This window comes from Ammospiza caudacuta, chromosome 11, assembly GCF_027887145.1.
Source record: "Ammospiza caudacuta isolate bAmmCau1 chromosome 11, bAmmCau1.pri, whole genome shotgun sequence".
Classification (NCBI taxonomy): domain Eukaryota; kingdom Metazoa; phylum Chordata; class Aves; order Passeriformes; family Passerellidae; genus Ammospiza; species Ammospiza caudacuta.
In genome coordinates this window covers 1,074,344-1,651,059 of record NC_080603.1, presented here as the reverse complement: position 1 = coordinate 1,651,059, position 576,716 = coordinate 1,074,344, and the positions used below count along the sequence as shown (strand labels likewise).

General features: G+C 49.9%; 1 protein-coding gene and 9 pseudogenes across 1 annotated transcript; 4 read left to right on the top strand and 6 right to left on the bottom strand.

The window, feature by feature from the left end:
* Positions 1-34,522: 34,522 nt before the first annotated feature.
* Positions 34,523-41,816, bottom strand: LOC131562637 (zinc finger protein 70-like; annotated as a pseudogene).
* Positions 41,817-50,213: 8,397 nt separating this feature from the next.
* LOC131562636 (zinc finger protein 883-like) lies at positions 50,214-196,806 on the bottom strand (annotated as a pseudogene).
* LOC131562620 (serine/threonine-protein kinase PAK 3-like) lies at positions 177,124-183,917 on the top strand (annotated as a pseudogene).
* Positions 196,807-221,164: 24,358 nt separating the features above from the next.
* Positions 221,165-223,037, top strand: LOC131562635 (cytochrome P450 4F4-like). The gene is made up of 7 exons (XM_058812464.1): positions 221,165-221,335; positions 221,542-221,608; positions 221,683-221,812; positions 221,881-222,014; positions 222,096-222,160; positions 222,245-222,332; positions 222,976-223,037. The coding sequence occupies exons 1-7, from the start codon at positions 221,165-221,167 to the stop codon at positions 223,035-223,037; spliced, it is 717 nt and encodes a 238-aa protein (XP_058668447.1).
* A 741-nt stretch (positions 223,038-223,778) lies between these two features.
* On the bottom strand, positions 223,779-501,365 carry LOC131562396 (zinc finger protein 721-like; annotated as a pseudogene).
* On the bottom strand, positions 230,163-252,398 carry LOC131562399 (synaptonemal complex protein 1-like; annotated as a pseudogene).
* LOC131562619 (serine/threonine-protein kinase PAK 3-like) lies at positions 332,937-339,724 on the top strand (annotated as a pseudogene).
* On the bottom strand, positions 393,726-415,907 carry LOC131562398 (synaptonemal complex protein 1-like; annotated as a pseudogene).
* LOC131562617 (serine/threonine-protein kinase PAK 3-like) lies at positions 481,304-488,504 on the top strand (annotated as a pseudogene).
* A 6,597-nt stretch (positions 501,366-507,962) lies between the features above and the next one.
* On the bottom strand, positions 507,963-529,267 carry LOC131562634 (synaptonemal complex protein 1-like; annotated as a pseudogene).
* Positions 529,268-576,716: the final 47,449 nt, after the last annotated feature.

Genomic DNA, 576,716 nt, shown 5'->3' with positions numbered 1-576,716 from the left:
GGGGCTGGAGCCCTTGGCTGTGAGCAGAGGCTGAGGGAGCTGGGCTTGTGTGAAGAGTTTAGTTCAAGCATGGCTTAAAAAAAAAGGCCATGAAGCCATACAGTTGAGAGAACAGTAAAAGGTAGTTGCAAAGCAGTTCCAAAAGCAGTTCCCAGGCTTGATTTCTATAAACAATTAGGCTCTCTCATGCATCACTTTATAAACAATAAGGTTCTCAGACAGTCTTCCCATAACAGGCAAAACACCCTCTCTGGGAAAAGATGGCACCCTGGGAACAGATATGGAAGTTTTGGGAACCTTTCATATCACAGTGGGAACACTGGTTCTGTTTTTAATAAACAATTGTAGGTATTGTAAAACAAAAGGAGTGGTTAGAGTTTTCTCTGTTAGCCTATCGTGAACCTGGATTTTGGAATATGCATGAAGTTAATTAGCACTATTATTTAAAGTGACTGATCGATCAATAAATCGGAGTTCGATGCATTAAAGGATGGTCGTCTCCCCTTCACTTGAATAGGCTTGTCCAGCCCAGAGCAGGGAAGACTGAGGGGCTCCTCATCCCAGCCTAGCAGTGCCAGCGAGTAGGGGATGGAGAACACAGAGCCAGGCTCTTCACAGGGGGCTGAAGGGAGACAAGAGCCAATGGGTGGAAGGGGAAAGAGGGGAGATCGGCCAGGGCAGGAGGAGATGAAATGAGTCAGGCTGGTTTCAGCATTTCCTCAACAGCAACAGCAGCCTGACCCCCTTCTCCATCTGCCACTGACAGCTTAAAAACTTGGGAATTACTCAGGCTGCTTTACCCCCATTCCAGGATGGGCATCGTGATACAAGAACTTCACTGTGTTTATATCTATCACAGAACCGTATTTTTCTAAAAATAATTTTAGTGTGGAAATCATTGTGGATGGTGGACCTGTCAGACACTGCTGGGACATTGCACATGGCTCAGGGAAGAACGTGGTTGTTATTGAATTGTGTCCTGTTCAACTGTGGTCTTTTGGCCATGAAGAGAAACTTCCAGTGCCTCTGAGTCCCACCAGTTCCTGACCCCCAAAGGACACAAACTTGGTGAGTTCTGGCTCCCACTCCAGTGGTGGCACCTGTACCTCCCTCCATCCCCAGAGCAGAGCTCCCTTGTCCCAGAAAGTCCCTAGCAATGCAGGGATGTAGGAAACAGGACAGGCTGTGGGGATGAGGGGCAGGACACAGCCAGGGATTTGGGGTGGTTGTGAGCCCAGGTCAGGACGTGGCCCTTGGCCTTGGTGAACCTCATCCCATTGTCCTGGGCCCATGGCTCCAGCCTGTCCAGATCCCTCTGCAGAGCTTCCTGCCCTCCAGCACAGCCACACTGCCACCCAGCTTGGGCTCACCTGGGAACTGACTGAGGGTGCCCTCGATGCCCTCGTCCAGATCAGCAATAAAGAGATTTCACTGACCTGGCCCCAATCCTGAGCCCTGGGGACACCCCTGGATGTGACTCCATTCATCAGCTTCTCTGAGTGCCAGGGGTTGGATGGGGGAAATGGTGGGGAGGGGGTAGGGACAAAGTGTGATTGATTGTCAGCCATGAAGGGGCTTGATTTTCATATCTGTTCAGACTGCATGCGGAGGGGCTGGGGATCAATATCAACTGGGGATTACGGATACTATTTTAAAAAGGCGAAAAGAAAACTAAAAAGGAAAAAACAATTCTCCTTTCATTGTTTTCAGTATCGTAGATTCACTTTGAATACACTTCTGGAGTCTCTCTAATTAGACACAGAATTCAAGACTTGAATTATTCCCATGGGCTTCTCTTGTTTGGATGTTTTGAACAAATGTTTATGAGCCTTTGTCATTTAATTCCTGAATTGAAGAGATCAAGAAAGAAGAGGCCTCTGTAAATGTAAAATTCATCAGCAACCTCCAAGTTGCTGAGGATCCATCCTCATGAGAGCAGGAATGAATAGCAACGGGCACAGCTTTGTGGCTGCCCCAGCTTTGGGATGAGCTCTGGGCCTGGAGCTGGAGCAGCCTTTGAGGGCCCCAAGGCCGGGGCTCTTGTGCTGCCCTGGGCAGATGGGATGGCAGCAGGGACTGCAAAGCTCTCAGCATCTCCTGCAGAGGAGAGCAGGGCACCCAGGGAGCCTCCTTTCCCTTGGCCAGGCACGTTCCCCCATGCTGGGGCTGAGTCCTGTGGCAGCTGCAGCTGCTGCTGTGCCCTTGCCAGGGGCTGAGGCTGTGGGCCAGTGCCCAGAGCAGCCCAGCCTGAGCAGAGCTGTGGGGCCAGAGCCAGCTGGGCTGGGCTGGGGAGAGGCCCTTGGTGCTGCCCAGAGCTCAGGGCAGCTGGCAGAGCTTGCAGGGAGCTGGGCTGGGCTCAGAGAGCCTGGCCCAGAAACCATCAGTGTCCATCTCAGCCTGGCTGAGCGTGCAGGGGCCAAGAAGAGCAGTCCAGGGTCTGCAAGTTCTCTGGGTGGGAGCTGAGCTTGTGAGCCCCTGATCCCTGCCAAGTGCTGGGGCTGCACCTCCAGCTCCAGAGGAGATGGGACTGATGGGAGCAAACACAAATCATTCCTGCTGCATTCTTTCTTGTGTTTGCTTGTACAGGTGACTGGATCCATATGTAGATGAGGTGATTTGTGTCAGATAACACTGGTAGAGGGAGAAGAATAATATTATGTATCTGAAAATAATATTTCATGCATAATACACAATGAGAAATAAAAGACACATATGATCAGAAGAGTATCTAAATTTTTCAGTGGATGAAAGACTCATTGATGTTCCAGTGGTCAAACCTGTTCAAATACTTTCCTCAGGGTTTCCTTGAGATGAGTGGTGACCAGCAGAGGCCAAGGCCAGCCATAGCTCTCTGTCCTGGCAGCTTTTGTCTGAGAGAACCCTTGCATATAGGGAATGTTTCAGGGTGAGTATCAATTTTGAGAATGGGCACCTGGAAAGAGCGATGTCTCTTTCCATAGGAAGGAAAGCACTGGGCTCCAGTTCTCCAGGGGCTGATGAGAGGCAGCCCTCAGCATTCCAAGATCAGCTGGACCTGTCAGGTGGCCTCTGGGAGGCCAAACCAGCCAGACCTGTTCCATGTTCCCTTGGTTCCATGAGGCCCTGCAGGGTCACAGTGGCCCTTTGGTTCCATGGGGCCCCACACTGTCACAATGGTCTCTATGATTCCATGGGGCCTTGCAATTCCACATTGCTTTCCATAGATCCACGGTGCCCTGCAGAATCACAACGACCCTTTGGTTCAACGAGGCCCTGAAATGTAGCAATGGCCTCTTGGTTCCACAAAGCCCTGCTGCTTCACACTGGGCCCTTGGGACCATGCGGCCCAACAGAGCCACATTGATGGCCTTGGTGCCACAAGGCTCCACAGTGCCACAATGATCCCTTCATTTCATGAGGCCCCAAAGTGTCACCATCGTCTCCCTGGTTCCATGGGGCCCTACAGTGTCACCATAGTCTCCACAGGAAGGAAACCATGGAGCCCCAGTTTTTCCAGGGATGATGAACTGCAGTCACCAGAGGCCAAGGCTAGTCCTGTTCTTTCTGGCAGCTTTGTCTGGAAGCAACCCTTGGATATTCGAAATTTTGAACGTTGAATCCCAATTTCAACCATTTCTTCCTGGAGGGGAAGGCCAGTTCTTTCCCACAGAAAGGAAAGCATGGAGCCCCTGTTTGGAATGCAGGTGAGACCTGGCTGTCAGGAGGCCAAGGCCATCTGTAATGGCAGCTTTTGTGAAGGAGCAATCATTGGATATACGACTTTTGCAGGTGGAATCTCAATTTCAGCCCATGGGCACTTGGAGAAGGATAGTTAATTTCCACAGAAAGGAAAACACAGAGCCCTTGTGTTTGGAATGCAGGTGAGAGCCGGCCCTCAGGAGGCCACAAGGGCTGCCAGAATCGTTGGTAATGGCAGCTTTTCTCTGGCAGCAATCCCTGGATATTGGGAATTTTGGAGCAGGAATTACATTTTGGCCATGGATGCTTGAATGAGAAGGGCAGTTCTTTTCCATTTGAAGGAAAGCTCAGAGCCCCAGGGTTTCAGGGGTACATGAGAAGAGACCCTCAACATGCCAAGGGCAGTTGGACCAGTCAGGCCAAGCACACCAGACCTGTTCCCTGCTCCCTTGGATTCATGAGGCCTTACTGTATCACAGTGGTGGTGTCATATGGGATCCTTGATTCCATGAGGCCCAGATGTGTCACACTGGCCTCTTGTTTCCAAGGCTTCAATGTGGCCTTGCACTGTCACAGGGGTCTCCTTGGGGCTGCAGTATCACAATGGACCTTTGGTTCCATGATGCCCAGAGTGTCACAATGGTATCCTTGGTTCCACAGTGTGAGAATTGACTCTTCATCCCATGGAAATCCACAGTGTTCACTGCAGTCCCCTTGATTCCACCAGGCCCTCCCATACTCCAATGGCCCCATGGTTCCAGTGGGTCCCAAAGTGTCAGGACAGTCTCCATTGTTCCATGAGGCCCCACAATGTCACTGTGCTCCCCTTGGTTCCACAGGGCCTCACAGTGGATCAATGGAATCTTGGTTCCATGAGGTTCTTCAGTCCCAATGGTCTCCTTGGATCTGCAGTGTCACAGTGGCCCCTTGGCTCCACGTGGCCACGCTGTGTCACAATGGCTCATGGTTCCATGAGGCCACACAGTTTACCATGGGACCCTTGGTTCCATCAGGCCTTGTTGTGTCACAATGGACTTCTGGTTCCATGAGCTCTCACACTGCCAGCAGCAGTCTCCTTGGTTCTGCAGTGTCACCATGGACCCTTTGTTCCATGAGGTTCCGCAGTAGAATAGAACATGGTCACCTTGGTTCCGTGAGGTTCTGCATTGTCACAATGGCCCCTTGGTTCCAAGAGGTTTCTCAGGGTCACAATGGTCTCCTAGGATCTGCACTATCACAATGGACTGTCGGGAGTTTAGTTCAAGCATGGCTTAAAGAAAAAGGTCATGAAGCCATGCAATTGAGAGAAAAGTAAAAGGTAGTTGCAAAGCAGTTCCAAAGCAGTTCCCAGCCTGATTTCTATAAACAATTAGTCTCTCTCAGGCATCATTGTATAAACAATAAGGTTCTCAGGCAGTCTTCCCATAACAAGTGAAACACCCTCTCTGGGAAAAGATGGCCCCCTGGGAACAGATATGGAAGTTTTGGGAACCGTTCATATCACAGTGGGAACACTGGTTTTATTTTGTGTAAACAATCAACGGTATTGTAAAACAAAAGGAGTGGTTAGAGTTTTCTCTGTTAGCCTATGATATACCTGGATTTTGGAATATGCATGAAGTTCATTAACACTATTATTTAAACTGGCTGATCGATCAATAAAAGGAGTTCGATGCATTCTAGGATGGTCGTTCTCCCCTCACTTCAACAAATGGTGACACCCGGATGTGATAGCGGACACCACAACGATCGCGAACACCATGGGGATTGCGAACACCACAAGAAGTGAGGACTGGTTCGGGCTCCGAAGCAGCCGGAGCGGCAGATAAGCGCGAAACCAAAGCGGAGAAAAAAAAGCCGCCGATACGCGCCGTGCCCTGGCGCCCATATAGATGAGACCAGCCGACACGTGTGGCCGACACCTGGAAAAGAGCTGCTAAGGGAAAGTGCGCACTTAAAAGAGGTATGGAAAGGCAAGCCGCATATGAACTTTTTATTACATTTTTGCAAAAAAGGCAAATTAAGGGAATAGACTTACGGAAGGAATTGCAAGGTCTTTTGGCTTATGGTCTGGAACAGGGAATCTTTGTGAATCCCCACACAGTTTACGAGTTAACGGAATTGCGTGAATTCGCTGATTTATTGTCAGAGGCTGCTTTAGAGAGTGGTAAAACTGCCAAGAAGCTAAGCAGGCCATGGCGAGTGATATGTGGTGCACTATTTTACTATCTCTCTGAGTGCAAGACAGCGGCCGCAGCTCGTGGTGCTTCCGAGTCTGTGCTACTCCGAACTCAGCACGGGCGCTCCGCCATGGTGAGCAGCTGCGGCGAGCGACCGCCTGAAATACTGCGCTGTAGCAGCAGGAGCGGAGGCAGCAGCGGGGAGAGCAGAGCCGCCGCGTGGGAGTGGAGGCACGCCGCCCCGGGAGAGAGCGAAGCCGCTGCGGGGGGAGAGCGAAGCCGCCGCGGGGGGAGCCGCCACGGGTGCAGCGGTGCCTGCAGCAGAGTCAGCCTGCCGGCGAGTAAAGAGCCCAGCGCAGTGGGGTGGTTTTCGCCCGCTCCGACACACGCACCGCGGGACTGGAGTGCTTTTTACAGCGGGAGCGTTTCTCCCTCCCCCCACAGCTGGAAAAAGCTTCAGTTTAAGACCTAACAGCCTAATGGATGTAACTTTTGTCAACAAAAGGAAAAGATCCCTGTTGTAAAAGATCCCAGTGATGGTAAACAAGCGAAGCTAAAGGCACTTTTGTTCTTCCTGGCAGAGACTGTGAAACAGGAATCAGCGTACTGTATGCATGGGTCAAATTTCGGCCGATTTGGCTTGGCATTGGTTATGCTGTCTTGAAATCACCTGTATTGGCAGAGACTTTAACATCTGGGGCCCAGATGGCTCAGTCAGTGGAACATCAGACTCTAGAATTATATTTTGAAAAGTTTAAAAATGTTAAGATATGTTAGACTGATTGTATGAGTGAGATGTTGTGAGTGTGCTTTTTGATATAGAAATGCTATAGCAAACACGTGAACAAAGTTATTTTAGCTTAATATTTTAGAATCAGGCCTGTAAGTAAGTTATAGTAAATGCTATATTTTATGTCTATAGTAAGTTTTATCTGTTATTAAGTAGTTTAAGTTAAATTAAATGCTAAATACTATTAAGGTTAAGTTTTTTAAGTTTACTTTCTGTTAAGTTCGAGGTCTGTTAAGGTTAAATCATATTAGGTTTAAGATAAGTTAGATTCTGTTAAGTTTGATCTTACATTATTTACAAATAAGTCTGTTATTTAAAATCAGTTAAGTTTTGTTATAGTTAAGTTTTGTTAGAATTAAGAGATTTTACATGCAAGTTCTGTTGATTTAAATTTTTTTTAAGTTTAAGTAAAGATAAGTTTAAGTAATGTTAAGTTCTATTAAGTTTAAATATTTTAAGTTTAAGTATTTTAAGTATAAGTGCTATTAAGTTTAAGTGATGTTAGATAGATTTATGCTTTTACGATAGGTGTTTATTTTATGATTTGTGTTCAAAGTGTTGTTGTGAACATCAGAGAAACCTTGCTAGCTGAAAATACTATTTAGTTATTAGAATTGCCTATTCTTATGTTGCAAAGAGTGTAGCACAGCTAGCCCATAGAATTTTGAAGCCAGTTAAGTTCTGTTAATTTACAAATAAGTCTGCTAAGTTAAATATTTAAGTGCTTTAAGTGTATACTACTTTCTCACCACCCCAAATCAACAAAGGACTGAGAATTACCCAGCTGATGCCATTTCAGCCAAATGACTAAAGGATTACAGACTGTAAAACTGATTTTGAACTTTTCTGAGAAACCCAAGGAAAAGGTGGATGTGAAAATCTCAAGGACAGAAAGGATTGTTTTCAGACTTGCCATTCACCTCCTCTCCAGGTTCACATGAATGAAAACAGCTAACAGCTTTCTTTTCTTAGTCCAATTACCACCTACCGTGCAATGCCTGATAAGGCCGGACATTGTGGCTCAGCTGGGGGTGCTTTTAACCCTTTGGGATAAAAGCTGTTGCCGGACGACCAGGGAACTGATTGACATTATTGAATCATTATCATCTTTCCATATAAAAGGACCGGCAAAAGAGAGCTGCCTTGAATGTCACAGCCCACATTGTGCTGCTTGGGTTGCACTGTGTTGCGGGGGTTGTGACAGGACCTTTTGGGTGGATCAGTTGTCACTTTTTCATTTATGGTGTAACATCTGTAATTATAGACATACCTGGGAACATAATTGGGAGTGGGCACTACGGAATGAGACAGGGCTAAACACTGCCTCAGCTTTAGATCTTTATGAATCACATGAGCAGAAAATCTTGGCTTATTATCGGTGGGAGGTACAGTGTATTTTGAAAAGGGTTAAAGCTCAAATTGCATCATAGATAGCCTCTGTAAGGTGTAGAAAACTGGTGCCTTTAACACAACATTCTGTTGTAGGGCCTATAAAAGGAGATCCCAATCAAGCATTAGATAACTGCATTAGAAGGTTGCAAAGGTGTGGTCTTCAAGTACCCGAACAGTAAGGTTAAAAACTGATAAGAAAAAGAAGGTCAAAGAAAAAACAGAAAAATGAGGTTTACTTTTGTTATATTGCTAGGTGTAGTAGCAGCTGAAGAATTAAGGGTAATACAGTTTAATCAACCTAGAGATAATGTATGAATAACACTTGCTAGACAGATTAATCAGTCATTGCTTTGTCTCAGCATTGCCAGTATGGTCTCCTCAAGAATTCTGCAGTCTTATTAATAATCGTGCCTTATGTATGCACAGTATGGTAAATATTAAATTGTCTGCACAAAACGGGTATACTGCCAGTCAGAGTGACGGCTACCGCCAATGTCTGCTAATTCAATCACTTAATACTCCTTTGCATTCTCCACCTGAGGAGTTGGAGCTTTTCGGAAGTGCAAATGCTAGCATGACCAGCACTTCCAACGGTGGATGGTTCAGCTTTGATTATTCTAATCCCTTAAAGATGAATCAGCATAAACAAACATGGGCTACTCTGGATTCATCTCTAAAGCCAGACATAGTGTCTAAACAACTCTACAACCACTGTAAAGGCTCTAGCATCATGAAACCTAAGAAATTACCTACAGGAATATTTCTAATTTGTGGAGATAGAGCCTGGAATGGCATACCTGCCCAACCTCAGGGTGGACCTTGTTATTTAGGCAAGTTATCACTATTCCACCCTAATATATCTGTGTTAATGCAATTAAGTCATAAGATAAACAGGCAAAAGCGTAGCTTACATAATTTAGACTGTAGTCAAATAGGAGATCCATGGTTCTGGAGTAAATTTAAACAAGTGACGGTTTCAGCTTTTCTACCATGAGGTGCTGCAAGCAAAGCATTGACTCTAGCAAAACAAATAGGGTGTTGGGCTAAGGGTGAATTGAATAAGACATCACAGATATTAGATATGTTAACTGCAGATGTACAGAGTGTTAATCACGCTGTTCTGCAAAATAGAGCTGCCATAGATTTCTTACTACTAGCACAAGGCCATGGGTGTGAAGAGTTTGAAGGGATGTGTTGCATGAACTTATCTGATCATTCTGTATCTATTCATGCTAAGTTAAAAGAGCTACGATTAGGGCTTAACAGCCTTAAAGAAGAAGAAGGATTGGGAATTGATGAGTGGCTTAAAAGCCTAGGATTGGGACCATGGCTAAGAAACCTTGTAAAATATGCTATAGGGATATTAGGTGTACTCTTATTGCTTTTACTTATCTTACCTTGTTTCTGTAGCTGTATCCAAAAGATGGTTAGTAGGATGATAGAGAAAATGTGGCAAACTAACCTCCTTTCTCAAAAAGAAAAAGACGGGGGAAATGTCGGGAGTTTAGTTCAAGCATGGCTTAAAGAAAAAGGCCATGAAGCCATGCAATTGAGAGAAAAGTAAAAGGTAGTTGCAAAGCAGTTCCAAAGCAGTTCCCAGCCTGATTTCTATAAACAATTAGTCTCTCTCAGGCATCATTGTATAAACAATAAGGTTCTCAGGCAGTCTTCCCATAACAAGTGAAACACCCTCTCTGGGAAAAGATGGCCCCCTGGGAACAGATATGGAAGTTTTGGGAACCATTCATATCACAGTGGGAACACTGGTTTTATTTTGTGTAAACAATCAACGGTATTGTAAAACAAAAGGAGTGGTTAGAGTTTTCTCTGTTAGCCTATCATATACCTGATTTTGGAATATGCATGAAGTTCATTAACACTATTATTTAAACTGGCTGATCGATCAATAAAAGGAGTTCGATGCATTCTAGGATGGTCGTTCTCCCCTCACTTCAACAATGGACCATTGGTTCAATGAGGCCCCAATGTGCCAAAATGGATTTTGGTTCCATGGGGTTCTGCTGGGTCACCATGGACCCTTTGTTCCATGAGTTTGCACAGTGTCAAAGCTGCCTTCTTGGTTCTGTGAGACCCCGCTGTCACCAAATCTCTGAAATATCAGAATAAGGCTCCTTAACACTCATTTGCTATTTCAGAGGGGATCATTTATTCAGGCCTGAGGCCCAACATGGCATAACTCCTAATCCTTTGTGGACATGGAATTCTACCAGTGTGTTACTTATATACAGTCCCTAAATGTGAATTACAATTTACCCACTTCCATAAAACCCACCCCAAGTTCCCAGATTCACTCCTTGTTTTCTCTATCCCTGCACCCTTGAGCCAGATGTCTTCTTTTCCTCTTCCAACCATCCTTGCTGGGAAAGCAGCCCCTGAATGCCTTGTTCCTGTGCTGGAAGTTCACAGGCAGGGTACAAATGGAATGCACCCTTTTGGTATCAGCCCCAGGCTTTGTGTGGGCAGGCAGAGGCAGGCAGGAGGCAGAGCTGTCAGCAAAGGAAGGGCCCAGCCAGGTGGGGCAGCCGAGGGATGCCAACAGCCTGCAGGGACAGAGGCGCAGGGCAGGGACACTGTGGGACAGCCTGGGCTGCACAGGGCACAGGGATGGGCAGCAGCTGCAAGACAGCCCTGCCAGAGCCAACTTGGGCAGCACTTTGGCCATGGCTGCTGGGCCTGGGCCTGAGGCAGGAGCAGGAGACAAGTGACCCTTGCAGGCCTGGGGCCTCATGGCCTCCTTGTCCCTGCTCAGCAGCCTTACAGGGGCTGCCCCATGCTCCTGCCCTTGGCATTGCACATCCCCACATGCCAGTGCCCATCCCGGGAAGAGCCCTGAGCAAGGAGGGAGGGACAGGATCTGCCTGGCCAGGGGCTGGGGCTCAGGCCTTGGCCCTTTGCATTCCTCAAACACATCCATGTTTGCTCAGCACCAGAGACACCTTTGTTTGTCTCCAGCTGTCATCACTGCCTCCAGTGTTCTGCTCTACCTGGAACCTGGAGACACTTTGTGAGTTCTGTTCCTCAGTGGGACCCAAAACAACTTCAAGAACATTCATATTTTCAATTTAACTTTCAGTTGTTGAGGTTTCTTGGACACTCTCTCAGGGACTGAGTCTCATGTATCAACACCAAAGCCTTGAGAGGGTCATTTAAGTTTTCTAAGTCCTGTTATGGAGAAAGATTTCAAACACCGTGTAAAAAAATATGCATTCCTATTTTTAAGTATGTATTTTATTTTATTTCTCTTTAGAGCAGAGGTGATTGCAGCATTCTGTGATTGATATTGACCCAGGGTCTCTCCTCAGCAGCTCTGGCCTGCTCACAGAAGCTGTGCCTTGAGCTCTGACCTGGTGTGGACAGCCTTGCTCCACATGGCCCAGCCCCGTCCTCTCTGTCCTCACTGCCCTGGGCCCTGCTGTGCTTGCAGAGCTGGCTGCACTCAGCCTAAGAGGGGTTTTCACTTTTTGGGGATTTTTTGAAGCAGTCTCAATCTGCTGAGTTTCCCCAGTGCAAACAGACACACTGCTCAGGTGTGTGCCAGCCCCAGGTGGCACCAAAGCCACTGCAGAGCTGCCCTGGGCCAGCTGTGAGGGTGGATCATCAGGCCAAGCTGCACTGGGCACTGCAAGGGGCTGTGGCCATGGGCACTGCACTGACCCCACTGCTGGGTTTGGCTGCCACGGCCACTGTGAGAAATGAAACTGTCCTTGGAAACACGGGGGAGGACTGGGACATACTGGGGAACACTGGGAACGCTGTGGGAGACACTGGGACATACTGGGAGTTAAACTGGGGAAGACTGGGATGACCTGGGAACACGAGGACTGCTGAGGGGGAATCTGGGTGGACTAGGATGGACACTAGGGGTTCACTGGGAAATACTGGGAGTGATACTGTGGCAAACTGGGGACATGGGGGACATTGTGGCGAAGACTAGGGACACCGGGGCATCCTCTGGATAAAATTGGGGTGAACTGGAAGGGACTGGGAATAAACTCACGTGTATTGGGAGGGACTGGGCTGTACTCGGAGGGATTGGAGGGGCACTGGGTTTGAACTGGGCTGTACTGAGGATGAACTGGTTTGTACTGGGAGGGACGGGAGGAGGGTGAATGGGCTGGTCCCGCCTCCACTGCATGTCATTTGCAGAGGCTCCCGCCAGTCACTGCCTGCAGCCAATCAGCGCCAGGAATCCGGAACTGAGGGCGGTGCCTAAGGTTGGCGCCATCTTTCCTGTTTGTCTAAATCTCCCGTCATGCCCCACGGCTGGATACAGCCCCCGTTAGAGCCGGGACTACAATGCCTGTCATGCCCCACGCTCAACAGAACCCTGGGATCCGCCCCAGTCTGTCCCATAAATGCCCCCCAGACCCCCCAGGATCCCTCAGTGCCGCCTCAGCGCCCATTCTGGACCCCACAAAGCATCCCAGAGTGCTCCTGAGTGCTCCCAACCCCACAGATGCCCGGTACGGCCACTTCTGGGAATTCATCTCCTCTCATCTCCCGCGGCCCCAGAGCCCCTCAGAACACAGTCCTGTGCCTGAAACTCCTGCCGTGCCCCGTGCCCTAAACAGCTCGGTTAGAGCTCCCCGAGCTCCCCCCAAGGGCTCCCGAACCTTTTACGTTCCCCCGGAGGGCCTCAAGACACGGCTCGGATGCAAAAGTATCCTCCAGGAGCCTTCCCGGGCCCATAAACATTGTGTTTGATCCACTTCCAGGACTATGGCTTCCATCATGCTCCTTGGCGCATGTCCAGTGCTATTCCAGCCGGGACTTCGTCTCCCGTCATGCCCCACGCCTCCACCAAGAGCTATTGCAGCTGCACCTAGAACTCCCATGATGCTCCGCGGCCCTGTTAAACCGTATTATACTCTCGCCTACAACTCCCGTCATCCCCTGCGCCTGAGAGAGCCCCATTCGAGCCCCCCAAGGGCCCACCCGGACCCTGAAGGGGCCCAAATTCCCCTCCCTGACTTCCATGGCCCCCCTGGACCACCCAGTTGCTGCCCTGGACCCCGAACTGTCCCTCAGAATCCCTGAGTGCCCCTCCAATGCCCACCCAGCTCCCCCGAATGTCCCCCAGACCCTCAAGTTCTCTCTGAATTCCCTCCTCAGACCCAAAACTGCCCCAAATGTGTCCCAGAAATGTCTCCATGGGTCCCAAAGTGGCCCCTTTTACCCTATCTGTGATAATGTTAAAAATGATGACAAAAGGATTTAAAATAGGACTAATTAGCATAAAGGAGGAGAAATCAATAGCCACACTGGTCAATGAATTAATGAAGGGAACTGTGTTACTTAGAACCAAAGACCAATAAATTTTTTGCTTGCTAAAAATGCATAGATTTTAAAAAATAAATATTAAAATTTGGTAATACAAATATAGAATAACAGTATTATAAATAAATTATAACAAATAATTGCCATTTATTAATTCATTACTTTTTTTTACAGGAAAATGCATAAATTTTTTATGCTTTGGGATGTCATTCTGTAAGAGATGGTCCAAAGATCCCTCATCTGCCTCACAACCGCCGTCAAGGATGGAGATTGAAGCCCTCCGCAAGGACTGAGATGAGACCCTTAAAATTCTAACTCAGAGTGCTGGCCTGACTGGAGCGGGATGTCTGCCATAGGAAGCGGGAGGTTTCCCATAGGAACCAGTCTTGAAACAACTGGCCCCGCTCCCTGCTGGCACCGGTTTGTGCTGTTCAGAGCTGGACTGTCTGTACCTGTTCCAAATGGATTTATTCTCCACTGTGCCCTCAATGTGCCATCCTGCTCCCCTCCCGGCAGTAGATTATAAAAGAGCCCTGAGTTAACCAAAGTCTTTGAGACTCTCCCCAATGTGACCAGATGGATCTATTGGCCAGAACACGAGGATTTCATCTCTCTGTTGGTAGCTATTCCCCCCCACCCAACCCTCCTTTCTCTCTCTCTCTCTGTCTTTTATCTTCTTTCTAGTCCTTCTGTTGCATTTGCTGTGGGCACTCAATAAAAGGTGTATTTGTTTTGATTAATACTGAAAGTCCCTACTGCGTGTCTTTTAGGTTTTGGAAAATAATGATAAATAAAGTACACATAATTCATAGTATAAAAAATAGACACTTCCCTGGGGGCAAGGAGTGTGCCTATGGCTGACTTCTGGCAGGCCAGAGAAAAAATGTTATAGATAAGAAACAATAAACAACCTTGGAAACCAGAGCCAAAGAATTCAGACTCCTTCTTTGAAACACCGGGCTGCGATAAAAGGATTCTCAGGATCATCCCTGACCACAAGAAACCTGAGATTGGCCTTCTGGGCTGTCTGGGTCAACATCAGAGACTTCCAACATCTGGAAGTTTTCCTTTTGCCCATTAAGCCATGTTGCTGGGGTCTTGTCTTTTTCCTGAGTGCTGTCAAACGCTAACCTGGTATTACTCCCTCTAGGGACTGATTCTTTTATCCCTCTGGTCATCAGGGGCCTGTAATCTCTCATATTTCTTCTCCTCTCTTCTTGATTAGGGTCCCAGTCAGGCTCCACTGAAGGCATTTTTTGGTCACCTGGGGGCCCGGGCTGGTTTTCTCACTCCCAAATTTTCATTCCTGCAGTTCTTATTAATCGAGCCTCCTCTAGGGAAAATAGGATGTTAAAGATGGAGTTCAATTCTCCCCATGTATAAATATTAGGGCTAAAAATGGATCAGTTTGATTTGCTGTTCCTACTGAGTCTTCCACTAAATTTCACAATTCTATCTTAAAGCTTCTAACTTTGGACACCGTCAAGGGAGCGTTTACAAATCCAATCTCACTGGCCACCCTGCACATGGGAACTTCTTTGAGGGGGAGCAATTTTTCCGCTTCAGCGACTTTGAACCGGGTGTTACAACATCAGCTGTGGAGGCTGACTGGATAACTTCACTCTTGGGCATGAGATTCTGAGATGTGGTTTGGGTTCTCATTTGTGGTGGGGGAGGCAGAGCAGGAACTTCCTGGTGAATAAGGGGTGCATGAGATGATAGAGGTAAGGGGACGGTAGTGAAGGGTAAAGAGAGTAAGGAGAGGGTGGAGGGGAAGATGGTGAAGGTATAACTGGGTTAGGAGGTGGTAAAGGAATGACAGCTGGGAGAGGAGGAGGAATTGGGTCCACAGAAAGGGGAATTGGAGGAAGGATTTGAGGTACTGCAAGGGTAGGAGGAGGTAAGTGGTCAAGGCGGGCCTAGTTTTTGTCAGCCTTCCCAGCCTCTTCTTCTTTTACTTTACTAGCTTGCTTTCCCTCTTTTAATTTATAGGCTATTGTGTTTTCCTCCTCTGAGTCGTACTTTAGCCAACAGGTGACATTCTGTATCTGCTCCATGTCTGGGTCCTCTTGAGTACTCAAGTATTGATGTCATTGGGTACACAACGGTTTGTCTTGTGTACTGTACCATGGCCACTGCACCTGTAAATTTATCCTTGGCCATACCTTTGTGCAATAGTGGACCATCTTCATTTGATGTAATCTTTTTGTTATTTCCCAATTGTGCCAGTTGTTAGATAGTTTTCTTAAGGGAATATTGGGAGGGATGGTTTTAATTTTCTTCTTATTCTTTCTTGGGGAATTTACTTTCTTACTATAACACTTCCCCATACCTTCTCAATGGGCCTTCAAAGAAACTCTAATGTGCCTCTACCCAAACCAAGGAATACCAACAGACAATGCAATGATTAAACAACTCAGGCTTGTTTGGCTCTTTCAACTTATTTCTTATTTTCAGTATTTAAGTCAAACTTTAAGCATTCAAATAACTCCTAAACAACTTGCATTCACAATTCTTACACTCTTTCATTGTTTGATGCTGGCGCAATGCCAGTGCCTCCATGAAAACAGATTCTCCCTGGTGTCTGCTGTGAGATGTGACCAGGAATAGAACAAAACAGGCTCCCACTTAGAAATAATGAAGAGAAAAATTTATTAACCTACAACTATACGTAAAAAGAAACACACAGAAAGAATGAAAACCTTCTAAAAACATTTCTCCTCCCCCCACCAAATTTCCAATACATCCATCCATCAGATCACCAACTCTCAGTCTGTCACCACCTTTTAGATATCAATTCTCAGTTCATCAAGGAGTGAGGAGTCCCTCTTGTGCCATAGGCTTCCCCTGGAAACACAGTTGAGACCTCTCGTGTTTCCTGTCACACGTGGCACCGCCCAGAGATCATTGCCATCATGACATCTTCCTTCCATGTCCAGTGCTCTCACCACTGCGCATGGATCAGAGCTGCTTCTAGGATTTTCCTTTTAAGGGTACTTGGTCCAGTTTCAAAAAAAAGCAGTGTCTCACTTTCTGGATAACTGTCCCCCTCCAAATTTCACCCCCTGGGGCCAAAGGGTCTCAAGAACAGAGATCTTCTCCTCCCCTGAAGATCAAGGGCACCAACCACCCTCCTCGCCTGTCGTCTCTGTTCACACACTCCTTCAGATCACATCACTGCATTCACTTGGCTCTGAGCCATTGCCTCCCCACTAAATGCAGTCTCTGTGTCACAGGAAAAAATGGTTCTGTCCATAGCTATACAAGAAAAGTCCAGCCAAAGGACTTTGCAAAGGACCTCCTCCCACCTAAGATTCTTCTTCACTTCTCTTGTGGCCCATTTCCTCTTATCTCTCTTATCATCCAGCTCCAGGAGGATCAGCATTTGTAAGGTTTCCATCATCCAAGAAAAAGGGTTGAAAATCTCAGTCTCTGCCTGTCCAGAGGTCCCACGGCTGCCTTGCCAGGCACCTTCTCCCTGCACCCATCCTTCTCCTTCTTGCTGGCCATGCTATCAAATTCCAAGGTGGCACAGGCACAGACACCAGCTCTCTCTCTCTCTCTCTCTCTCTCTCTCTCTCTCTCTCTCTCTCCTGGTGGTGGTAGCTGCCCGATGACTCTCCATTGTTCCTCCACCCTTCCATCCTCGGGGCCTCTTCACCTCCCATCTCTGTCCAAGGCCCAGGCCTACCTCACATGACCGCATGGCTTCCCGTCCCCCACCCAGCTGGCAGCAGCTGGGCAGGGGAGAGTTCTGAACTCTTTCACCACCACAACCCAAGAGAAAGTTTTCCTGGGAGTTCTCTGCTTTTAACCCCTGTGTTCTCAGAGGTGTATCCATGTCCCCAGTGGCCCCACCAGTTGCCCATATTCAAATCTGAGCATCTATTGGTTTGACCACAGCATCCCAAAAATCTCACTTCCTCTCAAACCATGACAGGGTAATAGGAACCTATAGACTCTATCTTCTCCTTGTATGTTACTTTATGAAATTGTATAGTTATTGATGTTGTTCAAGTTGTATAGCTATTGATAAAATTGTGTAGCTGTTGATTCTTTTACTATCCTAATATAATGCCTTTAGCTTATTCTTGTGTGTTGCCTTATAAAGTTGTACAACTGTTGGTATTGTCAATAGTCTAGAAGTGGAGGTAAAAGGATTTTTGATGATAGATAATGTAAGTTTGGGGAATAAATCAAGGTCAGCACACGGGTCCATTCCAGAGTTAGTGGAATCTACACAAGGGATACTTGTACTTTGTTTGCTATTTCTTCAGCAAGGGCCCTGTAGAGGTATGGTAGACATGGCATTTATTTAAAAGAAAAAAAAAGGGGGAATTGTAGGTACACAGTTTGTGGTAATTGGGAATGGGGCTGTGGCTGAGCCTCATCCCTAAGGGGCTACAACCATGCAGGACAGGTGAACAGTGTTAAAGGAAATGAGACATGGAGTGCTGAGGTGTACTGACCAACCACAAAAGGGTACAGAGGGCACACAGGTGCAATGTGTGTAAGATGAAGGATATAAAAGGTTGTACTGAAGAACAATAAAGGGCTGATCCTTGATGCCTTTATTGGTGTCAACTGTACCCCCAACAGCAACAAGTGATGTCACACAGCCCCCCTGTGATGTCACAGCTCTTTCTCTAATGTCACAGCCAACTCTGCGATGTCATAGTCTGCTCTATGATGTCATAGTCTGCTCTGTGATGTCACAGGGGCAGTCTATGATGTCACAGCTGCTCGATGACCTCACATAACCCACTCTGTGATGTCATAACCGACACTGTGACCTCATGTGACCAGATGATAAATTGTCTACACCAGGTGAGCACACACAATGCTGATTCTCCAAAACCCCAGGCCTATGGAAACCACACAATGCCCATTGTGTGAGAAGGCGAACTGAAATTCTCCAGTCTCAGTGTCCTGCCAGCTCAGCAAGGCCCACTGGAACATTGGGGTCCCTGAGCACCAGGGACCACCACAGAGACCCCCAGGACAGGAGAACGCATGGGTAAAGGGGGGGGGAAATATGTTAATGATTTTGGGGAAATGATTATCATATGTGTGTTTAGTCCAGGACAATCAATGAATATGTGTGCAAAATACAGAATATAAACAGAAACTTCCCTGCATTCAGCATGCACAACTTTGGGAGGAGCTATCCCCCTGTGCATCTGGCCAAATAAAGAATGCTGCTTCTTAATGCCACATTGGTATTAATGATTTTCTATTTAACTAAATTTTTGGTAACACTCCCAATCCCAAGGAAAGCTCTGTCTCCTGCTGTTCACAAACAGAGAAGGGCTGGTGGGAGATGTGGTGGTCGGAGGCTGCCTGGAGCACAGTCACCATGAAATAATTGAGTTTTCAATATCCTATGAAAGAAGGAGGGGCATCAAAAAAAAATCTGCCCTGGAATCAGGAAGGGCAGACCTTGGCCTGTTCAGGATGCAGATTTGGAGAGTACTGAATCAGGTACTGAATTTTTAAGGGAAACAGCCCTTAAAGACAAAGGTGTCCAGGAAGAATGGACACACCTCAAGAAAGGAATCTTAAGGGGGAAGGAGCAGCCTGTCCCTCTGTGCCAAAGTTGAACCAGAGAGGAAAATTACTGTCCTGGCTGGTCATGAGGTTTTTTGTGGGAACTCAGAAAAAAATAGGTCAGGCAACTCAGGAAGTTTTAAGCATGTTGTTGGGTCAAGCAGAAAGAAAAGTAGAGAGATGAAAGCTCAATTAGAGCTCCACTTGGCCACTTCTGCAAAAAGTAATAGAGTTTTTATAAACAAACTAATAGAAAAAGGAGGAATAGGGAGAACCTCTACTCCATAGTGGATGCAGTGGGGAATAGAGTGACTAAAGATAAGGAAAAGGCTGAGCTGCTTAATACCTTGTATGTCTCAATTTTCAACAATAAGACAGGTTTTCCTCAAGACAAGTGTTCTCCTGAGCTAGTGGATGGGCACTCGGAGCAGAACAGCCCCCCTGTAATCCAGGAAGGAGCAGCTGGGGACCTGCTGAGCCACTCAGATGCTCAGAGGTGAGACATAAACTTTAAAGAATTTAGGGATTTTAGAGGAGCTGAGGTTTTAGTTAGAGATAAGCTTTATTCGAGTTAATCAAAATAAATTGGTAGGCCTTGATGAAATTAAGAGTTAGGAGTTACCTAATAATTGATTGCTTGTCAACACAATGTTTGGTTAGCTGGGTTTATAATGAAGAATATAGAAACTGATAAATAGCTTTTAGGAACATAACAAAATTGTAGCCTCCTCTGTTTTGAAACCAATTCAAGAGGGGAATGGGAGTTCTACCACGGGTTCATTTGTCATATTTGCATTTAAAAGGTGGAAAGGTCAGAACGGTGAAATCTTCATTTACTTCCTCATTTTGGGACCCCTCCCCATGAAAGGGACTACCAACTCATTCTGACAAACAAACTATGCATGCTTAATAGCTTTTGAACTAATTACCATACAAAGCGGGGAATGGGATGTACCAAAGTTATGAATATGCATTTGTATTTTGGGTATTCAATACTTATATAGATAAAAGGACTCTGTAATCACCTGTAAACTGTGGTGTGTATTTGGGAGCTATCCTGCATGCTTCCCAGTGTGGCAATAAACATACACTTTCTAACTTTAAACTCTTAGAGAGTCTTTTTCCATCAGTGTAGGATGTCGGTACTAGATCAATATCCAAATTTTTAATAAATCACAGGTGTCTCTGGGAGCAGATGGGATCCATCCCAGGGGGATGAGAGAGCTGTGGATGAGCTCCCCAAGTTGCTCTCCATCATTTACCCATCAGTGCTGGCTCAGCAGGGAGGTCCCGGAGGACTGGAGGTACCAATGTACCAACCCCAACAAGGGCTGGAAGGAGGAGCTAGGGAACTCCAGGCCTGTCAGCCTGACCTGGGTGCCCAGCAAAGTTATGGAACAGACCACCTTGAGTGCCATCCCAGGGCACCCACAGGATGGCCGAGGGATCAGAACCAGCCAGCGTGGATTTCAATATCTGCACTGATGATCTGCATGAGGGGATTGAGTCCAGCATCAGCAAATTTGCAGATCACACCAAGCTGGATGTGAGTGTGGATGTGCTGGAGGGTAGGAGGGCTCTGCAGAGGGCCCTGGACAGTCTGGATCCAGGGCCCAAATCCAACAAGGTGAGGCTGAACAAGACCAAGTATGGAGAGAGTCCCTGTAAGATCTATGTATTGGATAAGTGGGTCCTAGTTACACCAAACGAGCTGCAGCTGCGAAGTCCTTAGGTTGGCAGCAGCTATAGCTTGTGAAGGTAACTGGGATAAAAAGGGGTGGGTCGAGAGCCCAGGAGGAGCCCCTGAGAAGCTATGATGAACTGTGCTGTAGAGAGGAACTGCTTGGTAGAAAACCAGCTAGAAGGTATGAACTTTAGGAATATAGTTGCAACAGCATGGGACTTGAGAAATATGAAATACAATAGGGTTGCAAAACCAAGTGCTGAGTCCTCCACTTTGGCCACAACAACCCCTGCAGTGCTACAAGCTGGGGACAGAGTGGCTGGACAGTGTCCAGGCAGAAAGGGACCTGGGGGCACTGATGGACAACAGGCTGGACATGAGCCAGCAGGCTGAGATGGACACTGATGGTTTCTGGGCCAGGCTCTCTGAGCCCAGCCCAGCTCCCTGCAAGCTCTGCCAGCTGCCCTGAGCTCTGGGCAGCACCAAGGGCCTCTCCCCAGCCCAGCCAGCTCTGGCCCCACAGCTCAGGCCAGGCTGCTCTGGGCACTGGCCCACGGCCTCAGCCCCTGGCAAGGGCACAGCAGCAGCTGCCACAGGACTCAGCCCCAGCCATGGGGGAAGGTGCTTGGCCAAGGCCAAAGGAGGCTCCGTGGCTGCCCTGCTCCCCTCGGGCTGAGGTGCTGAGAGCTCTGCAGCCCCTGCTGCCATCCCATCTGCCCAGGGCAGCACAAGAGCCGTGGCCTTGGGGCCCTCAAGAGCTGCTCCTGCTCCAGGCCCAGGGCCCATGCCAAATCTGGGGCAGCCACAAAGCTGTGCCCATTTCTGTTCATTGCTGCTCTGATGGGGATGGATCCTCAGCCACTTGGAGGGTGCTGATGAATTTTCCTGCTCCAGAGGCCTCTTCTTTCTTGAGCTCTTCAGTTCAGGAATTCAGTGAGAAAAGCTCATAAACATTTGTTCAAAAATTTGTTGTCTTGTTCACCCGAACAAGAGAAGGCCCTGGGAATAACTGAAACTTTAATTCTTCTGTGGTTAATTAGACAGATTTCAGAAGTCTATTCAAAGTGAATATACCATATTGAAAACAATGCAGAGAGAACTGTTTTGTCCTGTTTTCTTTTTGTCTTTATAGATCGATATCAGCAATCCCCAGTTGATATTGATCCCCAGCCCCTCCTAATGAAGTTTGAGCAGATATGAAAATTAAGACACTTCATGGCTGAAGATCAATCACACTTTGTCCCCACCCTCTCCCCACCATTTCCCTCATCCAACCCCTGGCACTAAGAGCAGCTGAGGAATGGAGTCACATCCAGGGCTGTCCCCAGGACTCAGGAGTGCGGCCAGGTAAGTTCAATCTTTTTATTGCTGCTCTGGATGAGGCCATCGAGGGCACCCTCAGTCAGTTCCCAGGGGAGCCCAAGCTGGGTGGCAGTGTGGCTGTGCTGGAGGGCAGGAAGCTCTGCAGAGGGATCTGGACAGGCTGGAGCCATGGGCCCAGGACAATGGGATGAGGTTCACCAAGGCCAAGGACCGGATCCTGCCCTGGGCTCACAACCACCCCAAATCCCTGGCCCTGCCCTGCCCCTGATCCCCACAGCCTGTCCTGTTTCCTTCATCCCTGCATTGCCAGGGACTTTCTGGGGCAAGGGAGCTCTGCTCTGGGGATGGAGGGAGGTCCAAGTGCAGCCACTGGAGTGGGAGCCACAACTCATCAGGTTTGTGTCCTTTGAGGGACCAGGAACTGATGAGACTCAGAGGCACTGGAAGTTTCTCTTCATGGCCAAAAGACCACAGTTGAACAGGACACAATTAATTAACAATCACGCTCTTCCCTGAGCCATATGCAATGTCCCAGCAGTTTCTGATGAGTCCTCCATTCGCAAGTGATTTCCATACTAAAATTACTTTCAGACAAACCTGGTTCTGTGATAGATATAAACACAATTAAGTTCTTGTGTCAGGATGGTCATCCTGGAGTGCGGGCAAAACTGTTCCAACAATTCCTGATTTGCAAAGCTGTCAGTGGTGGATGGAGATGGGAGGTCAGGCTGCTTTTGGTGGGAGGAAATGCTGAAATCAGCCTGACTCATTTCATTTCCTCCTGTCCTGGCTGATCTCTCCTCTTTCCCCTTCCACCCATTGGCTTTTGTCTCCCACCAGGCCCCCTGGTGAAGAGCCTGGCTCTGTGTTTTCCATCAGCTCCTTGCTGGCACTGCCAGGCTGGGATGAGGAGCTCCTCAGCCTTCCCTGCTCTGGGCTGGACCAGCCCAGCTCCCTCAGCCTCTTCTCACAGCCCAAGGGCTCCAGTCCCACCTTGGAGGCCCTTGCCAGACCCTGCTCCAGCTGCCAGACATCTTTCCTGCCCTGGGCAACCCAAACCCGGCCACAGTGACCTGGATAATCCACATCCTTGATGTCCTGGTCACACAGCCCTGGCCCCTTGTCCCCATGTCAGGCTCTGGGGTGGATCCTGTGGAACATCCTTTGGTGGAGGCTGTGGCTCCAGGTGGGATCCCAGAGGACAAGGACCCCACTGAGCATGAACAGCATTGAACTTGTTGGGAGAAACTGTGAGGGGGAGCTGGGGCAGAGTGACCAACCCAGTGACCTGACACAGCCCTGCTGGGATGTCACACAGCCCCTCCGGGATGTCACAGCCTCCTCTGTGAGGTCATAGTCTGCTTTATGATGTTAGACCTCTGCCCTGTGATGTCAAATATATGGCCTATGGTGTCATAGCTTCTCCATGACCTTACATATCCCACTCTGTGATGTCATAGCCCACTCTATGACCTTGTGTTGCCAGATGATAAATTGTCTACACCAGGTGAACTCACGCCTGGAGTTTGTTCTCTAAAACCCCAGGCCTCCTGGAAGCAAGGGAATATTGGGACACTCTGGGACCCATGGAACCAAGGGGCCTCTGTGAAACTGCAGCACCAATAATAACATTGTGACACTGTGAAGCCACATGGAACCAAGGAGTCCATTGTCACATTTTGGGGCCCATGGAACCAAGGAGACCAGTGGGACAGTGCAGGGCCCAGTGTAACCAAAGGGCCATTGTGACATTGAGGGCACCCTTGGAACCAAGGATATCTTTGCAGATGTCACCAAGCTGGATGTGAGTTTTGATCTGAGGGAACATAGGAGTGGTCTGCACAGGGACCTTGATAGGCTGGATCCAGAGGATGAATCCAACAAGGTGAGGTTTAACAAATCCAAGTGCCAGGACCTGCAATTTGGCCTCAGTGCTACAGGCTGGGGACAGAGTGGCTGGACAGCAGCCAGGCAGAAAGGGACCTGCAGGGACTGGTGGACAGCAGGCTGGACATGAGCCAGCAGTGTGCCCAGGTGGCCAAGAAGGCCAATGGCTCCTGGCTGGATCCGGAGTGGTGTGGCCAGCAGGAGCAGAGCTGCTGTGCCAGCACTGTTCTGCCCCCAGCTCTGGACACAGACATTGCTGCTGCAGCTGCAGAGAAGGCAACAAAAGGGCATCTCTGCAGGAAAATTTGCTGGAAAATCCTTTAGTTCCTTTAAAGCCACCGAGAGTACAGCCCCTCCTTGACACAGTCTTTAGCCACAGGGAAGGTGGAGAGAAAAAAATAAGAGAAATGGCACAAACAATGGCATTTATTTCTAGATATGATTAAAAAAGCTTAACAAAGAAATGCAACCTCCAAAATGAAACCAACAAGAAGTATCAAAGATGATTTTTATTAAAAGTGACTTGCAGGAATTAGCCAGCAGTTTAATGTTCCTGAAAGCATCCAGTCATCAGTCTCCACACTGCAGCCTTGAGTTCCTGGTTCCTTCGGCTGTAGATGAGGGGGTTCGGGGCTGGAGGCACCACTGAGTACAGAACTGACAGGGCCAGATCCAGGGATGGGGAGGACATGGAGGAAGGCTTCTGGTAGGCAACTGCTACAGTGCTTACCAACACGGAAACAACAGCCAGGTGAGGGAGGCAGGTGGAAAAGGCTTTGTGCCATCCCTGCTCAGAGGGGATTCTCAGCACGACCCTGAAGATCTGAACATAGGGGAAAACAATGAACACAAAGAAGCCAAATATCAAACACATGCTAAGTGTAAGAAGCCCAAGTTCCCTGAGATAGGATTTAGAGCAGGAGAGCTTGAGGATCTGTGGGATTTTACAGAAGAACTGATTCAGGGCATTACCATTGCACAGGGGCAGTGAAAATGTATAGGCTGTGTGAAGCACTGAATAGAGGAAGGCACTGGCCCAGGCAGCTGCTGCCATGTGGGCACAAGCTCTGCTGCCCAGGAGGGTCCCATAGTGCAGGGGTTTGCAGACGGACATGTACCGGTCGTGGCTTATGATGGTCAGGAGGAAATACTCTGCTGAGATGAAGAACAGAAAGAAAAATAGCTGAGCAGCACATCCTGTGTAGGAGATGTTTCTGGTGTCCCAGAGGGAATTGCGCATGGCTTTGGGGACAGTGGTGCAGATGGAGCCCAGGTCACTGAAGGCCAGATTGAGCAGGAAGAAGAACATGGGCGTGTGCAGGTGGTGACCACAGGCTACGGTGCTGATGATGAGGCCGTTGCCCAGGAGGGCAGCCAGGGAGATGCTCAGAAAGAGGCAGAAGTGCAGGAGCTGCAGCTGCTGCGTGTCTGCCAATGCCAGCAGGAGGAAGTGCCTGATGGAGCTGCTGTTGGACATTTGCTGGGGCTGGGCATGGGGACCTGTTCATGGAGAAAGGACAGTGACAAGTCAGGAGAGGTTGCTTTGAGCCAAACCTGGGCCATTCCCTGCAGACTGTCCCACTGGGATTCACCCACCCTTGTTCATGTTCCGGGAAAACCTTCACCCAGGTCTCTTCCTGAGCTCCAGTTGTGCTGGCTGAGTGTGCTAGGAGCAGCCAGGCCTGTGCGTGAGGGCTCTCTTGAAGCCATCCCTGCCCCCCTGCCCTGGGTTTATGGCCATGTGGCAGAGGGACAAGGATGGATATTCAGGATTTGTCAGGGGAATCACTCTGAATGCAGAAAGGCTTGGTAGCATCTGCACTCTCATTTCTATATGTCATGGATGGCAGGAGTTTGTTTTAGGAATTGTTTTCCTACCCACACATCGTTCCTGGCTGAGGTCAGAAAACCCCAGCATTTCTGCTGCACTCAGAGTTTGCCACTGACAGATGTGAGAGGCAAAGATTCCCTGTGGCTGAGGGAAGATGAGGGGCTGGATGGGGTTGTTCCCAGCTGCCCTGGCTTTGCACCTTTGGCTGCAATCAGAGCACAGTCACACTCCCGGGTCACCCTGGGACAAACCAGACCCTGCCCAGAGCAGAGGGATCCCTGAATGTCTCACCCTCCCTAAAGGTCTCTGGGCAAGGTCTCAGCACCCCCTTGTGCCAAGGACACTCACGGCTCCCTTGGCAAACCCAGCAGCATTTCCTCAGCTGTGGCAGCTCTGCCCTTCCCCGTGGGACAGTCAGGGAACTCCCAGAGGCTCTGGCACAGATTTGCACCCAGGAGGGCAGCTCAGATCTTGGAAGGGCACAGCAAGGAGATCCCTGGCTGTGCACATGATGGGATCCAAGGGAGGGGGCTCAGCTCATTCCCCTTTCCCATGGACTGCTTTGCCCACAGCCCCACAGGTGCCAGGCAAGCTTGGACACCCCATTCCCATGGACACCCCTGCCTGGCAGGAATGCCAAGGACAGAGCCTGACTCAGCTGCTGCAAATGCCAGAGCCTCCCTGAGAGCAGCAGATAACAGTGACAATATCAGGGCAGGGCAGAACCAAGAGAAGATGTTGTGGTGCTGTGCCTGAGAGGGCAGGGCAGAGACAGCCGGGCACTCAGGACAGTGTTCCCATGCCCAGCTGTGCCCGGCACCTCCCACACACCAACAGTGCCCTCATCCTGCCCCAGCACTGCTCTCTTCAGCCCCCTGTCCTTCTCTGAGCATCTCCCTGGGCCTGGACATTCCCTCCTGAGAGGAGCCTTGTCCCTGCCAGCACTCACAGAGCCCATCCCAGCCTGTGTGCCCTGGCTGGGGCCCTACAGAAACCTGCCTGTGTGCAGGGCCCTGGCTGGGGCAGGCTCTGTGTGCAGCTGCCAAGGGCAGCTCAGGAGAGCCCTGCTGGGCCCTGCAGAGGTGATGCTGCTGCTGTCCAGGGCTGAGGAGTGGCTGAGGGCCCTTTGGGAGCCTCCCAGCAGAGAGACTGACCACCCAAAGTTACAGTTCTGGAGTCTCTGTAAATGTTCAAACACTCCTTTGGTGATCCTGTGTGTCCCTTTCAACTCAGAATGTTCTGTGATTCTGGGATTATAATTCCTGTTCTGCTTCTCTCATCCCCCTGTTGTCTATAATCCAAAGAGAAAAAAAACCCACTTGCAACAGTGTTAGAACAGTAAAGTAAAAACCAGACATTTATTGGAAGCTTCCAGGCATCCCAGTGGGGATGGGGCACACCCGGGCCCTGATTTACACAATTTATTAAGGTTGATTAATAAAGAAAATTTAACAGGAACATCTAATAGGAGATTCAGTTTCCCTAGTTACACACCCCTGGTACAAACTGTTGGATTAGGTCCAAAGGCTTCTTTGCCAAAAATATTTGTTGTGACTGCTCACATTCTGGTCAATTAAAAAAATGTTCCTATAGGTCCTCTTCCTGATAATAAGACTACACAGTATTTCAGGAATATATTTAGACAGTCTAAAATGTCTATTTTTCTAAAATCTAAGAGAAAGGTTAGGAAACACACTAGTGCTAATTAAGGATTATGGTTATATAAGTATATAATAGTGATTTAACAGAGTTGGTTAAGAGTTTACTAGAGTAAGGATTATAGTTTTATAACTATATAATAGTAATTTACAGAACTATGAATACATTCAAAATGTATAAAAAGCAAAAATCTTTTTGTCATCACCCCAAAATTCCCATCCTTCTCCAAAAAGAAAATTGAAACACTCTCAGGAAAGCTCCTGATCTTTACAGCAATCCCTGGCTTACCTTCTTTGGGAAGTGCTCTCTGGAGCTGTGCCCAGGCTGGTCTGGAGCTGGGAGCAGCCCTGCCCCACCCAGCCCCTCTCAGCAGCTGCCCCTGCCCTGCTCAGGGTGGCTCCTTCCCCCCAGAGCTTCTCCCCAGCACTGAGAGCAGCTCCCCGGGCCGGCTGAGAGCTGTCCCTGGCAGGCAGCAGAGTCCCTGGCCCAGCACAGCGCCCTGGGCTGCAGGACCCTGCTCTGCACGACAGCCCTGGGCACCCCTGGCTGCAGCCCCGGCTGCTCAGCCCTGCAGCAGAGCCTGGCAACAGGAGCTGCCCTGGGCTGTGCCTGGGCTGGGGCAGCAGGGAAAGCCAGCCCTGCCCTAGGGCCACAGCCCTGCCCTGGAGCAGCACTGAGAGTCCTCCTGAAAGGTCCTCAAAGCTGTGGGATGTGCCAGCTCCAGGAGATCCCTGCAGGAACTGCAGCTTCTCTTCCCACAGCCAGAGAATGACTGTTTCAAACCTGGGACGATTTCTGCTCTAGTGAACCCCGAGTGAGCTCTGATCTGTGCTCCCAGCCCAGGCTGAGTTTAACCCTTCTGTGCCTCTGTGCTGTGCCCGGGGTGGCTGCAGGCAGTGCCCCAGCCCTGCTGGGCTGTGCACAGGAGCTGCTCCTGTCCAGAGCTGTCTCTCTGCAGCGCTGCCCTTGCAAGAAGCTGCCTCTGGGCCAGGAGCCTCTGTGCAGGTTTTTCAAAGGACTTTGGGTTTTGCTTTTGCCTTGGAGTGTCTGAGAGGTTTCTGCAATCATGGCCTCCAATTATCTGCTGTAATTAGTCCCTGGAGAGGCTTTGTCAGTAACAACACTCAGTGGGGCTCATTAATACTTCAGGGTACTTCAGATTTTTTAAGGTACTTGGTGTTTCCCTTTTGATACAAACTCTGCGAGAGTTTTGTGTAATCATGGCCCCAATTTTCTTCTTTAATGAGTCCCTTGAGAGCTTTGTACTGACACCCAGTAGTGCTCATTAATACTTTGAGATATTCAAGGTTTTTAAGGTACTTTGGATTTTCCTTTCTGCACTGAGTCTCTTAGAGGATTTCATGCAATCCTGGCCTCCAATTCTCTCCTCCAAGGAGTCCATGAGGAGCCTGTGTTGGGGATGGACCTCAGAGGGACCCATTCATGCCTCAAGAAACTTTGGGATTTTTGTCCGTCTTTGACTCCTGGAAAGGTTTGTGCAATCTCCTCTCAGGCCCTGAGGTTCCAGGGCTCAGCTCCTAATGCACCCTGGGGCTCATAATTATCAAGCACTCCTGGCAAACCATGGTTTTGCTTTGATTTCCTCCATTGTAGTGCAGTTCACTAGGAAGTTCTTTTTCTATTGTTACAGAGAAATATTTCAAATAGCTTCTAATAAATCCACATTCCTGTTTTAAGGGTGTATGTTCTCTTTAGAGAAGAAATGATAGCAGCATTCTGTGACTGATAGACCCAGGGGCTTTCCTAAGGAGGTCTGGCCTGCTCTGAGAAGCTGTGTCTTGAGATCTGACCCAGTGTGGAGAGCCTTGCTCCACATTTCCAAACCCCATCCTGTCTCTCCTCACTCACCTGGGGTCAGCTTAGCTTGGAGAACTGGCTGCAGTCAGGCAAAGAGGGGGTTTTCTTTATTTATTTTAGTAATCTGAAACTCCTAAGCTCCCTGTTGAAAACAGACACCCTCCTCAAGTTTGTGCCAAGTCCAAGCTGCCACCAAGACCACTCCAGACCTGCCCTGGGCCAGCTGTGAGGATATGTGGAGGCCCAGAGCCCTGCCATCAGAGTCTCAATCTCCCAGACATGGAGGACTGGTTCCAGATAAGACGAATAGGCTTTCAGGTTAGGGTGAGACACTTTCTTCTCCCATAGATCTTTGCAGACATATGATTTATGTCACGTTATGTTACCCCATTAGCCCATTGGCCTAATTACCCTAGTTCAACTCCTAATGCCTACCTTTGTTTAGCCCTAGAATGCTCTTCTCTCTCTGTCCCGCCATTAGCCCTAGTTTGCTGTGTTCCTTCACCCTTGTTTCCCTATTGGTTGACCTGACCTCTGACCCCTCCATTTTCCCCCATATCCATTGTGCCCTGACCCTCAGCTCCACCCTCACTACCCCATATAAGGCCCTTTTCCCTCAGCCTACATTCTGTATTCGTCCCTGGACCCTGTTCAGCTGTGTACCCTGTTCGTGTACCAATAAACCCACTTTGCAGGAGATCATATGAAGACCCATCCTGCTTATTCTCTCGGCTTTCTAAGGTAGCAGTGAGCTTTGGGCTCATGAGTGCTGGATGCTCCAAGGGCCTCAGTAGTGCCACAATGCTACATCTGGCACCCAAACAGGGACCTGATTCATTGAGGTCCCTGTGAGTTTCTCCAGTGGTGATCCTGCCAGTCAGACATCACTGAAAGCTGTACCCCTGTGGGTCAGCCGCAACACTAAAATGAGACTCGAGTTTTATCAAATCTCACTGAAGAAGAAGTTCACAATCCCTTCAACATCTGTGGGACCAACTTCACTGACAGCCCCACAGGACCACTTTGGCTGAAGATTGTGCCTGTGAGACTGAGTGACTGAGTGGCAGAGAGCTCCCAGGGGTTTGGGCTTTTGATTTTCTGTTCCAGTGTGTGGGAATTCCCTCTTCCTTTGGGGGCAACTCTGGGAAATAATCAGTCCCAAGGTGAAAAGGATGTTTTTGTTAAGTTTTGGAGAGTTTTAAATTTAGAGGGGAGTTCATTTTCTGAGGGGAGTTTAAAAGGCATTGTTCATGGTTATTTGAGGAGCTTCCTGATATCTCTGTTGATTCTATCTATCAGTTACCATTTGTGGATGCTGTTGGGAAAAAGCTTTTTATTTTACAAACACAAGGGGTTTTAAAAGTTGGGAAATTTTATCTGTTGTTTCATTTAAGTTATAGGATCATTTTACAAGTTCATGGTTCCAACCCTTTGTCCTGGTTTATTCAATCCTCCCCCCATGTTCCCGAACCCACGTTCCCTGAGAACAGGACGGGAGATGGAGCCTGGCCTTTGGAACAGACAAGCCATCTGCTGTCTGCCATCTCCCCTCCTTTTCTGTCCTCTCCTCAGGGTGATAGTGGCCAGTCTACCCTGAGATATTCCCTCGCCCACATTCCTTCACCCTCTAGTCCTAATCCCCCTTCCTATAAATCACAAGATGGCAATACTCCTGTTAGAGAGACCACCATTTTAGATACTTTCCCGCCCTCATCCCTATTTCCTGCCTTTGCTCTGGGTGCTTCCCCTGTGATGGGTCCCACCTTGACGTCAAGTTCTGCCCCCATGTTGGGTCCCTCCCCTGTCATGGGAAAGCTCCTCCCCAATGCGGGCTACACCTCTCCACTTCCATGCCCCTTCTCCAGTCCAGCATCTTCCAGTTCCTGCATCACCAGAACTGGATGTGGGGCCAACCGGAAGGAAGCCATTTCGGCTACCAAAGGCTTTTAACACCGGGCATTGCCGATCAGCAGAAAGGCCCGCACCTCTGCCAGCAGACCTGCTTCCTCCACAGAGGAAGAGAGTGATAGCTTATCTGAGAGTGAGGATGAGCCGGAGGATTCTTGACAGAGGATGCGGAGAAAAGCTGCAAAGGAGGGGGACTGGGAGGTGTTATCCAAGATTCAGGTGGCACCTGTGCAGTATAAGCAGGGGCCAAAACCTAAATTGGAATCTATTCCCCACAGGGAAATGAAGGACTTAGTAAAGGCTGCAAAGGATTATGGGAGGGCTTCTCCCTGTTTTAACAATTTGCTGGATGTGCCATTTACTGCCCACACAATGGTGCTATAAAATTTAAAACAGTGCATGAAATTCATATTGTCACCTGACAAATTTATTTTGTGGAAAGGAGTTTGGATAAATAAAGTTAACGAGTTACCAAAAGGCTATGTTAAGGAAGAAGGGCAACAACACCTCACGATGGACCGCATTACCAGGGAAGGAGACTGTACTAGACTGCAATATCAGGCTGAAGTCTTCCCCCAGTCAATACTGTAAGATCTCAAACATGCTGCATGGTCTACCTCCCTCCAAACATCTGAGGCTTCTGCATCCCACACTGACTTCCCTGACTATTGCCAATGCCTGGACAGGAGCTATATCAAGTTTTTAAAGCACCTTATGAAAGCACTGGAAAAACAGGCAAACAATCAAAAGGTCTGGGACTATCTTATTAAAAAATTAGTTTTCTGTAATGCCAGTATTGACTTCAGAAAGGTTCTGCACACGCTCCCCCTTGACCCTCAGCTGACCATCGCTCAGATGATTGATGCTTGCACCCACCAAGCGGTCTCAGACTGTGACTCCAGCCTAGCCAAGGCCACAGGCCAGGGTGCAATGGAAGCGCTGGTTGCAGCAAACTTGCTTCCCCACAATACAGAATGTAATAAAGACAGTGGAAACTGTTACAATTGCAGGAAATCTGGACATGTAGCAAAAGACTGTAAATACAAGAATAACAACTGTTCTTGTTTCCCACCAAGCCCTCAGTCCTACAGCCTTTGTCCAAACTGTTCCTGAAGCCAACAGCACTACGAGCCCTCGGGAAACTCCGAGCAGAGCAGAAAATGACACTGATGATGAAGTTATTTCGTCCCACCCTTCCATCGGTGATAGATGTCCTAGGTTACAATATAAAGATGTATTTTATTTCCATCCTCAAGAGCGGTTGAAAGCAGGGGGAGCATTGTTTTATTCCTTATCTCCTGGTAATGGGCCCATCAATGACTTGCCACATGACACAGAGAGACGTTCCTTTGGGAGCCATTTCTGTTTCATGGACCCACCTTATGATTCATAGAATGATATCAGCCCATTGTGAGATGCTCTGCCCAGAGGGGAGGAGCTAAGCATCCCCACATGGATATTATCCAGGGTTTCAGATAGAACAAGCTGCCTTTTCACTGGATTTCCCAGAGGAACAACTGTCTTTTCCACTGGATCTTCAGAGGAAGGCTACACCCTACTACTTGATCACAACATAACCATTTTTATTCCAACATAACCAGATCTGCCACTCTAGGAGGACTGCAGCCACCATTCCAATTGGACTGCTACCAACACCCTGACCAACAGGGTGTCCGGTTGTATTCTGACGTTGTCAGTGGTTTCTCTTTTGTATTATTGCATGCATTTTGTTTTATTACTTTTTTCTTTTCCTAATAAATTGTATTTCTGACTTGGAGTCTCTCACCGGTTTTGCTTTCAAAACAGAACAAATGGAAAAGCCTGAATGGGTTTCCTGAAGAACAAACCCCACTCAGGAACCACCTGCTCCATCCAGGCTGCCTTGAATGGTGTCACCTTTCTACAAGAGACAGGGTGAGCAGAAATGATCTCTGGGAGCAGAATTCTCTGAGTCTCCCAGCTGAATTCTCTGTCCCTGTCCTTTCCCTGGATCTCTATTGCAGATAGAAGCTGCTGGTTCCATCCTCACCATTAAGATCTCTCTTGAATGCAAGCAGATGTTCCCAGGTGTATTAAGCAGGATTTTTCCATGTTTCTACAAAACTTTTGTGTTCCTCATGGAATGAAGGGACCATTTTGGCACTGAGGGGGTGACTTGGAAGCAAGGAGTCAAGTGTGACCCTGGGGTCCCATGGAACCAAGGGGCCATGGTGACCTAGCGGGGCTGCATGGAGCCAATGGTCCATGGTGACAATGCCCATCCAAGGAGTTAATTTTGATACTGTGGAAGCTCATGGAGGGAGGGAGGCCATTGTGACACTGAAGAACTTCATGAAACCAAATATCCATGGTGACACAGCAGGGCATCATGGGAACCAAGGAACTGCTGCTGTCAATAGGGAAACTCATGGACCCAGGGGCTGTTGTGGCACTGCAGAACCAACAGAGCTGCTGGACCTTGTCCCCTGGCCCTGCACAGCTCCTTGGGAGGCACGGCAGGAGCAGCACCCTGGGAGCCTCAGGAATGCCCCTCTGGCATCGATGGCACACACTTCCATGTGCTGGAATTCCAGTTTCCAGCCAGGAAAAGATGTTCCTGGCCTGGAAGGCAAAGCTCTTAAGAAGGGACTGAAAGCCAAGTGGAGCAAGATCTTACAGTGACATTTCACTGCCAGCCTTCCTAACTTCACTCATGGCTGCTGTAGCTCGTGGATTGGGAATGAAATCATGTCAGGGTCTTTGGTGGGAGCTGCCCTGGGTCAAGGGAGACCCTGAGAGAGAAACAGAGCAGGGAAAGAGAGGCAGGAGAGAAAGGAGGGCACAAACACAATCAGCTGAGAAGGTGGCACTCTGAAAAACAAACCAGAACTGATGGAAAATGAATGGGACAGAAATCAATAATTCTGAAAGTTTATTTACTATGAAATAAACACCCAGCCCCACACAATCCTGATTCCACTTGGAGAATTTGGATGCCCCTTCTGCCAATCTCCTTCCAACTCCATCTCACCCTGGAGGCTTTGGAATTAAATAGTCTTGATGTGGGACTGATTTTTTTTCGATGTTGGAACAAGCATATTTGAGGTGGGATTGATCCATTTGGGGTAAGATTGTGATATTTTCAGTGGGACTGAGTGGTTTTGAGGTGACAGATCAATCTATATTTGAGTTTTGGAGTGCAAAGACATGGAGAACACTTCCTAAAACCTCCCAAGAACCCACAAATCTTCCAGAATATGTCCCAAAACCATAAATTCCTGCTCAAGTATCTGTTACGTGATGGAACTTTAGACATCTCTGATCAATTTCCTTCATTTTAGTCCTATTACAGGTGTTTTTAAGTGATAACGACAAATGAAGAGGGAATTCGGGCCAAACCAAAAGGATAACCAGCCAGGTGTCCTCCCAGTACAGATCACTGAATGTGGGTCACCAGGGCTCTGCCCAACGTGGATCCTCCCATGGGGGATGGAGCTGGAGGGGTGCACGAATCTCTTCCAGCAGTTGGGGCACTCGCAGGGCTTCCCTTACCGGTGTGTCCGTTGGTGTTTTGTCAACTGAGACCTCATGGAGAAGCTCTTCCCACACTGCGGACACTCGTAGGGCCTCTCCCCAGTGTGGATGCGCCAGTGGGTAATGAGGTGACACTTGTGCTTGAAGCCCTTCCTGCAGTCAGGGGAGCGGAAGAGCCTCTCCTCGGTGTGAATCCACTGGTGCTTGAGGAGATTGGAGCTGGTCTGAAGCCTCTTCTGACACTCGGGACACCTGTCGGGCCTCTCCCCAGTGTGGATGCATTGGTGGATGATCACCTGCGACCTCTGACTGAAGGTCATCCCACATTCCCCACATCTGTATGGCCTTTCCCCAGTGTGGATTCCCTGGTGGTGGAGCAGGCTGGAGCTGCAGCTGAACCTCTTGCCACATTCCAGACACTCATAAAGGGCCTATCCCTGCTGTGGATCCGCTGGTGGGTGATGAGGTGGGAGATTTGCTTGAAGCCCAACCCACACTCAGGGCAGCGGAAGGGCCTCTCCTCTGTGTGAATCCGCTCATGCAGGAGGAGATGGGAGCTGGTCTGAAACCTCTTCTGGCACTCAGAACACTCGTAGGCCCATTCCCTGGAGTGGATCATCTGGTGCTGGATCAGGGTGCTGCTCTGCCTGAAGCTCTTCCCTCACTCCAAGCACTTGTAGGGCTTCTCCCCATCATGAAGCTTCTTATGGACCGCCAGCTCCGAGCTCTAGCAGAAGCTCTGCCCACCTTCCTGGCACAGGGTGGGTCTTTCCTCCTCAGAGCACCCTGGGCTGGGTTTGCAGCCCCTCTTCCTATGGGATCTCTGGAATTTTCCTCCCTGTTGGATTCCTGTGCCATGGAGTCACTCAAAACAGCCTCTTCTACGAGCTTCTGCCCTGGGGGTTTGTCCTCCCTGCTCTCCATCCTCAGCTCCTTCCCTGGGGGAGGAAGGACAAGGAGAGGATGGGATTTGACTCCTTGCCAGAGGGAAGGGAAGGAGATCCTTCCAGTGCATCCCCGGCAGGATGGGATTGGCAGCAGGGTTATCCTGCAGCTGGGGGACGTGCTGGGCTGGGAGATGGAGCAGGAGAGAGGGGGAAAGGGGCATTGACTTCATCCCCCCCTGCCTGGCTATCCCGGGGCATCTTCTTCCTCGCAGCCTCCTCCTCCGTCTGGTGAAGGTTTGGGGACGGGAAGTTCTGTTTTGGGGGGAAAAAAAGGGATGACCACATTGAGTTTTCTACTGGTTTGAAGACTATCCTGGGGGAGAGTCTAAGCCAGAATCACAATTTAATAAGAAAATTTAGTTCAAGGCAATGATACAGAAACACTGCCTTAAACTGACAGAATCAGGATATAACATGACACCCTGTTGGTCAGGGTGGTGGCAGCAGTCCTATTAAATGGTGACTGCAGTTCTGTTGGAGTGATGAATGTGATTCTGTCAGAGCAGTAATCCTGTAGAAGGGTCTGGTCTTCCTCTGGAGGTCCAGTGGTGGTTCTGGAGCTCTTGTCCTCTGGGAACCCAGTAGGCAAGCTGCTCCTGGTGTTGAAAACCTCAGCTTATATCCAAGTAGGAATGCTTGGATCCTCCCCCTGGGCAGAGCATCCCACAATGGGATGATGGAATTTTATCAGTCCTGCAGTGACACTCAATGGCCCATTCACAGAAGATATCTCCCCTGGAGGGCGTTATCAGGGGTTAGTCATGGAAGGGATAAAGAACACTGCCCCACCTGTTTATAGTAGTTAATGAAATGGTGATTGAAAACATGCATTTGGTTACATCTTACATTGCAACCTGAAACAGTGGGGTAATCCCTGCTCAGGGGGTGAACACCACCCCCCTTACCCAAACTGGCTCAGGTGTAAAACCCCCACTCTAGGAAGGGCACACACACAGGGGACAATGTCACACTTGCCCTGCCCCAGGGGAGGCCTCTGTCCCTGTCACTCCCTTCTCCAGCCGCATTTTCTCTTTCACAGATTGGGGGGCTTTGCCAAATATAAGAGTACTTTGTCTCTTTGTCTCTGTCTCCTTTGTGAACACCTACACAGAGCTTTACCTTCCTTTTCATAACCTGAATTTGGCCGAATTTCCACATTTCTTTTATCAGAATGTGCCAGCAGCTGAGCTGGAGCTGTGCAGGACTGACGAAACTTGGAATTACCACAGAATTGCTTTTTTTGTCAGTTTATTAAAGTTTGTGGTTTTTTTGCATTTCCATCAAAAGCATTTTGTTAGAAGAGCAAATTCAAGGCATTTTATGTAGGGTTAAGTTTGATTTCTGACCAGAAATTACTTTACTTTGTTCAGTGCCCAGAGGATGCTCAAGGGGTCTCTGTGCCTCTCTCCCTGGGTGATGCTTGGGAGAGTTGTCCCTGTCCCTGTCACCCCAGGCGATTCCCCAGGGGGTCTCCATCATTCTCACCCCAGGGAATGCCTGGGGGGTCTCCCTCCCTCTCACCCCTGTGCTGGGGGATGCTCGGGGCAGTCTCTGTCCCCTCACCCTGGTCAATGCTTGCGGAGATCTCCATCCCTCTGGCCTCAGGCAATGCCTGTGCAGGGCTGGGGACCAGGGGCTCTGTGTCCCTCTCACCGCTGAGGGTGCTTGGGGCTGGGGGGGCTCTCTGACCTTCTCACACCTGGAGAGGCCGGGGGTGTCTCTGTCCCTCTCAGCCCTGGTGTGACCCCACCCAAACATCATCGGGGTCAGAGGGACAGAGACATCCCCAAACCCTCAGAAGGGTTGAACCTGGGATTTGGTCTGGGGCTGAGGATTTAGGAAGGGGCTGGAATTGGGGCTGAGCTTGGAGTTGGGGCTGAGATTTGGATTAGAGGTGGGATTGGGGTTAAGGATAGACATGGGATTGGCTTTAGGGCTGGGGTTGGGATTGGGTCTGGGGCTAAAGAGCCTGGGACTGGGATGTGATTAAATACAGAACTGTGAGTGTGTCTAAACATGGAGTGAGATTGAGACCAGGATCAGAGTCAGGTTTGGGACTGAGCTCACCCAGAGCGGGACAGAGGGGATGTCGCTGCAGGATGTCCCTGGCATCATCCCAGCCCTTCTCAGGCACCTCCAGACACGGGGGGCAGGTGGGTGCCCCAAGATCCAGGTGCTCCCACACTGCCCCTCAATACCAGGCAAGCATTCCCTGAGGGCAGCCCTGACTGTTACCATTGGGGCTCTGGGATCAGCCCTCACATCTCTGTGGGAGCAGCTACAGATAGGATGGGAGATTTCCCCTCCCTCTCTTTCCTGTTGAAGGTGAAGCCCAGCTGCCCTTTCCTTCTGGTGCCTCCTCCGCTCCTCAGCTGAGGATGTCAAACTCTCCAGGAGCAGGAAAATCCCCATTCCCTGTTTGCTTGTGCCTGCAGCCTGGAACATTGACAGAGAACAAAGAACTTTCTGACAGCCCTGCTAAAGTACATGGGGAGGAGGTTTGTGAGAAAATGAAGAAATTGTAATTTGATAGGAAATAAAAGGTGCAAAATTATTACTTTCTGTCTCATTTTCAATCAGTTCTGGTTTGTTTTTCAGAGTGCCACCTTCTCAGCTGATTGTGTTTGTGCCCTCCTTTCTCTCCTGCCTCTCTTTCCCTGCTCTGTTTCTCTCTCAGGGTTTCCCTTGACCCAGGGCAGCTCCCACCAAAGACCCTGCCCTGATTTCATTCCCAATCCACGAGCTACAGCAGCCATGAGTGAAGTTAGGAAGGCTGGCAGTGAAATGTCACTGTAAGATTTTGCTCCACTTGGCTTTCAGTCCCTTCTTAAGAGCTTTGCCTTCCAGGCCAGGAACATCTTTTCCTGGCTGGGAACTGGAATTCCAGCACATGGGAGTGTGTGCCATCGATGCCAGAGGGGCATTCCTGAGGCTCCCAGGGTGCTGCTCCTGCCGTGCCTCCCAAGGAGCTGTGCAAGGCCAGGGGACAAGGTCCAGCAGCTCTGGGGCTCCCAGAGTACATATCAAAGGTGGCTTTGCCGGGCATTTTCCAGCACCTTCCCCGCTGGAAGCAGAGAGAGATAGGAAATGGGAGCGAGTCCCCAACAAAATCCAGGAAGGATTGGGCTGGGAAAGGACCCTGTTCATGGGTTAGGATTTCGCGAGGGAGAGACGCCTCTGTCCCAGGGAAGGAGCGAATGAGACCATGGGAACGCAACCTGCGCATCTGCTCGAACTTGGATTGAACTGAACAGGAAATGGGGAAGAGAGAAGGAGAGAAAGAAATCGGGAAGAGGTCTCAGAGAGAGAAAGAAAAAGGAAAGAGGTCTCAGACAACAGATAGAAATAGGAAAAGGCTCTGGGCCGGACTCCGCAGCTCCCAGGGACACCCGCAGGGCGCCGCGCCTGTCATAATTTCTGCCAATCAGAAGAGGCGCTAAACAATTTCCAGCCAACCAGAGCCTTTCTCGCTGATGACTCACCGGTTGCCAGGCGGGCCCGCAGAGCGGAATTTGGGGCTCGGGCCGGGGGGACGGATCCGCCCCGGGGGGGTCCCCGAGCCCCTGCCCAGCCCTGGGGCCGATCGGGGGCTCCCCCACCCAGCAGCCGGTGCTGCGGGGCCGCGGGGCAGAGCGGTGGGAAAGGGGGGTCCGGGCTGGGAGCGGCGGAAATGCGGGAGGAAGAGGAGGGAGAGGAGGAGCAGGAGCAGGAGGGGGAGAATCGCGGCGCTCGCAGCGCCCGCACGCCGAGCCTGCAGCACCCCCTGCCCCGGGAGCATCGCCCCCAGCCCCGAGCCGCAGGTGAGGGCGGAGGCCGAGCTCGCTCCGGCTCCAGCCAGGGGTCTCCGGGAGGGTTTTTTGGAGAGTGTTCGGAGCCGGCAGATCCCGGACTCGAGCCCCGGATATCTCCGGGCTCCCTAAGAGGAGATTTTTCGGGGGGAGAGGAGCCGCGATCGCCCCTCGGGAGGGTCCCGGGGGTCCACGTGGGGATAGCCCGGTACCGACGGGGCGGGACATTGGTTTTGGGGATCCCCGTGAGAGCCGGGGCTGTGGAACAGGGGACCCCTGGGGTGGGGAGAGGGGAAGGGGCGATACCGGAGCTGGGGGACCCTCGGCAGCCCAGAGATGAGGCGGGGACTGGACCCCCTAACTCTGACAGGGGCGTGTCCTGAGGTGACTTCATGATGCTCGTACCCCCAATGGTCTGTTTAGCCCAGAAATGAGTTCTGCACCTTGAAGGCTGGTTCTGAGCGCGAAGGGGAGGAGGAAGAAGCTGCAGTTTGTTTTCAGAAACTGCACTCACTCCTCCACATTCCGGCTCCTGGACTGTTGTGATGCCTTAAGGAGCTGGAACAGAGACCAGATGGAGCTAAGAGGAATAAAGTTGATTTTTATTGAAATGCCTTCAAAGGCCACACTCAGGCAGCACAGGAGCCACAGCTGTGGCTCTGCCTGGATGGCTCCAAGATGGGAGAAAAAGAGGGCTTGGTCATGAGATCTCACATTTTTATAAGTTTTAGTCCATTTGTATATAGAAGTTAACTGCTCAATTAATAGTTTCAAATTATGAAGTTACATCTTCCTTGCTTGCTTGCCTGCTATCTTCTTTCCATGTTGTTTATGCTTTGGGCCTGAAGTTTGATGAGATTGTCCTTGAGTCTCCAGGATTGTTTTGTCTTCACCACCCTGAGAAAAGATCCCAGTAACACTTAATATAAAGCTAAAAGCTGCACATCCAAACACAACAGAAAAATTTAAAACCTAAAGTATCGGTTGTCTGTGGACAGACAGACAGCAGGACAGAGCTCTCCTTTGCTTTTAGTTCGTTTTTAGCTCTCTGAGGCAGACAAGTTCCCTGGACTGATTTTTCTTTTTCTTTGGATCTGTTTAAACCTGCTCTGGACTGAACACCCAGAACACCACTGGCAGCTCCCACTGTGGCCCACCTGGCCGGGCCTGGGCCACGGCATTTCCAGTGCTGGAGGGACTGATAAGAGACTGATAAGAGACTGAGTGAGCTGAGTTACAGCCCACAGAGGAACTTTTTGAGTTTGTCATCTATTTTGGAGCGGCAAGAGGTTTTTTTTTCTTTAATATTGTTAATTTTTTGTGCTGGTGAATGCTTTGCCTGTTAAATAAACAGGTTTTTCTCCTTTTCTCCGAGAAAATATTTTCTTAATCTGGTTGGGAGAGAATTTGCCACTTGAATTTGCTTTCTAGAGGAAAGTCTTTTGGAGATTTTCTCCCAAATTTGCCCTAAACCAGGAGAGAGTGGTGGGAAGAGAGGGGAGCCCCAAGTAGCTGAACCAGAGGGAGGCTGGAGAGGGGAACCCCAAAACCCCCCAGCTTCCCTAAGCAGGACCCTGGAGAGGGGGGATGCCCACTGCCTCTCCAGACCCTGGAGAGGGGGGATCCTCAGCAGCCCTGAGACAGGGGACCACTAGAACTCCAGAGGGATAACACTGGAAATGGGACACTCCTGATGGCTTTTTTTTATTCACTCTGGATTTTTGGAGGTTTTTGTGGACACCAGATGACTTCTAGAGATAGACTTGGGCGGGAGGAATCCCCAACCCAAGGCATTCACACCTTGTTTTTCCCCATGCCAGGATTTCCCTTTCCCAAACCTTGGCTGGATGGAAGAGGAGAAGGCTGCAAGGAAGAGGAAGATGCCCCAGGACAGCCAGGCAGGTGAGAAGGAAGTCAGTGCCCCTTTCCCCCTCTCTCCTGCTCCATCTCCCAGCTCAGCACGGCCCCCAGCTGCAGGACAGCCCTGCTGCCAACACCGTCCTGCTGGGGATGCACTGGGGGGATCTCCTTCCCCTTCCCTCTGGCGTGGAGGCAAATCCCATCCTCTCCTTGTCCTTCCTCCCCCAGGGAAGGAGCTGAGGATGGAGAGCAGGGAGGACAAATGCCTGTGGCAGAACATGGTGGAAGAGGCCATTTTGGGTGGCTTCACAGTGCAGGAATCCAACAGGGAGGAAAATCCCCAGAGATTCCACAGGAAGAGGGGCTGCAAACCCAGCCCAGGGTGCTCTGAGGAGGAAAGACCCACCCTGAGCCAGGAAGGTGGACAGAGCTTCAGCCAGAACTCAGAGCTGATGGCCCATGAGCAGCTTTATGACGGCAAGAGGCCCTATGAGTGCTTGGAGTGTGGGAAGAGCTTCAGGAAGAGATTCAACCTGATCTGCCACCAGAGGATCCATACTGGGGAACGGCCCTATGCGTGCTCGGAATGTGGGATGAGCTTCAGCCACAGGTCTGACCTGGTTGTCCACCAGAGGTTCCACACTGGGGAGAGGCCCTACGAGTGTCCCCAGTGTCAGAAGAGGTTTCACACCAGCACCCACCTCCTCGTACATGAGCGTATTCACAAAGAGGAGAGGCCCTTCCGCTGCCCTGACTGCGGGATGGGATTCAGGCACAACTCCACCCTCGTCACCCACCGGCGCATCCACACCGGGGAGAGGCCCTACGAGTGTCCCCAGTGTGGGAAGAGCTTCTCAGACCGCTCGTTCTTTACCCGACACCAACGGAGACACCGGTAAGGGCAGCCCTGTGGGTGCCCCAAGTGCAGGAAGAGCTTCATGCGCTGCTCCAGCTTCATCCCCCATGGGAGGACCCGCTTTGGTCAGAGCCCTGGTGACCCACATTCCCGGTGATCTGCATTGGGAAGATGGCTGGGTATTCTTTTGTTTTGACCCTAATTTTCTTTGGATTCATCTTCATCCCTTTAAAACAGAGAAAATTGGGGTAAAAATCAATAAATTCATCAAAAGCATCTATAGCCTCACTTTTTACATGTACTTCAGAGGAATCTGGGATTCAAGGAAATTATTGGGGGAGTTTGGGGGTTTTGGGGGTGTTTGGTTTAGTTGTCTCCCTTTCTTGGCACTCAAAGAGACAATAGGGTTTTATCTGTCACCTCAATAGCACTGAAACTACTCACTTCCAACCCAAAATTCCTTGATTCCACAGCCCCTTGGTGGAATGGGGTTGGAAAGGGATTGGGCGAAGTGGGTTGCAAATCAGGAGGGGTGAGACGGGCATTGGGTGGGGCAGAATGGGTGGGATGGTGTTTGGGAGGTGGGAAATTGGGGAAGTACAGCTTGGGGGCAGGGGGGTCATGATGTCCAGAAGGGGTGGGATGGGTTGGGGTTGGGACTAGGGAGGTGGGCTGGGGTCTGGAATGAGACAGCCAAAGTTTGGGGATGATGAAGGGAGGGGGAGCCCATTACTGAGTGAGTTTTTTAATAATCCACATTCCTGAAGAGATTCTGGGGTGTCTTATGTTTCTGAGGCAGTTTTGGGGCACTCCCCAGCTCTTGGGAGTTTCCTGAGAGCAGCTCCATGGACCCCCATTGCCAGGGGTGGTTGCCTTGGGCACGGGCTCAGAGCTGTAGCCAGAGTCCGTTGCCTCGGTGTTGGAGAGCAGAGAAATGATGAACGGCCCCAGACATCTCCAGTGTGTGTTTGGGGGCAGGGAGAGTTCTGCATAGGTGGGGTGGTCACTGTCCCACCCCAGCCACTGCAGCCTCTGGCCCAGCCCCAAACTGGCTGCCAAGCCCCTAGCACCCCAAAAACTCCACCTGAGAGAGGGACCAGAGCAGGTCAGGATGTGACACGGGTGTGACACTGACACGTCCCATGGCCCTGGAGCTCACAGCAGCTGAGATCCAAGACTGACTGTGGAACTCTCTCTCCCTCTCTCTCTTCTCCTGACTTCCTCTTCTCAAAATCTGCATAACTTGAAGTTGGACAGGTTAGAGTGTGCTCAGTCAGTGCTTTGTCAAGTGATTTACTGTAATTCAATGCTTTTTCAGATTTTCCAAATACCTCATTCTCTGAAGTTTGCAACTAAAATTTGTTCTCCACCCTCCTGAGAAGTTTGTTGTTTTCTCCCCTTGGCCATGTGTCCTGCAGGCTTGTGCCCCCTGTGCGTGCTGCTCCTCTGCCCTGGCCGGCTGCACTCGCCCATCTCGCTGTGCCCCAGCATTTCTCACCCAGCCTTTCTGTGCCCTCCCTGGGCTCCCCGCACCCAGTGCTGCCAGCTCCTGGCACACAGAGCCAGGGCAGGAGCCCACCCTGCCAAGGGGCTCTGGAGCAGGGCGGAGGCTGCGATGGCTTCTGAGCTCAGCAGCTGCTCCTGGCATGGTTCCGTGGAGACCGAGGACAGCAACGCTCTGAGCATTGTCCCTGCTGAGGGTCACACACTGCCGGGGCACATTCCCTGCCTGCAGGATTGCTGAGCATTGTCCCTGCTGAGGGTCACACACTGCCGGGGCACATTCCCTGCCTGCAGGATTGCTGAGCATTGTCCCTGCTGAGGGTCACACACTGCCGGGGCACATTCCCTGCCTGCAGGATTGCTGAGCATTGTCCCTGCTGAGGGTCACACACTGCCGGGGCACATTCCCTGCCTGCAGGATTGCTGAGCATTGTCCCTGCTGAGGGTCACACACTGCCGGGGCACATTCCCTGCCTGCAGGATTGCTGAGCATTGTCCCTGCTGAAGGTCACACACTGCCAGGGCACATTCCCTGCCTGCAGGATTGCTGAGCATTGTCCCTGCTGAAGGTCACACACTGCCAGGGCACGTTTCCTGCCTGCAGAATTCGTGCCTGACCCAAGCACTGCACTGATGGCTCCAGCATTGCTTTCCAACGGAACCAGGGGAAGGCCAACTGTGTGCAGCTCATGGTATTTTAGAGTGTCTAAAACTCGCTACATCATTGATCTTAAAGGTGAGATGCATTTGGAACTCATGGCATGGAGAAGTAGTGCAAGATGGAAAAGGGGAGCTATTTCTATGATGGTTTCTTTCCATTTTCATTTCACTTTCACAAGCTGATTCAGTTTTACAGGAATGTTCTCTGTGACCCTGTCTGCTCTTTTCAAGAACCTTTCCTGGAGAATGAGGTCGAGCTCGTGTCACAAGATGTGGCACCACCTGCAGCTTCTCTTGGCTTTCCACACTGTGCGTGCAGCAGGACTCTTGCAGCAAAGCAAGACACATGTTTGGAGAACTTGACAACTTGACTTTTCTTTTGCTGGTGGACTCGGGAGTTGTGCCATTGGTGAGGTTTTCATTGTTACTGTTCCAAGCTGAGAAAACAGGAGGTGGTACCAGGAATTGTTAGGGAGTACAAGCCTGGCTAAATGCAGATGAAGAATCTCCAGAGCCTGCAGCCACAAGTGGAGAGTTGTGTGATGATCATTCCAACCTGTCATTGGACATCTTGAAAATTATCTGGAATGTGAAAATGCTCTGACAGAGGGAATTGGTTTCTGAATTCAGTGTGGATGATTCCACATCTGGTGCATAAATCAAGAGCACAATCAGTTCATTATCAGCACCAGAACAAGCTGGACCTCAGAGTAGCTGACTGAAAGAATCTGGAAAGGAGAAATGCAGGGAACGACCTGGTGAACCTTGCCTGGAAGAAGGATGATCTTTTTCTAATAATTACTAATCCATTCACTTGTATTTTGTCTTTCTTAGCAAGGCCATTTGCATCCCAGATTCCCCAGGAAGTGCAAAGTCTGACCTTGTGGAAGTGGCTGAAAGATGTCCTGTTCCTCTGCAGGGACACTCAGGCTGGAACAGGAGCCGGAGCCCTCTCTGGGGAAGCCTCCTCTGAGCTGGAATTTGTGCCGTGCTGGGAGAGGAGGAGGAGGGGGAGAAGGCTGGGCGCTGTGTGGCAGGAGCAGGAGGTTTGGGCCGCAGGACATTCCGTCTGTGCCGCTGCCCTGCAATGGGCGGCCGTGCCTGGGGCTCTGTGCCTGGGCCCGCGTGTGCTGAGCTGCCTGGGCGGGGCTCAGGTTCCCACTGGGACTGGGCAGAGCCTGGGCTCAAACTGGGGGCAGCAGCACTGCAAAACACCTCTGGACATCTGCGTTTCCTGCTGCTGGGAAGGAGCAATGAAGCGAGTTGAGAAGTTCTGGTTTCTGCTTCTCCTGGTGGATTTTTTAATTTAATTCCACACTGTGGAGGCAAAGTCTGTGAAGCCTCTGTTAGCTTACTCTATTTCAACAATGCCAGCAACAGAGCTCTGTTTGAGTGCTGCAAATGTGGCCTGTGAGGCTTTAATACTCCTCATCTTAGTGTTCAGGGGCTGGTGAGCATTCCAGTATCTGCTCATCTTTATGCCTGTGACAAAAACACTGACTTCACTGTCATGAAAGCACTGTGGGTAGCACCAACTGAAAGAGGCACTTACAGTTTTATGGATAAAATTCAGGTGGCAAGCAAAGAGGGCCAAGAGCAGCCATGATCTGTAATTCCCAAGAAAAGGCACCAGCAGCCTCCTGCTGTCACCTCAGGGTGAGTCAAACAGAGCTGGAAACAGTGCTGGAACCCAATCCTTTCTTCCTCTGAGGGCTGGCTCAGGGCAGCACAGGCGGGCCCTGAGCAGTCAGTGCTGTGTGTGGGTGCTAGTTGCTAGTGCTCCAGAATTGAGCTGGAAGAAGCCCTTGGGAGCAGAGGCAGGAGCAGGCGGCAAGGGCCCGGCGCTACTAATGCTCCTGGCCGGGAGCCCCGGCTGGGCCGGGCCGGCGCCCCCTGCGCTGCGGCTGCTGCTGCTGCCAGAGCCGGGCGGGACTCGGCGACAGGGAACGGACATGGGGGGAACAGCAAAGGCCTGGCGGCTGCAGGGATGGTGGCGCTGGCGCCAGCGCCAGCACAGAGCTTCAGCCCACAGTTAACCCCGAGGGAAACGCTGGGGAAAGGCTCCATTTCAGCCTTTCTGCACTCGTGGCTGTGAAGGGACTGAAATGAAAGGAGAACAATCAGGGCCCGACACCTTCTCCTTTGGGAGGAGCCCCCGGCCTGGGGCTGTGACGGGCCATGAGGGGCTGTGAGGGGCCATCAGTCATGAGGCTCCATTAAGGGCCTTGAGAGGCCATGAGGGGCCATGGGGAACTCTGAGAGGCCATAGGGGTCTGTGATGGGCTGTGGGACACCAGGCACCTCATGGAACCAAGGGGCCACTGTGGCCCAGCAAAGTCTTGTGGAACCAAAGGGACCATGGTGACACTATGGAGCCTCATGGTTCTACAGGCCCATTGTTACACAGCAGCCACAGCAGGGCTGCAGAACCAAGGAGATCATCGTGACCCTGTACAACTGTGGAAACCTGTGAACCTACCAGGGAAAAGGCAGCAGAAATTCCCTGGAGAGACACACCACAGGCTCTGGGCATTCCTCAAAGCTCAGGGTGAGAAAAAAGGCTTCCCTGATGGTGCTCTGCAGCACTATGATAATTTGTCCCAGTTCTGTTCTCCCTATTGGCCAATTGGCCTTTCCTACTCCTTTTACACTTATATGTTCATGTTCTGGCGAGTTCTCCCTTCCCTGTCTTCCCATTGGTGTGTAACATTGTCCATCTACCCTGGCATTTCCTATTGGTCCCTTCCCTGTGTACTGCCCCTCAGCCCTCAGAGCATTGGAGCCCTGGTGCTCTCTTCTGCGCCCTCTTTCCCTGTATTTATACTCTGGACCCTCCTTTGTCTTTGACTCCTGGACACTTTTGGTGTTGCTCTACAATGAAGCACATTGGAACTCCATGTCTGGACCCTCCTGTTTCTTCACTGCTGAGATGCTGCATATGTGTGTGTGTGTCTCTGTGTGTGGGGGTGTGTGTGTGGGTGTCTGTATCTACATGTCTGTGTGTGTATGTGTCTGTGTGTGTGTGTCTGTGGGTCTGTGTGTATGTGTGTCTGTGTGTATGTGTGTCTGTGTCTGTGTCTGTGTGTATGTGTGTCTGCAGTCTGTCTGAGCTGGTGCTCTCATGGCTCCTGCCCATTGGCACAAGGTTGTGTCCACCACCACCATGGACCACAACAATAACTCCTTTTCTTCATTTACTCTGTGGTGTAAATGAACTATTCTGTCTGATCATGATCAGAAAAAATCAGAGCTATATTTATATAAATTTATCTGGTATTCAATCTTTAATCCTGTAGGACAAATTGTGTAAAAGTTCAATTCCACCTGTCCAATCTTTTACACCTTTGACAAAGACTGGGGCTGGGATTGGATCCAGCTGCTCCCAGTCTCCTCTTTTAAACGGAATTTTAGAAGTCTAGGGGTCCTCCAGGGGAGGATCCATGGTGGCTGTTGGGTGTCATTTCTTCATCTCATGACTCAGCAGGAGTTTCTCCAATAAAGAAATAAAGCTTTTGCCTGAAGCTCCCACTGTGCGCCCATGACAGGAACCCCTGTGAGTGTCTGGGACATCCCAGCTCTTTGGCAGCCTGGGGACTCCTGGGATGTCACCATGGAGCCCCCATGAGTGCCTGTGACAGACCGGTGCCTTTGCAGCCCAAGGTCCGCTGGGATGTCACCATGGATGACTGTGACTGCCTCTGACCACACGGCTCTTTACCATCCCCAGAAAGCTCTTGGAGGTCTCCATGGAGCCCCTGTCTGTGCCTGTGACATTTCAGCTCTGGAACAGCCTGGAGACTCTTGGAAAGTCTCCATGGAACCCCTCTGAGGGTCTGTGACAAATCTATCCTTAGCAGGCAACCATCCCCAGCCCCCTGTTGCTATGGTCAGTTTCCATGGCAACCATCACCAGGCCCCTGTTGCTATGGTCAGTTTCCATGGCAACCATCACCAGCCCCCTGTTGCTATGGTCAGTCCCTCGGCAGCTCCATGGAGACTCCATGTCGGGGTGGTTGCCATGGACACCAGCTCAGGCCTGCAGCCAGAGCCCGTTGCCATGGCAACCATTGGCAGCCCCATCCCCAGGCTCATGGGATCCCAGAACCACAGAATTGGCTGAGCTGGGAGGGACCCATCAGGATCCTCCAGTCCAACTGCTGGCCCTGCACAGGACACCCCAACAATGCCAGCCTGGGCCTGGCAGTGCTGTCCAAACGCTGCTGGAGCTCAGAGAGCCCTGGAGCTGGGACCCTTCCCTGGGGAGCCTGGGCAGGGCCCCAGCAGCCTCTGGGCAAAAACCTTTTCCTGAAATCCAACCTGAGCCTGCCCCGACTCAGCTGCAGCCGCTCCCTCCACTCCTGTCCCTGGGCACCAGAGGGAAGAGGTTCCCACAGCCCCAGCCAGGGACCCACTCCCAAGGCTGTTGCCATGGCCACCAGGGCTGGGACCAGCTGGGATGCTCGGTTTCCACGGGCAGGGGTTCAGGAATGAGAGTCCCCAATTTCCTGCTCCCGCTAAAACCGTGCTGCCCTCGCTGCCCTCACGCCTCCCATGGAAAGCACAAAAGACAAAGATCCCAGGCTGGGATAAGAGCAATTTATTGGGAACAGCAACGAGATAAGGAACAAAAGGAATGGAAAAAATATTGACAACAGACAGGATAAATAAAACTATTTACAGGGAAAACTAAAACACAACTCACTGGGTCTCCCTCGCCACAATTTCCCCTTCCTGGAAAGGACAACCTTCTCTTCAGGGAGAGAGAGAGAGAGAGTCCCTTTCCTGTCCCTGGCAATGACCTGAGGTGGGAGTGAATGTAATGACATGGCCATGGCCAGACCCTCATGTTTTTCAATGCCACATCATGTCATTGGGAGGGGCACGACAAGGAACTGGTGTCTTCCCCACACAGATCACAAGGAAAATGGATAACCAGGGCTCTTCCCAATGTGGATCTTCCAATGATCGAAGAAGTTGGGGCAGAGCACAAAAATCCTCCTGCACTTGGGGCACTGGCAGGCCTTCCCTTACCGGTGCCTCCGTTGGTGACTTGTCAAGGCAGATCTCTGGGTGAAGTTCTTCCCACACTGGGGACACTCGTAGGGCCTCTCCCCAGTGTGGATGCACTGGTGGGTGATGAGTTTGGAGATGTGCTTGAAGCCTTTCTCGCATTCAGGGCAGCAGAAGGGCATCTCCCCAGTGTGAATCCGCTGGTGGTGGAGGAGATCGGAGCTGATCCGAAACCTCTTCTGACACTCAGGACACTTGTAGGGCCTCTCCCCAGTGTGGATGCGTTGGCGGGTGATGAGGTTGGGCTTGCGCTTGAAGCCCAACCTGCACTCAGGGCAGTGGAAGGGCAAGTCCTTGGTGTGCATCTGCTGGTGCTGGAGGAGATTGGAGCTTCTCCAAAACCTCTTCTGACACTGGGGACAAACTCGTAGGGCCTCTCCCCAGTGTGGATGTGTTGGTGCCTGGTGAGGGCGAAGCTGCCGCTGAAGCTGTCCTGGTTTAGGGCAAATTTGTTAAAGAATCTGCAAAGGAGGGTCCCTCCAGAAAGCAAACCCACACGGCACCTCCTCCCCAACTGGTTTGGGAAGAATTCCTCGGAGAGAAGTGGAAAGGACCTGTTTATTTGAAAGACACAGCACCCCCCAGCACACAAAATGAACAATACCAGATGACACCGCTCTGAGAAGGATGACAAAATCAGAAAGTCTCTTTCAGGGGTGGTTGCTCTGTTCTCAGTCCCTCTGGCACTGGTGCAGCTGCTGCAGCGAAACAGTGCAAACCGTCAGTGTTCCCAGGTCCCAGTCCAGAGCAGGTTCGAGATGGTCACAGAAACAGGAGAGGAGAAACAGTCCAGGAAGGAATGTGGACAGTTTAGCTAGAACTAGCTAATAAGCAGAGGCCAAAGCAGAGCAGAAGCGAGAGCAGAAAAGAGAGCAAGCAAAGCAGCAAGCCGAAAGCAAGAAGCGAAAACAGCCCTATGTACTGCCTGTCTCTGTGTCCCTGATAAGAGAAACCCAAACAAAACTTCCACTCTTCAGGCCCGGTCTTAAAGGCATAGAACATATGAATGGGGATACAAGCATCATAATGTCACCCCAGGACAGAAGCCTTTCCCACATTCTCCACGCTCGTAGGGCCATTCCCCATTGTGGATCATCTGGTGCTGGATCAGGGTGCTGCTCTGCCTGAAGCTCTTCCCACGCTCCAAGCACTTGTGGGGCTTCTCCTCATCATGAAGCTGCTCATGCACCACCAACTCCAAGCTCTGGATAAAGCCCTGTCCACCTTCCTGGCACAGGGTGGTTCTTTCCTCCTCTGATCACCCTGGGCTGGCTTTGGAGCCCATCCTCCTGTGGAATCTCTGGGGATTTTTATCCCCATTGGAATTCTGCACTGTGGAGTCACTCAAAAGGACCTCTTCCACGAGGTTCTGCCATGGAGATTTTTCCCCCATGGTCTCCATTCTCAGCTCCTTCTCTGGGGGAGGAAGAACAAAGAGAGGATGGGATTTTCCTCCATGCCAGAAGGAAGGGGAAGGAGATTCCCCCAGTGCATCCCCAGCAGGACGGCATTGGCAGCGGGGTTGTCCTGCAGCCGAGGGCCATGGTGGGCTGGGAGATGGAGCAGGAGAGTGGGGGAAAGGAGCAGTGACTTCCTCCCCACCTGCCTCGGTATCCCAGGGCTCCTTCCTGTTCCTCGCAGCCTCCACCTCCATCCAATCAAGGTCTGGGAATAGGAAATCCTGGTTTGGGAAGAAAACAAAGAGTGTGTACATTGTCTTTTGTTCCGGGGGCTGTGCTGGGCTGGGAGATGGAGCAGGAAAGAGGGGGAAAGGGGCACTGACTTCCTCCCCACCTGCCTGGGTATCCCAGGGCTCCTTCCTGTTCCTCGCAGTCTCCACCTCCATCCAATCAAGGTCTGGGAATCGGAAATCCTGGTTTGGGAAGAAGACAAGCGGTGAGTACATTGTCTTTTGTACTGGTTTGAAGGCAAACCTGGGAGAGAGTCTAAGTAAGAATTTCAATTTAATAAGAAAAAGAAGATCAAGGCAATGATACAGAAACACTGCCTTAAACCAAAAGAGTCAGGATATAACCTGCCACCCTGTTGGTCAGGGTGGTGGCAGCAGTCCCATTCAATGGTGGCTGCGGTCCTGTTGGAGTGATGAACGTGATTCTGTCGAAGCAGTGATCCTGTAGAAGGGTCTGGTCTTCCTCTGGAGGTCCAGTGGTGGTTCTGGAGCTCTTGTCCTCTGGGAACCCAGTAGGCAAGCTGCTCCTGGTGTTGAAAACCTCAGCTTATATCCGGGTAGGAATGCTTGGATCCTCCCCCTGGGCAGAGCATCCCACAATGGGATGATGGAATTTTATCAGTCCTGCAGTGACACTCAATGGCCCATTCACAGAAGATATCTCCCCTGGAGGGCGTTATCAGGGGTTAGTCATGGAAGGGATAAAGAACACTGCCCCACCTGTTTATAGTAGTTAATGAAATGGTGATTGAAAACATGCATTTGGTTACATCTTACATTGCAACCTGAAACAGTGGGGTAATCCCTGCTCAGGGGGTGAACACCACCCCCCTTACCCAAACTGGCTCAGGTATAACACCCCCACTCTAGGAAGGCAACACACACAGAGGACAATGTCACACTTGGCCTGCTCAAGGTTTTGTCTCTGTCCCTGTCACTCCCTTGCTGTCCCCCCTTTTCTCTTTCTTTCCATCTCTCTCTCTACCTCACATTTACTGTTCAATAAAATCCACCTTGGATTTGGTATAATTTGCACTTTACCTGGGGCAGAGGCATCTCTCCACAATTTTCTTAACCAGACTTTGACATTATTTTGGCACAGTGAGTTTAGGCACTGTTGTCTGACCCCAAGTTCCTTTGCCAACATCATGGTTCCCTCCTCTGAGGAGGTTGTGGTTCTTTCTGGAGGAATTCTTGGAAACTTGGACGCAGCTTCCTCTTAGCAGCTTATGGGAGAACTGATGAGGAAAATGGCTGTTGTGGGCCTGGAATGTAAAGAAAAATATTTTATTGTCCTTTCTTGAAAAGTCTGTTAAAATCACTGGAGGAAAGGGAGCAAATATTACCAGCGACACTGACAAGGTTAATTCACCCCATAGTGAGGAGCACTAGGCTGCTAAAAGTCTTACAAGGAGCCCAGCTCAAGTAGCTAAATTCCTGATTAACTCCTGAATTCCCAGGCTTGGGTTCTTTGCCAAATGTGAGAATCATTATTCTCTTTGTCCCTTTCACCTTTGTGATAGCTACAGAGAGCTTTCCCTTCCTTTTAAAAATCTGTATTGGGCCAAATTTCCTCTTTCTTTTATTGGAACCTGCCAGCAGCTGAGCTGGAGCTGTGCAGGAACCGATGGAACTTGGAATTGCCACAGAATTGCTTCAATTATTGGTTTATTAATATTTGGGATTTCTTTGTGTTTTCATCACATGTGACTTGTGGGAAATCAAATATTCATCAAAATATTTTATGCAAAGTTTGATTTCTACCAAGGTTATTTTGTCCAGTATCTAGGGGATACTCAAGAGGTCTCTGTGCCTCTTACCCTGTGGGATGCTTGGGAGGGGCTTGGGAGTGCTGTCCCTGTCCCTGTCACCCCAGGCCATTCCCCAGGGGATCTCCATCCCTCTGGCCTCAGGCAATGCCTGTGCAGGGCTGGGGACCAGGGGCTCTGTGTCCCTCTCACCACTGAGGGTGCTCGGGGCTGGGGGAGCTCTCCGACCTTTATTACTGCGACCTGATGAGGGTCTTCAGGGTGAGAGAGAGACGAGAATCTTGGTTCATGATCAGAAGGCTGGATTTATTGATATATGATATATAATACATTATTACTATGATAAAAGGAATAAAGAGAGAAGTTGCAGAGGCTTGCTAAGCTAAGAATAGAATCTCAAAACAAGAGAGTTCTCTGTCACTGTGTTCCAGAGAGCTTGCCCTGTGATTGGCCCTTAATTGTACACATGGAACATGAGGCAATCACTATGGCACTACGTGCACCCTATTGCATTCCACAGCAGCTGATAATCATTGTTTACATTCTCTTTCTGGGGCCTCAGCTTCCCAGAAGATGAACAAATCCCAAAGAAAGGATTTCTATGAAAAAGCGTCTGTGACATCTGACCTTTCCAAATTATATAAATTAAAAGAAAAAATGCTGATGTGGAATGAACAGGAAATTTCTTCACCTGTAAAATATACAATACTAACAAATCACTAAAACAATCCTATTATCTAAGAAAATGCAAAAAACAATGCAAAGAAAATTCAAGTCCAAACAGCTGAGTTTCAGGAACAGTCCATGAGCTGAAGTTGTTCCTCTTGGACATATCTAAGAGTCCTTTTTGGTCCTGAAACAGAGTTGCTGCAAAAGTCCCATCAATAGTTATCAAAAAACCATTGACAGTCATAACACAATTTCAAACAATTTCAAACAATTTCAAACAACTTGAACAATTTTGGAATGTCCTTTACTGGCCCTTCAATGCTTCAGTGCTTCAGAGCTGCTGCCAGCTATCTCAATCTTTTTTTTATTTTTTTTTTTTATCAAAAAGAATAGCAGCAGAGCAGAGCATTGCCAGAGAAAGAAAGGCCCTGGGGGCCCTGGCCCATGATGGACCAGGAACCCCAAAACTGGCCCACAAAAGGGGGCCAGGACCGGTAGGAGAAACCACAGCTCCCAGAAACATCAGGAGGCCAAGTGATGGCCCTGGCCCAAACCCACGAAGCAGGCTCTGCATTCCCACAGGCCTGCACCCTGCTGCCAGTACAATGGCAGCACGGGTGGTGAGACGCTTCCTTTCCCCAAAACCACTGAGGCATGCCAGCAGCAGGGAAATAGAAGCCTTCCCCAGAAATCCCATCTGGGGTCTGGAGATGTTTGTTTCCCACAACAGACTAGCTATGGTCTCCTCCATCTGTGCCCTCTTCCCCTGCAATGCAAATGTGGCAGGTGTATCTTCCATCCGCCCCATGGCATCATCCCCTCTGGGCTGGGGACCAAAGGCAGAGCTATCGGGACCCACCTGCCCCCCGCCACTAGGGCACAAGAGAGGCGGCAGAGATGGCAGCCTCCATGGGACAATCCCCGAAAAAACACCCCCCAACCCGCCGAGAATGCTGATCTTGAAAACAGGCAGACGCACTGCCCCCACAGTCAGCTGTCGCGCACCCCCCGCTCCACGGAAGGAGAGACCAGCCACCAGGGCCGCTGCTACAGAGGCAACCAGTCCGGGATGGTCCGAGCTCAAACAAACAGCCATTTCCAGGGCAGTCTCTGATGCTGACACGGAGGACAGAGTCTCCGACAGCGGCAGAACTGCTGGGGCAGCTGGTGCAAGCGGTGGGGGGGCCGGAACTGGGGAGGAGCCCTCCTCCGCTGAGCCAGAAGCCGCAGACGCGTTTTCGTCACCTAGAAACAGTGACTCAGGTGCAGGAAGCCCTGTTTCTGCATTCTCAGACGCAGGTGGGGAAGCCGGTGAAGCCGCGGGCCGGACCACCTGGAGAGGCGGAGACGGGATCGCCCGGAGTGGTAGCCGCGCTGGCGGGGCGGGTCTTGGAGGTGGCCGCGGGGCTGGCAGGGGTGGGGGGGCCTCGGGGACCAGTACCACCCCCATTTCTAAACGGGGCGGGGTCTGAGAGGCCGGCTGTAGCAGGGCCTGCCAGGGCTTCCAGGGGCGGCACCAATGGCGCTGGTTTGAGCGGCGCCACCCCCTCCCATTCCCCCCGGTGGGGGAGAAGGCAGGGAGAAGGACTGCTCCGGAGAAAGAGTAAAAAAAACTTCTTTGCGCGGCGAAGTTTCATCCCCCCATGCCGCGAAGCAGGGGGGGCTGGGAAGCAGAATCTCATCCCCCACCGGGTCTTCTCCCGCTGAATTTGGGGGGAACGGAGCAAGCCCATAGCAGTTAGAAATCCATGGAAAAACAGCTGCTCTCCATTTCAAAACTGGGAAGAGCTTTCTAAATGCTGGGTAGACAGGAGGGAAGTCGCATCCCTGACCCCAAACGAATCGGAAGATAGAGTCCATGCATTCCCACATGAAAACATCCAAGTCGTATAGGATATCAGTAAAGAACCCAAAAAGCTTTGCCCATCAAAAGAACTCATAGAGATCTGTTTTTGACAAGAAAAATCCATCTTCTCTACACCATTTTTGCCAGAGGGCAATAAGCTTCTCCTCTGAAGGAGAGAACTGAACCTCTTCCTCCAAGGCATGTGTCCCCCATACAAACAGCCACAAAGTTCTGAGGGCTGGTTCATCAGGAAGGGAAAAGCCAACAGTACATTTTGAAAGAGTCCAGCATGCTCTGGCTCCTCCATGGTTCTGCTGCTCTTTCCTAACATCTTTCCTGAAGGTTTTCCAGAAGAAGGTTCACTTGTGGTCAGCCTTGGCTGTGAACTCTGTCCAAATCAGGATCTTCAGTTCTTCAGCTCCTGGCTTGAATCCACTTCTGTGGTCACTTCAAAGCAACCATCACATGCTACACATACAGGATTTTACCCAGTGCAGCAATTTGCTCTTCTGGTCTTATCAATTTAATTTTTGCTCTGACACGAGGGGTCACCAAATATTACAGCGCCCTGATGAAGGTCTTCAGGGAGAGAGAGAGACGGAATCTTGGTTCATGATCAGAAGGCTGGATTTGTTGATATATGTGGTGGTTTGACCAGAAAGAAGTGGGAATTCTGGGATGTTGTGGTCAAACCAATGGGTGCTTGGATTTTGATATTGGCACCTGGGGTAGCCAGTGGGTTTTAGGACACACCTCCGAGAACACCCAGGGGTTAAAAGCAGAGCTTCGGCCTTGGGAGGCTCTCTTGGGACTTCGAGGGACGGAGGTCGGATCTCCCTCCCTCGTCAAGCCGCCGCTGCTGGGCGGGGGAGGGGCAGCCATACAGTAGGCCTGGGCCTGGACAGACATGGGAGTGAGGAGGCCCTGGAGGATGGAAGGGTGGAGGAAGAGTCCCAAGAGACATCAGACAGCCATTCCCCCCCCCCCCCCCCCCCTTCCCCCTTGGAGACAGAGAGAGAGAGAGAGAGAGAGAGAGTGCAGCCTGTGTCATTACCTTGAAATTCAGTAAATATGTGCTGGCAGCAGGCAGCCCGGCTGAGGAGATGGGGGGGGGTGCAGCCAGGAGTCCAGCCGCCTGGAGGAGTTTTTAACCCCTTTTGGACAATGAAAACCCTACAGAACATTAACCCTTCCTAGACGAGTGATAAGAGTGGAGGAGGACGAAGGAAATGAACGAGTGATGGAGGTCTGGACCAGAGAGAGAGAGTGAGAGATGTTGAAAGAATGGAGAAGATGGAGTGGCATTTTATGCTGGACTCTTTTGTGTAGCCATGGACAGAGCTATGTTTCTGTGAGATACAGAGACTGAGTCCAGGGGGAGAAATGTCCCAGTGCCAGAGAAGATTCAGTGTGGGTACCCCTCGGCCCCAGGGGGTATATAAAATATGGGGGGGATAGATGTCCCAAAGGTGAGAAGGTGAGATACTGTGCTTTTCTGGAACTGGACAAAGCATCCTTAAAAAAGACAACCCTGGAAGCAGCCCTGATCCCTGTTCGGTGGTGAGAGCACCGGAACAAGGACGGAAGAGGCCACCATGACACATGGAAGGACTCCCTCTCCTCTTGAGGAGTTGAAAGTTTGAGCAATCTAAAGGGTGGTGTTGGACCTAGAATTGGTGATTTTGGAGGATGTATTGTATTGGGAATTTAAGGGGGAGGATGGGGAGAGTGTTTTTTTGTGAGGTTTTCATTTTCCTCGTGTTTTTTTCTTTCTTTCTTTCTTTCTTTCTTTCTTTCTTTCTTTCTTTCTTTCTTTCTTTCTTTCTTTCTTTCTTTCTTTCTTCTTTTGTGTGTAGTTTAGTAATTTTTGTGTGCAGCTTAGTTAATAAAATTTTCTTTATGTTTAAGTTTGGAGCCTGCTTTGCTTATTCCTGGTCACATCTCACAGCAGACACCGGGGAGAAGCTGTACTCATGGGGCTCTGGCTTTGCCAGGCCCAAACCATAACAATATATGATACATAATACATTATAACTATACTAAAAGGAATAAGGAGAGAAGTTGCAGAGGCTTGCTAAGCTAAGAATAGAATAGAAAAGAATTAATAACAAAGTTCTGTGTCCAGCAGAAAGCAAGGACAAACTCTCCTGTGAGTGGTCAGCAAATCCAAACACTCACAGAAGCGCAATCACCGCTGCACCTGTTGCATTCCACACCAGCCGATAACAATTGTTTACATTCTTCTTCTGGGGCCTCAGCTTCCCAGAACATGAACAAATCCCAAAGAAAGGATTTCTATGAAAAAATGTCTGCGACAGAGACCACTATGGCATTTTGGGTTTTCATGGAACCATGGGGCCATGTGACACTGTGAGATCCCATGGAACCAAAGGTCCATTGTTACATTGCAAGGCCTCATGGAGCTGTGGAACCATGGAAAGACCATTAGGACTCTTCTCAGTCTCATGGAACCAAGGGGCTGATGTGACACTGAGGGGACTCATGGAATCATGGAGACCGTTGTGACACTACAAGGCCACATGGAATAAGCAAAGCATTGCGACGCTATGGGGCACCATGGAACCAAGAGGCCTTTGTGACACTGCAGGGCTTCATGGAACCAAAGCTCCAGGGTGATACAGAGGGGCCTCCTGTCATCAATGGTCCATTGTGACACTGTGGAGCCAAAGGAGAGCACTGTGACACCGCAAACCCCCATGGTGCAAAGGTCCATTGTGACATTGCAGGGCTCATGGAACTGAGGAGTCACATGACACTGTGGGGCCTGTGGAACCCCAGAGACCATTGTGACACTGCAAGGCCTCATGGAATCCTTGGGACCATCGTGACACTGAGGGACCTTCAGGAACCATGGGGCCATTGTGACACTGTGGGACCCCATTGAACCAAAACACCCTTGTGACACCTCAGGGACCCACAAAACCAAGGGAATACAAAGCAGGTCTGGCTGGCTTGGCCACCCATAGGCCACCTGACTGGTCCAACTGACCTTGGCATGTTGAGGGTCTCTTCTCATCTGCTGCTGAAACACTGGGGCTCTGTGCTTTCCTTCCAATGGAAAAGAACTGTCCTTCTCCTCCAGGCACCCATGACCAGAACTGGGATTTCACCACCAAATTTCCTTATATCCAGGGATTGTTCCCATAGCAATATTGCCAGAACAAGTCTGTCTGGCAGAGGTTTCACAAGGGTCACCTCTCATCTGGCCCCAAGACCCTAGAGAAGGCTGCGTGCTTCCCTTCCTATGGAAAGGAACTGTCCTTCTAGTCCAGGTGCACATGGCCAAATTTGGGTTCCACCTCCAACAGTGCCTATTGTGACAGACTGGGGGAGATTGTTGGCTTAAATCATTTCATGTGTGGGGGAGGAAGGGGCAGGTCCAGCCTTGCCCTTCCCTGGAACCCCAGCCTTGCCCTGCACTGGAACCCCTGCCCTGCCCTGCCCAGCAACCCAAATCCCGCCAGAGCCTCTATCCCAGCCCAGCAGTGTCTGCCAGTCCCTGGCACAGCACGGGCAATGCTCCACAGCCACCTCGTCAGCCTCCAGCCCAGCTCCTGAGGGACCAAATGAGCCCAAGCCCCACCTGGGGGAAGGGCCCAGGGAGACCAAGGGGTATTGAAGGCTGACCACAAGGCAAGCACACATCTTGACCCTACCTCTTCTTGGAATTTCCATCTGAACAACATTGGAATCCGGGTGTGGGTACTTCTCTGTATCTTATTTGTCTTTCTCTCTTTGTGTATCTACTTCTTCTATTTCTGTCTCCTTGCAAATTTTGATTAACTTAAAATTGAATGGGCTTACAGTTAGTGAAGTTGAATGGGCCAAGTTAATGCTTTGAGAAGTATTTGGTTTTGATTGACTGTCATATTTAACCATTTGCCAAAGTTTCTCTGATTTTCTAAAGTCCCCAGTAAAGGCTGTTTGGTTGTTTTGAGCTCCTGAGAATCTCTTGTAGGCATTTCTCCAGTACATCTAACTCAGAGTACACAAATAATTGTAATTCCTTTTAAATGTCTCATTGAGGGAAGTGTTTGGTGGGATGGGAGTCAGGGCTTGTGTGTCCTGCTTGGCCCAGCCCAGGCAGGGCTTTCCCAGCCACATTCCGCACTCCATTTCCCAGCTGGAGCCCCTGGTGCCTCTGAGTTGTGCTGCCCCAGCCACAGGGATGCTCTCCTTGTCTGCCCATTCCCCCACGGTCTCTGGGTAGGGATGGCCTCAGTGGGGGCTGCTGACATCGTCAGCAACTTGGAGGCTGCTGCTGAATTTTCCTGCTCCAGAGGCTTGTTCAGCCTTCAGCTCTTCAGTGCAGGAATTCAATGTCCCAGGGCTCATTAACATTCAGAACACCTGAACAAGCCAAGCCCCTGGGAATAATCTAAGTGTTCAGATCTTTTGTGGTTGATTAGTCAGATTTCAGAAGCCTATTCAATGTGAACACCCTGAGATTAAAAAGGCAGCAAGAAAATATTTTTTTAGGTCTTGTAATTTTTTTTCACTAGTAATTCATTGACATGTGCAATCTCCAATTGACATTGAATCCAAGTACCTCCTCATGCAGTTTGAATAGATATGAAAATCATGACCCCTCATGGCTGACAATCAATCAGACTCTGTCCCTGCCCCCATCCCACCATTTCCCACATCCAAGCCCTGGCACTCAGAGTAGCCTTGTGCAAATCTGAGCTCCTCCCAGCCCACACTGGACCTAGTCAACAGACCACAGTTGAACAGGTTACAATTTAATAACAATCACACAATTAAAATAACAATCACACAATTACAAACTCTTCCCTGAGCCATGTGCAACGTCCCAGCAGTGTCTGATGAGTCCATCATTCACAAGTGATTTCCATACTAAAATTTATTTCACACAAACATGGTTCTGTGATAGATATAAACACAAGGATTCTCGTCCTGGAGTGAGGACAGAACAGCTCGAACAATTCCTGATTTGCAAAGCTGTCAGTGGGGAATAGAGAAGGGAGGTCAGGCTGCTGTTGTTGTTGAGGAAATGCTGAAACCAGCCTGACTCATTTCATCTCCTCCTGTTCTGGCTGATCTCCCCTCTTTCCCCTTCCACCCACTGGCTTTTGTCTCCTACCCCAGAGGCCCCCCAGAGAAGAGCCTGGCTCTGTGTTCTCCATCCCCTCCTTGCTTGCACTGCCAGGCTGGGATGAGGAGCCCCTCAGCCTTCCCTGCTCCAGGCTGGACAAGCCCAGCTCCCTCAGCCTCTGCTCACAGCTCCGGACAAAATTGGTTCTTCTCCAAAATTCTCTACATGCAAGGGTTTGTCCTGGACAAAAGCTGCAAGGACAGACAGGCCTGGCTCAATTTGGCCTCTCATGGTCGCCTCCAATCTGCCCTGGAAACACTGGGGCTCTGTCCTTTCCTTCCTGAGGGAAAGAACTGGCCTTCTCATCCAGGTGCTCATGGGCTGAAATTGGGATTCTTCCCCCAAAATCCTGTATATCTGGGATACAGAATATTTATACCTGAGATACAAGATATTTCTTCTGTTGCTCCCAGATGAAAGCTGCCAGGACAGACAGATCTGGCTGGCCTTGGCCTCTAGTGGCTGCTGTTTATCAGCTCCTGGAAGACTGGGGCTCCATGCTTTCCTTCCTACTTTCCTTCCTGTGGAACTGATGACACTTCAGGGCCTCATGGATCCAAGGGACCATTGTGACACTGTGGGGCCTCATGGGACCAAGGACATTGTTGTGGCTCTGTGGGGCCACATGGTCCCAAAAGGCCAGTGTGAAGCAGCAGGGCTTTGTGGAGCCAAGAGGCCATTGCTGCATTTCAGGGCCTCGTGGTGCCAAAGGGCCATTGTGATCCTGCAGGGCCTCTTGGAAGCATGGGGCCATTGTGACACTGCAGAAGCAAGGAGGACATTGTGACACTGCAGAGTGCCATGAAAGCAAGGGAACATGGAACAGATCTGGCTAGCTTGGCCACCCAGGGCCCACTTGACAGGCCCAGCTGATCTTGGAATGTTGAGGGCTGCCTTTCATCAGCCCCTGGAGAACTGGTGCCCAGTGCTTTCCTTCCTATGGAAAAGAACCATTTGTCCTTCGAGGTGCCCACAGCCAGAATTGATACTCCCCTCGAAAATTCCCTGTATGCCAGGGTTCTCCCAGACAAAAGCTGCCGGACAGAGAGCTCTGGCTGGCCTTGGCCTCTGGTGGTCGCCTCTCATCTCAAGGAAGCCCTGAGGAAAGTATTTGAACAGGTTTGACTGCTGGGACATCAATGAGTCTCACGCTCTTAAAAACTCAGATGCTCTTCTGATTATGTGTCTTTTCTTTCTTATTGTGTATTATGTGTGAAGTATTATTTTCAGCTAAAAATATTATTCTTACCATTTTACCCGAGTTATCTGAAACAAAACAGCTCATCTACATATGGCTCCAGGTCACCTGTATAAGCAAACACAAGAAACAATCCAGCAGGAATTATTTGTCCCTGATCCCATCTATCACATCTCTGGAGCTGGAGGTGCAGCCCCAGCACTTGGCAGGGCTCAGGGGCTCACAAGCTCAGCTCCCACCCAGAGAACTTGCAGACTCTGGGCTGCTCTTCTTGGTCTCTGCATGCTCAGCCAGGCTGAGATGGACACTGATGGTCTCTGGGCCAGGCTCTCTGAGCCCAGCCCAGCTCCCTGCAAGCTCTGCCAGCTGCCCTGAGCTCTGGGCAGCACCAAGGGCCTCTCCCCAGCCCAGCCCAGCCGGCTCTGGCCCCACAGCTCTGCTCAGACCTGGCTGCTCTGGGCACTGCCCCACGGCCTCAGCCCCTGGCAAGGGCACAGCAGCAGCTGCAGCTGCCACAGGACTCAGCCCCAGCCATGGGAGAAGGTGCTTGGCCAAGGCCAAAGGAGGCTCCCTGGCTGCCCTGCTCCCCTCGGCCTGAGGTGCTGAGAGCTCTGCAGCCCCTGCTGCCATCCCATCTGCCCAGGGCAGCACAAGAGCCGCGGCCTTAGTGCCCTCAAGAGGTGCTCCTGCTCCAGGCCCAGGGCCCATGCCAAAGCTGGGGCAGCCACAAAGCTGTGCCCATTTCTGTTCATTGCTGCTCTGAAGGGGATGGATCCTCAGCCACCTGGAGGTTGCTGATAAATTTTACTACTCAAGAGGCCTCTTCTTTCTTGAGCTCTTCAGTTCAGGAATTCAGTGACAAACGCTCATAAATATTTGTACAAATCACCTGAAAGAGAAAAGCTCCTAGGAATAATTTGTTTTCAATTGTCCTATGGTTAGTTAGGAACATTTCAGAAGTATATTGAAAATCAATATATGGTATTAAAAACAATGCAGAAAGAATTCTTTTGTCCCGTTTTCTTTTCTTGTTTATACATAGATTACCAGACAATGTTCAATTGATATTGATCCCCAGCACCTTCTAATGCAGTCTGAATAGATATGAAAAACAAGACCCTTCATGGCTGACAATCAATTGCACTTTGTCTCCACTCCTCTCCACCATTTCCCTCATCCAACCCCTGGCACTCCTATGCATCAGGAATGGTGTGGCCAGCAGGAGCAGGGCAGTGATTCCTCCCCTGTTCTCAGCACTGGTTGGGCAGAACCTCAAGTGCTGTGTCCAGTACTGGGCCCCCAGTCCAGGAAGGACACGGAGGGGCTTGAGCATGTCCAGAGAAGGACAACAAGGCTGGGGAGGTGTCTGGAACACAAGTCCTGTGAAAGGTGGCTGAGGGAGCTGGGGATGTTTATCCTGGAGAAGAGGAGGCTCAGGGGAGACCTCATCACTCTATACAACTCCATGACAGGAGGGTGCAGCCAGATGGGCATCTGTCTCTTCTCCCAGGGAACAGTGAGAGAACAAGAGGACACAGCCTTCAGCTGAACCTGGGGACATTTAGGCTGGACATTAGGAAATATTCCTCACAGAAAGGTAAATTTGGCATTGGAATGGGCTGTCCAGAAAGATCCGTGAGTCACTGTCCCTGGAGGTGTTTAAGGAAAGAATGGATGTGGCACTCAGTGCCATGGTCTGGGTGACAAGGTGGTGTTGGGTCCCAGGTTGGACTTGATGCTCTCCAAGGTCTTTTGCAGCCTGGTTGATCCTCTGATGATTGTGACACTGCAGGGCCCTGGGGAAGCAAGGGGTCAGTGTGACACTGCGGGACCTGGTGGCACCAAGAGGACCATGGTGACACTGTGTACGACATGGCAGCACAGAGCCAAGGGGCCATTGTGACACTGTGGGGCTGTATGGAAGCAAGGAGTCCATTGTGAAAGTCTGGGTCCTGCTGGAACCACAGAGGTCACTGTGACTCTGCAGGGCCTTATGGAACCAGGGGGCCATTGTGACACTGCAGAACCAAGGAGACCCTTGGGAGAGCCTGGGGACAATGGAATCAAGGGACCATTTTTCCATGGCAAGGACTCTGGGAACTGACGGAACAATTGTGACACTCTGGTGCCCCATGGAACCAAGGGTCCCTGGTGACACTGCAGGATCTTGTGTCACCAGGACCCCATTGTGACACTGCAGCACCAAAGAATTCATTGGGGCACTCTAAGGCCTCCTGGAGCCAAGAGGCCACTGTGACCCTGCAGGGTCATGTGGAACCATGCAGAGCATTGTGACAGAGCAGGACCTGGTGTCATGATGGGGCCATTGTGACACTGCAGGTCCCCATGGAACCAAGGGACCAATGCTGCTCCTCAGGGACTCCTGGAATTAAGGAAACATGTTGGACACCATGGTGGCGGTTGGAACCAAGAGGCCATTGTGACACTGTGGAACCAAGGAGAGCATTGCTGCACTGCCCGACCTCATGGAACCAAAGATCCATTGTGACACTGCAGGGCCCAAGATTCAAGGGACTTTGTGATGTTGGGGTCCCATGGAATCAAAGAGACAATGTGAAACTGGAAGGCCTCATGAAATCATGGAGACCATTGGGATACTCGGAGGGTCATGGAACTGTGGTGACACAAAGTTGGCTGGGAGTGTTGATTTGCTGGAGGATAGGAGGGCTCTGCGCAGGGCCCTGGAAAGGCTGGATCTAGGTGTGGTTTAACAAGGATGTGTGATCCAACAAGGTGAGGTTTAACAAGTCCAAGTGCCGGGTCCTGCACTTTGGCCACAGCAACCCCTGCAGCACTACAGGCTGGGGACAGAGTGGCTGGACAGCAGCCAGGCAGAAAGGGACCTGCAGGGACTGATGGACAGCAGGCTGGACATGAGCCTGCAGTGTGCCCAGGTGGCCAAGAAGGCCAATGGCTCCTGGAGTGGATCAGGAATGGTGTGGCCAGCAGGAGCAGGGCAGAGATGGATTGTTTGCAGGGAGGGAACAGGGCTGGGCAACAGGAAGAAATTTGTAGTGGGAAGAGGAAAGAAAGCAAAGGTGAAGCATAGGAAATGCTCAGGGCAGTTGGGAAATGGCTGCCAGGCAGCCCTGGCTCTGAGCAACACCATCTGCAGTGGGACAGGAAATTCCAAGCTGATGGGAACAAACTTTCTGGCTGACTGCAGAGGCCAGGACAAAGCTGAGTGGTTTCCCTGGTGTCCCCCAGCCATTGCTGGCCCCAGGGGCTGATGGCATTTGTGCTCCCTCAGGTTCATGTCCCCACACCAACAGCATGAGGGTGCTCCTCCTGCTCTGTGCAATGCAAACAGGGGCGCCTGAGCCAGTGCTGCCGTGTCTGTGCCTGCAAGGATGGGGTACATGTGTGAGCTGGGGGAGAGGCCAAGGCTGCAGAGGGTGAATGTTGTTGGCAGCTGCCTGAGGACGCTCTGGGACGCTGCCCTGGGCTGTGCAGTGCACTGGGGATGGATCAGTCCCTGCTCTGCTGCTCCTTCCCGTCTCCCCCAGGGCCCTTGCAGAGCCCCAGCCCCATGCTGTTTGCCCCCAGCATGCCCACGGCCAGCCTGGGGCTGCTCACGGGGCTTTTCTGTGCTGAGCATTGGCCTGGCCGTGTTCTTGAGAGAGCCTGGGCAAGGAGCCTGGAGCCCCCAGGCCCTGTGCTGAGGCGTCAGCGCTGCCCCAGCAGTGCCCATGGCCTGTCCCTGCTGCAGCCCCGGCACTGCCACCCCCAGGGCTGTGCCCGGCCCCGAGAGCACTCAGGCCCTGCAGCAACACCAGGGCCACCAGGGCAGTGGGGCAGGGCCACGGCAGCAGCAGTGGCAACACCAAGTGCTGCTGCTGCTGGGCACAGCTGCCGGGCCAACACTGATCTGCCCCAAGCTCTGCACACAGATGTTGCTGCTGCAACTCCAGAGAAGGCATCTCTGCAGAAAACCCTGCTGGGAGATCCTTTAGTTCCTTTAAAGCCACTGAGAGCACAGCCCCTCATGGACACAGTCTATGGCCACAGGGAAGATGGAGAGAAATGAAATGAGAAATAGCACAAAAAATGACATGTATTTGTGGAAAACATTAAAAACTAAAGCAAGGAAGAAATACCCCACAAGCAAACAAACAGGAAGTATTAAAAATTACTTTATTACAGTGATTTGGAGAAACTGGCAAGCAGTTTAATATTCCTGAAACCATCCAGTCATCAGTCTCCACACTGCAGCCTTGAGCTCTGGTTCCTCGGGCTGTAAATGAGGGGGTTCAGGGCTGGAGGCACCACTGAGTACAGAACTGACAGGGCCAGATCCAGGGATAGGGAGGACATGGAGCGAGGCTTCAATTGAGCAAATATTCCTGTGGTGATGAGCATGGATAGCACAGGCAGGTGAGGGAGACAGGTGGAAAAGGCTTTGTGTCATCCCTGCTCAGAGGGGATCCTCAGCACAGCCCTGAATATCTGCACATAGGAGAAAACAATGAACACAAAACAGCCAGATACCAAACAGACACTAACAGCAAGAAGCCCCAGTTCCCTGAGGTAGGATTTAGAGCAGGAGAGCTTGAGGATCTGTGGGATTTCACAGAAGAACTGGCTCAGGGCATCAGGGCATTGCCATGGCACAGGGACAGGGAAAATGTATTGGTTGTGTGCATATGAGCATTGAGAAAGGCACTGGCCCAGGCAGCTGCTGCGATGTGGGCACAAGCTCTGCTGCCCAGGAGGGTCTCGTAGTGCAGGGGTTTGCAGATGGACATGTACCGGTCGTAGCACATGATGGTCAGGAGGGAAAGCTCTGCTGATAGGAAGAAGAAAACCAGAAATATCTGAGCAGCACATCCTGAGTAGGAAATGTTCCTGGTGTCCCAGAGGGAATTGCACATGGCTTTGGGGACAGTGGTGCAGATGGAGCCCAGGTCAGTGAGGGCCAGGTTGAGCAGGAAGAAGAACATGGGCGTGTGCAGGTGGTGGCCACAGGCTACGGCGCTGATGATGAGGCCGTTGCCCAGGAGGGCAGCCAGGGAGATGCCCAGCAAGAGGCAGAAGTGCGGGAGCTTCAGCTGCTGCGTGTCTGCCAATGCCAGCAGGAGGAAGTGCCTGATGGAGCTGCTGTTGGACATTTGCTGTGGCTGCACATTGGGACCTGTTCATAGATAAAGGACAGTGAAGAGTTAGGAGAACCTTCTTCCAGCAAAATGAAAGCTATTTCCCACAGACCTTTTTCTCCTGTAACCCTCTGACACCCTTTTGATTTTCGAGCAGATTTTCCTTCAGCTCCAAGTGGGGAGCCCTGGCTGGTGCTTTCTTAGTGGGATATGACGTTCAGGGCAACTAAAGACAGGCTTTTTTTAATTCAGCCTTGCTCTGCAGATGGGGGAGGAGGACAGGGACCTGTTCTTGTGTTCCACTTTGAAATCCTGTTAATACAGAAAGCCCTGTCAGCATCTGCACCCTCACTGCCCAAGAGCAGGTATGGTAAAGTCTGTTTAAATCCTCTAGAGTTTTTACAGCTCCTCTTTCCCCTCTCCTGCTGGCTTATTTTTGGATGTCAGACACTCTCAGTATTTCTGCTCCCCTCAGGGAGAACAGAGTGAGTTCTCTGAGACAAGGTGGTAAGTGGAGATTTAGGGGAGGAGGTCTTTCTCTCTGTCCTGTTCCAGGATTCCCTGGGCTTTCTCCATTCTCAGACAGAGGATGATAACTCTCCCATGTTTCCTTTAAAAACCATCCCAACACTACTGACAGCAGACAGATCTCCCACAGTCCACGAAATGTCCATCCCCTTCTCAAGGTGTCAGCCCCACATTAGTAGCCAAGGACACACAGGGCTCATTTCGCCAACCCAACTTCATTTTCCCATCCTAGAACTTCTGTGCCTCACCCTGGGGCTTTCAGATAACACAGAGATGCTCTTGGACAGGTTTGCACCCTGGATTGAAGCTCCCAGCTTGGACTGAAATCTCAGAGAGACTTTCAAGTGTTCTTATGATGGCATTGGATGAAGGGAGATGCAGCTCCTTCCCTGGCTGCACTGACCGCATTGCCCAGAGCTGGGCACTGGGGCCAGCGTCACCCTGAGCCAGCTGTGCCCCCTGCCAGAGCCCCCAGTGCCGGGCAGCTGCTCCCAGCCCTGTACTCTGCAGAGGGAACTGGGCCCGGGACTGCAGAGCTGCCCCACAGCTCTGCTGCAGCTCTGCCTGCACTGGAGGGGCTGCATGCCTTGGAGCCCCGGCCCTGAGGGCAGAGACTTGGCTGGGGCACAGGAGGGAGGGGGCTTGTTCAGAGGGAGGGGCTGCACTGGAGGGGATCCTGTGGACTTTTCTTATCTCTCCCTGACACAACATTTCTGTGTTTTATTTGCTCTTATTGCCTGATCTTCTCTCTGCTTCTGTTGCCCGATTGGTAAATGACACAAAACTCGGATAAGTTTTGTGGGTGCTTTATTAAGGGCCCGGGGAACTGGGGGACTCACGTCCCAAAGTCCGAGCCCCCAAATTCACGTATGGGTGCTTCCCTCTTATACATGCGATTCACAACAAAGTCTCTAAGGAACAGTCCTCCGTTCCCCTTGCCTGGTCACAAACCCCTTGTGATACATTCCTTGGTTCACAAACAAGGTCATTAATCCTCTGCTTATCTTATTCTAAGAGCATTGTATGCTGCCTCTAGACAGGTTAGCATTCTTACCTTCTTGCACTAGTTTAATTATTTATTAAATCTCTAAGACTACCTGCTAGGTAACACACAAAACCCAACACACTTTCAACGGCTACAAAACTACTTTTTAACAAACCAGTTCACACACAACTCACTATAATTAAATATTTTGCTAAATTTCATTTCTTTTCCAACATTTCCCCCCTTTTGAGCATCCTTCAGTCCTGCTGCAAGGATGCTCAATCAACAGTAACATCTTCATAACGAGGTGGGGAGTGTTCTTCATTCTGCCGCCCACGGGTCATCGCCTTCAGCAACTGGAGAGATCGCCTCTTTTCCTTTTCGATCACACCTAAGAGGCATCTGATGGGGGTCCGCTCCATGATTCCCGTAGCGGATCCGTGATCCACTTCTTGACGTACACCTGGTCCCCGGGCTGGATGTCGTGGACAGAATTCTCCAGCGTGAGCGGTCTATTCCACTGTAACGTATTTCTTAAAGAATTCAAGATCTTATTAAGTGACATAACATACTCTGCAATCGCCTGGTCCCCACTCACATGTACCTCCCCTTTTAATACAGTTGCATTATATGGTTTGCCATATAATATCTCATATGGACTTACGCCTACCTTTTCCCTTGGTTTAATTCGAATCCTGAGTAGGGCCAAAGGCAAAGCTTGGGGCCAGTGCAGTTTAGCTTCCTGGCAAATCTTTTTGATTTGTCCTTTCAAGGTTTGATTCATCCTTTCCACCTGCCCACTAGACTGAGGTCTCCAGGGGGTATGCAAATTCCAGGTTATATCTAACATTCGTGCTAATTCCTGCACTACCCCGGCTATAAAATGCGGACCCCTATCTGATGACAATCCTAAAGGTACTCCAAATCTTGGTATTATTTCTTTTAACAAGGTTTTTACCACCTCCTTAGCCTGATTAGTTCTACATGGAAAAGCTTCCGGCCACCCTGAGAATGTACATACATACACTAACAAGTATCTGTATCCCTGTGCCCTAGGCAATTCAGAAAAATCAACTTGCCAGTAATCTCCTGGTTGTGGCCCGACTTGCCACTTTCCCATTTGTATTTGTCTCCTAACTACTGGATTATTTTTCAAACATACTGGGCACATTGCATTAACTCTTTTTGCCATTGTTAACATCTGATTAGAGATTATCTCATTCTTCAAAAATTTTACCAATACTTCTGCCCCCCAATGACATTTATTATGTTCTGATTCCAAAATAAATTTCATTATGCGGGTAGGTACCACTATTTGTCCCATTGGTGTAACGTACCACCCAAGTTGATTCTTCTGTGCCCCTAGCAAGTTTATTAGTTTTCCATCTTCTATTGAATATTTGGGCTCCTGATTCAGGTATGGGGTAGCCGGATTTGTTCTTACCGGTACCAATGCCATTTGAGTCCATACTTCCCGTGCCACTTGCCGTGCTGTAACATCAGCAAATCGATTTCCTCTGTAAATGTCTCCTTCCGCAGTCTGATGTCCTCTAACATGCATTACTGCAACTGCTTTGGGACTGTGTACCGCATCCAGTAGCTGTAGCACTTCTTCCCGGTGCTTGATGTTGGTTCCCTGTGAATTCAAAAGCCCCCTTTCCTTCCATAACGCCCCATGTACATGAACCACACCAAAGGCATATTTAGAATCTGTCCAGATATTAACCCTTTTGTCCTTGCTCAAATACAGGGCTCTGGTGAGTCCAATCACCTCTGCCTTCTGGGCCGAAGTTCCAGGTAACAAAGCCTTTGCCTCTATTACCTGATCCAATGTTACCACTGCATACCCGGCATAGCGAGTCCCATTCTCGACAAAACTGGATCCATCAGTGTATAGTTCCCATTCAGGTTCTTCCAATGGTTCATCCTTTAGGTCGGGTCTGCTGGCATATACTTGTTCAATTACCTCTACGCAATCATGCACCAGTCCCCCAGCTTCCTGGTCACTGCGTAAAAACTCTACTGGATTAACATGATTAGTAGTCCTTATTTCAATATCATCCTGTTCTCTCAGGATGGCCTGGTATTGCAACATTCGACTGGATGATAGCCAGTGACCCCCCTTTTGCTCCAAAACGGCCATGACCATATGGGGAACAAACACTTTCATTTTTGCCCCCAAAGTCAATTTCCGGGCCTCTTGAATAAGAATTATTGTTGCCGCCACGGCTCGTAAACACGAGGGCCACCCGGAACTTACCGAATCCAGTTGTTTAGAAAAGTATCCCACTGGCCTCTTCCAGGATCCCACCTTCTGGGTGAGGACCCCCAATGCCAGTTTTTGCCTCTCATTCACGTACAACTGGAATTCCTTGGTCACATCAGGGAGTCCTAGGGCTGGGGCCTCCTTTAGTGCCTGCTTCAATTCCTGGAAGGCCTTCTTTTGCTGTGTCGTCCACTCCAACCGATGCTGCTTCAAGGCCTCATATAGTGGCTTGGCTAGGAGACCGAAATTCATGATCCACAGTCGACACCATCCCACCATTCCTAGAAAAGATCTCAATTCCTGATGGTTACGAGGCAAAGGAATAGCACATATTGCCTCTATTCGGTTTACTCCCAAATGTCTCTGCCCTTGTGTGATCTCACAACCGAGGTAAATAACGCTTTTTTTGACCAATTGAGCTTTTTCCTTAGAAACCCGATACCCTGCTTGGCCAAGCATGTTGAGTAATTTAATTGTTAATTCCATGCACATTTCCCTTTCCTTAGCAGGCAGAAAAATGTCGTCCACGTACTGCAGGACTACATACAAGGATGGGGATATTGTTACCTGGGTTATCTTCCATTCCTCCAGCTCCTTGGCCAGTTGGTTTCCAAAAATAGTAGGGGAGCATTTAAATCCCTGTGGGAGTCTCGTCCACATAAGCTGCTTCTTTCTCCCAAACTCAGGACTTTCCCACTCGAAGGCAAAATATTTCCTACTCTCTACTGCCAGTGGGATGCAGAAGAAGGCATCTTTAAGGTCAATCACTGAGAACCATTTAAACTCCTCTGATACAGATGTTAACAAAGTATAAGGATTAGCAACAACTGGATGTATGTCTTTCACTATTTCATTAATAGCCCTTAAGTCCTGTACCAAACAGTACTTACCATTAGGTTTCTTTACTGGAAAAATTGGAGTATTATACTCCGATTCACATTCCTGTAATATTCCTTGAGCCAAAAATTGTTTAATTAACGGGGCTACTCCCCTCCTTGCCTCAAGCTTCAAGGGGTATTGCTTTATCCTCACTGGTCAGGCCCTTCCTTTAGTTCCACCTTTACTGGCTGTGCAGCTTTAGATTTTCCGGGGACCCCTGACTCCCATACCCAGGGTACTACAGCCTGCTCAATTTCTTCTGGAATAGGAGAGGCATCCACTTCCTTGATCACAAAAATGCCTGCTATTTGTTCCTCAGGTATTTCCAATTTCACCCTTCCCCCTTCAAATATTATTTTCACATTAAGTCAGGACAACAGGTCTCTGCCAAGAAGGGGTGTGGGGCAGTTTGGCATATACAAAAATTGGTGATCTAATTCCTTCCCCCCAAACCTAAGATTTAGAGGTTGTAAAAATGGTTGTTCCTCTAGCTTCCCTGTTGCCCCCACCACCTGTACTGTTGTGTCACTCAAAGGTCCCAATCGTCTATTGAGTACAGAATAAGTAGCTCCAGTGTCTACAATAAATTCTTGATCCTTTCCATCTATTTCTAAAACTACCCTTAAATCCTTTTCTAGTCAGCTTTGATTCTGATAGTTTCCCAAAACTAGTGCTTGAGCGACTTCTGCTGGTCCTCCCGTGAATCCTCCCACAGGGGCATTTCCCATTGGGGCTGTCCTTAATCCCATGTTTCCCATGCCCATACCTCCTCTAACCGGGCATTCATTTTTCCAGTGTCCCAATTGTCGACAAAACGCACACTGGTTTGGATCCAACCTCCCCATGTTAGGTGCAAACCCAAATCCTCCCCGACCTCTTGGCAACCCCCTCTGTCCGTGATTAGCTCCTCCCCGACCTCGACCCCTAATGGGTCTTCCTCCTGCCCCTGCCTGTTGCATTACAGCCAGAATACTAGCTTGTTGTCTTTTTGCAGTTTCTTTTTCCCTGTTGTTGTATACCTTCCACGCTACCTCCAGCATTTTTTTTGAGTGGCTCTAACAACCATTTCCTTTTTCGTGGAATCCATTATAGTATCTAATAATACCTGTAAATCATTCCAGTCCGGATTCTGAGTCTTTATTACCATCTTAACCACCCTTGCCACACTTTCAGGATCCTCCCGATAACTCCCCGCTGATTGCTTCCATATTACCAGATCCCCGGGGGAGAAAGGCACCTTTATAAGTATCCTTTCTCCCTGTGGTCCCACAGCTTCCCTCAACGGTGCAATTAAATGTGGCCCCTTCTGCCCCTTCCGCCCCTTGCGAGTCCACCCTGCTAACGGAGTTCTTTTAACACTCTCATTCTTTTCACCATCACCACCATCACTATCACTCTCACTAGATCCCGTTTTTATAGCTATATCCGCAGGGGGAGCAGGGGGCACATTAGGAGCAACCGGAACCCTTGGAGGTGCTATACAATAAGACAAATCTTCCTCGATTGAAGGATACAAATTACGCTCCTTTCTTTCTTTACATCCCACACACCCCCTTTCATCATTCACTTCTAAAACCAAAATACCGCATTCCTTTTGCCATTCTTCTTTCCAATATAAAACGAAAAACAAATCCAAATATGGTATTTCATCCCATTTCTCATTCCTCCTTAAAAATTGCATCAAAGATTCCATTATCCCCAATTCCAGTGTACCATTCACCGGCCATCCCGCTTCCCCAATCTCATATTCAGGCCACCAATGATTACAATAATCTACCATTTTACTTTTATCCAATTCTTGATAATACCCTTCACTTTTCTACCGTTTCAATATACAACCTAATGGTGTATTTCTAGGTATTTTACCATTGGCTTGCACTAAGGTTTTAAAAGTTTTAAAAGACATCATATTACAACCTTTAATTCCACTATTAATCCCAATAAACCAATATACCTTAAACCAATATACCTTCTCGCCGTCCTTCCCTAAAACAAACAGGAGGCGAGTTCCGGTCCTGCGTTCTTAGACGTCTTATGGCCGGAGCCTAGGCTTTTTTTACCAACCACCAAATCCAAATCCAATTATCACCTTTTTCCAATATAAAGCACCTTCGGGCTTACCTTGGCAGTTGTCCGACAGGCGAGGGGTTTTGGTCACGACCGATTACTCCCCGAGAAGTGCTCGGTGCCAGCTTGGAGTGGATCGGGACGCGAACCGCCCCAGCAGCCCTTGGAGTCCTGCCGCGGTCGCCAGAAAACTGTTGCCCGATTGATAAATGACACAAAACTCGGATAAGTTTTGTGGGTGCTTTATTAAGGGCCCGGGGAACTGGGGGACTCACGTCCCAAAGTCCGAGCCCCCAAATTCACATATGGGTGCTTCCCTCTTATACATGCGATTCACAACAAAGTCTCTAAGGAACAGTCCTCCGTTCCTCTTGCCTGGTCACAGACCCCTTGTGATACATTCCTTGGTTCACAAACAAGGTCATTAATCCTCTGCTTATCTTATTCTAAGAGCATTGTATGCTGCCTCTAGACAGGTTAGCATTCTTACCTTCTTGCACTAGTTTAATTATTTATTAAATCTCTAAGACTACCTGCTAGGTAACACACAAAACCCAACACACTTTCAACGGCTACAAAACTACTTTTTAACAAACCAGTTCACACACAACTCACTATAATTAAATATTTTGCTAAATTTCATTTCTTTTCCAACACTTCCAGGAGATTTTCCTCCTGCAGGTGTTTCCCTGTTCCTGATCTCTCCCTGCCAGCACTCACAGACCCCAAATCTCTGTGTCCTCTCCTTGGCCTTACAGAACCCTGCCTGTTTGCAGGGCACTGGCTGGAGGGAGGTTCTGTTTGCAGCTTGGAGAAAGGACAGCTCAGACTGAACCTGAAGGGTCCAGCAAAGGGGATGCTGGTGCTGTTCATGGGCAGAGTGGCTGAAAGTACATTAGGGATCTCCTGTGAACACATGGATCACAAAAAGTAATAGTTTGGATGTCTCAGGAACTTGTCCAAATTCAAAACTAATAATTCATGCTATCTTTAATAATTAACCCTCCCTTCCTGTTAGTCTCCAATAGTGGGAAACTGAATACAAAGTCTTCAGACATATCCGCATTTTTGCAAAAAACCTTTCTTGGAAATATTCTATGACTTAGCAGAAGCCCTCAGCATGTCAGAGCTTCATGAGCATTTCACATCCCCTGCACCAGAAATACTCAGAGTTGTACTCACAGAGTCTGTAGGCATTGGGATGTTCCAGCTTGAGGAGATGACTCCAGGACCTGCAGCTGCATTGTCCTGCAGCCAGAGGTTCCTGTGCCAAGGGCTAGCAGTGATTTTGCCCCAGGCACTTCTCAGCACCTTCCCAGCCCTCACTGATTGAAGCTCTCTGTGCCTCTGTGCTGTGCCCGGGGTGGCTGCAGGCAGTGCCCCAGCCCTGCTGGGCTGGCAGGAGAAAAGCTGCCCATCAAGAGAAATGTGCTTTTGAATCTCTTCTTGGTTACCAGGAGCTGCCTCTTTGCCAGCAGCCCAGCCCAGCTCAGCAGCACAGACAAAGCACCAGGACTTCAATGAGCCTCTGGGGCTTTGTGCTCAGGCCCTGAACATCAGTCCCTAAGAGGGAGCTGAAGAAACCTCTCCAGAACTCCAATTCAGAACCTAACTCCAAACTTTCTTGGACTTTTAATGGGTTCCACTGAGGGACATGACTGAGAAAGTGTCCCCAGGCCCCAGGCCTAGCAGAGAACTGGAGGCAATGATGACAGGTGGGGACAAAGAGAAGCCAAATCTTGGTGCCCTGGGGCACAGCAGCATGGTCTGTGCCAGCAAGGGCTGTGAGGAGACACCTTGTCCTGAGGCACTGGGGCCTCCTGGCACAGCCCCAGCCAGGCTGGGCACTGTCAGCTCCTTGTTCTGCCCTCAGCATCCTCCCCTAGCCCACATCCCAGTGGCCTCAAGGATCTGCTGGAAGGAGTCCCTGGGGAGCCTTGCTCAGGAATGGCCCTGGAGGCTCCTTCATGCTCCCTGCAGGGACTGCAGGTTTTTCAAAGGACTTTGGGTTTTGCTTTTGCCTTGGAGTCTCTGAGAGGTTTGTGCAATCATGGCCTCCAATTATCTGCTTTAATTAGTCCCTGGAGAGGCTTTGTCAGTAACAAAACTCAGTGGGGCTCATTAATACTTCAGGGTACTTTAGTTATTTTAAGGTACTTGATCCTTCCGTTTTGATCCAGACTCTGTGAGAGTTTTGTGAAATCATGGCCCCAGTTATCTGCTTTAACGAGTCCCTTGAGAACTTGGTACTGACACTCAGTGGGGCTCATTAATACTTTGAGATACTGAAGGTTTTTAAGGTACTTTGGATTTTCTTTTCCACAATAAATATCTGTTAGTTTTTTTGTGCAATCCTGGCCTCCAATTCTCTCCTCCAAGGAGTCCATGAGGAGCCTGTGTTGGGGATGGACCTCAGTGGGACCCATTCATGCCTCGAGACCCTTTGGGGTTTTCTTCTGATTTTGACTCTTGGAAAGGTTTGTGCAATCTCCTCTCAGGCCCTGAGATCTAAGGGCTCAGCTACAAATGCACATGGGGCTCATTAGGATCAAGCAAGTCCTGACAAACCAGGGGTCTGCCTTGCTTTCCGTCTACTGTAGTGCAGTTCACTAGGAAGTTCTTTTTCTATTTTACTGGAGAAATATTTCAAAGAGCTTCTAATAAATGAACATTTCTGTTTTAAGTGTGCGTGGTTCTATTTAGAGAAGTGATAGCAGCATTTTGTGACTGATAGACCCACGGATTTCTGTGACTGATTGACCCAGGGGTTTTCCTAGAGGAGGTCTGGCCTGCTCTGAGAAGCTGTGCCTTGAGGTCTGACCCAGTGTGGAGAGCCTTGCTCCACATTTCCAAACCCCATCCTGTCTCTCCTCACTCACCTGGGGTCAGCTTAGCTTGAAGAACTGGCTACACTCAGGCAAAGAGGGGTTTTTCTTCTTTTCTTTAACAATCTAAAGCTCCTAAGCTCCCTGTTGAAAACAGACACCCTCCTCAAGTGTGTGCCAAGCCCAAGCTGCCACCAAGATCACTCAAGATCTGCCCTGGGTCAGCTGTGAGGATGTGTGGAGGCCCAGGGGCCTACCATCAGAGTCTCAAACCCCCAGACATGGAAGACTGGTTCCAGATAAAAGGAATAGGCTTTCAGGTTAGGGTGAGATGCTTTCTTCTCCCATAGATCTTTGCAGGCACATGCTGATTTATGTTATGTTACCCTGTTGGCCCATTGGCCTAATTAGCCTAGTTCAACTCCTATTGCCCATGTTTGTTTAACCCTAGAATGCTCTTCTCTCTCTGTCCCTTCATTGGCCCTAGTTTGCTGCATTCCTCCACCCTGGTTTCCCAGGTTGGTTGACCTGACCTCTGACCCCTCTTCTGCACCATTTTCCCCCATATCCATTGGACTCCAACCCTCAGCTCCACCCCCACTACCCCATATAAGGCTCTGTTCCTCAGCCTACACCCTGTCTTCATCCCTGGGCCCTGTTCAGCTGTGTACCCTGTTCGTGTACCAATAAACCCAGTTTGCAGGAGATCATATGAAGACTCATCCTGCCTATTCTGTCAGCTTTTTAAGGTAGCAGTGAGCATTGGGCTCATGAGTGCTGGATGCTCCAGGGGCCTCAGTAGAGTCATGATGCTACACATGGCACCCGAACAGGGACCAGATTCATTGAGGTCCCTGTGAGCATCTTCAGCGGTGATCCTGCCAGCCAGATGTCACTGGAAGCTGCTCCCCTTCTGGTCAGCCGCAACACTGAAGTGAGACTCGAGTTTTATAGAATCTCACTGAAGAAGAAGTTCACAATCCCTTCAACATCTATGGGACCAACTTCACTGACAGCCCCACAAGCCCCACGTTGGCTGAAGATTGTGCCTGTGAGACTGAGAGTGAGTGACTGAGTGGCAGAGAGCTCCCAGGGGTTTGGGCTTTTGATTTTCTGTTCCGGTGGATGGGCATTTCCTCTTCCATTGGTGGCAGCTATGGGAAATAATCAGTCCCAAGGTGAAAAGGATGTTTTTGTTAAGTTTTGGAGAGTTTTAAATTTAGAGGGGAGTTCATTTTCTGAGGGGAGTTTAAAAGGTATTGTTCATGGTTATTTGAGGAGCTTCCTGATATCTCTGTTGATTCTATCTATCAGTTACCATTTGTGGATGCTGTTGGGAAAAAGCTTTTTATTTTACAAACACAAGGGGTTTTAAAAGTTGGGAAATTTTATCTGTTGTTTCATTCAATTTATGGGACCGTGTAACGAGTTCATGGTTCCAACCCATGGTCCTGGGTTATTCAATCCTCCCCCCATGTTCCCGAACCCACGTTCCCTGAGAACAGGATGGGAGATGCAGCCCACCCTAGGGCACAGACAAGCCATCTGCCATCGGCCATCTCCCCTCCTTTTCCATCCTCTCCTCAGGGTGGTAGTTGCCATGCTGCCCTGAGATCTTCCCTCACCCACATTCCTTCATTCCCTGATCCTAATCCCCCTTCCTATAAATCACAAGATGGCAATGCTCCTGTTAGAGAGATGGCCATTTTAGATTCCCTCCCACCTTCATCCCTATTTCCTGCCTTTGCTCCAGGTACCTCCCCTGTGATGGGCCCCACCCTGATGTTGAGTTCCGACCCCGGAACTGGACATGGGGCCAACTGGAAGGAAGCCATTTTTGCTACCAAAGGCCTTCAACACTGGGTGTTGCCAGTCACCCAAAAGCCCTGCACCCCTCCCAGCAGACCTGCTTCCTCTACAGAGGAAGAGAGTGATAGCTTATCCGAGAGTGAGGATGAGCCCAAGGATACTTGGCAGAGGACGAGGAGAAAAGCCACAAAGGAGGAGGACTGGGAAGTGGTATCCAAGATTCAGGTGGCACCTGTGCAGTATAAAGAGGGGCCAAAACCTCAATGGGAATCTATTCCCCACAGGGGAATGAAGGATTTACTTAAGGACGCAAAGGATTATGGTATGGGTTCTCCCTGTTTTAACCATTTGCTGGACACGACATTTTCTGCCCACACGATGGTACCACACAATTTAAAACAGTGTATGAAAATTATATTGTCACCTGCTGAGTTTATTTTGTGGAAAGGACTTTGGATAAATAAACTTAATGAATTTCCAAAAGGTTATGTTAAGGAAGGGCAACAACACCTTGAAATGGACCGCATTACCAGGGAAGGAGACTATACTAGACTGCAGCATCAGGCTGAAGTCCTCCCTGGGTCAGTACTGGAAGATCTCAAAGGTGCTGCACGGTCCACTCTCCTCCAAACACCTGATGCTTATACACCTCACACTGACTTCAGTTATATTCACCAAGGCCTGGACAAGAGCTATATCAAGTTTATCAATTACCTTATGAAAGTGCTGGGAAAACAGATAGATGATCAAAAGGTCCAGGATTATTTTATTAGCAAATTAGTTTTCTGTAATACCAGAATTGACTGCAGAAAGCTTCTGCAGACGCTCCCCCTTACCCTGAGCCGACCATAGCTCAGATGGTTGATGCTTGCATTTGCCAAGCGGTCTCAGACCGTGACTCCAGCCTTGCCAAGGCCACCGGCCAGGGTGCAATGGAAGCACTGGCTGCAGAAAACGTACTTCTCCACAATACAGAATGTAATAAAGGCAGTGGAAACTTTTACAACTGAGAGAAATCTGGGCATGTAGCAAAAGACTGTAAATTCAAGTGTTATAACCATTCTCAATTTTCACCAAGCCCTTGGTCCGACAGTCATTGCCCAAACTGTTCCTGAAGCCAACAGCACTACCAGCCCTCAGGAAACTCCCAGCAGAGCATGGCACAACCCCATGTGAAGACATAAAATGTGAGATTGTTCCATCCCACTCTTCCACCAGTGATAGATGCCTTAGGTTAAAATAAAAAGATATATTCCATTCCCATCCTCAAGAGCTGTTGAAACCAGGAGGGGCATTGTTTCTTCCTGATCTCCTGTTAATGGGCCCATCAATGCCTTGCCACATGACACAGAGATAACTCTCTCTGGGAGCCATTTCTGGTTAATGGACCCACCCCATGACTCACAGAATGATATCAGCCCATTGTGAGATGCTCTGCCCAGAAGGGAGGTGCTAAACATCCCCATCTGGATATAATCTGGGGTTTGGGACAGAAACTGCCTTTCCACTGGATTACCCAGAGGAACAGCTGCCTTTTCCACTGGATTTTTAGAGGAAGATTACACCCTTCTACAGGATCACTTCTCCAACATAACCACATCTGCTACTCCAGGAGGACTACAGCCACCATTCCAACTGGACTGCTACCAACACTCTGACCAACAGGGTGTCTCAGCTGGTATTCTGACTTGGTCAGTGGTTTTTCTTTTGTATTATTGCATACATTTTGGGTTTTTATTTTTTTCTTTTCCAAATAAATTGTATTTCTGACTTAGAATCTCTCACTGGTTTTGCTTTCAAAACAGAACAAATGGAAAAGCCTGACTGGGTTTCCTGAAGAACAAACCCCACCCAGAACCCACCTGCTCAGTCCAGGCTGCCTGGAATGGTGTCACCTTCTCCAAGAGACAGTGAGAGCAAAAAAGGTCTCTGGAAGCAGAATTCTCTGAGTCTTGCAGCTGAATTCTCTCTCTCTGTCCTTTCCCTGGATCTTTCTGTTGCAGATGGAAGCTGCTGGTTCCTTCCTCACCGTTAATATCTCTCTTGAATGCAAACAGATGTTCCCAGGTGAGTTAAGCAGGATTTGCTCGATGTTTCTAAAAAACTTTTGTTTTCCTCATGGAATGAAGGGGCCATTTTGACACTGAGGGGGGGACGTGGAAGCAAGGAGTCAATTGTGACCCTGGGGTCCCATGGAACCAAGGGGCCATGGTGACACAGCAGGGCCACGTGGATCCAGTGGTCCATTGTGACACTGTGGATCCAAGGAGACCATGGAGACACCCCCAGAAACTCATGGAACCAAGGAGTCCATGGTGACCCAGTGGGGCTGCATGGACCCAATGGTTCAGAGTGACACTGCCCATCCAAGGAGTCCATTGTTGAACTCTGAAAACAGAACTGGAACTGACCGAAAATGAATGGGACAGAAAGAAATCATTTTGTAACTTGATTTCCTATCAAAACACATTTTCCTCCCTTTGTCACAAACCTCCTCCTGGTGTCATTCAGCAGGTCTGTCAGAAAGTTCTTCACTCTGAGTGGATGTTCCAGGCTGCAGCCACAAGCAAACAGGGAATGGGGATTTTCCTGCTCCTGGGGAGTTTGACATCCTCAGCTGATGAGAGGAAGAGGCACCAGAAGAAAAGGGCAGCTGAGCTTCATCATTCCACAGGGAAGAGGTGGGTGGAATATCTCTTGTCATGTCTGCAGCTGCTCCCACAGGGATGTGAGGGCTGATCCCAGAGCCCCAAGGGTCACAGTCAGGGCTGCCCTCAGGGAATGCTTTCCTGGTTTGGAGGGGCAGACTGGGAGCACCTGAATCTTGGAGCACCCAGCTGCCTCCCATGTTTGGAGGTGCCTGAGGAGGGCTGGGATGATGCCAGGGACATCCTTCAGTGACATCCCCCCTGTCCTGCTCTATGTGAGCTCAGTCTCAAACCTGACTCTGATCCTGGTCTCAATCTCACTCCATGTTTAGACACACTCACAGTTCTGTATTTAATCACATCCCAGTCCCAGACTCGTCTAGCCCCAGACCCAATCCCAACCTTAAGCCCTAAAGCCAATCCCATGTCTTGCCTTAACCCTGGTCCCAGCTCTAATCCAAATCTCAGCCCCAGCTCCAACCCCAGCCCCAATTCCAGCCCCTTCCTAAATCCTCAGCCCCAAACCAAATCCCAGGTTCAGCCCTTCTGGGGCTTTGGGGGTGTCTCTGTCCCTCTGATCCCGATGATATTTGGGTGGGGTCACACCAGGGCTGAGAGGGACAGAGACACCCCCGGCCTCCCCAGGTGTGAGAAGGTCGGAGAGCCCCCCCAGCCCTGAGCACCCTCAGCGGTGAGAGGGACACAGAGCCCCTGGTCCCCAGCTCTGCACAGGCATTCCCTGAGGCCAGAGGGATGGAGATCCCCCCAAGCATTGAACAGGGTAAGGGGACAGAGACTGCCCTAAGCACCCCCCAACACAGGGGTGAGAGGGAGGGAGACCCCCCAGGCATTCCCTGGGGTGAGAATGATGGAGACCCCCTGGGGAATCGCCTGGGGTGACAGGGACAGGGACAACTCTCCCAAGCATCACCCAGGGCGAGAGGCACAGAGACCCCTTGAGCATCCTCTGGGCACTGAACAAAGTAAAGTAATTTCTGGTCAGAAATCAAACTTAACCCTACATAAAATGCCTTGAATTTGCTCTTCCAACAAAATGCTTTTGATGGAAATGCAAAAAACCACAAACTTTAATAAACTGACAAAAAAAGCAATTCCAAGTTTCGTCAGTCCTGCACAGCTCCAGCTCAGCTGCTGGCACATTCTGATAAAAGAAATGTGGAAATTCGGCCAAATTCAGGTTATGAAAAGGAAGGTAAAGCTCTGTGTAGGTGTTCACAAAGGAGACAGAGACAAAGAGACAAAGTATTCTTATATTTGGCAAAGCCCCCCAATCTGTGAAAGAGAAAATGCGGCTGGAGAAGGGAGTGACAGGGACAGAGGCCTCCCCTGGGGCAGGGCAAGTGTGACATTGTCCCCTGTGTGTGTGCCCTTCCTAGAGTGGGGGTTTTACACCTGAGCCAGTTTGGGTAAGGGGGGTGGTGTTCACCCCCTGAGCAGGGATTACCCCACTGTTTCAGGTTGCAATGTAAGATGTAACCAAATGCATGTTTTCAATCACCATTTCATTAACTACTATAAACAGGTGGGGCAGTGTTCTTTATCCCTTCCATGACTAACCCCTGATAACGCCCTCCAGGGGAGATATCTTCTATGAATGGGCCATTGAGTGTCACTGCAGGACTGATAAAATTCCATCATCCCATTGTGGGATGCTCTGCCCAGGGGGAGGATCCAAGCATTCCTACTTGGATATAAGCTGAGGTTTTCAACACCAGGAGCAGCTTGCCTACTGGGTTCCCAGAGGACAAGAGCTCCAGAACCACCACTGGACCTCCAGAGGAAGACCAGACCCTTCTACAGGATTACTGCTCTGACAGAATCACATTCATCACTCCAACAGAACTGCAGTCACCATTTAATAGGACTGCTGCCACCACCCTGACCAACAGGCTGTTCCAGAGCTGGAATTCACCAGCAGAGACAGGAGCTCCATGGAGACCTCCCAGGGCTTTCTGGGGATGGTAAGGAGCCATGTGGCCAGAGGCAGTCCCAGCCTTTCCATGGTGACATCCCAGGGGACCTTGGGCTGCTCAGGGACCCAAGTGTTTCAAAGGCAGATGAGACATGTCCTCTGGGTGGCCAAGGCAGCCAGAGCTCTTTCTCCTGGCAGATTTCATCTGGGAACAATCTCTGTACATATGGAAATTTGGAGGAGGAATCCCAGTTTTTTCCGGGGCCTCTGGAGGAAAAGGACAGTTCTGACACAGGCACCCATGGAGCCTCCACGGTGACATCCCAGGAGTCCCCAGGCTGCCAAAGAGCCGGGATGTCACAGACACTCACAGGGGTTCCTGTCAGGGGCACAGTGGGAGCTTCAGGCAAAGTTTATTAGAGAAGCTCCTGTTGGGTCACAGGGTGCAGAAAGGAGCCCCAATAGCCCCCACAGATCCCCAAATGTCTCAGTTTAATCAGAGACTCAGATCAGAAGGCTAAGGGCTAAAAGCCATGCACTTATTCAGTCCTCTTCTTTCATGTTGTGGTTTGCTACAGGTGGACCTCATTGGTCATTTAATCCACATATTTCACATGATTGGCCAATTAATACAACCCCCTTCAGTAAACAACTTTATGGAAAAAAGCCAAATTATTTCAAACATTGTCGGGGCACCAGTTATTGATGTTTGTTTTATGTTGGGCCTTTCTGGGAGCTCCCTGGAGGGGGGAACCCTGCAGAAGCAGTTCTGTGCCAGGTAAAAGGAGATGCACAGGACTTTTTTGGTCTTCAGCTGCTTGTTTATTGTTATCTTTTCTAAAGTTTTACATTGCTGTGCACACCAGGCTCAGCATTCTGGCAGAGTACCACAAAATGCCTACAAAATTTATGGTTTCAAAAGTTGTCTCATCCAGTTAATTCTTAAAACGTACACTATTTCTACTTATCTACCAATAACTCATCCCTTGACAGTCTACATAACCTCTGCACTGTGCTTTCCTTGACCAATCACTCCGTGCCACCACCACTGCAGAACATGGAGTAGATGAAGAAGACAGGGACTGCATCCCAATTCCTCCATTTTGCTTCCTATCTACAACATACTAAAAATTCCAAAACCTAAATTTCTCACCCAAGTGACATGCTATACTACCCTCAAATCTATTTCACACTTTGGTAAATTCTAATCTGTCTCAAAGTCTTGAGAGTCCTCTCCATGGGCGAAGGTGAAAGGGAGTGTTCCTGTGAGGGCCAGGTGTTGCCTTCTGGATCAAGGCAGGAGACCTGGTTCTAAGGATCAGCACGACAACCCACTCTCTCCAGGGTCGTTCGGGCCAATGACACACGCAGACACCAATGTGGTGGACGGTCAAAAGGCGTTTATTACTTCTTCTCGTGGGGTCTTATAGTCTAAGAGGTCTCTACGTCAAAAGGGGGTTTGTCCTTCTTATCTATGGTTAGTAGGGAATGGAAAAGTACTGGGTAAGGAATGGAAAGTTACTGGCATTACTGTTAGTGGGGCCACATTCCTACTGTTAGTGGGGCCACATTCTTAGGGTAATCTCTTATCTTAGAGGAACAAAGGGTCCTGGCTTTCCGTGACATCGCGTGATCTTCCGCAGCACCTTTCCCTATCTACCACATCTCCTCCCCCTTTTTCACAAATGAATGAGGTAGTCATATACATAGGTACTAAAATGAGGTATAAGGTTGTAACTTGACAAGGGAAAGGGGTTTTGGGAAACCTGAGTAAGCTTTTGCCAGACAAGTTCAGAAAATCTTGTGACTGGCAGTGCTCCCTGGTTGAATTCACAGCAACTGTTGTCGGCCTACGAACAGGATGTTGGTCCGTTCCAGGCGGCTCTGAACGAACGGGACCAGCTTGTTCAGCAGGCATGGTCCGAAGGTAACTGTTAGAAACAGCATCGCCAATGGACCTATCAGGGCAGAAATCAGAGTGGTTAGCCAAGGTGATTGATTGAACCAGGACTCGTACCAGCCCTGTTGGGCTTCCCTGTCTTTCTGTCTCTGAGCCAGTCAGTTCCGGAGTTCTGCCATGGAGTCTCTCACTACTCTGGTGTGGTCTGCATAGAAACCCTTTCAAGGCGGCACACAGGCCCCCTTGCTGCATGAACAGGAGGTCCAGGCCTCGCCTGTTCTGCAAGACCACTTCTGAGAGTGAGGAGACCGACTTCTCTAGAAAGGAGATGGATTTCTTGATCCTTTGCAGGTCCTCATCAATGGTCTGTTGCAGCTGAGACAGTCCTTGGTGCTGGGTCGCTAGGGCTGAGACACCCGTGGCCGTTCCGGCTGCTCCCAGGCCGAGCAGCATTGCGATAGTTATACCTGTCATTATTTCTCTTTTGTGGATCCGGCTGGGTCCCTCAAGAAGATGGTACATTTCTTCGTATGAGTGGTACAGGACCCTAGGAGCAATCAGAACTTGGACACAGAAATCGTTAGAGTCATTGAATTTGGGAAGGAACACACAAGGACTCACTCTGGATCGCTGGCAAGCCCACATCCCAGATGCGGATGGGACTACCCACTTATTGTTTTTCCTGTTAGGCTTGACAATTTTGGTGCAGACATTGCCTTTCCGCCTATCTAGGGTTGCATTGCCAAAGCATCTGCCCTGGCCTGTGACTTGACTCAGGGTGATTCCTTTGCGAGGGATATCCCATCTGCACTGGCGAGGGGCGTCGGCTGAGGAATAACTGAAGGGAGTGTTTAGAGCAACTCCTTCGTAAAAGGGGGGTTTCACATCGTAACAAAGCCAGCAGGATTCGGTTAGGTTAGGGTCGGATTCGTTCAGGGATACAAAGGTAGCTTCTAACATACGAAGGATTGGGTCTGAGTCTGACTCGGTTAAGTGGCTCATCTGAAAGGTTTCCGCTTGACCAGTCGGGACATTGCTGACCCCTGTGGGTAAGGTTTTGGGGTAGGTTATGTTTCTCCCTTTCGGCACGCTTTTAATCGCTTTGTTGGGTCCGACCGCTCGGGGTGCCAACAGTTGGAGCCTGATAATTTGCACGTTCACCCTCTCTTTTGACCCTTGAAGGACCACTGTCCACGTTTTGCCTGTGGCCCAGCAAGGGTGTTCTGGCTGCAAGACCGTCATGTTGTAATCAGTGCATGCCCGAAATCTAGGGATTTTATGTTGGTTTCGATGGAAGTTTCCATGAGAGAAGAAGGGTGTTTTGCAGCCGATGGGTGCCCAGGTGAACTGTAAGAATTTGTCTGGTTCTTGTGGATCCCACCAAGGCCCCGACGGTCTGGCATCTGTAACTATGGTTTCGCAGCCCCAGTGCCCACAATATCCCCACCCGGGGTGATTGCAGTAGCTTTTTCCAGGGTTTGAAGCTGAGCACCAGTAGGATAGGTACGAGTGTGTGACGTGTGGGGAATAGGGGTTTACCCTTGGCTGTCCTGGAAACAAGTCGGTGATGCGGAGCACGAAGGATGGGGTGTTTGGTGTGGTGATTTCTCTGAGTACTTTGCCACTACTAAGGTGTTGCATGACCCACCTGAAGGGCTGATGGGGGTAGTGGTCTGGGCTGGCTTGCCCTCTGGCAACAAGCCCCAACAGCAAAATCACACAGAAACACCCTTTGTGCTTGGGTCTCACCCGTTCGGGTCTCTCGGGTTCTGCCTGACGGCTTGGTGGTCTGTCACTTTCGTCTGGAATGGGGATGTACGCGTCACGAGGACGTCCCACGAGCAGGTCCTGTAAACAAAGACTTGCAATTCTCGTCAGTCTGATTCTGCTCGCTATGAAAGTCCGGTTTAATCGACTTAAGTGGACACCACCTGATTTTGCGGTCCTTTTTGACAGCTGCATACCCTCGCCCCGTGAGCATCAGCCTCCAACCCCATTCCCACTCGCCTAACTCATTTCTAATTACCACCTGTGGGCCCTCTTCTAGCGTTCGAGTGGCCCAGTGTTTTTGGACGGGACTGTTTGTTTCATCTCCCCTAGGGAATTGATTCAGTGCCAGCAAAGCGGTTGCCAGCATATGTGCCTGATCTCCTGGGGGAATGGCATTGGCAAAGCCCTCTGCTTTTGCCAACACTTCTATCTTGGTTTTCAGAGTCTGGTTTGCTCTCTCAACTATGGCCTGTCTGGTACTGTTGTATGGGATGCCTTGCACTAACGTGATGCCCCATTTTGAGGCGAATTCCTGTACTTGTTTGGAGGTGAAATTGGAGCCATTGTCTGTTTTGATCTGCTTGGGGATACCAAGCCAAGCCATGGCTGTCAGCCAGTGCTGAACTGTGGCCTTGGAGTTTGTTTTGGGGTGCTGTGTGGCTATGATCGTTCCGCTATAAGTGTCCACTGTCACTGCAAGCCATGCTCGGGGCTTCAGCAGTTCGCACCAGGTGAAGTCCGACTGCCAGATTTCTGAGGGCTTGAGACCTCTCAGGTTGACCCCGTAGGTCCAAAGGGGTGACTTCTGGCAATAAGGGCAGGTGGCTACCTGTCGTGGGTTGACAGCCTTTATCCCAATATCGTGTGTTGTGTCTGGCAGCTGTGCCTTTTCTCTCTTCCCCCCCCACCATGGCCGTCTTGCCGCGGCGGGGCGGGGAAGAGAGGAGGGGGGGTTTGACCAGGCCTCTTTGGCTTTTTGCTTTTGCTGCTTGGCTTGGCTAGCCGCTTTGCTTGCTTGCTTTCTGCTTTTTGCGCTGTATTTTTTCTTTTCTTTTGTTCCCTCTTTCTTACCCTCCCCTGAAGATACTGGACTGGCTCCGGACCTGACCTGAGAGCTCCAGGACACCCGAAGCTTGCAAAGAAGAGTGGCGCCCTCTCAACACAGTCTGTTTTGGTTTTCTTTTCTTTTCTTTTCTTTTCTTTTCTTTTCTTTTCTTTTCTTTTCTTTTCTTTTCTTTTCTTTTCTTTTCTTTTCTTTTCTTGTATTGGGGAGTGTTCTTTTGTTACTTGTAAATAAATAGGTTTTGTTTTCCACTTTGCTCCTCCGAGAAATTCCTTCCCGAACCCGGTATTGGGGGAGGGGTGGTTGGAGGTTTGTTTTGTTTTGGGGGGCTCCCTTTTGGAGATTTCCCCTAATTTGTCCTAAACCAGGACAGTATATTTTTGGTGCGTTGGCTGGGAAATCGAGGCCAAAAAAAAAACCAGTGGAAAAAAAACCTATAACAATAATATTTTGGTTTTGGTTATTTTGTGGGCATATAGGTGATTCATAATGTCATTTGGAGTGGAAGTTTGCCGGTATTTCTGGTCTCTAGGGGTTTTTGAAGTTTTGCTACCCTTATGGTCCCTGGGGTTATTTCCTTACTCAAAAATAGCTCTGGTGTTGTCCCTAATAAGTAGCTTTTGTAAGCGGGGGGCACTAACCAGAATAGTCATTGTACTGGTCTTATGTGTGATGATGTGTCGGTCAGGAATGTATGGACTGTTGTTATGGCTGTGTACTCAGTTTGTTTGGGGAGAAGAAGGGGAAGGGGTTTTTCAGCCTGTGTCTTCCTTCTTCTCCTCCAAACTGTTGACATCTCTATTAGAAAATACTGAATTTCCCCTGAGTTTGAAAGAAACCATCTTTCTGGCATTTAATTTATTAAGCCTTTTCTATACTGTCTGGAGTGTGTATAAAATGAAAGCTGAAATTTCTAGAGGGGTTAGAAACACTCCTGACTCAGGAGTAAAACAAAGCAGGAAAAATCTTGACTGGAGTGGGAAATGGGAGGATATGGGCCAGACTTTAAAGGGATTTTCTGATCCTATAGACTGGGACTTTCCATCTGATCAAATTCAGAATCCAGTCGAGGTGGCAAAGTATTTGAGGGAGAAGTGCCATGGTAATACTAAGGAAGAAAGGATTACTGCAGTGAGCTGGGCCTTGGCATTTGTTTACCGTACTCTGCTAGATACTGTGGAGCAGCAGATAGCAGAAAGGGAACAGGGAGATAAGTTAGTTACTACCCCAGTGACCCAGGCTGCAGCTAACATCCCAGGCTCCAGGCTAGCAGCTGAATCAGACAGTAGGCCCCAAACCATGCCTGTTGCAGCTAATACAAGAGGTGGAAAGTGTAAAGGCAAGACTGATCAAAAGGTGGAGGATGATGATGATGATGATGCAGGAGAAGGACCCTCACCAAAATCAGAGGCCACATCAAGGGGCATAGAATCTGGAGCTAATATTGACTCCTTTTCTCTGAAGGACCTCAGAGGCCTAAGAAAGGATTACAGACGACAACCTGACGAATCTATAATTAGTTGGTTAGTCCGCCTTGGGGATGCTGCAGGGGAGGTTACGATTTTGGATGGTACCGAAGCGAGGCATTTGGGATCCCTGTCACATGATCCTGTCATCGATCAAGGTATGATGAGGGGGGCTAACCCTCACAGCGTCTGGGAACGGGTCCTAAGAAGCGTAGCAGAGTGATACCTGTGTACGGATGATCTCTATATGCAGCAGACACGGTGGAAGACCATAGAACAGGGGATCCAACGCCTGAGAGAGATGGCGGTGGCAGAGCTCATTTTCTCAGATGATACAACAACTAGGAATCCGGACCTGGTACCATGCACACCTGTAATGTGGAGGAAACTTGTGCGACTTGGGCCACCTGAATACGCTTCTGCCCTAGCAATAATGAAGCGGGATGATACATATGAGACTGTGCTCGATATGGCAAAGAAGCTTCGAGCGTATGCAGATGCTGTGCATGGCCCAATTCATGCCAGAATTGCAGCAGTGGAAACCTGACTGCAGAAACTAGAGGATAAAATTGAGGAGAATCATAAGAAACTCCGGGAAGAGATTAAGGAGGACCTTATTCAAATCTCAGCTGTACAAATTAGAGGTCCTGGTGTCCAGTGCTGGCGCTCCTTTGATGGGGAGAGAAGGTACACCCCACGGACTGAGTTATGGGCTTTCCTGCGTGAGTCTGGAGAAGACATGAGGAGATGGGATGGAAAACCCACCGCTGCTTTGGCACAACGGGTGCGTGATTTGAAGAAAAGAGAAAGTATCACCAAAAGGATAGCAGCTCCGGTCGCTCGTAGCCGAGATGTTAAGTATAATGATGACGATGACAAGGCATATGCCCAAGGAAAGAAGGACAATCTGGCTTAGAGGGGCCCTGCCTCCAGCCAGGAAGAGGCACGGGAGAACCGGGTTTTTTGGAAGGTGTGGATCAGGTGGCCTGGCACATCAGCGTCACAAGACTATGAAGCATTGGTTGACACTGGATCACAGTGTACTTTAATGCCATCGGAACACGTGGGGACAGAACCTGTTTCCATTGCTGGAGTGACGGGGGGATCACAACAGTTGACTTTGTTGGAAGCTGAGGTGAGCTTGACTGGGAAGGAGTGGCAGGAACATCCAATTGTGACTGGTCCAGAGGCTCCGTGAATTTTGGGCATAGACTTCCTCCGGAATGGCTATTAAAAAGATCCCAAGGGATTCAGGTGGGCTTTTGGAATAGCTGCAGTGGAGATAGAGGGTATTAAACAATTGAATACCTTGTCTGGACTATCAGAGAACCCATCTGCAGTAGGACTCTTGAAAGTAGAGGAGCAACGAGTGCCAATTGCCACCTCAACAGTGCACCGCAGGCAGTACCGGACGAATCGAGATGCCGTGATCCCCATCCACAAAATGATCCGAGAGCTGGAGAGCCAAGGGGTGGTCAGTAAAACCCACTCACCCTTTAACAGCCCTATCTGGCCCGTGCGAAAATCTGACGGAGAATGGAGATTGACTGTGGACTATCGTGCCTTGAATGAAGTGACTCCACCACTGAGTGCGGCTGTACCGGACATACTGGAACTGCAGTACGAGCTGGAGTCCAAGGCAGCAAAGTGGTACGTGACCATCAATATTGCTAACGCGTTTTTCTCCATCCCTCTGGCAGCAGAATGCAGGCCTCAGTTTGCTTTTACATGGAGGGGAGTGCAGTATACCTGGAACCGACTGCCCCAGGGTTGGAAACACAGTCCTACCATCTGTCATGGACTGATCCAGGCTGCACTAGAAGAGGGTGAGGCTCCAGAACATTTACAATATATTGATGATATCATTGTTTGGGGGAACACGGCAATAGAAGTGTTTGAGAAAGGAGAGAAGATAATTCATATTCTCTTGGAAGCTGGATTTGCCATTAAGAAGAGCAAAGTCAAGGGACCTGCCCGAGAAATTCAGTTCTTGGGGGTTAAGTGGCAAGATGGACGGCGTCAGATTCCTGCGGATGTTATTAACAAAATCACTGCTATGTCCCCACCAACTGATAAGAAGGAAACACAACCTTTCTTAGGTGCTATATGTTTCTGGAGGATGCACATCCCTGAGTATAGTCAGATTGTGAGACCCCTTTATCTGGTTACCCGCAAGAAGAACGACTTCCATTGGGGCCCTGAGCAGCAGCAAGCTTTTGTCCAAATCAAGCAGGAGATCGCTCATGCTGTAGCCCTTGGTCCAGTCAGGATGGGACCAGATGTGAAGAATGTGTTCTACTCTGCAGCCGGGAGCCATGGTCTGTCCTGGAGCCTTTGGCAGAAGGTACCTGGCGAGACCCGAGGCCGACCATTGGGATTTTGGAGTCGGAGCTACAGGGGGTCTGAAGATAACTATACCCCAACAGAAAAAGAAATCTTGGCCGCCTATGAAGGAGTCCAAGCCGCCTCGGAGGTGATTGGTACAGAGGCACAACTTCTTCTGGCACCCCGACTACCGGTGTTGGGATGGATGTTCAGAGGAAAGGCTCCCTCTACCCACCATGCCACCAATGCTACTTGGAGTAAGTGGATTGCCCTCATTACGCAGCGCGCTCGAATTGGGAAGTTAAATCGCCCTGGGATCCTGGAAATAATTACAAATTGGCCTGAAGGTGAAAGCTTTAGTGTCGCGGATGAGGAACAAGAGCCAGTGACCCGGGTTGAGGAAGCTCCGCCATACAATCAGTTGCCAGTAGAAGAAACACGTTGTGCTCTATTCACCGATGGTTCTTGTCGCGTCATAGGGATGAAACGGAGGTGGAAAGCAGCTGTGTGGAGTCCCACTTGCAGATGCTACTGAAGGAGAGGGTGAATCAAGTCAATTTGCTGAAATCAAAGCTATTCAACTGGCCCTAGGTATTGCAGAGAGAGAGAAGTGGCCAAGGCTCTATTTGTATACCGATTCTTGGATGGCAGCCAGCGCTCTATGGGGATGGCTGAAGAGATGGAAAGAGGCCAACTGGCAGCGCAGAGGAAAACCAATTTGGGCTGCGGAAGAGTGGAAAGATATCGCTACTCGGTTAGAGAAGTTACCTGTGAAGGTTTGCCATGTAGATGCCCATGTCCCCAGAAGTAGAGCCAATGAAGAGCAGCAAAACAACCAGCAAGTCCATCAGGCTGCAAAGATAGGGGAGTTGAAGATAGATCTCGACTGGTAGCATAAGGGAGAGTTATTCTTAGCACGATGGGCCCATGATGCCTCAGGCCACCAGGGTAGAGATGCCACCTATAAGTGGGCACAAGACCGAGGGGTGGATCTAACCATGGACAGTATCTCTCAGGTTATTCGTGACTGTGAGACGTGCGCTGCCATCAAGCAGGCCAAGTGGGTGAAGCCCCTCTGGTATGCGGGGTGGTGGTCCAATTACAAATACGGGGAGGCCTGGCAGATTGATTACATCACACTGCCTCAAACCTGCCAAGGCAAGCGCTATGTACTAACCATGGTAGAAGCCACCACGGGATGGTTGGAAACCTACCCTGTGTCTCATGCTACAGCCCGTAACACTACCATGGGCCTTGAAAAGCAGGTCCTTTGGAGGCACGGTACTCCCGAGAGAATTCAGTCGGATAATGGAACTCATTTTAAAAACAATCCTATTAATACTTGGGCTAGGGAACATGGCATGGAGTGGGTATACCATATCCCCTATCATGCACCAGCTGCAGGGAAAGTGGAAAGGTATAATGGATTGTTAAAAACCACCTTAAAAGCATTGGGTGGGGGGTCTTTAAAAAACTGGGAGCAGCATTTGGCAAAGGCTACCTGGTTAGTTAACACTCGAGGTTCCACCAACCGAGCGCGTCCTGCTCAGTCTGAGCTCCTTAATATAGTAGATGGGGATAAAGCCCCAGTGGCCCATGTCAGAGGTTTGTTGGGAAAGACTGTATGGGTCAACCCTGCCTCGAGTACAGACAAACCCATCCGTGGGATTGTCTTTGCTCAAGGACCAGGTGGATAATGCAGAAAGATGGAACAACACGGTGTGTACCTCAGGGAGACCTGATTGTGGGATGAGACTCATATATGAATGTCATTGTTTGTTGAATGTGAGACAGAAAGAAACTGTAAGTGTCAAAGGTCTGAGCAAGTAAGATGAGAGGGATGCGTAAGTGTCAAAGGTGTGAGTAAGTGAAATGAAAGTTTTTTATTGTATGTTCACGATATGGGATAAGGGGTGGAGTGTCGTGGGGTGACAGCCTTTATCCCAATACTGTGTGTTGTGTCTGGCAGCTGTGCCTTTTCTCTCTCTTCCCCCCCCCCACCCCCGGCCGTCTTGCTGCGGTGGGGTGGGGAAGAGAGGAGGGAGTGTGACCGGGCACTTTCGCTTTTGGCTTTTGGCTGCTTGGCTTGGCTAGCCACTTGCTTGCTTGCTTTCTGCTTTCTGAGATGGTTTTTTTCCTTTTCTTTTGTTCCCTCCTTCTTATCCTCCCCTGAAGATACTGGACTGTCTCCAGACCTGACCTGAGACGTCCAGGACCCCTGGAGTTTGCAAGAGAAGCTCCGCGCCCTCCACAATACAGCCTGGTTTCTTTTCTTTTCTTGTGTTGGGGAGTGTTCTTTTGTTACTTGTAAATAAATAGGTTTTGTTTTCCACTTTGCTCCTCTGAGAAATTCCTTCCCGAACCCGGTATTGGGGGAGGGGAGGTTGGAGATTTGTTTGGTTTTGGGGGGCTCCCTTTTGGAGATTTCCCCTAATTTGTCCTAAACCAGGACACCTGTATAAGCAAACACCAGAAAGAATCCAGCAGAAATTATTTTTGTCTCTGCCCCCATCTGTCACATCTCCTCTGGAGCTGGAGGTGCAGCCCCAGCACTCAGAGGGCTCAGAGATCACAAGCTCATCTCCCACAAAGAGAACTTGCAGACCCTGGGCTGCTCTTCTTGGCCCCCGCACGCTCAGCCAGGCTGAGACGGACACTGATGGTTCTTGGGCCGGGCTCTCTGAGCCCAGCCCAGCTCCCTGCAAGCTCTGCCAGCTGCCCTGAGCTCTGGGCAGCACCAAGGGCCTCTCCCCAGCCTAGCCCAGCAGGTTCTGGCCCCACAGCTCTGCTCAGGCCAGGCTGCTCTGGGCACTGCCCCACGGCCTCAGCCCCTGCCAAGGGCACAGCAGCAGCTGCAGCTGCCACAGGACTCAGCCACAGCCATGGGGGAAGGTGCTTGGCCAAGGCCAAAGGAGGCTCCCTGGCAGCCCTGCTCCTCTCGGGCTGAGGTGCTGAGAGCTCTGCAGCTCTGCCATCCCATCTGCCCAGGGCAGCACAAGAGCCGTGGCCTTGGGGCCCTCAAGAACTGCTCCTGCTCCAGGCCCAGGGCCTGTCGCAGACATTTCTCCACAGAAATCCTTTCTTTCGGATTTCTGTGTCTTCTGGAGGCCAGAGGCCTCAGAAGACAAGGTAAACAATTATTATCAGATGCTGTGGAATGTAACAGGAGTTTCCTGATTGGCTCATTTTCTATGTTTATAATTAAGGGCCAATCACAAAGTGTAAGCCAGGGGACTGAGTCCTTTTGTTGTGATTTCTTTCTATCTATTCTTAGCCTAGCCTAGCTGCTCTGCAAACCTCTCTCTATATTCTATTTAGTATAGTCATAATGTATTATATATAATATCTTAATAAATCAAGCCTTCTGATTCAAGAAACAAGATTCACCGTCTCTCTCTCACCAGCTGCGACCCACTCAGGCGCAGTAATATCTGGTGACCCGACGTGTCAGAGCAGTAATAAGGGCCCATGCCAAAGCTGGGGCAGCCACAAAGCTGTGCCCATTTCTGTTCATTGCTGCTCTGATGGGGATGGATCCTCAGCCACCTGGAGGTTGCTGATGAATTTTATTACTCCAGAGGCCTCTTCTTGATTGAGCTCTTCAGTTCAGGAATTCAGTGAAAAATACTCAGAAACATTTTTTAAAACACCTGAACATTTCATTTAAAGCCCCTGGGAATAATAAAAATTTTCAATTCTTCTGTGGTTAATTAGACAGACTTCAGAAGCTAATGCAAAGTGAATATATTGTATTGAAAACATTGCAAAGTGTACTGCTTTTTCCTGTTTTTTATTCGTGTTTATAAGTTGATATCACTAATGTCCAATTGATATTGACCCCCAACACCTTCTAATGCAATCTGAATAGATATGAAAAATCAAGACCCTTCATTGTAGAGAAATAGCTGCATGACAAGAACACAGCTAATCTAAGTTCTGCACCTGCAAGGTGAGAGCATAGCTGTGTTACTATAACAAGTGCTGTAGTTGAGAGACTAGAGACATGAGAAAAAGCAAATGTAACTCCTTTGGAATGAAGAAGCTGATATCCGTATGTAAGTGTCACAGATATCTTTTGTGAAAAATCCTTTCTTTGGGATTTTTCCTTTTGGGAAGCTGAGGCCCCAGAAAAAGAATGTAAACAATGGTTATCTGCTGCTGTGGAATGCAACAGGTTCACCTGTTGCAACCCATGTTGCAATTAAGGGCCAATCAAAGATCGAGCTCTCTCTGGGACAGAATCAGAGAGAGCTCCTTTATTTATTCATTCTTTTTCTATTCTTAGCTTAGTAAGCTTCTGAGACTTTTTCTCTCTATTTGTATTAGCATAGTAATAATGTAATATATAGCATAAAATAATAAATCAGCCTTCTGAACATGAGGTCAAGATTCTCGCCTCTCTCTTCACCCTGCAACCCTTGGAAGCCCAGTAACATATAAGCAATAGACTGCTAACTTACAGAATATGCATGAGCTTATTACTTGTTGTGTATAAAAGTTTGATGCTCTTTGCAATAAACGGAGCTTGCTGATTCTCCTATTGAGCGTCCCAAATTTTCCCTGCACCCGACAAATGGCTCATCCCCAACAAATGGCTCATTCTGCAACAAATGGCCGCCCGAACAGGAGATGACGTCCTATGGCTGATTTGAACCTGCGAGCCATGGTCCGGTGCAGTATTTTGGTGTCAGTCCCAACGCAGGCCAGGAGGCACAAAAGGCAGGATCCGTGCAACAGGCAATCCTATAGAGGAAACTTGAAGAAGGGTGTAAGGGTGGGCTTCAGTGCGCTGGTGACCTCATAGGAGAGTCCAGCTGACAGAACGCCACCGACGTCTTGCAAAGGGCTGCAGCGCGCTGAAAAATCAGGTTAGAAGGTAATGGGCAGACAAGCAGTGTATGAACATTTAAGTGCTTTTTAGAAAAGCGTGGACTATAGAATGTTGACTTGGGAAGAGAATTCCCGAGATTGCTGCATATAGACTTGCAAAAACGTGAGTTGTGGTGCTGGCGCTGCAACGCACAATAAATGCACAATAAATCAGCAGCCCTGCTGTGATGGTGGCAGCAGCAGCTGCTCGGGGCGCCTGCGGGGCTGTGCCACTCTGAACTCAGCATGGGCACTGCTCCATGGGGAGCAGCCACGGCAGGCAGCTCACCTGGGGCGGCAGCGGCGGCTCCGAGTGGCGGCGAGCAGCGGCGGCAGGGGAAGCCGAGCCCCGCTGCGGGGGGAGTGACCCGCACCACGGGGGATGCTGCACTGCAGCAGCGGTAGCGGTGGCAGCAGCAGGGGGAGTGGAGCCCTGCCGCAGGGGGAAGCGACCTGCCCCGCCACGGATGCTGCACTGGGTCAGGCTCACGCAGTCAGTCAGCCTACAGCGCATCTCGCGAAACAGGAAGCCCAGTGCGGGGGTGTTGCCCCGCTCCAATGCGGCCGGCAGTGCAGGACTGGACCACTTTCCCTGTGTGAGCGCTTCTCCCTCCGCCCTGCGGCCAGCAGGAGCCTTAGTTTCGACTTGGCAACCTAAATAGACTGTACCTTAACAGACTGCAAGCATAGCTCCGCGGCTCAGCCGGTGCCGCCATGGACAGTGTCTCCAGTGCACAAGGCTCAGTGCTGCCGGCCGGAGCTCGGCAGCAGGGACAATTCGAGAGTCCACGCGAGCCCAGCCTTTCCAGCACACGAAGCAGTTAAGAGACCATGTCGAGGTCCGCCCGAATAAACGGGTGACGGATGATTTTTTGGTGCAAAAAATAACCAACAAGGCACAGGGGCTTTGCAGTAACAAATCAACAAAATGCAATTTTATTGATAATAACCACAGCTGAATATGTGTTTGGTTAGGGAATCTAGGGAAGAAAAGGGTAAGACAAGGGAAGAGGGAGGAAAGAAGGGTCAGGTAGGGGCTATAGCGACCGAAAAGTGTGGTTGTCCTTCGGGGGTCCAGCCGTCGAAGCTCACTGGTGCACGTCTTGGGGAGATCTCAAAGGACGGTTGGATTGCACCCCAAAAATACACCGTTTTTTGTTGGGGGAAGGGTAGCTGAAATGAGGTTTCCATGGAGGGGAAGAGAATAGGAACAGGAGGAGGGGGATGTTATTCCATTGTTTTCATGGCTGAATGCTCGCAGGTACGTTTATTCTGGGCAGTTTTTCCCTCCCTCCCCAAGCTGGGGGGGGTTCAGTCCCAGTCTCTGGAAGGGGGTGCCAGGGGGGTGCCAGGATGGTTTCTTGTCTTGTCTTGGTTCCTTGATGAGGGGACTCACATCTCTGTTTGTCTGTCACGATAGTTGAAGGCAGGCGAGAGGGGTCTTCTCTTGGAAGGGGGGGAGCCACCCCAGAGCTCAGTCCAGCCAAGTCAGGAGGTCGGAAGAAAGTCCAGTTCCATTGTTCAGAAAAGGGCAGCATGCCCCTTCGAGTTCAGCATGGCATGTTCTGCAAATACCACCTGTGAACACACTGAATAAGCATGAGACTTTCTTTCCCAACTGGCTCAACAGTTTTTAACCTTTCGGTGGTCTTTTCTCATGACAATTGTGAGGCAAAAAATGAAGGATTTTCGGATGGACTTTTACAACCAGAAACTGCTGCTCCATCCCCATGGGCTGCAGGCCCCCATGGGCAGGGCGGGGGAGTGGGGGCTGTTCCCCTGCACAGCCTCCCCTTCACATCCCTGCCAGAGCCATGGGCAGCTGCCTGTGGCCACCGAGTGTGCTCAGGAACTGACCACTGCTGCTGGAGGCCTGGGTGCTGAGCCCCTGAATCATCTCTCACTCGGACATGCTCAAAAACAAAGGAGGAACAGGGCCTCAGTGGCCCGAAGAGCTGCCCACGGAACCAGGAGGACCTGGATGAGTGGGATTGCAGAAGCGGTGCAGGGAGAACATCCAGGCAGGCTGCCAGGGACTGAGGCTGGGGAAATGGGAAATCTGCAGTGGGAAGGAAACAACACAGCATCTGGTATTTTGAAACACCCCTAGAGTTTTCCTGTGCATTCTGACTATGAGTCACCAATGGTAGGCTGTGAAATTCCTAATACCTGTCTGGTCCTTGGGGCTGAGCTGTGGGATGAAACTCTGGGAGGAGACCTGGGAGAGATCCTAGAGCAGAGCCCAGAACAGCGGGAAGGGATCCATGGCAGCCTCACCCCACCTCTGCCCTTTCCCCACCAGGGGCCAAACAACATCCTGAAGCACATGGTGAGAGAACTGCTCAAAGGGAATTGTGGGTGCATTTCCCTCAGCCGTGTCCTGGGGCTCAGCAGCCGAGGGCTCTGGCTGCACATCTGGACATGCCGTGCCCGGAACAGCGGGAAGGGATCCATGGCAGCCTCGCTGCCCCACTGCCTCTAAGCCCTGCAGGGCAGTTTCCCAGCCTGGCCTGGCTGCAGCTTCTCCCCAGCCTCTGCAGGAAGGCATTGGGCATCAGCTGACACGCAGCCCAAACTCACCAAAGATCCCCTGCATTTTCTCGGTCCCCAGGCACATCCTGAGGTGTGGCTGTTGGAGGAGGGAGGGCAATAGCCAGCCCCAAAGGCCTGGGGGGATCAAGATTTTCCTGATCCTTATCCATGTTTTGGACAAGTATTGCCTCCTGAAGAAGCCACCTACTGAATGTGCAATGATTCCATCTGATCCAGCTGTGCCTCTTCATTTCTCAAGGGATGGACAGAGAGGCTCTATGGAAGGTGGCATTTCTGCAGGAAGGGAGGCGATGCCAGGCACAGTCACAGGAGTTAATTGCTGTGTCTCTGGGCCTGAGCCCTGTCAAGGCTTGAGCTGCCCTCTCTGCTGCTTGGCACTGTGGGCACAGCCCGGACAAGACGAGCACAACCCAGAGGAATTGTCCCGAGCAGGCTCAGGGCACTCGGGTACTGAGCTGTCCTGCTGGGCTCCCTCCGTGGGAGACATGTCCCGAAACCTGGGAGCAGCTGCACGGAGTGCCCATGGTGGGGAAAGGGCAGAGGGGGAGAGCAAGGCTCCAGTGCGTCCTGAGAGGGCCTGGCCATGTGCCCGTGGGCTGTGGGAACTGTTCCATGGGTAGGTGGGCAAGCAGGAGGGAGGGACGGAGGTTGGGAGAGACAGCAGTGGCACTGCAGATTTCCCCAAGCATTTAGTGAGGGTTTCCTGTGTGGGAGGGAGAGAGCCCCAGGGCCCTGGGCTGCTCCAGCTGCCCCTCCAGGCATGTTGCACAGGACCTGCAGAGAGCGTGGAGAGTGACCAGGAGGCACAGGCTCCCACAGCCTTACCCCACCCCCTTGCAGTGCACAATTCCCCAAGACAGAAGGGGATCCCAGCACACCATGGAAACGTTTCTGCAGCATCTGTGCTCCCTTCTCGACTGGCACGTGACTTGGAGTAGTTGGAAATGCTGGTGAATGGTACTTTGAAGACCTTGCCAGATGTTGAAGGCAAGTTCTCAATGTACCTTTCCTGCCAGAATAATCCGTGTCAGTGTGGCAAGATCTCATTTGTGCCATTCCCCTTAAATTTCACTGAAGGTTGATCAGTTCTGGAAATGTTGCCCTGCTCCCTTCTGGAGCCCTGAGTGATCCCACAGGATCGCTGTCAGTGGGAAGAAGGGGCATTTAGCTGTCCATCCTCCTCCCATGTGCAATGGCACTGTGTCCTTCTGTGTGCTCTGTGCAGCCACAGAGAAGAGCAGAGAGGGAAGGTGCTGGGCCCAGGGCTGAGCCTTTCTCAGTTCCTTTCCTGCCCCCAGGGAGCCTGAGCTGCTCCTGCTGCCACTGCCAAGCCCTGGCCCTGCCTGGGGCTGGGTTTGGAGCTGCTGGCAGCTCCAGGGAGTCCTTTCTGCCCCAACTGCCCTGCAAGGGGCTCCTTCAATCCCAGTGTGGGGCCACTGCAGGCACAAGGTCCCCCTGGCCCTGCTCCTGAGTGGAAGGCAGAGCCAAGGGAGTGCCTTGGAGGGCACCAATCACCCAGGTGCCCTCACTGCCACTCAGGCCTGAAGGAGAATCTTCAGCAGTGCCATTGGAGCTGTTGTGTCCTGCCTTTCTTTGCAGCTGAGCCTGTTGGTAAAGGTGATCTGGCTTCCCAGCCCACATTCAGGATTGAGCCTCTGGGAGATGGTGAGGGTAGGTCAAGGCCTTTCCCCTGGGAGAGCTGCCAGCTCAGAGCCCAAAGCTCAGCCAGGGGGGCATCGCTGCAGGTGCCAGAACAGAGCCATGCATGTGTGTGCCCTTGCCCTGCACGATCACCTCACAACTTCTGCTCAGCACTGGCAGCTGTTTGGAGGAGGGTGGGCCCTGGCCCAGCTGAAAAAGACCAGATGATTTGTTGATTACACCCAATTTTTCATAAGCATGACGTCCTGAACATGCCATTAAAGAAATGGAGAATTTTTCCATCTGTTAAGGTGTACTTTTTGTTTCTCAAGTGATGGGCCAAAAGGCAGGACAGAAGGAGGTGTTTCCCCAAAGAAGCAGAGGCCGATTGGCAGCCTCTGCTGCAGGAAGGAAGGCCAAGCCAAACACAGGCATGGGCACGGGCACAGGCTTAGAAGGTAATTGCTGTGCCGGGCTCAGCGGGGCTCAGCCCTTGGCAGGGCTGTATGGCTGCAGCTCTTCCACTAGGGCCTGCCCTTGCACGGCCTGGCAGCAGCCAAAGCTGGAGGCACCTCTGGAGCTCGTTCACAGCCCTGGGGAAGGGGGACTGGTGCACCAACGTCCCTCCCGCTGAAGCTGCTCCAGAGCTGGCCCTGAGTGCCCAGAGGCCCAAGGCACAGGAGCAGCCCCGAGCGGGAGCCCTGCCGCGAGCCCAGGGCCAGAGCCAGCCTTGGCTCCCGACTGGGCAGGGCCTGCACTGGGTCCTGACAGGCCCTGACTCTGCGCCCTGGGGCTGGGGGAGCTGTCACGGGGCAGGGAGGGCCAGGGCTGGCAGTGGCTGCTCAGGGATGGCTTTGGCCCGTGTCCCTCCAAGCAGTGACTGCCCAAGAAGCTGCACTGCCCCCGGGCTCTCCTCCCGGCCTGCTGGGCTTTGTTGGGTGGCACAGCCTGTGCCAAGGGGCGGCAAGGTGCCTGCAGGCCCCAGCTCTGGGGGAAATGGAGAACATCCTGCCCGCATCCACCATGCTGCCAGCTCAGCAGTGCAGCACACCACGGGCTGACGCTCCCCATTGCTCCCACAGGTGCAGCTGGAACCACAGCACATGTTCCTGATGCCCAGAAGGGCCTTGGAAGTGGTTTCTGTCAGGGAACAGGCTGCTGGCTAGGGTTACTGGCAGGCCTGCTTGTTTTGGAGCTTATCTTCATCCTATCCTCTGAATTTGGACTTACTTGAAGAGGAGACAGTGAGTGTTTAGTTCACCTTTCCCTCAAACAGCTTCTTTTGAAATTCTACTGTACATAGGAAACATTCCCAGTGAGGCTGCAGTGTAGGTGTGGCCAGTCCATGATTGTCCAAAGAATTCTTCTGAGGGTTCTGCTGCCGCCCAGAGCTTTCATTGGCCTCCTAATTGCTGGGCCTTGTCCCGGGGGGCCCACTGGGGCTGCAGCCAGTGCTGGCTCCCACTGATGCTGCCTAGCCCAGAGCAGCCCCAGGGGCACAGGGCAGAGGAAAGCACGGTGGGGAGGAGCAAGAGCAGGGACGAGATTGCCCTTGAAAGGCAGAGGCGCTCTGGGGCCCGCTCCTGGCCAGGGAGCCTGCCCAGAGCCGTGCCCTGCTGGCCGGGGCCTTGAGGGACAGCTGTGCAGCTGCACCAAGCTGTGCCAGCAGCTCCAGCCGTGCTGGGGAGCCTTGCCAGCTCTGGGCCCAGCTGTGCAGGAGGGTCCCTGTGTGCCACTGGCGGCTGGGGCCTCAGCCACCTCTTCTTTCCACAGTTCCACCTCTGGACAGGAGTTAAAAGGCGGCTGCACCTCACACCCGGAGGGCCTGGTCAGCCCTGTCAGGAGTTCTGAACAGAAGACGCCACAACAGCCATCAAGGAAACCTCTTAGGCCCCTGTAGATCCCACTGCCACCTTCTCTCCCCATGTGTATCCCCAAGCTGCCTTTATCTCATTTTTGATCTTCCTCTATCCCATCTCAACCCATTCCTGATTTTTTTAGAGACCCCAAGAGCAGCCCAGCACCATCCAGCCCCTCTGGAGTCCAACATGTCCCTTCCTCTGCTCCTGAGCCCCCTGGCCATGCCCTCTCAACAACACAGACATTGACCCACCTCTGCAGGAGTAGCTGATGGCCCCTTCTTCTATTGCCATGAAGAGATGGAGCTGACAGCCAATGTCCGGGTGGCAGTAGCAGCAAAGCCCAGCCGGCAGTAGCACTGGCTGAGCTCCATTGCCAGAAGCAGCTGTGGATGCCCACGGTGTGGGCAGGCAGGAGCCAGGCAGGGGCTGCTGTGGCCAGTGGCGGGGTCCCGAGGGCTGGGGGAGCCCAGGGGTCAGGCAGCAGCATGGGGCTCCTTAGAAAAAGCAACCCCATTTTCCTTGTTTTTCAGTATTAGAAATTAGAAATTTGTCAAAATATTTCAAAATAGTTTTTCTGTAGAGACACATCCCCAAATATTTCTTCCCAATTACTATAGTAGTAAAGATTTTTCTAAGTAGTTTTAGAATCCAGGAAAAGTGACCTCATTTTGTCTTCACTTTTCATCTTTAGAAATATTTAGAAATATCTTTTGTAGAGAGAAATCCCCAAATGTTTCATTCTTGTTTCCACCACACATCTGTATTTTTGATACTAGTTTTAGAGTTCTGGAAAATATTTTCCGCTTATACATCTGTCCTGGTTTAAGGCAAATTTGGTAAAGAACCTCCAAAGGAGGGCCCCTCCAGAAAGCAGACCCACACGGCCCCTCCCCCCAACCGGTTCGGGAAGAATTCCTCAGAGAGAAGTGGAAAGAACCTGTTTATTTAACAGGTGACAAAATCAGAAAGTCTCTTTCAGGGGTGGTTGCTCTGTTAGTCCCTCCGGTGCTGGGGCAGCTGCTGCAGGCCAAACGGTGCAACCCTCGGTGTTCCCAGGTCCCAGTCCAGAGCAGGTTAGAGATGGTCGAAGAAAAAAGGAGAGGAGAAGCAGTCCAGGAAGGAATTTGGACTGTTTAGCTAGAACTAGCTAATAAGCAGAAGCAAAAGCAAGCAGAAGCGACAGCAGAGAGAGAGCAAGCAAAGCAGAAAGCCAAAAGCAAAAAGCGAAAACAGCCCTATGTACTGCCTGTCTCTGTGTCCCTGATAAGAGAAACCCAAACAAAAATTTCACTCTTCAGAGACAGTCCTAAAGGCACAGAACATATGAATAGGGATACAAGCATCATAACGTCACCCCAGGACATTCCACCCTTTATCCCCATATCATCAACATGTTACCACACATCATGCATTATTTATAAAAAATTTCCATCTGTTCCCCCAAAATTTACAAGCAATACACATCATGCCCTCTTCACATCCCCACACTGGACCACTGAATCCAGGCCCTATATTACAGAGCTGCAGGATTCCCCCTTTCACTTTAGTCACTTAAAGCTCCATCTATCACTTGCTCAGACCTTCGAATCTTACACATTTTCTTCTCCATCTTCCACTTGCCCAGACCTTCAACACTTACACATTTCCTTCTATCTCATGTCTGTATGGTTTAATGTACAGACAATGGCAGTAACATCCAATGAACAGTGATATTGCATATCATTCTTACCCCACAATCAGATCTCCCTGAGGTACACATCGTGTCGTTCCATCTCTTTGCATTATCAACCACATGCAACCTGGTCCCTGAGCAAAGACAACCCCACGAATGGGTTTGTCTGTACTCAAGGCAGAATTGATCCACACAGTCTTCCCTAACAAACCTCTGATATCTACCACTGGGACTTTGTCTCCTTCTGTTATATTCAGGGACTCAGACTGGGAGGGACCTGCTCGGGTGGTGGAACCTCGGGTGTTAACTAACCAGGTGGCCTTTGCTAAATGCTGGTCCCAATTTTTGAAAAATCCCCCACCCAAAGCTTTCAACTGAGTTTTTAGTAGTCCATTGTACCTCTCCACTTTTCCTGCAGCTGGTGCATGGTAGGGGATATGGTACACCCACTCAATGCCATGTTCCCTAGCCCAGGTGTTGATAAGACTGTTCTTGAAATGAGTCCCATTGTCGGACTCGATCCTCTCAGGGGTGCCATGTCTCTACAGGACTTGCTTTTCAAGGCCCAGGATGGTGTTCCGGGCTGTAGCATGAGACACAGGGTAGGTTTCCAACCATCCAGTTGTGGCTTCCACCATGGTCAGCACGTAGCGCTTGCCCTGGCTTGTCTGGGGCAGTGTGATGGAGTCAATCTGCCAGGCCTCCCCATATTTGTACTTGGACCACCGCCCACCGTACCACAGGGGCTTCACTCGCTTGGCCTGCTTGATGGCAGCACACATCTCACAGTCATGGATAACCTGAGAAATACTGCCCATGGTTAAATCCACCCCTCGGTCTCGTGCCCACTTATAGGTGGCATCTCTGCCCTGGTGGCCTGAGGCATCATGGGCCCATCGAGCTAGGAATAATTCTCCCTTATGTCCCAATCTAGGTCTATTTTGGACATCCCTATCTTTGCAGCTTGGTCTACCTGCTCATTGTTTTGGTGCTCCTCATTGGCCCTACTCTTGGGTACATGGGCATCTACATGGCGGATTTTCACAGGTTGCCTCCCTACCCTGGTAGCAATGTCTTTCCACTCATCAGCAGCCCAAATTGGTTTCCCCCTACGTTGCCAGTTAGCTTTTTTCCACCTCTCCAGCCATCCCCACAGAGCATTGGCTACCATCCATGAATCAGTGCAGAGGCAGAGCTTTGGCCATTTCTCTCTTTCTGCCATGTCTAGGGCCAGTTGAATAGCTTTGAGTTCAGCAAGTTGGCTTGATCCACCTTCTCCTTAGGTAGCTTGTGCAACCTGTCATGTGGGGCTCCATATGGCTGCTTTCCACTTCCGGTTCATCCCTACGATGCGACAGGAGCCATCAGTGAAGAGAGCGTAGCGTGTTTCCTCTGCTGGCAGTTGGTTATAGGGAGGAGCCTCTTCAGCACGTGTCACTGGTTCTTGTTCCTCTTCATCTGTGACACCAAAATTCTCACCTTCGGGCCAATTTGTAATGACCTCCAAAATCCCAGGGTGATTCAGTTTACCTATAGAGGCGTGCTGAGTGGTAAGAGCAATCCACTTGCTCCATTTAGCACTGGTGGCATGGTGAGTGGAAGGAACCTTGCCTTTGAACATCCACCCCAGCACTGGTAGTTGGGGTGCCAGGAGGAGTTGTGCTTCAGTGCCTATTACCTCCGAGGCAGCCTGGACTCCTTCATAGGCAGCCAAGATTTTCTTCTCTGTTGGAGTATAATTGGCTTCAGACCCTCTGTAGCTTCGACTCCAAAATCCCCGTGGTCGACCCTGAATCTCCCCAGTCACCTTCTGCCAAAGGCTCCAGGACAAGCCATGGTTCCCAGCTGCAGAGTAGAGCATGTCCTTTACCTCTGGTCTTGTCCTGACTGGGCCAAGGGCTACTGCAGGACGGGACAGGACCAAGGCTTTTTTCTTTCACCAAGCCTGGACAAAGGCTTGTTGCTGCTCAGGGCCCCACTGGAAATTGTTCTTCTTGCAGGTGAACAGGTAAAGAGGGCTCACGATCTGACTGTACTCAGGAATATGCATCCTCCCAAAACCTATGGCGCCTAGGAAAGCTTATGTCTCTTTTTTATTGGTGGGTGGAGACATTGCTGTGATCTTGTTGATGACATCTGTAGGAATCTGATGCCGTCCATCTTGCCACTTCACTCCCAGGAATTGAATCTCACGAGCTGGTCCCTTTACTTTGCCCTTTTTAATGGCAAAACCAGCTCCCAGGAGGATCTAGATGATTTCCTTCCCTTTCTCAAACACTTCCGCAGCTGTGTTCCCACACACAATGATGTCATCAATATACTGCAGATGTTCTAGAGCCTCACCCTTTTCCAGTGCAGTCTGGATCAGTCCATGGCAGATGGTGGGGCTGTGCTTCCACGCCTGGGGCAGTCCGTTCCAGGTGTACTGCACTCCCCTCCATGTGAAGGCAAACTGAGGCCTGCATTCTGCTGCCAGAGGAATGGAGAAAAATGCATTGGCAATGTCTATAATCGAATACCACTTTGCTGCCTTGGACTCAAGCTCATACTGGAGTTCTAGTATATCGGTCAGGGCAGCACTCAGTGGTGGAGTCACTTCATTCAATGCACGGTAGTCCACAGTCAATCTTCATTCTCCTTCAGATTTTTGCACAGGCCAGATGGGGCTATTGAAGGGTGAGTGGGTCTTGCTGACCACCCCTTGGCTCTCCAGCTCTCGGATCATCATATGGATGGGAATCACAGCATCTCGAGTCATTCTATACTGTCGGCGATGCACTGTGGAAGTAGCAATTAGCACCTGTTGCTCTTCTCCCGTCAGCATCCTACTGCAGATGGATTCTCAGACAACCCAGGCAAGGTGTTCAATTGCTGGATGCCCTCTGTCGCTACAGCTGCTATCCCAAATGCCTGAGTCCTTTTGGGTCTTTGAAATACCCACTTCGAAGGTAGTCCATGCCCAAAATACATGGGGCCTCTGGGCCAGTCACAATAAGATGCTTCTTCCACTCATTTCCCGTTAGGCTCACGTCAGCTTCCACCAAAGTGAAATCCTGGGATCCCCCTGTCACACCAGAAATAGAAACAGACTCTGTCCCCACATGTCTTGATGGGATTAATGTGCATTGTGCACCAGTATCAACCAAAGCTTTGTACTCTTGTGGTTCCGATGTGCCAGCCCAACAAATCCACACAGACCAGAAAACACGATTTTCCCTGGCCTCTACCTGGCTAGAGGCAGGGCTCCTCTAAGCCTGGTTATCCTTCTTTCCCTGGGCGTATGTTTTGCATGTTCCTTCGAGGGGATCAGACATATCATCATCATCATACCTGGCCGTTCGGCTATGGGCAACTGGAGCTGCTTTCCTCCTGGTGGCTTCCTTCAGTTCACGCACCCGTCGTGACAGAACAGCAGTAGGTTTTCCATCCCACCTCCCCATGTTTTCTCCACAATCACACAGGTAGAACAACAGCTCAGCTCGTGGGGTGTACCTTCTCTCACCACCTGGGAAACGTCTGCCTTGGATACCAGAACCTCTGATCCATACTGCCGAGATTTGGAGAAGGTCTTCTTTAATCTCCTCTCTGAGCTTATTATGATTCTCCTCTATCTTATCCTCTAAGTTCTGCAGACGTGTTTCTACTGCTGCAATTCTGGCACGTGTTGGGCCGTGCACAGCATCTGCATATGCTTGGAGCTTCCTTGCCATGTCCAGCACAGTCTCATCCCTCTCATCCCTCTTCATGATGGCTAAGGCAGAAGCATATTCGTGTGGCCCAAGTCGTACAAGTTTCCACCACATCACAGGCGTGCATGGTACTAAGTCTCGGTTCCTAGTTGTCACATCATCTGAGAAGACAATCTCTGCCACTGCCATTTCTCTCAGGCGTTGGATCCCTTGCTCTATGGTCTTCCACTGAGTTTGTTGCATATAGAGATCATCTGCACACTGGTATCTTTGTGCAACACTGTCCAAGACCCGTGACCAGAGGCTGCGTGGATCAGCCCCCCTCATAATTTCTTGGTCGATGACAGGATCCTGTGACAGGGATCCCAAATGCCTGGCTTCAGTGCCATCCAGAATTGTAGCCTTGCCTGCAGCATCCCAGAGCCAAACTAACCAACTAATTATGGATTCATCAGGTCGTCGGGTGTAATCCTTCTGTAAGCCACGAAGGTCCTTCAGGGAAGAGGACTCAACATTTGCATCTGATCTTGCACCTGCTGCTTGGACTCCTGATTTTATGTCAGGAGGCACTGAGGTTCCTTCTCCTGTATCACCATCATCATCATCATCATCCACTAGACGATTAGTTTTTTCCATGCATTTCCCACTTCTAGTACTGGTAGCAACAGCCATGGGTTTAGATGCTGGCTTAGGCTCACTGTGTGGTTTGGCTGCTGGCTTTGAGCCTGGGCTGTTGGCTACAGCTTGAGTGACTGGGATAGCTGATTTATCTCCCTGCCCCCCTGCCTCTGTCTGCTGCCCTACACGATCTAACAGAGTGTGATAAGCATAGGCCAGGGCCCAGCTTATTGCAATTAGTGCTTTCTCCTTAGAATCATCATGGCACTTCTCTTTTAGGTATTTCCCCACTTCTGCTGCATTCTGAATTTGTTCCTGTGGAAAATCCCAGTCTACAGGATTAGAAAATTCCTTCAGGGCTTGGCCTATATTTTCCCATTTTCCACACCACTCAGGATTTTTCACACCTGCATCTGCTTCGGGGTCAGGGGTCTCACCAGCTCCTCTGGATATCTCAGCCCTCATTCTAGAGAAGCTGCAGACCATTAGAGGAAGCTTACCAATTTAAATACCAGAAAGATGGTCTCTTTAACATTCAGCGGAAACTGAACATTCTCAAAAAGTGACATAACAGATGCAAAGGAGAAGAAGGGAAGGAAAGGCTGGAAAGTCTTATTCTTGGCTCCTCCTCTAACAGACTGAGTGTAATTACCAATAAATTCCCAAAACGCACTACTGGAATTGGGATGCAGGGTAGGATGAAGAAACCATAAACCATACATATTGTAAACAGAGGCCAGTATCTTTGTAAATGCTTTATAAATCATTATCACCAAGGCCAGCACAACAACTATTCCAATTCGTACCCCTCCACCGTAAAAATTACATGTTATGGACAATAATCCTAGTGATCAGAAAGGTATTAAAACCTCAAAAAGGTCTATAGTCCAGAGCGCCACGAAGGCTTTCACCCCCAGAGACAGTACGTATTCAAGCAGCATGGCTACTAACTGCTTTAACAACAACAAACGCACAATTAATAGAGCTTTTTTCCACCTTTTCCAGCCGTGCGTTGAGCGCCAATAGATGTATTTGTCCAGGTTTAGAGCAAATTTGGGGAAGAATCCCCCAAAGGAGCTCCAGTGGGAAAAGCAGATCCAATCGGCCCCTCCCCCCAACTGGTCCGGCAGGAAAAAATACCTCCTTGGAGAAAGGTGGAAAATACTGTTTATTAAACAATAAAACTAAAACAATATCAAACAATGAGACCCCTTGCCACTCTAAAAGCGATGACAAACTGAGAAAACCCCGTCCTCGGGTTGCAGCTCAGTCTCTGATCAGTCCCTCCGGTGCTGGAATTGTCGCAGGCCAGGCCCGGCCCGGTGGGCCACAGCTGCAGCTGTTGGTGCTCCCCTGGGTGTTCAGTCCAGAGCAGTTTCAAGAGGTCCAAAGAAAAGGGGAAAAAAAAAGTCCAGGGAACTTCTTTGCCTCAGCTAGCTAACTAAAAAAGCAGAAGAGCTCCGTCCCACTGTCTGTCCACAGACAACAACAGTCCAGGAGGAGGAGTGTGGAGGAGTGGAGTACAGTGTCTGAAAACAAACCGCACGCTTCTTCTCTCCCCACCCTTCACTCTCTGGAACACTCTTAAAGGTGCAAAACTTATTATTCAACATAAACAGAATGAGACGATTGGGGATAAAAGCATCATATAGTCAACCCAGGACAGCAGGTACCCCTAAACAGCCTTGGGTTCCCCCTGGCATCACCTAATCCCCCCTTTGGACACCAGAAAACCTCCCTTGGGAACCCCCAAAAATCCACCGTGAACCCCCAAAACCACCAGTATACACAAAACCTCCCCAGGAACCCCTCACAACAGTTTATACCCAGTACTGAGTCCCCATCGTCATCACCCAAGGACTCTAAAACCCTCCTGGGACTTCCAAAATCCCTTGGGACTCCAAACATTCCCAGGATCTCTAACTCCCCCTCCCGGGCTCCAGTGTCTGGAATCAACAGGAGTGGTGTTGCCCTTTTAAGGGGACTTATCATGGGACCCGAACATAGTGGGGGCCCTTAAAGTGGCAATGGTAGAGAGAACCCCAAAAACCACCCTGGGAGGCAAAACATCCCCTGCAGGGGCTTGAAGTGGGGGCCCCATAAAAATGCCTCTTAAAATTGTCATGATCCCCCCTTGAAAGGGGCTTGTGTGGCTGCAGCCCCACAAACACCCTAAAATGGGAAGGAAAAAACACACTTGGAGTGGTGGGATCCCCCCAAAAAAATCTTATAAAAGAAAACCTCCATTGCAAAGCGGCCTGAAGACCCTCAAAGGGCCTTGAGGAGGGACAAGATCATCTCCTCTGCTGGGGCCTCTCCCAGCCAGGAACTCTCCCATTCGCTGCCCTCGGGGCAGCCCCTGAGTCTGTCCAAACACGGGAACTTCGCTGTGTTGAGCCCAGATCCAGAGTCCTGACTCCTGCACGGGGCACAGCAAATCCCTCACTCGCTGCTGTGCATTGTCCCTGCTGAGGCTCAGACACTGCCAGGGCACATTCCCCGCCTGCAGGATTCGTGCCTGACCCAAGCACTGCACTGATGGCTCCAGCATTGCTTTCCAACAAAACCAGGGCAAGGCAAACTGTGCGTAGCTCATGGTATTTTACAGTGTCTAAAACTCGCTAAGTCACCAATCTTAGAGGTGAGATGCATTTGGAACTCATGGCATGGAGAAGTAGTGCAACATGGAAATGGGGAGCATAGAAATAAATAGAGGAAAACATCTCGGATTGTTCCTTTCCATTTTCATTTCACCTCTGGAAAGCTGTTTAACTTCCCCAGGAATCTTCTCCCCAGTCCTGTCTGCCCTTTTCAAGAACCTTTCCTGGAGAACAAGGTGCAGTTTCTGTCACAAGATGTGCCCCCAACTGCAGCTTCTCTTGGCTTTCCACACCATGAGTACAGCACGACTTCTGCAGCAAAGCAAGACAAATGTTTGGATTCCTTGACAACTTGTCCTTTCTTTTCCTTGTGGGCTGGGCAATTGTGCCATTGCTGAGTTTTTCATTGTGCCTGTTCTAACCCAAGAGAACAGGAGGTTTTGTTGGGGACTTGCTGGGGAATGCAAGGCTGACGGAATGCAGAGAAAGAATCTCCAGGACGCTGTGGGAGCTCCGTGGGTTGGGCTCAGGTTCCCGCTGGGACTCTGCAGAGAGCTGGGCTCCAAGTGGGATCAGCAGCAGTGCAAAATACCTCCGGGCATCTCCATTTTCTGCTGCTCTGAGGAAGCAATGAAGGCAGTCAAGTTCTGGTTTTTCGTTCTCCTGGTGGATTTTTTCATTTGATTTGCCACTCCAGAGGCAATTTCTCTGATGGTCTCTGTAGGTTGATTCTATTTCAACAGCAGCAGCAGCAGGGCGGTGTTTGAGTGCTGCAAAAGTGGTCTGTGAGGCTTTCATTCCCCTCGACTTACTGCTCAAGGACTTGTGAACATTTTAATCTCTGCTAATCATGATGCCTGTGACAAAAACACTGAGTTCACCATCACAAAAGCACAGTGGGTAGCAGTGATTGAAAGAGGCAAGTGCTGTTGTACTGATAAAATTCAGGTGGCAAGCAGAAGAGGGCCAAGAGCAGCCGTGATCTCCAATTGCCAAGGCAAAGGCACCAGCAGCCTCCTGCTGTCAGCTCAGGGTGAGTAAAAGAGCGTTGAAAACAGCGCTGGAGCCCGATCCTTTCTTCTTCTGAGGGCTGGCTCAGGGCAGCACAGGCGGGCCCTGAGCAGTCAGGGCTGTGTGTGGGTGATGGCTGCTCTAATCCAGAGCTGAGCTGGAAAAAGCCCTTGGGAGCCGAGGCAGGAGCAGGCAGGAAGGGGCCGGCGCTGCTGCTGTTCCTGGCCGGGAGCCCCGGCTGGGCCAGGCCGGCGCCCCCTGCGCTGCGGCTGCTGCTGCTGCCAGAGCCGGGCGGGACTCGGGGACAGGGAACGGACACGGGGGGACAGCAAAGGCCTGGCGGCTGCAGGGATGATGGCGCTGGGGCCAGTGCCAGCACAGAGCTTCAGCCCACAGTTAACCCCGAGGGAAATGCTGGGGAAAGGCTCCATTTCAGCCTTTCTGCACTCGTGGCTGTGAAGGGACTGAAATGAAAGGAGAACAACCAGGCCCGACCCCTCCTCCTCTGGGAGGAGCCCCGCGTCTGGGGCTGTGAGGGGCCGTGAGGGGCCCTGAGGGGATGTGAGGGGCTGTGGGCGACTGTGAGGGGCCATGAGGGGCTGTGAGGGGCCCTTGCCCTCCTATGGAGAACTGTCATTCTTGTCCAGGAACCCATGGCTGAAACGGAATTCCACCCTAAAACTCCCCATATATCCAGGGGCTGCTTTCAGACAAAAGCTGCAACGACGGACAGGTATGGCTTGCCTTGGCCTCTGGGGACTGCTTCTCATGTGCCTTCAAAACCCTGGAGTTCTGTTGTTTCCTTCCTATAGAAAAGAACTGTCCCCATTGTCCAGGCCCTCTTGGTCTCAGGCACTTGAGCACTATACTGGGATGCAGTTTGACAAGAAAGTCTCATAGATATGTATGCTTGGCTGAAAGATTTTTGAATATAATGTCTGAAGAAGAATAGAAATTTAAGCAAGTTTTGATAGAAAAGAAAAGAATGGATGAGCCAGTCTTTTTGGATAGCTAAGAAGGCAAAGTGTATGTTAGTTAGAAGGGGTTTTTATGACTTAGAGCAAAGGATAAACCCACTTCAAACAAGAATATGTTTTTACCAAGCAGAAAGAGAGCACAGGCAAACAAGTCAGCAAATTTTGCAAGTAGAAAAAAGGTCTCAGAATTTTCCACTGCAAGAAAACTGGAAAACAATTTTTAGCTTAAACTGTAATGTACTAACTTTTAGTGATTGGAGAATAGTAACATGAATATGGTAATTATAGTAGTTATGGTTGGCTATAGGTAAAAGTTAAGGTATAGATTAGTTCTACTGTATTAAGATGCTCAGCAAGGAAAGGTATATAATGCATTTGTAACCTAAACTAAGGGTCCCCAGGCCTGCAGCTGGAGCTGACAGCTGCAGCACAGCTCTGTCACCCACGACCCTGGACTGCTGTATCACCTTGGAAACAATAAACTGCATTTTGAAGAGCCACCTGGAGTCCCACATCCCTCATTTCAGCTCTCACAAACTGGTGTTTCCCAGAACTGCCAGTGCCCAGATCCAGAAATTTCCTGGTGTTGGTGCAGCCCAAGTGCAGCAATTTGCAGGCAAAAAACCCCAAAATCTGGCAATTTTCCACTGCTGGCTCTGTTGCTGCCCAGACCTGGAGTTTCCCAGCACTGCCATTGCCCAGATGCAGAAATTTCCCAGTGCTGGCAAAGCCCAAGTGCAGCAATTTGCTGGCACGGAAATCCAAAACCTGGCAAATACCTGGGGCCGGCACCACCCAGATCTGGTGTTTTCCAGCATTGCCATTATCCAAACATGGCAATTTCCTGGTGCTGGCACAGCCCAATTCCAGCAATTTGCTGGCAAAGAAAGCCTAAATCAAGCAAATACCTGGATTTAAAAGGTATTTAAAGCAACCCAATCTCATGTTTGCTGACGACGCCAGTGCCCAGATCCGGAATTTTTCAGATGCCTGCACAGCATAATTCCAGCAATGTGCTGGCAGAGAAGGTTCGCATTTGGCAATTTCCGGGTGCCGGCACATTCCCCACCCAGATCTGGTGTGCACTGGCACTGCCAGTGCCCACATCTGGCAATTTCTCGGTGCCAGCAAAACCCAAAAGCAGCAATTTTCTGGCAAAGAAAGCCCAAACTTGGCAGCGCCCAGATCTGCTGCGTTTGGGTTGGTTTAAAAGAATGAGACCTCGGCTTAAGGCTGTGGGAAAACCCTCTTTAGGGTGAGCAGGAGCTCCCGCCCATAATCCTCTTGTTCAGTTATGCAGATTGTTACTAGAAAGTTCTGAGTTCTCTTTGCTACCATTGGTTACTTTTTGCTGCAAAATTGTAATATTCTTAATCGTTCCTTCCTCTTGGATCCTTCCCTCAGATCCCACCTTAACTCCTCCCCATAAATAAATGTATAAATATTCCTGCTAGACCCTGGACCCAGGCCTTTTTCTGCTTCGCTCTCTGTACTGTGCATGCCATCCTGTTTGTTGTGTTTGCCTTCAGTAAAGTTCTGTTTCCAGACAACGAGATGAAAGCAGTCTCTGTCTGTAAAGTGGCCAGAGCTGGTTCTCTGGGAAACCACTGGTCAACGGTCCAGACGAGGACCAGAAGCTTTCACTGGTGTTTGCTGGCACTGCCAGTGCCCTGATCTGGAAATTTCCCTGTTCCAGCACCACCCGTGTCCAGTAAATTGCTGGCACAGAAAGCTAAAACCTGTGGCAGCTTCCTGCTACTGGGTCTGGTACCACCCACATCTTGTGTTTGCTGCATCAGTACCCAGATTTGGAAATTTCCCGGTGCCAGCAGAGCCCAAATCTGGCATATTTCTATCCCTGGCAATGACACCATCCAGCTCTGGTGTTTGCTGGGACCGCCAATGCCCAGATTTGGAAATTTCCTAATGCCTTCACAGCCCAGGTCTAGTAATTTGGTTTTAGCTAGCTTAGGAAGAGAAGTTCCTCGGACTGTGGCTTCCTTTTTTCTTGGAACTGTTTAAACCTGCTCTGGACTGAAAACCAGACAAACACCGGCAGCTCACACCTGTGACCCACCAAGGTCTGGGACGCTGCATTCCAGCACCAAAGGGACTTAGAAGAGATCGAGTGAGCCAACTGCAACCCACAAAAAGGACTTTCTGAATTTGCCATCTCTTCAGCACTCTCCGAGGTTTTATTTAATATTATTCATTTTTCATGCTTGTGAATACTTCACTTGTTAAATAAACTGGGTTTTTTTCACTTTTCTCAAGGGAAGTCTTTTCCTGACTAGTAGGGGGAGAGGCCGCTTGAACTTGCTTTCTAGACAGACCCCTTTTGGAGATTTCCTCACAAAATTTGCCCTAAACCAGCACAAACTGTCATCATGAAAATTTCACCAGTGGCCTGATTTCCTGGTGGCATATCTTGCGACAGAAGCTTGACCTTGTTCTCCATGAGAGATTCTTGGGAAGAGCAGACAGGAGAAGATTCCTGGAAAACTGAAACAGCTTTCCAGAAGTGAAATGAAAATGAAAGAAACAATTCAAGATGTTTTCCTCTATTAATTTATATGCTCCCCTTTTCCATGTTGCACTACTTCTCCATCCCAGTAATTCCAGATGCACCTCACCTCGAAGACAGGTGACTTAGAGATTTTTAGCCACTCTAAAATACCATGAGCCAGACGCAGTTTTCCTTCCCCTGTTTTTACTGGAAAGCAACATGGAGATGAAAGTGCAGTGCTCGGGTCAGGTAGGAATCCTACCCCAAGGGAAGGTGGCCCGGCAGTGTCTGACCCTAAGCAAGAACAATGCACAGCAGCAAGCGAGGGGATCGCTGTGCCAGAGTGCAGGAGTCAGGGCTCTGCATCCGGGCTCACGGCTGAAAAGTTCCCGTGTTTGGGCAGACGGAGGGGCTGTCCCCGGGGCGCGCGGGGCTCGAACGTGGGGCTCGTGGGGCGAGCGGGGAACGGACACGGGGACGAACGGCCCCGGTGCTTCAGTTGCAGCGGCGGCAGCGGCGGCAGCAGCAGCAGCGGCAGCAGCAGCGGCGGCAGCAATAGCGGCAGCAGCAGCAAAGCAGATAGTTTCGAATAGTCTTTCTCTCTCTCTTTCTCTCTTTCTCTTTGTCTCTTTCCCGCTGTCGGGCACCCTTCTCTCGGGCTCCCTAGCCCGACGTCCCTCTCCTCTCCCCGCCTCCGTCTCCCCTGCAGGGCCGGGCCATGCCCCCGGCCCGCCCCCGGCCCCGGGCGGGGCTGCCCCGTGCCCGGCCCCGGCCGTCCCGCCGCGGTCTCGCCTCCGCCCGGCTCTGGCCGTACTGGCGGTGGCGCTGCCGGGCGGGAATCAGTGCCGGGGGCCGGGGCGGCATCGCCGCGCTTTGCCTTCGCCTGGCCCGAGCCCGGCCCCGGACCCGAGGCAGGGTCCAGTCCCGGCCCCGGCCCGTGCTCGTCCCGGGGCCCGCGGAGGACACGCGCGGCGCGGCCGCTCCCGCCGCCTCCGCCGCGGCTTCCCCGGCCCGAGCTCCGCCGCTCGGCAGCGCGGCCGCCGGCCCCGAGCCTCCCGTGCCGCGTTCCCGAGAACGAACGCCTGGGCATGGCCGGCCCGGGGCGGGTGAGAGGCGCTCGGGGGCCGTTGCTGGCCCCGAGCCGAGCACTGACCGCCGCGTCCCGCCCGCAGGGAAGGCGCAGGAGGCCCTGCAGGAGCTGGTCGGCGTGGAGGACGAGGAAGAAGGCCCTGGTGCTGCTCCAGCACAGGGGACCGAAGAGGTCGTGCCGTTCCAACCACCGCAGGAGGGTGAGTGGCTGAGCTGGGCTGTAGGGCTGGAGCCTGCAGCTAACTTGGCCCTATGCCATGCCATCCCATCCCATCCCATCCCCTGGAGAAATGCCCACGGACGGGATGGAAGAGGGGCCTGGCAGACACCCCACAGTGGCCATGCTTCATCCCCTGGAGCATCCCGGGGCTCTCCCTGCCTGGGCAGCGCAGGTCTGGGCCATGCTCTCCGGCCTCTCCCGCAGCCCCTCAGCTCTGGCTGCGCTTGCTCTTTGCCAGATGCAGCCCTGGAGCGCACACAAAAGCAGGAGCGCACCCGTGGCCGCTTCCGAAGAACAGCGCAGGTACCTGCAGCCACCCCCGCCTGGGCTGGGCCTGCTGTCCCTGCTCAGCCCGTGTGGAGCACTCCATGCAACATCCCCAGCTTCTTGCCCATCTGCTACAGATGGTGTGCAAATTCATGAAGAGGATTCGGGAGGAAGAGACCAGCGTCATGGGCACCGTGGTCAGAGCATACCCTCCCATCTTCAAAACCAACACCAGTGCTGCCCTGCTGGATATGCTTGTGGGGGAGGGTCCTTCCAGTCCAAAGCAAGTAAGCAGCTTGTGGCCTGGCGTCCATCCTCCCAGCAATTGCTTGGCCTCCCAAGCCACGCCTGCTGCTCACTGTAAGCCTTGAGGCCATGGCAGTGTGGTGGCAAGGGAAGCACTTTTCTGGGGCAGCTGGGCACATGACTCCCTCTGGCAGCTTTCCAAGTCTCCCCGGCCTTCTCCAGGTGCCCGCCATGGTCAGGTACATCCACCAGTGGCTCGTGGCAAATGAGTTTCCTGAGTACAACCTGCACAGGCCCCTTCTGGATCTCACAGAGGCACAGCCTGCAGATGTGGTGATGGCTCTCCTGCGTGTGGCCCCATCATGTGACAGGTACAGGGCCCACGGGCCCACAAGGCTCAGGGCTCAGCAGCCCATCACTCTGTACAGCCTGTCCCAGTGGTCTGACACACAGAGAATTCCAGGGCTCTCTGGCTCCTCCCTTTGCCAGTCCTCAGCATGCTGCCATAGTCCCTCCCTGTTCCTCAGGGGCCAGTCCCCACGGGGCTGGGCTGCCTGTGTGCTGAGGGCCAGTGGGCAGCGGCAGAGCTGGCAGCCAGCTCAGCTCCCCGCTGCGGCCCAGGCCACAGTGCTGTGTCGCAAACCCCCCTGAGACAGAGCTCTAACCCTACAGAGATGCTTTGACCATGTGGAAGAGCATCATGTGCTCATGCAGGACTGCAGAGACGGCCATGCTCGTACTCCTTGACGTGCTGGCCAACTGGCCAGAGCACAGCACATGCACCTCCGATGGGGACCACACGGCTGTCCTTGCCCTGGCTGTGAGTTTCTGCAACTGGCCTTTGCTCAGCCCAAGCTCACCTCTCCATCAGGTCTCCATCCTCCCTCCACCACGGTGTCTCACTGCCTCTCCCTGCTAGGCTGAAACCTGGCCCAGGGGCAGCTGCAGAGCCACCAGGCCCCGTGCTCCCCCTGCGTCTCCGCTGGCCTCTCCCTGTCACGCTTGGGCCCTGCCACATGGACACCTCGGCACTGAGCTCGGGCTGCTCTGTCCTTTGCAGGCAACTGTGGTGATGTGGAAGATCCTCCAGATGCCCTGCGTCCCACATGTGGTGACCGTGCATTTCCCCTGCCTCTTTGTGTATCTGCTCTTCCAAGTGCTCTTCAGCACCTTAGATATGCCAGAGGCGGCCAACACCTGCTGGAAGGGATGTCAGCAGCAACACGGCCTTGCCACCAGCCCCAGCAGGTGCTGCATGCAAGTCCTCCTGTCCCTGCCACGTGCCCAGGGCAGGAGCCAGTGCTCCCAGCATGACCTGGGCTTTTCTCTGCACACAGCTTTGCAGAGCAGACCCTGAAGGCCCTGCTCTGCCGACTGCACTATGAGGATGTGGTGGTGGCAATGGAAGACAAGCATGGCTGGGACATGCTGCTCTGTGCTGACACCCACCACTGTGCTGTGGGCATGCTGGCCAGGTGAGACCCCCTGCTCCCCAACTGCCCCTGGCATTTGTGCCCTGTGCCTGGGGTGCCCCACACAGTGGGGCCCGAGGTCTTGGGCCACAAGGCCTTGTCACCAAGGGACGGCCAAGGAGACTGCAAAAGGCTGGGAGAGGGGCGTGCCCAAGAGCAGCCACCTCCCAGAGGGCCTGGCTCCCCCTTGCTGGGTGCTGGGGAAAGGCCAGACCTCTGTGAGTCAGTCCTGGGAGAGCTTTAGCCCTGCTGCCTCAGGGTTTTGCTTGCGATTTCCTCCTATCAGAGAAATGCACCACACATCTGAAGCCTTGTGTTCCACAATTGCATTCCACCTGCTCGGGCTGCTCAGCAAAGACACACCATGCCGGGATTTGGCGGCCATGGCGTTCCTTGTGGAGGTGAGGCTGAAGGCCAGCGCTGCCTGGCTGAGCTGCCTCCCGGCTGTGTGCCCTCTCACGGCTGCAGCTGCCCAGGACGGTGCCCGTGCCCTGTGCTGCTGCCTGGGCCCGGCCCTGTGCGGCTCCCCCGTCACCGGCCTCGTGCCTTTCAGATCCTGGACTGCCTGGACTTGAGTGAATGCCGTGACAGCGTCCTGGAGGTCATGTCCAAGAAGCTGCAGAGCGAGTGCAGGGAGATGCGTCGCTTGGCCCTCAGAGGCCTCCTGGTGCTTGGCACCAGTGTCTCGGTGAGAAGAGGGCAGCAGCTGAAGCCATGATGCCAGCGTGGGAATGGGCAAGGCAGTCGCTTGGCCTTGCCTGGCCTTGGGGTGCTGAGGCAGCTGCTCCCAGCTGTCCTGCCTCCCGCTTCAGCTGCTCCAGTGCTTTGGCACAGGCCTTTGGCCTCTGGGCCCTGTGGCAGCAGGATGGCCTTTCACACACTCATTTTCCACGCAGGCCGCAATAAGAATGTGGAGCTTGCATGAAAGGCTCGTGGAGCTGCTGCAGGAAAATGACAGCAACATGCTTAGGATGACCGTGGTTCTCCTCAGCCGTTTGTTCCTGTGCAATGGTGCCCCGCTAGCCAGCCCCCTCGCCCTGCAGCTGGCTGAGGCGCTCCTGCCGCTCTTTGACAACGTAAGGCTCTGTGCCTCCAGCCATGGCCACCGGCTGCTGCCTGCAAACTTTGTGCCCTGTGCATTTTCAGGCCTGTGCCCAGATGGGTGTGAAGCAGCCGATGCTGAAGTCTCTTCTTTCTTTCATACAGGATGATAGCCAGGTGCAGGTGTGCTCCATGTTCATCTTCCGAGAGATGCTGTATTTTTGGCCAGAAGAGGAAAAAAAGGCCCTGAAGTCACACGTGCGCCAGAGCCTGCTCCCACTGTTCTTCCATTGCCATGACGAGAACCAGCTTGTGGCAGAGGTGAGGACACAGCGGCTGCTGCTGGCCCCCTGGCAGGGGGGCTTGGCTGCCTCCTGCTCTGGGACCTCATGAGCTGCAGCCTCCTCCTGGCCTTGGTGCAGGGACCTGTGCGGGTCCTGGGCTCTGGGCTCTGGTGCTATCTCCAGGTCTCTGCTGCTCTCCAGGACTCCCGGGAAACGCTGCATTCTTCAGCCACATTCCTGCACAGGAAGGATCTCCAACACATGCTGCAGCTGGATCAGACCTGGAGGTTCGGCGAGGCCCTGGTAAGGACGGCCTGCAAGCCCCAGCCTCAGGCTGGAGAAGCCCCCTGACCGCGCTGCTCAATGAGTGCGGCTGGCAGCTGCGTCCCTGCCCAGTGCTGCAGCGAGGGCCGTCAGCCTGAGCCCCACACGCCACTGCCTTCTCTGGGCCGTGTGGGCTCTGCTCCTGGCTCCCGTGGGCCCGAGCCGGGTGCCCATGGAGCCCCGGGGCTGCGGGGCGGGCCGGCACCGCGGCTCCCCGGGCAGCAGCCGGCCCTCTGCCCCCTGCCCTCGGGAGCCCTTGGCCAGCGGCTGCCGGCCGCGCCTCAGGGCTGTGCGGGCAGGGGAGGCCGGGGCTGGGCGCAGGCAGCACCCGGCCCAGGGGCTGAGCCCGCACCAACCCTTCCCTCCTGCCGCTCTCTGCAGCTGGCAGAGGACAGGAGCCGAGCGGCCGAGCACCTGCGCCGGGCCCTGCGCTACCTGCAGAGCCCACAGGAGCCCCTGCGAGAGGCGGCCGTCAGGTTCATGGGTGAGCCACGAGCCCAGGCTGCCCTTTCCCTCCCCGGCCAGCCTCAGCTCGGCCCCAGCCCTGCCTGCTGCTTGGGCCCGGCGCCGTGGAGCCCCGCCTGGCCTGGGCATTGCTGCTGCCGCCCTCTGGCAGCCGTGCCCTGGGGCGGCAGCGTGCGGCAAGGGCCGGGCTGAGCCCTGCCGGGCCAGCAGCCCGTGTGGCCACAGCGCCGGCAGCGCCGCTGGCAGGGAGCTGTGCCGCTGGGGCCGTGACAGGCTCTGTGTTCACAGGCATGGCCGGGCGGCACCTGAGGGGGCGGCAGCAAGAGCTGCAGCTGATCTGCACTGGTAAGTGAGGGTAGCGGGCTGCCAGCGGGGGCTGCCGGGGGGAGAGCTGCAAGCTTTGCCCCAGCTGCGGAGGTCTCTGCTCCCGTGAGATTTCAGGGCCGCGTGTGCCATTGGTGGCCAGCAGGTTCGGGCTGATCCCCTTGCTCCCTGCTCCCTCCTGGCTATGGCAAGAGCCGGCTGGGATGGCCCTGGCAGGGGGCTCTCCTTGGCTCCCCGCAGATCCGGCTCTGACCGTGCCTCTGTTCCTCTCTCTTGCAGCCCTGGAACACCTGACGGGGGACAGGAGCAGTGCCGTGTCGCAGCTGGCACTTGAAACACTGCATGACCTCCTGGCAATACAGCGTGGGCGATATTCCACCATCCAGAGGCTGCAGGATCAGCTGCGCAGGGCATGGAGGACTCGGCCTCGCCTGTCGGGGCTCGGGTGCCTGCTCTGCCGGACGACTTAGGAGGAGAGCTGATCTGGGAGGCTGTCTTTGCTGGGGCAACCTGTGCCAGGGGTAATTTTCCTTTTCTTTAAGATTTTTCTTTTCTTCATTTCCCAAATAGGGTCTGGGCTTTGGCCTAGCTGTGTCCCCTGCTGATTGTGAAGTGTGCCATCAGCTGAAGGGCTTTCTGGGCTAAAAATATCATCAAGTCACTTGGACTTGCTCTTTTTGGCCTCTAAAAGCTGGATCCAATTTTGGGGCAAATTTGGAGACCTCATCTAGGGTGGATGGAGCACCTAGGATTTTCCCAATTGCTGGGAATGGTTCTCCAGGTGCCTGGAGTATCCAGGGTCCTGGTAAGTTCCAGCCACGCACATGCCGTGGCAGTCAGAAGCAAAGGGACCCAGCCCTTTTTGTGCTGCCTATGTCACTGCACTGGGGTCATGGGATGGGAACACACAGCCCTTGTGCCGGAGCTGAGCTGCTCTGCCCAGCGCTGGTTGCCGCCATCCAAGCTGGTTTTGCTTGTCCTGGTTCCCTGACAGCTGGGACCCTGGGCAGAGCCCTGAGAGCCTGGTCTCCCCCCAGGGAAGGAGAAGGAGCCCCTGGAGAAGCTGTACCGGGTGGGGATGCTGCTGGTGCTGCTGCTGCTGCTGCTACTACTGCTGCTGGAGACAGCCAGGGTGACATAAAGGATGACAAGCTCTTCCTCAGCCTGGCCACGGGAGGCTGAAGGTGATTGACTTTGATTCTGGCACAAGCCAAACTTCACAGGGAGTTTGCAGATGAGTCCCCACCGGAGCAAATTCTGCCAGATTTGGGCATGGCCCAGCCTGGCTGGGAACCAAAGGCTCTCCCTTTGCTGGGGCAGATGCAACTCATTCTTCAGTCGTTGCCCAGCTGCTTTTGGCAGGGCTGGGAGGATGGGCTGGGGTGGGTACGAAATGGGAGTGGGCTCCTGGTTCTGCCAACAGCCCCCAGCACCCCCCATGCCCCGGGCTGGGCCTGGGGAAGCCAGCCCAACACAAACAAAGCCCCATGGTGGGAGCAGAGGTGGGGCTCCAGAACCCGTGCTGGGGCTGCTTTGCTGTGCAGGCAAGGAAGGGCTGAGCTGCTCCACTGCCCTGGTTTGCTTTGGAGTCACCGTGATTTTGGGGGGCAGTGCAGGGAGGAAGAGAGAAAGTGTGGGCTTCCCACAGCCATGGCTGGGTTTTTCCCTAGCATGTAGAAGTGGGGCCTTCCTCAAGGCCCTGACAGAGATAAGAGTTTTTACCATTTTTTCTTGTTTTCCCTTTTTGAATCTAATGTCTTTTCAATAATGTGTTGTTTGTTTTCCAGAGAAAGCGTTCGAGGTGGTCCAGTGCGGATGGGGAAGTGCTGGGGAGCAGCTGTGGCGTGGATGGGCTGTGCCCTTGAAGAAGGCTGAGGCCATGGTTTGGGAGCAGCTTTTCTTGCAGCCGTGGCTGGCGTGAGGTGGGTCCCTGTGTGCTTGGCAGGGTGGGATCAGAGCTTTTGGGAGCTGGCAGCGAGCACAGGAGCATCCTGCTCTGGGCAGCTGCTGAGGGCTGGATGTGCCCTGGCTGGCTGCAGGCTGGGCACATCTCCTGCCCTCCTGCTCTGTGCCAAAGGCAGCAGGGATGGGCAGCTCTGGGCACAGCTCTGGGCACAGCCAGCATGGCCTGGGCACCACAGGCCTTGGCACAAGGGCACAGGAGCCCTCAGCTGATGGGCACTTTCTGCTTTCTCTCCTTGCAGCCAGGCTCTGCGGGTGCTGAGGCTGCTCTGGGCTCTGCCAGGGCTCTGCTGGGCTCAGCCCTGGGCCCAGCTGGGCTGGCTCTGCCCTCACATTGCTCTGACAGCTCTGCATCAGACGAGCCCATTGCGAGCACAGCGCCTGAGCTTTCTGCTTTGGCAGGTGAGTGAGACTCTGATGCAGGCCCAGAGATTGCAGCTGGGGACACACATCCAATTTGCAAGGACCCAAACTCTCCACAGTCCCAGCTGAATTCCTGGATCTGCACAGGGTGTTTTGTCTGTCCCATTCTTGCTTCTTTATTGGCTGGAATTGTGCAATTGCACTTTGTTCCTCCTCTAGCAGTGCCACGAGTGGGCCAAAGCTGGCGAGCGGGCCGTGCTCCTGAGGCAGTGCAGTCTGGAGCTGGTGGATGGAGAACTGCCCTTCTGCACTTCCAAACCAGAGGAAAAAGCCGTAAGTGGGACTTTGTGTCTCTAAGAAATCCCTGACAGTTTCAAAGGGAATGTGTGGCTCATTCCCAGGCTGAGAAGGAAGGTCATCTTCTAAAGGATTTGGGCTTTGACAGAGTTTCCACTCCCAGTCCTGCGTGGAGCTGGAAGGGTACAAAGCAATTTCCTCTTGCTTCGACCACAATTTCAAATACCAGTGTTGGAAACAAAGCCCAAAATCTTTTAAGAGGCTTTTGAGGTCACAAAGATGGATCCATGCTATCAGCACATTTACAATGTAAATAACTGAGTTCTCTTTTTAAAAAGATCATTTACCTGTTAATGCAAAGAATGTAACTTGGCATTTATGTTTTTTTTTTTCATTAACTGTATGTTATGTTTTTTCACTAACACTTGGATTTTATGCTTATCTTTTACAATTTATCAATTTTTTTTTCCTTTTCCCCCTTTTTTCCTTTTAATAGAAAACATGTCCTACAAAAGGAATGTCCTTTGCTCCTGGTTCCCGTGTGGAGCAGCTCCCTTCCTGCTGGCTGAGCTGCTCAGGCAGAGCCCGGCAGCTCCTGGCCCTGCAGGGCTGAGGCTTTTCCCCGTTGCTGGGCACAGACTGATGGAGCAGCACTGCTGAACACGGGCACACAGAGGGACCAGCAGCAGCTGCCTTTGGCCACCTGAGGCTCCAAGACCCAAACTCTGAGCAGCCAGGGCTGGAAGAGACTGGCAGGATCCGGTCCCTGACTCTGGGCCAGGGCTGCACAAATGACCCCACAGCAGCAGCAGCAGCAGCAGCAGCAGCACATGGAGCTGACTTTGAGCACAGCCCCTGCCCCTCTTCCCTCCCGTGTGCAGCGGTGTCACAGCAGCCTGAGGCACCTGGGAGCCCCCAGTGGCAGCAGGGACTGGAGATGGCAGCCCTGGGCTCCTGGAGGCTGTGCAAGGAACGGAGCTGGGCACTCCCTGTCCATGGGGAGCTTCCAGATGGATAAGGCTGCTGTGCCCAGGCAGCTCCAAGGGCACAGAAAGGAGGCTCTGGAGCATTGGATCTGTGCCAGTGCCACAGTCCTGGGCAGCAGCCAGCGAGCCCTGGGGGAACAGAGGGCACAGCAAGAGAGACAGAACCAGGCAAGGGCAGAGACTGGAGAGAGACAGGCCTGGGAGTAGGAACAGCTGCTCCATTGCACTCTTGGAGAATGCTCTTGGCTGGTTCAAAGCAGTGAAAGGCGTGAAGGGCAGAGAGGAGGCCACAGCAAACAATGCTCCTGTTTGCACAGCCTCCCTTCTCCGTGTCCCAGAAGGAATTGCATGGACTGTGTTCTTCTCTCCGAGCCATCTTGTTCAGCATGAGCAGCTCAGCACCAGGAGCTGAAGGAGCTGAAGTCTCAGGCCACAGGAGCTGGGCAAGAGGGAACTTTTGGAGCAAAGTAATGCTGCTAAAATAGCCCCAGCTGAATGCAGTGGATATAATCGTGGAATCACAGAATCCTTTCTGTTGGAAAAGCCCTCTGAGCTCAGCCAGTGCAGCCGCTCACCCAGCAGTGTCAAGCCCAGCAGTAAACCACGTCCCTGGAGTGCCAAGGCCTGGACACCAGCCCTGAGTGAGGCCTGGACAGCAGGCCCTGAGCCAAAGGTGGCCTCTGGATGAACCTTCCAAGCAAAGGTTATCTTTGTATCTGCTCCCTAATGAAGTATGCATGGTCATCAGCCCTGTGATAGATGTAGCCACTCATTAGTGAAACATGTATTGACCTTTGTGTATTTAGAAGCGAGACAAGGCCATGAAATCTGACATCTGGCCTTGTTTGGGGCTGTGGGGTCAAAGTCACCTCCCTTGGTTCCTCCTTGAGCCCTGGCCAGGCTTTGGGAGGGACCCAAGAGGAGGATGGAAGCAGATGTTGCCACACTAGCAGTGCTGTCAGTTTGTTCATTCAGCACTGTCAGAGCTGGGCCCTCTCCCAGCGGGGTTGGAGCCTCACCTGGGGCTGGAGGCACCTGCAGGAATTCCCAGTGCCCAGGAGTGGCTCTGCAGCCCTTGGCTGTGACAGCTTCCCCAGCTGCTGTGTGGGTCTGGGGGATGGTAAAGGCTGAGGGTAAATGCTGCTGGATCTTTGTTAATCACTGCAGGCACTCTTTGTTGGGGATGGTTGGGTGCATTGCTGAGCTGCTCCTTTTGTGATTATTTGCTGCTCTGAACTGCAGGAAATGACACTGATTCCTTCAGTTGGAGTCTGTGTCTTTGGTGCTGACCCTGCCCACTGGCAAAACAAAACTGGCACAGTCTGGCCAGATCCCAACAAAATGTCACTTGTTCAATGTAAATGTGAGGAATCAATCCCATCAGAAATTCCCAGCTGGGAAGCCCTTCCCTGGAGTTCCTTGGCTCTGGAGAGGGCTGAGATCAGAGCCCCGTGTGAGCAGTGTGGCAGTCGGGTAAAAGAAGCTGCACCCCTGGATGGCTTCAAATGCATCCAAAAATTGCACATGGAAAAGGAAAAGACCTTGTGGGTTTGGGCAAACAAAGATGAATTTGTTAAGAGTACATTGGGAACAGCACCTTCAGAAGGAACAAATTTTCTGTTGCTTATGGAGCAACAGAAGAAGGTTTTAATGTTGAGCTCAGATGCACTTGTGCAAGTGAAATTTCAATATAATAAATAACTATATACATGTTTAAAGTATAATAAGACCTTCATACTTATGTTTATAGATTTATATATATGTCTATATATATTTCTATATCAATATGTACATACAAAATAATAATGTGAAATATTGCTGAAAATACTAATTTGGTATCCTTGGCTGCTCAGGGATGTAACACTAAATACCCTACAGAACAGGATTGGCCAGGACCCTAGTGTCAGTGGTCAACTTTGTGAGATTGTATACAATGAAAAAGGGAGAAAGGGAGGAAATTGGCTATTTTTACAGGATTTGCTGATACTGTGATGCAGAGTCCTTTGTCTGTTCCTGTGAAAAATACAGTGATTTTGCCTGCAGGGTTTTTCATGTACCAGACTATGCACAAGCTGCAGGATTGGTTAAAAGAGTGAAGGGGTTCTTAAAAAAGAGCATTTGGAAAGATGAGGAGATGGGAACCTTTGCCCATGGAGAACCCATCTCCCAGATGTGCTCCAAGCCCTTACAATGGCCCACTGGGGAAATGGAAACCCCCTGGCTGTGCACGGCTGCCCCCAATTTGCAAATCCAGCCATGGGCAGTGAGACTTGGGCTGCCTGGGAAATTGTTCTGGCTGTGATGGCCCCTGGCAGGGCCAGCCCAGAGGCTGCAGGGCTGGGCCTTCATGCATTGGAATTCATTAGGATAAATTCAAAGCCAATGAGAGCTATCAGTTCTGAAATAGGAATTCAGATTCCTCCAGGACACTTTGCTTTGGTAACTGCTCCCTTGGAGCTTGGCCTTGCAAAGTGTTCCTGTCATGGCAGGAGGAACTGATGCAGAATATCCAGGAGAAATTACAGTAATTCTGTTAAATAATAGTGAACAAGATTGGATTATTCAACCCCATGACAGGTAGCACAATTATTGATCTTGCAATTTTAAGAACAATTGTGAAAACAGGAGATCCACCTCCAGCCACCACTGTTTGTGGAGAGTGTGGGTCCCGAGGCCAAAAGGCCCTCCCGAGGCAGCTGAAGGAGCAGCTCCTAGGAAAGATAACTCTGAGTCCTGGAACCTGGACAGGAACAATGGGAATGTGTCCCTGCAGCCAAGGATTCTGTGTGAGAACAAGTAGATCTGACAGGAGATTGTTTTACACATCCTGCCAGACCAGATCTCCCTGTTTGCCCCAAGGGCCCCTTTGGAACATGCTCTGATCCACGGGGCTCCATGTGAAGGCTGCTGTGACACTGAGGGACTTGCACAGGAATTCCATCCAGGAGCCTGGGTGCCCCTCAGGGACTGGGACCCGGCCCCTTCCAGCCAGAGGGGAAAGGGCCCCCCCAAGCCTTGTTAGCCACAGACAGCATGGTAAAGCTGAACAGCAAAGGGCCTGGGGGCATTATTCTGGAATTAAAAAGGTGCCAGCTCCATGGACAACAGAATTCTTGTTCCTAACTCGAATGAGATTGAAAAAAAAGAATGAAGAACAGTGTCACTAAAGTACTACTGATGTCTGTAAGGTGTACCTTGATAGTCAGCCAGAATCTTTATCTGCCACAAATACCTCTGGTGTTTCACAAAGGGATTGGTCATCAAAATGTAATGATGGGTTATGATGGATTGCTGAGCTTCTTTTGTAATTCTTTGCTAATGATGATGTGCTTTGCTGAGCTTATCCTTTTGTAATTCTTGGCAGCTGTGCATGATATAAATGACAAAATTCCTTAAGTTGGTGTCTGTGTCTTTGGTTGTGACCCTGCCCACTGGTGAAACAGGGCCCCCTCTGCCTAAGTGTTCCCTAGGAAGGCAAAAGCCCTCACTCTAAAATTCCCCCCTTCCTCCTTGTTCCCCCCTTCATACCCTGAGCATGATGTGCTCTGGTCTGGGCTATGCTCGGGGTCAGTTGGGGTCCCCTGTCCTGGCTGTGTCCCCTGCCCAGCTCCCCCGCAGCCCCAGCCCCTCCCCAGCGTGGCTGGACGAGGGGCAGGACAGGCCTTGGCTGTGCTGCAGCTCAGCAAGAACAAAACCATCTCTGCGTGCTCAGCCCTGTGCTCAGCACCCGGCCCAGCAGTGTCTCAGTGCCAGGGGCTGTGCCCTCAGTGCCTGCCGGGGGTTTCCATGGCAACTGCCAGGCCAGGTGACCCAGGTGTCCCCCCAGTGCCGGTTGCCATGGAAACAGTGCCCAGCCCTGCCCCTTTCTGTCTGGCTGACCTGGCCTTTGGCCCTGGCAGTGCCGGTGGCTGCTGGTTCCTGGTGCCTGAGCGGCCAGCGCAGCACAGGGCAGGTGGCCATGGCACAGCCCCCAGCAAGGGATCCCCTCTGGCTCTGGGCACTGACACCAGCCCTGAGCAAGGGGCCACATCAGCTTTCCATGGCCACCAACCATCACAACAGGGCCAGGCATTGGTTGCCATGGCACCTAACCAAGGAATGGTCCCCCATGGCCGTTGCCATGGCACCTGGTGGCACCAAGGAGTGTCACTGTAATTGTACCTGGAGCAGTCCTGGCACCACATTGTCCTGAGGGATGCCGTGGCAGCTGAGGGCAGCAACAGCTGGTGCTCTGCAAGGGCCCTGGGGCAGACGGGAAGGAGCAGCAGAGCAGGGGCTGATCCATCCCCAGTGCGCTGCACAGCCCAGGCCAGCGTCCCAGAGCATCCTGATGGAGCTGCCAACAACATCCCCCCTCTGCAGCCCTGGCCTCTGCCCCAGCTCACACAGGTGCCCCATCCTTGCAGGCACAGACACGGCAGCACTGGCTCAGCAGCCCCTGTTTGCATTGCACACTGCAGGCTGGAGCACCCCCATGCTGTTGGTGTGGGGACATGAACCTGAGGAAGCACAAATGCCATCACCCCTGCGGCCAGCAAGGGCTGGGGGACACCAGGGAAACCACTCAGCTTTGTCCTGGCCTCTGCAGTCAGCCAGAAAGTTTGTTCCCATCAGCTGGGAGTTTCCTGCCCCACTGCAGACGGTGTTGCTCAGAGCCAGGGCTGCCTGGCAGCCACCCCCCACACTGCCCAGAGCATTTCCTTGGCTCCACCTTTGCTTTCTTTCCTCTTCCTGATACAAATGTCTTCCCATTGCCCACCCCTGTTCCCTCCTCTGCACACAGCCCATCCCTGTTTGCCCTTTCCTCTCTGGCCCCACTCCCCATTGCAGTTCCTGATTTGGCACCATGGGAACGTCCCTTGGGCAGCAGGATCATCCTACAAGTGTTGCAGGAATTGTCTGCAGGCTTCTGCAGTGCCTGGTGCTGCTCCCTTGCCAGAGGCACCCCAGGTCAGGGGGCACATCTGGGCTCCTGTGTCTGGCTCTGGGGCTCCCTGTTCTGGGCAGTGAGGAGGAGCTGCAGAGGCTCTGCAGGACTGACAGGATGGGCTTTGGGGCTGGCAGGAGAAGCTGAGGGACCTGGGCTGCTGGAGCTCCTGAAGAGGAGTCCCAGGGCTCCTCCTGCAACTGCTCCAAGGGTGTTCCAGAGAATCACAGAATCAGCAAGGTTGGAAAAGGCCTTGGAGATCATCAAGTCCAACCTGTGCCCTGACACTGCCTTGTCTCCTCAGCCTCCTCCAGGATAAGCAACCCCAGCTCCCTCAGCTGCTCCTCAAAACTCTTGTGCTCCCTCCCCAGCCTTGTTGCCCTTCTCTGGACACGCTCCAGCCCCTCCATGTCCTTCCTAAATTGGGGCCCCAGAACTGCAAACAGCATTCAGGGTGCTGCCCAAGCAGTGCTGAGCACAGGGGAAGAATCCCTGCCCTGCTCCTGCTGGCCACACCATTCCTGATCCAGGCCAGGAGCCATTGGCCTTCTTGCCCACCTGGGCACACTGCAGGCTCATGCCCAGCCTGCTGTCCATCAGTGCCTGCAGGTCCCTTTCTGCCTGGCTGCTGTCCAGCCACTCTGTCCCCAGCCTGTAGTGCTGCAGGGGTTGTTGTGAACAAAGTGCAGGACCTGGCACTTGGACTTGTTAAACCTCACCTTGTTGGATTTGGGCCCTGGATCCAGTCTGTCCAGGGCCCTGTGCAGAGCCCTCCTGCAGCAGATCCACACTCACACCCAGCTTGGTGTCGTCTGCAAATTTGGTGATTTTCTATTCTTTTTCACACATGTGATAATCATTTCTCCAAAATCATTGTCGTGGGTTGACAGCCTTTATCCCAATATCGTGTGTTGTGTCTGGCAGCTGTGCCTTTTCTCTCTTCCCCCCCCCACCCCGGCCGTCTTGCCGTGGCGGGGCGGGGAAGAGAGGGGGGAGTGTTTGACCAGGCCATTTTGCTTTTGGCTTTTGCTGCTTGGCTTGGCTAGCCGCTTTGCTTGCTTGCTTTCTGCTTTTTGCGCTGTTTTTTTTCTTTTCTCTTGCTCCCTCTTTCTTACCCTCCCCTGAAGATACTGGACCGGCTCCGGACCTGACCTGAGACATCCAGGACACCTGGAGCTTGCAACAGAAGCTTGACGCCCTCACAACACAGTCTGTTTTCTTTCTTTTCTTGTGTTGGGGAGTGTTCTTTTGTTACTTGTAAATAAATAGGTTTTGTTTTCCACTTTGCTCCTCCGAGAAATTCCTTCCCGAACCCGGTATTGGGGGAGGGGTGGTTGGAGGTTTGTTTTGTTTTGGGGGGCTCCCTTTTGGAGATTTCCCCTAATTTGTCCTAAACCAGGACAGTATATTTTTGGTGCGTTGGCCGGGAAACGAGGCCAAAAAAAAAAAAAAACAGTGAAAAAAAAAACCTATAACAATAATATTTTTGTTTTGGTTATTTTGTGGGCATATTGGTAATTCATAATGTCATTTGGAGGGGAAGTTTGCCGGTATTTCTGGTCTCTAGGGGTTTTTGAAGTTTTGCTACCCTTATGGTCCTTGGGGTTATTTCCTTACTCAAAAATAGCTCTGGTGTTGTCCCTAATAAGTAGCTTTTGTAAGCGGGGGGCACTAACCAGAATAGTCATTGTGCTGGTCTTATGTGGGATGATGTGTCGGACAGGAATGTATGGACTGTTGTTATGGCTGTGTACTCAGTATGTTTGGGGAGAGGAAGGGGAAGGGGTTTTTCAGCCTGTGTCTTCCTTCTTCTCCTCCAAACTGTTGACATCTCTATTAGAAAATACTGAATTTCCCCTGAGTTTGAAAGAAACCATCTTTCTGGCATTTAATTTATTAAGCCTTTTCTATACTGTCTGGAGTGTGTATAAAATGAAAGCTGAAATTTCTAGAGGGGTTAGAAACACTCCTGACTCAGGAGTAAAACAAAGCAGGAAAAATCTTGACTGGAGTGGGAAATGGGAGGATATGGGCCAGACTTTAAAGGGATTTTCTGATCCTATAGACTGGGACTTTCCATCTGATCAAATTCAGAATCCAGTCGAGGTGGCAAAGTATTTGAGGGAGAAGTGCCATGGTAACACTAAGGAAGAAAGGATTACTGCAGTGAGCTGGGCCTTGGCATTTGTTTACCGTACTCTGCTAGATACTGTGGAGCAGCAGATAGCAGAAAGGGAACAGGGAGATAAGTTAGTTACTATCCCAGTGACCCAGGCTGCAGCTAACATCCCAGGCTCCAGGCTAGCAACTGAATCAGACAGTAGGCCCCAAACCATGGCTGTTGCAGCTAATACAAGAGGTGGAAAGTATAAAGGCAAGACCGATCGAAAGGTGGAGGATGATGATGATGATGCGACCGATCAAAAGGTGGAGGATGATGATGATGATGCAGGAGAAGGACCCTCACCAAAATCAGAGGCCACATCAAGGGGCACAGAATCTGGAGCTAATATTGACTCCTTTTCTCTGAAGGACCTCAGAGGCCTAAGAAAGGATTACAGACGACAACCTGACAAATCTATAATTAGTTGGTTAGTCCGCCTTTGGGATGCTGCAGGGGAGGTTACGATTTTGGATGGTACCGAAGCGAGGCATTTGGGATCCCTGTCACATGATCCTGTCATCGATCAAGGTATGATGAGGGGGGCTAACCCTCACAGCCTCTGGGAACGGGTCCTAAGAAGCGTAGCAGAACGATACCTGTGTACGGATGATCTCTATATGCAGCAAACACGGTGGAAGACCATAGAACAGGGGATCCAACGCCTGAGAGAGATGGCGGTGGCAGAGCTCATTTTCTCAGATGATACAACAACTAGGAATCCGGACCTGGTACCATGCACACCTGTAATGTGGAGGAAACTTGTACGACTTGGGCCACCTGAATACGCTTCTGCCCTAGCAATAATGAAGCGGGATGATACATATGAGACTGTGCTCGATATGGCAAAGAAGCTTCGAGCGTATGCAGATGCTGTGCATGGCCCAACTCATGCCAGAATTGCAGCAGTGGAAACCCGACTGCAGAAACTAGAGGATAAAATTGAGGAGAATCATAAGAAACTCCGGGAAGAGATTAAGGAGGACCTTATTCAAATCTCAGCTGTACAAATTAGAGGTCCTGGTGTCCAACGCTGGCGCTCCTTTGATGGGGAGAGAAGGTACACACCACGGACTGAGTTATGGGCTTTCCTGCGTGAGTCTGGAGAAGACATGAGGAGATGGGATGGAAAACCCACCGCTGCTTTGGCACAACGGGTGCGTGATTTGAAGAAAAGAGAAAGTATCACCAAAAGGATAGCAGCTCCGGTCGCTCGTAGCCGAGATGTTAAGTATGATGATGACGATGACATGTCTGATCCCCTTGAAGGAACTTCTAAGGCATATGCCCAAGGAAAGAAGGACAATCTGGCTTAGAGGGGCCCTGCCTCCAGCCAGGAAGAGGCACGAGGAGAACTGGGTTTTTTGGAAGGTGTGGATCAGATGGCCTGGCGCATCAGAGTCACAAGACTATGAAGCATTGGTTGACACTGGATCACAGTGTACCTTAATGCCATCGGAACACGTGGGGACAGAACCTGTTTCCATTGCTGGAATGACGGGGGGATCACAACAGTTGACTTTGTTGGAAGCTGAGGTGAGCTTGACTGGGAAGGAATGGCAGGAACACCCGATTGTGACTGGTCCAGAGGCTCCGTGAATTTTGGGCATAGACTTCCTCCGGAATGGCTATTACAAAGATCCTAAGGGATTCAGGTGGGCTTTTGGAATAGCTGCAGTGGAGATAGAGGGTATTAAACAATTGAATACCTTGTCTGGACTATCAGAGAACCCATCTGCAGTAGGACTCTTGAAGGTAGAGGAGCAGCGAGTGCCAATTGCCACCTCAACAGTGCACCGCAGGCAGTACCGGACGAATCGAGATGCCGTGATCCCCATCCACAAAATGATCCGAGAGCTGGAGAGCCAAGGGGTGGTCAGTAAAACCCACTCACCCTTTAACAGCCCTATCTGGCCCGTGCGAAAATCTGACGGAGAATGGAGACTGACTGTGGACTATCGTGCCTTGAATGAAGTGACTCCACCACTGAGTGCGGCTGTACCGGACATACTGGAACTGCAGTACGAGCTGGAGTCCAAGGCAGCAAAGTGGTACGCGACCATCAATATTGCTAACGCGTTTTTCTCCATCCCTCTGGCAGCAGAATGCAGGCCTCAGTTTGCTTTTACATGGAGGGGAGTGCAGTATACCTGGAACCGACTGCCCCAGGGGTGGAAACACAGCCCCACCATCTGTCATGGACTGATCCAGGCTGCACTAGAAGAGGGTGAGGCTCCAGAACATCTGCAATATATTGATGATATCATTGTTTGGGGGAACACGGCAATAGAAGTGTTCGAGAAAGGAGAGAAGATAATTCATATTCTCTTGGAAGCTGGATTTGCCATTAAGAAGAGCAAAGTCAAGGGACCTGCCCGAGAAATTCAGTTCTTGGGGGTGAAGTGGCAAGATGGACGGTGTCAGATTCCTGCGGATGTTATTAACAAAATCACTGCCATGTCCCCACCAACTGATAAAAAGGAAACACAAGCTTTCTTAGGTGCTATATGTTTCCCGGAGGATGCACATCCCTGAGTATAGTCAGATTGTGAGACCCCTTTATCTGGTTACCTGCAAGAAGAACGACTTCCATTGGGGCCCTGAGCAGCAGCAAGCTTTTGTCCAAATCAAGCAGGAGATCGCTCATGCTGTAGCCCTTGGTCCAGTCAGGACGGGACCAGATGTGAAGAATGTGCTCTACTCTGCAGCCGGGAGCCATGGTCTGTCCTGGAGCCTTTGGCAGAAGGTACCTGGCGAGACCCGAGGCCGACCATTGGGATTTTGGAGTCGGAGCTACAGGGGGTCTGAAGATAACTATACCCCAACAGAAAAAGAAATCTTGGCCGCCTATGAAGGAGTCCAAGCCGCCTTGGACGGTGATTGGTACAGAGGCACAACTTCTTGTGGCACCCCGACTACCGGTGTTGGGATGGATGTTCAAAGGAAAGGTTCCCTCTACCCACCATGCCACCAATGCTACTTGGAGTAAGTGGATTGCCCTCATTACGCAGCGCGCTCGAATTGGGAAGTTAAATCGCCCTGGGATCCTGGAAATAATTACAAATTGGCCTGAAGGTGAAAGCTTTAGTGTCGCGGATGAGGAACAAGAGCCAGTGACCCGGGTTGAGGAAGCTCCGCCATACAATCAGTTGCCAGTAGAAGAAACATGTTATGCTCTATTCACCGATGGTTCTTGTCGCGTCATAGGGATGAAACGGAGGTGGAAAGCAGCTGTGTGGAGTCCCACTTGACAGATTGCAGAGGCTACTGAAGGAGAGGGTGAATCAAGTCAATTTGCTGAAATCAAAGCTATTCAACTGGCCCTAGGTATTGCAGAGAGAGAGAGAGGTGGCCAAGGCTCTATTTGTATACCGATTCTTGGATGGCAGCCAGCGCTCTATGGGGATGGCTGAAGAGATGGAAAGAGGCCAACTGGCAGCGCAGAGGAAAACCAATTTGGGCTGCGGAAGTGTGGAAAGATATCGCTACTCGGTTAGAGAAGTTACCTGTGAAGGTTCGCCATGTAGATGCCCATGTCCCCAGAAGTAGAGCTAATGAAGAGCAGCAAAACAACCAGCAAGTCCATCAGGCTGCAAAGATAGGGGAGTTGAAGATAGATCTCGACTGGGAGCATAAGGGAGAGTTATTCTTAGCACGATGGGCCCATGATGCCTCAGGCCACCAGGGTAGAGATGCCACCTATAAGTGGGCACGAGACCGAGGGGTGGATCTAACCATGGACAGTATCTCTCAGGTTATTCGTGACTGTGAGACGTGCGCTGCCATCAAGCAGGCCAAGCGGGTGAAGCCCCTCTGGTATGGGGGGTGGTAGTCTAAGTACAAATACGGGGAGGCCTGGCAGATTGATTACATCACACTGCCTCAAACCCGCCAAGGCAAGCGCTATGTACTAACCATGGTAGAAGCCACCACGGGATGGTTGGAAACCTACCCTGTGTCTCATGCTACAGCCCATAACACTACCATGGGCCTTGAAAAGCAGGTCCTTTGGAGGCACGGTACTCCCGAGAGAATTCAGTTGGATAATGGAACTCATTTTAAAAACAATCCTATTAATACTTGGGCTAGGGAACATGGCATGGAGTGGGTATACCATATCCCCTATCATGCACCAGCTGCAGGGAAAGTGGAAAGGTACAATGGATTGTTAAAAACCACCTTAAAAGCATTGGGTGGGGGGTCTTTAAAAAACTGGGAGCAGCATTTGGCAAAGGCTACCTGGTTAGTTAACACTCGAGGTTCCACCAACCGAGCGCGTCCTGCTCAGTCTGAGCTCCTTAATATAGTAGATGGGGATAAAGCCCCAGTGGCCCATGTCAGAGGTTTGTTGGGAAAGACTGTATGGATCAACCCTGCCTCGAGTACAGACAAACCCATCCGTGGGATTGTCTTTGCTCAAGGACCAGGTTATACATGGTGGATAATGCAGAAAGATGGAACAACACAGTGTGTACCTCAGGGAGACCTGATTGTGGGACGAGACTCATATATGAATGTCATTGTTTGTTGAATGTGAGACAGAAGGAAACTGTAAGTGTCAAAGGTCTGAGCAAGTAAGATGAGAGGAATGCGTAAGTGTCAAAGGTGTGAGTAAGTGAAATGAAAGTTTTTTATTGTATGTTCACGATATGGGATAAGGGGTGGAGTGTCGTGGGGTGACAGCCTTTATCCCAATATCGTGTGTTGTGTCTGGCAGCTGTGCCTTTTCTCTCTCTTCCCCCCCCCCACCCCCGGCCGTCTTGCTGTGGCGGGGTGGGGAAGAGAGGAGGGAGTGTGACCGGGCACTTTCGCTTTTGGCTTTTGGCTGCTTGGCTTGGCTAGCCGCTTGCTTGCTTGCTTTCTGCTTTCTGCGCTGGTTTTTTTCCTTTTCTTTTGTTCCCTCCTTCTTATCCTCCCCTGAAGATACTGGACTGGCTCCGGACCTGACCTGAGAGCTCCAGGACCCCTGGAGTTTGCAAGAGAAGCTCCGCGCCCTCCACAATACAGCCTGGTTTCTTTTCTTTTCTTGTGTTGGGGAGTGTTCTTTTGTTACTTGTAAATAAATAGGTTTTGTTTTCCACTTTGCTCCTCCGAGAAATTCCTTCCCGAACCCGGTATTGGGGGAGGGGTGGTTGGAGGTTTGTTTTGTTTTGGGGGGCTCCCTTTTGGAGATTTCCCCTAATTTGTCCTAAACCAGGACACCTGTATAAGCAAACATCAGAAATAATCCAGCAGAAATTATTTTTGTCTCTGCCCCCATCTGTCACATCTCCTCTGGAGCTGGAAGTGCAGCCCCAGCACTTAGAGGGCTCAGAGATCACAAGCTCATCTCCCACAAAGAGAACTTGCAGACCCTGGGCTGCTCTTCTTGGCCCCTGCACGCTCAGCCAGGCTGAGATGGACACTGATGGTTTCTGGGCCAGGCTCTCTGAGCCCAGCCCAGCTCCCTGCAAGCTCTGCCAGCTGCCCTGAGCTCTGGGCAGCACCAAGGGCCTCTCCCCAGCCTAGCCCAGCAGGCTCTGGCCCCACAGCTCTGCTCAGGCCAGGCTGCTCTGGGCACTGCCCCACGGCCTCAGCCCCTGCCAAGGGCACAGCAGCAGCTGCAGCTGCCACAGGACGCAGCCACAGCCATGGGGGAAGGTGCTTGGCCAAGGCCAAAGGAGGCTCCCTGGCTGCCCTGCTCCTCCCGGGCTGAGGTGCTGAGAGCTCTGCAGCTCTGCCATCCCATCTGCCCAGGGCAGCACAAGAGCCGTGGCCTTGGGGCCCTCAAGAACTGCTCCTGCTCCAGGCCCAGGGTCTGTCGCAGACATTTCTCCACAGAAATCCTTTCTTTCGGATTTCTGTGTCTTCTGGAGGCCAGAGGCCTCAGAAGACAAGGTAAACAATTATTATCAGATGCTGTGGAATGTAACAGGAGTTTCCTGATTGGCTCATTTTCTATGTTTATAATTAAGGGCCAATCACAAAGTGTAAGCCAGGGGACTGAGTCCTTTTGTTGTGATTTCTTTCTATCTATTCTTAGCCTAGCCTAGCTGCTCTGCAAACCTCTCTCTATATTCTATTTAGTATAGTCATAATGTATTATATATAATATCTTAATAAATCAAGTCTTCTAATTCAAGAAACAAGATTCACCGTCTCTCTCTCACCAGCTGCGACCCACTCAGGCGCAGTAATATCTGGTGACCCGACGTGTCAGAGCAGTAATAAGGGCCCATGCCAAAGCTGGGGCAGCCACAAAGCTATGCCCATTTCTGTTCATTGCTGCTCTGATGGGGATGGATCCTCAGCCACCTGGAGGTTGCTGATGAATTTTATTACTCCAGAGGCCTCTTCTTGATTGAGCTCTTCAGTTCAGGAATTCAGTGAAAAATACTCAGAAACATTTTTTAAAACACCTGAACATTTCATTTAAAGCCCCTGGGAATAATAAAAATTTTCAATTCTTCTGTGGTTAATTAGACAGACTTCAGAAGTTAATGCAAAGTGAATATATTGTATTGAAAACATTGCAAAGTGAACTGCTTTTTCCTGTTTTTTATTCGTGTTTATAAGTTGATATCACTAATGTCCAATTGATATTGACCCCCAACACCTTCTAATGCAATCTGAATAGATATGAAAAATCAAGACCCTTCATTGTAGAGAAATAGCTGCATGACAAGAACACAGCTAATCTAAGTTCTGCACCTGCAAGGTGAGAGCATAGCTGTGTTACTATAACAAGTGCTGTAGTTGAGAGACTAGAGACATGAGAAAAAGCAAATGTAACTCCTTTGGAATGAAGAAGCTGATATCCGTATATAAGTGTCACAGATATCTTTTGTGAAAAATCCTTTCTTTGGGATTTTTCCTTTTGGGAAGCTGAGGCCCCAGAAAAAGAATGTAAACAATGGTTATCTGCTGCTGTGGAATGCAACAGGTGCACCTGTGATTGGCCCATGTTGCAATTAAGGGCCAATCAAAGATCGAGCTCTCTCTGGGACAGAATCAGAGAGAGCTCCTTTATTTATTCATTCTTTTTCTATTCTTAGCTTAGTAAGCTTCTGAGACTTTTTCTCTCTATTTGTATTAGCATAGTAATAATGTAATATATAGCATAAAATAATAAATCAGCCTTCTGAACATGAGGTCAAGATTCTCGCCTCTCTCTTCACCCTGCAACCCTTGGAAGCCCAGTAACATATAAGCAATAGACTGCTAACTTACAGAATATGCATGAGCTTATTACTTGTTGTGTATAAAAGTTTGATGCTCTTTGCAATAAACGGAGCTTGCTGATTCTCCTATTGAGCGTCCCAAATTTTCCCTGCACCCGACAAATGGCTCATCCCCAACAAATGGCTCATTCTGCAACAAATGGCCGCCCGAACAGGAGATGACGTCCTATGGCTGATTTGAACCTGCGAGCCATGGTCTGGTGCAGTATTTTGGTGTCAGTCCCAACACAGGCCGGGAGGCACAAAAGGCAGGATCCGTGCAACAGGCGATCCTATAGAGGAAACTTGAAGAAGGGTGTAAGGGTGGGCTTCAGTGCCCTGGTGGCCTCATAGGAGAGTCCAGCTGACAACACCACCGACATCTTGCAAAGGGCTGCAGCGCGCTGAAAAATCAGGTTAGAAGGTAATGGGCAGACAAGCAGTGTATGAACATTTAAGTGCTTTTTAGAAAAGCGTGGACTATAGAATGTTGACTTGGGAAGAGAATTCCCGAGATTGCTGCATATAGACATGCAAAACCGTGCGTTGTGGTGCTGGCGCTGCAACGCACAATAAATGCACAATAAATCAGCGGCCCTGCTGTGATGGCGGCAGCAGCAGCTGCTCGGGGCGCCTGCGGGGCTGTGCCACTCTGAACTCAGCATGGGCACTGCTCCATGGGGAGCAGCCACGGCAGGCAGCTCACCTGGGGCGGCAGCGGCGGCTCCGAGTGGCTGCAAGCAGCGGCGGCAGGGGAAGCCGAGCCCCGCTGCGGGGGGAGTGACCCGCACCACCGGGGATGCTGCACTGCAGCAGCGGTAGCGGTGGCAGCAGCAGGGGGAGTGGAGCCCTGCCACAGGGGGAAGCGACCTGCCCCGCCACGGATGCTGCACTGGGTCAGGCTCACACAGTCAGTCAGCCTACAGCGCATCTCGCGAAACAGGAAGCCCAGTGCGGGGGTGTTGCCCCGCTCCAATGCGGCCGGCAGTGCAGGACTGGACCACTTTCCCTGTGTGAGCGCTTCTCCCTCCGCCCTGCGGCCAGCAGGAGCCTTAGTTTCGACTTGGCAACCTAAATAGACTGTACCTTAACAGACTGCAAGCATAGCTCCGCGGCTCAGCCGGTGCCGCCATGGACAGTGTCTCCAGTGCACAAGGCTCAGTGCTGCCGGCCGGAGCTCGGCAGCAGGGACAATTCGAGAGTCCACGCGAGCCCAGCCTTTCCAGCACACGAAGCAGTTAAGAGACCATGTCGAGGTCCGCCCGAATAAACGGGTGACGGATGATTTTTTGGTGCAAAAAATAACCAACAAGGCACAGGGGCTTTGCAGTAACAAATCAACAAAATGCAATTTTATTGATAATAACCACAGCTGAATATGTGTTTGGTTAGGGAATCTAGGGAAGAAAAGGGTAAGACAAGGGAAGAGGGAGGAAAGAAGGGTCAGGTAGGGGCTATAGAGACCGAAAAGTGTCGTTGTCCTTCGGGGGTCCAGCCGTCGAAGCTCACTGGTGCACGTCTCGGGGAGATCTCAAAGGATGGTCGGATTGCACCCCAAAAATACACCGTTTTTTGTTGGGGGAAGGGTGGCCGAAATGAGGTTTCCATGGAGGGGAAGAGAATAGGAACAGGAGGAGGGGGATGTTATTCCATTGTTTTCATGGCTGAATGCTCGCAGTACATTTATTCTGGGCAGTTTTTCCCTCCCTCCCCGAGCTGGGGGGGGGTTCAGTCCCAGTCTCTGGAAGGGGGTGCCAGGGGGGTGCCAGGGGGGTTTCTTGTCTTGTCTTGGTTCCTTGATGAGGGGACTCACATCTCTGTTTGTCTGTCACGATGGTTGAAGGCAGGCGAGAGGGGTCTTCTCTTGGAAGGGGGGGAGCCACCCCAGAGCTCAGTCCAGCCAAGTCAGGAGGTCGGAAGAAAGTCCAGTTCCATTGTTCAGAAAAGGGCAGCATGCCCCTTCGAGTTCAGCATGGCATGTTCTGAAAACACCACCTGTGAACACACTGAATAAGCATGAGACTTTCTTTCCCAACTGGCTCAACAGGTTTTAACCTTTCGGTGGTCTTTTCTCATGACAATTGTGAGGCAAAAAATGAAGGATTTTCGGATGGACTTTTACAACCAGAAACTGCTGCTCCATCCCCATGGGCTGCAGACCCCCATGGGCAGGGCGGGGGCGTGGGGGCTGCTCCCCTGCACGGCCTCCCCTTCACATCCCTGCCAGAGCCATGGCCAGCTGCCTGTGGCCACCGAGTGTGCTCAGGAACTGACCACTGCTGCTGGAGGTCTGGGTGCTGAGCCCCTGAATCATCTCTCACTCGGACATGCTCACAAACAAAGGAGGAACAGGGCCTCAGTGGCCCGAAGAGCTGCCCACGGAACCAGGAGGACCTGGACGAGTGGGATTGCAGAAGCGGCGCGGGGAGAACATCCAGGCAGGCTGCCAGGGACTGAGGCTGGGGAAATGGGAAATCTGCAGTGGGAAGGAAACAACACAGCATCTGGTATTTTGAAACACCCCTAGAGTTTTCCTGTGCATTCTGACTATGAGTCACCAATGGTAGGCTGTGAAATTCCTAATATCTGTCTGGCCCTTTGGGCTGAGCTGTGGGATGAAGCTCTGGGAGGAGACCTGGGAGAGATCCTAGAGTGAGCCAGGGTCCCCCATGTCAGAGCAGAGCCCGGAACAGCAGGAAGGGATCCATGGCAGCCTCACCCCACCTCTGCCCTTTCCCCACCAGGGGCCAAACAACATCCTGAAGCACATGGTGAGAGAACTGCTCAAAGGGAATTGTGGGTGCATTTCCCTCAGCCGTGTCCTGGGGCTCAGCAGCCGAGGGCTCTGGCTGCACATCTGGACACGCCGTGCCCGGAACAGCGGGAAGGGATCCATGGCAGCCTCGCTGCCCCACTGCCTCTATGCCCTGCAGGGCTGTTTCCCAGCCTGGCCTGGCTGCAGCTTCTCCCCAGCCTCTGCAGGAAGGCATTGGGCATCAGCTGACACGCAGCCCAAACTCACCAAAGATCCCCTGCCTTTTCTCGGTCCACAGGCACATCCTGAGGTGTGGCTGTTGGAGGAGGGAGGGCCATAGCCAGCCCCAAAGGCCTGGGGGCATCAAGATTTTCCTGATCCTTATCCATGTTTTGGACAAGTATTGCGTCCTGAAGAAGCCACCTACTGAATGTGCAACGATTCCATCTGATCCAGCTGTGCCTCTTCATTTCTCAAGGGATGGACAGAGAGGCTCTATGGAAGGTGGCATTTCTGCAGGAAGGGAGGCGATGCCAGGCACAGTCACAGGAGTTAATTGCTGTGCCTCTGGGCCTGAGCCCTGTCGAGGCTTGAGCTGCCCTCTCTGCTGCTTGGCACTGCGGGCACAGCCCGGACAAGACGGGCACAGCCCAGAGGAATTGTCCCGAGCAGGCTCAGGGCACTCGGGTACTGAGCTGTCCTGCTGGGCTCCCTCCGTGGGAGACACATCCCGAAACCTGGGAGCAGCTGCACGGAGTACCCATGGTGGGGAAAGGGCAGAGGGGGAGAGCAAGGCTCCAGTGCGTCCTGAGAGGGCCTGGCCATGTGCCCGTGGGCTGTGGGAGCTGTTCCATGGGTAGGTGGGCAAGCAGGAGGGAGGGACGGAGGTTGGGAGAGACAGCTGTGGCACTGCAGATTTCCCCAAGCATTTAGTGAGGGTTTCCTGTGTGGGAGGGAGAGAGCCCCAGGGCCCTGGGCTGCTCCAGCTGCCCCTCCAGGCATGTTGCACAGGACCTGCAAAGAGCGTGGAGAGTGGCCAGGAGGCACAGGCTCCCACAGCCTTACCCCACCCCCTTGCAGTGCCCAATTCCCCAAGACAGAAGGGGATCCCAGCACACCATGGAAATGGTTCTGCAGCATCTGTGCTCCCTTCTCGACTGGCACGTGACTTGGAGTAGTTGGAAATGCTGGTGAATGATACTTTGAAGACCTTGCTAGATGTTGAAGGCAAGTTCTCAATGTACCTTTCCTGCCAGAATAATCTGTGTCAGTGTGGCAAGATCTCATTTGTGCCATTCCCCTTAAATTTCACTGAAGGTTGATCAGTTCTGGAAATGTTGCCCTGCTCCCTTCTGGAGCCCTGAGGGATCCCACAGGATCGCTGTCAGTGGGAAGAAGGGGCATTTAGCTGTCCATCCTCCTCCCGTGTGCAATGGCACTGTGTCCTTCTGTGTGCTCTGTGCAGTCACAGAGAAGAGCAGAGAGGGAAGGGGCTGGGCCGAGGGCTGTGCCCCAGGGCTGAGCCTTTCTCAGCTCCTTTCCTGCCCCAGGGAGCCTGAGCTGCTCCTGCTGCCACTGCCAAGCCCTGGCCCTGCCTGGGGCTGGGTTTGGAGCTGCTGGCAGCTCCAGGGAGTCCTTTCTGCCCCGACTGCCCTGCAAGGGGCTCCTTCAATCCCAGTGTGGGGCCACTGCAGGCACGAGGTCCCCCTGGCCCTGCTCCTGAGTGGAAGGCAGAGCCAAGGGAGTGCCTTGGAGGGCACCAATCACCCAGGTGCCCTCACTGCCACTCGGGCCTGAAGGAGAATCTTCAGCAGTGCCATTGGAGCTGTTCTGTCCTGCCTTTCTTTGCAGCTGAGCCTGTTGGTAAAGGTGATCTGGCTTCCCAGCCCACATTCAGGATTGAGCCTCTGGGAGATGGTGAGGGTAGGTCAAGGCCTTTCCCCTGGGAGAGCTGCCAGCTCAGAGCCCAAAGCTCAGCCAGGGGGGCATCGCTGCAGGTGCCAGAACAGAGCCATGCATGTGTGTGCCCTCACCCTGCACGATCACCTCACAACTTCTGCTCAGCACTGGCAGCTGTTTGGAGGAGGGTGGGCCCTGGCCCAGCTGAAAAAGACCAGATGATTTGTTGATTACACCCGATTTTTCATAAGCATGACGTCCTGAACATGCCATTAAAGAAATGGAGAATTTTTCCATCTGTTAAGGTGTACTTTTGTTTCTCAAGTGATGGGCCAAAAGGCAGGACAGAAGGAGGTGTTTCCCCAAAGAAGCAGAGGCTGATTGGCAGCCTCTGCTGCAGGAAGGAAGGCCAAGCCAAACACAGGCATGGGCACAGGCTTAGAAGGTAATTGCTGTGCCGGGCTCAGCGGGGCTCAGCCCTTGGCAGGGCTGTGTGGCTGCAGCTCTTCCACTAGGGCCTGCCCTTGCGAGGCCCGGCAGCAGCCAAAGCTGGAGGCACCTCTGGAGCTCGTTCACAGCCCCAGGGAAAGGGGACTGGTGCACAAACGTCCCTCCCATTGCAGCTGCTCTGGAGCTGGCCCTGAGTGCCCAGAGGCCCAAGGCACAGGAGCAGTCCCGAGCGGGAGCCCTGCCGCGAGCCCAGGGCCGGAGCCAGCCTTGTCTCCCGACTGGGCAGGGGCTGCACTGGGTCCTGACAGGGCCTGACTCTGCGCCCTGGGGCTGGGGGAGCTGTCACGGGGCAGGGAGGGCCAGGGCTGGCAGTGGCTGCTCAGGGATGGCTTTGGCCCGTGTCCCTCCAAGCAGTGACTGCCCAAGAAGCTGCGCTGCCCCCGGGCTCTCCTCCCGGCCTGCTGGGCTTTGTTGGGTGGCACAGCCTGTGCCAAGGGGCGGCAAGGTGCCTGCAGGCCCCAGCTCTGGGGGAAATGGAGAACATCCTGCCCGCATCCACCATGCTGCCAGCTCAGCAGTGCAGCACACCACAGGCTGACGCTCCCCATTGCTCCCACAGGTGCAGCTGGAACCACAGCACGTGTTCCTGATGCCCAGAAGGGCCTTGGAAGGGGTTTCAGTCAGGGAACAGGCTGCTGGCTAGGGTTACTGGCAGGCCTGCTTGTTTTGGAGCTTATCTTCATCCTATCCTCTGCCTGAATTTGGACTTACTTGAAGAGGAGACAGTGAGTGTTTAGCTCACCTTTCCCTCAAACAGCTTCTTTTGAAATTCTACTGTACATAGGAAACATTCCCAGTGAGGCTGCAGTGTAGGTGTGGCCAGTCCATGATTGTCCAAAGAATTCTTCTGAGGGTTCTGCTTCTGCCCAGAGCTTTCATTGGCCTCCTAATTGCTGGGCCTTATGCCGGGGGGCCCGCTGGGGCTGCAGCCAGTGCTGGCTCCCACTGAGGCTGCCTGGCCAAGAGCAGCCCCAGGGGCACAGGGCAGAGGCAAAGCACGGTGGGGAGGAGCAAGAGCAGGGACGACATTGCCCTTGAAAGGCAGAGGCGCTCTGGGGCCCGCTCCTGGCCAGGGAGCCTGCCCAGAGCCGTGCCCTGCTGGCCGGGGCCTTGAGGGACAGCTGTGCAGCTGGGCCAAGCTGTGCCAGCAGCTCCAGCCGTGCTGGGGAGCCTTGCCAGCTCTGGGCCCAGCTGTGCAGGGGGCTCCCTGTGTGCCACTGGTGGCTGGGGCCTCAGCCACCTCTTTTTTCCACAGTTCCACCTCTGGACAGGAGTTGAAAGGCGGCTGCACCTCACACCCGGAGGGCCTGGTCAGCCCTGTCAGGAGTTCTGAACAGAAGACGCCAGAACAGCCGTCAAGGAAACCTCTTAGGCCCCTGTAGATCCCACTGCCACCTTCTCTCCCCATGTGTATCCCCAAGCTGCCTTTATCTCATCTTTGATCTTCCTCTGTCCCGTCCAAACCCATTCCCGATTTTGTTAGAGACCCCAAGAGCAGCCCAGCAACATCCAGCCCCTCTGGAGTCCAACATGTCCCTTCCTCTGCTCCTGAGCCCCCTGGCCATGCCCTCTCAACAACACAGACATTGACCCACCTCTGCAGGAGTAGCTGATGGCCCCTTCTTCTATTGCCATGAAGAGATGGAGCTGACAGCCAATGTCCGGGTGGCAGCAGCAGCAAAGCCCAGCCGGCAGCAGCACTGGCTGAGCTCCATGGCCAGGAGCAGCCATGGATGCCCACGGTGTGGGCAGGCAGGAGCCAGGCAGGGGCTGCTGTGACCAGTGGCAGGGTCCCGAGGGCTGGGGGAGCCCAGGGGTCAGGCAGCAGCATGGGGCTCCTTAGAAAAAGCAACCCCATTTTCCTTGTTTTTCAGTATTAGAAATTAGAAATTTGTCAAAATATTTCAAAATAGTTTTTCTGTAGAGACACATCCCCAAATATTTCTTCCCAATTACTATAGTAGTAAAGATTTTTCTAAGTAGTTTTAGAATCCAGGAAAAGTGACCTCATTTTGTCTTCACTTTTCATCTTTAGAAATATTTAGAAATATCTTTTGTAGAGAGAAATCCCCAAATGTTTCATTCTTGTTTCCACCACACATCTGTATTTTTGATACTAGTTTTAGAGTTCTGGAAAATATTTTCCCCTTATACATCTGTCCTGGTTTAAGGCAGATTTGGTAAAGAACCTCCAAAGGAGGGCCCCTCCAGAAAGCAGACCCACACGGCCCCTCCCCCCAACCGGTTCGGGAAGAATTCCTCAGAGAGAAGTGGAAAGAACCTGTTTATTTAACAGGTGACAAAATCAGAAAGTCTCTTTCAGGGGTGGTTGCTCTGTTAGTCCCTCCGGTGCTGGGGCAGCTGCTGCAGGCCAAACGGTGCAACCCTCGGTGTTCCCAGGTCCCAGTCCAGAGCAGGTTAGAGATGGTCGAAGAAAAAAGGAGAGGAGAAGCAGTCCAGGAAGGAATTTGGACTGTTTAGGTAGAACTAGCTAATAAGCAGAAGCAAAAGCAAGCAGAAGCGACAGCAGAGAGAGAGCAAGCAAAGCAGAAAGCCAAAAGCAAAAAGCGAAAACAGCCCTATGTACTGCCTGTCTCTGTGTCCCTGATAAGAGAAACCCAAACAAAACTTTCACTCTTCAGAGACAGTCCTAAAGGCACAGAACATATGAATAGGGATACAAGCATCATAACGTCACCCCAGGACATTCCACCCTTTATCCCCATATCATCAACATGTTACCACACATCATGCATTATTTATACAAAATTTCCATCTGTTCCCCCAAAATTTACAAGCAATACACATCATGCCCTCTTCACATCCCCACACTGGACCACTGAATCCAGGCCCTATATTACAGGGCTGCAGGATTCCCCCTTTCACTTTAGTCACTTAAAGCTCCATCTATCACTTGCTCAGACCTTCAACACTTACACATTTCCTTCTATCTCATGTCTGTATGGTTTAATGTACAGACAATGGCAGTAACATCCAATGAACAGTGATATTGCATATCATTCTTACCCCACAATCAGATCTCCCTGAGGTACACATTGTGTCATTCCATCTCTTTGCATTATCCACCACGTGCAACCTGGTCCCTGAGCAAAGACAACCCCACGAATGGGTTTGTCTATACTCGAGGCAGAATTGATCCGCACAGTCTTCCCTAACAAACCTCTGATATCTACCACTGGGACTTTGTCTCCTTCTGTTATATTCAGGGACTCAGACTGGGAGGGACCTGCTCGGGTGGTGGAACCTCGGATGTTAACTAACCAGGTGGCCTTTGCTAAATGCTGGTCCCAATTTTTGAAAAATCCCCCACCCAAAGCTTTCAACTGAGTTTTTAGTAGTCCATTGTACCTCTCCACTTTTCCTGCAGCTGGGGCATGGTAGGGGATATAGTACACCCACTCAATGCCATGTTCCCTAGCCCAGGTGTTGATAAGACTGTTCTTGAAATGAGTCCCATTGTCGGACTCGATCCTCTCAGGGGTGCCATGTCTCTACAGGACTTGCTTTTCAAGGCCCAGGATGGTGTTCCGGGCCATAGCATGAGACACAGGGTAGGTTTCCAACCATCCAGTTGTGGCTTCCACCATGGTCAGCACATAGCGCTTGCCCTGGCGTGTCTGGGGCAGTGTGATGGAGTCAATCTGACAGGCCTCCCCATACTTGTACTTGGACCACTGCCCACCGTACCACAGGGGCTTCACTCGCTTGGCCTGCTTGATGGCAGCACACGTCTCACAGTCATGGATAACCTGAGAAATACTGCCCATGGTTAAATCCACCCCTCGGTCCCGTGCCCACTTATAGGGGGCATCTCTGCCCTGGTGGCCTGAGGCATCATGGGCCCATCGAGCTAGGAATAATTCTCCCTTATGTCCCAATCTAGGTCTATTTTGGACACCCCTATCTTTGCAGCTTGGTCTACCTGCTCATTGTTCTGGTGCTCCTCATTGGCCCTACTCTTGGGTACATGGGCATCTACATGGCGGACTTTCACAGGTTGCCTTCCTACCCTGGTAGCAATGTCTTTCCACTCATCAGCAGCCCAAATTGGTTTCCCCCTACGTTGCCAGTTAGCTTTTTTCCACCTCTCCAGCCATCCCCACAGAGCATTGGCTATCATCCATGAATCAGTGCAGAGGCAGAGCTTTGGCCATTTCTCTCTTTCTGCCATGTCTAGGGCCAGTTGAATAGCTTTGAGTTCAGCAAGTTGGCTTGATCCACCTTCTCCTTAGGTAGCTTGTGCAACCTGTCATGTGGGGCTCCCATATGGCTGCTTTCCACTTCCGGTTCATCCCTACGATGCGACAGGAGCCATCAGTGAAGAGAGCGTAGCGTGTTTCCTCTGCTGGCAGTTGGTTATAGGGAGGAGCCTCTTCAGCACGTGTCACTGGTTCTTGTTCCTCTTCATCTGTGACACCAAAATTCTCACCTTCGGGCCAATTTGTAATGACCTCCAAAATCCCAGGGTGATTCAGTTTACCTATAGAGGCGTGCTGAGTGATAAGAGCAATCCACTTGCTCCATTTAGCACTGGTGGCATGGTGAGTGGAAGGAACCTTGCCTTTGAACATCCACCCCAGCACTGGTAGTTGGGGTGCCAGGAGGAGTTGTGCTTCAGTGCCTATTACCTCCGAGGCAGCCTGGACTCCTTCATAGGCAGCCAAGATTTTCTTCTCTGTTGGAGTATAATTGGCTTCAGACCCTCTGTAGCTTCGACTCCAAAATCCCCGTGGTCGACCCTGAATCTCCCCAGTCACCTTCTGCCAAAGGCTCCAGGACAAGCCATGGTTCCCGGCTGCAGAGTAGAGCATGTCCTTTACCTCTGGTCCTGTCCTGACTGGGCCAAGGGCTACTGCGGGACGGGACAGGACCAAGGCTTTTTTCTTTCACCAAGCCTGGACAAAGGCTTGTTGCTGCTCAGGGCCCCACTGGAAATTGTTCTTCTTGTAGGTGACCAGGTAAAGAGGGCTCACGATCTGACTGTACTCAGGAATATGCATCTTCCCAAAACCTATGGCGCCTAGGAAAGCTTATGTCTCTTTTTTATTGGTGGGTGGAGACATTGCTGTGATCTTGTTGATGACATCTGTAGGAATCTGATGCCGTCCATCTTGCCACTTCACTCCCAGGAATTGAATCTCACAAGCTGGTCCCTTTACTTTGCCCTTTTTAATGGCAAAACCAGCTCCCAGGAGGATCTAGATGATTTCCTTCCCTTTCTCAAACACTTCTGCAGCTGTGTTCCCACACACAATGATGTCATCAATATACTGCAGATGTTCTAGAGCCTCACCCTTTTTCAGTGCAGTCTGGATCAGTCCATAGCAGATGGTGGGGCTGTGCTTCCACTCCTGGGGCAGTCCGTTCCAGGTGTACTGCACTCCCCTCCATGTGAAGGCAAACTGAGGCCTGCATTCTGCTGCCAGAGGAATGGAGAAAAATGCATTGGCAATGTCTATAATCGAATACCACTTTGCTGCCTTGGACTCAAGCTCATACTGGAGTTCTAGTATATCGGTCAGGGCAGCACTCAGTGGTGGAGTCACTTCATTCAATGCACGGTAGTCCACAGTCAATCTCATTCTCCTTCAGATTTTCGCACAGGCCAGATGGGGCTATTGAAGGGTGAGTGGGTCTTGCTGACCACCCCTTGGCTCTCCAGCTCTCGGATCATCATATGGATGGGAATCACAGCATCTCGAGTCATTCTATACTGTCGGCGATGCACTGTGGAAGTAGCAATTAGCACCTGTTGCTCTTCTCCCGTCAGGCATCCTACTGCAGATGGACCCAGGCAAGGTGTTCAATTGCTGGATGCCCTCTGTCGCTACAGCTGCTATCCCAAATGCCTACCTGAGTCCTTTTGGGTCTTTGAAATACCCATTTCAAAGGTAGTCCATGCCCAAAATACATGGGGCCTCTGGGCCAGTCACAATAAGATGCTTCTTCCACTCATTTCCCGTTAGGCTCACGTCAGCTTCCACCAAAGTGAAATCCTGGGATCCCCCTGTCACACCAGAAATAGAAACAGACTCTGTCCCCACATGTCTTGATGGGATTAATGTGCATTGTGCACCAGTATCGACCAAAGCTTTGTACTCTTGTGGTTCCAATGTGCCAGCCCAACAAATCCACACAGACCAGAAAACACGATTTTCCCTGGCCTCTACCTGGCTAGAGGCAGGGCTCCTCTAAGCCTGGTTATCCTTCTTTCCCTGGGCGTATGTTTTGCATGTTCCTTCGAGGGGATCAGACATATCATCATCATCATACCTGGCCGTTCGGCTACGGGCAACTGGAGCTGCTTTCCTCCTGGTGGCTTCCTTCAGTTCACACACCCGTTGTGACAGAACAGCAGTAGGTTTTCCATCCCACCTCCCCATGTTTTCTCCACAATCACACAGGTAGAACAACAGCTCAGCTCGTGGGGTGTACCTTCTCTCACCACCTGGGAAACGTCTGCCTTGGATACCAGAACCTCTGATCCATACTGCCGAGATTTGGAGAAGGTCTTTTTTAATCTCCTCTCTGAGCTTATTATGATTCTCCTCTATCTTATCCTCTAAGTTCTGCAGACGTGTTTCTACTGCTGCAATTCTGGCACGTGTTGGGCCGTGCACAGCATCTGCATATGCTTGGAGCTTCCCTGCCGTGTCCAGCACAGTCTCATCCCTCTCATCCCTCTTCATGATGGCTAAAGCAGAAGCATATTCGTGTGGCCCAAGTCGTACAAGTTTCCACCACATCACAGGCGTGCATGGTACTAAGTCTCGGTTCCTAGTTGTCACATCATCTGAGAAAACAATCTCTGCCACTGCCATTTCTCTCAGGCGTTGGATCCCTTGCTCTATGGTCTTCCACTGAGTTTGTTGCATATAGAGATCATCTGCACACTGGTATCTTTGTGCAACACTGTCCAAGACCCGTGACCAGAGGCTGCGTGGATTAGCCCCCCTCATAATTTCTTGGTCGATGACAGGATCCTGTGACAGGGATCCCAAATGCCTGGCTTCAGTGCCATCCAGAATTGTAGCCTTGCCTGCAGCATCCCAGAGCCAAACTAACCAACTAATTATGGATTCATCAGGTCGTCGGGTGTAATCCTTCTGTAAGCCACGAAGGTCCTTCAGGGAAGAGGACTCAACATTTGCGTCTGATCTTGCACCTGCTGCTTGGACTCCTGATTTTATGTCAGGAGGCACTGAGGTTCCTTCTCCTGTATCACCATCATCATCATCATCCACTGGTCGATTAGTTTTTTCCATGCATTTCCCACTTCTAGTACTGGTAGCAACAGCCATGGGTTTAGATGCTGGCTTAGGCTCACTGTGTGGTTTGGCTGCTGGCTTTGAGCCTGGGCTGTTGGCTACAGCTTGAGTGACTGGGATAGCTGATTTATCTCCCTGCCCCCCTGCCTCTGTCTGCTGCCCTACACTATCTAACAGAGTGTGATAAGCATAGGCCAGGGCCCAGCTTATTGCAATTAGTGTTTTCTCCTTAGAATCATCATGGCACTTCTCTTTTAGGTATTTCCCCACTTCTGCTGCATTCTGAATTTGTTCCTGTGGAAAATCCCAGTCTACAGGATTAGAAAATTCCTTCAGGGCCTGGCCTATATTTTCCCATTTTCCACACCACTCAGGATTTTTCACACCTGCATCTGCTTCGGGGTCAGGGGTCTCACCAGCTCCTCTGGATACCTCAGCCCTCATTCTAGAGAAGCTGCAGACCATTAGAGGAAGCTTACCAATTTAAATACCAGAAAGATGGTCTCTTTAACATTCAGCGGAAACTGAACATTCTCAAAAAGTGACATAACAGATCCAAAGGAGAAGAAGGGAAGGAAAGGCTGGAAAGCCTTATTCTTGGCTCCTCCTCTAACAGACTGAGTGTAATTACTAATAAATTCCCAAAATGTACTAGTGGAATTGGGATGCAGGGCAGGATGAAGAAACCATAAACCATACCTATCATAAACAGAGGCCAGTATCTTTGTAAACGCTTTATAAATCATTATCACCAAGGCCAGCACAACAGCTATTCCAATTCGTACCCCTCCACCGTAAAAATTACGTTATGGACAATAATCCTAGTGACCAGAAAGGTATTGAAACCTCAAAAAGGTCTATAGTCCAGAGCGCCACGAAGGCTTTCACCCCCAGAGACAGTACGTATTCAAGCAGCATGGCTACTAACTGCTTTAACAACAACAAACGCACAATTAATAGAGCTTTTTTCCACCTTTTCCAGCCGTGCGTTGAGCGCCAATAGATGTATTTGTCCAGGTTTAGAGCAAATTTGGGGAAGAATCCCCCAAAGGAGCTCCAGTGGGAAAAGCAGATCCAATCGGCCCCTCCCCCCAACTGGTCCAGCAGGAAAAAATACCTCCTTGGAGAAAGGTGGAAAATACTGTTTATTAAACAATAAAACCAAAACAATATCAAACAATGAGACCCCTTGCCACTCTAAAAGAGATGACAAACTGAGAAAACCCCGTCCTCGGGTTGCAGCTCAGTCTCTGATCAGGCCCTCTGGTGCTGGAATTGTCGCAGGCCAGGCCCGGCCCGGTGGGCCACAGCTGCAGCTGTTGGTGCTCCCCTGGGTGTTCATTCCAGAGCAGTTTCAAGAGGTCCAAAGAAAAGGGGAAAAAAAAAGTCCAGGGAACTTCTTTGCCTCAGCTAGCTAACTAAAAAAGCAGAAGAGCTCCGTCCCACTTTCTGTCCACAGACAACAACAGTCCAGGAGGAAGAGTGTGGAGGAGTGGAGTACAGTGTCTGAAAACAAACTGCACGCTTCTTCTCTCCCCACCCTTCACTCTCTGGAACACTCTTAAAGGTGCAAAACTTATTATTCAACATAAACAGAATGAGACGATTGGGGATAAAAGCATCATATAGTCAACCCAGGACAGCAGGTACCCCAAAACAGCCTTGGGTTCCCCCTGGCATCACCTAATCCCCCCTTTGGACACCAGAAAACCTCCCTTGGGAACCCCCAAAAATCCACCATGACCCCCCAAAACCACCAGTATACACAAAACCTGCCCAGGAACCCCTCACAACAGTTTATACCCAGTACTGAGTCCCCATCGTCATCACCCAAGGACTCTAAAACCCTCCTGGGACTTCCAAAATCCCTTGGGACTCCAAACATTCCCAGGATCTCTAACTCCCCCTCCCGGGCTCCAGTGTCTGGAATCAACAGGAGTGGTGTTGCCCTTTTAAGGGGACTTATCATGGGACCCGACCATAGTGGGGGTCCTTAAAGTGGCAATGGTAGAGAGAACCCCAAAAACCACCCTGGGAGGCAAAACATCCCCTGCAGGGGCTTGAAGTGGGGGCCCCATAAAAATGCCTCTTAAAATTGTCATGATCCCCCCTTGAAAGGGGCTTGTGTGGCTGCAGCCCCACAAACACCCTAAAATGGGAAGGAAAAAACACACTTGGAGTGGTGGGATCCCCCCAAAAAAATCTTATAAAAGAAAACCTCCATTGCAAAGCGGCCTGAAGACCCTCAAAGGGCCTTGAGGAGGGACAAGATCATCTCCTCTGCTGGGGCCTCTCCCAGCCAGGAACTCTCCCATTCGCTGCCCTCGGGGCAGCCCCTGAGTCTGTCCAAACACGGGAACTTCGCTGTGTTGAGCCCAGATCCAGAGTCCTGACTCCTGCACGGGGCACAGCAAATCCCTCACTCGCTGCTGTGCATTGTCCCTGCTGAGGCTCAGACACTGCCAGGGCACATTCCCCGCCTGCAGGATTCGTGCCTGACCCAAGCACTGCACTGATGGCTCCAGCATTGCTTTCCAACAAAACCAGGGCAAGGCAAACTGTGCGTAGCTCATGGTATTTTACAGTGTCTAAAACTCGCTAAGTCACCAATCTTAGAGGTGAGATGCATTTGGAACTCATGGCATGGAGAAGTAGTGCAACATGGAAATGGGGAGCATAGAAATAAATAGAGGAAAACATCTCGGATTGTTCCTTTCCATTTTCATTTCACCTCTGGAAAGCTGTTTAACTTCCCCAGGAATCTTCTCCCCAGTCCTGTCTGCCCTTTTCAAGAACCTTTCCTGGAGAACAAGGTGCAGTTTCTGTCACAAGATGTGCCCCCAACTGCAGCTTCTCTTGGCTTTCCACACCATGAGTACAGCACGACTTCTGCAGCAAAGCAAGACAAATGTTTGGATTCCTTGACAACTTGTCCTTTCTTTTCCTTGTGGGCTGGGCAATTGTGCCATTGCTGAGTTTTTCATTGTGCCTGTTCTAACCCAAGAGAACAGGAGGTTTTGTTGGGGACTTGCTGGGGAATGCAAGGCTGATGGAATGCAGAGAAAGAATCTCCAGGACGCTGTGGGAGCTCCCTGGGCTGGGCTCAGGTTCCCGCTGGGACTCTGCAGAGAGCTGGGCTCCAAGTGGGATCAGCAGCAGTGCAAAATACCTCCGGGCATCTCCATTTTCTGCTGCTCTGAGGAAGCAATGAAGGCAGTCAATTTCTGGTTTTTCGTTCTCCTGGTGGATTTTTTCATTTGATTTGCCACTCCAGAGGCAATTTCTCTGATGGTCTCTGTAGGTTGATTCTATTTCAACAGCAGCAGCAGCAGGGCGGTGTTTGAGTGCTGCAAAAGTGGTCTGTGAGGCTTTCATTCCCCTCGACTTACTGCTCAAGGACTTGTGAACATTTTAATCTCTGCTAATCATGATGCCTGTGACAAAAACACTGAGTTCACCATCACAAAAGCACAGTGGGTAGCAGTGATTGAAAGAGGCAAGTGCTGTTGTACTGATAAAATTCAGGTGGCAAGCAGAAGAGGGCCAAGAGCAGCCGTGATCTCCAATTGCCAAGGCAAAGGCACCAGCAGCCTCCTGCTGTCAGCTCAGGGTGAGTAAAAGAGCGTTGAAAACAGCGCTGGAGCCCGATCCTTTCTTCCTCTGAGGGCTGGCTCAGGGCAGCATAGGCGGGCCCTGAGCAGTCAGGGCTGTGTGTGGGTGATGGCTGCTCTAATCCAGAGCTGAGCTGGAAAAAGCCCTTGGGAGCAGAGGCAGGAGCAGGCGGGAAGGGGCCGGCGCTGCTGCTGCTCCTGGCCGGGAGCCCCGGCTGGGCCGGGCCGGCGCCCCCTGCGCTGCGGCTGCTGCTGCTGCCAGAGCCGGGCGGGACTCGGGGACAGGGAACGGACACGGGGGGACAGCAAAGGCCTGGCGGCTGCAGGGATGGTTGCGCTGGGGCCAGCGCCAGCACAGAGCTTCAGCCCGCAGTTAACCCCGAGGGAAATGCTGGGGAAAGGCTCCATTTCAGCCTTTCTGCACTCGTGGCTGTGAAGGGACTGAAATGAAAGGAGAACAACCAGGCCCGACCCCTCCTCCTCTGGGAGGAGCCCCGCGTCTGGGGCTGTGAGGGGCTGTGAGGGGCCATGAGGGGCCCTGAGGGGCTGTGAGGGGCTGTGGGCGACTGTGAGGGGCCATGAGGGGCTGTGAGGGGCCCTTGCCCTCCTATGGAGAACTGTCATTCTTGTCCAGGAACCCATGGCTGAAACGGAATTCCACCCTAAAACTCCCCATATATCCAGGGGCTGCTTTCAGACAAAAGCTGCAACGACGGACAGGTATGGCTTGCCTTGGCCTCTGGGGACTGCTTCTCATGTGCCTTCAAAACCCTGGAGTTCTGTTGTTTCCTTCCTATAGAAAAGAACTGTCCCCATTGTCCAGGCCCTCTTGGTCTCAGGCACTTGAGCACTATACTGGGATGCAGTTTGACAAGAAAGTCTCATAGATATGTATGCTTGGCTGAAAGATTTTTGAATATAATGTCTGAAGAAGAATAGAAATTTAAGCAAGTTTTGATAGAAAAGAAAAGAATGGATGAGCCAGTCTTTTTGGATAGCTAAGAAGGCAAAGTGTATGTTAGTTAGAAGGGGTTTTTATGACTTAGAGCAAAGGATAAACCCACTTCAAACAAGAATATGTTTTTACCAAGCAGAAAGAGAGCACAGGCAAACAAGTCAGCAAATTTTGCAAGTAGAAAAAAGGTCTCAGAATTTTCCACTGCAAGAAAACTGGAAAACAATTTTTAGCTTAAACTGTAATGTACTAACTTTTAGTGATTGGAGAATAGTAACATGAATATGGTAATTATAGTAGTTATGGTTGGCTATAGGTAAAAGTTAAGGTATAGATTAGTTCTACTGTATTAAGATGCTCAGCAAGGAAAGGTATATAATGCATTTGTAACCTAAACTAAGGGTCCCCAGGCCTGCAGCTGGAGCTGACAGCTGCAGCACAGCTCTGTCACCCACAACCCTGGACTGCTGTATCACCTTGGAAACAATAAACTGCATTTTGAAGAGCCACCTGGAGTCCCACATCCCTCATTTCGGCTCTCACAAACTGGTGTTTCCCAGAACTGCCAGTGCCCAGATCCAGAAATTTCCTGGTGCTGGTGCAGCCCAAGTGCAGCAATTTGCAGGCAAAAAACCCCAAAATCTGGCAATTTTCCACTGCTGGCTCTGTTGCTGCCCAGACCTGGAGTTTCCCAGCACTGCCATTGCCCAGATGCAGAAATTTCCCAGTGCTGGCAAAGCCCAAGTGCAGCAATTTGCTGGCACGGAAATCCAAAACCTGGCAAATACCTGGGGCCGGCACCACCCAGATCTGGTGTTTTCCAGCATTGCCATTATCCAAACATGGCAATTTCCTGGTGCTGGCACAGCCCAATTCCAGCAATTTGCTGGCAAAGAAAGCCTAAATCAAGCAAATACCTGGATTTAAAAGGTATTTAAAGCAACCCAATCTCATGTTTGCTGACAACGCCAGTGCCCAGATCCGGAATTTTTCAGATGCCTGCACAGCATAATTCCAGCAATTTGCTGGCAGAGAAGGTTCGCATTTGGCAATTTCCGGGTGCCGGCACATTCCCCACCCAGATCTGGTGTGCACTGGCACTGCCAGTGCCCACATCTGGCAATTTCTCGGTGCCAGCAAAACCCAAAAGCAGCAATTTTCTGGCAAAGAAAGCCCAAACTTGGCAGCGCCCAGATCTGCTGCGTTTGGGTTGGTTTAAAAGAATGAGACCTCGGCTTAAGGCTGTGGGAAAACCCTCTTTAGGGTGAGCAGGAGCTCCCGCCCATAATCCTCTTGTTCAGTTATGCAGATTGTTACTAGAAAGTTCTGAGTTCTCTTTGCTACCATTGGTTACTTTTTGCTGCAAAATTGTAATATTCTTAATCGTTCCTTCCTCTTGGATCCTTCCCTCAGATCCCACCTTAACTCCTCCCCATAAATAAATGTATAAATATTCCTGCTAGACCCTGGACCCAGGCCTTTTTCTGCTTCGCTCTCTGTACTGTGCATGCCATCCTGTTTGTTGTGTTTGCCTTCAGTAAAGTTCTGTTTCCAGACAACCAGATGAAAGCAGTGTCTGTCTGTAAAGTGGCCAGAGCTGGTTCTCTGGGAAACCACTGGTCAACGGTCCAGACGAGGACCAGAAGCTTTCACTGGTGTTTGCTGGCACTGCCAGTGCCCTGATCTGGAAATTTCCCTGTTCCAGCACCACCCGTGTCCAGTAATTTGCTGGCACAGAAAGCTAAAACCTGTGGCAGCTTCCTGCTACTGGGTCTGGTACCACCCACATCTTGTGTTTGCTGCATCACTACCCAGATTTGGAAATTTCCCGGTGCCAGCAGAGCCCAAATCTGGCAGATTTCTATCCCTGGCAATGACACCATCCAGCTCTGGTGTTTGCTGGGACCGCCAATGCCCAGATTTGGAAATTTCCTAATGCCTTCACAGCCCAGGTCTAGTAATTTGGTTTTAGCTAGCTTAGGAAGAGAAGTTCCTCGGACTGTGGCTTCCTTTTTTCTTGGAACTGTTTAAACCTGCTCTGGACTGAAAACCAGACAAACACCGGCAGCTCACACCTCTGGCCCCCCGAGCTCTGGGACGCTGCATTCCAGCACCAAAGGGACTTAGAAGAGATCGAGTGAGCCAACTGCAACCCACAAAAAGGACTTTCTGAATTTGCCATCTCTTCAGCACTCTCCGAGGTTTTATTTAATATTATTCATTTTTCATGCTTGTGAATACTTCACTTGTTAAATAAACTGGGTTTTTTTCACTTTTCTCAAGGGAAGTCTTTTCCTGACTAGTAGGGGGAGAGGCCGCTTGAACTTGCTTTCTAGACAGACCCCTTTTGGAGATTTCCTCACAAAATTTGCCCTAAGCCAGCACAAACTGTCATCATGAAAATTTCACCAGTGGCCTGATTTCCTGGTGGCAAATCTTGCGACAGAAGCTTGACCTTGTTCTCCATGAGAGATTCTTGGGAAGAGCAGACAGGAGAAGATTCCTGGAAAACTGAAACAGCTTTCCAGAAGTGAAATGAAAATGAAAGAAACAATTCAAGATGTTTTCCTCTATTAATTTATATGCTCCCCTTTTCCATGTTGCACTACTTCTCCATCCCAGTAATTCCAGATGCACCTCACCTCGAAGACAGGTGACTTAGAGATTTTTAGCCACTCTAAAATACCATGAGCCAGACGCAGTTTTCCTTCCCCTGTTTTTACTGGAAAGCAACATGGAGATGAAAGTGCAGTGCTCGGGTCAGGTGGGAATCCTACCCCAAGGGAAGGTGGCCCGGCAGTGTCTGACCCTAAGCAAGGACAATGCACAGCAGCAAGCGAGGGGATCGCTATGCCAGTGTGCAGGAGTCAGGGCTCTGCATCCGGGCTCACGGCTGCAAAGTTCCCGTGTTTGGGCAGACGGAGGGGCTGTCCCCGGGGCGCGCGGGGCTCGAACGTGGGGCTCGTGGGGCGAGCAGGGAACGGACACGGGGACGAACGGCCCCGGTGCTTCAGTTGCAGCGGCGGCAGCGGCGGCAGCAGCAGCAGCGGCAGCAGCAGCGGCGGCAGCAATAGCGGCAGCAGCAGCAAAGCAGATAGTTTCGAATAGTCTTTCTCTCTCTCTTTCTCTCTTTCTCTTTGTCCCTTTCCCGCTGTCGGGCACCCGTCTCTCGGGGTCCCTAGCCCGACGTCCCTCTCCTCTCCCCGCCTCCCTCTCCCCTGCAGGGCCGGGCCATGCCCCCGGCCCGCCCCCGGCCCCGGGCGGGGCTGCCCCGTGCCCGGCCCCGGCCGTCCCGCCGCGGTCTCGCCTCCGCCCGGCTCTGGCCGTACTGGCGGTGGCGCTGCCGGGCGGGAATCAGCGCCGGGGGCCGGGGCGGCATCGCCGCGCTTTGCCTTCGCCTGGCCCGAGCCCGGCCCCGGACCCGAGGCAGGGTCCAGTCCCGGCCCCGGCCCGGGCTCCTCCCGGGGCCCGCGGAGCGCACACGCGGCGCGGCCGCTCCCACCGCCTCCGCCGCGGCTTCCCCGGCCCGAGCTCCGCCGCTCGGCAGCGCGGCCGCCGGCCCCGAGCCTCCCGTGCCGCGTTCCCGAGAACGAACGCCTGGGCATGGCCGGCCCGGGGCGGGTGAGAGGCGCTCGGGGGCCGTTGCTGGCCCCGAGCCGAGCACTGACCGCCGCGTCCCGCCCGCAGGGAAGGCGCAGGAGGCCCTGCAGGAGCTGGTCGGCGTGGAGGACGAGGAAGAAGGCCCTGGTGCTGCTCCAGCACAGGAGACCGAAGAGGTCGTGCCGTTCCAACCACCGCAGGAGGGTGAGTGGCTGAGCTGGGCTGTAGGGCTGGAGCCTGCAGCTAACTTGGCCCTATGCCATGCCATCCCATCCCATCCCATCCCCTGGAGAAATGCCCACGGACGGGATGGAAGAGGGGCCTGGCAGACACCCCACAGTGGCCATGCTTCATCCCCTGGAGCATCCCGGGGCTCTCCCTGCCTGGGCAGCGCAGGTCTGGGCCATGCTCTCCGGCCTCTCCCGCAGCCTCTCAGCTCTGGCTGCGCTTACTGTTTGCCAGATGCAGCCCTGGAGCGCACACAAAAGCAGGAGCGCACCCGTGGCCGCTTCCGAAGAACAGCGCAGGTACCTGCAGCCACCCCCACCTGGGCTGGGCCTGCTGTCCCTGCTCAGCCCGTGTGGAGCACTCCATGCAACATCCCCAGCTTCTTGCCCATCTGCTACAGATGGTGTGCAAATTCATGAAAAGGATTCGGGAGGAAGAGACCAGCGTCATGGGCACCGTGGTCAGAGCGTACCCTCCCATCTTCAAAACCAACACCAGTGCTGCCCTGCTGGATATGCTTGTGGAGGAGGGTCCTTCCAGTCCAAAGCAAGTAAGCAGCTTGTGGCCTGGCGTCCATCCTTCCAGCAATTGCTTGGCCTCCCAAGCCACGCCTGCTGCTCACTGTAAGCCTTGAGGCCATGGCAGTGTGGTGGCAAGGGAAGCACTTTTCTGGGGCAGCTGGGCACATGACTCCCTCTGGCAGCTTTCCAAGTCTCCCCGGCCTTCTCCAGGTGCCCGCCATGGTCAGGTACATCCACCAGTGGTTCGTGGCCAATGAGTTTCCTGAGTACAACCTGCACAGGCCCCTTCTGGATCTCACAGAGGCACAGCCCACAGATGTGGTGATGGCTCTCCTGCGTGTGGCCCCATCATGTGACAGGTACAGGGCCCACGTGCCCACAAGGCTCAGGGCTCAGCAGCCCATCACTCTGTACAGCCTGTCCCAGTGGTCTGACACACAGAGAATTCCAGGGGTCTCTGGCTCCTCCCTTTGCCAGTCCCCAGCATGCTGCCATACTCCCTCCCTGTTCCTCAGGGGCCAGTCCCCACGGGGCTGGGCTGCCTGTGTGCTGAGGGCCAGTGGGCAGCGGCAGAGCTGGCAGCCAGCTCAGCTCCCCGCTGCGGCCCAGGCCACAGTGCTGTGTCCCAAACCCCCCTGAGACAGAGCTCTAACCCTACAGAGCTGCTTTGACCATGTGGAAGAGCATCATGTGCTCATGCAGGACTGCAGAGACGGCCATGCTCGTACTCCTTGACGTTGTGGCCAACTGGCCAGAGCACAGCACATGCACCACCGATGGGGACCACACGGCTGTCCTTGCCCTGGCTGTGAGTTTCTGCAACTGGCCTTTGCTCAGCCCAAGCTCACCTCTCCATCAGGTCTCCATCCTCCCTCCACCACGGTGTCTCACTGCCTCTCCCTGCTAGGCTGAAACCTGGCCCAGGGGCAGCTTCAGAGCCACCAGGCCCCGTGCTCCCCCTGCATCTCCGCTGGCCTCTCCCTGCCACGCTTGGGCCCTGCCACATGGACACCTCGGCACTGAGCTCGGGCTGCTCTGTCCTTTGCAGGCAACTGTGGTGATGTGGAAGATCCTCCAGATGCCCTGCGTCCCACATGTGGTGACCGTGCATTTCCCCTGCCTCTTTGTGTATCTGCTCTTCCAAGTGCTCTTCAGCACCTTAGATATGCCAGAGGCGGCCAACACCTGCTGGAAGGGATGTCAGCAGCAACACGGCCTTGCCACCAGCCCCAGCAGGTGCTGCATGCAAGTCCTCCTGTCCCTGCCACATGCCCAGGGCAGGAGCCAGTGCTCCCGGCATGACCTGGGCTTTTCTCTGCACACAGCTTTGCAGAGCAGACCCTGAAGGCCCTGCTCTGCCGACTGCACTATGAGGATGTGGTGGTGGCAATGGAAGACAAGCATGGCTGGGACATGCTGCTCTGTGCTGACACCCACCACTGTGCTGTGGGCATGCTGGCCAGGTGAGACCCCCTGCTCCCCAACTGCCCCTGGCATTTGTGCCCTGTGCCTGGGGTGCCCCACACAGTGGGGCCCGAGGTCTTGGGCCACAAGGCCTTGTCACCAAGGGACGGCCAAGGAGACTGCAAAAGGCTGGGAGAGGGGCGTGCCCAAGAGCAGCCACCTCCCAGAGGGCCTGGCTCCCCCTTGCTGGGTGCTGGGGAAAGGCCAGACCTCTGTGAGTCAGTCCTGGGAGAGCTTTAGCCCTGCTGCCTCAGGGTTTTGCTTGCAATTTCCTCCTATCAGAGAAATGCACCACACATCTGAAGCCTTGTGTTCCACAATTGCATTCCACCTGCTTGGGCTGCTCAGCAAAGACACGCCATGCCGGGATTTGGCGGCCATGGCGTTCCTTGTGGAGGTGAGGCTGAAGGCCAGCGCTGCCTGGCTGAGCTGCCTCCCGGCTGTGTGCCCTCTCGCGGCCGCAGCTGCCCAGGACGGTGCCCGTGCCCTGTGCTGCTGCCTGGGCCCGGCCCTGTGCGGCTCCCCCGTCACTGGCCTCGTGCCTTTCAGATCCTGGACTGCCTGGACTTGAGTGAATGCCGTGACAGCGTCCTGGAGGTCATGTCCAAGAAGCTGCAGAGCGAGTGCAGGGAGATGCGTCGCTTGGCCCTCAGAGGCCTCCTGGTGCTTGGCACCAGTGTCTCGGTGAGAAGAGGGCAGCGGCTGAAGCCATGATGCCAGCGTGGGAATGGGCAAGGCAGTCGCTTGGCCTTGCCTGGCCTTGGGGTGCTGAGGCAGCTGCTCCCAGCTGTCCTGCCTCCCGCTTCAGCTGCTCCAGTGCTTTGGCACAGGCCTTTGGCCTCTGGGCCCTGTGGCAGCAGGATGGCCTTTCACACACGCATTTTCCACGCAGGCCGCAATAAGAATGTGGAGCTTGCATGAAAGGCTCGTGGAGCTGCTGCAGGAAAATGACAGCAACATGCTTAGGATGACCGTGGTTCTCCTCAGCCGTTTGTTCCTGTGCAATGGTGCCCCGCTAGCCAGCCCCCTCGCCCTGCAGCTGGCTGAGGCGCTCCTGCCGCTCTTTGACAACGTAAGGCTCTGTGCCTCCAGCCATGGCCACCGGCTGCTGCCTGCAAACTTTGTGCCCTGTGCATTTTCAGGCCTGTGCCCAGATGGGTGTGAAGCAGCCGATGCTGAAGTCTCTTCTTTCTTTCATACAGGATGATAGCCAGGTGCAGGTGTGCTCCATGTTCATCTTCCGAGAGATGCTGTATTTTTGGCCAGAAGAGGAAAAAAAGGCCCTGAAGTCACACGTGCGCCAGAGCCTGCTCCCACTGTTCTTCCATTGCCATGACGAGAACCAGCTTGTGGCAGAGGTGAGGACTCAGCGGCTGCTGCTGGCCCCCTGGCAGGGGGGCTTGGCTGCCTCCTGCTCTGGGACCTCATGAGCTGCAGCCTCCTCCTGGCCTTGGTGCAGGGACCTGTGCGGGTCCTGGGCTCTGGGCTCTGGTGCTATCTCCAGGTCTCTGCTGCTCTCCAGGACTCCCGGGAAACGCTGCATTCTTCAGCCACATTCCTGCACAGGAAGGATCTCCAACACATGCTGCAGCTGGATCAGACCTGGAGGTTCAGCGAGGCCCTGGTAAGGACGGCCTGCAAGCCCCAGCCTCAGGCTGGAGAAGCCCCCTGACCGCGCTGCTCAATGAGTGCGGCTGGCAGCTGCGTCCCTGCCCAGTGCTGCAGCCAGGGCCGTCAGCCTGAGCCCCACATGCCACTGCCTTCTCTGGGCCGTGTGGGCTCTGCTCCAGGCTCCCGTGGGCCCAAGCCGGGTGCCCATGGAGCCCCGGGGCTGTGGGGCGGGCCGGCACCACGGCTCCCCGGGCAGCAGCCGGCCCTCTGCCCCCTGCCCTCGGGAGCCCTTGGCCAGCGGCTGCTGGCCGCGCCTCAGGGCTGTGCGGGCAGGGGAGGCCGGGGCTGGGCGCAGGCAGCCCCCGGCCCAGGGGCTGAGCCCGCACCAACCCTTCCCTCCTGCCGCTCTCTGCAGCTGGCAGAGGACAGGAGCCGAGTGGCCGAGCACCTGCGCCGGGCCCTGCGCTACCTGCAGAGCCCACAGGAGCCCCTGCGAGAGGCGGCCGTCAGGTTCATGGGTGAGCCACGAGCCCAGGCTGCCCTTTTCCTCCCCGGCCAGCCTCAGCTCGGCCCCAGCCCTGCCTGCTGCTTGGGCCCGGCGCCGTGGAGCCCCGCCTGGCCTCGGCATTGCTGCTGCCGCCCTCTGGCAGCCGTGCCCTGGGCCGGCAGCATGCAGCAAGGGCCGGGCTGAGCCCTGCCGGGCCAGCAGCCCGTGTGGCCACAGCGCCGGCAGCGCCGCTGGCAGGGAGCTGTGCCGCTGGGGCCGTGACAGGCTCTGTGTTCACAGGCATGGCCGGGCGGCACCTGAGGGGGCGGCAGCAAGAGCTGCAGCTGATCTGCACTGGTAAGTGAGGGCAGCGGGCTGCCAGCGGGGGCTGCCGGGGGGAGAGCTGCAAGCTTTGCCCCGGCTGCGGAGGGCTCTGCTCCCGTGAGATTTCAGGGCCGCGTGTGCCATTGGTGGCCAGCAGGTTCGGGCTGATCCCCTTGCTCCCTGCTCCCTCCTGGCTATGGCAAGAGCCGGCTGGGATGGCCCTGGCAGGGGGCTCTCCTTGGCTCCTCGCAGATCCGGCTCTGACCGTGCCTCTGTTCCTCTCTCTTGCAGCCCTGGAACACCTGACGGGGGACAGGAGCAGTGCTGTGTCGCAGCTGGCACTTGAAACACTGCATGACCTCCTGGCAATACAGCGTGGGCGATATTCCACCATCCAGAGGCTGCAGGATCAGCTGCGCAGGGCATGGAGGACTCGGCCTCGCCTGTCAGGGCTCGGGTGCCTGCTCTGCCGGACGACTTAGGAGGAGAGCTGATCTGGGAGGCTGTCTTTGCTGGGGCAACCTGTGCCAGGGGTAATTTTCCTTTTCTTTAAGATTTTTCTTTTCTTCATTTCCCAAATAGGGTCTGGGCTTTGGCCTAGCTGTGTCCCCTGCTGATTGTGAAGTGTGCCATCAGCTGAAGGGCTTTCTGGGCTAAAAATATCATCAAGTCACTTGGACTTGCTCTTTTTGGCCTCTAAAAGCTGGATCCAATTTTGGGGCAAATTTGGAGACCTCATGTAGGGTGGATGGAGCACCTAGGATTTTCCCAATTGCTGGGAATGGTTCTCCAGGTGCCTGGAGTATCCAGGGTCCTGGTAAGTTCCAGCCACGCACATGCCGTGGCAGTCAGAAGCAAAGGGACCCAGCCCTTTTTGTGCTGCCTATGTCACTGCACCGGGGTCATGGGATGGGAACACACAGCCCTTGTGCCGGAGCTGAGCTGCTCTGCCCAGCACTGGTTGCCACCATCCAAGCTGGTTTTGCTTGTCCTGGTTCCCTGACAGCTGGGGCCCTGGGCAGAGCCTTGAGAGCCTGGTCTCCCCCCAGGGAAGGAGAAGGAGCCCCTGGAGAAGCTGTACCGGGTGGGGATGCTGCTGGTGCTGCTGCTGCTGCTGCTACTACTGCTGCTGGAGACAGCCAGGGTGACATAAAGGATGACAAGCTCTTCCTCAGCCTGGCCACGGGAGGCTGAAGGTGATTGACTTTGATTCTGGCACAAGCCAAACTTCACAGGGAATTTGCAAATGAGTCCCCACCGGAGGAAATTCTGCCAGATTTGGGCATGGCCCAGCCTGGCTGGGAACCAAAGGCTCTCCCTTTGCTGGGGCAGATGCAACTCATTCTTCAGTCGTTGCCCAGCTGCTTTTGGCAGGGCTGGGAGGATGGGCTGGGGTGGGTACGAAATGGGAGTGGGCTCCTGGCCCTGCCAACAGCCCCCAGCACCCCCCATGCCCCAGGGTGGGGTTGGGCTGGGGCAGCCAGCCCAACACAAACAAAGCCCCATGGTGGGAGCAGAGGTGGGGCTCCAGAACCCGTGCTGGGGCTGCTTTGCTGTGCAGGCAAGGAAGGGCTGAGCTGCTCCACTGCCCTGGTTTGCTTTGGAGTCACCGTGATTTTGGGGGGCAGTGCAGGGAGGAAGAGAGAAAGTGTGGGCTTCCCACAGCCATGGCTGGGTTTTTCCCTAGCATGTAGAAGTGGGGCCTTCCTCAAGGCCCTGACAGAGATAAGAGTTTTTACCGTTTTTCTTGTTTTCCCTTTTTGAATCTAATGTCTTTTCAAGAATGTGTTGTTTGTTTTTCCAGAGAAAGCGTTCGAGGTGGTCCAGTGCGGATGGGGAAGTGCTGGGGAGCAGCTGTGGCGTGGATGGGCCGTGCTCTTGGAGAAGGCTGAGGCCATGGTTTGGGAGCAGCTTTTCTTGCAGCCGTGGCTGGCGTGAGGTGGGTCCCTGTGTGCTTGGCAGGGTGGGATCAGAGCCTTTGGGAGCTGGCAGCGAGCACAGGAGCATCCTGCTCTGGGCAGCTGCTGAGGGCTGGATGTGCCGTGGCTGGCTGCAGGCTGGGCACATGTCCTGCCCTCCTGCTCTGCTGCCAAAGGCAGCAGGGATGGGCAGCTCTGGGCACAGCCAGCATGGCCTGGGCACCACAGGCCTTGGCACAAGGGCACAGGAGCCCTCAGCTGATGGGCACTTTCTGCTTTCTCTCCTTGCAGCCGGGCTCTGCGGGTGCTGAGGCTGCTCTGGGCTCTGCCAGGGCTCTGCTGGGCTCAGCCCTGGGCCCAGCTGGGCTGGCTCTGCCCTCACATTGCTCTGACAGCTCTGCATCAGACGAGCCCATTGCGAGCACAGCGCCTGAGCTTTCTGCTTTGGCAGGTGAGTGAGACTCTGCTGCAGGCCCAGAGATTGCAGCTGGGGACACACATCCAATTTGCAAGGACCCAAACTCTCCACAGTCCCGGCTGAATTCCTGGATCTGCACAGGGTGTTTTGTCTGTCCCATTCTTGCTTCTTGATTGGCTGGAATTGTGCAATTGCACTTTGTTCCTCCTCTAGCAGTGCCACGAGTGGGCCAAAGCTGGCGAGTGGGCCGTGCTCCTGAGGCAGTGCAGTCTGGAGCTGATGGATGGAGAACTGCCCTTCTGCACTTCCAAACCAGAGGAAAAAGCCGTAAGTGGGACTTTGTGTCTCTAAGAAATCCCTGACAGTTTCAAAGGGAATGTGTGGCTCATTCCCAGGCTGAGAAGGAAGGTCATCTTCTAAAGGATTTGGGCTTTGACAGAGTTTCCATTCCCAGTCCTGCGTGGAGCTGGAAGGGTACAAAGCAATTTCCTCTTGCTTCGACCACAATTTCAAATACCAGTGTTGGACACAAAGCCCAAAATCTTTTAAGAGGCTTTTGAGGTCACAAAGATGGATCCATGCTATCAGCACATTTACAATGTAAATAACTGAGTTCTCTTTTTAAAAAGATCATTTACCTGTTAATGCAAAGAATGTAACTTGGCATTTATGGTTTTTTTTTTTCATTAACTGTATGTTATGTTTTTTCACTAACACTTGGATTTTATGCTTATCTTTTACAATTTATCAATTTTTTTTTCCTTTTCCCCCTTTTTTCCTTTTAATAGAAAACATGTCCTACAAAAGGAATGTCCTTTGCTCCTGGTTCCCGTGTGGAGCAGCTCCCTTCCTGCTGGCTGAGCTGCTCAGGCAGAGCCCGGCAGCTCCTGGCCCTGCAGGGCTGAGGCTTTTCCCCGTTGCTGGGCACAGACTGATGGAGCAGCACTGCTGAACACGGGCACACAGAGGGAGCAGCAGCAGCTGCCTTTGGCCACCTGAGGCTCTAAGGCCCAAACTCTGAGCAGCCAGGGCTGGAAGAGACTGGCAGGATCTGATCCCTGACTCTGGGCCAGGGCTGCACAAATGACCCCACAGCAGCAGCAGCAGCAGCAGCAGATGGAGCTGACTTTGAGCACAGCCCCTGCCCCTCTTCCCTCCCATGTGCAGCGGTGTCACAGCAGCCTGAGGCACCTGGGAGCCCCCAGTGGCAGCAGGGACTGGAGATGGCAGCCCTGGGCTCCTGGAGGCTGTGCAAGGAACGGAGCTGGGCACTCCCTGTCCATGGGGAGCTTCCAGATGGAAAAGGCTGCTGTGCCCAGGCAGCTGCAAGGGCACAGAATGGAGGCTCTGGAGCACTGGATCTGTGCCAGTGCCACAGTCCTGGGCAGCAGCCAGCGAGCCCTGGGGGAACAGAGGGCACAGCAAGAGGGACAGAACCAGGCAAGGGCAGAGACTGGAGAGAGCCAGGCCTGGGAGTAGGAACAGCTGCTCCATTGCACTCTTGGAGAAAGCTCTTGGCTGGTTCAAAGCAGTGAAAGGCGTGAAGGGCAGAGAGGAGGCCACAGCAAACAATGCTCCTGTTTGCACAGCCTCCCCTCTCCGTGTCCCAGAAGGAATTGCATGGACTGTGTTCTTCTCTCCGAGCCGTCTTGTTCAGCATGAGCAGCTCAGCACCAGGAGCTGAAGGAGCTGAAGCCTCAGGCCACAGGAGCTGGGCAAGAGGGAACTTTTGGAGCAAAGTAATGCTGCTAAAATAGCCCCAGCTGAATGCAGTGGATATAATCATGGAATCACAGAATCCTTTCTGTTGGAAAAGCCCTCTGAGCTCACCCAGTGCAGCCGCTCACCCAGCAGTGCCAAGCCCAGCAGTAAACCACGTCCCTGGAGTGCCAAGGCCTGGACACCAGCCCTGAGTGAGGCCTGGACAGCAGGCCCTGAGCCAAAGGTGGCCTCTGGATGAACCTTCCAAGCAAAGGTTGTCTTTGTATCTGCTCCCTAATGAAGTATGCATGGTCATCAGCCCTGTGATAGATGTAGCCACTCATTAGTGAAACATGTATTGACCTTTGTGTATTTAGAAGCCAGACAAGGCCATGAAATCTGACATCTGGCCTTATTTGAGGCTGTATGGTCAAAGTCAGCTCCCTTGGTTCCTCCTTGAGCCCTGGCCAGGCTTTGGGAGGCACCCAAGAGGAGGATGAAAGCAGATGTTGCCACACTAGCAGTGCTGTCAGTTTGTTCATTCAGCACTGTCAGAGCTGGGCCCTCTCCCAGCGGGGTTGGAGCCTCACCTGGGGCTGGAGGCACCTGCAGGAATTCCCAGTGCCCAGGAGTGGCTCTGCAGCCCTTGGCTGTGACAGCTTCCCCAGCTGCTGTGTGGGTCTGGGGGATGGTAAAGGCTGAGGGTAAATGCTGCTGGATCTTTGTTAATCACTGCAGGCACTCTTTGGTGGGGATGGTTGGGTGCATTGCTGAGCTGCTCCTTTTGTGATTCTTTGCTGCTCTGAGCTGCAGGAAATGACTTTCCTTCAGTTGGTGTCTGTGTCTTTGGTGCTGACCCTGCCCACTGGCAAAACAAAACTGGCACAGTCTGGCCAGATGCCAACAAAATGTCACTTGTTCAGTGTAAATGTGAGGAATCAGTGCCATCAGAAATTGCCAGCTGAGAAGCCCTTCCCTGGAGTTCCCTGGCTCTGGAGTGGGCTGAGGTCAGAGCCCCATGTGAGCAGTGGGGCAGACGGGTAAAAGAAGCTGCACCCCTGGATGGCTTCAAATGCATCCAAAAATTGCAAATGGAAAAGGAAAAGACCTTGTGGGTTTGGGCAGACAAAGATGAATTTGTTAAGAGTACATTGGGAACAGCACCTTCAGAAGGAACAAATTTTCTGTTGCTTATGGAGCAACAGAAGAAGGTTTTAATGTTGAGCTCAGATGCACTTGTGCAAGTGAAATTTCAATACAATAAATAACTATATACATGTTTAAAGTATAATAAGACCTTCATACTTATGTTTCTAGATTTATATATATGTCTATATATATTTCTATATCAATATGTACATACAAAATAATAATAATAATGTGAAATATTGCTGAAAATACTAATTTGGTATCTTTTGCTGCTCAGGGATGTAACACTAAATACCCTACAGAACAGGATTGGCCAGGACCCTAGTGTCAGTGGTCAACTTTGTGAGATTGTATACAATGAAAAAGGAAGAAAGGGAGGAAATTGGCTATTTTTACAGGATTTGCTGATACTGTGATGCAGAGTCCTTTGTCTGTTCCTGTGAAAAATACAGTGATTTTGCCTGCAGGGTTTTTCATGTACCAGACTATGCACAAGCTGCAGGATTGGTTAAAAGGGTGAAGGGGTTCTTAAAAAAGAGCATTTGGAAAGATGAGGAGATGGGAACCTTTGCCCATGGAGAACCCATCTCCCAGATGTGCTCCATGCCCTTCACAATGGCCCATGGGGGAAATGGAAACCCCCTGGCTGTGCACGGCTGCCCCCAATTTGCAAATCCAGCCATGGGCAGTGAGACTTGGGCTGCCTGGGAAATTGTTCTGGCTGTGATGGCCCCTGGCAGGGCCAGCCCAGAGGCTGCAGGGCTGGGCCTTCATGCATTGGAATTCATTAGGATAAATGCAAAGCCAATGAGAGCTATCAGTTCTGAAATAGGAATTCAGATTCCTCCAGGACACTTTGCTTTGGTAACTGCTCCCTTGGAGCTTGGCCTTGCAAAGTGTTCCTGTCATGGCAAGAGGAACTGATGCAGAATATCCAGGAGAAATTACAGTAATTCTGTTAAATAATAGTGAACAAGATTGGATTATTCAACCCCATGACAGGTAGCACAATTATTGATCTTGCAATTTTAAGAACAATTGTGAAAACAGGAGATCCACCTCCAGCCACCACTGTTTGTGGAGAATGTGGGTCCCGAGGCCAAAAGGCCCTCCCGAGGCAGCTGAAGGAGCAGCTCCTAGGAAAGATAACTCTGAGTCCTGGAACCTGGACAGGAACAATGGGAATGTGTCCCTGCAGCCAAGGATTCTGTGTGAGAACAAGTAGATCTGCCAGGATATTGTTTTACACATCCTGCCAGACCAGATCTCCCTGTTTGCCCCAAGGGCCCCTTTGGAACATGCTCTGATCCACGGGGCTCCATGTGAAGGCTGCTGTGACACTGAGGGACTTGCACAGAAATTCCATCCAGGAGCCTGGGTGCCCCTCAGGGACTGGGACCTGGCCCCTTCCAGCCAGAGGGGAAAGGGCCCCCCCAAGCCTTGTTAGCCACAGACAGCATGGGAAAGCTGAACAGCAAAGGGCCTGGGGGCATTATTCTGGAATTAAAAAGGTGCCAGCTCCATGGACAACAGAGTTCTTGTTCCTAATTTGAATGAGATTGAGAAAAAAGAATGAAGAACAGTGTCACTAAAGTACTACTGATGTCTGTAAGGTGTACCTTGATAGTCAGCCAGAATCTTTATCTGCCACAAACACCTCTAGTGTTTCACAAAGGGATTGGTCATCAAAATGTAATGATGGGTTATGATGGATTGCTGAGCTTCTTTTGTAATTCTTTGCTAATGATGATGTGCTTTGCTGAGCTTATCCTTTTGTAATTCTTGGCAGCTGTGCATGATATAAATGACAGAATTCCTTAAGTTGGTGTCTGTGTCTTTGGTAGTGACCCTGCCCACTGGAGAAACAGGGCCCCCTCTTGCCTAAGTGTTCCCTGGGAAGGCAAAAGTCCTCCCTCCAAAATTCCCCCCTTCCTCCTTGTTCCCCCCTTCATACCCTGAGCATGATGTGCTCTGGTCTGGGCTATGCCCGGGCTCAGTTGGGGTCCCCTGTCCTGGCTGTGTCCCCTGCCCAGCTCCCCCGCAGCCCCAGCCCCTCCCCAGCGTGGCTGACGAGGGGCAGGACAGGCCTTGGCTGTGCTGCAGCTCAGCAAGAACAAAACCATCTCTGCGTGCTCAGCCCTGTGCTCAGCACCCGGCCCAGCAGTGTCTCAGTGCCAGGGGCTGTGCCCTCAGTCCCTGCCGGGGGTTTCCATGGCAACTGCCAGGCCAGGTGACCCAGGTGTCCCCCCAGTGCCGGTTGCCATGGAAACAGTGCCCAGCCCCGCCCCTTTCTGTCTGGCTGACCTGGCCTTTGGCCCTGGCAGTGCCGGTGGCTGCTGGTTCCTGGTGCCTGAGCGGCCAGCGCGGCACAGGGCAGGTGGCCATGGCACAGCCCCCAGCAAGGGATCCCCTCTGGCTCTGGGCACTGACACCAGCCCTGAGCAAGGGGCCACATCAGCTTTCCATGGCCACCAACCATCACAACAGCTCCGGGCATTGGTTGCCATGGCACCTAACCAAGGAATGGTCCCCCATGGCCGTTGCCATGGCACCTGGTGGCACCAAGGAGTGTCACTGTAATTGTACCTGGAGCAGTCCTGGCACCACATTGTCCTGAGGGATGCCGTGGCAGCTGAGGGCAGCAACAGCTGGTGCTCTGCAAGGGCCCTGGGGCAGACGGGAAGGAGCAGCAGAGCAGGGGCTGATCCATCCCCAGTGCGCTGCACAGCCCAGGGCAGCGTCCCAGAGCGTCCTGATGGAGCTGCCAACAACATCCCCCCTCTGCAGCCCTGGCCTCTGCCCCAGCTCACACAGGTGCCCCATCCTTGCAGGCACAGACACGGCAGCACTGGCTCAGCAGCCCCTGTTTGCATTGCACACTGCAGGCTGGAGCACCCCCATGCTGTTGGTGTGGGGACATGAACCTGAGGGAGCACAAATGCCATCAGCCCCTGGGGCCAGCAAGGGCTGGGGGACACCAGGGAAACCACTCAGCTTTGTCCTGGCCTCTGCAGTCAGCCAGAAAGTTTGTTCCCATCAGCTGGGAGTTTCCTGCCCCACTGCAGATGCTGTTGCTCAGAGCCAGGGCTGCCTGGCAGCCACCCCCAGACTGCCCAGAGCATTTCCTTGGCTTCACCTTTGCTTTCTTTCCTCTTCCTGATACAAATGTCTTCCCATTGCCCACCCCTGTTCCCTCCTCTGCACACAGCCCATCCCTGTTTTCCCTTCCCTCTCTGGCCCCACTCCCCATTGCAGTTCCTGCCTTGGCACCATGGGAACGTCCCTTGGGCAGCAGGATCATCCTACAAGTGCTGCAGGAATTGTCTGCAGGCTCCTGCAGTGCCTGGTGCTGCTCCCTTGCCAGAGGCACCCCAGGCGAGGGGGGCACATCTGGGCTGCTGTGTCTGGCTCTGGGGCTCCCTGTTCTGGGCAGTGAGGAGGAGCTGCAGAGGCTCTGCAGGACTGACAGGATGGGCTTTGGGGCTGGCAGGAGAAGCTGAGGGACCTGGGCTGCTGGAGCTCCTGAAGAGGAGGCCCAGGGCTCCTCCTGCAACTGCTCCAAGGGTGTTCCAGAGAATCACAGAATCAGCAATGTTGGAAAAGGCCTTGGAGATCATCAAGTCCAACCTGTGCCCTGACACTGCCTTGTCTCCTCAGCCTCCTCCAGGATAAGCAACCCCAGCTCCCTCAGCTGCTCCTCAAAACTCTTGTGCTCCCTCCCCAGCCTTGTTGCCCTTCTCTGGACACGCTCCAGCCCCTCCATGTCCTTCCTAAATTGGGGCCCCAGAACTGCAAACAGCATTCAGGGTGCTGCCCAAGCAGTGCTGAGCACAGGGGAAGAATCCCTGCCCTGCTCCTGCAGGCCACACCATTCCTGATCCAGGCCAGGAGCCATTGGCCTTCTTGCCTACCTGGGCACACTGCAGGCTTATGCCCAGCCTGCTGTCCATCAGTCCCTGCAGGTCCCTTTCTGCCTGGCTGCTCTCCAGCCACTCTGTCCCCAGCCTGTAGTGCTGCAGGGGTTGTTGTGAACAAAGTGCAGGACCCGGCACTTGGACTTGTTAAACCTCACCTTGTTGGATTTGGGCCCTGGATCCAGTCTGTCCAGGGCCCTGTGCAGAGCCCTCCTGCAGCAGATCCACACTCACACCCAGCTTGGTGTCATCTGCAAATTTGGTGATTTTCTATTCTTTTTCACACATGTGATAATCATTTCCCCAAAATCATTTACATATTTCCCCTCCCCTTTACCCATGTGTTCTTCTGTCCTGGGGGTCTCTCTGCTGGTCCCTGGTGGTTGTGGATCCCAATGTTCCTGTGGGCCTGGCTGAGCTGGCAGGACACTGAGGCTGGTGAACTTCCAGTTCCCCTTCTCACACAATGGGCATTGTGTGGTTTCCACAGGCCTGGGGTTGTGGAGAACCAGGTGTGAGCTCAGCTGGTTGAGACAATTTATCTGGTAACATGACGTCACAGAGTGGATTGTGACATCACAGAGTGGGGTATCTGAAGTCATTGAGCAGCTATGACATCATAGGCCATATCTGTGACATCAGAGATCCAGCTGTGACATCACAGGGCAGACTATGACATCACAGAGTTGGCTGTGACATCAGAGACCAGCTGTGTGACATTAGAGAATGGGCTGTGACATCACAGAGGGGCTGTGTGGCATCCCAGCAGGGCTGTGTCAGGTCACTGGGTTGGTCATTCTGCCCCAGCTCCCCCTCACAGTTTCTCCCAATAAGTCCAATGCTGTTCATGCCCAGCAGGGTCCCTGTCCCCCAGGATCCCCCCAGCCCACCTGGAGCCACAGCCTCCACCAAAGGATGTTCCACAGGATCCACCCCAGAGCCTGACAGGGGACAAGGGGCCAGGGCTGTGTGACCAGGACATCAAGGACGGGGATTATCCAGGTCACTGTGGCCGGGTTTGGGTTGCCCAGGGCAGGAAAGATGTCTGGCAGCTGGGGCAGGGTCTGGGAAGGGCCTCCAAGGTGGGACTGGAGCCCTTGGGCTGTGAGCAGAGGCTGAGGGAGCTGGGCTGGTCCAGCCTGGAGCAGGGAAGGCTGAGGGGCTCCTCACCCCAGCCTGGCAGTGCCAGCGAGGAGGGGATGGAGAACAGAGCCAGGCTATTCACAGGGGGCTGGGAGGAGAGAAAAGCCAGTGGGTGGAAGAGGAAAGAGGGGAGATCAGCCAGGACAGGAGGAGATGAAATGAGGCTGGTTTCAGCACCAGGGGTCTCAGTAAATGTATAAATGTCCAACCCTTAGCAACTGAGAGAGCTGGACATACTGAAACCTGAGTGTACTTGAAAATTTAGTCCCAGGTACAATCTGGCTTGTCAAAGGAATTTATGGACCAAGAATGAAAAAGCAATGGAAAAATAGGGTTCTGACAAATTTCTCAGTTCTTGCAACTTTACTTACTACTTAGAATAGCTCACATTGTGTTCTTGGACAGAATCCACTTGAAGTAATATATTCCTCTACTCCATTAGAAATGAGTGACAATGTGCCCCATCCCCAGAGCAGTAGTATGGGAAGGAGGGAACATAACTCTTAAGTTAAACCTTTAAACTTTAATAGAGTTGCTGATCATTTTGTAATTTAACTCTAATAATTGACCAGCAAGGAGTTCACTCAGGTGCAATAATGAACAAGGATGAGTAGTTTTATAATATTTTTTTCCTCCTCTCAGAAACCTCCAGTACATTCCCTCCCTTCCTCCTCATCTCTGAATTGCACATATATGGAAGAATTTTATTTTATTTTAAAACTGATGGGAGCTGTGTTTTAAGGTGTGACTTTTGACCATGATATCTCTGAATCAAACTCGAGATTCCCAAGGATGCTTGATTTTAATTCTGAGGGATGCATCCACAGCAGGGATCTACCGTGGAGTTGTTGGTCCTAGAAGCACATAGTACTTTGGAGAGGTGTTTCAGATGCCATTTTGTAATTTAACGGACCAGATTACTTTCTTTTCAAGAAAAACTAAGTTTCTTGTGGGCTCAGTCAACGAGATGGAGCCATTTCAAGAATAAGGCGGACATGACAGTACTGCACATGTATGTGGAAAATTCATTTTCCTAAATTATTAGTTTCCCTGTCCAGTCTTACAGGAAAATTAGACTGCTGGAAATCAATTCCTACAATTGAGCTGAAATCCTGCAAGGTAACATTTACTCTGAAGTATAAATTCAATAAAGTTACATATAAAGCATAAAATGAATATTGCCAGAGCATCTTTATAATGCTATTCTACATACTTTCTAATGCTGGGAGAAGTTCCTGTGGTCTGTTTTCAGTCCTACAATTATGAAATATGCTATAAAGCAGAGCACAACTGACTATTTCCATCTCATGGAAGAAAAGATACACAAAGTAGCAGAAACAGTTGCATTTTAGCTGCATTTCAAAAAGAGGTGCTTTAGTACTTTAAGCCAAAGTAGGGGAAATTAGAAGATCTGTGAGTTGATTAAAAAGCCATAAGGAAACTTTGCTCACAAAGCAGAGGTAAATTTGTAGAAGTTTGAGAAAAACCATTTGGGTAATCCCTGGTTTTGAAAGTGTTGGGTTAAAAAGTCAACCTGCAATACTGTGACTCAGAATGGGCAATCAAATCCAGGGATGTCTTCAAGTCACCACTACTTGTGAAAAATCTCCTTAAAATAAAAAGTAGCTGACATGTCCTGGGATGGTAAGGCAAACCTTCTTCCTACTCACATGTGCTCTTCAGATCTTCCGCATGGCGGAAATGCAATCCAATCCTATAAATCCAAAGTCTGATGGGCCCATTCTAAAGCTCCTCAAAGACACGGTCCTGTGGAATATCAGATGACATGTCTGTGCTCAGTCACCACAAAAGAAAGCTAAGCCAAGGCTCATGATTCCACGGGTGAACAGAGCTGATTTGCAGAGGAGTTGCATGCACTTCATTCCCCCTCCCACCCAGGATTTTGTTCTACTTTCAAGAGGCCTCCTGGGTCTGCCTCAAGATTTTGACAGAGAAGGGAGTGACGGCATCTCATTTGTACTGGGATGCAGCTATCCAGATTTCTGGAGGGAATCTTACAGGGAGCATGGAGCTTGGGCAAACATCTGTCCCACTGCAGCTTTGGACTGTTGCAAAGGGGCCTCCTTTGGGATCGACACCTGCAGGCCATTGCAGAGCAGCGAGCTGCAGGCTGCTGCCAGAGCTCTGACACAACGAAAGTGTGGCAGTCCAAGAATCAGCGCACGTCTCTTTGGGATGTTCTGAGACTTTCAGTAGCCAGAGAAATAGCAAGCAGGACCACAGGAGCTCTGCGTCAAGACCTAAGCCAGCCTGTCCCTGATGCAAAGGGAGGGCAGCCTCCAAAGCAAGTCAGAACAAAGGACAGCATGCACCCACGTGCTCAAGAAGAGACTACAGCCTAAAATACTCCTGGAAATTTATTATCTTTGCTTCTTTTTCCCCCTAAATGACATTGAAGAAGTGAGACTTTTCAGAACCAGCTTCGATGCCACCTAGAAGAAGCAGCCTTGCTTTCAGGCAAAGCTTTTGGGACCAAAGGGCATGTTTGCTTGGATTCCTTGGATGTCGCTTGGCTTGGCGCATTTTCTGAGTTCCCCTGGGATGCCTTGAGCACTGCCTTATGGACTGGGAGGACATTTTCTGCTGCTTTATGAGTGAGGAGAACTTGCCAGGCTTTTCTGTGGCATCAGCTGTACAGAAGGTTGGCTTGCTGGGCACAAGAAAGCCACAGAGCAGCTGCTATTGTGAGGTCAAGGCAGCGGTGCCACATCACAGTGCTGGCAGCACAGCGTTGTTCTGGTGCGTGCAAGGCCTGCTTGTCCAGAGCAGCTCTTCCGCTCGCTCCCTGCAGGAGGATCCTTGTGCTCAAGGAGTTCTCAGCAGATGGCCTGCACCCCGAGAGGAGTCTGGGCTTTCCCTTGGGTGGCATTCAGTGTGCAAACTCGCACAGCGCTGCCAAAATGATCAGGCAGGTCTGTGCTGTGGTTTGCATGGTCTTTTTTCTTGTCTATTCTGGCTACTACCTGACCCAGCTGACTCATAAGTAAAGGTTTCTCCTGGGGCTGGCATCACCCGCCTTTTGCTTCACTCTGCTCTTGATGCCGCACCAGTGACCCAGTTTATTTGGGAACAAAATGGCCATGAAGATGCCGCCACTTTGGTCAATGTCCTGCCAGCAGCATCAGCTAAAAAGGCGGCATCTGTATACTGGGTGGCAGGTGCAGAGTATTTGCCGTGCCACCTGCAGCGCCTGCCTTCCCTCCCCAAGAGAGTTCGCGGCAGCGGAGTCTGTCATTTCCTCCGCTTGCTGCCTCAAGCAAGGGAAGCTGCAAATTGCAGACTCTGCGGGGAGATCCTCAGAAGTACTTCTAGCAACTCTGTGGTTCTCTCCAGGAGCAAAGAAAAGCACCTTTCACTCCAAATTCTGCCCCTTAGAGGCCTTGGCTGCGTAACTTGACCCTTTGATGCTGTGCCAAGACTGTGATTCCCTTGGCCATGCAGCACAAAGTCCAATGCAGGGAGGGTTTGCTGCTGAGTCCAGCAGCTGTTCCTGGGCTGCTTCAGCAGGGAGCTGCCACAGGGAAGGGGCCCTTTGTGGAAGCTTTGCTGGGCTATCATCTTCAGCCAAGGGATGGCAATTAGGGCATGCCATTTAAAAGAATATCTATCTAAAATGCAGGAAAGAGAAGAGGAAAATGTTGCTTGAGCTGGTGGGCACAACAGAACCTCAGAGTGTTGAAGAGCAAGGGGCATTTCCACCACCGTGTTTCTATTTCTCTCTTGGCAAAAGAGGCCCAAATGTAGACAGAGCCTACTATAGCGCCCTTGTTGTTCTCTTGCTTGCTGTGGGAAAGAGCTGTTGCTCCTGCAGGCATGTTGGGAAAGGGAAATGCTCTGTGTTGGGACTGCCTTGTGCTGTGCGAGTGGCCAGCACAGGCACTTTTCTAAGGGCCTCTGGTTCCTTTTCCCTTGCTTGCTGCAGGTCACCTGACACGCGGATGGAGGCAAGCCTGTCCTTTGGTGAGTGGCAAAGGAAGCTGTGACGTTGCTGGCGTGTGAGAATTGTGCGGCAGTTGAGTGTGGAGTGCCAGTGTGGGAGGCTGAAAGAAAGGCCAACTGCCCGGTGGCATCAGCAGCAGCAAAGGGAGCACTGGCTGTTTGCTGATTTTCCAGTGAAGAGCCTTTCAAGAGATGAAAGGCAAATGGGACATCTCCAAGGCATCTTGCTGCTTCTAGGCAGCAGGGAAGCTCAAATGCACAGCAAGATGGAGTAGCACCTCATTCAGCCAACTTCCTCGGGTTTTCATGCCTCAGACTCCCACTTGGATCAAAGTCTATGATTTCCCCTTCTTCTGGGTCCTTTCCCAGCTCAATAGAAAGCAGCTCCTAAGGGATTGGCTTTTGCCCATCTCTCTCACTTCTGTCTGTCTGCAGGGCTCAACAGCAGGGTCAGAAGCTCCTCTGGCTGCCTCTGTCATTGAGGAAGAGGCTGAAGAGGAGCAAAGGAACATCAAGCCTCCAGCTGCTGTCCCTCCACAGCCTGAACGTGCAGAGCCAGTAAGTGGCAGCTGAACTTGCCACTGCCTTTGGTGCAGGGCCAGGCTTCCAGTTTTGGAGCAGCCCTTGTTGCTGGTGGCTGAATATGCTGGCGGCTGTGTGCCTACTGTGACGTAGTGCTGCTTCAGGCAAGCCAGGCAGCCCTGGCCAATGGGTTCTGAAGTTGGACATTTAAGCTGGCATGCTGAGAGGGCCCGAGAATGTCTCTTGGCATCAGACAGGAGGCAGCATTCAATGATTCTCAGTGTAGGAGTCAGCCCCTTGTGTCCATTGTCAGTGCAGGCTGCCTGTGGTCAGCAGACGGAGCGGCCCAAAGACGCAGTTGACAGCCTTGCAGGGGACCTGGGAGACACTGGCCCCTGGAAGGGACCTTCTGTGTCCATGGACTAATTAGCTTCAGGCTGTGCTTCACTTCCAGCCGCTCAGAGCAGAGTTTGAAGAGGAGAATCCTTGGCAGCCCTACATTGTAAAGGGCAGGTGGGTCTGGGCAGGGCTGGAAGGCGTCTCCGAAGGGCCGCTCCCCAAAGGCTGCCACGGAGAGGGGAAATCCGTGAAACACATCAGAGAAGGGAAATGCTGTGGGCTTCTGAGCAGACCATTGCATGCCAGTTCCGGGCTGATTTCATTGGCCAGGGAAAGACAGGGGGAGGAAAGCAATGAGGCTCTAGGGCCCTGCTCTGATCTCTTTCTGGATCTTGGCAGCCCCATCGCTACCTTGTTGCCAGTGTCTTGCAGAAAAGCTGCAAACATGGAGCATGCAGGTGGCCGTGAGAGGCTGGATCCAAGCAGCCTTTGGGCTTTTCCCAGAGTTGCCTTTGAGAAGGGGACATGGGAAACGCCCCAGCTGGAGAGGCCTGGCGGTGGCTAACAGTACATTGCCAAGGCCTTGTTTTGGCTGTGCGCTCCACGGGGCATGTGTGTCAGCCGCCCTTCTGACGGGCAATCCTTCCTTGTCCCAGCTCAGCACAGGCTCTGCAATTCAACCTGGTGCCGCTGGAGCAGCGTGGCCTGCAGCAGCCAGCTCGCCCCCGCTGCTGGCACTGACAGCAGCAGCGCAGCCCAGCAGCCCGAGATGAGGCAGGAGCAGAGCCTGAACAGGGAGGAGCGGGTGCATTTCTTGTCAGCCAGAGCAGTGTGTTGTGTGCGTGTCTGGGTGTAGGCTGTGCCAGAAGCTGCCCCTCGGTCTCAGAGGAATTTAGGCCTCTCTGCAGAACCTGTTGTGCTTTGAGGCAGTGCGGCAGCGCTCAGGGAGTTCCTGCTGCCTGTGAGGGTGGCTGGACCTGGCTTGGCTCTGCCTGGGCTGCCTTCTGTGCCAAAGACAAAAGCAGAGATTGTTTCTGCTTGAGCAGAAGGCTGGCACCTAGCAAGTGACTAGGCTCCAGGGAGCTCTCTGGCCCCAGCTGTTTTCGGGCTCCTGTTCTTACTCCTTCTCCGGCTCAGACACTTTGTGCCCCTGGCAGTGGACCTGCCAGTGATGGTGGGTGTACCTGCAGAGGCTGCAAAGGCCCTTGGTGACCTCTTAGGGCCCCCTTCTTAAGAGCTCCTCATTTGGGCTTATGGCATGGGATGCAGTGCTTGAAGGAAATCAAGGCCTTCTTGGAAAGGCCACCTGATGCAAGGTGGAGAAGATGGCCCTCCCACTTGCTGGTCTCAGCAGCTGGAAGCCAAGAGACCGCAAAGGGTCCAGAGCTGCCGGCAGCGGGGCTGCCTTTGGGAGGCTCTGGGCAGCGGCGTCTCTGTGTGCGAGTGAGCGCCCTGCACTGCTTTTGTCTTTCAGGGAGCATTGTGAGTGTGGGCCAGGCAACGAGCAAATACACGGCACTTGAAGAACTGGGATGAGGGTAAGCGTGGCGTCGGCTCCTTTTACAAAAGTGTGAGCCAGGTCTTTGGCTGGTGCAATATCAAGCGTGAAGTCAGGCAAGCTCCAATCATGGTCAGGCTCTGGCTTGACCTCCTGTTGCCTGCCTGGACTGCTCGGTCCAAGCAATCCGAAGGCCTCATCAAAGACAAGTTGATGCTGGCATTGTCTTGCTTTCAGCAATGAGGAGAAGGACGTGGGAAATCCCCTACCCCTGCAGCTTTCTGGCCTGAAAGAGCACCTTGCCATTCAAGAAATGTCAGATTCTCAAGGACAGTCTTCTGACTTTAATTTTTCTCACTTTTTTGACACACACATGCATACACACCCGCACAAGGAGGAGAGTTCCCCTTAGGTTTGGAAATGACCTGGCTGAGCCTTGGAGGTTTCCAGCAGCCCCTGGTCTTCATGCTGCATCTTAGTGTTCCCTTGGGCAGCCTGCCCCGCAAGGCAGAGGGCTCGCGGGCTGACGTGCTGTTGGCCGAAGAGACGCCGCAGCCAGGCATTTTCTAAGGAAGGCATGCAGGCAGCCTGGGGAGATCTGCTGCCTAGGCTTGATTCCAGTGCCAAGGGCTAAAGGGCTCTTTCGTCTGCTTTTGTCTTTCCAGGGGATTTGGAGCTGTTTATAGAGCCCTTGACACCAGCAGCGGACAACAGGTAAAGTGCCAACAGCCCCATGCCATGTTGCAGCTCTGGAGCACTTTCCCCACTGCTGTGAGCTCTCCCTGGAGGTTTGGCTGGCAGGTCCATGTCTGCAGCAGAGGCTGTTCCTCTAAAGTACAGTCTAGGCTCAGGGGGCAGAATGCATTTGGGATGGCCTTTGGTGCTTCTGCTAAGCTCTGCTGTCTAGTGACAAGGCACTTTGGCCCTGCCCACTGCCTCATTGCACCAGCACTCGCTCCGTGCTCCTTGTGATCTTGAGCAGGGTGCGTCTTCTCAAGGGAATGGTGGCCAAGGTCATTTCAGGTGGCAATCAAGATCATGTCACTTGAGGAGGGGATGTCCGAGGAGCTGGCTGCCAATGAAATCCTGGCCATGAGGGACAACAGGAGTCCCAATATCGTTGCCTACTTAGACAGATTGGCGTATTCTCATGTCAACGTAGCTTTAGCTAGTGCAAGCCCCAAGAGACTATGCCCTTTGGTCACCGGCAGAGAAGGGAGCTGGTGATGATTTCTCTGCTGGTCTCCAGAGCATGGGAGGAGGTGGAGCTGGTGTTCAATAACCTCTTGTGGCACACGTAGCTTGGAGAGCAGGCTCTGGGGTGACTGAGGCTGTGCCCATTGCTGTCTCTCCATGCTGTGGTTTTCTTCTTTCAGCTACCTGATGGATGCAGAGCTTTGGCTGGCCATGGAGTTCATGGATGGTGGCACCTTGTTTGATGTGCTCGGGGCAGTGTACCTGGAGGAAGGACAGATAGGCACTGTCTATCAGGAGGTGAGGGATCCCACTTGTGCTTCCCCGAGCCTGCCCAGGATGCCGCTTGCCAGCTGGAGGTTAAGGAGAGCCGAGATTTCTTGCTCTCACCTTTCCTTTGCTGCTACTGCTGATGTCACGACACACAGGAGAAGAAAGAGCATGGGAAGTGAACTGCCTGCCACTGTCCCCGCACTCCTCAGGCTCTGTTCTTGCACTCTTCCATCCTGTCTGTCCTGTGGCACTGGTGCTCGCTCACTCACTTGGTTTCACTTGCTTCCTCTTCTCAGCTTTGCCTGGCAATGTTTTCCTGGAGCCTGTCTGTCTGTCCTACATTCCTTGCCACTGGAAGGCAGCATGCAGGTGGCAGAATTTCAAGCTAAGGGAGAGGAGCTGGCGTTAGCTTCAAAGGATAGCATTGCAGCCCCGATGGCGATGGATTCTGGAACAGCTCTAAGGTGCTGCTTCCTCCTCTGCTGCCACTAGGCTTCCCCAAAAATTTTTGCCATGCTGCCTCCCAGCCAAAGGTGACGCGCTTCCTACCGAAGGCCGGTGGAACTTTTGGAAGCCCAGATGCCTTTGCTTGGAAATCGAGAAAAAACTTCCAAGAGTGTTGAAGCAGCAAGCTCTTCTTGGTGACAGCACCATGATGCTGCGCCCTCACTCACAGTTGCCTGAGAAAGCCGTCAATCCCATCGAGCTCTTTCCTTTCTGGTGGGATGAAATCAGATCGTGCACGTTAACTTTCCCTCCCTCCTTTTTCTCTCTCAGTGCCTGCAAGGACTGCATTTCCTTCATTCCCGCCAAGTCATCCACAGACACATCAAAAGCAACAACGTCCTTGTGGGCATGGATGGATCTGTCAAGTTGGATGGGTATCCCTGCTGGGCTGCAGCATTTCCAGCACATGCCATGTGCTTGCATTTTGGTGAGTGCCGCTTGGGCAGAAGCGCCGCTTGGCCAGTGCGTGAATGGTGAGGGTGTTTTGGAAGTGGCCAATGCCCTGTTTGCCTGGCTCCAGGCACGTGAAAGGAGAGCTGAGCTGCTTTTTCAGCTCGATTCAGCATGGCCTGGTCAGGCTTGGAGTGGGCAATGGTTTTGGCCGCTTTGCCAGTGGTAGCTGGCTTTGACAGACTTTGTTTTTGTCCTCAGGTGACTTTGGCCTCTGTGCTCAGCTCAGCCCTGAGCCCAACAAGCGCAGCTCCAGCGTCAGCACTCCCAGCTGGATGGCACCGGAGGTGGTGAGAGGAGAAGCCTATGGCCCCAAAGTGGACATCTGGTCCCTGAGGATCATGGGGCTGGAAATGGTGGAAGGGGAAGCTCCTTACGAGGGGGAAGCCCGTCTCAGGGTAAGGTGCAGCTTAGCAAGAGGGCTCTGTGTGGAGAGAGCTGATGTGGCTAGCAAAGGAGCAGGTGCAGTGTCCTCTTGCATCCTTTTGCTGTAGGTTTATGAACTGATAGAAAGGAACGGGCCCCCAAAACTGCAGAAGCCCAGGCACCACTCAGCTCTCCTGCATGACTTCCTCCGCTGCTGCCTGCAGGCAGACAAGGACAGGCGCTGCTCTGCCCAGGAACTCCTGCAGGTAAGAAAAAGCAAAGGGGCAAAAAGCCCTGTCAGCTGAGGACACCTGCATGAAGGGATGAGGAGGAGTGTGGGCCACGTGGCACAGACAGCTCCCAGGACAGGAAGGCGCAGGGAGACACGCTGCCCTCGGTGCTCTTTGTGTGTCTTCCTGGTAGCCAGGGAATCCTGCATGAGCCCGTGAGGGTGGGATCCTGGAAAGTAAGAGTTCCTTTCTTTGTTCTTTATCCTCTGGGCAACATCCCTTTGTGACCTCAGGCAATCCTGCCTCCAGCCTGGCTGCTCTGATCATTTCAGCCAAGCAAGTGCAGGAAGACTGGAGAGGAGACACCTGCGCCTGAGGAGGCCCTTATGCCCCGCCAGCCAAGAGGAGGGACTCAGCACTGGTGAGGCCTCACCTGGAGTATTGTGTCCAGTTCTGGGCCCCTCATTTTAGGAGGGACGTTGAGATGCTTGAGTGTGTCCAAAGGAGAGCAACGAGGCTGGTGAGGGGCTTGGAACACAAGCCGTATGAAGAACGACTGAGGGAGCTGGGGTTGTTCAGCCTGGAGAAAAGGAGACTCAGGGGTGACCTTATAACCCTCTTCAACTTCCTGAAGGGTGGCTGTGGTGAGCTGGGGGTCAGTCTCTTTCTCCGGGCAACAACAGACAGAACAAGAGGACACAGTCTCAAGCTGCGCCAAGGGAGATGCAAGCTAGAATTAAGGAGGAAGTATTTTACAGAAAGAGTGGTCAAATACTGGAATCATCTACCCAGGGAGGTGGTGGAGTCATCATCCCTCAAAGAGTTTAAAAAAAGACTGGATGTGGCACTTGGTGCCATGATCTAGTTAAGGTGTTAGAACATGGGTTGGACTCGTTGATCTTACAGGTCTCTTCCAGCCTAGAATTTCTGTAATTCTGTGATTCTGTGAAAAGGGGATGTGTCATCTTGAGGCAGAGCTTCAGCCATCCCCCGAGTATTAAGAGGAGCTGTGCCATAGATAGGAAATGTGACAGTTTTCATATTTGCTCAGTTTAGGTTGTTGTGATGTGTTTTTAAGTTCTCCAGTTTTCTCCCCTATTTTATGTATGCTCCCCCTTTGTTCTGTGTTAAATGGTTCCTCCCTACACAGTTTTCCCGCCACTGTGGACCTGACAGTTAAGTTACCAAGGATACCCCTTCCCCTCCACTGCCAATCTCTTATGTTATGTAATTTCCCCTCCCAGGCTTTGCCTTGTAAGTAAGTCTTCCCTCCTCCCTGGGCCCTGTCAATCACCCCCCACTCCTCCCAGGCTTCGAGAAACTTCTTCTCTCTGGGGGTTGTGGTTGGCTGGTGTCCCGGGGCCCCTCCTCTGCTTTACGTTTATTGGCTATATCCTCATGTCACTTATGTTGTGTACCTCCCTACCTATTCACGGATTGGTTTGCCGGGTTTCCCTCCCTTCTCCACCCCTTCCCTTTAAAACCTTGTTGCTTCCCCTGTTCGGTGCCATTTGCTGGGGGTTCTACCATCTGTTGGTTGCCCTCTGCTGTGGGATTCTCCAATAAACCAACGTGATACCCCTAGCAAGTGGTCGCCTCCTTAATCGTCCTCTCAAGCGCAAGTAGTCCGATTCCGAGATCCAGCCCAGCCCAAGGCCAAGACGCCAAGAGGGGCTGGCCTCCGATGCGTAGGGGCGTCGGCCATTCTCACCCCCTTCTGCTAGCCGGACATAGGGCTGCGAACGCCCTCGCACATAGGTGTTAGGTTAGATTAGGTTAGGTTAGCTGTGTGTTAGGTTCAGTTTAAAGCTCTGTTGTTTTTTCTTTCTCAAAAAGATGAAAGTTGAAAAAAATTAGGAAATATAGGGATCAAGTTTTAAGGATTATGGAACGTAGATAGCTTAGATAAAAGAGGATTGTTTAGCTTAGAATAGAGTGTTGTTAATTTAGGAAAGCTTTTAAGTAGAAATGAAGGAATTGTCATAATAAGAATTAAGCTGTGAGAGGAAAAGCTGGGCTGCAGCCCAACTGGAGCCTGCAGGTGCTCCAAGCTGTCAGCCTGAACAGGCCACCTGCAGGACGGAAGGATGAAGATGGAGAAGTAGCGAGGGGATACTTTGTTTCAGCCCAAATGCCAATAAAAGTCTAAAATATCCAGAGTGTTGTAAGACTCCCTTCCTTGCCAGGCTGTAGCTGAGTGGACAGTCCCTTTCAGAAGCCCAAAGAACACAGTGAGGTAAGCAGCTTTGCTTACCTGAAGTGTGGAGTGTCCCTGGGAAGCTGCAAGACTTGCAGATAATGAACGCCAGGAGATGAGCTCCCATTCAGGACAACACTAGGAGGCAGATGTGCAGTCCTTTCTGGGCCTCTTGTCTTGGAGATGTCAGGGCGATCAGCAGCAATCACCATTTGGTTCCCACCCTCCTCTCACTATGTCACCTATGGGATGGAATGGCATTGTCACAGCGGCATCTGGCCCTTCCTCCCTGCTTCTCTTTTCCCCCCTTTTCAGCTCAGAGCCCCAGGGACCATCTGGGCCAGCCTCATCCCCCACGGGTGTGTGCAACCACCAGGGAATCCTGCAGAGCCCCATTCCCACTCTGCTGCCTCCTTGGCTTTTTCCCACATCCGGGCCAGCCTGCTGTTGCCAGCTGTTGGGCACACACACACAGAGCATACCACACCTGTCAGGGAGCAATTTGATGGAGGAGCCCCTGCTAACCACGGCTCAACAGCCCGGCACATTTCCCACCCAGCTGTGGCTGCATTTGGACTCCATCTGCTGGGATACCCACTGTGAGGGACTGCTCAGGGCCTGGATGCTCCTTGAATGGTGTCCACGGGCCTGATTTCCACGCCTCCCCATTCCTCCTACCCCAAAGGGTGCCTCAGCCTTCTAAACACAATTGTTCTTACTCTAATGGCTTCCTGTGCTTTCCTTCATACTGTAAGCAGCAGTACACAGTTTTCATTGTCTTTATTCTAGAATTGATAAAAAGAAGTTGGAAGTGCTGCTAGATTTTTTCATTTAAAACTTGAAGCATCTGCAAAAAGTAGAGAAGCTTTCTGTGCAGCTTTTCAGTTAATTTGAAGTCTCCTTCGTCTTCACGCAGTTTCAGCATATCTGTTGATTTTCCTTTGCTGTCATCTTTTAAGCTTCATCACTTGTCTATTGATCTGTAAAAAAACCCTGTAAACCCAACACAAATTTACCATCCTTTGTATTTTTCCTCATCTGGAAAAGCTGAGACTACTGTGATCTTCTCCTGTGATCTAGACTTTGATTCCCATCTTGGCTCTGGCTAAGAGCAGAACAAATGGAATTTATTACCTGCTAGTAGATCTGCTAGCAAAGGTCACAGTTAGAGCTAAGCATGGTGCTTCTCTCCCTTTGTTAAATGCACATCTTTGTGTCTAGGCCTGGTAGTTTCCAGGAGCACCTGGAAGCTACTGCCAAGGACAAAAGTCTCACTCTTGCTGGTTTGGACACGGATTTTTTGGTAGGATTTTGATCTACATCTACAGTGACCTACAGGAACTGGATCTTTGACACAAAGTGCCTTTAGCAACATTTCAAAGCATAGTGGGCAATGAAGTCCAGATACTAATGAGTTGTGGTTTGTTTGAACCCTGTGTAACATATGGTACAATAGCCCAAAACATGTTATTTTTGAGTGTTTCAGGCATTTAAAATTTAGGCTTATTCTTGTCAACACTTTTCTTTCCTCCCTTCAGAAATCTGCATGCCCATGTACTAATTTCTTTCTCAGTTTGTCGATAAGTTACCTGTCAGACAGTACTCGTTTCTTGACCCAGAGATGGGGCAGCTGTCACCATTAGGCCGGATGTGACATACACTTGTGATCAGGGTCCAAGAAGAAAAAAGATTTTTTATTCTGCGTGTTCTCCAGCTTATACACGCTTAACCAAGCGTGATCTTCAGTCCACCACTGGCCTTGGCTCGCAGGTGGCCATCAAGAGAGTGTCCCGGGAGCGCATCTCGGAGTGGGCATGGCTGGTAAGTGAGCGGGGCCAGCGGGAGGAGCCGGCGGGCCGTGCCGGGCGGGGCTGAGGCGAGGCCCGGCAGGGCAGCAGCCGGAACGCTGCGAGGGCAGCGAGCGTGGAGTGAGCAGGGGCCACGCAGCGCCCCGAGCCCGGCCATGGCGAGCCGCGGCGGGGCCGGGCAGGGGCTGCCCGAGGCGCGGCGCAGCATCGGCCCCGCTGACGGCATCGTTGTCCCCCAGCAGCGCAAGGGCGCCCTTGTGCCCCTGGAGCCGGCGCTGCTGTGGAAGGTGTTGCGGCCTGGCTTCCGCGGTGTCGTGTGGCTCCTGGACTGGTTCGAGGTGCCCGAGGGCTTCGCGCTGCTCATGGAGCGTCCGCAGCGCTGTCAGCACCTCTGGTACTTCCTGCACGAGCGGCGGTTCCTGACGGAGTCCGTGGCGCGGGGGCTGCTCTGCCAGGTGCTGGAGGCCGTGTGGCGCTGCAGCAGCCGCGGCGTCCTGCGCCACCACATCAAGGCCGAGAATGTCCTCGTCGACCTGGCCACGGGTGAGGCGAAACTCCTCGACTTCGGCTGCGGCACGATCCTCTACACCCAGATGTCAGGTGAGCCCAAAGCCAGGGCCCAGCAGGGCAGCAAAGTTCCCCTTTGTCTGGCAGAGGGGGAAGAGGGAGGGAAGGAAGGAGGGAGGGAAGGAGGGGGAATCCTTCTTCAGCCAGCAGCAGCCAAGTTGCTTTTTGGCAGGGCAGAGGCTGGCTGTTGTGGAACGGGAGCTGGCTGGGAGGGAGGGAGCAGCATGGGCCTGATGAGCTGCGCCTGTGTCCCCCATAGGAGCATCAGAGTACAGCCCACCGGAGTGGATCCTCTTTGGTTGCTACCATGGCCAGCCAGCCACCATCTGGTCCCTGGGCATCCTGCTCTATGAGCTGGTCTGCGGGCACTTTCCTTTCCACACCAACGAGGACATTGTCCAGGGCCAGCTCTTCTTCCTGGATGTCTCAAGGTGGGGATGTGCCTTCAAGGCACGAGGGGAAGAACAGGGTTGTGAGAGGCAGCTGGCACATAAGCATCCTACTCTTGCAGCTGGTGAGGAGTGGATCTCCTGGGCTTAGCTGAAGGAGGTGGCACCTGTGCCTCTCTGCTGGTGTCATCCACAAGAGAGGATCAATAGGAAGCTTTTGGGTGCAGCTCTGAGCACTCCTGGTGGCCTGGGCATTGTGGAATGTGGGAGAGCATGGACAGGAGCCTTGTCCCGCTGAGCGGTGGTTTCTGGTTTCTCTCCACAGAGTGGCAGCACCTAATCAGGTGGTGTTTCTGCATGGACCCCCACAGACAGGCCATCACTGGAGGACCTTTTTGAGCATTCTTGGCTGCAGGAGCCCTGCCTGGCCCAGAAGACAGCAGAGATGCATCCCTGTGCACAGTAGGATCCAGGAGCCCAGCAAGTAGCACCGGCACGCGTCTCGTGGCACTGGAAGTAAACCCCGGAGCGTTTCCCTGCGGCCGCGGCGCGGAGGAGAGAGCGCAGCTGAGGAGATGCTTCCGCTGGTCCCCGCGAGCTGTGGAGGGAGCGGCTCCATGCTGCCCGTCCCATTGGAGAAGTGGTGGCAGTGCAGTGAAGGTGCCACGGACTGGGAGAGGGGAAACATCCCCCTGCAGCTCAATGGCATCGTGATGTCCCCACAAGCCAAGGCACAACTGGCATGTTCTTCTGGAGCACGACGTGAAGCTGGGAACACCATCCTGGAGCTGGGAACACCATCCTGGAGCTGGCCGCCGGCGGGGCAGAGCCCATTGGCTTCGGCTGCGGCCCCTGCCTGGAGGACACGCTCTGCGCCCCAATGTAATCAAGAGGAGTCCCCAGCCGGCGCAGGGACGGGGGGATGCTGGTGCTTCCAGGCACAGCAGGGCTCAGCCTGGCCATGTGCCGGAGGTTCCCCACTCGGCGGCGCTGGGGAATATTAATTTTCCTGCCGGCCGCCGAGCTGCTTTTTGGCGGGACAGGGGACGGATGTTGTGGAAGGAGAGCCAGCTCCTGGCCTTGTTGACAGCTTCTGCCAGCCAGCCTGGCACGGGCTGAGGCGGGGGCAGCCAGCCTGACAAAAGCATCCATCCATGTGGATGGGAGGCAGCAGAGGGGGACGGGTTCTGAAGCTGTGCCCCAGCTGGTCTGCTCTGCTGCCCCTTGAGGAAGGGCTGCGTTTATGGGCAGGAAAGGTGGGGATTTTCCCCACCCGTGGACAGGTTTAATTCTCACATGGAGTGGTCAGACCCTCCACAGGCCGTGAAATGGTGACAAGCTTTGTGCTTTGTTTCCAGGTCTTGTTTTGAATTGACTTTCGTGCTTTTGCTCTTTGTTTTTCCCAGGAGGATTACACCTGGTTCCCGGACCGGACGGGGGAGCGCCTGCAGCGTCCAGTGCCAGCGCTACCCCAGGGGCCACGGTCTGTGGGGACAGCCCCTTCCAGAAGGACAAGGACCTGGTGCGGGATCGGCTCCTCTCCTGGCAGCAACTCTCCAGAGGTGGGCACCCGGCTCCACAGCTCAGCTGGCAGAATGGCTCAGGGCAGGCGGCAGCGGGCACACGGGCATCCCGCTCTTGCAGCTGCTGAGGAGGTTGCTGTGCTGTGATTAAGCAGAGGAGGTGGAACGTGGCCTGAAACGCTGCCCTTCTCTAAAAACAGAGAATGGTTTGGGAGGTTTGGGCTCTGAGCACAGCCAGCAGCCTGGCCCAGGCACAGCCATGGCGGGACAGGGGCACAGGAGCCTGCTGCGACTGACCGTGGGTCTCTGGTTTCTCTCCGCAGGCTGCCAGCACCTCATGCCATGGGAATGGCCCCACTCAGCCTGCCAGGCTGGGAGGGCTGGAGGGCGGCCGGTGTTCATTTGCTGTCAAAAATAAATTGGGATTTTTTTGTCATTATTGGAGTGTTTCTTTCCTCCTTTTCCAAGTTTTTGGCCTCCTGTGATAAATGGATGTGATTTGTGCTAACAAAACTGTAATTATATAAATATTTTTGGAAAATAATTGGAAAGGTATATGTGATTAATGTTATGAAGCACATGGGTTTCTTTTAGATGATACATGTAGGAAACAGGATATGGGAGACTGGATGAACAAAAGTTAGGAAGACTCCCAAGTCAGAATTGACATCAAGACAAAGTTAAGACAACTCCCAGGACAGGATCGGCCGTGACATGAATAAAGTTGGGACAATTCCAGACAGGGAGTCTAGAATAGTGCTCTTATCTATAAAATAATAAGGCTTACTTGGAACACAGTGCTTACTTACATAACACAGGACTTGGGGCACGTGCACAACCTGCCAGGTTATTCAGAGGACAGCGAGGAAGACTGTTGGCCTTCCTCCAAGAAGAGAAGCAAAGAGCCAGAAGCCCCCTTAGCCACAGCGGAAGCATGCGCTGTGTGTGCTGTGGTGATGTAGATTTCAAGAACCGGAAATAGGAGGAGATTTACAGGAAAATATTGATGAATATGTATTAGCACACAGTATATAAGTTGTGTTGGGATCCTTTTGCCTTTTGCACATGAGGCAGGGTGGGAAGCCCTCCCCGTACCCCGATCGATGGGTTTTGCTTATGCTTCATCTGAACCACTGCCAAATTTCTTTTTGTAACTACTGGATGCTATTTGATCATATTATTTTATCTCAATTAAAACTGCTGCTAAATTGTAAGTTTGTGGTTTATTAGACATATGGGACCACATATATAAGATCAGGAATACGACTTAATAGTTTACAAAACCAAAATGAATATTATTCAGCTAAATTAACAAGGAATAGAAAAGCATTCGAGACTTAATTACAAAGGATAAAGTCACAGAAATTATGATACTTGATTAAATGAATATGTTTTTACTTAATGAGTTAATAGCTCAGTCTCCTCTGGCTTTTGATCTCCTCCCCAGAAGGGGTGCAGTTCTTTGATCTCCTCTCCATGGGGGGCACAGTCCTTAGGGTTTGGTCTAGGCTTTGGCATGGGGTGTTGTGTTTTGGATGATGATGACTGCCAAAAACCCCCATAAAATCTCCCCCGGAACCCCCATATTCACTCAAACCCCCTCAAACTTCCTCCCAACCACTTCAGGAAAAATTTTGGGTGGATTTTGGGGGGGGTTTGGGTACCTCATGCATGCCGAAGTGGGCGTAGGATTCAAACCCACTAAAAATTCCCCCCTAAAATTCCCCTAAAATCCCTCCAAAACTCCCCCAAACCCCCAGAGGATGGATTTGGAGGAAATTTTGGGTTAATTTTTGGTAATTTTGGGTCAATTCTGGGTGGATTTTGGGTGGTTTTGGTACCTCCCCGACACCAAATTTGGCATAGGATTCAAACCCAGACAAAATCTCCCTCAAATCTCCTCAAAACCCTCCAAATTCTCCCCCAAAATGTGGGGGTTCCCAGGAGGGGGCACCGCTGATCCAGGGCATCGAGGCGCTGCCTGCAATCATCCATAACCGCCCCCAACGAGCCTCCAGGGCTTTACCCTCCATGAGCTGCAGCAGACTTGTCAGGAAAGGTGACAAGAGCCCGTGAAATGGTCCTTGTTGCAGGCAGATTAGCCACTTCAAAACTCCCTCCCATGAAAAACAAAAAATCTTAAACTGTTCCTAAATGTGAAAAACACGTTCACTCTCCTGTGAAAATGTAAAAAGTTTAATAAAGGACAATGGGAGACCAGGACCATGGAGCAAAGGTTATCACAGCCGGGTGCATCTTGGCACTGGGGATCCCCCTGAAATACCTTTCCCCTTACATCAGCCTGTTGCATATTCATAGACCCTCATGCACAGCAAACTTTACCCCAAACTAGTTTACATGCTTCAAGAACAGTTTAGCATGGCTCTTCCTTGGATCTGCCTTTTTAGGGCATGCAGATTCCTTGGTTGTGGTTTTAGTCCATTCTTATCACCTCCAGTTTTTGGGCCTTGGTCCACTCTGCCTTCAGACAGGGAGTGCTGATAGTTGGCAGATCTGTACAGGTGTCCTCATCCTGCGTGCATTGGATGTTATCCCATTCAAGCAGGCAGTTTAACACAAGCAGCCATTTCACTAAGCTTAATTAATGACAGAAAACAAAACTATATCTTTACAACACAGTTACTTTAACATCACACATATAAAATCTATTTTAATATCTGTGAAAAGCCAATATTATAATACGTATCCATAAAAATAAACCTCTCGCTGAATGATGGTAGATGTCAGTCCCATGGCCCAGTCCCAGTACTGGGAATTTTGCTTCCCTTACTGGAAATTCCCCTCCTCATAAGCTTTCTAGTCCCATGTTTTTAAGGTCACTATCGTTATACACATATATTATAATATTGGCTTTTCAAAGATATTAAAATGTATTTTATATCTGTGTGTTAAAGTAACTGTTATTGTCTTGGTTTGAAAAGACAGGTGTCAGCTAAGGAAGGCAGGTTCCTCCCCTGGAATGGAAAATGTAAACCCCCTCCCTCTGAATTGTTGTAATTTTGAAATTAAGGGGCTCTCAAGCAAAGATATGGGAATAGGAATAACAGGTTTTATAAGGAAAAATTAAAAATACAAATGCTGTAGTACAAACAAACAAAACCACTGACAGAGTCAGAACAGTACCTGACACCTTGTGGGTCAGGGTATTGGCAGCAGTCCCAGTCAATGGTGGCTGCAGCCCTCCTGCAGTGCCAGGTGTGGTTCTGTTGGAGCAGGGAGCCTGGAGAAGGGTGGAGTTTTCCTCTGAAGGTCCGGGCTGCTGCAGATGGGCTGGGGAATCTTCCGTCCTCTGGGAATCCAGTGGAGAAGACAGCTGCTCCTCTGGCAATGCAGTGGGAAAAGGCTGATCCTCTGGGAATCCAGTGGGAAAAGGCTGATCCTCTGGGAATCCAGTGGGAAAAGGCTGCTGTGGTGTTCCAAACCTCAGATTCTATCCAGGTAGGAATGCTTGGCTCCTCCTCCTGGGCGGAGCATCACCTAATGGCAGGATGTCATTTTATCAGCCATGCAGGGACACTCAATGGCCCATTAACAGCAGATAATTAATAATTAATGGCCAGTCCATTATCAGAAGATATCTCCTGGAGGGAGGATTGGTTGTGGAAGAGATAAACTGCCCAATGAACAGAAGATAACTGCCCCACCTCTGACAGATGGCAAACAGAACACACACTTATCTTGCAATCGAGGACCTGTCCTCACTGGCTGCCCCCATTCTCCAGAGTTCATGGTATCCAGGGAGGCCACAGCTGCTGATGTCGGGAACAAACAAGTTGGGTCTTGGTTTGAGAAAGCTCCAGAATCCATTTCTGACCCCCGACAGACAGAGCAAAGGCAGAGCCATGGGGTTTTTATAGGGTATCCCAGGGCTGGAGTTGGGGTTTGGGTCAAGGGAGGAGTTCTTAGCAACACAAGAAAGGTGAAATCAAATTCCTGCCTCTTAGACACAGAGCCACTCCACACAGAATGTGTCCCCAAGTCCTAAATTCCCCCTCAAACTCTTGATTAATGGAGGGACTTTGGACATCTTTGATCAATTTCATTCATTTAACCCTGTTTGGCTGCTTTTAAGAGATGAAGATGAAGCAGAGGAAAATTCAGGCCAAACGTAAAGGAGAAGCAGCCAGGTGTGTTCCCAACATGGATCACAGGAATGTGAGTGACCAGGGCTGTGCCCAAAGTGCCTCCTGCAGTGGGGGATGGAGCTGGAGCAGCGCACGAAGCTCCTCCTGCACTCGGGGCACTCGCAGGGCTTCCCTTACCGGTGGCTCCGTTGGTGCTTGTTCAAGTGAGAGCGCTGTGAGAAGCTCTTCCCACACTCCTCACACTTGTAGGGCCTCTCCCCAGTGTGGATGCGCCGGTGGGTGATGAGGGTGCAGTTGTGCTTGAATCCCTTCCCGCAGTCGGGGCATTGGAAGGGCCTCTCCTCTCTGTGAATCCAATAGTGCTTGAGGAGATAGGTGCTGGTCTTAAACCTCTTCCTGCATTTATCACACTCGTAGGGCCTCTCCCCTGTGTGGATCTTTTGGTGGCGGATCAGCTGGGAATGCAGCCTGAAGCTCTTTCCACATTTCCCACACCTGTGCGACCGTTTTCCAGTGTGGATGTTCCGGTGCTGAATCAGGTTGGCGCTCTGTCTGAACCTCTTCCCACACTCCCCACACTCGTAGGGCCGTTCCCCAGTGTGGGTCCTCTGGTGCCTGATCAGGGTTGAGCTCCGACTGAAGCTCTTCCCACATTCCTCACACTCGTGGGGCCTCTCCCCACTATGGATTTGTCGGTGCATGACAAGATGGGAATTGTGCCTGAAGCCCTGCCCACAGTCAGGGCAGCGGAAGGGCCTCTCCTCTGTGTGCGTGCGCTGGTGCTGGAGGAGATCAGACCTGGACTTAAATCTCTTCCTGCACTGATCGCACTCGTAGGGCCGTTCCCCAGTGTGGGTCCTCTGATGCTGATTCAGCTCGGATCTCAAGCTAAACCTCTTCTCACACTCCTCACACTCATAGGGCCTTTCCCCAGTGTGGGTCCTCTGGTGCCTGATCAGGGTGGAGCTCCAGCTGAAGCTCTTCCCACATTCCTCACACTCGTAGGGCCTCTCCCCAGTGTGGACCACCTGGTGCCTCATCAGCTGGGATCTCAAGCTGAAGCTCTTCCCACATTCCTCACACTCATAGGGCCTCTCCCCGGTGTGGATTACCTGGTGCCGGATCACGCTGGAGCTCCGGCTGAAGCTCTTCCCACATTCCTCACACTTATGGGGCCTCTCCCCAGTATGGGTTTGTTGGTGCATGACAAGATGGGACTTGTGCCTGAATCCCTTCCCACAGTCGGGGCAGTGGAAGGGCATCTCCTCCATGTGCGTGCGCTGGTGCTGGAGGAGATGGGAGCTGGTCTTAAATCTTTTCCTGCATTGATCACAATCGTAGGGCCGTTCCCCAGTGTGGGTCCTCTGGTGCTTGATCAGGTTGGAGCTCATCCGGAACCTCTTCCCACACTGCACACGTTTCTGGGGCTTCTCCCCATCATGGAGCTGCTCATGGAGCACCAGCTCCGAGCTCTGGCTCCATCTCTGGCCGCCTTCGCGGCCCAGGTTGGCTCTTTCCCCCTCAGATCCCCACCAGCTGCGTTTGCAGCCCTTCCTCGTGCGGCATCTCCAGGGCTTTTCCTCCGTGTTGGATTCCTGCGCTGTGGAGCCGCTCAAAACGGCCTCTTCCACCAGGTTCTGCCGCGGGCATTTGTCCTCCCTGCTCTCCATGCTCAGCTCCTGCTCTGGGGGAGGAAGGACAAGGACAGGATGGGATTTGCCTCCATACCACAGGCAAGGGCAAGGAGATCCCGCCAGGGCTGAGCTGCAGCCGGGGCCATGCTGGGCTAGGAGATGGAGCAGCACAGAGGGGAAAAGGGCACTGACTTCCTCCTCACCTGCATCAGTGTCCTGGGGCATATTCCTCTGCCTTGCAGCCTCCCAAGGGTTGGGAATGGGAAATCCTGGTTTGGGGAAAACAAGGGATGAGCACATTGAGTTTGAAGGTCCCTCTGCCCAAGTCCATCTCTAGGAGTCACTGGCAATCTGGGTGGCATAAAAACCTCCCAAACACCAAGATTCAGCCCTGGAAAAGCCTCCCAGGAGTTTCCTGTGCCTGGTCCCTCCTCTTTGGTGTTTGGGGGTTCCCCCTGTCCCAGCTGCTGGGGTCACGCTTGGATTGGGGGCCCCCATTCTCCTCGGTGCCTGCCCTGCTCAGGCTGCTGGCAGTCCCAGCAATGCCAAAAGCTCCCCCCTCTTCGCTCTCCCCATTTCAGGATGCCGGGGCTGTTTGAGCTCCTGGGCTCCCTTCTCCCCTCATTCTCTGCTCTGGGCTGCAGCGGCTCCAAGGAGTCCCCCCTGCCCCTCTCCAGGCTCTTGAGGCTCCTGCCAATGGCGGCGTTCCCCCTCTCTGGGCTCCCCACTTTGGGCTCCTGGGGGACACAGGGCTCTGCTCCTCCAGGCTGCCTCTGCCGGCACCGCCACTGGCACCCCCCGATGTCCCCCCGAGGGGCCTTTTCTGCTCAGCCTTGGACTGCTTCATTCTCCAAACATCCCCCCAAAAACCCAACCCAGGGACCCCCCGGGATATCTGGGCTGAGCTCCCTCCCCCTCCCCACTCACCTGCTCGATGGTGAGGGGGGGGTGATGATCCCACAGGTGGGGGCTGCGAATTCAGGGGAGGAATGACCGCGTGGTTTTCTTCTTTCCTTGATTCTCCTTTGTCCCTCCTCTTCCTCCCTCTCCTCTTCCATCCCTCCTCCCCCCTAATCCCGCCACCCCCTCCATCCCTGCCCTTCCCTTCCTCCTCCTCCTCCTCCAGCAGCAGTCACACTCTCGGTGCCCTGTTCCCACAGCCCTCGAAGCACTCGGCAGGAGCGGGGATGGAGCTGGGACAGGTCGGGATGGGCAGCGCGGGGCTCTCGGCTGCTCCCAGCCGCTGCGGGCGGGGGGAACCCGGCCCAGGCCAAAGGAGAGGCAAACTGGGGGCTGCACATCCAAACTGGGCCTTGCTGGGGACCCTGCCTGGCCACTGCGAGCCCTTGGGGCTCCTCTCGGCACATCCGCCGCGGGGGAACGCACCAGGGCTGGGGGATCCCAGCAGTGGCAGCACTGGGACTGGTTTCTACTGGGAGTGACTGGGAATGACTGTGAGCATGCTGAGGGACACTGGGATATACCTGGAGTGTCTGTTAACCATACTCGGATGACTGGAACCACACTGGGAACAGGTGGGACCATGCTGGGGAGAACTGGGACACCATGCTGGGGGTACCTGGGAGCGAGTGGGAATGACTGGATGTACACTGGGGACAACTGGGCATGACTGGGACCATGCTGGCAGGGATTGGGATCATCTATGGAGTACCTGGCACTATACTGGAACAACTGGGATCACACTGGGAGGAACAGGGAGTGACTGGAACCTTGCTGGGGGCTACTGGGATCACAGTAGGAGGAGCTGGCCAATGCTGGGAGTGACTGGCATCATACTGGATCATACTGGCAGCCACTGGGACTGCACTGAGGGTGACTGGGAGTGGCTGTGAGCAACTGGCATCAGGCTGGAAGCAACTCAGGGCAGCTGGGAATGACTGGGAACATGCTGGGAGCAACTGGGATACACTGAAACCACAAAGGGGGTAAATGGCAGCAACTGGAGCCACACTGGATGATCATGGGAGCAGCTGTGCCCATGCTGGGATCCTACTGGGATCCTATGGGAAATGGCTGGGATCATACTGGGAGTGACTGGGAAGGTGCTGGTTCTGACTAGAACCATACTGGAAGTGACTGGGAGCAACTGGGCCCACACTGGGAGTGCCAGGGAGTCACTCTGAGCATGACTGCAATAACGCTGGGAGTATCTGGGACTGACTGGGGTCATACTGGGGGTGACTGGAACCATACTGGGAGTGACTGGGAGTGGCTGTGAGCAACTGGAATCATGCTGAAAGCAACTGGGGGGAACTGGGAGTGACTGGGAGCATGCTGGGGCTGACTGGGATATACTGGGGGAGACTGGGAATCACTGGGATCATACTGGAGGCTCCTGGGGTAATCCTGGCATTGACAGGGAGCAACTGGGATCATAATGGGGGCCACTGGCATCATACTGGGAGTGACTGGGATCATCCAAGAAGTGAGTGGAACCATACTGGGAGTGACTATTGCTCCTGCTGGGGTCATCCTGGGAGCCACTGGGATCACACTTTGGGCAACTGCCAGAAACTGGGATCATGCTGGAGGCAACTGGGAGGAACTGGAAAAGACTGGGATCATTCTGATCTAACTAGAACTGTACCAGGCCAACTGGGATATGCTGAGACTGTCTGTGACCATACTGGGGGGACTGGAAGCACACAGGGAACAGCTGGGACCATGCTGGGGGCAACTGGGAGTGAGTTGGACCTCGGTGAGAGGGACTGGGACTATTCTAGGGACAACTGGGACCATGCTGCGAGGAACTGGGAACAAGTGGAACTACTCTGGCAGCAACTGGGATCATACTGGTTTGACAGTGGGAGCAGTTGGATCCATGCTGGGTGAGACTGGGATCACACTGAGGATGACTGGAGTCATACAGGGATTAACTGGGAATGGCTGTGAGCAACTGGAATCATGCTGAAAGCAACTGAGGGGAACTGAGAGTGACTGGAAGCATGCTGGGGAGGACTGGGATATACTGGGAGAGACTGGGAATCACTGGGATTATATTGGAGGCTCCTGGGGTCATGCTGGCATTGACAGGGAGCAGCTGGGATCATACTGGGGGCCACTGGCATCCGACTGGGAGTGAGTGGAGTTACACTGCAAGTGACCGGGATCATACTGGGAGTAACTGGGATCATACTGGGACTGACTGGGATCATACTGGGAGTTACTGGGATCATACTGGGAGTAGCTACAATCGGACTGGGATTGCAGGGGGTGTGATTAGTCCCTGTCTGGGGGGTGCTGGGAGCTGCCAGGCGTATGCTGGGAGCCGAATGCGCAGCCACTGAGGAACTGGGAGCAACTGGGAATGGCAGGATGCAGCTGCAGCAGCGGCAGCTCCCCGGTGGCCCCGTGCCAGTGCCGCTCGTGGTGCCGGCTCTGGCTGTGCCGAGATCCCGCTGGAAGGGGATCCCAGCCAGGGACCCCATGGACACCAACTGGGGGAAGCCCGGGCCGGGCTCCGACAGCGCCACGGGCAGAGAACGCAGGGACAGGAGAACTGGGGGGACACCGAGATTTGGGGGCTGGGGGGCACGGGGGAACCAAAGGGAGAGCTGGGCAAGCAGGGAATGGGGTTTGGGGGTTCCAGGACTGAGAAAAGGGGAGGCTGCGGTGGGTAGAGGGGGCACGGGCTGGGCTAAGGGGGTTCCTGCATGCAGGAAAGGGAGCTCCAAGGATCCCCGGTGTCCCCATTCCCAGCAAAAGGTGGGAAAACCCGGGATGGCCGGGAATAAGGGTCCCAGGTGTCCTCGGTGTTAAGGAAAGGAGGGGCTGGGGGCTGGGAAAGGCAGGAACTGGGGTCCAGGGGGTCTCTGCGGGAAGGAAAAGGGGGCTCTAGGGGCTGGGAGAGGCGAGATGGCCGGGAAGGGGGTGCGGGGTGGATCCCATGCCCGGGAATGGGGGTGCGGGGGTTGTTGGTGCCGGATCAGGGGGTGCAGGGTGGATCCCCTGCCCAGGAATGGGGGTGCGGGGGTTGTTGGTGCCGGATCAGGGGGTGCAGGTTGGATCCCATGCCCGGGAATGGGGGTGCGGGGGTTGCTGGTGCTGGATCAGGGGGTGCAGGGTGGATCCCATGCCCGGGAATGGGGACTCGAGGGGATCCCGGTGCCCAGGAATGGGGGTTCAGGAACCCCCGGTGCTCCGGGATGGGCGATCAGAGCGTCCCGGTACTGGGGATCCCCCTCAGCTCTCGCCGCCCCCCGGGCCCCAGGAGCGCCCCCAGCGCTAGAGCTATCGTGCCGCTCCTCCTCACTCCCAGTGTGATCCCAGTATGGTCCCAGTAGAACTCAGTCACCCGCGAGCTGCTCTCAGGATGATCCCAGTACAGCCCAGTCACTCCCACTGCTGCCATCCCCCCACCCCTCGCCCCGTTCCGACCTGACCCGGCTCCATCCCCGCTCCTCACGCCGGCTGCGAGGGCTCCGGGACTGGACGAGGAGGAGGGAGGAAGAGGCGGAGCGGCAGCAGGAAGCGGCGGGAGCACAGGACGGCCGGAATCATGCGGCTCCAGCGCTGCCTGAACTCTGGAACCCAAGAGCATCGCCCCCCATCCCGCAGGTGCCCCCTCTCTGGGCTCCCCACTTTGGGCTCCTGGGGGACACAGGGCTCTGCTCCTCCAGGCTACCTCTGCTGGCAGCCGCCACCGGCACCCCTCGATGTCCCCCCGAGGGGCCTTTTCTGCTCAGCCTTGGACTGCTTCATTCTCCAAACATCCCCCCAAAAACCCAACCCAGGGACCCCCCGGGATATCTGGGCTGAGCTCCCTCCCCCCCCAATCGCCGCTCGCCTGCGCTTTGTGAGGGGCGATGATCCCACGGGTGGGGGCTGAGAATTCAAGGAAGGCACGACTGAGTGCTTCTTTCTCCTTTCCTCGATGCTCCTTTGTCCCTCCTCTTCCTCCCTCTCCTCTTCCATCCCCCTTCCCCCCTAACCCCGCCTCCTTCTCCCCCTCCAACCCTGCCCTTCCCTCCCTCCTCCTCCTCCCCCAGCAGCAGCCACACCTTCGGTGCCCCGTTCCCGCAGCCCTCGCAGCCCGTGGCAGGAGCGGGGACAGGTCGGGATGGGCAGCGCAGGGCTCTCGGCTGCTCCCAGCCGCTGCGGGCGGGGGGAGCCCGGCCCGGGCCAAAGGAGAGGCAAACTGGGCAAACTGGGGGCCTTGCTGGGGACCCTGCCTGGCCACTGCCAGCCCTTGGGGCTCCTCTCGGCACATCCGCCGGGGGGGAACGCACACAGGGCTGGGGGATCCCAGCAGAGGCAGCACTGCCAGGGACTGGGCTGGACTGGGATCGTACTGGGAGTGACTTGAGCTGTACTGAGTTTGTACTGACATCATACTAGGATCGTACTGGGATTGTACTGGGTTTGTGTTGATATTATACTGGGAACATACTGGGAGTGGCTGGGATTGTACTGTGTTTGTACTGACATCATACTCGGATCGTACTGCCATTGCAGGCCAGCGTGTGATCGCACTGATGGACACTGGGATCATACTGGGATCATACTGGGAGTGAGCAGGAGCCTGCGGGGAGCAATTGAGACCATGTTAGCGGCAAATGGGATACACTGGGAGTGACTGGGATTATACTGAGGATGACTGGGAGTAGCTGTGAGCAAGTGGGGACATGATAGGAGCAACTGGGAGGAAGTGGGAGTGACTGGGTGCATGCTGCAGGTGATTGGAAACTGCTGAACTTCAACTGGGATGATGCTGGAGGTGACTGGGATCATACTGGCAGTGAGTGCCACTACACTGAGGCTGACTGGGAGTGCTTGTAAACAAATGGGATCATACTGGAAAGAACTGGAAAGATGCTGGAGGGAACTGGGGTACACTGGGAGATACTGGGAGTGACGGGAAGGAAAGTGAGGGTGAAAGAGAGCAACTGGAACCATGTGGAGCACAACTGTTCATACTGGCAGGGACTGGGAGCACACTGGGATCATTTTTGGATCATACTGGGAGGGACTGGACTAATACTGGGAGTAACTGAAAGTGACTGGGAACACACCCTGCACATCATCCCCCATACTGGGCCTGACTGGGAGCATGCTGGCAGCAAATGGCATCATACTGGGACTGACTGGGTTGATCCAGGAAGCAACTGGAACCATGCTGGAGGCAGCTGGGACCTTACTGGGAGAGACTGGAAGCAATTGGGATTACACTGGGACCACACTGGGAGGGCTGGCATGTGACTGGGATCAAACTGGAGCTTACTGGGATCATATTGTGGCTGAAAGGGAGCAACTGGGATCACACTTTGGGCTACTGGGAGCAACTGAGAGAAACTGGGACGATGCTGCAAGCAAACTGGAGAAACTGGGAAGGACTGGATGCATGCTGGAGGCAACTGGGATATACTGGGCATGACTGGGGGATCATATTGGGAAACTAACACCTTACTGGGGCCACTGGCAGTGCCTGGAAATGACTACAGACATGCTGGGTACTACTGGGATATACTGGGAGTGTCTGTAACCATACTGGGGGGACTGGAACCACACTGGGAACAACTGGGACCATGCTGGGGGCAACTGGGAGTGAGTGGGACCATGCTGGGAGGGACTGGGACCGTATGGGGAGTAACTGGGACTAGAGCAGGGGCAACTGGGTTCAACTGGGACCATACTGGGAGTGTCTGTAACAACAGGGGAGTGATGGAAGCACATTGGGAACAGCTGCGTCCATGCTGGGAGCAACTGGGATCACACTGGGGGCACTGGCATCAGACTGGGAGTGACTGGGAGCAACTGGGATTAGACTGCAAGTGATTTGGGTCATACTGGGACTGGCTACACTCATACTGGGATTATACTGGGTGTGAATGGAACCTGACTGGGGGTTACTGGGAGCTACTGGGCCCGTGTTGGGAGGAAAATGTGACACACTGGGAGCAACTGGGATCGGCTGGAAGGTACTGGAACCGTGCTGAGAGGACTGAGACTACAACTGGGATCATACTGGGAGCAACTGGGACCACCCTTTGAGCAACAGATAGAAACTGGGATTGTGCTAGAGGAAACTGGGAGTGACTGGGGAAGACTGGGATCATTCTGAGGTAACTAAAACATACTGGGAGTGTCTCTAACCATACTGGGGGGACTGGAACCACACTGGGAACAGCTGGGATCACGCTGGGAGTAACTGGCACGATGCTGGGGGAAACTGAATCTACCCTGGAGGCAACTGGGCATGACTGGGACCCTGCTGGGAGGGACTGGGACTAATCTTGGAACAACTGGGATCATAATGGGAGGAACTGGGCACATCTGGAATTATGCTGGGAGCAGCTGGGATCACACTGGGATCACAGTGAGAGCAGCTGAATCCATACTGGGTTACACTGGGATCTCGTTGAGAGCGACTGGAATCATACTGGGATTGACTGGGAGTGGCTGGTTTTGTGGATTTTGGGGGGTTTGGATTTTGGGGGGCTTTATTGGCATTTTGAGGGGGAGTTTTTCTGGAAGTGTTTGGGGGTTTATTGAAATTTTTGTGGCTGTTTTTGAATTTTGGGGCTTTTACTGGGATTTTGTTAGGATTTTTTGGGATTCTCAGAAATTCTGGAGGGTTTATTGGGATTTTCAGGAGACTGTGGGCATTTTATTGGCATTGTGGGAGCATTCAGTGGGATTCACTGGGGATTTGGGGTTTTTTGGGACTTTTGGTGGGATTTTTTGGGTGTTGCCAGAATTTCTTTGGATCTTGGGGGGAGATTTTGTGGGACATTTTATGGTTTTGGGGACATTTTTGGGGGATTTGCAGAGTTTAATCAGGATTTTTGGGATGATTAGCATTTCAAGAGATTTTTGGGCTTTTATTGGGATTCTAGGGTGTTTTAATGGAATTTTGAGAGATTTAATTGGGATTCAGTGGTTTTTATTGGGACTTTTGGGGCTTTTAAGGAGATTTTGGTGCCTCTGAGCCTGTCCCCACACCCAGGGAATGCCCCAAAGCCCCCCTAGAATTCCACTAAAATGCCACAAAATCCCCAATAAGTATAAAAAAACCCTCAAAAACCCCAGAGAATCTCTAAAAATCCCAGTGGAACTCACTCAAATTAAAAAAAAATCCCAAAAATTTCAACAAATTCCCCCCCAAGAAAACCCCAAAACCCGAACAAAACACCCCAAATCAACAAAACCCCCCCAAAATCACGCAACCATCCCAAAACCCAATAATTCTCCTCCAAAAACCCCAATAATTCTCCCCAAACCCCCAACAAAATCCCCTAATGCCCTAAAAAGCCACTCTGAAATCCCCAAAACCCCTCTCAAAACCCCGAAATCCCCACAAATGCCCCCAGAACCCCCCAGGCTCAGTGGGGCCGTCCCGGATCAGGGGGCACCGGCCGGTGGAACAGCAGACACTTCAGGCGGCCCTCGGAGCTCTTTGGGGAGGGGGCACCATGGGAGACCCCCAAAAACCGGGGAGGGGGGGGGAACCCCTGCTGTGCCCCTGCCCCCTGAAACCCCCAGACCCCGGTTCAGGGTGGGCCTGGGACCCCTCGGGACCCCCAAATCTCCCCCGGGACCCCTCCAGGATCCCCAAACCCCCCAGAGTCCCCCAGGGTTGGCCCAGCATCGCCCTGGACACCAAAACCTCCCCAGGACTCTCAGACCCCCCCCATTTCCTCCGAAAATTCATCCCAGACCCACCTGAGACCCCCCCCCAAATCCATCAGACTGCCCCACATCCCCCACAGACCCCTCAATCCCCCCCAAACCCTATGAAATCCCTTCAGACTCCCCCGTATTTCTCCAGAGCCACCTCAGAATCCCCAAGATTCCCTCACAACCCCACCGTTCCTCTCACAATCCCCCAAAATCCCCTCAGACCCTCCCAATTCCCCTCAGATCTCCCTAAACCCACGTGAGAACCTTCCAGACCTTCTCAAGCTCCCCCAAAGCTCCCTAAGCCCCCTCAGACCCACCTCAGATCCCCTCATTCTCGCCAATCCCACCGCACACCCTCGTGTTTCCCGTCGATGCCCCCAAAAATCCCCAATTTCCCCTCAGACCTGCCCCAAACACCCCCAGTTTCCCCCCGGCTCACCTCCGCCGCGTGCGCGGGCTCCCCAAGGCAATAGCGGCGCGCCTCGCCGAGCCAACCAATGACTGCGCTGCACTTCGCAAACCAACAAATCACGGCGCGCCTCTCCATAACAACGCCCGCCTCCTCCGCGCTGCCTCAGCCAATCAGAGGCGAGCCGGGAGCGGCCCCCCCCCCCCATCTCCTGCCGGTCCCGGCCCCCCCGGTCTCGGGCGGGTGCCCTGGGGGCGCTGGGAGCGGCGGGAGCGCTCCGGGAGCTGCTGAGGCGGCCGGGACGGGAGCGGGAGGGGCCTGAGAGGGGGTCGGGGCAGGGTCTGGGGGGCTCTCAGGGGGTCCTGGGCCAACCCTGGGGGAGCTCTTGGGGGTTGGGGGTTCCTGGAGTGGTCTCGGGGGAGATTTGGGAGTCCCGAGGGGTCCCAGGCCCACCCTGAACCGGGGTCTGGGGGTTTCAGGGGGCAGGGGCACAGCAGGGGTTCCCCCCCCTCCGGTTTTTGGGGGTCTCCCATGGTGCCCCCTCCCCAAAAAGCTCCGAGGGCCCCCTGAAGTGTCTGCTGTTCCACCGGCCGGTGCCCCCTGATCCAGGACGGCCCCGCTGAGTCTGGGGAGTTTAGAGTATTTTGGGAGGCTCTTTTTGGGATTTGGGGTTTTGGTACATTGAGGGACTGTGAAAAATTCCAATCACTTGTTTTTAAAATTTTTATAAGTTTAATAGTAATAAAATGGTTCAAAAAATAGTAACACAATTAGAGTAATAACAATTTGGACAAATTGAATTAAGACAATATGAGACAAGAAAAACAAAGAGTTACGGATGTCCGGGTACCTTTTTCTGGGCATGAGGAACCCGAGAAAGGACCCCCGGTAACAAAGGATTAACCATTAAGAACAATAGCCCGTTGAATATTCATACACTTCATATGTGATGCATAAATTCCATTCAAACACAGGATTCTGTCTGGTCATTGTCAACTTCTTCCTTCTAATCGTAACAGCACCTCCAAGGCGGGAAGAAGTTCATTTCTTCTGATAAGAAGGCAATAAATTCAATAAATAAATTTCTCTGAAAGATTCAGGTGTCCTGTGACTGCTATCTCTCTGCAAGTCCTTTCTGTTAAACAAAGCATCTTACATAGCATAGTTTCTATTTTAACAATTTTTATAACCTAAAACTATATTTAACACAGTACTTAAGAGAATTAATACAGCATTAATTTCTAACACAACACATATAACATTCATTTTAATATTTGCGAAAAGCCAATCATAAAATACATGCATTTTTCACAATCCCCACACTTATTCTTTGTAAATAATTTGGCTTGAACAATATTTCTTATCTACTTGCATCTTCTGGACTATACTGGCCAAATAAAACAGGGGATTACACAAGGAAGAAACATAAAAACAGTTGTAACACAAAATGAAAAATCTTAATTTCTTGTAATACATTCCCCCACCAGTTAGATTTAACATTGTTTTCTAATTTTTGGACTGGTACCTGGGTTACTGTATGCATATATATTTTTTCTTCTTTGATTTCTTTTGCTTTTGCTAGAATGACTTTTCTGTGGTCATCAATTTTCAACAATCTGATATATTGAACTTTCCACAAACACCCCTTTCTTAGGCCAATTAATAGTCTAAAGCCAACTTATTCTGATATCCTACAGTTTTTGTTTGGCTTAGCTGGCTTAATATTAACTCTAATGCTTGGGCAGCCTTATTTGCTACCATTTCTGTAACTGCTTGGAGTCTTGTAATACGATTCAACACAAAATTTGGAGTCAATGCAGAGTTAGATTGCTGTGCTGGTTTTACCTTTTCGTTTATTATTTCTTTTTTTACCAAATCTTGAACTGTGTCTTCAAGATTAAATTTAAAACAAATCCATCTCTCTCCTTTTGGACATTCAATTCCAAATCTATTACCACTTTTTCCTAAGTTTCTTGTAATCCAATAATTTACTCCATTTTGCCTACAGGTTCTTAATTTGGATGGGTCATAACAGTGGCTGTTGACATAGGTGTGTGTAATAAAAGAGGAACTTTGGTTTCTTTCTATGTGATGCTTTCTGTAGCATTTTTGACACGATCTTGCTGGTATGCCGAAAGGGAAAAGGCAACAAATGAGTGCTGGAAACAGGAATAACAGAGGGCCAGTATGGCTTATACTCCCACCTCCCATGCCTGTGAGGCTGCATCCCACAGCAGGTGTATTTGATCTTCTCGGTGGCGAATACTGAGGCCAATCCGGTCTCGCCCTCTATTTCCTTTTCACTTTCTCTTAACTAATTTCTAGGCAAATTGTTTTCGACACTCTTTAACTGTGGTCTCCTACCTTTCCTCAGGTATCTCCCATTCAACAGGCACTAGAATTTCCCATCCACAAAACAAAGTTATTACTTTAACGCCTTTTTGCAAACAGAGCATAAATTTTGTGAATTACAATACTAATTACTCTGACAATTTAAGCATTTACTTATAACCCAGCTAGCATGTCCAGTATTGGAATGAATCAAATGAAGCTTACTAATGGAAATGGTAATTCCCCTTCTTCCCTGTACAATTCTCAGGCTAAGGTCAGAATACAAACACAGTCTTGATCCTTCTATCTGAAGTTTTCCTCCCCCAAAGAGATGTTTTGTTCAGGCAGTGCTTGAAACTAGTGATATAAGTGTTGTCTTATTTCTTAATTCAGTGTTATTCTTTGTACATTTCTCGGATAATTTGGGTTTTTCTAAACTATTACCACTCAGTCCCCATTGGAAAGTCAGTTCAGTATCACCCAGTTTAAATGTGATAGTCCATTCCTCAGGTTTCTTCACAAGTCCTTTGATTCTGCTGGCATGAATTCACCTTCTTTCTGTGATTCTGATTGTTGCTTCAGTAGTACCTTGAAAGGACTTCTTAATAGCATAGTAATAAAAGAAAGATAATACTGTGTTAACTTTTACGATTCGTGGGGTTTTTTCCCAAACTTTCTGGGTTTAGCTAAAGGCTTTCTCCATAGCAGCCTCTTCTTCTATCCAACTGTGCTAATAGCTGCAGAGGCAAATTCTTCTTTCTGTGAGTTACAGTTAGTTAAATAAGAAAAGCTAGACCAATTTTAACACGAGATGTATTACATCTATTGCTTTTTACTTTTGGGGCAGCATTTAATTGTTTTAGCTTTACAAACCTATTCTTCAGAAAAAAAAAAAAAACCAACAACTCTTTAACAGCAAGCAAAACACACAAAAGGAAAAAAAAAAAACCAAAAACCATCTTACTTAAGAAAAACAAACCGCTTTGTGAGGTTTGGAGAGTCAGCAATCTCTGCTTTGATTTTATCTTTTAGTGCTAGTCCCCCCTGCCCCTCTTTTCACAGCCCTGCTGTCAGTGCTGTTCTTGGCCCTTCCCCCGGTGCGGCCCCTTGGCTGCAGGGCCGGAGCCGGGGAGAGCAGCCCCGGGCATGGGGACCCTGGGGGCTGCCCTGGGTCTCTTTTGCCCTCTCTCTGTCTCTCTCTCTCTGTCTCTCTCTCTCTCTTTCCTTCTCTCTCTCTCCTTTTCTCTTTCCTTCTCTCTCTCGGCCCACTTCCCGGGCCGACGCTGCCATCCTGGGCTCGGCACCCCGACAGTGTGGGAGCCCCCCGGCAGCTCTGCCCCGGAGCCAGCCCGCTCCTGGCCGCAAACCTGTGTCCTCTGCTGCCAGCGCCGCCCGGGGCACCTCCATGGATCGGTCCCTGCCGCAGCCCCGAGACCCCGCCGCTCTAGGGAGCGCTCAGACACCTCCCAGCCCTGACAACCCCAAACTTGGCGTGCTCCTGGTGCTCAGGTGCTCCTGACATTCTTTCTCTTTCTCTAGGCAACTTATCCTCTTTTCCTTTCAAGCAGGGCCTGTTCTGCTAAGGCTTTTCCGGACCCCAGTGTGGCATTGAATAACCTCCCAACAACCATGTGTTAAGACATTTCTCTGCCTTTCATGCAAAAACCTTCATTCACACTTCTACTCTCTTCTAGCACCAAGATGTCATCACTTCACATTCTAACATCTCAGAGTTTCTCAACTACCTCTCTACTTCAACTTCTCTCTTTCTTCTCTCTCAATTGTAACCCTTATGGGGTCGATATTTAATCTTCCCCTATTTCTTTCTTCTGCCTAAACTTCTTTGTTGATTTTTTTTCCTTCATCCTCTTGGCCTAATTTCAAAACTCTACCTGTCATTTTCCTATTTTCTGATATAACTCTTATTCTTAATTGCACTTGTAAGACTCTTCCCAATAAATTGCTACCTGCCCCTGGGACCAATAACACATCTCCCATCTAAATTTTAGTTTCTTCCTTCAATTACCACATCTTTAATGACTAGAAATTTAAAACTTTCTCTTTTTGCCCCTGTTACTTTCACTATATGTTTGCTTACATTATAACCTTTTGGGACATTTAACAGGCAGGTTCTCTTTGCCCCTGTGTCTATTACAAATTCCAGTTCTCCCACTTTTAAAGTTATCACAGGCTCCAGATGGTACTTGTCTCCAAAAAAAATTAGAACCTATTACTTTATTTATTTTATGTGCCCATTTCTTTAAAGATTTTCAGATCTTCCGCTTGCTTAGGACCATTTTCCTTTTTCTCTCAAGTTTGTTTATCTATTTAGTTGGAGTTTCTTCTTTCCCCTTTAAAAGCTGCCCTTCAAAAACCTTTTGTTTTGGCATTTCGCCTTTGATATGCTGTCTCATTTATTCTCTTGGTTATGTAATTACGATAACAATTCATGTGTTTACTCCCCTCCTCATTATTTTAACCCCACTCAGGAGGTACAGTTGGCATTTTGTCTTCTCTGGGGGTCTCCACTATCTTTTTCTTAAGCTTTTATTTCAGTTGCTCTGATTGCTTTTCTTCCTGAGAAAAATATTATTTTCATTACCAACCGCATCTCTTCTCAAGTATAAATGTTTGGACCTAAAAGTTGGTCTAATTGTTCAGCTATGCCTATGGGATTCTCCAAATATCCCTTTTATTTATTTCTTAAAATTTCAGACCTCAGATGAAGTCAAAGGAGCATTTACAAACTCTGATCCGTCCCCTCCTATGAGAACCTCTCTTAATGGAAATAGACCAATCTCTTTATCTCATTCTTTTTGGATTTTTATCTTCTACAGCCTTTCTCATGTACTTTAGGAAGAATCAGGAGAGGGCTTTCTTCTAACTGAACTTTTAGTGTTTCGATAAAGTGATTCCTTTAGAGAGTTTCCCTGAGCAGCCGGAGCTGTGGTTACCAAGGGAATGGAGCTCAGGGCAGGACGGGGAGACTCGGCCCAGCTCAGGGTCTGGGGGCTCCCAAGGCGGGGTCTGCAGCCGGGATGGCCCGAGGGGATGGGCCCAGCTCAGGGTCTGGGTGATCCAAAGGCGGGGTCTGCAGCCGGGATGGCCCGAGGGGATCGGCACAGCTCAGGGTCTGGGTGATCCAAAGGCGGGGTCTGTGGTTGGGATGGCCCGAGGGGATCGGCACAGCTCAGGGTCTGGGGGCTCCAAAGGCGGGGTCTGTGGTTGGGATCGCCCGAGGGGATCGGCCCAGTTCAGGGTCTGGGGGCTCCAAAGGCGGGATCTGTGGTTGGGATCGCCCGAGGGGATCGGCACAGCTCAGGGTCTGGGGGCTCCAAAGGCGGGGTCTGTGGTTCGGATCGCCCGAGGGGATGGGCACAGCTCAGGGTCTGGGGGCTCCAAAGGCGGGGTCTGTGGTTTGGATCGCCCGAGGGGCCGTTCCGGTGCAGGCCGAGCTGGAGCGGGGATCGCCCCCTCACGGCTCACGGTGGCTGATCCGGCAGAGACAAAGCCGGGACTGACCCCGGCTGCAGCGGCGGGAGCCGACAGAGTCAGGGCAGCCGGGGATGGGACAGACGGGACCCCCTCGGTGCGATCAGCGCGGTAACCGCGGTGCACACGGCAGGACAGGCCCCCAGCCCCGGCAAGAACTGCGGAGCGGCCGCGGGCCAGGCGGCCGGACCGGGACAGACGGACCAGGACAGACGGACCGGGACTGACGGACCGGGACAGACGGACTGGGACAGACGGACTGGGACAGACGGAGTGTGCCGAAGCCGGCACAGGGGCTGGGAGGGCTGGTGCGAACGAGTGGGGGAACGAACGGGAATGGATGAGGTAATTTGTTCTCAGCTCTATACTTTCCCCGTTTTGCTTTTATTGCCTTTCAAAAGTGTTATTTTATTACAGCCTCCCCCCTCCCCAGCATGTGGTATACTCTTTTTCTTCTGGATTAAACGGGTTTTACAAATAAATCCAGAGTTTAACAAATCTAAACTTCTGCTTGGATACTTTGAAATGGTCGACGAGCTAACTCACGACCTTCTCATATTGTTTTTCTTATCACCCTTTTATTTATCTTTTGGCAAATTATACATGTTTCAGGTACTTGTTTTTCTACTCTAAAAGTCTCAGTGCACCCATAGTTCTTTAAAAAAATGAACACACAAAGCCTGAGTATCCCACCGGGCTTTTTTTGATACATGTCCTCTGTTATTCCCTAGTGAGCGTTTTATTATCTAATTGTCTTCCATCAAAGTGTTTCAATTTCCCCGATTCATATTGTTCGCCACCTATCTTGTTTTAATTCCCTTTTTTTGCTTCTCTAAACTTTGGAATTTCCAATTTTTCTTCATTTGGAGTAAATATTAACTCTTTCAGCTCTATTTTCTGCTGCATCTTTAGCTTCCTGATCTGCCAAATTATTTCTTCTTATTTCTGGGTCTTTACCTTTTTGTGTCCTTTAATATGTACTATTGCTATCTCCCTTAGGTAGTTTTAATGCCTCTAAAACCTCGAAAATAAGTTTCTCATGTACTAATCTTTTTCTTCTTTAATTAAGTAATCTCCCTTTTTAAATTTTTCTTAAGGTATGTGCTACTCTAAAGGCATGCCTTGAATCAATATATAACTCCTTTCTTTTGTGTTAAATTTTCTAATGCTCTTTTTAAGTATATAATTCACAAGTTTGCATGTTTTTTCTCATCAACTTCTGCATACCCTGTATTTTGCAAGGAGTTGTATTTCTGTTTGTTAACATAACTCCCAAAGTGCTATCTTGGGGTAATTCTGTTGGTATTTTTTTTCCTGTTTTTCTTTTCCTGTATTCACATTACTGGATTTCTGTCTCATTTTTCAATATTCTATCTATTCGTCCCCTGCTTCCGTTTTTCACTTTTTACTAACAACTTAAATACCACTTTTCTTTCAACTACTTACACCCAAAAAACCCCCTTTTTCTCACACTGCTTTTCAATACAATCCACTTCCCTCCAAGGAGATACGGTAAGGCTTAAAATGCACAATCGACATTACCTATACTTTCATTCGTCTCCATTCACTCACTTTTATTTCTCATTCACTTTCACACATTCCTTCACACTCTCAAGACACAAAGTGGATCCTTATTGCTAGAAAATCACAGGTCCTTGTGGCCCCCTCTTTCGCTTTGGGCTTTACCTCCAGGTCTCAGTGTCACCAGGCCCCCTAGAAGGGCCCTGACTCTGGCTGCCTCTGGTGTCTGTTCACCTGTGAGGCTGTCTGCGTGTCTTTCACACTCTTCAGCTACGGCCCCTCACACGCCCAGGGAACGCTAGCCTTGTTCGCAGGTCACTCACTCCTCTTCGGCCCAGAAGCCCCCACCCAGCCGGGAGCTACAGCCTGGTGTGCAGGTCACTCACTCCTCTTTCCGCTGCCTCCCCCTTCCCACCCGCCCGGGAAATTGAGGCTGACTCTGTGGGTGTCTCACTCTCACACACCACAAAACAGCAATAAGGTACCTTTTACCTTCACATCACCTATTACAAGTTTAGGTGTTACTGGCCAGTCCCGGTGCTATTGGATATCCCTCAACCCAGCTGTGTTATCCAAACGCAAATGCTCTTGGGCAAGTTTTCCCTCAATCCTGCCGTGTTGTCCAACCCCAGATGCTCTCGGGTAATTTTCCTTCAGTCCTGTCGTGTTGTCCAACCCCAGATGCTCTTGGGTATTTTTCCCTCAATCCAGCTGTGTTGTTCAACCCCAGATGCTCTTGGGCATTTTCTGTCCCTCAACCCAGAGGTGTGGTACAACTACAGATGCTCTTGGGCATTTAATTTGTTTTGCTGTGTTATCCAACCCTGGATGTTCTTGGGCATTTTTTTATCCCTCAATCCGGCTGTGTTGTTCAACCCTGGATCTTGTTAGGCAAAATTTTCATCCCCCATTCTAGCTGTGTTGTCCCACCCTGAGTGTTCTCGGGCATATCCTCACTTGGACAGAATTCTGCTCAACCCTGCTCTTGGATGCTCTTGGAATATAAATCCCTCAACCCAGCAGGTTTTAGGGGCCCTTCCTGTCCTGTTTCCTAGTGGATTGGGCTAGGAAACCTTGCTCCCCACCTCCGAGGGGTCCAACCCCTCCCTGAGACCCAGTCCCAGTTACCCCGGGGGATTCTTTCACTCTCTTATCAATTGCTTCGTCTCTTTACTGGCCGCTTTTCTCGCAAAAATACGGAAACGCAGCATGGGAGACTCTGTACTCACTGTGCAGGTCTGGGACAAGCAGCCCTCCTCTCATTCACACGCATTCATCCCCCCATGCCTGCCCCCCCGAGAAATACTTACCAATCCTTTTTCCTTCCCGGGTTATTCGTGCGCACTACTAGTCTTAGGGGCTAATTACCGCGGTTGTAGGGAGCCTTTTTCCCTTTTATTTGTTTTATTGTCTCCTTTTGTCCACAGATCGTAACCTGCGTCTGTCCGTCACTTCAGGGGAAGCCGAGCGAGGCTGCCAAAGAGGGCAGGGCGCGCCTTCCCCACTCTGACTCTCCTAAAGTACCGGCAGCGAGGTGTTAGCAACCATCCTCTGCTACCAAATTGTGAAAAACGCCAATCACTTGTTTTTAAAATTTTTATAAGTTTAATAGCAATAAGATGGTTATATAGTAACACAATTAGAGTAATAACAATTTGGACAAATTGAATTAAGACTATATGAGACAAGAAAAACAAAGAGTTACGGATGTCCGGGTACCTTTTTCTGGGCATCATGGGCCCGAAAAAGGATCCCCGGTAACAAAGGATTAACCCTTAAGAACAATAGCCCGTTGCATATTCATACACTTCATACATGATGCATAAATTCCATTCAAACACAGGATTCTGTCTGATCAGTGTCAACTTCTTCCCTCTAATCCTAATAGCGCCTCCAAGGTGGGAAGAAGTTTGTTTCTTCCAATAAGAAGGCCATAAATTCTTTTTCTCTGAAAGATCTAGGTGTCCTGTGGCTGCTACCTTGCTGCAAGTCCTTTCTTTTAAACAAAGCATCTTACATAGCATCGTTTCTATTTTAACAATTTTTAAAACCTAAAACTATATTTCACACAGTACTGAAGAAAATTAATACAGCATTATTTTCTAACACAACACATATAATATTCATTTTAATATTTGCGAAAAGCCAATCATAAAATACATGCATTTTTCACACCCCATTTCTGGACATGAGGACCCCCTGCTCCCCTTTTCCTGGCCATCCCATGGCTCCCAGCCTCCAGACTGGCCATTGGCTTGACCCTGGGACGCCCTGGAATGCCTTGGACCCCCATTCCTGCCTTTTCCAGCCCCCAGCCCCAGCTTTGTGCAAAACCAGAGACACCCTGAACTGCCCCTTCCTGAACATCCCGAGTGTCCCTACCCTGGTTCCCCCCTTTTTGGGAAACCCTGGACTCCCATTTCCTGGGCTCTAGGACCCCCTGGAACTCCCTTCTACCTCTCCACATCCCTGCCCCTGTCTCCTGTCCCTCAGCTGTCCCCTGTCCCTCGGCTCTGTGGGGCCAGGGACAGCAGCAGGAGCCAGGGGAGCCCTGGGGGAGAACAACCCTGAGCCCCAGCTGGGCCAGTTCCCCCCAGGTCACTCCCAGCATGGGCCCTGTGGCTCCCAGTCACCCCCAGGATGGTCCCAGTCACTTCCAGTTACACTCAGGATGTTCCCAGTATCATTCCAGTCACTCCCAGCATGATCCCAGCATGATCCCAGGTGTTTCCATTCACCCCTGTTATAGTTGCAGGCACTCCCAGTATGGTTCCAGTCCTTCCCAGTATGATTCCAGGATGAACCCAGTCACTCTCAGTACGGTGCCGTTTGCCCCCAGTATGGTCCCAGTCACTCCAAGTCACCCAGTAGGATTCCAGACACTCCCAGTAGGATTCCAGTCACTCCCAGATACTCCCAGTATTATTCCAGTAACTTCCTTTATGGTTCTTTTGTGATTCCAGTCATTCCTGGTCTCTTCCAGTACATCCCAGTTGTCCCTAATGTGTTTCCACTCACTCCCAGTTGCTCCCAGTAGCTTCCAGTATGATTCCATTTGCTCACAGCCACTCCCAGTCACCTCCAGCATGATTCCAGTCACTTCCTGTATATCCCAGTTGCTCCGCCATGGTCCCAATTGCCCTCAGCCTGCTCCTAGTCACTTCCAGCATGATTCCAGAAGGATCCCAGTCACCCTCAGTGTGGTGCCAGTTGCTCCCAGTATGATCCTATTTATCCCAGCATAGTTCCATTTCCTCCCAGTATGATCCCAGTTGGCTCTAGCACAGACCCAGTCCCTCCCAGTATGATCCTACTCTGATGCCATGATGATCCCAGTTGCTTCCAGCTTGGTCCTAGCTACTCCCAGTTGCTCCCAGCTTCGTCCCAGTGTGTCCCGGTGTATCCCAGTGTATCCCAGTTTATCCTGGTGTATCCCGGTGTCCCAGTCCATCCCAGCCTGTCCCAGTCTGTCCCGGTCCCCTCCCTTCACTGGGAGTGACTGGGATCATACTGGTGGAAAGTGGAACCTTACTGGGCCAAGTGGATGTGACTGGGAATGACTGTGAGTGTGCTGAGGGCAACTGGGATATACTGGGAGGGTCTGTAACCATACTGGGGGTGACTGGGAACACACTGAGAGTCCCAGAGGGTCCAAGGACACCGTGGTGACACTAGGGAACCTCATGGAATCAAGGGGATCATTGTGGCACCACTGGAGCCCATGGAACCAAGGGGCCTTGGTGACACAGCGGGGCTTCATGGAACCCAGACACCATTATGGCTCTGTGGGGCCTGATGGAACCACGGAGACCATTGGGACCCTTCAGGGCCTCGTGTCACCAAGGGGGCATTATGGCACCTCAGGGACACATGGAAGCAAGGGACCATTGGCTCCCATGGAACTGAGGGAACATGGAACAGGCCTGGCTGGCTTGGCCTCCCAGGGGCCACCGGACAGCTCTGGCTGATGTTGGAATGTCAAGCGCTGCCTCTCATCAGCTCCTGGAGCACTGCGGCTCTGTGCTTTCCTTGCTAGGAAAAGAACTGTCAATCTCTTCTAAATACCCATGGCCAGAACTGGGATTTCAACTCCACATTTTTCCCATAGGAATATTGCCAGGACAAGTGTGGCAGGCAGTGGTTTCAGGAGAGTCACCTCCCGTCTGTCCCAAAACACTGAGGAAGGCTCTGTGCTTTCCTCCCTATGAGAAAGAACTGTCCTACTTCTCCAGGCATGCATGGCTGAGATTGGGTTCCACCTCCAGAATTCCCTAAATCCAAAGACTGCTCCCAGACAAAAATCTGCCATTCCTGACAAGTCTGGCTGGCCTTGCCTAGTGAGACTCTCACCTGCCTTCCAAACACTAAGGCTCTGTTCTTTCCTTCCTATGGAAAAGAACTGTCCTTCTCAGCCAGGTGCCCATGGCCACAATTGGGATTTCACTTCCAGCATTCCCTGTAGTGACAGACTGGAGGAGATTGTTGGCTAGAAACATTTTGTGTGTGGGGGAGGAAGGGGCAGGTCCAGCCTTGCCCAGCCCTGGAACCTCAGCCCTGCCCTGCCCTGGAACCCCAATCCCCCCAGAGCCTCTATCCCAGCCCAGCAGTGGCTGCCAGTCCCTGGCACAGCACAGGCAATGCTCCACAGCCACCCCTGCAGCCCCAGCCCAGCTCCTGAGGGACCAAATGAGCCCAAGTCCCACCTGGGGGAAGGGACCAGGGAGACCAAGGGGTATTAAAGGCTGACCACAATGCAAGCACACATCTTGACCCTACCTCCTCTTGGAATTTCTATCTGAACGCTGCTGGAATCCAGGAGTTGGTAGCTGTGTGTGTGCTTCTCTGTATCTTTTTTGTCTTTCTCTCTTTTTAATTCACGCTTCTTGTAAAATTTGAGTAACTTAAAATTGATCACGCTAAGAGTTTGCGAAGGTGAATGGGCCAAGTCAGTGCTTTGAGAATTGGTTTTTGTTGATTGAATGTCATACTAACCCTTTTGCCAAAGTTCCTCTGATTTTTCTGAAGTTCCCAGTAAAGGCTGTTTTGTTCTTTTGAGCTCCCAGCCACATTCCGCACTCCATTTCCCAGCTGGAGCCGCTGGTGCCTCTGAGTTGTGCTGCCCCAGCCCCAGGGACGCTCTCCTTGTCTGCCCATTCCCCCACGGTCTCTGGGCAGGGATGGCCTCAGTGGGGGCTGCTGACATCCTCAGCACCTTGGAGGCTGCTGCTGAATTTTACAACTCCAGAGGCTTGTTCAGCCTTCAGCTCTTCAGTGCAGGAATTCAGTGTCCCAGGGCTCATTAACATTTAGAACACTTTAACAAGCCAAGCCTCTGGGGATAATTTGATTTCAGTTTTTAAATATTGTGTGGTTAATTGAGCAGATTTCAGAAGTGCATTCAAACTTAATATATTCTATTTTAAAAAACAGTGAGAAAAGATTTCTTAGGTCCCGTTTAGGTTTTTTTCCCTGTTAATAAATTGATATGTGCAATCTTCAATTGACACTGAATCCAAGTACCTCCTCATGCAGTTGGAATAGATATGAAAATCAAGACCCTTCATGGCTGACAATCAATCAGACTCTGTCCCTACCCCCACCCCACCATTTCCCCCAATCCAAGGCCTGGCACTCAGAGCAGCCTTGTGTAAATCCGAGCTCCCTCCAGCCCAGGCTGCACCTGCAGCTTTCAGCTCCTTGGCTCCAACTCCCACCTGCTTTCCTTGGAGAAGGAGCTGCCCGAGACACAGAGGGATGTTCATTTCTTGTCAGCCAACAAAGCCAAGGGAAAGCACAGCTCCATCGAATGCAAAAGTCATCCCTCTGCTGGATATTAAGTCCACTTTCCACCGCAGACAGCCTCAGAGCAATGGAAAACACCTTCTGTGCCCAGCACAGATCCCAAGGTCTCCCCAAACCCTCCCTGCCCCAGTTCTGCCCAGATTTGCTCTTTGCACACACGAGTCGCACACTGAAGTCAGGAGCTCCCTCCATGCCCAGAGGGAGGAAAAGAGAGAAAGGGGATGAAGAGCTCTCCTGTGCAGAGCCAAGGTCCAAGTGCACTGGGATGTCCCAGCACCATCGGACGTGTCCACAATCCCCCAGAGACTTCCGTACAGCAACAGTTTCAGACAAAGAAAAAAGAAAAGGTAATTCTGTGAGATACAAACACAATTCAGATGTTGACTAATACGATATTTATTTGAGCTTCTTAAAGATTGGGCAATTCCCTGAAGCTCAAAGCATGAAACCAGTCAGCTGAAGGGCACTTGAATGACCAGAAAGCATTGGGAGGAGTGCTGAGGGTTTTTTGCAGGACAATGGACATATGCAACATATGCACAATCCAGCCTTCATAGAAACTTAGTAAGGTCACCGTGCCCTTGAAGGACACAAAAGAAGAAGAACACGCTCAGGTTCAGGATGCAAAGGCAGACAAGAAAACCTGCAGCAAGATGCATGAAGAAGAAAGACAAACTAAAATTAACTGAAATGTCAAAATGCATGCGTAAAAAGGATTTAACCAATCACGTATTAGCTTGAGGTGTGAATAATAGAGAACAGTATAAATATGGCTTGCTTTTTGTAATAAATTGGCTTCACTTGATCATATTGATCATGGTGTGATGTCCCGTTAATGATCCTCTGCACCTAGGGACCAGAAATGTATGCAAGCCTCCACCCCAAGAGACATTATGAATTCAAAAAGCATGGCCATTAACTGCTTTATACCAACACAGAGTAATGGCAACAAAAATGCAGTCAGACCAGGGGTTTTTCCACTCTCTCTCAATCCCCACACACTGGGCACCAAATTTTGTCCTGGTTTAGGGCAAATTTGGGAGTAAACCTCCAAAGGGGCCCCTCCAGAAAGCAAACCCACACAGCCCCTCTCCCCAACCGGGTCGGGAAGGATTCCCTGGAGCGAAGTGGAAAGAACCTGTTTATTTAACAGGCAAAGCACCCCCAGCACACAAAATGAACAATACCAGGTGACAACACTCTTTCACCACTCTGAAAAAGATGACAAATTCAGAAAGTCTCTCTTGGGAGTGGTCGCTCTGTTATCAGTCCCTCCGGTGCTGGGGCAGCTGCTGCAGCCACAAGGTGCAAACTCTCAGTGTTTCCCAGGTCCCAGTCTGGAGCAGGTTTGAGTGGTTCCAAAAAAGGGAAAGGAAAACAGTCCAGGGAAAAATTCGAAGTGCTTAGCTAAACTAACTAATGAGCAGAAACAAAAGCAAGAGCAAAGCAAAAAGCCAAGCAAAAAGCAAAAGCAGCACCATGTACTGCCCTGTCTCTGTGCCCTGCCAGCCGTGGGGGAGCGGCTGATAACAAAACCAAAACAAAACTTCAGAGCCAGTCTTGAAGGCACAGAACATAATATCCAGCATAAACAGAACATGGATGGGGATACAACCATCATAACATCACTGTAGGACAGTCCTGCACCCAAAATTCTGTCCTGCACCCACTGCTGCCTCCTGAGTTCCGTCCTGCACCCCGAGCCCCATCCTGTACCCAAATTCTTTACTGTCCCATATCCCAAACTCAAAGCTGCACCCAAACCCCAACCCCATCCCTCGTTCATCACCACATCCCTGTTCCACACCCTCTCTTCAACTCCTCCCCTCTCCCACCCCTGTCCCACCCCCAAATTTATCTCCTGTCCCTGATCCCCTCCCTGTTCCCTCCCCAACCCAGTCCTTCCCCATAAGTGGGTGGCAGCAGCAGTGGCAGCTGGTGGGGGCCAGTGGAGTTGGAGGTGCTGCAGCCCCTGAGCCTCCTCGCCCTGGACACGCTCCAGAAGTGCATCTTCAGCCACGAGAGCCACTGCCAGGAGTGAGTGTCACCTGTCCCCAATGATCATCTGTAAGAGACAGTGTGAAGTTTCCCTCATCTGCCTCACGACCACTGTGATGGACGGAGACTGAAGCCCCCTCCCAAGGGCTGAGACTGAGACCCCGATAACTCTAACACAGGGGGCTGGCCGGACTGAAGCCAGATGTTTGCCAAGTGTTGCCTGCAGGTGTGTTCCCTGGACCAATTGGTCTCTCTCACTGCTGAGAACATGGACTGTCTGTAAACTTACCTATTCCCTCTCGGTGGTTTCAATAGACTTACCTGTTCCCCCCCTTGGTGGAGGACTATAATAGAACCAACACCTTGAGATTCTCCCTGACGTGACAAGACGGATCTATTGGCTGGACCATGAGGGTTTCATCTCTCCACTGGCAGCTATTCCTCCCCTCTTTCTCTCTCCCTCTCTTTCTCTCTATCCTTTATTCTCCTTTCTAATCCTCCTATCACATCTGCTGTGGGCACTCAATAAAAGGTGCATTTGTTTTGATTGATACTAAAATCCCCTTCCGTGTTGCTTCTGCACTCTGAGATCAGTTAACGAACCATCATGACCCCTGCTTGTACGAGCGGATCATGACACCATCCTGGTGGCCCTGGTGACCCTACCATTGTCCCTGCTGGCCATCCTGGTGGCCCTGGTGACCCTACCACTGTCCCTGCTTGTCGACGGAAGGAGACCAGGACATCAATTAGATCATCACAGGCCCAATTTTATTGATCAGTACAGCAGGTTAAATACAGTTCATAATGAGCTTCATACATACTGCAGAAGTTGAGCTCAGGATTGGTTAGTTACATATCAGCAACTACGCCTACTTCTGCATTCTTATGGTTATACTTTTGATACTTTCTACACATTCTCAGGAAGAATCTCTCTTCCCTATCCTCATGTTGCGGCAAGGGCATTCTGTCCTTGCCTGTCATTGGTCACCGACTGCTGACTTCTCCTTTCAGCTTACTGACTGCTGACTTCCCTCTCTCAGCTTAACCAGCGGCATTATGTCAGCATGGCCTTTCTCAGCTAACCAATTATTAATAATACTCTCCACACCTGCTGGCCATCCTGGTGGCTGTGCTGGCTCTGCCACGGTCCCCACTGGCCATCCTTTCCAATCACTGTCCCTGCTGGCCATTCTGGTGGCCCCAATGGTCCTGCTATCATCCATGCTGGTGGCCACAGTGTCCCCCCATTGTCCCTGGTGCAGACGGCCCAGCAAGTACATCCTGCTGCTCACCAAGGTGGGGCTGGGGGGGGGCCATGGAACATGGAAGTGGTCAAGAAGAGTGGTGGTGGCCATGGAAGGATTTGCCATAGAGGTCAGTAGGATGCTGGTGGCCATGGGGGGCTTGGGCATAGACTGGTGGCCACAGGGGAACAGTGGTGGCCATGGGCAGCATTGACCATAGAGCTGGTGGCCAGTGGGATTGTGGTGCCATAGGGTGGTGGCCATGGATGGGATTTGGCCCCAGGTGGCCCACAGACTGGTGGCCCCAGTGGCCTGTGGCTCACCTTGCCCCTGCAGGACGAGAATGGCCGCACCCTGTCGGACGAGGACATCGCGGCTGAGGCTGACACCTTCATGTTTGAGGGTGAGCACGAGCTCCCAGGTGCCATTGGGGAAGAGGCCCTTCAGTGTCCCCTCACTCACCCAGTGTCCCCACAGGCCATGACACCACGGCCAGTGGCCTGGCATGGCTCTTCTACAACCTGGCCGGCCATCCTGAGCACCAGGAGCGATGCCGCCAGGAGGTCCAGGAGCTCCTGGCTGGCCAGGACACTGCAGACATTGAATGGTGAGACGTCCCCAGGGCCACCCCGGTCATGTGGCTCGGGGACACGTGCCACCCCCGCTTGTCCCCAGGGAGGACCTGTCCCAGCTGCCCTTCACCACCATGTGCATCAAGGAGAGCCTGCGGCTGCACCCTCCTGTCACTGCTGTGTCCCGGCGCTGCACCAAGGACATCCCCCTGTGTGATGGCCGTGTCATCCCCAAGGGTATGGCATGGCCAGGGTGTCCCCAGTGTCACCACCCACCCTCATCTGCTGTCCCCAAAGTGGCCATTCCCATCCCACCAGGGGTCATCTGCCTGATGAGCATCTACGGGACCCACCACAATCCTGACTTCTGGCCCAAGCCTGAGGTAGGGCCACCCTCTGAGGTGTCCCTGTCACCATGGTGGTGACAGCTGTGTCCCCTCGGTGTGACTGTGTCGGTGTCACCCCAGGTGTTCAGTCCTCTGAGGTTCAGTCCGGAGAACAGCAAGGAACGGTCCCCATCGTCCTTGAACCCCTTCTCTGCTTCTCTGGCCCCAGGCATGTGCTGGAGTGGGGACAGGAGTGTCCCCAAGTGCCACCCCTGTCCCTGGCTGGGTTCACAGTGGGGTCACAGTGGGGAGGAGCAGGGAATAAATGGTAGCATGAAAGGGACAGTATCATGGTGGTGGTGGGGATGTGTTGTCCTTGGCCATGGGACACCCCATGGCATGGACACGTCAACCCATGGACTTGTCTCTAGGTCACTTGTGTCGCCATCCATGGCCATGTCCCCCATGTCCTCCTCCATGGCCATAGAGCCCCATGTCACCATCTCTATCTGTGACACCCCCCATGCCCAATATCGCCATCCACAGCCATGTCCTTGTCCCCATCCCCACCACATCCCCACCCAGATCCTTGTCCCCATCCCCACCATATCCCCACCCAGGTCCTTGTCCCCATCCCCACCACATCCCCACGCAGGTCCCACAATGTCACCATCCGTGTATTAGTTAAATGACTTTATATTTACCCCAATGTTGGGTGAAGGATAATGAAAAATGAAAGAAAATAAAGGCCAAAATAAAAGCATTTATGTGTCCCTGCTGCTGAGTATCCATGTGCTTGGGTGGGTAGGAACAACCTTTTTTAAGAGGAGTTTCCACTCCATTGTCTCCAAAATCCTGGTTTTTTGCCCCAGTCCATCACCATTTGGCTGTGGAAGATGCCGGTGGGCCAGAGAGAATTAGAATCATGGAATGATTCAGGTTGGAAAAGACCTCCAACACCATTTGGAGTTCCTGGATGCCACCCGAAGAATGATAGGATGCAAAAGGTGAGACTTTTTTGGTGTCAAAAGTAAAAAACTATGCTGTCCCCTGTGAAATTCTGATGTCTGTTTGCATCCCAATGGATTTTTCTCTGGCCATGTCCAAGTGCCCAAGGGGAGCCAGGAAGATGTGGAGACCACCAGCCAGGTGTCTTCCCAACATGGATCACCAGGACCATGGATGACCAAGTCTCTGCACAGTGAGGGTCACTGTGGACCATCCAGTGGGGGTCCCCAATGGGGGATGGAGTTGAAGCAGCGCTCAAAGCTCTTCCTGTCACTGTAGGACACAAAACAACACGAGCGCACACTGCTGCTCTCAAGGGAAAGAAAAGGGAAGTTTATTTTCTGACTCCAACATTTATAGTTTTCTAAAAGTGACCATGGATTGGAGGGTGAAAGTGCCACCTCTCCAATGACACTGGACAAACTAACAGTCCATCAAATTTTTCTTCTTCTATGAAAGAAAGCAAAACAAGAAGTTATTTACAGAAAGTGTTTGAGAAAGTTTGCTACAAGAATGTAGACATCAGAAGACTCAAAAAATCTTAAAAAATCAAGGCAACACTCTTCCTGCACACAGGGCAGCTGTAGGGCATCCCTTACTGTTGCCTCCCTTGGTGTTGAGTCACGGTAGAGCTCTGGGAGAAGCTCTTCTCACACTTGGAACACGTTCAGGGCCTCTCCCCAGTGTGGATCTGCTGGTGGGTGACGAGGGTAGAGTTTTTCTTAAAGCCCTTCCTGCAGTCAGGGCAGCAGAAGGGCCTCTATTCTGTGTGAATCTGCTGATGCTTGAGGAGACGGTATCAGCTCTGAAACCTCTCCCCACACTCAGAACACTCATAGGGTGTCTCCCCAGTGAGGATCCTCTGGTGGGCAATCAGGCTGGAGTTCTGCCTGAAGCTTTTCCCACCTTCCTCACCCTTGTAGGGCCTCTCCCCAGTGTGGATCCTCTGGTGCAGAATCAGCCTAGTGCTCTGACTGAAGCTTTTCCCACATTCCCCGCACTTGTAGGGCCTCTCCCCAGTGTGGATCCTCTGGTGGGCATTCAGATGGCAGCTCTGCCTAAAGCTTTTCCCACATTCCCTGCACTTGTAGGGCCTCTCCCCAGTGTGGATCCTCTGGTGGGCATTCAGATGGCAGCTCTGCCTAAAGCTTTTCCCACATTCCCTGCACTTGTAGGGCTTCTCCCCAGTGTGGATCCTCTGGTGCAGAATCAGGCTGGAGTTCTCAATGAAGCTCTTCCCACACTCTGAGCATGTGTAGGGGCATTCCCTAGTGTGCATTGTCTAGTGGATGATCAGGCGGGATCTGTCACGGAAGCCCTTTCCACATTCCCCACATACAAAGAGTCGTATCCCAGTGTGGATGATCTGGTGGAGTTTCAGGCTGGAGCTCCTCCTGAAGCCCTTCCCACATTCTCCACATTTATAAGGCCATTCATTGGTGTGGATTCTCTGGTGGACAATGAGGTGGGAGCTGAACTTGAAGCTCTTCCCACATTGCCCACACTCATAGGCCCGTTCCCCAGTGTGGGTCCTCTGGTGGATGAGCAGGTGGTTGCTCCTGCCAAAACTCTTCCCACATTCCAAGCACTGGTGGGGCTTCTTGCCATTGTCAATCTGCTCATGGACCACCACTTCAGAGATCTGGCCAGATCTGGCTGCCTTCCTGGCACAGGCTGAGTCTTTCCTCCTCGGAGCACCCTGGCCTGGGTTTGCAGCCCCTCCTCCTGAGGGATCTCCATGGCTTTTCCTCCCCGTTGGATTCCTGTGCCCTAGAGCTGCTCAAAATGGCCTCTGCCACGAGGTTCTGCCATGGGGATTTGTCTGCCCTGCTCTCCATCCTCAGCTCCTTCCCTGGGGGAGGAAGGACAAGGAGAGGATGGGATTTGCCTGTGTGCCAGAGGGAAGGGGAAGGAGATCCCCCCAGTGCATCCCTGGCTGGACAGCATCAGCAGTGGGGCTGTGCTGCAGCCGGGGCCGTGCTGGGCTGGGAGATGGAGCAGGAGAGAGGGAGAAAGGGGCACTGACTTCCTCCTCACCTGCCTCAGTGCCCTGGGGCATCTTCCTCTTCTTCACAGCCTTCTCCATCCAGATGAGGTTTGGGAATGGGAAATCCTGGTTTGGGGAAAAAACAAGATGTGAGTGCATTGCCTTTGATGGTCCCACTGGCCAAGTCCATCTATAGAAATCACCGGCTGTCTGGTGGCCAGAAATACCTCCAAAAATCAAGAAGTCCAAAAACCTCTCCCAGGAGTTCCCTGTTTCCAGTGTCCTCACTTTGGGGTTATGGGGGTCCCTCTTCTCAGAGCTGCTGGGGGGCCTGTGGGTCCTGGGCATCCCCCCATCTCCCAGGTCCTGCTCAGACATGATGAGGGGGTTTTGGGGGGTCCCAGGGCTCACCCTCCCCTGATTCTGTGGAAATTGTTTTTGTGATTCATGCCAATTGGCAATGGAATCAGCAAATGCTTCTATCTGCTGTGTCCAAAATAGACACAAAGAAAGCTTTTGAAACTTTCTGACCAAACAGCCAAAAAAAGCATCAAAATCAAAGAAGTACAGTAGAGCAAAAGAGATGAGGTAGCAAGATGACTGATGCTTAGAATAAATTAGAGGAAGTTGGGGTAAAGCTGAGATATTGCAACAAAGCAATTAAAAGCTTATGTATAATAAAAAGCTTGATGCACTTGACAAAATCATGTAGCAGACACCAGTGCAAGGCCTCCCTCCAGACAACTACAAGGATATCAATCAATGACCACCTAGAAATATTATGAAATTACTGCTCCCAGCTTATTGATATTTGCTCATTTGGACTAACCAAGCACATTAGAAACTGCTTTGTAGGCTTAAAAACAGTATATATACTTTACTGAACTGTGTGTGTTGTGAATGGAGCAGTGACTCCCCGGCCACGCAGCGCTGCTTGCTTGCTTTAAAATAAAAAGTATAGAAGTAAAATTTGGATTGACCATTGAAATTTTATATCAGGTATAAATGCCTTTCCCCAGCATACCTCCACTCCAGGCACTCAACGCTTCCCCTGCTCCCCTTTGCATTCCTGAGAGATTCAAAAATATCCTCTCATCAAATGAATTAAAAATACCTCTCTCAGCGACCAAAATATATTTGGGACTCAACTCCTGAGAAAAATGCCAATCACTTGTTTTTAAAATTTTAAAAGTTTAATAGTAATAAAATAGTTCTACAAATACTAACACAATTAGAGTAATAATAATTTGGACAATTTGAATTAGGACAATACGAGACAACAAACATAAAGAGTTATGGACGTCTGGGTACCTTTTTCTGGGCAGAACAAGCCCGAAAAAGGACACCCGTTAGCAAAGGATTAACCCTTAAAAACAATAACCCATTGCATATTCATACACCTCATACATGATGCATAAATTCCATTCAAACACAGGATTCTGTCTGGCCATCATCAACCTCTTCCCTGTAATCCTAACAGCCCCTTTGAGGTGGGAAGAAGTTAATTTCTTCTGATAAGACAGCAATAAATTCTTTTCTCTGAAAGATTCAGGTGTCCTGTGGCTGCTATCTGGTGCGAGTGCCTCATTCCTTTCTTTAAAAAAACCCCACTAACATAGTTCTTCTAACTGCAAAAGTTACCTTTTAATTACAAGACTACATTTATTATTAAACTGTTAATACAGCACTACTGATCAATACATCAAAATACATATGGTAAATGTGAAAATGCCTGTATTTTATGATTGGCTTTTTGCAAATATTAAAATGAATATTATATGTGTTGTGTTAGAAAGTAATGCTGTATTAATTCCCTTAAGTACCGTGTTAAATATAGTTTTAGGTAATAAAAATTGTTAACATAGAAATGATACTATGTAGGATACTTTTTTAAAGAAAGGACTTGCAGCAAGATAGCAGCCACAGACACCTAAACCTTTCAGAGAAAAAGAATTTATTGCTCTCTTATCAGAAGAAACGAACTTCTTCCCGCCTCGAAGGCACTGTTAGGATTCAGAGAAAGAAGCTGACACTGACCAGAACCACAGAATCCTGTGTTTGAATGTTTGAATGGAATTTATGCATCATCTATGAGGTGTATGAATATGCAATGAGTTATTATTTTTAAGGGTTAATCTTCGTTAGCGGGGGTCCTTTTTCGGGCTCGTGCTGCCCAGAAAAAGGTACCCAGACGTCCGTAACTCTTTATATTTGTTGTCTCGTATTGTCCTAGTTCAAATTGTCCAAATTATTATTACTCTAATTGTATTACTATTTGTAGAACTATTTTATTTTTATTAAACTTTTAAAATTTTAAAAACAAGTGATTGCCGTTTTTCACACACCATAAGCACACGTACCTTTGCTTAAAACAATGCTTGCTTATTTCGAATACAATACCTGCTTGTAAGCCTTAAAACACAACGCACAGAGCTCCATTCTTAAGCTTCAACTTTCCTAATATCTTGCTAAATAAACTTTCTGCAGCTTAGAGAGCTATTCAGACAAGCATTAATACACAGGCCATTGTTCTATTTGCCCTTGCTTTTTCTACAGTTTAAATAATTTTTCTGCTGACCTATCTCATGGCTGTGCTCTACTCACAGTTCTGCTGTCTCTGAGGCCTGCCTTTTGCAGCTTTCCCAAAAGCCTCTGATTCTACGGATTCCCACAGTAAATATCTGCATAGAGCCCTACAATACGCACTTTTCCCAACTCCGGAATCGGCAAGGTCCAAACCCCAGAATCCCCCTCTCCCCCCCAAAACCCCTCCTGGAGCTGCCGCTTCCCCTCGGCGCTCACCTGCGGGACGCGGGGCAATGCGATGCTGCCGGGCCCAGCCGAGCTGCGGGCTCGCCGTGGAACCCCGCAATGCTCCTTCCCGGCTGCTGCTCCTCCTCGGGCTGCTCCCTCCGTGCTGCTCCTGTTCCTGCTCCTCCGCTTCTCCTCTCCCTCCCCTTCCTCCCGCTCCAAGCCCGGATCCCCCATTCGCAGCCCCTCTGCCCCACGGCCGCAGCAGCGCCGGCTCTGGGGTGTTGGGGAAGATGAAACAGGAAAGCCTTACAAATATGATTGTCTGGCAAAAGATTTTGAGAATATGGAAACTATAAGCAAGATTGAAATGAAAGCAAGCTTTGAGATCCCTCGGTTACTGAACAACGGGAAAATAACGGTGAGGCCACTGAAAGTAATCCCCTTTGGATGGAACAATTCCCTCTGCTTGCAGGCAGGTCCCAGGGTCAGAGCTGCCCCTACAGAAGGGGTCCAAAGAGGAGTTTTTAGGGTTTAAAATGTAGCCCTGTATGGTAATGCAGTGATTCTTACAGGCAGTATGGAAATGCTGTAGGATTTCTATATTGTACTAGATTGGTTAGTGAGAATCAGAATATTCAACATAGAAGAAGATTTATTGTATTGTAACGGGAACTTCGCTGTCTTAGCTCTTACCTCTCTTACTCTTGCTCTTACCTCTTGTCTCTTAGCTCTTGCCTTTGATGCTCTTAGCCCTTTTACTCTCTTATGCTTTTACTCTCTTACCCTCTCATCCTCTCTCCCCCTCTCTTCTCTTAGGCCTGCTCCGAGCTGTGGCTGCAGCTCCAAGCAGGGCCCTGCACCCAGGCCCTCTGCAGTAAAATCCAAATCCCAGCAGCGCCCTGCACCCAGGCCCTGTGCAATAAAATCCAAATCCCAGCAGTGCCCTGCACCCAGGCCCTGTGCAATAAACCCCAAATCCCAGCAGGGCCCTGCACCCAGGCCCTGTGCAATAAACCCCAAATCCCAGCAGGGCCCTGCACCCAGGCCCTGTGCAATAAACCCCAAATCCCAGCAGGGCCCTGCACCCAGGCCCTTTGCAATAAACCCCAAATCCCAGCAGGGCCCTGCACCCAGGCCCTTTGCAATAAACCCCAAATCCCAGCAGGGCCCTGCACCCAGGCCCTCTGCAATAAACCCCAAATCCCAGCAGGGCCCTGTACCCAGGCCCTTTGCAATAAACCCCAAATCCCAGCAGGGCCTAGCACCCAGGCCCTTTGCAATAAACCCCAAATCCCAGCAGGGCCCTGCACCCAGGCCCTGTGCAATAAACCCCAAGTTCCACGACCTGGCTGCAGAGATCTCTCATCTCCATGCGTCCTGACCGTGCTACCCCCATCAATCCTACACTGGGACAGGGGGAGAAACCCCCAGAGTCCCCAGTGATGGGCAGGGGGCTCGGGGATTAAGATGTACCTGTAGTTTTCTTGTTATGTCTAGGCTCTGAAGCAGGGTTTGTCATTGTTGTGAAACCAAGATTTGTCAGGACCCAGGACATCCCTCTGGCTGTCCTGAGCAGCCCAGACCCCTGCCAGGGGGCTCAGAGACGCTGGCACAGAGCCCAGAATGCCCCTGTGGTTTTGATTATGACCCATGGAGCAAGTTACCAACCTTCTATGAAGATCAGCAAGCCACAACAGTTTAGGTAGCATATTAGTGAAGCTATTACGGGGTGAAAAAGTAGATTTTGGGGTTTCTGGTATGGGGGTTCAGGGGGCAAGATGGAGGGAACTGTGTGTGTCCAGCTTTCTCCTTCTTCTTCTGCTGTGATGGTGGCACTTACAGATTGGTTTAGAGTAAAAGCCCACTGTCTAACATAGATGATAGGTATTGGAAAGTAATTGTAAACATTGTACACGTAGTTTGTAGTATAAAGACATAACACTGCCCCGGGGGAGGCAGAATGCCTCAGACTGTCCTGCTGAGCTGACCTTGGCAGGGCAGGAGAAAATTTTTTACAGATAAGATAAATGAAACAACCTTGAGACTGAGAAATGAAGAGCCCTGACTCCTTCTTCAAGCGCCGGGCTGGGAAAAGAGACTTTGGAACTTTTCTCGGGGTCACTCTGACCAGCCAGAGACCCTGACGCAGATTAATCAAGGATTAATACAGAAATAGATGTTCTAATCTATCCTTGCACTTCTGCTGGTCCCTAGGAAGGCTGGTGGGTGATTTCTGTCTGTGTTCAAATATTTAAAGCAACAACAAATAGTCCCACACTTTATATTTCAGATAAAGAATTTAATGGCATCTTAACATTGTTTTCACAATCTTATAATGTGCATATTTTACTCCTTGTGAAATCTTTTTAAATACAAGTAATTCTACTGAAATTTTAGAAGTTTCAAAACCATTTTAACATACTGAAAACATAACAGTCTAAAAAGACAGGTCTAACAGCCATTAAAATGCAGAAAAAAGCAAGAGGACTTCAGGTAAAAGAACATTGATTTAACAGCTACATTTCTTCCACTAAGTATTTATGTGTTTAGAAAAACAGAGCAAATGTAAAAGAACAGAAGTTTTTAAAACCAGAGTTTATAATGCCAGAAACAGCTTTGAAACAACTTTCTATGTAGTTCTATTTACTTCAAAATTTAAAATTGGCTCATTTTTGTCCCAACATTTTGAATTATTAAACACACTGAATATGACAGAAAAAAGCAACAAATTCCTAACTCTGAGAGAAGAACAACCGTGCAAGCAATGCCACAGCACTGGGCATTTCTGCATTTTAAGCAAAGAGCTTTACAGCATCTTTAATTTTCCTTTTCCTGTCCATTTTGGAGAGCACAGTCCAGCCCACCTGGCGCATTCTCCTCATGGTCTTGAGTTTCAGAGCAGAGCCTGGAGATTTCACACTGCATGGAGCTGGGCTCTAGGAAGGAAAATAAAGCCATCTTCTCGTTTCTGTAAACAATCTGATTAACTGCTTGCTTTAATCTTAGGAAAGGCTAACATACCTTTTTTGGTGCTGTGGAATGTAACTGTGAAGCTTGTGGATAATCTTTGTACAAATTTTTAAATGTTTCTTCTTCCGAGAGTATGCTCTATATGATTAAAAGTTGAAAGTTAAATAAAAAGTTACTTAGTCACACTATATTAAAATTACTTTTTCTTTCCGCCTAAGGATATTAAATTATGAAAAAGAAAAGTTGTCATTATGAGGAATAACAGTTCAATAAAAAGAATGTTAATTATGTACATACAACTACAATTCCAGAAAGAACCAATAAATTAAAAATATACATAAATATTGGCTGGAATGTGGAAGCCCAAACTCTTTATTTCCATTCTCAGCCCCAACAATGAGCACAAAGAGCTGCTCAGCCCATGATTTGTTCTCTGGCTCTTACCAGGAGGTCAGTGTGCTCAGAGCTGTCTGACTCAGTGTCCAGCTGCACAAGCACTTTCTGCTTTTTCCTGCTGCTCTGCTCTGCAGGCAGGTTTGTGCTTCTTCCACTCTGCATTTTATCCCTTGGAGGAGTCTTTATAACATATGTCTGGGAAAGAAAATGTTTCTATTTTTAGATCATATTTTATAGGGTAAATATGGAATCTAAAGCCAGTTTACAGTCTGATTTTCCAAGAATTCACCTGACAGAAATGGTGGAACTCTGATCTTTCCATCCAAACATGGAGCAAAGACCCAAACAAAGTGGGGTGGAAATATAATTTTTTATACTATTTTTGTTGCCAAATTAGGAGAATGAAGGGGAAGCTATGGAAGAGCTGAGTTTCATTGTACATTGTATTTAAGTTCTCCATGCTTATCTGCAGAAATTCAGGTTATTCTGAACTGTAGCCACTACGCTGGACTCTATCAAACATCAAAGAAAATGGGAACAAACAAAACTGCAGGAAAAACTTTCAGAGAAAGATTGATAGCTACATCAAGATTGGTGTTACTTAAAATAGTTTTTTCATTAGAAGTTAAACAGAGAAGCATTGAATGGCCCAGTGCAGTCCTTTTTTAGACAGATAACATCAAAATGGTGCTGGATTCCATTGTTCCACTGTGAAAACCACAAGTGAACTCCTGACAGGGAAGAAGGGTGAGCTCTGCACTCAGGACTACTTTGATACTTTGACCATTTTTACAGCTATATCAGCTTTTTTCTCTTCCATAGAGGAAAAGTGCCTTTACAAATGGACACTTGTAAGACTAAGTAAAAGAATTCTAGAGACATAAAAAATCAGCAACTGAGCAAGAAAAATTACACACTGGGAGCCCTTCCAGAAACTGCTGTCTAATATCTCCATGGAATGGTGTGACCCTTTAAAACCCCTTCTTATCCCAGGGGGGAAAAAAAATCATCTACAGAGAAGTAAGAAATACAGGCAGAAAAATGCAACAAGAAAAATTCACTGTTAGGAGTTACAAAACTTCAATGTTGGACTGCCCAAGGGACTTCCTGTTCTGACGAACACATTTTTTTTTTTACTTTTATTTTTTTAATTTTAGGAATATAATTTGGAGACTTTCTATTTTTTACATTAATAGATTCACTATATAGATCTAAACAAGGTTTAGGAGTCCTAGGAACATAAGTTTGTATTTTCTATAATTTAAAAAGTTTGAAGTCAAAAGCATTCCAATGTCTTTTGTTGAATGCAAATAAATTCTCATGGCACTTCAATTGACTCTACACATATAAACACTCCCAAATTCTAAAAGCAATTAAAAAGTTGAAGTTACCTTGTGTTTCTTTTCACTGTCAGGAATCATACTGCCAGAGTGCTCTTTTACAAGATTCTCCTACAAAAGAGTTATGTGACAGCAAGGAAGTATTTATTTGATTTCAGTTGTTAAAAATCTTCTTGGTGTAATGACAGAGCACAGTCTATAATCACAGACTGTTACAAAGTTCACACAAAAATATGAAAAATGTGACCAGGTTTAGTACAACCCCAGCATTCAAAAGTCACTGAAAAAACCCTGCAGTTTAGGGAACTTTTTTGCTTTAGCCAGTTAAAATTACCAAAAATAAAGGAGAGTTTTGTTTTGTTGTTTGTTTATTTATATATAATCTATAATCACAGACTGTTACAAAGTTCACACAAATCTATGACCAGATTTAGCACAACCCCAGCATTCCAAAGTCACTGTTTTTCTGTTCAGTTTCATTTCTCACCCAACTCCTCCCACAGCACAAGCCCAGGCCACACCTCTCACCCCCAGTGCTCAGGGAATAAAAAACTCCACCTTTTCTTCTATTTCTGCTCTCAGTTGTGCCTTAAGGGAGGACAGTTCCTTTTTCAAACATGACAGCTCATTTTCCTACAAACTGTTAAATAAAGGACAGGGTTAACTCTGCACAGCCCAGAAAAAGGAAAACAGTCCCAAGTGAGGCAGTAATTAACAGGGACACTCATTAGGTACACAAGATAATTCTATGTGCTTTTCAGCCCTATACTTGAAGCTTTGCTTTAGCTTGTTTAACAAAGACTGAAGCACTGTCAGAAACAGGTACTTGATCAGAAATGTTCAAGGTAATACCTTAAAACCCTTGGGAGAGCAGGGGTAAAGGGCACAATCTAAATATTTAAAACAAAAGTTTCCTATTCAAAGTGGGGAGTCAGAACATGACCCACTATCTGGAGGAGCAGACACAAACACACTGCTACTCCAATTTATTTTTAGAAACATTTGGAGTTTTTAGTGCCCAGAATAAGATCTGTTGCAGCAGGTTGGGTGGGACTGCTACTGGTAAAAATTCAAACCACACTGGAAAAGTTCCCAGAGAATGTCTCTGGTGGGAAGACCCCAGAGCACAGCAGGAAAAGAAACTCTAAGCAAATTGAAAAAAGATCTTTAGAAGTCACAAACTGACTGAAGATCACATCTTTTGTCTCTCTGTGCTGACGGTGGGCAAGAGGGAGGGATTGGAACAAAAGGTGTTTTAAAGGTTTATATTAACTCTTATTACTCACTTTTAATTCTATTAATAATAATTTTTGATACTATTTAAGTTTGAATCTGCTTTACCCTCAAAGTGTTTTTCTCCTAATCTTTATCTCAACTCAGTCCTTGAATTTTTCTTTCCCCTCCTCTGCTCAACAATAGCAAAGAAAAATGAGTGAATGTTTTTTTGTGTGTGCCTGCACTTAGCCAGTATAAAACCCCTACACAAGGACATCAGCCCCTTCCCTGAATTATTGACCATTGCAAAGTGCTCCTTACCAGGGCTCTTTCTGATGAGAACTGCTTTTGTTGTTTCATTTTATATACTTTTAACTCTGCATCTTTTTCTTCAACCATTTTATCATATTCATTCTGTGTCAAAAAAACCAAACCAACAACCAACTCAAAACATGTGACTAAATATTACAATTATGGAGTTATCCAGTCTTAAAACATCATTTTTTCAAACCAGGCTCTTAAGATTCATAAAGAAAAGATTCATTGATGCTTCTGCAGAAACTGTAAAACAGGAAATGCTCAATTCAAGTATTATTTTGTGGACTGGCAGAGAGTGCTTTATTTCTGTGCAGCAATATGTGCTCAGCACTAAGAGCCAGCTGTGCCATCTTTATTAATGTATCTGCTAAAGATATTGCAAAATGAGGAATAGAAAGGTAAACTAAAATGTGTCAGGCTAAACTGCTGACAGTCACTAGGTAACCTTTGAGAAAGAGGCCAAACTGATACTGAAAAATATTGCATTCACATGGTATCAAAGGAAGCCTGAACTGAAAACAAAAATCTAAAAATCCCAGAAGTTTAGATGACTGGAATTTATCTGCCCATAGGAATCTTTTCAAAATCTTCAAATGAACTTGATTTTAGATGATGCAAAGTCCAGCATGTGTTCAGCTTCCTTTTCCCAGACTCAGGCCTGTTTCTGCTTTTGAAAGGTCATTAACGTGGTGTCACAAGTTATAAACATGGTATTGACATGGTATCACCCATTGCAAACCACAGCAAGCAGGAAAATCTCTGACCTTGTGCTTTTCCATCAGTGCCACCATCTCAGTTATCTTGTGCTGACAAGATATCTGGCATCAGTTTCTCTCTGTATCATTGCAGTTTCATTACAAAGCAACCTCATCTTTTCTACCTGTTAGTAATAAATTGCATTTCATTCATCAACATAGCAATACATTTCTTTTAAATCTTAATTTCTTCTTCTCCCTGTGGTACAAAGTTTGCAATCCCACTTGGGCTTTATTTGCTTTCAAGATCCCTTTGCAATCCCTCATCTTTTCTGCAGATTGGTAAAATGGGCAAGATCAAAGGTACAGCCATGGCAGGCAAGCTCACTGCAAACCAAAATGCCATTTCAAGCACTCTGCCCTAACATTTCTTAGCATTGCCATCAAAAAATGCGTGGGCAGAAAAATACTAATATGGGAGAAGTTATAATCTAATTTAACTGGGCTGACCTTATACCAAGGGTGGAATTTCTTTGAACTATATCTTGAAAGAAAGAATTTTTAATGGAGTTCTCATTTTCAAAGACATATTCAAATACTTCAACCTAAGCACCTAATGTACTAAAGCTTTGCTCACAGGGATTCACAACAAGTTCCATTTATGTTAATAAGACTGAAATATGAGCAAGGACTCTGGCCAATAAAGCTTCATAAAAACATTTTAAATTAAAAAAAATTAAATTGCAGTAAAAATTAACACCTCTCACCTCTTCACAAAGTTTATTTTCATTTACTTTTCTTGTTTCTATGTCTTTTTTATAGATAGATGTCAACTTCTTCCTTATGTTGCTTGTTCATATTTTCCATCTCTAACTGCAATTTATTCACCTTTGGAGAATGCAGAATTGCTGCTCTTATTTGTTTAGGAATTACTATGTTAATGATTTTTTCTTACCTCTTATTTTTGAGCACAAACACTGTTACTTTTCAGGTATATGATTCACGTGTTTCCTATTTAAAAGTTCAGGTTTTTTTTTTTTTAATAAAGAGTTGAACTTTGGCCTGAAGTGAGTTAGAAAATACTCAAAGGAACAATGGCAACAGCACAATGGGGAAGACTGCCCTAAGCAGTCACCCTAAATGCTTTGAATGCCTCAAGAAAAAAACCCCACATGTTTGTTTTTTCTCTCTTGTAAATCTGTATCAGATTTTCACAGGTTTTATGGTACATTTTCCTCCCAGCTGTGCATTTTGATTACAGTTTTTCCTTTTAAGTTTATCATATGAATATCCTCAAAAAACTCCACTTTTCTTCAAGTGCAGTACCCAAAGCTGGACACAATATTCCCATCAGAGGGATTGCCACTGCAGAACACATTTAAAGAACAGACTAAAAAGAGTAATATATTTATATATATATATATATATTTCTTTTAAATGCTTTTCTGTTACAATGAGGTTGCTGAACCCTGTTCAGTCCACTATCAACAAAAGAAAAAAAAAGGAACAGATTGGAAACATCATTAATTGCAATGTAAATCCATCTCTTAAATGTCCAATAGTCAGTGCCCAATGATTAAAAATGGAAGCATCTTCTAAAAACTATGAGCTCATTCCTGCAAAGTCTGTATCCCAGATCCAAAAACCAGTTCAGAATGTATTTAACAAGTATTATCATTACTTAGACTGGGAGTTAAAAACACTCACCTCATCTTCTACATGATGTTATTCAAACCTACCTTCCCTTCATAAGTATTGCTTTTCTTGCTTTCTGCAGTAATTTTCTTTTTCAGCACCTTATTCTGTTGAAATTAAACAAAACAAGCCTTGTACCTTAATAAGTTAACAGAATTATGTCATGGTTTAACTGCATCAAGAAATTCTAGCTTTCATCAAGCAAATAACTCTCTGTTGTCCAGCTCAGGTTCCAGAACAATTCTTCAAACAAATGAATGTTCAGCTAATTTCTGTGATAATTGCTATTTCTTCATGGCCTTAAGACAGGCTCCTCCTGAGCAGCAGCAGGGAATAACAAATGAGGTGCAGAATGGGAATTAAAACTAAGATGCTGCTGACAGAAGGTGTGAAGATGTCATGACCAAAAATACAAGTTATTTATTTTTACAGTGAAGTTACTACAGTTTGTGCCAGTGCAGAATTCTTTTCTACTCGTGGTAACTGAGATACTCATACACGTACATAAATAACACTATGCACTAAATGAAAAAGAGTAGAAGTTTATTAAAGATATTATTTTTGTAATTGCTCTTTTCAAATGAAGGCTCATTTAACAAATCAAGTGATCCCTAAGATGACTCTCTAATTTGCTCAGGGTTAGGATAAGAAAGGAGAATTTTTAAATTACATAGGTGTATCTAAAGACATCACAGCAGACACAAACCTGCTGAAAGGGCAACCCAAAATATAATGTGCTTATGTATTTGTGACATTTAAAATCTCTACACACCTCCTGCTGCAACTGTTCAATGCATTTGGTTTTATTTTCCATCTGTTTCTTTAAATGATTCATCTGAAAGAGATATTTCAGACATGAATTAGTAAGTTCTACAAATGACTCCCTATGTGAGCAATTCCTGTAGATGTTCTCAAACCTGCACTTGCACCAGTCTGGTTTGTTCCAATGGGACTGAAACACCAGATGACATGTTAGAATAATCAGAGTTTTAGCCATAAAGTACCACAAGATGTTAATTAATAACAGTGAACCAGTTCCTTAGTGGTTATGGAGTTAAGAAAGAAGAAGAAAAAAACCCCAAGATCTTCACAATTTAAAAAATGCTCTTGTGTGAAGTTCCCTACATCCATGAAAAAATGAATTTTCCCAATTATTTTCTAGAATCTTCAATGGCTTTTCCTTTCTTGAAATTTCATTTTCAGTTCTCTTAACCTGAAATTAAATTGTAAATCTTTGACTTTTACAATGAAATTTTGAAATTTGCTAAAAACCCCAGGTTGCTTTGAACCAATAGAAAGAAAAGTAAAAATGTTTGAATCTACTTAAGCTCAAACTCACACTACATATAAAAAGCTAATCCAGAGCCCATCCATCACTGAGTGGGTATATGAAAAAACAGAAAAGCAGGTTCTCTGTTTGCCTGAAAACAAACAAACAAATCTTTAATATTAAACTTCCAGCACAGAGTGAACATCCCAGTGACTGTGCTTGTCTTTTGAAATACCAGGGCTCACATGTGGACACACAAGGGCACAGCCGGCAGCAGCTGGGAAAGAAGAAACCTCTGGCAGAGATCACATCCCCCAGGCAGAGCTTTGCAGAAAAAACCCCAACAAAGATTTTACATTGAATGCTGCCCTGTAGGTTCTGTAAGATATTTTCATGATACAGGACATACATTTTCTTCTCTTTCATCCAGTGTACTTTTCATCTCTTCAGCTGTCTTTGCCATTTTCTCCTTCAAAGACTCCAGTTGATTTCTAAGTGCCAAATTAACAAGCATTAGTAAATATTTCCTTATTGCCTTTAACTTATTTTCAGTACTTCTAATAAACCCAGATTTTATTTTCTGAAAAGAGCTGCTGGTGTTGATGGGAACTTCATAAGCTGCTCAATGAAAATGTTGTTAAAATGCAGCAACATGCCCAGTAAGTCAATATGTGAACTGTCCATACTTCTTTTAAGTAGGAAAAGATGTTCCAGGAACCCAAGGAAGATACATCCTGACCTGGACTATTGCAATGCAGCTGTGAAATATGGGAGCTGCCTGTCTGTTGAACTGGGGAGGATACAGAGAGTAACTCTGATCCAGTTTTGCCTCGTCACATTTAATTCATAACCTTCAGTTTCCATTTTAATTTCTTTCACACCTGAGATGTCTAATGCAAAACAAGACAGCTCCTACTGTGTAATACAAAATGATGGCAAACATTGCTCCTGCAGCAATTGGTATTTCTAATCTGAGAAAATTTCTACTTGGCCAACAGCAATTCTGAATAGTTTCTGTTTAGCTGTGTAATCTAGAAAAACATTAATCAAAAAATCCCAGAAAGCAGCATTTGAACAGAACAAACTGAGTCTACTTCCTTTAACAATATCAGTTATTATTATTTGTTTTTACTTGCCTTAGCTGGCTATTTGCCTCTTCTAGGTTTTCAACTAACTGCTTTGTATTTTCTTCTTCTTTCTTACTATCCTAAATAAAGACCCATGTGTCAGCAAAGAAATAAAATTCAAAGTGACTTCTTAAACAATTCAAAGACATCCAAAGCACACTGACCTGCCTTGTTCACAAGTGTAAATACACTTCCTTTCCAATTCAAATACAAAAAATAGCTCAGGTACTCTACAGACCCAAGTCATGTTGCAGCTCATCATCTAATTTGTGAAACTGAGTAATTTGTCAAATTGAATGTTGTCCTTTCAAGAAAGCTGGAAGTTTACAACTTGCCTCTTGTTGTTCTTGCAGCTTCTGGAGTTTTGCAGCCACAGCATTTTTCTCTTGTGCTGTTTATTCTTTCTCTAGTGAAAGCTTACTGAGATACACTGTTAGCTGTTCATTCTTTAACCTAATTTAAATCAAATGCCCAAGAAGAATAAGAAGATACATTTTGAATTCTCCTTTTAAATTAAACTTACCCATTATCAAGTGTTATTGCATGCTGAAAAAAAGTCCAGGCCTTTATCTACAAATATAAGCTTTGCAGCAGAGTCAGAGAGATGTAAAAAGGTGACAGAAGAAGGAAGGAAAATCAGAGTCAACTTTTATATAAATATAATGGTTAGTGAAGGTGATGTAGTTCAAAGCAAGATTAGCAATGAATTCAGAAACTTTCTCTTCTTGTTAAATAAGTCAGAGAGATATGGAACAACTACATATGCCATAGAACACATACAAATAGAGAAAGTGGAATTTAGAAATGTAAGTATATAATTAATGGCATATATGTGGTTCAAAACTTCCATTAGAAAACAATCATAGTTCATTTCACTGTGGATTAAAGAAACTTCTATATTACACCAAAACTAATTCAATATTATATTTTCAAAATGGTCATACACCTCTTGTTCAAGATCTGTTTTCAGAGTCACAAGCTGCTTTAAATAATCTTGTTCCTTCTCAGCTGTACATGTCAGCTGTGCTTTCAAATCCTGGAATTCTTTCTGCAAAATGAAAAGGAAGAGTTTTCAGTATCCATGTGCAAACTCCAACTGCTGGAGGTTATCAGACATGAGCTAAGAGCACAAGGCTTTCAGAAGAACCCAACAACATCCATGTCATGGATTATCCAGATTGGATCTTTGCAGTCTCTGCTGGGATCTGGAAGTGGTGTGAGACAGTGAACTGTGACACCGGTGCTGTTCATGTCTGTCCCCTGCTGTGAGTTTCATTACCTGGGCTGCACAATTAGGGTGGGACCCTGCTCTGGGTGCTGTTTCTTATGTATAAACTTGAATCCAAGTCATGATGTGTAACTTCACTATTTCTAAAAACATGTTACTGTTGCCCTGCTTCAGACCTCTCTCATCTGGAGAGCGTTTTCATTTCTCTCTCCACATTTTTCTCTCTCTGCATATTTTCTACAGTAGCCTCAAGATTCTTCTTCAATAAAAGTCGTCCAATTTACCCATTTTAGAAAATGAGTGAAACTCAGTTCAGAACATTCAATGCACAGATTATAAGAACAAGCAGACACAGTAAAACGCACACATGATTTCAGACTATCTTAACTTTAGTTGATATGGATTCTTGTTAGGCTTGTAAATATAAAATCATAATGAAAATAAACCTCTGTTAAGAGTGTATTTCATATAGCTTAGACTTCTGTGACAGAAAATGGGCCTGTGTCACAGCACAGCAGGGTTCACAGAGGCCAGAGCTAATTCCTTCCTGGAAGGAAGAAAAAATGGGAAAACTTTATATCCAGAGGGAGTGGCATTTGAATGGGCATGAACAAAGAAGGAAATAACCAAAAACCTTGAGATGGAAAACCAAAAACATGGGAGACAAGAAAAACCAAAAGCACAGGAGACAAGAAAAACAGAGGCAATAAAGAAGTTCTTCAAAGAAAACACTGAAATTGTGTGTGAGAAAGTTTAGTAGAAATGTTAAGGTTGACTAGAGAAGAGTTTATTTATGGCATTTAAGATACTTAAAAAGCAAGAGGAATTTCATATGAAGAGCAAATGCCATGAGATTAATAAAATGAACATTCACCAGAGTTTCTGACAGCTCTTCAAGTTGCACTTCTTTATCACATTTCACTTTAGTCATCTCTTCTACAGCACATGGAATGTAAAATGAATGGAACAGAAATGATTTTTCATATTTAGCAGGCAGTATAAAACATTTACCCTTTTGCAATACCCAGTTCTCAAAACTTGTTGGATTAAGTTAAGAAACTGAAAAGCTAATTTATGACTTAATCTAAATGTAGACTTGAGAAAATGATTCAGACATTAGCAAATCTATATCTGAAGAGAAACTAAATATATATCTTAAATAAAATTTAGAGCCTATTATGTTTTCCACTAATATAGCTTCAAATAAACCATGGACTGTAAGACTGGAGTGTTCTCCAAGTATTGATGCACCTGCATTGTTCCAGAAAAAAAATCTGAACTGCTGAAGGTATCAGATGGATATGCTGAGAAAGGAAACTAGTTGTTACTAACTTCCAGATGGTTTCTATGTGCACATTCACAATTCTGGGATTTTTTGCAAGTTCTCAACAACAAGGCAGAGCTCTTACTCTGGGGACTAAGGAGCACATCCCTAGAAACCACAGGATATCAAATTGATGATATTTAAAGACAACCCCTGCCAGCATCATTCCACTTCCAGCATGGGGAGGGTCACAGAAACCTCCATGGGAGGGTTTTATCTCTGCTGCAGAAGTCACTCATGGCACCTGCAGTGCTGCTGCTCTGAGCTGCAAACCAAAATGACCTGCAGAGGAATTCATGCATGAATGGTCTGACTATTGGAGCTGTGCACAGCACTGCCCTTTGGCTGCTGCCAGCACCAATGAGCCCCAAAGAAAAGGGATCAGCTGAGTAAAAATAAATCCAGGCATTCCTGACAGGCACAGGCACTGTAAAATCATTTCCCAGCTACAAGAGACAGTCCATTTCCAGACAACAGCAGAAAACATTTTTATTACTGCCCAGCTCATTTTCTGCCTTTCTACAAGCCTTACCCAGTTCAGCAGATTTATTCTGGAGCTCCAAGGTAAGCAGCTTTGAATCATCTTCAGATTTCTTTAATCTAAGAAAATGGTAGATTAAAAACCCCAAATGTAGAGTACAAAGCACTGCATTTGAAACTTCAAGGACAATAAGACAAAGTCTTACCACAAGCACTTTAAGAACATTTACCTTCCAACAGGCAGGTGATAGATCTGCCTGCAACACACATCAAATTTCACTTTTACAACCTCAGAACAGTAGACATAAAAGTAAACAAATATATACCTACAGAAATCTGTATTTCTTAAAGAGAGAATTGTGAAAATTGGAAGGGGCAAAAATTTAGTTTTTATACAGTATCAACTATCACAAACAAAAAAAATTACATTAAACTCTCTGCATTTAGACCACTGTGGGGAAAAACCTCCAAATTTCAGCTTCATTTCCAATTGTTCTTGATTTTGTCATAGACTGCAACTTGTAAGATCACTCTTGGAATTTAAACTCATTCATTTACCTATTTTGCTCTTCTTGCAGCAAGCTTTTCAAATTGGCAACAGAAGTCTCAAACTCCTCTGTCAGGGCTGCAAGCAAAGCCTTCAGTTTTTTACATTCTTCCTCCTGCTCTTCCTTTTCTCCAGTGACCTGAATTAATGTCTTCACTGTAGTCTAGAATTCAGTTTCCAACTTCTTTTGAGACACCTTCAAGACATGATATTGTTTCTAAACATGTTTTGCAACAAACAGCTACAGCTGTTTCATGTGCAAAGTATCCATTATTATTTATGCAAATGCTCATCTAATCTATTTCTACTGTAAAACTATAAGCAAGGGGTACCTCTGCCTTTTGCAATGGAATTTTAGCCTCTTCCAGCTCTGCCCTCAAATGTTCTTTACTGACCTGGGATTCCTTTAACATTTTTTCATTATGTACTAAACAAAAAAAGATGTTTATATTTTTAAAAATAGGATATTTACTAAAAAAATGCTGCTAAAAATGGAATATTACATACATTTAAAGAATGTAACAAAGACCAATGGTACTAATATCATCTACTATAAAATAATATATAAAATTTGAATATAGATGGCTTAAAAATATTTAAAATCAAGTTCTGAAAAGTGTCCTCAGTGACATCTGCCTGACTGTACATTTGCAAAACTGAAGCAACATATTTTCCCCTTGCAATTTTCAAAAGCTCTCACTGCTTGACTCCCCCTAAAAACTGCCCTGCCAGTCCTGCTCCCACATGAGCAGCTCCTGCTCCAAACAAAAATAAGGCCTTCAAGGCCCCAGAATTCTGCTGCCAACCAGCAACAGAATAAGACTATCATGGCCCTGTTTCCTATGCTTCTATACACAATTACATCTAATAAATAAACAATCATAAACAACTACATTTCAATTCTAGAAACAATTACATTTAAACACAGCAGGCAGAACTCTTACATTTTGCTTCCATTAAGTCAGCAATCTTATTTTGTGACGTCTGCAGCTGAGCCTTGATGTCTTTTATGACATCATCTTTTTCATCTCTCTGTATGGTAAGAGCTGAAATCTAGAAAAGTGCAAGAAATATCATCATGAAGTCTGGAGAAGGGACAGATATTGATTTTCATTTGTACTCTAGGTATGGTTAGCAGCCATTTTGCTGCCATTCAAGTTAGATTAGATAGATAGATAAGATGAGATAGATAGATAAGATGAGATAGATAGATAGATAGATAGATAGATAGATAGATAGATAGATAGATAGATAGATAGATAGATAAATAATATTTGGCTAGATATAATCTTAGCCAAATATTGATCAAGTCACATAAATCTAAACAAAGAAGTTCTCCAATTCAAAATCAAACCATAAATTCCAGGAGACTAAAGGTACTGAAACACCACTAAACTTAGCAGAATTTGACTTAAATGCAGCTTCAGATGTTATTTTGTCTTTTTTACTAATGCCCAGAAACACTTCTTGGCTCTTGCATTGCCCCTTTAGGCACAAATAAAGCTCTACATCTTAGAAAGTAAAATGAGCAAACCTGCTTTTCCTTTTGACTGACTTCCAGTTTGCATTCTTTCTCAAACTTGTCCACTTTTTTTGCTTCTTCTTTTACTTTGGAGATACAGTAACATCCATAGTTAACATTCTAGCTGAAATATACTCCAAGTTCAATACAACTTCCACTTTAAGACTGCTTGGAATTGTACAGCTGTACCATTTGTTTCCCCAGAGTAATTGTTGAGGCAATGTTTGATTTTATAATCAAAATACTAACAGAAAAGAGCATGTGAAAATGAAACAGGAACATACCAGACTATACATACAGAGAGAGAGCATTTAGCTAAAGTTTCTGTAGCTATACACTAGTGCATTGTCATTTAAATAAACAAACTATGGGAAGTAAGTATTGATCTCTAGACTGTACTTCACAGACAAAACTTCAATTTTGAGTGACTGTTTGAGAAATAAAGTTCCAGCTTTGGCCCAGTGGAACAGCAACAGAAGGGGCCAGGCAGTGACCAAAGGCAGCAGGAATAAAAGAAGGGTCCCAGTGTCTCAGTGTGAGCTGCTCACCATTCCAGCCCTTCACATTTCTCTGCCCTGACACTGCATGTGTAACACAAGCTATGAAGTACAAAACTGAGCCAGCTGCATAAACACAATAAACAGAATTCTCACATTTGAAACTCATTTCCAATCTGTCGTTCTCTGCTTGCACACGAAGCTCTTCAAATGCCACTGTCATTCTCTAAAAACAAAATTTTATATTTGAAGTTCAATACTGGAAACCCTGGAACTTCTCCAGGGGCTGCTGCCCACCTCAGCCATTCTAAGGAACCAGCAGGGAGGTGAAACAGAGCCCAAAGAGAAGCCAGAAGCTGTGGCAGTGACCCAGCACTAAGCACACATCACCCAGATCACAGGATCTACATCCCACACACTGCTGCACCTTCTCCATTGAATGTGTTTGATAGAACACAAAAATAATTCTTGAAAAGGGATTGAAAACCCAACTTCCTGCATCAGACATGACATGATACCCACACAGGATGGATACAAACAGTATCCCAACATAAACATGGAACTCAGCTCAGCTCACATAACTCACATTCCTTGCATCAAGCTTGCTCACTTACTTCTATGTTGCTGTGAAGTTCCTCATACAATTGTATTGTTGCTTCCTTTTCCTGTTCATCTATCAAAGCAAGAACATATGAGAAAGTTTTTCTTTTGAACAAGAATGCCAGCTGCCCAAGTCATTACACTCAATCAGCAAAATGAATTAAAAAAGGAATTCTCAGCTCCATTCTTATTAAATAAGTCATTATGAAACATGGTGTCAAAAGTTACAGAATCTAGGGAAAAAGTGTATTTCATTGAAACATTGAGCAAGCTCAGCTTTTAAATTTCCTTCCTAAGATTTTTTTTTTCTGTGAAAAGTGTAATTCTGGATCAGTTTATGTGACATAGTATTAATAGTATTAATGCTGTTGAATAATAATGTATCAGAACTGTTAGTATTTATAAACTGTAATCTAGGGTTAGCACTGAATTTCTTCCTATCAGCAGATACCTATACCCACAGAGCTGTCATTAAAAAATTGCAACAACACTCCAGGTCCATATTTTCCTTCTTTCCTTTCACTTTTGTGATTGATACTATTTTTTCCTAAGAAAACAATTAAAAAGAGAACAGTAACAGAAACAGCTATCAAAAAAGAACAACACATCTATATACAAGTGTTTCTAGAATTAAGGCTAAAAAGAAACAGACATTTAAGTATCCAGGATCAAGTTAGTAAAATTCTAATTATTATAATAACGATTCTAAACTACATATAAAGTAGGATTTCCAATCAAGAACATATTTTAAAACCTCAAGAATTTAAACTTCGTTAAGTTATCCAACTGACTTGGCTTGTTCAGTTTCATGAGAAGAATTCCAGTTACTCATTATACCTTGGGGTTCAGACCTTTTTTCCCCATAAATATGTGATGGCTGAAAACAGGAAATGTCAGCTCGGGAAATTTGTTTCAGAGTGCTGGGAATTCAGAGTAGATTCTACTGCCTGAAACCAGGCATGAAGTGTCACTTCTCATGTGTGAATACATTCCCAGAGTGTGGCTGGGACTGCAAAGCTTCAATGGGCTGAGCAGCCTTGGGGAGCCCTGCCCTGCCCTGCAGTGGCTCCAGTGCCAGTCGGGGCTGTGGGCACTGCCTCAAACCTGGAGCACTGTTTGGGCACCCAAAGAGCTCCCAGGCTGGCAACCTTGCAGCAAACAATCTCACTGCCTTCAAAAGCCCTCTGCATTTAGCACTACAAACCACAAGTCTGTTAGACCTGGGGCTTCACTTCCAATTTTGTGAGCCACTTAAAATTCATTTCTCATTCTGAGAGCCACATCCAGTAGATCTCAACTGCAGAACTTTTCTGAACAGCAGGAGAAGTTTCTTCTTCTTGCTTCTGTTTGTGAATTTAGAGCAAGCTAAAAGTACATTTACTCTGATAAATAAAAACTAAAAAAGCATTTACATTTGCTGGTCTTCTCTGTGAAGCGAGTGCAGGTTTCCTTGAGCAGATTACACAGATGCCTTGAAGCAGCAGCTCTGAAGGAGGGGAAAATATCATGCTTGCACAGGAGTGCACAGTGCTTTGTGCACCTAAGGAGCAACAATGGAAATGACCTTCAAAATTTAACAGCTACACAAAACTGCCCACATGGAAACTGATTATTTCCACCACAAAAATATATCCTTGGTTCTATTACTTACTCTTTCAAGAGATCTTTATTTTCACATATCTCATCTTCCAGTTTCAAATGGAGTTTCTCATTTTCAAACAGATTTCATAGGGAACAAATGCAAAAAGACACTGTTATTGAAAATATATATTAGAAATGCACTTGAACTTCTCAAATCCCGCATGAAAAAGTCATTTGGGGCATCAGTAGACAGAAGTCTGTTTTATCTGGTATTACATGCTGAGTCATCTTTTGCATGAAAGATGTAATAATTAATGAACAATCATTTACCAGCAACTGAGACATTTACAGGTATATTCTTCATACACACCCTCACACAGGACAGGTGCCTGCAACTTCTCAAAATAATCATTTTCTCAAGGCACAAACCAAACTGCAACAGTCTTTAATATTTAATTGTATCAATAATAGTGTCATACTGAATCAGGAAGCACTGAACTTCATCTATTCAATGTACACTATACAATACTGGCCTGCAGTTCTTGAATGGCTTTATTCTGTGCTTCAATAATCTTTCTATTCTCTTGGAGTTTTCTTTCTTTCTGGTTTAGTTCCGTTTCCACAGTCAGTTTCCACTGCTTGATCTTCTCAGCCTCTTTGTAGAGTTTTGAGAACAATTCATTCATTGTTTCTGGATTCTATTAAAACAGGTTCCACAAGTTAATCTCAAATACTATCTAATTAATAGTATATAATATCTAATTAATACTGTTGTAGATAATGTATTTATCTCTTAGAAACATCACAAGAGTAATATTTTTTTTCCACAGATGGTGATATAAGCTTATATATGATCAGGAGCCCAAGTTTAAATCGTTGTGCATCCTCTGTGTATGTATCAAAAGGCATTACAGGGCACATAGGAGATACAAATACAATGAAATATCCCAAAACCCCTTCAGACATCACCAAATAGATGGGCTTAAAGACACAGACAACTGCAGTCCACCAAAATCAATAAAAATTTTGCCAGAATTATCAGTGAAGCCAAAATTCCTTCTAGCAGGTTCTTCACCCCATTTCTGTCCTCTCCTTCTGACAGACACTGCTGAGTTAAGTAAAAGCAGCTTCAGAGACTTTGCCCAGGAGTACCTGTGATATTGCCATGGACACACACAGAATCACAGAATCACAGAATAATGAGGTTGGAAGAGACCTCTCAGATCATCGAGTCCAACCTATGCCCTGACACCTCAACTGCAGCACCAAGTGCCATGTCCAGGCTTTTTTAAACACATACAGAGATGGAGATTCTACCACCTCCCTGGGAAGAGCATTCCAGTGCTTCATTATTCTTTTAGTGAACATTTTTTCCCTAATATCCAACCTATCCCCTCCCTGATGTAGCTGGAGACTGTGTTCTCTGGTTCTGTCAGTGCTGCCCGGTGGAAGAGATCAACCCCACCTGGCTCCAACCTCCCTGCAGGAAGCTGTAGAGAGCAATAAGGTCACCCCTGAGCCTCCTCTTCTCCAGGCTAAACAGCCCCAGCTCCTTCAAACGTTCCTCACAGAGCTTGTGTTCCAAACCCCTCCCCAGCCTTGCTGCCCTCCTCTGGATGTGCTCCAGCATCTCAACGTCCTTCCTAAGCTGAGGGCCCAGAACTGGACACAGCACTCAAGGTGCAGCCTCAGCAGTGCCCATACAGGGGCAGAATGAGCTCCCTGCTCCTGCTGGCCACACCATTCCTGATCCAGGCCAGGATGCCATTGGCCTTCCTGGCCACCAGGGCACACTGCTGGCTCATGTTCAACCGGCTGTCACCAGCACCCCCAGGGCCCTTTCTGCGTGAGCACTGCCCAGCCACACTGTCCCCAGCCTGGAACGTTGTAGGGGACTTCTGTGGCCAAAATGTGGAACTCAGCACTTGGACTGATTAAACTTCATGCTGCTGGACTCTGCCCATCCATTCCACTGATCTAAGTCTCTCTGCAGAGCCCTCCTTCCTTCCAATAGATCAACACAAGCTCCCAGCTTAGTGTCCTCTGCAAATTTACTCATGAAGGACTCAATGCCCTCACCCATGTCATCTATAAAAATATTAAACAGAACTGGTCCCAGTACAGCCCTGAGGGACAGCACTGGTGCCTGGCTGCCAGCTGGATGCAGCACCGTTCACCATCACTCTCTGGCCCGGCCATGCAGCCAGTTCTGAGCCCATCACAGAGTGCTCCTGTCCCAGCCGTGGCTGCAGCTTCTCCAGGAGTGTGCTGTGGGAGACAGTGCCAAAGGCCTTGCTGGAGCCCAGATACACAACACCCACAGCCTTTCCTGCACACACCAGGCGGTCACCTGCTCACAGAAGGAGCACAGGTTGGTCAGACATGACCCACCCTTGGTAAAGCCCTGCTGGCTGGGTCTGATAGCCTGGCCATGCTGGGAGTGCTGTGTGATAGCACTCAATGTGAACTGCTCCATTATCTCACCTGGCACTGAGACCAGGCTGACTGGCCTGGAATTACCAGGATCCTCCTTCCTACCTTTTTTGTACATGGGTGTCACACTGGCCAGTGTCCAATCATCTGGAACCTCACAGTGAGCCACAACTCCTGATAAATGATGGAGAGAGGCTTGGCAAGCTCATCTGCCAGCTCCCTCATCACCCTGGCATGGATCCCATCTGGACCCAGGGATTTATAAATATCCAAGTGTCCCAGCAGTTCTCTGCTCACACACGGAGCAGGAAGGAAAAGCACCACCCTTGGCACCCTTGTGCCCTTAGAACACCTTGAAAGTGCCCTACAAGCAGTGCTGGGCCAGTGGTCGAGGCAGGGAGAGCAATACAAGAGCCCTAAGGGCCCTTTGGTTCACTTACAACAGCCCCAAACACCATCCTTGTTTTGGCTGCATCACAGTTTTGTTACAGTCCTGATGGTACTTCAATAGCTTAGGATAAAAAAGTCTAAAAAGTTGTCAGGGATATGAAAATCAGCAGGGAGAGCACAAGAAATGTGTTTTATTTTGTGCTAGCAAACAGTGTTTTGTAGCTGCAAAGTACAGAAGCTATTGCAAAAAAAATGAGCTGTACTGAGTTGTGCTAAAGCAGAGATGTGCTGGTAAAGACACTGTGAAAGGAATCCAGTGCTTGAGGAAACCACTGAATTCATTGTTTTACAGATAAAATAAAGCCAGACCAGGCAATTGGGATAATCCACTTCAGTTTTCCAAATAATACTCTGACTTCAACCCTTCTGCCCCTCAACAGAGTATTCAGAAGCAGTTCCACAAGGATACTTAAATGTTTAAATCTTACTCTAATTAAAGCTCATAGACTTTGCAGACACTTCAAACAAAGAAAAAACAACAACAATATTGCAATCACCTTAATTTTTAAAGATTAATTTCCAGGCATGTTCACTAAATCACAAATATCTCCTCTAAAGGGATTCAGCTTTAAACAGGAGACAGAAAACCTTATTCTCTTCTGACTACTTCCTTTAGCCCTGAAATATCTACTGAATAATGCTTTAGGCGCTGTTTGGGAACAAATTCAAAAGACCCTAAGGAATTACATGTGCAGAGCTGATACTTAGCTGACCTCTTCATCTACTTCAGAGCAAAGTTTCACTTGCTGTGAAATTGTATCTGAAACATGAAGAGATTTTGATCAATGTATTTCTAAAAAAAGTAACAGTGAAACTGTATTTAACAGTTACAGATATGAAACTGTGAGACTACTCATGAAAATTAAAACTTGACAATATATAAAAATCTAAAGAAGGTGCATGGCAAATATTCCAATCGTACCTGAATCAGTGATTTCGCCACGGCTCGACACATCGAATGGCAGCTTAAATTCATCAACTGAGTGTCTGTTAATACCCTGCACAAATTTAAAAATTAGTTCCTTAAGAGTAGATTTGCAAAGAAGAATTATAAAAGCCAGAAAAAATCCCTACAGATGATGTGAAAATAGAATGTGTCATTAATTAAACAGCTGCCTACAATTTTCAAAGCCCAAGGGATTGGTAATGGCTTTGGAACTCACTTCTTACTTCCCAGTGGTTGATCAAACTGTTGGTGTCCTGCAGTTTGATTTACAGACTGTGGCCAAAGGGGAGCTTTCAAAGCAGGGAACTCAGCAGCTCCTGCCTGTCTGGGCACTGGTGCATGGCAAAGGACTCAAGGAGAAAAATTACTTTTCTGAAGACTTCAGTAGTTGATATTTCTTTTTTGCTTTACTTCCAAGGGCCCTTCTAAACCATATCTGATTATGTTTCAATATGAAAATACCCTTTTACAAGTTTTTGAAGTCACATAAGTTCATCCTGTAAACAGCTAACTCATCTGATGTCAGAATATCCTGTTTGATTCTCAACATATTTCATAAGGAGCTTCGACATGAAAAAATAACTTGTTGAATTCTCATACCTCAGTGTGGGGACAGAACATTTTCACAGCACACCTGATCTGGTGAGACCAAGACACCAATGCCAGTGCGAGCATCTGAGTGGGGCCTGTGGGAATCCATAAAATCAGAGGGGTTTGGGAAAGCTGCAAAAGGCAGGCCTCAGAGAGAGCAGAACTGTGATCAGAGCCAAGCAGCAGCCATGAGATAGGTCAGCAGAAAAATTATGCAAAAAGTAGAAAAGTAAGGACAAATAGAACAATGGTCTGTGTATTAATGCTTGGCTAGAATAACTCCCTAAGCTACAGAGAAGTTTATCTAGCAAGGTATTAGGAAGTTCTAAGCTTAATAATGGAGCTCTGTGCATTGTGTTTCAAGGCTTACAAGCAGGTATTGTATTCAAAAAAGGCAAGCATTGTTTTAACCAAAGGTACCTGTGCTTATAGTGGTTGGATAGAACTACTATCAATCTGCTTTTGCTTTGTGTGATTGGTCAAAAAACTTTTAAAGTAAGTTGTAACATTAAGTTCTTTGTCTGCTGCCTGGGATGTGAGCTGCTGGCATCTTCCATTGTCACAACCATGTAATACGACTGATGCTGGAAAATAAAACAGCTCAAGGCAGTTCCTCAGCAGCCCCAGCCCACTGGTGATTTGTACACAGACCCCGGTCAGCGATAGAGTCCTGCTCACCCTCTGGGCTGAATTACCCACAGCAAACGCGGACTTACAACACAGAGCGGAAGCTCCAGAAGATGATTCCCTTCAGTTTTGAGAAAACACAACAACAAAAGTCTTTGAAATTCAAACCGGAGATGTCTGTGCATGTGCCACTCTAGGCATACACACAGAAATGAGTCCAGTGCAGGAGCCGTCCCGGCCTATGCAGGGACAGGTGTGTGTGTGTGCTCCAGCTCTGCCGGGGCAAGGGGCAGGTGTGTGTGTGCTCCAGCCCGGGGCTCTTTGGGGGCAAGGGGCAGGTGTGTGTGTGCTCCAGCCCGGGGCTCTTTGGGGGCAAGGAGCAGGTGTGTGTGTGCTCCAGCCCGGGGCAAGGAGCAGGTGTGTGTGTGCTCCAGCTCGGGGCCCTGCCGGGGCACTCCCCGGGCCCAGCACTGTCCCCGTGTCCCCGGGAAGGGCCCCTGCACTTTCCCCTCGTCCCCTCCTCAGCCGCGGCCTCCAGAGCAGCACAGCCCGAGGGAGCGGCCGGGGGGGGGTGTGGTATGGACCGCCCTCAGCGGCCCCGCGGCCGAGCGCTCACCTGGGATCTGCCCGCAGACACCTGCCCAGCGCTCAGGCGCGGCGGCATGAACAATTTAAAGCGGTTTTCCTTCTCCATGGCTCCGATAAAAGGGCGGGCGGGGCTGCCCCAGCTCCCGGCGGCCGCTGAGGGCTGGCGCGAAGGGCGGGAAGCGGCAGCGGCCCCTCAGCGCGGGAGAGCTCTGAGGGGAAGGGGGGTCCCGCCTGCATAGGGAATAAGTGGGGGAGCCCAGTCCTCCCGTGGGAAAAATGCGTGTTTTATGATTGCCTTTTCGCAAATATTAAAATGAATATTATATGTGTTGTGTCAGAAAGTTATGCTGTATTAATTTTCTTAAGTAGTGTGTTAAATCTAGTTTTAGGGTATAACATAATGTTGAAATAAAAACTATGCTATATGAGATACTTTTTTTAAAGAAAGGACTCGCAACGAGATAGCGGCCACAGGACACCTAAATCTTTCAGAGAAAGAGAATTTATTGCTCTCTTATCAGAAGAAACGAACTTCTTCCTGCCTGCTCAGCTATGAAGACGCCGTCAGGATTCAGAGGAAGAAGACAGAATGCCGTATTTGAATAGAATTTATGCATCATGTGTGAGGAGTATGAATATGCAACAGGCTATTGTTTTTAAGGGTTAACCCTCTGTTAATGTGTGTCCTTTTTCAGGCTTATGCTGCCTAGAAGAAGTTACCCAGACGTCTGTAATTCTTTGTTTCTATTATCTCATATTGTCCTAATTCAAATTGTCCAAATTATTAATACTCTAATTATAAAAGTATCTTACGTAGCATAGTTTCTATTTTAACATTATGTTATAACCTAAAACTAGATTTAACACACTACTTAAGAAAATCAGTACAACATAACTTTCTGACACAACACATATAAAATTCATTTTAATATTTGTGAAAAGCCAGTCATACAATATACATTTTTCACACAGGTAATGCAGGCCCTGGAGGCATCTCCTGAAGCTGGCACAGCCCCAGCAGATGGCATGGGTGAGGAGAGGGCTGCTGGGGGGCAGTTTGGAATAACTGTGCTGTCCTAGGGTGACATTAGGACGCTTGTATCCCCAGCTGTCTGTTCTGTTTATGCTGGATATTATGTTCTGTGCCTTCAAGACTGGCTCTGAAGAGCGAAATTTTGTTTTGGTTTTGTTATCAGCCGCTCCCCCATGGCTGGCAGGGCACAGAGACAGGGCAGTACATGGTGCTGCTTTTGCTTTTTGCTTGGCTTTTTGCTTTGCTCTTGCTTTTCTTTCTGCTCATTAGTTAGTTTAGTTAAGCACTTCGAATTTTTCCCTGGACTGTTTCCCTTTTTTGGAACCACTCAAACCTGCTCCAGACTGGGACCCGGAAAACACCGAGAGTTTGCACCTTGTGGCTGCAGCAGCTGCCCCAGCACCGGAGGGACTGATAACAGAGCGACCACTCCCAAGAGAGACTTTCTGAATTTGTCATCTTTTTCAGAGTGGTGAAAGAGTGTTGTCACCTGGTATTGTTCATTTTGTGTGCTGGGGGTGCTTTGCCTGTTAAATAAACAGGTTCTTTCCACTTCTCCCCAAGGAATCCTTCCTGACCCGGTTGGGGAGAGGGGCTGTGTGGGTTTGCTTTCTGGAGGGGCCCCTTTGGAGGTTTTCTCCCAAATTTGCCTTAAACCAGGACAAAATTTGGTGCCCAATGCGTGGGGCTTGAGAGAGAGTGGAAAAACCCCTGGTCTGACTGCATTTTTGTTGCCATTACTCTGTGTTGGTATAAAGCAGTTAATGGCCATGCTTTTTGAATTCATAATGTCTCTTGGAGTGGAGGCTTGCATACATTTCTGGTCCCTAGGTGCAGAGGATCATTAACGGGACATCACACCATGATCAATATGATCAAGTGAAACCAATTTATTACAAAAAGCAAGCCATATTTGTACTGTTCTCTATTGTTCACACCTCAAGCTAATACATGATTGGTTAAATCCTTTTTACGCATGCATTTTGACATTTCAGTTAATTTTAGTTTGTCTTTCTTCTTCATGCATCTTGCTGCAGGTTTTCTTGTCTGCCTTTGCATCCTGAACCATCTGCTGCTGAGCGTGTTCTTATCCTTTTGTGTCCTTCAAGGGCATGGTGACCTTAGTCAGTTTCTATGAAGGCTGGATTGTGCATATGTTGCATATGTCCATTGTCCTGCAAAAAACCCTCAGCACTCCTCCCAATGCTTTCTGGTCATTCAAGTGCCCTTCAGCTGACTGGTTTCATGCTTTGAGCTTCAGGGAATTGCCCAATCTTTCTGAAGCTCAAATAAATATCGTATTAGTCAACATCTTAATTGTGTTTATATCTCACAGAATTACCTTTTCTTTTGTCTTTGTCTGAAACTGTTGCTGTACGGAAATCTCTGGGAGATGGTGGACATGTCAGATGGTGCTGGGACATCCCAGTGCACTTGGACCTTGGCTCTGCACAGGAGAGCACTTCATCCCCTTTCTCTCTTTTCCTCCCTCTGGGCATGGAGGGAGCTCCTGACTTCAGTGTGTGACTCGTGTGTGCAAAGAGCAAATCTGGGCAGAACTGGGGCAGGGAGGGTTTGGGGAGACCTTGGGATCTGTGCTGGGCACAGAAGGTGTTTTCCATTGCTCTGAGGCTGTCTGCGGTGGAAAGTGGATTTAATATCCAGCAGAGGGATGACTTTTGCATTCGATGGAGCTGTGCTTTCCCTTGGCTTTGTTGGCTGACAAGAAATGAACATCCCTCTGTGTCTCGGGCAGCTCCTTCTCCAAGGAAAGCAGGTGGGCGTTGGAGCCAAGGAGCTGAAAGCTGCAGGTGCAGCCTGGGCTGGAGGGAGCTCGGATTTACACAAGGCTGCTCTGAGTGCCAGGCCTTGGATTGGGGGAAATGGTGGGGTGGGGGTAGGGACAGAGTCTGATTGATTGTCAGCCGTGAAGGGTCTTGATTTTCATATCTATTCCAACTGCATGAGGAGGTACTTGGATTCAGTGTCAATTGAAGATTGCACATATCAATTTATTAACAGGGAAAAAAACCTAAACGGGACCTAAGAAATCTTTTCTCACTGTTTTTAAAATAGAATATATTCAGTTTGAATGCACTTCTGAAATCTCTCTTATTAACCACACAAGATTTGGAAACTGAAATCAAATTATCCCCAGAGGCTTGGCTTGTTAAGATGTTCTGAATGTTAATGAGCCCTGGGACACTGAATTCCTAAACTCAAGAACTGAAGGCTGAACAAGCCCCTAGAGCAGTGAAATTCAGCAGCAGCCTCCAAGGTGCTGAGGATGTCAGCAGCCCCCACTGAGGCCATCCCTGCCCAGAGACCATGGGGGAATGGGCAGACAAGGAGAGCGTCCCTGGGGCTGGGGCAGCACAACTCAGAGGCACCAGCGGCTCCAGCTGGGAAATGGAGTGTGGAATGTGGCTGGGAAAGCCCTGCCTGGGCTGTGCCAAGCAGGACAGACAAGCCCTGACTTCCAAACGCTGAACAACTCTCTCAAGGAGATATTTAAAAGGAATTACAATTGTTTGTGTACTCTGAGTTTGAGGCATTGGAGAAATACCAACAAGAGATTCTCAGGAGCTCAAAACAACAAACCAGCTATTACTGAGTACTTTAGAAAAGCAGAGAAACTTGGCAAAAAGTTTATTATGACATCATAGTGGTTGTCGTTTGTCAATTTAAGATTTTTCTGTTCTTGAGATTTCTTAATTAATGTATTGATTACTTCTGGGAGTGTAATGGGTTTTAGTGTCCGTTAATTATTTATGTATTTGTTTTGTTCTGAAATGGGAGTATGAGAAACATAAAGTAGGCTTAAAATTTTAAAAGGGTATAAAGAAAATTTCATTAAAAGCAGTCTAAGTACAAAAGGCATTTAGAATTAAAAAAACTTTTCAGTACATTTTTTTTTCTTTCCAACTTTTTCTTTTTACTGACAATGGAAACAAAGTAAACTTAAAATTTCTAATTAGTTTACTATTTCAAGAATAGTCTTTTTTAATTTTACTTAGGGAGAGAAATTTTTTCTTGTTAAGGTTATGAAGATTTTTTAAAAGGGGAAAAATTAGGTTTTTTTGTGGTTCTTAATTCTCTCATGCATAACAACTGTCTGGGGGAATTTGTTATTATGAATATATTTTTTTTATTGCTCCAAGCTTTTTTACAGCTTGTTGATGGGCCATGTAGACCTATGGGATTTTGTTTTAAAGATTAGTTATTTAAAGGTAAATGTTTTTATTATTTACTTTTAAAATCATTTTTATCTCTAGGAATAGAGATCTTCTCTTGGGGGTACTGGATTGCTATTTTCTTTCTGCTTAAACTTTTTATGAAATTACATTTATTTTAACATTTATTTTTTTAGTAAAGACTTTTTTGTTTGATATTATTTTGAATATTTTAATTTTTTATAGTTTTATATGTAATAAAGAAAAATAGTCTTTTCTTTATAGTTTGTAAGAGGATTTTAGTTTTAATATTAAGGTGGTTTTTTTCTGTTTTATTTGGGGTTTAATTTCTTCTTTACTGACTTTGATGGTCTTATCTTTTTTTTTTTAATGTTTGTATTTTGTTTTTTGCCCTTACTTGAGGGAGGATGTAAGTATTGAAAGGATTAACACCTGACCCGCCAGTAACCTGTGGTGGAAGTTGTGTTAGGATTAGTTTTATGGTTGGTTATTTGGTTTTTACATGTTTAATTTTAGTGGTGGGGTTATTTTGTATGGGTTGAAGGTTGTAGGAGTTTTTAGTTTTAATTGTGTTGGGGTGGAGGTAGACACTTGATGGTAAGATTTTAATAGCTGTGGCTGGCTTTGTTCTGGTTGGGGTTTTGTGGCCTCTTCTGTTTCCCTGTTTGGTAGTTGTTGGGGTTTAGTATGGTTAGAATGAGGCCGATGGGGAAGGCGCAGCCCAGGGAGGGGAGAAGGGGCTCTTGCTTGGTTTGGTTTAGTTTGGTTTGGTTTGGTTTGGTTTGGTTTGGTTTGGTTTGGTTTGGTTTGGTTCAGATGCAGGCCAGGGCCAGGGCCCACTGCTTCTTTGTTGACTGGACAAGAAAGAGGAGGTTCCTGAGGTTTTTTAACATATGTGTTTCACAGTGGTGTGTTCAGTATCTTAGTGGTTTAACAGGTTGTCAGTTACACAAAAACTTTTGTACTACTTTTAAAAATTCTTCTCACGTCAGACTATGACAGATATTCAATCAACAATAAACACTTCTCAAGGCATTGACTTGGCCCATTCAACTTCATAAACTCTAAGCCTGTTCAATTTAATGTTAATCAAAATTTGCAGGAGCACAGAAACAGAAGAAGAAGAAGACACAGAAAGAGAGAAAAACATAAGATTTAGAGAAGCACACACACAGCTACCAACTCCTGGATTCCAGCACTGCTCAGACGGAAATTCCAAGAGGATGTAGGGTCAAGATGTGTGCTTGCATTGTGGTCAGCCTTTAATACCCCTTGGTTTCCCTGGGCCCTTCCCCCAGGTGGGCCTTGGGCTCATTTGGTCCCTCAGGAGCTGGGCTGGGGGCTGCAGGGATGGCTGTGGAGCATTGCCTGTGCTGTGCCAGGGACTGGCAGACACTGCTGGGCTGGGATAGAGGCTCTGAGGGGATTGGGGTTCCAGGGCAGGGCAGGGCTGGGGTTCCAGGGCAGGGCAAGTCTGGACCTGCCCCTTCCTCTCCCACACATGAAATGTTTTCAGCCAAAAATCTCCTCCAGTCTTTCACAATGGACAATGTTGGAGGTGGAAATCCTAATTCTGTCCATGGGCACCTGGGCAAGGACAGTTCTATTCCATAGCACAGAGCCCCAGTGTTTGGAAGGCAGGCAAGAGCCTCACTGGGTAAAGGCCAGCCAGACTTGTCAGTAAGAGCAGATTTTTTCTGGGACCATTCTTTGAACACAGGGAATTTTAGAGGTGGAAGCCCAGTCTTGGCCATGAGTGCTTGGAGAAGCAGGACAGTTCTTTCCCATAGCAAGGAAAGCACAGAGCCTTCCTCAGTGTTTCGAGGACCGATGAGAGGTGATCCTTGTGAAAAAAATTGCCAGCCAGACTTGTCCTGGCAATATTCCTATGGGAACAATCTCTGGAAATAAGGAAATTTGGAGGTGAAACCTTAATTCTGGCCATGGGTGTCTGGAGGAGGAGGAGAGTTCTTTTCCATGGCAAGAAAAGCATGGAATCACAGTGTTTCAGCAGCAGATGAGAAGAGACCCTCAACATGCCAAGGTCAGCTGGACCAGTCAGGCGGCCCCTGGGAGGCCAAACCAGCCAGACCTGTCCTGTGGTCCCTTGGTTTTGTGGGGCCCTATAGTACCACAATGCTGCTTTGGATTCATGAGGCCCCACAGTGCCACAATGGTGACTTGTTTGCATAGGGTCCCACAGTGTCACAATGGTCCCCTAGGTTCTAGAAGGCCATGAAGTGTCACAATGGTCCCAATAATTCCATGAGGCCTTGCAGTGTCACAATGGTCTCCATGGTTCTCCAGGCCCCACAATGTCACATCACTCCTCTATTCCATGAGCACTGCAATGTCACAATGGACCTTTGGACCCTGGGGGTTTGCAGTGTCACAATCGTCTCCTTTGGCTCCACAGTGTCACAATGGACCAATGATGACTGGAGGCCTCTTTGTGCCACCCTGGAGCTTTGGCTCCATGCAGCCCTGCAGTGTCACAAAGGACCTCTTGGTGTCACAAGGCCCCACAGTATCACAATGGTCCTCTTGGTTCTGTGGGGACCCCCAGGGTCACATTGATCTCACTAGTTCCATGAGGCCTCAAAGTGTTATGATGCTTTGCCTATTCCCTGGGGCCTCATAGTTTCACAATGGTCTCCATGATACCATGAGAGCCCTCAGTGTGACAATGGCCCCTTGGTTCCATGAGGCTGTGGAAGTGTCTTAATGGTGTCTTCATCATTTCATGATTGCAATGTCACAATGGACCTTTGGCCCATGAGGTCTTGCAGTGCCACAATGGCCCCCTGGTTCCGCGACACCCCAAAGTGTCATAATGTCCTCCAAAGTTCTATAAGGCCTCTCAGTGTCACAATAATCTCTACATTCCATGGAGCCACACAGCATCAGTACAGTCCCCTTGGTTCCATGAGGCCCAGAAATGTCAAAGTGCCCTCTATGATTCCATGAGGCCCCACAGTGTCACAATGGTCCTTTGGTCTCACAGGGCCCCACAGTGTCCCAATGATCCCTTGGTCTCACAAGGCCCCACAGTGTCACACTGGTCCCTTGGTGTCACAGGACCCCACAGTGTCACAGTGGTGCCTTGGTCTCACAGGACCCCACAGTGTCACAATGGTGCCTTGGTCTCACAAAGCCCCACAGTGTCACAATGGTCCCTTGGTTCCATGGGCCCTGTGCTGCTGCATTCCCCCTTCCATTCTCAGGCCGCCCTGCCAGCTGAGAAATGCTCCTTGGGCCTCGGCCTGGGCCAACAGCCCCTGGGCTCAGCTCCTCTGCAGCTCATCACAAACACTGTCTGCTCCAGGCACTGCTGCTGCCCAACCAGCTCCTGGTTCCTGTAGGAGCAGCCCTGGGAACTGTTTTTGTTCCCTCAGTGGCACAACATCCCTGTTCTCACACTGCCAAAGCTGTTGATGCCAAGTGCGGCCAGGATGAGCCATTGCTGGGACTGAAGCCCCTCTCTTGGGTCCCTGCAAACAGCGCTCCAAAAGGAGCCCTTGGAGCTCTCCTGGGCCAGCGACTCCCTCTGAGTGGGGCCTCTCCCAGCCGGGAACTCTCCCGTTTGCTGCACTCGGGGATCCTGAACAACGACGGAGCCTGGGCCAATGCCCCCACTCCTCCAGGCTCAGCCCTTCACCCGCTGGGGAGATGCCAAAGGATCCACAGGGAGCATTTCCTGTCCTCAGGGGAATTTTTCACAGGTGCCTTGCACTGACTTTTTGTGTCTGTGTGCACACAGGAGTGCCTTTGCTGGGGAAATGTGGCAGAAATGCTGCTCTCTGAGGGGCTTGAGTGCCTTGGATAGCTGAGTCAATCAGGCCTGTAAGTGAGGTTAAATCACAAGGTCTTAGCTATGTTAAATGCTCCTAAAGGCTGTTCTTTGTCTAAGTTGTTGAGTTTAAGTTATTAGCTAAGTTAAACATTTTTAAGTGTTATTCCTCTATTAAATTGATAAGTCATAGGGGATAAGTTAGGTTAAATAGTGTTAAGTGCTGTTCTTTTCCTAAATTGTGAAGTTGAAGGTATGAGTTAAGTTTAAGTGAAGTCCTGTTAAGTTTGACCTCTGTTAAACTTTCAGGCCATATTCCCTTTATCCTTGCCGTCACTGTCCTTGTGTTTCACACACACAGGGACAGTTCTTGCCTAATTTCTGGTTTGATTACTTGTATTTGGTTTGGTTTTGTTGTTGCTTTGTTTCCTTGGTGTTCCTGAAGTGTCCAGTCAGGAGCAGAGTGACTCTTGCCAAGGAACTTTGTGCTACTATCCCTTAATATTAAATTTTTGCTGTTTTTTTCTGATCCCTTGCTGGGGATTTTTTCAGCTCTCTCAAGCTCTCATTGGTACCAGGGTGAAGGAGCCCTGGCCCAGGCTCTGGCCCTGGGGGACACGGGGACGCTGCCAGGGGGTCCCTGTCCCCCTGTTCCACTCCCAGGGCCCCAGCCCCCCGTCCCCGTGTCAGGCTCTGGGGTCGATCTCGTGGAACATCCTCTGGAGGAGGCTGCGGGGCCGGGGACGGGGGGACCCGGGGGGACAGGGGACCCCTCTGTGCACGAGCAGAGTTGGACTGCTCTGGGGGAACTGTGAGGGGGGCCAGGGCAGAGTGACCTCCCCAGTGACCTCACACAGCCCCTGTGATGTCACACAGTCTCATGTGATGTCACAGACTACTCTGGAACATCACACAGCACCCTTGTGATGTCACAGAGCCAACTCTGGGATGTCATCCTGGAATGTTATGCAGCAGCACTGTGATGTCACAGAAGACTCTGTGATATCAGAGAGTCACCATGTGATGTCAGAATCTGTCCTGTAATTTCACAGCCTGCTCTATGATTTTACAGCCAGCCAGCGATGTCACAACCCATTCTCTGATGTCACAGAGCCACGTTCTATGATGGTAGGATCTGCTCTATGGCCTCACACCCTACTCTATGATGTCATAGACAGCTGTGTGATGTCACTACCACCTCAATGATGTCATAAAACCCTCTCTGTGATGTCATACTGACACTCTGTAATGGCACAGCACACACTTTCACCTCACAGCCTGCTCTATGATGACATACAGCCATACCATGATGTCACAGTCTGCTCTGTTATGTCACACAGTCCCCTCTATTATTGTATAACTGTTCAATGACCTCACACAACAAACTCTGTGATGTCATAGCCCAATCTGTGACCTCACACAATCCACTCTGTGCTGGCCTTGGCCTCCTGGGGATCACCTCTCATCTGCTTTCAAAACACTGGGGGCCTGTGCTTTTCTTCTCATGGAAAAAACCATCTCTCAAGTCCAGGCATCCATGGACAAAATTGAGAATCAGCCTCTGAAATTCCTTATATCCAAGGATAGCTCCCAGACAAAAGCTGCCAGGACTATCCAGGTTCCCTTGGCTTCCTGAGGATCCAGCTCTCATCTGGCTTTGAAACTCTGGGGCTCTGTACTTTCATTCCCGTGGAACTGTCCTTCTTGTCCAGATGCCCACAGACAAAAGTGGATTTGGCCTTCCAAATTCTGTCTGTCAAAGTATTCCTGACAACAGCTCTGGCTGGTCTTGGCCTCCTTGGGGCCGCCTCTAATCAGCCTTTGAAACACTGGGGCTCTGCCCTTTTCTTCCCATGGAGAACTGTCATTCCAGTCCAGGAACCCATGGATGAAATAGAATTCCACCCCAAAAACTCCCCGTATATCGAAGGTTGCTTTCAGACAAAAGCTGCAAGGAGAGACAGATCTAGCTGGCCTTGGCCTCTGATGACTGCTTCTCATCTGCCTTCAAACCCTGGTGCTCTGAGGTTTCCTTCCTATGGAAAAAAACTGTCCCTCTTGTCCAGGTGCTCCTGGCCTCAGGCACTTGACCATTGTATAGGGACACAGGAGCTCTGTGCTCAGTGGGGTGGAGACTGAAGACAGCAGAGGAGAGCCCTGGGAGGGATTGAAGGGTGGTTTCAGAGATGTTGGATCTTTTTGACATAGTAGAGGACAGCCAGAGAAAGAAAGAAATAATTCCAAGGGCAGCTGGGAAGACCCAGACTGGACAGCAGGAGAAAAGAATTCCCCTGCCAGGGCAGGGCTGTGGTGCAGCACGTCCCCCAGCAGGAGCCTGGAGCAGCCCAAGGCTTTGTGTGGGCAGGCACGGGCAGGCAGGAGGCAGAGCTGTCAGCAAAGCAAGGGCCCAGCCAGGTGGGGCAGCCGCGGGATGCCGACAGCCTGCAGGGACAGAGACACAGGTTTTCTCAGCATCAGAAACACCTTTCCCCTGCTTGCCCCAAATTGTCATCACTGCCACCAGTTCTCTGCTCTAGCTGGAACCTGGGGACACTTTGTCAGTCTTGTGCCTCACAGGGATCTACTCAAAGTACAAGAATCTTCAGTGTTTCAATCTTACATTGGGTTCTTGAGAAAATTTGTGAGCCCTCTCTGAGGGACTGTGTCTGATGCAAAGAGCACCAAATCCCCAGAGGCTCATTAAAGTCCCTGTGCTGGGTCTGTGCTGCTGAGCTGGGCCGGGCTCCTGGCCCAGAGGCAGCTCCTGGCAAGGGCAGCGCTGCAGAGAGACGGCTCTGGCCAGGAGCAGCTCCTGTGCACAGCCCAGCAGGGCTGGGGCACTGCCAGGGCCCCTCAGGGACACCAGCAGGGCACAGACAGAGCTCACAGGGGCTCAGCACTGGCAGGGGACGTGGGATGTCCCCGAGGGGGCTGTGTCACAGCAGCACCTCTGTGGCTGTGTCATAGAGGCACAGAGCAGCTGTGATGTCAGCAAGGGGTTGTGTGACAGCACAGAGTGGGATGTGTGAGGTCACAGATTGGGCTATGACATCACAGAGTTTGTTGAGTGAGGTCACTGAGCAGCTACAGCAACATAGAGGGGACTGTGTGACATCACAGAGCAGGCTGTGACATCATGGCATGCCTGTATGGCATCATAGAGCAGGCTGTGATGTCAAAGAGCATCACAGAGCTGGCTGTGATGTCATGGAGCAGGGTGTGACACCATAGTGCAGACTCATAGAGGGTGGCTCTGTGACATCAGAGAGTGGGTTGTGACATCACTGGGTGACTGATTAACATCACAGAACTGGCAATGACATCATAAAACAGACTATGATGTCACAGTGTGACTTTTTGATATCACAGAGTCTACTGTGACATCACAGAGTGTCATGGACATATTGTATGAAAAATCCTTTGCCAGGATTTTTCTCCTGAGAAGCTGAGAGTCCTCAGAAACAAAAGGTAAACAATAATTATCTGCTGCTGTGGAATGCAACAGGTACATCTCTGATTGGTCTCATGTGATTGTTTCTACTTAATGGCCAATCACAGGACTGTCTCGGACTCTCTGGTCAGTCACAAGATTTTATAGTCATTCCATTCTTTTCTACTCCTTGCTAGCCTTCTGATTAAATACTTTCTTCTATTCTTTAGGTATAGTTTTAATTTATAATTTCTTTTAATATAATATATATCATAAAATAGTAAATCAGCCTTTTGAAACATGGAGTCAAGATTCTCGTCTCTTCCTTCATTCTGGGACCCCTGTGAACACCACCACAACACAGCAGCTGGATGACATCACAGCGTGACATCTCAGAGTTGGGTCTGTGACATCACAGGGGCCGTGTGACATCACAGGATGCAGTGTGACATCACAGGGGCTGTGTGAGGTCACTGGGGATGTCACTCTGCCCCAGCCCCCCTCACAGCTTCCCCCAGAGCAGTCCAACCCTGCTCGTGCACAGCGGGGTCCTCTGTCCCCCCGGGTCCCCTCGCCCCCGGCCCCGCAGCCTCCCCCAGAGGATGTTCCACGAGATCGACCCCAGAGCCTGACACGGGGACGGGGGGCCGGGGCCCTGGGGGTGGCACAGGGGAAAGGGACCCCCAGCAGTGTCCCCATGTCCCCCAGGGCCAGAGCCTGGGCCAGGGCTCCTTCACCCTGGTACCAATGAGAGCTTGAGAGAGCTGAAAAAATCCCCAGCAAGGGAACAGCAAAAACCAGATTTAATATTAAGGGATAGCAGCACAAAGTTCCTTGGCAAGAGTCACTCTGCTCCTGACTGGACACTTCAGGAACACCAAGGAAACAAAGCAACAACAAAACCAAACCAAATACAAGTAATCAAACCAGAAATTAGGCAAGAACTGTCCCTGTGTGTGTGAAACACAAGGACAGTGAGGGCAAGGATAAAAGGAATATGGCCCAAAAGCTTATCAGAGGTCAAACTTAACAGGACTTAACTGATACCTTCAACTTCACAATTTAGGAAAAGAACAGCACTTAACATTATTTGACCTAACTTAAGACCTATGACTTAAAAATTTAAAAGAGGAATAACACTTAAAAATGTTTAACTTAGCTAATAACTTTAACTTAACAACTTAGCAAAAGTACTCTTAGCAGCCTTTAACTTAACTTAGACCTTTTGACTTAACCTTACAGGCCTGACTGACTCAGCTATCTCAGGCACTCCAACCCCTCAGGGAGCAGCATTTCTGCCACATTTCCCCAGCACAGGCACTCCTGTGTGCACACAGACACAAAAAGTCAGTGCAAGGCACCTGTGAAAAATTCCCCTGAGGACAGGACATGCTCCCTGTGGATCCTTTGCCATCTCCCCAGGGGGCAAAGGGCTGAGCCTGGAGGAGTGGGGGGATCAGCCCAGGCTCTGTCGTTTTTCAGGATCCCCGAGTGCAGCAAACAGGAGAGTTCCCGGCTGGGAGAGGCCCCACTCAGAGGGAGTCGCTGGCCCAGGAGTGTCACTATAGGACACGAAAGAACACAAGCTCACACCATTCTTCTCAAGGTTAAGAAAAAAGGAGAAGTTTATTTTCTGACTCCAACATTTATAGTTTTCCAAAAGTGACAGCGTATTGGAGGGTGACAGTGACACCTCTCCAATAACACTGGTCAAACAAACAGTCCATCGACTTTCTCCTCCTCCATAAAAGAATGCAAAACAATGAGTTATTTACAGAAAGTTGTGTGAGAAAGTTCACTACAAGAATGTCAGCATCAGAAGGCTTAGAAAATCTTAAAAAAACCAGGGTGACATCTCACCCTTTTCCATTTAAAAAAGAAAAAAAGACAAGAAAATGAACAATATGAAAAAGAAAACGTGAACAATGTTTAGCGTCCATTTGTTGAGGAATCATCAGAGCGATCACTCTCATCATCTGCATCCGAGTCATCACTCAATGATTCAAGCGCTTGATGCCTTTCATGTTGGTCACGGTTTCCATCTTGCTCATCAGCTGGATTTTGTCTCTGCGGTCGCAGGTCAGGGCAAACACATTTCAAAGGTACCTGTTGCTTTCTCGGTTGTTTAGGTGGCCTGGAAAGGCCCAGGGTGGCTTTGGACAGCCCGGCGCTTCAAAGGACGAGGAGAGACTTCTGATCTTGTCTCGGTCTCGGTGTTTATTAATTGTTTATCTAAAAGATTTTCTTTCAGCTCGACAGAGGTCTGCACAGCAAGCCAGCCATGGGCACACTGCGAGCCCCCGGGGCGGTCACTTATCTTTATACTTGAAGTTACGTATACAATATTTATAATTTTTCTTCAATATCTTCTACCTTTATTAACCGGTGAACTTTTAGTAATAACCAATCTCAAAGTGCCATCATCACTACAGAAGATGGAGGCCAAAAAGAAGAAGAAGAAGAACAGGACACGCCTCAATTCCTCCATCTTACTTCTTTAGACCCCCCTGTACAGAAATCTTAAACCCTGTGTTTTACACTCTAACTAACTTATCCCTTCACAATTCACTCAGTGAAACCTTCCCAGTCCTCATACAGGTGTCGTTTCCTGTGTTGGATCAAAGTCTAGCTACCAGACACTTCTGGCAACATTCCAGGACTCCCGAGCCCCCCAAGGGTGTTCTCGGCCACTCTGCACCTCCATCCTGAGGTGCTGAGATCCCACAGTACCCAGCATACCCCAGTGTATGTGGATACACAAGCATACCTGTTCCCCGAAGGGATAAGCTCATAGGGGCCTTCCCACTGTTTGGTGACTAAATTCTGCACCGGAACCTTTGTTCAAGGCTGATGTGCCTCGTCCATAGCCTGCAACAAGAGATGGTGATTCAAAATGACAGGATTATTTGAGTTCTGTGGCACAGTGAGATGACTGATTGTGCACAAAGCTTTTGCCAACCGACTGTGGGGGGTTTCACCTTGCATTCCCCATTTTTGTTTTTGAAGAACCTGCTTCAGAATACCATGAGGGCATTCTACAACACCTTGACCGGTCAGAGAATGAGGGATACCAAACTTGTGTGAGACACCCCACAACTGCAGGAACTGCCGCACCTTTTGCAATGCGTAAGCAGGACCATTGTCGGTTTTCACAGCAGAAGGTATGCCCAGAACAGCAAAGGCCCGCCTCCAGTGGGAGAGGACATCACGGGCCTTCTCCCCAGTGTGAGCCGAAGCCCACATCGCAGAGGAGAACGTGTCCACCATGACATGCACACACTTGAGCCGGCCAAACTCGGCAATCTGGGTGACATTGGTCTGCCAAAGCTCCAAGGCCCTAAGGCCTCCAGCGTTTACCTCTGCCAGCAAAGGCAGTCATTACATGACTCAACAATGTCATGAGCCTCAGTTGGCATCAGCTGAAACTACTTCTGATAGGTATGTGCATTCTGGTGGAAAAACCCATGGGATGCCTTGGTCAGCGCGTGTGTATCAGGCTGAGGCGATACCCACGCTGGGTTAGACAACTTGTCAGCCCTTGCATTACCTTCCACTATAAAGCCTGGCAAATTGGTGTGACTCCTCACATGCAGAACATAAAATGGATGAACCCGGGCCTAAATGGCACAGCACAAGGTCTTCAGTAAATGAAACAAGGCAGGATTACTGACCTCCTTGAAAACCAAATGACCCAACCACTGTGCGATGTCAGCCACATAGGCAGTATCTGTGACCAAGTTGAAAGGTTCCTGGGAAAATTTCTCAAATGCCATGACAGCAGGACTCAGTTCAACAAATTGGGCTGATCCATCCTCATGACCTTCCAGAACCTGCCACTCTGATCCGTCCCTCCAGTTAACAATGGCCTTTCCTGTTCTCCCTGAAACGTCAGTGAAGACGGTGGGTCCTTGCACGTGTTCCTGGCTATTTTTGGGCCACAAAGAGATTTGTCTGAATTTCGCCATATGCAGTAGCCTATGACTGGGCAGATGATCAATGATCTGTCCTGAAAAGTTTTCCAGAGCACTCTGCAGGGACACACTGTTTGCAAAGCTCCAGTCAAAATCCTCCCGTTGCACTGGGAGTATGATCTTTGCAAGATCTGCACTCACCAATTGCAAACGCCGTTGCCGGCATTTGATTATCAAGCGAGCATCACTCAAACAATGCAGTTGCCATCTTCTGAGGCTGATGGGGCAGGAAAACCCCTTCCAAAATGTGCAAGGAATCAGACCATTTGTCACTCCATTGGCCAATGATGCTCGTGGGATGCGAATCTGGAGTGGTGATGAACACAGTGACATCAACGGAGGGATCAATGCAATAAACTCGGCAAGCTGAAACAGCTTGCTGAACCACCTCCAACGCCTTAAGCGCCTCAGGGGTCAGTGTGCAAGGTGACTTTAGATCAGAGTCTCCTTCCAACAAATCATACAGAGGAGACAGCTGTGCATCGGTTAGTCCCAAGTATGGATGTTACCAAGTGATGACACCTATAAATTTCTGAGCATCATTCAGTGTCTTCACAGAATGCACAAATTGCACCTCCTGGTGACAGATCATCCATTCCAGAATTTTCACCCCCAAGTTCTTCCAAGGCGGTTGTTGTTGAACAATTTTTGGAGCCACCTGCAGTCCATGAGCATGCAAAGCATTGAGCAACCGAGGCTGAATCCTCAGCACCTCATCCTGGGTAGACGCAGCCACCAAAATGTCATCCATATAATGATACAGACGCGCATCAGGAAACTGCTTGCGAACTCCAGACAAGGCATGGGCCACAGACCACTGGCATATGGCAGGAGAATTGTGCATGCCCTGGGGCAATGTCCTCCATTGATATCTCTGTGCAGGCTCAGCCTTGTTAATCTCTGGCACTGAGAAGGCAAACCTCGATCTGTCATCAGTATGCAAAGGAATCGTAAAGAAACAATCCTTCAGATCCACAATGAGGACTGGCCAGTCTGCGGGAAGCATGGTAGGTGACGGCACGCCCACTTGCCATGTTCCTATGCTTTCCATCATGACATTAATCTTTTGGAGGTCTTCCAACAACCTCAATTTCTCAGATTTCTTTTTGATGCAGAAGACAGGAGTGTTCCAGGGAATGGTAGAAGGCTCCAGATGACCCTGGTCCAACTGCTCCCGCACCAGATTCTGAAGGGCGACCAATTTATCTTGAAGGAGGGGCCACTCCGAGACAGGTTTGTCCACCAGCCGCTGAATAGGAGGCGTAGGACACTCTGCGTTCTTCATTGCAGTGGCCCACATCAAAAATCTGTCCCGATGCGCACCTCCCAGACAGACAGAACATCCCTCCCCCAGAGGTTGGCAGGAGCAGAAGTAACATGAGGCCTAACCCAGGCCATCTGTCCCTCTGGGTTCGCAACCAGCATGGGCAGCAGGCTCACGTAGCATTGTGCCGTCCCTCCCAGGCCCATAACAGACATCCCCACTGGAGCCAAGGGCCACTCTGGGGGCCAGGCGGCAAGGGAGAGAACCGTGATGTCAGCACTGCTGTCAAGAAGCTCATGGAGGTGGATCTCCAATGGCATCGCACCAGGAACGGACAGGGTACACAGCATCTCGGGACGGTCCTTGGTCAGGACAGCAGTCCGGTGAACTGGAGGCAGCCCAGTGGATCCAAAGCCACCAGCTCTACACAACTGGTCAGCTGTCCTGCGAACAGAGGACTCAAAAGGCACAAGTTGAGCAAGTCGCATCCCTTTCGGGATCGTGACAGGAGGGGGTAGGTATGGAGACCATGGCAGAAATCTGCCCTGTGAAATCTGCATCAATGAGCTACAGGTGCACAATGATGCCCTGAAGGGTGGCACTAGACTTCCCCATCAGGAGAGCACTCATGCCCCCGCCCAAGGGACCAAAGGCATCCAGGGGAACCTTGTGTATTTTACGACTGTTGCTGTGGTGCAGACATCCACACCTGCTGATCCTCGGGTGCTGGCTGCATGCCAGCAAAGGAGACCTCCATCGGCTCCTGGGTATGGAGAGAAGCTTGTGTCTGGGTGCGTCCCTGCTGCGCACTCCGCTTCACGTTTCCCAAGCCCAGTAAAGCCTGGCCATTAACATAAACAGTCACCTTGCAGACATTGGACATGTGATTCGGCCTACCACACCGACCACACAAAAACATGGGGAATTTGACCCTCTGTGCTTTCTTCCCCTGCTTCTTGCCAGACTGCTCTGCTGTGCCCGCCTGCCTTGCGGTGCCACCCAGACTGGCTGCACAGCGGCAGCCACGGCAGCCAGCTTCTGACCCGAGGGGATGATGTCCGCACAGGCCTCCGCCATCTGGGAGACAGTAGGAAAACCAGGCAGAGCCACTATGACCCTCCTACAAGCATCATTGCAATTACATTTCACAAGGTTTGCAATCACAATCCTCCTTGCCACAGGATCAGGCACCTGCCTCTCCACAGATGCCGTCAGCCTTGCTGCAAATGCCATGAAAGACTCATCAAATCAACCCCCTGGACAATGGTCACAAACGGCTGCCTCGGAATAGCCATTTCCAGGGTCTGAACAATCGCTGCAAAGCCCAACGTGTGGCACTGGTCAAGCACAAGGGGATTGAATCCAGCCTGCCCCTGAACATTGGTATAAAGCCCCATGCCCAACAGCATGTCAGCGACAATCCCATGCCTGGGGTCCTGTGGTACCAGCGCAGCATTCTGCACCGCCGCTTGGGCTGCCAAATGAGCCCACTTGTTCTCAAAACCATCAAATTGCACAGGGTCAAAAAGAGAGCACGCCACACAACGGAGGTCATGAGGCGTCAGCACGTCTGTAGCAACCCTCCGGAGAGTCTGCATAACCTCAGCAGACCCCAAACCATGCTGAGTAACCGCATCACGGACTTCCTTCTCCAGTTTATACAAAAGGGGTTGATGGGTGTTATGAGTAACACCCTTGAGCACAGGGAAAGCCTGGGGACCATCCAACAAAGCGCCCCACAGGGACAAGAATAGATGATTGACTGAGAGCCAGGTCAACACCACTCTCCTCTGCACCCCCTGCAGCACTGGCAGAGCCAGAGGAGCCCCCTCCATGACCCTGCAGATGCCACAAGGAAGCAGGCTGACACATCTTGTCGATCTTAGTATTGGCTTCTTGCCAGAAATACCCGGGGTTCCTCGGACACAGAGTCATCTGGCACGTGGGAAGCATCCACAAATTTGACGAGGAGGGGCCACAGCCCCGGGCAGCCACTGGCCTCCTGCCAGCCATGTAAGCATTTGCGCTAAAGGTAAATACCTCAGTGCCCTGTTGTGCTGCAGCCCCGGCAGGGGGCGCCTTGGCAGGCACAGGTGCCAGCAGCACGGCCCGCAAACCCGGTGTGGACTGGGACAAGACCAGTGTGGGGCCCCCATCACCCAGTATGGGGGTGGGGCGGGGTGCCATGAGAGATGCAGCCTGTGGAGCCGCGTCACTGCGGGGCAGCACAAGGGAGCCCGGCAGAGGCCCTGTGAGCGTCCGACCTGAGACGTGAGACACCACAGCAGACACTCCCCCTGCCGAGAGGAGTGGGCTGGGCTGCCCACCCACTGAAGTGGGACTGGACGGAACACTGTCCATGGCCCCACACCCGGCGGCTTCCACCGACTGCGCGTCCCCGGCAGACTGCACAGACTCAGAGATGGGCAAAGCCACCCCTCCCACAAATGAGCCCGACTCAGAGGCGGGCAAACTTGCCCCTGCCGTGCTCATGGGGAGCGTCGTGGAAACACCGCAGTTCGGACAGAGTGTCCTCAACGAATCAGACTCAGTCCGAGGCGGAGGCTGATCCTCAAGCACCGGGAAGGCACAAAGAGAGGGCAGCACGCCCTCTGCCCCGCCGCCTGCACAGGGCGAGGCGAGGATGGCCTGCCGAATGCAGAGAGCCCCCCGGGCTAGGCAACAGCTGGCCAAGAGCAAAATCCACCCCAGGGGAACAATTGCCATCCCCCAAGTTGGACCCGTCCCCCAGCACACCGTCCCAGGGCGGGGTAGAGAGCTCCACATCGCACAGAAACTCAAACTCCCCCTCGTCCATGTTCGAGACAGAAGGCCTTCCCTAGGAACTCCGAGAGGTACAAGAACCAGACCCTCGCCAAAGCTCCTCACACTTTTTCCACTGCCCCAGCAGCGATCCCACGTCTACAGTGCAACCATCAAAGAGGGCCTCCATGAAGCAGAGCCCCATGAGACACCACTCCTCCCTGGAGAACGCCTTCCCAGGGACCAAAAAGGGCCCTCGCTCACGGGTCCACAGGAACAATCTCGCAAAATCATTCCAGGAAATAGAAACCTGTTTCCACTCCAGGACCTCCCTCCAGAGATCTAAAATGAGGGAATCCTCCTTGAAACCCACAGCAGTTGCCATTACCCCAAGAATGGCAGGCAAAGCACCAAAGAGGGGTGACAATAAAACCTCACCGGCAATCCCGACTCTGTGTCTCAGCCCAGGCTGCAGTACATGCCGGCAGTCACCAGATGTCACTAGAGGACAAGAAAGAACAGAAGCACACACTGCTGTTCTCAAGGTGAAGGAATAAAGGGAAGTTTATTTTCTGACTCCAACATTTATAGTTTTCCAATAGTGACAGTGGATTGGAAGGTGACAGTGCCACCTCCCCAATGACACTGGTCAAACCAACAGCCCTTCAACTCTCTCCTCCTTCATAAAGGAATGCAAAACAATAAATTATTTACAGAAAGTGTATAAGAAAGTTCACTACAAAAATGTCAACATCAGAAGGCTTAGAAAATCTTAAAAAATCAGGGTGACACAAGTCTGGCTAGACTTGGCCTCTGGTGACTGCCTCTCTGGTGACTGCCCCTGCACCACTGGGGCTCAATTGCTTCCTTCCTATGGAGACCATTGTGACACTGCGGAGCATTGTGGAACCAATTGGCCATGGTGACACTGCAGGCCCTTGTGGAACCTGTTACACTCTAGGCCCTTAAGGAACCAAGAGGAACATTGTGACCCTGTGGGTACCATGGATCCCAGGGGCTACTGTGACACTGTGGGGCCTTGTGGAACCAAGAACATCTTTCTGTCTCTGTTGGGCTGCATGGTCCCAAGGGACCAGTGTGAAGCAGCGGGGCTTTGTGGAACCAAGAGGCCATTGCTGCATTTCAGGGCCTTGTGGAGCCAAAGAGCCGTGGTGATCCTGCAGGGCACCTTGGATCCATGGAGACCATTGTGACATTGCAAGGCCCCATGGAATCATGGAGACCATTGTAACACTGTGGCGCCCCATGGAACCAAAGGAACATTGTCACCCTGCAGGGTCTCATGGAAGGAAGGGGCCATTGTGACACTGTGGGGAGTTGCAGAAACAAGGGGATCATTGTTGCATTACTGGCCCCAATGGAACCAAGAGGCCATAGAGACACAGAGGGGGGTTCATGGAACCAATAGACCATTATGACACTGTGAAGCCTTGTGGAACCATGGAGACCATTAGGATCCTTAAGGACTTGTCTAACCAAGGGGCCATTATGACCCCTGAGGACATCATGGAATCAAGAGAACCACTGTGGCACTGCAGGGTCCTGTGGAACCAAGGGAACATGCTATAAGTGTGGCTGCCTTGGCCTCCCAGGGGTCACCTGACAGGTGTGACTGACCTTGGAATGTGGAAGGCCACTCCCATCTGCCTCTTAAACACTGGGGGTCTGGGCTTTCCTTTGTATGGAAAACAAATGTCAATCTTTTCCAGGTATCCATTGCCAAAATTAGGATTCCACCTCCAAATTTCTGTGTATCCAAGGATTACTGCCAGAAAAAAGCTGCCAGGAAAGACAGGTCTGGCTGGTCTTTGCCTCTTTAGGGGCAGCACTCACCTGTTTTCCAAACACTGGAAAGGGCTCTCTGCTTTTTTTTTTTAATGGAAGAAAAACATCCCTCTTCTCCAAGCACAAATGTCTGAAATTAGGACTTCACATTCATAATTTCAAATATCTAAGGGTTGCTCTAAGCAAACCTGCCAGGACAGACAGGTCAGGCTTGCCTTGGCCTCTGGTGGCAGCCATTCATCAGGTCCTGAAATTGGGGGCTCCATGGTTTCCTTCCTATGGAGACCAATGTCAGATTGGGAGCCTTGTGAAATGAAGGGGCCATTGTGACACTGCGGAGCACCATGGATTCAAGGGACCATTGTGACACTGTAGAGCACCATGGATCCAAGGGACCATTGTGACATTGTGGAGTCTCATGGAACCAAGGACATCATTGCGGCCCTGTAGGCCACATGGACTCAAGGGGCCAGCGCAAAGCAGTGGCGTGGGACTTAGCCCAGCTGTAACTCAGAGTCAGTCTGATTTTACCCCAGAAGAAGTTGGCCTGAGTTTCAAGCCCTGGGAATCATTTGTTTAACTTAGGGTGAACTTGACAGTTACTCAATAAGCCTTTCGTGTTGTTATGCTAACTTGTTCAAGTTCTACTCCCCTATTGGTTACTTGTTTCCCCTATATTATTGTTCTAGAGTGTTCTACTTCTAAGTGTACATGTTGTTGCTTCCCCTTTGTCTCGGGTTTTTGGATCCTGCCCCTCATACTGTTCTTGACTTCTCCATGTTTATTGTTTTTCACCCTGTTATTAAAGTTCCTTTCAAGCCACTCCATTCATCCTGCCCCTTTTAATTTTTGGCACCCTTGCCCTGAAGTCATGGACCCAGAGAGCTTTGTTGCAGCCACCTTCATTGTCGCATTTGGCGCCCGAATAGGGACCATGACATTCAGAGCTCCCTGTGTCAGTCACGTCAGCTGGGGTTAGCTGATGGATACGCCAGTGCTCCCCAGGATTTTGCATTGTGCTTGGCCGATTGGATACATCGTTGCTTCAAGGGACCTTGCCCAGGATCAGCAGGGACAACGACAGTTTCACCTGCATAGGATTGCAGGTGGGTTTGGGGAAATGCAAGACATTTATTTCCCATTTTGCCACTGTGTTTTTACAATATGCAACCACGTTCAATAACTGATTTGGGGTGTTCCAGTGGCTTTTCCCCATAAGGCAGAGAAAGAGAAAAATGGGCAGCCAGATGTTAAAAGTAGAAAGGAGCATATATGGATGCTTTTATTCTCACTGATCATGACATAATATCTTCAAAGAATGAATTAAAATCAATCAGGGGTGGATCATTAAAAATTTTCCAGACACCTCTGCTGACAAAATCAATACCACTCAAATCCACACCAGTTTTGGGACTCATTGGGAGTTAAATTGTACAACCTTTTGATCAAAAGGGACCCCATTGCACACCACATGCGCCCCATCTTCCACACCATCCTTGAGACCCTTCACCAGCAAGCAGTGTGTTGAAAACTCAATCCATTGGTCACTCCTAACTCGGGACCTCCCCTCAAACCTGCCTTTTTCAGACCTTCCACACTGGTCCAAGATGGCAATGGCCATGCTGTCTTCGAGTATCACGCCTCTGAGAGTTAAAATGGAAGGAGACCATATGTCACTTGAGAGCCCAACCATCCTCCCTCCATCTTGGCTCCTCCACTTCCTGCTACCACAACCTTCTCTTCTGCCCTGAATGAACCTCCAGACTCCACCCCCACAACTGCGGGTCATGCCCCACTGTCAATCATTCCACCTTCACCCTGGGGCATGCCTCCAGAAGGCCAGTCTGGAAGTCTGCCATCCTAAATCAAGGCCCTTCCTTCCCAACACCTGACAAAATGGCAGTGCCCTTTACCTCACCCTCCAGCAACAATATAACCCTGTGGTCACATATACTAAGCCCAACTGTCACACTATTTCTAATCCAAATATTTCTGCTCCAAGTTCTTCTTCCTCCCCAGAAGACAGTTTGGATTCCCCAGAGCCACCTTGCCCATCAACACCAGAAGATTCCTAGGAAAGGATCCAGAAAGAAGCTGTTAAGGAAGGAGAGTGGCAAATAGTCTCGAAAATACTCATTGCCCCTGTATGTTATGAAAGAAGGGGGCAGCATCCCAGGTATCAGCCACTGGTTTATGGGGAAATCAAGGAGCTGTGTAGGGCAGCTAAAAAACATAGAAAGGACTTACCTTGTTTTAATGACCTAATGAGGGCCATGTTTACAGCACATGTCTGAACCCCCTATGATTTAAAATGTATTATGACCATGTTGTTGTCACCTACAGAATACAGAATATGACCAGAATGTTGTCACCTCTGTGGGAAGGGGGATGGAAATGTTTACTAAATCAATTAATAGCAGACTATGCTAATAATGAGGCAAGGGCAGAATTGACAATCAACCACCTAGCTGGAGAAGGACAACACAGCCTACCAGATGATCAAGAAGCAGGTATCTCCAGAGAAGTATTGGATGATATCAAAGAGATGGCTTTGAAAGCTTTAATCCAGGTATTGGATGGTAGAACCCCCAATTTGAACTACCTTGGGTGGCTGCAGCTAAAGCTTTAGGACAATTAGACCATCTAGGGTGCCTCTTAAGTAAGCAAACCAATGCTATCTCCCTCACATTGAGTGGCGTGCTCTCAGACATAGAGACCATCAGACATGCCACCTTGCAGAACAGTGATAGAGTTTTTACTCTGGGCACATGGGCATGGCAGTGTAGACTCTGAGGGCATGTGTTGCATGAACCTCTGCAGCCACAGTGAGTCAATCCACAAGAGCATTCAGGTACTGAAGGAAGGGTTCAAGAATCTTCAAGTGGAAAACAAAGACTGATTCAATAAACTCTTCCAATCCAAGGGACTAAAGGGTTGGATGATGTCTAGCTAAAACAGGACTAATAATTCTCTTAGTGGTTGTTGTTGTATTGTTAATTGTCCCATGTTTGTTTGGATGCTTTTAGAAAGTCTTACAAAATTCTTTCAGTTTCATCTTTGTTGTAAAATAGAAACGGGAAAGGTACCCAAAACAGCCTCCTCAGGGACTTCTTGGAGGAGAGAATTGGAGGCCAGGATGGCACAAAAACCCCTTAGAGACTAAGTGTGGGAAGGAGAATTCCTTAAAGTATCTAAAAGTACTCTTAAATCCTAAAGTACCTTAAAACCCTTGAATATCTCAAAGTATTAATGAGCCCCACTGAGTGTTAATGAAAAGCTCTCAAGGGACTCATTCAAGCAGATAATTGGGGCCATGATTGCACAAACATCTCACAGAGTCTTTATCAAAAGGGAAACACCAAATACCTTAAAATATCTGAGTACCTTGAAGGATTAATGAGGCCACTGAGTGTTGTTACTGACAAAGCCTCTCCAGGGACTAATTACAGCAGATAATTGGAGGCCAGGATTGCACAAACCTGTCACAGACTTCAAGGCAAAAGCCAAACAAAAAGTCCTTTGAAAAACCTGCACAGAGGCTCCTGGCCCAAAGGCAGCTCCTGGCAAGGCCAGCGCTGCAGAGAGACAGCTCTGCCCAGGAGCAGCTCCTGTGCACAGCCCAGCAGGGCTGGGGCACTGCCTGCAGCCACCCCGGGCACAGCACAGGGGCACAGAGGGGTTAAACTCAGCCTGGGCTGGGAGCACAGAGCAGAGCTCACTTGGGGTTCACTAGAGCAGAAATCGTCCCAGGTTTGAAACAGTCATTCCCTGGCTGTGGGAAGAGAAGCTGCAGTTCCTGCAGAGATCTCCTGGAGCTGGCACATCCCACAGCTTTGAGGACCTTTCAGGAGGACTCTCAGAGCTGCTCCAGGGCAGGGCTGTGGCCCTAGGGCAGGGCTGGCTTTCCCTGCTGCCCCAGCCCAGGCACAGCCCAAGGCAGCTCCTGTTGCCAGGCTCTGCTGCAGGGCTGAGCAGCCGGGGCTGCAGCCAGGGGTGCCCAGGGCTGTCGTGCAGAGCAGGGTCCTGCAGCCCAGGGCGCTGTGCTGGGCCACGGACTCTGCTGCCTGCCAGGGACAGCTCTCAGCCGGCCCGGGGAGCTGCTCTCAGTGCTGGGGAGAAGCTCTGGGGGGAAGGAGCCACCCTGAGCAGGGCAGGGGCAGCTGCTGAGAGGGGCTGGGTGGGGCAGGGCTGCTCCCAGCTCCAGACCAGCCTGGGCACAGCTCCAGAGGGCACTTCCCAAAGAAGGTAAGCCAGGGATTGCTGTAAAGATCAGGAGCTTTCCTGAGAGTGTTTCAATTTCCTATTTGGAGAAGGATGGGAAATTTGGGGTGATGACAGAAAGATTTTAGCTTTTTATATTTTTTTAATATATGCATAGTTCTGTAAATTAATATTATATAGTTATAAAACTATAATCTTTACTCTATTAAACTCTTAACAACTCTTAAACTATTATTATACGCTTATATAACCACAATCCTTAATTAGCTCTAGTATGTTTCTTAACCTTTCTCTTAGATTTTAGAACAATAGACAGTTTAGACAGTCTAAATATATTTCTGATATACTGTGTAGTCTTATTATCAGGAAGAGGACCTATAGGAACATTTTTTGGATTGACCAGAATGTGAGCAGTAATAACAAAAATTTTTGGCAAACAAGCCCTTGGACCTAATCCAACAGGTTTTGCCAGGGGTGTGTAACTAGGGAAACTGAACCTCCCATTGGATTTTCCTGTTAAATATCCTAATTAATCATCCTTAATAAAGCGTTGAAATCAGGCCCCAGCTGTGCCCCATCCCCACTGGGATGCCTGGAAGCTTCCAATAAATGTGTGGTTTTTACTTTACTGTTCTAACACTGTTGCAAGTGGGGTTTTTTTTCTCTTTGGGTTTTAGACAACAGGGGGATAAGAGAAGCAGAACAGGAATTATAATCCCAGAATCACAGAACATTCTGAGTTGAAAGGGACACACAGGATCACCAAAGGAATGGTTGAACATTTACAGAGACTCCAGAACTGTAACTTTGGGTGGTCAGTCTCTCTGCTGGGAGGCTCCCAAAGGGCCCTCAGCCACTCCTCAGCCCTGGACAGCAGCAGCATCACCTCTGCAGGGCCCAGCAGGGCTCTCCTGAGCTGCCCTTGGCAGCTGCACACAGAGCCTGCCCCAGCCAGGGCCCTGCACACAGGCAGGTTTCTGTAGGGCCCAGCCAGGGCACACAGGCTGGGATGGGCTCTGTGAGCACGGGCAGGGACAAGGCTCCTCTCAGGAGGGAATGTCCAGGCCCAGGGAGATGCTCAGAGAAGGACAGGGGGCTGAAGAGAGCAGTGCTGGGGGCAGGATGAGGGCACTGTGAGTGTGTGGGAGGTGCCAGGCACAGCTGGGCATGGGAACACTGTCCTGAGTGCCTGGCTGTCTCTGCCCTGCCCTCTCAGGCACAGCACCACAACATCTTCTCTTGGTTCTGCCCTGCCCTGATATTGTCACTGTTATCTGCTGCTCTCAGGGAGGCTCTGGCATTTGCAGCAGCTGAGTCAGGCTCTGTCCTTGGCATTCCTGCCAGGCAGGGGTGTCCATGGGAATGGGGTGTCCAAGCTTGCCTGGCACCTGTGGGGCTGTGGGCAAAGCAGTCCATGGGAAAGGGGAATGAGCTGAGCCCCCTCCCTTGGATCCCATCATGGGCACAGCCAGGGATCTCCTTGCTGTGCCTTTCCAAGCTCTGAGCTGCCCTCCTGGGTGCAAATCTGTGCCAGAGCCTCTGGGAGTTCCCTGACTGTCCCACGGGGAAGGGCAGAGCTGCCACAGCTGAGGAAATGCTGTTGGGTTTGCCAAGGGAGCCGTGAGTGTCCTTGGCACAAGGGGGTGCTGAGACCTTGCCCAGAGACCTTTAGGGAGGGTGAGACATTCAGGGATCCCTCTGCTCTGGGCAGGGTCTGGTTTATCCCAGGCTGACCCGGGAGTGTGATTGTGCTCTGATTGCAGCCAAAGGTGCAAAGCCAGGGCAGCTGGGAACAACCCCATCCAGCCCCTCATCTTCCCTCAGCCACAGGGAATCTTTGCCTCTCCCATCTCTCAGTGGCAAACTCTGAGTGCAGCAGAAATGCTGGGGATTTCTGACCTCAGAGAGCCAGGAATGATCTGTGGATAGGAACACAATTCCTAAAACCAACTCCTGCCATCATTTGGTCTTGAGACTGCAGATGCTACAAAGCCTATCTCCATTAGTAGTGATTCCCCTGAAAAATCCTGACTATCCAGGCTTGTCCCTCTGCCACGTGGCCACAAACCCAGGGCAGTAGGGCAGGGATAGCTCCTTGAGAGCCCCCACACACAGATCTGGCTGCCCCTGGCACACTCAGCTAGCAAAACTGGAGCTCAGGCAGGGACCTGGGTGAAGGTTTTCCCAAACAAGTGTGGGTGAGTCCCAGCAGGGTTTGTTTGTACGAGATGGCCCAGGTTTGGCCCAAAGCAGCCTCTGCTGACTTGTCACTGTCCTTTTCTCCATTAACAGGTCCCCTGTGCATCCCCAGCAAATGTCCAACAGCAGCTCCATCAGGCACTTCCTCCTGCTGGCATTGGCAGACACACCACAGCTGCAGCTCCTGCACTTCTGCCTCTTGCTGGGCATCTCCCTGGCTGCTCTCCTGGGCAACAGCGTCATCATCAGCGCCGTAGCCTGCGGCCACCACCTGCACACGCCCATGTTCTTCTTCCTGCTCAACCTGGCCCTCAGCGACCTGGGCTCCATCTGCACCACTGTCCCCAAAGCCATGCACAATTCCCTCTGGGACACCAGGAACATCTCCTACACAGGATGTGCTTCACAGCTCTTTCTGGTTTTCTTCTTTCTTGGATCAGAGTTTTATCTCCTGACCATCATGTGCTATGACCGTTACGTGTCCATCTGCAAACCCTTGCACTACGGGACCCTCCTGGGCAGCAGAGCTTGTGCCCGCATGGCAGCAGCTGCCTGGGCCAGTGCCTTTCTCAATGCTCTGCTACACACAGCCAATACATTTTCCCTGCCCCCTGCCCCTGTGCCACGGCAATGCCCTGGGCCAGTTCTTCTGTGATATCCCCCAGATCCTCAAGCTCTCCTGCTCCAGATCCTACCTCAGGGAACTGGGACTTGTTGCTTGTTGCAGACATTTCTTCACAGAAATCCTTTCTTTCAGATTTCTGCGTCTTCGGGAGGCCAGAGGCCCCCGAAGAGAAGGTGAACAATTATTATCAGCTGCTGGGGAATGCAACAGGAACACCTTGATTGGCTCATTTTCTATGTTTATAATTAAGAGCCAATCACCAGTTCAAGCTAGGGGACTGAGTCCTTGGCCACAACTTTGTTGTGGATTCTTTTCTATCTATTCTTAGCTTAGCTAGCAGCTCTGCAAACCTCTCTATATATTCTATTTAGTATAACTATAATGTATTATATAATATCTTAATAAATAAGCCTTCTGATCAAGATACAAGATTCACCGTCTCTCTCTCACCAGCAGCGACCCACTCAGGTCGCTGTAATATCTGGTGACCCCTCGTGTCAGAGCAAAAATTAATCTGATAAGACCAGAGGAGCAAAATTGCTGCACTGGGTAAAAATCCTGTATGTGTGGCATTTGATGGTTGCTTTGAAGTGACCACAAAACTGGATTCAAGCCAGGAGCTGAAGAACTGAAGATCCTGATTTGGACAGAGTTCACAGCCAAGGCTGACCACAACAGAACCTTCTTCTGGAAAACGAGCAGGAAAGATGATGGAAAAGAGCAGCAGACCTGTGGAGCTGGCCAGAGCAAGCTGGACTCTTTCAAAAGGTACTGTTCACTTTTCTATCCCTGATGAACCAGCCCTTCGTAGCTTGTGGCTGTTCGTTTGGCAGACACATGCCTTGCCAGAAGAGATTCAATTCTCTCCTTCAGAGTAAAAGCTTATTGCCCTCTGGAAATATTGGTGCAGAGAAGATGGTTGCTTTTTGTCAAAAACAGATATCTATGGGTTCTTTCGATGGGCAAAGTTTTTGGGTTCTTTGCTGATATTCTGTATGCTTTGGATGCTTTTGTCTGGGAGTGCATGGACTCCATTATCCAGTGCGTCTACATTGAGGGACGCGTGTTGCCTTCTATCTACCCAGCATTTATAAAGCTTTTCCCTGTCCTGAAACGCAGAGCAGCTTGTTTTCAATGGATCTCTAACTGTTATGGCCAAGCTCCGTTTCCACCACCTTTGGCAGAAGACGCGGTGGGGGAGGACATTTTTCTTCCCAGCCCCCCCTGCTTCACGGCGGGGGGGGGCGAAACTTCGCGGCGCGAAGAAGTTTTTTTACTCTTTCTCTGGAGCATGCTCAGATGGAGCCTTCTCCTCCCCCCCCTTCTCTCTCTCTGGGGGGATGGGAGCGGCCGCTCAAGCCAGCGCCGGCCTCTCAGACTCCGCCTTCAGACATGGGGGCGGCACCGGTCTCTGAGGTTTCCTCCACGCCCCTGCAAGAGCCTGCGTCGGAGACTGAAGAAGCACTTCCGGTCCCTGAGCTGTTGCTAGGTGATGAGGATGCGTCTCCAGCTTCCGGCTCAGCGTCGGAGAAGGAAGAAGAGACAGCACTTTCGCCAATTGACCTGTTGCTAAGCAACAGCGACGCTCCGCCATTTCTCCCAGCTTCGCTGGTGCCGTGCCCGCCGCCGCTTTCAGAGCCAAGGGACGAAGCAACAGCGTGTTCCCGCGCGTCCCCGCCTCCTCCAGCCGAGACAGTTCCTGTTCAGGATGGGGCTGAAAACGCCGTTGAACCTGCGGGATTCTCGGAGCAGCCCGCGGCTGATCCCACGATCAGTGTGATTCCCTCCTCGGCCGGCTCCTCCGCGGCCAGAGTCACTGCCGCGTTCCAGGCCAGCCCCAGCGTCACCCACAGCCCCGCGGGCCCCCACCCCAGCCCGGTGCCCCCCATGGCCGGCCCACCAGCCCTGGGCCCACCCCAGGAAGCGGCCCCGGAGGCTGGTCTCTCCTTCAGTGGAGTGGGGGCTGCCCGCCAGCTGACTCTTGCGGCAGTCCGGCTGCCGGCTTTCAAGCTCGGCGGTTTGGGGGGTGGTGTTTCGGTTGCTGTCCCATGGAGGCTGCCATCTCTGCCGCCCCTCTTGTGCCCTAGCGGCGAGGGGGAGGGGGCTCCCGAAAGTTTTGCCTTTGGTCCCCAGCCCAGTGGGGGTGGTGCCGTGATGCTGTGGGAAACAAACATCTCCAGACCCCAGATGGGATTGCTGGGGAAGGCTTCTATTTCCCTGCTGCTGGCATGCCTCAGTGGTTTAGGGGAAAGGAAGCGTCTCACTACCCGTGCTGCCATTGTACTGGCAGCAGGGTTCAGGCCAGCGGGAATACAGAGCCTTCCTCATGGGTTTGGCCTGGGCCGTTTGGCTCAGGAAATTTCTGGGCCAGGCCCACTGCGAGGCCTCCTGACGTTTTTGGGGATTCTGGTTTGTCCTACCGGTCCGGGTCCCCCTGTGCGAGCCAGTTTTGGGGTTCCTGGTCCAGTATGGGCCAGGGCCCCCAGGGCCTTTCCTTCTCTGGCACTGCTCTGCTCGGTTGCTACTTCTTTTGCTTTTCAAATTAAAAAAAAAAAAAAAAAAAAAAAATTTAAAAATTAAATAAAAAAGATTGAAAATCGTGGGCAGCAGCTCTGAAGCGCTGAAGCACAGAAAGGCCAGCAGAAAGGACATTTCAAAATTGTACAAATTGTTTTAAATTGTTTTAAATTGTATAAAGACTGTCAATGGTTTTTGATAACTATTGATGGAACTCTTTTGCAGCAGTCTGTTTCAGGACCAAAAGGACTCTCAGATATTCCAAGGGAAACAACTTCAGCTCTTGGACTGCTCCTGAAACTCAGCTGCATGGACTTCAATTTCCTTTGAATTGTTTTTGGCAATTTTCTTATATTGTAGGATTGTTTTAGTGATTTATTAGTCTTCTATATTTTATAGGTGAAGGAATTTCCTGTTCATTCCACATCAGCATTTTTTCTTTTATTTTTATACAATTTAGAAAAGGTGAGATGTCACAGACATTTCTTCACAGAAATCCTTTCTTTCAGATTTCTGCATCTTCGGGAGGCCAGAGGCCCCCGAAGAGAAGGTGAACAATTATTATCAGCTGCTGGGGAATGCAACAGGAACACCTTGATTGGCTCATTTTCTATGTTTATAATTAAGAGCCAATCACCAGTTCAAGCCAGGGGACTGAGTCCTTGGCCACAACTTTGTTGTGGATTCTTTTCTATCTATTCTTAGCTTAGCTAGCAGCTCTGCAAACCTCTCTCTATATTCTATTTAGTATAGTCATAATGTATTATATCATATATTAATAAATCAAGCCTTCTGATTCAAGAAACAAGATTCACCGTCTCTCTCTCTCCAGCTGCGACCCACTCAGGTCGCGGTAATAGTTGCTGTCAGTGTGTCTTTGTTATTTGGTTGTTTTCTGTTCATTGTTTTCTCTTATGTGCAGATCTTCAGAGCTGTGCTGAGGATCCCCTCTGAGTAGGGACAGCACAAAGCCTTTTCCACCTGCCTCCCTCACCTGGCTGTGGTTTCTCTGTTCCTCAGCACTGGCACATTTGCCTACCTGAAGCCCCCTCCATGTCCTCCCCATCCCTGGATCTGGCCCTGTCAGTTGTGTACTTGGTGGTGCCTCCAGCCCTTAACCCCTTCATCTACAGCCTGAGGAACCAGGAGCTCAAGGCTGCAGTGTGGAGACTGATGACTGGATGGTTTAAAAAACATTAATCTTCTCTTTTATTACAAATCATTTGTAGTAAAAATCACAAATAACTTGTAATAAAAATCATCTTTAATACTTCTTACTGGCTTCATTTTGGGGATTCTTTTCCTTTGTTTTCTTTTTTTTCATATTGTCCACAAAAAAATTATATTTTCTGTGCCATTTTTCATTTTGTTTCTCTCTACCTTGCCTGTGGCCACGGACTGTGTCAATGAGGGGCTGCGCTCTTGGTGGATTTAAAGGAACTAAAGGATCTCCAAGCAAAGTTTTCTGCAGAGATGCCCTTTTGTTGCTTTCTCTGGAGCTGCAGCAGCAATGTCTGTGTGCAGAGCTGGGGGCAGATCAGTGCTGGCACAGGAGCTGGGCCCAGCAGCACTTGGTGTTGCCACTGCTGCTGCCGTGGCCCTGCTCCGCTGCCCTGGTGGCCCTGGTGTTGCTGCAGGGCCTGAGTGCTCTCGGGGCCGGGCACAGCCCTGGGGGTGGCAGTGCCGGGGCTGCAGCAGGGACAGGCCATGGGCACTGCTGGGGCAGCGCTGACGCCTCAGCACAGGGCCTGGGGGCTCCAGGCTCCTTGCCCAGGCTCTCTCAAGAACACGGCCAGGCCAATGCTCAGCACAGAAAACATCTGTGAGCAGCCCCAGGCTGGCCGTGGGCAGGCTGGGGGCAAACAGCATGGCTGGGGCTCTGCAAGGGCCCTGGGGCAGACGGGAAGGAGCAGCAGAGCAGGGGCTGATCCATCCCCAGTGCGCTGCACAGCCCAGGGCAGCATCCCAGAACATCCTCATGGAGCTGCCAAGAACATCCTCCCTCTGCAGCCCTGGCCTCTCCCCAGCTCACACAGGTGCCCCATCATTGCAGGCACAGACACGGCAGCACTGGCTCAGGAGCCCCTGTTTGCATTGCACAGAGCAGGGGGAGCACCCCACATGCTGTTGGTGTGGGGACATGAACCTGAGGGAGCACAAATGCCATCAGCCCCTGGGGCCAGCAAGGGCTGGGGGACAGCAGGGAAACCACTCAGCTTTGTCCTGGCCTCTGCAGTCAGCCAGAAAGTTTGTTCCCATCAGCTGGGAGTTTCCTGTCCCACTGCAGGTGCTGTTGCTCATGGGAAGTGCAGAAAAAGCCATCTTATAAACTGTTTCAATTTTCCCTTTGAGAACTTAACATTACCACTGTCTAAAATGCTAACAATATTATAATACATCCCTTTTTGTACAATGCTGAGTTTCAAACCCATGTTAGATGTAAAAGGCAAAGTACTAAATACCACCTGACCAAAAACAAAGCCAAAATCAGCTACCAATTTCTAAAAAAATCCACAGATAGGAAACAGACTAAAGCTTCACAAGGCAGCTGTATATACTGCTTTTAAAATTCCCAGGCAGCAGCAGCAGGGCACGCCCTGCCAAGCCAAGGCAGAAACAAAGCCTCCCCTGCCATGGAATGCAGCCTCCCCGCGGAACAGAGAGAGCAGCCACGCCACGTGGCAAGCTGAAACCGGGGCCCCCCCGCGCCGCGTGTGCAGAGAACCCCCCTCCCCCGCACAGAGAGAGAGAGATATCCCTTGACCACGTGGAGAGAGCCGAGCAGGCTGCGCTGCAGAGCCGGAGGGGAAGGGCAGAGAGCACTCCCGCTCCGGCACGAATTCCAAAAGACAGCGAAACACAAGTGTCATGGGTTGACAGCCTTTATCCCAATATCGTGTGTTGTGTCTGGCGGCTGTGCCTTTTCTCTCTTCCCCCCCCCCGCGGCCCTCTTGCCGCGGCGGGGCGGGGAAGAGAGGAGGGAGGGTTTGACCAGGCCTCTTTGGCTTTTTGCTTTTGCTGCTTGGCTTGGCTAGCCGCTTTGCTTGCTTGCTTTCTGCTTTTTGAGCTGTTTTTTTTCTTTTCTCTTGTTCCCTCTTTCTTACCCTACCCTGAAGATACTGGACCGGCTCCGGACCTGACCTGAGAGCTCCAGGACACCCGAAGCTTGCAAAGAAGAGTGGCGCCCTCTCAACACACAGTCTGTTTTGGTTTTCTTTTCTTTTCTTGTGTTGGGGAGTGTTCTTTTGTTACTTGTAAATAAATAGGTTTTGTTTTCCACTTTGCTCCTCTGAGAAATTCCTTCCCGAACCCGGTATTGGGGGAGGGGTGGTTGGAGGTTTGTTTTGTTTTGGGGGGGCTCCCTTTTGGAGATTTCCCCTAATTTGTCCAAAACCAGGACAGTATATTTTTTGGTGTGTTGGCCGGGAAATCGAGGCCAAAAAAAAAAAACAGTGGAAAAAAACCCTATAACAATAATATTTTGGTTTTGGTTATTTTGTGGGCATATTGGTGATTCATAATGTCATTTGGAGGGGAAGTTTGCCGGTATTTCTGGTCTCTAGGGGTTTTTGAAGTTTTGCTACCCTTATGGTCCCTGGGGTTATTTCCTTACTCAAAAACAGCTCTGGTGTTGTCCCTAATAAGTAGCTTTTGTAAGCAGGGGGCACTAACCAGAATAGTCATTGTACTGGTCTTATGTGGGATGATGTGTCGGACAGGAATGTATGGACTGTTGTTATGGCTGTGTACTCAGTTTGTTTGGGGAGAAGAAGGGGAAGGGGCTTTTCAGCCTGTGTCTTCCTTCTTCTCCTCCAAACTGTTGACATCTCTATTAGAAAGTACTGAATTTCCCCTGAGTTTGAAAGAAACCATCTTTCTGGCATTTAATTTATTAAGCCTTTTCTATACTGTCTAGAGTGTGTATAAAATGAAAGCTGAAATTTCTAGAGGGGTTAGAGACATTCCTGACTCAGGAGTAAAACAAAGCAGGAAAAATCTTGACTGGAGTGGGAAATGGGAGGATATGGGCCAGACTTTAAAGGGATTTTCTGATCCTATAGACTGGGACTTTCCATCTGATCAAATTCAGAATCCAGTCGAGGTGGCAAAGTATTTGAGGGAGAAGTGCCATGGTAATACTAAGGAAGAAAGGATTACTGCAGTGAGCTGGGCCTTAGCATTTGTTTACCGTACTCTGCTAGATACTGTGGAGCAGCAGATAGCAGAAAGGGAACAGGGAGATAAGTTAGTTACTACCCCAGTGACCCAGGCTGCAGCTAACATCCCAGGCTCCAGACTAGCAGCTGAATCAGACAGTAGGCCCCAAACCATGGCTGTTGCAGCTAATACAAGAGGTGGAAAGTGTAAAGGCAAGACCGATCGAAAGGTGGAGGATGATGATGATGATGCAACTGATCGAAAGGTGGAGGATGATGATGATGATGATGCAGGAGAAGGACCCTCACCAAAATCAGACGCCACATCAAGGGGCACAGAATCTGGAGCTAATATTGACTCCTTTTCTCTGAAGGACCTCAGAGGCCTAAGAAAGGATTACAGACGACAACCTGACGAATCTATAATTAGTTGGTTAGTCCGCCTTGGGGATGCTGCAGGGGAGGTTACGATTTTGGATGGTACCGAAGCGAGGCATTTGGGATCCCTGTCACATGATCCTGTCATCGATCAAGGTATGATGAGCAGGGCTAACCCTCACAGCCTCTGGGAACGGGTCCTAAGAAGCATAGCAGAACGATACCTGTGTACGGATGATCTCTATATACAGCAGACATGGTGGAAGACCATAGAACAGGGGATCCAACGCCTGAGCGAGATGGCGGTGGCAGAGCTCATTTTCTCAGATGACACAACTAGGAATCCGGACCTGGTACCATGCACACCTGTAATGTGGAGGAAACTTGTGCGACTTGGGCCACCTGAATACGCTTCTGCCCTAGCAATAATGAAGCGGGATGATACATATGAGACTGTGCTCGATATGGCAAAGAAGCTTCGAGCGTATGCAGATGCTGTGCATGGCCCAACTCATGCCAGAATTGCAGCAGTGGAAACCCGACTGCAGAAACTAGAGGACAAAATAGAGGAGAATCATAAGAAACTCCAAGAAGAGATTAAGGAGGACCTTATTCAAATCTCAGCTGTACAAATTAGAGGCCCTGGTATCCAACGCTGGCGCTCCTTTGATGGGGAGAGAAGGTACATCCCACAGGCTGAGTTATGGGTTTTTCTGCATGAGTCTGGAGAAGACATGAGGAGATGGGATGGAAAACCCACCGCTGTTTGGCACAACGGGTGCGTGATTTGAAGAAAAGAGGAAGTATCACCAAAAAGATAGCAGCTCCGGTCGCTCGTAGCCGAGATGTTAAGTATGATGATGATGATGACATGTCCGATCCCCTTGAAGGAACTTCTAAGGCATACACCCAAGGAAAGAAGGACAATCTGGCTTAGAGGGGCCCTGCCTCCAGCCAGGAAGAGGCACGGGAGAACTGGGTTTTTTGGAAGGTGTGGATCAGATGGCCTGGCACATCAGAGCCACAAGACTATGAAGCATTGGTTGACACTGGATCACAGTGTACCTTAATGCCATCGGAACACGTGGGGACAGAACCTGTTTCCATTGCTGGAGTGACGGGGGGATCACAACAGTTGACTTTGTTGGAAGCTGAGGTGAGCTTGACTGGGAAGGAGTGGCAGGAACATCCAATTGTGACTGGTCCAGAGGCTCCGTGCATTTTGGGCATAGACTTCCTTCGGAATGGCTATTACAAAGATCCCAAGGGATTCAGGTGGGCTTTTGGAATAGCTGCAGTGGAGATAGAGGGTATTAAACAATTGAATACCTTGTCTGGACTATCAGAGAACCCATCTGCAGTAGGACTCTTGAAAGTAGAGGAGCAACGAGTGCCAATTGCCACCTCAACAGTGCACCACAGGCAGTACTGGACGAATCGAGATGCCGTGATCCCCATCCACAAGATGATCCAAGAGCTGGAGAGCCAGGGGGTGGTCAGTAAAACCCACTCACCCGTTAACAGCCCTATCTGGCCCGTGCGAAAATCTGACGGAGAATGGAGACTGACTGTGGACTATCGTGCCTTGAATGAAGTGACTCCACCACTGAGTGTGGCTGTACCGGACATACTGGAACTGCAGTACGAGCTGGAGTCCAAGGCAGCAAAGTGGTACGCGACCATCAATATTGCTAACGCGTTTTTCTCCATCCCTCTGGCAGCAGAATGCAGGCCTCAGTTTGCTTTTACATGGAGGGGAGTGCAGTATATCTGGAACCGACTGCCCCAGGGGTGGAAACACAGTCCCACCATCTGCCATGGACTGATCCAGGCTGCACTAGAAGAGGGTGAGGCTCCAGAACATTTACAATATATTGATGATATCATTGTGTGGGGGAACACGGCAATAGAAGTGTTCGAGAAAGGAGAGAAGGTAATTCATATTCTCCTGGAAGCCAAATTTCCCATTAAGAAGAGCAAAGTCAAGGGACCTGCCCGAGAAATTCAGTTCTTGGGGGTGAAGTGGCAAGATGGACGGCGTCAGATTCCTGCGGATGTTATTAACAAAATCACTGCTATGTCCCCACCAACTGATAAGAAGGAAACACAACCTTTCTTAGGTGCTATAGGTTTCTGGAGGATGCACATCCCTGAGTATAGTCAGATTGTGAGACCGCTTTATCTGGTTACCTGCAAGAAGAACAACTTCCATTGGGGCCCTGAGCAGCAGCAAGCTTTCGTCCAGATCAAGCAGGAGATCGCTCATGCTGTAGCCCTTGATCCAGTCAGGATGGGACCAGATGTGAAGAATGTGCTCTACTCTGCAGCCGGGAGCCATGGTCTGTCCTGGAGCCTTTGGCAAAAGCTACCTGGCGAGACCCGAGGCCGACCATTGGGATTTTGGAGTCGGAGCTACAGGGGGTCTGAAGATAACTATACTCCAACAGAAAAGGAAATCTTGGCCGCCTATGAAGGAGTCCAAGCCGCCTCGGAGGTGATTGGTACAGAGGCACAACTTCTGGCACCCCGACTACCGGTGCTGGGATGGATGTTCAGAGGAAAGGTTCCCTCTACCCACCATGCCACCAGTGCTAAATGGAGTAAGTGGATTGCCCTCATTACGCAGCGCGCTCAAATTGGGAAGTTAAGTCGCCCTGGGATTCTGGAAATAATTACAAATTGGCCCGAAGGTGAAAGCTTTAGTGTCGCGGATGAGGAACAAGAGCCAGTGACCCGGGTTGAGGAAGCTCCACCCTACAATCAGTTGCCAGTAGAAGAAACACGTTATGCTCTATTCACCGATGGTTCTTGTCGCGTCATAGGGATGAAACGGAGGTGGAAAGCAGCTGTATGGAGTCCCACTTGACGGATTGCAGAGGCTACTGAAGGAGAGGGTGAATCAAGTCAATTTGCTGAAATCAAAGCTATTCAACTGGCCCTGGGTATTGCAGAGAGAGAGAAGTGGCCAAGGCTCTATTTGTATACCGATTCTTGGATGGCAGCCAGCGCTCTATGGGGATGGCTGAAGAGATGGAAAGAGGCCAACTGGCAGCACAGAGGAAAACCAATTTGGGCTGCGGAAGAGTGGAAAGATATCGCTACTCGGTTAGAGAAGTTACCTGTGAAGGTTCACCACGTAGATGCCCATGTCCCCAGAAGTAGCGCCAATGAAGAGCAGCAAAACAACCACAAGTCCATCAGGCTGCAAAGATAGGGGAGTTGAAGATAGATCTCGACTGGTAGCATAAGGGAGAGTTATTCTTAGCACGATGGGCCCATGATGCCTCAGGCCACCAGGGTAGAGATGCCACCTATAAGTGGGCACGAGACCGAGGGGTGGATCTAACCATGGACAGTATCTCTCAGGTTATTCGTGACTGTGAGACGTGCGCTGCCATCAAGCAGGCCAAGCGGGTGAAGCCCCTCGGGTATGCGGGGTGGTGGTCTAAGTACAAATACGGGGAGGCCTGGCAGATTGATTACATCACACTGCCTCAAACCCGCCAAGGCAAGCGCTATGTACTAACCATGGTAGAAGCCACCACGGGATGGTTGGAAACCTACCCTGTGTCTCATGCTACAGCCCGTAACACTACCATGGGCCTTGAAAAGCAGGTCCTTTGGAGGCACGGTACTCCCAAGAGAATTCAGTCAGATAATGGAACTCATTTTAAAAACAATCCTATTAATACTTGGGCTAGGGAACATGGCATCGAGTGGATATACCATATCCCCTATCATGCACCAGCTGCAGGGAAAGTGGAAAGGTACAATGGATTGTTAAAAACCACCTTAAAAGCATTGGGTGGGGGATTTTTAAAAAACTGGGAGCAGCATTTGGCAAAGGCTACCTGGTTAGTTAACACTCAAGGTTCCACCAACCGAGCGGGTCCTGCTCAGTGTGAGCTCCTTAATATAGTAGATGGGGATAAAGCCCCAGTGGCTCATGTCAGAGGTTTGTTGGGAAAGACTGTATAGATCAACCCTGCCTCGAGTACAGACAAACCCATCCGTGGGATTGTCTTTGCTCAAGGACCAGGTTATACATGGTGGATAATGCAGAAAGATGGAACAACACGGTGTGTACCTCAGGGAGACCTGATTGTGGGATGAGACTCATATATGAATGTCATTGTTTGTTGAATGTGAGACAGAAGGAAACTGTAAGTGTCAAAGGTCTGAGCAAGGAAGATGAGAGGAATGCGTAAGTGTCAAAGGTGTGAGTAAGTGAAATGAAAGTTTTTTATTGTATGTTCACGATATGGGATAAGGGGTGGAGTGTCGTGGGGTGACAGCCTTTATCCCAATACTGTGTGTTGTGTCTGGCAGCTGTGCCTTTTCTCTCTCTTCCCCCCCCCCCCCACCCCCGGCCGTCTTGCTGCGGCGGGGCGGGGAAGAGAGGAGGGAGTGTGACCAGGCACTTTCACTTTTGGCTTTTGGCTGCTTGGCTTGGCTAGCCGCTTGTTTGCTTGCTTTCTGCTTTCTGCGCTGGTTTTTTCCTTTTCTTTTGTTCCCTCCTTCTTATCCTCCCCTGAAGATACTGGACTGGCTCGGACCTGACCTGGACGTCCAGGACCCCTGGAGTTTGCAAGAGAAGCTCCGCGCCCTCCACAATACAGCCTGGTTTCTTTTCTTTTGTTGTGTTGGGGAGTGCTCTTTTGTTACTTGTAAATAAATAGGTTTTGTTTTCCACTTTGCTCCTCCGAGAAATTCCTTCCCGAACCCGGTATTGGGGGAGGGGTGGTTGGAGGTTTGTTTTGTTTTGGGGGGCTCCCTTTTGGAGATTTCCCCTAATTTGTCCTAAACCAGGACACCTGTATAAGCAAACACCAGAAAGAATCCAGCAGAAATGATTTTTGTCTCTGCCCCCATCTGTCACATCTCCTCTGGAGCTGGAAGTGCAGCCCCAGCACTTAGAGGGCTCAGAGATCACAAGCTCATCTCCCACAAAGAGAACTTGCAGACCCTGGGCTGCTCTTCTTGGCCCCTGCACGCTCAGCCAGGCTGAGATGGACACTGATGGTTTCTGGGCCAGGCTCTCTGAGTCCAGCCCAGCTCCCTGCAAGCTCTGCCAGCTGCCCTGAGCTCTGGGCAGCACCAAGGGCCTCTCCCCAGCCTAGCCCAGCAGGCTCTGGCCCCACAGCTCTGCTCAGGCCAGGCTGCTCTGGGCACTGGCCCACAGCCTCAGCCCCTGCCAAGGGCACAGCAGCAGCTGCAGCTGCCACAGGACTCAGCCCCAGCCATGGGGGAAGGTGCTTGGCCAAGGCCAAAGGAGGCTCCCTGGCTGCCCTGCTCCTCTCGGACTGAGGTGCTGAGAGCTCTGCAGCTCTGCCATCCCATCTGCCCAGGGCAGCACAAGAGCCGTGGCCTTGGGGCCCTCAAGAGCTGCTCCTGCTCCAGGCCCAGGGCCTGTCGCAGACATTTCTCCACAGAAATCCTTTCTTTCAGATTTCTCTGTCTTCTGGAGGCCAGAGGCCTCAGAAGACAAGGTAAACAATTATTATCAGATGCTGTGGAATGTAACAGGAGTTTCCTGATTGGCTCATTTTCTATGTTTATAATTAAGGGCCAATCACAAAGTGTAAGCCAGGGGACTGAGTCCTTTTGTTGTGATTTCTTTCTATCTATTCTTAGCCTAGCCTAGCTGCTCTGCAAACCTCTCTCTATATTCTATTTAGTATAGTCATAATGTATTATATATAATATCTTAATAAATCAAGCCTTCTGATTCAAGAAACAAGATTCACCGTCTCTCTCTCACCAGCTGCGACCCACTCAGGCGCAGTAATATCTGGTGACTTGACGTGTCAGAGCAGTAATAAGGGCCCATGCCAAAGCTGGGGCAGCCACAAAGCTGTGCCCATTTCTGTTCATTGCTGCTCTGATGGGGATGGATCCTCAGCCACCTGGAGGTTGCTGATGAATTTTATTACTCCAGAGGCCTCTTCTTGATTGAGTTCTTCAGTTCAGGAATTCAGTGAAAAATACTCAGAAACATTTTTTAAAACACCTGAACATTTCATTTAAAGCCCCTGGGAATAATAAAAATTTTCAATTCTTCTGTGGTTAATTAGACAGACTTCAGAAGTTAATGCAAAGTGAATATATTGTATTGAAAACATTGCAAAGTGAACTGCTTTTTCCTGTTTTTTATTCGTGTTTATAAGTTGATATCACTAATGTCCAATTGATATTGACCCCCAACACCTTCTAATGCAATCTGAATAGATATGAAAAATCAAGACCCTTCATTGTAGAGAAATAGGTGCATGACAAGAACACAGCTAATCTAAGTTCTGCACCTGCAAGGTGAGAGCATAGCTGTGTTACTATAACAAGTGCTGTAGTTGAGAGACTAGAGACATGAGAAAAAGCAAATGTAACTCCTTTGGAATGAAGAAGCTGATATCCGTATATAAGTGTCACAGGTATCTTTTGTGAAAAATCCTTTCTTTGGGATTTTTCCTTTTGGGAAGCTGAGGCCCCAGAAAAAGAATGTAAACAATGGTTATCTGCTGCTGTGGAATGCAACAGGTGCACCTGTGATTGGCCCATGTTGCAATTAAGGGCCAATCAAAGATCGAGCTTTCTCTGGGACAGAATCAGAGAGAGCTCCTTTATTTATTCATTCTTTTTCTATTCTTAGCTTAGTAAGCTTCTGAGACTTTTTCTCTCTATTTGTATTAGCATAGTAATAATGTAATATATAGCATAAAATAATAAATCAGCCTTCTGAACATGAGGTCAAGATTCTCACCTCTCTCTTCACCCTGCAACCCTTGGAAGCCCAGTAACATATAAGCAATAGACTGCTAACTTACAGAATATGCATGAGCTTATTATTTGTTGTGTATAAAAGTTTGATGCTCTTTGCAATAAACGGAGCTTGCTGATTCTCCTATTGAGCGTCCCAAGTTTTCCCGGCACCCGACAAATGGCTCATCCCCAACAAATGGCTCATTCTGCAACAAATGGCCGCCCAAACAGGAGATGACGTCCTATGGCTGATTTGAACCTGCGAGCCATGGTCCGGTGCAGTTGGTGTCAGTCCCAACGCAGGCCGGGAGGCACAAAAGGCAGGATCCGTGCAACAGGCGATCCTATAGAGGAAACTTGAAGAAGGGTGTAAGGGTGGGCTTCAGTGCCCTGGTGACCTCATAGGAGAGTCCAGCTGACAGAACGCCACCGACGTCTTGCAAAGGGCTGCAGCGCGCTGAAAAATCAGGTTAGAAGGTAATGGGCAGACAAGCGGTGTATGAACATTTAAGTGCTTTTTAGAAAAGCGTGGACTATAGAATGTTGACTTGGGAAGAGAATTCCTGAGATTGCTGCATATAGACTTGCAAAAACGTGAGTTGTGGTGCTGGCGCTGCAACTAGATGCACAATAAATCAGCGGCCCTGCTGTGATGGCGGCAGCAGCAGCTGCTCGGGGCGCCTGCGGGGCTGTGCCACTCTGAACTCAGCATGGGCACTGCGCCATGGGGAGCAGCCACGGCAGGCAGCTCACCTGGGGCGGCAGCCGCAGCTCCGAGTGGCTGCGAGCAGCGGCGGCAGGGGAAGCAGAGCCCCGCTGCGGGGGGAGTGACCCGCACCACGGGGGATGCTGCACTGCAGCGGCGGTAGCGGTGGCAGCAGCAGGGGGAGCAGAGCCCTGCCGCAGGGGGAAGCGACCTGCCCCGCCGCGGATGCTGCACTGGGTCAGGCTCACGCAGTCAGTCAGCCTACAGTGCATCTCGCGAAACAGGAAGCCCAGTGCGGGGGGGTTGCCCCGCTCCAATGCGGCCGGCAGTGCAGGACTGGACCACTTTCCCTGTGTGAGCGCTTCTCCCTCCGCCCTGCGGCCAGCAGGAGCCTTAGTTTCGACTTGGCAACCTAAATAGACTGTACCTTAACAGACTGCAAGCATAGCTCCGCGGCTCAGCCGGTGCCGCCATGGACAGTGTCTCCAGTGCACAAGGCTCAGTGCTGCCGGCCGGAGCTCAGCAGCAGGGACAATTCGAGAGTCCACGCGAGCCCAGCCTTTCCAGCACACGAAGCAGTTAAGAGACCATGTCGAGGTCCGCCCGAATAAACGGGTGACGGATGATTTTTTGGTGCAAAAAATAACCAACAAGGCACAGGGGCTTTGCAGTAACAAATCAACAAAATGCAATTTTATTGATAATAACCACAGCTGAATATGTGTTTGGTTAGGGAATCTAGGGAAGAAAAGGGTAAGACAAGGGAAGAGGGAGGAAAGAAGGGTCAGGTAGGGGCTATAGCGACCAAAAAGTGTCGTTGTCCATCGGGGGTCCAGCCGTCGAAGCTCACTGATGCACGTCTCGGGGAGATCTCAAAGGACGGTCGGATTGCACCCCAAAAATACACCGTTTTTTGTTGGGGGAAGGGTGGCCGAAATGAGGTTTCCATGGAGGGGAAGAGAATAGGAACAGGAGGAGGGGCATGTTATTCCATTGTTTTCATGGCTGAATGCTCGCAGGTACGTTTATTCTGGGCAGTTTTTCCCTCCCTCCCCAAGCTGGGGGGGGTTCAGTCCCAGTCTCTGGAAGGGGGTGCCAGGGGGGTGCCAGGGGGGTGCCAGGGGGGTTTCTTGTCTTGTCTTGGGTCCTTGATGAGGGGACTCACATCTCTGTTTGTCTGTCACGATGGTTAAAGGCAGGCGAGAGGGGTCTTCTCTTGGAAGGGGGGGAGCCACCCCAGAGCTCAGTCCAACCAAGTCAGGAGGTCGGAAGAAAGTCCAGTTCCATTGTTCAGAAAAGGGCAGCATGCCCCTTCGAGTTCAGCATGGCATGTTCTGAAAACACCACCTGTGAACACACTGAATAAGCATGAGACTTTCTTTCCCAACTGGCTCAACAGTTTTTAACCTTTCGGTGGTCTTTTCTCATGACAATTGTGAGGCAAAAAATGAAGGATTTTCGGATGGACTTTTACAACCAGAAACTGCTGCTCCATCCCCATGGGCTGCAGGCCCCCATGGGCAGGGCGGGGGCGTGGGGGCTGCTCCCCTGCACGGCCTCCCCTTCACATCCCTGCCAGAGCCATGGGCAGCTGCCTGTGGCCACCGAGTGTGCTCAGGAACTGACCACTGCTGCTGGAGGTCTGGGTGCTGAGCCCTTGAATCATCTCTCACTCGGACATGCTCACAAACAAAGGAGGAACAGGGCCTCAGTGGCCCGAAGAGCTGCCCACAGAACCAAGAGGACCTGGACGAGTGGGATTGCAGAAGCGGCGCGGGGAGAACATCCAGGCAGGCTGCCAGGGACTGAGGCTGGGGAAATGGGAAATCTGCAGTGGGAAGGAAACAACACAGCATCTGGTATTTTGAAACACCCCTAGAGTTTTCCTGTGCATTCTGACTATGAGTCACCAATGGTAGGCTGTGAAATTCCTAATATCTGTCTGGCCCTTTGGGCTGAGCTGTGGGATGAAGCTCTGGGAGGAGACCTGGGAGAGATCCTAGAGTGAGCCAGGGTCCCCCATGTCAGAGCAGAGCCCGGAACAGCAGGAAGGGATCCATGGCAGCCTCACCCCACCTCTGCCCTTTCCCCACCAGGGGCCAAACAACATCCTGAAGCACATGGTGAGAGAACTGCTCAAAGGGAATTGTGGGTGCATTTCCCTCAGCCTTGTCCTGGGGCTCAGCAGCCGAGGGCTCTGGCTGCACATCTGGACACGCCGTGCCCGGAACAGCGGGAAGGGATCCATGGCAGCCTCGCTGCCCCGCTGCTGCCTCTATGCCCTGCAGGGCAGTTTCCCAGCCTGGCCTGGCTGCAGCTTCTCCCCAGCCTCTGCAGGAAGGCATTGGGCATCAGCTGACACGCAGCCCAAACTCACCAAAGATCCCCTGCATTTTCTCGGTCCCCAGGCACATCCTGAGGTGTGGCTGTTGGAGGAGGGAGGGCCATAGCCAGCCCCAAAGGCCTGGGGGCATCAAGATTTTCCTGATCCTTATCCATGTTTTGGACAAGTATTGCCTCCTGAAGAAGCCGCCTACTGAATGTGCAATGATTCCATCTGATCCAGCTGTGCCTCTTCATTTCTCAAGGGATGGACAGAGAGGCTCTATGGAAGGTGGCATTTCTGCAGGAAGGGAGGCGATGCCAGGCACAGTCACAGGAGTTAATTGCTGTGCCTCTGGGTCTGAGCCCTGCTGAGGCTTGAGCTGCCCTCTCTGCTGCTTGGCACTGTGGGCAGAGCCCGGACTAGACGAGCACAGCCCAGAGGAATTATCCCAAGCAGGCTCAGGGCACTCGGGTACTGAGCTGTCCTGCTGGGCTCCCTCCGTGGGAGACACGTCCCGAAACCTGGGAGCAGCTGCACGGAGTACCCATGGTGGGGAAAGGGCAGAGGGGGAGAGCAAGGCTCCAGTGCGTCCTGAGAGGGCCTGGCCATGTGCCCGTGGGCTGTGGGAGCTGTTCCATGGGTAGGTGGGCAAGCAGGAGGGAGGGACGGAGGTTGGGAGAGACAGCAGTGGCACTGCAGATTTCCCCAAGCATTTAGTGAGGGTTTCCTGTGTGGGAGGGAGAGAGCCCCAGGGCCCTGGGCTGCTCCAGCTGCCCCTCCAGGCATGTTGCACAGGACCTGCAGAGAGCGTGGAGAGTGACCAGGAGGCACAGGCTCCCACAGCCTTACCCCACCCCCTTGCAGTGCCCAATTCCCCAAGACAGAAGGGGATCCCAGCACACCATGGAAATGGTTCTGCAGCATCTGTGCTCCCTTCTCGACTGGCACGTGACTTGGAGTAGTTGGAAATGCTGGTGAATGATACTTTGAAGACCTTGCTAGATGTTGAAGGCAAGTTCTCAATGTACCTTTCCTGCCAGAATAATCTGTGTCAGTGTGGCAAGATCTCATTTGTGCCATTCCCCTTAAATTTCACTGAAGGTTGATCAGTTCTGGAAATGTTGCCCTGCTCCCCTCTGGAGCCCTGAGAGATCCCACAGGATCGCTGTCAGTGGGAAGAAGGGGCATTTAGCTGTCCATCCTCCTCCCATGTGCAATGGCACTGTGTCCTTCTGTGTGCTCTGTGCAGCCACAGAGAAGAGCAGAGAGGGAAGGGGCTGGGCCCAGGGCTGTGCCCCAGGGCTGAGCCTTTCTCAGCTCCTTTCCTGCCCCAGGGAGCCTGAGCTGCTCCTGCTGCCACTGCCAAGCCCTGGCCCTGCCTGGGGCTGGGTTTGGAGCTGCTGGCAGCTCCAAGGAGTCCTTTCTGCCCCAACTGCCCTGCAAGGGGCTCCTTCAATCCCAGTGTGGGGCCACTGCAGGCACGAGGTCCCCCTGGCCCTGCTCCTGAGTGGAAGGCAGAGCCAAGGGAGTGCCTTGGAGGGCACCAATCACCCAGGTGCCCTCACTGCCACTCAGGCCTGAAGGAGAATCTTCAGCAGTGCCATTGGAGCTGTTGTGTCCTGCCTTTCTTTGCAGCTGAGCCTGTTGGTAAAGGTGATCTGGCTTCCCAGCCCACATTCAGGATTGAGCCTCTGGGAGATGGTGAGGGTAGGTTAAGGCCTTTCCCCTGGGAGAGCTGCCAGCTCAGAGCCCAAAGCTCAGCCAGGGGGGCATCGCTGCAGGTGCCAGAACAGAGCCATGCATGTGTGTGCCCTCGCCCTGCAGGATCACCTCACAACTTCTGCTCAGCACTGGCAGCTGTTTGGAGGAGGGTGGGCCCTGGCCCAGCTGAAAAAGACCAGATGATTTGTTGATTACACCCGATTTTTCATAAGCATGACGTCCTGAACATGCCATTAAAGAAATGGAGAATTTTTCCATCTGTTAAGGTGTACTTTTTGTTTCTCAAGTGATGGGCCAAAAGGCAGGACAGAAGGAGGTGTTTCCCCAAAGAAGCAGAGGCCGATTGGCAGCCTCTGCTGCAGGAAGGAAGGCCAAGCCAAACACAGGCATGGGCACGGGCACAGGCTTAGAAGGTAATTGCTGTGCCGGGCTCAGCGGGGCTCAGCCCTTGGCAGGGCTGTGTGGCTGCAGCTCTTCCACTAGGGCCTGCCCTTGCACGGCCCGGCAGCAGCCAAAGCTGGAGGCACCTCTGGAGCTCGTTCACAGCCCTGGGGAAAGGGGACTGGTGCACCAACGTCCCTCCCGCTGCAGCTGCTCCAGAGCTGGCCATGAGTGCCCAGAGGCCCAAGGCACAGGAGCAGCCCCAAGCGGGAGCCCTGCCGCAAGCCCAGGGCCAGAGCCAGCCTTGGCTCCCGACTGGGCAGGGCCTGCACTGGGTCCTGACAGGCCCTGACTCTGTGCCCTGGGGGTGGGGGAGCTGTCACGGGGCAGGGAGGGCCAGGGCTGGCAGTGGCTGCTCAGGGATGGCTTTGGCCCGTGTCCCTCCAAGCAGTGACTGCCCAAGAAGCTGCGCTGCCCCCGGGCTCTCCTCCCGGCCTGCTGGGCTTTGTCGGGTGGCACAGCCTGTGCCAAGGGGCGGCAAGGTGCCTGCAGGCCCCAGCTCTGGGGGAAATGGAGAACATCCCGCCCGCATCCACCATGCTGCCAGCTCAGCAGTGCAGCACACCACGGGCTGACGCTCCCCATTGCTCCCACAGGTGCAGCTGGAACCACAGCACATGTTCCTGATGCCCAGAAGGGCCTTGGAAGGGGTTTCTGTCAGGGAACAGGCTGCTGGCTAGGGTTACTGGCAGGCCTGCTTGTTTTGGAGCTTATCTTCATCCTATCCTCTGCCTGAGAATTTGGACTTACTTGAAGAGGAGACAGTGAGTGTTTAGTTCACCTTTCCCTCAAACAGCTTCTTTTGAAATTCTACTGTACATAGGAAACATTCCCAGTGAGGCGGCAGTGTAGGTGTGGCCAGTCCATGATTGTCCAAAGAATTCTTCTGAGGGTTCTGCTGCCGCCCAGAGCTTTCATTGGCCTCCTAATTGCTGGGCCTTGTCCCGGGGGGCCCGCTGGGGCTGCAGCCAGTGCTGGCTCCCACTGATGCTGCCTAGCCCAGAGCAGCCCCAGGGGCACAGGGCAGAGGAAAGCACGGTGGGGAGGAGCAAGAGCAGGGACGACATTGCCCTTGAAAGGCAGAGGCGCTCTGGGGACCGCTCCTGGCCAGGGAGCCTGCCCAGAGCCGTGCCCTGCTGGCCGGGGCCTTGAGGGACAGCTGTGCAGCTGGGCCAAGCTGTGCCAGCAGCTCCAGCCGTGCTGGGGAGCCTTGCCAGCTCTGGGCCCAGCTGTGCAGGGGGCTCCCTGTGTGCCACTGGCGGCTGGGGCCTCAGCCACCTCTTCTTTTCACAGTTCCACCTCTGGACAGGAGTTGAAAGGCAGCTACACCTCATACCTGGAGGGCCTGGGCAGCCCTGTCAGGAGTTCTGAACAGAAGACGCCAGAACAGCCATCAAGGAAACCTCTTAGGCCCCTGTAGATCCCACTGCCACCTTCTCTCCCCATGTGTATCCCCAAGCTGCCTTTATCTCATATTTGATCATCATCTGTCCCGTCCCAACCCATTCCCGATTTTGTTAGAGACCCCAAGAGCAGCCCAGCAACATCCAGCCCCTCTGGAGTCCAACATGTCCCTTCCTCTGCCCCTGAGCCCCCTGGCCATGCTCTCTCAACAACACAGACATTGACCCACCTCTGCAGGAGTAGCTGATGGCCCCTTCTTCTATTGCCATGAAGAGATGGAGCTGACAGCCAATGTCCGGGTGGCAGCAGCAGCAAAGCCCAGCCGGCAGCAGCACTGGCTGAGCTCCATGGCCAGGAGCAGCCGTGGATGCCCACGGTGTGGGCAGGCAGGAGCCAGGCAGGGGCTGCTGTGACCAGTGGCGGAGTCCCGAGGGCTGGGGGAGCCCAGGGGTCAGGCAGCAGCATGGGGCTCCTTAGAAAAAGCAACCCCATTTTCCTTGTTTTTCAGTATTAGAAATTAGAAATTTGTCGAAATATTTCAAAATAGTTTTTCTGTAGACACACATCCCCAAATATTTCTTCCCAATTACTATAGTAGTAAAGATTTTTCTAAGTAGTTTTAGAATCTAGGAAAAGTGACCTCATTTTGTCTTCACTTTTCATCTTTAGAAATATTTAGAAATATCTTTTGTAGAGAGAAATCCCCAAATGTTTCATTCTTGTTTCCACCACACATCTGTATTTTTGATACTAGTTTTAGAGTTCTGGAAAATATTTTCCCCTTATACATCTGTCCTGGTTTAAGGCAGATTTGGTAAAGAACCTCCAAAGGAGGGCCCCTCCAGAAAGCAGACCCACACGGCCCCTCCCCCCAACCGGTTCGGGAAGAATTCCTCAGAGAGAAGTGGAAAGAACCTGTTTATTTAACAGGTGACAAAATCAGAAAGTCTCTTTCAGGGGTGGTTGCTCTGTTAGTCCCTCCGGTGCTGGGGCAGCTGCTGCAGGCCAAACGGTGCAACCCTCGGTGTTCCCAGGTCCCAGTCCAGAGCAGGTTAGAGATGGTCGAAGAAAAAAGGAGAGGAGAAGCAGTCCAGGAAGGAATTTGGACTGTTTAGCTAGAACTAGCTAATAAGCAGAAGCAAAAGCAAGCAGAAGCGACAGCAGAGAGAGAGCAAGCAAAGCAGAAAGCCAAAAGCAAAAAGCGAAAACAGCCCTATGTACTGCCTGTCTCTGTGTCCCTGATAAGAGAAACCCAAACAAAACTTTCACTCTTCAGAGACAGTCCTAAAGGCACAGAACATATGAATAGGGATACAAGCATCATAACGTCACCCCAGGACATTCCACCCTTTATCCCCATATCATCAACATGTTACCACACATCATGCATTATTTATAAAAAATTTCCATCTGTTCCCCCAAAATTTACAAGCAATACACATCATGCCCTCTTCACATCCCCACACTGGACCACTGAATCCAGGCCCTATATTACAGAGCTGCAGGATTCCCCCTTTCACTTTAGTCACTTAAAGCTCCATTATCACTTACTCAGACCTTCAACACTTACACATTTTCTTCTCCATCTTCCACTTGCCCAGACCTTCAACACTTACACATTTCCTTCTATCTCATGTCTGTATGGTTTAATGTACAGACAATGGCAGTAACATCCAATGAACAGTGATATTGCATATCATTCTTACCCCACAATCAGATCTCCCTGAGGTACACATCGTGTTGTTCCATCTCTTTGCATTATCAACCACGTGCAACCTGGTCCCTGAGCAAAGACAACCCCACAAATGGGTTTGTCTGTACTCGAGGCAGAATTGATCCACACAGTCTTCCCTAACAAACCTCTGATATCTACCACTGGGACTTTGTCTCCTTCTATTACATTCAGGGACTCAGACTGGGCAGGACCTGCTCGGGTGGTGGAACCTCGGGTGTTAACTAACCAGGTGGCCTTTGCTAAATGCTGGTCCCAATTTTTGAAAAATCCCCCACCCAAAGCTTTCAACTGAGTTTTTAGTAGTCCATTGTACCTCTCCACTTTTCCTGCAGCTGGTGCATGGTAGGGGATATGGTACACCCACTCAATGCCATGTTCCCTAGCCCAGGTGTTGATAAGACTGTTCTTGAAATGAGTCCCATTGTCGGACTCGATCCTCTCAGGGGTGCCATGTCTCTACAGAACTTGCTTTTCAAGGCCCAGGATGGTGTTCCAGGCCATAGCATGAGACACAGGGTAGGTTTCCAACCATCCAGTTGTGGCTTCCACCATGGTCAGCACGTAGCGCTTGCCCTGGCGTGTCTGGGGCAGTGTGATGGAGTCAATCTGCCAGGCCTCCCCATACTTGTACTTGGACCACCGCCCACCGTACCACAGGGGCTTCACTCGCTTGGCCTGCTTGATGGCAGCACGCGTCTCACAGTCATGGATAACCTGAGAAATACTGCCCATGGTTAAATCCACCCCTGGGTCTCGTGCCCACTTATAGGTGGCATCTCTGCCCTGGTGGCCTGAGGCATCATGGGCCCATCGAGCTAGGAATAATTCTCCCTTATGTCCCAATCTAGGTCTATTTTGGACACCCCTATCTTTGCAGCTTGGTCTACCTGCCCATTGTTTTGGTGCTCCTCATTGGCCCTACTCTTGGGTACATGGGCATCTACATGGCGGACTTTCACAGGTTGCCTCCCTACCCTGGTAGCAATGTCTTTCCACTCATCAGCAGCCCAAATTGGTTTCCCCCTACGTTGCCAGTTAGTATTTTTCCACCTCTCCAGCCATCCCCACAGAGCATTGGCTACCATCCATGAATCAGTGCAGAGGCAGAGCTTTGGCCATTTCTCTCTTTCTGTCATGTCTCGGGCCAGTTGAATAGCTTTGAGTTCAGCAAGTTGGCTTGATCCACCTTCTCCTTAGGTACCTTGTGCAACCTGTCATGTGGGGCTCCATATGGCTGCTTTCCACTTCCGGTTCATCCCTACGATGCGACAGGAACCATCAGTGAAGACAGCGTAGCGTGTTTCCTCTGCTGGCAGTTGGTTATAGGGAGGAGCCTCTTCAGCACGTGTCACTGGTTCTTGTTCCTCTTCATCTGTGACACCAAAATTCTCACCTTCGGGCCAATTTGTAATGACCTCCAAAATCCCAGGGTGATTCAGTTTACCTATAGAGGTGTGCTGAGTGATAAGAGCAATCCACTTGCTCCATTTAGCACTGGTGGCATGGTGAGTGGAAGGAACCTTGCCTTTGAACATCCACCCCAGCACTGGTAGTCGGGGTGCCAGGAGGAGTTGTGCTTCAGTGCCTATTACCTCCGAGGCAGCCTGGACTCCTTCATAGGCAGCCAAGATTTTCTTCTCTGTTGGAGTATAATTGGCTTCAGACCCTCTGTAGCTTCGACTCCAAAATCCCCGTGGTCGACCCTGAATCTCCCCAGTCACCTTCTGCCAAAGGCTCCAGGACAAGCCATGGTTCCCGGCTGCAGAGTAGAGCATGTCCTTTACCTCTGGTCTTGTCCTGACTGGGCCAAGGGCTACTGCGGGACGGGACAGGACCAAGGCTTTTTTCTTTCACCAAGCGTGGACAAAGGCTTGTTGCTGCTCAGGGCCCCACTGGAAATTGTTCTTCTTGCAGGTGAACAGGTAAAGAGGGCTCACGATCTGACTGTACTCAGGAATATGCATCCTCCCAAAACCTATGGCGCCTAGGAAAGCTTATGTCTCTTTTTTATTGGTGGGTGGAGACATTGCTGTCATCTTGTTGATGACATCTGTAGGAATCTGATGCCGTCCATCTTGCCACTTCACTCCCAGGAATTGAATCTCACGAGCTGGTCCCTTTACTTTGCCCTTTTTAATGGCAAAACCAGCTCCCAGGAGGATCTGGATGATTTCCTTCCCTTTCTCAAACACTTCCGCAGCTGTGTTACCACACACAATGATGTCATCAATATACTGCAGATGTTCTAGAGCCTCACCCTTTTCCAGTGCAGTCTGGATCAGTCCATGGCAGATGGTGGGGCTGTGCTTCCACCCCTGGGGCAGTCCGTTCCAGGTGTACTGCACTCCCCTCCATGTGAAGGCAAACTGAGGCCTGCATTCTGCTGCCAGAGGAATGGAGAAAAATGCATTGGCAATGTCTATAATGGAATACCACTTTGCTGCCTTGGACTCAAGCTCATACTGGAGTTCTAGTATATCTATCAGGGCAGCAGTCAGTGGTGGAGTCACTTCATTCAATGCACGGTAGTCCACAGTCAATCTCCATTCTCCTTCAGATTTTCGCACAGGCCAGATGGGGCTATTGAAGGGTGAGTGGGTCTTGCTGACCACCCCTTGGCTCTCCAGCTCTCGGATCATCATATGGATGGGGATCACAGCATCTCGAGTGGTTCTATACTGTCGGCGATGCACTGTGGAAGTAGCAATTAGCACCTGTTGCTCTTCTCCCGTCAGGCATCCTACTGCAGATGGATTCTCAGACAACCCAGGCAAGGTGTTCAATTGCTGGATGCCCTCTGTCGCTACAGCTGCTACCCCAAATGCCTGAGTCCTTTTGGGTCTTTGAAATACCCGCTTCAAAGGTAGTCCATGCCCAAAATACATGGGGCCTCTCGGCAAGTCACAATAAGATGCTTCTTCCACTCATTTCCCGTTAGGCTCACGTCAGCTTCCACCAAAGTGAAATCCTGGGATCCCCCTGTCACACCAGCAATAGAAACAGACTCTGTCCCCACATGTCTTGATGGGATTAATGTGCATTGTGCACCAGTATCGACCAAAGCTTTGTACTCTTGTGGTTCCGATGTGCCAGGCCAACAAATCCACACAGACCAGAAAACACGATTTTCCCTGGCCTCTACCTGGCTAGAGGCAGGGCTCCTCTAAGCCTGGTTATCCTTCTTTCCCTGGGCGTATGTTTTGGATGTTCCTTCGAGGGGATCAGACATGTCATCATCATCATACCTGGCCGTTCGGCTACGGGCAACTGGAGCTGCTTTCCTCCTGGTGGCTTCCTTCAGTTCACACACCCGTTGTGACAGAACAGCAGTAGGTTTTCCATCCCACCTCCCCATGTTTTCTCCACAATCACACAGGTAGAACCACAGCTCAGCTTGTGGGGTGTACCTTCTCTCACCACCTGGGAAACGTCTGCCTTGGATACCAGAACCTCTGATCCATACTGCCGAGATTTGGAGAAGGTCTTCTTTAAAATCCTCTCTGAGCTTATTATGATTCTCCTCTATCTTATCCTCTAAGTTCTGCAGACGTGTTTCTACTGCTGCAATTCTGGCACGTGTTGGGCCGTGCACAGCATCTGCATATGCTTGGAGCTTCCTTGCCATGTCCAGCACAGTCTCATCCCTCTCATCCCTCTTCATGATGGCTAAGGCAGAAGCATATTTGTGTGGCCCAAGTCATACAAGTTTCCACCACATCACAGGCGTGCATGGTACTAAGTCTGGGTTCCTAGTTGTCACATCATCTGAGAAGACAATCTCTGCCACTGTCATTTCTCTCAGGCGTTGGATCCCTTGCTCTATGGTCTTCCACTGAGTTTGTTGCATATAAAGATCATCTGCACACTGGTATCTTTGTGCAACACTGTCCAAGACCCGTGACCAGAGGCTGCGTGGATTAGCCCCCCTCATAATTTCTTGGTCGATGACAGGATCCTGTGACAGGGATCCCAAATGCCTGGCTTCAGTGCCATCCAGAATTGTAGCCTTGCCTGCAGCATCCCAGAGCCAAACTAACCAACTAATTATGGATTCATCAGGTCGTCGGGTGTAATCCTTCTGTAAGCCACGAAGGTCCTTCAGGGAAGAGGACTCAACATTTGCGTCTGATCTTGCACCTGCTGCTTGGACTCCTGATTTTATGTCAGGAGGCATTGAGGTTCCTTCTCCTGTATCACCATCATCATCCACTGGTCAATTAGTTTTTTCCATGCATTTCCCACTTCTAGTACTGGTAGCAACAGCCATGGGTTTAGATGCTGGCTTAGGCTCACTGTGTGGTTTGGCTGCTGGCTTTGAGCCTGGGCTGTTGGCTACAGCTTGAGTGACTGGGATAGCTGATTTATCTCCCTGCCCCCCTGCCTCTGTCTGCTGCCCTACTCTATCTAACAGAGTGCGATAAGCATAGGCCAGGGCCCAGCTTATTGCAATTAGTGTTTTCTCCTTAGAATCATCATGGCACTTCTCTTTTAGGTATTTCCCCACTTCTGCTGCATTCTGAATTTGTTCCTGTGGAAAATCCCAGTCTACAGGATTAGAAAATTCCTTCAGGGCTTGGCCTATATTTTCCCATTTTCCACACCACTCAGGATTTTTCACACCTGCATCTGCTTCGGGGTCAGGGGTCTCACCAGCTCCTCTGGATATCTCAGCCCTCATTCTAGAGAAGCTGCAGACCATTAGAGGAAGCTTACCAATTTAAATACCAGAAAGATGGTCTCTTTAACATTCAGCGGAAACTGAACATTCTCAAAAAGTGACATAACAGATCCAAAGGAGAAGAAGGAAAGGAAAGGCTGAAAAGCCTTATTCTTGGCTCCTCCTCTAACAGACTGAGTGTAATTACTAATAAATTCCCAAAATGTCCTAGTGGAATTGGGATGCAGGGCAGGATGAAGAAACCATAAACCATACATATCGTAAACAGAGGCCAGTATCTTTGTAAACGCTTTATAAATCATTATCACCAAGGCCAGCACAACAGCTATTCCAATTCGTACCCCTCCACCGTAAAAATTACATGTTATGGACAATAATCCTAGTGACCAGAAAGGTATTGAAACCTCAAAAAGGTCTATAGTCCAGAGCGCCACGAAGGCTTTCACCCCCAGAGACAGTACGTATTCAAGCAGCATGGCTACTAACTGCTTTAACAACAACAAATGCACAATTAATAGAGCTTTTTTCCACCTTTTCCAGCCGTGCGTTGAGCGCCAATAGATGTATTTGTCCAGGTTTAGAGCAAATTTGGGGAAGAATCCCCCAAAGGAGCTCCAGTGGGAAAAGCAGATCCAATCGGCCCCTCCCCCCAACTGGTCCAGCAGGAAAAAATACCTCCTTGGAGAAAGCTGGAAAATACTGTTTATTAAACAATAAAACCAAAACAATATCAAACAATGAGGCCCCTTGCCACTCTAAAAGAGATGACAAACTGAGAAAACCCCGTCCTCGGGTTGCAGCTCAGTCTCTGATCAGGCCCTCCGGTGCTGGAATTGTCGCAGGCCAGGCCCGGCCCGGTGGGCCACAGCTGCAGCTGTTGGTGCTCCCCTGGGTGTTCATTCCAGAGCAGTTTCAAGAGGTCCAAAGAAAAGGGGAAAAAAAAAGTCCAGGGAACTTCTTTGCCTCAGCTAGCTAACACTAACTAAAAAAGCAGAAGAGCTCCGTCCCACTGTCTGTCCACAGACAACAACAGTCCAGGAGGAGGAGTGTGGAGGAGTGGAGTGCAGTGTCTGAAAACAAACTGCACACTTCTTCTCTCCCCACCCTTCACTCTCTGGAACACTCTTAAAGGTGCAAAACTTATTATTCAACATAAACAGAATGAGACGATTGGGGATAAAAGCATCATACAGTCAACCCAGGACAGCAGGTACCCCAAAACAGCCTTGGGTTCCCCCTGGCATCACCTAATCCCCCCTTTGGACACCAGAAAACCTCCCTTGGGAACCCCCAAAAATCCACCGTGACCCCCCAAAACCACCAGTATATACAAAACCTCCCCAGGAACCCCTCACAACAGTTTATACCCAGTACTGAGTCCCCATCGTCATCACCCAAGGACTCTAAAACCCTCCTGGGACTTCCAAAATCCCTTGGGACTCCAAACATTCCCAGGATCTCTAACTCCCCCTCCCGGGCTCCAGTGTCTGGAATCAACAGGAGTGGTGTTGCCCTTTTAAGGGCACTTATCATGGGACCCGACCATAGTGGGGGTCCTTAAAGTGGCAATGGTAGAGAGAACCCCAAAAACCACCCTGGGAGGCAAAACATCCCCTGCAGGGGCTTGGAGTGGGGGCCCCATAAAAATGCCTCTTAAAATTGTCATGATCCCCCCTTGAAAGGGGCTTGTGTGGCTGCAGCCCCACAAACACCCTAAAATGGGAAGGAAAAAACACACTTGGAGTGGTGGGATCCCCCAAAAAAAATCTTATAAAAGAAAACCTCCATTGCAAAGCGGCCTGAAGACCCTCAAAGGGCCTTGAGGAGGGACAAGATCATCTCCTCTGCTGGGGCCTCTCCCAGCCAGGAACTCTCCCATTCGCTGCCCTCGGGGCAGCCCCTGAGTCTGTCCAAACAGGGGAAGTTCGCTGTGTTGAGCCCAGATCCAGAGTCCTGACTCCTGCACGGGGCACAGCAAATCCCTCACTCACTGCTGTGCATTGTCCCTGCTGAGGCTCAGACACTGGCAGGGCACATTCCCCGCCTGCAGGATTCGTGCCTGACCCAAGCACTGCACTGATGGCCCCAGCATTGCTTTCCAACAAAACCAGGGCAAGGCAAACTGTGTGTAGCTCATGGTATTTTACAGTGTCTAAAACTCGCTAAGTCACCAGTCTTAGAGGTGAGATGCATTTGGAACTCATGGCATGGAGAAGTAGTGCAACATGGAAATGGGGAGCATAGAAATAAATAGAGGAAAACATCTCGGATTGTTCCTTTCCATTTTCATTTCACCTCTGGAAAGCTGTTTAACTTCCCCAGGAATCTTCTCCCCAGTCCTGTCTGCCCTTTTCAAGAACCTTTCCTGGAGAACAAGGTGCAGTTTCTGTCACAAGATGTGCCCCCAACTGCAGCTTCTCTTGGCTTTCCACACCATGAGTACAGCACGACTTCTGCAGCAAAGCAAGACAAATGTTTGGATTCCTTGACAACTTGTCCTTTCTTTTCCTTGTGGGCTGGGCAATTGTGCCATTGCTGAGTTTTTCATTGTGCCTGTTCTAACCCAAGAGAACAGGAGGTTTTGTTGGGGACTTGCTGGGGAATGCAAGGCTGACGGAATGCAGAGAAAGAATCTCCAGGACACTCTGGGAGCTCCCTGGGCTGGGCTCAGGTTCCCGCTGGGACTCTGCAGAGAGCTGGGCTCCAAGTGGGATCAGCAGCAGTGCAAAATACCTCCAGGCATCTCCATTTTCTGCTGCTCTGAGGAAGCAATGAAGGCAGTCAATTTCTGGTTTTTCGTTCTCCTGGTGGATTTTTTCATTTGATTTGCCACTCCAGAGGCAATTTCTCTGATGGTCTCTGTAGGTTGATTCTATTTCAACAGCAGCAGCAGCAGGGCGGTGTTTGAGTGCTGCAAAAGTGGTCTGTGAGGCTTTCATTCCCCTCGACTTACTGCTCAAGGACTTGTGAACATTTTAATCTCTGCTAATCATGATGCCTGTGACAAAAACACTGAGTTCACCATCACAAAAGCACAGTGGGTAGCAGTGATTGAAAGAGGCAAGTGCTGTTGTACTGATAAAATTCAGGTGGCAAGCAGAAGAGGGCCAAGAGCAGCCGTGATCTCCAATTGCCAAGGCAAAGGCACCAGCAGCCTCCTGCTGTCAGCTCAGGGTGAGTAAAAGAGCGTTGAAAACAGCGCTGGAGCCCGATCCTTTCTTCCTCTGAGGGCTGGCTCAGGGCAGCACAGGCGGGCCCTGAGCAGTCAGGGCTGTGTGTGGGTGATGGCTGCTCTAATCCAGAGCTGAGCTGGAAAAAGCCCTTGGGAGCAGAGGCAGGAGCAGGCGGGAAGGGGCCGGCGCTGCTGCTGCTCCTGGCCGGGAGCCCCGGCTGGGCCGGGCCGGCGCCCCCTGCGCTGCGGCTGCTGCTGCTGCCAGAGCCGGGCGGGACTCGGGGACAGGGAACGGACACGGGGGGACAGCAAAGGCCTGGCGGCTGCAGGGATGATGGTGCTGGGGCCAGCGCCAGCACAGAGCTTCAGCCCGCAGTTAACCCCGAGAGAAATGCTGGGGAAAGGCTCCATTTCAGCCTTTCTGCACTCGTGGCTGTGAAGGGACTGAAATGAAAGGAGAACAACCAGGCCCGACCCCTCCTCCTCTGGGAGGAGCCCCGCGTCTGGGGCTGTGAGGGGCCGTGAGGGGCCCTGAGGGGCCCTGAGGGGCTGTGAGGGGCTGTGGGCGACTGTGAGGGGCCATGAGGGGCTGTGAGGGGCCCTTGCCCTCCTATGGAGAACTGTCAGTCTTGTCCAGGAACCCATGGCTGAAACGGAATTCCACCCTAAAACTCCCCATATATCCAGGGGCTGCTTTCAGACAAAAGCTGCAACGAGGGACAGGTATGGCTTGCCTTGGCCTCTGGGGACTGCTTCTCATGTGCCTTCAAAACCCTGGAGTTCTGTTGTTTCCTTCCTATAGAAAAGAACTGTCCCCATTGTCCAGGCACTCTTGGTCTCAGGCACTTGAGCACTATACTGGGATGCAGTTTGACAAGAAAGTCTCATAGATATGTATGCTTGGCTGAAAGATTTTTGAATATAATGTCTGAAGAAGAATAGAAATTTAAGCAAGTTTTGATAGAAAAGAAAAGAATGGATGAGCCAGTCTTTTTGGATAGCTAAGAAGGCAAAGTGTATGTTAGTTAGAAGGGGTTTTTATGACTTAGAGCAAAGATAAACCCACTTCAAACAAGAATATGTTTTTACCAAGCAGAAAGAGAGCACAGGCAAACAAGTCAGCAAATTTTGCAAGTAGAAAAAAGGTCTCAGAATTTTCCACTGCAAGAAAACTGGAAAACAATTTTTAGCTTAAACTGTAATGTACTAACTTTTAGTGATTGGAGAATAGTAACATGAATATGGTAATTATAGTAGTTATGGTTGGCTATAGGTAAAAGTTAAGGTATAGATTAGTTCTACTGTATTAAGATGCTCAGCAAGGAAAGGTATATAATGCATTTGTAACCTAAACTAAGGGTCCCCAGGCCTGCAGCTGGACCTGACAGCTGCAGCACAGCTCTGTCACCCACAACCCTGGACTGCTGTATCACCTTGGAAACAATAAACTGCATTTTGAAGAGCCACCTGGAGTCCCACATCCCTCATTTCGGCTCTCACAAACTGGTGTTTCCCAGAACTGCCAGTGCCCAGATCCAGAAATTTCCTGGTGCTGGTGCAGCCCAAGTGCAGCAATTTGCAGGCAAAAAACCCCAAAATCTGGCAATTTTCCACTGCTGGCTCTGTTGCTGCCCAGACCTGGAGTTTCCCAGCACTGCCATTGCCCAGATGCAGAAATTTCCCAGTGCTGGCAAAGCCCAAGTGCAGGAATTTGCTGGCACGGAAATCCAAAACCTGGCAAATACCTGGGGCCGGCACCACCCAGATTTGGTGTTTTCCAGCATTGCCATTGTCCAAACATGGCAATTTCCTGGTGCTGGCACAGCCCAATTCCAGCAATTTGCTGGCAAAGAAAGCCTAAATCAATTAGGATTTAAAAGGTATTTAAAGCAACCCAATCTCATGTTTGCTGACGACGCCAGTGCCCAGATCCGGAATTTTTCAGATGCCTGCACAGCATAATTCCAGCAATGTGCTGGCAGAGAAGGTTCGCATTTGGCAATTTCCGGGTGCCGGCACATTCCCCACCCAGATCTGGTGTGCACTGGCACTGCCAGTGCCCACATCTGGCAATTTCTCGGTGCCAGCAAAACCCAAAAGCAGCAATTTTCTGGCAAAGAAAGCCCAAACTTGGCAGCGCCCAGATCTGCTGCGTTTGGGTTGGTTTAAAAGAATGAGACCTCGGCTTAAGGCTGTGGGAAAACCCTCTTTAGGGTGAGCAGGAGCTCCCGCCCATAATCCTCTTGTTCAGTTATGCAGATTGTTACTAGAAAGTTCTGAGTTCTCTTTGCTACCATTGGTTACTTTTTGCTGCAAAATTGTAATATTCTTAATCGTTCCTTCCTCTTGGATCCTTCCCTCAGATCCCACCTTAACTCCTCCCCATAAATAAATGTATAAATATTCCTGCTAGACCCTGGACCCAGGCCTTTTTCTGCTTCGCTCTCTGTACTGTGCATGCCATCCTGTTTGTTGTGTTTGCCTTCAGTAAAGTTCTGTTTCCAGACAACCAGATGAAAGCAGTCTCTGTCTGTAAAGTGGCCAGAGCTGGTTCTCTGGGAAACCACTGGTCAACGGTCCAGACGAGGACCAGAAGCTTTCACTGGTGTTTGCTGGCACTGCCAGTGCCCTGATCTGGAAATTTCCCTGTTCCAGCACCACCCGTGTCCAGTAATTTGCTGGCACAGAAAGCTAAAACCTGTGGCAGCTTCCTGCTACTGGGTCTGGTACCACCCACATCTTGTGTTTGCTGCATCAGTACCCAGATTTGGAAATTTCCCGGTGCCAGCAGAGCCCAAATCTGGCAGATTTCTATCCCTGGCAATGACACCGTCCAGCTCTGGTGTTTGCTGGGACCGCCAATGCCCAGATTTGGAAATTTCCTAATGCCTTCACAGCCCAGGTCTAGTAATTTGGTTTTAGCTAGCTTAGGAAGAGAAGTTCCTCGGACTGTGGCTTCCTTTTTTCTTGGAACTGTTTAAACCTGCTCTGGACTGAAAACCAGACAAACACCGGCAGCTCACACCTGTGACCCACCAAGGTCTGGGACGCTGCATTCCAGCACCAAAGGGACTTAGAAGAGATCGAGTGAGCCAACTGCAACCCACAAAAAGGACTTTCTGAATTTGCCATCTCTTCAGCACTCTCCGAGGTTTTATTTAATATTATTCATTTTTCATGCTTGTGAATACTTCACTTGTTAAATAAACTGGGTTTTTTTCACTTTTCTCAAGGGAAGTCTTTTCCTGACTAGTAGGGGGAGAGGCCGCTTGAACTTGCTTTCTAGACAGACCCCTTTTGGAGATTTCCTCACAAAATTTGCCCTAAGCCAGCACAAACTGTCATCATGAAAATTTCACCAGTGGCCTAATTTCCTGGTGGCAAATCTTGCGACAGAAGCTTGACCTTGTTCTCCATGAGAGATTCTTGGGAAGAGCAGACAGGAGAAGATTCCTGGAAAACTGAAACAGCTTTCCAGAAGTGAAATGAAAATGAAAGAAACAATTCAAGATGTTTTCCTCTATTAATTTATATGCTCCCCTTTTCCATGTTGCACTGCTTCTCCATCCCAGTAATTCCAGATGCACCTCACCTCGAAGACAGGTGACTTAGAGATTTTTAGCCACTCTAAAATACCATGAGCCAGACGCAGTTTTCCTTCCCCTGTTTTTACTGGAAAGCAACATGGAGATGAAAGTGCAGTGCTCGGGTCAGGTAGGAATCCTACCCCAAGGGAAGGTGGCCCGGCAGTGTCTGACCCTAAGCAAGGACAATGCACAGCAGCAAGCGAGGGGATCGCTGTGCCAGTGTGCAGGAGTCAGGGCTCTGCATCCGGGCTCACGGCTGCAAAGTTCCCGTGTTTGGGCAGACGGAGGGGCTGTCCCCGGGGCGCGCGGGGCTCGAACGTGGGGCTCGTGGGGCGAGCAGGGAACGGACACGGGGACGAACGGCCCCGGTGCTTCAGTTGCAGCGGCGGCAGCGGCGGCAGCAGCAGCAGCGGCAGCAGCAGCGGCGGCAGCAATAGCGGCAGCAGCAGCAAAGCAGATAGTTTCGAATAGTCTTTCTCTCTCTCTTTCTCTCTTTCTCTTTGTCCCTTTCCCGCTGTCGGGCACCCGTCTCTCGGGGTCCCTAGCCCGACGTCCCTCTCCTCTCCCCGCCTCCCTCTCCCCTGCAGGGCCGGGCCATGCCCCCGGCCCGCCCCCGGCCCCGGGCGGGGCTGCCCCGTGCCCGGCCCCGGCCGTCCCGCCGCGGTCTCGCCTCCGCCCGGCTCTGGCCGTACTGGCGGTGGCGCTGCCGGGCGGGAATCAGTGCCGGGGGCCGGGGCGGCATCGCCGCGCTTTGCCTTCGCCTGGCCCGAGCCCGGCCCCGGACCCGAGGCAGGGTCCAGTCCCGGCCCCGGCCCGGGCTCCTCCCGGGGCCCGCGGAGCACACACGCGGCGCGGCCGCTCCCGCCGCCTCCGCCGCGGCTTCCCCGGCCCGAGCTCCGCCGCTCGGCAGCGCGGCCGCCGGCCCCGAGCCTCCCGTGCCGCGTTCCCGAGAACGAACGCCTGGGCATGGCCGGCCCGGGGCGGGTGAGGGGCGCTCGGGGGCCGTTGCTGGCCCCGAGCCGAGCACTGACCGCCGCGTCCCGCCCGCAGGGAAGGCGCAGGAGGCCCTGCAGGAGCTGGTCGGCGTGGAGGACGAGGAAGAAGGCCCTGGTGCTGCTCCAGCACAGGAGACCGAAGAGGTCGTGCCGTTCCAACCACCGCAGGAGGGTGAGTGGCTGAGCTGGGCTGTAGGGCTGGAGCCTGCAGCTAACTTGGCCCTATGCCATGCCATGCCATCCCATCCCATCCCCTGGAGAAATGCCCACGGACGGGATGGAAGAGGGGCCTGGCAGACACCCCACAGTGGCCGTGCTTCATCCCCTGGAGCATCCCGGGGCTCTCCCTGCCTGGGCAGCGCAGGTCTGGGCCATGCTCTCCGGCCTCTCCCGCAGCCTCTCAGCTCTGGCTGCGCTCACTGTTTGCCAGATGCAGCCCTGGAGCGCACACAAAAGCAGGAGCGCACCCGTGGCCGCTTCCGAAGAACAGCGCAGGTACCTGCAGCCACCCCCACCTGGGCTGGGCCTGCTGTCCCTGCTCAGCCCGTGTGGAGCACTCCATGCAACATCCCCAGCTTCTTGCCCATCTGCTACAGATGGTGTGCAAATTCATGAAAAGGATTCGGGAGGAAGAGACCAGCGTCATAGGCACCGTGGTCAGAGCGTACCCTCCCATCTTCAAAACCAACACCAGTGCTGCCCTGCTGGATATGCTTGTGGAGGAGGGTCCTTCCAGTCCAAAGCAAGTAAGCAGCTTGTGGCCTGGCGTCCATCCTCCCAGCAATTGCTTGGCCTCCCAAGCCACGCCTGCTGCTCACTGTAAGCCTTGAGGCCATGGCAGTGTGGTGGCAAGGGAAGCACTTTTCTGGGGCAGCTGGGCACATGACTCCCTCTGGCAGCTTTCCAAGTCTCCCCGGCCTTCTCCAGGTGCCCGCCATGGTCAGGTACATCCACCAGTGGCTCGTGGCCAATGAGTTTCCTGAGTACAACCTGCACAGGCCCCTTCTGGATCTCACAGAGGCACAGCCCGCAGATGTGGTGATGGCTCTCCTGCGTGTGGCCCCATCATGTGACAGGTACAGGGCCCACGGGCCCACAAGGCTCAGGGCTCAGCAGCCCATCACTCTGTACAGCCTGTCCCAGTGGTCTGACACACAGAGAATTCCAGGGCTCTCTGGCTCCTCCCTTTGCCAGTCCCCAGCATGCTGCCATACTCCCTCCCTGTTCCTCAGGGGCCAGTCCCCACGGGGCTGGGCTGCCTGTGTGCTGAGGGCCAGTGGGCAGAGGCAGAGCTGGCAGCCAGCTCAGCTCCCCGCTGCGGCCCAGGCCACAGTGCTGTGTCCCAAACCCCCCTGAGACAGAGCTCTAACCCTACAGAGCTGCTTTGACCATGTGGAAGAGCATCATGTGCTCATGCAGGACTGCAGAGACGGCCATGCTCATACTCCTTGACGTGCTGGCCAACTGGCCAGAGCACAGCACATGCACCTCCGATGGGGACCACACGGCTGTCCTTGCCCTGGCTGTGAGTTTCTGCAACTGGCCTTTGCTCAGCCCAAGCTCACCTCTCCATCAGGTCTCCATCCTCCCTCCACCACGGTGTCTCACTGCCTCTCCCTGCTAGGCTGAAACCTGGCCCAGGGGCAGCTTCAGAGCCACCAGGCCCCGTGCTCCCCCTGCATCTCCGCTGGCCTCTCCCTGCCACGCTTGGGCCCTGCCACATGGACACCTCGGCACTGAGCTCGGGCTGCTCTGTCCTTTGCAGGCAACTGTGGTGATGTGGAAGATCCTCCAGATGCCCTGCGTCCCACATGTGGTGACCGTGCATTTCCCCTGCCTCTTTGTGTATCTGCTCTTCCAAGTGCTCTTCAGCACCTTAGATATGCCAGAGGCGGCCAACACCTGCTGGAAGGGATGTCAGCAGCAACACGGCCTTGCCACCAGCCCCAGCAGGTGCTGCATGCAAGTCCTCCTGTCCCTGCCACGTGCCCAGGGCAGGAGCCAGTGCTCCCGGCATGACCTGGGCTTTTCTCTGCACACAGCTTTGCAGAGCAGACCCTGAAGGCCCTGCTCTGCCGACTGCACTATGAGGATGTGGTGGTGGCAATGGAAGACAAGCATGGCTGGGACATGCTGCTCTGTGCTGACACCCACCACTGTGCTGTGGGCATGCTGGCCAGGTGAGACCCCCTGCTCCCCAACTGCCCCTGGCATTTGTGCCCTGTGCCTGGGGTGCCCCACACAGTGGGGCCCAAGGTCTTGGGCCACAAGGCCTTGTCACCAAGGGACGGCCAAGGAGACTGCAAAAGGCTGGGAGAGGGGCGTGCCCAAGAGCAGCCACCTCCCAGAGGGCCTGGCTCCCCCTTGCTGGGTGCTGGGGAAAGGCCAGACTTCTGTGAGTCAGTCCTGGGAGAGCTTTAGCCCTGCTGCCTCAGGGTTTTGCTTGCGATTTCCTCCTATCAGAGAAATGCACCACACATCTGAAGCCTTGTGTTCCACAATTGCATTCCACCTGCTCGGGCTGCTCAGCAAAGACACGCCATGCCGGGATTTGGTGGCCATGGCGTTCCTTGTGGAGGTGAGGCTGAAGGCCAGCGCTGCCTGGCTGAGCTGCCTCCCGGCTGTGTGCCCTCTCACGGCCGCAGCTGCCCAGGACGGTGCCCATGCCCTGTGCTGCTGCCTGGGCCCGGCCCTGTGCGGCTCCCCCGTCACTGGCCTCGTGCCTTTCAGATCCTGGACTGCCTGGACTTGAGTGAATGCCGTGACAGCGTCCTGGAGGTTATGTCCAAGAAGCTGCAGAGCGAGTGCAGGGAGATGCGTCGCTTGGCCCTCAGAGGCCTCCTGGTGCTTGGCACCAGTGTCTCGGTGAGAAGAGGGCAGCGGCTGAAGCCATGATGCCAGCGTGGGAATGGGCAAGGCAGTCGCTTGGACTTGCCTGGCCTTGGGGTGCTGAGGCAGCTGCTCCCAGCTGTCCTGCCTCCCGCTTCAGCTGCTCCAGTGCTTTGGCACAGGCCTTTGGCCTCTGGGCCCTGTGGCAGCAGGATGGCCTTTCACACACGCATTTTCCACGCAGGCCGCAATAAGAATGTGGAGCTTGCATGAAAGGCTCGTGGAGCTGCTGCAGGAAAATGACAGCAACATGCTTAGGATGACCGTGGTTCTCCTCAGCCGTTTGTTCCTGTGCAATGGTGCCCCGCTAGCCAGCCCCCTCGCCCTGCAGCTGGCTGAGGCGCTCCTGCCGCTCTTTGACAACGTAAGGCTCTGTGCCTCCAGCCATGGCCACCGGCTGCTGCCTGCAAACTTTGTGCCCTGTGCATTTTCAGGCCTGTGCCCAGATGGGTGTGAAGCAGCCGATGCTGAAGTCTCTTCTTTCTTTCATACAGGATGATAGCCAGGTGCAGGTGTGCTCCATGTTCATCTTCCGAGAGATGCTGTATTTTTGGCCAGAAGAGGAAAAAAAGGCCCTGAAGTCACACGTGCGCCAGAGCCTGCTCCCACTGTTCTTCCATTGCCATGACGAGAACCAGCTTGTGGCAGAGGTGAGGACTCAGCGGCTGCTGCTGGCCCCCTGGCAGGGGGGCTTGGCTGCCTCCTGCTCTGGGACCTCATGAGCTGCAGCCTCCTCCTGGCCTTGGTGCAGGGACCTGTGCGGGTCCTGGGCTCTGGGCTCTGGTGCTATCTCCAGGTCTCTGCTGCTCTCCAGGACTCCCGGGAAACGCTGCATTCTTCAGCCACTTTCCTGCACAGGAAGGATCTCCAACACATGCTGCAGCTGGATCAGACCTGGAGGTTCGGCGAGGCCCTGGTAAGGACGGCCTGCAAGCCCCAGCCTCAGGCTGGAGAAGCCCCCTGACCGCGCTGCTCAATGAGTGCGGCTGGCAGCTGCGTCCCTGCCCAGTGCTGCAGCCAGGGCCGTCAGCCTGAGCCCCACACGCCACTGCCTTCTCTGGGCCGTGCGGGCTCTGCTCCAGGCTCCCGTGGGCCCGAGCCGGGTGCCCATGGAGTCCCGGGGCTGTGGGGCGGGCCGGCACCGCGGCTCCCCGGGCAGCAGCCGGCCCTCTGCCCCCTGCCCTCGGGAGCCCTTGGCCTCAGGGCTGTGCGGGCAGGGGAGGCCGGGGCTGGGCGCAGGCAGCACCCGGCCCAGGGGCTGAGCCCGCACCAACCCTTCCCTCCTGCCGCTCTCTGCAGCTGGCAGAGGACAGGAGCCGAGCGGCCGAGCACCTGCGCCGGGCCCTGCGCTACCTGCAGAGCCCACAGGAGCCCCTGCGAGAGGCGGCCGTCAGGTTCATGGGTGAGCCACGAGCCCAGGCTGCCCTTTTCCTCCCCGGCCAGCCTCAGCTCGGCCCCAGCCCTGCCTGCTGCTTGGGCCCGGCGCCGTGGAGCCCCGCCTGGCCTGGGCATTGCTGCTGCCGCCCTCTGGCAGCCGTGCCCTGGGGCGGCAGCGTGCGGCAAGGGCCGGGCTGAGCCCTGCCGGGCCAGCAGCCCGTGTGGCCACAGCGCCGGCAGCGCCGCTGGCAGGGAGTTGTGCCGCTGGGGCCGTGACAGGCTCTGTGTTCACAGGCATGGCCGGGCGGCACCTGAGGGGGCGGCAGCAAGAGCTGCAGCTGATCTGCACTGGTAAGTGAGGGCAGCGGGCTGCCAGCGGGGGCTGCCGGGGGGAGAGCTGCAAGCTTTGCCCCGGCTGCGGAGGGCTCTGCTCCCGTGAGATTTCAGGGCTACGTGTGCCATTGGTGGCCAGCAGGTTCGGGCTGATCCCCTTGCTCCCTGCTCCCTCCTGGCTATGGCAAGAGCCGGCTGGGATGGCCCTGGCAGGGGGCTCTCCTTGGCTCCCCGCAGATCCGGCTCTGACCGTGCCTCTGTTCCTCTCTCTTGCAGCCCTGGAACACCTGACGGGGGACAGGAGCAGTGCCGTGTCGCAGCTGGCACTTGAAACACTGCATGACCTCCTGGCAATACAGTGTGGGCGATATTCCACCATCCAGAGGCTGCAGGATCAGCTGCGCAGGGCATGGAGGACTCGGCCTCGCCTGTCAGGGCTCGGGTGCCTGCTCTGCCGGACGACTTAGGAGGAGAGCTGATCTGGGAGGCTGTCTTTGCTGGGGCAACCTGTGCCAGGGGTAATTTTCCTTTTCTTTAAGATTTTTCTTTTCTTCATTTCCCAAATAGGGTCTGGGCTTTGGCCTAGCTGTGTCCCCTGCTGATTGTGAAGTGTGCCATCAGCTGAAGGGCTTTCTGGGCTAAAAATATCATCAAGTCACTTGGACTTGCTCTTTTTGGCCTCTAAAAGCTGGATCCAATTTTGGGGCAAATTTGGAGACCTCATCTAGGGTGGATGGAGCACCTAGGATTTTCCCAATTGCTGGGAATGGTTCTCCAGGTGCCTGGAGTATCCAGGGTCCTGGTAAGTTCCAGCCACGCACATGCCGTGGCAGTCAGAAGCAAAGGGACCCATCCCTTTTTGTGCTGCCTATGTCACTGCACCGGGGTCATGGGATGGGAACACACAGCCCTTGTGCCGGAGCTGAGCTGCTCTGCCCAGCACTGGTTGCCACCATCCAAGCTGGTTTTGCTTGTCCTGGTTCCCTGACAGCTGGGGCCCTGGGCAGAGCCCTGAGAGCCTGGTCTCCCCCCAGGGAAGGAGAAGGAGCCCCTGGAGAAGCTGTACCGGGTGGGGATGCTGCTGGTGCTGCTGCTGCTGCTGCTACTACTGCTGCTGGAGACAGCCAGGGTGACATGAAGGATGACAAGCTCTTCCTCAGCCTGGCCACGGGAGGCTGAAGGTGATTGACTTTGATTCTGGCACAAGCCAAACTTCACAGGGAATTTGCAGATGAGTCCCCACCGGAGGAAATTCTGCCAGATTTGGGCATGGCCCAGCCTGGCTGGGAACCAAAGGCTCTCCCTTTGCTGGGGCAGATGCAACTCATTCTTCAGTCGTTGCCCAGCTGCTTTTGGCAGGGCTGGGAGGATGGGCTGGGGTGGGTATGAAATGGGAGTGGGCTCCTGGCCCTGCCAACAGCCCCCAGCACCCCCCATGCCCCAGGGTGGGGTTGGGCTGGGGCAGCCAGCCCAACACAAACAAAGCCCCATGGTGGGAGCAGAGGTGGGGCTCCAGAACCCGTGCTGGGGCTGCTTTGCTGTGCAGGCAAGGAAGGGCTGGGCTGCTCCACTGCCCTGGTTTGCTTTGGAGTCACCGTGATTTTGGGGGGCAGTGCAGGGAGGAAGAGAGAAAGTGTGGGCTTCCCACAGCCATGGCTGGGTTTTTCCCTAGCATGTAGAAGTGGGGCCTTCCTCAAGGCCCTGACAGAGATAAGAGTTTTTACCGTTTTTCTTGTTTTCCCTTTTTGAATCTAATGTCTTTTCAAGAATGTGTTGTTTGTTTTTCCAGAGAAAGCGTTCGAGGTGGTCCAGTGCGGATGGGGAAGTGCTGGGGAGCAGCTGTGGCGTGGATGGGCCGTGCTCTTGGAGAAGGCTGAGGCCATGGTTTGGGAGCAGCTTTTCTTGCAGCCGTGGCTGGCGTGAGGTGGGTCCCTGTGTGCTTGGCAGGGTGGGATCAGAGCCTTTGGGAGCTGGCAGCGAGCACAGGAGCATCCTGCTCTGGGCAGCTGCTGAGGGCTGGATGTGCCCTGGCTGGCTGCAGGCTGGGCACACGTCCTGCCCTCCTGCTCTGTGCCAAAGGCAGCAGGGATGGGCAGCTCTGGGCACAGCTCTGGGCACAGCCAGCATGGCCTGGGCACCACAGGCCTTGGCACAAGGGCACAGGAGCCCTCAGCTGATGGGCACTTTCTGCTTTCTCTCCTTGCAGCTGGGCTCTGCGGGTGCTGAGGCTGCTCTGGGCTCTGCCAGGGCTCTGCTGGGCTCAGCCCTGGGCCCAGCTGGGCTGGCTCTGCCCTCACATTGCTCTGACAGCTCTGCATCAGACGAGCCCATTGCGAGCACAGCGCCTGAGCTTTCTGCTTTGGCAGGTGAGTGAGACTCTGCTGCAGGCCCAGAGATTGCAGCTGGGGACACACATCCAATTTGCAAGGACCCAAACTCTCCACAGTCCCGGCTGAATTCCTGGATCTGCACAGGGTGTTTTGTCTGTCCCATTCTTGCTTCTTTATTGGCTGGAATTGTGCAATTGCACTTTGTTCCTCCTCTAGCAGTGCCACGAGTGGGCCAAAGCTGGCAAGTGGGCTGTGCTCCTGAGGCAGTGCAGTCTGGAGCTGATGGATGGAGAACTGCCCTTCTGCACTTCCAAACCAGAGGAAAAAGCCGTAAGTGGGACTTTGTGTCTCTAAGAAATCCCTGGCAGTTTCAAAGGGAATGTGTGGCTCATTCCCAGGCTGAGAAGGAAGGTCATCTTCTAAAGGATTTGGGCTTTGACAGAGTTTCCATTCCCAGTCCTGCGTGGAGCTGGAAGGGTACAAAGCAATTTCCTCTTGCTTCGACCACAATTTCAAATACCAGTGTTGGAAACAAAGCCCAAAATCTTTTAAGAGGCTTTTGAGGTCACAAAGATGGATCCATGCTATCAGCACATTTACAATGTAAATAACTGAGTTCTCTTTTTAAAAAGATTATTTACCTGTTAATGCAAAGAATGTAACTTGGCATTTATGTTTTTTTTTTCATTAACTGTATGTTATGTTTTTTCACTAACACTTGGATTTTATGCTTATCTTTTACAATTTATCAATTTTTTTTTCCTTTTCCCCCTTTTTTCCTTTTAATAGAAAACATGTCCTACAAAAGGAATGTCCTTTGCTCCTGGTTCCCGTGTGGAGCAGCTCCCTTCCTGCTGGCTGAGCTGCTCAGGCAGAGCCCGGCAGCTCCTGGCCCTGCAGGGCTGAGGCTTTTCCCCATTGCTGGGCACAGACTGATGGAGCAGCACTGCTGAACACGGGCACACAGAGGGAGCAGCAGCAGCTGCCTTTGGCCACCTGAGGCTCCAAGACCCAAACTCTGAGCAGCCAGGGCTGGAAGAGACTGGCAGGATCTGATCCCTGACTCTGGGCAGACAGGGCTGCACAAATGACCCCACAGCAGCAGCAGCAGCAGCAGCAGCAGCAGATGGAGCTGACTTTGAGCACAGCCCCTGCCCCTCTTCCCTCCCGTGTGCAGCGGTGTCACAGCAGCCTGAGGCACCTGGGAGCCCCCAGTGGCAGCAGGGACTGGAGATGGCAGCCCTGGGCTCCTGGAGGCTGTGCAAGGAACGGAGCTGGGCACTCCCTGTCCATGGGGAGCTTCCAGATGGAAAAGGCTGCTATGCCCAGGCAGCTCCAAGGGCACAGAAAGGAGGCTCTGGAGCACTGGATCTGTGCCAGTGCCACAGTCCTGGGCAGCAGCCAGCGAGCCCTGGGGGAACAGAGGGCACAGCAAGAGGGACAGAACCAGGCAAGGGCAGAGACTGGAGAGAGCCAGGCCTGGGAGTAGGAACAGCTGCTCCATTGCACTCTTGGAGAAAGCTCTTGGCTGGTTCAAAGCAGTGAAAGGCGTGAAGGGCAGAGAGGAGGCCACAGCAAACAATGCTCCTGTTTGCACAGCCTCCCTTCTCCATGTCCCAGAAGGAATTGCATGGACTGTGTTCTTCTCTCCGAGCCGTCTTGTTCAGCATGAGCAGCTCAGCACCAGGAGCTGAAGGAGCTGAAGTCTCAGGCCACAGGAGCTGGGCAAGAGGGAACTTTTGGAGCAAAGTAATGCTGCTAAAATAGCCCCAGCTGAATGCAGTGGATATAATCATGGAATCACAGAATCCTTTCTGTTGGAAAAGCCCTCTGAGCTCACCCAGTGCAGCCGCTCACCCAGCAGTGCCAAGCCCAGCAGTAAACCACGTCCCTGGAGTGCCAAGGCCTGGACACCAACCCTGAGTGAGGCCTGGACAGCAGGCCCTGAGCCAAAGGTGGCCTCTGGATGAACCTTCCAAGCAAAGGTTGTCTTTGTATCTGCTCCCTAATGAAGTATGCATGGTCATCAGCCCTGTGATAGATGTAGCCACTCATTAGTGAAACATGTATTGACCTTTGTGTATTTAGAAGCCAGACAAGGCCATGAAATCTGACATCTGGCCTTATTTGAGGCTGTATGGTCAAAGTCAGCTCCCTTGGTTCCTCCTTGAGCCCTGGCCAGGCTTTGGGAGGGACCCAAGAGGAGGATGAAAGCAGATGTTGCCACACTAGCAGTGCTGTCAGTTTGTTCATTCAGCACTGTCAGAGCTGGGCCCTCTCCCAGCGGGGTTGGAGCCTCACCTGGGGCTGGAGGCACCTGCAGGAATTCCCAGTGCCCAGGAGTGGCTCTGCAGCCCTTGGCTGTGACAGCTTCCCCAGCTGCTGTGTGGGTCTGGGGGATGGTAAAGGCTGAGGGTAAATGCTGCTGGATCTTTGTTAATCACTGCAGGCACTCTTTGGTGGGGATGGTTGGGTGCATTGCTGAGCTGCTCCTTTTGTGATTCTTTGCTGCTCTGAGCTGCAGGAAATGACTTTCCTTCAGTTGGTGTCTGTGTCTTTGGTGCTGACCCTGCCCACTGGCAAAACAAAACTGGCACAGTCTGGCCAGATGCCAACAAAATGTCACTTGTTCAGTGTAAATGTGAGGAATCAGTGCCATCAGAAATTCCCAGCTGATAGCCCTTCCCTGGAGTTCCCTGGCTCTGGAGTGGGCTGAGGTCAGAGCCCCGTGTGAGCAGTGGGGCAGACGGGTAAAAGAAGCTGCACCCCTGGATGGCTTCAAATGCATCCAAAAATTGCAAATGGAAAAGGAAAAGACCTTGTGGGTTTGGGCAAACAAAGATGAATTTGTTAAGAGTACATTGGGAACAGCACCTTCAGAAGGAACAAATTTTCTGTTGCTTATGGAGCAACAGAAGAAGGTTTTAATGTTGAGCTCAGATGCACTTGTGCAAGTGAAATTTCAATATAATAAATAACTATATACATGTTTAAAGTATAATAAGACCTTCATACTTATGTTTATAGATTTATATATATGTCTATATATATTTCTATATCAATATGTACATACAAAATAATAATAATAATGTGAAATATTGCTGAAAATACTAATTTGGTATCTTTGGCTGCTCAGGGATGTAACACTAAATACCCTACAGAACAGGATTGGCCAGGACCCTAGTGTCAGTGGTCAACTTTGTGAGATTGTATACAATGAAAAAGGGAGAAAGGGAGGAAATTGGCTATTTTTACAGGATTTGCTGATACTGTGATGCAGAGTCCTTTGTCTGTTCCTGTGAAAAATACAGTGATTTTGCCTGCAGGGTTTTTCATGTACCAGACTATGCACAAGCTGCAGGATTGGTTAAAAGGGTGAAGGAGTTCTTAAAAAAGAGCATTTGGAAAGATGAGGAGATGGGAACCTTTGCCCATGGAGAACCCATCTCCCAGATGTGCTCCATGCCCTTCACAATGGCCCATGGGGGAAATGGAAACCCCCTGGCTGTGCATGGCTGCCCCCAATTTGCAAATCCAGCCATGGGCAGTGAGACTTGGGCTGCCTGGGAAATTGTTCTGGCTGTGATTGCCCCTGGCAGGGCCAGCCCAGAGGCTGCAGGGCTGGGCCTTCATGCATTGGAATTCATTAGGATAAATTCAAAGCCAATGAGAGCTGTCAGTTCTGAAATAGGAATTCAGATTCCTCCAGGACACTTTGCTTTGGTAACTGCTCCCTTGGAGCTTGGCCTTGCAAAGTGTTCCTGTCATGGCAGGAGGAACTGATGCAGAATATCCAGGAGAAATTACAGTAATTCTGTTAAATAATAGTGAACAAGATTGGATTATTCAACCCCATGACAGGTAGCACAATTATTGATCTTGCAATTTTAAGAACAATTGTGAAAACAGGAGATCCACCTCCAGCCACCACTGTTTGTGGAGAGTGTGGGTCCCGAGGCCAAAAGGCCCTCCCGAGGCAGCTGAAGGAGCAGCTCCTAGGAAAGATAACTCTGAGTCCTGGAACCTGGACAGGAACAATGGGAATGTGTCCCTGCAGCCAAGGATTCTGTGTGAGAACAAGTAGATCTGCCAGGATATTGTTTTACACATCCTGCCAGGCCAGATCTCCCTGTTTGCCCCAAGGGCCCCTTTGGAAAATGCTCTGATCCACGGGGCTCCATGTGAAGGCTGCTGTGACACTGAGGGACTTGCACAGGAATTCCATCCAGGAGCCTGGGTGCCCCTCAGGGACTGGGACCCGGCCCCTTCCAGCCAGAGGGGAGAGGGCTCCCCCAAGCCTTGTTAGCCACATACAGCATGGTAAAGCTGAACAGCAAAGGGCCTGGGGGCATTATTCTGGAATTAAAAAGGTGCCAGCTCCATGCACAACAGAATTCTTGTTCCTAATTTGAATGAGATTGAGAAAAAAGAATGAAGAACAGTGTCACTAAAGTACTACTGATGTCTGTAAGGTGTACCTTGATAGTCAGCCAGAATCTTTATCTGCCACAAATACCTCTGGTGTTTCACAAAGGGATTGGTCATCAAAATGTAATGATGGGTTATGATGGATTGCTGAGCTTCTTTTGTAATTCTTTGCTAATGATGATGTGCTTTGCTGAGCTTATCCTTTTGTAATTCTTGGCAGCTGTGCATGATATAAATGACAGAATTCCTTAAGTTGGTGTCTGTGTCTTTGGTAGTGACCCTGCCCACTGGAGAAACAGGGCCCCCTCTGCCTAAGTGTTCCCTGGGAAGGCAAAAGCCCTCCCTCCAAAATTCCCCCCTTCCTCCTTGTTCCCCCCTTCATACCCTGAGCATGATGTGCTCTGGTCTGGGATATGCCCGGGGTCAGTTGGGGTCCCCTGTCCTGGCTGTGTCCCCTGCCCAGCTCCCCCGCAGCCCCAGCCCCTCCCCAGCGTGGCTGGACAAGGGGCAGGACAGGCCTTGGCTGTGCTGCAGCTCAGCAAGAACAAAACCATCTCTGCATGCTCAGCGCTGTGCTCAGCACCCGGCCCAGCAGTGTCTCAGTGCCAGGGGCTGTGCCCTCAGTGCCTGTCGGGGGTTTCCATGGCAACTGCCAGGCCAGGTGACCCAGGTGTCCCCCCAGTGCCGGTTGCCATGGAAACAGTGCCCAGCCCCGCCCCTTTCTGTCTGGCTGACCTGGCCTTTGGCCCTGGCAGTGCCGGTGGCTGCTGGTTCCTGGTGCCAGAGCGGCCAGCGCGGCACAGGGCAGGTGGCCATGGCACAGCCCCCAGCAAGGGATCCCCTCTGGCTCTGCGCACTGACACCAGCCCTGAGCAAGGGCCCAGGGCAGCTTTCCATGGCCACCAACCATCACAACAGGGCCAGGCATTGGTTGCCATGGCACCTAACCAAGGAATGGTCCCCCATGGCCGTTGCCATGGCACCTGGTGGCACCAAGGAGTGTCACTGCAATTGTACCTGGAGCAGTCCTGGCACCACATTGTCCTGAGGGATGCCGTGGCAGCTGAGGGCAGCAACAGCTGGTGCTCTGCAAGGGCCCAGGGGGAGACGGGAAGGAGCAGCAGAGCAGGGGCTGATCCATCCCCAGTGCGCTGCACAGCCCAGGGCAGCGTCCCAGAGCGTCCTGATGGAGCTGCCAACAACATCCTCCCTCTGCAGCCCTGGCCTCTGCCCCAGCTCACACAGGTGCCCCATCCTTGCAGGCACAGACACGGCAGCACTGGCTCAGCAGCCCCTGTTTGCATTGCACACTGCAGGCTGGAGCACCTCCATGCTGTTGGTGTGGGGACATGAACCTGAGGGAGCACAAATGCCATCAGCCCCTGGGGCCAGCAAGGGCTGGGGGACAGCAGGGAAACCACTCAGCTTTGTCCTGGCCTCTGCAGTCAGCAAGATAGTTTGTTCCCATCAGCTGGGAGTTTCCTGCCCCACTGCAGATGCTATTGCTCAGAGCCAGGGCTGCCTGGCAGCCACCCCCACACTGCCCAGAGCATTTCCTTGGCTCCACCTTTGCTTTCTTTCCTCTTCCTGATACAAATGTCTTCCCATTGCCCACCCCTGTTCCCTCCTCTGCACACAGCCCATCCCTGTTTGCCCTTCCCTCTCTGGCCCCACTCCCCATTGCAGTTCCTGACTTGGCACCATGGGAACGTCCCTTGGGCAGCAGGATCATCCTACAAGTGCTGCAGGAATTGTCTGCAGGCTCCTGCAGTGCCTGGTGCTGCTCCCTTGCCAGAGGCACCCCAGGCCAGGGGGGCACATCTGGGCTGCTGTGTCTGGCTCTGGGGCTCCCTGTTCTGGGCAGTGAGGAGGAGCTGCAGAGGCTCTGCGGGACTGACAGGATGGGCTTTGGGGCTGGCAGGAGAAGCTGAGGGACCTGGGCTGCTGGAGCTCCTGAAGAGGAGGCCCAGGGCTCCTCCTGCAACTGCTCCAAGGGTGTTCCAGAGAATCACAGAATCAGCAAGGTTGGAAAAGGCCTTGGAGATCATCAAGTCCAACCTGTGCCTTGACACTGCCTTGTCTCCTCAGCCTCCTCCAGGATAAGCAACCCCAGCTGCCTCAGCTGCTCCTCAAAACTCTTGTGCTCCCTCCCCAGCCTTGTTGCCCTTCTCTGGACACGCTCCAGCCCCTCCATGTCCTTCCTAAATTGGGGCCCCAGAACTGCAAACAGCATTCAGGGTGCTGCCCAAGCAGTGCTGAGCACAGGGGAAGAATCCCTGCCCTGCTCCTGCTGGCCACACCATTCCTGATCCAGGCCAGGAGCCATTGGCCTTCTTCACCACCTGGGCACACTGCTGGCTCATGCCCAGCCTGCTGTCCATCAGTGCCTGCAGGTCCCTTTCTGCCTGGCTGCTCTCCAGCCACTCTGTCCCCAGCCTGTAGTGCTGCAGGGGTTGTTGTGAACAAAGTGCAGGACCTGGCACTTGGACTTGTTAAACCTCACCTTGTTGGATTTGGGCCCTGGATCCAGTCTGTCCAGGGCCCTGTGCAGAGCCCTCCTGCAGCAGATCCACACTCACACCCAGCTTGGTGTCGTCTGCAAATTTGGTGATTTTCTATTCTTTTTCACACATGTGATAATCATTTCCCCAAAATCATTAACATATTTCCCCCCCCCCCTCCCCCTTTACCCATGCGTTCCTCTGTCCTGGGGTTCTCTCTGCTGGTCCCTGGTGGTTGTGGATCCCAATGTTCCTGTGGGCCTGGCTGAGCTGGCAGGACACTGAGGCTGGTGAACTTCCAGTTCCCCTTCTCACACAATGGGCATTGTGTGGTTTCCACAGGCCTGGGGCTGTGGAGAACCAGGTGTGAGCTCAGCTGGTTGAGACAATTTATCTGGTAACATGACATCACAGAGTGGACTGTGACATCACAGAGTGGGGTATCTGAGGTCATTGAGCAGCTATGACATCATGGGCCATATCTGTGACATCAGAGATCCAGCTGTGACATCACATGGCAGACTATGACATCACAGACTCTGGTGTGACATCAGAGACCAGCTGAGTGACATTAAAGACTGGGCTGTGACATCACAGAGGGGCTGTATGGCATCCCAGCAGGGCTGTGTCAGGTCACTGGGTTGGTCACTCTGCCCCAGCTCCCCCTCACAATTTCTCCCAATAAGTCCAATGCTGTTCATGCCCAGCAGGGTCCCTGTCCCCCAGGATCCCCCCAGCCCACCTGGAGCCACAGCCTCCACCAAAGGATGTTCCACAGGATCCATCCCAGAGCCTGACAGGGGACAAGGGGCCAGGGCTGTGTGACCAGGACATCAAGGACGGGGATTATCCAGGTCACTGTGGCCTGGTTTGGATTGCCCAGGGCAGGAAAGATGTCTGGCAGCTGGAGCAGGGTCTGGGAAGGGCCTCCAAGGTGGGGCTGGAGCCTTTGGGCTGTGAGCAGAGGCTGAGGGAGCTGGGCTGGTCCAGCCTGGAGCAGGGAAGGCTGAGGGGCTCCTCATGCCAGCCTGGCAGTGCCAGCGAGGAGGGGATGGAGAACAGAGCCAGGCTATTCACAGGGGGCTGGGAGGAGAGAAAAGCCAGTGGGTGGAAGAGGAAAGAGGGGAGATCAGCCAGGACAGGAGGAGATGAAATGAGGCTGGTTTCAGCATCAGGGGTCTCAGTAAATGTATAAATGTCCAACCCTTAGCAACTGAGAGAGCTGGACATACTGAAACCTGAGTGTACTTGAAAATTTAGTCCCAGGTACAATCTGGCTTGTCAAAGGAATTTATGGACCAAGAATGAAAAAGCAATGGAAAAATAGGGTTCTGACAAATTTCTCAGTTCTTGCAACTTTACTTACTACTTAGAATAGCTCACATTGTGTTCTTGGACAGAATCCACTTGAAGTAATATATTCCTCTACTCCATTAGAAATGAGTGACAATGTGCCCCATCCCCAGAGCAGTGGTATGGGAAGGAGGGAACATAACTCTTAAGTTAAACCTTTAAACTTTAATAGAGTTGCTGATCATTTTGTAATTTAACTCTAATAATTGACCAGCAAGGAGTTCACTCAGGTGCAATAATGAGCAAGGATGAGTAGTTTTATAATATTTTTTTCCTCCTCTCAGAAACCTCCAGTACATTCCCTCCCTTCCTCCTCATCTTTGAATTGCACATATATGGAAGAATTTTATTTTATTTTGAAACTGATGGGAGCTGTGTTTTAAGGTGTGACTTTTGACCATGATATCTCTGAATCAAACTCGAGATTCCCAAGGATGCTTGATTTTAATTCTGAGGGATGCATCCACAGCAGGGATCTACCGTGGAGTTGTTGGTCCTAGAAGTACATAGTACTTTGGAGAGGTGTTTCAGATGCCATTTTGTAATTTAACGGACCAGATTACTTTCTTTTCAAGAAAAACTAAGTTTCTTGTGGGCTCAGTCAACGAGATGGAGCCATTTCAAGAATAAGGCGGACATGACAGTACTGCACATGTATGTGGAAAATTCATTTTCCTAAATTATTAGTTTCCCTGTCCAGTCTTACAGGAAAATTAGACTGCTGGAAATCAATTCCTACAATTGAGCTGAAATCCTGCAAGGTAACATTTACTCTGAAGTATAAATTCAATAAAGTTACATATAAAGCATAAAATGAATATTGCCAGAGCATCTTTATAATGCTATTCTACATACTTTCTAATGCTGGGAGAAGTTCCTGTGGTCTGTTTTCAGTCCTACAATTATGAAATATGCTATAAAGCAGAGCACAACTGACTATTTCCATCTCATGGAAGAAAAGATACACAAAGTAGCAGAAACAGTTGCATTTTAGCTGCATTTCAAAAAGAGGTGCTTTAGTACTTTAAGCCAAAGTAGGGGAAATTAGAAGATCTGTGAGTTGATTAAAAAGCCATAAGGAAACTTTGCTCACAAAGCAGAGGTAAATTTGTAGAAGTTTGAGAAAAACCATTTGGGTAATCCCTGGTTTTGAAAGTGTTGGGTTAAAAAGTCAACCTGCAATACTGTGACTCAGAATGGGCAATCAAATCCAGGGATGTCTTCAAGTCACCACTACTTGTGAAAAATCTCCTTAAAATAAAAAGTAGCTGACATGTCCTGGGATGGTAAGGCAAACCTTCTTCCTACTCACATGTGCTCTTCAGATCTTCCACATGGCGGAAATGCAATCCAATCCTATAAATCCAAAGTCTGATGGGCCCATTCTAAAGCTCCTCAAAGACACGGTCCTGTGGAATATCAGATGACATGTCTGTGCTCAGTCACCACAAAAGAAAGCTAAGCCAAGGCTCATGATTCCATGGGTGAACAGAGCTGATTTGCAGAGGAGTTGCATGCACTTCATTCCCCCTCCCACCCAGGATTTTGTTCTACTTTCAAGAGGCCTCCTGGGTCTGCCTCAAGATTTTGACAGAGAAGGGAGTGACGGCATCTCATTTGTACTGGGATGCAGCTATCCAGATTTCTGGAGGGAATCTTACAGGGAGCATGGAGCTTGGGCAAACATCTGTCCCACTGCAGCTTTGGACTGTTGCAAAGGGGCCTCCTTTGGGATCGACACCTGCAGGCCATTGCAGAGCAGCGAGCTGCAGGCTGCTGCCAGAGCTCTGACACAACGAAAGTGTGGCAGTCCAAGAATCAGCGCACGTCTCTTTGGGATGTTCTGAGACTTTCAGTTGCCAGAGAAATAGCAAGCAGGACCACAGGAGCTCTGCGTCAAGACCTAAGCCAGCCTGTCCCTGACGCAAAGGGAGGGCAGCCTCCAAAGCAAGTCAGAACAAAGGACAGCATGCACCCACGTGTTCAAGAAGAGACTGCAGCCTAAAATACTCCTGGAAATTTATTATCTTTGCTTCTTTTTCCCCCTAAATGACATTGAAGAAGTGAGACTTTTCAGAACCAGCTTCGATGCCACCTAGAAGAAGCAGCCTTGCTTTCAGGCAAAGCTTTTGGGACCAAAGGGCATGTTTGCTTGGATTCCTTGGATGTCGCTTGGCTTGGTGCATTTTCTGAGTTCCCCTGGGATGCCTTGAGCACTGCCTTATGGACTGGGAGGACATTTTCTGCTGCTTTATGAGTGAGGAGAACTTGCCAGGCTTTTCTGTGGCATCAGCTGTACAGAAGGTTGGCTTGCTGGGCACAAGAAAGCCACAGAGCAGCTGCTATTGTGAGGTCAAGGCAGCGGTGCCACATCACAGTGCTGGCAGCACAGCGTTGTCCCGGTGCGCGCAAGGCCTGCTTGTCCAGAGCAGCTCTTCTGCTCGCTCCCTGCAGGAGGATCCTTGTGCTCAAGGAGTTCTCAGCAGATGGCCTGCACCCCAAGAGGAGTCTGGGCTTTCCCTTGGGTGGCATTCAGTGTGCAAACCCACACAGCGCTGCCAAAATGATCAGGCAGGTCTGTGCTGTGGTTTGCATGGTCTTTTTTCTTGTCTATTCTGGCTACTACCTGACCCAGCTGACTCATAAGTAAAGGTTTCTCCTGGGGCTGGCATCACCCGCCTTTTGCTTCACTCTGCTCTTGATGCCGCACCAGTGACCCAGTTTATTTGGGAACAAAATGGCCATGAAGATGCCGCCACTTTGGTCAATGTCCTGCCAGCAGCATCAGCTAAAAAGGCGGCATCTGTATACTGGGTGGCAGGTGCAGAGTATTTGCCGTGCCACCTGCAGCACCTGCCTTCCCTCCCCAAGAGAGTTCGCGGCAGCGGAGTCTGTCATTTCCTCCGCTTGCTGCCTCAGGCAAGGGAAGCTGCAAATTGCAGACTCTGCAGGGAGATCCTCAGAAGTACTTCTAGCAACTCTGTGGTTCTCTCCAGGAGCAAAGAAAAGCACCTTTCGCTCCAAATTCTGCCCCTTAGAGGCCTTGGCTGCGTGACTTGACCCTTTGATGCTGTGCCAAGACTGCAATTCCCTTGGCCATGCAGCACAAAGTCCAATGCAGGGAGGGTTTGCTGCTGAGTCCAGCAGCTGTTCCTGGGCTGCTTCAGCAGGGAGCTGCCACAGGGAAGGGGCCCTTTGTGGAAGCTTTGCTGGGCTATCATCTTCAGCCAAGGGATGGCAATTAGGGCATGCCATTTAAAAGAATATCTATCTAAAATGCAGGAAAGAGAAGAGGAAAATGTTGCTTGAGCTGGTGGGCACAACAGAACCTCAGAGTGTTGAAGAGCAAGGGGCATTTCCACCACCGTGTTTCTATTTCTCTCTTGGCAAAAGAGGCCCAAATGTAGACAGAGCCTACTATAGCGCCCTTGTTGTTCTCTTGCTTGCTGTGGGAAAGAGCTGTTGCTCCTGCAGGCATGTTGGGAAAGGGAAATGCTCTGTGTTGGGACTGCCTTGTGCTGTGCGAGTGGCCAGCACAGGCACTTTTCTAAGGGCCTCTGGTTCCTTTTCCCTTGCTTGCTGCAGGTCACCTGACACGCGGATGGAGGCAAGCCTGTCCTTTGGTGAGTGGCAAAGGAAGCTGTGACATTGCTGGCGTGTGAGAATTGTGCGGCAGTTGAGTGTGGAGTGCCAGTGTGGGAGGCTGAAAGAAAGGCCAACTGCCCGGTGGCATCAGCAGCAGCAAAGGGAGCACTGGCTGTTTGCTGATTTTCCAGTGAAGAGCCTTTCAAGAGATGAAAGGCAAATGGGACATCTCCAAGGCATCTTGCTGCTTCTAGGCAGCAGGGAAGCTCAAATGCACAGCAAGATGGAGTAGCACCTCATTCAGCCAACTTCCTCGGGTTTTCATGCCTCAGACTCCCACTTGGATCAAAGTCTATGATTTCCCCTTCTTCTGGGTCCTTTCCCAGCTCAATAGAAAGCAGCTCCTAAGGGATTGGCTTTTGCCCATCTCTCTCACTTCTGTCTGTCTGCAGGGCTCAACAGCAGGGTCAGAAGCTCCTCTGGCTGCCTCTGTCATTGAGGAAGAGGCTGAAGAGGAGCAAAGGAACATCAAGCCTCCAGCTGCTGTCCCTCCACAGCCTGAATGTGCAGAGCCAGTAAGTGGCAGCTGAACTTGCCACTGCCTTTGGTGCAGGGCCAGGCTTCCAGTTTTGGAGCAGCCCTTGTTGCTGGTGGCTGAATATGCTGGCGGCTGTGTGCCTACTGTGACGTAGTGCTGCTTCAGGCAAGCCAGGCAGCCCTGGCCAATGGGTTCTGAAGTTGGACATTTAAGCTGGCATGCTGAGAGGGCCCGAGAATGTCTCTTGGCATCAGACAGGAGGCAGCATTCAATGATTCTCAGTGTAGGAGTCAGCCCCTTGTGCCCATTGTCAGTGCAGGCTGCCTGTGGTCAGCAGACGGAGCGGCCCAAAGACGCAGTTGACAGCCTTGCAGGGGACCTGGGAGACACTGGCCCCTGGAAGGGACCTGCTGTGTCCATGGACTAATTAGCTTCAGGCTGTGCTTCACTTCCAGCCGCTCAGAGCAGAGTTTGAAGAGGAGAATCCTTGGCAGCCCTACATTGTAAAGGGCAGGTGGGTCTGGGCAGGGCTGGAAGGCGTCTCCGAAGGGCCGCTCCCCAAAGGCTGCCACGGAGAGGGGAAATCCGTGAAACACATCAGAGAAGGGACATGCTGTGGGCTTCTGAGCAGCCCATTGCATGCCAGCTCCGGGCTGATTTCATTGGCCAGGGAAAGACAGGGGGAGGAAAGCAATGAGGCTCTAGGGCCCTGCTCTGATCTCTTTCTGGATCTTGGCAGCCCCATCGCTACCTTGTTGCCAGTGTCTTGCAGAAAATCTGCAAACATGGAGCATGCAGGTGGCCGTGAGAGGCTGGATCCAAGCAGCCTTTGGGCTTTTCCCAGAGTTGCCTTTGAGAAGGGGACATGGGAAACGCCCCAGCTGGAGAGGCCTGGCGGTGGCTAACAGTACATTGCCAAGGCCTTGTTTTGGCTGTGCGCTCCACGGGGCATGTGTGTCAGCCATGCTTCTGACAGGCAATCCTTCCTTGTCCCAGCTCAACACAGGCTCTGCAATTCAACCTGGTGCCGCTGGAGCAGCGTGGCCTGCAGCAGCCAGCTCGCCCCCGCTGCTGGCACTGACAGCAGCAGCGCAGCCCAGCAGCCCGAGATGAGGCAGGAGCAGAGCCTGAACAGGGAGGAGCGGGTGCATTTCTTGTCTGCCAGAGCAGTGTGTTGTGTGCGTGTCTGGGTGTAGGCTGTGCCAGAAGCTGCCCCTCGGTCTCAGAGGAATTTAGGCCTCTCTGCAGAACCTGTTGTGCTTTGAGGCAGTGCGGCAGCGCTCAGGGAGTTCCTGCTGCCTGTGAGGGTGGCTGGACCTGGCTTGGCTCTGCCTGGGCTGCCTTCTGTGCCAAAGACAAAAGCAGAGATTGTTTCTGCTTGAGCAGAAGGCTGGCACCTAGCAAGTGACTAGGCCCCAGGGAGCTCTCTGGCCCCAGCTGTTTTCGGGCTCCTGTTCTTACTCCTTCTCCGGCTCAGACACTTTGTGCCCCTGGCAGTGGACCTGCCAGTGATGGTGGGTGTACCTGCAGAGGCTGCAAAGGCCCTTGGTGACCTCTTAGGGCCCCCTTCTTAAGGGCTCCTCATTTGGGCTTATGGCATGGGATGCAGTGCTTGAAGGAAATCAAGGCCTTCTTGGAAAGGCCACCTGATGCAAGGTGGAGAAGATGGCCCTCCCACTTTCTGGTCTCAGCAGCTGGAAGCCAAGAGACCGCAAAGGGTCCAGAGCTGCCGGCAGCGGGGCTGCCTTTGGGAGGCTCTGGGCAGCAGCGTCTCTGTGTGCGAGTGAGCGCCCTGCACTGCTTTTGTCTTTCAGGGAGCATTGTGAGTGTGGGCCAGCCAACAAGCAAATACGTGGCATTTGAAGAACTGGGATGAGGGTAAGCGTGGCGTCGGCTCCTTTTACAAAAGTGTGAGCCAGGTCTTTGGCTGGTGCAATATCAAGCGTGAAGTCAGGCAAGCTCCAATCATGGTCAGGCTCTGGCTTGACCTCCTGTTGCCTGCCTGGACTGCTTGGTCCAAGCAATCTGAAGGCCTCATCAAAGACAAGTTGATGCTGGCATTGTCTTGCTTTCAGCAATGAGGAGAAGGACATGGGAAATCCCCTACCCCTGCAGCTTTCTGGCCTGAAAGAGCACCTTGCCATTCAAGAAAGGTCAGATTGTCAAGGACAGTCTTCTGACTTTAATTTTTCTCACTTTTTTGACACACACATGCATACACACCCGCACAAGGAGGAGAGTTCCCCTTAGGTTTGGAAATGACCTGGCTGAGCCTTGGAGGTTTCCAGCGGCCCTTGGTCTTCATGCTGCATCTTAGTGTTCCCTTGGGCAGCCTGCCCCGCAAGGCAGAGGGCTCGCGGGCTGACGTGCTGTTGGCCGAAGAGACGCCGCAGCCAGGCATTTTCTAAGGAAGGCATGCAGGCAGCCTGGGGAGATCTGCTGCCTAGGCTTGATTCCAGTGCCAAGGGCTAAAGGGCTCTTTCATCTGCTTTTGTCTTTCCAGGGGATTTGGAGCTGTTTATAGAGCCCTTGACACCAGCAGCGGACAACAGGTAAAGTGCCAACAGCCCCATGCCATGTTGCAGCTCTGGAGCACTTTCCCCACTGCTGTGAGCTCTCCCTGGAGGTTTGGCTGGCAGGTCCATGTCTGCAGCAGAGGATGTTCCTCTAAAGTGCAGTCTAGGCTCAGGGGGCAGAATGCATTTGGGATGGCCTTTGGTGCTTCTGCTAAGCTCTGCTGTCTAGTGACAAGGCACTTTGGCCTTGCCCGCTGCCTCATTGCACCAGCACTCGCTCCGTGCTCCTTGTGATCTTGAGCAGGGTGCGTCTTCTCAAGGGAATGGTGGCCAAGGTCATTTCAGGTGGCAATCAAGATCATGTCACTTGAGGAGGGGATGTCTGAGGAGCTGGCTGCCAATGAAATCCTGGCCATGAGGGACAACAGGAGTCACAATATCGTTGCCTACTTAGACGGATTGGCGTATTCTCGTGTCAATGTATCTTTAGCTAGTGCAAGCCCCAAGAGACTATGCCCTTTGGTCACCGGCAGAGAAGGGAGCTGGTGATGATTTCTCTGCTGGTCTCCAGAGCGTGGGAGGAGGTGGAGCTGGTGTTCAATAACCTCTTGTGGCACACGTAGCTTGGAGAGCAGGCTCTGGGGTGACTGAGGCTGTGCCCATTGCTGTCTCTCCATGCTGTGGTTTTCTTCTTTCAGCTACCTGATGGATGCAGAGCTTTGGCTGGCCATGGAGTTCATGGATGGTGGCACCTTGTTTGATGTGCTCGGGGCAGTGTACCTGGAGGAAGGACAGATAGGCACTGTCTATCAGGAGGTGAGGGATCCCACTTGTGCTTCCCCGAGCCTGCCCAGGATGCCGCTTGCCAGCTGGAGGTTAAGGAGAGCCGAGATTTCTTGCTCTCACCTTTCCTTTGCTGCTGCTGCTGCTGTCATGACACACAGGAGAAGAAAGAGCATGGGAAGTGAACTGCCTGCCACTGTCCCTGCACTCCTCAGGCTCTGTTCTTGCACTCTTCCATCCTGTCTGTCCTGAGGCACTGGTGCTCGCTCACTCACTTGGTTTCACTTGCTTCCTCTTCTCAGCTTTGCCTGGCAATGTTTTCCTGGAGCCTGTCTCTCTGTCCTACATTCCTTGCCACTGGAAGGCAGCATGCAGGTGGCAGAATTTCAAGCTAAGGGAGAGGAGCTGGCGTTAGCTTCAAAGGATAGCATTGCAGCCCCGATGGCGATGGATTCTGGAACAGCTCTAAGGTGCTGCTTCCTCCTCTGCTGCCACTAGGCTTCCCCAAAAATTTTTGCCATGCTGCCTCCCAGCCAAAGGTGACGCGCTTCCTACCAAAGGCCGGTGGAACTTTTGGAAGCCCAGATGCCTTTGCTTGGAAATCGAGAAAAAACTTCCAAGAGTGTTGAAGCAGCAAGCTCTTCTTGGTGACAGCACCATGATGCTGCACCCTCGCTCACAGTTGCCTGAGAAAGCCGTCAATCCCATCGAGCTCTTTCCTTTCTGGTGGGATGAAATCAGATCGTGCACGTTAACTTTCCCTCCCTCCTTTTTCTCTCTCAGTGCCTGCAAGGACTGCATTTCCTTCATTCCCGCCAAGTCATCCACAGACACATCAAAAGCAACAACGTCCTTGTGGGCATGGATGGATCTGTCAAGTTGGGTGGGTATCCCTGCTGGGCTGCAGCATTTCCAGCACATGCCATGTGCTTGCATTTTGGTGAGTGCCACTTGGGCAGAAGTGCCGCTTGGCCAGTGCATGAATGGTGAGGGTGTTTTGGAAGTGGCCAATGCCCTGTTTGCCTGGCTCCAGGCATGTGAAAGGAGAGCTGAGCTGCTTTTTCAGCTCGATTCAGCATGGCCTGGTCAGGCTTGGAGTGGGCAATGGTTTTGGCCGCTTTGCCAGTGGTAGCTGGCTTTGACAGACTTTGTTTTTGTCCTCAGGTGACTTTGGCCTCTGTGCTCAGCTCAGCCCTGAGCCCAACAAGCGCAGCTCCAGCGTCAGCACTCCCAGCTGGATGGCACCGGAGGTGGTGAGAGGAGAAGCCTATGGCCCCAAAGTAGACATCTGGTCCCTGAGGATCATGGGGCTGGAAATGGTGGAAGGGGAAGCTCCTTACGAGGGGGAAGCCCGTCTCAGGGTAAGGTGCAGCTTAGCAAGAGGGCTCTGTGTGGAGACAGCTGATGTGGCTAGCAAAGGAGCAGGTGCAGTGTCCTCTTGCATCCTTTTGCTGTAGGTTTATGAACTGATAGAAAGGAACGGGCCCCCAAAACTGCAGAAGCCCAGGCACCACTCAGCTCTCCTGCACGACTTCCTCCGCTGCTGCCTGCAGGCAGACAAGGACAGGCGCTGCTCTGCCCAGGAACTCCTGCAGGTAAGAAAAAGCAAAGGGGCAAAAAGCCCTATCAGCTGAGGACACCTGCATGAAGGGATGAGGAGGAGTGTGGGCCACGTGGCACAGACAGCTCCCAGGACAGGAAGGCGCAGGGAGACACGCTGCCCTCGGTGCTCTTTGTGTGTCTTCCTGGTAGCCAGGGAATCCTGCTTGAGCCCGTGAGGGTGGGATCCTGGAAAGTAAGAGTTCCTTTCTTTGTTCTTTATCCTCTGGGCAACATCCCTTTGTGACCTCAGGCAATCCTGCCTCCAGCCTGGCTGCTCTGATCATTTCAGCCAAGCAAGTGCAGGAAGACTGGAGAGGAGACACCTGAGCCTGAGGAGGCCCTTATGCCCCGCCAGCCGAGAGGAGGGACTCAGCACTGGTGAGGCCTCACCTGGAGTATTGTGTCCAGTTCTGGGCCCCTCATTTTAGGAGGGACGTTGAGATGCTTGAGTGTGTCCAAAGGAGAGCAACGAGGCTGGTGAGGGGCTTGGAACACAAGCCGTATGAAGAACGACTGAGGGAGCTGGGGTTGTTCAGCCTGGAGAAAAGGAGACTCAGGGGTGACCTTATAACCCTCTTCAACTTCCTGAAGGGTGGCTGTGGTGAGCTGGGGGTCAGTCTCTTTCTCCGGGCAACAACAGACAGAACAAGAGGACACAGTCTCAAGCTGCGCCAAGGGAGATGCAAGCTAGAATTGAGGAGGAAGTATTTTACAGAAAGAGTGGTCAAATACTGGAATCATCTACCCAGGGAGGTGGTGGAGTCATCATCCCTCAAACACTTTAAAAAAAGACTGGATGTGGCACTTGGTGCCATGATCTAGTTAAGGTGTTAGAACATGGGTTGGACTCGTTGATCTTACAGGTCTCTTCCAGCCTAGAATTTCTGTAATTCTGTGATTCTGTGAAAAGGGGATGTGTCATCTTGAGGCAGAGCTTCAGCCATCCCCCGAGTATTAAGAGGAGCTGTGCCATAGATAGGAAATGTGACAGTTTTCATATTTGCTCAGTTTAGGTTGTTGTGATGTGTTTTTAAGTTCTCCAGTTTTCTCCCCTATTTTATGTATGCTCCCCCTTTGTTCTGTGTTAAATGGTTCCTCCCTACACAGTTTTCCCGCCACTGTGGACCTGACAGTTAAGTTACCATGGATACCCCTTCCCCTCCACTGCCAATCTCTTATGTTATGTAATTTCCCCTCCCAGGCTTTGCCTTGTAAGTAAGTCTTCCCTCCTCCCTGGGCCCTGTCAATCACCCCCCACTCCTCCCAGGCTTCGAGAAACTTCTTCTCTCTGGGGGTTGTGGTTGGCTGGTGTCCCGGGGCCCCTCCTCTGCTTTACATTTATTGGCTATATCCTCATGTCAGTTATGTTGTGTACCTCCCTACCTATTCACGGATTGGTTTGCCAGGTTTCCCTCCCTTCTCCACCCCTTCCCTTTAAAACCTTGTTGCTTCCCCTGTTCGGTGCCATTTGCTGGGGGTTCTACCATCTGTTGGTTGCCCTCTGCTGTGGGATTCTCCAATAAACCAACGTGATACCCCTAGCAAGTGGTCGCCTCCTTATTCGTCCTCTCAAGCGCAAGTAGTCCGATTCCGAGATCCAGCCCAGCCCAAGGCCAAGACGCTAAGGGGGGCTGGCCTCCGATGCGTAGGGGCGTTGGCCATTCTCACCCCCTTCTGCTAGCCGGACATAGGGCCGCGAACGCCCTCGCGCAGTGTGCCATGATATTGGGCAGCTGTTACAGCAAAATTAGACGAGGCCATAAATTCCGGGGAGGCGAAGTTGGCCACTGTGGCTTATTGGGCGCACAGAGTGCATGCGGCACTCCATGCGTTTGGGGAGCTTAAGAAAGATCCCGCTGGTTCTAGTTTATCCCCTCGTTCCCCTCGTTCTGTTGCCCTTGCCCCTCAAACCTTACCCGTATCCCGTAGGCAGGAGCCCTCGAGGGGGATCTTAAGGGCCGACCAGAGGCAGGGGGTCCATCCTGCCCCTGCTCCCCCTCGACCTGCTCAGCCTCCCCCTTCGAGGAGCCCTGGCCAGGCTCCTTCTCTTCCCTCACCCTCTGCCCCAGTACCCAAGTCCCCAGTTTTAAATCCCAAGGTTGTACGGTTTGTTGAAGATTCTCAAAATGGCTCCCTTGGAGCCCAAGATGGCGGCGGCCATGCGGCCGTTCCCGCCAGGGCTCCTTCTTCCTCTCCTAACCCTTTCCTCCCTGACGCCAACCCCTTCCTTCCCCTTGATCCAACCCCTTTTTCGGGTGTCCCTCCTTTGTATCCGCCCTCCGTCCCACCCATTTCTCCACCCTCTGCTCCTCCTTCGGCTCCTCCCCAGATTCCTCCCCCAGTTCTGCCCCTCGTTGACTCCTCCCCCACTCTGCCTTTGTATTCTGCTCCGCCTCCAAACCCCACCAAGGAGGCGGAGAGGGGTGGTGTGCCGCGCCCATTCCCTCGCCCCGCCTCACTGCCAGACCCCGCCTCAACCTCCTCCAGTTCCGGTTCCCACGCTCCCCCTTCCGGTTCCCACGCTTTGTGTTCCGGGAGGGGGGGGGTGGATGACCGGAAGCCGGAGCAGGCGCCTTTATTGGAAGCCGCTCCGGTCACCTACCACCTCAGCGGGGAGGGGAGCTCTCAGGCCCAATGGGTGCCACTGGCACAGGCCCAGATCAAAGAACTGTGCAAAGCGCAGAAGGACTACTCCCGGGAGCCTGAGTACGTCCGGGGGATGCTCCGCAATGCCCTTGCGCGGGGAGATCTGGTGCCTGCAGACCTGAGGGCCCTCTTCTCCAGCCTTACTAGGCCCATGGAGTTCCGGGTCTGGGTGGCGGAATGGAGGAGGGAGATCTTGGAGGCTCTCCCATTTCTCTGGGGGAGTCCTTCAACATCTCATGATGCGGATGGGCTGGTGGTTTCTCTGGAACATCTGTTGGGCGAGGGACAATGGGCAGAGGGGGCAGTACAAGCAAAGGCTCTATTCCCGCCGCAGCTTGTGGAGACCACCAGGGCAGCCGAGCGGGCTTTTTACAAGCTGCAGGTGGTAACCTCCCAGTGGGAGGACGAGGAGGTTTGGCAAGGGGCACAAGAGCCTTACATGGCTTTTATCGGGCGCCTCTACCGATATGTGGAGGCGCAGGCGACCGGGGACGAGGACAGGGAGAAGACGCTCCAAAGAATGGCATATAGTAACGCCAACTCGGAGTGTCGAAGGGCAATCAAAACACTCCCTCGAAGTCCCCGGCCCACGGTAGAGGCCATGATAGAGGCTGTGGTTGGCCAGGTCGCCTTAACATTGCGACCTAAGAGGTCATCAGTGGCTTTTGTAGAATGCCCCGAGCCGGACTTCCTTGAGCTGGAAGCTGCCCCCGTTGCTGGACCCCCAACACCAGGGTCCGGCAGGAGATCAACGGCCACCCACCCCTGCCATCTTTGCGGTAAGACCGGGCACTGGATGCCCCAGTGCCCGATGTGACTGGACTACCTAGAATACCGTAAGAAGCGGGAAAGGGAGGAAAATAAGAAGCAAAAAAACTAGACCAAGAGCGCAGCCCCTCCCTGCGCGAGGATATAAGTGCAGCGGGACAAATAACATCCAGCGGGGAGGAGGGAGATAAAGGAGAGCCGCCTTATGCTTTGCCGGATTTGTCTTACCTTTCACCAGACGTGACACACACCTGTGGTATTCAGCCCACACCTGCTCTTAACACCATGTCCTCTGCTTCTCCTTACAGGCTGCAGCTCACTAGAGACATACATCTTCCTAATAGTGATTTACAGCTGGTGTCTGTCGACCTCCAACATCCGGGTCACTGGAGGAAATTAGGACGTTGGAGGTGGACCGTCGTCGGAGACACGAAGCACACGCCGCGAGACATTTACATCATCCCGGGTTTGGTAACTACCGACCGGGACCGTTTCGCGGTAGGGCTGTACTGTGTCCGACCTCCGCTCTTCCTCCCCAAAGGACAGGTTATCGCCCAGGCCATTCCAGTTCCAGGGAAAGATCATTGGAAGAAGACTCCGGAGCAATCATCGCCTCCGACGGTGGCCTGGGCGCAGGTAGTGGGGAGGGAGAAGCCCCGCCTGACTTGTCAGCTTTCATTGGGCGGGGACCGGAAGATCGTGAGGGGTCTATTGGACACGGGGGCAGATGTGACGATCATTCCCTCTCAGGAGTGGCCGTCACATTGGGGCTTGCAAACGCTGCCGGCATGATTCAGGGTGTTGGAGGGCTTCAATTGGCCAAACAATCAAGGAGCGTTGTCCAAATTACGGGGCCAGATGGGCAATTGGCTTCTGTATGCCCAGTTCGTATTAGATTACACCGAGCCTCTCTGGGGGAGAGACCTACTAGCCCAGTGGGGAGCCAAAATTTACCTTCCGAAGGCTCCTCAGGTTTTTCAGGCAGTGGCCACTGAAGAGCGCCAGACCTGGAAGCTGGATTGGCTGACTGATGAACCAGTACAGGTCTTGCAGTGGCCACTTAATAAACAAAAATTGAAGGCACTCAACGAGCTCGTTCAGGAGCAGCTACTTAAGGGCAACATTGTGGAGACAATGTCTCCCTGGAATTCTCCAGTTTTTGTTATCAAGAAGCCCAATAAAGATAAGTGGCGGCTCCTGACCGACCTTCGCCAAATTATTGATAAAATTGTAGATATGGGGTCTCTCCAGCCAGGGATGCCCTCCCCAGCAATGCTCCCCCGAAATTGGGATCTGGCAGTGATAGATATAAAGGATTGTTTTTTTCAAATTCCTCTTCACCCTGACGATGCCCCGCCTTTCGCATTCACGGTTCCGTCCATCAACCGTGAGTCCCCAGCCAAGCGCTATCATTGGCGGGTACTACCACAGGGCATGAAGAACAGCCCTGTGATCTGCCAATGGTATGTCGCTTCGCTGCTGTCTCCAATACGTACAGCCCTCGGGGATGTTGTCATCATTCATCATTGCATGGATGACATCCTCGTGTGTGCACCCGACCACAGTCTGCTTGCCCATGTGCTGGACCTGACAACCAATGCGTTGGTTGCTGCAGGGTTCGAGCTCCAGTAGGATAAGATTCAGCGGATGCCACCTTGGAAATACCTGGGCCTTGAAATCACCAAGCGGACCATTGTTCCGCAAAAATTGGCTATTAGGACAAAAGTCCAGACCCTAGCGGATGTTCACCAACTGTGTGGGTCTTTAAATTGGGTGAGACCCTGGCTGGGCATTTCGACCGAAGATCTAGCCCCCCTTTTCAGTTTGTTGAAAGGGGGAGAGGGGCTTAGTTCCCCTAGGGCTCTCACCCCAGAGGCACGGGTAGCCTTGGAGAAAATCCAAAAGGCCATTTCGGCCAGGCAGGCCCACCGGTATCGCCCGGGCCTGCCCTTTAAGTTCATAATACTGGGAAAGTTGCCACACCTCCATGGCATCATTCACCAATGGGACATCGAGGTAAGGGACCAAGGGCTGGGTGACCCCCTCTTAATAATAGAGTGGGTGTTCCTCAGTCATCATCGGTCCAAAAGAATGACAAGGCCACAAGAGTTGGTAGCCGAACTGATCCTCAAGGCAAGATCGAGGATCAGGGAGTTGGCAGGATGCGATTTTTCATGCATACATATCCCAATTAAATTGGAATTGGGCCAACTTAAATTAAGGACCTTTGAAGAACTGCTGCAAACTAATGAATATCCACAGTTTGCACTCGATAGCTACACTGGGCGCATCGCAGTAGATCGGCTGGCCCACAAATTGTTTAATTCGGAGTTTAAATTATCTCTGAGAAAGGTCCAAAGCAGGGAGCCACTAGATGCCATGACAGTTTTCACGGACGAGTCTGGAGCATCCCACAAGTCAGTAATGACTTGGAAGGATCCTCAGACTCAGCAGTGGGAGGCTGATGTTGCTATTGTGGAGGGTTCTCCACAGATTGCTGAGTTAGACGCAGTCGTCAGGGCATTTCAGAGATTCCCTGAACCTTTTAATCTGGTCACAGATTCTGCGTATGTCGCGGGTGTAGTGTCTCGGGCTGAACAAGCAGTTCTTCAAGAAGTGTCCAACAAGAGATTGTTTGAATTACTTAATAAGCTCGTGGAATTGGTCTCCCACCACGAGCATCCCTTTTATGTTATACGTGTTAGGTCGCATACTGAGCTGCCTGGGTTCATAGCGGAGGGCAACCATCAAGCTGATTCCCTGGCCGCAGCTGCCGTGATGCAGGGCCCTCTCCCAGACATGTTCGGCCAGGCTAAAATCAGCCACCAGCTCTTCCATCAGAATGCGCCTGGCCTGGTTCGGCAGTTCAATCTTACGCAGGACCAGGCTAAGGCGATAGTGGCCACATGTCCCCAGTGCCAAAAGGACCAAATGCCCACTGTGACCTCGGGGGCTAACCCCCGAGGTTTGGCAAGCTGCGAGGTGTGGCAGATGGACATAACACATGTACCATCTTTTGGTCGACTGTGTTACATCCATGTCTCAGTGGACACTTTCTCCAGGGCTATCTATGCCTCTGCCCACACAGGAGAGAAGGCAGTGGATGTCCAGAAGCATCTGCTTCAGGCATTCGCTGTCTTGGGCATCCCTAGGGCCCTAAAAACAGATAATGGCCCTGCGTATACTTCCAAGGAGCTGCGGAGCTTCCTGCAGCAATGGGGAATAGTGCACAAGACTGGCATCCCCTATTCCCCGACAGGCCAAGCCATGGTGGAAAGGGCCCACCAGAGCCTTAAGAAGATCCTATCCCGACAACAATCGGCGATGAAGGTGGAAACCCCCCACGTCCGACTGGCAAGAGCTTTATATACACTTAATTTTTTCAACTGCTCTTTTGACAGCCAGAATCCTCCGGTGGTCCGGCACTTCGGCAGTCACCAGCAGCTGCAGCCGAAAGCCAGGCCCCCGGTTCTTGTAAAAGATCCGGAGACCTGGCGGACGGAGGGCCCTTTTGACCTGGTGACCTGGGGGAGGGGATACGCGTGTGTGTCCACTCCCTCAGGCCCCAAGTGGATACCATCCAAATGGGTCAGGCCATTCGTCCCGAAGCAGAGGACAAAGCAGGAGGCGGTACCACAGGTCCGGCAGGCTTGTTGGCGTCGGCGGAGGAAGTCACGCAATCATCCTTTGTCTTTCTCTCCTGATCTCCTCCCTGTGACTGAGGAGCCCTCCCCTCCTTCTTCACCTCCACCCCTGGATCTCTTATGTTATGTTGCTTCCCATTCACCCCCTGCTCCGGTTATTACCCCTCGCACGTTCTATCTAAGTTGGCTATTTGGAGAGGAACCATTTTTGTGATTTTGTGATACTTTTACTTGTCTCTTTCGTTTTAGTTACATCTCCTCAATGGCCTTGGTGTCAACAGCGCTGGCTCCCAACCCTTGTCTACTGATGATGTTCATGGCGACCTGCAGATTCCTGTTGTCACCTTCGGAGCCGTGGGTCATCCCCCAGCCAAAGGTCAACGTCTGGTGTGCCTTGGCTCAATCGCTAGGACAGGACAGTATATGCCTAGACACCGGCACAGCAGAGGACCCGATGTCGTCTTGCCTTGTGGGGATCCCCTTCTCTCCAGGCGAGTTCCCTGTTACGTTCCAACGTGCCTTTTCCCCAGTCCTATCCCAGAGTCTCACCATTCTCCCCAATTTTGATTCATCCAATGCCTGGAGAGACGGAGTGGTCAGGCTGGATCCTGTACCCTCCGAGCCCACCGAATTACATCTCCTCGGGTCAGCCAACGCCTCCATTTGTTTTCAGTTCGATTACAGCATTACCCCCATTGAGAAGGGTAGTGAGGTGGTCCACCAGTCCAAGAAAGAGTACCAAGCCAGGCAGTGGTGCCAGGCCGTTCTTAAAATCCTCGGCCCCACCACTACTGGACGGACCCCTTACTCCTTCCAAGAGGCGTGTTTCTAATTTGTGGCGACCAAGCGTGGGCAGGCATCCCCTCTGGCCTGGTCGGAGGGCCGTGCACTTTTGGCCGGCTGACGCTGTTTACTCCCAACATCACCCAAATTATTAATTGGAAGAGAACAAACATCACAGCTGAACTGAGCAGAGCCAAAAGAGATCTGAAGGATCTCACAGAAGACTGTGATGACGAAATTACGCATTGGTCGCACTCAAAATCTGTTGCCTTTACCATTCTGTTGCCTTGGATATCGGTGGCGAAGGCTCTAGGTGAATTGGGCCGCCTTGAGTGTTGGGTAGCTAAACAAGCGAATCTTACATCAGCTGCGCTTTACGACCTCCTCACTGACGAGGAAATAACAAGGAAGGCGACACTCCAAAATAGAGCAGCAATAGATTTTCTATTGCTGCTCCACCACCATCATTGTGAGGAGTTTGAGGGCCTCTGCTGTCTGAACCTGTCCTCTCGAGCTGAGGACGCCAGACATTCCACCAGAAGACTCCAAGACCTTTTACACCAGGTTAAACAAGAAACATCCGACTGGCTGGGGGACATCTTTAAGGGTTGGGGCCTCAGCGGGTGGGCCAGTTCTATTCTAGAATCAGTTGCTAAAGTTGTGTTGAGCTTAATTGTCATTTCAGTTGTGATTGTGTTGATCCACAGACTGGTCCGAAAACTGATAGCCAAGGCCATCTCGCCAGCTGTGAACCATGCTACTATTCCATCAGAAGTGCCCTTCGAGCTGGAATACCTCACCCCAGAGGCTGAAGAGGATGCTGACAAAGAGAGGTCAACTGGGCAGCCTCAGGAACACCTAGAGACTGACGAACTCCAGCTTGAAGGAGGCGAGAAATAGCTGGGCCGGCCGTGGATTCCCGAACTTTGAAATTTTATGGACGTTCTAGTTTCTTTTTATTTTTATTTGTTAAGAAACGGGGAGATGTTGTGATGTGTTTTTAAGTTCTCCAGTTTTCTCCCCTATTTTATGTATGCTCCCCCTTTGTTCTGTGTTAAATGGTTCCTCCCTACACAGTTTTCCCGCCACTGTGGACCTGACAGTTAAGTTACCAAGGATACCCCTTCCCCTCCACTGCCAATCTCTTATGTTATGTAATTTCCCCTCCCAGGCTTTGCCTTGTAAGTAAGTCTTCCCTCCTCCCTGGGCCCTGTCAATCACCCCCCACTCCTCCCAGGCTTCGAGAAACTTCTTCTCTCTGGGGGTTGTGGTGTCCCGGGGCCCCTCCTCTGCTTTACATTTATTGGCTATATCCTCATGTCAGTTATGTTGTGTACCTCCCTACCTATTCACGGATTGGTTTGCCAGGTTTCCCTCCCTTCTCCACCCCTTCCCTTTAAAACCTTGTTGCTTCCCCTGTTCGGTGCCATTTGCTGGGGGTTCTACCATCTGTTGGTTGCCCTCTGCTGTGGGATTCTCCAATAAACCAACGTGATACCCCTAGCAAGTGGTCGCCTCCTTATTCGTCCTCTCAAGCGCAAGTAGTCCGATTCCGAGATCCAGCCCAGCCCAAGGCCAAGACGCCAAGAGGGGCTGGCCTCCGATGCGTAGGGGCGTCGGCCATTCTCACCCCCTTCTGCTAGCCGGACGTAGGGCCGCGAACGCCCTCGCGCATAGGTGTTAGGTTAGATTAGGTTAGGTTAGGTGTGTGTTAGGTTCAGTTTAAAGCTCTGTTGTTTTTTCTTTCTCAAAAAGATGAAAGTTGAAAAAAATTAGGAAATATAGGGATCAAGTTTTAAGGATTATGGAATGTAGATAGCTTAGATAAAAGAAGATTGTTTAGCTTAGAATAGAGTGTTGTTAATTTAGGAAAGCTTTTAAGTAGAAATGAAGGAATTGTCATAATAAGAATTAAGCTGTGAGAGGAAAAGCTGGGCTGCAGCCCAACTGGAGCCTGCAGGCGCTCCAAGCTGTCAGCCTGAACAGGCCACCTGCAGGACCCAAGGATGAAGATGGAGAAGTAGCGAGGGGATACTTTGTTTCAGCCCAAATGCCAATAAAAGTCTAAAATATCCAGAGTGTTGTAAGACTCCCTTCCTTGCCAGGCTGTAGCTGAGTGGACAGTCCCTTTCAGAAGCCCAAAGAACACAGTGAGGTAAGCAGCTTTGCTTACCTGAAGTGTGGAGTGTCCCTGGGAAGCTGCAAGACTTGCAGATAATGAACGCCAGGAGATGAGCTCCCATTCAGGACAACACTAGGAGGCAGATGTGCAGTCCTTTCTGGGCCTCTTGTCTTGGAGATGTCAGGGCGATCAGCAGCAATCACCATTTGGTTCCCACCCTCCTCTCACTATGTCACCTATGGGATGGAATGGCATTGTCACAGCGGCATCTGGCCCTTCCTCCCTGCTTCTCTTTTCCCCCCTTTTCAGCTCAGAGCCCCAGGGACCATCTGGGCCAGCCTCATCCCCCACGGGTGTGTGCAACCACCAGGGAATCCTGCAGAGCCCCATTCCCACTCTGCTGCCTCCTTGGCTTTTTCCCACATCCGGGCCAGCCTGCTGTTGCCAGCTGTTGGGCACACACACACAGAGCATACCACACCTGTCAGGGAGCAATTTGATGGAGGAGCCCCTGCTAACCACGGCTCAACAGCCCAACACATTTCCCACCCAGCTGTGGCTGCATTTGGACTCCATCTGCTGGGATACCCACTGTGAGGGACTGCTCAGGGCCTGAAAGCTCCTTGAATGGTGTCCATGGGCCTGATTTTCACGCCTCCCCATTCCTCCTACCCCAAAGGGTGCCTCAGCCTTCTAAACACAATTGTTCTTACTCTAATGGTTTCCTGTGCTTTCCTTCATACTGTAAGCAGCAGTACACAGTTTTCATTGTCTTTATTCTAGAATTGATAAAAAGAAGTTGGAAGTGCTGCTAGATTTTTTCATTTAAAACTTGAAGCATCTGCAAAAAGTAGAGAAGCTTTCTGTGCAGCTTTTCAGTTAATTTGAAGTCTCCTTCGTCTTCACGCAGTTTCAGCATATCTGTTGATTTTCCTTTGCTGTCATCTTTTAAGCTTCATCACTTGTCTATTGATCTGTAAAAAAACCCTGTAAACCCAACGCAAACTTACCATCCTTTGTATTTTTCCTCATCTGGAAAAGCTGAGACTACTGTGATCTTCTCCTGTGATCTAGACTTTGATTCCCATCTTGGCTCTGGCTAAGAGCAGAACAAATGGAATTTATTACCTGCTAGTAGATCTGCTAGCAAAGGTCACAGTTAGAGCTAAGCATGGTGCTTCTCTCCCTTTGTTAAATGCACATCTTTGTGTCTAGGCCTGGTAGTTTCCAGGAGCACCTGGAAGCTACTGCCAAGGACAAAAGTCTCACTCTTGCTGGTTTGGACACGGATTTTTTGGTAGGATTTTGATCTACATCTACAGTGACCTACAGGAACTGGATCTTTGACACAAAGTGCCTTTAGCAACATTTCAAAGCATAGTGGGCAATGAAGTCCAGATACTAATGAGTTGTGGTTTGTTTGAACCCTGTGTAACATATGGTACAATAGCCCAAAACATGTTATTTTTGAGTGTTTCAGGCATTTAAAATTTAGGCTTATTCTTGTCAACACTTTTCTTTCCTCCCTTCAGAAATCTGCATGCCCATGTACTAATTTCTTTCTCAGTTTGTCGATAAGTTACCTGTCAGACAATACTCGTTTCTTGACCCAGAGATGGGGCAGCTGTCACCATTAGGCCGGATGTGACATACACACGTGATCAGGGTCCAAGAAGAAAAAAGATTTTTTATTCTGCGTGTTCTCCAGCTTATACACGTTTAACCAAGCGTGATCTTCAGTCCACCACTGGCCTTGGCTCGCAGGTGGCCATCAAGAGAGTGTCCCGGGAGCGCATCTCGGAGTGGGCATGGCTGGTAAGTGAGCGGGGCCAGCGGGAGGAGCCGGCGGGCCGTGCCGGGTGGGGCTGAGGTGAGGCCCGGCAGGGCGGCAGCCAGAACGCTGCGAGGGCAGCGAGCGTGGAGTGAGCAGGGCCCACGCAGCGCCCCGGGCCCGGCCATGGCGAGCCGCGGCGGGGCCGGGCAGGGGCTGCCCGAGGCGCGGCGCAGCATCGGCCCCGCTGACGGCATCGTTGTCCCCCAGCAGCGCAAGGGCGCCCTTGTGCCCCTGGAGCCGGCGCTGCTGTGGAAGGTGTTGCGGCCTGGCTTCCGCGGTGTCGTGTGGCTCCTGGACTGGTTCGAGGTGCCCGAGGGCTTCGCGCTGCTCATGGAGCGTCCGCAGCGCTGTCAGCACCTCTGGTACTTCCTGCACGAGCGGCGGTTCCTGACGGAGTCCGTGGGGCAGGGGCTGCTCTGCCAGGTGCTGGAGGCCGTGCGGCGCTGCAGCAGCCGCGGCGTCCTGCACCACCACATCAAGGCCGAGGATGTCCTCGTCGACCTGGCCACGGGTGAGGCGAAACTCCTCGACTTCGGCTGCGGCACGATCCTCTACACCCAGATGTCAGGTGAGCCCAAAGCCAGGGCCCAGCAGGGCAGCAAAGTTCCCCTTTGTCTGGCAGAGGGGGAAGAGGGAGGGAAGGAAGGAGGGAGGGAAGGAGGGGGAATCCTTCTTCAGCCAGCTGCAGCCAAGTTGCTTTTTGGCAGGGCAGAGGCTGGCTGTTGTGGAACGGGAGCTGGCTGGGAGGGAGGGAGCAGCGTGGGCCTGATGAGCTGCGCCTGTGTCCCCCATAGGAGCATCAGAGTACAGCCCACCGGAGTGGATCCTCTTTGGTTGCTACCATGGCCAGCCAGCCACCATCTGGTCCTGGGCATCCTGCTCTATGAGCTGGTCTGCGGGCACTTTCCTTTCCACACCAACGAGGACATTGTCCAGGGCCAGCTCTTCTTCCTGCCCTGGATGTCTCAAGGTGGGGATGTGCCTGCAAGGCACGAGGGGAAGAACAGGGTTGTGAGAGGCAGCTGGCACATAAGCATCCTACTCTTGCAGCTGGTGAGGAGTGGATCTCCTGGGCTTAGCTGAAGGAGGTGGCACCTGTGCCTCTCTGCTGGTGTCATCCACAAGAGAGGATCAATAGGAAGCTTTTGGGTGCAGCTCTGAGCACTCCTGGTGGCCTGGGCATTGTGGAATGTGGGAGAGCATGGACAGGAGCCTTGTCCCGCTGAGCGGTGGTTTCTGGTTTCTCTCCACAGAGTGGCAGCACCTAATCAGGTGGTGTTTCTGCATGGACCCCACAGACAGGCCATCACTGGAGGACCTTTCTGAGCATTCTTGGCTGCAGGAGCCCTGCCTGGCCCAGAAGACAGCAGAGATGCATCCCTGTGCACAGTAGGATCCAGGAGCCCAGCAAGTAGCACCGGCACGCGTCTCGTGGCACTGGAAGTAAACCCCGGAGCGTTTCCCTGTGGCCGCGGCGCGGAGGAGAGAGCGCAGCTGAGGAGATGCTTCCGCTGGTCCCCGCAAGCTGTGGAGGGAGCGGCTCCATGCTGCCCGTCCCATTGGAGAAGTGGTGGCAGTGTGCTGAAGGTGCCACAGACTGGGAGAGGGGAAACATCCCCCTGCAGCTCAATGGCATCGTGATGTCCCCACAAGCCGAGGCACAACTGGCGTGTTCTTCTGGACCACGACGTGAAGCTGGGAACACCATCCTGGATCTGGGAACACCATCCTGGAGCTGGCCGCCGGCGGGGCAGAGCCCATTGGCTTCGGCTGCGGCCCCTGCCTGGAGGACACGCTCTGCGCCCCAATGTAATCAAGAGGAGTCCCCAGCCGGCGCAGGGACGGGGGGATGCTGGTGCTTCCAGGCACAGCAGGGCTCAGCCTGGCCATGTGCCGGAGGTTCCCCACTCAGTGGCGCTGGGAAATATTAATTTTCCTGCCGGCCGCCGAGCTGCTTTTTGGCGGGACAGGGGACGGATGTTGTGGAAGGAGAACCAGCTCCTGGCCTTGTTGACAGCTTCTGCCAGCCAGCCTGGCACGGGCTGAGGCGGGGGCAGCCAGCCTGACAAAAGCATCCATCCATGTGGATGGGAGGCAGCAGAGGGGGACGGGTTCTGAAGCTGTGCCCCAGCTGGTCTGCTCTGCCGCCCCTTGAGGAAGGGCTGCGTTTATGGGCAGGAAAGGTGGGGATTTTCCCCACCCGTGGACAGGTTTAATTCTCACATGGAGTGGTCAGACCCTCCACAGGGCCGTGAAATGGTGACAAGCTTTGTGCTTTGTTTCCAGGTCTCGTTTTGAATTGACTTTCGTGCTTTTGCTCTTTGTTTTTCCCAGGAGGATTACACCTGGTTCCCGGACCGGACGGGGGAGCGCCTGCAGCGTCCAGTGCCAGCACTACCCCAGGGGCCACGGTCTGTGGGGACAGCCCCTTCCAGAAGGACAAGGACCTGGTGCGGGATCGGCTCCTCTCCTGGCAGCAACTCTCCAGAGGTGGGCACCCGGCTCCACAGCTCAGCTGGCAGAATGGCTCAGGGCAGGCGGCAGCGGGCACACGGGCATCCCGCTCTTGCAGCTGCTGAGGAGGTTGCTGTGCTGTGATTAAGCAGAGGAGGTGGAACGTGGCCTGAAACGCTGCCCTTCTCTAAAAACAGAGAATGGGTCGGGAGGTTTGGGCTCTGAGCACAGCCAGCAGCCTGGCCCAGGCACAGCCATGGCAGGACAGGGGCACAGGAGCCTGCTGCGACTGACCGTGGCTCTCTGGTTTCTCTCCGCAGGCTGCCAGCACCTCATGCCATGGGAATGGCCCCACTCAGCCTGCCAGGCTGGGAGGGCTGGAGGGCGGCCGGTGTTCATTTGCTGTCAAAAATAAATTGGGATTTTTTTGTCATCGTCATTATTGGAGTGTTTCTTTCCTCCTTTTCCAAGTTTTTGGCCTCCTGTGATAAATGGATGTGATTTGTGCTAACAAAATTGTAATTATATAAATATTTTTGGAAAATAATTGGAAAGGTATATGTGATTAATGTTATGAAGCACATGGGTTTCTTTTAGATGATACATGTAGGAAACAGGATATGGGAGACTGGATGAACAAAAGTTAGGAAGACTCCCAAGTCAGAATTGACATCAAGACAAAGTTAAGACAACTCCCAGGACAGGATCGGCCGTGACATGAATAAAGTTGGGACAATTCCAGACAGGGAGTCTAGAATAGTGCTCTTATCTATAAAATAATAAGGCTTACTTGGAACACAGTGCTTACTTACATAACACAGGACTTGGGGCACGTGCACAACCTGCCAGGTTATTCAGAGGACAGCGAGGAAGACTGTTGGCCTTCCTCCAAGAAGAGAAGCAAAGAGCCAGAAGCCCCCTTAGCCACAGCGGAAGCATGCGCTGTGTGTGCTGTGGTGATGTAGATTTCAAGAACCGGAAATAGGAGGAGATTTACAGGAAAATATTGATGAATATGTATTAGCACACAGTATATAAGTTGTGTTGGGATCCTTTTGCCTTTTGCACATGAGGCAGGGTGGGAAGCCCTCCCCGTACCCCGATCGATGGGTTTTGCTTATGCTTCATCTGAACCACTGCCAAATTTCTTTTTGTAACTACTGGATGCTATTTGATCATATTATTTTATCTCAATTAAAACTGCTGCTAAATTGTAAGTTTGTGGTTTATTAGACATATGGGACCACATATATAAGATCAGGAATACGACTTAATAGTTTACAAAACCAAAATGAATATTATTCAGCTAAATTAACAAGGAATAGAAAAGCATTCGAGACTTAATTACAAAGGATAAAGTCACAGAAATTATGATACTTGATTAAATGAATATGTTTTTACTTAATGAGTTAATAGCTCAGTCTCCTCTGGCTTTTGATCTCCTCCCCAGAAGGGGTGCAGTTCTTTGATCTCCTCTCCATGGGGGGCACAGTCCTTAGGGTTTGGTCTAGGCTTTGGCATGGGGTGTTGTGTTTTGGATGATGATGACTGCCAAAAACCCCCATAAAATCTCCCCCGGAACCCCCATATTCACTCAAACCCCCTCAAACTTCCTCCCAACCACTTCAGGAAAAATTTTGGGTGGATTTTGGGGTGGGTTTGGGTACCTCATGCATGCTGAAGTGGGCGTAGGAGTCAAACCCACTAAAAATTCCCCCCTAAAATTCCCCTAAAATCCCTCCAAAACTCCCCCAAACCCCCAGAGGATGGATTTGGAGGAAATTTTGGGTTAATTTTTGGTAATTTTGGGTCAATTCTGGGTGGATTTTGGGTGGTTTTGGTACCTCCCCGACACCAAATTTGGCGTAGGATTCAAACCCAGACAAAATCTCCCTCAAATCTCCTCAAAACCCTCCAAATTCTCCCCCAAAATGTGGGGGTTCCCAGGAGGGGGCACCGCTGATCCAGGGCATCGAGGCACTGCCTGCAATCATCCATAACCGCCCCCAACGAGCCTCCAGGGCTTTACCCTCCATGAGCTGCAGCAGACTTGTCAGGAAAGGTGACAAGAGCCCGTGAAATGGTCCTTGTTGCAGGCAGATTAGCCACTTCAAAACTCCCTCCCATGAAAAACAAAAAATCTTAAACTGTTCCTAAATGTGAAAAACACGTTCACTCTCCTGTGAAAATGTAAAAAGTTTAATAAAGGACAATGGGAGACCAGGACCATGGAGCAAAGGTTATCACAGCCGGGTGCATCTTGGCACTGGGGATCCCCCTGAAATACCTTTCCCCTTACATCAGCCTGTTGCATATTCATAGACCCTCATGCACAGCAAACTTTACCCCAAACTAGTTTACATGCTTCAAGAACGGTTTAGCATGGCTCTTCCTTGGATCTGCCTTTTTAGGGCATGCAGATTCCTTGGTTGTGGTTTTAGTCCATTCTTATCACCTCCAGTTTTTGGGCCTTGGTCCACTCTGCCTTCAGACGGGGAGTGCTGATAGTTGGCAGATCTGTACAGGTGTCCTCATCCTGCGTGCATTGGATGTTATCCCATTCAAGCAGGCAGTTTAACACAAGCAGCCATTTCACTAAGCTTAATGACAGAAAACAAAACTATATCTTCACAACACAGTTACTTTAACATCACACATATAAAATCTATTTTAATATCTGTGAAAAGCCAATATTATAATACGTATCCATAAAAATAAACCTCTCGCTGAATGATGGTAGATGTCGGTCCCATGGCCCAGTCCCAGTACTGGGAATTTTGCTTCCCTTACTGGAAATTCCCCTCCTCATAAGCTTTCTAGTCCCATGTTTTTAAGGTCACTATCGTTATACACATATATTATAATATTGGCTTTTCAAAGATATTAAAATGTATTTTATATCTGTGTGTTAAAGTAACTGTTATTGTCTTGGTTTGAAAAGACAGGTGTCAGCTAAGGAAGGCAGGTTCCTCCCCTGGAATGGAAAATGTAAACCCCCTCCCTCTGAATTGTTGTAATTTTGAAATTAAGGGGCTCTCAAGCAAAGATATAGGAATAGGAATAACAGGTTTTATAAGGAAAAATTAAAAATACAAATGCTGTAGTACAAACAAACAAAACCACTGACAGAGTCAGAACAGTACCTGACACCTTGTGGGTCAGGGTATTGGCAGCAGTCCCAGTCAATGGTGGCTGCAGCCCTCCTGCAGTGCCAGGTGTGGTTCTGTTGGAGCAGGGAGCCTGGAGAAGGGTGGAGTTTTCCTCTGAAGGTCCAGGCTGCTGCAGATGGGCTGGGGAATCTTCCGTCCTCTGGGAATCCAGTGGAGAAGACAGCTGCTCCTCTGGGAATCCAGTGGGAAAAGGCTGATCCTCTGGGAATCCAGTGGGAAAAGGCTGCTGTGGTGTTCCAAACCTCAGATTCTATCCAGGTAGGAATGCTTGGCTCCTCCTCCTGGGCGGAGCATCACCTAATGGCAGGATGTCATTTTATCAGCCATGCAGGGACACTCAATGGCCCATTAACAGCAGATAATTAATAATTAATGGCCAGTCCATTATCAGAAGATATCTCCTGGAGGGAGGATTGGTTGTGGAAGAGATAAACTGCCCAATGAACAGAAGATAACTGCCCCACCTCTGACAGATGGCAAACAGAACACACACTTATCTTGCAATCGAGGACCTGTCCTCACTGGCTGCCCCCATTCTCCAGAGTTCATGGTATCCAGGGAGGCCACAGCTGCTGATGTTGGGAACAAACAAGTTGGGTCTTGGTTTGAGAAAGCTCCAGAATCCATTTCTGACCCCCGACAGACAGAGCAAAGGCAGAGCCATGGGGTTTTTATAGGGTATCCCAGGGCTGGAGTTGGGGTTTGGGTCAAGGGAGGAGTTCTTAGCAACACAAGAAGGGTGAAATCAAATTCCTGCCTCTTAGACACAGAGCCACTCCACACAGAATGTGTCCCCAAGTCCTAAATTCCCCCTCAAACTCCTGATTAATGGAGGGACTTTGGACATCTTTGATCAATTTCATTCATTTAACCCTGTTTGGCTGCTTTTAAGAGATGAAGATGAAGCAGAGGAAAATTCAGGCCAAACGTAAAGGAGAAGCAGCCAGGTGTGTTCCCAACACGGATCACAGGAATGTGAGTGACCAGGGCTGTGCCCAAAGTGCCTCCTCCAGTGGGGGATGGAGCTGGAGCAGCGCACGAAGCTCCTCCCGCACTCGGGGCACTCGCAGGGCTTCCCTTACCGGTGGCTCCGTTGGTGCTTGTTCAAGTGAGAGCGCTGTGAGAAGCTCTTCCCACACTCCTCACACTTGTAGGGCCTCTCCCCAGTGTGGATGCGCCGGTGGGTGATGAGGGTGCAGTTGTGCTTGAATCCCTTCCCGCAGTCGGGGCATTGGAAGGGCCTCTCCTCTCTGTGAATCCAATAGTGCTTGAGGAGATAGGTGCTGGTCTTAAACCTCTTCCTGCATTTATCACACTCGTAGGGCCTCTCCCCTGTGTGGATCTTTTGGTGGCGGATCAGCTGGGAATGCAGCCTGAAGCTCTTTCCACATTTCCCACACCTGTGCGACCGTTTTCCAGTGTGGATGTTCTGGTGCTGAATCAGGTTGGCGCTCTGTCTGAACCTCTTCCCACACTCCCCACACTCGTAGGGCCGTTCCCCAGTGTGGGTCCTCTGGTGCCTGATCAGGGTTGAGCTCCGACTGAAGCTCTTCCCACATTCCTCACACTCGTGGGGCCTCTCCCCACTATGGATTTGTCGGTGCATGACAAGATGGGAATTGTGCCTGAAGCCCTGCCCACAGTCGGGGCAGTGGAAGGGCCTCTCCTCTGTGTGCGTGCGCTGGTGCTGGAGGAGATCAGACCTGGACTTAAATCTCTTCCTGCACTGATCGCACTCGTAGGGCCGTTCCCCAGTGTGGGTCCTCTGATGCTGATTCAGCTCGGATCTCAAGCTAAACCTCTTCTCACACTCCTCACACTCATAGGGCCTTTCCCCAGTGTGGGTCCTCTGGTGCCTGATCAGGGTGGAGCTCCAGCTGAAGCTCTTCCCACATTCCTCACACTCGTAGGGCCTCTCCCCAGTGTGGACCACCTGGTGCCTCATCAGCTGGGATCTCAAGCTGAAGCTCTTCCCACATTCCTCACACTCATAGGGCCTCTCCCCGGTGTGGATTACCTGGTGCCGGATCACGCTGGAGCTCCGGCTGAAGCTCTTCCCACATTCCTCACACTTATGGGGCCTCTCCCCAGTATGGGTTTGTTGGTGCATGACAAGATGGGACTTGTGCCTGAATCCCTTCCCACAGTCGGGGCAGTGGAAGGGCATCTCCTCCATGTGCGTGCGCTGGTGATGGAGGAGATGGGAGCTGGTCTTAAATCTTTTCCTGCATTGATCACAATCGTAGGGCCGTTCCCCAGTGTGGGTCCTCTGGTGCTTGATCAGGTTGGAGCTCATCCGGAACCTCTTCCCACACTGCACACGTTTCTGGGGCTTCTCCCCATCATGGAGCTGCTCATGGAGCACCAGCTCCGAGCTCTGGCTCCATCTCTGGCCGCCTTCGTGGCCCAGGTTGGCTCTTTCCCCCTCAGATCCCCACCAGCTGCGTTTGCAGCCCTTCCTCGTGCGGCATCTCCAGGGCTTTTCCTCCGTGTTGGATTCCTGCGCTGTGGAGCCGCTCAAAACGGCCTCTTCCACCAGGTTCTGCCGCGGGCATTTGTCCTCCCTGCTCTCCATGCTCAGCTCCTGCTCTGGGGGAGGAAGGACAAGGACAGGATGGGATTTGCCTCCATACCACAGGCAAGGGCAAGGAGATCCCGCCAGGGCTGAGCTGCAGCCGGGGCCATGCTGGGCTAGGAGATGGAGCAGCACAGAGGGGAAAAGGGCACTGACTTCCTCCTCACCTGCATCAGTGTCCTGGGGCATATTCCTCTGCCTTGCAGCCTCCCAAGGGTTGGGAATGGGAAATCCTGGTTTGGGGAACACAAGGGATGAGCACATTGAGTTTGAAGGTCCCTCTGCCCAAGTCCATCTCTAGGAGTCACTGGCAATCTGGGTGGCATAAAAACCTCCCAAACACCAAGATTCAGCCCTGGAAAAGCCTCCCAGGAGTTTCCTGTGCCTGGTCCCTCCTCTTTGGTGTTTGGGGGTTCCCCCTGTCCCAGCTGCTGGGGTCACGCTTGGATTGGGGGCCCCCATTCTCCTCGGTGCCTGCCCTGCTCAGGCTGCTGGCAGTCCCAGCAATGCCAAAAGCTCCCCCCTCTTCGCTCTCCCCATTTCAGGATGCCGGGGCTGTTTGGGCTCCTGGGCTCCCTTCTCCCCTCATTCTCTGCTCTGGGCTGCAGCGGCTCCAAGGAGTCCCCCCTGCCCCTCTCCAGGCTCTTGAGGCTCCCGCCAATGGCGGCGTTCCCCCTCTCTGGGCTCCCCACTTTGGGCTCCTGGGGGACACAGGGCTCTGCTCCTCCAGGCTGCCTCTGCCGGCACCGCCACTGGCACCCCCCGATGTCCCCCCGAGGGGCCTTTTCTGCTCAGCCTTGGACTGCTTCATTCTCCAAACATCCCCCCAAAAACCCAACCCAGGGACCCCCCGGGATATCTGGGCTGAGCTCCCTCCCCCTCCCCGCTCACCTGCTCGATGGTGAGGGGGGGGTGATGATCCCACAGGTGGGGGCTGCAAATTCAGGGAAGGAATGACTGGGTGGTTTTCTTCTTTCCTTGATTCTCCTTTGTCCCTCTTCTTCCTCCCTCTCCTCTTCCATCCCTCCTCCCCCCTAATCCCGCCACCCCCTCCATCCCTGCCCTTCCCTTCCTCCTCCTCCTCCTCCAGCAGCAGTCACACTCTCGGTGCCCTGTTCCCGCAGCCCTCGAAGCACTCGGCAGGAGCGGGGATGGAGCTGGGACAGGTCGGGATGGGCAGCGCGGGGCTCTCGGCTGCTCCCAGCCGCTGCGGGCGGGGGGAACCCGGCCCAGGCCAAAGGAGAGGCAAACTGGGGGCTGCACATCCAAACTGGGCCTTGCTGGGGACCCTGCCTGGCCACTGCCAGCCCTTGGGGCTCCTCTCGGCACATCCGCCGGGGGGGAGCGCACCAGGGCTGGGGGATCCCAGCAGTGGCAGCACTGGGACTGGTTTCTACTGGGAGTGACTGGGAATGACTGTGAGCATGCTGAGGGACACTGGGATATACCTGGAGTGTCTGTTAACCATACTCGGATGACTGGAACCACAGTGGGAACAGGTGGGACCATGCTGGGGAGAACTGGGACACCATGCTGGGGGTACCTGGGAGCGAGTGGGAATGACTGGATGTACACTGGGGACAACTGGGCATGACTGGGACCATGCTGGCAGGGATTGGGATCATCTATGGAGTACCTGGCACTATACTGGAACAACTGGGATCACACTGGGAGGAACAGGGAGTGACTGGAACCTTGCTGGGGGCTACTGGGATCACAGTAGGAGGAGCTGGCCAATGCTGGGAGTGACTGGCATCATACTGGATCATACTGGCAGCCACTGGGACTGCACTGAGGGTGACTGGGAGTGGCTGTGAGCAACTGGCATCAGGCTGGAAGCAACTCAGGGCAGCTGGGAATGACTGGGAACATGCTGGGAGCAACTGGGATACACTGAAACCACAAAGGGGGTAAATGGCAGCAACTGGAGCCACACTGGATGATCATGGGAGCAACTGCACCCATGCTGGGATCCTACTGGGATCCTATGGGAAATGGCTGGGATCATACTGGGAGTGACTGGGAAGGTGCTGGTTCTGACTAGAACCATACTGGAAGTGACTGGGAGCAACTGGGCCCACACTGGGAGTGCCAGGGAGTCACTCTGAGCATGACTGCAATAACGCTGGGAGTATCTGGGACTGACTGGGGTCATACTGGGGGTGACTGGAACCATACTGGGAGTGACTGGGAGTGGCTGTGAGCAACTGGGATCATGCTGAAAGCAACTGGGGGGAACTGGGAGTGACTGGGAGCATGCTGGGGCTGACTGGGATATACTGGGAGAGACTGGGAATCACTGGGATCATACTGGAGGCTCCTGGGGTAATCCTGGCATTGACAGGGAGCAACTGGGATCATAATGGGGGCCACTGGCATCATACTGGGAGTGACTGGGATCATCCAAGAAGTGAGTGGAACCATACTGGGAGCGACTATTGCTCCTGCTGGGGTCATCCTGGGAGCCACTGGGATCACACTTTGGGCAACTGCCAGAAACTGGGATCATGCTGGAGGCAACTGGGAGGAACTGGAAAAGACTGGGATCATTCTGATCTAACTAGAACTGTACCAGGCCAACTGGGATATGCTGAGACTGTCTGTGACCATACTGGGGGGACTGGAAGCACACAGGGAACAGCTGGGACCATGCTGGGGGCAACTGGGAGTGAGTTGGACCTCGGTGAGAGGGACTGGGACTATTCTAGGGACAACTGGGACCATGCTGCGAGGAACTGGGAACAAGTGGAACTACTCTGGCAGCAACTGGGATCATACTGGTTTGACAGTGGGAGCAGTTGGATCCATGCTGGGTGAGACTGGGATCACACTGAGGATGACTGGAGTCATACAGGGATTGACTGGGAATGGCTGTGAGCAACTGGAATCGTGCTGAAAGCAACTGAGGGGAACTGAGAGTGACTGGAAGCATGCTGGGGAGGACTGGGATATACTGGGAGAGACTGGGAATCACTGGGATTATATTGGAGGCTCCTGGGGTCATGCTGGCATTGACAGGGAGCAGCTGGGATCATACTGGGGGCCACTGGCATCCGACTGGGAGTGAGTGGAGTTACACTGCAAGTGACCGGGATCATACTGGGAGTAACTGGGATCATACTGGGACTGACTGGGATCATACTGGGAGTTACTGGGATCATACTGGGAGTAGCTACAATCGGACTGGGATTGTAGGGGGTGTGATTAGTCCCTGTCTGGGGGGTGCTGGGAGCTGCCAGGCGTATGCTGGGAGCCGAATGCGCAGCCACTGAGGAACTGGGAGCAACTGGGAATGGCAGGATGCAGCTGCAGCAGCGGCAGCTCCCCGGTGGCCCCGTGCCAGTGCCGCTCGTGGTGCCGGCTCTGGCTGTGCCGAGATCCCGCTGGAAGGGGATCCCAGCCAGGGACCCCATGGACACCAACTGGGGGAAGCCCGGGCCGGGCTCCGACAGCGCCACGGGCAGAGAACGCAGGGACAGGAGAATTGGGGGGACACCGAGATTTGGGGGCTGGGGGGCACGGGGGAACCAAAGGGAGAGCTGGGCAAGCAGGGAATGGGGTTTGGGGGTTCCAGGACTGAGAAAAGGGGAGGCTGCGGTGGGTAGAGGGGGCACGGGCTGGGCTAAGGGGGTTCCTGCATGCAGGAAAGGGAGCTCCAAGGATCCCTGGTGTCCCCATTCCCAGCAAAAGGTGGGAAAACCCGGGATGGCCGGGAATAAGGGTCCCAGGTGTCCTCGGTGTTAAGGAAAGGAGGGGCTGGGAAAGGCAGGAACTGGGGTCCAGGGGGTCTCTGCGGGAAGGAAAAGGGGGCTCTAGGGGCTGGGAGAGGCGAGATGGCCGGGAAGGGGGTGCGGGGTGGATCCCATGCCCGGGAATAGGGGTGCGGGCGTTGTTGGTGCCGGATCAGGGGGTGCAGGGTGGATCCCATGCCCGGGAATGGGGGTGCGGGGGATCCCGGTGCCCAGGAATGGGGGTTCAGGAACCCCCGGTGCTCCGGGATGGGCAATCAGAGCGTCCCGGTACTGGGGATCCCCCTCAGCTCTCGCCGCCCCCCGGGCCCCAGGAGCGCCCCCAGCGCTAGAGCTATCGTGCCGCTCCTCCTCACTCCCAGTGTGATCCCAGTATGGTCCCAGTAGAACTCAGTCACCCGCGAGCTGCTCCCAGGATGATCCCAGTACAGCCCAGTCACTCCCACTGCTGCCATCCCCCCCACCCCTCGCCCCGTTCCGACCTGACCCGGCTCCATCCCCGCTCCTCACGCCGGCTGCGAGGGCTCCGGGACTGGACGAGGAGGAGGGAGGAAGAGGCGGAGCGGCAGCAGGAAGCGGCGGGAGCACAGGACGGCCGGAATCATGCGGCTCCAGCGCTGCCTGAACTCTGGAACCCAAGAGCATCGCCCCCCATCCCGCAGGTGCCCCCTCTCTGGGCTCCCCACTTTGGGCTCCTGGGGGACACAGGGCTCTGCTCCTCCAGGCTACCTCTGCCGGCAGCCGCCACCGGCACCCCTCGATGTCCCCCCGAGGGGCCTTTTCTGCTCAGCCTTGGACTGCTTCATTCTCCAAACATCCCCCCAAAAACCCAACCCAGGGACCCCCCGGGATATCTGGGCTGAGCTCCCCCCCCCCCAATCGCCGCTCGCCTGCGCTTTGTGAGGGGCGATGATCCCACGGGTGGGGGCTGAGAATTCAAGGAAGGCACGACTGAGTGCTTCTTTCTCCTTTCCTCGATGCTCCTTTGTCCCTCCTCTTCCTCCCTCTCCTCTTCCATCCCTCTTCCCCCCTAACCCCGCCTCCTTCTCCCCCTCCAACCCTGCCCTTCCCTCCCTCCTCCTCCTCCCCCAGCAGCAGCCACACCTTCGGTGCCCCGTTCCCGCAGCCCTCGCAGCCCGTGGCAGGAGCGGGGACAGGTCGGGATGGGCAGCGCGGGGCTCTCGGCTGCTCCCAGCCGCTGCGGGCGGGGGGAGCCCGTCCCGGGCCAAAGGAGAGGCAAACTGGGCAAACTGGGGGCCTTGCTGGGGACCCTGCCTGGCCACTGCCAGCCCTTGGGGCTCCTCTCGGCACATCCGCCGGGGGGGAACGCACACAGGGCTGGGGGATCCCAGCAGAGGCAGCACTGCCAGGGACTGGGCTGGACTGGGATCGTACTGGGAGTGACTTGAGCTGTACTGAGTTTGTACTGACATCATACTAGGATCGTACTGGGATTGTACTGGGTTTGTGTTGATATTATACTGGGAACATACTGGGAGTGGCTGGGATTGTACTGTGTTTGTACTGACATCATACTCGGATCGTACTGCCATTGCAGGCCAGCGTGTGATCGCACTGATGGACACTGGGATCATACTGGGATCATACTGGGAGTGAGCAGGAGCCTGCGGGGAGCAATTGAGACCATGTTAGCGGCAAATGGGATACACTGGGAGTGACTGGGATTATACTGAGGATGACTGGGAGTAGCTGTGAGCAAGTGGGGACATGATAGGAGCAACTGGGAGGAAGTGGGAGTGACTGGGTGCATGCTGCAGGTGATTGGAAACTGCTGAACTTCAACTGGGATGATGCTGGAGGTGACTGGGATCATACTGGCAGTGAGTGCCACTACACTGAGGCTGACTGGGAGTGCTTGTAAACAAATGGGATCATACTGGAAAGGACTGGAAAGATGCTGGAGGAAACTGGGGTACACTGGGAGATACTGGGAGTGACGGGAAGGAAAGTGAGGGTGAAAGAGAGCAACTGGAACCATGTGGAGCACAACTGGTTCATACTGGCAGGGACTGGGAGCACACTGGGATCATCTTTGGATCATACTGGGAGGGACTGGACTAATACTGGGAGTAACTGAAAGTGACTGGGAACACACCCTGCACATCATCCCCCATACTGGGCCTGACTGGGAGCATGCTGGCAGCAAATGGCATCATACTGGGACTGACTGGGTTGATCCAGGAAGCAACTGGAACCATGCTGGAGGCAGCTGGGACCTTACTGGGAGAGACTGGAAGCAACTGGGATTACACTGGGACCACACTGGGAGGGCTGGCATGTGACTGGGATCAAACTGGAGCTTACTGGGATCATATTGTGGCTGAAAGGGAGCAACTGGGATCACACTTTGGGCTACTGGGCGCAACTGAGAGAAACTGGGACGATGCTGCAAGCAAACTGGAGAAACTGGGAAGGACTGGATGCATGCTGGAGGCAACTGGGATATACTGGGCATGACTGGGGGATCATATTGGGATAACTAACACCTTACTGGGGCCACTGGCAGTGCCTGGAAATGACTACAGACATGCTGGGTACTACTGGGATATACTGGGAGTGTCTGTAACCATACTGGGGGGACTGGAACCACACTGGGAACAACTGGGACCATGCTGGGGGCAACTGGGAGTGAGTGGGACCATGCTGGGAGGGACTGGGACCGTATGGGGAGTAACTGGGACTAGAGCAGGGGCAACTGGGTTCAACTGGGACCATACTGGGAGTGTCTGTAACAACAGGGGAGTGATGGAAGCACATTGGGAACAGCTGCGTCCATGCTGGGAGCAACTGGGATCACACTGGGGGCACTGGCATCAGACTGGGAGTGACTGGGAGCAACTGGGATTAGACTGCAAGTGATTTGGGTCATACTGGGACTGGCTACACTCATACTGGGATTATACTGGGTGTGAATGGAACCTGACTGGGGGTTACTGGGAGCTACTGGGCCCGTGTTGGGAGGAAAATGTGACACACTGGGAGCAACTGGGATCGGCTGGAAGGTACTGGAACCGTGCTGAGAGGACTGAGACTACAACTGGGATCATACTGGGAGCAACTGGGACCACCCTTTGAGCAACAGATAGAAACTGGGATTGTGCTAGAGGAAACTGGGAGTGACTGGGGAAGACTGGGATCATTCTGAGGTAACTAAAACATACTGGGAGTGTCTCTAACCATACTGGGGGGACTGGAACCACACTGGGAACAGCTGGGATCACGCTGGGAGTAACTGGCACGATGCTGGGGGAAACTGAATCTACCCTGGAGGCAACTGGGCATGACTGGGACCCTGCTGGGAGGGACTGGGACTAATCTTGGAACAACTGGGATCATAATGGGAGGAACTGGGCACATCTGGAATTATGCTGGGAGCAGCTGGGATCACACTGGGATCACAGTGAGAGCAGCTGAATCCATACTGGGTTACACTGGGATCTCGTTGAGAGCGACTGGAATCATACTGGGATTGACTGGGAGTGGCTGGTTTTGTGGATTTTGGGGGGTTTGTATTTTGGGGGGCTTTATTGGCATTTTGAGGGGGAGTTTTTCTGGAAGTGTTTGGGGGTTTATTGAAATTTTTGTGGCTGTTTTTGAATTTTGGGGCTTTTACTGGGAGTTTGTTAGGATTTTTTGGGATTCTCAGAAATTCTGGAGGTTTTATTGGGATTTTCAGGAGACTCTGTGGGCATTTTATTGGCATTGTGGGAGCATTCAGTGGGATTCACTGGGGATTTGGGGTTTTTTGGGACTTTTGGTGGGATTTTTTGGGTGTTGCCAGAATTTCTTTGGATCTTGGGGGGAGATTTTGTGGGACATTTTATGATTTTGGGGACATTTTTGGGGGATTTGCAGAGTTTAATCAGGATTTTTGGGATGATTAGGATTTCAAGAGATTTTTGGGCTTTTATTGGGATTCTAGGGTGTTTTAATGGAATTTTGAGAGATTTAATTGGGATTCAGTGGGTTTTATTGGGACTTTTGGGGCTTTTAAGGAGATTTTGGTGCCTCTGAGCCTGTCCCCACACCCAGGGAATGCCCCAAAGCCCCCCTAGAATTCCACTAAAATGCCACAAAATCCCCAATAAGTATTAAAAAACCCTCAAAAACCCCAGAGAATCTCTAAAAATCCCAGTGGAACTCACTCAAATTAAAAAAAAATCCCAAAAATTTCAACAAATTCCCCCCCAAGAAAACCCCAAAACCCGAACAAAACACCCCAAATCAACAAAACCCCCCCAAAATCACGCAACCATCCCAAAACCCAATAATTCTCCTCCAAAAACCCCAATAATTCTCCCCAAACTCCCAACAAAATCCCCTAATGCCCTAAAAAGCCACTCTGAAACCCCCAAAACCCCTCTCAAAACCCCGAAATCCCCACAAATGCCCCCAGAACCCCCCAGACTCAGTGGGGCCGTCCCGGATCAGGGGGCACCGGCCGGTGGAACAGCAGACACTTCAGGCGGCCCTCGGAGCTCTTTGGGGAGGGGGCACCATGGGAGACCCCCAAAAACCGGGGAGGGGGGGAAACCCTGCTGTGTCCCCGCCCCCTGAAACCCCCAGACCCCGGTTCAGGGTGGGCCTGGGACCCCCCGGGACCCCCAAATCTCCCCCGGGACCACTCCAGGATCCCCAAACCCCCCAGAGTCCCCCAGGGTTGGCCCAGCACCGCCCTGGACACCAAAACCTCCCCAGGACTCTCAGACCCCCCCATTTCCTCCGAAAATTCATCCCAGACCCACCTGAGACCCCCCCCCAAATCCATCAGACTGCCCCACATCCCCCACAGACCCCTCAATCCCCCCCAAACCCTATGAAATCCCTTCAGACTGCCCCGTATTTCTCCAGAGCCACCTCAGAATCCCCAAGATCCCCTCACAACCCCACCGTTCCTCTCACAATCCCCCAAAATCCCCTCAGACCCTCCCAATTCCCCTCAGATCTCCCTAAACCCACCTGAGAACCTTCCAGACCTTCTCAAGCTCCCCCAAAGCTCCCTAAGCCCCCTCAGACCCACCTCAGATCCCCTCATTCTCGCCAATCCCACCGCACACCCTCGTGTTTCCCGTCGATGCCCCCAAAAATCCCCAATTTCCCCTCAGACCTGCCCCAAACACCCCCCAGTTTCCCCCCGGCTCACCGCCGCCGCGTGCGCGGGCTCCCCAAGGCAATAGCGGCGCGCCTCGCCGAGCCAACCAATGACTGCGCTGCACTTCGCAAACCAACAAATCACGGCGCGCCTCTCCATAACAACGCCCGCCTCCTCCGCGCTGCCTCAGCCAATCAGAGGCGAGCCGGGAGCGGCCCCCCCCCCCCATCTCCTGCCGGTCCCGGCCCCCCCGGTCTCGGGCGGGTGCCCTGGGGGCGCTGGGAGCGGCGGGAGCGCTCCGGGAGCTGCTGAGGCGGCCGGGACGGGAGCGGGAGGGGCCTGAGAGGGGGTCGGGGCAGGGTCTGGGGGGCTCTCAGGGGGTCCTGGGCCAACCCTGGGGGAGCTCTTGGGGGTTGGGGGTTCCTGGAGTGGTCTCGGGGGAGATTTGGGAGTCCCGAGGGGTCCCAGGCCCACCCTGAACCGGGGTCTGGGGGTTTCAGGGGGCAGGGGCACAGCAGGGGTTCCCCCCCCTCCGGTTTTTGGGGGTCTCCCATGGTGCCCCCTCCCCAAAAAGCTCCGAGGGCCGCCTGAAGTGTCTGCTGTTCCACCGGCCGGTGCCCCCTGATCCAGGACGGCCCCGCTGAGTCTGGGGAGTTTAGAGTATTTTGGGAGGCTTTTTTTGGGATTTGGGGTTTTGGTACATTGAGGGACTGTGAAAAATTCCAATCACTTGTTTTTAAAATTTTTATAAGTTTAATAGTAATAAAATGGTTCAAAAAATAGTAACACAATTAGAGTAATAACAATTTGGACAAATTGAATTAAGACAATATGAGACAAGAAAAACAAAGAGTTACGGATGTCCGGGTACCTTTTTCTGGGCATGAGGAACCCGAGAAAGGACCCCCGGTAACAAAGGATTAACCATTAAGAACAATAGCCCGTTGAATATTCATACACTTCATATGTGATGCATAAATTCCATTCAAACACAGGATTCTGTCTGGTCATTGTCAACTTCTTCCTTCTAATCCTAACAGCACCTCCAAGGCGGGAAGAAGTTCATTTCTTCTGATAAGAAGGCAATAAATTCAATAAATAAATTTCTCTGAAAGATTCAGGTGTCCTGTGACTGCTATCTCTCTGCAAGTCCTTTCTGTTAAACAAAGCATCTTACATAGCATAGTTTCTATTTTAACAATTTTTATAACCGAAAACTATATTTAACACAGTACTTAAGAGAATTAATACAGCATTAATTTCTAACACAACACATATAACATTCATTTTAATATTTGCGAAAAGCCAATCATAAAATACATGCATTTTTCACAATCCCCACATTTATTCTTTGTAAATAATTTGGCTTGAACAATATTTCTTATCTACTTGCATCTTCTGGACTATACTGGCCAAATAAAACAGGGGATTACACAAGGAAGAAACATAAAAACAGTTGTAACACAAAATGAAAAATCTTAATTTCTTGTAATACATTCCCCCACCAGTTAGATTTAACATTGTTTTCTAATTTTTGGACTGGTACCTGGGTTACTGTATGCATATATATTTTTTCTTCTTTGATTTCTTTTGCTTTTGCTAGAATGACTTTTCTGTGGTCATCAATTTTCAACAATCTGATATATTGAACTTTCCACAAACACCCCTTTCTTAGGCCAATTAATAGTCTAAAGCCAACTTATTCTGATATCCTACAGTTTTTGTTTGGCTTAGCTGGCTTAATATTAACTCTAATGCTTGGGCAGCCTTATTTGCTACCATTTCTGTAACTGCTTGGAGTCTTGTAATACGATTCAACAGAAAATTTGGAGTCAATGCAGAGTTAGATTGCTGTGCTGGTTTTACCTTTTCGTTTATTATTTCTTTTTTTACCAAATCTTGAACTGTGTCTTCAAGATTAAATTTAAAACAAATCCATCTCTCTCCTTTTGGACATTCAATTCCAAATCTATTACCACTTTTTCCTAAGTTTCTTGTAATCCAATAATTTACTCCATTTTGCCTACAGGTTCTTAATTTGGATGGGTCATAACAGTGGCTGTTGACATAGGTGTGTGTAATAAAAGAGGAACTTTGGTTTCTTTCTATGTGATGCTTTCTGTAGCATTTTTGACACGATCTTGCTGGTATGCCGAAAGGGAAAAGGCAACAAATGAGTGCCGGAAACAGGAATAACAGAGGGCCAGTATGGCTTATACTCCCACCTCCCATGCCTGTGAGGCTGCATCCCACAGCAGGTGTATTTGATCTTCTCGGTGGCGAATACCGAGGCCAATCTGGTCTCGCCCTCTATTTCCTTTTCACTTTCTCTTAACTAATTTCTAGGCAAATTGTTTTCGACACTCTTTAACTGTGGTCTCCTACCTTTCCTCAGGTATCTCCCATTCAACAGGCACTAGAATTTCCCATCCACAAAACAAAGTTATTACTTTAACGCCTTTTTGCAAACAGAGCATAAATTTTGTGAATTACAATACTAATTACTCTGACAATTTAAGCATTTACTTATAACCCAGCTAGCATGTCCAGTATTGGAATGAATCAAATGAAGCTTACTAATGGAAATGGTAATTCCCCTTCTTCCCTGTACAATTCTCAGGCTAAGGTCAGAATACAAACACAGTCTTGATCCTTCTATCTGAAGTTTTCCTCCCCCAAAGAGATGTTTTGTTCAGGCAGTGCTTGAAACTAGTGATATAAGTGTTGTCTTATTTCTTAATTCAGTGTTATTCTTTGTACATTTCTCGGATAATTTGGGTTTTTCTAAACTATTACCACTCAGTCCCCATTGGAAAGTCAGTTCAGTATCACCCAGTTTAAATGTGATAGTCCATTCCTCAGGTTTCTTCACAAGTCCTTTGATTCTGCTGGCATGAATTCACCTTCTTTCTGTGATTCTGATTGTTGCTTCAGTAGTACCTTGAAAGGACTTCTTAATAGCATAGTAATAAAAGAAAGATAATACTGTGTTAACTTTTACGATTCGTGGGGTTTTTTCCCAAACTTTCTGGGTTTAGCTAAAGGCTTTCTCCATAGCAGCCTCTTCTTCTATCCAACTGTGCTAATAGCTGCAGAGGCAAATTCTTCTTTCTGTGAGTTACAGTTAGTTAAATAAGAAAAGCTAGACCAATTTTAACACGAGATGTATTACATCTATTGCTTTTTACTTTTGGGGCAGCATTTAATTGTTTTAGCTTTACAAACCTATTCTTCAGAAAAAAAAAAAAAAACCAACAACTCTTTAACAGCAAGCAAAACACACAAAAGGAAAAAAAAAAACCAAAAACCATCTTACTTAAGAAAAACAAACCGCTTTGTGAGGTTTGGAGAGTCAGCAATCTCTGCTTTGATTTTATCTTTGAGTGCTAGTCCCCCCTGCCCCTCTTTTCACAGCCCTGCTGTCGATGCTGTTCTTGGCCCTTCCCCCGGTGCGGCCCCTTGGCTGCAGGGCCGGAGCCGGGGAGAGCAGCCCCGGGCATGGGGACCCTGGGGGCTGCCCTGGGTCTCTTTTGCCCTCTCTCTCTGTCTCTCTCTCTCTGTCTCTCTCTCTCTCTTTCCTTCTCTCTCTCTCCTTTTCTCTTTCCTTCTCTCTCCCGGCCCACTTCCCGGGCCGACGCTGCCATCCTGGGCTCGGCACCCCGACAGTGTGGGAGCCCCCCGGCAGCTCTGCCCCGGAGCCAGCCCGCTCCTGGCCGCAAACCTGTGTCCTCTGCTGCCAGCGCCGCCCGGGGCACCTCCATGGATCGGTCCCTGCCGCAGCCCCGAGACCCCGCCGCTCTAGGGAGCGCTCAGACACCTCCCAGCCCTGACAACCCCAAACTTGGCGTGCTCCCGGTGCTCAGGTGCTCCTGACATTCTTTCTCTTTCTCTAGGCAACTTATCCTCTTTTCCTTTCAAGCAGGGCCTGTTCTGCTAAGGCTTTTCCGGACCCCAGTGTGGCATTGAATAACCTCCCAACAACCATGTGTTAAGACATTTCTCTGCCTTTCATGCAAAAACCTTCATTCACACTTCTGCTCTCTTCGAGCACCAAGATGTCATCACTTCACATTCTAACATCTCAGAGTTTCTCAACTACCTCTCTACTTCAACTTCTCTCTTTCTTCTCTCTCAATTGTAACCCTTATGGGGTCGATATTTAATCTTCCCCTATTTCTTTCTTCTGCCTAAACTTCTTTGTTGATTTTTTTTCCTTCATCCTCTTGGCCTAATTTCAAAACTCTACCTGTCATTTTCCTATTTTCTGATATAACTCTTATTCTTAATTGCACTTGTAAGACTCTTCCCAATAAATTGCTACCTGCCCCTGGGACCAATAACACATCTCCCATCTAAATTTTAGTTTCTTCCTTCAATTACCACATCTTTAATGACTAGAAATTTAAAACTTTCTCTTTTTGCCCCTGTTACTTTCACTATATGTTTGCTTACATTATAACCTTTTGGGACATTTAACAGGCAGGTTCTCTTTGCCCCTGTGTCTATTACAAATTCCAGTTCTCCCACTTTTAAAGTTATCACAGGCTCCAGATGGTACTTGTCTCCAAAAAAAATTAGAACCTATTACTTTATTTATTTTATGTGCCCATTTCTTTAAAGATTTTCAGATCTTCCGCTTACTTAGGACCATTTTCCTTTTTCTCTCAAGTTTGTTTATCTATTTAGTTGGAGTTTCTTCTTTCCCCTTTAAAAGCTGCCCTTCAAAAACCTTTTGTTTTGGCATTTCGCCTTTGATATGCTGTCTCATTTATTCTCTTGGTTATGTAATTACGATAACAATTCATGTGTTTACTCCCCTCCTCATTATTTTAACCCCACTCAGGAGGTACAGTTGGCATTTTGTCTTCTCTGGGGGTCTCCGGAGACTATCTTTTTCTTAAGCTTTTATTTCAGTTGCTCTGATTGCTTTTCTTCCTGAGAAAAATATTATTTTCATTACCAACCACATCTCTTCTCAAGTATAAATGTTTGGACCTAAAAGTTGGTCTAATTGTTCAGCTATGCCTATGGGATTCTCCAAATATCCCTTTTATTTATTTCTTAAAATTTCAGACCTCAGATGAAGTCAAAGGAGCATTTACAAACTCTGATCCGTCCCCTCCTATGAGAACCTCTCTTAATGGAAATAGACCAATCTCTTTATCTCATTCTTTTTGGATTTTTATCTTCTACAGCCTTTCTCATGTACTTTAGGAAGAATCAGGAGAGGGCTTTCTTCTAACTGAACTTTTAGTGTTTCGATAAAGTGATTATTTTAGAAAGTTCCCCTGAGCAGCCGGAGCTGTGGTTACCAAGGGAATGGAGCTCAGGGCAGGACGGGGAGACTCGGCCCAGCTCAGGGTCTGGGGGCTCCAAAGGCGGGGTCTGCAGCCGGGATGGCCCGAGGGGATCGGCCCAGCTCAGGGTCTGGGGGCTCCAAAGGCGGGGTCTGCAGCCGGGATGGCCCGAGGGGATCGGCCCAGCTCAGGGTCTGGGTGATCCAAAGGCGGGGTCTGTGGTTGGGATCACCCGAGGGGATCGGCACAGTTCAGGGTCTGGGGGCTCCAAAGGCGGGGTCTGTGGTTGGGATCGCCCGAGGGGATCGGCCCAGCTCAGGGTCTGGGGGCTCCAAAGGCGGGGTCTGCAGCCGGGATGGCCCGAGGGGATCGGCACAGTTCAGGGTCTGGGGGCTCCAAAGGCGGGGTCTGTGGTTGGGATCGCCCGAGGGGATCGGCACAGCTCAGGGTCTGGGGGCTCCAAAGGCGGGGTCTATGGTTTGGATCGCCCGAGGGGCCGTTCCGGTGCAGGCCGAGCTGGAGCGGGGATCGCCCCCTCACGGCTCACGGTGGCTGATCCGGCACAGACAAAGCCGGGACTGACCCCGGCTGCAGCGGCGGGAGCCGACAGAGTCAGGGCAGCCGGGGATGGGACAGACGGGACCCCCTCGGTGCGATCAGCGCGGTAACCGCGGTGCACACGGCAGGACAGGCCCCCAGCCCCGGCACGAACTGCGGAGCGGCCGCGGGCCAGGCGGCCGGACCGGGACAGACGGACCAGGACAGACGGACCGGGACAGACGGACCGGGACAGACGGACTGGGACAGACGGACTGGGACAGACGGACTGTGCCGAAGCCGGCACAGGGGCTGGGAGGGCTGGTGCGAACGAGTGGGGGAACGAACGGGAATGGATGAGGTAATTTGTTCTCAGCTCTATACTTTCCCCGTTTTGCTTTTATTGCCTTTCAAAAGTGTTATTTTATTACAGCCTCCCACCTCCCCAGCATGTGGTATACTCTTTTTCTTCTGGATTAAACGGGTTTTACAAATAAATCCAGAGTTTAACAAATCTAAACTACGGCTTGGATACTTTGAAATGGTCGACGAGCTAACTCACGACCTTCTCATATTGTTTTTCTTATCACCCTTTTATTTATCTTTTGGCAAATTATACATGTTTCAGGTACTTGTTTTTCTACTCTAAAAGTCTCAGTGCACCCATAGTTCTTTAAAAAAATGAACACACAAAGCCTGAGTATCCCACCGGGCTTTTTTTGATACATGTCCTCTGTTATTCCCTAGTGAGTGTTTTATTATCTAATTGTCTTCCATCAAGGTGTTTCAATTTCCCCGATTCATATTGTTCGCCACCTATCTTGTTTTAATTCCCTTTTTTTGCTTCTCTAAACTTTGGAATTTCCAATTTTTCTTCATTTGGAGTAAATATTAACTCTTTCAGCTCTATTTTCTGCTGCATCTTTAGCTTCCTGATCTGCCAAATTATTTCTTCTTATTTCTGGGTCTTTACCTTTTGGTGTCCTTTAATATGTAGTATTGCTATCTCCCTTAGGTAGTTTTAATGCCTCTAAAACCTCGAAAATAAGTTTCTCATGTACTAATCTTTTTCTTCTTTAATTAAGTAATCTCCCTTTTTAAATTTTTCTTAAGGTATGTGCTACTCTAAAGGCATGCCTTGAATCAATATATAACTCCTTTCTTTTGTGTTAAATTTTCTAATGCTCTTTTTAAGTATATAATTCACAAGTTTGCATGTTTTTTCTCATCAACTTCTGCATACCCTGTATTTTGCAAGGAGTTGTATTTCTGTTTGTTAACATAACTCCCAAAGTGCTATCTTGGGGTAATTCTGTTGGTAATTTTTTTCCTGTTTTTCTTTTCCTGTATTCACATTACTGGATTTCTGTCTCATTTTTCAATATTCTATCTATTCGTCCCCTGCTTCCGTTTTTCACTTTTTACTAACAACTTAAATACCACTTTTCTTTCAACTACTTACACCCAAAAAAACCCCTTTTTCTCACACTGCTTTTCAATACAATCCACTTCCCTCCAAGGAGATATGGTAAGGCTTAAAATGCACAATCGACATTACCTATACTTTCATTCGTCTCCATTCACTCACTTTTATTTCTCATTCACTTTCACACATTCCTTCACACTCTCAAGACACAAAGTGGATCCTTATTGTTGAAAATCACAGGTCCTTGTGGCCCCCTCTTTCGCTTTGGGCTTTACCTCCAGGTCTCAGTGTCACCAGGCCCCCTAGAAGGGCCCTGACTCTGGCTGCCTCTGGTGTCTGTTCACCTGTGAGGCTGTCTGCGTGTCTTTCACACTCTTCAGCTACGGCCCCTCACACGCCCAGGGAACGCTAGCCTGGTTCGCAGGTCACTCACTCCTCTTCGGCCCAGAAGCCCCCACCCAGCCGGGAGCTACAGCCTGGTGTGCAGGTCACTCACTCCTCTTTCCGCTGCCTCCCCCTTCCCACCCGCCCGGGAAGTTGAGGCTGACTCTGTGGGTGTCTCACTCTCACACACCACAAAACAACAATAAGGTACCTTTTACCTTCACATCACCTATTACAAGTTTAGGTGTTACTGGCCAGTCCCGGTGCTATTGGATATCCCTCAACCCAGCTGTGTTATCCAACCCCAAATGCTCTTGGGCAATTTTTCCCTCAATCCTGCCGTGTTGTCCAACCCCAGATGCTCTCGGGTAATTTTCCTTCAGTCCTGTCGTGTTGTCCAACCCCAGATGCTCTTGGGTATTTTTCCCTCAATCCAGCTGTGTTGTTCAACCCCAGATGCTCTTGGGCATTTTCTGTCCCTCAACCCAGAGGTGTGGTACAACTACAGATGCTCTTGGGCATTTAATTTGTTTTGCTGTGTTGTTCAACCCCAGATGCTCTTGGGCATTTTCTGTCCCTCAACCCAGAGGTGTGGTACAACTACAGATGCTCTTGGGCATTTAATTTGTTTTGCTGTGTTGTCCAACCCTGGATGTTCTTGGGCATTTTTTATCCCTCAATCCGGCTGTGTTGTTCAACCCTGGATCTTGTTAGGCAAAATTTTCATCCCTCAATCTAGCTGTGTTGTCCCACCCTGAGTGTTCTCGGGCATATCCTCACTTGGACAGAATTCTGCTCAACCCTGCTCTTGGATGCTCTTGGAATATAAATCCCTCAACCCAGCAGGTTTTAGGGGCCCTTCCTGTCCTGTTTCCTAGTGGATTGGGCTAGGAAACCTTGCTCCCCACCTCCGAGGGGTCCAACCCCTCCCTGAGACCCAGTCCCAGTTACCCCGGGGGATTCTTTCACTCTCTTATCAATTGCTTCGTCTCTTTACTGGCCGCTTTTCTCGCAAAAATACGGAAACGCAGCATGGGAGACTCTGTACTCACTGTGCAGGTCTGGGACAAGCAGCCCTCCTCTCATTCACACGCATTCATCCCCCGTGCCTGCCCCCCCCAGAAATACTTACCAATCCTTTTTCCTTCCCGGGTTATTCGTGCGCACTACTAGTCTTAGGGGCTAATTACCGCGGTTGTAGGGAGCCTTTTTCCCTTTTATTTGTTTTATTGTCTCCTTTTGTCCACAGATCGTAACCTGCGTCTGTCCGTCACTTCAGGGGAAGCCGAGCGAGGCTGCCAAAGAGGGCAGGGCGCGCCTTCCCCACTCTGACTCTCCTAAAGCACCGGCAGCGAGGTGTTAGCAACCATCCTCTGCTACCAAATTGTGAAAAACGCCAATCACTTGTTTTTAAAATTTTTATAAGTTTAATAGCAATAAGATGGTTATATAGTAACACAATTAGAGTAATAACAATTTGGACAAATTGAATTAAGACTATATGAGACAAGAAAAACAAAGAGTTACGGATGTCCGGGTACCTTTTTCTGGGCATCATGGGCCCGAAAAAGGATCCCCGGTAACAAAGGATTAACCCTTAAGAACAATAGCCCGTTGCATATTCATACACTTCATACATGATGCATAAATTCCATTCAAACACAGGATTCTGTCTGATCAGTGTCAACTTCTTCCCTCTAATCCTAATAGCGCCTCCAAGGTGGGAAGAAGTTTGTTTCTTCCAATAAGAAGGCCATAAATTCTTTTTCTCTGAAAGATCTAGGTGTCCTGTGGCTGCTACCTTGCTGCAAGTCCTTTCTTTTAAACAAAGCATCTTACATAGCATCGTTTCTATTTTAACAATTTTTAAAACCTAAAACTATATTTCACACAGTACTGAAGAAAATTAATACAGCATTATTTTATAACACAACACATATAATATTCATTTTAATATTTGCGAAAAGCCAATCATAAAATACATGCATTTTTCACACCCCATTTCTGGACATGAGGACCCCCTGCTCCCCTTTTCCTGGCCATCCCATGGCTCCCAGCCTCCAGACTGGCCATTGGCTTGACCCTGGGACGCCCTGGAATGCCTTGGACCCCCATTCCTGCCTTTTCCAGCCCCCAGCCCCAGCTTTGTGCAAAACCAGAGACACCCTGAACTGCCCCTTCCTGAACATCCCGAGTGTCCCTACCCTGGTTCCCCCCTTTTTGGGAAACCCTGGACTCCCATTTCCTGGGCTCTAGGACCCCCTGGAACTCCCTTCTACCTCTCCACATCCCTGCCCCTGTCTCCTGTCCCTCAGCTGTCCCCTGTCCCTCGGCTCTGTGGGGCCAGGGACAGCAGCAGGAGCCAGGGGAGCCCTGGGGGAGAACAACCCTGAGCCCCAGCTGGGCCAGTTCCCCCCAGGTCACTCCCAGCATGGGCCCTGTGGCTCCCAGTCACCCCCAGGATGGTCCCAGTCACTTCCAGTTACACTCAGGATGTTCCCAGTATCATTCCAGTCACTCCCAGCATGATCCCAGCATGATCCCAGGTGTTTCCATTCACCCCTGTTATAGTTGCAGGCACTCCCAGTATGGTTCCAGTCCTTCCCAGTATGATTCCAGGATGAACCCAGTCACTCTCAGTACGGTGCCGTTTGCCCCCAGTATGGTCCCAGTCACTCCAAGTCACCCAGTAGGATTCCAGACACTCCCAGTAGGATTCCAGTCACTCCCAGATACTCCCAGTATTATTCCAGTAACTTCCTTTATGGTTCTTTTGTGATTCCAGTCATTCCTGGTCTCTTCCAGTACATCCCAGTTGTCCCTAATGTGTTTCCACTCACTCCCAGTTGCTCCCAGTAGCTTCCAGTATGATTCCATTTGCTCACAGCCACTCCCAGTCACCTCCAGCATGATTCCAGTCACTTCCTGTATATCCCAGTTGCTCCGCCATGGTCCCAATTGCCCTCAGCCTGCTCCTAGTCACTTCCAGCATGATTCCAGAAGGATCCCAGTCACCCTCAGTGTGGTGCCAGTTGCTCCCAGTATGATCCTATTTATCCCAGCATAGTTCCATTTCCTCCCAGTATGATCCCAGTTGGCTCTAGCACAGACCCAGTCCCTCCCAGTATGATCCTACTCTGATGCCATGATGATCCCAGTTGCTTCCAGCTTGGTCCTAGCTACTCCCAGTTGCTCCCAGCTTCGTCCCAGTGTGTCCCGGTGTATCCCAGTGTATCCCAGTTTATCCTGGTGTATCCCGGTGTCCCAGTCCATCCCAGCCTGTCCCAGTCTGTCCCGGTCCCCTCCCTTCACTGGGAGTGACTGGGATCATACTGGTGGAAAGTGGAACCTTACTGGGCCAAGTGGATGTGACTGGGAATGACTGTGAGTGTGCTGAGGGCAACTGGGATATACTGGGAGGGTCTGTAACCATACTGGGGGTGACTGGGAACACACTGAGAGTCCCAGAGGGTCCAAGGACACCGTGGTGACACTAGGGAACCTCATGGAATCAAGGGGATCATTGTGGCACCACTGGAGCCCATGGAACCAAGGGGCCTTGGTGACACAGCGGGGCTTCATGGAACCCAGACACCATTATGGCTCTGTGGGGCCTGATGGAACCACGGAGACCATTGGGACCCTTCAGGGCCTCGTGTCACCAAGGGGGCATTATGGCACCTCAGGGACACATGGAAGCAAGGGACCATTGGCTCCCATGGAACTGAGGGAACATGGAACAGGCCTGGCTGGCTTGGCCTCCCAGGGGCCACCGGACAGCTCTGGCTGATGTTGGAATGTCAAGCGCTGCCTCTCATCAGCTCCTGGAGCACTGCGGCTCTGTGCTTTCCTTGCTAGGAAAAGAACTGTCAATCTCTTCTAAATACCCATGGCCAGAACTGGGATTTCAACTCCACATTTTTCCCATAGGAATATTGCCAGGACAAGTGTGGCAGGCAGTGGTTTCAGGAGAGTCACCTCCCGTCTGTCCCAAAACACTGAGGAAGGCTCTGTGCTTTCCTCCCTATGAGAAAGAACTGTCCTACTTCTCCAGGCATGCATGGCTGAGATTGGGTTCCACCTCCAGAATTCCCTAAATCCAAAGACTGCTCCCAGACAAAAATCTGCCATTCCTGACAAGTCTGGCTGGCCTTGCCTAGTGAGACTCTCACCTGCCTTCCAAACACTAAGGCTCTGTTCTTTCCTTCCTATGGAAAAGAACTGTCCTTCTCAGCCAGGTGCCCATGGCCACAATTGGGATTTCACTTCCAGCATTCCCTGTAGTGACAGACTGGAGGAGATTGTTGGCTAGAAACATTTTGTGTGTGGGGGAGGAAGGGGCAGGTCCAGCCTTGCCCAGCCCTGGAACCTCAGCCCTGCCCTGCCCTGGAACCCCAATCCCCCCAGAGCCTCTATCCCAGCCCAGCAGTGGCTGCCAGTCCCTGGCACAGCACAGGCAATGCTCCACAGCCACCCCTGCAGCCCCAGCCCAGCTCCTGAGGGACCAAATGAGCCCAAGTCCCACCTGGGGGAAGGGACCAGGGAGACCAAGGGGTATTAAAGGCTGACCACAATGCAAGCACACATCTTGACCCTACCTCCTCTTGGAATTTCTATCTGAACGCTGCTGGAATCCAGGAGTTGGTAGCTGTGTGTGTGCTTCTCTGTATCTTTTTTGTCTTTCTCTCTTTTTAATTCACGCTTCTTGTAAAATTTGAGTAACTTAAAATTGATCACGCTAAGAGTTTGCGAAGGTGAATGGGCCAAGTCAGTGCTTTGAGAATTGGTTTTTGTTGATTGAATGTCATACTAACCCTTTTGCCAAAGTTTCTCTGATTTTTCTGAAGTTCCCAGTAAAGGCTGTTTTGTTCTTTTGAGCTCCCAGCCACATTCCACACTCCATTTCCCAGCTGGAGCCGCTGGTGCCTCTGAGTTGTGCTGCCCCAGCCCCAGGGACGCTCTCCTTGTCTGCCCATTCCCCCACGGTCTCTGGGCAGGGATGGCCTCAGTGGGGGCTGCTGACATCCTCAGCACCTTGGAGGCTGCTGCTGAATTTTACAACTCCAGAGGCTTGTTCAGCCTTCAGCTCTTCAGTGCAGGAATTCAGTGTCCCAGGGCTCATTAACATTTAGAACACTTTAACAAGCCAAGCCTCTGGGGATAATTTGATTTCAGTTTTTAAATATTGTGTGGTTAATTGAGCAGATTTCAGAAGTGCATTCAAACTTAATATATTCTATTTTAAAAAACAGTGAGAAAAGATTTCTTAGGTCCCGTTTAGGTTTTTTTCCCTGTTAATAAATTGATATGTGCAATCTTCAATTGACACTGAATCCAAGTACCTCCTCATGCAGTTGGAATAGATATGAAAATCAAGACCCTTCATGGCTGACAATCAATCAGACTCTGTCCCTACCCCCACCCCACCATTTCCCCCAATCCAAGGCCTGGCACTCAGAGCAGCCTTGTGTAAATCCGAGCTCCCTCCAGCCCAGGCTGCACCTGCAGCTTTCAGCTCCTTGGCTCCAACTCCCACCTGCTTTCCTTGGAGAAGGAGCTGCCCGAGACACAGAGGGATGTTCATTTCTTGTCAGCCAACAAAGCCAAGGGAAAGCACAGCTCCATCGAATGCAAAAGTCATCCCTCTGCTGGATATTAAGTCCACTTTCCACCGCAGACAGCCTCAGAGCAATGGAAAACACCTTCTGTGCCCAGCACAGATCCCAAGGTCTCCCCAAACCCTCCCTGCCCCAGTTCTGCCCAGATTTGCTCTTTGCACACACGAGTCGCACACTGAAGTCAGGAGCTCCCTCCATGCCCAGAGGGAGGAAAAGAGAGAAAGGGGATGAAGTGCTCTCCTGTGCAGAGCCAAGGTCCAAGTGCACTGGGATGTCCCAGCACCATCGGACGTGTCCACAATCCCCCAGAGACTTCCGTACAGCAACAGTTTCAGACAAAGAAAAAAGAAAAGGTAATTCTGTGAGATACAAACACAATTCAGATGTTGACTAATACGATATTTATTTGAGCTTCTTAAAGATTGGGCAATTCCCTGAAGCTCAAAGCATGAAACCAGTCAGCTGAAGGGCACTTGAATGACCAGAAAGCATTGGGAGGAGTGCTGAGGGTTTTTTGCAGGACAATGGACATATGCAACATATGCACAATCCAGCCTTCATAGAAACTTAGTAAGGTCACCGTGCCCTTGAAGGACACAAAAGAAGAAGAACACGCTCAGGTTCAGGATGCAAAGGCAGACAAGAAAACCTGCAGCAAGATGCATGAAGAAGAAAGACAAACTAAAATTAACTGAAATGTCAAAATGCATGCGTAAAAAGGATTTAACCAATCACGTATTAGCTTGAGGTGTGAATAATAGAGAACAGTATAAATATGGCTTGCTTTTTGTAATAAATTGGCTTCACTTGATCATATTGATCATGGTGTGATGTCCCGTTAATGATCCTCTGCACCTAGGGACCAGAAATGTATGCAAGCCTCCACCCCAAGAGACATTATGAATTCAAAAAGCATGGCCATTAACTGCTTTATACCAACACAGAGTAATGGCAACAAAAATGCAGTCAGACCAGGGGTTTTTCCACTCTCTCTCAATCCCCACACACTGGGCACCAAATTTTGTCCTGGTTTAGGGCAAATTTGGGAGTAAACCTCCAAAGGGGCCCCTCCAGAAAGCAAACCCACACAGCCCCTCTCCCCAACCGGGTCGGGAAGGATTCCCTGGAGCGAAGTGGAAAGAACCTGTTTATTTAACAGGCAAAGCACCCCCAGCACACAAAATGAACAATACCAGGTGACAACACTCTTTCACCACTCTGAAAAAGATGACAAATTCAGAAAGTCTCTCTTGGGAGTGGTCGCTCTGTTATCAGTCCCTCCGGTGCTGGGGCAGCTGCTGCAGCCACAAGGTGCAAACTCTCAGTGTTTCCCAGGTCCCAGTCTGGAGCAGGTTTGAGTGGTTCCAAAAAAGGGAAAGGAAAACAGTCCAGGGAAAAATTCGAAGTGCTTAGCTAAACTAACTAATGAGCAGAAACAAAAGCAAGAGCAAAGCAAAAAGCCAAGCAAAAAGCAAAAGCAGCACCATGTACTGCCCTGTCTCTGTGCCCTGCCAGCCGTGGGGGAGCGGCTGATAACAAAACCAAAACAAAACTTCAGAGCCAGTCTTGAAGGCACAGAACATAATATCCAGCATAAACAGAACATGGATGGGGATACAACCATCATAACATCACTGTAGGACAGTCCTGCACCCAAAATTCTGTCCTGCACCCACTGCTGCCTCCTGAGTTCCGTCCTGCACCCCGAGCCCCATCCTGTACCCAAATTCTTTACTGTCCCATATCCCAAACTCAAAGCTGCACCCAAACCCCAACCCCATCCCTCGTTCATCACCACATCCCTGTTCCACACCCTCTCTTCAACTCCTCCCCTCTCCCACCCCTGTCCCACCCCCAAATTTATCTCCTGTCCCTGATCCCCTCCCTGTTCCCTCCCCAACCCAGTCCTTCCCCATAAGTGGGTGGCAGCAGCAGTGGCAGCTGGTGGGGGCCAGTGGAGTTGGAGGTGCTGCAGCCCCTGAGCCTCCTCGCCCTGGACACGCTCCAGAAGTGCATCTTCAGCCACGAGAGCCACTGCCAGGAGTGAGTGTCACCTGTCCCCAATGATCATCTGTAAGAGACAGTGTGAAGTTTCCCTCATCTGCCTCACGACCACTGTGATGGACGGAGACTGAAGCCCCCTCCCAAGGGCTGAGACTGAGACCCCGATAACTCTAACACAGGGGGCTGGCCGGACTGAAGCCAGATGTTTGCCAAGTGTTGCCTGCAGGTGTGTTCCCTGGACCAATTGGTCTCTCTCACTGCTGAGAACATGGACTGTCTGTAAACTTACCTATTCCCTCTCGGTGGTTTCAATAGACTTACCTGTTCCCCCCCTTGGTGGAGGACTATAATAGAACCAACACCTTGAGATTCTCCCTGACGTGACAAGACGGATCTATTGGCTGGACCATGAGGGTTTCATCTCTCCACTGGCAGCTATTCCTCCCCTCTTTCTCTCTCCCTCTCTTTCTCTCTATCCTTTATTCTCCTTTCTAATCCTCCTATCACATCTGCTGTGGGCACTCAATAAAAGGTGCATTTGTTTTGATTGATACTAAAATCCCCTTCCGTGTTGCTTCTGCACTCTGAGATCAGTTAATGAACCATCATGACCCCTGCTTGTACGAGCGGATCATGACACCATCCTGGTGGCCCTGGTGACCCTACCATTGTCCCTGCTGGCCATCCTGGTGGCCCTGGTGACCCTACCACTGTCCCTGCTTGTCGACGGAAGGAGACCAGGACATCAATTAGATCATCACAGGCCCAATTTTATTGATCAGTACAGCAGGTTAAATACAGTTCATAATGAGCTTCATACATACTGCAGAAGTTGAGCTCAGGATTGGTTAGTTACATATCAGCAACTACGCCTACTTCTGCATTCTTATGGTTATACTTTTGATACTTTCTACACATTCTCAGGAAGAATCTCTCTTCCCTATCCTCATGTTGCGGCAAGGGCATTCTGTCCTTGCCTGTCATTGGTCACCGACTGCTGACTTCTCCTTTCAGCTTACTGACTGCTGACTTCCCTCTCTCAGCTTAACCAGCGGCATTATGTCAGCATGGCCTTTCTCAGCTAACCAATTATTAATAATACTCTCCACACCTGCTGGCCATCCTGGTGGCTGTGCTGGCTCTGCCACGGTCCCCACTGGCCATCCTTTCCAATCACTGTCCCTGCTGGCCATTCTGGTGGCCCCAATGGTCCTGCTATCATCCATGCTGGTGGCCACAGTGTCCCCCCATTGTCCCTGGTGCAGACGGCCCAGCAAGTACATCCTGCTGCTCACCAAGGTGGGGCTGGGGGGGGGCCATGGAACATGGAAGTGGTCAAGAAGAGTGGTGGTGGCCATGGAAGGATTTGCCATAGAGGTCAGTAGGATGCTGGTGGCCATGGGGGGCTTGGGCATAGACTGGTGGCCACAGGGGAACAGTGGTGGCCATGGGCAGCATTGACCATAGAGCTGGTGGCCAGTGGGATTGTGGTGCCATAGGGTGGTGGCCATGGATGGGATTTGGCCCCAGGTGGCCCACAGACTGGTGGCCCCAGTGGCCTGTGGCTCACCTTGCCCCTGCAGGACGAGAATGGCCGCACCCTGTCGGACGAGGACATCGCGGCTGAGGCTGACACCTTCATGTTTGAGGGTGAGCACGAGCTCCCAGGTGCCATTGGGGAAGAGGCCCTTCAGTGTCCCCTCACTCACCCAGTGTCCCCACAGGCCATGACACCACGGCCAGTGGCCTGGCATGGCTCTTCTACAACCTGGCCGGCCATCCTGAGCACCAGGAGCGATGCCGCCAGGAGGTCCAGGAGCTCCTGGCTGGCCAGGACACTGCAGACATTGAATGGTGAGACGTCCCCAGGGCCACCCCGGTCATGTGGCTCGGGGACACGTGCCACCCCCGCTTGTCCCCAGGGAGGACCTGTCCCAGCTGCCCTTCACCACCATGTGCATCAAGGAGAGCCTGCGGCTGCACCCTCCTGTCACTGCTGTGTCCCGGCGCTGCACCAAGGACATCCCCCTGTGTGATGGCCGTGTCATCCCCAAGGGTATGGCATGGCCAGGGTGTCCCCAGTGTCACCACCCACCCTCATCTGCTGTCCCCAAAGTGGCCATTCCCATCCCACCAGGGGTCATCTGCCTGATGAGCATCTACGGGACCCACCACAATCCTGACTTCTGGCCCAAGCCTGAGGTAGGGCCACCCTCTGAGGTGTCCCTGTCACCATGGTGGTGACAGCTGTGTCCCCTCGGTGTGACTGTGTCGGTGTCACCCCAGGTGTTCAGTCCTCTGAGGTTCAGTCCGGAGAACAGCAAGGAACGGTCCCCATCGTCCTTGAACCCCTTCTCTGCTTCTCTGGCCCCAGGCATGTGCTGGAGTGGGGACAGGAGTGTCCCCAAGTGCCACCCCTGTCCCTGGCTGGGTTCACAGTGGGGTCACAGTGGGGAGGAGCAGGGAATAAATGGTAGCATGAAAGGGACAGTATCATGGTGGTGGTGGGGATGTGTTGTCCTTGGCCATGGGACACCCCATGGCATGGACACGTCAACCCATGGACTTGTCTCTAGGTCACTTGTGTCGCCATCCATGGCCATGTCCCCCATGTCCTCCTCCATGGCCATAGAGCCCCATGTCACCATCTCTATCTGTGACACCCCCCATGCCCAATATCGCCATCCACAGCCATGTCCTTGTCCCCATCCCCACCACATCCCCACCCAGATCCTTGTCCCCATCCCCACCATATCCCCACCCAGGTCCTTGTCCCCATCCCCACCACATCCCCACGCAGGTCCCACAATGTCACCATCCGTGTATTAGTTAAATGACTTTATATTTACCCCAATGTTGGGTGAAGGATAATGAAAAATGAAAGAAAATAAAGGCCAAAATAAAAGCATTTATGTGTCCCTGCTGCTGAGTATCCATGTGCTTGGGTGGGTAGGAACAACCTTTTTTAAGAGGAGTTTCCACTCCATTGTCTCCAAAATCCTGGTTTTTTGCCCCAGTCCATCACCATTTGGCTGTGGAAGATGCCGGTGGGCCAGAGAGAATTAGAATCATGGAATGATTCAGGTTGGAAAAGACCTCCAACACCATTTGGAGTTCCTGGATGCCACCCGAAGAATGATAGGATGCAAAAGGTGAGACTTTTTTGGTGTCAAAAGTAAAAAACTATGCTGTCCCCTGTGAAATTCTGATGTCTGTTTGCATCCCAATGGATTTTTCTCTGGCCATGTCCAAGTGCCCAAGGGGAGCCAGGAAGATGTGGAGACCACCAGCCAGGTGTCTTCCCAACATGGATCACCAGGACCATGGATGACCAAGTCTCTGCACAGTGAGGGTCACTGTGGACCATCCAGTGGGGGTCCCCAATGGGGGATGGAGTTGAAGCAGCGCTCAAAGCTCTTCCTGTCACTGTAGGACACAAAACAACACGAGCGCACACTGCTGCTCTCAAGGGAAAGAAAAGGGAAGTTTATTTTCTGACTCCAACATTTATAGTTTTCTAAAAGTGACCATGGATTGGAGGGTGAAAGTGCCACCTCTCCAATGACACTGGACAAACTAACAGTCCATCAAATTTTTCTTCTTCTATGAAAGAAAGCAAAACAAGAAGTTATTTACAGAAAGTGTTTGAGAAAGTTTGCTACAAGAATGTAGACATCAGAAGACTCAAAAAATCTTAAAAAATCAAGGCAACACTCTTCCTGCACACAGGGCAGCTGTAGGGCATCCCTTACTGTTGCCTCCCTTGGTGTTGAGTCACGGTAGAGCTCTGGGAGAAGCTCTTCTCACACTTGGAACACGTTCAGGGCCTCTCCCCAGTGTGGATCTGCTGGTGGGTGACGAGGGTAGAGTTTTTCTTAAAGCCCTTCCTGCAGTCAGGGCAGCAGAAGGGCCTCTATTCTGTGTGAATCTGCTGATGCTTGAGGAGACGGTATCAGCTCTGAAACCTCTCCCCACACTCAGAACACTCATAGGGTGTCTCCCCAGTGAGGATCCTCTGGTGGGCAATCAGGCTGGAGTTCTGCCTGAAGCTTTTCCCACCTTCCTCACCCTTGTAGGGCCTCTCCCCAGTGTGGATCCTCTGGTGCAGAATCAGCCTAGTGCTCTGACTGAAGCTTTTCCCACATTCCCCGCACTTGTAGGGCCTCTCCCCAGTGTGGATCCTCTGGTGGGCATTCAGATGGCAGCTCTGCCTAAAGCTTTTCCCACATTCCCTGCACTTGTAGGGCCTCTCCCCAGTGTGGATCCTCTGGTGGGCATTCAGATGGCAGCTCTGCCTAAAGCTTTTCCCACATTCCCTGCACTTGTAGGGCTTCTCCCCAGTGTGGATCCTCTGGTGCAGAATCAGGCTGGAGTTCTCAATGAAGCTCTTCCCACACTCTGAGCATGTGTAGGGGCATTCCCTAGTGTGCATTGTCTAGTGGATGATCAGGCGGGATCTGTCACGGAAGCCCTTTCCACATTCCCCACATACAAAGAGTCGTATCCCAGTGTGGATGATCTGGTGGAGTTTCAGGCTGGAGCTCCTCCTGAAGCCCTTCCCACATTCTCCACATTTATAAGGCCATTCATTGGTGTGGATTCTCTGGTGGACAATGAGGTGGGAGCTGAACTTGAAGCTCTTCCCACATTGCCCACACTCATAGGCCCGTTCCCCAGTGTGGGTCCTCTGGTGGATGAGCAGGTGGTTGCTCCTGCCAAAACTCTTCCCACATTCCAAGCACTGGTGGGGCTTCTTGCCATTGTCAATCTGCTCATGGACCACCACTTCAGAGATCTGGCCAGATCTGGCTGCCTTCCTGGCACAGGCTGAGTCTTTCCTCCTCGGAGCACCCTGGCCTGGGTTTGCAGCCCCTCCTCCTGAGGGATCTCCATGGCTTTTCCTCCCCGTTGGATTCCTGTGCCCTAGAGCTGCTCAAAATGGCCTCTGCCACGAGGTTCTGCCATGGGGATTTGTCTGCCCTGCTCTCCATCCTCAGCTCCTTCCCTGGGGGAGGAAGGACAAGGAGAGGATGGGATTTGCCTGTGTGCCAGAGGGAAGGGGAAGGAGATCCCCCCAGTGCATCCCTGGCTGGACAGCATCAGCAGTGGGGCTGTGCTGCAGCCGGGGCCGTGCTGGGCTGGGAGATGGAGCAGGAGAGAGGGAGAAAGGGGCACTGACTTCCTCCTCACCTGCCTCAGTGCCCTGGGGCATCTTCCTCTTCTTCACAGCCTTCTCCATCCAGATGAGGTTTGGGAATGGGAAATCCTGGTTTGGGGAAAAAACAAGATGTGAGTGCATTGCCTTTGATGGTCCCACTGGCCAAGTCCATCTATAGAAATCACCGGCTGTCTGGTGGCCAGAAATACCTCCAAAAATCAAGAAGTCCAAAAACCTCTCCCAGGAGTTCCCTGTTTCCAGTGTCCTCACTTTGGGGTTATGGGGGTCCCTCTTCTCAGAGCTGCTGGGGGGCCTGTGGGTCCTGGGCATCCCCCCATCTCCCAGGTCCTGCTCAGACATGATGAGGGGGTTTTGGGGGGTCCCAGGGCTCACCCTCCCCTGATTCTGTGGAAATTGTTTTTGTGATTCATGCCAATTGGCAATGGAATCAGCAAATGCTTCTATCTGCTGTGTCCAAAATAGACACAAAGAAAGCTTTTGAAACTTTCTGACCAAACAGCCAAAAAAAGCATCAAAATCAAAGAAGTACAGTAGAGCAAAAGAGATGAGGTAGCAAGATGACTGATGCTTAGAATAAATTAGAGGAAGTTGGGGTAAAGCTGAGATATTGCAACAAAGCAATTAAAAGCTTATGTATAATAAAAAGCTTGATGCACTTGACAAAATCATGTAGCAGACACCAGTGCAAGGCCTCCCTCCAGACAACTACAAGGATATCAATCAATGACCACCTAGAAATATTATGAAATTACTGCTCCCAGCTTATTGATATTTGCTCATTTGGACTAACCAAGCACATTAGAAACTGCTTTGTAGGCTTAAAAACAGTATATATACTTTACTGAACTGTGTGTGTTGTGAATGGAGCAGTGACTCCCCGGCCACGCAGCGCTGCTTGCTTGCTTTAAAATAAAAAGTATAGAAGTAAAATTTGGATTGACCATTGAAATTTTATATCAGGTATAAATGCCTTTCCCCAGCATACCTCCACTCCAGGCACTCAACGCTTCCCCTGCTCCCCTTTGCATTCCTGAGAGATTCAAAAATATCCTCTCATCAAATGAATTAAAAATACCTCTCTCAGCGACCAAAATATATTTGGGACTCAACTCCTGAGAAAAATGCCAATCACTTGTTTTTAAAATTTTAAAAGTTTAATAGTAATAAAATAGTTCTACAAATACTAACACAATTAGAGTAATAATAATTTGGACAATTTGAATTAGGACAATACGAGACAACAAACATAAAGAGTTATGGACGTCTGGGTACCTTTTTCTGGGCAGAACAAGCCCGAAAAAGGACACCCGTTAGCAAAGGATTAACCCTTAAAAACAATAACCCATTGCATATTCATACACCTCATACATGATGCATAAATTCCATTCAAACACAGGATTCTGTCTGGCCATCATCAACCTCTTCCCTGTAATCCTAACAGCCCCTTTGAGGTGGGAAGAAGTTCATTTCTTCTGATAAGACAGCAATAAATTCTTTTCTCTGAAAGATTCAGGTGTCCTGTGGCTGCTATCTGGTGCGAGTGCCTCATTCCTTTCTTTAAAAAAACCCCACTAACATAGTTCTTCTAACTGCAAAAGTTACCTTTTAATTACAAGACTACATTTATTATTAAACTGTTAATACAGCACTACTGATCAATACATCAAAATACATATGGTAAATGTGAAAATGCCTGTATTTTATGATTGGCTTTTTGCAAATATTAAAATGAATATTATATGTGTTGTGTTAGAAAGTAATGCTGTATTAATTCCCTTAAGTACCGTGTTAAATATAGTTTTAGGTAATAAAAATTGTTAACATAGAAATGATACTATGTAGGATACTTTTTTAAAGAAAGGACTTGCAGCAAGATAGCAGCCACAGACACCTAAACCTTTCAGAGAAAAAGAATTTATTGCTCTCTTATCAGAAGAAACGAACTTCTTCCCGCCTCGAAGGCACTGTTAGGATTCAGAGAAAGAAGCTGACACTGACCAGAACCACAGAATCCTGTGTTTGAATGTTTGAATGGAATTTATGCATCATCTATGAGGTGTATGAATATGCAATGAGTTATTATTTTTAAGGGTTAATCTTCGTTAGCGGGGGTCCTTTTTCGGGCTCGTGCTGCCCAGAAAAAGGTACCCAGACGTCCGTAACTCTTTATATTTGTTGTCTCGTATTGTCCTAGTTCAAATTGTCCAAATTATTATTACTCTAATTGTATTACTATTTGTAGAACTATTTTATTTTTATTAAACTTTTAAAATTTTAAAAACAAGTGATTGCCGTTTTTCACACACCATAAGCACACGTACCTTTGCTTAAAACAATGCTTGCTTATTTCGAATACAATACCTGCTTGTAAGCCTTAAAACACAACGCACAGAGCTCCATTCTTAAGCTTCAACTTTCCTAATATCTTGCTAAATAAACTTTCTGCAGCTTAGAGAGCTATTCAGACAAGCATTAATACACAGGCCATTGTTCTATTTGCCCTTGCTTTTTCTACAGTTTAAATAATTTTTCTGCTGACCTATCTCATGGCTGTGCTCTACTCACAGTTCTGCTGTCTCTGAGGCCTGCCTTTTGCAGCTTTCCCAAAAGCCTCTGATTCTACGGATTCCCACAGTAAATATCTGCATAGAGCCCTACAATACGCACTTTTCCCAACTCCGGAATCGGCAAGGTCCAAACCCCAGAATCCCCCTCTCCCCCCCAAAACCCCTCCTGGAGCTGCCGCTTCCCCTCGGCGCTCACCTGCGGGACGCGGGGCAATGCGATGCTGCCGGGCCCAGCCGAGCTGCGGGCTCGCCGTGGAACCCCGCAATGCTCCTTCCCGGCTGCTGCTCCTCCTCGGGCTGCTCCCTCCGTGCTGCTCCTGTTCCTGCTCCTCCGCTTCTCCTCTCCCTCCCCTTCCTCCCGCTCCAAGCCCGGATCCCCCATTCGCAGCCCCTCTGCCCCACGGCCGCAGCAGCGCCGGCTCTGGGGTGTTGGGGAAGATGAAACAGGAAAGCCTTACAAATATGATTGTCTGGCAAAAGATTTTGAGAATATGGAAACTATAAGCAAGATTGAAATGAAAGCAAGCTTTGAGATCCCTCGGTTACTGAACAACGGGAAAATAACGGTGAGGCCACTGAAAGTAATCCCCTTTGGATGGAACAATTCCCTCTGCTTGCAGGCAGGTCCCAGGGTCAGAGCTGCCCCTACAGAAGGGGTCCAAAGAGGAGTTTTTAGGGTTTAAAATGTAGCCCTGTATGGTAATGCAGTGATTCTTACAGGCAGTATGGAAATGCTGTAGGATTTCTATATTGTACTAGATTGGTTAGTGAGAATCAGAATATTCAACATAGAAGAAGATTTATTGTATTGTAACGGGAACTTCGCTGTCTTAGCTCTTACCTCTCTTACTCTTGCTCTTACCTCTTGTCTCTTAGCTCTTGCCTTTGATGCTCTTAGCCCTTTTACTCTCTTATGCTTTTACTCTCTTACCCTCTCATCCTCTCTCCCCCTCTCTTCTCTTAGGCCTGCTCCGAGCTGTGGCTGCAGCTCCAAGCAGGGCCCTGCACCCAGGCCCTCTGCAGTAAAATCCAAATCCCAGCAGCGCCCTGCACCCAGGCCCTGTGCAATAAAATCCAAATCCCAGCAGTGCCCTGCACCCAGGCCCTGTGCAATAAACCCCAAATCCCAGCAGGGCCCTGCACCCAGGCCCTGTGCAATAAACCCCAAATCCCAGCAGGGCCCTGCACCCAGGCCCTGTGCAATAAACCCCAAATCCCAGCAGGGCCCTGCACCCAGGCCCTTTGCAATAAACCCCAAATCCCAGCAGGGCCCTGCACCCAGGCCCTTTGCAATAAACCCCAAATCCCAGCAGGGCCCTGCACCCAGGCCCTCTGCAATAAACCCCAAATCCCAGCAGGGCCCTGTACCCAGGCCCTTTGCAATAAACCCCAAATCCCAGCAGGGCCTAGCACCCAGGCCCTTTGCAATAAACCCCAAATCCCAGCAGGGCCCTGCACCCAGGCCCTGTGCAATAAACCCCAAGTTCCACGACCTGGCTGCAGAGATCTCTCATCTCCATGCGTCCTGACCGTGCTACCCCCATCAATCCTACACTGGGACAGGGGGAGAAACCCCCAGAGTCCCCAGTGATGGGCAGGGGGCTCGGGGATTAAGATGTACCTGTAGTTTTCTTGTTATGTCTAGGCTCTGAAGCAGGGTTTGTCATTGTTGTGAAACCAAGATTTGTCAGGACCCAGGACATCCCTCTGGCTGTCCTGAGCAGCCCAGACCCCTGCCAGGGGGCTCAGAGACGCTGGCACAGAGCCCAGAATGCCCCTGTGGTTTTGATTATGACCCATGGAGCAAGTTACCAACCTTCTATGAAGATCAGCAAGCCACAACAGTTTAGGTAGCATATTAGTGAAGCTATTACGGGGTGAAAAAGTAGATTTTGGGGTTTCTGGTATGGGGGTTCAGGGGGCAAGATGGAGGGAACTGTGTGTGTCCAGCTTTCTCCTTCTTCTTCTGCTGTGATGGTGGCACTTACAGATTGGTTTAGAGTAAAAGCCCACTGTCTAACATAGATGATAGGTATTGGAAAGTAATTGTAAACATTGTACACGTAGTTTGTAGTATAAAGACATAACACTGCCCCGGGGGAGGCAGAATGCCTCAGACTGTCCTGCTGAGCTGACCTTGGCAGGGCAGGAGAAAATTTTTTACAGATAAGATAAATGAAACAACCTTGAGACTGAGAAATGAAGAGCCCTGACTCCTTCTTCAAGCGCCGGGCTGGGAAAAGAGACTTTGGAACTTTTCTCGGGGTCACTCTGACCAGCCAGAGACCCTGACGCAGATTAATCAAGGATTAATACAGAAATAGATGTTCTAATCTATCCTTGCACTTCTGCTGGTCCCTAGGAAGGCTGGTGGGTGATTTCTGTCTGTGTTCAAATATTTAAAGCAACAACAAATAGTCCCACACTTTATATTTCAGATAAAGAATTTAATGGCATCTTAACATTGTTTTCACAATCTTATAATGTGCATATTTTACTCCTTGTGAAATCTTTTTAAATACAAGTAATTCTACTGAAATTTTAGAAGTTTCAAAACCATTTTAACATACTGAAAACATAACAGTCTAAAAAGACAGGTCTAACAGCCATTAAAATGCAGAAAAAAGCAAGAGGACTTCAGGTAAAAGAACATTGATTTAACAGCTACATTTCTTCCACTAAGTATTTATGTGTTTAGAAAAACAGAGCAAATGTAAAAGAACAGAAGTTTTTAAAACCAGAGTTTATAATGCCAGAAACAGCTTTGAAACAACTTTCTATGTAGTTCTATTTACTTCAAAATTTAAAATTGGCTCATTTTTGTCCCAACATTTTGAATTATTAAACACACTGAATATGACAGAAAAAAGCAACAAATTCCTAACTCTGAGAGAAGAACAACCGTGCAAGCAATGCCACAGCACTGGGCATTTCTGCATTTTAAGCAAAGAGCTTTACAGCATCTTTAATTTTCCTTTTCCTGTCCATTTTGGAGAGCACAGTCCAGCCCACCTGGCGCATTCTCCTCATGGTCTTGAGTTTCAGAGCAGAGCCTGGAGATTTCACACTGCATGGAGCTGGGCTCTAGGAAGGAAAATAAAGCCATCTTCTCGTTTCTGTAAACAATCTGATTAACTGCTTGCTTTAATCTTAGGAAAGGCTAACATACCTTTTTTGGTGCTGTGGAATGTAACTGTGAAGCTTGTGGATAATCTTTGTACAAATTTTTAAATGTTTCTTCTTCCGAGAGTATGCTCTATATGATTAAAAGTTGAAAGTTAAATAAAAAGTTACTTAGTCACACTATATTAAAATTACTTTTTCTTTCCGCCTAAGGATATTAAATTATGAAAAAGAAAAGTTGTCATTATGAGGAATAACAGTTCAATAAAAAGAATGTTAATTATGTACATACAACTACAATTCCAGAAAGAACCAATAAATTAAAAATATACATAAATATTGGCTGGAATGTGGAAGCCCAAACTCTTTATTTCCATTCTCAGCCCCAACAATGAGCACAAAGAGCTGCTCAGCCCATGATTTGTTCTCTGGCTCTTACCAGGAGGTCAGTGTGCTCAGAGCTGTCTGACTCAGTGTCCAGCTGCACAAGCACTTTCTGCTTTTTCCTGCTGCTCTGCTCTGCAGGCAGGTTTGTGCTTCTTCCACTCTGCATTTTATCCCTTGGAGGAGTCTTTATAACATATGTCTGGGAAAGAAAATGTTTCTATTTTTAGATCATATTTTATAGGGTAAATATGGAATCTAAAGCCAGTTTACAGTCTGATTTTCCAAGAATTCACCTGACAGAAATGGTGGAACTCTGATCTTTCCATCCAAACATGGAGCAAAGACCCAAACAAAGTGGGGTGGAAATATAATTTTTTATACTATTTTTGTTGCCAAATTAGGAGAATGAAGGGGAAGCTATGGAAGAGCTGAGTTTCATTGTACATTGTATTTAAGTTCTCCATGCTTATCTGCAGAAATTCAGGTTATTCTGAACTGTAGCCACTACGCTGGACTCTATCAAACATCAAAGAAAATGGGAACAAACAAAACTGCAGGAAAAACTTTCAGAGAAAGATTGATAGCTACATCAAGATTGGTGTTACTTAAAATAGTTTTTTCATTAGAAGTTAAACAGAGAAGCATTGAATGGCCCAGTGCAGTCCTTTTTTAGACAGATAACATCAAAATGGTGCTGGATTCCATTGTTCCACTGTGAAAACCACAAGTGAACTCCTGACAGGGAAGAAGGGTGAGCTCTGCACTCAGGACTACTTTGATACTTTGACCATTTTTACAGCTATATCAGCTTTTTTCTCTTCCATAGAGGAAAAGTGCCTTTACAAATGGACACTTGTAAGACTAAGTAAAAGAATTCTAGAGACATAAAAAATCAGCAACTGAGCAAGAAAAATTACACACTGGGAGCCCTTCCAGAAACTGCTGTCTAATATCTCCATGGAATGGTGTGACCCTTTAAAACCCCTTCTTATCCCAGGGGGGAAAAAAAATCATCTACAGAGAAGTAAGAAATACAGGCAGAAAAATGCAACAAGAAAAATTCACTGTTAGGAGTTACAAAACTTCAATGTTGGACTGCCCAAGGGACTTCCTGTTCTGACGAACACATTTTTTTTTTTACTTTTATTTTTTTAATTTTAGGAATATAATTTGGAGACTTTCTATTTTTTACATTAATAGATTCACTATATAGATCTAAACAAGGTTTAGGAGTCCTAGGAACATAAGTTTGTATTTTCTATAATTTAAAAAGTTTGAAGTCAAAAGCATTCCAATGTCTTTTGTTGAATGCAAATAAATTCTCATGGCACTTCAATTGACTCTACACATATAAACACTCCCAAATTCTAAAAGCAATTAAAAAGTTGAAGTTACCTTGTGTTTCTTTTCACTGTCAGGAATCATACTGCCAGAGTGCTCTTTTACAAGATTCTCCTACAAAAGAGTTATGTGACAGCAAGGAAGTATTTATTTGATTTCAGTTGTTAAAAATCTTCTTGGTGTAATGACAGAGCACAGTCTATAATCACAGACTGTTACAAAGTTCACACAAAAATATGAAAAATGTGACCAGGTTTAGTACAACCCCAGCATTCAAAAGTCACTGAAAAAACCCTGCAGTTTAGGGAACTTTTTTGCTTTAGCCAGTTAAAATTACCAAAAATAAAGGAGAGTTTTGTTTTGTTGTTTGTTTATTTATATATAATCTATAATCACAGACTGTTACAAAGTTCACACAAATCTATGACCAGATTTAGCACAACCCCAGCATTCCAAAGTCACTGTTTTTCTGTTCAGTTTCATTTCTCACCCAACTCCTCCCACAGCACAAGCCCAGGCCACACCTCTCACCCCCAGTGCTCAGGGAATAAAAAACTCCACCTTTTCTTCTATTTCTGCTCTCAGTTGTGCCTTAAGGGAGGACAGTTCCTTTTTCAAACATGACAGCTCATTTTCCTACAAACTGTTAAATAAAGGACAGGGTTAACTCTGCACAGCCCAGAAAAAGGAAAACAGTCCCAAGTGAGGCAGTAATTAACAGGGACACTCATTAGGTACACAAGATAATTCTATGTGCTTTTCAGCCCTATACTTGAAGCTTTGCTTTAGCTTGTTTAACAAAGACTGAAGCACTGTCAGAAACAGGTACTTGATCAGAAATGTTCAAGGTAATACCTTAAAACCCTTGGGAGAGCAGGGGTAAAGGGCACAATCTAAATATTTAAAACAAAAGTTTCCTATTCAAAGTGGGGAGTCAGAACATGACCCACTATCTGGAGGAGCAGACACAAACACACTGCTACTCCAATTTATTTTTAGAAACATTTGGAGTTTTTAGTGCCCAGAATAAGATCTGTTGCAGCAGGTTGGGTGGGACTGCTACTGGTAAAAATTCAAACCACACTGGAAAAGTTCCCAGAGAATGTCTCTGGTGGGAAGACCCCAGAGCACAGCAGGAAAAGAAACTCTAAGCAAATTGAAAAAAGATCTTTAGAAGTCACAAACTGACTGAAGATCACATCTTTTGTCTCTCTGTGCTGACGGTGGGCAAGAGGGAGGGATTGGAACAAAAGGTGTTTTAAAGGTTTATATTAACTCTTATTACTCACTTTTAATTCTATTAATAATAATTTTTGATACTATTTAAGTTTGAATCTGCTTTACCCTCAAAGTGTTTTTCTCCTAATCTTTATCTCAACTCAGTCCTTGAATTTTTCTTTCCCCTCCTCTGCTCAACAATAGCAAAGAAAAATGAGTGAATGTTTTTTTGTGTGTGCCTGCACTTAGCCAGTATAAAACCCCTACACAAGGACATCAGCCCCTTCCCTGAATTATTGACCATTGCAAAGTGCTCCTTACCAGGGCTCTTTCTGATGAGAACTGCTTTTGTTGTTTCATTTTATATACTTTTAACTCTGCATCTTTTTCTTCAACCATTTTATCATATTCATTCTGTGTCAAAAAAACCAAACCAACAACCAACTCAAAACATGTGACTAAATATTACAATTATGGAGTTATCCAGTCTTAAAACATCATTTTTTCAAACCAGGCTCTTAAGATTCATAAAGAAAAGATTCATTGATGCTTCTGCAGAAACTGTAAAACAGGAAATGCTCAATTCAAGTATTATTTTGTGGACTGGCAGAGAGTGCTTTATTTCTGTGCAGCAATATGTGCTCAGCACTAAGAGCCAGCTGTGCCATCTTTATTAATGTATCTGCTAAAGATATTGCAAAATGAGGAATAGAAAGGTAAACTAAAATGTGTCAGGCTAAACTGCTGACAGTCACTAGGTAACCTTTGAGAAAGAGGCCAAACTGATACTGAAAAATATTGCATTCACATGGTATCAAAGGAAGCCTGAACTGAAAACAAAAATCTAAAAATCCCAGAAGTTTAGATGACTGGAATTTATCTGCCCATAGGAATCTTTTCAAAATCTTCAAATGAACTTGATTTTAGATGATGCAAAGTCCAGCATGTGTTCAGCTTCCTTTTCCCAGACTCAGGCCTGTTTCTGCTTTTGAAAGGTCATTAACGTGGTGTCACAAGTTATAAACATGGTATTGACATGGTATCACCCATTGCAAACCACAGCAAGCAGGAAAATCTCTGACCTTGTGCTTTTCCATCAGTGCCACCATCTCAGTTATCTTGTGCTGACAAGATATCTGGCATCAGTTTCTCTCTGTATCATTGCAGTTTCATTACAAAGCAACCTCATCTTTTCTACCTGTTAGTAATAAATTGCATTTCATTCATCAACATAGCAATACATTTCTTTTAAATCTTAATTTCTTCTTCTCCCTGTGGTACAAAGTTTGCAATCCCACTTGGGCTTTATTTGCTTTCAAGATCCCTTTGCAATCCCTCATCTTTTCTGCAGATTGGTAAAATGGGCAAGATCAAAGGTACAGCCATGGCAGGCAAGCTCACTGCAAACCAAAATGCCATTTCAAGCACTCTGCCCTAACATTTCTTAGCATTGCCATCAAAAAATGCGTGGGCAGAAAAATACTAATATGGGAGAAGTTATAATCTAATTTAACTGGGCTGACCTTATACCAAGGGTGGAATTTCTTTGAACTATATCTTGAAAGAAAGAATTTTTAATGGAGTTCTCATTTTCAAAGACATATTCAAATACTTCAACCTAAGCACCTAATGTACTAAAGCTTTGCTCACAGGGATTCACAACAAGTTCCATTTATGTTAATAAGACTGAAATATGAGCAAGGACTCTGGCCAATAAAGCTTCATAAAAACATTTTAAATTAAAAAAAATTAAATTGCAGTAAAAATTAACACCTCTCACCTCTTCACAAAGTTTATTTTCATTTACTTTTCTTGTTTCTATGTCTTTTTTATAGATAGATGTCAACTTCTTCCTTATGTTGCTTGTTCATATTTTCCATCTCTAACTGCAATTTATTCACCTTTGGAGAATGCAGAATTGCTGCTCTTATTTGTTTAGGAATTACTATGTTAATGATTTTTTCTTACCTCTTATTTTTGAGCACAAACACTGTTACTTTTCAGGTATATGATTCACGTGTTTCCTATTTAAAAGTTCAGGTTTTTTTTTTTTTAATAAAGAGTTGAACTTTGGCCTGAAGTGAGTTAGAAAATACTCAAAGGAACAATGGCAACAGCACAATGGGGAAGACTGCCCTAAGCAGTCACCCTAAATGCTTTGAATGCCTCAAGAAAAAAACCCCACATGTTTGTTTTTTCTCTCTTGTAAATCTGTATCAGATTTTCACAGGTTTTATGGTACATTTTCCTCCCAGCTGTGCATTTTGATTACAGTTTTTCCTTTTAAGTTTATCATATGAATATCCTCAAAAAACTCCACTTTTCTTCAAGTGCAGTACCCAAAGCTGGACACAATATTCCCATCAGAGGGATTGCCACTGCAGAACACATTTAAAGAACAGACTAAAAAGAGTAATATATTTATATATATATATATATATTTCTTTTAAATGCTTTTCTGTTACAATGAGGTTGCTGAACCCTGTTCAGTCCACTATCAACAAAAGAAAAAAAAAGGAACAGATTGGAAACATCATTAATTGCAATGTGAATCCATCTCTTAAATGTCCAATAGTCAGTGCCCAATGATTAAAAATGGAAGCATCTTCTAAAAACTATGAGCTCATTCCTGCAAAGTCTGTATCCCAGATCCAAAAACCAGTTCAGAATGTATTTAACAAGTATTATCATTACTTAGACTGGGAGTTAAAAACACTCACCTCATCTTCTACATGATGTTATTCAAACCTACCTTCCCTTCATAAGTATTGCTTTTCTTGCTTTCTGCAGTAATTTTCTTTTTCAGCACCTTATTCTGTTGAAATTAAACAAAACAAGCCTTGTACCTTAATAAGTTAACAGAATTATGTCATGGTTTAACTGCATCAAGAAATTCTAGCTTTCATCAAGCAAATAACTCTCTGTTGTCCAGCTCAGGTTCCAGAACAATTCTTCAAACAAATGAATGTTCAGCTAATTTCTGTGATAATTACTATTTCTTCATGGCCTTAAGACAGGCTCCTCCTGAGCAGCAGCAGGGAATAACAAATGAGGTGCAGAATGGGAATTAAAACTAAGATGCTGCTGACAGAAGGTGTGAAGATGTCATGACCAAAAATACAAGTTATTTATTTTTACAGTGAAGTTACTACAGTTTGTGCCAGTGCAGAATTCTTTTCTACTCGTGGTAACTGAGATACTCATACACGTACATAAATAACACTATGCACTAAATGAAAAAGAGTAGAAGTTTATTAAAGATATTATTTTTGTAATTGCTCTTTTCAAATGAAGGCTCATTTAACAAATCAAGTGATCCCTAAGATGACTCTCTAATTTGCTCAGGGTTAGGATAAGAAAGGAGAATTTTTAAATTACATAGGTGTATCTAAAGACATCACAGCAGACACAAACCTGCTGAAAGGGCAACCCAAAATATAATGTGTTTATGTATTTGTGACATTTAAAATCTCTACACACCTCCTGCTGCAACTGTTCAATGCATTTGGTTTTATTTTCCATCTGTTTCTTTAAATGATTCATCTGAAAGAGATATTTCAGACATGAATTAGTAAGTTCTACAAATGACTCCCTATGTGAGCAATTCCTGTAGATGTTCTCAAACCTGCACTTGCACCAGTCTGGTTTGTTCCAATGGGACTGAAACACCAGATGACATGTTAGAATAATCAGAGTTTTAGCCATAAAGTACCACAAGATGTTAATTAATAACAGTGAACCAGTTCCTTAGTGGTTATGGAGTTAAGAAAGAAGAAGAAAAAAACCCCAAGATCTTCACAATTTAAAAAATGCTCTTGTGTGAAGTTCCCTACATCCATGAAAAAATGAATTTTCCCAATTATTTTCTAGAATCTTCAATGGCTTTTCCTTTCTTGAAATTTCATTTTCAGTTCTCTTAACCTGAAATTAAATTGTAAATCTTTGACTTTTACAATGAAATTTTGAAATTTGCTAAAAACCCCAGGTTGCTTTGAACCAATAGAAAGAAAAGTAAAAATGTTTGAATCTACTTAAGCTCAAACTCACACTACATATAAAAAGCTAATCCAGAGCCCATCCATCACTGAGTGGGTATATGAAAAAACAGAAAAGCAGGTTCTCTGTTTGCCTGAAAACAAACAAACAAATCTTTAATATTAAACTTCCAGCACAGAGTGAACATCCCAGTGACTGTGCTTGTCTTTTGAAATACCAGGGCTCAGATGTGGACACACAAGGGCACAGCCGGCAGCAGCTGGGAAAGAAGAAACCTCTGGCAGAGATCACATCCCCCAGGCAGAGCTTTGCAGAAAAAACCCCAACAAAGATTTTACATTGAATGCTGCCCTGTAGGTTCTGTAAGATATTTTCATGATACAGGACATACATTTTCTTCTCTTTCATCCAGTGTACTTTTCATCTCTTCAGCTGTCTTTGCCATTTTCTCCTTCAAAGACTCCAGTTGATTTCTAAGTGCCAAATTAACAAGCATTAGTAAATATTTCCTTATTGCCTTTAACTTATTTTCAGTACTTCTAATAAACCCAGATTTTATTTTCTGAAAAGAGCTGCTGGTGTTGATGGGAACTTCATAAGCTGCTCAATGAAAATGTTGTTAAAATGCAGCAACATGCCCAGTAAGTCAATATGTGAACTGTCCATACTTCTTTTAAGTAGGAAAAGATGTTCCAGGAACCCAAGGAAGATACATCCTGACCTGGACTATTGCAATGCAGCTGTGAAATATGGGAGCTGCCTGTCTGTTGAACTGGGGAGGATACAGAGAGTAACTCTGATCCAGTTTTGCCTCGTCACATTTAATTCATAACCTTCAGTTTCCATTTTAATTTCTTTCACACCTGAGATGTCTAATGCAAAACAAGACAGCTCCTACTGTGTAATACAAAATGATGGCAAACATTGCTCCTGCAGCAATTGGTATTTCTAATCTGAGAAAATTTCTACTTGGCCAACAGCAATTCTGAATAGTTTCTGTTTAGCTGTGTAATCTAGAAAAACATTAATCAAAAAATCCCAGAAAGCAGCATTTGAACAGAACAAACTGAGTCTACTTCCTTTAACAATATCAGTTATTATTATTTGTTTTTACTTGCCTTAGCTGGCTATTTGCCTCTTCTAGGTTTTCAACTAACTGCTTTGTATTTTCTTCTTCTTTCTTACTATCCTAAATAAAGACCCATGTGTCAGCAAAGAAATAAAATTCAAAGTGACTTCTTAAACAATTCAAAGACATCCAAAGCACACTGACCTGCCTTGTTCACAAGTGTAAATACACTTCCTTTCCAATTCAAATACAAAAAATAGCTCAGGTACTCTACAGACCCAAGTCATGTTGCAGCTCATCATCTAATTTGTGAAACTGAGTAATTTGTCAAATTGAATGTTGTCCTTTCAAGAAAGCTGGAAGTTTACAACTTGCCTCTTGTTGTTCTTGCAGCTTCTGGAGTTTTGCAGCCACAGCATTTTTCTCTTGTGCTGTTTGTTCTTTCTCTAGTGAAAGCTTACTGAGATACACTGTTAGCTGTTCATTCTTTAACCTAATTTAAATCAAATGCCCAAGAAGAATAAGAAGATACATTTTGAATTCTCCTTTTAAATTAAACTTACCCATTATCAAGTGTTATTGCATGCTGAAAAAAAGTCCAGGCCTTTATCTACAAATATAAGCTTTGCAGCAGAGTCAGAGAGATGTAAAAAGGTGACAGAAGAAGGAAGGAAAATCAGAGTCAACTTTTATATAAATATAATGGTTAGTGAAGGTGATGTAGTTCAAAGCAAGATTAGCAATGAATTCAGAAACTTTCTCTTCTTGTTAAATAAGTCAGAGAGATATGGAACAACTACATATGCCATAGAACACATACAAATAGAGAAAGTGGAATTTAGAAATGTAAGTATATAATTAATGGCATATATGTGGTTCAAAACTTCCATTAGAAAACAATCATAGTTCATTTCACTGTGGATTAAAGAAACTTCTATATTACACCAAAACTAATTCAATATTATATTTTCAAAATGGTCATACACCTCTTGTTCAAGATCTGTTTTCAGAGTCACAAGCTGCTTTAAATAATCTTGTTCCTTCTCAGCTGTACATGTCAGCTGTGCTTTCAAATCCTGGAATTCTTTCTGCAAAATGAAAAGGAAGAGTTTTCAGTATCCATGTGCAAACTCCAACTGCTGGAGGTTATCAGACATGAGCTAAGAGCACAAGGCTTTCAGAAGAACCCAACAACATCCATGTCATGGATTATCCAGATTGGATCTTTGCAGTCTCTGCTGGGATCTGGAAGTGGTGTGAGACAGTGAACTGTGACACCGGTGCTGTTCATGTCTGTCCCCTGCTGTGAGTTTCATTACCTGGGCTGCACAATTAGGGTGGGACCCTGCTCTGGGTGCTGTTTCTTATGTATAAACTTGAATCCAAGTCATGATGTGTAACTTCACTATTTCTAAAAACATGTTACTGTTGCCCTGCTTCAGACCTCTCTCATCTGGAGAGCGTTTTCATTTCTCTCTCCACATTTTTCTCTCTCTGCATATTTTCTACAGTAGCCTCAAGATTCTTCTTCAATAAAAGTCGTCCAATTTACCCATTTTAGAAAATGAGTGAAACTCAGTTCAGAACATTCAATGCACAGATTATAAGAACAAGCAGACACAGTAAAACGCACACATGATTTCAGACTATCTTAACTTTAGTTGATATGGATTCTTGTTAGGCTTGTAAATATAAAATCATAATGAAAATAAACCTCTGTTAAGAGTGTATTTCATATAGCTTAGACTTCTGTGACAGAAAATGGGCCTGTGTCACAGCACAGCAGGGTTCACAGAGGCCAGAGCTAATTCCTTCCTGGAAGGAAGAAAAAATGGGAAAACTTTATATCCAGAGGGAGTGGCATTTGAATGGGCATGAACAAAGAAGGAAATAACCAAAAACCTTGAGATGGAAAACCAAAAACATGGGAGACAAGAAAAACCAAAAGCACAGGAGACAAGAAAAACAGAGGCAATAAAGAAGTTCTTCAAAGAAAACACTGAAATTGTGTGTGAGAAAGTTTAGTAGAAATGTTAAGGTTGACTAGAGAAGAGTTTATTTATGGCATTTAAGATACTTAAAAAGCAAGAGGAATTTCATATGAAGAGCAAATGCCATGAGATTAATAAAATGAACATTCACCAGAGTTTCTGACAGCTCTTCAAGTTGCACTTCTTTATCACATTTCACTTTAGTCATCTCTTCTACAGCACATGGAATGTAAAATGAATGGAACAGAAATGATTTTTCATATTTAGCAGGCAGTATAAAACATTTACCCTTTTGCAATACCCAGTTCTCAAAACTTGTTGGATTAAGTTAAGAAACTGAAAAGCTAATTTATGACTTAATCTAAATGTAGACTTGAGAAAATGATTCAGACATTAGCAAATCTATATCTGAAGAGAAACTAAATATATATCTTAAATAAAATTTAGAGCCTATTATGTTTTCCACTAATATAGCTTCAAATAAACCATGGACTGTAAGACTGGAGTGTTCTCCAAGTATTGATGCACCTGCATTGTTCCAGAAAAAAAATCTGAACTGCTGAAGGTATCAGATGGATATGCTGAGAAAGGAAACTAGTTGTTACTAACTTCCAGATGGTTTCTATGTGCACATTCACAATTCTGGGATTTTTTGCAAGTTCTCAACAACAAGGCAGAGCTCTTACTCTGGGGACTAAGGAGCACATCCCTAGAAACCACAGGATATCAAATTGATGATATTTAAAGACAACCCCTGCCAGCATCATTCCACTTCCAGCATGGGGAGGGTCACAGAAACCTCCATGGGAGGGTTTTATCTCTGCTGCAGAAGTCACTCATGGCACCTGCAGTGCTGCTGCTCTGAGCTGCAAACCAAAATGACCTGCAGAGGAATTCATGCATGAATGGTCTGACTATTGGAGCTGTGCACAGCACTGCCCTTTGGCTGCTGCCAGCACCAATGAGCCCCAAAGAAAAGGGATCAGCTGAGTAAAAATAAATCCAGGCATTCCTGACAGGCACAGGCACTGTAAAATCATTTCCCAGCTACAAGAGACAGTCCATTTCCAGACAACAGCAGAAAACATTTTTATTACTGCCCAGCTCATTTTCTGCCTTTCTACAAGCCTTACCCAGTTCAGCAGATTTATTCTGGAGCTCCAAGGTAAGCAGCTTTGAATCATCTTCAGATTTCTTTAATCTAAGAAAATGGTAGATTAAAAACCCCAAATGTAGAGTACAAAGCACTGCATTTGAAACTTCAAGGACAATAAGACAAAGTCTTACCACAAGCACTTTAAGAACATTTACCTTCCAACAGGCAGGTGATAGATCTGCCTGCAACACACATCAAATTTCACTTTTACAACCTCAGAACAGTAGACATAAAAGTAAACAAATATATACCTACAGAAATCTGTATTTCTTAAAGAGAGAATTGTGAAAATTGGAAGGGGCAAAAATTTAGTTTTTATACAGTATCAACTATCACAAACAAAAAAAATTACATTAAACTCTCTGCATTTAGACCACTGTGGGGAAAAACCTCCAAATTTCAGCTTCATTTCCAATTGTTCTTGATTTTGTCATAGACTGCAACTTGTAAGATCACTCTTGGAATTTAAACTCATTCATTTACCTATTTTGCTCTTCTTGCAGCAAGCTTTTCAAATTGGCAACAGAAGTCTCAAACTCCTCTGTCAGGGCTGCAAGCAAAGCCTTCAGTTTTTTACATTCTTCCTCCTGCTCTTCCTTTTCTCCAGTGACCTGAATTAATGTCTTCACTGTAGTCTAGAATTCAGTTTCCAACTTCTTTTGAGACACCTTCAAGACATGATATTGTTTCTAAACATGTTTTGCAACAAACAGCTACAGCTGTTTCATGTGCAAAGTATCCATTATTATTTATGCAAATGCTCATCTAATCTATTTCTACTGTAAAACTATAAGCAAGGGGTACCTCTGCCTTTTGCAATGGAATTTTAGCCTCTTCCAGCTCTGCCCTCAAATGTTCTTTACTGACCTGGGATTCCTTTAACATTTTTTCATTATGTACTAAACAAAAAAAGATGTTTATATTTTTAAAAATAGGATATTTACTAAAAAAATGCTGCTAAAAATGGAATATTACATACATTTAAAGAATGTAACAAAGACCAATGGTACTAATATCATCTACTATAAAATAATATATAAAATTTGAATATAGATGGCTTAAAAATATTTAAAATCAAGTTCTGAAAAGTGTCCTCAGTGACATCTGCCTGACTGTACATTTGCAAAACTGAAGCAACATATTTTCCCCTTGCAATTTTCAAAAGCTCTCACTGCTTGACTCCCCCTAAAAACTGCCCTGCCAGTCCTGCTCCCACATGAGCAGCTCCCGCTCCAAACAAAAATAAGGCCTTCAAGGCCCCAGAATTCTGCTGCCAACCAGCAACAGAATAAGACTATCATGGCCCTGTTTCCTATGCTTCTATACACAATTACATCTAATAAATAAACAATCATAAACAACTACATTTCAATTCTAGAAACAATTACATTTAAACACAGCAGGCAGAACTCTTACATTTTGCTTCCATTAAGTCAGCAATCTTATTTTGTGACGTCTGCAGCTGAGCCTTGATGTCTTTTATGACATCATCTTTTTCATCTCTCTGTATGGTAAGAGCTGAAATCTAGAAAAGTGCAAGAAATATCATCATGAAGTCTGGAGAAGGGACAGATATTGATTTTCATTTGTACTCTAGGTATGGTTAGCAGCCATTTTGCTGTCATTCAAGTTAGATTAGATAGATAGATTAGATTAGATAGATAGATAAGATGAGATAGATAGATAGATAGATAGATAGATAGATAGATAGATAGATAGATAGATAGATAGATAAATAATATTTGGCTAGATATAATCTTAGCCAAATATTGATCAAGTCACATAAATCTAAACAAAGAAGTTCTCCAATTCAAAATCAAACCATAAATTCCAGGAGACTAAAGGTACTGAAACACCACTAAACTTAGCAGAATTTGACTTAAATGCAGCTTCAGATGTTATTTTGTCTTTTTTACTAATGCCCAGAAACACTTCTTGGCTCTTGCATTGCCCCTTTAGGCACAAATAAAGCTCTACATCTTAGAAAGTAAAATGAGCAAACCTGCTTTTCCTTTTGACTGACTTCCAGTTTGCATTCTTTCTCAAACTTGTCCACTTTTTTTGCTTCTTCTTTTACTTTGGAGATACAGTAACATCCATAGTTAACATTCTAGCTGAAATATACTCCAAGTTCAATACAACTTCCACTTTAAGACTGCTTGGAATTGTACAGCTGTACCATTTGTTTCCCCAGAGTAATTGTTGAGGCAATGTTTGATTTTATAATCAAAATACTAACAGAAAAGAGCATGTGAAAATGAAACAGGAACATACCAGACTATACATACAGAGAGAGAGCATTTAGCTAAAGTTTCTGTAGCTATACACTAGTGCATTGTCATTTAAATAAACAAACTATGGGAAGTAAGTATTGATCTCTAGACTGTACTTCACAGACAAAACTTCAATTTTGAGTGACTGTTTGAGAAATAAAGTTCCAGCTTTGGCCCAGTGGAACAGCAACAGAAGGGGCCAGGCAGTGACCAAAGGCAGCAGGAATAAAAGAAGGGTCCCAGTGTCTCAGTGTGAGCTGCTCACCATTCCAGCCCTTCACATTTCTCTGCCCTGACACTGCATGTGTAACACAAGCTATGAAGTACAAAACTGAGCCAGCTGCATAAACACAATAAACAGAATTCTCACATTTGAAACTCATTTCCAATCTGTCGTTCTCTGCTTGCACACGAAGCTCTTCAAATGCCACTGTCATTCTCTAAAAACAAAATTTTATATTTGAAGTTCAATACTGGAAACCCTGGAACTTCTCCAGGGGCTGCTGCCCACCTCAGCCATTCTAAGGAACCAGCAGGGAGGTGAAACAGAGCCCAAAGAGAAGCCAGAAGCTGTGGCAGTGACCCAGCACTAAGCACACATCACCCAGATCACAGGATCTACATCCCACACACTGCTGCACCTTCTCCATTGAATGTGTTTGATAGAACACAAAAATAATTCTTGAAAAGGGATTGAAAACCCAACTTCCTGCATCAGACATGACATGATACCCACACAGGATGGATACAAACAGTATCCCAACATAAACATGGAACTCAGCTCAGCTCACATAACTCACATTCCTTGCATCAAGCTTGCTCACTTACTTCTATGTTGCTGTGAAGTTCCTCATACAATTGTATTGTTGCTTCCTTTTCCTGTTCATCTATCAAAGCAAGAACATATGAGAAAGTTTTTCTTTTGAACAAGAATGCCAGCTGCCCAAGTCATTACACTCAATCAGCAAAATGAATTAAAAAAGGAATTCTCAGCTCCATTCTTATTAAATAAGTCATTATGAAACATGGTGTCAAAAGTTACAGAATCTAGGGAAAAAGTGTATTTCATTGAAACATTGAGCAAGCTCAGCTTTTAAATTTCCTTCCTAAGATTTTTTTTTTCTGTGAAAAGTGTAATTCTGGATCAGTTTATGTGACATAGTATTAATAGTATTAATGCTGTTGAATAATAATGTATCAGAACTGTTAGTATTTATAAACTGTAATCTAGGGTTAGCACTGAATTTCTTCCTATCAGCAGATACCTATACCCACAGAGCTGTCATTAAAAAATTGCAACAACACTCCAGGTCCATATTTTCCTTCTTTCCTTTCACTTTTGTGATTGATACTATTTTTTCCTAAGAAAACAATTAAAAAGAGAACAGTAACAGAAACAGCTATCAAAAAAGAACAACACATCTATATACAAGTGTTTCTAGAATTAAGGCTAAAAAGAAACAGACATTTAAGTATCCAGGATCAAGTTAGTAAAATTCTAATTATTATAATAACGATTCTAAACTACATATAAAGTAGGATTTCCAATCAAGAACATATTTTAAAACCTCAAGAATTTAAACTTCGTTAAGTTATCCAACTGACTTGGCTTGTTCAGTTTCATGAGAAGAATTCCAGTTACTCATTATACCTTGGGGTTCAGACCTTTTTTCCCCATAAATATGTGATGGCTGAAAACAGGAAATGTCAGCTCGGGAAATTTGTTTCAGAGTGCTGGGAATTCAGAGTAGATTCTACTGCCTGAAACCAGGCATGAAGTGTCACTTCTCATGTGTGAATACATTCCCAGAGTGTGGCTGGGACTGCAAAGCTTCAATGGGCTGAGCAGCCTTGGGGAGCCCTGCCCTGCCCTGCAGTGGCTCCAGTGCCAGTCGGGGCTGTGGGCACTGCCTCAAACCTGGAGCACTGTTTGGGCACCCAAAGAGCTCCCAGGCTGGCAACCTTGCAGCAAACAATCTCACTGCCTTCAAAAGCCCTCTGCATTTAGCACTACAAACCACAAGTCTGTTAGACCTGGGGCTTCACTTCCAATTTTGTGAGCCACTTAAAATTCATTTCTCATTCTGAGAGCCACATCCAGTAGATCTCAACTGCAGAACTTTTCTGAACAGCAGGAGAAGTTTCTTCTTCTTGCTTCTGTTTGTGAATTTAGAGCAAGCTAAAAGTACATTTACTCTGATAAATAAAAACTAAAAAAGCATTTACATTTGCTGGTCTTCTCTGTGAAGCGAGTGCAGGTTTCCTTGAGCAGATTACACAGATGCCTTGAAGCAGCAGCTCTGAAGGAGGGGAAAATATCATGCTTGCACAGGAGTGCACAGTGCTTTGTGCACCTAAGGAGCAACAATGGAAATGACCTTCAAAATTTAACAGCTACACAAAACTGCCCACATGGAAACTGATTATTTCCACCACAAAAATATATCCTTGGTTCTATTACTTACTCTTTCAAGAGATCTTTATTTTCACATATCTCATCTTCCAGTTTCAAATGGAGTTTCTCATTTTCAAACAGATTTCATAGGGAACAAATGCAAAAAGACACTGTTATTGAAAATATATATTAGAAATGCACTTGAACTTCTCAAATCCCGCATGAAAAAGTCATTTGGGGCATCAGTAGACAGAAGTCTGTTTTATCTGGTATTACATGCTGAGTCATCTTTTGCATGAAAGATGTAATAATTAATGAACAATCATTTACCAGCAACTGAGACATTTACAGGTATATTCTTCATACACACCCTCACACAGGACAGGTGCCTGCAACTTCTCAAAATAATCATTTTCTCAAGGCACAAACCAAACTGCAACAGTCTTTAATATTTAATTGTATCAATAATAGTGTCATACTGAATCAGGAAGCACTGAACTTCATCTATTCAATGTACACTATACAATACTGGCCTGCAGTTCTTGAATGGCTTTATTCTGTGCTTCAATAATCTTTCTATTCTCTTGGAGTTTTCTTTCTTTCTGGTTTAGTTCCGTTTCCACAGTCAGTTTCCACTGCTTGATCTTCTCAGCCTCTTTGTAGAGTTTTGAGAACAATTCATTCATTGTTTCTGGATTCTATTAAAACAGGTTCCACAAGTTAATCTCAAATACTATCTAATTAATAGTATATAATATCTAATTAATACTGTTGTAGATAATGTATTTATCTCTTAGAAACATCACAAGAGTAATATTTTTTTTCCACAGATGGTGATATAAGCTTATATATGATCAGGAGCCCAAGTTTAAATCGTTGTGCATCCTCTGTGTATGTATCAAAAGGCATTACAGGGCACATAGGAGATACAAATACAATGAAATATCCCAAAACCCCTTCAGACATCACCAAATAGATGGGCTTAAAGACACAGACAACTGCAGTCCACCAAAATCAATAAAAATTTTGCCAGAATTATCAGTGAAGCCAAAATTCCTTCTAGCAGGTTCTTCACCCCATTTCTGTCCTCTCCTTCTGACAGACACTGCTGAGTTAAGTAAAAGCAGCTTCAGAGACTTTGCCCAGGAGTACCTGTGATATTGCCATGGACACACACAGAATCACAGAATCACAGAATAATGAGGTTGGAAGAGACCTCTCAGATCATCGAGTCCAACCTATGCCCTGACACCTCAACTGCAGCACCAAGTGCCATGTCCAGGCTTTTTTAAACACATACAGAGATGGAGATTCTACCACCTCCCTGGGAAGAGCATTCCAGTGCTTCATTATTCTTTTAGTGAACATTTTTTCCCTAATATCCAACCTATCCCCTCCCTGATGTAGCTGGAGACTGTGTTCTCTGGTTCTGTCAGTGCTGCCCGGTGGAAGAGATCAACCCCACCTGGCTCCAACCTCCCTGCAGGAAGCTGTAGAGAGCAATAAGGTCACCCCTGAGCCTCCTCTTCTCCAGGCTAAACAGCCCCAGCTCCTTCAAACGTTCCTCACAGAGCTTGTGTTCCAAACCCCTCCCCAGCCTTGCTGCCCTCCTCTGGATGTGCTCCAGCATCTCAACGTCCTTCCTAAGCTGAGGGCCCAGAACTGGACACAGCACTCAAGGTGCAGCCTCAGCAGTGCCCATACAGGGGCAGAATGAGCTCCCTGCTCCTGCTGGCCACACCATTCCTGATCCAGGCCAGGATGCCATTGGCCTTCCTGGCCACCAGGGCACACTGCTGGCTCATGTTCAACCGGCTGTCACCAGCACCCCCAGGGCCCTTTCTGCGTGAGCACTGCCCAGCCACACTGTCCCCAGCCTGGAACGTTGTAGGGGACTTCTGTGGCCAAAATGTGGAACTCAGCACTTGGACTGATTAAACTTCATGCTGCTGGACTCTGCCCATCCATTCCACTGATCTAAGTCTCTCTGCAGAGCCCTCCTTCCTTCCAATAGATCAACACAAGCTCCCAGCTTAGTGTCCTCTGCAAATTTACTCATGAAGGACTCAATGCCCTCACCCATGTCATCTATAAAAATATTAAACAGAACTGGTCCCAGTACAGCCCTGAGGGACAGCACTGGTGCCTGGCTGCCAGCTGGATGCAGCACCGTTCACCATCACTCTCTGGCCCGGCCATGCAGCCAGTTCTGAGCCCATCACAGAGTGCTCCTGTCCCAGCCGTGGCTGCAGCTTCTCCAGGAGTGTGCTGTGGGAGACAGTGCCAAAGGCCTTGCTGGAGCCCAGATACACAACACCCACAGCCTTTCCTGCACACACCAGGCGGTCACCTGCTCACAGAAGGAGCACAGGTTGGTCAGACATGACCCACCCTTGGTAAAGCCCTGCTGGCTGGGTCTGATAGCCTGGCCATGCTGGGAGTGCTGTGTGATAGCACTCAATGTGAACTGCTCCATTATCTCACCTGGCACTGAGACCAGGCTGACTGGCCTGGAATTACCAGGATCCTCCTTCCTACCTTTTTTGTACATGGGTGTCACACTGGCCAGTGTCCAATCATCTGGAACCTCACAGTGAGCCACAACTCCTGATAAATGATGGAGAGAGGCTTGGCAAGCTCATCTGCCAGCTCCCTCATCACCCTGGCATGGATCCCATCTGGACCCAGGGATTTATAAATATCCAAGTGTCCCAGCAGTTCTCTGCTCACACACGGAGCAGGAAGGAAAAGCACCACCCTTGGCACCCTTGTGCCCTTAGAACACCTTGAAAGTGCCCTACAAGCAGTGCTGGGCCAGTGGTCGAGGCAGGGAGAGCAATACAAGAGCCCTAAGGGCCCTTTGGTTCACTTACAACAGCCCCAAACACCATCCTTGTTTTGGCTGCATCACAGTTTTGTTACAGTCCTGATGGTACTTCAATAGCTTAGGATAAAAAAGTCTAAAAAGTTGTCAGGGATATGAAAATCAGCAGGGAGAGCACAAGAAATGTGTTTTGTGCTAGCAAACAGTGTTTTGTAGCTGCAAAGTACAGAAGCTATTGCAAAAAAAATGAGCTGTACTGAGTTGTGCTAAAGCAGAGATGTGCTGGTAAAGACACTGTGAAAGGAATCCAGTGCTTGAGGAAACCACTGAATTCATTGTTTTACAGATAAAATAAAGCCAGACCAGGCAATTGGGATAATCCACTTCAGTTTTCCAAATAATACTCTGACTTCAACCCTTCTGCCCCTCAACAGAGTATTCAGAAGCAGTTCCACAAGGATACTTAAATGTTTAAATCTTACTCTAATTAAAGCTCATAGACTTTGCAGACACTTCAAACAAAGAAAAAACAACAACAATATTGCAATCACCTTAATTTTTAAAGATTAATTTCCAGGCATGTTCACTAAATCACAAATATCTCCTCTAAAGGGATTCAGCTTTAAACAGGAGACAGAAAACCTTATTCTCTTCTGACTACTTCCTTTAGCCCTGAAATATCTACTGAATAATGCTTTAGGCGCTGTTTGGGAACAAATTCAAAAGACCCTAAGGAATTACATGTGCAGAGCTGATACTTAGCTGACCTCTTCATCTACTTCAGAGCAAAGTTTCACTTGCTGTGAAATTGTATCTGAAACATGAAGAGATTTTGATCAATGTATTTCTAAAAAAAGTAACAGTGAAACTGTATTTAACAGTTACAGATATGAAACTGTGAGACTACTCATGAAAATTAAAACTTGACAATATATAAAAATCTAAAGAAGGTGCATGGCAAATATTCCAATCGTACCTGAATCAGTGATTTCGCCACGGCTCGACACATCGAATGGCAGCTTAAATTCATCAACTGAGTGTCTGTTAATACCCTGCACAAATTTAAAAATTAGTTCCTTAAGAGTAGATTTGCAAAGAAGAATTATAAAAGCCAGAAAAAATCCCTACAGATGATGTGAAAATAGAATGTGTCATTAATTAAACAGCTGCCTACAATTTTCAAAGCCCAAGGGATTGGTAATGGCTTTGGAACTCACTTCTTACTTCCCAGTGGTTGATCAAACTGTTGGTGTCCTGCAGTTTGATTTACAGACTGTGGCCAAAGGGGAGCTTTCAAAGCAGGGAACTCAGCAGCTCCTGCCTGTCTGGGCACTGGTGCATGGCAAAGGACTCAAGGAGAAAAATTACTTTTCTGAAGACTTCAGTAGTTGATATTTCTTTTTTGCTTTATTTCCAAGGGCACTTCTAAACCATATCTGATTATGTTTCAATATGAAAATACCCTTTTACAAGTTTTTGAAGTCACATAAGTTCATCCTGTAAACAGCTAACTCATCTGATGTCAGAATATCCTGTTTGATTCTCAACATATTTCATAAGGAGCTTCGACATGAAAAAATAACTTGTTGAATTCTCATACCTCAGTGTGGGGACAGAACATTTTCACAGCACACCTGATCTGGTGAGACCAAGACACCAATGCCAGTGCGAGCATCTGAGTGGGGCCTGTGGGAATCCATAAAATCAGAGGGGTTTGGGAAAGCTGCAAAAGGCAGGCCTCAGAGAGAGCAGAACTGTGATCAGAGCCAAGCAGCAGCCATGAGATAGGTCAGCAGAAAAATTATGCAAAAAGTAGAAAAGTAAGGACAAATAGAACAATGGTCTGTGTATTAATGCTTGGCTAGAATAACTCCCTAAGCTACAGAGAAGTTTATCTAGCAAGGTATTAGGAAGTTCTAAGCTTAATAATGGAGCTCTGTGCATTGTGTTTCAAGGCTTACAAGCAGGTATTGTATTCAAAAAAGGCAAGCATTGTTTTAACCAAAGGTACCTGTGCTTATAGTGGTTGGATAGAACTACTATCAATCTGCTTTTGCTTTGTGTGATTGGTCAAAAAACTTTTAAAGTAAGTTGTAACATTAAGTTCTTTGTCTGCTGCCTGGGATGTGAGCTGCTGGCATCTTCCATTGTCACAACCATGTAATACGACTGATGCTGGAAAATAAAACAGCTCAAGGCAGTTCCTCAGCAGCCCCAACCCATTGGTGATTTGTACACAGACTCCGGTCAGCGATAGAGTCCTGCTCACCCTCTGGGCTGAATTACCCACAGCAAACGCGGACTTACAACACAGAGCGGAAGCTCCAGAAGATGATTCCCTTCAGTTTTGAGAAAACACAACAACAAAAGTCTTTGAAATTCAAACCGGAGATGTCTGTGCATGTGCCACTCTAGGCATACACACAGAAATGAGTCCAGTGCAGGAGCCGTCCAGGCCTATGCAGGGGCAGGTGTGTGTGTGTGCTCCAGCTCTGCTGGGACAAGGGGCAGGTGTGTGTGTGCTCCAGCCCGGGGCTCTTTGGGGGCAAGGGGCAGGTGTGTGTGTGCTCCAGCCCGGGGCAAGGAGCAGGTGTGTGTGTGCTCCAGCTCGGGGCCCTGCCGGGGCACTCCCCGGGCCCAGCACTGTCCCCGTGTCCCCGGGAAGGGCCCCTGCACTTTCCCCTCGTCCCCTCCTCAGCCGCGGCCTCCAGAGCAGCACAGCCCGAGGGAGCGGCCGGGGGGGGGTGTGGTATGGACCGCCCTCAGCGGCCCCGCGGCCGAGCGCTCACCTGGGATCTGCCCGCAGACACCTGCCCAGCGCTCAGGCGCGGCGGCATGAACAATTTAAAGCGGTTTTCCTTCTCCATGGCTCCGATAAAAGGGCGGGCGGGGCTGCCCCAGCTCCCGGCGGCCGCTGAGGGCTGGCGCGAAGGGCGGGAAGCGGCAGCGGCCCCTCAGCGCGGGAGAGCTCTGAGGGGAAGGGGGGTCCCGCCTGCATAGGGAATAACTGGGGGAGCCCAGTCCTCCCGTGGGAAAAATGCGTGTTTTATGATTGCCTTTTCGCAAATATTAAAATGAATATTATATGTGTTGTGTCAGAAAGTTATGCTGTATTAATTTTCTTAAGTAGTGTGTTAAATCTAGTTTTAGGGTATAACATAATGTTAAAATAAAAACTATGCTATATGAGATACTTTTTTTAAAGAAAGGACTCGCAACGAGATAGCGGCCACAGGACACCTAAATCTTTCAGAGAAAGAGAATTTATTGCTCTCTTATCAGAAGAAACGAACTTCTTCCTGCCTGCTCAGCTATGAAGACGCCGTCAGGATTCAGAGGAAGAAGACAGAATGCCGTATTTGAATAGAATTTATGCATCATGTGTGAGGAGTATGAATATGCAACAGGCTATTGTTTTTAAGGGTTAACCCTCTGTTAATGTGTGTCCTTTTTCAGGCTTATGCTGCCTAGAAGTTACCCAGACGTCTGTAATTCTTTGTTTCTATTATCTCATATTGTCCTAATTCAAATTGTCCAAATTATTAATACTCTAATTATAAAAGTATCTTACGTAGCATAGTTTCTATTTTAACATTATGTTATAACCTAAAACTAGATTTAACACACTACTTAAGAAAATCAGTACAACATAACTTTCTGACACAACACATATAAAATTCATTTTAATATTTGTGAAAAGCCAGTCATACAATATACATTTTTCACACAGGTAATGCAGGCCCTGGAGGCATCTCCTGAAGCTGGCACAGCCCCAGCAGATGGCATGGGTGAGGAGAGGGCTGCTGGGGGGCAGTTTGGAATAACTGTGCTGTCCTAGGGTGACATTAGGACGCTTGTATCCCCAGCTGTCTGTTCTGTTTATGCTGGATATTATGTTCTGTGCCTTCAAGACTGGCTCTGAAGAGCGAAATTTTGTTTTGGTTTTGTTATCAGCCGCTCCCCCATGGCTGGCAGGACACAGAGACAGGGCAGTACATGGTGCTGCTTTTGCTTTTTGCTTGGCTTTTTGCTTTGCTCTTGCTTTTCTTTCTGCTCATTAGTTAGTTTAGTTAAGCACTTCGAATTTTTCCCTGGACTGTTTCCCTTTTTTGGAACCACTCAAACCTGCTCCAGACTGGGACCCGGAAAACACCGAGAGTTTGCACCTTGTGGCTGCAGCAGCTGCCCCAGCACCGGAGGGACTGATAACAGAGCGACCACTCCCAAGAGAGACTTTCTGAATTTGTCATCTTTTTCAGAGTGGTGAAAGAGTGTTGTCACCTGGTATTGTTCATTTTGTGTGCTGGGGGTGCTTTGCCTGTTAAATAAACAGGTTCTTTCCACTTCTCCCCAAGGAATCCTTCCTGACCCGGTTGGGGAGAGGGGCTGTGTGGGTTTGCTTTCTGGAGGGGCCCCTTTGGAGGTTTTCTCCCAAATTTGCCTTAAACCAGGACAAAATTTGGTGCCCAATGCGTGGGGCTTGAGAGAGAGTGGAAAAACCCCTGGTCTGACTGCATTTTTGTTGCCATTACTCTGTGTTGGTATAAAGCAGTTAATGGCCATGCTTTTTGAATTCATAATGTCTCTTGGAGTGGAGGCTTGCATACATTTCTGGTCCCTAGGTGCAGAGGATCATTAACGGGACATCACACCATGATCAATATGATCAAGTGAAACCAATTTATTACAAAAAGCAAGCCATATTTGTACTGTTCTCTATTGTTCACACCTCAAGCTAATACATGATTGGTTAAATCCTTTTTACGCATGCATTTTGACATTTCAGTTAATTTTAGTTTGTCTTTCTTCTTCATGCATCTTGCTGCAGGTTTTCTTGTCTGCCTTTGCATCCTGAACCATCTGCTGCTGAGCGTGTTCTTATCCTTTTGTGTCCTTCAAGGGCATGGTGACCTTAGTCAGTTTCTATGAAGGCTGGATTGTGCATATGTTGCATATGTCCATTGTCCTGCAAAAAACCCTCAGCACTCCTCCCAATGCTTTCTGGTCATTCAAGTGCCCTTCAGCTGACTGGTTTCATGCTTTGAGCTTCAGGGAATTGCCCAATCTTTCTGAAGCTCAAATAAATATCGTATTAGTCAACATCTTAATTGTGTTTATATCTCACAGAATTACCTTTTCTTTTGTCTTTGTCTGAAACTGTTGCTGTACGGAAATCTCTGGGAGATGGTGGACATGTCAGATGGTGCTGGGACATCCCAGTGCACTTGGACCTTGGCTCTGCACAGGAGAGCACTTCATCCCCTTTCTCTCTTTTCCTCCCTCTGGGCATGGAGGGAGCTCCTGACTTCAGTGTGCGACTCGTGTGTGCAAAGAGCAAATCTGGGCAGAACTGGGGCAGGGAGGGTTTGGGGAGACCTTGGGATCTGTGCTGGGCACAGAAGGTGTTTTCCATTGCTCTGAGGCTGTCTGCGGTGGAAAGTGGATTTAATATCCAGCAGAGGGATGACTTTTGCATTCGATGGAGCTGTGCTTTCCCTTGGCTTTGTTGGCTGACAAGAAATGAACATCCCTCTGTGTCTCAGGCAGCTCCTTCTCCAAGGAAAGCAGGTGGGAGTTGGAGCCAAGGAGCTGAAAGCTGCAGGTGCAGCCTGGGCTGGAGGGAGCTCGGATTTACACAAGGCTGCTCTGAGTGCCAGGGCTGGGATGGGGGAAATGGTGGGGTGGGGGTAGGGACAGAGTCTGATTGATTGTCAGCCATGAAGGGTCTTGATTTTCATATCTATTCCAACTGCATGAGGAGGTACTTGGATTCAGTGTCAATTGAAGATTGCACATATCAATTTATTAACAGGGAAAAAAACCTAAACGGGACCTAAGAAATCTTTTCTCACTGTTTTTAAAATAGAATATATTCAGTTTGAATGCACTTCTGAAATCTCTCTTATTAACCACACAAGATTTGGAAACTGAAATCAAATTATCCCCAGAGGCTTGGCTTGTTAAGATGTTCTGAATGTTAATGAGCCCTGGGACACTGAATTCCTAAACTCAAGAACTGAAGGCTGAACAAGCCCCTAGAGCAGTGAAATTCAGCAGCAGCCTCCAAGGTGCTGAGGATGTCAGCAGCCCCCACTGAGGCCATCCCTGCCCAGAGACCGTGGGGGAATGGGCAGACAAGGAGAGCGTCCCTGGGGCTGGGGCAGCACAACTCAGAGGCACCAGCGGCTCCAGCTGGGAAATGGAGTGTGGAATGTGGCTGGGAAAGCCCTGCCTGGGCTGTGCCAAGCAGGACAGACAAGCCCTGACTTCCAAACGCTGAACAACTCTCTCAAGGAGATATTTAAAAGGAATTACAATTGTTTGTGTACTCTGAGTTTGAGGCATTGGAGAAATACCAACAAGAGATTCTCAGGAGCTCAAAACAACAAACCAGCTATTACTGAGTACTTTAGAAAAGCAGAGAAACTTGGCAAAAAGTTTATTATGACATCATAGTGGTTGTCGTTTGTCAATTTAAGATTTTTCTGTTCTTGAGATTTCTTAATTAATGTATTGATTACTTCTGGGAGTGTAATGGGTTTTAGTGTCCGTTAATTATTTATGTATTTGTTTTGTTCTGAAATGGGAGTATGAGAAACATAAAGTAGGCTTAAAATTTTAAAAGGGTATAAAGAAAATTTCATTAAAAGCAGTCTAAGTACAAAAGGCATTTAGAATTAAAAAAACTTTTCAGTACATTTTTTTTTCTTTCCAACTTTTTCTTTTTACTGACAATGGAAACAAAGTAAACTTAAAATTTCTAATTAGTTTACTATTTCAAGAATAGTCTTTTTTAATTTTACTTAGGGAGAGAAATTTTTTCTTGTTAAGGTTATGAAGATTTTTTAAAAGGGGAAAAATTAGGTTTTTTTGTGGTTCTTAATTCTCTCATGCATAACAACTGTCTGGGGGAATTTGTTATTATGAATATATTTTTTTTATTGCTCCAAGCTTTTTTACAGCTTGTTGATGGGCCATGTAGACCTATGGGATTTTGTTTTAAAGATTAGTTATTTAAAGGTAAATGTTTTTATTATTTACTTTTAAAATCATTTTTATCTCTAGGAATAGAGATCTTCTCTTGGGGGTACTGGATTGCTATTTTCTTTCTGCTTAAACTTTTTATGAAATTACATTTATTTTAACATTTGTTTTTTTAGTAAAGACTTTTTTGTTTGATATTATTTTGAATATTTTAATTTTTTATAGTTTTATATGTAATAAAGAAAAATAGTCTTTTCTTTATAGTTTGTAAGAGGATTTTAGTTTTAATATTAAGGTGGTTTTTTTCTGTTTTATTTGGGGTTTAATTTCTTCTTTACTGACTTTGATGGTCTTATCTTTTTTTTTTTAATGTTTGTATTTTGTTTTTTGCCCTTACTTGAGGGAGGATGTAAGTATTGAAAGGATTAACACCTGACCCGCCAGTAACCTGTGGTGGAAGTTGTGTTAGGATTAGTTTTATGGTTGGTTATTTGGTTTTTACATGTTTAATTTTAGTGGTGGGGTTATTTTGTATGGGTTGAAGGTTGTAGGAGTTTTTAGTTTTAATTGTGTTGGGGTGGAGGTAGACACTTGATGGTAAGATTTTAATAGCTGTGGCTGGCTTTGTTCTGGTTGGGGTTTTGTGGCCTCTTCTGTTTCCCTGTTTGGTAGTTGTTGGGGTTTAGTATGGTTAGAATGAGGCCGATGGGGAAGGCGCAGCCCAGGGAGGGGAGAAGGGGCTCTTGCTTGGTTTGGTTTAGTTTGGTTTGGTTTGGTTTGGTTTGGTTTGGTTTGGTTTGGTTTGGTTTAGTTTGATTTGGTTTGGTTTGGTTTGGTTTGGTTTGGTTTGGTTCAGATGCAGGCCAGGGCCAGGGCCCACTGCTTCTTTGTTGACTGGACAAGAAAGAGGAGGTTCCTGAGGTTTTTTAACATATGTGTTTCACAGTGGTGTGTTCAGTATCTTAGTGGTTTAACAGGTTGTCAGTTACACAAAAACTTTTGTACTACTTTTAAAAATTCTTCTCACGTCAGACTATGACAGATATTCAATCAACAATAAACACTTCTCAAGGCATTGACTTGGCCCATTCAACTTCATAAACTCTAAGCCTGTTCAATTTAATGTTAATCAAAATTTGCAGGAGCACAGAAACAGAAGAAGAAGAAGACACAGAAAGAGAGAAAAACATAAGATTTAGAGAAGCACACACACAGCTACCAACTCCTGGATTCCAGCACTGCTCAGACAGAAATTCCAAGAGGATGTAGGGTCAAGATGTGTGCTTGCATTGTGGTCAGCCTTTAATACCCCTTGGTTTCCCTGGGCCCTTCCCCCAGGTGGGCCTTGGGCTCATTTGGTCCCTCAGGAGCTGGGCTGGGGGCTGCAGGGATGGCTGTGGAGCATTGCCTGTGCTGTGCCAGGGACTGGCAGACACTGCTGGGCTGGGATAGAGGCTCTGAGGGGATTGGGGTTCCAGGGCAGGGCAGGGCTGGGGTTCCAGGGCAGGGCAAGTCTGGACCTGCCCCTTCCTCTCCCACACATGAAATGTTTTCAGCCAAAAATCTCCTCCAGTCTTTCACAATGGACAATGTTGGAGGTGGAAATCCTAATTCTGTCCATGGGCACCTGGGCAAGGACAGTTCTATTCCATAGCACAGAGCCCCAGTGTTTGGAAGGCAGGCAAGAGCCTCACTGGGTAAAGGCCAGCCAGACTTGTCAGTAAGAGCAGATTTTTTCTGGGACCATTCTTTGAACACAGGGAATTTTAGAGGTGGAAGCCCAGTCTTGGCCATGAGTGCTTGGAGAAGCAGGACAGTTCTTTCCCATAGCAAGGAAAGCACAGAGCCTTCCTCAGTGTTTCGAGGACCGATGAGAGGTGATCCTTGTGAAAAAAATTGCCAGCCAGACTTGTCCTGGCAATATTCCTATGGGAACAATCTCTGGAAATAAGGAAATTTGGAGGTGAAACCTTAATTCTGGCCATGGGTGTCTGGAGGAGGAGGAGAGTTCTTTTCCATGGCAAGAAAAGCATGGAATCACAGTGTTTCAGCAGCAGATGAGAAGAGACCCTCAACATGCCAAGGTCAGCTGGACCAGTCAGGCGGCCCCTGGGAGGCCAAACCAGCCAGACCTGTCCTGTGGTCCCTTGGTTTTGTGGGGCCCTATAGTACCACAATGCTGCTTTGGATTCATGAGGCCCCACAGTGCCACAATGGTGACTTGTTTGCATAGGGTCCCACAGTGTCACAATGGTCCCCTAGGTTCTAGAAGGCCATGAAGTGTCACAATGGTCCCAATAATTCCATGAGGCCTTGCAGTGTCACAATGGTCTCCATGGTTCTCCAGGCCCCACAATGTCACATCACTCCTCTATTCCATGAGCACTGCAATGTCACAATGGACCTTTGGACCCTGGGGGTTTGCAGTGTCACAATCGTCTCCTTTGGCTCCACAGTGTCACAATGGACCAATGATGACTGGAGGCCTCTTTGTGCCACCCTGGAGCTTTGGCTCCATGCAGCCCTGCAGTGTCACAACGGACCTCTTGGTGTCACAAGGCCCCACAGTATCACAATGGTCCTCTTGGTTCTGTGGGGACCCCCAGGGTCACATTGATCTCACTAGTTCCATGAGGCCTCAAAGTGTTATGATGCTTTGCCTATTCCCTGGGGCCTCATAGTGTCACAATGGTCTCCATGATACCATGAGAGCCCTCAGTGTGACAATGGCCCCTTGGTTCCATGAGGCTGTGGAAGTGTCTTAATGGTGTCTTCATCATTTCATGATTGCAATGTCACAATGGACCTTTGGCCCATGAGGTCTTGCAGTGCCACAATGGCCCCCTGGTTCCGCGACACCCCAAAGTGTCATAATGTCCTCCAAAGTTCTATAAGGCCTCTCAGTGTCACAATAATCTCTACATTCCATGGAGCCACACAGCATCAGTACAGTCCCCTTGGTTCCATGAGGCCCAGAAATGTCAAAGTGCCCTCCATGATTCCATGAGGCCCCACAGTGTCACAATGGTCCCTTGGTCTCACAAAGCCCCACAGTGTCACAATGGTCCCTTGGTTCCATGGGCCCTGTGCTGCTGCATTCCCCCTTCCATTCTCAGGCCGCCCTGCCAGCTGAGAAATGCTCCTTGGGCCTCGGCCTGGGCCAACAGCCCCTGGGCTCAGCTCCTCTGCAGCTCATCACAAACACTGTCTGCTCCAGGCACTGCTGCTGCCCAACCAGCTCCTGGTTCCTGTAGGAGCAGCCCTGGGAACTGTTTTTGTTCCCTCAGTGGCACAACATCCCTGTTCTCACACTGCCAAAGCTGTTGATGCCAAGTGCGGCCAGGATGAACCATTGCTGGGACTGAAGTCCCTCTCTTGGGTCCCTGCAAACAGCGCTCCAAAAGGAGCCCTTGGAGCTCTCCTGGGCCAGCGACTCCCTCTGAGTGGGGCCTCTCCCAGCCGGGAACTCTCCCGTTTGCTGCACTCGGGGATCCTGAACAACGACGGAGCCTGGGCCAATGCCCCCACTCCTCCAGGCTCAGCCCTTCACCCGCTGGGGAGATGCCAAAGGATCCACAGGGAGCATTTCCTGTCCTCAGGGGAATTTTTCACAGGTGCCTTGCACTGACTTTTTGTGTCTGTGTGCACACAGGAGTGCCTTTGCTGGGGAAATGTGGCAGAAATGCTGCTCTCTGAGGGGCTTGAGTGCCTTGGATAGCTGAGTCAATCAGGCCTGTAAGTGAGGTTAAATCACAAGGTCTTAGCTATGTTAAATGCTCCTAAAGGCTGTTCTTTGTCTAAGTTGTTGAGTTTAAGTTATTAGCTAAGTTAAACATTTTTAAGTGTTATTCCTCTATTAAATTGATAAGTCATAGGGGATAAGTTAGGTTAAATAGTGTTAAGTGCTGTTCTTTTCCTAAATTGTGAAGTTGAAGGTATGAGTTAAGTTTAAGTGAAGTCCTGTTAAGTTTGACCTCTGTTAAACTTTCAGGCCATATTCCCTTTATCCTTGCCGTCACTGTCCTTGTGTTTCACACACACAGGGACAGTTCTTGCCTAATTTCTGGTTTGATTACTTGTATTTGGTTTGGTTTTGTTGTTGCTTTGTTTCCTTGGTGTTCCTGAAGTGTCCAGTCAGGAGCAGAGTGACTCTTGCCAAGGAACTTTGTGCTACTATCCCTTAATATTAAATTTTTGCTGTTTTTTTCTGATCCCTTGCTGGGGATTTTTTCAGCTCTCTCAAGCTCTCATTGGTACCAGGGTGAAGGAGCCCTGGCCCAGGCTCTGGCCCTGGGGGACACGGGGACGCTGCCAGGGGGTCCCTGTCCCCCTGTTCCACTCCCAGGGCCCCAGCCCCCCGTCCCTGTGTCAGGCTCTGGGGTCGATCTCGTGGAACATCCTCTGGAGGAGGCTGCGGGGCCGGGGACGGGGGGACCCGGGGGGACAGGGGACCCCTCTGTGCACGAGCAGAGTTGGACTGCTCTGGGGGAACTGTGAGGGGGGCCAGGGCAGAGTGACCTCCCCAGTGACCTCACACAGCCCCTGTGATGTCACACAGTCTCATGTGATGTCACAGACTACTCTGGAACATCACACAGCACCCTTGTGATGTCACAGAGCCAACTCTGGGATGTCATCCTGGAATGTTATGCAGCAGCACTGTGATGTCACAGAAGACTCTGTGATATCAGAGAGTCACCATGTGATGTCAGAATCTGTCCTGTAATTTCACAGCCTGCTCTATGATTTTACAGCCAGCCAGCGATGTCACAACCCATTCTCTGATGTCACAGAGCCACGTTCTATGATGGTAGGATCTGCTCTATGGCCTCACACCCTACTCTATGATGTCATAGACAGCTGTGTGATGTCACTACCACCTCAATGATGTCATAAAACCCTCTCTGTGATGTCATACTGACACTCTCTAATGGCACAGCACACACTTTCACCTCACAGCCTGCTCTATGATGACATACAGCCATACCATGATGTCACAGTCTGCTCTGTTATGTCACACAGTCCCCTCTATTATTGTATAACTGTTCAATGACCTCACACAACAAACTCTGTGATGTCATAGCCCAATCTGTGACCTCACACAATCCACTCTGTGCTGGCCTTGGCCTCCTGGGGATCACCTCTCATCTGCTTTCAAAACACTGGAGGCCTGTGCTTTTCTTCTCATGGAAAAAACCATCTCTCAAGTCCAGGCATCCATGGACAAAATTGAGAATCAGCCTCTGAAATTCCTTATATCCAAGGATAGCTCCCAGACAAAAGCTGCCAGGACTATCCAGGTTCCCTTGGCTTCCTGAGGATCCAGCTCTCATCTGGCTTTGAAACTCTGGGGCTCTGTACTTTCATTCCCATGGAACTGTCCTTCTTGTCCAGATGCCCACAGACAAAAGTGGATTTGGCCTTCCAAATTCTGTCTGTCAAAGTATTCCTGACAACAGCTCTGGCTGGTCTTGGCCTCCTTGGGGCCGCCTCTAATCAGCCTTTGAAACACTGGGGCTCTGCCCTTTTCTTCCCATGGAGAACTGTCATTCCAGTCCAGGAACCCATGGATGAAATAGAATTCCACCCCAAAAACTCCCCGTATATCGAAGGTTGCTTTCAGACAAAAGCTGCAAGGAGAGACAGATCTAGCTGGCCTTGGCCTCTGATGACTGCTTCTCATCTGCCTTCAAACCCTGGTGCTCTGAGGTTTCCTTCCTATGGAAAAAAACTGTCCCTCTTGTCCAGGTGCTCCTGGCCTCAGGCACTTGACCATTGTATAGGGACACAGGAGCTCTGTGCTCAGTGGGGTGGAGAGTGAAGACAGCAGAGGAGAGCCCTGGGAGGGATTGAAGGGTGGTTTCAGAGATGTTGGATCTTTTTGACATAGTAGAGGACAGCCAGAGAAAGAAAGAAATAATTCCAAGGGCAGCTGGGAAGACCCAGACTGGACAGCAGGAGAAAAGAATTCCCCTGCCAGGGCAGGGCTGTGGTGCAGCACGTCCCCCAGCAGGAGCCTGGAGCAGCCCAAGGCTTTGTGTGGGCAGGCACGGGCAGGCAGGAGGCAGAGCTGTCAGCAAAGGAAGGGCCCAGCCAGGTGGGGCAGCTGGGGGATGCCGACAGCCTGCAGGGACAGAGACACAGGTTTTCTCAGCATCAGAAACATCTTTCCCCTGCTTGCCCCAAATTGTCATCACTGCCACCAGTTCTCTGCTCTAGCTGGAACCTGGGGACACTTTGTCAGTCTTGTGCCTCACAGGGATCTACTCAAAGTACAAGAATCTTCAGTGTTTCAATCTTACATTGGGTTCTTGAGAAAATTTGTGAGCCCTCTCTGAGGGACTGTGTCTGATGCAAAGAGCACCAAATCCCCAGAGGCTCATTAAAGTCCCTGTGCTGTGTCTGTGCTGCTGAGCTGGGCCGGGCTCCTGGCCCAGAGGCAGCTCCTGGCAAGGGCAGCGCTGCAGAGAGACAGCTCTGGCCAGGAGCAGCTCCTGTGCACAGCCCAGCAGGGCTGGGGCACTGCCAGGGCCCCTCAGGGACACCAGCAGGGCACAGACAGAGCTCACAGGGGCTCAGCACTGGCAGGGGACGTGGGATGTCCCCGAGGGGGCTGTGTCACAGCAGCACCTCTGTGGCTGTGTCATAGAGGCACAGAGCAGCTGTGATGTCAGCAAGGGGTTGTGTGACAGCACAGAGTGGGATGTGTGAGGTCACAGATTGGGCTATGACATCACAGAGTTTGTTGAGTGAGGTCACTGAGCAGCTACAGCAACATAGAGGGGACTGTGTGACATCACAGAGCAGGCTGTGACATCATGGCATGGCTGTATGGCATCATAGAGCAGGCTGTGATGTCAAAGAGCATCACAGAGCTGGCTGTGATGTCATGGAGCAGGGTGTGACACCATAGTGCAGACTCATAGAGGGTGGCTCTGTGACATCAGAGAGTGGGTTGTGACATCACTGGGTGACTGATTAACATCACAGAACTGGCAATGACATCATAAAACAGACTATGATGTCACAGTGTGACTTTTTGATATCACAGAGTCTACTGTGACATCACAGAGTGTCATGGACATATTGTATGAAAAATCCTTTGCCAGGATTTTTCTCCTGAGAAGCTGAGAGTCCTCAGAAACAAAAGGTAAACAATAATTATCTGCTGCTGTGGAATGCAACAGGTACATCTCTGATTGGTCTCATGTGATTGTTTCTACTTAATGGCCAATCACAGGACTGTCTCGGACTCTCTGGTCAGTCACAAGATTTTATAGTCATTCCATTCTTTTCTACTCCTTGCTAGCCTTCTGATTAAATACTTTCTTCTATTCTTTAGGTATAGTTTTAATTTATAATTTCTTTTAATATAATATATATCATAAAATAGTAAATCAGCCTTTTGAAACATGGAGTCAAGATTCTCGTCTCTTCCTTCATTCTGGGACCCCTGTGAACACCACCACAACACAGCAGCTGGATGACATCACAGCGTGACATCTCAGAGTTGGGTCTGTGACATCACAGGGGCCGTGTGACATCACAGGATGCTGTGTGACATCACAGGGGCTGTGTGAGGTCACTGGGGATGTCACTCTGCCCCAGCCCCCCTCACAGCTTCCCCCAGAGCAGTCCAACCCTGCTCGTGCACAGCGGGGTCCTCTGTCCCCCCGGGTCCCCTCGCCCCCGGCCCCGCAGCCTCCCCCAGAGGATGTTCCACGAGATCGACCCCAGAGCCTGACACGGGGACGGGGGGCCGGGGCCCTGGGGGTGGCACAGGGGAAAGGGACCCCCAGCAGTGTCCCCATGTCCCCCAGGGCCAGAGCCTGGGCCAGGGCTCCTTCACCCTGGTACCAATGAGAGCTTGAGAGAGCTGAAAAAATCCCCAGCAAGGGAACAGTAAAAACCAGATTTAATATTAAGGGATAGCAGCACAAAGTTCCTTGGCAAGAGTCACTCTGCTCCTGACTGGACACTTCAGGAACACCAAGGAAACAAAGCAACAACAAAACCAAACCAAATACAAGTAATCAAACCAGAAATTAGGCAAGAACTGTCCCTGTGTGTGTGAAACACAAGGACAGTGAGGGCAAGGATAAAAGGAATATGGCCCAAAAGCTTATCAGAGGTCAAACTTAACAGGACTTAACTGATACCTTCAACTTCACAATTTAGGAAAAGAACAGCACTTAACATTATTTGACCTAACTTAAAACCTATGACTTAAAAATTTAAAAGAGGAATAACACTTAAAAATGTTTAACTTAGCTAATAACTTTAACTTAACAACTTAGCAAAAGTACTCTTAGCAGCCTTTAACTTAACTTAGACCTTTTGACTTAACCTTACAGGCCTGACTGACTCAGCTATCTCAGGCACTCAAACCCCTCAGGGAGCAGCATTTCTGCCACATTTCCCCAGCAAAGGCACTCCTGTGTGCACACAGACACAAAAAGTCAGTGCAAGGCACCTGTGAAAAATTCCCCTGAGGACAGGACATGCTCCCTGTGGATCCTTTGCCATCTCCCCAGGGGGCAAAGGGCTGAGCCTGGAGGAGTGGGGGGATCAGCCCAGGCTCTGTCGTTTTTCAGGATCCCCGAGTGCAGCAAACAGGAGAGTTCCCGGCTGGGAGAGGCCCCACTCAGAGGGAGTCGCTGGCCCAGGAGTGTCACTATAGGACACGAAAGAACACAAGCTCACACCATTGTTCTCAAGGTGAAGAAAAAAGGAGAAGTTTATTTTCTGACTCCAACATTTATAGTTTTCCAAAAGTGACAGCGTATTGGAGGGTGACAGTGACACCTCTCCAATAACACTGGTCAAACAAACAGTCCATCGACTTTCTCCTCCTCCATAAAAGAATGCAAAACAATGAGTTATTTACAGAAAGTTGTGTGAGAAAGTTCACTACAAGAATGTCAGCATCAGAAGGCTTAGAAAATCTTAAAAAAACCAGGGTGACATCTCACCCTTTTCCATTTAAAAAAGAAAAAAAGACAAGAAAATGAACAATATGAAAAAGAAAACGTGAACAATGTTTAGCGTCCATTTGTTGAGGAATCATCAGAGCGATCACTCTCATCATCTGCATCCGAGTCATCACTCAATGATTCAAGCGCTTGATGCCTTTCATGTTGGTCACGGTTTCCATCTTGCTCATCAGCTGGATTTTGTCTCTGCGGTCGCAGGTCAGGGCAAACACATTTCAAAGGTACCTGTTGCTTTCTCGGTTGTTTAGGTGGCCTGGAAAGGCCCAGGGTGGCTTTGGACAGCCCGGCGCTTCAAAGGACGAGGAGAGACTTCTGATCTTGTCTCGGTCTCGGTGTTTATTAATTGTTTATCTAAAAGATTTTCTTTCAGCTTGACAGAGGTCTGCACAGCAAGCCAGCCATGGGCACACTGCGAGCCCCCGGGGCGGTCACTTATCTTTATACTTGAAGTTACGTATACAATATTTATAATTTTTCTTCAATATCTTCTACCTTTATTAACCGGTGAACTTTTAGTAATAACCAATCTCAAAGTGCCATCATCACTACAGAAGATGGAGGCCAAAAAGAAGAAGAAGAAGAACAGGACACGCCTCAATTCCTCCATCTTACTTCTTTAGACCCCCCTGTACAGAAATCTTAAACCCTGTGTTTTACACTCTAACTAACTTATCCCTTCACAATTCACTCAGTGAAACCTTCCCAGTCCTCATACAGGTGTCGTTTCCTGTGTTGGATCAAAGTCTAGCTACCAGACACTTCTGGCAACATTCCAGGACTCCCGAGCCCCCCAAGGGTGTTCTCGGCCACTCTGCACCTCCATCCTGAGGTGCTGAGATCCCACAGTACCCAGCATACCCCAGTGTATGTGGATACACAAGCATACCTGTTCCCCGAAGGGATAAGCTCATAGGGGCCTTCCCACTGTTTGGTGACTAAATTCTGCACCGGAACCTTTGTTCAAGGCTGATGTGCCTCGTCCATAGCCTGCAACAAGAGATGGTGATTCAAAATGACAGGATTATTTGAGTTCTGTGGCACAGTGAGATGACTGATTGTGCACAAAGCTTTTGCCAACCGACTGTGGGGGGTTTCACCTTGCATTCCCCATTTTTGTTTTTGAAGAACCTGCTTCAGAATACCATGAGGGCATTCTACAACACCTTGACCGGTCAGAGAATGAGGGATACCAAACTTGTGTGAGACACCCCACAACTGCAGGAACTGCCGCACCTTTTGCAATGCGTAAGCAGGACCATTGTCGGTTTTCACAGCAGAAGGTATGCCCAGAACAGCAAAGGCCCGCCTCCAGTGGGAGAGGACATCACGGGCCTTCTCCCCAGTGTGAGCCGAAGCCCACATCGCAGAGGAGAACGTGTCCACCATGACATGCACACACTTGAGCCGGCCAAACTCGGCAATCTGGGTGACATTGGTCTGCCAAAGCTCCAAGGCCCTAAGGCCTCCAGCGTTTACCTCTGTCAGCAAAGGCAGTCATTACATGACTCAACAATGTCATGAGCCTCAGTTGGCATCAGCTGAAACTACTTCTGATAGGTATGTGCATTCTGGTGGAAAAACCCATGGGATGCCTTGGTCAGCGCGTGTGTATCAGGCTGAGGCGATACCCACGCTGGGTTAGACAACTTGTCAGCCCTTGCATTACCTTCCACTATAAAGCCTGGCAAATTGGTGTGACTCCTCACATGCAGAACATAAAATGGATGAACCCAGGCCTAAATGGCACAGCACAAGGTCTTCAGTAAATGAAACAAGGCAGGATTACTGACCTCCTTGAAAACCAAATGACCCAACCACTGTGCGATGTCAGCCACATAGGCAGTATCTGTGACCAAGTTGAAAGGTTCCTGGGAAAATTTCTCAAATGCCATGACAGCAGGACTCAGTTCAACAAATTGGGCTGATCCATCCTCATGACCTTCCAGAACCTGCCACTCTGATCCGTCCCTCCAGTTAACAATGGCCTTTCCTGTTCTCCCTGAAACGTCAGTGAAGACGGTGGGTCCTTGCACGTGTTCCTGGCTATTTTTGGGCCACAAAGAGATTTGTCTGAATTTCGCCATATGCAGTAGCCTATGACTGGGCAGATGATCAATGATCTGTCCTGAAAAGTTTTCCAGAGCACTCTGCAGGGACACACTGTTTGCAAAGCTCCAGTCAAAATCCTCCCGTTGCACCGGGAGTATGATCTTTGCAAGATCTGCACTCACCAATTGCAAACACCGTTGCCGGCATTTGATTATCAAGCGAGCATCACTCAAACAATGCAGTTGCCATCTTCTGAGGCTGATGGGGCAGGAAAACCCCTTCCAAAATGTGCAAGGAATCAGACCATTTGTCACTCCATTGGCCAATGATGCTCGTGGGATGCGAATCTGGAGTGGTGATGAACACAGTGACATCAACGGAGGGATCAATGCAATAAACTCGGCAAGCCGAAACAGCTTGCTGAACCACCTCCAACGCCTTAGGCGCCTCAGGGGTCAGTGTGCAAGGTGACTTTAGATCAGAGTCTCCTTCCAACAAATCATACAGAGGAGACAGCTGTGCATCGGTTAGTCCCAAGTATGGATGTTACCAAGTGATGACACCTATAAATTTCTGAGCATCATTCAGTGTCTTCACAGAATGCACAAATTGCACCTCCTGGTGACAGATCATCCATTCCAGAATTTTGACCCCCAAGTTCTTCCAAGGCGGTTGTTGTTGAACAATTTTTGGAGCCACCTGCAGTCCATGAGCATGCAAAGCATTGAGCAACCGAGGCTGAATCCTCAGCACCTCATCCTGGGTAGACGCAGCCACCAAAATGTCGTCCATATAATGATACAGACGCGCATCAGGAAACTGCTTGCGAACTCCAGACAAGGCATGGGCCACAGACCACTGGCATATGGCAGGAGAATTGTGCATGCCCTGGGGCAATGTCCTCCATTGATATCTCTGTGCAGGCTCAGCCTTGTTAATCTCTGGCACTGAGAAGGCAAACCTCGATCTGTCATCAGTATGCAAAGGAATCGTAAAGAAACAATCCTTCAGATCCACAATGAGGACTGGCCAGTCTGCGGGAAGCATGGTAGGTGACGGCACGCCCACTTGCCATGTTCCTATGCTTTCCATCATGACATTAATCTTTTGGAGGTCTTCCAACAACCTCAATTTCTCAGATTTCTTTTTGATGCAGAAGACAGGAGTGTTCCAGGGAATGGTAGAAGGCTCCAGATGACCCTGGTCCAACTGCTCCCGCACCAGATTCTGAAGGGCGACCAATTTATCTTGAAGGAGGGGCCACTCCGAGACAGGTTTGTCCACCAGCCGCTGAATAGGAGGCGTAGGACACTCTGCGTTCTTCATTGCAGTGGCCCACATCAAAAATCTGTCCCGATGCGCACCTCCCAGACAGACAGAACATCCCTCCCCCAGAGGTTGGCAGGAGCAGAAGTAACATGAGGCCTAACCCAGGCCATCTGTCCCTCTGGGTTCGCAACCAGCATGGGCAGCAGGCTCACGTAGCATTGTGCCGTCCCTCCCAGGCCCATAACAGACATCCCCACTGGAGCCAAGGGCCACTCTGGGGGCCAGGCGGCAAGGGAGAGAACCGTGATGTCAGCACTGCTGTCAAGAAGCTCATGGAGGTGGATCTCCAATGGCATCGCACCAGGAACGGACAGGGTACACAGCATCTCGGGACGGTCCTTGGTCAGGACAGCAGTCCGGTGAACTGGAGGCAGCCCAGTGGATCCAAAGCCACCAGCTCTACACAACTGGTCAGCTGTCCTGCGAACAGAGGACTCAAAAGGCACAAGTTGAGCAAGTCGCATCCCTTTCGGGATCGTGACAGGAGGGGGTAGGTATGGAGACCATGGCAGAAATCTGCCCTGTGAAATCTGCATCAATGAGCTACAGGTGCACAATGATGCCCTGAAGGGTGGCACTAGACTTCCCCATCAGGAGAGCACTCATGCCCCCGCCCAAGGGACCAAAGGCATCCAGGGGAACCTTGTGTATTTTACGACTGTTGCTGTGGTGCAGACATCCACACCTGCTGATCCTCGGGTGCTGGCTGCATGCCAGCAAAGGAGACCTCCATCGGCTCCTGGGTATGGAGAGAAGCTTGTGTCTGGGTGCGTCCCTGCTGCGCACTCCGCTTCACGTTTCCCAAGCCCAGTAAAGCCTGGCCATTAACATGAACAGTCACCTTGCAGACATTGGACATGTGATTCGGCCTACCACACCGACCACACAAAAACATGGGGAATTTGACCCTCTGTGCTTTCTTCCCCTGCTTCTTGCCAGACTGCTCTGCTGTGCCCGCCTGCCTTGCGGTGCCACCCAGACTGGCTGCACAGCGGCAGCCACGGCAGCCAGCTCCTGACCCGAGGGGATGATGTCCGCACAGGCCTCCGCCATCTGGGAGACAGTAGGAAAACCAGGCAGAGCCACTATGACCCTCCTACAAGCATCATTGCAATTACATTTCACAAGGTTTGCAATCACAATCCTCCTTGCCACAGGATCAGGCACCTGCCTCTCCACAGATGCCGTCAGCCTTGCTGCAAATGCCATGAAAGACTCATCAAATCAACCCCCTGGACAATGGTCACAAACGGCTGCCTCGGAATAGCCATTTCCAGGGTCTGAACAATCGCTGCAAAGCCCAACGTGTGGCACTGGTCAAGCACAAGGGGATTGAATCCAGCCTGCCCCTGAACATTGGTATAAAGCCCCATGCCCAACAGCATGTCAGCGACAATCCCATGCCTGGGGTCCTGTGGTACCAGCGCAGCATTCTGCACCGCCGCTTGGGCTGCCAAATGAGCCCACTTGTTCTCAAAACCATCAAATTGCACAGGGTCAAAAAGAGAGCACGCCACACAACGGAGGTCATGAGGCGTCAGCACGTCTGTAGCAACCCTCCGGAGAGTCTGCATAACCTCAGCAGACCCCAAACCATGCTGAGTAACCGCATCACGGACTTCCTTCTCCAGTTTATACAAAAGGGGTTGATGGGTGTTATGAGTAACACCCTTGAGCACAGGGAAAGCCTGGGGACCATCCAACAAAGCGCCCCACAGGGACAAGAATAGATGATTGACTGAGAGCCAGGTCAACACCACTCTCCTCTGCACCCCCTGCAGCACTGGCAGAGCCAGAGGAGCCCCCTCCATGACCCTGCAGATGCCGCAAGGAAGCAGGCTGACACATCTTGTCGATCTTAGTATTGGCTTCTTGCCAGAAATACCCGGGGTTCCTCGGACACAGAGTCATCTGGCACGTGGGAAGCATCCACAAATTTGACGAGGAGGGGCCACAGCCCCGGGCAGCCACTGGCCTCCTGCCAGCCATGTAAGCATTCGCGCTAAAGGTAAATACCTCAGTGCCCTGTTGTGCTGCAGCCCTGGCAGGGGGCGCCTTGGCAGGCACAGGTGCCAGCAGCACGGCCCGCAAACCCGGTGTGGACCGGGACAAGACCAGTGTGGGGCCCCCATCACCCAGTATGGGGGTGGGGCGGGGTGCCATGAGAGATGCAGCCTGTGGAGCCGCGTCACTGCGGGGCAGCACAAGGGAGCCCGGCAGAGGCCCTGTGAGCGTCCGACCTGAGACGTGAGACACCACAGCAGACACTCCCCCTGCCGAGAGGAGTGGGCTGGGCTGCCCACCCACTGAAGTGGGACTGGACGGAACACTGTCCATGGCCCCACACCCGGCGGCTTCCACCGACTGCGCATCCCCGGCAGACTGCACAGACTCAGAGATGGGCAAAGCCACCCCTCCCACAAATGAGCCCGACTCAGAGGTGGGCAAACTTGCCCCTGCCGTGCTCATGGGGAGCGTCGTGGAAACACCGCAGTTCGGACAGAGTGTCCTCAACGAATCAGACTCAGTCCGAGGCGGAGGCTGATCCTCAAGCACCGGGAAGGCACAAAGAGAGGGCAGCACGCCCTCTGCCCCGCCGCCTGCACAGGGCGAGGCGAGGATGGCCTGCCGAATGCAGAGAGCCCCCCGGGCTAGGCAACAGCTGGCCAAGAGCAAAATCCACCCCAGGGGAACAATTGCCATCCCCCAAGTTGGACCCGTCCCCCAGCACACCGTCCCAGGGCGGGGTAGAGAGCTCCACATCGCACAGAAACTCAAACTCCCCCTCGTCCATGTTCGAGACAGAAGGCCTTCCCTAGGAACTCCGAGAGGTACAAGAACCAGACCCTCGCCAAAGCTCCTCACACTTTTTCCACTGCCCCAGCAGCGATCCCACGTCTACAGTGCAACCATCAAAGAGGGCCTCCATGAAGCAGAGCCCCATGAGACACCACTCCTCCCTGGAGAACGCCTTCCCAGGGACCAAAAAGGGCCCTCGCTCACGGGTCCACAGGAACAATCTCGCAAAATCATTCCAGGAAATAGAAACCTGTTTCCACTCCAGGACCTCCCTCCAGAGATCTAAAATGAGGGAATCCTCCTTGAAACCCACAGCAGTTGCCATTACCCCAAGAATGGCAGGCAAAGCACCAAAGAGGGGTGACAATAAAACCTCACCGGCAATCCCGACTCTGTGTCTCAGCCCAGGCTGCAGTACATGCCGGCAGTCACCAGATGTCACTAGAGGACAAGAAAGAACAGAAGCACACACTGCTGTTCCCAAGGTGAAGGAATAAAGGGAAGTTTATTTTCTGACTCCAACATTTATAGTTTTCCAATAGTGACAGTGGATTGGAAGGTGACAGTGCCACCTCCCCAATGACACTGGTCAAACCAACAGCCCTTCAACTCTCTCCTCCTTCATAAAGGAATGCAAAACAATAAATTATTTACAGAAAGTGTATAAGAAAGTTCACTACAAAAATGTCAACATCAGAAGGCTTAGAAAATCTTAAAAAATCAGGGTGACACAAGTCTGGCTAGACTTGGCCTCTGGTGACTGCCTCTCTGGTGACTGCCCCTGCACCACTGGGGCTCAATTGCTTCCTTCCTATGGAGACCATTGTGACACTGCGGAGCATTGTGGAACCAATTGGCCATGGTGACACTGCAGGCCCTTGTGGAACCTGTTACACTCTAGGCCCTTAAGGAACCAAGAGGAACATTGTGACCCTGTGGGTACCATGGATCCCAGGGGCTACTGTGACACTGTGGGGCCTTGTGGAACCAAGAACATCTTTCTGTCTCTGTTGGGCTGCATGGTCCCAAGGGACCAGTGTGAAGCAGCGGGGCTTTGTGGAACCAAGAGGCCATTGCTGCATTTCAGGGCCTTGTGGAGCCAAAGAGCCGTGGTGATCCTGCAGGGCACCTTGGATCCATGGAGACCATTGTGACATTGCAAGGCCCCATGGAATCATGGAGACCATTGTAACACTGTGGCACCCCATGGAACCAAAGGAACATTGTCACCCTGCAGGGTCTCATGGAAGGAAGGGGCCATTGTGACACTGTGGGGAGTTGCAGAAACAAGGGGATCATTGTTGCATTACTGGCCCCAATGGAACCAAGAGGCCATAGAGACACAGAGGGGGGTTCATGGAACCAATAGACCATTATGACACTGTGAAGCCTTGTGGAACCATGGAGACCATTAGGATCCTTAAGGACTTGTCTAACCAAGGGGCCATTATGACCCCTGAGGACATCATGGAATCAAGAGAACCACTGTGGCACTGCAGGGTCCTGTGGAACCAAGGGAACATGCTATAAGTGTGGCTGCCTTGGCCTCCCAGGGGTCACCTGACAGGTGTGACTGACCTTGGAATGTGGAAGGCCACTCCCATCTGCCTCTTAAACACTGGGGGTCTGGGCTTTCCTTTGTATGGAAAACAAATGTCAATCTTTTCCAGGTATCCATTGCCAAAATTAGGATTCCACCTCCAAATTTCTGTGTATCCAAGGATTACTGCCAGAAAAAAGCTGCCAGGAAAGACAGGTCTGGCTGGTCTTTGCCTCTTTAGGGGCAGCACTCACCTGTTTTCCAAACACTGGAAAGGGCTCTCTGCTTTTTTTTTTTAATGGAAGAAAAACATCCCTCTTCTCCAAGCACAAATGTCTGAAATTAGGACTTCACATTCATAATTTCAAATATCTAAGGGTTGCTCTAAGCAAACCTGCCAGGACAGACAGGTCAGGCTTGCCTTGGCCTCTGGTGGCAGCCATTCATCAGGTCCTGAAACTGGGGGCTCCATGGTTTCCTTCCTATGGAGACCAATGTCAGATTGGGAGCCTTGTGAAATGAAGGGGCCATTGTGACACTGCGGAGCACCATGGATCCAAGGGACCATTGTGACATTGTGGAGTCTCATGGAACCAAGGACATCATTGCGGCCCTGTAGGCCACATGGACTCAAGGGGCCAGCGCAAAGCAGTGGCGTGGGACTTAGCCCAGCTGTAACTCAGAGTCAGTCTGATTTTACCCCAGAAGAAGTTGGCCTGAGTTTCAAGCCCTGGGAATCATTTGTTTAACTTAGGGTGAACTTGACAGTTACTCAATAAGCCTTTCGTGTTGTTACGCTAACTTGTTCAAGTTCTACTCCCCTATTGGTTACTTGTTTCCCCTATATTATTGTTCTAGAGTGTTCTACTTCTAAGTGTACATGTTGTTGCTTCCCCTTTGTCTCGGGTTTTTGGATCCTGCCCCTCGTACTGTTCTTGACTTCTCCATGTTTATTGTTTTTCACCCTGTTATTAAAGTTCCTTTCAAGCCACTCCATTCATCCTGCCCCTTTTAATTTTTGGCACCCTTGCCCTGAAGTCATGGACCCAGAGAGCTTTGTTGCAGCCACCTTCATTGTCGCATTTGGCGCCCGAATAGGGACCATGACATTCAGAGCTCCCTGTGTCAGTCACGTCAGCTGGGGTTAGCTGATGGATACGCCAGTGCTCCCCAGGATTTTGCATTGTGCTTGGCCGATTGGATACATCGTTGCTTCAAGGGACCTTGCCCAGGATCAGCAGGGACAACGACAGTTTCACCTGCATAGGATTGCAGGTGGGTTTGGGGAAATGCAAGACATTTATTTCCCATTTTGCCACTGTGTTTTTACAATATGCAACCACGTTCAATAACTGATTTGGGGTGTTCCAGTGGCTTTTCCCCGTAAGGCAGAGAAAGAGAAAAATGGGCAGCCAGATGTTAAAAGTAGAAAGGAGCATATATGGATGCTTTTATTCTCGCTGATCATGACATAATATCTTCAAAGAATGAATTAAAATCAATCAGGGGTGGATCATTAAAAATTTTCCAGACACCACTGCTGACAAAATCAATACCACTCAAATCCACACCAGTTTTGGGACTCATTGGGAGTTAAATTGTACAACCTTTTGATCAAAAGGGACCCCATTGCACACCACATGCTCCCCATCTTCCACACCATCCTTGAGACCCTTCACCAGCAAGCAGTGTGTTGAAAACTCAATCCATTGGTCACACCTAACTCGGGACCTCCCCTCAAACCTGCCTTTTTCAGACCTTCCACACTGGTCCAAGATGGCAATGGCCATGCTGTCTTCGAGTATCACGCCTCTGAGAGTTAAAATGGAAGGAGACCATATGTCACTTGAGAGCCCAACCATCCTCCCTCCATCTTGGCTCCTCCACTTCCTGCTACCACAACCTTCTATTCTGCCCTGAATGAACCTCCAGACTCCACCCCCACAACTGCGGGTCATGCCCCACTGTCAATCATTCCACCTTCACCCTGGGGCATGCCTCCAGAAGGCCAGTCTGGAAGTCTGCCATCCTAAATCAAGGCCCTTCCTTCCCAACACCTGACAAAATGGCAGTGCCCTTTACCTCACCCTCCAGCAACAATATAACCCTGTGGTCACATATACTAAGCCCAACTGTCACACTATTTCTAATCCAAATATTTCTGCTCCAAGTTCTTCTTCCTCCCCAGAAGACAGTTTGGATTCCCCAGAGCCACCTTGCCCATCAACACCAGAAGATTCCTAGGAAAGGATCCAGAAAGAAGCTGTTAAGGAAGGAGAGTGGCAAATAGTCTCGAAAATACTCATTGCCCCTGTATGAAAGAAGGGGGCAGCATCCCAGGTATCAGCCACTGGTTTATGGGGAAATCAAGGAGCTGTGTAGGGCAGCTAAAAAACATAGAAAGGACTTATCTTGTTTTAATGACCTAATGAGGGCCATGTTTACAGCACGTCTGAACCCCCTATGATTTAAAATGTATTATGACCATGTTGTTGTCACCTACAGAATACAGAATATGACCAGAATGTTGTCACCTCTGTGGGAAGGGGGATGGAAATGTTTACTAAATCAATTAATAGCAGACTATGCTAATAATGAGGCAAGGGCCGAATTGACAATCAACCACCTAGCTGGAGAAGGACAACACAGCCTACCAGATGATCAAGAAGCAGGTATCTCCAGAGAAGTATTGGATGATATCAAAGAGATGGCTTTGAAAGCTTTAATCCAGGTATTGGATGGTAGAACCCCCAATTTGAACTACCTTGGGTGGCTGCAGCTAAAGCTTTAGGACAATTAGACCATCTAGGGTGCCTCTTAAGTAAGCAAACCAATGCTACCTCCCTCACATTGAGTGGCGTGCTCTCAGACATAGAGACCATCAGACATGCCACCTTGCAGAACAGTGATAGAGTTTTTACTCTGGGCACATGGGCATGGCAGTGTAGACTCTGAGGGCGTGTGTTGCATGAACCTCTGCAGCCACAGTGAGTCAATCCACAAGAGCATTCAGGTACTGAAGGAAGGGTTCAAGAATCTTCAAGTGGAAAACAAAGACTGATTCAATAAACTCTTCCAATCCAAGGGACTAAAGGGTTGGATGATGTCTAGCTAAAACAGGACTAATAATTCTCTTAGTGGTTGTTGTTGTATTGTTAATTGTCCCATGTTTGTTTGGATGCTTTTAGAAAGTCTTACAAAATTCTTTCAGTTTCATCTTTGTTGTAAAACAGAAACGGGAAAGATACCCAAAACAGCCTCCTCAGGGACTTCTTGGAGGAGAGAATTGGAGGCCAGGATGGCACAAAAACCTCTTAGAGACTAAGTGTGGGAAGGAAAATTCCTTAAAGTATCTAAAAGTACTCTTAAATCCTAAAGTACCTTAAAACACTTGAATATCTCAAAGTATTAATGAGCCCCACTGAGTGTTAATGAAAAGCTCTCAAGGGACTCATTCAAGCAGATAATTGGGGCCATGATTGCACAAACATCTCACAGAGTCTTTATCAAAAGGGAAACACCAAATACCTTAAAATATCTGAGTACCTTGAAGGATTAATGAGGCCACTGAGTGTTGTTACTGACAAAGCCTCTCCAGGGACTAATTACAGCAGATAATTGGAGGCCAGGATTGCACAAACCTGTCACAGACTTCAAGGCAAAAGCCAAACAAAAAGTCCTTTGAAAAACCTGCACAGAGGCTCCTGGCCCAAAGGCAGCTCCTGGCAAGGCCAGCGCTGCAGAGAGACAGCTCTGGCCAGGAGCAGCTCCTGTGCACAGCCCAGCAGGGCTGGGGCACTGCCTGCAGCCACCCCGGGCACAGCACAGGGGCACAGAGGGGTTAAACTCAGTCTGGGCTGGGAGCACAGAGCAGAGCTCACTCAGGGCTCACTAGAGCAGAAATCGTCCCAGGTTTGTGGGAAGAGAAGCTGCAGTTCCTGCAGGGATCTCCTGGAGCTGGCACATCCCACAGCTTTGAGGACCTTTCAGGAGGACTCTCAGAGCTGCTCCAGGGCAGGGCTGTGGCCCTAGGGCAGGGCTGGCTTTCCCTGCTGCCCCAGCCCAGGCACAGCCCAGGGCAGCTCCTGTTGCCAGGCTCTGCTGCAGGGCTGAGCAGCCGGGGCTGCAGCCAGGGGTGCCCAGGGCTGTCGTGCAGAGCAGGGTCCTGCAGCCCAGGGCGCTGTGCTGGGCCACGGACTCTGCTGCCTGCCAGGGACAGCTCTCAGCCGGCCCGGGGAGCTGCTCTCAGTGCTGGGGAGAAGCTCTGGGGGGAAGGAGCCACCCTGAGCAGGGCAGGGGCAGCTGCTGAGAGGGGCTGGGTGGGGCAGGGCTGCTCCCAGCTCCAGACCAGCCTGGGCACAGCTCCAGAGAGCACTTCCCAAAGAAGGTAAGCCAGGGATTGCTGTAAAGATCAGGAGCTTTCCTGAGAGTGTTTCAATTTCCTATTTGGAGAAGGATGGGAAATTTGGGGTGATGACAGAAAGATTTTAGCTTTTTATATTTTTTTTAATATATTCATAGTTCTGTAAATTACTATTATATAGTTATAAAACTATAATCTTTACTCTATTAAACTCTTAACAACTCTTAAACTATTATTATACGCTTATATAACCACAATCCTTAATTAGCTCTAGTATGTTTCCTAACCTTTCTCTTAGATTTTAGAACAATAGACAGTTTAGACAGTCTAAATATATTTCTGATATACTGTGTAGTCTTATTATCAGGAAGAGGACCTATAGGAACATTTTTTGGATTGACCAGAATGTGAGCAGTAATAACAAAAATTTTTGGCAAACAAGCCCTTGGACCTAATCCAACAGGTTTTGCCAGGGGTGTGTAACTAGGGAAACTGAACCTCCCATTGGATTTTCCTGTTAAATATCCTAATTAATCATCCTTAATAAAGCGTTGAAATCAGGCCCCGGCTGTGCCTCATCCCCACTGGGACACCTGGAAGCTTCCAATAAATGTGTGGTTTTTACTTTACTGTTCTAACACTGTTGCAAGTGGGGTTTTTTTTCCTCTTTGGGTTTTAGACAACAGGAGGATAAGAGAAGCAGAACAGGAATTGTAATCCCAGAATCACAGAACATTCTGAGTTGAAAGGGACACACAGGATCACCAAAGGAATGGTTGAACATTTACAGAGACTCCAGAACTGTAACTTTGGGTGGTCAGTCTCTCTGCTGGGAGCCTCCCAAAGGGCCCTCAGCCACTCCTCAGCCCTGGACAGCAGCAGCATCACCTCTGCAGGGCCCAGCAGGGCTCTCCTGAGCTGCCCTTGGCAGCTGCACACAGAGCCTGCCCCAGCCAGGGCCCTGCACACAGGCAGGTTTCTGTAGGGCCCAGCCAGGGCACACAGGCTGGGATGGGCTCTGTGAGCACTGGCAGGGACAAGGCTCCTCTCAGGAGGGAATGTCCAGGCCCAGGGAGATGCTCAGGGAAGGACAGGGGGCTGAAGAGAGCAGTGCTGGGGGCAGGATGAGGGCACTGTGGGTGTGTGGGAGGTGCCGGGCACAGCTGGGCATGGGAACACTGTCCTCAGTGCCCAGCTGTCTCTGCCCTGCCCTCTCAGGCACAGCACCACAACATCTTCTCTTGGTTCTGCCCTGCCCTGATATTGTCACTGTTATCTGCTGCTCTCAGGGAGGCTCTGGCATTTGCAGCAGCTGAGTCAGGCTCTGTCCTTGGCATTCCTGCCAGGCAGGGGTGTCCATGGGAATGGGGTGTCCAAGCTTGCCTGGCACCTGTGGGGCTGTGGGCAAAGCAGTCCATGGGAAAGGGGAATGAGCTGAGCCCCCTCCCTTGGATCCCATCATGGGCACAGCCAGGGATCTCCTTGCTGTGCCCTTCCAAGCTCTGAGCTGCCCTCCTGGTGCAAATCTGTGCCAGAGCCTCTGGAAGTTCCCTGACTGTCCCACGGGGAAGGGCAGAGCTGCCACAGCTGAGGAAATGCTGCTGGGTTTGCCCAGGGAGCCGTGAGTGTCCTTGGCACAAGGGGGTGCTGAGACCTTGCTGAGACCTTTAGGGAGGGTGAGACATTCAGGGATCCCTCTGCTCTGGGCAGGGTCTGGTTTGTCCCAGGGTGACCCAGGAGTGTGACTGTGCTCTGATTGCAGCCAAAGGTGCAAAGCCAGAGCAGCTGGTAACAAGCCCATCAAGCCCCTCACCTTCCCTCAGCCACAGGGAATCCTTTGCCTCTCACATCTGTCAGTGGCAAACTCTGAGTGCAGCAGAAATGCTGGGGATTTCTGACCTCAGAGAGCCAGGAATGATCTGTGGATAGGAACAATTCCTAAAACCAACTCCTGCCATCATTTGGTCTTGAGACTGCAGATGCTACAAAGCCTATCTCCATTAGTAGTGATTCCCCTGACAAATCCTGACTATCCAGGCTTGTCCCTCTGCCACGTGGCCACAAACCCAGGGCAGTAGGGCAGGGATAGCTCCTTGAGAGCCCCCACACACAGACCTGGCTGCCCCTGGCACACTCAGCTAGCAAAACTGGAGCTCAGGCAGGGACCTGGGTGAAGGTTTTCCCAAACAAGGGTGGGTGAGTCCCAGCAGGGTTGTTTGTACGAGATGGCCCAGGTTTGGCCCAAAGCAGCCTCTGCTGACTTGTCACTGTCCTTTTCTCCATTAACAGGTCCCCATGTCCAGCCCCAGCAAATGTCCAACAGCAGCTCCATCAGGCACTTCCTCCTGCTGGCATTGGCAGACACGCGGCAGCTGCAGCTCCTGCACTTCTGCCTCTTGCTGGGCATCTCCCTGGCTGCCCTCCTGGGCAACGGCCTCATCATCAGCGCCGTAGCCTGCGGCCACCACCTGCACACGCCCATGTTCTTCTTCCTGCTCAACCTGGCCCTCAGTGACCTGGGCTCCATCTGCACCACTGTCCCCAAAGCCATGCACAATTCCCTCTGGGACACCAGGAATATCTCCTACACAGGATGTGCTTCACAGCTCTTTCTGGTTTTCTTCTTTCTTGGATCAGAGTTTTATCTCCTGACCATCATGTGCTATGACCGCTATGTGTCCATCTGCAAACCCCTGCACTACGGGACCCTCCTGGGCAGCAGAGCTTGTGCCCACATGGCAGCAGCTGCCTGGGCCAGTGCCTTTCTCAATGCTCTGCTACACACAGCCAATACATTTTCCCTGCCCCTGTGCCACGGCAATGCCCTGGGCCAGTTCTTCTGTGATATCCCCCAGATCCTCAAGCTCTCCTGCTCCAGATCCTACCTCAGGGAACTGGGACTTGTTGCTGTCAGTGTGTCTTTGGTATTTGGTTGTTTTCTGTTCATTGTTTTCTCTTATGTGCAGATCTTCAGAGCTGTGCTGAGGATCCCCTCTGAGTAGGGACGGCACAAAGCCTTTTCCACCTGCCTCCCTCACCTGGCTGTGGTTTCCCTGTTCCTCAGCACTGGCACATTTGCCTACCTGAAGCCCCCTCCATGTCCTCCCCATCCCAGGATCTGGCCCTGTCAGTTCTGTACTTGGTGGTGCCTCCAGCCCTGAACCCCCTCATCTACAGCCTGAGGAACCAGGAGCTCAAGGCTGCAGTATGGAGACTGATGACTGGATGGTTTAAAAAACATTAATCTTCTCTTTTATTACAAATCATTTGTAGTAAAAATCACAAATAACTTGTAATAAAAATCATCTTTAATACTTCTTACTGGCTTCATTTTGGGGATTCTTTTACTTTGTTTTCTTTTTTTCATATTGTCCACAAAAAAATTATATTTTCTGTGCCATTTTTCATTTTGTTTCTCTCTACCTTGCCTGTGGCCATGGACTGTGTCAATGAGGGGCTGCGCTCTTGGTGGATTTAAAGGAACTAAAGGATCTCCAAGCAAAGTTTTCTGCAGAGATGCCCTTTTGTTGCTTTCTCTGGAGCTGCAGCAGCAATGTCTGTGTGCAGAGCTGGGGCAGATCAGTGCTGGCACAGGAGCTGTGCCCAGCAGCAGCAGCCCTTGGTGTTGCCAGTGCTGCTGCCGTGGCCCTGCTCCGCTGCCCTGGTGGCCCTGGTGTTGCTGTAGGGCCTGAGTGCTCTCGGGGCCGGGCACAGTCCTGGGGGTGGCAGTGCCGGGGCTGCAGCAGGGACAGGCCATGGGCACTGCTGGGGCAGCGCTGACGCCTCAGGCCAGGCCCTGGGGGCTCCAGGCTCCTTGCCCAGGCTCTCTCAAGAACACGGCCAGGCCAATGTTCAGCACAGAAAACATCCGTGAGCAGCCCCAGGCTGGCCGTGGGCAGGCTGGGGGCAAACAGCATGGCTGGGGCTCTGCAAGGGCCCTGGGGGAGATGGGAAAGAGCAGCAGAGCAGGGGCTGATCCATCCCCAGTGCACTGGACAGGCCAGGGCAGCGTCCCAGAACATCCTCATGGAGCTGCCAAGAACATCCTCCCTCTGCAGCCCTGGCCTCTGCCCCAGCTCACACAGGTGCCCCATCATTGCAGGCACAGACACGGCAGCACTGGCTCAGCAGCCCCTGTTTGCATTGCACACTGCAGGCTGGAGCACCCCACATGCTGTTGGTGTGGGGACATGAACCTGAGGGAGCACAAATGCCATCAGCCCCTGCGGCCAGCAAGGGCTGGGGGACAGCAGGGAAACCACTCAGCTTTGTCCTGGCCTCTGCAGTCAGCAAGATAGTTTGTTCCCATCAGCTGGGAGTTTCCTGTCCCACTGCAGACGCTGTTGCTCGTGGAAAGTGCAGAAAAAGCCATCTTATAAACTGTTTCAATTTTCCCTTTGAGAACTTAACATTACCACTGTCTAAAATGCTAACAATATTATAATACATCCCTTTTTGTACAATGCTGAGTTTCAAACCCATGTTAGATGTAAAAGGCAAAGTACTAAATACCACCTGACCAAAAACAAAGCCAAAATCAGCTACCAATTTCTAAAAAAAACCACAGATAGGAAACAGACTAAAGCTTCACAAGGCAGCTGTATATACTGCTTTTAAAATTCCCGGGCAGCAGCAGCAGGGCACGCCCTGCCAAGCCAAGGCAGAAACAAAGCCTCCCCTGCCATGGAATGCAGCCTCCCCGCGGGGCAGAGAGAGCAGCCACGCCACGTGGCAAGCTGAAACCGGGGCCCCCCCGCGCCGCGTGTGCAGAGAACCCCCCTCCCCCGCACAGAGAGAGAGAGATATCCCTTGACCACGTGGAGAGAGCCGAGCAGGCTGCGCTGCAGAGCCGGAGGGGAAGGGCAGAGAGCACTCCCGCTCCGGCACGAATTCCAAAAGACAGCGAAACACAAGTGTCGTGGGTTGACAGCCTTTATCCCAATATCGTGTGTTGTGTCTGGCAGCTGTGCCTTTTCTCTCTTCCCCCCCCCCCCCCCGGCGGCCCTCTTGCCGCGGCGGGGCGGGGAAGAGAGGAGGGAGGGTTTGACCAGGCCTCTTTGGCTTTTTGCTTTTGCTGCTTGGCTTGGCTAGCAGCTTTGCTTGCTTGCTTTCTGCTTTTTCCGCTGTTTTTTTTCTTTTCTCTTGTTCCCTCTTTCTTACCCTCCCCTGAAGATACTGGACCGGCTCCGGACCTGACCTGAGAGCTCCAGGACACCCGAAGCTTGCAAAGAAGAGTGGCGCCCTCTCAACACAGTCTGTTTTGGTTTTCTTTTCTTGTGTTGGGGAGTGTTCTTTTGTTACTTGTAAATAAATAGGTTTTGTTTTCCACTTTGCTCCTCTGAGAAATTCCTTCCCGAACCCGGTATTGGGGGAGGGGTGGTTGGAGGTTTGTTTTGTTTTGGGGGGGCTCCCTTTTGGAGATTTCCCCTAATTTGTCCTAAACCAGGACAGTATATTTTTTGGTGCGTTGGCCGGGAAATCGAGGCCAAAAAAAAAAAAACAGTGGAAAAAAACCCTATAACAATAATATTTTGGTTTTGGTTATTTTGTGGGCATATTGGTGATTCATAATGTCATTTGGAGTGGAAGTTTGCCGGTATTTCTGGTCTCTAGGGGTTTTTGAAGTTTTGCTACCCTTATGGTCCCTGGGGTTATTTCCTTACTCAAAAATAGCTCTGGTGTTGTCCCTAATAAGTAGCTTTTGTAAGCGGGGGGCACTAACCAGAATAGTCATTGTACTGGTCTTATGTGTGATGATGTGTTGGTCAGGAATGTATGGATTGTTGTTATGGCTGTGTACTCAGTTTGTTTGGGGAGAAGAAGGGGAAGGGGTTTTTCAGCCTGTGTCTTCCTTCTTCTCCTCCAAACTGTTGACATCTCTATTAGAAAATACTGAATTTCCCCTGAGTTTGAAAGAAACCATCTTTCTGGCATTTAATTTATTAAGCCTTTTCTATACTGTCTGGAGTGTGTATAAAATGAAAGCTGAAATTTCTAGAGGGGTTAGAGAGACTCCTGACTCAGGAGTAAAACAAAGCAGGAAAAATCTTGACTGGAGTGGGAAATGGGAGGATATGGGCCAGACTTTAAAGGGATTTTCTGATCCTATAGACTGGGACTTTCCATCTGATCAAATTCAGAATCCAGTCGAGGTGGCAAAGTATTTGAGGGAGAAGTGCCATGGTAACACTAAGGAAGAAAGGATTACTGCAGTGAGCTGGGCCTTGGCATTTGTTTACCGTACTCTGCTAGATACTGTGGAGCAGCAGATAGCAGAAAGGGAACAGGGAGATAAGTTAGTTACTACCCCAGTGACCCAGGCTGCAGCTAACATCCCAGGCTCCAGGCTAGCAGCTGAATCAGACAGTAGGCCCCAAACCATGGCTGTTGCAGCTAATACAAGAGGTGGAAAGTGTAAAGGCAAGACCGATCGAAAGGTGGAGGATGATGATGATGATGATGCAGGAGAAGTACCCTCACCAAAATCAGAGGCCACATCAAGGGGCACAGAATCTGGAGCTAATATTGACTCCTTTTCTCTGAAGGACCTCAGAGGCCTAAGAAAGGATTACAGACGACAACCTGACGAATCTATAATTAGTTGGTTAGTCCGCCTTTGGGATGCTGCAGGGGAGGTTACGATTTTGGATGGTACCGAAGCGAGGCATTTGGGATCCCTGTCACATGATCCTGTCATCAATCAAGGTATGATGAGGGGGGCTAACCCTCACAGCCTCTGGGAACGGGTCCTAAGAAGCGTAGCAGAACGATACCTGTGTGCGGATGATCTCTATATACAGCAGACATGGTGGAAGACCATAGAACAGGGGATCCAACGCCTGAGAGAGATGGCGGTGGCAGAGCTCATTTTCTCAGATGACACAACAACTAGAAATCCGGACCTGGTACCATGCACACCTGTAATGTGGAGGAAACTTGTGCGACTTGGGCCACCTGAATACGCTTCTGCCCTAGCAATAATGAAGTGGGATGATACATATGAGACTGTGCTCGATATGGCAAAGAAGCTTCGAGCGTATGCAGATGCTGTGCATGGCCCAACTCATGCCAGAATTGCAGCAGTGGAAACCCGACTGCAGAAACTAGAGGACAAAATAGAGGAGAATCATAAGAAACTCCAAGAAGAGATTAAGGAGGACCTTATTCAAATCTCAGCTGTACAAATTAGAGGCCCTGGTGTCCAACGCTGGTGCTCCTTTGATGGGGAGAGAAGGTACATCCCACAGGCTGAGTTATGGGTTTTTCTGCGTGAGTCTGGAGAAGACATGAGGAGATGGGATGGAAAACCCACCGCTGTTTGGCACAACGGGTGCGTGATTTGAAGAAAAGAGGAAGTATCACCAAAAAGATAGCAGCTCCGGTCGCTCGTAGCCGAGATGTTAAGTATGATGATGATGATGACATGTCCGATCCCCTTGAAGGAACTTCTAAGGCATATGCCCAAGGAAAGAAGGACAATCTGGCTTAGAGGGGCCCTGCCTCCAGCCAGGAAGAGGCACGGGAAAACCGGGTTTTCTGGAAGGTGTGGATCAGGTGGCCTGGCACATCAGAGCCACAAGACTATGAAGCATTGATTGACACTGGATCACAGTGTACTTTAATGCCATCGGAACACGTGGGGACAGAACCTGTTTCCATTGCTGGAGTGACGGGGGGATCACAACAGTTGACTTTGTTGGAAGCTGAGGTGAGCTTGACTGGGAAGGAGTGGCAGGAACATCCAATTGTGACTGGTCCAGAGGCTCCGTGAATTTTGGGCATAGACTTCCTCCGGAATAGCTGTTACAAAGATCCCAAGGGATTCAGGTGGGCTTTTGGAATAGCTGCAGTGGAGATAGAGGGTATTAAACAATTGAATACCTTGTCTGGACTATCAGAGAACCCATCTGCAGTAGGACTCTTGAAAGTAGAGGAGCAACGAGTGCCAATTGCCACCTCAACAGTGCACCACAGGCAGTACCGGACAAATCGAGATGCGGTGATCCCCATCCACAAGATGATCCGAGAGCTGGAGAGCCAAGGGGTGGTCAGTAAAACCCACTCACCCGTTAACAGCCCTATCTGGCCCGTGCGAAAATCTGACGGAGAATGGAGACTGACTGTGGACTATCGTGCCTTGAATGAAGAGACTCCACCACTGAGTGCGGCTGTACCGGACATACTGGAACTGCAGTACGAGCTGGAGTCCAAGGCAGCAAAGTGGCACGTGACCATCGATATTGCTAACGCGTTTTTCTCCATCCCTCTGGCAGCAGAATGCAGGCCTCAGTTTGCTTTTACATGGAGGGGAGTGCAGTATACCTGGAACCGACTGCCCCAGGGGTGGAAACACAGTCCTACCATCTGTCATGGACTGGTCCAGGCTGCACTAGAAGAGGGTGAGGCTCCAGAACATTTACAATATATTGATGATATCATTGTGTGGGGGAACACGGCAATAGAAGTGTTCGAGAAAGGAGAGAAGGTAATTCATATTCTCTTGGAAGCTGGATTTGCCATTAAGAAGAGCAAAGTCAAGGGACCTGCCCGAGAAATTCAGTTCTTGGGGGTGAAGTGGCAAGATGGACGGCGTCAGATTCCTGCGGATGTTATTAACAAAATCACTGCTATGTCCCCACCAACTGATAAGAAGGAAACACAACCTTTCTTAGGTGCTATATGTTTCTGGAGGATGCACATCCCTGAGTATAGTCAGATTGTGAGACCCCTTTATCTGGTTACCTGCAAGAAGAACAACTTCCATTGGGGCCCTGAGCAGCAGCAAGCTTTCGTCCAGATCAAGCAGGAGATCGCTCATGCTGTAGCCCTTGGTCCAGTCAGGACGTGACCAGATGTGAAGAACGTGCTCTACTCTGCAGCCGGGAGCCATGGTCTGTCCTGGAGCCTTTGGCAGAAGGTACCTGGCGAGACCCGAGGCCGACCATTGGGATTTTGGAGTCGGAGCTACAGGGGGTCTGAAGATAACTATACTCCAACAGAAAAGGAAATCTTGGCCGCCTATGAAGGAGTCCAAGCCGCCTCGGAGGTAATTGGTACAGAGGCACAACTCCTTCTGGCACCCCGACTACCGGTGCTGGGATGGATGTTCAGAGGAAAGGTTCCCTCTACCCACCATGCCACCAGTGCTAAATGGAGTAAGTGGATTGCCCTCATTACGCAGCGCGCTCGAATTGGGCAGTTAAATCGCCCTGGGATTCTGGAAATAATTACAAATTGGCCTGAAGGTGAAAGCTTTAGTGTCGCGGATGAGGAACAAGAGCCAGTGACCCGGGTTGAGGAAGCTCCTCCATACAATCAGTTGCCAGTAGAAGAAACACGTTATGCTCTATTCACTGATGGTTCTTGTCGCGTCATAGGGATGAAACGGAGGTGGAAAGCAGCTGTATGGAGTCCCACTTGACGGATTGCAGAGGCTACTGAAGGAGAGGGTGAATCAAGTCAATTTGCTGAAATCAAAGCTATTCAACTGGCCCTAGGTATTGCAGAGAGAGAGAAGTGGCCAAGGCTCTATTTGTATACCGATTCTTGGATGGCAGCCAGCGCTCTATGGGGATGGCTGAAGAGATGGAAAGAGGCCAACTGGCAGCACAGAGGAAAACCAATTTGGGCTGCGGAAGAGTGGAAAGATATCGCTACTCGGTTAGAGAAGTTACCTGTGAAGGTTCGCCATGTAGATGCCCATGTCCCCAGAAGTAGAGCCAATGAAGAGCAGCAAAACAACCAGCAAGTCCATCAGGCTGCAAAGATAGGGGAGTTGAAGATAGATCTCGACTGGTAGCATAAGGGAGAGTTATTCTTAGCACGATGGGCCCATGATGCCTCAGGCCACCAGGGTAGAGATGCCACCTATAAGTGGGCACGAGACCGAGGGGTGGATCTAACCATGGACAGTATCTCTCAGGTTATTCGTGACTGTGAGACGTGCGCTGCCATCAAGCAGGCCAAGCAGGTGAAGCCCCTCTGGTATGCGGGGTGGTGGTCTAAGTACAAATACAGGGAGGCCTGGCAGATTGATTACATCACACTGCCTCAAACCCGCCAGGGCAAGCGCTATGTACTAACCATGGTAGAAGCCACTACGGGATGGTTGGAAACCTACCTGGTGTCTCATGCTACAGTCCGTAACACTACCATGGGCCTTGAAAAGCAGGTCCTTTGGAGGCACGGTACCCCCGAGAGAATTCAGTCGGATAATGGAACTCATTTTAAAAACAATCCTATTAATACTTGGGCTAGGGAACATGGCATCGAGTGGGTATACCATATCCCCTATCATGCACCAGCTGCAGGGAAAGTGGAAAGGTACAATGGATTGTTAAAAACCACCTTAAAAGCATTGGGTGGGGGATTTTTAAAAAACTGGGAGCAGCATTTGGCAAAGGCTACCTGGTTAGTTAACACTCGAGGTTCCACCAACCGAGCGGGTCCTGCTCAGTCTGAGCTCCTTAATATAGTAGATGGGGATAAAGCCCCAGTGGCCCATGTCAGAGGTTTGTTGGGAAAGACTGTATGGATCAACCCTGCCTCGAGTACAGACAAACTCATCCGTGGGATTGTCTTTGCTCAAGGACCAGGTTATACATGGTGGATAATGCAGAAAGATGGAACAACACGGTGTGTACCTCAGGGAGACCTGATTGTGGGATGAGACTCATATATGAATGTCATTGTTTGTTGAATGTGAGACAGAAGGAAACTGTAAGTGTCAAAGGTCTGAGCAAGTAAGATGAGAGGAATGCGTAAGTGTCAAAGGTGTGAGTAAGTGAAATGAAAGTTTTTTATTGTATGTTCACGATATGGGATAAGGGGTGGAGTGTCGTGGGGTGACAGCCTTTATCCCAATACTGTGTGTTGTGTCTGGCAGCTGTGCCTTTTCTCTCTCTTCCCCCCCCCCACCCCCGGCCGTCTTGCTGCGGCGGGGTGGGGAAGAGAGGAGGGAGTGTGACCGGGCACTTTCGCTTTTGGCTTTTGGCTGCTTGGCTTGGCTAGCCGCTTGTTTGCTTGCTTTCTGCTTTCTGCGCTGGTTTTTTTCCTTTTCTTTTGTTCCCTCCTTCTTATCCTCCCCTGAAGATACTGGACTGGCTCGGACCTGACCTGGACGTCCAGGACCCCTGGAGTTTGCAAGAGAAGCTCCGCGCCCTCCACAATACAGCCTGGTTTCTTTTCTTTTCTTGTGTTGGGGAGTGCTCTTTTGTTACTTGTAAATAAATAGGTTTTGTTTTCCACTTTGCTCCTCCGAGAAATTCCTTCCCGAACCCGGTATTGGGGGAGGGGTGGTTGGAGGTTTGTTTTGTTTTGGGGGGCTCCCTTTTGGAGATTTCCCCTAATTTGTCCTAAACCAGGACACCTGTATAAGCAAACACCAGAAAGAATCCAGCAGAAATTATTTTTGTCTCTGCCCCCATCTGTCACATCTCCTCTGGAGCTGGAAGTGCAGCCCCAGCACTTAGAGGGCTCAGAGATCACAAGCCCATCTCCCACAAAGAGAACTTGCAGACCCTGGGCTGCTCTTCTTGGCCCCTGCACGCTCAGCCAGGCTGAGATGGACACTGATGGTTTCTGGGCCAGGCTCTCTGAGCCCAGCCCAGCTCCCTGCAAGCTCTGCCAGCTGCCCTGAGCTCTGGGCAGCACCAAGGGCCTCTCCCCAGCCCAGCCCAGCCCAGCAGGCTCTGGCCCCACAGCTCTGCTCAGGCCAGGCTGCTCTGGGCACTGGCCCACGGCCTCAGCCCCTGCCAAGGGCACAGCAGCAGCTGCAGCTGCCACAGGACTCAGCCCCAGCCATGGAGGAAGGTGCTTGGCCAAGGCCAAAGGAGGCTCCCTGGCTGCCCTGCTCCCCTCGGGCTGAGGTGCTGAGAGCTCTGCAGTCCCTGCTGCCATCCCATCTGCCCAGGGCAGCACAAGAGCCCCGGCCTTGGGGCCCTCAAGAACTGCTCCTGCTCCAGGCCCAGGGCCTGTCGCAGACATTTCTCCACAGAAATCCTTTCTTTCGGATTTCTGTGTCTTCTGGAGGCCAGAGGCCTCAGAAGACAAGGTAAACAATTATTATCAGATGCTGTGGAATGTAACAGGAGTTTCCTGATTGGCTCATTTTCTATGTTTATAATTAAGGGCCAATCACAAAGTGTAAGCCAGGGGACTGAGTCCTTTTGTTGTGATTTCTTTCTATCTATTCTTAGCCTAGCCTAGCTGCTCTGCAAACCTCTCTCTATATTCTATTTAGTATAGTCATAATGTATTATATATAATATCTTAATAAATCAAGCCTTCTAATTCAAGAAACAAGATTCACCGTCTCTCTCTCACCAGCTGCGACCCACTCAGGCGCAGTAATATCTGGTGACCCGACGTGTCAGAGCAGTAACAAGGGCCCATGCCAAAGCTGGGGCAGCCACAAAGCTGTGCCCATTTCTGTTCATTGCTGCTCTGATGGGGATGGATCCTCAGCCACCTGGAGGTTGCTGATAAATTTTATTACTCCAGAGGCCTCTTCTTGATTGAGCTCTTCAGTTCAGGAATTCAGTGAAAAATACTCAGAAACATTTTTTAAAACACCTGAACATTTCATTTAAAGCCCCTGGGAATAATAAAAATTTTCAATTCTTCTGTGGTTAATTAGACAGACTTCAGAAGTTAATGCAAAGTGAATATATTGTATTGAAAACATTGCAAAGTGAACTGCTTTTTCCTGTTTTTTATTCGTGTTTATAAGTTGATATCACTAATGTCCAATTGATATTGACCCCCAACACCTTCTAATGCAATCTGAATAGATATGAAAAATCAAGACCCTTCATTGTAGAGAAATAGGTGCATGACAAGAACACAGCTAATCTAAGTTCTGCACCTGCAAGGTGAGAGCATAGCTGTGTTACTATAACAAGTGCTGTAGTTGAGAGACTAGAGACATGAGAAAAAGCAAATGTAACTCCTTTGGAATGAAGAAGCTGATATCCGTATATAAGTGTCACAGATATCTTTTGTGAAAAATCCTTTCTTTGGGATTTTTCCTTTTGGGAAGCTGAGGCCCCAGAAAAAGAATGTAAACAATTGTTATCTGCTGCTGTGGAATGCAACAGGTGCACCTGTGATTGGCCCATGTTGCAATTAAGGGCCAATCAAAGATCGAGCTCTCTCTGGGACAGATTTAGAGAGAGCTCCTTTATTTATTCATTCTTTTTCTATTCTTAGCTTAGTAAGCTTCTGAGACTTTTTCTCTCTATTTGTATTAGCATAGTAATAATGTAATATATAGCATAAAATAATAAATCAGCCTTCTGAACATGAGGTCAAGATTCTCGCCTCTCTCTTCACCCTGCAACCCTTGGAAGCCCAGTAACATATAAGCAATAGACTGCTAACTTACAGAATATGCATGAGCTTATTACTTGTTCTGTATAAAAGTTTGATGCTCTTTGCAATAAACGGAGCTTGCTGATTCTCCTATTGAGCGTCCCAAGTTTTCCCTGCACCCGACAAATGGCTCATCCCCAACAAATGGCTCATTCTGCAACAAATGGCCGCCCGAACAGGAGATGACGTCCTATGGCTGATTTGAACCTGCGAGCCATGGTCCGGTGCAGTATTTTGGTGTCAGTCCCAACGCAGGCCGGGAGGCACAAAAGGCAGGATCCGTGCAACAGGCGATCCTATAGAGGAAACTTGAAGAAGGGTGTAAGGGTGGGCTTCAGTGCCCTGGTGACCTCATAGGAGAGTCCAGCTGACAGAACGCCACCGACGTCTTGCAAAGGGCTGCAGCGCGCTGAAAAATCAGGTTAGAAGGTAATGGGCAGACAAGCGGTGTATGAACATTTAAGTGCTTTTTAGAAAAGCGTGGACTATAGAATGTTGACTTGGGAAGAGAATTCCCGAGATTGCTGCATATAGACTTGCAAAAACGTGCGTTGTGGTGCTGGCGCTGCAACTAGATGCACAATAAATCAGCGGCCCTGCTGTGATGGCGGCAGCAGCAGCTGCTCAGGGTGCCTGCAGGGCTGTGCCACTCTGAACTCAGCATGGGCACTGCGCCATGGGGAGCAGCCACGGCAGGCAGCTCACCTGGGGCGGCAGCGGTGGCTCCGAGTGGCGGCGAGCAGCGGCGGCAGGGGAAGCCGAGCCCCGCTGCGGGGGGAGTGACCCGCACCACCGGGGATGCTGCACTGCAGCGGCGGTAGCGGCGACAGCAGCAGGGGGAGTGGAGCCCTGCCGCAGGGGGAAGCGACCTGCCCCGCCACGGATGCTGCACTGGGTCAGGCTCACACAGTCAGTCAGCCTACAGCGCATCTCGCGAAACAGGAAGCCCAGTGCGGGGGTGTTGCCCTGCTCCAATGAGGCCGGCATTGCGGGACTTGACCACTTTCCCTGTGTGAGCGCTTCTCCCTCCGCCCTGCGGCCGGCAGGAGCCTTAGTTTCGACTTGGCAACCTAAATAGACTGTACCTTAACAGACTGCAAGCATAGCTCCGCGGCTCAGCCGGTGCCGCCATGGACAGTGTCTCCAGTGCACAAGGCTCAGTGCTGCCGGCCGGAGCTCGGCAGCAGGGACAATTCGAGAGTCCACGCGAGCCCAGCCTTTCCAGCACACGAAGCAGTTAAAAGACCATGTCGAGGTCCGCCCGAATAAACGGGTGACGGATGATTTTTTGGTGCAAAAAATAACCAACAAGGCACAGGGGCTTTGCAGTAACAAATCAACAAAATGCAATTTTATTGATAATACCCACAGCTGAATATGTGTTTGGTTAGGGAATCTAGGGAAGAAAAGGGTAAGACAAGGGAAGAGGGAGGAAAGAAGGGTCAGGTAGGGGCTATAGCAACCGAAAAGTGTCGTTGTCCTTCGGGGGTCCAGCCGTCGAAGCTCACTGATGCACGTCTCGGGGAGATCTCAAAGGACGGTCGGATTGCACCCCAAAATACACCGTTTTTTGTTGGGGGAAGGGTGGCCGAAATGAGGTTTCCATGGAGGGGAAGAGAATAGGAACAGGAGGAGGGGCATGTTATTCCATTGTTTTCATGGCTGAATGCTCGCAGGTACGTTTATTCTGGGCAGTTTTTCCCTCCCTCCCCAAGCTGGGGGGGGTTCAGTCCCAGTCTCTAGAAGGGGGTGCCAGGGGGGTGCCAGGGGGGTGCCAGGGGGGTTTCTTGTCTTGTCTTGGGTTCGTGATGAGGGGACTCACATCTCTGTTTGTCTGTCACGATGGTTGAAGGCAGGCGAGAGGGGTCTTCTCTTGGAAGGGGGGGAGCCACCCCAGAGCTCAGTCCAGCCAAGTCAGGAGGTCGGAAGAAAGTCCAGTTCCATTGTTCAGAAAAGGGCAGCATGCCCCTTCGAGTTCAGCATGGCATGTTCTGCAAATACCACCTGTGAACACACTGAATAAGCATGAGACTTTCTTTCCCAACTGGCTCAACAGTTTTTAACCTTTTGGTGGTCTTTTCTCATGACAATTGTGAGGCAAAAAATGAAGGATTTTCGGATGGACTTTTACAACCAGAAACTGCTGCTCCATCCCCATGGGCTGCAGGCCCCCATGGGCAGGGCGGGGGCGTGGGGGCTGCTCCCCTGCACGGCCTCCCCTTCACATCCCTGCCAGAGCCATGGGCAGCTGCCTGTGGCCACCGAGTGTGCTCAGGAACTGACCACTGCTGCTGGAGGCCTGGGTGCTGAGCACCTGAATCATCTCTCACTCGGACATGCTCACAAACAAAGGAGGAACAGGGCCTCAGTGGCCCGAAGAGCTGCCCACAGAACCAGGAGGACCTGGACGAGTGGGATTGCAGAAGCGGTGCAGGGAGAACATCCAGGCAGGCTGCCAGGGACTGAGGCTGGGGAAATGGGAAATCTGCAGTGGGAAGGAAACAATACAGCATCTGGTATTTTGAAACACCCCCAGAGTTTTCCTGTGCATTCTGACTATGAGTCACCAATGGTAGGCTGTGAAATTCCTAATACCTGTCTGGCCCTTTGGGCTGAGCTGTGGGATGAAGCTCTGGGAGGAGACCTGGGAGAGATCCTAGAGTGAGCCAGGGTCCCCCATGTCAGAGCAGAGCCCGGAACAGCGGGAAGGGATCCATGGCAGCCTCACCCCACCTCTGCCCTTTCCCCACCAGGGGCCAAACAACATCCTGAAGCACATGGTGAGAGAACTGCTCAAAGGGAATTGTGGGTGCATTTCCCTCAGCCCTGTCCTGGGGCTCAGCAGCCGAGGGCTCTGGCTGCACATCTGGACATGCTGTGCCCGGAACAGCGGGAAGGGATCCATGGCAGCCTCGCTGCCCCACTGCTGCCTCTATGCCCTGCGGGGCAGTTTCCCAGCCTGGCCTGGCTGCAGCTTCTCCCCAGCCTCTGCAGGAAGGCATTGGGCATCAGCTGACACGCAGCCCAAACTCACCAAAGATCCCCTGCATTTTCTCGGTCCCCAGGCACATCCTGAGGTGTGGCTGTTGGAGGAGGGAGGGCAATAGCCAGCCCCAAAGGCCTGGGGGGATCAAGATTTTCCTGATCCTTATCCATGTTTTGGACAAGTATTGCCTCCTGAAGAAGCCACCTACTGAATGTGCAATGATTCCATCTGATCCAGCTGTGCCTCTTCATTTCTCAAGGGATGGACAGAGAGGCTCTATGGAAGGTGGCATTTCTGCAGGAAGGGAGGCGATGCCAGGCACAGTCACAGGAGTTAATTGCTGTGCCTCTGGGTCTGAGCCCTGCCAAGGCTTGAGCTGCCCTCTCTGCTGCTTGGCACTGTGGGCAGAGCCCGGACAAGACGGCACAGCCCAGAGGAATTGTCCCGAGCAGGCTCAGGGCACTCGGGTACTGAGCTGTCCTGCTGGGCTCCCTCCGTGGGAGACACGTCCTGAAACCTGGGAGCGGCTGCATGGGGTGCCCATGGTGGGGAAAGGGCAGAGGGGGAGAGCAAGGCTCCAGTGCGTCCTGAGAGGGCCTGGCCATGTGCCCGTGGGCTGTGGGAGCTGTTCCATGGGTAGGTGGGCAAGCAGGAGGGAGGGACGGAGGTTGGGAGAGACAGCAGTGGCACTGCAGATTTCCCCAAGCATTTAGTGAGGGTTTCCTGTGTGGGAGGGAGAGAGCCCCAGGGCCCTGGGCTGCTCCAGCTGCCCCTCCAGGCATGTTGCACAGGACCTGCAAAGAGCGTGGAGAGTGACCAGGAGGCACAGGCTCCCGCAGCCTTACCCCACCCCCTTGCAGTGCACAATTCCCCAAGACAGAAGGGGATCTCAGCACACCATGGAAATGGTTCTGCAGCATCTGTGCTCCTTCTTGACTGGCACGTGACTTGGAGTAGTTGGAAATGCTGGTGAATGGTACTTTGAAGACCTTGCCAGATGTTGAAGGCAAGTTCTCAATGTACCTTTCCTGCCAGAATAATCCGTGTCAGTGTGGCAAGATCTCATTTGTGCCATTCCCCTTAAATTTCACTGAAGGTTGATCAGTTCTGGAAATGTTGCCCTGCTCCCTTCTGGAGCCCTGAGTGATCCCACAGTGTTGGAAAAGAAATGAAATTTAGCAAAATATTTAATTATAGTGAGTTGTGTGTGAACTGGTTTGTTAAAAAGTAGTTTTGTAGCCGTTGAAAGTGTGTTGGGTTTTGTGTGTTACCTAGCAGGTAGTCTTAGAGATTTAATAAATAATTAAACTAGTGCAAGAAGGTAAGAATGCTAAACTGTCTAGAGGCAGCATACAATGCTCTTAGAATAAGATAAGCAGAGGATTAATGATCTTATTTGTGAACCAAGAAATGTATCACAAGGGGTCTGTGACCAGGCAAGGGGAACGGGGAAACTGTTCCTTAGAGACTTTGTTGTGAATCGCATGTATAAGAGGGAAGCACCCATACGCGAATTCGGGGGCTCGGACTTTGGGACATGAGTCCCCCAGTTCCCCGGGCCCTTAATAAAGCACCCACAAAACTTATCCGAGTTTTGTGTCATTTATCAATCGGGCAACAGTTTTCTGGCGACCGCGGCAGGACTCCAAGGGCTGCTGGGGCGGTTCGCGTCCCGATCCACTCCAAGCCGGCACCGAGCACTTCTCGGGGAGTAATCGGTCGTGACCAAAACCCCTCGCCTGTCGGACAACTGCCAAGGTAAGCCCGAAGGTGCTTTATATTGGAAAAAGGTGGTAATTGGATTTGGATTTGGTGGTTGGTAAAAAAGCCTAGGCTCTGGCCATAAGACGTCTAAGGACGCAGGACCGGAACTCGCCTCCTGTTTGTTTTAGGGAAGGACGGCGAGAAGGTATATTGGTTTAAGGTATATTGGTTTATTGGGATTAATAGTAGAATTAAAGGTCGTAATATGATGTCTTTTAAAACTTTTAAAACCTTAGTGCAAGCCAATGGTAAAATACCTGGAAATACACCATTAGGTTGTATATTGAAACGGTAGAAAAGTGAAGGGTATTATCAAGAATTGGATAAAAGTAAAATGATAGGTTATTGTAATCATTAGTGGCCTGAATATGAGATTGGGGAAGCGGGATGGCCGGTGAATGGTACACTGGAATTGGGGATAATGGAATCTTTGATGCAATTTTTAAGGAGAAATGAGAAATGGGATGAAATACCATATTTGGATTTGTTTTTCGTTTTATATCGGAAAGAGGAATGGCAAAAGGAATGTGGTATCTTGGTTTTAGAAGTGAATGATGAAAGGGAGTGTGTGGGATGTAAAGAAAGAAAGGAGCGTAATTTGTATCCTTCAGTCGAGGAAAATTTGTCCTATTGTATAGCACTTCCAAGGGTTCCAGTTGCTCCTAATGTGCCCCCTGCTCCCCCTGCGGATATAGCTATAAAAACGGGATCTAGTGAGAGTGATAGTGATGGTGGTGATGGTGAAAAGAATGAGAGTGTTAAAAGAACTCCGTTAGCAGGGCGGACTCGCAAGGGAAGGAAGGGGCAGAAGGGGCCACAGTTAATTGCGCCGTTGAGGGAAGCTGTGGGACCACAGGGAGAAAGGATACTTATAAAGGTGCCTTTCTCCCCCGGCGATCTGGTAATATGGAAGCAATCAGCGGGGAGTTATCGGGAGGATCCTGAAAGGGTGGCAAGGGTGGTTAAATTGGTAATAAAGACTCAGAATCCGGACTGGAATGATTTACAGGTATTATTAGATACTATAATGGATTCCACGGAAAAGGAAATGGTTATTAGAGCCACTAGAGAAAAGGCTCGTGAGGAAATTCGGTTGAGACAACTAAATGAGACAGTTGATGAATTGGTACCAAGTGAGGAACCTAAGTGGGACCCAAACTCTATGGGAGGAATAAGGGCTGTAAAACGATATCAGGAATTGTTGGTGGAAGGAATTAGGACAGGAATACCTAAGACTATGAACTGGTCTAAGTTGTATTCGGTCAAGCAGGACAAGAATGAGTCTCCGTCTGCCTTTTTAGAACGATTAAAAGACATGGCTCAGAAGTTTACTAATTTAGATGTAGAGGATCAATCAGGAAAACTTCAATTGGCATTGTTGTTTATGGGGCAATCACAAGAGGATATTAGGAAAAAGTTACAAAAGCTGGAAGGAGAGGATACTAGAAGTTTGGATAAAATGCTGGAGGTAGCGTGGAAGGTATACAACAACAGGGAAAAAGAAACTGCAAAAAGACAACAAGCTAGTATTCTGGCTGTAATGCAACAGGCAGGGGCAGGAGGAAGACCCATTAGGGGTCGAGGTCGGGGAGGAGCTAATCACGGACAGAGGGGGTTGCCAAGAGGTCGGGGAGGATTTGGGTTTGCACCTAACATGGGGAGGTTGGATCCAAACCAGTGTGCGTTTTGTCGACAATTGGGACACTGGAAAAATGAATGCCCGGTTAGAGGAGGTATGGGCATGGGAAACATGGGATTAAGGACAGCCCCAATGGGAAATGCCCCTGTGGGAGGATTCACGGGAGGACCAGCAGAAGTCGCTCAAGCACTAGTTTTGGGAAACTATCAGAATCAAAGCTGACTAGAAAAGGATTTAAGGGTAGTTTTAGAAATAGGTGGAAAGGATCAAGAATTTATGGTAGACACTGGAGCTACTTATTCTGTACTCAATAGACGTTTGGGACCTTTGAGTGACACAATGGTACAGGTGGTGGGGGCAACAGAGAAGCTAGAGGAACAACCATTTTTACAACCTTTAAATCTCAGGTTTGGGAAGAAAGAATTAGATCACCAATTTTTGTATATGCCAAACTGCCCCACACCCCTTCTTGGCAGAGACCTGTTGTCCCGACTTAATGTGAAAATAATATTTGAAGGGGGAAGGGTGAAATTGGAAATACCTGAGGAACAAATAGCAGGCATTTTTGTGATCAAGGAAGTGGATGCCTCTCCTATTCAGAAGAAATTGAGCAGGCTGTAGTACCCTGGGTATGGGAGTCAGGGGTCCCCGGAAAATCTAAAGCTGCACAGCCAGTAAAGGTGGAACTAAAGGAAGGGGCCTGACCAGTGAGGATAAAGCAATACCCCTTGAAGCTTGAGGCAAGGAGGGGAGTAGCCCCGTTAATTAAACAATTTTTGGCTCAAGGAATATTACAGGAATGTGAATCGGAGTATAATACTCCAATTTTTCCAGTAAAGAAACCTAATGGTAAGTACTGTTTGGTACAGGACTTGAGGACTATTAATGAAATAGTGAAAGACATACATCCAGTTGTTGCTAATCCTTATACTTTGTTAACATCTGTATCAGAGGAGTTTAAATGGTTCTCAGTGATTGACCTTAAAGATGCCTTCTTCTGCATCCCACTGGCAATAGAGAGTAGGAAATATTTTGCCTTCGAGTGGGAGAGTCCTGATTTTGGGAGAAAGAAGCAGCTTATGTGGACGAGACTCCCACAGGGATTTAAATGCTCCCCTACTATTTTTGGAAACCAACTGGCCAAGGAGCTGGAGGAATGGAAGATAACCCAGGTAACAATATCCCCATCCTTGTATGTAGTCCTGCAGTACGTGGACGACATTTTTCTGGCTACTAAGGAAAGGGAAATGTGCGTGGAATTAACAATTAAATTACTCAACATGCTTGGCCAAGCAGGGTATCGGGTTTCTAAGGAAAAAGCTCAATTGGTCAAAAATAGCGTTATTTACCTCGGTTGTGAGATCACACAAGGGCAGAGACGTTTGGGAGTAAACCGAATAGAGGCAATATGTGCTATTCCTTTGCCTCGTAACCATCAGGAATTGAGATCTTTTCTAGGAATGGTGGGATGGTGTCGACTGTGGATCATGAATTTCGGTCTCCTAGCCAAGCCACTATATGAGGCCTTGAAGCAGCATCGGTTGGAGTGGACGACACAGCAAAAGAAGGCCTTCCAGGAATTGAAGCAGGCACTAAAGGAGGCCCCAGCCCTAGGACTCCCTGACATGACCAAGGAATTCCAGTTGTACGTGAATGAGAGGCAAAAACTGGCATTGGGGGTCCTCACCCAGAAGGTGGGATCCTGGAAGAGGCCAGTGGGATACTTCTCTAAACAACTGGATTCGGTAAGTTCCGGGTGGCCCTCGTGTTTACGAGCCGTGGCGACAACAATAATTCTTATTCAAGAGGCCCGGAAATTGACTTTGGGGGCAAAAATGAAAGTGTTTGTTCCCCATATGGTCATGGCCGTTTTGGAGCAAAAGGGGGGGTCACTGGCTATCATCCAGTCGAATGTTGCAATACCAGGCCATCCTGAGAGAACAGGATGATATTGAAATAAGGACTACTAATCATGTTAATCCAGCAGAGTTTTTATGCAGTGACCAGGAGGCTGGGGGACTGGTGCATGATTGCGTAGAGGTAATTGAACAAGTATATGCCAGCAGACCCGACCTAAAGGATGAACCATTGGAAGAACCTGAATGGGAACTATACACTGATGGATCCAGTTTTGTCGAGAATGGGACTCGCTATGCCGGGTATGCAGTGGTAACATTGGATCAGGTAATAGAGGCAAAGGCTTTGTTACCTGGAACTTCGGCCCAGAAGGCAGAGGTGATTGGACTCACCAGAGCCCTGTATTTGAGCAAGGACAAAAGGGTTAATATCTGGACAGGTTCTAAATATGCCTTTGGTGTGGTTCATGTACATGGGGCGTTATGGAAGGAAAGGGGGCTTTTGAATTCACAGGGAACCAACATCAAGCACCGGGAAGAAGTGCTACAGCTACTAGATGCGGTACACAGTCCCAAAGCAGTTGCAGTAATGCATGTTAGAGGACATCAGACTGCAGAAGGAGATGTTTACAGAGGAAATCGATTTGCTGATGTTACAGCTCGGCAAGTGGCACGGGAAGTATGGACTTAAATGGCATTGGTACCGGTAAGAACAAATCCGGCTACCCCATACCTGAATCAGGAGCCCAAATATTCAATAGAAGATGGAAAACTAATAAACTTGCTAGAGGCACAGAAGAATCAACTTGGGTGGTACGTTACACCAATGGGACAAATAGTGGTACCTACCCGCATAATGAAATTTTTTTTAGAATCAGAACATAATAAATGTCATTGGGGGGCAGAAGTATTGGTAAAATTTTTGAAGAATGAGATAATCTCTAATCAGATGTTAACAATGGCAAAAAGAGTTAATGCAATGTGCCCAGTATGTTTGAAAAATAATCCAGTAGGAGACAAATACAAATGGGAAAGTTGCAAGTCGGGCCACAACCAGGAGATTACTGGCAAGTTGATTTTTCCGAATTGCCTAGGGCACAGGGATACAGATACTTGTTAGTGTATGTATGTACATTCTCAGGGTGGCCGGAAGCTTTTCCATGTAGAACTAATCAGGCTAAGGAGGTGATAAAAACCTTGTTAAAAGAAATAATACCAAGATTTGGAGTACCTTTAGAATTGTCATCAGATAGGGGTCCGCATTTTATAGCCGGGGTAGTGCAGGAATTAGCACGAATGTTAGATATAACCTGGAATTTGCATACCCCCTGGAGACCTCAGTCTAGTGGGCAGGTGAAAAGGATGAATCAAACCCTGAAAGGACAAATCAAAAAGATTTGCCAGGAAGCTAAACTGCACTGGCCCCAAGCTTTGCCTTTGGCCCTACTCAGGATTCGAATTAAACCAAGGGAAAAGGTAGGCGTAAGTCCATATGAGATATTATATGGCAAACCATATAATGCAACTGTATTAAAAGGGGAGGTACATGTGAGTGGGGACCAGGCGATTGCAGAGTATGTTATGTCACTTAATAAGATCTTGAATTCTTTAAGAAATACGTTACAGTGGAATAGACCGCTCACGCTGTCCACGACATCCAGCCTGAGGACCAGGTGTACGTCAAGAAGTGGATCACGGATCCGCTACGGGAATCATGGAGCGGACCCCACCAGATGCCTCTTAGGTGTGATTGAAAAGGAAAAGAGGCGATCTCTCCGGTTGCTGAAGGCGATGACCCGTGGGCGGCAGAATGAAGAACACTCCCCACCTCGTTATGAAGATGTTACTGTTGATTGAGCATCCTTGCAGCAGGACTGAAGGATGCTCAAAAGGGGGGAAATGTTGGAAAAGAAATGAAATTTAGCAAAATATTTAATTATAGTGAGTTGTGTGTGAACTGGTTTGTTAAAAAGTAGTTTTGTAGCCGTTGAAAGTGTGTTGGGTTTTGTGTGTTACCTAGCAGGTAGTCTTAGAGATTTAATAAATAATTAAACTAGTGCAAGAAGGTAAGAATGCTAAACTGTCTAGAGGCAGCATACAATGCTCTTAGAATAAGATAAGCAGAGGATTAATGATCTTATTTGTGAACCAAGGAATGTATCACAAGGGGTCTGTGACCAGGCAAGGGGAACGGGGAAACTGTTCCTTAGAGACTTTGTTGTGAATCGCATGTATAAGAGGGAAGCACCCATACGCGAATTCGGGGGCTCGGACTTTGGGACGTGAGTCCCCCAGTTCACCGGGCCCTTAATAAAGCACCCACAAAACTTATCCGAGTTTTGTGTCATTTATCAATCAGGCAACAACAGGATCGCTGTCAGTGGGAAGAAGGGGCATTTAGCTGTCCATCCTCCTCCCAGGTGCAATGGCACTGTGTCCTTCTGTGTGCTCTGTGCAGCCACAGAGAAGAGCAGAGAGGGAAGGGGCTGGGCCCAGGCTGAGCCTTTCTCAGCTCCTTTCCTGCCCCCAGGGAGCCTGAGCTGCTCCTGCTGCCACTGCCAAGCCCTGGCCCTGCCTGGGGCTGGGTTTGGAGCTGCTGGCAGCTCCAAGGAGTCCTTTCTGCCCCGACTGCCCTGCAAGGGGCTCCTTCAATCCCAGTGTGGGGCCACTGCAGGCACAAGGTCCCCCTGGCCCTGCTCCTGAGTGGAAGGCAGAGCCAAGGGAGTGCCTTGGAGGGCACCAATCACCCAGGTGCCCTCACTGCCACTCGGGCCTGAAGGAGAATCTTCAGCAGTGCCATTGGAGCTGTTGTGTCCTGCCTTTCTTTGCAGCTGAGCCTGTTGGTAAAGGTGATCTGGCTTCCCAGCCCACGTTCAGGATTGAACCTCTGGGAGATGGTGAGGGTAGGTCAAGGCCTTTCCCCTGGGAGAGCTGCCAGCTCAGAGCCCAAAGCTCAGCCAGGGGGGCATCACTGCAGGTGCCAGAACAGAGCCATGCATGTGTGTGCCCTCGCCCTGCACGATCACCTCACAACTTCTGCTCAGCACTGGCAGCTGTTTGGAGGAGGGTGGGCCCTGGCCCAGCTGAAAAAGACCAGATGATTTGTTGATTACACCCGATTTTTCATAAGCATGACGTCCTGAACATGCCATTAAAGAAATGGAGAATTTTTCCATCTGTTAAGGTGTACTTTTTGTTTCTCAAGTGATGGGCCAAAAGGCAGGACAGAAGGAGGTGTTTCCCCAAAGAAGCAGAGGCCGATTGGCAACCTCTGCTGCAGGAAGGAAGGCCAAGCCAAACACAGGCATGGGCACGGGCACAGGCTTAGAAGGTAATTGCTGTGCCGGGCTCAGCGGGGCTCAGCCCTTGGCAGGGCTGTGTGGCTGCAGCTCTTCCACTAGGGCCTGCCCTTGCACGGCCTGGCAGCAGCCAAAGCTGGAGGCACCTCTGGAGCTCGTTCACAGCCCTGGGGAAAGGGGACTGGTGCACCAATGTCCCTCCCACTGCAGCTGCTCTGGAGCTGGCCCTGAGTGCCCAGAGGCCCAAGGCACAGGAGCAGCCCCGAGCGGGAGCCCTGCCGCAAGCCCAGGGCCAGAGCCAGCCTTGGGTCCTGACTGGGCAGGGCCTGCACTGGGTCCTGACAGGGCCTGACTCTGTGCCCTGGGGCTGGGGGAGCTGTCACGGGGCAGGGAGGGCCAGGGCTGGCAGTGGCTGCTCAGGGATGGCTTTGGCCCGTGTCCCTCCAAGCAGTGACTGCCCAAGAAGCTGCGCTGCCCCCGGGCTCTCCTCACGGCCTGCTGGGCTTTGTTGGGTGGCACAGCCTGTGCCAAGGGGCGGCAAGGTGCCTGCAGGCCCCAGCTCTGGGGGAAATGGAGAACATCCTGCCCGCATCCACCATGCTGCCAGCTCAGCAGTGCAGCACACCACGGGCTGACGCTCCCCATTGCTCCCACAGGTGCAGCTGGAACCACAGCACATGTTCCTGATGCCCAGAAGGGCCTTGGAAGGGGTTTCTGTCAGGGAACAGGCTGCTGGCTAGGGTTACTGGCAGGCCTGCTTGTTTTGGAGCTTATCTTCATCCTATCCTCTGCCTGAATTTGGACTTACTTGAAGAGGAGACAGTGAGTGTTTAGTTCACCTTTCCCTCAAACAGCTTCTTTTGAAATTCTACTGTACATAGGAAACATTCCCAGTGAGGCTGCAGTGTAGGTGTGGCCAGTCCATGATTGTCCAAAGAATTCTTCTGAGGGTTCTGCTGCTGCCCAGAGCTTTCATTGGCCTCCTCATTGCTGGGCCTTATCCCGGGGGGCAGCTGGGGCTGCAGCCAGTGCTGGCTCCCACTGATGCTGCCTAGCCCAGCACAGCCCCAGGGGCACAGGGCAGAGGCAAAGCACGGTGGGGAGGAGCAAGAGCAGGGACGAGATTGCCCTTGAAAGGCAGAGGCGCTCTGGGGCCCGCTCCTGGCCAGGGAGCCTGCCCAGAGCCGTGCCCTGCTGGCCGGGGCCTTGAGGGACAGCTGTGCAGCTGGGCCAAGCTGTGCCAGCAGCTCCAGCCGTGCTGGGGAGCCTTGCCAGCTCTGGGCCCAGCTGTGCAGGGGGCTCCCTGTGTGCCACTGGCGGCTGGGGCCTCAGCCACCTCTTCTTTCCACAGTTCCACCTCTGGACAGGAGTTGAAAGGCGGCTGCACCTCACACCCGGAGGGCCTGGTCAGCCCTGTCAGGAGTTCTGAACAGAAGACGCCAGAACAGCCGTCAAGGAAACCTCTTAGGCCCCTGTAGATCCCACTGCCACCTTCTCTCCCCATGTGTATACCCAAGCTGCCTTTATCTCATTTTTGATCTTCCTCTGTCCCGTCCCAACCCATTCCCGATTTTGTTAGAGACCCCAAGAGCAGCCCAGCAACATCCAGCCCCTCTGGAGTCCAACATGTCCCTTCCTCTGCTCCTGAGCCCCCTGGCCATGCTCTCTCAACAACACAGACATTGACCCACCTCTGCAGGAGTAGCTGATGGCCCCTTCTTCTATTGCCATGAAGAGATGGAGCTGACAGCCAATGTCCGGGTGGCAGCAGCAGCAAAGCCCAGCCGGCAGCAGCACTGGCTGAGCTCCATGGCCAGAAGCAGCTGTGGATGCCCACGGTGTGGGCAGGCAGGAGCCAGGCAGGGGCTGCTGTGGCCAGTGGCGGGGTCCCGAGGGCTGGGGGAGCCCAGGGGTCAGGCAGCAGCATGGGGCTCCTTAGAAAAAGCAACCCCATTTTCCTTGTTTTTCAGTATTAGAAATTAGAAATATTTCAAAATAGTTTTCCTGTAGAGACACATCCCCAAATATTTCTTCCCAATTACTATAGTAGTAAAGATTTTTCTAAGTAGTTTTAGAATCCAGGAAAAATGACCTCATTTTGTCTTCACTTTTCATCTTTAGAAATATTTAGAAATATCTTTTGTAGAGAGAAATCCCCAAATGTTTCATTCTTGTTTCCACCACACATCTGTATTTTTGATACTAGTTTTAGAGTTCTGGAAAATATTTTCCCCTTATACATCTGTCCTGGTTTAAGGCAAATTTGGTAAAGAACCTCCAAAGGAGGGCCCCTCCAGAAAGCAGACCCACACGGCCCCTCCCCCCAACCGGTTCGGGAAGAATTCCTCAGAGAGAAGTGGAAAGAACCTGTTTATTTAACAGGTGACAAAATCAGAAAGTCTCTTTCAGGGGTGGTTGCTCTGTTAGTCCCTCCGGTGCTGGGGCAGCTGCTGCAGGCCAAACGGTGCAACCCTCGGTGTTCCCAGGTCCCAGTCCAGAGCAGGTTAGAGATGGTCGAAGAAAAAAGGTGAGGAGAAGCAGTCCAGGAAGGAATTTGGACTGTTTAGCTAGAACTAGCTAATAAGCAGAAGCAAAAGCAAGCAGAAGCGACAGCAGAGAGAGAGCAAGCAAAGCAGAAAGCCAAAAGCAAAAAGTGAAAACAGCCCTATGTACTGCCTGTCTCTGTGTCCCAGATAAGAGAAACCCAAACAAAACTTTCACTCTTCAGAGACAGTCCTAAAGGCACAGAACATATGAATAGGGATACAAGCATCATAACATCACCCCAGGACATTCCACCCTTTATCCCCATATCATCAACATGTTACCACACATCATGCATTATTTATACAAAATTTCCATCTGTTCCCCCAAAATTTACAAGCAATACACATCATGCCCTCTTCACATCCCCACACTGGACCACTGAATCCAGGTCCTATATTACAGAGCTGCAGGATTCCCCCTTTCACTTTAGTCACTTAAAGCTCCATTTATCACTTGCTCAGACCTTTGACACTTACACATTTTCTTCTCCATCTTCCACTTGCCCAGACCTTCAACACTTACACATTTCCTTCTATCTCATGTCTGTATGGTTTAATGTACAGACAATGGCAGTAACATCCAATGAACAGTGATATTGCATATCATTCTTATCCCACAATCAGATCTCCCTGAGGTACACATCGTGTCGTTCCATCTCTTTGCATTATCAACCACATGCAACCTGGTCCCTGAGCAAAGACAACCCCACAAATGGGTTTGTCTGTACTTGAGGCAGAATTGATCCACACAGTCTTCCCTAACAAACCTCTGATATGTACCACTGGGACTTTGTCTCCTTCTGTTATATTCAGGGACTCAGACTGGGAGGGACCTGCTCGGGTGGTGGAACCTCGGGTGTTAACTAACCAGTGGCCTTTGCTAAATGCTGGTCCCAATTTTTGAAAAATCCCCCACCCAAAGCTTTCAACTGAGTTTTTAGTAGTCCATTGTACCTCTCCACTTTTCCTGCAGCTGGTGCATGGTAGGGGATATGGTACACCCACTCAATGCCATGTTCCCTAGCCCAGGTGTTGATAAGACTGTTCTTGAAATGAGTCCCATTGTCGGACTTGATCCTCTCAGGGGTGCCATGTCTCTACAGGACTTGCTTTTCAAGGCCCAGGATGATGTTCCGGGCCATAGCATGAGACACAGGGTAGGTTTCCAACCATCCAGTTGTGGCTTCCACCATGGTCAGCACGTAGCGCTTGCCCTGGCGTGTCTGGGGCAGTGTGATGGAGTCAATCTGCCAGGCCTCCCCATACTTGTAATTGGACCACCGCCCACCGTACCACAGGGGCTTCACTCGCTTGGCCTGCTTGATGGCAGCACACATCTCACAGTCATGGATAACCTGAGAAATACTGTCCATGGTTAAATCCACCCCTCAGTCTCGTGCCCACTTATAGGGGGCATCTCTGCCCTGGTGGCCTGAGGCATCATGGGCCCATCGAGCTAGGAATAATTCTCCCTTATGTTCCCAATCTAGGTCTATTTTGGACACCCCTATCTTTGCAGCTTGGTCTACCTGCTCATTGTTTTGGTGCTCCTCATTGGCCCTACTCTTGGGTACATGGGCATCTACATGGCGGACTTTCACAGGTTGCCTCCCTACCCTGGTAGCAATGTCTTTCCACTCATCAGCAGCCCAAATTGGTTTCCCCCTACGTTGCCAGTTAGCTTTTTTCCACCTCTCCAGCTATCCCCACAGAGCATTGGCTGCCATCCATGAATCAGTGCAGAGGCAGAGCTTTGGCCATTTCTCTCTTTCTGTCATGTCTCGGGCCAGTTGAATAGCTTTGAGTTCAGCAAGTTGGCTTGATCCACCTTCTCCTTAGGTAGCTTGTGCAACCTGTCGTGTGGGGCTCCATATGGCTGCTTTCCACTTCCGGTTCATCCCTACGATGCGACAGGAACCATCAGTGAAGAGAGCGTAGTGTGTTTCCTCTGCTGGCAGTTGGTTATAGGGAGGAGCCTCTTCAGCACGTGTCACTGGTTCTTGTTCCTCTTCATCTGTGACACCAAAATTCTCACCTTCGGGCCAATTTGTAATGACCTCCAAAATCCCAGGGTGATTCAGTTTACCTATAGAGGCGTGCTGAGTGATAAGAGCAATCCACTTGCTCCATTTAGCACTGGTGGCATGGTGAGTGGAAGGAACCTTGCCTTTGAACATCCACCCCAGCACTGGTAGTCGGGGTGCCAGGAGGAGTTGTGCTTCAGTGCCTATTACCTCCGAGGCAGCCTGGACTCCTTCGTAGGCAGCCAAGATTTTCTTCTCTGTTGGAGTATAATTGGCTTCAGACCCTCTGTAGCTTCGACTCCAAAATCCCCATGGTTGACACTGAATCTCCCCAGTCACCTTCTGCCAAAGGCTCCAGGACAAGCCATGGTTCCCGGCTGCAGAGTAGAGCATGTCCTTTACCTCTGGTCTTGTCCTGACTGGGCCAAGGGCTACTGCAGGACGGGACAGGACCAAGGCTTTTTTCTTTCACCAAGCCTGGACAAAGGCAATGTTGCTGCTCAGGGCCCCAGTGGAAATTGTTCTTCTTGCAGGTGAACAGGTAAAGAGGGCTCACGATCTGACTGTACTCAGGAATATGCATCCTCCCAAAACCTATGGCGCCTAGGAAAGCTTATGTCTCTTTTTTATTGGTGGGTGGAGACATTGCTGTGATCTTGTTGATGACATCTGTAGGAATCTGATGCCATCCATCTTGCCACTTCACTCCCAGGAATTGAATCTCACGAGCTGGTCCCTTTACTTTGCCCTTTTTAATGGCAAAACCAGCTCCCAGGAGGATCTGGATGATTTCCTTCCCTTTCTCAAACACTTCCGCAGCTGTGTTCCCACACACAATGATGTCATCAATATACTGCAGATGTTCTAGAGCCTCACCCTTTTTCAGTGCAGTCTGGATCAGTCCATGGCAGATGGTGGGGCTGTGCTTCCACTCCTGGGGCAGTCGGTTCCAGGTGTACTGCACTCCCCTCCATGTGAAGGCAAACTGAGGCCTGCATTCTGCTGCCAGAGGGATGGAGAAAAATGCATTGGCAATGTCTATAATGGAATACCACTTTGCTGCCTTGGACTCAAGCTCATACTGGAGTTCTAGTATATCTGTCAGGGCAGCAGTCAGTGGTGGAGTCACTTCATTCAATGCACGGTAGTCCACAGTCAATCTTCATTCTCCTTTAGATTTTCGCACACGCCAGATGGGGCTATTGAAGGGTGAGTGGGTCTTGCTGACCACCCCTTGGCTCTCCAGCTCTCGGATCATCATATGGATGGGGATCACGGCATCTCGAGTGGTTCTATACTGTCGGCGATGCACTGTGGAAGTAGCAATTAGCACCTGTTCCTCTTCTCCCGTCAGGCATCCTACTGCAGATGGATTCTCAGACAACCCAGGCAAGGTGTTCAATTGCTGGATGCCCTCTGTCGCTACAGCTGCTACCCCAAATGCCTGAGTCCTTTTGGGTCTTTGAAATACCCACTTCAAAGGTAGTCCATGCCCAAAATACATGGGGCCTCTGGGCCAGTCACAATAAGATGCTTCTTCCACTCATTTCCCGTTAGGCTCACGTCAGCTTCCACCAAAGTGAAATCCTGGGATCCCCCTGTCACACCAGAAATAGAAACAGACTCTGTCCCCACATGTCTTGATGGGATTAATGTGCATTGTGCACCAGTATCGACCAAAGCTTTGTACTCTTGTGGTTCCGATGTGTACCTTCTCTCACCACCTGGGAAACGTCTGCCTTGGATACCAGAACCTCTGATCCATACTGCCGAGATTTGGAGAAGGTCTTCTTTAATCCCCTCTCTGAGCTTATTATGATTCTCCTCTATCTTATCCTCTAAGTTCTGCAGACGTGTTTCTACTGCTGCAATTCTGGCACGTGTTGGGCCGTGCACAGCATCTGCATATGCTTGGAGCTTCCTTGCCATGTCCAGCACAGTCTCATCCCTCTCATCCCTCTTCATGATGGCTAAGGCAGAAGCATATTCGTGTGGCCCAAGTCGTACAAGTTTCCACCACATCACAGGCGTGCATGGTACTAAGTCTGGGTTCCTAGTTGTCACATCATCTGAGAAGACAATCTCTGCCACTGCCATTTCTCTCAGGCGCTGGATCCCTTGCTCTATGGTCTTCCACTGAGTTTGTTGCATATAAAGATCATCTGCACACTGGTATCTTTCTGCTACACTGTCCAAGACCCGTGACCAGAGGCTGCGTGGATTAGCCCCCCTCATAATTTCTTGGTCGATGACAGGATCCTGTGACAGGGATCCCAAATGCCTGGCTTCAGTGCCATCCAGAATTGTAGCCTTGCCTGCAGCATCCCAGAGCCAAACTAACCAACTAATTATAGATTCATCAGGTCGTCGGGTGTAATCCTTCTGTAAGCCACGAAGGTCCTTCAGGGAAGAGGACTCAACATTTGCGTCTGATCTTGCACCTGCTGCTTGGACTCCTGATTTTATGTCAGGAGGCACTGAGGTTCCTTCTCCTGTATCACCATCATCATCATCATCCACTGGTCGATTAGTTTTTTCCATGCATTTCCCAATTCTAGTACTGGTAGCAACAGCCATGGGTTTAGATGCTGGCTTAGGCTCACTGTGTGGTTTGGCTGCTGGCTTTGAGCCTGGGCTGTTGGCTACAGCTTGAGTGACTGGGATAGCTGATTTATCTCCCTGCCCCCCTGCCTCTGTCTGCTGCCCTACACTATCTAACAGAGTGTGATAAGCATAGGCCAGGGCCCAGCTTATTGCAATTAGTGTTTTCTCCTTAGAATCATCATGGCACTTCTCTTTTAGGTATTTCCCCACTTCTGCTGCATTCTGAATTTGTTCCTGTGGAAAATCCCAGTCTACAGGATTAGAAAATTCCTTCAGGGCTTGGCCTATATTTTCCCATTTTCCACACCACTCAGGATTTTTCACACCTGCATCTGCTTCGGGGTCAGGGGTCTCACCAGCTCCTCTGGATATCTCAGCCCTCATTCTAGAGAAGCTGCAGACCATTAGAGGAAGCTTACCAATTTAAATACCAGAAAGATGGTCTCTTTAACATTCAGCGGAAACTGAACATTCTCAAAAAGTGACATAACAGATGCAAAGGAGAAGAAGGGAAGGAAAGGCTGGAAAGCCTTATTCTTGGCCCCTCCTCTAACAGACTGAGTGTAATTACTAATAAATTCCCAAAATGTACTAGTGGAATTGGGATGCAGGGCAGGATGAAGAAACCATAAACCATACATATCGTAAACAGAGGCCAGTATCTTTGTAAATGCTTTATAAATCATTGTCACCAAGGCCAGCACAACAGCTATTCCAATTCGTACCCCTCCACCGTAAAAATTACATGTTATGGACAATAATCCTAGTGACCAGAAAGGTATTGAAACCTCAAAAAGGTCTAGAGCCCAGAGCGCCACGAAGGCTTTCACCCCCAGAGACAGTACGTATTCAAGCAGCATGGCTACTAACTGCTTTAACAACAACAAATGCACAATTAATAGAGCTTTTTTCCACATTTTCCAGCCGTGCGTTGAGCGCCAATAGATGTATTTGTCCAGGTTTAGAGCAAATTTGGGGAAGAATCCCCCAAAGGAGCTCCAGTGGGAAAAGCAGATCCAATCGGCCCCTCCCCCCAACTGGTCCAGCAGGAAAAAATACCCCCTTGGAGAAAGGTGGAAAATACTGTTTATTAAACAATAAAACCAAAACAATATCAAACAATGAGACCCCTTGCCACTCTAAAAGAGATGACAAACTGAGAAAACCCCGTCCTCGGGTTGCAGCTCAGTCTCTGATCAGGCCCTCCGGTGCTGGAATTGTCGCAGGCCAGGCCCGGCCCGGTGGGCCACAGCTGCAGCTGTTGGTGCTCCCCTGGGTGTTCATTCCAGAGCAGTTTCAAGAGGTCCAAAGAAAAGGGGAAAAAAAAAAGTCCAGGGAACTTCTTTGCCTCAGCTAGCTAACACTAACTAAAAAAGCAGAAGAGCTCCGTCCCACTGTCTGTCCACAGACAACAACAGTCCAGGAGGAGGAGTGTGGAGGAGTGGAGTGCAGTGTCTGAAAACAAACCGCACGCTTCTTCTCTCCCCACCCTTCACTCTCTGGAACACTCTTAAAAGTGCAAAACTTATTATTCAACATAAACAGAATGAGACGATTGGGGATAAAAGCATCATACAGTCAACCCAGGACAGCAGGTACCCCAAAACAGCCTTGGGTTCCCCCTGGCACCACCTAATCCCCCCTTTGGACACCAGAAAACCTCCCTTGGGAACCCCCAAAAATCCACCATGACCCCCCAAAACCACCAGTATATACAAAACCTCCCCAGGAACCCCTCACAACAGTTTATACCCAGTACTGAGTCCCCATCGTCATCACCCAAGGACTCTAAAACCCTCCTGGGACTTCCAAAATCCCTTGGGACTCCAAACATTCCCAGGATCTCTAACTCCCCCTCCCGGGCTCCAGTGTCTGGAATCAACGGGAGTGGTGTTGCCCTTTTAAGGGCACTTATCATGGGACCCGACCATAGTGGGGGTCCTTAAAGTGGCAATGGTAGAGAGAACCCCAAAAACCACCCTGGGAGGCAAAACATCCCCTGCAGGGGCTTGGAGTGGGGGCCCCATAAAAATGCCTCTTAAAATTGTCATGATCCCCCCTTGAAAGGGGCTTGTGTGGCTGCAGCCCCACAAACACCCTAAAATGGGAAGGAAAAAACACACTTGGAGTGGTGGGATCCCCCAAAAAAAATCTTATAAAAGAAAACCTCCATTGCAAAGCGGCCTGAAGACCCTCAAAGGGCCTTGAGGAGGGACAAGATCATCTCCTCTGCTGGGGCCTCTCCCAGCCAGGAACTCTCCCATTCGCTGCCCTCGGGGCAGCCCCTGAGTCTGTCCAAACACGGGAACTTCGCTGTGTTGAGCCCAGATCCAGAGTCCTGACTCCTGCACGGGGCACAGCAAATCCCTCACTCGCTGCTGTGCATTGTCCCTGCTGAGGCTCAGACACTGGCAGGGCACATTCCCCGCCTGCAGGATTCGTGCCTGACCCAAGCACTGCACTGATGGCTCCAGCATTGCTTTCCAACAAAACCAGGGCAAGGCAAACTGTGCGTAGCTCATGGTATTTTACAGTGTCTAAAACTCGCTAAGTCACCAATCTTAGAGGTGAGATGCATTTGGAACTCATGGCATGGAGAAGTAGTGCAACATGGAAATGGGGAGCATAGAAATAAATAGAGGAAAACATCTCGGATTGTTCCTTTCCATTTTCATTTCACCTCTGGAAAGCTGTTTAACTTCCCCAGGAATCTTCTCCCCAGTCCTGTCTGCCCTTTTCAAGAACCTTTCCTGGAGAACAAGGTGCAGTTTCTGTCACAAGATGTGCCCCCAACTGCAGCTTCTCTTGGCTTTCCACACCATGAGTACAGCACGACTTCTGCAGCAAAGCAAGACAAATGTTTGGATTCCTTGACAACTTGTCCTTTCTTTTCCTTGTGGGCTGGGCAATTGTGCCATTGCTGAGTTTTTCATTGTGCCTGTTCTAACCCAAGAGAACAGGAGGTTTTGTTGGGGACTTGCTGGGGAATGCAAGGCTGATGGAATGCAGAGAAAGAATCTCCAGGACACTGTGGGAGCTCCCTGGGCTGGGCTCAGGTTCCCGCTGGGACTCTGCAGAGAGCTGGGCTCCAAGTGGGATCAGCAGCAGTGCAAAATACCTCCGGGCATCTCCATTTTCTGCTGCTCTGAGGAAGCAATGAAGGCAGTCAATTTCTGGTTTTTCGTTCTCCTGGTGGATTTTTTCATTTGATTTGCCACTCCAGAGGCAATTTCTCTGATGGTCTCTGTAGGTTGATTCTATTTCAACAGCAGCAGCAGCAGGGCGGTGTTTGAGTGCTGCAAAAGTGGTCTGTGAGGCTTTCATTCCCCTCGACTTACTGCTCAAGGACTTGTGAATATTTTAATCTCTGCTAATCATGATGCCTGTGACAAAAACACTGAGTTCACCATCACAAAAGCACAGTGGGTAGCAGTGATTGAAAGAGGCAAGTGCTGTTGTACTGATAAAATTCAGGTGGCAAGCAGAAGAGGGCCAAGAGCAGCCGTGATCTCCAATTGCCAAGGCAAAGGCACCAGCAGCCTCCTGCTGTCAGCTCAGGGTGAGTAAAAGAGCGTTGAAAACAGCGCTGGAGCCCGATCCTTTCTTCTTCTGAGGGCTGGCTCAGGGCAGCACAGGCGGGCCCTGAGCAGTCAGGGCTGTGTGTGGGTGATGGCTGCTCTAATCCAGAGCTGAGCTGGAAAAAGCCCTTGGGAGCAGAGGCAGGAGCAGGCGGGAAGGGGCCGGCGCTGCTGCTGCTCCTGGCCGGGAGCCCCGGCTGGGCCGGGCCGGCGCCCCCTGCGCTGCGGCTGCTGCTGCTGCCAGAGCCGGGCGGGACTCGGGGACAGGGAACGGACACGGGGGGACAGCAAAGGCCGGGCGGCTGCAGGGATGATGGTGCTGGGGCCAGCGCCAGCACAGAGCTTCAGCCCGCAGTTAACCCCGAGGGAAATGCTGGGGAAAGGCTCCATTTCAGCCTTTCTGCACTCGTGGCTGTGAAGGGACTGAAATGAAAGGAGAACAACCAGGCCCGACCCCTCCTCCTCTGGGAGGAGCCCCGCGTCTGGGGCTGTGAGGGGCCGTGAGGGGCCGTGAGGGGCCCTGAGGGGCTGTGAGGGGCTGTGGGCGACTGTGAGGGGCCATGAGGGGCTGTGAGGGGCCCTTGCCCTCCTATGGAGAACTGTCATTCTTGTCCAGGAACCCATGGCTGAAACGGAATTCCACCCTAAAACTCCCCATATATCCAGGGGCTGCTTTCAGACAAAAGCTGCAACGACGGACAGGTATGGCTTGCCTTGGCCTCTGGGGACTGCTTCTCATGTGCCTTCAAAACCCTGGAGTTCTGTTGTTTCCTTCCTATAGAAAAGAACTGTCCCCATTGTCCAGGCACTCTTGGTCTCAGGCACTTGAGCACTATACTGGGATGCAGTTTGACAAGAAAGTCTCATAGATATGTATGCTTGGCTGAAAGATTTTTGAATATAATGTCTGAAGAAGAATAGAAATTTAAGCAAGTTTTGATAGAAAAGAAAAGAATGGATGAGCCAGTCTTTTTGGATAGCTAAGAAGGCAAAGTGTATGTTAGTTAGAAGGGGTTTTTATGACTTAGAGCAAAGATAAACCCACTTCAAACAAGAATATGTTTTTACCAAGCAGAAAGAGAGCACAGGCAAACAAGTCAGCAAATTTTGCAAGTAGAAAAAAGGTCTCAGAATTTTCCACTGCAAGAAAACTGGAAAACAATTTTTAGCTTAAACTGTAATGTACTAACTTTTAGTGATTGGAGAATAGTAACATGAATATGGTAATTATAGTAGTTATGGTTGGCTATAGGTAAAAGTTAAGGTATAGATTAGTTCTACTGTATTAAGATGCTCAGCAAGGAAAGGTATATAATGCATTTGTAACCTAAACTAAGGGTCCCCAGGCCTGCAGCTGGACCTGACAGCTGCAGCACAGCTCTGTCACCCACAACCCTGGACTGCTGTATCACCTTGGAAACAATAAACTGCATTTTGAAGAGCCACCTGGAGTCCCACATCCCTCATTTCGGCTCTCACAAACTGGTGTTTCCCAGAACTGCCAGTGCCCAGATCCAGAAATTTCCTGGTGCTGGTGCAGCCCAAGTGCAGCAATTTGCAGGCAAAAAACCCCAAAATCTGGCAATTTTCCACTGCTGGCTCTGTTGCTGCCCAGACCTGGAGTTTCCCAGCACTGCCATTGCCCAGATGCAGAAATTTCCCAGTGCTGGCAAAGCCCAAGTGCAGCAATTTGCTGGCACAGAAATCCAAAACCTGGCAAATACCTGGGGCCGGCACCACCCAGATCTGGTGTTTTCCAGCATTGCCATTATCCAAACATGGCAATTTCCTGGTGCTGGCACAGCCCAATTCCAGCAATTTGCTGACAAAGAAAGCCTAAATCAAGCAAATACCTGGATTTAAAAGGTATTTAAAGCAACCCAATCTCATGTTTGCTGACGACGCCAGTGCCCAGATCCGGAATTTTTCAGATGCCTGCACAGCATAATTCCAGCAATGTGCTGGCAGAGAAGGTTCGCATTTGGCAATTTCCGGGTGCCGGCACATTCCCCACCCAGATCTGGTGTGCACTGGCACTGCCAGTGCCCACATCTGGCAATTTCTCGGTGCCAGCAAAACCCAAAAGCAGCAATTTTCTGGCAAAGAAAGCCCAAACTTGGCAGCGCCCAGATCTGCTGCGTTTGGGTTGGTTTAAAAGAATGAGACCTCGGCTTAAGGCTGTGGGAAAACCCTCTTTAGGGTGAGCAGGAGCTCCCGCCCATAATCCTCTTGTTCAGTTATGCAGATTGTTACTAGAAAGTTCTGAGTTCTCTTTGCTACCATTGGTTACTTTTTGCTGCAAAATTGTAATATTCTTAATCGTTCCTTCCTCTTGGATCCTTCCCTCAGATCCCACCTTAACTCCTCCCCATAAATAAATGTATAAATATTCCTGCTAGACCCTGGACCCAGGCCTTTTTCTGCTTCGCTCTCTGTACTGTGCATGCCATCCTGTTTGTTGTGTTTGCCTTCAGTAAAGTTCTGTTTCCAGACAACCAGATGAAAGCAGTCTCTGTCTGTAAAGTGGCCAGAGCTGGTTCTCTGGGAAACCACTGGTCAACGGTCCAGACGAGGACCAGAAGCTTTCACTGGTGTTTGCTGGCACTGCCAGTGCCCTGATCTGGAAATTTCCCTGTTCCAGCACCACCCGTGTCCAGTAATTTGCTGGCACAGAAAGCTAAAACCTGTGGCAGCTTCCTGCTACTGGGTCTGGTACCACCCACATCTTGTGTTTGCTGCATCAGTACCCAGATTTGGAAATTTCCCGGTGCCAGCAGAGCCCAAATCTGGCAGATTTCTATCCCTGGCAATGACACCGTCCAGCTCTGGTGTTTGCTGGGACCGCCAATGCCCAGATTTGGAAATTTCCTAATGCCTTCACAGCCCAGGTCTAGTAATTTGGTTTTAGCTAGCTTAGGAAGAGAAGTTCCTCGGACTGTGGCTTCCTTTTTTCTTGGAACTGTTTAAACCTGCTCTGGACTGAAAACCAGACAAACACCGGCAGCTCACACCTGTGACCCACCAAGGTCTGGGACGCTGCATTCCAGCACCAAAGGGACTTAGAAGAGATCGAGTGAGCCAACTGCAACCCACAAAAAGGACTTTCTGAATTTGCCATCTCTTCAGCACTCTCCGAGGTTTTATTTAATATTATTCATTTTTCATGCTTGTGAATACTTCACTTGTTAAATAAACTGGGTTTTTTTCACTTTTCTCAAGGGAAGTCTTTTCCTGACTAGTAGGGGGAGAGGCCGCTTGAACTTGCTTTCTAGACAGACCCCTTTTGGAGATTTCCTCACAAAATTTGCCCTAAGCCAGCACAAACTGTCATCATGAAAATTTCACCAGTGGCCTGATTTCCTGGTGGCAAATCTTGCGACAGAAGCTTGACCTTGTTCTCCATGAGAGATTCTTGGGAAGAGCAGACAGGAGAAGATTCCTGGAAAACTGAAACAGCTTTCCAGAAGTGAAATGAAAATGAAAGAAACAATTCAAGATGTTTTCCTCTATTAATTTATATGCTCCCCTTTTCCATGTTGCACTGCTTCTCCATCCCAGTAATTCCAGATGCACCTCACCTCGAAGACAGGTGACTTAGAGATTTTTAGCCACTCTAAAATACCATGAGCCAGACGCAGTTTTCCTTCCCCTGTTTTTACTGGAAAGCAACATGGAGATGAAAGTGCAGTGCTCGGGTCAGGTAGGAATCCTACCCCAAGGGAAGGTGGCCCGGCAGTGTCTGACCCTCAGCAAGGACAATGCACAGCAGCAAGCGAGGGGATCGCTGTGCCAGTGTGCAGGAGTCAGGGCTCTGCATCCGGGCTCACGGCTGCAAAGTTCCCGTGTTTGGGCAGACGGAGGGGCTGTCCCCGGGGCGCGCGGGGCTCGAACGTGGGGCTCGTGGGGCGAGCAGGGAACGGACACGGGGACGAACGGCCCCGGTGCTTCAGTTGCAGCGGCGGCAGCGGCGGCAGCAGCAGCAGCGGCAGCAGCAGCGGCGGCAGCAATAGCGGCAGCAGCAGCAAAGCAGATAGTTTCGAATAGTCTTTCTCTCTCTCTTTCTCTCTTTCTCTTTGTCCCTTTCCCGCTGTCGGGCACCCGTCTCTCGGGGTCCCTAGCCCGACGTCCCTCTCCTCTCCCCGCCTCCCTCTCCCCTGCAGGGCCGGGCCATGCCCCCGGCCCGCCCCCGGCCCCGGGCGGGGCTGCCCCGTGCCCGGCCCCGGCCGTCCCGCCGCGGTCTCGCCTCCGCCCGGCTCTGGCCGTACTGGCGGTGGCGCTGCCGGGCGGGAATCAGTGCCGGGGGCCGGGGCGGCATCGCTGCGCTTTGCCTTCGCCTGGCCCGAGCCCGGCCCCGGACCCGAGGCAGGGTCCAGTCCCGGCCCCGGCCCGGGCTCCTCCCGGCGCCCGCGGAGCACACACGCGGCGCGGCCGCTCCCGCCGCCTCCGCCGCGGCTTCCCCGGCCCGAGCTCCGCCGCTCGGCAGCGCGGCCGCCGGCCCCGAGCCTCCCGTGCCGCGTTCCCGAGAACGAACGCCCGGGCATGGCCGGCCCGGGGCGGGTGAGAGGCGCTCGGGGGCCGTTGCTGGCCCCGAGCCGAGCACTGACCGCCGCGTCCCGCCCGCAGGGAAGGCGCAGGAGGCCCTGCAGGAGCTGGTCGGCGTGGAGGACGAGGAAGAAGGCCCTGGTGCTGCTCCAGCACAGGAGACCGAAGAGGTCGTGCCGTTCCAACCACCGCAGGAGGGTGAGTGGCTGAGCTGGGCTGTAGGGCTGGAGCCTGCAGCTAACTTGGCCCTATGCCATGCCATGCCATCCCATCCCATCCCCTGGAGAAATGCCCACGGACGGGATGGAAGAGGGGCCTGGCAGACACCCCACAGTGGCCGTGCTTCATCCCCTGGAGCATCCCGGGGCTCTCCCTGCCTGGGCAGCGCAGGTCTGGGCCATGCTCTCCGGCCTCTCCCGCAGCCCCTCAGCTCTGGCTGCGCTCACTGTTTGCCAGATGCAGCCCTGGAGCGCACACAAAAGCAGGAGCGCACCCGTGGCCGCTTCCGAAGAACAGCGCAGGTACCTGCAGCCACCCCCACCTGGGCTGGGCCTGCTGTCCCTGCTCAGCCCGTGTGGAGCACTCCATGCAACATCCCCAGCTTCTTGCCCATCTGCTACAGATGGTGTGCAAATTCATGAAAAGGATTCGGGAGGAAGAGACCAGCGTCATGGGCACCGTGGTCAGAGCGTACCCTCCCATCTTCAAAACCAACACCAGTGCTGCCCTGCTGGATATGCTTGTGGAGGAGGGTCCTTCCAGTCCAAAGCAAGTAAGCAGCTTGTGGCCTGGCGTCCATCCTCCCAGCAATTGCTTGGCCTCCCAAGCCACGCCTGCTGCACACTGTAAGCCTTGAGGCCATGGCAGTGTGGTGGCAAGGGAAGCACTTTTCTGGGGCAGCTGGGCACATGACTCCCTCTGGCAGCTTTCCAAGTCTCCCCGGCCTTCTCCAGGTGCCCGCCATGGTCAGGTACATCCACCAGTGGCTCGTGGCCAATGAGTTTCCTGAGTACAACCTGCACAGGCCCCTTCTGGATCTCACAGAGGCACAGCCCACAGATGTGGTGATGGCTCTCCTGCGTGTGGCCCCATCATGTGACAGGTACAGGGCCCACGGGCCCACAAGGCTCAGGGCTCAGCAGCCCATCACTCTGTACAGCCTGTCCCAGTGGTCTGACACACAGAGAATTCCAGGGCTCTCTGGCTCCTCCCTTTGCCAGTCCCCAGCATGCTGCCATACTCCCTCCCTGTTCCTCAGGGGCCAGTCCCCACGGGGCTGGGCTGCCTGTGTGCTGAGGGCCAGTGGGCAGAGGCAGAGCTGGCAGCCAGCTCAGCTCCCCGCTGCGGCCCAGGCCACAGTGCTGTGTCCCAAACCCCCCTGAGACAGAGCTCTAACCCTACAGAGCTGCTTTGACCATGTGGAAGAGCATCATGTGCTCATGCAGGACTGCAGAGACGGCCATGCTCATACTCCTTGACGTGCTGGCCAACTGGCCAGAGCACAGCACATGCACCACCGATGGGGACCACACGGCTGTCCTTGCCCTGGCTGTGAGTTTCTGCAACTGGCCTTTGCTCAGCCCAAGCTCACCTCTCCATCAGGTCTCCATCCTCCCTCCACCACGGTGTCTCACTGCCTCTCCCTGCTAGGCTGAAACCTGGCCCAGGGGCAGCTTCAGAGCCACCAGGCCCCGTGCTCCCCCTGCATCTCCGCTGGCCTCTCCCTGCCACGCTTGGGCCCTGCCACATGGACACCTCGGCACTGAGCTCGGGCTGCTCTGTCCTTTGCAGGCAACTGTGGTGATGTGGAAGATCCTCCAGATGCCCTGCGTCCCACATGTGGTGACCGTGCATTTCCCCTGCCTCTTTGTGTATCTGCTCTTCCAAGTGCTCTTCAGCACCTTAGATATGCCAGAGGCGGCCAACACCTGCTGGAAGGGATGTCAGCAGCAACATGGCCTTGCCACCAGCCCCAGCAGGTGCTGCATGCAAGTCCTCCTGTCCCTGCCACGTGCCCAGGGCAGGAGCCAGTGCTCCCAGCATGACCTGGGCTTTTCTCTGCACACAGCTTTGCAGAGCAGACCCTGAAGGCCCTGCTCTGCCGACTGCACTATGAGGATGTGGTGGTGGCAATGGAAGACAAGCATGGCTGGGACATGCTGCTCTGTGCTGACACCCACCACTGTGCTGTGGGCATGCTGGCCAGGTGAGACCCCCTGCTCCCCAACTGCCCCTGGCATTTGTGCCCTGTGCCTGGGGTGCCCCACACAGTGGGGCCCGAGGTCTTGGGCCACAAGGCCTTGTCACCAAGGGACGGCCAAGGAGACTGCAAAAGGCTGGGAGAGGGGCGTGCCCAAGAGCAGCCACCTCCCAGAGGGCCTGGCTCCCCCTTGCTGGGTGCTGGGGAAAGGCCAGACCTCTGTGAGTCAGTCCTGGGAGAGCTTTAGCCCTGCTGCCTCAGGGTTTTGCTTGCGATTTCCTCCTATCAGAGAAATGCACCACACATCTGAAGCCTTGTGTTCCACAATTGCATTCCACCTGCTCGGGCTGCTCAGCAAAGACACGCCATGCCGGGATTTGGTGGCCATGGCGTTCCTTGTGGAGGTGAGGCTGAAGGCCAGCGCTGCCTGGCTGAGCTGCCTCCCGGCTGTGTGCCCTCTCACGGCCGCAGCTGCCCAGGACGGTGCCCATGCCCTGTGCTGCTGCCTGGGCCCGGCCCTGTGCGGCTCCCCCGTCACTGGCCTCGTGCCTTTCAGATCCTGGACTGCCTGGACTTGAGTGAATGCCGTGACAGCGTCCTGGAGGTCATGTCCAAGAAGCTGCAGAGCGAGTGCAGGGAGATGCGTCGCTTGGCCCTCAGAGGCCTCCTGGTGCTTGGCACCAGTGTCTCGGTGAGAAGAGGGCAGCAGCTGAAGCCATGCTGCCAGCGTGGGAATGGGCAAGGCAGTCGCTTGGCCTTGCCTGGCCTTGGGGTGCTGAGGCAGCTGCTCCCAGCTGTCCTGCCTCCCGCTTCAGCTGCTCCAGTGCTTTGGCACAGGCCTTTGGCCTCTGGGCCCTGTGGCAGCAGGATGGCCTTTCACACACGCATTTTCCACGCAGGCCGCAATAAGAATGTGGAGCTTGCATGAAAGGCTCGTGGAGCTGCTGCAGGAAAATGACAGCTGTGCCAGAAGCTGCCCCTCGGTCTCAGAGGAATTTAGGCCTCTCTGCAGAACCTGTTGTGCTTTGAGGCAGTGCGGCAGCGCTCAGGGAGTTCCTGCTGCCTGTGAGGGTGGCTGGACCTGGCTTGGCTCTGCCTGGGCTGCCTTCTGTGCCAAAGACAAAAGCAGAGATTGTTTCTGCTTGAGCAGAAGGCTGGCACCTAGCAAGTGACTAGGCTCCAGGGAGCTCTCTGGCCCCAGCTGTTTTCGGGCTCCTGTTCTTACTCCTTCTCCGGCTCAGACACTTTGTGCCCCTGGCAGTGGACCTGCCAGTGATGGTGGGTGTACCTGCAGAGGCTGCAAAGGCCCTTGGTGACCTCTTAGGGCCCCCTTCTTAAGAGCTCCTCATTTGGGCTTATGGCATGGGATGCAGTGCTTGAAGGAAATCAAGGCCTTCTTGGAAAGGCCACCTGATGCAAGGTGGAGAAGATGGCCCTCCCACTTGCTGGTCTCAGCAGCTGGAAGCCAAGAGACCGCAAAGGGTCCAGAGCTGCCGGCAGCGGGGCTGCCTTTGGGAGGCTCTGGGCAGCAGCGTCTCTGTGTGCGAGTGAGCGCCCTGCACTGCTTTTGTCTTTCAGGGAGCATTGTGAGTGTGGGCCAGGCAACGAGCAAATACACGGCACTTGAAGAACTGGGATGAGGGTAAGCGTGGCGTCGGCTCCTTTTACAAAAGTGTGAGCCAGGTCTTTGGCTGGTGCAATATCAAGCGTGAAGTCAGGCAAGCTCCAATCATGGTCAAGCTCTGGCTTGACCTCCTGTTGCCTGCCTGGACTGCTTGGTCCAAGCAATCTGAAGGCCTCATCAAAGACAAGTTGATGCTGGCATTGTCTTGCTTTCAGCAATGAGGAGAAGGACGTGGGAAATCCCCTACCCCTGCAGCTTTCTGGCCTGAAAGAGCACCTTGCCATTCAAGAAATGTCAGATTCTCAAGGACAGTCTTCTGACTTTAATTTTTCTCACTTTTTTGACACACACATGCATACACACCCGCACAAGGAGGAGAGTTCCCCTTAGGTTTGGAAATGACCTGGCTGAGCCTTGGAGGTTTCCAGCGGCCCTTGGTCTTCATGCTGCATCTTAGTGTTCCCTTGGGCAGCCTGCCCCGCAAGGCAGAGGGCTCGCGGGCTGACGTGCTGTTGGCCGAAGAGACGCCGCAGCCAGGCATTTTCTAAGGAAGGCGTGCAGGCAGCCTGGGGAGATCTGCTGCCTAGGCTTGATTCCAGTGCCAAGGGCTAAAGGGCTCTTTCGTCTGCTTTTGTCTTTCCAGGGGATTTGGAGCTGTTTATAGAGCCCTTGACACCAGCAGCGGACAACAGGTAAAGTGCCAACAGCCCCATGCCATGTTGCAGCTCTGGAGCACTTTCCCCACTGCTGTGAGCTCTCCCTGGAGGTTTGGCTGGCAGGCCCATGTCTGCAGCAGAGGCTGTTCCTCTAAAGTACAGTCTAGGCTCAGGGGGCAGAATGCATTTGGGATGGCCTTTGGTGCTTCTGCTAAGCTCTGCTGTCTAGTGACAAGGCACTTTGGCCCTGCCCACTGCCTCATTGCACCAGCACTCGCTCCGTGCTCCTTGTGATCTTGAGCAGGGTGCGTCTTCTCAAGGGAATGGTGGCCAAGGTCATTTCAGGTGGCAATCAAGATCATGTCACTTGAGGAGGGGATGTCCGAGGAGCTGGCTGCCAATGAAATCCTGGCCATGAGGGACAACAGGAGTCCCAATATTGTTGCCTACTTAGACAGATTGGCGTATTCTCGTGTCAGCGTAGCTTTAGCTAGTGCAAGCCCCAAGAGACAATGCCCTTTGGTCACCGGCAGAGAAGGGAGCTGGTGATGATTTCTCTGCTGGTCTCCAGAGCATGGGAGGAGGTGGAGCTGGTGTTCAATAACCTCTTGTGGCACACGTAGCTTGGAGAGCAGGCTCTGGGGTGACTGAGGCTGTGCCCATTGCTGTCTCTCCATGCTGTGGTTTTCTTCTTTCAGCTACCTGATGGATGCAGAGCTTTGGCTGGCCATGGAGTTCATGGATGGTGGCACCTTGTTTGATGTGCTCGGGGCAGTGTACCTGGAGGAAGGACAGATAGGCACTGTCTATCAGGAGGTGAGGGATCCCACTTGTGCTTCCCCGAGCCTGCCCAGGATGCCGCTTGCCAGCTGGAGGTTAAGGAGAGCCGAGATTTCTTGCTCTCACCTTTCCTTTGCTGCTACTGCTGATGTCACGACACACAGGAGAAGAAAGAGCATGGGAAGTGAACTGCCTGCCACTGTCCCCGCACTCCTCAGGCTCTGTTCTTGCACTCTTCCATCCTGTCTGTCCTGTGGCACTGGTGCTCGCTCATTCACTTGGTTTCACTTGCTTCCTCTTCTCAGCTTTGCCTGGCAATGTTTTCCTGGAGCCTGTCTGTCTGTCCTACATTCCTTGCCACTGGAAGGCAGCATGCAGGTGGCAGAATTTCAAGCTAAGGGAGAGGAGCTGGCGTTAGCTTCAAAGGATAGCATTGCAGCCCCGATGGCGATGGATTCTGGAACAGCTCTAAGGTGCTGCTTCCTCCTCTGCTGCCACTAGGCTTCCCCAAAAATTTTTGCCATGCTGCCTCCCAGCCAAAGGTGACGCGCTTCCTACCGAAGGCCGGTGGAACTTTTGGAAGCCCAGATGCCTTTGCTTGGAAATCGAGAAAAAACTTCCAAGAGTGTTGAAGCAGCAAGCTCTTCTTGGTGACAGCACCATGATGCTGCGCCCTCGCTCACAGTTGCCTGAGAAAGCCGTCAATCCCATCGAGCTCTTTCCTTTCTGGTGGGATGAAATCAGATCGTGCACGTTAACTTTCCCTCCCTCCTTTTTCTCTCTCAGTGCCTGCAAGGACTGCATTTCCTTCATTCCCGCCAAGTCATCCACAGACACATCAAAAGCAACAACGTCCTTGTGGGCATGGATGGATCTGTCAAGTTGGATGGGTATCCCTGCTGGGCTGCAGCATTTCCAGCACATGCCATGTGCTTGCATTTTGGTGAGTGCCGCTTGGGCAGAAGCGCCGCTTGGCCAGTGCGTGAATGGTGAGGGTGTTTTGGAAGTGGCCAATGCCCTGTTTGCCTGGCTCCAGGCACGTGAAAGGAGAGCTGAGCTGCTTTTTCAGCTCGATTCAGCATGGCCTGGTCAGGCTTGGAGTGGGCAATGGTTTTGGCCGCTTTGCCAGTGGTAGCTGGCTTTGACAGACTTTGTTTTTGTCCTCAGGTGACTTTGGCCTCTGTGCTCAGCTCAGCCCTGAGCCCAACAAGCGCAGCTCCAGCGTCAGCACTCCCAGCTGGATGGCACCGGAGGTGGTGAGAGGAGAAGCCTATGGCCCCAAAGTGGACATCTGGTCCCTGAGGATCATGGGGCTGGAAATGGTGGAAGGGGAAGCTCCTTACGAGGGGGAAGCCCGTCTCAGGGTAAGGTGCAGCTTAGCAAGAGGGCTCTGTGTGGAGAGAGCTGATGTGGCTAGCAAAGGAGCAGGTGCAGTGTCCTCTTGCATCCTTTTGCTGTAGGTTTATGAACTGATAGAAAGGAACGGGCCCCCAAAACTGCAGAAGCCCAGGCACCACTCAGCTCTCCTGCATGACTTCCTCCGCTGCTGCCTGCAGGCAGACAAGGACAGGCGCTGCTCTGCCCAGGAACTCCTGCAGGTAAGAAAAAGCAAAGGGGCAAAAAGCCCTGTCAGCTGAGGACACCTGCATGAAGGGATGAGGAGGAGTGTGGGCCACGTGGCACAGACAGCTCCCAGGACAGGAAGGCGCAGGGAGACACGCTGCCCTCGGTGCTCTTTGTGTGTCTTCCTGGTAGCCAGGGAATCCTGCATGAGCCCGTGAGGGTAGGATCCTGGAAAGTAAGAGTTCCTTTCTTTGTTCTTTATCCTCTGGGCAACATCCCTTTGTGACCTCAGGCAATCCTGCCTCCAGTCTGGCTGCTCTGATCATTTCAGCCAAGCAAGTGCAGGAAGACTGGAGAGGAGACACCTGCGCCTGAGGAGGCCCTTATGCCCCGCCAGCCAAGAGGAGGGACTCAGCACTGGTGAGGCCTCACCTGGAGTATTGTGTCCAGTTCTGGGCCCCTCATTTTAGGAGGGACGTTGAGATGCTTGAGTGTGTCCAAAGGAGAGCAACGAGGCTGGTGAGGGGCTTGGAACACAAGCCGTATGAAGAACGACTGAGGGAGCTGGGGTTGTTCAGCCTGGAGAAAAGGAGACTCAGGGGTGACCTTATAACCCTCTTCAACTTCCTGAAGGGTGGCTGTGGTGAGCTGGGGGTCAGTCTCTTTCTCCGGGCAACAACAGACAGAACAAGAGGACACAGTCTCAAGCTGCGCCAAGGGAGATGCAAGCTAGAATTAAGGAGGAAGTATTTTACAGAAAGAGTGGTCAAATACTGGAATCGTCTACCCAGGGAGGTGGTGGAGTCATCATCCCTCAAACACTTTAAAAAAAGACTGGATGTGGCACTTGGTGCCATGATCTAGTTAAGGTGTTAGAACATGGGTTGGACTCGTTGATCTTGCAGGTCTCTTCCAGCCTAGAATTTCTGTAATTCTGTGATTCTGTGAAAAGGGGATGTGTCATCTTGAGGCAGAGCTTCAGCCATCCCCTGAGTATTAAGAGGAGCTGTGCCATAGATAGGAAATGTGACAGTTTTCATATTTGCTCAGTTTAGGTTGTTGTGATGTGTTTTTAAGTTCTCCAGTTTTCTCCCCTATTTTATGTATGCTCCCCCTTTGTTCTGTGTTAAATGGTTCCTCCCTACACAGTTTTCCCGCCACTGTGGACCTGACAGTTAAGTTACCATGGATACCCCTTCCCCTCCACTGCCAATCTCTTATGTTATGTAATTTCCCCTCCCAGGCTTTGCCTTGTAAGTAAGTCTTCCCTCCTCCCTGGGCCCTGTCAATCACCCCCCACTCCTCCCAGGCTTCGAGAAACTTCTTCTCTCTGGGGGTTGTGGTTGGCTGGTGTCCCGGGGCCCCTCCTCTGCTTTACGTTTATTGGCTATATCCTCATGTCACTTATGTTGTGTACCTCCCTATCTATTCACGGATTGGTTTGCCGGGTTTCCCTCCCTTCTCCACCCCTTGCCTTTAAAACCTTGTTGCTTCCCCTGTTCGGTGCCATTTGCTGGGGGTTCTACCATCTGTTGGTTGCCCTCTGCTGTGGGATTCTCCAATAAACCGACGTGATACCCCTAGCAAGTGGTCGCCTCCTTATTCGTCCTCTCAAGCGCAAGTAGTCCGATTCCGAGATCCAGCCCAGCCCAAGGCCAAGACGCCAAGAGGGGCTGGCCTCCAATGCGTAGGGGCGTCGGCCATTCTCACCCCCTTCTGCTAGCCGGACATAGGGCTGCGAACGCCCTCGCGCATAGGTGTTAGGTTAGATTAGGTTAGGTTAGCTGTGTGTTAGTTTAAAGCTCTGTTGTTTTTTCTTTCTCAAAAAGATGAAAGTTGAAAAAAATTAGGAAATATAGGGATCAAGTTTTAAGGATTATGGAACGTAGATAGCTTAGATAAAAGAAGATTGTTTAGCTTAGAATAGAGTGTTGTTAATTTAGGAAAGCTTTTAAGTAGAAATGAAGGAATTGTCATAATAAGAATTAAGCTGTGAGAGGAAAAGCTGGGCTGCAGCCCAACTGGAGCCTGCAGGCGCTCCAAGCTGTCAGCCTGAACAGGCCACCTGCAGGACCGAAGGATGAAGATGGAGAAGTAGCGAGGGGATACTTTGTTTCAGCCCAAATGCCAATAAAAGTCTAAAATATCCAGAGTGTTGTAAGACTCCCTTCCTTGCCAGGCTGTAGCTGAGTGGACAGTCCCTTTCAGAAGCCCAAAGAACACAGTGAGGTAAGCAGCTTTGCTTACCTGAAGTGTGGAGTGTCCCTGGGAAGCTGCAAGACTTGCAGATAATGAACGCCAGGAGATGAGCTCCCATTCAGGACAACACTAGGAGGCAGATGTGCAGTCCTTTCTGGGCCTCTTGTCTTGGAGATGTCAGGGCGATCAGCAGCAATCACCATTTGGTTCCCACCCTCCTCTCACTATGTCACCTATGGGATGGAATGGCATTGTCACAGCGGCATCTGGCCCTTCCTCCCTGCTTCTCTTTTCCCCCCTTTTCAGCTCAGAGCCCCAGGGACCATCTGGGCCAGCCTCATCCCCCACGGGTGTGTGCAACCACCAGGGAATCCTGCAGAGCCCCATTCCCACTCTGCTGCCTCCTTGGCTTTTTCCCACATCTGGGCCAGCCTGCTGTTGCCAGCTGTTGGGCACACACACACAGAGCATACCACACCTGTCAGGGAGCAATTTGATGGAGGAGCCCCTGCTAACCACGGCTCAACAGCCCGGCACATTTCCCACCCAGCTGTGGCTGCATTTGGACTCCATCTGCTGGGATACCCACTGTGAGGGACTGCTCAGGGCCTGGATGCTCCTTGAATGGTGTCCACGGGCCTGATTTCCACGCCTCCCCATTCCTCCTACCCCAAAGGGTGCCTCAGCCTTCTAAACACAATTGTTCTTACTCTAATGGCTTCCTGTGCTTTCCTTCATACTGTAAGCAGCAGTACACAGTTTTCATTGTCTTTATTCTAGAATTGATAAAAAGAAGTTGGAAGTGCTGCTAGATTTTTTCATTTAAAACTTGAAGCATCTGCAAAAAGTAGAGAAGCTTTCTGTGCAGCTTTTCAGTTAATTTGAAGTCTCCTTCGTCTTCATGCAGTTTCAGCATATCTGTTGATTTTCCTTTGCTGTCATCTTTTAAGCTTCATCACTTGTCTATTGATCTGTAAAAAAACCCTGTAAACCCAACACAAATTTACCATCCTTTGTATTTTTCCTCATCTGGAAAAGCTGAGACTACTGTGATCTTCTCCTGTGATCTAGACTTTGATTCCCATCTTGGCTCTGGCTAAGAGCAGAACAAATGGAATTTATTACCTGCTAGTAGATCTGCTAGCAAAGGTCACAGTTAGAGCTAAGCATGGTGCTTCTCTCCCTTTGTTAAATGCACATCTTTGTGTCTAGGCCTGGTAGTTTCCAGGAGCACCTGGAAGCTACTGCCAAGGACAAAAGTCTCACTCTTGCTGGTTTGGACACGGATTTTTTGGTAGGATTTTGATCTACATCTACAGTGACCTACAGGAACTGGATCTTTGACACAAAGTGCCTTTAGCAACATTTCAAAGCATAGTGGGCAATGAAGTCCAGATACTAATGAGTTGTGGTTTGTTTGAACCCTGTGTAACATATGGTACAATAGCCCAAAACATGTTATTTTTGAGTGTTTCAGGCATTTAAAATTTAGGCTTATTCTTGTCAACACTTTTCTTTCCTCCCTTCAGAAATCTGCATGCCCATGTACTAATTTCTTTCTCAGTTTGTCGATAAGTTACCTGTCAGACAATACTCGTTTCTTGACCCAGAGATGGGGCAGCTGTCACCATTAGGCCGGATGTGACATACACTTGTGATCAGGGTCCAAGAAGAAAAAAGATTTTTTATTCTGCGTGTTCTCCAGCTTATACACGCTTAACCGAGCGTGATCTTCAGTCCACCACTGGCCTTGGCTCGCAGGTGGCCATCAAGAGAGTGTCCCGGGAGCGCATCTCGGAGTGGGCATGGCTGGTAAGTGAGCGGGGCCAGCGGGAGGAGCCGGCGGGCTGTGCCGGGCGGGGCTGAGGCGAGGCCCGGCAGGGCAGCAGCCGGAACGCTGCGAGGGCAGCGAGCGTGGAGTGAGCAGGGGCCACGCAGCGCCCCGGGCCCGGCCATGGCGAGCCGCGGCGGGGCCGGGCAGGGGCTGCCCGAGGCGCGGCGCAGCATCGGCCCCGCTGATGGCATCGTTGTCCCCCAGCAGCGCAAGGGCGCCCTTGTGCCCCTGGAGCTGGCGCTGCTGTGGAAGGTGTTGCGGCCTGGCTTCCGCGGTGTCGTGTGGCTGCTGGACTGGTTCGAGGTGCCCGAGGGCTTCGCGCTGCTCATGGAGCGTCCGCAGCGCTGTCAGCACCTCTGGTACTTCCTGCACGAGCAGCGGTTCCTGACGGAGTCCGTGGGGCGGGGGCTGCTCTGCCAGGTGCTGGAGGCTGTGTGGCACTGCAGCAGCGCGGCGTCCTGCGCCACCACATCAAGGCCGAGAATGTCCTCGTCGACCTGGCCACGGGTGAGGCGAAACTCCTCGACTTCGGCTGCGGCACGATCCTCTACACCCAGATGTCAGGTGAGCCCAAAGCCAGGGCCCAGCAGGGCAGCAAAGTTCCCCTTTGTCTGGCAGAGGGGGAAGAGGGAGGGAAGGAAGGAAGGAGGGAAGGAGGGGGAATCCTTCTTCAGCCAGCTGCAGCCAAGTTGCTTTTTGGCAGGGCAGAGGCTGGCTGTTGTGGAACGGGAGCTGGCTGGGAGGGAGGGAGCAGCATGAGCCTGATGAGCTGCGCCTGTGTCCCCCATAGGAGCATCAGAGTACAGCCCACCGGAGTGGATCCTCTTTGGTTGCTACCATGGCCAGCCAGCCACCATCTGGTCCCTGGGCATCCTGCTCTATGAGCTGGTCTGCGGGCACTTTCCTTTCCACACCAACGAGGACATTGTCCAGGGCCAGCTCTTCTTCCTGGATGTCTCAAGGTGGGGATGTGCCTTCAAGGCACGAGGGGAAGAACAGGGTTGTGAGAGGCAGCTGGCACATAAGCATCCTACTCTTGCAGCTGGTGAGGAGTGGATCTCCTGGGCTTAGCTGAAGGAGGTGGCACCTGTGCCTCTCTGCTGGTGTCATCCACAAGAGAGGATCAATAGGAAGCTTTTGGGTGCAGCTCTGAGCACTCCTGGTGGCCTGGGCATTGTGGAATGTGGGAGAGCATGGACAGGAGCCTTGTCCCGCTGAGCGGTGGTTTCTGGTTTCTCTCCACAGAGTGGCAGCACCTAATCAGGTGGTGTTTCTGCATGGACCCCCACAGACAGGCCATCACTGGAGGACCTTTTTGAGCATTCTTGGCTGCAGGAGCCCTGCCTGGCCCAGAAGACAGCAGAGATGCATCCCTGTGCACAGTAGGATCCAGGAGCCCAGCAAGTAGCACCGGCACGCGTCTCGTGGCACTGGAAGTAAACCCCGGAGCGTTTCCCTGCGGCCGCGGCGCGGAGGAGAGAGCGCAGCTGAGGAGATGCTTCCGCTGGTCCCCGCGAGCTGTGGAGGGAGCGGCTCCATGCTGCCCGTCCCATTGGAGAAGTGGTGGCAGTGCAGTGAAGGTGCCACGGACTGGGAGAGGGGAAACATCCCCCTGCAGCTCAATGGCATCGTGATGTCCCCACAAGCCGAGGCACAACTGGCGTGTTCTTCTGGAGCACGACGTGAAGCTGGGAACACCATCCTGGAGCTGGGAACACCATCCTGGAGCTGGCCGCCGGCGGGGCAGAGCCCATTGGCTTCGGCTGCGGCCCCTGCCTGGAGGACACGCTCTGCGCCCCAATGTAATCAAGAGGAGTCCCCAGCCGGCGCAGGGACGGGGGGATGCTGGTGCTTCCAGGCACAGCAGGGCTCAGCCTGGCCATGTGCCGGAGGTTCCCCACTCGGCGGCGCTGGGGAATATTAATTTTCCTGCCGGCCGCCGAGCTGCTTTTTGGCGGGACAGGGGACGGATGTTGTGGAAGGAGAGCCAGCTCCTGGCCTTGTTGACAGCTTCTGCCAGCCAGCCTGGCACGGGCTGAGGCGGGGGCAGCCAGCCTGACAAAAGCATCCATCCATGTGGATGGGAGGCAGCAGAGGGGGACGGGTTCTGAAGCTGTGCCCCAGCTGGTCTGCTCTGCCGCCCCTTGAGGAAGGGCTGCGTTTATGGGCAGGAAAGGTGGGGATTTTCCCCACCCGTGGACAGATTTAATTCTCACATGGAGTGGTCAGACCCTCCACAGGGCCGTGAAATGGTGACAAGCTTTGTGCTTTGTTTCCAGGTCTCGTTTTGAATTGACTTTCGTGCTTTTGCTCTTTGTTTTTCCCAGGAGGATTACACCTGGTTCCCGGACCGGACGGGGGAGCGCCTGCAGCGTCCAGTGCCAGCGCTACCCCAGGGGCCACGGTCTGTGGGGACAGCCCCTTCCAGAAGGACAAGGACCTGGTGCGGGATCGGCTCCTCTCCTGGCAGCAACTCTCCAGAGGTGGGCACCCGGCTCCACAGCTCAGCTGGCAGAATGGCTCAGGGCAGGCGGCAGCGGGCACACGGGCATCCCGCTCTTGCAGCTGCTGAGGAGGTTGCTGTGCTGTGATTAAGCAGAGGAGGTGGAACGTGGCCTGAAACGCTGCCCTTCTCTAAAAACAGAGAATGGGTCGGGAGGTTTGGGCTCTGAGCACAGCCAGCAGCCTGGCCCAGGCACAGCCATGGCAGGACAGGGGCACAGGAGCCTGCTGCGACTGACCGTGGGTCTCTGGTTTCTCTCCGCAGGCTGCCAGCACCTCATGCCATGGGAATGGCCCCACTCAGCCTGCCAGGCTGGGAGGGCTGGAGGGCGGCCGGTGTTCATTTGCTGTCAAAAATAAATTGGGATTTTTTTGTCATCGTCATTATTGGAGTGTTTCTTTCCTCCTTTTCCAAGTTTTTGGCCTCCTGTGATAAATGGATGTGATTTGTGCTAACAAAATTGTAATTATATAAATATTTTTGGAAAATAATTGGAAAGGTATATGTGATTAATGTTATGAAGCACATGGGTTTCTTTTAGATGATACATGTAGGAAACAGGATATGGGAGACTGGATGAACAAAAGTTAGGAAGACTCCCAAGTCAGAATTGACATCAAGACAAAGTTAAGACAACTCCCAGGACAGGATCGGCCGTGACATGAATAAAGTTGGGACAATTCCAGACAGGGAGTCTAGAATAGTGCTCTTATCTATAAAATAATAAGGCTTACTTGGAACACAGTGCTTACTTACATAACACAGGACTTGGGGCACGTGCACAACCTGCCAGGTTATTCAGAGGACAGCGAGGAAGACTGTTGGCCTTCCTCCAAGAAGAGAAGCAAAGAGCCAGAAGCCCCCTTAGCCACAGCGGAAGCATGCGCTGTGTGTGCTGTGGTGATGTAGATTTCAAGAACCGGAAATAGGAGGAGATTTACAGGAAAATATTGATGAATATGTATTAGCACACAGTATATAAGTTGTGTTGGGATCCTTTTGCCTTTTGCACATGAGGCAGGGTGGGAAGCCCTCCCCGTACCCCGATCGATGGGTTTTGCTTATGCTTCATCTGAACCACTGCCAAATTTCTTTTTGTAACTACTGGATGCTATTTGATCATATTATTTTATCTCAATTAAAACTGCTGCTAAATTGTAAGTTTGTGGTTTATTAGACATATGGGACCACATATATAAGATCAGGAATACGACTTAATAGTTTACAAAACCAAAATGAATATTATTCAGCTAAATTAACAAGGAATAGAAAAGCATTCGAGACTTAATTACAAAGGATAAAGTCACAGAAATTATGATACTTGATTAAATGAATATGTTTTTACTTAATGAGTTAATAGCTCAGTCTCCTCTGGCTTTTGATCTCCTCCCCAGAAGGGGTGCAGTTCTTTGATCTCCTCTCCATGGGGGGCACAGTCCTTAGGGTTTGGTCTAGGCTTTGGCATGGGGTGTTGTGTTTTGGATGATGATGACTGCCAAAAACCCCCATAAAATCTCCCCCGGAACCCCCATATTCACTCAAACCCCCTCAAACTTCCTCCCAACCACTTCAGGAAAAATTTTGGGTGGATTTTGGGGGGGGTTTGGGTACCTCATGCATGCCGAAGTGGGCGTAGGATTCAAACCCACTAAAAATTCCCCCCTAAAATTCCCCTAAAATCCCTCCAAATCTCCCCCAAACCCCCAGAGGATGGATTTGGAGGAAATTTTGGGTTAATTTTTGGTAATTTTGGGTCAATTCTGGGTGGATTTTGGGTGGTTTTGGTACCTCCCCGACACCAAATTTGGCATAGGATTCAAACCCAGACAAAATCTCCCTCAAATCTCCTCAAAACCCTCCAAATTCTCCCCCAAAATGTGGGGGTTCCCAGGAGGGGGCACCGCTGATCCAGGGCATCGAGGCGCTGCCTGCAATCATCCATAACCGCCCCCAACGAGCCTCCAGGGCTTTACCCTCCATGAGCTGCAGCAGACTTGTCAGGAAAGGTGACAAGAGCCCGTGAAATGGTCCTTGTTGCAGGCAGATTAGCCACTTCAAAACTCCCTCCCATGAAAAACAAAAAATCTTAAACTGTTCCTAAATGTGAAAAACACATTCACTCTCCTGTGAAAATGTAAAAAGTTTAATAAAGGACAATGGGAGACCAGGACCATGGAGCAAAGGTTATCACAGCCGGGTGCATCTTGGCACTGGGGATCCCCCTGAAATACCTTTCCCCTTACATCAGCCTGTTGCATATTCATAGAGCCTCATGCACAGCAAACTTTACCCCAAACTAGTTTACATGCTTCAAGAACGGTTTAGCATGGCTCTTCCTTGGATCTGCCTTTTTAGGGCATGCAGATTCCTTGGTTGTGGTTTTAGTCCATTCTTATCACCTCCAGTTTTTGGGCCTTGGTCCACTCTGCCTTCAGACGGGGAGTGCTGATAGTTGGCAGATCTGTACAGGTGTCCTCATCCTGCGTGCATTGGATGTTATCCCATTCAAGCAGGCAGTTTAACACAAGCAGCCATTTCACTAAGCTTAATGACAGAAAACAAAACTATATCTTTACAACACAGTTACTTTAACATCACACATATAAAATCTATTTTAATATCTGTGAAAAGCCAATATTATAATACGTATCCATAAAAATAAACCTCTCGCTGAATGATGGTAGATGTCGGTCCCATGGCCCAGTCCCAGTACTGGGAATTTTGCTTCCCTTACTGGAAATTCCCCTCCTCATAAGCTTTCTAGTCCCATGTTTTTAAGGTCACTATCGTTATACACATATATTATAATATTGGCTTTTCAAAGATATTAAAATGTATTTTATATCTGTGTGTTAAAGTAACTGTTATTGTCTTGGTTTGAAAAGACAGGTGTCAGCTAAGGAAGGCAGGTTCCTCCCCTGGAATGGAAAATGTAAACCCCCTCCCTCTGAATTGTTGTAATTTTGAAATTAAGGGGCTCTCAAGCAAAAATATGGGAATAGGAATAACAGGTTTTATAAGGAAAAATTAAAAATACAAATGCTGTAGTACAAACAAACAAAACCACTGACAGAGTCAGAACAGTACCTGACACCTTGTGGGTCAGGGTATTGGCAGCAGTCCCAGTCAATGGTGGCTGCAGCCCTCCTGCAGTGCCAGGTGTGGTTCTGTTGGAGCAGGGAGCCTGGAGAAGGGTGGAGTTTTCCTCTGAAGGTCCGGGCTGCTGCAGATGGGCTGGGGAATCTTCCGTCCTCTGGGAATCCAGTGGAGAAGACAGCTGCTCCTCTGGCAATGCAGTGGGAAAAGGCTGATCCTCTGGGAATCCAGTGGGAAAAGGCTGATCCTCTGGGAATCCAGTGGGAAAAGGCTGCTGTGGTGTTCCAAACCTCAGATTCTATCCAGGTAGGAATGCTTGGCTCCTCCTCCTGGGCGGAGCATCACCTAATGGCAGGATGTCATTTTATCAGCCATGCAGGGACACTCAATGGCCCATTAACAGCAGATAATTAATAATTAATGGCCAGTCCATTATCAGAAGATATCTCCTGGAGGGAGGATTGGTTGTGGAAGAGATAAACTGCCCAATGAACAGAAGATAACTGCCCCACCTCTGACAGATGGCAAACAGAAAACACACTTATCTTGCAATCGAGGACCTGTCCTCACTGGCTGCCCCCATTCTCCAGAGTTCATGGTATCCAGGGAGGCCACAGCTGCTGATGTCGGGAACAAACAAGTTGGGTCTTGGTTTGAGAAAGCTCCAGAATCCATTTCTGACCCCCGACAGACAGAGCAAAGGCAGAGCCATGGGGTTTTTATAGGGTATCCCAGGGCTGGAGTTGGGGTTTGGGTCAAGGGAGGAGTTCTTAGCAACACAAGAAGGGTGAAATCAAATTCCTGCCTCTTAGACACAGAGCCACTCCACACAGAATGTGTCCCCAAGTCCTAAATTCCCCCTCAAACTCTTGATTAATGGAGGGACTTTGGACATCTTTGATCAATTTCATTCATTTAACCCTGTTTGGCTGCTTTTAAGAGATGAAGATGAAGCAGAGGAAAATTCAGGCCAAACATAAAGGAGAAGCAGCCAGGTGTGTTCCCAACATGGATCACAGGAATGTGAGTGACCAGGGCTGTGCCCAAAGTGCCTCCTGCAGTGGGGGATGGAGCTGGAGCAGCGCACGAAGCTCCTCCCGCACTCGGGGCACTCGCAGGGCTTCCCTTACCGGTGGCTCCGTTGGTGCTTGTTCAAGTGAGAGCGCTGTGAGAAGCTCTTCCCACACTCCTCACACTTGTAGGGCCTCTCCCCAGTGTGGATGCGCCGGTGGGTGATGAGGGTGCAGTTGTGCTTGAATCCCTTCCCGCAGTCGGGGCATTGGAAGGGCCTCTCCTCTCTGTGAATCCAATAGTGCTTGAGGAGATAGGTGCTGGTCTTAAACCTCTTCCTGCATTTATCACACTCGTAGGGCCTCTCCCCTGTGTGGATCTTTTGGTGGCGGATCAGCTGGGAATGCAGCCTGAAGCTCTTTCCACATTTCCCACACCTGTGCGACCGTTTTCCAGTGTGGATGTTCCGGTGCTGAATCAGGTTGGCGCTCTGTCTGAACCTCTTCCCACACTCCCCACACTCGTAGGGCCGTTCCCCAGTGTGGGTCCTCTGGTGCCTGATCAGGGTTGAGCTCCGACTGAAGCTCTTCCCACATTCCTCACACTCGTGGGGCCTCTCCCCACTATGGATTTGTCGGTGCATGACAAGATGGGAATTGTGCCTGAAGCCCTGCCCACAGTCGGGGCAGCGGAAGGGCCTCTCCTCTGTGTGCGTGCGCTGGTGCTGGAGGAGATCAGACCTGGACTTAAATCTCTTCCTGCACTGATCGCACTCGTAGGGCCGTTCCCCAGTGTGGGTCCTCTGATGCTGATTCAGCTCGGATCTCAAGCTAAACCTCTTCTCACACTCCTCACACTCATAGGGCCTTTCCCCAGTGTGGGTCCTCTGGTGCCTGATCAGGGTGGAGCTCCAGCTGAAGCTCTTCCCACATTCCTCACACTCGTAGGGCCTCTCCCCAGTGTGGACCACCTGGTGCCTCATCAGCTGGGATCTCAAGCTGAAGCTCTTCCCACATTCCTCACACTCATAGGGCCTCTCCCCGGTGTGGATTACCTGGTGCCAGATCACGCTGGAGCTCCAGCTGAAGCTCTTCCCACATTCCTCACACTTATGGGGCCTCTCCCCAGTATGGGTTTGTTGGTGCATGACAAGATGGGACTTGTGCCTGAATCCCTTCCCACAGTCGGGGCAGTGGAAGGGCATCTCCTCCATGTGCGTGCGCTGGTGCTGGAGGAGATGGGAGCTGGTCTTAAATCTTTTCCTGCATTGATCACAATCGTAGGGCCGTTCCCCAGTGTGGGTCCTCTGGTGCTTGATCAGGTTGGAGCTCATCCGGAACCTCTTCCCACACTGCACACGTTTCTGGGGCTTCTCCCCATCATGGAGCTGCTCATGGAGCACCAGCTCCGAGCTCTGGCTCCATCTCTGGCCGCCTTCGCGGCCCAGGTTGGCTCTTTCCCCCTCAGATCCCCACCAGCTGCGTTTGCAGCCCTTCCTCGTGCGGCATCTCCAGGGCTTTTCCTCCGTGTTGGATTCCTGCGCTGTGGAGCCGCTCAAAACGGCCTCTTCCACCAGGTTCTGCCGCGGGCATTTGTCCTCCCTGCTCTCCATGCTCAGCTCCTGCTCTGGGGGAGGAAGGACAAGGACAGGATGGGATTTGCCTCCATACCACAGGCAAGGGCAAGGAGATCCCGCCAGGGCTGAGCTGCAGCCGGGGCCATGCTGGGCTAGGAGATGGAGCAGCACAGAGGGGAAAAGGGCACTGACTTCCTCCTCACCTGCATCAGTGTCCTGGGGCATATTCCTCTGCCTTGCAGCCTCCCAAGGGTTGGGAATGGGAAATCCTGGTTTGGGGAACACAAGGGATGAGCACATTGAGTTTGAAGGTCCCTCTGCCCAAGTCCATCTCTAGGAGTCACTGGCAATCTGGGTGGCATAAAAACCTCCCAAACACCAAGATTCAGCCCTGGAAAAGCCTCCCAGGAGTTTCCTGTGCCTGGTCCCTCCTCTTTGGTGTTTGGGGGTTCCCCCTGTCCCAGCTGCTGGGGTCACGCTTGGATTGGGGGCCCCCATTCTCCTCGGTGCCTGCCCTGCTCAGGCTGCTGGCAGTCCCAGCAATGCCAAAAGCTCCCCCCTCTTCGCTCTCCCCATTTCGGGATGCCGGGGCTGTTTGAGCTCCTGGGCTCCCTTCTCCCCTCATTCTCTGCTCTGGGCTGCAGCGGCTCCAAGGAGTCCCCCCTGCCCCTCTCCAGGCTCTTGAGGCTCCCGCCAATGGCGGCGTTCCCCCTCTCTGGGCTCCCCACTTTGGGCTCCTGGGGGACACAGGGCTCTGCTCCTCCAGGCTGCCTCTGCCGGCACCGCCACTGGCACCCCCCGATGTCCCCCCGAGGGGCCTTTTCTGCTCAGCCTTGGACTGCTTCATTCTCCAAACATCCCCCCAAAAACCCAACCCAGGGACCCCCCGGGATATCTGGGCTGAGCTCCCTCCCCCTCCCCACTCACCTGCTCGATGGTGAGGGGGGGGTGATGATCCCACAGGTGGGGGCTGCGAATTCAGGGGAGGAATGACCGCGTGGTTTTCTTCTTTCCTTGATTCTCCTTTGTCCCTCCTCTTCCTCCCTCTCCTCTTCCATCCCTCCTCCCCCCTAATCCCGCCACCCCCTCCATCCCTGCCCTTCCCTTCCTCCTCCTCCTCCTCCAGCTCCTCCTGAGCAACTGGCATCAGGCTGGAAGCAACTCAGGGCAGCTGGGAATGACTGGGAACATGCTGGGAGCAACTGGGATACACTGAAACCACAAAGGGGGTAAATGGCAGCAACTGGAGCCACACTGGATGATCATGGGAGCAGCTATGCCCATGCTGGGATCCTATGGGAAATGGCTGGGATCATACTGGGAGTGACTGGGAAGGTGCTGGTTCTGACTAGAACCATACTGGAAGTGACTGGGAGCAACTGGGCCCACACTGGGAGTGCCAGGGAGTCACTCTGAGCATGACTGCAATAACGCTGGGAGTATCTGGGACTGACTGGGGTCATACTGGGGGTGACTGGAACCATACTGGGAGTGACTGGGAGTGGCTGTGAGCAACTGGAATCATGCTGAAAGCAACTGGGGGGAACTGGGAGTGACTGGGAGCATGCTGGGGCTGACTGGGATATACTGGGGGAGACTGGGAATCACTGGGATCATACTGGAGGCTCCTGGGGTAATCCTGGCATTGACAGGGAGCAACTGGGATCATAATGGGGGCCACTGGCATCATACTGGGAGTGACTGGGATCATCCAAGAAGTGAGTGGAACCATACTGGGTATGACTACTGCTCCTGCTGGGGTCATCCTGGGAGCCACTGGGATCACACTTTGGGCAACTGCCAGAAACTGGGATCATGCTGGAGGCAACTGGGAGGAACTGGAAAAGACTGGGATCATTCTGATCTAACTAGAACTGTACCAGGCCAACTGGGATATGCTGAGACTGTCTGTGACCATACTGGGGGGACTGGAAGCACACAGGGAACAGCTGGGACCATGCTGGGGGCAACTGGGAGTGAGTTGGACCTCGGTGAGAGGGACTGGGATTATTCTAGGGACAACTGGGACCATGCTGCGAGGAACTGGGAACAAGTGGAACTACTCTGGCAGCAACTGGGATCATACTGGTTTGACAGTGGGAGCAGTTGGATCCATGCTGGGTGAGACTGGGATCACACTGAGGATGACTGGAGTCATACAGGGATTAACTGGGAATGGCTGTGAGCAACTGGAATCATGCTGAAAGCAACTGAGGGGAACTGAGAGTGACTGGAAGCATGCTGGGGAGGACTGGGATATACTGGGAGAGACTGGGAATCACTGGGATTATATTGGAGGCTCCTGGGGTGATGCTGGCATTGACAGGGAGCAGCTGGGATCATACTGGGGGCCACTGGCATCCGACTGGGAGTGAGTGGAGTTACACTGCAAGTGACCGGGATCATACTGGGAGTAACTGGGATCATACTGGGACTGACTGGGATCATACTGGGAGTTACTGGGATCATACTGGGAGTAGCTACAATCGGACTGGGATTGCAGGGGGTGTGATTAGTCCCTGTCTGGGGGGTGCTGGGAGCTGCCAGGCGTATGCTGGGAGCCGAATGCGCAGCCACTGAGGAACTGGGAGCAACTGGGAATGGCAGGATGCAGCTGCAGCAGCGGCAGCTCCCCGGTGGCCCCGTGCCAGTGCCGCTCGTGGTGCCGGCTCTGGCTGTGCCGAGATCCCGCTGGAAGGGGATCCCAGCCAGGGACCCCATGGACACCAACTGGGGGAAGCCCGGGCCGGGCTCCGACAGCGCCACGGGCAGAGAACGCAGGGACAGAAGAACTGGGGGGACACCGAGATTTGGGGGCTGGGGGGCACGGGGGAACCAAAGGCAGAGCTGGGCAAGCAGGGAATGGGGTTTGGGGGTTCCAGGACTGAGAAAAGGGGAGGCTGCAGTGGGTAGAGGGGGCACGGGCTGGGCTAAGGGGGTTCCTGCATGCAGGAAAGGGAGCTCCAAGGATCCCCGGTGTCCCCATTCCCAGCAAAAGGTGGGAAAACCCGGGATGGCCGGGAATAAGGGTCCCAGGTGTCCTCGGTGTTAAGGAAAGGAGGGGCTGGGGGCTGGGAAAGGCAGGAACTGGGGTCCAGGGGGTCTCTGCGGGAAGGAAAAGGGGGCTCTAGGGGCTGGGAGAGGCGAGATGGCCGGGAAGGGGGTGCGGGGTGGATCCCATGCCCGGGAATGGGGGTGCGGGCGTTGTTGGTGCCGGATCAGGGGGTGCAGGGTGGATCCCCTGCCCGGGAATGGGGGTGCGGGGGTTGTTGGTGCCGGATCAGGGGGTGCAGGGTGGATCCCATGCCCAGGAATGGGGGTGCGGGGGTTGCTGGTGCTGGATCAGGGGGTGCAGGGTGGATCCCATGCCCGGGAATGGGGACTCGAGGGGATCCCGGTGCCCAGGAATGGGGGTTCAGGAACCCCCGGTGCTCAGGGATGGGCGATCAGAGCGTCCCGGTACTGAGGATCCCCCTCAGCTCTCGCCGCCCCCCGGGCCCCAGGAGCGCCCCCAGCGCTAGAGCTATCGTGCCGCTCCTCCTCACTCCCAGTGTGATCCCAGTATGGTCCCAGTAGAACTCAGTCACCCGCGAGCTGCTCTCAGGATGATCCCAGTACAGCCCAGTCACTCCCACTGCTGCCATCCCCCCCACCCCTCGCCCCGTTCCGACCTGACCCGGCTCCATCCCCGCTCCTCACGCCGGCTGCGAGGGCTCCGGGAGCGGACGAGGAGGAGGGAGGAAGAGGCGGAGCGGCAGCAGGAAGCGGCGGGAGCACAGGACGGCCGGAATCATGCGGCTCCAGCGCTGCCTGAACTCTGGAACCCAAGAGCATCGCCCCCCATCCTGCAGGTGCCCCCTCTCTGGGCTCCCCACTTTGGGCTCCTGGGGGACACAGGGCTCTGCTCCTCCAGGCTACCTCTGCCGGCAGCCGCCACCGGCACCCCTCGATGTCCCCCCGAGGGGCCTTTTCTGCTCAGCCTTGGACTGCTTCATTCTCCAAACATTCCCCCAAAAACCCAACCCAGGGACCCCCCGGGATATCTGGGCTGAGCTCCCCCCCCCCCAATCGCCGCTCGCCTGCGCTTTGTGAGGGGCGATGATCCCACGGGTGGGGGCTGAGAATTCAAGGAAGGCACGACTGAGTGCTTCTTTCTCCTTTCCTCGATGCTCCTTTGTCCCTCCTCTTCCTCCCTCTCCTCTTCCATCCCTCTTCCCCCCTAACCCCGCCTCCTTCTCCCCCTCCAACCCTGCCCTTCCCTCCCTCCTCCTCCTCCCCCAGCAGCAGCCACACCTTCGGTGCCCCGTTCCCGCAGCCCTCGCAGCCCGTGGCAGGAGCGGGGACAGGTCGGGATGGGCAGCGCAGGGCTCTCGGCTGCTCCCAGCCGCTGCGGGCGGGGGGAGCCCGGCCCGGGCCAAAGGAGAGGCAAACTGGGCAAACTGGGGGCCTTGCTGGGGACCCTGCCTGGCCACTGCCAGCCCTTGGGGCTCCTCTCGGCACATCCGCCGGGGGGGAACGCACACAGGGCTGGGGGATCCCAGCAGAGGCAGCACTGCCAGGGACTGGGCTGGACTGGGATCGTACTGGGAGTGACTTGAGCTGTACTGAGTTTGTACTGACATCATACTAGGATCGTACTGGGATTGTACTGGGTTTGTGTTGATATTATACTGGGAACATACTGGGAGTGGCTGGGATTGTACTGTGTTTGTACTGACATCATACTCGGATCGTACTGCCATTGCAGGCCAGCGTGTGATCGCACTGATGGACACTGGGATCATACTGGGATCATACTGGGAGTGAGCAGGAGCCTGCGGGGAGCAATTGAGACCATGTTAGCGGCAAATGGGATACACTGGGAGTGACTGGGATTATACTGAGGATGACTGGGAGTAGCTGTGAGCAAGTGGGGACATGATAGGAGCAACTGGGAGGAAGTGGGAGTGACTGGGTGCATGCTGCAGGTGATTGGAAACTGCTGAACTTCAACTGGGATGATGCTGGAGGTGACTGGGATCATACTGGCAGTGAGTGCCACTACACTGAGGCTGACTCTGAGTGCTTGTAAACAAATGGGATCATACTGGAAAGAACTGGAAAGATGCTGGAGGGAACTGGGGTACACTGGGAGATACTGGGAGTGACGGGAAGGAAAGTGAGGGTGAAAGAGAGCAACTGGAACCATGTGGAGCACAACTGGTTCATACTGGCAGGGACTGGGAGCACACTGGGATCATCTTTGGATCATACTGGGAGGGACTGGACTAATACTGGGAGTAACTGAAAGTGACTGGGAACACACCCTGCACATCATCCCCCATACTGGGCCTGACTGGGAGCATGCTGGCAGCAAATGGCATCATACTGGGACTGACTGGGTTGATCCAGGAAGCAACTGGAACCATGCTGGAGGCAGCTGGGACCTTACTGGGAGAGACTGGAAGCAACTGGGATTACACTGGGACCACACTGGGAGGGCTGGCATGTGACTGGGATCAAACTGGAGCTTACTGGGATCATATTGTGGCTGAAAGGGAGCAACTGGGATCACACTTTGGGCTACTGGGCGCAACTGAGAGAAACTGGGACGATGCTGCAAGCAAACTGGAGAAACTGGGAAGGACTGGATGCATGCTGGAGGCAACTGGGATATACTGGGCATGACTGGGGGATCATATTGGGATAACTAACACCTTACTGGGGCCACTGGCAGTGCCTGGAAATGACTACAGACATGCTGGGTACTACTGGGATATACTGGGAGTGTCTGTAACCATACTGGGGGGACTGGAACCACACTGGGAACAACTGGGACCATGCTGGGGGCAACTGGGAGTGAGTGGGACCATGCTGGGAGGGACTGGGACCGTATGGGGAGTAACTGGGACTAGAGCAGGGGCAACTGGGTTCAACTGGGACCATACTGGGAGTGTCTGTAACAACAGGGGAGTGATGGAAGCACATTGGGAACAGCTGCGTCCATGCTGGGAGCAACTGGGATCACACTGGGGGCACTGGCATCAGACTGGGAGTGACTGGGAGCAACTGGGATTAGACTGCAGGTGATTTGGGTCATACTGGGACTGGCTACACTCATACTGGGATTATACTGGGTGTGAATGGAACCTGACTGGGGGTTACTGGGAGCTACTGGGCCCGTGTTGGGAGGAAAATGTGACACTGGGAGCAACTGGGATCGGCTGGAAGGTACTGGAACCGTGCTGAGAGGACTGAGACTACAACTGGGATCATACTGGGAGCAACTGGGACCACCCTTTGAGCAACAGATAGAAACTGGGATTGTGCTAGAGGAAACTGGGAGTGACTGGGGAAGACTGGGATCATTCTGAGGTAACTAAAACATACTGGGAGTGTCTCTAACCATACTGGGGGGACTGGAACCACACTGGGAACAGCTGGGATCACGCTGGGAGTAACTGGCACGATGCTGGGGGAAACTGAATCTACCCTGGAGGCAACTGGGCACGACTGGGACCCTGCTGGGCGGGACTGGGACTAATCTTGGAACAACTGGGATCATAATGGGAGGAACTGGGCACATCTGGAATTATGCTGGGAGCAGCTGGGATCACACTGGGATCACAGTGAGAGCAGCTGAATCCATACTGGGTTACACTGGGATCTCGTTGAGAGCGACTGGAATCATACTGGGATTGACTGGGAGTGGCTGGTTTTGTGGATTTTGGGGGGTTTGGATTTTGGGGGGCTTTATTGGCATTTTGAGGGGGAGTTTTTCTGGAAGTGTTTGGGGGTTTATTGAAATTTTTGTGGCTGTTTTTGAATTTTGGGGCTTTTACTGGGATTTTGTTAGGATTTTTTGGGATTCTCAGAAATTCTGGAGGGTTTATTGGGATTTTCAGGAGACTGTGGGCATTTTATTGGCATTGTGGGAGCATTCAGTGGGATTCACTGGGGATTTGGGGTTTTTTGGGACTTTTGGTGGGATTTTTTGGGTGTTGCCAGAATTTCTTTGGATCTTGGGGGGAGATTTTGTGGGACATTTTATGATTTTGGGGACATTTTTGGGGGATTTGCAGAGTTTAATCAGGATTTTTGGGATGATTAGGATTTCAAGAGATTTTTGGGCTTTTATTGGGATTCTAGGGTGTTTTAATGGAATTTTGAGAGATTTAATTGGGATTCAGTGGGTTTTATTGGGACTTTTGGGGCTTTTAAGGAGATTTTGGTGCCTCTGAGCCTGTCCCCACACCCAGGGAATGCCCCAAAGCCCCCCTAGAATTCCACTAAAATGCCACAAAATCCCCAATAAGTATTAAAAAACCCTCAAAAACCCCAGAGAATCTCTAAAAATCCCAGTGGAACTCACTCAAATTAAAAAAAAATCCCAAAAATTTCAACAAATTCCCCCCCAAGAAAACCCCAAAACCCGAACAAAACACCCCAAATCAACAAAACCCCCCCAAAATCACGCAACCATCCCAAAACCCAATAATTCTCCTCCAAAAACCCCAATAATTCTCCCCAAACTCCCAACAAAATCCCCTAATGCCCTAAAAAGCCACTCTGAAACCCCCAAAACCCCTCTCAAAACCCCGAAATCCCCACAAATGCCCCCAGAACCCCCCAGACTCAGTGGGGCCGTCCTGGATCAGGGGGCACCGGCCGGTGGAACAACAGACACTTCAGGCGGCCCTCGGAGCTCTTTGGGGAGGGGGCACCATGGGAGACCCCCAAAAACCGGGGAGGGGGGGAAACCCTGCTGTGTCCCCGCCCCCTGAAACCCCCAGACCCCGGTTCAGGGTGGGCCTGGGACCCCCAAATCTCCCCCGGGACCCCTCCAGGATCCCCAAACCCCCCAGAGTCCCCCAGGGTTGGCCCAGAACCACCCTGGACACCAAAACCTCCCCAGGACTCTCAGACCCCCCCATTTCCTCCGAAAATTCATCCCAGACCCACCTGAGACCCCCCCCCCAAATCCATCAGACTGCCCCACATCCCCCTCAATCCCCCCCAAACCCTATGAAATCCCTTCAGGCTCCCCCGTATTTCTCCAGAGCCACCTCAGAATCCCCAAGATCCCCTCACAACCCCACCGTTCCTCTCACAATCCCCCAAAATCCCCTCAGACCCTCCCAATTCCCCTCAGATCTCCCTAAACCCACGTGAGAACCTTCCAGACCTTCTCAAGCTCCCCCAAAGCTCCCTAAGCCCCCTCAGACCCACCTCAGATCCCCTCATTCTCGCCAATCCCACCGCACACCCTCGTGTTTCCCGTCGATGCCCCCAAAAATCCCCAATTTCCCCTCACACCTGCCCCAAACACCCCCAGTTTCCCCCCGGCTCACCTCCGCCGCGTGCGCGGGCTCCCCAAGGCAATAGCGGCGCGCCTCGCCGAGCCAACCAATGACTGCGCTGCACTTCGCAAACCAACAAATCACTGTTCAGTTTCATTTCTCACCCAACTCCTCCCACAGCACAAGCCCAGGCCACACCTCTCACCCCCAGTGCTCAGGGAATAAAAAACTCCACCTTTTCTTCTATTTCTGCTCTCAGTTGTGCCTTAAGGGAGGACAGTTCCTTTTTCAAACATGACAGCTCATTTTCCTACAAACTGTTAAATAAAGGACAGGGTTAACTCTGCACAGCCCACAAAAAGGAAAACAGTCCCAAGTGAGGCAGTAATTAACAGGGACACTCATTAGATACACAAGATAATTCTATGTGCTTTTCAGCCCTATACTTGAAGCTTTGCTTTAGCTTGTTTAACAAAGACTGAAGCACTGTCAGAAACAGGTACTTGATCAGAAATGTTCAAGGTAATACCTTAAAACCCTTGGGAGAGCAGGAGTAAAGGGCACAATCTAAATATTTAAAACAAAAGTTTCCTATTCAAAGTGGGGAGTCAGAACATGACCCACTATCTGGAGGAGCAGACACAAACACACTGCTACTCCAATTTATTTTTAGAAACATTTGGAGTTTTTAGTGCCCAGAATAAGATCTGTTGCAGCAGGTTGGGTGGGACTGCTACTGGTAAAAATTCAAACCACACTGGAAAAGTTCCCAGAGAATGTCTCTGGTGGGAAGACCCCAGAGCACAGCAGGAAAAGAAACTCTAAGCAAACTGAAAAAAGATCTTTAGAAGTCACAAACTGACTGAAGATCACATCTTTTGTCTCTCTGTGCTGACGGTGGGCAAGAGGGAGGGATTGGAACAAAAGGTGTTTTAAAGGTTTATATTAACTCTTATTACTCACTTTTAATTCTATTAATAATAATTTTTGATACTATTTAAGTTTGAATCTGCTTTACCCTCAAAGTGTTTTTCTCCTAATCTTTATCTCAACTCAGTCCTTGAATTTTTCTTTCCCCTCCTCTGCTCAACAATAGCAAAGAAAAATGAGTGAATGTTTTTTTGTGTGTGCCTGCACTTAGCCAGTATAAAACCCCTACACAAGGACATCAGCCCCTTCCCTGAATTATTGACCATTGCAAAGTGCTCCTTACCAGCGCTCTTTCTGATGAGAACTGCTTTTGTTGTTTCATTTTATATACTTTTAACTCTGCATCTTTTTCTTCAACCATTTTATCATATTCATTCTGTGTCAAAAAAACCAAACCAACAACCAACTCAAAACATGTGACTAAATGTTACAATTATAGAGTTATCCAGTCTTAAAACATCATTCTTTTCAAACCAGGCTCTTAAGATTCATAAAGAAAAGATTCATTGATGCTTCTGCAGAAACTGTAAAACAGGAAATGCTCAATTCAAGTATTATTTTGTGGACTGGCAGAGAGTGCTTTATTTCTGTGCAGAAATATGTGCTCAGCACTAAGAGCCAGCTGTGCCATCTTTATTAATGTATCTGCTAAAGATATTGCAAAATGAGGAATAGAAAGGTAAACTAAAATGTGTCAGGCTAAACTGCTGACAGTCACTAGGTAACCTTTGAGAAAGAGGCCAAACTGATACTGAAAAATATTGCATTCACATGGTATCAAAGGAAGCCTGAACTGAAAACAAAAATCTAAAAATCCCAGAAGTTTAGATGACTGGAATTTATCTGCCCATAGGAATCTTTTCAAAATCTTCAAATGAATTTGATTTTAGATGATGCAAAGTCCAGCATGTGTTCAGCTTCCTTTTCCCAGACTCAGGCCTGTTTCTGCTTTTGAAAGGTCATTAACGTGGTGTCACAAGTTATAAACATGGTATTGACATGGTATCACCCATTGCAAACCACAGCAAGCAGGAAAATCTCTGACCTTGTGCTTTTCCATCAGTGCCACCATCTCAGTTATCTTGTGCTGACAAGATATCTGGCATCAGTTTCTCTCTGTATCATTGCAGTTTCATTACAAAGCAACCTCATCTTTTCTACCTGTTAGTAATAAATTGCATTTCATTCATCAACATAGCAATACATTTCTTTTAAATCTTAATTTCTTCTTCTCCCTGTGGTACAAAGTTTGCAATCCCACTTGGGCTTTATTTGCTTTCAAGATCCCTTTGCAATCCCTCATCTTTTCTGCAGATTGGTAAAATGGGCAAGATCAAAGGTACAGCCATGGCAGGCAAGCTCACTGCAAACCAAAATGCCATTTCAAGCACTCTGCCCTAACATTTCTTAGCATTGCCATCAAAAAATGCGTGGGCAGAAAAATACTAATATGGGAGAAGTTATAATCTAATTTAACTGGGCTGACCTTATACCAAGGGTGGAATTTCTTTGAACTATATCTTGAAAGAAAGAATTTTTAATGGAGTTCTCATTTTCAAAGACATATTCAAATACTTCAACCTAAGCACCTAATGTACTAAAGCTTTGCTCACAGGGATTCACAACAAGTTCCATTTATGTTAATAAGACTGAAATATGAGCAAGGACTCTGGCCAATAAAGCTTCATAAAAACATTTTAAATTAAAAAAAATTAAATTGCAGTAAAAATTAACACCTCTCACCTCTTCACAAAGTTTATTTTAATTTACTTTTCTTGTTTCTATGTCTTTTTTACAGATAGATGTCAACTTCTTCCTTATGTTGCTTGTTCATATTTTCCATCTCTAACTGCAATTTATTCACCTTTGGAGAATGCAGAATTGCTGCTCTTATTTGTTTAGGAATTACTATGTTAATGATTTTTTCTTACCTCTTATTTTTGAGCACAAACACTGTTACTTTTCAGGTATATGATTCACGTGTTTCCTATTTAAAAGTTCAGTTTTTTTTTTTTAATAAAGAGTTGAACTTTGGCCTGAAGTGAGTTAGAAAATACTCAAAGGAACAATGGCAACAGCACAATGGGGAAGACTGCCCTAAGCAGTCACCCTAAATGCTTCGAATGCCTCAAGAAAAAACAAACACAGATGTTTGTTTTTTCTCTCTTGTAAATCTGTATCAGATTTTCACAGGTTTTATGGTACATTTTCCTCCCAGCTGTGCATTTTGATTACAGTTTTTCCTTTTAAGTTTATCACATGAATATCCTCAAAAAACTCCACTTTTCTTCAAGTGCAGTACCCAAAGCTGGACACAATATTCCCATCAGAGGGATTGCCACTGCAGAACACATTTAAAGAACAGACTAAAAAGAGTAATATATTTATATATATATATATATTTCTTTTAAATGCTTTTCTGTTACAATGAGGTTGCTGAACCCTGTTCAGTCCACTATCAACAAAAGAAAAAAAAAAAGGAACAGATTGGAAACATCATTAATTGCAATGTGAATCCATCTCTTAAATGTCCAATAGTCAGTGCCCAATGATTAAAAATGGAAGCATCTTCTAAAAACTATGAGCTCATTCCTGCAAAGTCTGTATCCCAGATCCAAAAACCAGTTCAGAATGTATTTAACAAGTATTATCATTACTTACACTGGGAGTTAAAAACACTCACCTCATCTTCTACATGATGTTATTCAAACCTACCTTCCCTTCATAAGTATTGCTTTTCTTGCTTTCTGCAGTAATTTTCTTTTTCAGCACCTTATTCTGTTGAAATTAAACAAAACAAGCCTTGTACCTTAATAAGTTAACAGAATTATGTCATGGTTTAACTGCATCAAGAAATTCTAGCTTTCATCAAGCAAATAACTCTCTGTTGTCCAGCTCAGGTTCCAGAACAATTCTTCAAACAAATGAATGTTCAGCTAATTTCTGTGATAATTACTATTTCTTCATGGCCTTAAGACAGGCTCCTCCTGAGCAGCAGCAGGGAATAACAAATGAGGTGCAGAATGGGAATTAAAACTAAGATGCTGCTGACAGAAGGTGTGAAGATGTCATGACCAAAAATACAAGTTATTTATTTTTACAGTGAAGTTACTACAGTTTGTGCCAGTGCAGAATTCTTTTCTACTCGTGGTAACTGAGATACTCATACACGTACATAAATAACACTATGCACTAAATGAAAAAGAGTAGAAGTTTATTAAAGATATTATTTTTGTAATTGCTCTTTTCAAATTAAGGCTCATTTAACAAATCAAGTGATCCCTAAGATGACTCTAATTTGCTCAGGGTTAGGATAAGAAAGGAGAATTTTTAAATTACATAGGTGTATCTAAAGACATCACAGCAGACACAAACCTGCTGAAAGGGCAACCCAAAATATAATGTGTTTATGTATTTGGGACATTTAAAATCTCTACACACCTCCTGCTGCAACTCTTCAATGCATTTGGTTTTATTTTCCATCTGTTTCTTTAAATGATTCATCTGAAAGAGATATTTCAGTCATGAATTAGTAAGTTCTACAAATGACTCCCTATGTGAGCAATTCCTGTAAATGTTCTCAAACCTGCACTTGCACCAATCTGGTTTGTTCCAATGGGACTGAAACACCAGCTGACATGTTAGAATAATCAGAGTTTTAGCCATAAAGTACCACAAGATGTTAATTAATAACAGTGAACCAGTTCTTTAGTGGTTATGGAGTTAAGAAAGAAGAAGAAAAAAACCCCAAGATCTTCACAATTTAAAAAATGCTCTTGTGTGAAGTTCCCTACATCCATGAAAAAATGAATTTTCCCAATTATTTTCTAGAATCTTCAATGGCTTTTCCTTTCTTGAAATTTCATTTTCAGTTCTCTTAACCTGAAATTAAATTGTAAATCTTTGACTTTTACAATGAAATTTTGAAATTTGCTAAAAACCCCAGGTTGCTTTGAACCAATAGAAAGAAAAGTAAAAATGTTTGAATCTACTTAAGCTCAAACTCACACTACATATAAAAAGCTAATCCAGAGCCCATCCATCACTGAGTGGGTATATGAAAAAACAGAAAAGCAGGTTCTCTGTTTGCCTGAAAACAAACAAACAAATCTTTAATATTAAACTTCCAGCACAGAGTGAACATCCCAGTGACTGTGCTTGTCTTTTGAAATACCAGGGCTCAGATGTGGACACACAAGGGCACAGCTGGCAGCAGCTGGGAAAGAAGAAACCTCTGGCAGAGATCACATCCCCCAGGCAGAGCTTTGCAGAAAAAACCCCAACAAAGATTTTACATTGAATGCTGCCCTGCAGGTTCTGTGAGATATTTTCATGACACAGGACATACATTTTCTTCTCTTTCATCCAGTGAACTTTTCATCTCTTCACCTGTCTTTGCCATTTTCTTCTTCAAAGACTCCAGTTGATTTCTAAGTGCCAAATTAACAAGCATTAGTAAATATTTCCTTATTGCCTTTAACTTATTTTCAGTACTTCTAATAAACCCAGATTTTATTTTCTGAAAAGAGCTGCTGGTGTTGACGGGAACTTCATAAGCTGCTCAATGAAAATGTTGTTAAAATGCAGCAACATGCCCAGTAAGTCAATATGTGAACTGTCCATACTTCTTTTAAGTAGGAAAAGATGTTCCAGGAACCCAAGGAAGATACATCCTGACCTGGACTATTGCAATGCAGCTGTGAAATATGGGAGCTGCCTGTCTGTTGAACTGGGGAGGATACAGAGAGTAACTCTGATCCAGTTTTGCCTCGTCACATTTAATTCATAACCTTCAGTTTCCATTTTAATTTCTTTCACACCTGAGATGTCTAATGCAAAACAAGACAGCTCCTACTGTGTAATACAAAATGATGGCAAACATTGCTCCTGCAGCAATTGGTATTTCTAATCTGAGAAAAATTCTACTTGGCCAACAGCAATTCTGAATAGTTTCTGTTTAGCTATGTAATCTAGAAAAACATTAATCAAAAAATCCCAGAAAGCAGCATTTAAACAGAACAAACTGAGTCTACTTCCTTTAACAATATCAGTTATTATTATTTGTTTTTACTTGCCTTAGCTGGCTATTTGCCTCTTCTAGGTTTTCAACTAACTGCTTTGTATTTTCTTCTTCTTTCTTACTATCCTAAATAAAGACCCATGTGTCAGCAAAGAAATAAAATTCAAAGTGACTTCTTAAACAATTCAAAGACATCCAAAGCACACTGACCTGCCTTGTTCACAAGTGTAAATACACTTCCTTTCCAATTCAAATACAAAAAATAGCTCAGGTACTCTACAGACCCAAGTCATGTTGCAGCTCATCATCTAATTTGTGAAACTGAGTAATTTGTCAAATTGAATGTTGTCCTTTCAAGAAAGCTGGAAGTTTACAACTTGCCTCTTGTTGTTCTTGCAGCTTCTGGAGTTTTGCAGCCACAGCATTTTTCTCTTGTGCTGTTTGTTCTTTCTCTAGTGAAAGCTTACTGAGATACACTGTTAGCTGTTCATTCTTTAACCTAATTTAAATCAAATGCCCAAGAAGAATAAGAAGTTACATTTTGAATTCTCCTTTTAAATTAAACTTACCCATTATCAAGTGTTATTCCATGCTGAAAAAAAGTCCAGGCCTTTATCTACAAATATAAGCTTTGCAGCAGAGTCAGAGAGATGTAAAAAGGTGACAGAAGAAGGAAAGAAAATCAGAGTCAACTTTTATATAAATATAATGGTTAGTAAAGGTGATGTAGTTCAAAGCAAGATTAGCAATGAATTCAGAAACTTTCTCTTCTTGTTAAATAAGTCAGAGAGATATGGAACAACTACATATGCCATAGAATATATACAAATAGAGAAAGTGGAATTTAGAAATGTAAGTATATAATTAATGGCATATATGTGGTTCAAAACTTCCATTAGAAAACAATCATAGTTCATTTCACTGTGGATTAAAGAAACTTCTATATTACACCAAAACTAATTCAATATTATATTTTCAAAATGGTCATATGCCTCTTGTTCAAGATCTGTTTTCAGAGTCACAAGCTGCTTTAAATAATCTTGTTCCTTCTCAGCTGTACATGTCAGCTGTGCTTTCAAATCCTGGAATTCTTTCTGCAAAATGAAAAGGAAGAGTTTTCAGTATCCATGTGCAAACTCCAACTGCTGGAGGTTATCAGACATGAGCTAAGAGCACAAGGCTTTCAGAAGAACCCAACAACATCCATGTCATGGATTATCCAGATTGGATCTTTGCAGTCTCTGCTGGGATCTGGAAGTGGTGTGAGACAGTGAACTGTGACACCGGTGCTGTTCATGTCTGTCCCCTGCTGTGAGTTTCATTACCTGGGCTGCACAATTAGGGTGGGACCCTGCTCTGGGTGCTGTTTCTATGTATAAACTTGTATCCAAGTCATGATGTGTAACTTCACTATTTCTAAAAACATGTTACTATTGCCCTGCTTCAGACCTCTCTCATCTGGAGAGCATTTTCATTTCTCTCTCCACATTTTTCTCTCTCTGCATATTTTCTACAGTAGCCTCAAGATTCTTCTTCAATAAAAGTCGTCCAATTTACCAATTTTAGAAAATGAGTGAAACTCAGTTCAGAACATTCAATGCACAGATTATAAGAACAAGCAGACACAGTAAAATGCACACATGATTTCAGACTATCTTAACTTTAGTTGATATGGATTCTTGTTAGGCTTGTAAATATAAAATCATAATGAAAATAAACCTCTGTTAAGAGTGTATTTCATATAGCTTAGACTTCTGTGACGGAAAATGGGCCTGTGTCACAGCACAGCAGGGTTCACAGAGGCCAGAGCTAATTCCTTCCTGGAAGGAAGAAAAAATGGGAAAACTTTATATCCAGAGGGAGTGGCATTTGAATGGGCATGAACAAAGAAGGAAATAACCAAAAACCTTGAGATGGAAAACCAAAAACATGGGAGACAAGAAAAACCAAAAGCACAGGAGACAAGAAAAACAGAGGCAATAAAGAAGTTCTTCAAAGAAAACACTGAAATTGTGTGTGAGAAAGTTTAGTAGAAATGTTAAGGTTGACTAGAGAAGAGTTTATTTATGGCATTTAAGATACTTACAAAGCAAGAGGAATTTCATATGAAGAGCAAATGCCATGAGAATAATAAAATGAACATTCACCAGAGTTTCTGACAGCTCTTCAAGTTGCACTTCTTTATCACATTTCACTTTAGTCATCTCTTCTACAGCACATGGAATGTAAAATGAATGGAACAGAAATGATTTTTCATATTTAGCAGGCAGTATAAAACATTTACCCTTTTGCAATACCCAGTTCTCAAAACTTGTTGGATTAAGTTAAACTGAAAAGCTAATTTATGACTTAATCTAAATGTAGACTTGAGAAAATGATTCAGACATTAGCAAATCTATATCTGAAGAGAAACTAAATATTTATCTTAAATAAAATTTAGAGCCTATTATGTTTTCCACTAATATAGCTTCAAATAAACCATGGACTGTAAGACTGGAGTGTTCTCCAAGTATTGATGCACCTGCATTGTTCCAGAAAAAAAATCTGAACTGCTGAAGGTATCAGATGGATATGCTGAGAAAGGAAACTAGTTGTTACTAACTTCCAGATGGTTTCTATGTGCACATTCACAATTCTGGGATTTTTTTGCAAGTTCTCAACAACAAGGCAGAGCTCTTACTCTGGGGACTAAGGAGCACATCCCTAGAAACCACAGGATATCAAATTGATGATATTTAAAGACAACCCCTGCCAGCATCATTCCACTTCCAGCATGGGGAGGGTCACAGAAACCTCCATGGGAGGGTTTTATCTCTGCTGCAGAAGTCACCCCTGGCACCTGCAGTGCTGCTGCTCTGAGCTGCAAACCACAATTACCTCCAGAGGAATTCATGCATGAATGGTCTGACTATTGGAGTGTAAATTTCATTGTTTTTCTTTGCTGATTTACGTCCTGAGATATTTCAGGGACGCCGCTTGTAGATTTTCACTGTTTCTCTTTTCTCTTTGCTCGGCTGATTTATGTCCGGAGAGAGATAGCTCAGAGATGCCACTTGCTCGGTTTCTCGGCTGTTTAGGCTTGTAAGGTTTTCTGTGGTGTTTAGGTGGCCTGGAAAGGCCCAGGGATGGCCTTGAAGAGCCGACGCTTCAAAGGACAAGGAGAGACTTCTGATCTTGTCTCGGTCTTGATGTTTATTAATTGTTTATCTAAAAGATTTTCTTTCAGCCCGACAGAGGTCTGCACAGCAAGTCAGCCATGGGCACACTGCAAGCCCCCGGGCGGTCACTTATCTTTATACCCTAAGTTACGTGTACAATATTTATCATTTTTCTCCAATACTTTCTACTCTTATTAACCGGTGCACTTTTAGTAATAACCAATCCCAAAGTGCCACCATCACCACAGAAGATGGAGGCCAAGAAGAAGAAGAAGAAGGACAGGACACGCCCCAATTCCTCCATCTTACTTCTTCAGACCCCCCTGTACCAAAATCCTAAACCCTGTGTTTTACACTTTAACTAACTTATCCCTTCACCATTCACCCAGTGAATTCCTCCCAGTCCTCATACAGGTCTCATCTCCTGTGTAGGATCAAAGTCCAGCCACCAGACACTTCTGGCAACATTCCAGGACTCCCGAGCCCCCCAAGGGTGGTCTCGGCCTCTCTGCACCTCCATCCTGAGGTGCTGAGATCCCACATTGGAGCTGTGCACAGCACTGCCCTTTGGCTGCTGCCAGCACCAATGACCCCCAAAGAAAAGGGTTCAGCTAAATAAAAATAAATCCAGGCATTCCTGACAGGTACAGGCACTGTAAAATCATTTCCCAACTACAAGAGACAGTCCATTTCCAGACAACAGCAGAAAACATTTTTATTACTGCCCAGCTCATTTTCTGCCTTTCTACAACCCTTACCCAGTTCAGTAGAATTATTCTGGAGCTCCAAGGTAAGCAGCTTTGAATCATCTTCAGATTTCTTTAATCTAAGAAAATGGTAGATTAAAAACCCCAAATGTAGAGTAAAAAGCACTGCATTTGAAACTTCAAGGACAATAAGACAAAGTCTTAGCACAAGCACTTTAAGAACATTTACCTTCCAACAGGCAGGTGATAGATCTGCCTGCAACACACATCAAATTTCACTTTTACAACCTCAGAACAGTAGACATAAAAGTAAACAAATATATACCTACAGAAATCTGTATTTCTTAAAGAGAGAATTGTGAAAATTGGAAGGGGCAAAAATTTAGTTTTTATACAGTATCAACTATCACAAACAAAAAAAATTACATTAAACTCTCTGCATTTAGACCACTGTGGGGAAAAACCTCCAAATTTCAGCTTCATTTCCAATTGTTCTTGATTTTGTCATAGACTGCAACTTGTAAGATCACTCTTGGAATTTAAACTCATTCATTTACCTATTTTGCTCTTCTTGCAGCAAGCTTTTCAAATTGGCAACAGAAGTCTCAAACTCCTCTGTCAGGGCTGCAAGCAAAGCCTTCAGTTTTTTACATTCTTCCTCCTGCTCTTCCTTTTCTCCAGTGACCTGAATTAATGTCTTCACTGTAGTCTAGAATTCAGTTTCCAACTTCTTTTGAGACACCTTCAAGACATGATATCATTTCTAAACATGTTTTGTATTACCGCACCTGAGTGGGTGCGGCTGGTGAGAGAGAGACGACGGTGAATCTTGTTTCTTGAATCAGAAGGCTTGATTTATTAATATATTATATATAATACATTATGACTATACTAAATAGAATATAGAGAGAGGTTTGCAGAGCCGCTAGCTAAGCTAAGAATAGATAGAAAAGAATCCACAACAAAGCTGTGTCCAGGGACTCAGTCCCCTGGCTTGCACTGATGATTGGCCCTTAATTATAAACATAGAAAATGGGCCAATCAAGGTGAATCCTATTGCATTCCACAGCAGCTGATAACAATTGTTTACCTTCTCTTCTGAGGCCTCTGCCTTCCAGAAGACACAGAAATCTGAAAGAAAGGATTTCTGTGGAGAAATGTCTGCGACAGTTTTGCAACAAACAGCTACAGCTGTTTCATGTGTAAAGTATCCATTATTATTTATGCAAATACTCATCTAATCTATTTCTACTGTAAAACTATAAGCAAGGGGTACCTCTGCCTTTTGCAATGGAATTTTAGCCTCTTCCAGCTCTGCCCTCAAATGTTCTTTACTGACCTGGGATTCCTTTAACATTTTTTCATTATGTACTAAACAAAAAAAGATGTTTATATTTTTAAAAATAGGATATTTACTAAAAAATGCTGCTAAAAATGGAAAATTACATACATTTAAAGAATGTAACAAAGACCAATGGTACTAATATCATCTACTATAAAATAATATATAAAATTTGAATAAAGATGGCTTAAAAATATTGAAAATCAAGTTCTGAAAAGTGTCCTCAGTGACATCTGCCTGACTGTACATTTGCAAAACTGAAGCAACATATTTTCCCCTTGCAATTTTCAAAAGCTCTCACTGCTTGACTCCCCCTAAAAACTGCCCTGCCAGTCCTGCTCCCACATGAGCAGCTCCTGCTCCAAACAAAAATAAGGCCTTCAAGGCCCCAGAATTCTGCTGCCAACCAGCAACAGAATAAGACTATCATGGCCCTGTTTCCTATGCTTCTATACACAATTACATCTAATAAATAAACAATCATAAACAACTACATTTCAATTCTAGAAACAATTACATTTAAACACAGCAGGCAGAACTCTTACACTTTGCTTCCATTAAGTCAGCAATCTTATTTTGTGATGTCTGCAGCTGAGCCTTGATGTCTTTTATGACATCATCTTTTTCATGTCTCTGTATGGTAAGAGCTGAAATCTAGAAAAGTGCAAGAAATATCATCATGAAGTCTGGAGAAGGGACAGATATTGATTTTCATTTGTACTCTAGGTATGGTTAGCAGCCATTTTGCTGTCATTCAAGTTAGATTAGATAGATAGATTAGATTAGATAGATAGATAAGATGAGATAGATAGATAGATAGATAGATAGATAGATAGATAGATAGATAGATAGATAGATAGATAATATTTGGCTAGATATAATCTTAGCCAAATATTGATCAAGTCACATAAATCTAAACAAAAAGTTCTCCAATTCAAAATCAAACCATAAATTCCAGGAGACTAAAGGTACTGAAACACCACTAAACTTAGCAGAATTTGACTTAAATGCAGCTTCAGATGTTATTTTGTCTTTTTTACTAATGCCCAGAAACAGTTCTTGGCTCTTGCATTGCCCCTTTAGGCACAAATAAAGCTCTACATCTTAGATAGTAAAACGAGCAAACCTGCTTTTCCTTTTGACTGACTTCCAGTTTGCATTCTTTCTCAAACTTGTCCACTTTTTTTGCTTCTTCTTTTACTTTGGAGATACAGTAACTTCCATAGTTAACATTCTAGCTGAAATATACTCCAAGTTCAATACAACTTCCACTTTAAGATTGCTTGGAATTGTACAGCTGTACCATTTGTTTCCCCAGAGTAATTGTTGAGGCAATGTTTGATTTTATAATCAAAATACTAACAGAAAACAGCATGTGAAAATGAAACAGGAACATACCAGACTATACATACAGAGAGAGAGCATTTAGCTAAAGTTTCTGTAGCTATACACTAGTGCATTGTCATTTAAATAAACAAACTATGGGAAGTAAGTATTGATTTCTAGACTGTACTTCACAGACAAAACTTCAATTTTGAGTGACTGTTTGAGAAATAAAGTTCCAGCTTTGGCCCAGTGGAACAGCAACAGAAGGGGCCAGGCAGTGACCAAAGGCAGCAGGAATAAAAGAAGGGTCCCAGTGTCTCAGTGTGAGCTGCTCACCATTCCAGCCCTTCACATTTCTCTGCCCTGACACTGCATGTGTAACACAAGCTATGAAGTACAAAACTGAGCCAGCTGCATAAACACAATAAACAGAATTCTCACATTTGAAACTCATTTTCAATCTGTCGTTCTCTGCTTGCACACGAAGCTCTTCAAATGCCACTGTCATTCTCTAAAAACAAAATTTTATATTTGAAGTTCAATACTGGAAACCCTGGAACTTCTCCAGGGGCTGCTGCCCACCTCAGCCATTCTAAGGAACCAGCAGGGAGGTGAAACAGAGCCCAAAGAGAAGCCAGAAGCTGTGGCAGTGACCCAGCACTAAGCACACATCACCCAGATCACAGGATCTACATCCCACACACTGCTGCACCTTCTCCATTGAATGTGTTTGATAGAACACAAAAATAATTCTTGAAAAGGGATTGAAAACCCAACTTCCTGCATCAGACATGACATGATACCCACACAGGATGGATACAAACAGTATCCCAACATAAACATGGAACTCAGCTCAGCTCACATAACTCACATTCCTTTCATCCAGCTTGCTCACTTACTTCTATGTTGCTGTGAAGTTCCTCATACAATTGTATTGTTGCTTCCTTTTCCTGTTCATCTATCAAAGCAAGAACATATGAGAAAGTTTTTCTTTTGAACAAGAATGCCAGCTGCCCAAGTCATTACACTCAATCAGCAAAATGAATTAAAAAAGGAATTCTCAGCTCCATTCTTATTAAATAAGTTATTATGAAACATGGTGCCAAAAGTTACAGAATCTAGGGAAAAAGTGTATTTCATTGAAACATTGAGCAAGCTCAGCTTTTAAATTTCCTTCCTAAGATTTTTTTTTTCTGTGAAAAGTGTAATTCTGGATCAGTTTATGTGACATAGTATTAATAGTATTAATGCTGTTGAATAATAATGTATCAGAACTGTTAGTATTTATAAACTGTAATCTAGGGTTAGCACTGAATTTCTTCCTATCAGCAGATAACCTATACCCACAGAGCTGTCATTAAAAAATTGCAACAACACTCCAGGTCCATATTTTCCTTCTTTCCTTTCACTTTTGTGATTGATACTATTTTTTCCTAAGAAAACAATTAAAAAGAGAACAGTAACAGAAACAGCTATCAAAAAAGAACAACACATCTATATACAAGTGTTTCTAGAATTAAGGCTAAAAAGAAACAGACATTTAAGTATCCAGGATCAAGTTAGTAAAATTCTAATTATTATAATAACGATTCTAAACTACATATAAAGTAGGATTTCCAATCAAGAACATATTTTAAAACCTCAAGAATTTAAACTTCGTTAAGTTATCCAACTGACTTGGCTTGTTCAGTTTCATGAGAAGAATTCCAGTTACTCATTATACCTTGGGGTTCAGACCTTTTTTCCCCATAAATATGTGATGGCTGAAAACAGGAAATGTCAGCTCGGGAAATTTGTTTCAGAGTGCTGGGAATTCAGAGTAGATTCTACTGCCTGAAACCAGGCATGAAGTGTCACTTCTCATGTGTGAATACATTCCCAGAGTGTGGCTGGGACTGCAAAGCTTCAATGGGCTGAGCAGCCTTGGGGAGCCCTGCCCTGCCCTGCAGTGGCTCCAGTGCCAGTCGGGGCTGTGGGCACTGCCTCAAACCTGGAGCACTGTTTGGGCACCCAAAGAGCTCCCAGGCTGGCAACCTTGCAGCAAACAATCTCACTGCCTTCAAAAGCCCTCTGCATTTAGCACTACAAACCACAAGTCTGTTAGACCTGGGGCTTCACTTCCAATTTTGTGAGCCACTTAAAATTCATTTCTCATTCTGAGAGCCACATCCAGTAGATCTCAACTGCAGAACTTTTCTGAACAGCAGGAGAAGTTTCTTCTTCTTGCTTCTGTTTGTGAATTTAGAGCAAGCTAAAAGTACATTTACTCTGATAAATAAAAACTAAAAAAGCATTTACATTTGCTGGTCTTCTCTGTGAAGCGAGTGCAGGTTTCCTTGAGCAGATTACACAGATGCCTTGAAGCAGCAGCTCTGAAGGAGGGGAAAATATCATGCTTGCACAGGAGTGCACAGTGCTTTGTGCACCTAAGGAGCAACAATGGAAATGACCTTCAAAATTTAACAGCTACACAAAACTGCCCACATGGAAACTGATTATTTCCACCACAAAAATATATCCTTGGTTCTATTACTTACTCTTTCAAGAGATCTTTATTTTCACATATCTCATCTTCCAGTTTCAAATGGAGTTTCTCATTTTCAAACAGATTTCATAGGGAACAAATGCAAAAAGACACTGTTATTGAAAATATATATTAGAAATGCACTTGAACTTCTCAAATCCCGCATGAAAAAGTCATTTGGGGCATCAGTAGACAGAAGTCTGTTTTATCTGGTATTACATGCTGAGTCATCTTTTGCATGAAAGATGTAATAATTAATGAACAATCATTTACCAGCAACTGAGACATTTACAGGTATATTCTTCATACACACCCTCACACAGGACAGGTGCCTGCAACTTCTCAAAATAATCATTTTCTCAAGGCACAAACCAAACTGCAACAGTCTTTAATATTTAATTGTATCAATAATAGTGTCATACTGAATCAGGAAGCACTGAACTTCATCTATTCAATGTACACTATACAATACTGGCCTGCAGTTCTTGAATGGCTTTATTCTGTGCTTCAATAATCTTTCTATTCTCTTGGAGTTTTCTTTCTTTCTGGTTTAGTTCAGTTTCCACAGTCAGTTTCCACTGCTTGATCTTCTCAGCCTCTTTGTAGAGTTTTGAGAACAATTCATTCGTTGTTTCTGGATTCTATTAAAACAGGTTCCACAAGTTAATCTCAAATACTATCTAATTAATAGTATATAATATCTAATTAATACTGTTGTAGATAATGTATTTATCTCTTAGAAACATCACAAGAGTAATATTTTTTTTCCACAGATGGTGATATAAGCTTATATAGGATCAGGAGCCCAAGTTTAAATCTTTGTGCATCCTCTGTGTATGTATCAAAAGGCATTACAGGGCACATAGGAGATACAAATACAATGAAATATCCCAAAACCCCTTCAGACATCACCAAATAGATGGGCTTAAAGACACGGATAACTGCAGTCCACCAAAATCAATAAAAGTTTTGCCAGAATTATCAGTGAAGCCAAAATTCCTTCTAGCAGGTTCTTCACACATTTCTGTCCTCTCCTTCTGACAGACACTGCTGAGTTAAGTAAAAGCAGCTTCAGAGACTTTGCCCAGGAGTACCTGTGATATTGCCATGGACACACACAGAATCACAGAATCACAGAATAATGAGGTTGGAAGAGACCTCTCAGATCATCGAGTCCAACCTATGCCCTGACACCTCAACTGCAGCACCAAGTGCCATGTCCAGGCTTTTTAAAACACATACAGAGATGGAGATTCTACCACCTCCCTGGGAAGAGCATTCCAGTGCTTCATTATTCTTTTAGTGAAAATTTTTTCCCTAATATCCAACCTATCCCTTCCCTGATGTAGCTGGAGACTGTGTTCTCTGGTTCTGTCAGTGCTGCCCGGTGGAAGAGATCAACCCCACCTGGCTCCAACCTCCCTGCAGGAAGCTGTAGAGAGCCATAAGGTCACCCCTGAGCCTCCTCTTCTCCAGGCTAAACAGCCCCAGCTCCTTCAAACGTTCCTCACAGAGCTTGTGTTCCAAACCCCTCCCCAGCCTTGCTGCCCTCCTCTGGATGTGCTCCAGCATCTCAACGTCCTTCCTAAGCTGAGGGCCCAGAACTGGACACAGCACTCAAGGTGCAGCCTCAGCAGTGCCCATACAGGGGCAGAATGAGCTCCCTGCTCCTGCTGGCCACACCATTCCTGATCCAGGCCAGGATGCCATTGGCCTTCCTGGCCACCAGGGCACACTGCTGGCTCATGTTCAACCAGCTGTCACCAGCACCCCCAGGGCCCTTTCTGCGTGAGCACTGCCCAGCCACACTGTCCCCAGCCTGGAACGTTGTAGGGGACTTTTGTGGCCAAAATGTGGAACTCAGCACTTGGACTAATTAAACTTCATGCTGCTGGACTCTGCCCATCCATTCCACTGATCTAAGTCTCTCTGCAGAGCCCTCCTTCCTTCCAATAGATCAACACAAGCTCCCAGCTTAGTGTCCTCTGCAAATTTACTCATGAAGGACTCAATGCCCTCACCCATGTCATCTATAAAAATATTAAACAGAACTGGTCCCAGTACAGCCCTGAGGGACAGCACTGGTGCCTGGCTGCCAGCTGGATGCAGCACCGTTCACCATCACTCTCTGGCCCGGCCATGCAGCCAGTTCTGAGCCCATCACAGAGTGCTCCTGTCCCAGCCGTGGCTGCAGCTTCTCCAGGAGTGTGCTGTGGGAGACAGTGCCAAAGGCCTTGCTGGAGCCCAGATACACAACACCCACAGCCTTTCCTGCACCCACCAGGCAGTCACCTGCTCACAGAAGGAGCCCAGGTTGGTCAGACATGACCCACCCTTGGTAAAGCCCTGCTGGCTGGGTCTGATAGCCTGGCCAGGGTGAGAGTGCTGTGTGATAGCACTCAATGTGAACTGCTGCATTATCTCACCTGGCACTGAGACCAGGCTGACTGGCCTGGAATTACCAGGATCCTCCTTCCTACCTTTTTTGTACATGGGTGTCACACTGGCCAGTGTCCAATCATCTGGAACCTCACAGTGAGCCACGACTCCTGATAAATGATGGAGAGAGGCTTGGCAAGCTCATCTGCCAGCTCCCTCATCACCCTGGCATGGATCCCATCTGGACCCAGGGATTTATAAATATCCAAGTGTCCCAGCAGTTCTCTGCTCACACACGGAGCAGGAAGGAAAAGCACCACCCTTGTGCCCTTAGAACACCTTGAAAGTGCCCTACAAGCAGTGCTGGGCCAGTGGTCAAGGCAGGGAGAGCAACACACAAGCCCCAAGGGCCCTTTGGTTCACTTACAACAGCCCCAAACAACATCCTTGTTCTGGCTGCATCACAGTTTTGTTACAGTCCTGATGGTACTTCAATAGCTTAGGATAAAAAAGTCTAAAAAGTTGTCAGGGATATGAAAATCAGCAGGGAGAGCACAAGAAATGTGTTTTATTTTGTGCTAGCAAACAGTGTTTTGTAGCTGCAAAGTACAGAAGCTATTGCAAAAAAAATGAGCTGTACTGAGTTGTGCTAAAGCAGAGATCTGCTGGTAAAGACACTGTGAAAGGAATCCAGTGCTTGAGGAAATCACTGAATTCATTGTTTTACAGATAAAATAAAGCCAGACCAGGCAATTGGGATAATCCACTTCAGTTTTCCAAATAATACTCTGACTTCAACCCTTCTGCCCCTCAACAGAGTATTCAGAAGCAGTTCCACAAGGATACTTAAGTGTTTAAATCTTACTCTAATTAAAGCTCATAGACTTTGCAGACACTTCAAACAAAGAGAAAACAACAACAACATTGCAATCACCTTAATTTTTAAAGATTCATTTCCAGGAATGTTCACTAAATCACAAATATCTCCTCTAAAGGGATTCAGCTTTAAACAGGAGACAGAAAACCTTATTCTCTTCTGACTACTTCCTTTAGCCCTGAAATATCTACTGAATAATGCTTTAGGCGCTGTTTGGGAACAAATTCAAAAGACCCTAAGGAATTACATGTGCAGAGCTGATACTTAGCTGACCTCTTCATCTACTTCAGAGCAAAGTTTCACTTGCTGTGAAATTGTATCTGAAACATGAAGAGATTTTGATCAATGTATTTCTAAAAAAAGTAACAGTGAAACTGTATTTAACAGTTACAGATATGAAACTGTGAGACTAGTCATGAAAATTAAAACTTGACAATATATAAAAATCTAAAGAAGGTGCATGGCAAATATTCCAATCGTACCTGAATCAGTGATTTCGCCACGGCTCGACACATCGAATGGCAGCTTAAATTCATCAACTGAGTGTCTGTTAATACCCTGCACAAATTTAAAAATTAGTTCCTTAAGAGTAGATTTGCAAAGAAGAATTATAAAAGCCAGAAAAAATCCCTACAGATGATGTGAAAATAGAATGTGTCATTAATTAAACAGCTGCCTACAATTTTCAAAGCCCAAGGGATTGGTAATGGCTTTGGAACTCACTTCTTACTTCCCAGTGGCTGATCAAACTGTTGGTGTCCTGCAGTTTGATTTACAGACTGTGGCCAAAGGGGAGCTTTCAAAGCAGGGAACTCAGCAGCTCCTGCCTGTCTGGGCACTGGTGCATGGCAAAGGACTCAAGGAGAAAAATTACTTTTCTGAAGACTTCAGTAGTTGATATTTCTTTTTTGCTTTACTTCCAAGGGCCCTTCTAAACCATATCTGATTATGTTTCAATATGAAAATACCCTTTTACAAGTTTTTGAAGTCACATAAGTTCATCCTGTAAACAGCTAACTCATCTGATGTCAGAATATCCTGTTTGATTCTCAACATATTTCATAAGGAGCTTCGACATGAAAAAATAACTTGTTGAATTCTCATACCTCAGTGTGGGGACAGAACATTTTCACAGCACACCTGATCTGGTGAGACCAAGACACCAATGCCAGTGCGAGCATCTGAGTGGGGCCTGTGGGAATCCATAAAATCAGAGGGGTTTGGGAAAGCTGCAAAAGGCAGGCCTCAGAGAGAGCAGAACTGTGATCAGAGCCAAGCAGCAGCCATGAGATAGGTCAGCAGAAAAATTATGCAAAAAGTAGAAAAGTAAGGACAAATAGAACAATGGTCTGTGTATTAATGCTTGGCTAGAATAACTCCCTAAGCTACAGAGAAGTTTATCTAGCAAGGTATTAGGAAGTTCTAAGCTTAATAATGGAGCTCTGTGCATTGTGTTTCAAGGCTTACAAGCAGGTATTGTATTCAAAAAAGGCAAGCATTGTTTTAACCAAAGGTACCTGTGCTTATAGTGGTTGGATAGAACTACTATCAATCTGCTTTTGCTTTGTGTGATTGGTCAAAAAACTTTTAAAGTAAGTTGTAACATTAAGTTCTTTGTCTGCTGCCTGGGATGTGAGCTGCTGGCATCTTCCCATTGTCACAACCATGTAATGAGACTGATGCTGGAAAATAAAACAGCTCAAGGCAGTTCCTCAGCAGCCCCAGCCCACTGGTGATTTGTACACAGACCCCGGTCAGCGATAGAGCCCTGCTCACCCTCTGGGCTGAATTACCCACAGCAAACGCGGACTTAAAACACAGAGCGGAAGCTCCAGAAGATGATTCTCTTCAGTTTTGAGAGAACACAACAACAAAAGTCTTTGAAATTCAAACCGAAGATGTCTGTGCATGTGCCACTCTAGGCATACGCACAGAAATGAGTCCAGTGCAGCAGCCGTCCAGGCCTATGCAGGGGCAGGTGTGTGTGTGTGCTCCAGCTCTGCCGGGGCAAGGGGCAGGTGTGTGTGTGCTCCAGCCCGGGGCTCTTTGGGGGCAAGGGGCAGGTGTGTGTGTGCTCCAGCCCGGGGCTCTTTGGGGGCAAGGAGCAGGTGTGTGTGTGCTCCAGCCCGGGGCTCTGCCGGGGCACTCCCCGGGCCCAGCACTGTCCCCGGGAAGGGCCCCTGCACTTTCCCCTCGTCCCCTCCTCAGCCGCGGCCTCCAGAGCAGCACAGCCCGAGGGAGCGGCCGGGGGGGGGTGTGGTATGGACCGCCCTCAGCGGCCCCGCGGCCGAGCGCTCACCTGGGATCTGCCCGCAAACACCTGCCCAGCGCTCAGGCGCGGCGGCATGAACAATTTAAAGCGGTTTTCCTTCTCCATGGCTCCGATAAAAGGGCGGGCGGGGCTGCCCCAGCTCCCGGCGGCCGCTGAGGGCTGGCGCGAAGGGCGGGAAGCGGCAGCGGCCCCTCAGCGCGGGAGAGCTCTGAGGGGAAGGGGGGTCCCGCCTGCATAGGGAATAACTGGGGGAGCCCAGTCCTCCCGTGGGAAAAATGCGTGTTTTATGATTGCCTTTTCGCAAATATTAAAATGAATATTATATGTGTTGTGTCAGAAAGTTATGCTGTATTAATTTTAAGTAGTGTGTTAAATCTAGTTTTAGGGTATAACATAATGTTGAAATAAAAACTATGCTATATGAGATACTTTTTTTAAAGAAAGGACTCGCAACGAGATAGCGGCCACAGGACACCTAAATCTTTCAGAGAAAGAGAATTTATTGCTCTCTTATCAGAAGAAACGAACTTCTTCCTGCCTGCTCAGCTATGAAGACGCCGTCAGGATTCAGAGGAAGAAGACAGAATGCCGTGTTTGAATAGAATTTATGCATCATGTGTGAGGAGTATGAATATGCAACAGGCTATTGTTTTTAAGGGTTAACCCTCTGTTAATGTGTGTCCTTTTTCAGGCTTATGCTGCCCAGAAGTTACCCAGACGTCTGTAATTCTTTGTTTCTATTATCTCATATTGTCCTAATTCAAATTGTCCAAATTATTAATACTCTAATTATAAAAGTATCTTACGTAGCATAGTTTCTATTTTAACATTATGTTATAACCTAAAACTAGATTTAACACACTACTTAAGAAAATCAGTACAACATAACTTTCTAACACAACACATATAATATTCATTTTAATATTTGTGAAAAGCCAGTCATACAATATACATTTTTCACACAGGTAATGCAGGCCCTGGAGGCATCTCCTGAAGCTGGCACAGCCCCAGCAGATGGCATGGGTGAGGAGAGGGCTGCTGGGGGGCAGTTTGGAATAACTGTGCTGTCCTAGGGTGACATTAGGACGCTTGTATCCCCAGCTGTCTGTTCTGTTTATGCTGGATATTATGTTCTGTGCCTTCAAGACTGGCTCTGAAGAGCGAAGTTTTGGTTTTGTTATCAGCCGCTCCCCCATGGCTGGCAGGGCACAGAGACAGGGCAGTACATGGTGCTGCTTTTGCTTTTTGCTTGGCTTTTTGCTTTGCTCTTGCTTTTGTTTCTGCTCATTAGTTAGTTTAGCTAAGCACTTCGAATTTTTCCCTGGACTGTTTCCCTTTTTTGGAACCACTCAAACCTGCTCCAGACTGGGACCTGGAAAACACCAAGCACCTTGTGGCTGCAGCAGCTGCCCCAGCACCGGAGGGACTGATAACAGAGCGACCACTCCCAAGAGAAACTTTCTGAATTTGTCATCTTTTTCAGAGTGGTGAAAGAGTGTTGTCACCTGGTATTGTTCATTTTGTGTGCTGGGGGTGCTTTGCCTGTTAAATAAACAGGTTCTTTCCACTTCTCCCCAAGGAATCCTTAATCCTTCCTGACCCGGTTGGGGAGAGGGGCTGTGTGGGTTTGCTTTCTGGAGGGGCCCCTTTGGAGGTTTTCTCCCAAATTTGCCCTAAACCAGGACAAAATTTGGTGCCCAACGTGTGGGGCTTGAGAGAGAGTGGAAAAACCCCTGGTCTGACTGCATTTTTGTTGCCATTACTCTGTGTTGGTATAAAGCAGTTAATGGCCATGCTTTTTGAATTCATAATGTCTCTTGGGGTGGAGGCTTGCATACATTTCTGGTCCCTAGGTGCAGAGGATCATTAGCGGGACATCACACCATGATCAATATGATCAAGTGAAGCCAATTTATTACAAAAAGCAAGCCATATTTATACTGTTCTCTATTGTTCACACCTCAAGCTAATACATGATTGGTTAAATCCTTTTTACGCATGCATTTTGACATTTCAGTTAATTTTAGTTTGTCTTTCTTCTTCATGCATCTTGCTGCAGGTTTTCTTGTGTGCCTTTGCATCCTGAACCATCTGCTGCTGAGCGTGTTCTTATCCTTTTGTGTCCTTCAAGGACATGGTGACCTTAGTCAGTTTCTATGAAGGCTGGATTGTGCATATGTTGCATATGTCTATTGTCCTGCAAAAAACCCTCAGCACTCCTCCCAATGCTTTCTGGTCATTCAAGTGCCCTTCAGCTGACTGGTTTCATGCTTTGAGCTTCAGGGAATTGCCCAATCTTTCTGAAGCTCAAATAAATATCGTATTTATTAGTCAACATCTTAATTGTGTTTATATCTCACAGAATTACCTTTTCTTTTGTCTTTGTCTGAAACTGTTGCTGTACGGAAATCTCTGGGGGATGGTGGACATGTCAGATGCTGCTGGGACATCCCAGTGCACTTGGACCTTGGCTCTGCACAGGAGAGCACTTCATCCCCTTTCTCTCTTTTCCTCCCTCTGGGCATGGAGGGAGCTCCTGACTTCAGTGTGTGACTTGTGTGTGCAAAGAGCAAATCTGGGCAGAACTGGGGCAGGGAGGGTTTGGGGAGACCTTGGGATCTGTGCTGGGCACAGAAGGTGTTTTCCATTGCTCTGAGGCTGTCTGCGGTGGAAAGTGGATTTAATATCCAGCAGAGGGATGACTTTTGCATTCGATGGAGCTGTGCTTTCCCTTGGCTTTGTTGGCTGACAAGAAATGAACATCCCTCTGTGTCTCGGGCAGCTCCTTCTCCAAGGAAAGCAGGTGGGAGTTGGAGCCAAGGAGCTGAAAGCTGCAGGTGCAGCCTGGGCTGGAGGGAGCTCGGATTTACACAAGGCTGCTCTGAGTGCCAGGCCTTGGATTGGGGGAAATGGTGGGGTGGGGGTAGGGACAGAGTCTGATTGATTGTCAGCCATGAAGGGTCTTGATTTTCATATCTATTCCAACTGCATGAGGAGGTACTTGGATTCAGTGTCAATTGAAGATTGCACATATCAATTTATTAACAGGGAAAAAAACCTAAACGGGACCTAAGAAATCTTTTCTCACTGTTTTTTAAAATAGAATATATTCAGTTTGAATGCACTTCTGAAATCTGCCTAATTAACCACACAATATTTAAAAACTGAAATCAAATTATCCCCAGAGGCTTGGCTTGTTAAAGTGTTCTAAATGTTAATGAGCCCTGGGACACTGAATTCCTGCACTGAAGAGCTGAAGGCTGAACAAGCCTCTGGAGTTGTAAAATTCAGCAGCAGCCTCCAAGGTGCTGAGGATGTCAGCAGCCCCCACTGAGGCCATCCCTGCCCAGAGACCGTGGGGGAATGGGCAGACAAGGAGAGCGTCCCTGGGGCTGGGGCAGCACAACTCAGAGGCACCAGCGGCTTCAGCTGGGAAATGGAGTGTGGAATGTGGCTGGGAGCTCAAAAGAACAAAACAGCCTTTACTGGGAACTTCAGAAAAATCAGAGGAACTTTGGCAAAAGGGTTAGTATGACATTCAATCAACAAAAACCAATTCTCAAAGCACTGACTTGGCCCATTCACCTTCACAAACTCTTAGCGTGATCAATTTTAAGTTACTCAAATTTTACAAGAAGCGTGAATTAAAAAGAGAGAAAGACAAAAATGATACAGAGAAGCACACACACAGCTACCAACTCCTGGATTCCAGCAGTGTTCAGATAGAAATTCCAAGAGGAGGTAGGGTCAAGATGTGTGCTTGCCTTGTGGTCAGCCTTTAATACCCCTTGGTCTCCCTGGGCCCTTCCCCCAGGTGGGACTTGGGCTCATTTGGTCCCTCAGGAGCTGGGCTGGGGCTGCAGAGGTGGCTGTGGAGCATTGCCTGTGCTGTGCCAGGGACTGGCAGCCACTGCTGGGCTGGGATAGAGGCTCTGGGGGGATTGGGGTTCCAGGGCAGGGCTGAGGTTCCAGGGCAGGGCAAGTCTGGACCTGCCCCTTCCTCCCCCACACACAAAATGTTTTGAGCCTATTGGAATAAGAATCCCAGTATTACCAGGTAGATTGTGCCTGGGCCAGTCTGACCCTTGCTGCTGGGCCAAAGGCGGCAACTGTGGCGTATCACCCCAGAGACTCCTTTAGCTTGCAGGAGGTTGCAGCTGGGCACTGAACAAGTCCAGGCTTGTTAGGAACTCCGTTTACCTCACGAGGGAAGGCTTCAGGCTAATGGTGAGGAAGAAGGAGACGGATTCTGTCGGAGGGTTTATATCCAGAGCTTTATTCCATGGTCACAGAGGTCTGAATCTTGGCAACAGCTCCAACAGAATCGCGAGCACATGGTCTGATTACCTTTTTAAGCTCCCAGGGGAGGGGGAGGGAAGGGGCAGGTGAGCCACCAACCAGGTGGGAGGGGCAGGGTCTCAGGGGAGGATGAAACCCAGACAGGCCAATGACCTCTGGGCATAGGGGCATCTTTTGAACTTGACCAACCACACGACGACCTTCCTGGAATGTTAAGCCTGATTGACAGGACTCACTCAGCAAGGGGGAGAGGGGGAAGGGAGAGAGGTATAGGCACACCTGGGAGGTTACCTGGAAGTCTAAAACAGGACATTACAACATACCGCAACAGAGCCAACAATCTCCTCCAGTCTGTCACTACGGAGAATGCTGGAAGTGAAATCCCATTTGTGGCCATAGGCACCTGGTTCAGAAGGACAGTTCTTTTCCATAGGAAGGAAAGCACAGAGCTCCAAGGTTTGGAAGGCAGGTGAGAACCTCAGTAGGCCAAGGCCATCCAGACGTGTCAGGAATGGCAGATTTTTGTCTGGGAGCAGTCTTTGAATTTAGGGAATTTTGGACGTGGAAACCCAATCTCGGCCATGGGCACCTGGAGAGGCAGGACAGTTCTTTCCCAGGAGAGCATGGACTCTCCCTCAGTGTTTTGGGGACAGATGAGAAGTGACTATTGTGAAACCACTGCCAGCCAGACTTGTCCTGGCAATATTCCTATGGGAACAATCTCGGGATATAAGGAAATTTGTAGGTGAAATCCCAATTCTGGCCATGGGTGCCTGGAGCAGAAGGACAGTTCTTTTCCATTGGGAAGGAAAGCACAGAGCCCCGGTGTTTCAGCAGCAGATGAGAAGTGACCCTCAACATGCACAGGTCAGCTGGACCAGTCAGGCAGTCCATGGGAGGCCAAACCAGCCAGAGCTGTTCTGTGTTCCCTTGGTTTTATGGGGCTCCATAATGTCACAACGGTGCCTTGGATCCATGGGGCCCCGCTGTGTCATCATGGTGACTTGATTCCATGGTTTCCAGCAGTATCACAATGGCCCCCTGATTACAAGAAGACCTGCAGTGCCACAATGGCCCCTAGGTTCCATGGGGTCCCACAATGTCACAGTGGCCCCTAGGTTCCATAAGGCCCCACAGTGTCACAGTGGTCCCAAGGACTCCATGAGCCCTTGCAGTGTCACAATGGTCTCCGTGGCTCCCCAGGCCCCACAATGTCATGGGACTCCTCTGTTCCATGAGGTCTGCAATGTCACAATGGACCTTTGTAGCCTGGGGCTTTGCTGTGTCACAATGGTCTCCTTTGGCTTCACAGTGTCACAATGTACCACTGATGACATGAAGCCACTCTGTGTTGCCCTGGAGCTTTGGTTCCATGTAGCCCTGCAGTGTCACAAAGGCCTCTTGATTACATGAGGCCTCACAGTATCACAATGGTCCTCCCAGGGCCACCATGAGGAGGTCCATAGTATCACAATGGACTTCCTCATGGTCTCACTGGTTCCATGAGGCCTCACAGTGTCCCAATGGTTTGCTTATTCCATGGGGCCTCATAGTGTCACAATGGTCTCCATGTTTCCATGAGGCCCAGCAATGTCACAGTGCTCTCCATGATTTCATGGTGCCCCACAGTGTCACAATGGTCCCTTGATGTCACAGCGCCCCACAGTGTCACACTGGCTCTTTGGTCTGACAGGGCCCCACAGTGTCACCATGGTCCCTTGGTCTCACAGGGCCCCACAGTGTCACAATGGTCCCTTGGTTCCATGGGCCCTGTGCTGCTGCATTCCCCCCTCCCCTTCTCAGGCAACCCTGCCAGCTGAGAAATGCCCCTTGGGCCTCAGCCTTGGCCAACAGCCCCTGGGCTCAGCTCCTCTGCAGCTCATCACAAACACTGTCTGCTCCAGGCACTGCTGCTGCCCAACCAGCTCCTGGTTCCTGTAGGAGCAGCCCTGGGAACTGTTTTTGTTCCCTCCGTGGCACAACATCCCTGTTCTCACACTGCCAAAGAAAGCTGTTGGTGCCAAGTGCGGCCAGGATGAACCATTGCTGGGACTGAAGCCCCTCTCTTGGGTCCCTGCAAACAGCGCTCCAAAAGGAGCCCTTGGAGCTCTCCTGGGCCAGCGACTCCCTCTGAGTGGGGCCTCTCCCAGCCAGGAACTCTCCCATTTGCTGCAATCGGGGATCCTGAACAACGACGGGGCCTGGGCCGATCCCCCCACTCCTCCAGGCTCAGCCCTTTGCCCTTTGCTGGGGAGATGCCAAAGGATCCACAGGGAGCATTTCCTGTCCTCAGGGGAATTTCTCACAGGTGCCTTGCCTTGACTCTTTGTGTCTGTGTGCACACAGGAGTGCCTGTGCTGGGGAAATGTGGCAGAAATGCTGCTCTCTGAAGGGCTTGAGTGCCTTGGATAGCTGAGTCAGTCAGATATCCAGATATCAGTAGGTAAGGTTTTGTCACAAGCTCTAAGCTAAGTTAAATGCTGCTAAGATATAAAGTTTATTTTAAGTTATTACCTAATTTTTTAAAGTGGTATTCCTGTTTTAAATTGGTAAGTCATAAGTTATAAGTTAGCTTAAATACTGTTAAGTAGTGTTCTTCTGCCAAATTGTGAAGTTGAAGGTATCACTTCAGGTTAAGGTGTAAGTTAAATTCTGTTAGGTTTGAGCTCTATTAAGCTTTTAGGCTGTAGTCCTCTTATCCTTGCCCTCGCTGCCCTTGTGTCATACACACACACACACACACACACACACAAGGACAGTTCTCAGTTCATTTCTGGTTTGATTGCCTGGATTTACTTTGGTTTTGTTGTTACTTTGTTTCCTTTCTGTGCCTGAAGTGTCCAGTCAGGAGCAGAGTGACTCTTGCCAAGGAACTTTGTGCTGCTCTCCCTTAATATTAAATCTGGTTTTTGCTGATCCCTTGCTGGGGATTTTTTCAGTGCTCTCAAGCCCTCGTTCGTAGCAGTGTGAAGGAGCCCTGGCCCAGGCTCTGGCCCTGGGGGACACCGGGACGCTGCTGGGGGGTCCCTGTCCCCCTGTGCCACCCCCAGGGTCCCGGCCCCCGTCCCCGTGTCAGGCTCTGGGGTCGATCTCGTGGAACATCCTCTGGGGGAGGCTGCAAGGCCGGGGGCGGGGGGACCCGGGGGGACAGGGGACCCCGCTGTGCACGAGCAGAGTTGGACTGCTCTGGGGGAACTGTGAGGGGGGCCGGGGCAGAGTGACCTCCCCAGTGACCTCACACAGCCCCTGTGATGTCACACAGCCCCTGTGATGTCACACTGCCCCTTATGATGCCACACACCTCTTTTGCAATGTCACATAGACACCAATGATGTCACAGCCCACTCTGGGATGTCACACATCACGCTTGTGATGCCACAGAACCAAATCTGGGATGTCACCCTGGAATGTCATGCAGCTGCACTGTGATGTCACAGAAAACACTGTGATGTCAAAAAGGCACCCTGTGATGTCACTGTCTGTTCTGTGTTGTCACAGCCTGCTCTGTGATGTTACACAGCCAACCAGTGATGTCACAACCCACTCTCTGATGTCACAGAGATACCCTCTATGATGGCAGGATCTGCTCTATGGCCTCACACCCTACTCTTTATTGTCACAGGCAGCTGTGTGATGTCACGACAGTCTCAGTGATGTCACAAAACCCTCTCTGCAATGTCATACTGCCACTGTGTAATGTCACAGCACACACTCTGACCTCACAGCCAGCTCTATGATGTCATACAGCCATGCCTTGATGTCACAGACTGCTCTGTGATGTCACACAGTCCCCTCTATGTTGCTGTAGCTGCTCAGTGACCTCACTCAACAAACTCTGTGATGTCATAGCCCAATCTGTGACCTCACACAGCCCACTTTGTGCTGTCACACAACCCCTTACTGACATCACTGCTGCTCTGTGCCTCTGTGACACAGCCACAGAGGTGCTGCTGTGACACAGCCCCCTCTGGGACATGCCACAGCCCCTGCCAGTGCTGAGCCCCTGTGAGCTCTGTCTGTGCCCTGCTGGTGTCCCTGAGGGGCCCTGGCAGTGCCCCAGCCCTGCTGGGCTGTGCACAGAAGCTGCTCCTGGCCAGAGCTGTCTCTCTGCAGCGCTGCCCTTGCCAGGAGCTGCCTCTGTGCCAGGAGCTCGGCCCAGCTCAGCAGCACAGACACAGCACAGGGACTTTAATGACCCTCTGGGGCTTTGGTGCTCTTTGCATCAGACACAGTCCCTCAGAGAGGGCTCAAAGAACTTCTCAAGAGCTCAAAGTGAGATTGAAATACTGAAGTTTCTTGTACTTTAAATAGATCCCTGTGAGGGACAGGACTGAGAAACTGTCCCCAGGTTCCAGGGAGAGCAGAACACAGGTGGCAGTGATGACAGGTGGGGACAAGTGAGGGAAAGGTGTCCCTGGTGCTGAGCAAAGCTGTGTCTCTGTCCCTGCAGGCTGTCGGCATCCCCCGGCTGCCCCACGTGGCTGGGCCCTTCCTTTGCTGCCAGCTCTGCCTCCTGCCTGCCCCTGCCTGCCCACACAATGCCTTGGGCTGCTCCAGGCTCCTGCTGGGGACGTGCTGCACCACAGCCCTGCCCTGCCAGGGAAATTCCTTTCTCCTGGTGCCAGTCTGGGCCTCCCCAGCTGCCCTTGGTGCTATTATGTCTTCTTCAGGCCCATTCCCACTATGAAGAAAAAGCTCCAGACTCTCTGAAACCACCCTTCCATCCCTCCCAGGCTATTCCCGTTTAGTCCTCAATCTCTACCCCACTGACCCCAGAGCTATCAGCCTCTCCCTGGTTTGGAGAAACCCCATCTTGGGAGACTTTTGGGTCCTCTCCAAGACCTGTGAAAATGGAAAAATAGTGATTAAAGGATTTTTCTCCTAAATCTTGCAGTGACAGAACAAGGGTCTATATCTTTAAAATGAATGAGGGTGGATTTACATTTGGTAGAAGGAGGAAATCTTTTATAGTTATGAGAAAGGCACAAGGCTGCAAGTGTATTTCCAAAGAAAGGCATGCCCCATCACAGGAACTGTCTAAGATCAGGATGTTTGTGCAGCCTGACCCAGTGAAACCCTCTCATCCTCAGGGACAGAATTCCTGTAGTGTGGGTTCTCTGATGTGCTGGGTGCCCTCACAACACTGCTGGCCAGAATGTCTGCTGAGGGCAGCCAGGCTGCTGCAGGGGCAGTGACCTCACAGCCATCACCATGGCAGCCCTGTCCCCTGGGCCTGGCTCTGCCCTTTCCTCTGCCCCTGCCTTGGCTCTGCTGGCATGAAGAGTTTTGTCATTAATATCTTGTCCCCAAGGTGCTGGAGCCAATGGCTTCCCAGTCAGGCTCCTGGAGCAGAAGTGGCTTTTCAGAGCCCAGCCAGGAATGAGCCCTGAGGCAGCAGCTCTGCAGTGGTGGCCACCAGTCCGGGCTGCCAAGGGAGGCTTCTGGCCGTGGCCTGCAAGCAGCTGCTGCTGCCAAGGTGCCTTTGGTGCCTCAGGCTCTCCCTGGCACAGCTCCCAGCATGGCACTCTGCCCTTGTGCCCGAGCCCTTCCCTGTGCTGGGGCTGGCCTGGGGCTTTTCCTGCAGCGGGACCTGCCCTGCTGATGGCACAGGAAAGGCAGTTCCTGCTGGAGCAGGAGACTCTGCCTGCAGTGGGCTGCAGCAACTCCAGCAAGGCCCTGCTGACTTCAAAACTGCTGCCTAGAGCATGATATTCTACTAATTGTTATAGCTCCTGATTAGTGGAGTAAATAACTGTGCTGGTGATCTTTCCATATGATCATGATCAGAATAAGCCAGAGACATATTTATGTAAATGTATCTGGTATTCTGTCATTAATCCTGCAGGACAAATTGTGTTGAAGTTGATTTCCACCTGTTCAATCTTTTACATCTTTGACAAAGTCTGGGGCTGGTATTGGATCCAGCCACTCCCAGTCTCCTCTCTTAGAAGGAATTTTAGAAGTCTACGGGCCCTGCAGGGGTTTGAGGATCCATGGTGGCTGTTGGGTGTCATTTCTTCACCTCATGAAGTTTCTCCAATAAAGAAATAAAGCTTTTGCCTGAAGCTCCCTCTGTGCCCATGACAGGAACCCCTGTGAGTGTCTGGGACATCCCAGCTGTTTGGCAGCCTGGGGACTCCTGGGATGTCACCGTGGAGCCCCTGTGAGTGCCTGTGACAGATCGGTGCCTTTGCAGCCCAAGGTCCCTAGGAATGTCACCATGGAATGGCTGTGACTGCCTCTGACCACAGGGCTCTTTACCATCCCAGAAACCCCTGGGAAGTGTCCATGGAGCCCTTGTCTCTGCCTGTGACATTCCAGCTCTGGAACAGCCTGGAGACTCTTGGAAAATCCCCATGAAACTCCTCTAAGGGCCTGTGACAAGTCTGATCCTTAGCAGGCAACCATCACCAGCTCCCTGTTGCTATGGTCAGTATCCATGGCAACCATTACCAGCCCCCTGTTGCTATGGTCAGTTTCCATGGCAACCATCACCAGCCCCCTGTTGCTATGCTCAGGCCTTTGGTGAGCACAGAACACACCTAGGTAGAAAACCTTTGACTAGACAGGATCTTTTGGATCCATTGTCCCCCAAACAGGTCAATGGTGACCCTGTTGTAATGCCAAGTAACAAAGAGCAGCACAAATGACACAAAGAAAACATGGCCAAAGAGGAAGAGGAGAGGCCCAATGAGGAAAGGATGTGGTGAGACACTGGCACACTGAGTGAGCTGCACTCCCATAATCTCTAGGCTAGCAGGTCCTGGTCACACATTCTTCTCTTGGTTTTTTTTTTTTTTTTTAATTTACTTTTTTTTCCATCATCAAAATGAAATATATACAATTAAAAGTATGTCATCAAAACTTAAAGACAGAATCAAAAGACATTAATTCAAAATTACATCTAAAGATCAGAACATATGTACATCTGTAACTATGAAGCCTAACACATCAATCCTATTCTTCAAACACTTCACACAGGCGGCAGCTTCTTCCTGAGTTTGGAGGAAAGAGAGCTCTTCTGGATGGGAGGCAAGGACTTTGTGGGTGAGGGAACATCGGAAGTGTCCAGAGAAAACTTCTCGGTAAGACTGTAACCACTCAGATCTGCAAAATGGAGACACAAAGTTTAACAGAGGCCACAATGCAAACCTAAAGCATCTGAAGCTCTGTATTTCATGGGACACATTTCCTGGAAATGTCCAAACAGCTGCACAGGGAAACATGCTCCTGCTGGCAGACACTGAGGCAGGCCAGGGCAAACCCTGAGCCACTTGCCCAGAGCTGGCACAGGCCCAGCCTGGCCTCTGGGCTGCCCTGGGACAGCAGGGAGCCCAGAGCCCTGTGCTCTCCAGGAATGGCTCAGCTGCACATGCACCCTCCTGCTCCTCTGCCTGCCCCACAGCTCAGCAGCCCCACAGCTCCAGGGGCACTGGCAGCAGCACAGCTCATTGCAGGGGCACATGCAGGGCACAGCTGTTCCCTGGCAATGTGCACAGCCTCTCTGGGCTGCCACAAGACCCTTCCTGCCAGCAGAGATTGGCCCAGCTCCCCCCTCACCTCTGTGTGAGGCTGAGCCATGATTGCCTTCACCTTGTCCTCAGTCTGGAGTTGCTTCAGCCCCCCATGCCATGACTAGGAAGGGCAATGGAGAGAGCGGGGCAGATGCACACCCTTCCTTAGGATTCTGTCATTTTTGGCACAGCTCAAAAGGCAAATCCAGAGGTGTCCAACTCAGCACTTCCTCAGCTTTCTGGAGAACATCTCGCCTTCACCAGCCCGGCATTCTGGAGAGGTTTTCCCGCACATGTGGAGGCTTGCTGGCAGCACATTTCTTCAGCTGGGTGCCCATCACCTTGCAGAGGGCAGAGGCCAGCTTGGTGGCCACGGTGTGGACGCTGGCGCTCCGCACAGGCAGCGCCTTGTTCCCCAGGCAGGGCCAGAGCACGGGCAGGGCGTCGCGCTGGGCGACTTCAGGGCTCCTGGCATGAACCCCCTGCACAAGCACTGCCGGGACAGAGACACAGCTCCTTACCCACCAGCCTCACTGCAACAAGGATCTGCCTCTGCTTCTGCTTCTTGCCAGCCTCTCTGGCCAAGAGCAGCAAAACAGCACCCAGAGCCCCTTGGTCCAGAAACGGGCAAAGCAGCTGAGCATCCTGGAAACAGAACCACCAACCCCTCAGCACTAATTGCTCCAACCAGAGCCTTGGCCCTGTGGCAGACTTCCTACCTTTACTAAATAATTTCAAAATCTCTGCATGAACAATGAATGAAATGTCCAATTGCCTTTTATTTCCATTAAGAAGTTGTCTAAACTCACACTGAAGATTTGGAAATGCACCATAGAAAGGAAATGGAAAGATTTCTAATAAAAGGAATGATTCCATTTTTGTAACTTTGATGCCAAGTGCCAGATGTCTAATCTGGCTCTTCCCTTTGCTCAGTGGCACACAGCAAAGGGCAGGGTTAGAACACACCTCAAAACTCCAGCCCACCAGAGATGGCTGCTGCCTGACAGCTGGATGAGAAACATCAGTGACCAGCTGGGGTCTTTGGCAGAATGCTTTTGGGGCTTCCAACAAAGAGCTGTTTCAAACCTCAGGGCATCTTAGAGAATTACCCAGACCCCATTGCCTTGGCATTTGGGCATCTCCACATTTTAATGCCACTTCCCCTCTCAATGTTAATGGCATTTTTTCTTATAATGTCCACTCAAATAGGGGCATAGAGAAAGAAAAATGCTACACAGGGGACTGAAATGTAACCAAAACACGAGTGTTTTCTCACAATGTCTCTGAAATCTCTCTGCCCATTTTCTGAACTGAAATGTATCAAACACAGACAAAAAGTTACTACCAACCGGCTTCTTGCTTGGCAGATTTGGCTGAGAGATCAAAACCTGAAATGCTCTGGAGACCATTCTTATTTTCTGATCAGACAAAATGTTATTTAGCAGCCATATAATATTCTGTGGTGGAAGAGACTTCATTTTCTCTATGCTGTTAATCCATCAGCAGTCATCAACATTGAAAGAGTTCCTGCAAGTACCCAAAACCAATTCTAATAAGCAGGAAAGGGTTATGGTACCCATTTTAAAATGGGAATTCATTAGAATTTAAATGCAATTAAAGACATCGGTGACTACTGAATGTGAGGAAGAGCTGTGTGTTCCTACTAAATCTCAGAGAGAACATCTGCTCTTTCTAAAGTACTCATAATTTATGGTTAATTCCTTTATTTGAAAAAGAGATCAAAAGAACTGCTAAACTAAATTCCCTATTACTGGAGATCTACTTTATTCAAATGCTCTTAAAGGGCCTTTGACATTCCCAATTGCTGAACATGCCCTTTTGAGATTCCTAATGAAGACACAAAGTGTATTAAACCTTGCATTTAAAGATGTTGGCATAATTAGCAGTGGATTTAGCCTAGTTAAAGCAAGGCTATCAATCGTTTTCTCTAGTATATATTGAGATTATCCTTTTTCCATTCCTTGTCTATTGCTGAAATAGAAGCTCCTCTGAGGAATCAATTATCAGCTGCATTTGTAGCATTTTGGGCAGCGCTGACACAGGCAGACACTGTTTGCACACCCTGAAAGGCTCAGTCCAAGGCCCCTCTGACAGCACAGGCAGGAGCCTCAGCACTCTGCTTCTGTCCCTGTGCCCCAGAGGCTGCCTTGCACTAAACCCGTGCCTCTGGTACCTCTGTTGAGTTCTGGCCTAAGCTGTGACCCCCAGGCCCTGCACGGTTCAGCCTCAAAACTTTCCAAGAGAAAAACAAGAATTCTGTGAGGACAAAACAAACTGATGCCCTGATAGAGCATTGGCCACCATTTCCCCTCAAAGATCACAGATGTCCCTGAGCTCCCCAGAGAGGAGCCAGCTGGGGCATTTTTAGCCCTCCCTTTGCTGGAGGTGGTTCTGAGATGCCCCAGTGAGAGCTCAGCCCCAGGCCGAGCGCCGCCCCCATCTCAGGTGCTGCCCAGCTCTGCAGCAGCCAGGGAAAACCTGCCAAACCCACCTGCCTTGGCCATGGGGCAGCAGGGACAAGCTCAGCACCTCCTGGTTTGGAGGAGCTGCTCTGCTGTCTGCTCACAGGCATTCTCTGTAAATACTCCCTGGGAAGAGCTCTGGGCTCAGAAGGGGAGGCCATGCCCGTGATACACTCGGTGACATCCAGCAGGGCTTGGCCACTCAGGTGATTCCATTGGTAGCTGAACTCTTTCAGCAGTGACACTTTATCTACAAGGGAAACACACATTTCTGCTCACTTTTCTCAGGATATAGGAGAAAGGACAGTGGGGAGGGAAAGGGCAGGGCCAACCTCGTTTTATAAAATAAAGTACATTTCTGTGGATTTTTTAATCCTTTTCTTCTTTCCTTCTAGCCTGCTCGGCAGGGTTTTTAAATTCCAAAAGAAAATCTCTCCTCTCACAGTTGTAAATCCAAACTTGTCTGCTGTAGCAGGAGCTTATTACCGCGCCTGAGTGGGCGCAGCTGGTGAGAGAGAGATGGTGAATCTTGTTTCTTGAATCAGAAGGCTTGATTTATTAATATATGATATAATACATTATAGTTATACTAATAGAATACAGAGAGAGGTTTTGCAGAGCAGCTAGGCTAGCTAGGAAGAGATAGAAAAGAATCCACAACAAAGCTGTGGCCAAGGACTCAGTCCCCTGGCTTGCACTGGTGATTGGCCCTTAATTATAAACATAAAACATGAACCAATCACCAATCAAAATAGGTGCCCCTGTTGCATTCCCCATCAGCTGATAATAATTGTTTACCTTGTCTTCGGAGGCCTCTGGCCTCCCGAAGACACAGAAATCCGAAAGAAAGAATAATTGTTTACCTTGTCTTCGAAGGCCTCTGGCCTCCCGAAGACACAGAAATCCGAAAGAAAGGATTTCTGTGGAGAAATGTCTGCGACAGGAGCTGTGTTAAAACATTTCACATCAGGGACCTCAAGAGTTCAGTCACATTGAAGCAGTGAAAAGGTTTTGCATCCCAGAGCAAAAAGGAAGAGCCCCACACTTGGGACACAGAAAGGCACTGAGTCAGGCAGTTCCTGAGCTCACAGAGCAGCTGGGGAGGAGAAAGTGGAAACTACCCTTGAAGACCTGCCTCTTCAACACTCCTTTTTTCAGGCATATTTCTCCAGTGCAGCATTCTCGGAGCCGACATAAATCTGTGTGGCAAAGGAATTTACAGCAGCCCTTGCCTATGTAGTTAATTGCTGTAGCCATTTTGCCCCAAGCAAAACAACATGTGGAACAAGGCATCATTGACAGCTGGGTTTATACCTGTTTGTTCTAAAGAAATGAACTTGGTGAATCACAAGTTCCCCTTTGAACATAGAAGACAAAGAAGAAAAGTGGAAAATAGGCAGCTAATGCCTCTGATGTAGAGCCTTCCAGGTGGCTGCCCTGCAGAAGCTCTGATGGTCAGTGTCCCTTCATGCCAACAGCAAAGCTGTTCATTTGGGAAGTCAGACAGGGCCCAAGCAAACTCCAAACTCCCTTTGCCTCTGAACTGTAGCAGAGCTGCAGCCCAGGACTTGCTCTTCAGACAAGCAGCACAGAGCCAAGGGCTCCTGGAACTGTTGGGAAGTGCTGATCCCATTCCAGCCTGTTGGGGATGGTGCATAAGGACTGCACCTGCACAGCCTCTGGTGGGTGTCAGCTGCAGTGTTCCACAGACAAGAGCAGCTGTCAAGGCACTCAGCGGTCTCTAGTGCAGGAGAGACAAAGTTTAGGAGAGTCCCTGCCAGGGCTCAGCCTTACCCAAATGAGCAATGGATTCTTCCAGTGCTTTCACAGCTGCCCCACGAACCCTGGGATCCTTTGAGTTCAGGTTCTTTGTTATTCCTTCCACCAAACCAATGATCACCGGGTTCAGGGCATCTTTCAGGGCTCCTGTGATTTCAGCCAGCACGTCCAGCACCCTCTGCTTCACTTTCTTGTGGCTGTCAGATATTCTCAGGACAAAATAATCAAAAATCTGTGAAGAGAACAAGCAACGTGAAAGCTGGATTCAAATGTCCTTGTTTGAAGAGTGGCTGTAGGAGTCAGCAATGTCAAAGATGAAAGTGATCCTTTCTGTCAGGTCAGCACTCGCTTGCACAATTTCACTGTTTTCATGTGGGCCACTCACTGGAATGGTGGCACAGCCTCATGCTGGTTGAAAGATTTTCTTCTGTTTTTAAGAGGTTTGGCTGGGGACAGAATAGTTCCTATGGTATTTCTCTCCATCTATAAATCATTAAATCAATTCCATTTATTAATGCTAAGAGTACCTTTGCTTTGACTGGAAGCAGATGTTTACAATGCCTGGTTTTCTATACAGTTGCCTCCAGTACTGAGTGCAGTTATGATTTTGCCAAAACTATGGCTGGAAGAGATCTAAGTTTTCTTTTGTTTGTCTCAGAACCAGTGTCTGGAGAAGTGCAGGGCTCTGATCAACTCTTCCAGGATCCAGACCATTTCTCTAAGTAACAGGTGGACTTCTGAAATATAATGTGCTGTACAGCTCTCATTAGAGCAGGTTCAGTCCCTTGACAGCCACATTATCAGGCACCTTTCCCTGGAAAAAGGGAAAAAGCAGCTACTGGGAGGAGGAGGCAGAGATGAGTCCTTAGCTGTTTTCCTCCTTTTTCAAAGAGAAAAAAAGACCCCCAAGAAGGGTGAGCACTGTCTTTACCAAGAGGAATAGGAACAAGGATGGAAATGAGTAGCCAGAGCTGTGACAAGATGGAGTGTATAGAAGTATTCTTAAAAAAACCAACTGGATTTAAACCAACCCCACCTGATACTTCTCTTCCCTATGCAAACCCATTTTTGGTCTAGAGAACAATTGCCATGCTTTCAGGGGCTGGATTCCCTTCACTTCACCCAACTGGGAGTAGGAGAGAGCAGCAGTTACACCAGCAGAAAATTCTGCCATCATCTGATGAACAGCATCAATAGGCACCTGCCAGACAAATACAGCTGGACTGAAATAACTTGTCCTGAAGCCTGGACCTGAATTACATTTGTCTGGGTGAGAGGGACCAGCGTGTCCCAAACAGCCAGGACGGAATGCCAAGACACACTGAATTAACTTTGCTGCTACAGGCTTAAGAAAGGAGCTAAAGGAAAGGAGCAGCGAAGATACCCTACATACTTGGGCAATGTTAGTGGAGATGAGCTGGGGGCTGGTTTTGCACAGGTCTAGGAGAAGTTCCACTCCTTCCATCCGTGCCTGAAAACCCTTGGCTTCCAGGAGATGGTAAAGCTTCTTGAGCCGCTCCGTTTCTTCCACAGCTGGAGGTGACGTGACCTGGGCTTGTGCACGGGGTAGGAGGTGTCCATCAGAGGGAGATTTCACCCTGGAAAATAAAACCAAATGAGGCCCTGCTGGTGATAATTATCCTAGCATGGCATCCCCATAGTGGAAATAATTAGCATTGACTTCATGATTCCAGAAGGCTGATCAATCACTTTATTATACTATACTATACTATACTATACTATACTATACTATACTATACTATACTATACTATACAAAACCTCATTGCCCTTACAGTCTGATACAGACAGACCAGATTGGTCAATTGAATCCTAAACACCATCACCAGTGGCCAATTAAGAAATCACCCTTTGGTAAACAAATCCCCATAACACATTCCACGTGTTCGCAACAACAGGTGCAGCAAGTGAGGATAAGAATTGTTTCTCATTCTTTTCTCTGATCTTCTCACAGCCTTCCCCAGGACAATGCCTGGGAAAGTTGTGCCTGCTGCTCTCTATGGAGAGAGCTGCAGCCACAGACAATACCTTCAATTAATTGTGAGCAAAATATCTTGAGCAGCTTTCCTAATTATATGATTTCAAGCAGGAAAATCATATAATCAGGCTTTGAACAACGGGGACCTCATGACAGTCATTACAGGAGACAATCTTCAAGTGACATTCTCCCCATTGCTCACTCAGGAAAGCCAAGGATGAGATGCATCTGATCTATGGCAGCTGCAGAGCTGCTTGTACCTGTTGGCTGCCAGGGCACACAGGTCACATTGCTTTGTGGAGAAAAAGAGACACTTCCAAGTTTAAATGCCTCCTCATAAGGGACGTGTGTGTCTTAGCATAAGGAAACTCATCACTCTGTAGAAGTGTCTCTACAACCAGGCATGAAAATCTGGAAAAGTAGCTCAGATGCATCTGAACAGATAAACATGGCCATATTTGAAGGATTCAGAAAATCAGTAACAGAGATAAAAACAGAAGCCAGACATCCCAGAGCTACATTTCATTTGCTACCCTAGAGACCAGATCCACAGCTTAACAACCCCACTGGGAGCAGTTCTCCTAATCAACCTGTCTCTTCCATGAGCACAGGAAGATGCCAGCTGTGCTACTGAGGCATGTGGTCACTTTCCTGCCACTGCTGAGCAGGACAGAGCTAAATAAATCCCCTCTGCTATCAGAGGAGAACAGGAACAAGTGGTTCTGCAACTGCCATGAAGAGACAGCAAGGAGCCAAAGCACATGGATGAGAACTGCATCTTTGTGGAATGCCATCTTGCTTCCAGACCAAGATTTCTCACCAAAACACCCATCTGAAAAAGACTCCACTCAGATGAAAAAAAAAACCCTGTTTGAATTTACTTGTCCCAAGTCAGGCAGCAGAAACTTGGCTCTCTCCCAGCCTCCACAGCACTGCCCTTGCCACTGCACTGGATTGTCTGAGCTGCAGCCAATGGGTGTCTGTTTGTCTCTCCATTTTTGTGGAAACCCCTCCAGAGAAGTTGTGGTCAGCACAATGCACAAGTAGACATTTTTTATCTTAGAGCATTTGTAGGGAAAGGAAACAATCTGTGGCATTGGTCATCTCTGCCAGACAGTTTTTCCTGAGGAAGAGACATGTAAAGCTTGCCATGTGCTTTGTCTCATCTGACAAAAGTGCTCAGTACCGTTTGCCAGCAGACAATGTGGCCTGGGGTCCTCCGAGCCATCGTTCCTCTCCTTCACCGGCTCCTTGACAGATGGGCCTTCAGCCTTCTGGTTTTCCATCCCCTACAAAGACACAGAGAAACCCCATCAAACTTTGGAATATAAAACAGGAAATTCCCTGTTGAAAACACAAGTTAGAACCAGGATCACTGCTACCAAGGCTTAGGGAAACATTTCCTAACTTAGAGATGAAACAGACCACAGATTCAGTGATGCCAACTGTTTGTTTTCAATAGCCCAAGGCAGGTTATGGGTGCTACCAGACTGAGCAGCAGTCTAAAATCCCAAATTCCTTAGTCTTGAGCATAAATGGAAATAATGCAAACTGGCAGGCAACGAGTGTCTGTGAAGGAAGCAGCAGAACAAACTGTACTCTTTGGGGGTTGGCCCACTGTGTTGGAAGTTGATTTGGTTCAACACTCACTCGTGCCTGCACAAAGGCAGGCTCCCTTCTAAAATGTCGATTAAAAATATAAAATCCCTCCCCCTCAAACAAACAAAGGATTTTCCACTGGATGCTGCTGAATTCACCAAGCTTCTTCCAACTCCACAGGGCTTGACACCAGGGCAGTATTCCCAAAAGACAGACAGTAATTGTAGTAACTAGGATTGACCTGGACATCTTTTGTAAATTTGGGAATTTTCTTGGCACTACTACTTCCAGTGTCCTTTGCAAAGACCCTGTTACCTTCAGAAGCACAATTCTCACTTAAATGCTTTACAGGGGGCAGGGTAGGGAGAGCATGGTGGGAGCTTATGCTTAAATCTAAACCCATTTTCTCCTCTTTCCCTTTCCTCTTTGTGACTGATATTGAAAATATTCGAAACCCCCCTTTTCCCTAATAATATCACTTCCTTTGTGGTCTGCAGATGAACAGGCTGAGGATTAACAGCTCATTCCCAGGAGCAAAATGACTCAGCAGAAGAGGAATGAGCTAAAGACAGATTTGGTATGTTTGATCTCATATTAGCAGTGGCAATACTTGGACAAAGGAGACATTTCTCCTGCCAAGCACTTACTTTCTTCTTAATTCTTGTCAGAATATCTTCCAGGTTACAGGGGGAAAAAGATTGTTCCAGAAGCATTTTAAATTGTTGATGATTGAGCATCATCTTCACCATCTCCTGTCTATAATGCCTAAAGAGGGAGGGAGGGAGGGAGGGAGGGAGGGAGGGAGGGAGGGAGGGAGGGAGGGAGGGAGGGAAGGAAGGAAGGAAGGAAGGAAGGAAGGAAGGAAGGAAGGAAGGAAGGAAGGAAGGAAGGAAGGAAGGAAGGAAGGAAGGAAGGAAGGAAGGAAGGAAGGAAGGAAGGAAGGAAGGAAGGAAGGAAGGAAGGAAGGAAGGAAGGAAGGAAGGAAGGAAGGAAGGAAGGAAGGAAGGAAGGAAGGAAGGAAGGAAGGAAGGAAGGAAGGAAGGAAGGAAGGAAGGAAGGAAGGAAGGAAGGAAGGAAGGAAGGAAGGAAGGAAGGAAGGAAGGTGAACAAACACAGGAAGAGTGTTAACAGAAGAGGCTGATACCTTAAACTCATCAGGTGCAATCCTTGCACGAGAAGGCATTACCTACTCAGCAAAGAGGGAGATTTATCCCACTTGACACTGCACAGTGCTGTCAGCTGAACACAAGAGGCAAGAGGAGAATGTGGGGCAACAGAAAAATACCATTTCACTCTGAAACTGGGGGTGTGCTTCTGTGGCATCAAAGGATCCCAGGGAATAAGCAAAACACATCTGCTTTGTTGTCAGAGCCTATTAGCAGTGTCTTGCTGCCATTGCACAATAATTTGCCTTTCTTTAACTGGCAGGGAAGCCAGGACAAAACACCTCATGCATCCTCTTGATTATTCTACACTAAGTGTATGCATCGGGACAGCTAGTTGCTCTGGTGTTCTTGGCAGCTATTCATGGCAATTTAATCATCAAAGGAAGGCGATTTTGGTGGTTAGGGTTGATTTTGCCACTAGGAAACCACAAACTTCAAGAAGAAGTTTGGAACCCTCTGAGCCACAGATAACAGCATTCTAGAAATCTGCAGAACAGGTGTAGAAAAACTGAATATGTTGGCTAAAGACCCTTGAAATATTTCTAGGCAAGTCTGAGGTTAATGAGAAATGGATGTTTGGGATCCTTCAGTGATGAACATTTGCCAACACTTTGGCTTTGTGTTGTGCACCTAAAGCCAAACAAAACTGTTGGACTGGCTGATCTGAGCTCTTTTGATCTCAGTAAAGAATCCTTCAAGCCACAGGAAAAAGTTGGCAATGCTCCTTTTTGCTGGCCATCCTCAGGTTTCCCTGCCATTTGCCCAGGAAGCCCAGAGCAGTGGTCACAGTGACAAGGCTGACAGAGCTCAAGAAGAGTTTGGACAATGCTCTCAAGCACATGGAGTGACTCTTGGGGTCACTGCACATGGCCAGGGGATGGATTCGATGACCCTGATGGGTCCCTTCCAACTCAGCATATTCCATGATTCTATGACCCTTATTCACACTGTGAGGTAATTTCATATTCCCTTTAGTTTCCACTCTTGTGTGGTTTCACCTTTATAGCCAGACACAAAACGGTTTTCCTGATTTGGGAGGTGAAATGAAGATCATTACTTGTGTCCTTGTGGCAGTCCTGAGCAAGCTTCCCTGCCACGTGTGGCAGCCTCTCAGCCCTGGGGGTGCCTGCGAGCTGGGTGACTCCAATTCTCTCCACCAGGGACAGGAGGAGTTGGGCCGCACACTCGCGCACCGGGGCGGGGCGGCTGCTGGGGAGGAGAGAGCAAACCCTGGGCACAGGGACAAGGAGCAGCGGCAGCGCCGGCCTTGGCCAGAGCTGCTCCCTGCCCTTGCTGGGGGAAGGAGCCCGGGCTCTCCCTGCACCTTCAGACACCTGCCCAAGGCTCTGTCCTCAGGGAAACACAAAGGTAGCATTGCACACTAGGCCTGCCTGCACAGAACAGGGAGGAATTCAGTCTCCCTGCACTGTCTGATACTCAATTTCTTTCACAGTATTTACTCTGAGAAAGATTAAAGAAATAGATTACATATGAATATTCTAGAAACTAAGGACAATTGATGCTGACCCATCAGAGGGCACCCACTACACAGACCTGCAGCAGGATTGAGGCTCTTTCCAGCTATTTATCCCCAAATCTGCAGACCTTTGGAGAACAACAAATGCAGGGAAAATGCGTTGTGGGCTGTGAAGTTGCAGAATATCCAGCAATGCAGCCTGTTTCTTCTGTGAGGCTTGGCAACTGTTCCATCTGAATGTTTAACCCTATTCCAAAGCTGAGGAAAGGGTGGCAGGCAGTTTAGCCAGGCTGTCCTGTCCTAGAGAGTGTCTCTTGGGACTCAGCACCAACATTTAAGGCAGCATTTGCTTCAACTGTCCCATGGCAGTCAGCCTGTGAAGGTGCCTGTAAAGTGATTCATCATCTCAAGGCTAACATGAAACATCAGTTTGAAAAGAAAGTAGAGCTCTGAGGCCAGGACAGTCATACAAGACTCCTTTGGCAGGAGCTGCACCTGCTGTGCAGGCTGTGCCACACCCAGCAGATTGTCCCCCATGTCCTCCACGCCCCAGCAAGGACCCTCCTCATTTCTCAAGTTAATGGCATCATGATGTTATGTTTGCCCAATTATCCCATCATAAAAAAAGCCAAACAATACTGAAAGTAGTAACAATTTTATTTAAATAGTTAAAATAAAAAAAAAAAATATAAAATTGGATACAATATAACTTGATTACAATAAGGGATAATTTGGTTCCAATAATAGCGCATAAGCAAAAGATAACTGCGGGGTACAGAGGGCAGAGTTCTTGGACCCTTGCCACCTCACGTACAAGCTTGCCAAGTGAAAATCACCCCTTATATGTCATGTGTACATGCCATCTCCTCCCATTTTCGGTTTGTCATATCTCTATCTCCACCCTCATTACCACCCTTATCACGCATGTGCCACCATTCAGTTTGGTGGTCGCACAAGCCTTTGGTGATTGTTTTGGATGAAGACCTCTCCTCTTCCTCTTTGTCCTTTAATTCACCTTTGGGTTAAACATGCACACCAAGGCAGTACAATGTAAGCCAAGACTAACGCATCACCCCATCTACATATCAAGGCAATAAATCCCTTATAATTAGCATTTTCTGGGACCGAACCAGGTTCTTGCTCATTTTTAGCAACTGTATCTTCACCTTCTTTCCTGTGGTCCTTGAGAACATCTGCTGGGAAGGGGAGGGGGCCCCTCCTCTCCCTCTCTTCTTTGGCATTACAACTTTTTAACTATTTTACTGTTTCAATTTTTATCAGCACGAATCATACCTATTTATCACAAATCCCCCATTTCTCTTCTTGATCATTATGATTCGTGCTGTATTTAAAAAGCTATGCCCTTGATATCTTTTATAGTTTTCAGAATTTTGGTTTTCTCGTTGTCTCTTTTCAGCTTCAAGCTTTTCCAGCATTTCTATTACTGCTTCTAGTCTTTCACACTCTCTTTCAAGTTTAGTTAGCATTTCCTGGTCTATTTCAATCTTTTTAAGTCCTTGTTCTTTAACAGGGGTCGATTTAGCTTTTAATACCATTAGAGATCTTGGTTTTCCTTTTTCTGCTGATTCTGAATCTAGAGGCATTGTTGTAATGTGCATCCCCTGAATCACTGAGTGAATTAGCCTAATAAAACACAAAATCATACAAGGAAGAAACAGAAGTCTCAGAATTGAGCATAACAACATGAACTCTAACTTTTTCCTCCAAACTTCCAAAGAGGTTACCCCAATCTGCTTTCAAAATTGAATTCCACTTTTGTACTGGCACATGAGCTACTGTTTTAATTTCCTCTGCAAGTTCTGTGATAGCTTCCCCATAATCATCAATTTCTACACAGCACTCAAATTCATTAAATCTCCTGCAAACTCCTCCTTCTTCTGCTAACAGATGGTCTAGGGTGATCCTGTTTTGGTACACAAATGCCCGCATTTGTGTATATTGTCTGGCCAACATTTTTAAGGCACCAGAGGTGTGATTTGACACTACCTCCATTACTGCTTGGAGCCTTATTAATCTATTCAACAGGTAAATTGGGGTCCTATATCCCCATGACCCATCCTGAGCCCATGTTGCTGGGTCATAATATGCTATAATTTGTTCTGCAGGCCATTCGTCCTCTCCCCATTTTTGATTCCCTCCTGCTGTTGGAAAATTTAAATTTAAATCTCCTTTATTCCACTGAAGGGTTTCATACAGTGGAGTTCCTAGCACATTGCCCCTAGACCTCAGTAGAACAAAGAAGGAGGGTTGTATTATTCCCAAGGTACAGGTTCCTCCCCATTTTTGCTCACAAATCCAATATATCCCATCTGAGGCTTTCCATTTCTTATCAGTTTTCTCCAGTTGTTCCCAATAAGACCTCAGGCTGTCGATGGATTGGTAGGGGTTAGCTCCAGGACTTCTGTACCAGCATAAATTAATCCGTTCATCCTATTCACAATTTATTTCTTTTATTGGTCCCCAATATCCAATGGGGTTTTCAGGTCACCAAAATGTTGAACAATCATCCATATTAACCATCAATGTGGATTTACAAGGAGTATGCCCTACTATTTTATTAAATTTCCTTCCTTCTCGAGTTATACAAATGGTTCTAACTACCTGATGGCTTAAAATCCATCCTTCAGGTCTCTTCAATGTTTCAGAAATTTGGGTGTGATTCCACTTTAGAAATTGCTCTGGAGCTAAGCTCTCACCTTTCCACAGCCATCTTTCAGCCATTTTTAGACCTCCACAAATCCAACATTTTGATAATTCCAATTCTGTAGCAATCATTTGCATCAATCCCACAAACAGATTCTTATTCAAGGCAAAAGTCTGCAAACAATGCATATCCAGGGATGACACCCTAAACCATGTTTACTACACTCCCAACATTTTACTTGTCTCTGAGCTCTTTTAGCAACAGGTGTTATCAATATCAGTTTCTGGAATTGCAGTTCTGTAATCAATTCTAATAATGTTGCTGGTGGGTGACCCTGGAGGAGATCTTCGATCTTTTTAGGCCGTTCCCACTGATTCAGAAGTCTTTTATTCTTTTTCCACCGGCATTCTTCTGCCTCTGAGCTCAAGGGAATTGTGGTCGGCAGCTGTCCATGATGCTTAGTTCATTCTTAATAAATCAGGGTTAATATAAATCAACTTAAATCTCACCATATTATCACATTCTTGGAATTACATCTTCCAACAGTATTTTAGCCACTGTTTGAGCTGTAGCCCGAGCTGCTGGAAATGCTTTAACCCACTGAGTTAATTGATCTTTTATAATTAACAAATATTTTCACCAACCCACTTTAAGCTATTCTATAAAATCAACCTGGATCCTTTCAAATAGCCTGTAGGCTGTTTTGCATCCTCCATAGGAAGGGCTTCTTAACACCTTCTTATTTACCTTTTGACAGGTAAGACACCCCTGGGTAATTTGCTTTCCAATTTCAAATATCCTCATATACCCATAAAATTTTTAAAAGTGATCACAAAAGGCTCTTGTTCCCCAGTGGGTCTGTCTATGCAAGTTATCTAAGATCTAATGTGCCACTGGTTTTGGCATCATAATCCTGCCATCAGGAAAAACTCACTTTCCCTCCTTAAATGTTGCTCCTAATTTCCTTATAGCTGCCAGTTCTGCTAGCGGAAGGGAAAGTGTCTCCTGCTGAATTTCTATTTTTTTGTAAGGTCATGATTTCATTATCTCTTTTTCTTAAGGTCGCTCTTTTTGCTTCTTCGTTGGCCAAATTATTTCTTTCTAACTAATATTCTCTTTGGGCCCTTTAAAGCTTCAAGTATCTGAATTATCAATCCCCCATGTATTAACCCTTTCCCTTGAGTGTTTATAAGTCCCCTTTCTTTCCAAATTTTTCTAAAAGTATGTATTACACTAAAAGCATATTTGGAGTCTGTATAAATAGTCCCTTCTTGCCTTTTTAGTATTAATAATGTACGGAATAATGCATAAAATTCACAGGCTTGTGCTGACCAGGAGGGACTAAGTGGACCAGACTCCTTTACCCTAAACTTTTCCCACTTCACCTGAATGCCAACCCATGTCAATAATTTCTAGATTGTCTTCTTCAGTTAAAGAATTAAGTTTCCCTTCACAGGGTTTTATCTGTAAATTTAAGGCTATTATTAGATCTCTGCCTAACAAATTATTCTCGGCCTCTGCTATCAACAATGAATCATTTACTCTAAATTTGTCATCTGTTTCAATTTGCCCTCCTTTTATTACAGGAACGGGGAAAGCCTCTCCCGTAATTCCGATTACTGAAACTCACTCACGACTTATCTCACATCCCTGGGGTAATTTTGTCACTGTCAACCCAGAAACTCCTGTATTGACTAAAAATACAACTTCTTCACTCTGAGGACCTACTTTTAGTTTTATTATCAAGGCCTCTTCTGGTTGTATTTCGGTCCTCTTCATTAAACAAAACTCTTGACCTCTCTGATTCTCCTGGTAAGTTTTCTCATCTTGCTGTTTCTTTCTGCAATTTTTTTGCAGGTGTCCCTTTTTATGACAATAAAAACAGGTGCATCCCGCACCCTTCAAAGTGGGGCAAGAATTTTTGAAGTGTCTTTTCTTGTGGTGGGAAAAATGCACAGGTCTTGTGTTCCTAAAAGTAGATCCTGACATCTGTTGCTTGTTTTTCCCTGAAGATTTTTCTGTATTCAAAGCTGCCTGCATTTCTTGAACTGCTGCCACCAAAATTCTGGCATCTGCTCTCTACTTTTTCTCATTTCTCTTTACAAACACCCTTTGGGCTTCTCTCAGTAACTCTTGAAGTGCCCTGTCCAACCAGTCTTCTAATTTTTTCCAGCTTTTTCCTGATGTCACTGCAAGATCCGGTCACAAACTAAATTTTTAACAGAACCTGCCCTACTGCAGTATCAGTATCTATACCTGAATATAATTGCAAGTCACTTTTTAATCTTTTTAACCATTCTGCTGGCAACTCATATTTTTTCTGATGCTCACTCAAAACTTTTCCTATATTATGTCCTTTAGGCACTGCCCTCTGAATTTCTTGATTTTCTTCCCTTTGGGATTCCTCTTCATCCCAAAACCATATTATCATCCCCAGTGGTCTGTCCTGAGGAATGCTCCACCCCTGAGAACCCCCCTCACGGTTCCCAGATACCTCAAACCACTGCGAATTTTTCCTACAATCCGCAGCCCCTGGGTCAAGGAACTTACTTATTCCCTGACCCATTTCTGGCGGCAACAAACTAAGAAATCCCTGGTACCAGGAGAGTCTGAGTTTCCCACACTCACCTCGTGGCTCAACTTCCTCACTTACTACTCTGTCACACTGCCTTTTCAATCTACCTGTTCCACTCCTATCTCTCCCTCTGCAATCTACTTGTTCCACTCCTCTCTCCCTCTTTCTCAATCTATTAGCCCCGTCCTCTCACCATCTAATCACATACTAAATTGCCTGCTACCAACCCCTCCAAGGAAATTGAACCTATTCATTCACTCTCTTTCTCAGTCTCCCTACTGAGTCAATCCCTCCTGTCCAAGGGCCTTCCCCAAGGTGCCTGGACCAGGGATCCCCTCCTTCCCCCTGGGTCAAACCCTCCCAGGGTCCCCACTCATTTACTTTTCTTTCGCTTTCCTCCTTCTCCGGCTGGTCTCCTCGCAGAGAATGCGAAAACGCCGTACTGGGAGGTCCCAATCACTTCGGGGGGTCCGGGACTGCCCAGCCCCCGTCTCAGACACTGCACACACACTCACACATGCATACAGCCGCCCCTCGACCCAAAACCCCGTGAAACTCACAGCCTCCTTTTCTCATGAGGGTCTTTGTGCACAAAGCAGTTTTCTATGGGTACTCTCTCTCCTATAAGCCGGCACTCTGATGGGAGCCTCTCTTGTACGCTCTTAAAAACTAATTTGCGTTATTGTGAAAAAGACTCTCTTTTTTCAAGGGAAAGTGGTCTAGCCTTGGGACCACTTAGAAGTCTGGTGGGGAGCTCCTTCCCAGAAGCTATCCACCTTCCTGGAGTTAAAAGAGTCCTGGGTATCGGCACCAAAATTGTTATGTTTGCCCAATTATCCCATCATAAAAAAAAGCCAAACAATATTAAAAGTAGTAGCAATTTTAATTGAATAGTTAAAATTAAAAAAATATAAAATTGGATACAATATAATTCAATTAAAATAAGGGATAATTTGGTTCCAATAATAGCGCATAAGCAAAAGATACCACGGGGTACGGAGGGCAGGGTTCAATGACCCTTGCCACTTCACGTACAAGCTTGCCAAGTGAAAGTCACCCCTTATATGCCATGTGTCAATACCACCTCCTCCTATTTTCGATTCGTCACTTTTCTATCTCCGCCCTCATTACCACCCTTATCACGCATGTGCCACCACTCGGTTTGGTGGTCGCACAAGTCTTTGGGGGTCGTCATTGATGAAGGCCCTGTAGTCTTCTTCATTGTCCTTTAATTCACCTTTGGGTTAAACATGCGCACCAAGCCAGTACAATGTAAGCCAAGACTAACGTATCACTGCATCTGCATATCAAGGCAATAAATCCCTTATAATTAGCATTTGTTGGGACTGAACCAGGTTTTGCTTCCCTTTTTGCTCATTTTTAGCAACTGTATCTTCAACTTCTTTCCTGTGGTCCTTGAGAACATCTGCTAGGAAAGAGGGGTGGAGCCCCTCCTCTCCCTCTCTTCTTTGGCATTACAACTTTTTAACTATTTTGTTGTTCTCAAATATTAATTACTGTATCAATATTGATTAATGTTTCAATTTTTATCAGCATGAATCATGCCAATTTATCACAGAGACAAGAAAAAACTCCCATTGTTCCTGGCAGCCTGAAGCAACTGCCAATTCCAGATCATTCCATCCATGTAGGAAAAGAGGCTTTTGCATTAAAGCAGAAAAGTTATCGAAAAGGAGGGCAGGAAAAAACAACAAAGTTATTTGGACTCATGCTTCTTGTGTCTGTTAGAAAGGCCAAGAAAATGCATTCCTTGCTCTTCTGACACAGCTCTCTCTGTTCATGATGTGGGACAGCGAGTGCTGATGATGTGCAGGAGCTGATGCAAGGGACAGGGACAAGGTTGCAGCAGGCACAGTGCCAAGCTGACAGAGGGATGATCTCTGGCAGTGGCACTGAAAGAGAAGAGTTTACAGGCAGGACAGAAAATGGCTCTTTGTTTCACCTCTTCTTTCAGTGCTGCTAAGAATGTAGCCTGGAGCAAGCTGGGAACACCAGAGCCTGGAGCCCTTTCCAGGCAGGGCTGCATCAGACACAAACCAGCAGGGGACTGAGGAGTCCCTGGGGTGGCAGTGAGCAACCTGGGCTCTGCTCACTGCTGGTGGCATTTTCTATTGAACCATCTCCAAGGACTTCTGTTGTGCTCCATATTTCTAAGGGTTTTGCCCCTTGGTTTTTTTTGGTTGTCTCCTACACCTTTTTTTCTCCAAATTTTCCTACCCTGTCAGCAGCAGCCCCTGTCCAGAACTGGCTCTAAAATATCAGCAAAGCAGCTAGGAACAACAATGGGTGGAATCCTGTGGCTCAGGAATTCGTATGCCAGAGCCCTGCCTGTGCCTGTGCCTTATGTCAGGACCTCCTTCTCTGTGCAAAAACTAGGGATTAGTGGAGTTTTTTTGCCAAAGAGCTCCTGAGAGGCAAATGTTGTGCTAGGTTTCTCAGGAATGTATCCATTAAGTTCATTACTGGCAAAGAGAAAGTAAGGCCAGGGTAGCAGAGCAGCTGGGAGCTGGTCACTCCCTGCAAAAGGCTGGTGCATGATGTGAGAACACCACGTTCCAGGAGGGGCGAGCAGGGTCAATGTGCTCAAGGTGCTGCCAATGAGGTTTGAGTTCACTCAGAGAGTAGTCAGGAGTGGTGAGCACTGCAAGATCCAGCTGCAGTCCCCATCCATGTCCCTTTCAGTGCTGGCTTTAGGGTGTCTGCAGCCTGGATCCAGAGCGCCCTGGGGGCTCCTGTGGCTGCCTTTGCACTCAGGGTGAGGATGCCCAGGAGCCCCTGAGGCTGCAGTGGGGACCAGGGCTGGGGCTTGTGGCTTGGCAGGTGTGGCTCTGGGGGCTGTGACATGCCAGGGCATGGGTCACTGTCACTGCCCTCCACAGCCCTGGCTAGCTCTGTGATGCTCCAGGGACAATGGCAAGGGTGGGGAACGGGCTAAGTTGGGGTTTTGCCTGAGCCAGAACCTCTAGGCCAAATGCCCAGCAGTAGAGACCCCTGGAGAACCGAGTGAAGGAAGCAGAGGAGGCTCTTCTGTGGTGTAAAGTGCAGCAAATTCATCAGGAGAGGCGGGGAAAAGGTTCACAGGACAGAATTCCCAAAGGGAACAGATGTTGAAAGAACCGCCAACACCCCTGTGCACGGGTTTTTAAAATCTTTCAAAACAGGGGGTGGACACCATATGGTAACCAATAAGCGACTCTTGGGGTGTGGTTTTGAGGGCTACAATAAATCAGAACAAGGGGAAGAGAGAGCGTTGGGATAGGGATTGGATCTTGGGGTGAGGGACAGGGAACTTTCTGGAACAAAGGGTAGGGTTTGGGCTGATGGATGGGGCAAAGGGGCTGGGTTGTCTTGACAGACAGGGAAAAATCCGGTGAGGAGGGAGGGGATTCCTTGAGGGACACTTAGGTAGGAGGGCATAACACAGGGGAGAGACTAACTGTAATAACTTGGGGAACACTTGAACATACCACTATATAACAGAACATTTGACTCAATAAACTAACGCACTGCAACACAGAAATTCAGGCTTTCAGGAGCTGAGAGGTGGCACTATTAGAACCCGCAGCAGCTGGTGAAAGCCATCTCTGTCCTTCAGGTTCTTGCTGTGTGGGAAGGTGCTGCGAGTTGTGGTGGCTGCACTCCCCCTTTGCTGGGAGGATGATCTGTACCAGGGCAGAGCAGAAAGCTGCCATGGTGAGCAGAACATGCTCAGAGCATTACAGTTCAGAGAATGGCACTGCCCCTGAAGGGCAAAAAGCTTGAAAGCATAGAATTCTGTGCAGAACTGTTGCAGCACAAATTTTCTCTTCTAGAACATGCCCATTTTTGTATACTGTAGATGAATACTCTGGGTTTTATAGAATACATGGGGTTTTTTTCTTAAGGGTTTTTGGGAGAACTCTCAAGTTTATTTCTGTTTGTATTTTACATCCAGCATGCATACAGTTTTTTTAATTATTATTATTTTTCTTTAGTAAATACTTAGGGAAAAATACCTAAGCATTTTTTAATCTTTTGGGATATGGTGATTAATATTCTTAGAAAGAAAACCTTGTTGAACACATGTGAAAACATAGAGAGAGGGAAAACAGTATAAAAGTCTTTTAGAAAAGGGCATGTAATAAAAACTACAGAACTGAGTAATTCATCCAAGGGCAGAATTAGCAAGATATAACACCAAGAATACCTACCAAGATACTTCCTTAAACCAAGGGAAATGTGACCTGCAGCCATACGAAGCACAGCCAAAGCAAATGAAAACCTTTGGAAAAGAGGGAATTTTGCCAGTGAGATCAGTCTGTCTGGATAACTGAGAGATGCCCATCAATATTGCACTACATTCCTCAATATTTGCAATGTCTTTTCTCCCAGTTTCTGTGAAATTAATAAGCTGCAGTTGTTTACCATTACCTTAAGCTCTTAGGGGAATTGCCAAGCACCATGTATGTTTTTCTGTAGCTGAGCAGGACTTGAGTTTCCCAAATCTTCTACAAAGCAGAAAGGAATCACACAGTTACTTGTACTAATGTTAATGAAGGGTTTCATGAAAGCAGGTGAATGAGAGCATTGCATTGTAAAACTTCCACATGCAAGAAAACAGGAGTCCACTTAGAATAAAACATATAAGGCTAGCATAACATCAGAACAGGATAAAATGAAATTGCTAGACAGGAACTGATGCATCAGAAATTACATGTATCATTTCTGATACATCTGCATGCATTTGCAAGCTAAAACAGTAAAAGAAGGGCAGAGATAATGAGGAATGAAGTTTTTAAAATTTCACTGTGCAGAAGAGACACACGAACAACCAATGGGAGCACAGCTGGGAGATTCAGCTTGGAGATGGATTAGAGTGGAATCCATTCACTGAAGGTCTCTGGTGCACATGAGTGTAAAGACTGAGGAAAAAAGGAGAAAATTTCTGAAAGCTATTTAGATTCCTGGAAGCATTGTCTAGAAATCTAAAAATCTAAAGCCTCAGAGAATCTGAACCTAAAACATCCCCAAATGGATTGATCAGGTATGATGTGCACATCTCTGCTGTTTTCAGAGTCAATGCAACTGACAATGAGTGTCTGGAAATTAGGAATGCCCATCCAGATTTTATCTCCATTACTTTAAGAACACCCTAATAAGGCACTTCAGGAACTGAACACTGATATTCTCTCCCTGCTCTATTTACTTTACATTTGAATACATGCTGGTAGAAGGAGAAATCGGGCTTTAATTTCTCCCCAAATTACCTGCTGCACTTTCAGGTTAGGAGTAGATGTAAAATTCAGCTAATCACTCTCTCTATCCATGGATATTCCACTAGTGAACTGACATACAGAACATCCTTTTTCTCTTTTGTACCTTCCTAAATAGTGCCCAATGAACAGGACACTTGCATAAATCTCACAAAAAATCACCAAAATTGCTGAAATTAACTCTCAATTTCATGATAAAAGCTTCTGAGAAAAGGCTTGACAGGATCACTGAACAAACTGAAACTTGGAAGAGAAACACGCATTTCAGCAGTGATCAAGGGGAAAGAAAAAGAAATGCTGTAAAAATTCCAACTGGAAAGTAAGGAGAAACACAGGAAGCACAGAAAGAACAAGGCCCTGTCAGATGACCTGTGCAAGGTAACTTTGTGCCCCAGCACTGTTAGAGGACATTCCCTGTCATTGGTGCAAGAAGCTCTGGAGACTTAAATGCTGATTGATTTGGGGGCCACAGTCTTGATAAGTGCAGAGGTGGTTCAATAACCTGACATGAGGGAGTTCCCTCAGAGCAACTGGGATGGCACAAAGAAGTGAACAGCTCACCACAGCCTGGCCCGCCCGGCTGCTTTTCCTTCTGACCCTCCTGGGGAGGCTCTGACATTTCCTCTTCCCTGATGGAAGTGCAGCTGCTGCCGAGGGAAACGTCCCCACACTCACTCAGTGTTCCCTGTGCTTTCCAGATGTCCCATCTGCTGTCCCTGCCCAGGAGAGCTGCTCTGCTCGGGAGGAGGAGACCGAGCGAGAGCCTGGGAACATCGGCGGCTGCAATCCCTCCTGATCTAGCGCTGTTTATGGATGTGTAGCTAGATTTGGATAGTTACAAGTATAGGGATATTTACATACACTGACTGATACTTGTATAGGATTATTATGTATGTATATTGTTATATTGATGCGTGTATATTCATCTGTTTAGATACTTGTACAGCTTTGTAGCTGTGCATTTCTATTGCTGGGGATTTATGGATTTTTTATCGGTCCATTGATATTTGTGTATTTATAGACAGGTTTGTTATGTTTGTATTATATTGTCATGAAATATGTAATGCATTATTATATCTCTATATTGTTATGCCTATATATGTATTTACTTCTATTTATTATGTATGGAGTTGTATAGTTCTAAAATTCTATTTATTTAGTTCTGGATCTGAGATTCTTTAGAGAGGGATATTGATGTTTCTGTATTTGTATATGGGCTGTATGTTTGTAGTAATATGTAATAAATTTAATTGTTAAACTTCGATTCAGTAACTTCAATATTTGTATACAGAAAGTTGTTGCAGAGGGTTGCAATAAAGTAATTTTTTTTCACTGAAGTTGATATCTGTATATATTTACATATCACAATTCTCAGAATAAATTACATTTTAATCATAAATTGATATTTCTGTGTTTCTATATTGGTAGCACAGGTGTTGTAATTTAAAATAAATTCCATTTTTAAACATAAGTTAATGTTTGTGTATTTGTACATTAGTAGTGCGGGTGTAACTATCTGCAATAAATGCAATGCTTCAACTGAAGTAAGTGTAGATTTGTGCTACCCAAAGCCATGAGCAGGTGTAAATGCTGGAGGATTCTGGCCATGCCAATCTCCGGCCATGCCCAGCACATGCCCCACCTGCACTCAGGCTGGGCAGGGGAAGCGCAGATTTGGGCTGGCAGCAGAGCCCCACGTTGGCTCAGAACTCGCTGCAGAGGCTGCTCAGAAAAATCCAGGGCTCCACTGAGCACAGAATCCAAGCAGGAGCCACCCGGGGAGGACAAATCCCTCATCCCACGGGCAGCTCTTTAGGAAAGTGCTCCGAGTGTCCCCCTGAAGCTCATCCCAGAGACCAGAAGCCAGCAGGGATCCTGAGCCAGCTCAGCTGCCTTTGGCAGCACTTTGGCAAACGAGCTGCAGCAAGGGGGAGGCAGCAGTGACTGTGACTGCTGCAGGCTGGGGATGAAGGAAGGGCCATGGACACAAGTGCTGAGATGCCCCAAAATCCAGAAGGAGGCTGGAGAGCTGGGAATCAACTTGGCATTTCCGTGCCAAGTTCTCACAGGCACTGAAATGATGGAATCCCTTTGTGTGAAGTTACCTGGAAGAACTGACAGGGAGCTGCTGCTAGGATCAGCAGTAGCAGAAAGCAAAAATGTACAAACACTAGGAGATCATCTAATATCCCCCACAAGCAATGGCTTCAAAAATTATCACATATATTAATAATTTATATTATATTATATTATATTATATTATATTATATTATATTATATTATATATCATATTATATTATATAATATATCATATATCATATCATATATCATATCATATCATATGCATGAAATTTAATGCACATGTATTTTTGGACAATTTTAATTTTTGGTATATATTTTCATTTAAGATACATATTTGAGTCTTTCAGCTCAAGAGAGTGAAGATTTACAACAGTGCAAAACCATCTGCCCACAGAGCACTCAGCCCCCGGGTGTGTGCATGCACACCCACCCACTGTGCATGCTCTTCTCAGCATCTCGGGGCTGCTGTTTGCACAGAATTGGGATGAATTTAACTCGACCAAGCCACGAGTGGGGTGTCCAGCTTGTCATGAACACTCATGTGGCAACGAACAACACAGAGCACTCAAATCCCATTATCACAGGTCATTTCATTCCTGCTGGGTACTGCAGAACTCTTAAAAGACACAGAAAAGGGGTGGAAAACATTGGCATCATGCTACTGCTGGTGTCCTCCTGGAGGAAAATCTGTTGGGTTTCTTAAGGTGGTAGCTTTCCAAAACCTAGGAAAACTGCTCAGCACTGGGTCGCAGACATCTTTTCATAAAAATCCTTTCTTTAGGATTTTCCCTTCTGGGAAGCTGAGGCCCCACAAAAAAAATGTAAACAATGGTTATCTGCTGCTGCGGAATGCAACAGGTGCACCTGTGATTGGCCCATGTTGGATGTGTATAATTAATGGCCAATCAAGGACCAAGCTCTCTCTGGGACAGAGTTGGAGAGAGCTCCTTTGTTATTCATTCTTTTCTATTCTTAGCTTAGCTAGCCTTCTGAGAACTTTTCCTTCTATTTCTTTTAGTATTGTCATAATGTAATATATATATCATAAAATAATAAATCAAGCTTTCTGATCATGGAATCAACATTCTCATCTCTCTCTTCACCTGCAAACCCTTATGACCATGGTTACAGGACTGGTAGCCCAATTGTGAATGGTTTTCTTGACTTGGCAAATCTGGGGTATTAACAATGGACTCCATCCTTGGTTCAAATCACCTGCCCTCACCTGCATACAAAAGCACCACCACCACCAGCAGCAGCTACATCAGTCAATTTTCTCAAAAAGCTGTGTCAAATTTGGGAGAGGAAAGGAAAACACATCAGACACTGTGGATTAATGACAAGACTCTGAGGAACAGTTCCAAAGCAAAGGGCAGCAGCTTCTCTCTGGGCCACTCCTTGTGCTTCAAGGCGGCCGGGCTGCCCTGGCTGCCCAGGACCCTGCGCCCCGCGGGCTCTGCAGAGCTGCACAGCGGGGAGGCAGCTTCGGGCACCTCAGCCCCTGGGCAGGAGGGGCTGCTTGCTCTGCAGGGCTGCCTGTGGGCAAAGCAGGGTGCTGGCCTTCTGCTCTTGGCCCTAGCCTGGCCTTGCAGGGCTAATCCTGTTCCCTGTCTCAAATGTGCTAAAGACAGACTTGTTTGTTTCCAGCTCTGCACAGGTGTGATTTGCACCACAAAATACTGAAGGGCTAAGGCCTGAACAACAGACCCTGACTGAAGCCTCAACAACAGGACCTGAGCCAAATCTGCCCTCTAGATGACCTTTCCAACCCAATGTTCCATGTATCTGCTCCTTAACCAAGTGTTATTATCAAAAGGATTGTTGCATCCATTCACTGGTGAAACACGTCTTCACCTTTCTGCATGAGGAAAATGGACAAGGCCACACCTGGCCTTGGTTCCTCCTTGAGCCCTGGCCAGGCTCGGGGAGAAAACCAAGAGGAGAACGACACCAGCTGTGCCCCCAGCAGAAGCTCTGGCACATTGCTCGTCCAGCACTGTCGGAGCCGGGCTACTCTCACAGCGCACTCGGGAGCCTCGTGGCCGCCAAAGGAGGAGGCACCGCAGGATTTCCCGGTTCCCGGCTGTAGTTCTGCAGGGCTGGGCTGGGACAGCTTCCCCCCGCTGATGTGCAGCTCAGCATGAAGGGGAAACCATTGGGGTACCTGGTGATGGATCTTCCTTAATCACCAGAGGCACCCTTTTGTAATAATGCTGAGGTCCATTGCTTAGCTTATCCTTTCCTGACTCTTTTTTGCACTTTTGCATTACAGTAAATGACACTGTTCCTTCAGATGGTGTCTGTGTCTGCATCTCTGACCCTCTCCACCATCAAAACAAACACACAGCCAGTTTAGCACGAGACCTGCCTCTCTGCCAGCCCATCTCTTGGCAAACACTCCTGATGGTCATCTGCACAAATGAAATTCCTACTTTGAAACTTCCTTTTCTGCAGGCAGGTGAGAAAAGGAGCCACTCCCAGCTCTGGACACCTCCAGAAACCAGCTGCTTTCAGCAGTCACAACCCTGAAATATCAACCGCCTTCCTTAACCTGCCACAGGGAGCTCCCACCAAGAGGCCTTTTGTCCAAGGATACCCACAGAAGAGCTGGAGAAGGGAGCAGTTTGAAACACAACTGCTTCAGAGTTTAAACCTGCCTTTATCAAATGTGCACACACCAACCTGTCCCAAAGGGAAAGCAGGCAGGAAAGAGCAGCTCCTCTCCCACGACAGCAAGCTCTGTGCTTCCTTCTGTTCCAGCTGGAGAGTGGAGGCCATGGGCTGCAGCTCACTTTGGGAAGGAGCCCTGGGAATTGGCCTGATCTGGGAGGGGAGCAAAGGAATTCCCCAAAAAGTAGGAAAAGATTCTTTGGAAGCATTAGATTATGACAATATTTCTGGAGGAAAGCAAAAAAAAAAAAAAAAAAAAAAGAGTAATTGCAATAATTCAAAAAGTGCCCAGACTGAAATTTGTTTGCCAATACGACAACCCCAAAGTCTCTGTGGTGTGTCAGGAAGCTGAGGAATGTAGAGAGCATTTTGAGCAGACACTGGATAGAAGGAAGCTGCACAACCCTGCATAAGTGCCTTAGAGCAGAAGCATGCTGCCCTTGGGCAAACAACATAAAGAAGTTTGCCAAGAGGTACCCCAGGAAAAGAGATGTGAAGCAAGATGTTCTAAGGATGTGAAGAGAAGATATGGGGCAGAATGTTCTGCTGACGCTTTTGCCAATTTATGTACGTGACCAAAGATATGTTAGCCCTTTGTCCTACACATAACACTTTGTAACCATTTATATATATTCTCCCAGCGCTGAAACCTGCATTACCATATAAATGTACCCTGAGATTTGCAATGAACTAAGCACTGATCATTACCTCCATGAAGATTGATCTCTGCCTGCGGAGGGCTCCTTTCTCTATAACCCCTCTCCTTTTCCCCGCCTCTCTCCTGTATACCTTGTTTCTCTATCTGGCATCCATATACTTTCTTTCTTTACAGAAATGAACCTGCAAGCCTTGGATAAAACACCACTGGTGTCCGTCCCCCAGAGCACAAGCAGCTCCCCAACAAGACTTCAAGACTAAGGGACAAAGCTTCCCCCTTCAGCTCTCCACAGCAGCTCTAGGGAGTCTCTCTCCACTGCAAGATCTCCTTTGTCAGTTCACAGTGACAAGAGTTGGCTGCAGGAGGCATTTGCATTGGAGCTGTCCCCAGATGGGGGGAAGAAAAAGAAGAGATGATTCCTGAGGAAAGAAAAAGGCAATGCCATTTGGGAAGACACCAGTGTGAGTTTGCTACAACTCTAGGCCAAAAATCCCATGAAGAAAGCAACATCCATCCATGGGGCAGCACTTTGGCTTTGATATCAATGCTGACAAAATTGCTTCCCATTCCTGCTGCCGTTGCTGACTCCGAATCACAAGAAATGTGCCACCTCTGCCAAAGACAGGCAGACATGGTGAGATAAAACCAGCTAGTCTGCTGAAAAGGAGTCCAAATGAATGTTTTCTAACTCCCCCTTTTCATCCTTTCCGCAGCCAAGACAGAGCAATGTCCTTCCTCTCTGTCCCCGATGGTTACCCAGGCATGGGATGCAACATAGGGACAGAGCCTGTCACTGCTCCCAGTGCCCTGACCTGCCCTTCCCTGCCTGCCTTGCCCTTCCCTGTCCTGCTGGATCCTGCTGTGCTGTGCCGCTCCAAGCCGAGCCTGGCCAGCGGTCACTCATTTCGGGAATGCCCCTCCCCTGTGCCGCCCGCCGGTGTAATGAGCATACCACTTTGTAACTTTGACTAGTTAGAGAGGCTTTGTCCATGATTTTCAGTTTTAACAATTCAGGGAGCTTTTGTTTTCCCTGACAGAAATACAGTTGCTGCCAAGGGAAACACACCCAAAGACCAATAGTGACCCAGCCTTCCCTTTACTTCCCTTTTCATTCCCTCACTGCTACACAGCACTCTCATACCAGGACCTCAGTCCTGCCTCACCTGAGGATTTAGAGCTGCCTCCAGGCCCTTCCAGGCTAAGTGCAGGTGCTCAGGACTCTGAGGTTTCCTAGCTTCATGGGAGAAGGTGTTTGCTTCATCTGGACTTCTTGGGGCTTCATCGGAGGAGCCAGGCACAGGCAAATTTCATCTCCACTGTGAGCTCTTCATTCTGCTTGTTCCCATGAAGCTCAAATGCCAGCCTGAGCTCATTGTTCCTCTGGTTCCCGTAGACCATCACAGCCCTTCCATGGCCTCTCCAGAGAGGAGCAGCTGCACATCTTCAGAGCAGCAGTTGTCAGCCTGCATCCCATCAGGGAGGGAAAGAGTTTCTACCCTTGCTTTCCAAGCAGGTTCTGGTTAATGACCCTTTAAAGTGTTTTCCTGCAGTGCTCTACCATGGGTAGATCTCAAGTGAGAATCAGGTAGAAAGGGTCAAGTCGCCTAGGAAGGGGGACCTTGAAAAGAGAAAGATTCTCTGCCTGCTTTTCCTGTCCTTGCTGCAGATTTGGAGGGTGTTCTGGGCATTTTGCAGACAGCCTCTCTGTAGGGGCACAAGGGCAAGGTGAAAGATATTGCCTAACAAGTGGTCAGTGTTAGGTGCACTCTCCTCTTTCTTTGAATGAAGCCAAACTAGGACTCTGATAGGATATTGCAGATGTTTAAGACTGCCTGTCCTGCAAACCAAGCCGTGCCATTTGACACTGGCAGGGGGCTATGTAGAAATCATGAATTGGCCAGGGCTGCTGAGGAATGCGCCTCGAGCTGTTTGTTTTCCAGCATCAGTCTTATTACATGGTTATGACTATGGGAAGATGCCAGCAGCTCACATCCCAGGCAGCAGACAAAGAAATTAATGTTACAACTTACTTTATAAGTTTTTTGACCAATCACACAAAGCAAAAGCACATTGACAGTAGTTCTATCCAATCACTTTAAGCACAGGTACCTTTGGCTAAAACAATGATTGCTTATTTCAAATACAATACCTACTTGGAAGCCTTAAAACACAATGCACTGAGCTTCATTATTAAGCTTCAACCTTCCCAATATCTTGCTAGATAAACTTTTCTGTAGCTTAGAGAGGTTTTCTAGACCAGCATTAATACAAAGACCATTGTTCTATTTTTCCTTGCTTTTCTACAGGTTAAATAATTTTTCTGCTGACCTATCTCATGGCTGCTGCTTAGCTCCAATCACAGTTCTACTGTATCTGAGACCTGCCTTTTTCAGCTTTCCCAAAACCCTCTAATTTTGTGAATTCCCACAGAGGACTCAGTGTCAGAGCCTCTGGAGGAGCGTGGAGGGCAGGGCTCAGGCAGGTTGTGCCAGTGCAGGATTTGAACTCAAGGCAGCAGGAAGCACCAAGCCTGCAGACAGGAACTCAACCCTTCTCATCTCCCTCACTGCCAGAGGCAGGCTCAGAGCAGCCATCTCACCCCTCTCTAAACCAGAGGGGGCTCTGTCCTTACCAGGCTCCTTGGGCTCCTGGGGATTGTTCCCACAGCTGTCGGTGCCAGGCAAAGCTCCCTCTGCTGCAGCTCTGTCCACAGGCTCCCCTCCTGAGGACTCAGGGGCAACATTAATATTCCCCTTGAAAGAGAAACAGAAAGGAAGAAACCCTTCTCACCACTTACACAAAACACCTGGCCCAACCACTCCATGCTCACACACTTAATCCCTTGTTCCTAACAAGGCCCCAAAGCCCTTCAACAGTCAGAAAAAATTGACTTCTCAAACACAGTCCAAAAGCTGCCAAAGCTGACAGTGACAGTGTTGAACATGGGGGTGACACGGAACACATGGAATGGCTGCTAAGGAAATCAGTTGCTGTATTACCGCGACCTGTGTGGGTCGCAGTTGGTGAGAGAGAGACGGTGAATCTTGTATCTTGATCAGAAGGCTGAATTTATTAAGATATTATATAATACATTATAGTTATACTAAAAAGAATATAGAGAGAGGTTTGCAGAGCAGCTAGCTAAGCTAAGAAGAGATAGAAAAGAACCCACAACAAAGTTGTGGCCAAGGACTCAGTCCCCTGGCTTGAACTGGTGATTGGCTCTTAATTATAAACATAGAAAATGAGCCAATCAAGGTGAATCCTGTTGCATTCCACAGCAGCTGATAATAATTGTTTACCTTCTCTTTGGGGGCCTCTGGCTCCCGAAGACACAGAAATGTGAAAAAAAGGATTTCTGTGGAGAAATGTCTGCGACATCTCACCTTTCTAAATTGTATAAAAATAAAAGAAAAATGCTGATGTGGAATGAAAAGGAAATTCCTTCACCTATAAAATATAGAATACTAACAATTCACTAAAACAATCCTACAATATAAGAAAATTGCAAGAAACAATGCAAAGAGAATTCAAGTCCATGCAGCTGAGTTTCAGGAACAGTCCAAGAGCCAAAGTTGGTTCCCTTGGAATATCTGAGAGTCCTTAGAGTCCTTTTTGTCCTGAAACAGCTTGCTGCAAAAGGAATCCCATCAATAGGTATCAAAAAACCATTTACAGTCATAACACAATTTTAAACAATATGTACAATTTTGAAATGTCCTTTCTGCTGGCCTTTCAGTGCTTCAGCGCTTCAGAGCTGCTGCCCAGTATTTTCAATCTTTTTTATTTATTTTTTAATTTTTTTTTTTTTTTGATCGAAAAGCAAAAGAGCAGCAACCGAGCAGAGCAATGCCAGAGAAGGAAAGGCCCTGGGGGCCCTGGCCCATACTGGACCAGGAACCCCAAAACTGGCTCACACAGGGGGACCCGGACCGGTAGGACAAACCAGAACCCCTAGAAACACAAGGAGGCCAAATGATGGCCCTGGCCCAGGAACCTCCTGAGCCCAGCATCCCAGGCCAAACCCATAAGGAAGGCTCTGCATTCCTGCTGCAGGCCTGAACCTTTCTGCCAGCACAATGGCAGCACGGGTAGTGAGACGCTTCCTTTCCCCTAAACCACTGAGGCATGCCAGCAGCAGGGAAATAGAAGCTGCCCCGAGAATCTTCATCTCGGGTCTGGGAATGTTTGTTTCCCACAACATCACGGCACCACCCCCACTGGGCTGGGGACCAAAGGCAAAACTTTCGGGAGCCCCCTCCCCCTCGCCGCCAGGGCACAAGAGAGGCGGCGGCCTCCATGGGACAATCCCCGAAAAACCACCCCCCAAACCGCCGAGCTTGAAAGCCGGCAGCCGGACTGCCGCAAGAGTGAGCTGGCGGGCAGCCCCTGCTCCACTGAAGGAGAGACCAGCCTCCAGGGCGGCTGCTGGGACGTCCGGTGGAAGCAGCGGGGAGGGAGCCGGAACCGGGGAGGGAACTGCGCTGATCGTGGGATCCGCGGCGGGCTGCTCCGAGAGTCCCGCAGGTTCAACGGCGTTTTCAGCTGCTGACTCCGGGGTCCGCTGCGGAGGCGCAGTCGCAGTCGCCATCGCAGTGCAAACCGGCAGCAGCGGAGCTGGGAGAGACAGCGGAGTGTCGCTGTTGCTTAGCAACAGGTCAATCGCTGGAAGTGCTCTCTCTTCTGCCGTCTCCGACACAGGCTCTGGCCGGGGCAGGGAGGCCAATGAAACAGCGGGCGGGACCTCCTGGAGAGGCGGAGACGGGATCTCCTGGAGTGACAGCTCTAGCAGGGCCATGGAGGAAACCTCAGAGACCGGTGCCGCCCCCATATCTGAAGGCGGAGTCTGAGAGGCCGGCGCTGGCTTGAGCGGCCGCTCCCATCCCCCCGGAGAGAGAGAAGGGGGGGAAGGAGAAGGCTCCATCTGAGCATGCTCCGGAGAAAGAGTAAAAAAAAATTCTTCGCGCCGCGAAGTTTCGCCCCCCCCCCCCCGCCATGAAGCAGGGGGGGGAAAAAAACCCAAAGTCATCACTCACCAGGTCTTCTGCCAAGGGCGGTGGAAACGGAGCCTGGCCATAACAGTTAGAAATCCATTGAAAACAAGCTGCTCTGCGTTTCAAGACAGGGAAAAGCTTTATAAATGCTGGGTAGATGGAAGGCAGGACACGTCCCTCAATGTACACGCACTGGATAATGGAGTCCATGCACTCCCAGACAAAAACATCCAAAGCATACAGAATATCAGCAAAGAACCCAAAAAGCTTTGCCCATCCAAAGAACCCATAGATATCTGTTTCTGACAAAAAGCAACCATCTTCTCTGCACCAATAGTTCCAGAGGGCAATAAGCTTTTCCTCTGAAGAGGAGAATTGAATCTCTTCTGGCAAGGCATGGGTCTGCCATACAAACAGCCACAAGCTACGAAGGGCTGGTTCATCAGGGATAGAAAAGTGAACAGTACCTTCTGAAAGAGTCCAGCTTGCTCTGGCCAGCTCCACAGGTCTGCTGCTCTTTTCCATCATCTTTCCTGATGGTTTTCCAGAAGAAGATTCTGTTGTGGTCAGCCTTGGCTGTGAACTCTGTCCGAATCTTCAGTTCTTCAGCTCCTGGCTTGAATCCACTTTCTGATCACTTCAGAGCAACCATCAAATGCTACACATACAGGATTTTTACCCAGTGCAGCAATTTTGCTCCTCTGGTCTTATCAGATTAATTTTTGCTCTTACACGAGGGGTCACCAGATATTACCGCGACCTGTGTGGGTCGCAGTTGGTGAGAGAGAGACGGTGAATCTTGTATCTTGATCAGAAGGCTGAATTTATTAAGATATTATATAATACATTATAGTTATACTAAAAAGAATATAGAGAGAGGTTTGCAGAGCAGCTAGCTAAGCTAAGAAGAGATAGAAAAGAACCCACAACAAAGTTGTGGCCAAGGACTCAGTCCCCTGGCTTGAACTGGTGATTGGCTCTTAATTATAAACATAGAAAATGAGCCAATCAAGGTGAATCCTGTTGCATTCCACAGCAGCTGATAATAATTGTTTACCTTCTCTTTGGGGGCCTCTGGCTCCCGAAGACACAGAAATGTGAAAAAAAGGATTTCTGTGGAGAAATGTCTGCGACATTGCTGCTCTGTTCTGTAAGGCTGCATGTCTGACATCACTAACATCAGTCCTCATGTCACTAATTGCAATGGAAGTAGCACTGTCTTCTTTCTTCAGCCAACACCCCAATCGGTATAATGGTTTCAATGCCTTGCCCGAGGCAAGTTGATGTAGAAATAAATTCGATGTACCTCATTTTGCAGGGCCCTAGGGTCTGAAATTGCTATTACAGTTTTCTTTATAATGATGGGCAACTCTTTTTTCTCTGTGTTTTCTCTTGATGGCTTTTTTAACACTAGGTGCTCTCACAGTGAGTTGTCTGATGCTACATGGGCCACCTTTAATTTTTGAGGGAATGCCCTGCCAGGTTCTATCTTCTCATATGAGCCAATATTCTATTGCTAATTGTCATGGGGACTCATCTAGGTCATCTACTCATCAGCAGTTTCACCCTTAGGGGGCACTGGGGTAGTACAATTGCACCACAAACTTGAGTGTCTGTCCTCAGGATGATGGGAGTAACATTTAACTGTGGATCTCCCTGGTACTGAAACTCAGCACAAAATTCCATCACCAATGAACCAAGAATTCCAATTCTTGAGGTTCAGAAGGTGCTTTAAGAAGATCAGGGGCCCAGTGATGCCAGCTGGTTATGGGATTGGTCTTGTTGGTAGCCTCACACCAATATTTGTCACGATTGGGTATTGGCTGCTCCTTGGCTGGCACAGGCACACCGACCAAACGGGTCACAAAGTCTGGATTCAAATTGGTCAAACACATGGTGTCTGAGCCTGCTGACTTGGCTAAAGCAAGGCAAACATTCATTTTTGGTTGATCTACAGGCATCTATGCACAGAAAAAGCAGGCAAGCAAAACCAACAAGTGTCAGTCTGTCATTTGATCAAACTCCATGTTCCTGTTCAGCTATTTTTAGGATGAAGCTTGCCCATCTATTTCAGTTCTCAAGCAAATCTTTTAGCACTTGTTCAGGGACTGGCCAACTATAGGGCACTAAACTGTCCCTCTAACCTTCAATGTTTACAAATTTGGGTATCTTAGAATTCTTTTGAATGGACACCACGCTTTTGCTGAAATAGCTCTATGATACAAACCATTTTCACAGTCCAAAAATCAACATCAAACTCCAGAATTGTAGCTTTCACAGGTTGAACGGGGAACGTCTGGCATGCACCGTAGCTTCTCCGTGCGGCTCATGTCTGCGTGCTCATTTCCCTGCTGGTGGAATTGTCGGTGAGTTCTGTGTATGAGACGGTTTCACATCCTTCGCAGGGACCCACTTAGGTCCGGCACCTGTGCAAAAGCAAGCCTACCCTTTGCCCCAAGTGATTAGTGGAAATGGTCCTTCAATTTGTCCTGACTCAAGGTTTCTGATCAAAACAGAAGGATTTTCTTTCAATTTTTCCTGTGTGCTGTTTGAAAAGTGCCTAAAAATTGGAGGATTAGTTCCTGCAAATGAGCTATTAAAAACATAAAGACATAAAAAGCTTTGCTCAACCTCATCTGGGATGTTGCTTGGGCCACTCCTCCTTTTGTTGATGTAGAATGGTTTTAGAGTGTGGTGCGTCCTTTCAACAATTGCCTGACCTGTGTGGGAATAGGGAATTCCAAAAGTGTCCATTAAAATGTGCCCAATGTCCCAGTCCATTAAAAATGTGCCCAATTTTTGAGCTGTGTATGTGGCGCCATTTGTCAGTTTTCATCTCGTGGGGGATCAGTTTGGCGAGCTCTGGGCCCAGTGACACTGACAAGGACAAAAGCAAAAGACAAGAGGCGCTCTCTCTTCCCGGGACCAAAGTCCCACAGCTTTAATGGAGAGCAACTCCAGGAGAGAAAGGGAGTGTCCAGGAAAGGAAAGAGGATGTCCAGGGGAGGAAAGAGAGCATCCACCTCGTGGCAGAAGACTTTAAACCCTCGGGGAGGGGGGTGGTAGAAAGGAACTACCTTAGTTTAACATAATAAATCACCACACTGTAGTTTTCTGCATAAATTGCTGCACTTGTTGCAAACAAAATCCTAAAATCTCCCCAAACACAACCGTGCAGTCCCAAATGACCACAGTGTGGGAGAAAAACCACTCAACCCCCCTGTATACCCAAGCACCAGGTGTAACAGGGAGCACCAACCACTGCAACTAGAAAGTCCACACACACAGGCTCACCGGGAAAGGAGCATCTCTTTATGAGGGGACAGAGAGCTCACTCTTCTCAGCACAACACACACCATCCACCACATCAGCATCCACACACATCATCTTCCTCAAACATTCACACACTGAAAACACAATCACAATTACAACACACAGGAAAAATAGCAGCAATGAAGCAGGATTTGCTCAATTCACCCCCAGAATTGCTAGCAGGTCCTTATTGACACAGCAAATCCTTTCTGCCAGCAGCCAGACCCAAACCAAAACTGTACAGGCGTACGTTGTGCACAGGACATCTCCGTGTGACTTGTGAACAGCCCTTTCCCCGTGTACGCCTTACGGGTTACTTTATACAGAGTTAAACGTTCCCTTTCTCCACAGTCCCAGCAGTCTTGACTGTTGCCCACAAGGAACAGCCGAGAGCAGAGGTGCCTCCAGGAAAGGAATGTCCTGGCAGTGCCCAGAGACATCCAGAGCCCGGTTGTTCTCGCTGGAGCAGAGAAGCGTTCCTGCCGCGGTCACCAAATGAGGTGTGGAACAGAACTCACCACAGTTAAAGGTAGAAGGTGGTATGTTTATTACAGCCAGGCACACGAGGAGTTGTCTCCTGAAGGCGTGTGTGAAGAATCACTGGCTCTCTACTTATCTAAAAATGTTTTACATATTCATGTAATTTCCAAAACAACTAAATGTGGTGGTTTGACCAGAAAGAAGTGGGAATTCTGGGATGTTGTGGTCAAACCAATGGGTGCTTGGATTTTGATATTGGCACCTGGGGTAGCCAGTGGGTTTTAGGACACACCTCCGAGAACACCCAGGGGTTAAAAGAAGAGCTTCGGCCCTGGGAGGCTCTCTTGGGACTTCGAGGGAAGGAGGTCGGATCTCCCTTCCCCCGTCCAGCCACTGCCGCTGGGCGGGGGAGGGGCAGCCATGCGGTAGGCCTGGGCCTGGACAGACATGGGAGTGAGGAGGCCCTGGAGGATGGAAGGGTGGAGGAAGAGCCCCAAGAGACATCGGACAGCCTTTCCCGCCCCCCCCCCC

Bases quoted from the DNA above. Each gene is read 5' to 3' on its own strand.
- LOC131562635 (XM_058812464.1), top strand. From the start codon at position 221,165: ATGGTCCTGCTATCATCCATGCTGGTGGCCACAGTGTCCCCCCATTGT. The intron at 221,336-221,541 runs GTCAGTAGGATG...TTGCCCCTGCAG, and splicing joins TGGAAGGATTTGCCATAGAG to GACGAGAATGGCCGCACCCT. The intron at 222,161-222,244 runs GTAGGGCCACCC...GTGTCACCCCAG, and splicing joins ACTTCTGGCCCAAGCCTGAG to GTGTTCAGTCCTCTGAGGTT.